Genomic DNA, 554,084 nt, shown 5'->3' on the forward strand with positions numbered 1-554,084 from the left:
ATGGGAACTACATCAGCTCTTTTCCAGTCCTCTGCTAGTTCCCCAGTGCTCCAGGATCTTTGAAAAATATAGTTGAGTGGTTGTGAGATCACATCTGCCAGTTCCTTGAGAACCTTGGGGTGTAATCCATCTGGTCCTGGTGATCTGAACTCGTCTAGGCTGGACAGGTACTCACTTACCATTTTCTTGCCTATCTTAAATTGTGTTTCTATTCTGTTTTTTATGGCACTATTTTTGATAGGTTACTCTGTTTTTTCCCTTTGTGTAAAGACAGATGCAAAAAACGAGTTAAATAGTTCTGCTTTCTCCCTGTTGCTTGTCACCTTCTTGCCACTTTCACCCACTAATGGACCAATCATTTCCTTCACTTTTTTCCTGTTTTTTACATCTTGAAAGAAGCTTTTTTTTGTTATTTTTGACTTTGGTCGCAAGCCTTAGTTCATTTTGAGCCTTAGCTTTCCTCACTTCATCTTTGCAGGCTCGGGCTATTTGCTGATATTCTGACTTAGTTATGTGCCCCTCTTTCCACTTTCTATACTTGTCTTTTTTATTTTTCAATTTATCAGAGAGTTCTTTATGCAGCCATGTTGGTTTCTTTTGAGAGCTGTTATTTTTCCTCTTTCATGGTATTGTGCTAAACTGGGCTTTTATTATCTCACTTTTCAAAATTTCCCAAGCTTCTTGAATTGTTTTCCCCTTGAGGCTTCTCATCCATGGAATCCTTCCCAAGCTCTCTCTATGTTTATTGAAATTAGCTCTCTTAAAGTCCAAGACTCTAGTTTGACTGTATTCTATTGCTTGTGCTTCCATAATGTTGAATTCCAATGTTGGATGATCACTTCCTCCCAAGGTTCCTGTGGCTTCAACATGTTCTATCATTTCATCTCTGTTAGTGAGAATTAGATCCAAAATGGCTAATCCCCTAGTTCCCATCTCTACCTTTTGGGTGACAAAGTTGTCTGCTAGGTTTGTCAGGAATCTGTTTGATCTTCCACTTGGTGCAGAGTTTGTCTCCCAGTTGATGTCAGGGTAGTTAAAGTCCCCCATTACTATTGTGATGTGCTTCCTACATACCTTAGTTAGCTGACTAGCAAAAAGTTCATCTATTTCCTCTGTTTGGTTGGGTGGCCTATAGTATACACCTATGACAATGTCATTTTTTCTCCCTTTTATATTGACCCAAATGCATTCAAGTTTACAGTTTTCATCATTGTTGTGCTCTATTTCTGTAGAGATGTAGTTATTTCTTATATAGAGAGCAACTCCACCTCCTCTTTTATTTGGTCTGTTTCTTTTGAATAATTTAAATCCCTCTAGCTGTGTGTTCCATTTGTGGGTTTCATCCCACCATGTTTCCGTAATGGCAACAATATCATATCTGCCCTTATTAACCTGAATTTCTAGTTCACCCTGTTTATTGCTCATACTCTGTGCATTGATGCATAGACATTTGAGTCCTTTATGACTGACCCTGTGTTTACTTTCTACATGACCTGTGTGGTGCCTGAGTTCCCCTATTGTCTTACCACCTATTTGGTTAGTGCACTTTGTGTGGCACTCGCTATTGATTTTGCTTGACAGCAAGGTTGATATTCTTGTCCACACACACATCTATGTTACATGCACTGATAGCGCTATAATTTTTAGATTGCCGGGGACAGGGATGTTCTGTATCAATTAACTCACTGTCCCTGCTGTTTAGTTTAAATATTCCTCCAGAAAGTCTGTGAATTATAAGCCGAGCAACTTCGTCCCTTTCTTTGATGGATGCAAACCATTTCTTTTGTACATTTTTTCATTGGACCAGCTACAAACATCGTGACTATCGTGGTGATCACATAATCCCATAGAGCTGCCCCTCCCAAGAGTGCTCTAATTGTATCCTAAGTAATCAAACTGATTTTTAACCAAGTAAATTAACATTGAGGGCTCCTTCTCCTTTATTGGTAAATTAGCATTCTTTTCATTTTGTTTTAAAAAATAAGTTTGCCCTCCTATGTAGCTGGCTCCCTCATGCTTTCCCACAATAGTTACTAAAATTGTAGAGGAAGCTGAGGAACAACTGAAGTGGTCTTGGGATTTTGTTTTTAGAAACAGTATTATTCCACTGCCTTTTAAAAATTGTCTGTTTGTTCTAAAGAGCAAAACATGCCTTTACATGAGGCAGGGGTTTTTTCCCCCTTTCTTTTGTGTCTTGCTGTAAGATTGTGCCAGACAATTACTGGAAGTTAAATCAACTGAAGGCAGCAGAACTTAACTCTACATAGGACTGTGCTGTAAATTTTGTGTAATACTCAATTCATTACTTATGGCACCAGAGAAAATTAAGACAGAATCTTGGAGAGAAGGTGAAGTAGGAATTAGGACTTTTTGACTTTCTGCTAATGCATTTATTCTAATTCAGGAGAGTGCCCATTCAGAGTTATGGATGTCATACTTGCTGCTTAACATCATCGTAAATGTCATTTTGTGTGATCTAAATGTGCCATGTTGAGTCTATTCGCTCCCCTAAGTAAACTTGAATATTGCAAAATGTCCTATTCTTAGAGAGGCGGGGCAGTTATAAAACTTAATACCTGAAGGAAATTGTCAAAAATATGAACACAGATTTTGCTTTGCTTCTGTTGCTGTTACTATTCTATGGGATTTTGAAACAATGCTAAATACATTATGGTTCGGATTGGCATTATATTGGATACCTCCAGCCAATTTTCGTGGCCTTGGTAGTGTTCCTTAAACCTGGAAACTCCTTTGGCACATACCTGCAAGCCCAAAGTGAGGATAGTACAATGGATCTTTTCCCACTTCTGAGATGTAAAAAACTATCCATCCTCGAGCTGGCATAAAACTACATTGGTATGAAATATTCTGACTTCATAGGTTCACGGCTGTTTTTATAAGTATGAAGAAAACAGCATTTTGGCACAAGCTCCACCTCTTTTGGGCAGGCAAAAGACAAATCATAACAAATGCTTGCATCACAATTCCCTGATGCATTACAATCCCCTGACATTGCTTACAGTGTGTCACTCTGATCCCCTTTGCCCTTCCTCAGACAGTGCTGCCCAACACTGGGTGGCTTACAACATTAAAAGCCAATAAAACCATGAAACATAATTATTTCTAATAATTAAAAAGATGGGGAGGAAGAGAGTGGGATGTACAGGGTGGGAGATGGGATCACCTCTTAATCCGTCAACCACCTCCAGCATAATACACCCCTGTTGGAGCCTTAGGCCAACTGGCAGAGCCAGGTCTCCGGCACTCACAGGAGGCCAGAAGGCTGGGAGCAGATCTCACCTCAGGGGTAAGTTGTTCTAAAGGACAAGTGCCATGGCATAAAAGGCTCTTCTCCTGGACTCCACCAGCCAAAATTCCTTGACTGATGGGGCCAGCGGCGTGCCCCTTCTGCCGGCACAGGTGGGGTGGGCCCATCCCATTGGAGTGGGACGGTCCCTCAGAAAGTCATTCTTCAGTCATTACCCCTGACTTTTCTCCACACTATCAGCTGGCAAAGCCTAAAAGATGTAACATACCTTGAAACTGCCCTTGGACACAGTCAGAGAGATGGGGAAAACATACACCACACACACACACACACACACACACACACACACACAAACCCCAAAGAAGCCCACTGAATCTTTTCCTCGTGCCTCTTGAGGATTTTTTAAGGCACTGGAGGGGGAAAAAACGGGGAAAAAAGTCACCATCAAAGTTGCAAGAAGCCATACCTGGATGCATCTAGTTTCAAAAATCATCTTGCAAGTTCTTTCAAGTTTGGGTATTTTTTTCCCCCTTTCTCAGGAACCAAGAAGAAACCTAGGAGGCCCAATCATATATTCTCAGGCAACCATTTTGTCACTTTTAAGCTTTAACCACAAAAAGCTTTTCTCCTTCAAAGCCAGTGAGGTAAACACAAAGCTGGTTCAGTTGATGAGCTCCCCTAAAGTAACAGAATGAATCCCAAAGCAGATATGAAAATGCAGAGATGCTCTGCCACTAAACCACAAAAACAGTGTTCCCGACTATCTGGCTAAGTTTGCATCTATTAGGCCCACAGTCTCCCTGCATCTTGCACACCCATATGCAAGCTTAGAAGGGACGCCAAAGGGTCCTGGTTCCTTATCTGCACCAGCAAAGGCTTCCCCACCCTCTGTGATTAGAAAGACATTCAACTGTCTTCCAACTGCAGTGATAAAGAACCTGGCCACGAAGCTCTAAGATGCTGGGGGTGGCTCGGTGTGAACCATCTCTTCCTTTCCATTTGTAATGGTAGATATGCTGCTTTGAACTGGCAAAAGATTCCCCCTCTGGAGTTAGCTCACCCATTGCTTGCGTTGTTTTCTTTGCAATGCCTGGAATGTATGGATCCATTCCCATCTGGCTGATGAACAGATTAATTAAATTGGACAAAACTGGTCTTGGGCTTTCTTAGACTGGGTCTGCACTCCTAGCCCTAGAGGGAGTTTTGGGTGAGCCTGTCCTCTTCCATTGGAAGTGGAGACAAAGCCTCTTCCAAACTGAGGTTGATGCCTGCTGAGGCTTTTGCGCCACAAATGCTAAAAAAAAAAACCAGAGGGCGCATTTTTCACCTGTTATAAATTAAAAGGGAATAGTATCCTTCAAGGTGAATTTGACTCCTAATGACTAGAGAGACACATCCTTGCAGTTTTTCTGGGAAATTCTAAGGAAGGGTTTCCTCTGGCATGGTATTTTTAGTAGTCTAGACTACCTGCTGGTAGTTTACTATCCCAGAGTCCTTAATCCTGTCCCACTCTGGCTGTAAACTCTCCTTAGGTCAGCCTTGTTACCTGGCACGATGTGTTTGGAAAACACATTTTAATTTTATTTGCCCTCGGTTCTGAATCTTTGCCTCCACTTTTGGTGTTTCCAATGTGAAGATTTAAGGTTGTGGAGCACTGGACCAGCACCAGGTACCATAAGGTAATGTAACTGAGCCGCACGCAAGATAGCCACAGTTTGCATATGGCCAAGAACATGTTGTGCAATGGGGTTACCACACAACGCACCTCATTTTACTGAGAGACACTGCAGAAGTGATGTTAGAGGTGCTTCCAAATTATTTTGGATGTATGTCCTTTTTCTTGGAATAATAAATCAGATCATTGTACATTAAACAGGTAATATATTAATTATTCATTAAGCAAGTGTCGTGTGATTATCCTACTCAGAACCGGAGGTGATAAACAGTATCTCAGTGGATGTGTTCCCACAAGAGTCTTAACTAGTTTCCCATTTTCATAGTTTGTATAATGCATAGCACCATAACCTAATTCAAGGACAAGATTTGCATGACCCGGGCCAGACAAAAATGAATCAAGGTTAATGTTAATCAGCTTAGCATGTTGTGCAAACACAGCCATTGGTACATATTATCCCCTGTTTAAACATATGAAGAATGTAGCCAATGAGTGGTCTAATGGTATGAACATCCGAATATATTACAATGATTGAATTTTATTCAGCACAAAAGATGTAAAATTTATTACTGATGTAATTTTGAAATATGTGGTAAGTCTTGTCATTTTTCCCATCCTTGGCACCTAAGCCAGAATACAAAAAGTATAAACAAGTTTAGATTCTATTGAACCAGGAACTCATACTTGGCTTTTGAATAGGGGTTTCATTCCAAAAAAAGAAGATGAGATCAGAATTAAAGCTCCCTTTGATGCGATTTAATTTAAACTGAAACTTAGTTCATTAATTAATTATAGTGAATAGGCTTGGTTTTTACATTGTTAAGAATTTCCCCTTCTTAGACTGAATTTTACAAATCGGAAATACCTTTTGGGGGAGTTCTGTGGTGGGCTACAGATTGTGCAACTATACAGTAAGCATGAGGGTCAATTACTGCTTGGAGACTGGGCTCAGGAATTACTCTCAGCAGAAAGCTGTGGTAAGAAGGCCCAATAGCAGTATCAATAGCACTTAGACTTATATACTGCTTCACAGTGCTTTACAGCCCTCTCTAAGCAGTTTTCAGAGTCAGCATATTGCCCCCAACAGTCTGGGTCCTCATTTTACCAAAGGATGAAATCCTGAGTCAACCCTGAGCTGGTGTGGATCAAACTCCTGGCAGTGTGCAGAGTTAGCCTGCAATACTGCATTCTAACCACTGTGCCACGACAGCTCCTGGTTCAATCCATTGCCCACTGCTACCAGAATCTTCTTTCTCAAAGAGGACCAATAAGCAGGGGGCAACAGTGGTTCCTACTCCTTACTTACAATTTGGCCTTACCCTTTGAAGTACCCTGAGAATTGGGACCAGAGGGGGAGAGAGGAGTGGTTGCTGAGAACAGGATGGACTAAGCTTGCCAATGGCTGACTGATTAATGACTGGCAATGTCTTCCATAGAAAGCTAGCTTAGAGCAGGGATTTTCAAAAACTTTCAGGCCAAGGAAACTGTTACTTAAAAATCAAATCCCCATGATCCCCGACCAAGAGGTAAAGCTTAGTGCTACAAAAAAATCGGTTGTGTTTGAACGATTTTGTTTTATTTTTTTCTTAGTCTTTCACAGACCTCTGAATCAAATTCTTACAAAATAGCAAGGTTTTGTGAACCACAGTTTGAAAAACCCTGGCTTAGAACATCAGGAGATTTCGGACTCTGCGTAAGGGAGTAGTTGTAGATAATGTGCCTCCTCTGTCCACTCCTCAGCATCCCAGTACACCAGGTTGCAATTTAGGGAGATCTTTGGATATCCATTAACACAGCCCAATTTCTGCCAACCTGGTGCTACCAAAATTGATGAAACTTCCATTAAAATTGTTTTGTTGTACTGGACTTTTGTGGAAATTGAAATCCTGCATTTAAGAATATCAGATTGAAGATGATCATCCTGAACCAGATAAAGCAATGGTCAGATTCTTGGTAAATACATTCATCTGTTCAGCCGCCTACCTGATAAACCAGAAGGCATCTCAACACCATTGCCATTTTCACTCCCGAAATCTAAAGTAATTGTTGAAATTACATTCACTTCTGCATCCTGAAAAGCTGAAAACAAGGAAGGATTATTCTACCCTGACATAAGGAAGGAAGGAAGGAAGGAAGGAAGGAAGGAAGGAAGGAAGGAAGGAAGGAAGGAAGGAAGGAAGGAAGGGAGGGAAAGGAGGAAGGAAGGAAGGAAGGAAGGAAGGAAGGAAGGAAGGAAGGAAGGAAGGAAGGAAGGAAGGAAGGAAGGAAGGAAGGAAGGAAGGAAGGAAGGAATCTTTTGAGGCTTTGCATGCAAGGAGACCCATGATGGACAGAAGGGAAAACTGATAACATTCTTCTTGGCTACTCCCCTGGTCTTTTTGTTGGATCACTAAGGAGGAACTGTAAAACCTCAGGCTAGCCTTTCCCTTCCAGAACCTGAAGCTGAGGAGCCTGGAGGAGGGATGAGGCAAGAATTCAGTGAGGAAATGGAATCATTGTGTCTCAAAAAGAAAATAGTTGCTGTGTAGGTGCGATATGTAGGAGTTTAACCTGGAAGCTCTTCAGCACTGAAGTCCTGAGATCCATTGATCCAGAACTGCACAAATTCCTTGTGGGGAAACCCCCAGATTATTCTTACTCTACAGTTACAATCATGTTGCAGAATAACTTCCCTTATTTTGGAATAACCAGCTATAGACACGTGCTCTTTTTCCCCTTCTCTCTTACTCTGGGGGGGGGGGCTCCTTTTCTTCTGAGTTGTCTGCTTTATTTCTTGGTGACCCCACTTTCTCCCTTCTATTTTTCGATATTGCATTCTTTGGGTATTTCTTTCCCTTTTCTTTGTTTGGGTTCTGAAGGAACGGAGCTATACGGCAAATAACAAAGCCAAGCTATAGTATAGTGCTAGTTTTGTGGGAAAGTGCATGAGGATTTGTGACTTGCTAATCACGCACGACATAGCTAGAAACCAGATGTCTCCAGGTTTTCTGGGCAATTGGCTAACAACATCTGTACAATGCAAAGAGAGTTGCAAATTACACATGCTTATAAGCCAAATATATCCTTGCACAATGAGACAGAACACCATGAATTGAGGTATGAGTAAGCGATTACTGTCTACCAATGTAAGCGTGAATGGGATATCTTGTTAGGCATCTTGTGACTGTGTGTTTTAGCCCTTGCAGTTAGTCAGATAATTATAAAATAATTTGTATACAATAAAAAAAATAGTGTTTTAGAAGTTAGTCAAGTTTCATTACTTGGTAATTGCAGCAGTTAAGCTAAGTGTAACTAGCTAAAAAAACGGGAGGCATTTTCCTTATAAGTGGCAACTTCTAACTATCTTTGGCTCATCTCAAAAGCTAACCAGGTCAGACCTGGTTAGCACTTGGAGGGGGGGACTATCATAAAATCCCAGGGTTCCAGGTTAAAACAGGAAGTTTTTTTTTTAAAAAAAAATCATCGTGGAAGAAGGCAATGTTAAACCCATTTTGTATTGTTGCCAAGAATACAGCCAGAAATATGCCGGAATCAGTAGGTGCTTAGCTTGCCTTGAAGGCAATGAGGTAAGTCTACTGTTAGCAAATGAAAAAGAAATCTGCAATTACTCAATTAAGAAAAACATTTTGAAAAGTTAATTATTTTTAGTGTATACGCCACACTACAAAAAGAATCACACGAGGCATTGTACCAAGTTTTCAAGGAAGACTTGCTCCCCTATTTACTCTTTCCATTGACATACTGTATGTGCCATTGTAAGCATGCAGGGAGTATTTTTTATACGGTCACAGTCACTCCTGTTCCTATTCACCTGCTATGGGGCTGTCTTGAAGAGCATTTAGAAGCTACAGCTGGTTTAGAATGCAGTGGCACAAGAAGGGATGAGTATAACCCAGGGGTAGGCAACCTTGGCTCTTTTATGACTCGTGGACTTCAACTCCCAGAATTCCTGAGCCAGCCATGCTGAGGGGAAAGGGAGAGGTTTCCAAGCTGAGCCATGCTGATTCAGGAATTCTGGGAGTTGAAGTCCATGAGTCATAAAAGAGCCAAGGTTGCCTACCCCTGTTATAACCTGTTATAACTGGGTAACCTCTGCTGCTTCAAGAGCCATAATAGTTGGCAAAGGGTTTTTGGGTGAATGAAGGCACCTTTAAAGCTCTACGTCTCTCTGGACCTGGTTATTGAAGAGATACATTCTGAACCTGTTTGCCTTTTCAATCTGCTCAAAAGGGGTCAAATTCCTGCAAGTCTCTGCTATCTGATAGGGCCTTGGAAGGGGATTTTTTTCAATGTCCATCCTCACATTTTGGAACTTCCTCCTGCAGAGATATGGTCCACTCCATCATTCCTAGGCTTTAGGAAAATTATCAAGACACAACTGTTTCATCTAACGCAGAATCATAAAACCATAGAGTTGGAAGAAAAGTTGGAAACCATCTAGCCCAGGGCTCTTCAGACTTGCCCCTTTTATGACTTGTGGACTTCAACTCCCAGAATTCGTCAGCCAGGCACACTGGCTGAGGAATTCTGAGAGTTGAAGTCCACAAATCATAAAAGGGTAACATTTGAAGACCCCTGATCTAGGCCAATCCCCGTCTATTGCAGAAGTCCTCACAACATTCTGGACAAATAGATTTCCAATCTTTTCTTGAAAACCTCCAGTGATGGAACATCCATGAATTCAGGAGACAGGCTATTCCATTGCTTAATAGCATTCAGTGTCAGGAAATTCATCCTTATTTTATGTATGATTCTGTCTCTAATAAGCTTCCACCCATTGGTTCTAGTCTAAACCCCTAGTGCTATTGAGAATAAATCTACATCTCTTCCCTGTGGCATCCCTTCACATATAGGAAGACTGGTATAATGTCTTCTCCTAGCCTTTTCTTCTTTAGTTTAAACATACTAAATTTCTTTTACTGCTCTCCATGGGATTTAATTTCCAAGTCTCTTCCCATCCTTGTCCCTCTTCTCTGCACTTTTTCCAGTTCCTCAGTGTCCCTTTAAAGTTGTAGCAGCAAAATCCTTGAGGTAGTATCTCAGGTGTGATCAGATCTGTCAGGTACACACCTGTCCGGCCACCTGATTGGCCCGACTGCGCGGCGGGAATCCCTGGACACTGGGTTGGGTGACCAGGGCAAGCGCGGGAAACCTGAGCCTGCGGGTTGGCCAGCGCCGGGCACGCCGGGCATATATATACAGGCGACGGGGCAGGGGAGGCCAGTTCGGCCACGTGTACCTGAATAAATCAGTTAGCAGCCATCCGTCTCAGCGTGGTTACTCGCCGTCCGTCCGGACACAACAAGATCAATGCAGCATAGGGTAGTACTATCACTTCCCATGATAATGTATTGATATTTTTGTACGATGATACTGAAGTAGCCTGTGGTCCTCTAGATGTGTTGGGCATACGGTGCTTAAAACTTAGGAGTTTCACTAAGTTGAGATGGCATTCTCATGTTTCCCTCTCAGATGTTCTAGAACAGACATGTCAAGCTTGCGACATCACATGACATCACGCAACGTATCAGAGCTTTTTCTCCGTGGCCGGCAATGGGGTGGGCGCGGTTTTGGGATGACACATCTGGCCCGTGGGCCGGCCGTTTGACACCCCTGTTCTAGAAAGATTTTTGTTTGTTAATACTTTACTGCAACTTTTCTCAGTGTGACTCCAGGCACTTCACAATAAATATAAAAACAACAACTGAAAAACAGTAAATTTGAACTACAGACAGACACCCAAGCCACACACATCAACAGAGCCTTGGTGGAGCAGTGGGCTAATGCCTCCTTAAGTAACACCAACTGCCTGCAATTAGTGCAGGTTCGAGTCCCACCAGGCTCAAGGTTGACTCAGCCTTCCATCCTTCCGAGGTAGGTAAAATGAGGACCCAGATTGTTGGGGGCAATTAAGCTGACTTTGTAATAATGCCGCTTGGGGTGTGTGTGAAAGCCCTAACAAGCAGGCATATACATAGAACGAAGGCTACTGCTAAGCTTGTAAGCCGCCCTGAGTCTTCGGAGAAGGGCGGGATATAAATGGAATTAAAATAAAAAATAAATAAATAAAAATAAACATTAAAATTCACAGTTCACAAAATTTCTTGATGGAAATTAATTTGTGTTGTTTAAATATATAGGTATAGTGTCCATTCACATGATACCAGAATTATTTTTTTGAGTTCACACACACATCTGCCACCAGAACTGTGTAAACTGATAGTTGCCATTGCCCTCTGTCACCTTCAGGCAGCCTAGAAAACAAACCACTTCCTCTCTCCAGCTGCAAAGATCCACAGCCTTTGATTGCGCATGCTTGCAATCATCCTTTTTATTTTCTTTCTTCTTCTTCATTATTTCAAAATAATCCAGGGATTTTTTTTAAAAAAACAAAAAAACTAATATGTTAGTTTGCATGTTCATATGTTACTTTGTAGGTTGATACGAATTACAGACCTATGATCCTAACTGAGCCCCAAATTTTTGTTGCTAAGTGAGACTTCTGTTAAGTGAGTTTTATGACCTTTCTTGCTACATTTGTTAAGTGAATCGCTGCAGTTGTTCAGTTAGTAACCTGGTTGTTAAGTGAATCTGGCTTCCCCACTGAATTTGCTTGTCAGAAAGTTGCAAAAGGGGATCACATGACCTTGGAACACTGCAGTTGTCATAAATGTGAGTCAATTGCCAAGCATCTGAATTTTGATCACATGACCATGGGGATGCCTCAACTGTCATAAGTGTGAAAAATGGTCACAAGTCACTTTTTTTTCATTGTAACTTTGAAAAGTCACTAAGTGAACTGTTGTAAGTCAGGGACTACCTGTCACAGTAACTTAGTTGAACCATTACTTAATAATGATACTGATCTGGCAACGATCTCAGCTAAAATTTGAATGTTCCACGCCAGGGGTGTCAAACTCAATTTCACTGAGGGCCGCATCAGCATTGCGGTTGCCCTCAGTGGGCCGGGTGGGTGTGGCCAGGGTGGGCGTGGCCTACTGGGTGGGCGTGGCTAGAGTGCGTATGGCCTACTGGGTGGGCATGGCCAGCTCTACATCGTTCGCATCAAGGGTGCCTATGGGGGCCTGGGCAGGAGTGGGACAGATCTGAGGGTCTTTGGCAGGAGGAGGGTCTCTGGGCCAGGGCCAAGGCAGTGGGGGCCGTTCCCTCACTGTTTCCAGGATGGCTTTGCGGGCCACATGAAACCACTTCGCGGGCCGCATCCAGCCCCCGGGCCTTGTGTTTGACATGTCTGTTCCACGCTGTTCAAATTGACTTTCTCTTTTTACTTGAATGTTGGGTTTAGATATATTTATCATTTTTAATTTCAATATATTTCATGCTTTTTGTTGTCTCTGCCACCCTGCAGCAATAGATTTTGTATGAGGTTTTTTTCCCCATTCCTTTAAACTAAATCATTCCAGATACTGGAATCTCATGTTAGCACAGGCCAGTCAACATGGTTTTATGTACGTTACTTTCCCCACTTACCCTGGACACTTTAGAAAAGTGTCTACAAAAATTTAGACTAGATAAAAAAAAACCCTTTCAAGTTGGTGTTGAGCTCCATAGTATTATCCATTCAATATTTTCTTTTGTATTAAAGTAATGCTGAATGTTAATATGATTAACGACATACAGTACAGTATTGTACAATAGAATATTTACAATAGGGATGTCCCTCTTGGTTGTTTTTGGAATCTTTTACCAATCCAGCCTCAGAAATCTTTAACCATCATGTTCCACAGGTTTATTTCCAATACTTGTATGTAGCATCACAATGATGTGATCATGTGTTTTTATGATATGCAATATATACCTTTTCCTTTGGAATGCAAATTTTGAACTCAAAATAGAAAGACGTAGACCAGAGAGAAGGAAGTAGGCAATTCTCCTAGCTAGAGGCCTGAGGCCTGCATGAAATTGTCCTACATTGCCTACAACCTGTATTTAGAAGAAATTGTCAGAGAAGCAGCTGCATTTTACTAGCACACACGTTTCTGCAGATTACATTAAATTTAATTGGATAAATAGAGTGTTCTTTTGAAAAATTTTGATAGGAAAGAGAGAGATGAAGAAGCTAGGCTGGAAATGGCAAAATTGGAAGTGGCAGGTAATGAGAATAATCTATAATGATCTTTAACCAGTTAAAGCCAACACAGTGCTAGGCTGCATTAACAGAGGAATAGAATCAAGATCACGTGAAGTATTATTACCACTTTACAATGCCTTGGTAAGGCCACACCTGGAATACTGCATCCAGTTTTGGTCACCACGATGTAAAAAAGATGTCGAGACTCTAGAAAGAGTACAGAGAAGAGCAACAAAATGATTAGGGGACTGGAGACTAAAACATACAGTATAAGGAACAGCTGCTGGAATTGGCTATGTCTAGTTTAATGAAGAGAAGGTCGAGGGGGGACATGATAGCAGTGTTCCAATATCTCAGGGGCTGCCACAAAGAAGAGGGAGTCAAGCTATTCTCCAAAGCGCCTGAAAGCAGGACAAGAAGCAATGGATGGAAACTAGTCTCTACATGGGGCTGCCCTTGAGGACCACTCGGAGGCTTCAGCTGGTGCAAAATGCGGCCGCGCGAGTTGTGATGGGGGTCTCCCGATACTCCCATGTAACACCTCTACTCCGCGAGCTGCATTGGCTTCCGGTTGCCCTCCGGGTGAGATTCAAGGTGCTGGTGATGACCTATAAAGCCCTACATGGCTTGGGTCCGGGATATCTGAGGGAACACCTGCTGCCGGCATCAAGTTCCCTTCGTCCTGTGCGCTCCCACAGGGAGGGTCTTCTCAGGGTGCCACTGGTAAGAGATTGCCGGCGGACGACACCCAGGGATAGGGCCTTCTCAGTGGGGGTGCCTGCCCTTTGGAACCAGCTGCCAGTGGAGCTGAGGACTGCCCCTGACCTCCGTTCATTCCGCCGGGACCTGAAGACCTGGCTCTTCGAGCTCTCTGGCCCAGGCTGAGGATTAATCTTATTTTAACTGGGGTTTTATTTATACAGGGACAAATGTAATTTTTTTTAAACTTGTTTTTAACTTTTGTATCTTGGTTTTTAATGACCCTGTAAACCGCCCTGAGTCCTTCGGGAAAGGGCGGTATATAAATGTAATAAAATAAATAAAATAAAAATAAATAAATAGTCAAGGAGAGAAGCAACCTAGAACTAAGGAGAAACTTCCTGACAGTGAGGACAATTAACCAGTGGAACAACCTGCCTCCAGAAGCTGTGAATGCTCCAACACTGGAAGTTTTTAAGAAGAGGCTGGACAGCCATTTGTCTGAAATGGTATACGGTTTCCTGCCTGAGCAAGGGGTTGGACTAGGTGACCTCCAAGGCTCCTTCCAACTTTATGATTATGATTATGATTATTGTTGTTGTTGTTGTTAACAAGGGCACCAACATTCTAGCATTGAATAGGTGATTCCCATATCTTGCATAATTTAGTATCTAAGTGCCATAAGCAATACATATAAAACAAGTAGAATAAGCAGTGATTTTTATTTACTTGTTTGTTTCTTTAAGGAAAGTTCCTTTAAAGTTTAAAATGAATGGCATTTCAGATCCAGAATTAATTGGGGTGTTACACTCCTAGTGGCTTTGGCAGGACAAACAGTAACAGAAAGTAAACCTGTTTAACATTCATCATTCTTGGGGAGGGTGGGGAAACTAAATCCCCAAGAGGATCCAATAGAAGTTGCATTTTTAAAAATTTTTCCCCCAAAATGTTTATTTTTTTAAAAAAAATGCAAAAATGCCAGCCACATGACCATTAAAGGTGAAATTTAAAAGACAGTGTTTATTTATTTCACATAATTTATTATGGCCACCCACTTCAATAGGTTTTGGGCCATTTGCAAAAGTGTAATCCAAAATTAAAACAATAAGTTAAACAAAATAAGACTGCCCTGATTAAAAATAACCACAATAAACCGCAACGAGGCAGCATCCTCTCTCCAAACACATGAACTCCAGATTTTAAGGGCTTTTCAGACCCCCAAGGAGAGGGGGTGTATTTTGGGGGGGGTGGAATATCGATCCAGGGGGTGGGAGCTGCAATGGAAAAGGTACACTTCCTAGTTCCCACAATGTTTAATAGAGAGGACTTGGGAGTTAGAAAGCCCGCTGATCCCCAGAGCTCCGGATGGTTTCCACTCAGCAGTCTTTTACATCCTTTACTACCTAATCCCTCTTAATGATGTTGACAAGGACTGAACCAGAGACTTTCCACATACAAAAGCAATGACTATATATCACTGAGCTATGGAGGTCCATAACCCAATCTGCTTATAAACAGTAGACACTTCTTTTCCTTCAAACAGCTGAAACCGTCCTGCCAGCACAAGGAATTGTTTGCAGAGATAATTCTTCCCAAATGGCATTCCCACTCTGTAATCTGTCTACACTCAGTCATGACAAAGGCCTTTGAGCAAAACTTGTTTCCTGCTGGAAAAAGTTTGGTTTGGTTTGGCCAGAGCCCAATCCAGAAAATGGAAATGCTCTTTATGTCGACAGTTCATCTGATTCTCCCTTATGACCCAACAATCAAACAACAGTTCCCGGTTTAGCTCCATCCCATTTCTTTTCTGGATTGACTTCTGTACATGCACATGGAATAATAATTACCATCAGCCTAAAACCACAGGCTATGCAAAGCATGCATTCGTTCTGCTACAAACTTCAGTGCCTTTTTCTTTTCTTTCTTGCTTTGCCAGCCTCAAACCTAAAAGAGGAAACACATTAAACTCTGCGCACTCTCTTATATACCTGTTCAGTGGTGGGATTCAAATACGTGAACAACGGTTCTCTGTGCGGACGCCGCTTCCGGGAGTCCATTCTGGGCCTGGGCCTCCGAGGTCCAGAACGGACTTCTGGAAGTGGCGTCCATGGACTTCCGGAGGGCCGTTCTGGGCCTGGGAGGCCTCCTCTGGGCCTCTGAGGCCAAGAACGGACTTCCGGAAGCAATGTCCACACACTTCCGGAGAGCCATTCTGAGCCTTGCGAAAAAGGACTAGGGCTTCAGTGGGCACCATCCAGTTCGCTGAACTCAAAAAATTACCTACCAGTTCTACCGAACCAGTGCGAACCAGCTGAATCCCACCACCGTACCATTTATTTATTTATTTATTTATTAGTTGAATTTATATACCGCCCTATTCCCGAAGGACTCAGGGCGGTTCACAGGGCAATTAAAATAGTACAAAAAAAGAATAAAATGGAATTAAATTAGTACAGGCCCACAATTCCTAATAACAAATAAAATTAAAATTTTAAAATTAATTTAATATAATTTAATTAAATACTTTAAAATTTAAAATCCCTCAGTCCAGGCCAGACAATTCGAACAACCAGGTTTTTAAGTCCCGGCGAAAAGAGCGAAGGTCGGGGGCAGTCCGAAGCTCCATCGGCAGTTCGTTCCAAAGGGTGGGCGCACTCACAGAGAACACCCTCCCCCTGGGAATCACCCGCCGGCAATCTCTAACCGGCGGAACCCTAAGGAGGCCCTCCCTGTGGGCGCGCACAGGACGATGGGAAGCTGATGCTGGTAGCAGGTGCTCCCTAAGGTAATCCTGACCCATGCCATTATCCTACTTGCCAGCTGATATGTTCCCCATTAGGTTCTGCTTTTATCATTGCAAACAATAGTGCCATTTTTTTTTGCTCCAGTCCTACCTCTGAAATCCCAGGATCTTCAAGTTCAGTGCAATAAAAGTTCCTTGACTCAGCAGAAAGACATAAGCCTGCTAAGATATGTCTATGTTCTGTACCAGCCTGCTACCGGCCCTGCAGCAAAAGCAGGGACAACCCCTTTTACAAGAAGGCAAGAGGTTGGAATTACGCCTGCCAAATTTATTGCTACAAAAACAAACAGAACAAGATACGAACCAAGAAACAGGAGCTTTAAGAAACAAGAACTATCCAAGCGGTTGCCTTCAGCAAACCAGCCCTCCCACACATTCCCCTTAAATACAGTTCAGGGCGTGGCCTCTCTCTGCCTCCTTCCGAGGTGCCCCATTGCCTTCCTCTGTTTACTCCTGACTGACTGCCTCCTGCGTCGGGCATCCTTGAACAGGGCCAGCTGTGGGTCATCTTCATCCACGCTGTCAGGCTCACACAGCTGGGTCTGCATCGTGACCAGATGAGAGGGGCCTGGCTGGGGGCTCTCATCAAGCTGTCCAATCCCCTCAGCAAGCTCTTCAACACCCCGTCCTCCTCCTCTGAGTCGTCCGACCCAACTGCCGAACCCACAGGCTGACCCTGAATCACAACAGTCTAGTACCTTTGTCGCCATCCTATTCAAATTTGACTGGTCCAAGCAGACTTTCACTCTCTTTGCCCATTGCAAGAAATGGAACTACAAGTGTTCTTTTTCCCCCCTTGCCTCAACCGGTTTGAGTAATATCTCTTATAGCCAGTGCAGAACTGGTCAAGTAATTTCAGTTGCGATTTTATATAAACCATTCAGAGTTCATCTAGTGGCATACCAAATATTGTGATAAATTTAAAAAAATGTTGCATTTCTTACATGCGAGGTTTAGGGAACCTGTGGCTTTTTTTTTTAAGATGTGGCTGAACTACAACTGCCAACAGCTCCATATTAGCCAGTATTGAAAAAGGCTGGGAAGGATGGCTCAGTAACATCTGGAAGGCTGAAGATTTCCCACCTCTATTTTATGATCCAGAACAGTCTTTCCCAGGCTAATATTTCCAGATGAATTGGCCTTCCCCTGCACAACTTGAAGTAAACATAGCAGTTGGCCATGTCAGTTTAGTTCAGTTTAATTTAGAGAGCACTGAATGTGAGATGGCCTCAGGAGACCGAGGGCTTGGTGAGGTGCTTCCAAGAAAAAGGCAGCACGCCGGGATGCAATCAGGTGAAGCTTTATTTAAAGATAAAGTAGAGAGAAAGAGTTCCCTGGCATGGAGGCATCCATGCCTGGATTGAGCCCATGGATCAGTCCCAGAGGGAGCTTGAACAAGAGCTAAAGAGCAGCCCCTGTGCAGAGGTTTTTATGGGGGTCCCCAGCCCCTCCCTTACCAATGAGAGTGAGGGGGCTGGAGGGCCATTAACTCTCTCCAATGGGGCTGCAGGGGCCGGAGACCCCTGACCCACCAGTGGGGGCAAAGGAGTCTCTTTGCTCCCATCTGATGACCATTTGGGGAACTGCCATGGCTGGCACAAAAACATCTTTTTTTTAATTCCATTTATAGAGGGGGGAAAACTAAGCTAACTAAAAATAGTGGGCTTGGACAATGTGAATCTTTGGCCCCAAAGTTTTTGCATTTTCTCAAACTACCCAGTCCATCCTTGATTGACTCCTGACCATTCATTGTAAGGCATAATTCCTATCAAAGACCCAAAGAAGCAAATTAGCATGCTTCTCTCTGCCTCTCCTTTCTCCCTACCTCTCTCTATTGAACTCACTAAGAAAGGAGATGTCAAACACAGGAAATCCAGGCAATTTAAATGGGTATAAAGCTTTTATTGCAAGTTTAAGCTCTCTACAAGAATCTGAACTACTAACGGTTAAAGCAAATTGGCGGTAGATAAGAGTCAATGGAATTCAAGGTGGGTTGGACTCTCTTGTGGGCATGAAGGGACTCAAGACTGATGATGCATTTGACGCTTCCCTTGGGCTGAGCCTGGTCATCTCCTACCGGGGAATCAACCATCAATGCAGGATTTGAAACACCAAGATGAACTGTATTTCACAAGGTTGTATAGGTAAGTTACAATATGTTTGTCCCTTTGAGTCAATGTTGACTGCTGGAGACTGCCTGGGCAAAAAAAAAAGATGAATTCTTTATATTGCAGTTTTTTTGGCAAGGTTTTCAATGGTTTGTTCTTGCCTCTTTCCTAGGGCTGAGAAAGAGAGACTGGCCCAAGGTCACCAAGCAGACTTTGTACCTAAGGGGTGAATAGAATGCAGAGTCTCCCCATTTCTACCTTGATGTCTTACCATTTATACCAAACTGGGTCACCCCCCCCCCAATTACAATAGGAATGGGCATCTGGAACACATCAGTTAAACAGGCAATTAGCTAGATCCATCAGCATGCTAGAAAGCATTGTCAGCATTGTCTTACAAAACAAAACTCTCCTAGCTTAGCTAATTGTTTGTTTAGGATATGGAATTCAGAATAGCACAGAATGGAAAAAGTGCTTCTGTTGTCTTTGTCCTTTTTCTGGTGTGTGTGTGTGTGTGTGTGTGTGTGTGTGTGTGTGTGTGTGTGTGTGTAGGGGAGAGAGTTGCTAGGTTCTCATTGCAAAAAATCTAAATATTTTGTGTGCCCTTCAAGCCTCATCACCAATCTCCATCTGGATAACAGCATTTCAGCAGAAAAATAATATTGGAACACTGGACTACAAGCTTGTGCCATGATAAATTGGCTCGTCATTACAGCACTCCAGATGCTGCGGCTCTTGCTGCTTTCCTTTCTGCACTTTCAGTAACTAGTCTGATTTTAAAGCACCTTCTTCTTCCATCTTATCAAGATGTTACTTCTTTATATCTTGCTGTTCTTCCAAGGAATGCAAGGCAAGGCAGCCTCCATCATGAAAATCATCTGTTTTTCTCTTACAGACAAGGTAGTTGCAGTTGAGATGGCAGAACTGTCTGATGGGTTTCCAGGGCTAGAGAGCCTTTGTGCTCATTTGTTCTACCACCTTGTCAAAACACAGGGCTCTCAACTCTTGTTTTCCCCAAGCCACTGAACCCTCCTCCAGACCAGGTCCAGGAGATACCAGATATTAGGCAGGATTGTTCCTCCCTGAAAGATAAGAATCCTGCTTCTAGAGCAGGGGTGTCAAACTGCTGGCCCGCGGGCCGGATGCGTCATGCTGAAACCGTGCCCACCCCATTGCCGGCAATGGGGGGGAAAAATCACGATACGTGGCGACACATCACATGACGTTGTGAGTTTGACACCCCTGTTCTGGAGCATAACCTTCTGATCGCTCCCCATTTAAGATATAGATTGGCTCCTCAACCCACATTATATAATCCTTCCTGCATTGCCATCTCTGAAAGGAGAGGTAAAATTGATGTGCCCCTTCATTCTGCCTGGAGGAAAACACTTAGGCAGGAAAGAAGAAGGGCCTTTGCGAAAAGCAGCAGGCACTTTGCTGCACCTGCAAATGTGGTTTGGCATTGTGGTTTAGCCTTTTTGATCTGATAAACACCTCAGCTGCAGGTGCTACACAGAGAAAGTGAATTACTGGGTTAGGGTTGGAGCACTTTCTCTTCTAGTTTATGGTTTCCTGCTTCAGGTCTTCGATTAGCCTTTAGAGTACTAAGGGGAGGTGGGAAGACATGGCTTGTCCTCCATGGTTTATTGGCAGTTTCAAATATCTGAAAAGAGTCCTGCTGAATCAGGCTGCATCTGGGTTTAAATACTGAGTAAAGTCATCATGTGGTTTGCTTCCTTTTGGCTTAGTGCCAATCATGGTTTATAGCTTAGTATGCAATGTGAACTGCAGTATGAACCAGACAGCATGACTTATTTGGCAACACGTGAGTAAACAAGCCATGATTTACTAGAATGGTAAACACAGTCTATGAGTTCAACAGCATCCTTTTAGCTTAGGCCAACTTGATCCTTGCACAAAACCTCCACAGATAAACCATTAAAGGAACATTGACATTCCTTCCAAGCGGGCTGCCTTCATCGTCAGATATCCAATTTTATAGACTGTTACAGGATTTGTTTCCCCTTCTCAATACCAAATTAAAACCTTTTTTAAAAATTTCCCATAGCAATTTCATCCGAAGAACTAACTCATCCGATACTTATTTATTTTTTTAGTTGAAATTGACATGGAGGACTTTCTATCCTACTTTGACATCTCACTTGTGCTAATGTTTATTTTATTTTTTATTTTTTAAAAAATCTTTTCAATTGGTGGCAGATGCCCAGAGTAAAGATAGCTTCCCTGTATCCCAAGCCCACTTGGGGACCTCAGCTGCAGTGGGTGAAGCTGCTGATCACTGCAACGAGATCCACAACAGGACTCCCATCCCGTTTTTGGACAAGGGATAAGAGAGAAGGATGCCATCTTCTCCTTTGCAGGAACTGACAACATGTCTGGGGCCGGTTCTGCTGCCTTTCTGACATCCTTGCCAGAACTCCTCTTTTATTTGCTATTTTATTTGATATTTCTTGAAAATATCCCACATGCCGGGACCTTCTTTGGCCTGCAGTGGGACCTAGGTTGGGGGAGAGGGGGAATGTTAAGGATGCAGGGGAAAAGGGGCCAGCGTTGCAATAAACTCTGAATGCTGCACGACTTACTCTTAAACACCTGGTTTATATACATCTGAAGTGAGAAAAGAAAAACATACTATAAAACTAGCTGATAATTTTTATGATGCTATAATCCTTAGATCATGTGCCTGAAGGAGCGGGGAGGGGACACGATGGTGCTGTGGAATTGCTCAAATACAATGCAGTTGAGTAAAAATAAATAAATCCATCCAGTTTGCTGACTATGGTATGAGATCACAATGATGTGAAACAGATTCTGGACAATTGCAAAGACATCCCTGTGCAAGTATCCACCCTGGAAGAAGACAAGACCCTGAATGACAAAAAAAAGTCCCATTTCTCATCTCTGCTTTCTCCAGTTACAGCTGGAAAATTCCTTTCTTGAAATCCTTCAGAGCTGTTGCCAGCCAAGATGGACAGGGCTGATTTAGATGGTGTGATTCCATATAAGACAGCTTCTTAAGTTCCTAGCATTACCAACCTATCAGCAGGATAGTATTGCTAATCAAACTGGATTAGATTGCTCCTGTACCTTCCACAAAAGATGAATCTGCAGACGTTATACATTTATATTCCTTGCTAATATCAGAATTCCCATTCTGGTGCCATGCAATTATAGGAATCCCATCATTCTCAGCCAATTTAGCTGTAAGGTGGGATAGGAGTTACAATCCAAAACATCTGGAGGGCATCCAGCTGGAAAAGGCTGATCAAGTTCCTGGTTAAGAACTTGGTGCATCTTATCACTGTTTTCAAACTGTGGCGTTGGAAAAGACTCTTGAATGTCCCTTGATCTGCAAGGAGATCAAATCAATCAGTCCTAAGGGAATTAAACCCACACTGTTCTTTGGAAAGACTGAAGCTAAAGCTCAAATATGTTGGCCACCAAATGACAAGAGAGGATTCACTGGGAAAGACTCTGATGTTGGGAAAGTCTGAAGGCAAAAGGAGAAGGGAATGGCAAAGGATGAGGTGGTTAGACAGTGTCATTGTCACAATGAACATGAATTTGGGCAGACTCAGGGAGGCAGTGGAGGATGGTTGGGGGTGGGGGTGGCTTGCTATGGCCCATGGGGTCACAAAGAGTTGGACACAACTTACCTCCTGAACAACAACTTCTTATATAGTATGATGCTTTGGCTTATCCCTTTTGGAAGGCAGCTATCAAAAAATCCTTTCCACAGAACATGGACCTCGATGAGGTTTGGGTACAAACAAACAGCTGTAAATGTGCTTCTGTACTCTGTGGGGATAATTAGGGGGACCCATATTCATCCATTTTACCAAAGGGTCGGATAAACTGGAAGAGCAATATGTAACTTGCATACTTTCAGGTCAGGATGAAAATCTTTTACAGAATATTGCTAGATTCTTTGCTGTAGCAATAAGCTAAGGATTGGCATCCCAGCTGCTTAAGGGGAATAATTATATTTCTATCATCTATGAGGAACTGATAATATTGTTTCTTGTAGATATTTGGATTGTAATTTTTGACTTGCTGGTACTGATTGTAACTGCAAATAATGCTAAATTATACCAACCTTACTGAAGGCAATTGCTTCACCGTGATTCTGGCTTAGCATAGTGTGTGGACCCAGCAATGTTAAAGTCAATTCTGAGATTGTTTATCTATTCAAACCCCAGGAACAAATCAATGCCCTCCTCTGCCCTTTTGTTCATTCATCACTAACATTTTGAGTTTTTTTGAAATGAATCTCATTTTATGGAAGCATTGTTTTTTTTTCCTTCCTGGTCCAAAGAAGACTAATGTTTATATATGAGTATAGAAGAACTGGTTTATTAAAGCCAAGCTACCTCTTTATATTGTATTGCTATCTATGCCTTGCAGAACAGAGAAGAAAGAAAGAAAGAAAGAAAGAAAGAAAGAAAGAAAGAAAGAAAGAAAGAAAGAAAGAAAGAAAGAAAGAAAGAAAGAAAGAAAGAAGCATCTGTGAACTCTTGTCTCTTTCCTGAAGCCCCGGGAGAGTGCATTTTATTCCTTCCCTTTACCAGCTGTTCTTCATTCATTCTCCTCCCCCAAACCATACAGTTTTCCTGTTTCGTTGGAATATTTAAATCTTCTCCATCCTCTAGGGATTGGGAAGGGATAGAGAAGCAAACAGCTGCACATGGCTCCCCCCCCTTTGCTATTTGGAACAGCTATAAATAGCTCCGGGCAGACCAAAAAATTATGGATTGAGACTGGGGTTAATAGCCAGAAAATGGAGCTCAGCTGTTCTTCCTGCCACTGCAGCTGTTTCAGAGCCAAGCTGTGACTTGGCAATGGTTGCCAAAGATGCCAAGCAAGTGCCTCCCTTGTGCACCAGCGCCAAGGAATGGTTATTGAAGAAGATGCCTCCCCCTGCTTTGGAGTTTTTTTGTTTTGAGTGGGAGAATAACTATGAGTTGATAAAATCGGTTGGAAACATCTCAGATATGACCTAAGTGAGAAACATGGAATTGCCCTTTTTTTTCATTCTTTGGCCTTTAACGCTGTGTTTTCTATTCTCACTTCCCTGGGAGTAACCTAACTAAACTCAAAAATAAGATCAGCATTTGCCAGGTGGGCTTCTTAGTGGTGGGACAGGAGTCATAGGAATACAGGAAGAGTCCTGTTAGATCTGGTCAACTATCTGGTCCAGGATTCCAAACAAATACATTTGAGTAGATTGTGATCCTGAAGCTAAAACTCAAATACTTTGGCCACCTAATGAGAAGGAAGGACTCACTGGAGAAGAGCCTAATGCTGGGAAAGATTGAGGGCAAGAGAAGAAGGGGATGACAGAGAATGAGGTGGCTGGATGGAGTCACTGAAGCAGTAGGTGTGAGCTTAAATGGACTCCAGAAGATGGTAGAGGACAGGAAGGCCTGGGGGAACGTTGTCCATGGGGTCGCGATGGGTCGGACACGACTTCGCAACTAACAACAACAACAAGATTGTAAGCAGGGGCAAGATAACTGCAGCCCACCATTTCTCTCTATAACTTGTATATAAGAGAAGCTGCTTATGGTTCTAGAGATATTAAGCAGCCATCAAGAGAACAGACTAATCCTTATTTATAGAATCCTTTTCAGAATCATCTGTTTGCTACCATTGCATCTATATCGGTGTCCTATATTTGATTGTATTTTTGTCCATTTTAGTTTCAGTGGCCCCTAAGTGCTGAGTAATTGTTCCACGTTTTCCTTTTTAATGGGTTTTGTTTGGAAGGAAAACAAAAACAGAGCGAAATACTTCATTTTTTTGAAATCCACCTGTTAAAACAAAGAAGCCTTGTGAAAGAAGAAGAAAAACAAAACCAATAGCACGCATGACTGTAAATAAGTCCTCTCCAGCAGAATAGAATAGAATATCTTTATTGTCATTGTGTAACTCACAACTCACATTCTGCCTGTATGGATCTCAAGTGATTCAGGGTGTCGATGTTTCTGTGACTTTTCTGAGTCTGTGACAGCTACTTGTTTGAATCTGATCTCCAGCTTAAACCCAACACCAAAGGAAAAGTATAAATTCATGCCATTCTGAAGACAACATTCCTGTATTTCCAAAGTTGTTGAAAAGAATGGGAAGCTGATGCTTAATACGTAAATCCGGCATGTAGTTTGTATCAAACAAAGATGCTATTGATTTGCAATTTTATATGAAGACAGAGGAGACCCAGAAAGTAGCTTGAGGAGTGGTGCTCATGCTCTATTCATGTGAATATACTGTACATAACACTTAAATCTAATGTTGGTTGAAAGAGTCTTCTCTCCCAAGTGTCCTCTTTGTACAATGTCCTTGGACATATATTTGCCCAGGCAAATTGCCAGAAACAGGCCAGCATATACTTCTAAGTGTAAACATATATTTATTTGCAGCATACTTCTCTATCTTTTTTCTGTGCTTTGGAAAACATGGGCAGCATTCACCCTTCAGCCTTATTTGTAGGACCCTCACATTTCCTACACCTTCTAGTCCCAGCTACTGCCATTGGAGAAGGGACAAATGCAGATAACGAAGCCGGAGGATCAACCACAGAGTTTGTACTCTTCCTACAGAAATTCGGAGAGCTAAACCTCCGAGCTGCTTTGCCTGCTTGTACTCAAGGTTAGCATGCTAAGTTGTAGATAGCCCTAGTGCAAGGGTAGGCAACCTTGGCTCTTTTATGACTGGTGGACTTCAACTCCCAGAATTCCTGAGCCAACCATGCTGAGGGGAAAGGGAGAGATTTCCAAGCTGAGCCATGCTACCTCAGGAATTCTGGGAGTTGAAGTCCATGAGTCATAAAAGAGCCAAGGTTGCCTACCCCTGCCCTAGCGTGTATTTTCCTGCTCTTCAGTTGAGTGGAAAATTTTGCAGGGAAGTTTGTTTAGGACCTACCTTTAGCCTTCCTGCCAATCATCTGCACCTCGCCTTTCAGACATTAATACATTCTCAACTTTTGTTCATTTGAATTCTACCTATATGTCTGGCTGAAGCCCAGAGACAACATAGCAAAGTCAAATTAAGTTCAATTCTTTATTTGCTTACACTTTATGGACAGAAACTTGTCAAAGTAATTTAATAACCTTCTAACTTACTAGCTATATCCTGAGAGATTCTAGGGTATGGCTATCCTGAACCTCTTCCCCATCCAGTTCAAGACTGTGCAGTCTCTTAATCCTGGCTCCTGCCAAATTCCCCCCCCCAACTGCTCCTTCAGGTTCACATTCCATCACACTTTGCTTGGGAATCCATTTATGATACTGAAAATCCATTTTTGCCTGAAAAAAAATACAGAATGTTGCCACCATGGTGGATTGCAGCTAAAATTCCCATCCAGCCTTTCTATATTAGGCCAATGGGAGGTTTAGTGATAGCTTAAACCTAAGATTTGATGCACATTGGTTTTTCTGGGACTGCTCCGTCTCTGTTCTCTCAGGTTTTGTCTTGAGATTCAAATGATATCACTGCCATATTATAGTAATATTCTAGTACACGGGTGTCAAACTCGCCACGTCACGTGACATCTCGTGACGTATCGCGACTCTTTTGGCATTGCCAGCGATGGGGTGGGCATGGCTTCGGTATGGTGAAACCAGCTTGTGGGCTGGCAGTTTGATACCCCTGTAAATAGTACATGCAAGTTGGCCTGCCATTTTATTTATTTATTTATTTATTTAGTTGCATTTATATACCGCCCTATTCCCTGAGGACTCAGGGCGGTTTACAGGGAATTAAAAATCCACCATACAAAAGTTAAAAAACCAATTAAAAAATATTAAATTACCCTGTATACATTAAAACCCGGATTAAAAATTTCTCCTCAGCCTGGGCCTGAGAGCTCAAAGAGCCAGGTCTTCAGGCCCCGGCGGAATGATCGGAGGTCGGGGGCAGTCCTCAGCTCCACCGGCTCCACCTCCATTTTGTTCTTGTTTCAGTGAAGACCTGGCTTGCAATGGTTGTTCCATCAAGACATTGGCAGACAGAACTTGAGATGTATGGACTAGAAAAGAGGAACAGTTCATTTGCTGGATGCGGCCAGAAGTATGTTTCATTCCATGCCATTCTACTTTGCTTCTCCTGGGCTTAGGGACTTATACTCTAATGATCTGACTGAAGTAAAGTGGGGCTAGCTGGGTTTCACCCACTGTTTATTTCATCTGTGTACACAGTTGACATATATTGGTAGATTCCTTCAGAGGAAATAAGGCCGTTAATAGAAGAAGAAGGAGAGGAATACTGTGCCCATACGAAGTTGCTTCGGGCAGGCTGGCTGGCTATTGTTTATTGCTTTCAGCCACAGATTTATTTAGCCATGGTTTATTAAATAATCCACAGTGGTTGGGTTTTGCACAGCATACTGTATGGCTAAACCTACTGTATGCTTTATGAATACATGTGGCTTTCCAGCATCAGTTTTGTGGTCTCTAGAACTGTGCTCTTGAAATTTATATCCTTGGGGTGATTTGAGAGAGGCATGTGCATTTCTTAATATAAAGGTTAAAACTTTTATACAGGTAATCCTCAACTTACAACATTTCATTTTGTGACCATTCAAACTTACAATGGCATTGGAAAAAGTGGCTTATGACCAGTGGTGGGATTCAAATATGTGAATGACCAGTTCTCTGTGTGGATGCCACTTCTGGAAGTCCATTCTGGGCTTGGGCAACAAAAAAATTAAAGTATTTTTCCGTGTATAAGAAGCTATTTTTTTTCCTGCAAACACCCTGTTCAAAGATTAGGTGCATCTTATACAAGTGCAGTATCTTATACACGGAAAAATAATGGTAACCTCCACAGCCCAGGGCATGCCTGTATTGGTTGCCATGCCGCCTGGTGTAGGTGTCAAGCCCCTATGGGCTTGCCACTAACAGGAGGGGGGAGGGGGCAAGATCATCAGCAGCCAAACTTCCGGATTTGCCAGCTCAGCTGTTTGGTGCTCCACCGAACAGTTGATCGGCACGGAGAAACTCGCATGCCAGAGCGTCCTATACAAGGGTGCGTCTTATAGATGGAAAAATACGGTAGCTACTGATTTTGCCAACGTGGTGTGAACTGTCTGAATCCTCTGCTTATGACCATTTTTCACACTTATGACTGTTGCAGTATCCCCATGGTCACCTGATCAAAATTCAGACACTTGGCAACTGACTCACATTTATGACAATTGCTGTGTCCCTGGGGGTCATGTGATCACCTTTTGCGACTGTCTGACAGGCAAAGTCAGTGGGGGAAGCCACATTCACTTAACAACCATGTTACTAATTTAACAACTGCAGTGATTCACTTAATAACTGTGGCAGGAAAGGTTGTAAATTGGGGCAAAACTCAATTCGCTGTCTCACTTAGCAACAGAAATGTTGGGCTCCATTGTGGTCATAAGTTGGGGACTATATGTATTGGGCTTATATTTCTTCTTTTCCTTTTATGTTAGAAAAGCTAAAGCTCCAAAATGCAAAACAAGTTCAAATGTTGAGTGCCACCACCTCTAGAAATAGTACCCTGTGATGACTCTGTTCCCCATGGGCCTGGGAGGCAGAAACAAAGTGTAATGTAAATTTTGGAGGCTGCAAACAAGTTGCCAATCCTATAAACCATGGATTTTTTTTTTAGTGCTGGCCCCTCCTGGGGGTTGGTGGCCATCAGTGGTATGTGTTTATTTGATGTTATGTTTAAAACAAGGACACTGATTATTTTTGCCAAACTATGTACAGAGATTTTTCAGCCAGAGTATGTGTTGTCTCCCAGTGCTAATTTTCCCTTGAAAGTTTCCTTGTATAATTCAGTTTATAATCTCTCAATTTCTTTGGGAGATTTGCAAGCCTTTCTACTTTGTATAAAGTTGTAGCATTCTAAGTTACAATTTTTAGGACTGATCGGGATATTTTTATACCCTCACTGACTATCTACGTTCTGCCAAGGATGGAGGAACATTAGATACATATCTTTGACCATTGACCTTTTTCTTAGCAAAATATTATATGGTGGTTTTCTGCTGCCTTCTTCACCATTGTAGAGGCATCTACAGGTAGCCATGATGATGCAAAATGTGCGTTGTGATGTCACAGCACAAACTCTGGGCTTTCATTCTTGCCTTGCTCTGTTGCACTAAACATTAAGGGACAGGGTTTGTGTTGGAGCACTTGCCCATCCCACCAATACACACATACCATTCTTATATTATGATATGAAAGTACTTCATTCCCACCATTGCAAATAGCTATTATAACTATTCCAGGCTCCATGCTTCTGCTTTAGTTGCTATTGGTAAAACCACAGTTATAGTCTACCAGAACCACGGTTATTTGTAGTGTTCAGGCTACAGTAATGTCTTTGGAGATTTTGGGGACATTCCCCATATGTTGCTGTCATTACATTCTGGTACTGTTGCTACTAATTGTCCATAACTGCTTTTTTTCATTTTTTTTTAGCAGAGTTTATATCATAACTTACCATTACAGACTGTCCTCATTTAGCGACAGCCTCATACAGTGACTGACAGTTACAACAGTGATGAAGAAGTGATTTTGTGACCAATCCTCACATTTACAGCCTTCACAGGTATATAAAACAAAGGAAAGCCGGAGTAAGATTGCAAGCACAATTGAGGTTTTGATTAGCAACCACTTCACTGAACAACCATGTTGCCATCCCAATTGTGGTTGCTAAATGAAGACTACCTATATATTTAATGCCCATTCCTGATGGCACCCTGGTGGATGCAGCTGATAGCCTAAGGCTTGGTCACAAGCAGAGCTTCATCAGTTAGCACAATGCACAGTGTCATCATTCCACCACAATGTGACTTCCAAAGCTTCGTTTTCTCAAAATGCTATTTCTCTCTACTTGCCCTTTCTGCCCAGTTCCAGCTAAGGTACAGTAGTACTCCAGCATCTTCTCTCTTTAACATATTAAAACAGTGGTTTGCATCTTTAAAAGAAAGTTTTATCTCAGCCTTTTACCAGCCCACGTTCAGGAGACTAAATAAGAGGGTTTGGGAGCAGGAGGAAAGAGTTAAACCCCTGCTTCCAAACACACAATTTCTTTTTGATGCTAGGGGGCACCTGATCCCAGGGGAAGGTAAGATAAGCAGGAGTGGGGAAAGACAGGCAATGAAAGGCTGGGGAAAGGTTTTATCTTCACCCTGAGCAGAAGCAAATGGCAGCTTTGTTCCGTCCTCTCTCTCTCCCAATTTTCTGACAACAACAACAACAACCCCCCAAAGAAGGCTCTTGATAAGGGAATCCCCCTGGGGTGAAAAGCAATATACAGCTTCTTCCATGCTGCATTCATATGGATGCTCAAAGCCTCATTCATCTAAGTTAAGGCAGCCTGGGCAGGAGGGCAAAGTGGAGAAAAGGAGGGGGAGGACGGGGAGGACTCCATATTTAGCACTGGAGCTTCTGTGCCTGAATAGGCTTTTCTCCAGTGCCCTTTTCCCACGAGAAGCTCTGACCTGTTTGCGGGGGGGGGGGGGGGCGGTTGTTATAAAAAAAACCCTCACCCTTCAAGGCTCTTAGCAAAAGACTCAACGGGAACAATGCCTTTGGGGTGGCTAAATGGAACCTCCATGGCGGGGCAGTCTAGCATTGAGTGCCAGTTGATGGGGAACAAGAAAGAGAATTCCACCGCTTTCATCTGAAGCTCTGCTTGGGGTCCTCTTCCAGAAGGCATCCAGTTCCTGGCCAACCTTAGGGGCTTAAGAGGGGATTTTGGCCAAATGCTTCATAGAGGACCCAGTGTGAGGTCAGTGGGGACAGTGGAAAGTGGCTTGTTTCATTTCCCACAAGTCACCACCCTCCCTCACCCACGTGGTGGAGTGCCCTGTGAGAACCTAAACTGCCTAGTTTACACACTTCTTTCCTTCCTGCATGATCCCTGTGGGAGACAGGAATTCCAGGTTAAGAATCCCATCCTTTGGTCCCATTTAAGGTTTAGCACGGAAAGCTCTGTCAACCTGGTTATGAGATATCTAGGTATCCTTAAAAAAGAGCTCCTTCTCCCCAAGAACATGGGATAAAATTCTCTAAAATCTTTCAAAAATAACTCATGCATTTTCAGTGAATTGCAGGATACTTCTTTTTATTATCTTTAACAGTCTATATCCCACCCAGTCAGTTGTGGGGTGCAATTGACAAATCTTGTAATCCGCTTAGACCAGATAAATACAGGCACATGCAGGGAGATTGCAGAACAAATAGCTATTTGAATCATAATAACAAAATAATAAATAGCAATTTAATCCAATCGTCTGGTTTAACACCACTCCTCTTTCTCATGTACTCTTGTCTTCAGCCCTTTCCTTATCCTTGCTCTTCTGATTCCACTAATTGCTCTTTGTTCTCAGTAAATAACTACCTTTGGCCTCTCATCCCTAACTCTGCAGCTCTCTCTGACTTATCACTAACTGTCTCTGTCCGACTTCCAACGGACTTTCTCAACAAGTGACATCTGCGGCACGAAGCATCTTTTCATCAACTCCTGCTGCTGAGTCAGCTGCAAAAACCCTTCCAGAGAAAAGAGAGTCTGCTGTTACCCAGACTCTGATAACCTCCAGATTAGATCACTAAAATTTATTGTATGTAGGATTGTCTTTGAAAAAAATGCTTTGAGGTCAGCATTGCCATAAACATTAGACTAAAATGTGGTTGGCTAGTTATAATTACCCAAACCAGGAAAATACTCACCCACCCACCTCCACACACAATGTGTGTTGTAATTGGGTTCATCTGCAAGCCATGGTTTCATTAACCATGTGTTAGAGCTTACCCAAAAACAGTTACAATATTGCTGATGTACTAGGAACTGGGCCTGGTGAGATGAGACTCATTGTGATACTCCTGAAATGGTCATGGTGGCTGTAACTTTGTTTCTAACACCATTTAATATTTTTTTTTAAAACTGTAATCTTTGGATCGGAATGCTCATCGCAACAGACCACTAGGAAAACCCAGGGATTTAAGCTAGGGTGGGAAGTCAAAAGAACATTGTAGAAAAGACAATGGCAAGGTCCATCAAGAAAGAACATGAATATCATCCCAAAATCACCAGGAATTGAGCTTGATTTAAGTTGTCTTTATTTTTACAGCCTAAACATAGACACTAGAATTATCTAATCTAAAGGTTAACAACGTTTTTGCTGCTGAAGACTATATTTGCATTAAAAGCAAACTTGCAGCAGAGGAACTACACATTTATTTTTTTTTTGCCTCAAAAATTGCACACAGAGTCAGTGAAAACCATCCTTTACCACTACAAGGCAAGGGTCTGGGGTGGATGGGTAGGAGTGGTTGAATCTGAGCACTGAAAAAATGGGATAAGAGGTAGAAGAAACCATCATAGTACAGTATTAAGGTGAAATCTATATGATGTTCTTGGCAGTCGTCACAACGAACAGGCTGCACTGATCTAAATTACATGAATACATGTCCTTCATTTAGTGGGTCCCAAAAATATTCTGAGTTACAAGAAACCATCACAAATTCTTGACTATATCCACTGACTACAATTATTATTCCAGTATTTCTCTTATTTCCTTTGTGGAACCTAATGATGGATTGTGGTTATTCTTTAAAGCTTTCCCCCCTTATATGTAGCTGATGTTAACCGCGAGAGATACAATCCAAGAAACAGGAAAATAAAGGCCAAATTTATTGAATTTGGTGCCACCTGACTTTAGAATAATACTAAAAGGTGGAAAGATTCTGTATTATCCACCATGGAAGAATGCTTGGTGAAATTGACAGAACTTGCTGAGATGGACAAACTTATTTTTTTGATTACAGAAAGAACATTATCTATACTTACTGGCAATCAGAAACCCCTTGTGGGACCTTTTTGTGTAAAAATAAAAAAACCTTGTGATTTATGGTTTTCATGTTTAGGTAAAAGAGATTATGGAAAGAAGAAAGTCATGATATACAGTAACTTTAGAGACAGGTTAAAATATATTTGAACTGCTGCGAAGACTATCAGAAGCCATTTCTTTATAGCTTTCTTTATATTGTTCTCTTTTTTCCTAATTTCTTTTTTTTCTTATTACACTTTTAGCTTTTCTTTTCTATTTATTTTCTTTTATTTCTCTTGTCATTTTCTTTCATTTGTATTAGTTCTTATTACTGTTGTTAAAACTTTGTATACAGTATGTATATGAGCCACTCTGAGAAAACAAGAACCTTACTACAAGAGGAAGGAAAAGAACAAGATGGTGAATCTGGCAAACCACACAGAATATATACCACCAATATTCAGCAGTGTTACAAAAGGTATTTTCAGCTACCGTATTAAACCCTGCCCTAAAGTCTAGCTCCGTAAAACTTGAATAACCCCAGTTGATGAAAACAAATGAATATGAGAGTCAAAATTATTTTTAATTGAATGATAAAGACTGCAAATCTAGCTGCAGTGATTGTATATCTAAACTCTTGCCTTTGGATTATATACATTTCCCTAGGGGCTAGTAGGTTTCCCATTTTTGTTAAATGTGTCATTCCATGGGACTATCTTTCCCAGAATATTTTGGGAAGTGAGTAATGATACAAAAACACTTTGTAGACATGTCAAAAATGTGAGCTATAATGAATTATAAATAGATTTGTTTACATTTTGTAGAAGCAAGAATTGTGGGATACTTCTTCCCTTTTGTGTGTGTGTGTGTGTTTAAAATCAAAGATATCCAAGAGAGTATTGAAGAAGACAAATGCTTCATTCACCTAAGTGGGTAGTACAGAGTTCTAACAGGATACAGTAATATGTATAATATGTAGAGTTGATGTACTCATACTGCAGGACTCAGTAGCGTTCCTCTTGTTCGTGTCACTTCAGCAGAGATGGAATATTTATAGACAAAATCTATTGGGACAGACCTTAAATATCTCCATGAGAATTTCCTGCAATATGGAGGGATTAGTCATATATATTTCAGAATGAGAATAGAGCTGGAAGAAAATTTTGGGAGGTCTTCTATCTAGTTCAACCCCCTGTTCAACCAGGAGACCCTACCTACACCATTTCAGATAAGTGGCTGTCCAATCTCTTCTCAAAAACCTCCAGCGATGAAGCCCCCACAACTTCCACCCTATGCTTATTCCACAAAGTATTCCAGCCATAAACGATGCGTCCTTCAGTTTCGCCTAGGGTCTCGTGTGAACCCTGCTCCTCTCTCCCATACATCTTGACTGCCCCTTATGGAACATTTCACTCCCCACCCCCCACCATCTCCTCCCGCTTCCCTCCCCCTCCCCCTCCCCCCCCCAAGCATAGACTGAGCGCATGTGTTTCATTAAGCTAAACCCTCTCCAGTTCTACATACCAGATTGGTAACATTACGGTAACACATTGCTAATGCTTGACTCACAAGATCTTGGAAGGATGGAATCGAGGCGGTGGGGGGAAGGAGGGCGTCTAGGAGAAAAGCCGCTTAAATGCCTGATGCTCTCCCACTTGTTCCACCGCCCTAGTTTTCAAAGTAACGTTTCCAACCGTTCGTATTTATTTATTTTGTAATGGAGCGTCGGGGGAGTGGGGGGGGGAGGAGGAGGAAAGAGGCAGCGTTGCGAGGAGATTTCTCAACACAAAAGTTGGTCGGCGGGTGGGTGACACGGGCTTTGCGCGGGAGGGGGGAAGGAGGGAGGGAGGGAGGGAGAGACGGCCATCCGCTGCCAAGGGAGGGAACCCCCAGCACCTTGGCTCCCTTTTCTGCCTCCTGCGGGACGTCTCCCTCCCTTCGCTCTCGCTGGCTCTTAAGCGGCAGCCCTCCGCCCCCTTGTTCCCAGGGTAGGCTCGGCTAGCTGGCAGGCTGCTCTTTCGAAGTTTGATAAAGCGTTTCCTTCTATTGTCATTCTGTACGGCCTCGGGGCCTTTCTTTCTCGTAGCCCTTCCCCTCCTGCTTCCCCCCACCACCACCGCCGTACCACCATTCCGCGGTCTCTCTCTCTCTCTCTCTCACACACACACACACCCATCCATTTTCACAGTCAGTCAGACTTGCGGCTTAAAAAAGCAACTGCCTTTTTTTTTCTTCAAACGAAACACACACACACACACACGCACGCACACACCAAACGCAGCCGAGGAGGCAAGAAGGAAGCCACGGACTAGCGGCGAGCGATGCAACGCGCTCCTCGAGGATTCGCCTGAAGAACCCTGGATGAATGGGCGCAACCGCGGTGAGTTAAGGATCCCGCGCAGGTTGCGCGTTTGAGCCGAAGCGGCGAAGCTCAGGCGCAGCCGCTCCTTCTTTTTTTAAAAAGGCGTGTGTGTGTGTGTGTGTGCGCGTGTCTCTGTGCGTGTCATTGGGGGCGATCGCTCTTGGGTTTTCTTTGCGGCTTCCTCGTTTTCTCCCCGGCCGCGAACAGACGCACGCAAAGGATCGGCGGTGGAAGCCGCTCGCTTAGCGCGGCTTGCCGCTAGGCGCTCTTCCGAGGCGTGCGGAGGGAAAGCAGCGTGCGCTCGGGTGGTTGGGTTCCCTCCGGCCGTTCCTATCGCTGGGGCGGCGGCGGCGGCGGCGGGAGGGGGGTTGTTTCCCTCCTGCCGATCCCGTCGCTGTGTGCCCAGTTGACGGCCAGTTATCCAGGGAGGTTTCTGGGCTTAATCCCGCCCCCTCTGGGATTGCTCTTAAACCGTCAGTGCTCGACCGGTAGGTCCCTGCTGCAGAATTGAGGAGTACCCGGAGGGCTGCCACAGGAAAGAAAGGACCGTTTAGCTCACGGTTCCGCTTCCGTTTCACCAACGCTTCTCGAAGTGCCTCTTGCTTTCACCTGAGATGAAAGCAGTGGCACGGCCGGAGAGTCCGTCTCTTTGAGCTTCCGTGCCTCAGTGGAACAATCTGCTAAATAGGTGCTGGTTTTTTTTACACACACACACACACACTTTTTTCCTTACTGGCCCTGGGGACACATACTCACTCTCACTCTCTCTCTCTCTCTCTCTCTCTCTCTCTCTCTCTCTCTCTCTCTCTCTCTCTCTCTCTCTCTCTCTCTCTCTCCCTCTCCCTCTCCCTCTCCCTCTCCCTCTCCCTCTCTCTCTCTCTCTCTCTCTCTCTCTCTCTCTCTCTCTCTCTCTTTCCCCCCCCCCTGGGGACACACACACACACACACACACACACACCCTTTTCCTTACTGGTCCAATCTCGAGAGGCGCTGGGGACACACACACACACACCCTTTTCCTTACTGGCCCAATCTCGAGAGGCGCTGGGGACACACACACACACACACACACACACACACACACACCCTTTTCCTTACTGGCCCAATCTCGAGAGGCGCCGGGGACACACACACACACACACACACACACACACACCCTTTTCCTTACTGGCCCAATCTCGAGAGGCGCTGGGGACACACACACCCCACACACACACTTTTCCTTACTGGCCCAATCTGGGGAGCTGGATGGACGGCCCTTTGCGAGATAAGGGCAATCAGAAGTGGAATTCGTAAAAGGGGCTCTCGAGAAGAAACCTTTTAGCAGAGAACCTCAGGCTGAAGGCAAGAAGTCCCTAACTTCTGAAGGTGACTAGTAAGTGCCTTGTATGCTTACTCAGAAGCAAACCCACTGCACTCAGTGGGGTTTTCCCCAGAGGTAGCATGTCTAAGATTGCAAGGGGGGGGGCTGCACATTTATAGCCACGTTGGGTGGACTCAAGACTGTGCTTTGTTTTTGCAGCAAAATTGGCTCTGTTTTGGCATTTCTTCCTCCTCCTCCAAGCAAGGTCATAAATATGACCTCCTTTCCTCAAGAAGTTTAAAGACTTATTGGCACCAGTAAGCTAACCTATATCTGCTGCTGGGGACCAGTGGATAACTTGCATTCTTTTGATTGTGTTCCTTGAAGAAAAGCTTTGGGCTTTGAGGTTTTAAAAATTCAGTTGGTAAAAGAGGTTCTAAGTTAGATTGAGAGGGTCAGAAGTCTGGTTCTTTGGCTACCATGTAAAAAGCACTGCTCTATATGCAAATGAAAAAGGAAGGCATCCTTTGTTTACATTTGGTGAACATAAGGGGGGGGGGTTGGACTGGTTAAAACAATTAAGTTTCCGTTGCATTGGCTGCTGAGCCCAATTTTTTCCTGTGTACAGGAGCTGTAAGAATCATGGCAGAACTGAAATACCGATACATGTTAGTTGTGCAAATTCAGACATTGGGAAGGGGGGGAAAATGTATGAATGCTAAGTTCTGAAACTTTTACACATTTCACTTTTTAAAATTAAGCTTGAGAAGTTTTTAAATCAAATATTAACGAGTTGATTGTGGGTTATCTTGACATGGAACATACGTGCTTGTATTTGTTATTAATCTAAAAATTCTAATCAACTGTTCGATGAATGCAGATTTCTTCCTTTGTGTTTTTTTAAATGTTTACTGAGACTTTTTCCTCAATATATTTCCCTCCTAATGGTGCATATATACTACACAGGGTAATAATAAATGACCAATCCTACAGTCTGCACTTACAGACTACTTAATAATTGATCTTTGAAACCTTTCAATATCAGACTTTCCTAAAAAAAAAAAGAGGCGCCTTCCATGGGTGATGAGATTACACTCCCCAACATTCCCAGCTAACATGCATCATCATCATCATCCTCATCCTCATCATCATAATAACAACAACAACAATAATAATAATAAGTTGGAAAGGGCCTTGGAGGTCATCTAGTCCAACCCCCTGCTCAGGCAGGAAACCCTATACCATTTCAGGCAAATGGCTGTCCAGTCTCTCCTTAAAAACTTCCAGTGTTGGAGCATTCACCACTTCTGTTCCACTGGTTAATTGTTCTAACTGTCAGGAAGTTTCTCCTTAGTTCTAGGTTGCTTCTCTCCTTGACTAGTTTCCATCCATTGCTGCTTGTCCTGCCTTCGGGCGCTTTGGAGAATAGTGTGACTCCCTCTTCTTTGTGGCAGCCCCTGAGATATTGGAACGCTGCTATCATGTCACCCCTCGTCCTTCTCTTCATTAAACTACACATACCCAATTCCAGCAACCGTTCCCTATATGTTTTAGCCTCCAGTCCCCCAATCATGAAGATGGATAGTTTTGCAAAATCATCTGGAAGAAATAAGTGACACATTCACCCTTAGCAACAGATAATCCTGGCACACACATTCACATGCCCATATGCAAGTTGCTCACTGTGTCTTCCGAATGGTCAGTTTCCCCTCTCTGCACTATTCTAAATCACTTTGGTTGAATACCAAAGGAGTTGGAAAGGCAGATCAGTTTTCAGTAGAGACAGTTTGGGGGGAAAAAATGGACCCATGCCCATGGAAGATAATTAGACCTTCTAGCACACATAGAAAGTAAGTCTATAAATATTTTGTCCCCCAGAATATAGTTCATGTGTGTGTGCAGTCCCTGTCATCCATAGCATGTATTCTGCCAATTCTGTTTTACCTGAACCCTATCTTCTTGCACATGGATGCCATCTAGCCCCAACTATGGAATTGCACCAGGTATGGATAGGTTTGCAGCTGTGCACATTTTATAAAAGTCTTTTGAAAACCTGGGCTGCATATATGTACTTTGAAGTTTTGCTTAATCCACTATAGGGCAAACTTTGCATACCTGATCAAAAGTAAGTTGCACTGGATTCAGCAGGAGGTCCATCAAGGTGTAGGATTGTAATCTGCCTCTGCATGCTCCTCTGAACTGGACTGTATCCCCGAATGTGTGTGTATAAATGCAAATGTACACATGCGTACACAAAACTGAGCAAGATTGAGCTAAACTATGGGGAGCATTTTGCATTATTTTTCGTTTTAAGAATGTCATATGCTGCCCCTCAAACGAAATGTTTTTACAGGGTGGTGTGCAGTCAATATCAAGCATTCATTTTAAATCTAAAATGTCTAAAAATTCTAAGTGAAAACCAGTTAAAGTAAATTAAGGATTAATAATAAAAAATAATATAGTCATATAGTAAAACCATTAATTTGTCAAGATGAACCAGAAGGCCCTTGCCGTAAAAATCAAGAAGGAAAAATATTGTCTGATTGGGTTAGCTTGTTTGTAGGCTAAGAGAAAATGCGGCAAACTTAATACAACTTGATGGAGGAAGTCAGCTGTGGATGCCCCTCTTCCAGACAGCTTGTCTTCCTTCAGGCACCAAATGAATAAGAATTAAGTTGGGTTTAAAGATGGATGAGCTGCAAGCAACAAACAAGTTTGCTTGAGATTCCAGCAATTTAGCAAATTCGGGGGTAGGGGTGAGATCAGCTTGTGGAAAGGAAACAGGACGAAAAGAGAATGGTGTTTACTTCTCTCTTGGCTGTGTGTTTCCTGGTGGGCTCCAGAAAGGCTTGATCTTGTTGTGTTCCTCAAAAGGAGCAGACAGAACTGCTTACAAGGGGAAGCATGCTACAAAGAAAGCAAAATTCAGAAAAAAGGAACTTTGGTTATGGACACAGTCTTCTCTTTCCTCTATAAATAGATTGTATGGTTTAGCTGAGAACAAACAAAACAAATGCTACTTACAATATACACAATGTACTTTCTTACTGCTGCTTGGTAGTGGATGCTTGGTGTAAAAGTGTTCTTAGCATAGGAAAGAAAGTGGGGGCAAAGAGGAAGCTACAGTCTTTTAGGACATCCACTGAAGCTGCTTTCCCAAGCTTGTGCCACTCCTCCAGATGTTCTATAATCCTCTTTCCAGATGAAAACCCTACAATGTTGCTCAATAATTCTAGGTAGGGCTGGGAAGGAGACTTCCTTGAAACCATAGTGAGCTGCTTAATACTGATAAAATGGAGTTATAGAGACTGAAGGGAACAGGGCTGCCTTGGTCTAAGTCCATTTCTTATGCTTCTGCAGAGTGGTTGATAAAATCAAAAACTAGTTAAGAAGGTCAGTGAACTTCTAAAGACACTATGGATAGCATTCCAAATTCTGTTCAAATAAGCTGCTCCTGCTGATTCAACAATGGGTTTCTTCCAAATATGTACAGAACATCTACGAGGCTGGGGCAGAATCCAGAAACATGTTTCTTTGTGTATAGCTTTTGTCTGTACGTGGTCTGACAAGGTGTTCATCAACATCCTGATTACTTGGTCTTGTCCGAACATGAACATGTCTTTCTGATCAGTGTCTCTCCTCTCCCTTTTTTGTGTGCAGCCTAAGAGGTATTCCTGCTTCCCCATCCTGTACAAGCCAGTGGCTTTGTTTTTTGGAGGACAGCAATTAAGCATCTTTCCATTCGTCCATCTATCTGAGTCTGATAATGATTGAGTCCAATGAAGGTTTTAAGTAGAAAAAGCGAAGGCACCCTACTAGGCTGAGCTGGTTGGGTGCAGCATTGATATAATTCATACTCTGAAGCATCTTTGGCCTTCTAACCCAAAGAGTTTGCTCAGGCTTAGTATAGCTAGCCTGTGCAGAGCTGAATTTCTAGTGGTTTGGCCAAACCACAGCTTTTGTGTTAACATTTACAATTTGATCTGGAGAGATCTTGAAAGATATTGCCTGACTGGCTAGGCCATGAAGGCGCACCTTTATTCAGCCTAAGAGCCACACTGGCTTTTCTATGGCAACTGCTTCTTTAACCCTGGAGGATGGATCCCAAACCTCATGGAAGCAATCACTTTAACACTTTCTAAGTAAAATTAATCATAATTGAGTTAGTCCCGTAAGGATTTAAAAATTCTTTCCTATGACTTGAATGTTCAATTTATCTTGCTGAAAGTTTGTATACATCAACTATTATATTTTGCAAAAATTCATTATTGAGTTTAAAATGCTGAATAATGCTGGTCTTGGCCTGAAATAAAATACATTTGAATATTGGCAAATCCAAAACCTAAGGTTGTGTGTGTGTGTGTGTGTGTGTGTGTGTGTGAGAGAGAGAGAGAGAGAGAGAGAGAGAGAGAGACTTGTCAATTTCTTTTATCAATTTGAAATTGTAAAAACAAGAAAGATACAGCTGTTTTCTCTAACAGTAGAGGGCACAATGTTACTAAGGTCAAAACATAAAATAATGTAATTTGAAATTGTACATTTCATTTGTATGTATTCAGAACAATTAATATACGATTGCTGTCACTAATAATCCCTTTCTGTTACATTTGGGAGAGATTCTGGAGGAAACGCCAGAGAATTCAGGAGCTATATCAAGTAGTGACTCCCTGGTTTTAAAACACACTTATTTGTTAGCAGAACACTTGAGAAGCCACCCTGTCAATTCAAAATAAGGAAAAGTGTTGTGGTATGTTAAAGACATGCAGATTGGTAGTAGAAGAATTTTCTGTGAACTTTATCCATGTGAAGAAGTGAAATCTAAGCCATGAAAGATCAAGTCTTAGCATACCAATTGGTCTTTAAAATGCCATATTTTTTATCGTCTTTTACAGCAGCAGGGTAACAGGGCCACCCCTCTGGAGGCTGTTCCCCCTTAAGTATCCAGCTCTTTAATCTACACTCCTATCTCAGCCCTTCCAGCTGCTTGATTACTTCTCCTGCTCCTCTCTGAACTTCCGTCAATTTATGTGCCTGTTGATAAGATGGTGCCCAACGCCAAATATTTATTCCAGCCATGCTCTGTGTTAGGATGGAAACCCAAACTACAGGAAATGCTGACATTCCAAAACCCTGTTATTGAGAACTGAATGGAGACATATGAGAATCTCATAAGTGAAGTGTCAAAAGGCCTTTGATGGGGGTTGGTCACAATGGAAGAACCTCTCTTGACTCTCTCTTTTTTTTAGTATTTAAACAATTATTTGCAAAATAATGAGGTCTGAGCAAAATTCTTCTTGACTTTTAAAATAGAAAAGCAGGCAAACGTATCAGAATCGCCCAGTGCCATTTAACTCTGTAGAATCTGGTGAGTCTTTATCAGAAGCATAAGTGTATATTAATAAGACACTTTTTAAAAATGTCTTCAGATCAGTTCCCTAAAGTCACAGTGATTTCATCTGAGGCAAAAGATACAGCTGTCTGAAGAGCGTCAGCTGACAGTCACTGAGCCAGCCCCAACCTCCATGGAGAATTATTCAGTTACCCAGTCACGACCCCAGAGGCAAAAAGTGAATGGTAGCTTCTGAATTCTGGTCTTGGTAGAAAAAAAAATATTCCTCACAGCTTAAATTCTGTAGTTTTGATGGTTACCTTTGTAAGCATTATTTGATAAGATTTTTAAAGATCACTGTTGCTTGTAAAGGAGTAAAAATGTTGGCAATAGGCTTGGTAGATTGCAACTAACCATGTATTTGCTCAATGCTCAACCCCCTCATGGCTTACTGGATCTAAGTGCTCAGCTGGATCCAGAAGATTATTAATCCCTCTTTGTAAAAGGATTAGTTTCACCTTGGTTGAAGGATGTATAATGAAACCACTCCCCAAAAGTAACAACTGGATTCATTTGGCCAGAAATTCTATTCCTGAAATTCTGTCCCTGGGCAAGGTGTTTTAAGTAGGCGATAACAGATGAAGGATTGCAGTCTATCATGTTGGGGTTAAATTGATTTCTCAAATCTACTTAGAGGTCTGGTTTTGGTATAGAAGTTTGTGATCGCTCTGTAAGATAAACTCATCCAGGAAACCATTTGCGAAGTTTGCTAACTTTTCTGAACTTCTCGGTAGCTTTCAGGGTTATGTCTGTAATTCTGGCATTTTTCTGAAATGTGTGACCGAGCTAAGCGTAGGCGGAACAGATTGTAATTCCATTCATACCTACCTGGCTGTCTCCAAAAGGTGGCACTGGATGACTTCTACCCAATCCTGGTGTTTACATTGTGAGGATCTTCAGTATTTTTCCTGATTTCCCCATACTTTCCTATATCTGTGTGAAGCTGCTGACTGAGATTCAGAGATGGGGAGGAACGTGCTATCAATATGCTGATGACACAGAACTCTATCTCTCTTTTTCATCAAATGTAGGTAAGGGAGTGGAAGTGCTGCTTAATCAGTGCCCGGGTGTGGTACTGGACTGGATAAGGGCCAGTAACCTGAAGCTCAGTCCTGACAAACAGAGGTAATGGTTAATTTGTGCAGGTAAGCACCTGGCTGAGCTACAAAAGAGCCAGTTTGGTCAAGTGATTAAGGCACCAGGCTAGAAAGTGGGAGACCATGAGTTCAGGTCCGGCCTTAGCTATGAAAGCCAGACAGCTGGGTGACTTTGGGCCAGTCACTCTCCCTCAGCCCACTCCACCTCACAGGGTTGTTGTTGTTGTGGGGAAAATAGGAGGAGGAAAGTGTAAAGTGTAAACTCAAATAACCTTGAGTTATTTGTAAAAAAAATTATAAAAGCAGGACACAAATAAATAAATTCCAGTACAGTGTTTGTGGGGCTGCTCTTGAAGACAGTCCAGAAATGTCACCACTGATTAGAACCATTGTTGCAATCTTCACTGGCTTCTCAGTTCATAATCTGTTCTTCTGTAGGTTTGTAATATTCCTAAATCCTAAGATCATTACCAGAAGCTAATCCTGGTTGCCTTCCTGGACTGAAATATGGGAAGGGGCTGTCTTTAAATTGCCTTTTTGTTGGTCGCACTTTAGATTTGGAAAACCCCATCCTGCGAGGCGTTCCTAGAATCTGCATAGGATCAGATTTCTCCTGATTCTTTTTCTAGGCAAACCCTTTAAAATCCCCAATAATTTAATACGTTATTAGGCTACCGTGGATCTTTCCAAGCAAATCTACTTTTGTAGTCTGGTGTTTTTTTAAAATTGTTTGGTGCCTTATATTTTAATGACTGAAACAAAGAAGCAATCCCCAAAGTTTGAGAGTCTTTGTATCATCCAAGTACCCATCAAAATCAACAAAGTGTTTGAAACGAATGTGCTGAAAGGAAATAATGTGTGGTTCAAGTCCCAAATCAGGTAAGTCCCACGGAGCTGCCACAAGATCTGCTCTACTACTACAGGAAGTCCTCAACTTACAGCCATTCATTTAGTGGCCTTTCGAAGTTACAGCGGCAGTGAAAAAAGTGACTTATGACCGGTTCTTACACTTAACAACCATTGTAGCATTCCCCAGGGTCACAGGATCAAAATCCGGGTGGTTGTCCACTGGCATATATTTATTTATTTATTTATTTTACTTAGAAGATTTGTACTGCCACCTGCTCGCACGTGGCAACTCAAGGCGGCTTACATAAATAAAAAAACACCCTATAAAAAATTAAAATAACGAGGAAAAATAAAACAATATAATAACCCCCACCCCAGCGACAACACACATTAAACAAGCCATTTGCTGGGCTCTATCCCACTCTGGGTTATGACAGTTGCACTGTCCCATGGTCATGTGATCACCATTTTTGACCTTCCCAGCTGGCTTCTGACAAGCAAAGTCGATAGGGGAATCCAGATTCCCTTAACACAGGGGTAGGCTCTTTTATGACTCGTGGACTTCAACTCCCAGAATTCCTGAGCCAGCCATGCTGAGGAGAAAGGGAGAGGTTTCCATGCTGAGCCGTACTGGCTCAGGAATTCTGGGAGTTGAAGTCCACGAGTCATAAAAGAGCCAAGGTTGCCTACCCCTGCCTTAATGGCTACATGATTCATTTAACTCCCGCAGTGATTCGCTTGACAGGTATGGCAAATGGGTTGTAAAATTAAAGTCTTTAAGTCAAGGATTACCCGTAGCTCTAGAGGAAAACGTGAGCTGTGACCTGGGAGCCCATTCACCTCTCTTCAGCCCAAGTGGGGAGCTATGCTGTATAGCTCCCCATAGTATAATAAGAACTCTGGGCAGCATATACAAAATGGTAAAACTGAGCCCCAAAAAAACCTGACAATAAAATAAAAATAAAAATAAAAACTGTATAAAATTTCCTGGTACCCCGGGGCAGCACTCTCCCCCAGATCTGCATACTGTTTTAATGGGCTTCCAGACTCTTCCTACCTCAGGGCCTGTGAGCAGAGCTAGCTCTCCAAGGCCTTCCGGAGGGTGGGGGTCTGCCAGACCTCTGGGGAAAGGGTATCCCAAAGGGCAGGGGCGGCAGCTACAGAGCAGTTGCTGACCAAGGTGCTGTTTCTTTTGGCTTTCGGCTTGCACTCCCCGTCCCATGGGCTCGCTATGGCATTGTTTGCTGGACAATGCAGTTTTCTAATGAGACAAAAAAGGGGAAAAGGTTGAGATTTGCAATTTTAAAACTAGACTCTCTATCAGCCAGATGAGATGCCTCTGTGTCTCCAATGGTTATCTTTATCTTGAGGCTCACTGGCTAGACTGCTGCTCCAATCACCAAGCCCATCAACTTATTTTTTTGGAAAAAAAACTTGGGCAAAATCAGAAATTTGCTTGACCTGTGATCATTCTGAGTGAGTTCAAGCTGATAACCGCCAGACTTCATAAATGACAGTTTGCGCTAGGATATGAATTGTCCGTTGTAAAATCCTGTTGTGTCAGACATACTGTGTCTGATAAAGGGAAGATACTATATCTGATAAAGGGGAGATATTCCCATGTGATATGTAAATCTCTTTTTGCCCTGATTAAAATGCGTGTGACCACTTAGTGGGGGAAGGCAAAAGCATTTTTTTATTATTGTTGTTGGAGGTGGGGGTTAATGGAAAAGGTGAGCTTTTTTTTTCTTTTTTGTGTGGGCTTTTAATAGCTGATGGAATGCATGCATTTTGTATTTGGACATCAGCACCCAAACCTTTGGGTAAGAAGCAGATATGCAGATACGGGAGGAAAAAGTGTGTAGGAAGAGAACAGCTACATGAGAAATACATTTAGCAGAATGTTCGGAAAATCTACTGTAGAGCCATCAGTGACTTTTCACATATTTTTGAAAAACAACCTTGAAGGTGATAATAAAGATAATACTGCTGAATCACCAGAACTATTGAAAGGCACAATTCCTCTCCTTCTTCCGACGAATTCATGCTTTTAAAATCTAACGAATTAAAGTAAGACACTTGATAGGTAAAAAGATGGATATGAACCCCCTTTTTAAAACTTGTATCAGGTAGGATACAAGTGACTCAACTGACTTAGCCAAACGGGCCAGCCCAGTAGCAACACTGGGAGTTACGATTTCTCAGGGCAGAAATGGCGAACAAGACAATAGCGAATTACACTGGGTAAAAATGTAAAACAGATCATCTGTTAACCATGGAAAAAGTGGGGCATCACATTCAAATGGCAGAAGGCGTAACATTGGACTGCGTCCTTGGTTTAGTGGATGGCAGTCATCTGATTTATGTGTCCTCAGTCTGGTGTGCATTAAAGATTTTTAACATGCTGAATAGCTTCTCCCATGTTTTAATGCGGCAACAAGAGCTTGACAGCCAGTAGTGAAGAATGCTGGGAGTTGAAGTTCATCAGTAACTAAGAAGGTCAGCCCTAGTCCATCATATTCCTGTGCCAGAATTGTTGTGCATTGTCCCCTCATGGGTAAATCTGCTTTAGAAACCTGTCCCTTGAGTCAGAGAAGAAGACAAACAGCTGCAGTCTAGATCTCCTAAGAAGAGACTGGACAGCCATTTGTCTGAAATGGTATAAGGTTTCCTGCCTGAGCAGGGGGTTGGACTAGATGACCTCCAAGGTCCCTTCCAACTTTATTATTATTATTATTATTATTATTATTATTATTATTATTATTATTATTATTATTATTATTATTGAGTGTCATCAATAAAACATAATCATGGGTGTGCGAATAAATCACAAGGAGTGGGATTTGCACAAAAATTGGGCAGGGGGGATATAAATTAAGGATATCCCAAAACATTATTTTTTTCTGAAAGACAGAGTATTTGTAAACAAGAAACTACCCTTTGCAATATTCCTGCTCTGGTGTGTTTTTTTTGGCTTTTTTTTCCCTCCCCTAAAAAAAGTGCAACTATAATTTGAAAGAGAAGCAACAGCATTTCTAAAAACAAGACGGTCAGTGTCCAAATTTCGATTTTTCAGGAGGAAATCATGTGTTTCGACACATTTTTTCCCCTCTTTGTTTTTCAAAAATGTAAAGTTAATTGCTCAACTTGGGCATTGCACAAAATAGCGACTTTAGTGTTGCTATTTATACATTTTACTAGTGGGCTTCTGATCCCCTTATTCTGCTTTACTTATAATTTATACTACTTGAATGCAGAAATTTTCTCATTATTTTCAAAGAAGGGTAGCACTCTCCTTTTGTACCATCAAGTATTAGCATGGAAACAACTAATTCGGAAGCCTGTTGCCCACAATGTGGGTAAAAGGACTAGTTGGGTTTTATATGAAATAGGGCTGACAATCTGCTGAGGAGATTAATTAGAGAGCAGTTATTGTATCATTAATAGCTATACTGAACATAAACTTACTATGTTGACTATGTTATAGAGCAGGGTTTTTCAACCTTTTCACCCAATGTACCACTTTTAGGATATGGCAACATCCGAGTATCACCAGTCGCCTAGCAAGGTGTCAAAAACTTGATGACCAAAAAAAGGAAAAAAGTGATAAAGTACAGGTAGTCCTCGACTTACAACAGTTTGCTTAGTGACTGTTCGAAGTTACAATAGCACTGAAAAAAGTGCCCCCCAAGCCACAGCCGAGCAAGATACCTGCCTTTCCACCTGGCGGCACTCTTTCTCCTGTCCAAGGTTTTCATTGTTGTGAGCATTTCTGTTGAGGATTGGCAGCGGGCGGGGGGAGGGTTGTTTGGTTTTTATTCTCCCCGTCTGCTGGGTGGTTGCAGCAGGTTTTGGTCACTTCACATGACTCTGGGACACTGTGACTGTCATAAATATGAATCAGTTGCCAAGCATCTGAATGTAAATCACAAGATGCTGCAACAATCCAGCTGATCGGTGCTTCTTCTGGGCTCAGAAGCGCTAGGATCAGCACCAAGCTCCAGCTGAAGCCTGGCGCTGATCCTGGCACTTCTGCTGAGCCCTGACAGCCCTGCAGCTCCAGCCGTCTCTCGCTCAGGCTTGTGCGGTGCTGCCACTGGTTCAGCTCATTCCCCTCCCCTGCTACTTTTCTAGGATGGTTGAGGACCACCTGCCAGGTGCCAATGTACCACAGGTGGTACCCGTACCACTGGTTGAAAAGCCCTGTTATAGAGAAAGGGGAAAAACAGATTGCTGCTAACGACTGTAGAAGTTCTGGGTGCTGAAGAAGTTTGGAAATCAGAGCATATGGTTGTGTTGCACTTTCCCTATGTTTTTGTAAATATATTACCAGAAAGGGACTGGATTAGGACAGTAAGTGAAGAAGCAGGGAGGAGGAGGAGGATAGTGACTGCCATCCACTCAAATCCACAGAGAACATTTAAAAGTGTATGCCTAAAATGATGCCAAAAGTGGATGTATAGCTGAGAAGAGGTTGGAAATGCACCACTGATAAGAATATTATGAATATATTTAGCAATAAGCCTTAGTTTGCTGCCACTCATTGAATAAAATGTCCCTAGTGTCCTCTAATTGACACGGCCAAGTTTTGATTCACCATGGGGTGCGTGAATGAGTTATGAGGATTTCATTGGCATTCAGGACAAGACTCCACTTCTTTTACTCTCTTTTCCCAACAATTAGGCAACCAAGCAACCAAATTGCTGGGGATTTTTGTTGTTGTTGTTGTTGTCAACATTGTTGATTTCAGTTTCCCAGTAACATTGCGTAATAAATGATGGCAAAGTAATCAAATAAATCTTATTTGGTGTGATCCTTTCAGATCTGCATCCTTCATCTCTCGGCCCATGGCTTGATATTTAAACTTGCCTTGCTTAGAGCACTTTTTGTTTTTGTAAAGACAGGGCATCTGAAGCCTCACTAAGCATATGGTTGCAGATTATGAAGTGAGCTTAACATGTGTGCACTATTCTATTTCTAACTCTGCCTGTTTCCTAATTTAGAGTTAGGAAGAGGCTTATAGAGAACGGTGGCAGTTTCCTTGTTGTCTCAGTCAAAACAGCAGCTGGCTTTTTTCTGCTTGATGAAACCTTTGATCTCCTCCTTCAGCATCTTCTGGCACCCACCATGCCCTCTGCATTGATTAGTTATTGTCCCTTGCTGCTTTTCATCCTCTTCTGCTCTTCATCATAGTTCTTTGGCTTGCACCCAGCAGCTCTCTTGATGAGTATAAATACACTGCTTAGTCAGTGGTGGGATTCAGCTGGTTCGCACCACTTCGGCAGAACCGGTAGCTAAATTTTTGTTGCCCAGGCCCAAAATGGACTTCCAGAAGCAGCAATCCACACAGAGAACTGGTTGTTCACATATTTGAATCCCACCACTGTGCTTAGTGCAAGTTTGTTCACCAACTCACATTGCTCTTTCTTGAAAGCAGTAAACCCATCTTCAATAGCCATTTGAACCTATGCCGTTTTAGTTGCCAGTCTGGATATATTTGAAGTCAGCAGAAAAAATATAAGCTTGTTCCAATGACTTTCTGCAAAGCATGTTGCTGTGTTACTTGTAAATCAGATTTGTTGAGAAATATCAACCAGTGCAACCCTCCAAAAATAGGAAGCATTGAAGTGTTTGAATGGGTCTTATAAATTTCTTAGAAGTCTAGCACGTTAACAAGAAATCCAGTCATCCAATAGATCCTTACATCCTTAGTTTTGATATGGGAGAACATTCCTCAACCCACTGCCTCTGCCAGCCTAGAAATCCTAGTTTGTCTAGTATAATATGACCATGTTTGTGGAAAAAATGAGCTTTGGTTGTTCTTGTGGCATCCTGGCCAATAAGTTCCAAAACTGAACAGTGCTATCCTTACCATTAACTGGGAATACTGCATGTGATATGGGTGCAATTTAGGCTGGCAAGCTAGCTGATTCCTTCTCTGTTTTACCAAGAAGATTTGATTGATCACAATTATGACAGGCAGTAGAAATCTGCAATTGTGGGTCCATCTGGTGATTTCCATAGCATATGGAGCATTGTGGTTTGGAATGTGAGGAGTAAATGATAAAGACTATGAATTAACAGATGAAATGAAAGCAAAATAAATATGATGATGGTGTGTTAAACTAAGAGAAAAGGGAAGAATGTAAGAGATCTGAATGAAATTTTTGTGGAGTAGATGATTACATGTAGGACAATAATACTAATACAAAGTAATTTATTTAATCTATATGCCACCTGATTTCCAGAGACCCTGAATGAAGGTATAAGCTAAATTATGAATGAAAAGGCTCAATTTATGTCAAAATAAAAAGTGGTATCAACTAAGTTATTGTGAATGTAGATGAAACTAGGAATTCATAGATTGATGATAGCCATATGTAATGCACCAGTGAATGGAAATAGAACCAGGAAAGTCTTTGGGAATAAATTGTAGAACTTTCTAAATTATTACAATTGAAATGAAAAAAAATTGTGTTAGATGAAATGACTAGATGGGTTGAACACAATGACTAGATAAGAACAAATGGTATGGCTGCCTTAAAGATCCTAGAATGAATGTGAATGGTGACTATTGAGTAAGCATGTACGTAGAGTAAAATCTGTGTGATTAAAGCATAGGTCCTTTCATTTATATATTTAGAAAAGCAATAAAGTAAAAGATGATGGAATTGATTAGTTAGTATGAAAAAGCAAGAAAATAAGTGCAGAATAAGAATGTTAAAATATGGAAGAGACCATTATTTTCTCAAGTCAAGAATGGATCTTGGGAAAAACAGACATAGAAGGAAACGGAAGTAGTGAAAAAGGCTAGAATGAACAGAAGGATTGCAAAGAAAAGTTTGACCCTTTTATGAAAAAGTATTAGGTGACAGATTACTCTCCCAATATAACATATTGAATATGTACATAAGGAAAGAGAATATGGAAGCTGCTTGGAACAAAGTATAAATAGTCATATAGAAGTGGTTGAAGTTAAGTTAATGGGAAGTTTGAAAAATGTATGAAACAGAAGTATGAAAGTCTGAAGAATGATTGCTGCAAGAAGTGAGAATGAGAAAATGATATTGTAATAATGGCCACATAGAAAAAATAACAGCTTTGAAAAATAATATATTACGATTGGTGGCGGATTATCAGTGAGCAGTTAGAATCTGCCTAATTTTGTATATAGCATTACAGAATTTGGCCTCATTCAGAGAAACTATTTTGTACTGATCTGATAACAGTAGTTGCACATAAAACAGATCAGTATTCCCCAGACGTTTTATTAGGTGAGGTGTTACAAATTGAGTCCATGAGACTTTATAGAAGATGCAGTATAGCAGGATGTGAGCTGTAGTTTCAACAATTGCAAGTTATACATCGAAAGGGAAAAACTAAACCAAGTAGATAAATTTGTGTACCTTGGTAGAATGTTTACTAAAGATGGAGAAGTGTTAAGTCTTAACCATTTCTAACGATGGTAGTAGTAGCATATGCCTTTTGCAAGGAATGAGGGCATGTAAAAAAAGAAGAAGCAAAAATGTCTTTTTATAAGAGCATTCTTTTGCCCACTGTGGGACTAAAAGTTGGATATGTTTAAAAAGGTAAAGGTTCCCCCGCATATGCTTGCTAGTTGTTTCCAACTCTAGGGGCCGGTGCTCATCTGTTTCAAAGCCGAAGAGCCAGCGCTTGTCCGAGGACGTCTCCGTGGTCATGTGGCCGGCATGACTAGACGCCAAAGGCGCACGGAACGCTGTTACCTTCCCACCGGAGTGGACCTATTTTTCTACTTGCATTTTTACGTGCTTTCGAACTGCTAGGTTGGCAGAAGCTGGGACGAGTAACAGGCGCTCACTCTGTTACGCGGCACTCGGGATTCGACCCGCCAAACTGCCGACCTTCTGATCGACAGGCTCAGCGTCCTAACCCACTGAGCCACCTCGTCCCTTCTGGATATGTTTAGAGGAACATAAAAAGCAACTACAGTGCCAATGAACCTGTATGTTTGTGTGATAAAGCAGGAAGAAAGAGAGTCAAGGATGAATAAAGGATGAATGAATGTGACTTGAATACAAGTGACCAGTATGACACCAGTAGATTGAGGTGGTCATATAGTGAGATTGAATGAAGATCAAATTTCAAAACCTTTAGAAAAAAAATGAATAGGTCACAAGGGGAAGACTGAGTAAGTTGTGATTGGGTAGAGCTGACAGAAGTCTGAAAAAGGAAAGGTGAGAACAAAGAACAAAACGGAGAACAAATGAAGCCGTGTATGGGTGCGGTTGAAATAAGGGTGGTTCACAAAGACAGAATGGTATGGAGAGATGTAGCACATGGCGTTGGTGGGAACTAGATGTGGCTATATTTCCTTTTCTTTTTCTTATCTCCTCCTGACTTTCTTTACTTTCCTATTTTTACTCTCTTTCTGAAGTTTGTGTAATATTATTAACTCCAAAAAAGGGAGGGTGATGGGTATGTCCAGTGTACGGCAGATTAAGATTAGCTGGAGGAATATTTATCCAGTGTACGGCAGATTAAGATTAGCTGGAGGAATATTTATCCTTTTTGTTAAAAAATAAGGCTGTTCACTCAGAACAGCATTGGAAGCTATATTAGACCAAGTTGTTCTTCTGCTGAGGCTGGCAGAGAAGGGGTTTCAGCAATTACTTTCTGCTTGCTTATCTAGCTAGAAGTCACATAGGTGGACCCTCAGACCTTCTACTTAATATATACATGGCTCCTGCTGCTAAGATTTCTTCCCCAATCTTTTAGAGTTTATTCTTAATTCTGCATCGCCCTGTATTTTCTCATTCCCAGCTTTCTCTTATCTGTTTGCCATTAATTGTTTACTCCACCCAATCATGCTTATTCTACCTCCAAACCTTACAGTAGAAGGCAGCCTTCTCAGCCAAGCCTAAATTTCATGGGTGCTGCTTTCTACTACAGCTGGCACCAGGCTGCTGTTAAAAATAAGTTCAAGCTAAGAATAGTTGGAGCAAATTGTGCAAATTATCTATGTAAATGACTGGATGACTGTGGTGGCTGCTGCTGCAATATTCTGGCAGATGCACCTACAGTCTTAAAATACATGCAGTCAAAATGGTTTCAACCTCTGTCTCTTCCTCCAAGAAGAGAGAAGAAATATCCAAGGCCACTGGCAATTCTCCTGAATGGAGGAGACAACATTTTGTATCCTACAATGGGAATGGAACAGAGAGGAGAGGGAAAAATTACAGCAAGGCAAACAAAACTGGAATTGTATAGCTAGAAATATGTACCATTGGATCCAGTTGGACTTCTTGCTGAATCATCATGTTTAGAATTTATGGCCATAGCTTAAAATATCCCAAATGTAATATCCAGTGAGAACCAGAGTAGCAGACATGTGAGACACTTAAATCATCTCATGCTGCATCTCTAAGTTGAACTAAGCCTGGACACCCTTGAGTCAAGCCCTGTGGGGCTGGGAAGCTTAGGAAGCAAGGACCACTTGTATTTTGAGAAAGACCTTTATTATTAGTAGGGAGCTATGGAGATGACCTTGGGAAGCTAGGCAGAGGCAGCAACAGTTACATAAATAGAAGCATGCTGAAGCACAGGCCACAGCTAAAGCATGAAAGCAAAGCTCAAAAGCTCAGGTTGACCTCTCCCTAATTTACTATATTATAAGAGATAGGGAGGGGAGAACTCAGCCAGATTTGGATTTCAAGATTCTGTTACTCTTGCGTGTATCAATAAAGTACTCTCAATCAGTTTGGTGGACCCTGTTTCCTGCCTTGCCTCAAAGGGCTGACATCCATCTCTGTGGCTCTCTGTAAGCCTGCCAACGCAATTCTTCAGATCAACTTAAACCTAGCATAATTAAGGCAGAGTTTCTCTCTTTCTCATGTTTCTTCCCCAGACCAAGCTATCTTTTCGGTAACGATACAACTGTAAGGGTTCCGTTCTTTCCCCCATGTTTCCAGAGTCTGTTAGACATTCAACCACAATTCCAGAAACTTTTAGAAAGCTGAAGTCCATCACTGCTGATAGCATTCAATTAAATGAACCAGTCATCTAATTTGGTCCCAGACAGCATTCTATGTTTCTTTTGACAAAAATGGATTTTTTCTTTTTAAATAGAACCCCTTTTACTGCAACATGAAATTATTCTGGCAGGTATGAGCACGTGGAGATCACTAAGTAAAGAATTTAAAAGATGAGCTTTCCTGAAGGCTTAACCTTATTAAACTCATAGATTGAAATGTCTTATCGTATCAGATGTTTTCATCAGCTCACCAAAGGGGAAAAAGAAACAATATCAGACTCAGGATGTTTTGTGAATTAGTAATATCAGCAGGTTATTATCACTTTCTGTCTCTGGTACAATTCATTTCTCTCTGACATCACTGCTCATGCTTACTTCCAATTCACCATATATGTCTATCTATGTATTATCTCAGGATATGCACTGGGGAAAGAAAGGGACTGTTTTCTATGGTAAAAGTATTAGACTTTCACAACCCAGATTCTGGGATTTTTCTGTAACAGACTAACTAACATGAGCATGCCTTTGAAATAGGATGAAGGAGGCTATCTTGAATCCATGTGGAATTTTAGTGCCTAAGGTGTGAGAGAGAGCAATAAAATTATATAAAATTATACATATATATATATGCATACACACACACATACACATACACACACACACAGATATATATATATATATATATATATATATATATATATATATATATATATATATATATATATATATATATATATATATATATATATATATACATACATATACATATACATATAATGCCTCCTTAAGTAACACCAGCTGCCTGCAATTAGTGCAGGTTCGCATCCCACCAGGCTCAAGGTTGACTCAGCCTTCCATCCTTCCGAGGTAGGTAAAATGAGGACCCAGATTGTTGGGGGCAATTAAGCTGACTTTGTAATAATGCTGCTTGGGGGTGTGTGTGAAAGCCCTAACAAGCAGGCATATACATAGAATCAAGGCTACTGCTAAGCTTGTAAGCCGCCCTGAGTCTTCAGAGAAGGGCGGGATATAAATGTAATAAAAATAAAAAAATAAATAAAATACATATACATATACATACACATACACATACACACACACACACACACACACACACACACACACATATATGTGTGTGTGTGTGTGTGTGTGTGTGTGTGTGTAAATTTTTTAAATATATATAATAAACTTGGTTTCTCCCCCCCCCCTTTTCTATTGGCCTTTTTTCTTTTTGGCCTAATTTCCCTCATGCCTGTGTTGACCTAGGAGGTGAATTTTTGGCCCTTTTTGTTTGTTTAATCAAAACAATGTTTGTTTTCTGATCAGATAGGGGCCAAGCCGTACAGGCAGGAAACAGGGACTTCCTGTCCACTCTTCCCTTTGCAGGAAGCCAGGGCAGTGCTGAGTGTTCACTTTTCAAATAAACCCCACCTCTCCTCTTCACAAAAAAAACCCCTTTCTGTTTGTATATAAGATGTTTTGTTTTCTCTTTTCTGCACCGTGAACTTGATTTTGCATTGTTAGGCTCCCTCAGGGGATGATAAGCAACTAGTGACAGCAACCAGATGGCATTCAAAAGTCTTGAGGAGGTCATAAACACCCCCTCCCGATATTTACTGTCCCTCTGGAAACCTCCACCTGATATTATTTATGCGTCTGGCAGTCAGGAAAGGCAAGAGGTCTAGAATTTGGAATGGCCTCTTCCTTTCCAGGCCCCGTTGTCTCCACATGCAATATTTCTACATTGTGGCCTTGATGGATGAAAATAAAACTAGAATGGCAGAAAGTAAGGACTCACTGAAGGCAGTTTTCATGGTACTCAGGCTGTGTCTTATCTGCTAAGTAAATCGTGCCATGCCACAAAAGCACAGGAACGAAAACCTCCAGCAAGTCTCTGATTCACACCCTCCTTTGAAAAAAAAAAAAGGAGATTTCTAGGGGGTTGTTTTTTGTCTGCAATCCTGAGGCTCTGGCTCTGTCATCAGAGGCAGGCCTGTCCCGGAGTAGCCATTGCAGCAGATTGAATGGTTTGAGATGCTCATTTCTCAAGCACCTGCTGGCCCAGGTTTGGGAATAGAATATTGATGGAACATTGTCTCAACTGATTGTAATACAATCCTGTCAAAGTGATTGCATGCAAATTGGGGAATCCCTACTCAATGGATATGTAGTTTTCCAGTGGAGGAAAAGTGAATAATTCTTTTACATGGACAGATAGCATTGTGTCTGTCTTTAGGGTTTTGTGAAGTCTCTTACAGATCACAGTCCTGGCTTACCTGTGTAGCTGGGGTGCTCACTTTTTCTCAAATGGCCCAGGCGATATTTTTCAGCATCAGATTTCTAGAATACTAGCCAACCTATGCAACGGAGCCAAAGCGGCATGCCTTGAGAATAGTTTTTAATGCCAGCAATACATGAAATTTAAAAGAATGCATTTGAGCAAGTAGATATTAGTTTCAACTTACCTTGAAAGGCACCACTGCTATTTGGGAGGCTAATTAAAATATCAATTTTTAACTGGAGCGAATCTGTTTTTGGGGGGAATTTGTATAATAATTGTATAAGGGGGTCTATCAAGCACTTTGCTTTATGTTCTCAATTTCTTGATTGCTCAGATTGCTGGCCTTCAGCTTGAATATGTAGACTGTTTCACAGAAATAATTCAATGTGCCATTTTTTGTGTTATAACTGGTCTTTTTTAGATACAGGTAGTCCCTGACTTATGACTGTAAGAGAACGTGCCCATCACGATTGTAAGTCCTGATGGTTATAAAATAGATTGGTCACGTGACCAACCTGATTTTAAAGCCTTTTTGCAGTGGTCATTAAGAGAACCAGTGGTTTGCTACGGGCATAGTTTACCAAAAACCGGAAATAAATGCCAGTTTGTCAAAACCGTAGCAAAATATAGTCATCTAACTCAGGTGTCCCCAACCTATGGTTCGCAGCCCAGTACCGGGTCATGGCCTGTTGGCCACCGGGCCACAGGAATAGCTGTAGAGGCCCCCCCCCTCACGGTAGTACTGCTGCGTGGGCACTAGTGGCCCCATTTGTGTATGCGTGGGGGTGCTAGCACTGCCACCACTGTCATGTGGGTGCTAGCAGCCCATGTGCATTGATGCCAGCGGCCTGTGGGTGCCTGCGTATGGGTGCCAGTGCACCACTGTAGGTATGCATGATCTGTTTGTGAATGAGTGCGCATGCTAGTGCTGCTGCCACACACGCACCTGTTTGTGCATACGCATGTGGGCCATGTGCATGCACATTTCCCCGCTCCTCCCTTTCCTTCTGGGCTGCTAAGCCAGAAAGGTTGGGGAGCTCTGATCTAACTGTGCAAATGACCGTAAATGTGGCCCAGTTTGCCAAGAGCCCAAAATTTGGTCACATGACCCTGGGGAAAGATGACCACTGAAATTTCAGATGGTCACTAAGCAGGCATAGTTGAGAACTACCTGAATAAGCTACTTATTTAATGTCGAATCATTAGGGTATGTTTGTGTGAATATAGTTTGAGGCTAGCATTTCTGAAGCGTTAGCAGCAAATCTGTAGAATCCTGGTTAGTGTTCCTATCCAAGGAAGAAAAGGACAAGACAGTGATTCTCAAACTATGCAGTTCCTAAAATACTAAATCAATTTGTGTGATCTCATTGTTAATAAAAGTAGTAATTTCTTTGGTTTAAGGAATGGACAAGAAATAAATAGCTCATTTTGGAGTGTTACGGATTAATTTATATATCACAGTCACTCTCTCAGCCCACAACATCATCCATTAAAGCAAAAAATGCTATGAAGAAAGAGGGGGGAAAAGGGGGGGCTTTTCTAACTTTGCAATTCAGCAACTGCCTACTATATGCTCTCGCACAATTAAAATGTGGAGCAAAACGCAGAACAAACATCGATGGTGTTCCCACTTTGATTGTGCAAACTTGGTCAGGTATAAATAAAAAATACTAGATTAAGGATAAACATAATTTAATTGATTGTCAGTCCAGAGAGTTCAGTACCAAAGACTAATGTTTCCTTTTGCATTTCACACACATGGTTTTTCAACAGTGCGATGCTTAAAAATAATTCCTTAAAATTGCTAGTCCATCAGAACAAGTAAATAACTTCCTTGTCTGCCCCCCCCAAATGTTCACATTAGACTTTTGTGGCATAAAGGATGGTAGGTGGGGTGGGGGAGAACAATTTTGTATAAATCTTGTATTTCTAAACTATTCTTATGTCTTGCATGTGACCAAGCAAATGCCCGTTTGCATGTCTGAGGTACATTGATGGATATTTTTGATGGCTTACATGCCAACAAGTGGGTGCCAACTCTTATGGACACATATATTTAAAAATTAAGCCTTCTTAAACCTTCTTCCCCACCCCACTCCCTGCAATAGCAAACATTTGCTCATCTTTCTGTATTGCCTAAAGGAATGAGATTCTCTCTCCCCTCCCCATGACTTTCTTCCTATAGTTAGACAAGAAGGCTCTCTGCCAAACTCCTACATGAGTGAAGGATTAATATCTAAACCAGGATCTTTAGTTTTCAGTGGAAATGGAGGTGCTCCCCCCCTTCCCAGGCAAGATGCTCCAGAGCCATATGTGAGGTTGAGAGCAAATTCCGCTGACTCGTTGTAATTGCCATGAGTCATGAGCCTTGAAACCTGAAACCTGAGATGTTTTGCATCATCTCTGCTTTGAATTGCTGGAACCTGTCTCACCAAGAGTCCGGGTGGTGGTGGTGATGAAGGAGGAGGAGAAGGAGAAAGAAGAAAGAAGAGAAGAAGAAGAAGAAGGAAGAAGAAGAAGAAGAAGAAGAAGAAGAAGAAGAAGGAAGAAGAAGAAGAAGAAGAAGAAGAAGAAGAAGAAGAAGAAGAAGAAGAAGAAGAAGAAGAGGAGGAGGAGGAGGAGGAGGAGGAGGAGGAGGAGGAGGAGGAGGAGGAGGAGGAGGAGGAGGATATGTGGCTAGGGTTCCCCCAAGTTCAAGCTGTCCAAAGGAAAAAAATAACCCCCAACATTGCTTTTTTCACGCTTGTGGCATTTTCAGGGACAGGCTGATCCCTTTTTTGCTCTCATCCCTCAGTTCTTATTTCTGAATGGCCCCTTGCTGTTGATCAAATGGAGTCCCAAGTGATAGCCACGCTCTGGAGTTCATTTCAAAAACACACACAAAAAGGAAGGACATGGGAGTTTCTCTAGAGTGTATTTCTGACAGGGTAAAATTCAAGTTGGAGCATGAAGCTAGGGCACGCCAAAGTTGGAATGTGTTGACAGACCCCAGGACTCCCATAAGGGACATGTGAACTAAATGTTTGTGGCATGTTTCAGAGTTCCTGAACTTGAGTTTATGGCTCTGGGGATAGGCGACTTTCCCAAGTAGTTTCATTTGACATTTGGCTCAGCAGATCCAATGGTGTCTTCCAAAACAACAAAAATACACTTTTTGTTCTGTGCTATTCGGATCCTGTTATATTCCCAATGACTCTAATAACACCGTATACATACTCAGCACTGAGTGCTGTTGTATATAGAGGAGACTTGGAAGCATGGAGAAATTGAGTGCTCTGTAAAATGGCCCTTCCCAAAGTCCCTGCACCATTCAGAAATCTGTACAAAGGGAAAGAGTTTAGATTTCAAGCCAAACACGAAGCCTTATGAGAAATGGCGCATTACTTCCAATGAAGTGAAGCTTTATGAACTGAACGAAATGATATTCTGAAGCAGGTAGATGTGAATGTTACCAGTATCCCTGCCTGCTAGTCATATAACTGAAAAAAAGTTTCCAGGTCAGAGAGAGGGAGAGAGAGAGGGAGAGAGAGAGAGAGGGAGGGAGGAACAAGCAGGTATCAGAGCTAGGCCAAGAGATGGAGCAGGTCAGAAACTAAAAATATGGATCCAGTGAGCAATGCTACCTAAAATTGTTGAGGTGGACATCATTCAACCAGGTTTGGGGTGGTGGTTAAGGCAGACATGTCAAACATGGTGGAGCACTGGGCTAATGCCTCCTTAAGTAACACCAGCTGCCTGCAATTAGTGCAGATTCGCGTCCCACCAGGCTCAAGGTTGACTCAGCCTTCCATCCTTCCGAGGTAGGTAAAATGAGGACCCAGATTGTTGGGGGCAATTAAGCTGACTTTGTAATAATGCCGCTTGGGGTGTGTGTGTGAAAGCCCTAATAAGCAGGCATAAACATAGAATGAAGGCTACTGCTAAGCTTGTAAGCTGCCCTGAGTCTTCGGAGAAGGGCGGGATATAAATGGAATTAAAAAAAACAACAAAAAAACATAAGGCCCGGGGGCTGGATCCGGCCCATGAAGTAGTTTCATGTGGCCCGCGAAGCCATCCTGGAAAGAGTGAGGGAACGGCCCCCACTGCCTTGGCCCTGGCCCAGAGACCCTCCTTCTGCCAGAGACCCTCAGATCTGTCCCACTCCTGCCCAGGCCCCCATAGGCACCCTTGATGCCAACGATGTAGAGCTGGCCACGCCCACCCAGTAGGCCATAGGCACTCTAGCCACACCCACCCAGTATGCCACGCCCACCCAGGCCATACCCACCCGGCCCCCTGAGGGCAACTGCAATGCTGATGCGGCCCTCAATGAAATTGAGTTTGACACCCCTGGGTTAAGACATCAGGCTAGAAGCTGGGAGACTGAATTCTGCTCCCATCTTAGGCACATAGCCAGTTGGGTAGATCATTTTCTCTCAGACCTAGGAAGGAGGCAATGGCTACTTCTGAAAAACCTTGCCAAGACAACTGCAGGGACTTCTCCAGGCAGTCTCTGAGAATCAGACGTGATCGAATGGACGAAGAAAAAACCCACAGCTCTTTATACTTCTTCCTCTCCAGAAGGACCCCATAATCCTTCTGGCTTGGAAATTTCTTGGCTAAGGAATCACCATTTCCAGGTTTTGTAGCAACACTTCTGCAGCTTTCTAGTTTATTGAATTTTATTATTTCTGTGGTACTGACTCTTATCCTGAGGTATATTTTCCTCTGCTCTTAGGAATAAAAAGATATTTTTGATCGCTTCGGATAGTTTGTTTTCTGGCACCTCCTTGCTACTCACTGAGTACTCTACACTGAATGTTACCCCAAAAATTGGGTAAGATAGTAATTGTTCCCAAGTAGATCATCAAGATATTATTGGATATTGTTAGAGGAAGCTTAGAGTTACAGGACAACCATCAGCAGCCTAGATCTCCCTCATTGGCTCAATTGGATGGGATTGGTTGAAAGATCCACCGCCTGAGGTAATCCCTGACTGTGCCCAAGGACAGATCCAGCTCTGTTTGAGTTTCACAGCTGATTAGTTTTCCAAGTTCAGTCCAACATAGCATCATACTAGCTCTGTCCAAGAAAGATCAACTGTGTGTGCTGTACATTCTGATTTCATATGAAAAAGCACATACTTTTCTTCCCTCGTCTGGGCAGGGCTGAAGCATATTGCAACATTTGAGAAGTGCGGCCTTGAGTATTTAAGCCAGGAGTCTTGCAATACATCTGCATGACTCTGCAAACTCCCCTCAATATCTGAGGAGGGAGGTGGTTTGTTCATAGCCCCTGGTATTTGAGCGGTAGGTTCTCTTGCAAAACCAGCCTGGAGATTTGAACGTCACCCTGCTGTTCAGATTGGGCTTTGGCTGTAGATTGGCTCCCTCATGGGATGGGTGGAAACCCTTTTTTCCTTGGCTCACTTAGACCTTTGTTGGATGGAGTTTAGGAAACAAGTTGTCAGGAACAACCCTTTCCCCCCTCCCACCCTCCTGAAGTCTGTTGGAACTCTCTTAAGAGTCCACACCTCTTGTATAGCACAACTGAAAATGTCCTAATTTTTGTAGCCTAACTCCCCTTCTGCCCCCCCCCCAAGTTAGGGACAATCTCTTTTTTCTTATCTTGCTCCTTCCATTTATCAATATCCTGACTCTTAGGCATTATGAGCCATATTTGCCAGGACAGATAAAGCCATATAGCTTACTAATTTGGGGGCAACAGTACTACTAAGTAGCGGCCCAGTTTGAAAGGCTCAAGGCAATTCACAATGATCTTGAGGACAAGTAATCCAAGTGCAAGTAAAAGTGTGAATAGACAATAGTGGTTAAACTTCACTTTTTAATGCCTTAGGCCAGTGGTTCTCAACCTTTCCTTCACCATGGACCCCCTTTAAATACATTTTGTGACCACAAATCATGGTCACAGACTGCCCAAGACTTAAGATTTAAATTATAACATTTCTTCAAACCTTCGTGGACCCCCTGTCACGATAGCGTGCACCCCCTACCCCCGGGTCCGTGGACTACAGGATGAGAACAACTGCCTTAGGCTGTGTCTGCACATTCTGGAGATGAGGTTCTTTGAAGTTAATCAGCCCATAGAGATGGGTCCCTTCTCTTGCACAGCCTTCCCCAAGTGGGAATTCCATAATTCTCAACAGTGCCCTGAAGACTAAGGAATTCTAGAAGTGGGAATGTACACATTTAGAAGGCACTTGGGCCAAGGCAGGATGCCATTATGATGTCATGGTTATTTCTCAGACTAATAAAGTTTCAGGAGATGCTTTTGTAAACAGTGACAAGCTTTTCTGTTATCAGAGACTTTCATCAGTTCACAGGAAGAGAGTTAGTTAGAAGATATAGAAGTCTTGACATTTTTGACGGAAGCCAATTCAGTTGCCTAAATTCTCTTAAGAAATCTTGCTGAAGAGATTCAGTGAGAATCAAGTTTGGAAAATGGTTGTTCTTGCTTCAGGCAGATGCCCAAGAGCTTGATAGCATGTAGATTTAACCAACATGTTAAACTTTCTGTATGACATAGTAGCATACTGTACTGTATGTTCTTATTGCCCTTGTTAATCAAGGTCAGTCTTTGTTTTACCAATCCAAGCATCAGTAAACAGACACCACTCTTTTTTCTTTACGTAGCAGATGGTTAGTTAGTGTAAAATCTCTAGGTGAAGATGGGAAATCAAAGCATTTTCCAAATGTTCCATCAGCTCCAGCCAACAGAGTCAGTAGCCATGGATGATGGGGATAATAACCTAAGTATAATGAAGTTTAATCTAGTTTAATGGAGAGAAGGATGAGGGGGGACATGATAGCAGTGTTCCAATATCTCAGGGATTGCCATAATGAAGAGGAATCAAGCTATTCTCCAAAGCACCTGAAGACAGGACAAGAAGCAATGGATGGAAACTAATTAAGGAAAGAAGCAACCTAGAACTAAGGAGAAACTTCCTGACAGTTAGAACAATTAATCAGTGGGACAACCTGCCTCCAGGAGCTGTGAATGCTCCAACACTGGAAGTTTTTAAGAAGAGATTGTCTGAAATGGTATAGGGCAGTGATGGCGAACCTTTTAGAGACCGAGTGCCCAAACTGCAACCCAAAACCCATTTATGTATCGTCAGGTGTCAGGTGGGCATGGCCCATTGGGTGGGCGTGGCTGCGGTGGTAATGGCAGACTGGGTGGGACTAAAAGGTTCAATCCATCAATTCCAACTTTGCGAGTTCTTTTTTTCCTGCGAGAAGTTGAAATTGATTGATTGATTGAACCTTTTTTGTGTGTATACGGCAGTGGAGGCCTAAAGCAAAAAGGTTTTATAAAACCCAGCTGAAGACCTAGGACTGGGCCGAGGGCATGTGTGCCCACAGACAGGGCTCTGTGTGCCACCTGTGGCACCTGTGCCATAGGTTCGCTACCACGGGTATAGGGCTTCTTGCCTGAGCAAGGGGTTGGACTAGGAAACCTCCAACGTTCCATCCAACTATCATCATCATCATCATCATCATCATCATCATCATCTGGATGATGTGAATATTCTCTCATCTGGGTGCACGTTGGCCTGGACATTTTCCATAAGGTATTTCTGATCATTCTCCTGCTTATTGTCCCTTTAGCAGCACAACCCAGGAAAGTCCTTTTAGACTGTTTTATCTAGGGCCAATCCTCTTTCCCATAATAAAAAGGTTAGGTTGGGGTAGTCTGGAGATTTCACCATCAGCAAATGGTGATTAGACTATTGTGCTTTTATTTCAAAGGGAAGATTTACTGCCCCCACTCTCCCCCCCCATTATATCTGGGAAGGATGTGTTCTGTTCTATCCAAGCACCTCAGATAGTGAGAAGTTGACCAAGGACACTAGCTGAAGTATTGAGCTATAGAGATTTCAAGCAGAAGGTCTTCTGTGGATAAAATGATGCAGAGCTCTCTGGGACCTTGATCTGCCACCTCTAAGTGCTTTGTAGACATCTTGTGATGCACAAAGGAAGGAAAATCTCTTGTGATTTCAGCTTCCAACACAGATTGAAGAAAAATTAATTCCTTTGATAAGATAGAAAAATGTGGGTTAGATAGCATCACCACCAGATGGATTCGTAGCTGGCTGACAGGCCGTACTCAGCGTGTGGTCCTCAATGGAACTGCATCTACATGGAAGGAAGTGTGTAGTGGGGTGCCCCAGGGCTCTGTTCTGGGCCCAGTGCTCTTCAACATCTTCATCAACGATTTGGATGAGGGGATAGATGGGGAACTCATCAAATTTGCAGATGACACCAAGCTGGCAGGAATAGCCAATACTCCAGAAGATAGGCTTAAAATACAGGAGGATCTGGACAGACTCAAACACTGGGCGCTATCTAATAAAATGAAATTCAATGGTGAAAAAAGTAAGGTTCTACATTTAGGCAGGAAAAATCAAATGCACAGGTATAGTATAGGTGGTACCTTGCTCAATAGTAGTAACTGTGAGAGGGATCTCGGAGTCCTAGTAGACAATCACTTAAATATGAGCCAGCAGTGTGCTGCAGCTGCCAAAAAAAGCCAACACAGTGCTAGGCTGCATTAACAGAAGGATAGAATCAAGATCACGTGAAGTACTAATACCACTTTACTATGCCTTGGTAAGGCCACACCTGGAATAGTGCATCCAGTTTTGGTCACCATGATGTAAAAAAGATGTTGAGACTCTAGAAAGGGTACAGAGAAGAGCAACAAAGATGATTGGGGGACTGGAGGCTAAAACATATAGGGAACGGTTGCTGGAATTGGGTATGGGTTGTTTAACGAGGAGAAGGGTGAGGGGTGACATGATAGCAGTGTTCCAATATCTCAGGGGCTGCCACAAAGAAGAAGGAGTCAAGCTATTCTCCAAAGCACCTGAAAGCAGGACAAGAAGCAACGGATGGCAACTAGTCAAGGAGAGAAGCAACCTAGAACTAAGGAGAAACTTCCTGACAGAACAATTAACCAGTGGAACAACCTGCCTCCAGAAGTGGTGAATGCTCCAACACTGGAAGTTTTTAAGAAGAGACTGGACAGCCATTTGCCTGAAATGATATAGGGTTTCCTGCCTGAGCAGGGGGTTGGACTAGATGACCTCCAAGGTCCCTTCCAACTTATTATTATTATTTATTATTATAAATGGGGTTTCTAGGTAAGAAAACTTACGATTAGCTTGTCAGCTAGCTGAACTAAACTCAGGAATTGTATCCCTACATTTCATTGGCCATAAGCAGAAAGTTTTTAGGGCAGAACTGCTGTGGAGAATGCAGGTGAGGATTCGGGATCAGAACCACTTCCAGTGCATTTCAGTATCATTCTGAACTCAAATTTATTGATTTGGTTTTGCTGCGTGGAGTTTTGGAAGAGAATGCAGAATTGTAGATGATCCCAATGTATTCTAAATGGTCATCTGGAAATTCAGAGCATTCCAGGGACTGTTCATTGTCATTAGCTTTGTGGCATTTCCCTGCCAGTAAAGTTTAACATTAACGGAAAGAAAAAAGACTTGTGGTCCCAACAAATACCACTATTTTAAACCCAGTTACCTCTTTAAAACCTCTAAAACCCTTTAAAATTAAGGGTTAACTTGGATAACATGCTCACATTTCCATGAGTGGCACATGATCTACAGATTATAGCATCGTAAAAAAAATTATCAGCTGGTTTTACAGCATGATTTTCTTCTCAGTGTCAGATTAAAATAAACCAGGTATTTAGGCATAAATTAGGCAGCATTCCTCAGAGTTTATTGGAAGCTCCCCCCCCCCCCGCATCCCTAACATTCCTCCCCTCCCCTGACTCAAGTCCCATTGACATCCATAGAAGCTCCCGGCATATTTTTCAAGCAAGTTCTGTCAAGGATGTTGGAAAGGCAGCAGAGCCAGCCCCAGACATGTTGTCAGTTCAGGCAAAGGAGAAGATGGCACCCTTCTGTCTTATCCCTTGTCCGAAAACGGGATGGGAGTCCTGTTGTGGATCTCGGTGCAATGAGCAGCGACCTCGCCCACTGCAGCTGAGGTCCCCAAGTGGGCTTGGGATACAGGGAAGCTATCTCTACTCTGGGCATCTGCCATCTTAGGTGCTGCCTTCTTCTGGCTAATGGTAGGGCTACCTTGGCTGAGTGTCGGCCCTCCAAGGTAGACTAAACTTAGAAACCAAAGACACGCAAGCTAATAGTATTTTTACGTTGGGTTTATAGAAATAGAATCATGTCAGTCTGAATGGGCTTCCCCTCTCCCTCTTTTTATCTTCATGAGAACTAGAGACAGTCACGTCTGAGGGGTTTTCCCAAGTTAACCTTTCTTTCCTGGGCCCAGGTTTCTTTTATCTGACCATTGCCTTGCTTGAAGCTCTCCCTCCTGTTCCCTTCTGCCCGTCGGGAAACTGAAATGGTAAATAGACTTAGGAATCCAGTGCTGCTCAGAGAGTCCCCGTTTTCTTGCCTGTTGATAGAAGCGGGTCACTTACAAACCTAGCAGTTGCATTTTTGCAAAAATACTGAATTTGGTTATTTTCACCCTTGGTAAATTTTTGTGTATTTATAAACCTAGAGCGATAAGTGTAATCAGTGAACCCGCCCCCCCCCCACCCCAAAGCCAGTCAATTCCATAACCAGGTTATGCGTGTGAACATGACCAAAGTTATGCTTTAAATATCCTCGAGGAAAATGCGGAAGCTCTTATGTGGAACAGTGCAGGGGCTCCAAAGACTTGGGATAATGGGATACTCCTATCTGGCTGCAGTTTTACCTTCGCCACCCATCCTGTTCCACTTTGCTTGCAGTTCTCCTGGGAATCAGAAGACCGTGCCAGCTGTAGCTGGGAGACTGGCAGGTTTCCAAGAGAGGGCAGAGAAGGTAACCAGCTTGTATTCTCCAGCACAAGGCACACCATAGCGTGGGCGTTTGGGGGTTAAAAATAGACACCAGATCTTTTAATTTCTTTTTTTTTCCTGTTAGCAAATGTGGAGGAGGGAAAACAGAGTGCTGTTTATCAGCCCCGGCGGTTCCCCCCAGAGACAAATTAGTCAGATCAGTGGAGAGCATAATTGTGTGCTTGCGTATGTGTTGTGTTTCAGTCTTGGGACACAGTGGTACTATAGTCGTTTCGTTATGAGCCAGGCTTATGGGAGCCTAAAAATATTTTTTAAGGGTCAGAATGTGCCAGTCTTCTTGTCCCCCTTCCCCTGGGCAAGGTATATTGATATCTCATGCTGGGGTAGAGCTCCTATGTCAGCGATGGCGAACCTTTTAGAGACCGAGTGCCCCAAAACTGCCCCGACCCTGCTCCGCCTGCCCACTCTGCCCCTTCCGCTGCCCCCGCCGCCTGCCTGCAGGGCCACCCACCACCTCCACGGCCTGCCACAGCAGATCGCCCAGGCGGCCACACCCTCCGCCCATGCCCAACAGCATCATCTGCGTGCGACGGGGCGCGAGGGTGGAGTCTTGTCCCTGCTGCCCAGCTGCCATGTGCTTGGCTGCGCTGCTCTGCGCAGGCTGCGCCGGGGTCAACTCTCTTCCGGGGTGGCTGCTGGTGAGGGGGTCGCGGGGGGAGGCGGGGCTGGGCCGATGGCATGCGTTCCCACAGAGAGGGCTCTGAGTGCCGCCTCTGGCACGCGTGCCATAGGTTCGCCACCACTATCCTATGTATTTCAGTGGGTCTGTGAGAGAAGACTATGCCCTGTGAATAACATCACGAGATGCAAAGGCACATTGGAGCCCTTGTCCTTTTCACTCATGGGTAGAAGAGAACTTTTTAGCAGGTCTGCATTTCAGGTAAGGCACTGACCTTAAACAGTCCCGCTTCAGAATGCTTCTAAAAGGTCCAGGAACCTCATCTAATTTTGCATCTGAGCAAGTTAACAGGACCAATTTGCTACCCTGCCCTTTAAAATCCCCTAGTGCTATAAATCCCACCACTGTTCCCCCCCCTTCCTCTGAAATTAACAATGAACCTTACACATGTTTTACAGCATGGGTCCCCAACCCCTGATCTGCAGCCCAGTGCCAGGCCACGGCCTGTTCGGAACCGGGGCGCAGAAGTGGTGAACGTGAGTGCATGCATGTGTGAAACTGCATTTGTAAAAGGAGTGCACTCAACCATCCCCCCTCTCTGCCATCCCCCTGCCAGTCCACTGAGCTAGAAAGGTTGGGGACCGCTGTTTGACAGTGTAAGCTTATTTTGTGAACATTGAGGGACTACAACTCCTGGCAGCTTTGCCAACATAACCAGTGGAGACAGATGGGAGAGTATTTATAATTCAGCAACATCTGTAAAATCTCAGGTTCCCCACCTTCATTTAAACCAGTGTTTCCCGATCGTGGTAACTTGTAGATGTGTGGACTTCAAGACCCAGAATTCTCAGAAACAATTATTTTGCTGAGGAATTCTGGGAATCGTTCAGGGCTGGGAAACTCTTACCTACACTGGCAAGAGTCAGGGAAAATAGCCCTCGTGTGTTCAAAGGCGTCGAGTGATTTCACATGTCGTCCTAAACCATGCTTTGTTTTAATCATGGTTTCTGTAATAAGCCACAATTGCTATCTTCCAACTTACATGATTTTCTAAACAGAAAACCGGCTCCTCCCTCCGATATAGATCAAGCATTGATCTGATCTTAATAGGCAGATTGTGAGAACATACACTCATGGATGTTGCTCTGCATCTTGTTCGCCTATAGGAAACTCCTATGATTTAAAACAAAATTAAGCTAGTATGTCCCAGTCATTTTCTTCCAAGTCTCCAGGGTGTCTCCTGCACAGACTATTGGACAGTATTTGCCCTCTAGCGTGTAAGAAATCCGGTGCTACAACAGTTGCCTGGGCATGTTCTTTCCTTAGTCTCTTTCTCTCTTTTACTGCAGTAAAGAGGCTTCCTGTTTCACTTAACAGACCAGCCGAAAAGGCCTCTCTCTGTGTTTGTTTGCAACAACTGAATGAGGCTGTTAGTAATTAAAGTACATGGACTTCCCAGAAAGTGGCTTAGACCGGATATCCTTCATCAAAATACCCTAGGCACCACTGCCTAAAAATAACTCCGGCAGAACAAAAACTAAATAAACATGAATGAGAAGAGTCTCCCAGAGCTAAGCTGTACAAACTAACTTCCTGGGACAGGGTGTGGCATAGAGGGTTCTGCTGGCCCAGAACAGAAGTGAATTAAAGGCAGCGTGACTTTGAAGGAGCTGTCCCCTGCAAAAAGCATGGGGTGCCCCTCTGAGCCTCACTTCAAGGTCAGCCTTGTTTTGAGGAACTCCCAAGGTTCCCTAGAAAATAGGTCGAGAACTGCTGAGCTAGCTGTACATGGCATGTTTCTTTTCATTAGGGTAATCAAAAACGACTTTCAGAAATCTACATGATCACTAGATGGCAGCAAAGAGCTAACGTTTTTTCTGTTTCGCTTTGTTGCCATCTAATGGTTGTCCGAATTTTTTCCGTCCAGATCTAGGAGGCTTAACCTTAATCATTTCTCTGTACATGTTGTCCTTGTTTAGCAGCCTTAAATGGGATTCGCAACTTGGTCACTGAATGAAACTCTGATTGTGCTTATAATCTCACTTCAGTTTTCCTTTCCTTTACAGACTTGTGAAGAAAAATGTGAAGATTGGTTGTAAAGTTACTTTTCATCACTCTTGTAACTGTGATTGGTTGCTAAATGAGGACTTCCTGTATTGTGTGCAAATGAGAGCCAAAGCAGAAACTCAGATCTGGATTAGGATCCTAGAGAGCATGATAGGAGAATGTTAGCTCGTATAACCAAAATCGCCACATGTACATCACTCCACTTCATACAGTATTGTGGGTGGGTGGGGGGGGCGGAATCCATTTATTAAAATTAGAGTTTTTCTTGCAGTGCAGATACCAGAGGCGAGATGAGAACACGTTTAGATCAGGTGTGGAACCACGAACAGAGTGTTAAAGCTTTACCATCTGGAGTAGGTCCCTTGTGTCTACTATTGCTTACAGGCAGGGCTTTTGCTTAGATGTTATAAAGTTACAGTAGTATTTGTAATGATCATTTTCCTCATCTTTTTTTTCCTCCCATTTTTGAATTGGATGCTGAAACGGATTCAGGCTGTTTTTTCATCAGGACCCAAACCTGATTTTGTGGTTGGTACACACTTCAATCCATGTTTCTGTGTGCCTGACAATCTCTGATAGCCTCGATTGTGAATTATGACAGTGAAAAATTATTCTATCTTATTACTGCATGAAGGAAGAATGTTTCGTTATCGTGGATCCGTCACCTGATTGCACTGAGATACCAAGGTCTTCCTTGATCCCTTTACATCAATTAACGTATGAATTGCCATGATGGAGCCTGAAATACTAATGCTTTCTGTACCTGACCTTGATGCTACCAGCATTAGTTATACAACAGGTTGGGAACGGTGGGTAAGAGAGAAATTACCTTGGACAAATCACCAGCAAAATGAATGGAGAGAGATAAGTTGCCAGAAGCAGAAAAAAGGGCAGGATGAGAATTTTTACCCAGGAAATTTGCTTTTGTGTACAATTTATTAATGCAGGATCTCCGTTCTTCTTTGCATCATTGGAAAGGCAAAATTAGGGAAGGAATGTGGTCTATACTTTTGAATACTTTTTTCGTTTTCTTTATTCAGTGTACTTGGGATGAATAACCAATGCACAGACTGACCCAGACACCTGAGTACAGTCAAAAGTGGTTCATGCCTTGTTTTTTGTACAGTATGTCCCCATGTAGGTTAAACAGTCCTTGTGAATAACAGTGTGTTCTGCATACATCTACTAAAATGTTCCACCTACTTCAAAAGGGCTTATTCCTAAATTAGTCTGTTATGTTGTACTCATCTAACCTAGTTGTAGATAAGGTTTTTGCCATGTGGGCTGCCTTATGCAGACTGGTTCTTTCAATCTTGCATAGGAAAAAGAAAATCATCGCTTATTTAAAACATTTTAAAAGTTCCATATTTGCAAATATGGAAGATTGTTGTGTGTTGGCAGCTTTTTTTCCCCCCATGGGGTTTGTGCATTGCCTGTAACTGCTCCCCACCACATTGCTGTATTCAAGTGCACTTGAAACCTATCACAAAAATGATAAGATGTGTCAAACAACAAATGCACTGCTTACCTGTGTTACACTACCTTAATTAGTGTATTCTTGGTGACCAATTAGGTATGTGCCCTGGAATATGTGAATAGGCTGAGCACGTTCAGAAATTTAGCAATGGCTTGTTTCTACACCTCCCTTACCTCTCTACCAGGATAACCTTAATTATACAAGTCACTTTGGGCTAAAAGCTCAGAAGCACGGCCGTTACTCACTGGTAAACCTTTAGGAGATCTACTTAGGATAGAGGAGAAAGTTCTCCCTTAGTAACTAAAAGCCGTTATGAATGTTATTCCATCGTGAAACCAGTTTGTATAGCTTGGAACTGTGTTTTTATTGTGCTGTTTCCTTCTCTGCTCCAAGCATCTGTAAGAGAAAGGAAATAAGAAGCAGGACACAGTTATCAGAGAAAGTATACCAGGGGGCATTCCACAGGCCCATTCTCCCACCTGAAAAATTCATAGGGTAAATTGTTTGCCATGTTTGAGGGTATACAAACACTTTCTCTGCTCTCCCTATGTTATTGTGCTTCAGAGGTTGTAAAATTTGTGGGAGACGATCAGAAACTGTCTTAGGAAAAAATCTAGGACCACATCCGTTTCATATACTAAGCTGCAAGACCAGAACCTTTTTTTAGAAGAACAAAAGCCCACCTGTGCAATTACAGCCTAAGTAATTCTTGCAGTTTGGCAGATAAAAAGATTTGTGCTTTCCTGGAAAGCGAGTTCCTTCTGCTGTTCCCAGAGCTCCTTGTGTATTGCCAAGAAGTGGGGCTGCTAGGAAGAGAGAAATGGCCCTGCACTGAGTTTTAAGGGAAAGTGCAGTACTATCAGTGCAACTTAGCATTACTTTCCTACCTAGGCCAACTTACCTACTGTAACTGGCCTGCAAAGTTCTGAATGCCCACAAGATGGCAGTAAAGAATTGCCTTTCCCTTTGCTGTCATCAAGTGGATGTCTAGAGCTATGCAACTCAGATGCAATAGACCTAAAAAGTTTCTGTGCATCAGCCCTCCCCCCCACACACACACGTACACAAACACAAGCACACACACCCCAGTATATAAATACCAGTCTGGCGACTGGGAACATAAGGAGGTTACAGTATTTCAAAAGAGCTGAGACAATATACTACAGGTAGTCCTCGACTTACAACAGTTCTTTAAATGACTGCTCGAAGTCGCAACAGCACTGAAAGAAGTGACTGATGACTGTTTTTCACAGTTACGATCTTTGAAGCATCCCTACGATCATGTGATCAAAATTCAAATGCTTGGAAACTGTTTCATACTTATGACCATTGCTGTATCCCAGGGTCATGTGATCACCTTTGGTGACCTTCTGGCAAGCAAAGGCAATGGGGGAAGCCAAATTCACTTAGCAACCATGTTACTAACTTATCAACTGCAGTGATTCACTTAACAAATGTGGCAAGAAAGGTTGTAAAGTGGGGCAAATCTCACATAACAAATGTCTCACTTAACAACAAAAATTTGGGGCCCACTGGTGGTCGTAAGTCCAGGACTACTACTCCTGTATAGGAGTAGAAGATTAATAAAACCAGAAAGACAGTGTTTTGGGGGGCTGGGCGGCGGGGTGTGTGTGTGTGTGTGTGTGAGTAAGAGAAGAATAGCTGCCCGCAAACCATGGCTTTCAAAAGAACATTTTCCTCTGTGTCTCTACACTCAGAATAAAAGTTACAAAGTGCAGGGGCAGTGCTGCAGATGTGTGGGTTTGTGGCCTACAACCCAATGCATCTTATGGTTTTGCACTACAACAGGCTACAAAAATAAAGTGTTAAAACGTAAGTAGGATGATTGTCAGCATGACTAATGTTTTCATAGGATGTACCCCAAAGTAGAAGTAGTCTTTCCCAGTTTCTATACCCCCCCCCAATATGTGCAACTACACATTCCTTTGCTTCCCATCTTGGGCTGCAATTCCCATCAGCAGCTAGGAATGATGGGAAGTGTAGTTGAGTGCATTTAGAGGGCGCCTAGTCAGAGAAGTCTTAGATCGAATATGGTGAATAAATCTCGCCGGCTTTTATTTTTCCCTCCCCTCCCCGGGGAAAATTTCTGTTACACCCAAAACAACGAAAAAGGAACAGGGGTTGAGCTGCATTTTGGCCACCTTAAAAAGGCTGTAGTACATGTAATGCCCAAAAGGCAGAAAGTCTTGTTCCAGAATTAAAACTGAACCTTTTCTTTCATGATTTCTGACTAAGCATCGAGGGGAAAAAGTGTGTGTGGGGGGGTTAGGGGTCCTCTACGACGTGGTGGTGGTGGTGGTGGTAAACCATGTTATCTGCTGTCCTCCAAAATATACCAATGATGCTTGGATGCTTTTTCTTTCCTCCATCTCTTTTGAGGGAACTAGGGTTAATTTCTGAGTAACATGCAACTGGATTGGGAAGGGTGAGGAGCTCTCCTTTAATTTTCAGCTGTATGGAAAGATCTAAATGCTTAGGTAAATAGGTAAATATTTTTTAATTTATGCCCATTAAATATGACAAGTGTTTTTTTTGGGGGGGCGGGGGTATTAGAGAGCATGTTTGAGATTAGTTCTCAGACATTCTGAGAAGGATTCGCTGCCTGACTCTTCCAGAAATGATCAGGAAAGCAATTCTCAAATACAGGATGTATGCCTCTCTCTCTGTTCAGTCCAAACCCCTTAGGTCAGGCCCAGCAGCCTCCTGTTCCCATAACAGGGCTGGTTGGAATAAATTTGCTTCTATATGTTGAGGAGCACGCTGAAAGTAGAAGGAGGCTGGTTGGTTTCTATAGGTTTTAAGTCATTTTAGAAATTATGAAAGACTGTACAGGTAGTCCCCGATTTACAACCATTCATTTAGCGACCGTTCGAAGTTACAAAGGCACTGGAAAAGTGACGTATGACCGTTGTTCACCCTACTGAAGCATCCCCCTGGTCACATGATCAAAATTTGGATGCTTGGCAATTGGCTCATATTTAAGACAGTTGCAGTGCCCCAAGGTCATGTGATCCCCTTTTGTGACCTTCTGATAGGCAAGAGTCAATGGGGGGAAGCCAGATTCACTTAACAGCCGTGCTACTGACTGAATAACTGCAGTGATTCACTTAACCAGCTGTGGCAAGAAAGTTTGTAAAATGGGGCAACACTCAATTAACAAGTGTCTTACTTAGCCACAGACATTTTGGGCTCAATTATGGTCGTAAAATAAAGGGACGCAGTGGCTCAGTGGGTTAGGACGCTGAGCTTGTCGATCAGAAGGTCGGCAGTTTGGCAGGTCGAATCCCGAGTGCCTTGTAACAGAGTGAGCGCCTGTTACTCGTCCCAGCTTCTGCCAACCTAGCAGTTCAAAAGCACGTAAAAATGCAAGTAGAAAAATAGGGACCACTACGGTGGGAAGGTAACAGCGTTTTGTGCGCCTTTGGCGTCCAGTCATGCCGGCCACATGACCACGGAGACGTCCTCGGACAAGCGCTGGCTCTTCGGCTTTGAAACAGAGATGAGCACCGGCCCCTAGAGTTGGAAACGACTAGCACGCATGTGCGGGGGAACCTTTACCTTTACCTTTATGGTCGTAAGTCAAGGACTACCTGTAATTTCTTTTCTTTCTTCTTGGTCCTCCTGCTTCCTTCAGCAAAGATGATCCTTACGTATCAGCATAGACCAGGGGTCTTCAAACTTGGCCCTTTTATGACTTGTGGACTTCAACTCCCAGAATTCCTCAGCCAGGCATGCTGAGGAAGTCCACAAGTCATAAAAGAGCCAAGTTTGAAGACCCCTGGCATAGACAGTGGAGTTCTTTGGCCTTCTTGTATTCCTATTCCTGGTGGATCAAATTGTGGAGATGGTACGTTCAAGCTCAAGATTGGGGCTAAAAACAAAAAAAAGAGGAGGAGGATCTGAAAGAACAGAGCTATAGTTGATCCTGAGAACAGAATAGAGTTACTGGATGGCCGTGGTGTGGGGAAATGGTTAGAAATAAGATATTCCCATGACTTGTCTATGTTATGTGGGAACTTGTGTGAAAGGATTTCCTTTCCATAAATAGGAAAAAAGTGCTTCTGTTTCTTCTTTCTGTTGAAGAGGAATTATAGTCTTCGGTTATAAAGTTTATGCTAGAATGCCATTCCTGGCAAATATTGTTTTATTTTATACTAAGTAATTTTAGCCAATCCAGAACTGGAAGAAGAGAGGCTCTATCGGCCAGAAATCAGTCTTTCAAAGGTTATATCTAACTCACAATCTGGAGATCTCCCATATTTAACATTAAAGCAATCTTGTAAAGCCCAAGTTCCTCTATAATTTTCCAAAACCCTTGATTAGGACCAATTTAAAACATGGCAAACCACGAATGCTTTTGAGGCCTTCAGGACTTTTTCTCAGGCTAGATCTGAAGCAATGTAGAGTGGGAAAGGGGAAAAAAAAAGATATTTCAAATGCATAGCATGTCAAGTCTTCTCTGCACTGATTTAAACAGCCAGTCCTACCTAGTAACAACATCTGAATATGTTGAGAATACCACATCTGGCATTTTCCACTTGAAGACCTTTTCTGGTGTTGCAGAACTGGAGCGTGGATGGCTGATATAAACCCTGTTTCTTGTTGGAGGGCAAGAAACAATTTCCAGATTCTTCCTAAACTTCTGGTTGCTATCCACATCAGTTGTTTGTCAACATAGGAAGCAAGGCAGATGGGTTGGGGGGTTGTTGTTGTTGTTGTTGTTTTTGCAAGGTGGCATTTTCCCCCCCACAGATTTGGCATAAAATTCCTATTGGCAAGAACTCAAACAAAGTAGTGTGTAACAAAGTTGCTATCACTGGGTTGCATGTTGTCATTCTGAAACCATCCTTGGCAATTATGCCGGCTTTTGCTTATAGAATGCAGACCACAGGAGAGGGCAATACACAAGAGCTGGGAAGACCCACATCATGAAAGAGAGAAAGAGGGGGTGAGGCAATGTAGCTAATATTAAAAAACATAGCGTTACTGATAAACACAGTCTTCCAGCTTTTATTTTCTCTATGTCCATCCCTACCTGTTTCAGATTTGGACCAGATATTCAGATAGTCAACAGTTTGATCTAGTTGTGTTACAGACTTTTCACTAAGGGATCTTTGAAATGCACAAATGAAGAGGACCATGACTCCTTCCACTGTTCCCTTGTCAGTCATCCATTCGAGCAAGAAGTTCTGTAGGTCATTGGAGCTTTTCTTCGAGTAGGTATACAGTAGGTCATGAATTGGAGGCCGCATAAAACCATTCTTTGCTGATTTGTGTATGTTATGCCCAAGCAAGACTAAATGTGCATATATGTACAAGCTACAGGACTTCATTGCACCCCCAGTTTCTTCTTTCCTGTGCCTGACCTCCTTGCATTGGTGAAGAAAATTTGAAGTTAGTATCCTAGGATTTCAGATGACATCCCCATTCAAGTATGGGATCTTGCTTTATCAAGCTCCTGAGTTAGCTGGTGTTTTGCAGTATTTGTATCTAAATATGCATGAGTAAAGGGCCTTTCAGAGCTCCTTACTCAAACTTTATTTTTTTTATTTTTATTTTTAAATTCCATTTATATCCCGCCCTTCTCCGAAGACTCAGGGCGGCTTACAAGCTTAGCAGTAGCCTTCATTCTATGTATATACCTGCTTATTAGGGCTTTCACACACACCCCAAGCGGCATTATTACAAAGTCAGCTTAATTGCCCCCAACAATCTGGGTCCTCATTTTACCTACCTCGGAAGGATGGAAGGCTGAGTCAACCTTGAGCCTGGTGGGATGCGAACCTGCACTAATTGCAGGCAGCTGGTGTTACTTAAGGAGGCATTAGCCCACTGCTCCACCAAGGCTCTGGTGAAGGTGAAAGAAGGAAGAGACAGGATCCTGTCCTCTGCCATATGACACAATTCTTAACTGTTTTACTCAAGAACTTTGTCAAAATAAAAACCTCCACTTTGGGAATACTGTATATGTTGTTCAATATTGCAGAACATTTGATTGAGTTTAAATTGTGCTAACAGGAACCCATTAAATTGAGGAAGACATATATTTAGTGTCATCAACAGTAGATTGTTTTTCAAACTCTAGTGTTTAATGAGATCTTGATGGGGTTCCATGGCCAAAACAACAACCACACACACACAAAAAAAAAAACCCTTCATTTTCTGGGACATCCATAGCAAATTTTTAGAGATTCAGAAAGGGTAGAGATTTTTCTTCTGCAAATATGCTATGGCTACCACTGGTTCTGGATTTTGTTTGGCTTTGCTTTGTTTTAACTAACAGGTTCCACAGCTTTTGGAAAAAAGGGGAAACCCCCGGATTTAATGTATGGAGGGAGTCATTCATTGTATTCAAATGTATGTGATACGGGAATCTCAGTTGTCCAGAAGCTAATTTCTGCCTCCTTCCCCTCCTTATAATAGTCTGTTGCTCCAAGAATGTTTCTGGATCTACCTCTGGGATATTATTTCTGTATAACTTTTCTACTAAAGGACTGAAGGGAAAGGGATGGAAGGCTGCAGTTGTCTGCTACCTGCCTCTTGCCTGCAGCCTTTTTGAGGTCCATGGAGATTCTATTGGCTGCACCACTGGATTTCACTTCCATGGTGTTCTGAGGGAGGAAACGCTTGATACCTTAAAATAGCTCTTACAGTTTAAAAAAAAGGAGAAGGAAAACCTAACTTTCCCCCCCCCTCCCCAAGACAGAAAACAGAAAGTTCTGGCTGTAACTAAATATAGGATACAGCCGCATCCATTCTACATCATTACCTTACCCACTATGGACCTCATTAACTGCAACCCCCTCCAAAATGCTCATGGCTGTCTTAAAAAATTGAGCCACTTGCAAGAAAAGCAGACATACACATACGCACACAGGGCAGAACCAAATCAAATACATGTAAAATGAGAAATGCGTCATAGCGATAAAAACAACACTGGCTGAATTGTAAAATAATAATCAGCGGCACGGGGGGGGGGAATCTTAAATTGCATACATTCCAGTCAGTAGCAGAATTAAAATTATAAATCATAAACCATCCATAAAAAGCTAGCTGTGATTAAAGCAACAGCAATATGGAAATCTTTACCAGCTTCTAAAAGGAGGGGAGAGAGAGGGAGTCTGGGATGTTTCCAACACTTGTTTAGTATCACTGTCGAGAAACTGTGATCTCTTGAACCCATTAAGCCAACCCCACAGAGGAATAAGACAGACATTGGGGGGCTCTTGGAAACGAGTCTCAGCCCAGATTGATGGAATGCAGGGAAATCTGGTTGGAGAATGAGAAATATTCAGTGTTCCTCTCCACTCTTCTTTTAAAACCTCTACCTCCTGCTTTCTGCATAAAGGGAATTTAATTCAGCCATGAATTAAAAACATGGCTGCTGCTTTAGGATATTATAACTTTATCTGCTTGCGTAGCACAAAGAAGCTTGAGCCGCTCTGTTAGCAACATCTTGCAAAGTCAAACTCTGGAGTGTTTTGGCAATTTCTTGGGCAATGGTGGGAAGCAATTATTAGAGGGTAGATTGCTAACTTTTCATTGACTTAAACCATCTTGACCTTTGTTGGAATCTTTATTACTTTCCCTTCCCCCCTCATTCTTTTTTTTTCTTTTTCATTTTACTGTTCGCCTGTCAATCTGGTTGCAAGACAGGGTTGGCCTCTTTCTACTGCACTTGGCAGGAGAGGGCAGGCGGTCAGCGAAGTGATCCATATCGGTCAGGAAATCAACTTGCGTCAGTCTCCCTTGTGCCTGAGACAGCTGACGGCATCACTCTTGTTAGTTTTTGACAGCTTTATGCTTGATCAGCTTTTGTCTGTTATAGGCAGGAAGATGCAGCAATGTTGGGAAGAGCCTTCTAAGTGGTTGGGGGACTAAAAGCTGAGCAGAATGGAATTCTGTTCGAAGACTGTGTGGGACCCCTTGACAGCACTGCATTTGGAAAGGTTGCAAACTGGGGGATTAAGTCCAAAGCATTTTATAAGCAATGTTTCAATATCTTGATCGCAGAGACATCACGGAAAAGATTACACTTGGATTTGTGCAAAAGTAGTTGCGGGTAGTCCTCAGCTTACGACAACACTTGAGCCCCAAACCTCTGTTGCCAAGCGAGGCATGGGTTGAGTGAGTTTTGGCCCATGTTTGCGACTTTTCTTCCCGTGGTTGTTAAGTGAATCACTACAGTTGTAAAGTCAGTAACACGGTTGTTAAGTGAATCTGGCTTCCCTCCATTGACTTTGCTTGTCAAAAGGTCACAAAAGATGGTCACGTGACCCTGTGGCACTGCAATCATTCATAACCAATTGCCAAGGGGTCTGACTGTGGGTATGCTGCAATGGTCGTAAGTGTGAAAAAGGGTCATAAGTCACTTTTTTCCATATCTTGTAACTTTGAACGGCCAGTAAATGAACTGTTGTAAGTCGAGGACTACCTGTATTATGTTTACTAAGGAGTTCACAAAAATATATTTGAACAAGGCTTTAAAAATAGTCCTCTATGAGAAATCTGTTTTGTGTCCTTCAGCCCAAGAGTCTCTTCGATCACAATTGTTGAAAACTGGCACTATTATTTATCACCATGATAAGGTAAGAACCATGTGAACAGTGGTACAAGCCCTTAAAATTGCCTCTTCTGTGGTTTGATAATCAAGGTAAAAAAACAACAGCACAAGTTTCTTTAAAATTAAATTGGACCCTTGGTGACAGCATGAACATATCTATGTAGTGGTTTTGGCCACAGTACAAAACTGGTGTGACATTACTTTCTTTCCAGATATTTTTGACTTCCTGGGCTAGACTATGCTCAGAGATATCTGGTGGTCTCCTATCCAAGTATTAACCAGGTCTGACTTTGCTTAGCCCTTTTGGGGGAAGAAAAACAGGCCGAAAATCCTAGCTTCTCCATAAGAATCACATGGCCCAGTCAACTTTGCCCTCACTCATTGCTGTCGTCACCCTCCCATAGGTCAAATATGGCTGCTGAGCACCCAAAAGTCATTCATTCCTTTTGTAGCTCAAGATATGCAAATCAGTGGAAATGGTGAATTGTTGTGATTGGTCAGTGCTTTCCCCCCTGCCCTGTCTTTTTCCATGAAGGTTTTTCATCCCCTTCCTAGCTGCGGTGGCTCAGTGGGTTAGGACGCTGAGCTTGTTTATCAGAAGGTCAGCAGTTTGGCGGGTCGAATCCCGAGTGCCGCATAACAGAGTGAGCGCCTGTTACTTGTCCCAGCTTCTGCCAACCTAGCAGTTCGAAAGCACGTAAAAATGCAAGTAGAAAAATAGGGACCACTACGGTGGGAAGGTAATAGTGTTCCGTGCGCCTTTGGCGTCTAGTCATGCCGGCCACATGACCACGGAGACGTCCTCGGACAAGCGCTGGCTCTTTGGCTTTGAAACGGAGATGAGCACCGGCCCCTAGAGTTGGAAATGACTAGCACGCATGTGTGGGGGAACCTTTACCTTTACCTAGCTGCTTTCCATATGGGAGTCCTGGCTTGGTGATGGGGGAGATTTGGGTAGTAAAGCGTTAATGCATGGAAATGATGGGTGGCAGTAAGCATTTGCCACCCCTGATCTCTCCTCTGCAAATGATCTTTTGCGGGCAGCAGACATCACAATGCCACTATTAGGAAAGGGAGACTCTCTTTCCAGCACCATAACGCCATCACCAGCACCCATCTGGAGACCATGGTTCCCCTGAATGTAATGATAGGCAAGAAAGAAGTTAATGGGTGTTTTTTGGTTTTGGTTTTTTAGTAACCAGATCTCCTAATGAAGAACATTTTTCTCAGTAGCTTATTACACCTTTGAAACAATTTGGACCTGAAATTCCAAAATGGGATATTCTGAATTCTGAGAGTAGAGGTTTTGAGACTTTAAAATTGCCAAGGTTGAGAAACACTGCCGTATACTAATCCTTCTTGTGCATCATTTTTAAATAAATGTTGTTAGTCAAAGCAGAAGGAATTAGAAATCACAAAAACCTTGTATCTAAGGGGACATTGTTGCTCATCCCTTGATAGTGGTTTTTAGGGATGTTGCTATTCCTATTTTACATGTTGCTTCTTTGGGGAACATTAGGATTTAGATTTTTTTTTTGAATCTTGGGGGGGAGGGCGTACCCCTGTCCCTGCTTGACCAAGGATGTACTGTAAATAAACCAATGGGAAATTAAAGGATAGCTTGGGAGCAACCATGCGTGCGGTGCAAAGGTGAGAGAAAGAAGGGGATATCCTGTATTTGCAATGTGGAGGGTGCTAAAATGAGGTCAAGAAGTTTGTAGTTCAGCTCATTGTGGGAAGCCAACTCTAATCAGCATGATGCTTTAATGGGGTCATTGTGTGCAGATGTTGCAGCACAGGCACACAGAAGCTGTGTGTTGTTTTAAGCATGTTGGGTGAATCTATCCATTTGGCATGCTGATCAGGCTGAGTTGGCCACAAGAGCAAAAGGAATCATTTCCAATTATGTGTTACAGCGTTTAAAAATACGCAGATGAGGAAGACATTTCCTTCTGAGCTGTGCCCACTTTGGGTCGAAACATTATCCAGACTCTTTCAGGGACCAGACATCGCGTACAAGGCCAGGGTTTGTATGATAAAACATGGGAGTCTTTAAAACTTTCAGACCTGAGATCTATCTTTATCCCCCAAGAGAACTCTCTGTGCCCAATCATGCTCTCTTTCCCTTAAAAAGAAAATGAAAAGATAAGGATGCCCGTAGGCTCACAAATCCCGCTATAGATGTGAACCAGTTGGAAGAATCAGTTTCAAGAGTGCAGAATGATGGCCACCTAGGCCTGGGTTGGGAAGATCTTTCTGGGATTTGCAGAGGATCAGCAAGGATTTCTGACCCACAGCAACAAAAGTGTGTTCCCACACGTTGCATGACACTGTGGGAAAAACAAGTATGGAAAGCCGTGGGAAGGATAGGGCATAGAAGTGAATGCTTCTACATATGGAATGATTATTTATTTGTTACATATTGTCTAATCACAGGATTCCATGCAGTTTTCTTCAACAAGGTATACGCTAAAAATAACCCAAGGACCATCACCCATAGCCAACACAATACTGCAAATAAAACTCATATCATCAAAGCCACTGGTCCCCAACCAGTTGGGGGGGGGTAGGAGAGGGGAACTGGGCCATGTGAGTGGTGGGCTGGCATGCACACGCACAGCTCAACTTGCACAACCTGAGCTGCACGTGTGTGTGTGTGTGCACACGCACTGGCCCGCCGCTTACGCAAGTTGAGCCACGCACACACACTGGCCCATTGCTTGCACGGCCCGGTTGTGAATAGGCCACGGCCTGGTAGTGGGCTGCAACCCAGGGCTAGCGACCCCTGATCTAATCCTATAGAGCAAAACAGAAAAATAAAACAACAGCAAAAAGCGAGCCAACGCACCATTAGAGAGATAAATATCTGATTAAGAAAAAGGCTGACGTCCTATAACTCTATAGTTACATTCTTATAAGCAGCTTGAAAGGGGCTACAACATGCTTCAATCTGTCTTGTACTGCCTCCAAAGATGGCTTCAGATCTGGAAAATGAGAATACTTATGGTCACCGGGTAGCTGCAAAGATAATTCATTACCATATATAGAAGGGCTTTTCAACCAGTGGTACGAGTACCACCTGTGGTACATTGGCACCTGGCAGGTGGTATGTGACCATCCTAGAAAAGCGGCAGTGGGGGAGGGGAATGAGCTGAACCAGTGGCAGCACCGCACAAGCCTGAGCGAGAGACGGCTGGAGCTGCAGGGCTGTCAGGGCTCAGTGGAAGCCCCAGGATCAGCACCAGGCTCCAGCTGGAGCTCGGCGCTGATCTTCTGCTGAGCCCAGAAGAAGCGCCAATCAGCTGGAATGTTGCAGCATCTCCAGGGTCTTGTGATTTACATTCAGATGCTTGGCAACTGATTCATATTTATGATGGTCACAGTGTCCCAGGGTCATGTGAAGTGACCAAAACCTGCTGCAACCACCCAGCAGAGGGGGGGAATAAAAACCAAACACCCCCCACCCCACCCTCGCTTCCAATCCTCAACAGAAATGCTCACAACAATGAAAACCTCGGACAGGAGGAAGAGCGCCGCCGGGCAGGCAGGCAGGGGTCTCGCTCAGCTGTGGCTTGGGGGGCACTTTTTTCAGTGCCATTGTAACTTTGAACAGTCACTAAGTGAACTGTTGTAAGTTGAGGACTACCTGTACTTCATCACTTTTTTCCTTTTTTTGTCATTGTTTTTGACATCTTGCTAAGCGACTGGTGGTACTCGGATGTTGTCATATCCTAAAAGTGGTACAATGGGTGAAAAGGTTGAAAAGCCCTGATATAGATCTTGAGGAACGTTTGAATCTGGTCTGTGCCAGCCTAGCTGCTCGGCTGGATTCAAAGTCTACCTGTGTTAATGGAACAAATATGGATTGTTTGTAATAACATTTCCCTTATACTGGTAGTTCTCTGCATCTATCTGTGTCTTCCATGACCAGAAATCTAGAGAATCCTGCAGAACAGATTGGACTGGGTGAGCGGGGGGGGGGGGGATTCTACACAGCAGATAAGAAGAGAGGAAAAGAAACTTTTGTGGCATGAGCAAAACTCCACTCATGTTATGATAGCTTGTTTATTCATCAGCCCCAAGATTTGCTTTGAGAAGCAGTGGGCCTCCAAGATCTCAAATGAAAGCACAATTCTGCTATCTGCTATTTCCATTTTTTTACCACGAATGTCGTCCTCTGTTTGTTTGTGAAATGCACCACAGGAATGATGCTTTTTATTTTAATCATGTAGAACTTCACTTTCCATCTGGTAATTTGTTTTATTCTATTTTTCCTGGCAACAAAATGTTTTGTGTGTGTCTGTGTGTGTACACATGTGCTTTATATTGCACCCAATTGGTTCCTTTTTCGTAGAACAGATTGTGCAATTCCACAAAGTCTTTTAATTCCTTTCCGGAATTTTTTGAATGTTTCTCAATACAATGTTATGTGAAAGACAGGATTAGTTTACATACAGAGAAAAAAAAACAAATTCTAGCAAGAGGCAACTATTCAGGAGCTTCCTACTTGGTTCTTGAAATAAATACTTGAGAGGAAATGGAAATGTTGCAAATGAATTAATTAGAATGGATGAAATTATATTTTTATTGCATCAAGAGATTGTTTTAAAAAGCTTTTATGCTTTTCTGGAGCGTTTGCAATTGGCTGGCTCGATTTTGTTGCAGAGTTAACACAGACAAAAGAAAACAGCTTCTTAAAAATATTATACTAAATATTATTATGTATTTTTTGCGTTTCTGAACTGTTTCCCTCAAAGAAGGACTCTGGGCAGTATACAATGAAACATCTAAACAGTATATAAAAATTAAAACGTTAGAATTAAAAATTAAAATTATAGAAGGATATGCTTCTCTTTGCAGTTCTTACACCCGAGAGCAGGGGTCGGCAACCTGAAAAAGCAAAAGAGCCACTGGGAACCGGTTCCATCACACATAAAAAAAAGTGGGAGCCGCGCACGTGCATCCACGCACACGCATGCGCATAAAACAAAATGTTTTGCGCATGCGCAAAACTTTATTGCGCATGCGCGTGCGTGGATACACGCACGCGGTTCCACTTTTTTTTATGTGGACGCACCTGCACGCCAGCGGCGACAGGTCTCCGTGGTGACAGGCGCTTGGTTGCGGCGCCGCCTTCAGCCCGGGCATCGCCGAAGCCACCCCCAGGACCTCCAAACTGCCGCCTGACCTCCGCCCGAACACCAGCAGGTCTCGACACGGGTGTTCGGGCGGAGGTGCGAGAGAGGTGCGCGCGCAGCTCTCCAAACCTTTGGAGTGGTGCGTGCGCACCTCCTCCCGTTCGGAGTGGTGCGCGCACACCTCCTCCCGTTCGGAGAGGTGCACGCGCACCGGCCGACTGGGAGCCGCAGGAGACGGCTCAAAGAGCCGCATGCGGCTCCGGAGCCGCCGGTTGCCGACCCGTGCCCTAGAGTTTTACAGAGAAGACCTCAGTGAACTATCAAACAAGCAAAACATGATTTCAGCCCTCCACATGAAGACTAGGTTCATCTTTATGGACTATATAAAGTTGGGGGGACGGGGGGAAATACTGTCAAACTTTCACGATTCTTGACTAGAATCTATATCAATATAGAATCTATATCAATAAGGGCGGTATACAAATTAAATTATAAAAAAATATTTTTCAAACTTGGCATTTTTAAGATGTGTGGATTTTAACTCCCAGAATTCCCTAGCCACCCTCCTAGCTGGGGAATTCTTGAAGTCCACAAATCTTAAAGTATAGTACTTGTCCTGGCCCACCTCTGACATATTAAATCCATAGTTCCTATGTATGATTGTTTAATGAATGAATAAGGACACAAATGTTTCTGAGACCCGCACTTTGGAATATTGGAGAATATTTGTTGACTTTATCTGAAATCTTCTCGAGTATTTCAAAAGCGCTATCCTAGCCCATCCCCGTCCCAGTTGTCTTTTCTCGAGGCTAAACATTCTCACTTCCTGCAGTCAGTTTTCATGGGATCTAATTTGTAGTCTCCTGTTCACAGTTGTGGCCCTTTTCTGAATTTGGTGAGTAACCAAATGCAGGAGATGACCAGGCTGAGCCTGTGGGAGGGGTCAAACATGTCATAAGTCATGAGTCCCTGCCTGCCTGCAAGAGATCTAAGTCCAGCCCATCTTGAATGTCTCTTTTATCTCCTGCTCATTTTCCTTGACTGGTAGTTAGAGAGAGAGAGATGGTGGAGATGGCCCCGGGACAGCCAGAAGGAAGCTCGGCCAATCCACTTGATGGCTCTGAGGGGGGCAGTTTCTGCTGCTGCTCCGACTGGTCAACCATGCAGGGAAGCAAGAGGGGCAGCTGGTGTGTGAAATCTGCTGCCTCGGGCTCCCAGCAAGCAGCCAAGGTGGCTCCTGACCCCTGGCTGCCCCTCTACCTCCTCCTGCTTCCCTGCATGGTTGACTGGTTGGAGCAGCAGCAGAAGCCACCCCTGTCAGAACTGTCGAGTGGAACGGGCCCAGGCTGGGCAAGGGCTTCCTTCCAGCTGTCCCAGGGCCGTCTCCTCCGTGGCCAGGTCACCATTATGCAGGACAGCCAGCATGCTGTGGCTGCTGACAGACACTGTCGGCCCCTATGCACTCGCTGGTTTCTGTGTGTGTGGGCCGATGGTGTCAGGTAGCAGGCCTGGAAGCAAAGCTGTGCCACCCATCCTTATGCTGGTGGGGGCGGCGGCAGTGGGGGAAGGCGGGATCTGGCATGCGCCCACCCTTTGCCGCTGCTGTCCCATATCGTCCCGCTTGCGCCTCCAGGCCATGCATGTGGGACAATATGGGGTGGCAGCAAGGAGGGGTGGGTGTGCACCACAGCTCACCTTCCCCTGCCACTGCCTCCACCAGTGCAAGTATGGCTGGCACAGCTTTGCTTCCAGATCTGCTGCCGGCCGGGCTTGGCAATGCAGAGATCACCGTCGCTACCTCCTGCTTCCCCTGTGTGGAGGAGCAGCAGCCGCTGTGATGAGCCAGGGCACAGCACAGAGGCAATGCAGTCGGCTGGCAATTCAAACAGTTCTTTTATTGCTCCCAATTTTCCCCAAATGCTCCCACGTTTGCTGGCAAGCCTCCAACAAAAGATCACACACACATCCCTTCAGCCGACTCTGGTTGAAAGTAGGTTCAAAGACAGGCTGATTAGCATAAGGAAGTACTCAAGGCCATAGAGATAACAAGGAAGAAAACCTAAACTTAACGAGTCCGTTTGAATCCCAGCTTGCCTGAGCAGTTTTCAAAAGAGAGAATCCGAAATACAGTCAGAGGTCTTAAAACATTCAATCAACGTGGTCAGCCAGTCCAATAGTCAAGGTTTCCTGGGTTCCAAACAGAAGGCACAGAACAAGAGCAACAATATACAACACTCCAATGAATCAGCGTTTGTTCCCGACAAAGTCCCCGCCCCACAGCGTCTCCTTAAATCTCAATCCCCAGGTGTGCCTTGTGGAGTGGGGCGGGACGCTCTCCTCCCGAGTAAGTGGGCCTGCCTGCGTTGTTCCCACCTTCTCTCCACTCTCCATGCTCTAGGATCAGGTGGGGGTGGGCCTTGCTCATCGCCTGAACTCTGTCTCCCCTGTTCCAGTCCTGAAGGGCCCTGGCCTGTCTCAGTCTGCTCTTCCCCACGTCCTCTGAAGCCACAGACACCTCTCCCTGGGCCTCAATAGGGTCCTGTTCCGGCTCCATTTCCTCCTCAGATTAAGGCTCAGACGGAGGCATGACAGTCGCCGCCCCCGTCAGAGCCACCGTGTAGACAGGGCCTGCACCAGGTGAGGGCTCCTCCCAGGGCCATCTCCACCCACGCCGATGGGGATGCACTGCAGAAGGGAAATGGCGGCTCTGATTCCCCCCTGCCAGCCCCCCCCCCCAGCCCCCTGCCCAGTGCCCCTTCTCTGCAAACCTATGTGACCGCAGTGTGGATGAGAGGCTTGGCTGTTGGGAGGGGGGGCTGCTTTTCTCTGCAGAGGCATCCCGGCCCTCTCGCCCCCCCTAGCCAGACCCCCTCACCTTCCCCCAGCTGGGACCTGATGACCCCCACCCTTCTGCACCCACCCCAGCCGACCCTCTGAGCAGCCCAGCCCAACGGAAGGAAGGCAAGGCAGAGAACCAGTTGTTAAATGATTTGAAACCAATCACTGGTCGCTTCCAAAGGCCGCTCACTCACTCTCCCGCCAAAACTTTAGAGGTTCCCTCACCCCGCCCAGCTCTCGCAGCTGTTCGCGGACTCCGCATGCATGGAGAGGGGGAGGGGAGGAGCCCGGCCCTGCGTCCCTCTGTGGCAATGGCGCCCGTGCCCACAGGGATGGCTCTGCATGCTGCCTGTGGCACGCGTGCCATAGGTTCGCCACCACGGGATTATAACATTTCCACAGTTTACTAAAGAAATTATTTCCTTAGAGCAGAGGTCCCCAACCTTTTGGGCACCAGGGACCGGTCACGTGGAGAGAGGTTTTTCCACAGACCGGAGGGTGCATGGTTTTGTGTGCTGCCTGCATCCTGCAGATGGGGCTTTGCTTGTTTGTGCAGCCCGGTTGCTGGCATGCCACGGCCCGGTACTGGTCCACGGATCAAGGGTTGGAGACCCCTGCCTTAGAGAATAAGAGGGTGTTGATGTGGAAAGACTTGTTTTTAGCAAATCCCTGCTGATTGCTTATAATGACTGCATTGTTTGCAGGATACAGATCACTTTTTAAATGATGTGCTCCAGACTTTTTACATAAATGGATGTCAGAGTGACTAGAACCTCCTGGATCCTCTTTTTTTTTCTTCCTTCACTGAAGATAGGGATTTTTATTTGTCTTTGTCCAATCATCTGACACATCATCCATTCTCCAAGATCTCTCAAGTTAATATGTAAAGATTGGATGAGACTATTAAGAGTTACTTCAATACTCTTAAGATGCAAACCATTCGGCCTTGGAGATACAAGCTCATTAAAGTAAATCAACCGTCCCTCACCTCATTTTCAATCCAATTCCTTCAGTCTGTACTTTACAATTGCCTAAAGGAACGTATGATGTCTTGCTGGAGGAGGCTGAGCCAAAATAGTTCTGTCTTTTACTTGTTTAGTAGTTTGCCATTTGCACTGAGCAGCTGCTGTACTGTGTTTCCTTATTCCTTTTCTATTTAACATCCAACCATGCTATTTTATTGCTCTTTTTCCAACTTCAGTTTATTCCGAATACTAAGTATTCCTGGTGTTTATCTCTAGAATTCTGAGCTACCTCTAGGCCAGGCATGTCAAACACAAGGCCCGGGGGCTGGATCCGGCCCGCGAAGTGGTTTCATGCGGCCCGCGAAGCCATCCTGGAAACAGTGAGGGAACGGCCCCCACTGCCTTGGCCCTGGCCCAGAGACCCTCCTTCTGCCAGAGACCCTCAGATCTGTCCCACTCCTGCCCAGGCCCTCATAGGCACCCTTGATGTGAACGATGTAGAGCTGGCCACGCCCACCCAGTAGGCCATACGCACTCTAGCCACACCCACCCAGTAGGCCACGCCCACCCTGGCCACACCCACCCAGCCCCGTGAGGGCAACCGCAATGCTGATGCAGCCCTCAATGAAATTGAGTTTGACACCCCTGCTCTAGGCAATCTTTTCTTGGGGTCTGCTCTACTTTCCACCTCCTCTATTTGTCTCCTTCTCCCTCTTTTCTTTCTCCACTTCGCTAACGCTTTTGTGTAGCCACACTGGCAGCTCAGGGTGTTCTTCATTACTCCCCCGCCATGGGAATTGTTTGAAGTTGTGCTTTTATTATCTCCTTTTTTAAAAGAACATCCACTTATCCCGAGCTTCTTTTCTATTAGCTTCTCCCAACAGGGAATAATCCTTTTTATCACTGTTCTGCATTTGTTAAAGTTCTCCTTTTTCGACGTCCAAGATACACATTTGATTACACTCACTGTTTCTTTCCTTTCAAGAACACCGGGGGTCACTTTCCCCCAGTGTTCCAGTTACTCTCACTTTCCTAATGAAGTCTTCCTTTCAGGAGAACAATGAGTTGAGCCTCCCATGCCTTCCTCCACCCTCTTGAAGGAGAAAGTTTTCAGTAAAGCAAATCATGAATTTCCTGGAAGGATCGCACTTGGCTGAGTTCATTTCTCAACAGCTGTCGGTATAATTACTATCACAATTACTTCCTGCTCTTTGAAAGTTCTGCAGTCTACTTTTGAGAAGCCTGATCCACAGCAATAATAGAAACCAGCAAAATATTCGTGTTATACATTCTTCCGATTATTTTAATCCAAATGCTCTCTGAAATGCCACAACTGAACTGAAGGTGAATAATTTTAATATACAGCTCAATTCCTCACTCCTTTCTCTTACTTTTCCTCCTTTGTGTAACCTGTTCTTCAGCTGCTAAATCACATTCACTCAGAATATGGGAAAGGATCCTGAAATGAACAATAACTCTGAAATTTATAAGCTATTTTCCCCAATATTTCACTGAATGATTTAATAGGGGCATCAGTAGAACAATACTTCCATATTCCTTCACAGTCTGCATCTAAGATCTTTCAGGGTTTTGGCCTCCAATCCCACTGGATTCCATTGAAAGCCTTCCTAATGGAGATGATTTTTTTTCCTGTTTATCTTGGTTTTTATGGTCACAATCCTTTCCTTTCCCCATCCTGTGTGAAATAAGCTACCATAGAACTAGGTGTTGCTAAACTGATATCCTGCAAATGTTGACTTTACTGAGGATTGTAATTTATTTGGGGTTTGTCAGAACTGCAAGCCAGCATTTACGGAGAGGACTTGGATTTAGGAATGCCGTCTTAACTTATTTTAGTAAGGGAAGGAGGGTATTTCCTTGGGGCATCTCACTTCAGTTGTAGAATACTTCGCAATCTGTGAACACCATTTGACAGCCACAGTTCGAAGAGATGACGTACTGTACAAGAGTAATTGAGGATGGTAACCCACAGGCAAAGTGTTCTGATCCCTCAATGTCACTTCAGAGAGGTGGTGTTTTTTCAGTTTGCTATGTAGTCATCGGTTTTTGAATGAAGACATGTTATACGAAAAGCCCTCAGCTTTGTTTTTAATGCTCCTGTTTTTATCCCCGGAAATTATCGCTGGTTACTGTAACCACTATAAATAAAGGGGAGAATTCCCAGGATTGCTTCATTGAAATGTATATGCTTAGATTCACTCTGATTAAATAATGTGCACCATGGGGACAATCCTGTTTGTTACTGCAAAGCAGTTTGGATGGCCTCAAGCCGCTTTGTGACTGCTGTGGGAGAAGGCATCTCTGCTTGGCTGAAACACTTAGGATTGTCTGCTGAGTATAATGGAGCTGATAGAATCAGAATACACTTAAGTACATAAAGCTTTTGACTCCAGTATAGGCAGCTTGGGCCTATGCACGCACAATTGCATTTGGTGAAGCTACCCAACTGGCAATTACTTTGGTGTATACTGTAATGTATTGGGCTTGCTTGTTAACACCACGTGGTAACGGCTGGTAGGCTGCTGGAGCAGGGAGCTAGCTAACGGCTCCCAGCATCTCACACAGCCCGTCTCCAGTGCTGCCATTGGTTGCCCCTAGGCGGCAATAGGTTGCTTCAAAACTATTGGCCGCCACCTAGGGGCCAGGGTATAAATTGCTGCATCTGCAGCCCTGTTCTCTAGTTCAGATCCTGCAAGCAATAAACCATGATCTTTGCTGAACTCACTCGCCTCGTCTTCATTCCTGCGCAATGAACCCAGTACACAACACTGGCGACGAAGGTGGGATCCTGCTTCTCCATCGAAGCTGAAAGTCACTAGGGGAGAGGCAGCGTTTGCCTGGCGGGAAAAGCAAATTCCCCCCCACGGTCGGCTAGCTAAGCCACGCTAGCGACCACGTGCTCAGAGGACCAGTCCCTGGGCAACAGAGAGGCAGGATTCGAAGATGCTGAGATCCAGCTGCGAAGACCAGCAGAATGCCCAAGGTCAGAAGGCTGCGAGAATTCAACATCAAGCAACCAGAAGGATGGCCATCGTACCTGTCATAGGTCGAGAACTACCTTCAGGCGAACCAGGTCACAGAGGACGGACTGAAGGCCGCCACGCTGCTCTGTGTGTGCGGCCCAATGACCTTCGATCTGGCCGAAAGCCTATTTGTGCCCACACCATTGGAATCCGTCTCCTACGCCGAACTGAAGAAGAAGCTTGGAGAACATTTCCAACCAAAGATGTCAGTGATTGCATGGTGCTATGCCTTCGAACAACGAATACAGAAGCCGGGAGAGACCGCATCCGAGTACATTGCGGCCTTGAGGCAGGCCGCACGCCTCTGTCGATTTTCAGATGTCAAAGAGCGACTTCAAGACTGTCTGCGGTCTCTGCAACCAAGAGCTGCAGCAGAGACTTTTTGCCAGAGAGGTCCTGTTGTTCGCAGATGCCCAGAATGAAGTCATGGCAGACGAAGCTGCTGGTGGAGCCATCTGAATGATCTGGCCCGCCAAAACGATGCAACGTGAAGAAGCCGTCCACCACAAGGACGCAGAACTCACGGAGGATTCAGAAGAAGACGCCAAAGTCGACAAGTTGCACAGACAACCTGACCAGCAGCTCCATAGCAACAAGCAGCAAGAGACTACTTACAAGGCAGATCTCTTGCCTAGATGTCCAGGTTGTGGCGGCTGGCACCAACACTCAGACTGCAGGTTCCGGACAGCCACGTGCCGGGCCTGTGGAAAAACCGGCCACATCGCATCAGTTTGCAGAGGTTGCCAGAGGGACCGGCCATCAAATCGCCAGTCGGAAGATCTGACCAGGAGAGGTACCCGGGCCCCGGGGCCGTTCAGCGTGGGGTTTTGCTCAAGCCGTAGAAGTGTCTGCCATGCCAGGGCCTGACGCCCCCTTAAACCCAAGTACAGACTTCAGGTGGAGCTGCAAGGGGTCCCCTGTAAGATGGAGCTGGACACAGGCTCCGCCGTTTCCATTATTTCTCTGGACACATTTAATTTCGTGTGCAGTTGCAGTAGAAGATGGGCCAAGCTGAGGCCCTCTGACATACTTTTAACAGATTTTCAGAATGCAAAAGTTGCAGTCAAGGGTGAAGCCACCTTGGTCGTTAAATTTAAGGGGTTTTCAGGGCACCTGGATGTTGTCATAGTAGGGGGCAGAGAATGAGCCTAATTGGGCTCGATTGGTTTGATGCACTAGGCATCCAAGTAACCGGTATCAACCGGACACAAGTCGTGAGTCTAGCATCAGTTTGCGAGGACTTCGCAGACGTATTTGATTCAGCCCTGGAACTTACACGGGCCCACCAATAGCATTCAAACTAGACCCAAACGTGGTTCCCATCATGATAAAGCCTCACAGGGTCCCATTTGCCCTCAAGCACAAAATAGACACGGAACTAGACAAGCTTGTGGAACAGGGCATTTTGCAACCAGTAGATGGTGGGGAGTGGGAAACTCCTATTGTAACACCACTTAAAGCCAACGGGGAAGTCCGAATATGCGCAGATTATAAATGCACAATTAACCGGGCCCTTAAACAGCACGCATACCCAGTCCCCGTGGTGAGCCACATCCTGACATCTTTGCAGGGTGGCTCCACTTTTGCGAAATTAGATTTGATGCAGGCCTATCAGCAACTACCTGTTGATGAGGCCACGGCCGCAGCAAAGACAATTGTGACCCACAGGGGGGCTTTCAGAGTAAAGCGCTTGCAATTTGGGGTCAGTGTAGCCCTGGGCATTTTCAGGGAATCATGGAACGCACACTCAAAGGCATCCCAGGGGTTTGCCCCTATTTTGACGACATGCTTACTGCCGGAGAATCCACAGAAGTGCTAGCAAGAAGGCTCAGAGCTGTCCTGCAGAGGCTGAGTGAAGCAGGCCTCAAACTAAAAAAGAGCAAATGCAGAATTGGGGTTCCCTCTACTGAATTTTTGGGTTTTCGCATTGATGCCAATGGCATCCACCCAGCTGAGTCCAAAGTAAAGGCCATTCAAATGGCACCTAGCCCTAAAACAAAAGGAGAGCTGCAAGCATTCTTGGGCCTCCTCAAAACACTCCTTTTCCACCTGGCTGACCTGGACTGACAGGGATTTTAATTATGTTTACAATTTTTAACTCTAATTTTTAATTTATTCTAATTTTAATTTTAATTTATTGTACAGAGGCCTTTAATTTTAATTTTATCTTAATTTCTGTATATTGTATGTTATTGTTGTTAGCCGCCCTGAGTCCTTCGGGAGATAGGGCGGGATATAAGTCATAATAATAATAATAATAATAATAATAATAATAATAATAATAATAATAATAATAATAATAGTAACTTCTACCACACGTTCCTTTCTAACAAGGCTGCAGTGGCAGAGCCGCTTCACAGGCTCTTAGATAAAAAAGCTTCTTGGAAGTGGACCAGCATTCACCAAAAAGGTTTTCAGGACCTGAAGGCACTTCTGTCGGTCAGTTCCACTATCACTCATTTCAGGGAGTCTAAACCAGTCTGTTTAGCGGGTGACGCATCCCCATATGGGGTGGGTGCAGTCTTGAGTCACTTAGAGAAAGATGGAACCCAAGTTCCCATTGAATTTTATTCGAGGACACTGTCCTCTGCTGAGCGTAACTACACTCAAATTGACAAAGAGGCATTGGCCATGGTAGCTGGAATTAAAAAATTCCACGACTACTTATATGGCAGGACTTCATGGTCTTCACAGACCACAAACCGCTACTGGGGTTATTCACCACAGACAAACAGACACCCCATATATTATCCCCTAGAATGCTGAGATGGTCTATTTTTTTATCAACGTACACATTTAAGCTGATTCACAAACCCAGCAAAGAAATGGGCATGCAGACAGCCTGAGTAGGCTTCCACTGCCACAAATTGAACCAGATATGGCCCCAGCGGCCCGCATATTGTCCATTCAGGACTTGCCAGAATTTGCCCTGCACGCAGGGGACATAGCTGCAGAAACAGCAGCTGATAAGACACTAAGTAGAGTGCTTTCTTGGGTGCATACAGGGTGGCTGGATAAAAGTCCAGGCCCTGAATTTCAAAGTTATTTTACTAGAAGACACGAGCTATCAGCTCACAAGGGTTGCATCCTATGGGGCAACATGGTCATAGTCCCCACCTCACTAAGAGACAGGGTCTTACAATCACTGCATGAAGGTCATCCGGGTATTGTCCATATGAAAGCTTTAGCTAGAAGCTACTTATGGTGGCCAGGTTTAGACAAGTCCATTGAAGCCCAGGTGCATGGATGTTACACGTGCCAGCAATCAAGGCCTGAAATGCCGCATGCTCCAGTTCACAGGTGGGAGGAGACTCACTCCCTGGTCTAGAATTCACATAGACTTCGCTGGACCCTTTGAGGGACAGCTCTTCCTTATAGTGGTCGACAGCAACTCTAAATGGCTTGAAGTAATTCTAGTTGCTAACATGACTACTGCTAGGACCATCCAGGTGCTTAGGAAACTCTTTGCCACACATGGGCTGCCAGATGTCATAGTATCCAACAATGGAGCCCAATTTACAGCGGCAGAATTTCAGGCATTCATGAGAGCAAACCTCATCAGGCACGCAATGTCGGCCCCGTTTCACCCTTTTTCTAATGGTCAAGCCGAACGCATGGTCCGGACCACAAAAGAGTGACTGGGGACTGGCATCACAGATTGGCAGATTTTTTACTTTGCCAGCATTCCACGCCCTGCACGGAATCACGAAAGTGGACAGGTTGCATCCAGATAGGGTGGCAGCAGAAGCTTCGCACCGAAAACCCCCGAGGGGGCTGCAAGTGGGCAATGGGGTGTGGACCAGGAACTATGGGCATGGGAATTTTTGGGTGCCTGGAAAAATTACTAAAATGTCAGGCCCCCTCTCTTACGAAGTGGGGCTGGAGGGCGGGCGAGTTGTCCAGCGCCACATCGATCAGCTTAGGAAGCATTTCCCAGAACAGCCACAAAGCAAGGACTTCGTTACAAGTCCTTACCAAGGTCTACAAACTGGCAGCCAAGCCAGCCCATGCATAGACTCTGAAGGCTCACACAGACCAAGCAACAAGGAGTTGGCCGTAGAGGAGGGGAGCCCAGACATGCAACATGGTCCCCTGATGGAGAAAGCCAACCTGATGGGTACAGCTGCTGTGCTAACTCTGCTGAACAAACTGACTCTGGGTTGGGCCAACCTGGAAAGGCCAGCCAGAGTTCACCGAGCCACTCAGAATCACTTGAACTAAAAGACATTGGTCTACCCAGCCCGGTGGGCAAGCTGGTAGGCCAGGACATGCCTGGGTCCCCCAGGTGTTCCACAAGGCCACACAGACCTCCTGCTTATCTGAAAAATTTTGTTCTGAAATAATAAAGCTATAATGTTGTATGTACCCTTGTATTTAATGCTGGCCTACAAGATTGTAATGGACAATGGAGCTATAATGTTGTAAGTACTTTATTGTGCTGCTAAGTGGAACCTATTCATACCAGTGTTAAGTCTTTGTAAAGTGTATTGCTGTAATTACTTTCTATTGTTGCTATAATGTTGTTCGTTCTAAGGGGGGAGGGGTGTAATGTATTGGGCTTGCTTGTTAACACCACATGGTAACGACTGGTAGGCTGCTGGAGCAGGGAGCTAGCTAACGGCTCCCACCATCTCAGAGAGCCCGTCTCCAGCACTGCTATTGGTTGCCCCTAGGCGGCAATAGGTTGCTTCAAAACTATTGGCCGCCACCTAGGGGCCAGGGTATAAATTGCTGCATCTGCAGCCCTGTTCTCTAGTTCAGATCCTGCAAGCAATAAACCATGATCTTTGCTGAACTCACTCGCCTCGTCTTCATTCCTGCGCAATGAACCCAGTACACAACACTGGCGACGAAGGTGGGATCCTGCTTCTCCATCGAAGCTGAAAGTCACTAGGGGAGAGGCAGCGTTTGCCTGGCGGGAAAAGCAAATTCCCCCCCACGGTCGGCTAGCTAAGCCACGCTAGCGACCACGTGCTCAGAGGACCAGTCCCTGGGCAACAGAGAGGCAGGATTCGAAGACGCTGAGATCCAGCTGCGAAGACCAGCAGAATGCCCAAGGTCAGAAGGCTGCGAGAATTCAACATCAAGCAACCAGAAGGATGGCCAAGTGGTGACGAGAAAGAGATCAGTGTTCCCCAACCACTCCTACAACCCCAGACAGCCTGGGCAAAAAGCAAGCTAGCCAGGAATTCTCTGAATTGTTTTTCCCAAACACACTAGATTGGGGAATGCAACTAAAGAATTAGCACTTCCTGAATTTTACACACCATCTGAAGAACTTGCTTGAGCATGTTTGCACTTCAAAGCCCTTCGTACTAAGGAACTTCTCCTCCATAAAGGCGTGAAAAATTGCCTAATCTTGTTCGTAGAGTCCTTGGTGATTATCTGGTTCTAAGAAAGAAGAATGGTCTCCTTAGCTTTAAACATGTCTCTCACAAAGGACAACAGTGAAAATTAGAATTTTACTATTTGTTCCTTAAATGAAAAGCAGATTCACAGAAACAAAATTCTACAGGCAATATCCCTTCATCTAAGTGTGGCCTTAAAGAGCTGGGTGCACCCAGTAGCTGCTCTGGATGGGCCGCTGGGCTCCATTGTTTCACATCCTGATGGGCAAGAACATTAGGGAGAAGAGAAAGGAAAACTCTATCTGAATATGACCCCTAAGGTGTTTGTTGACCATCATATTCCTATAGACCATTGCTATAGACCAATATTTCACATTTATCATGGTTAGAATTTCACTTGTCGTGTGGGGGTAAGGGTAGAACCAGCGGTCTTTAAACAGACATAATAATGCATATTTCCTAAACATTTTAAAACATGTTCCCAGCTAACACACTGCTTTCTGATTCTTCATAGGTTTCCTGCTGAGTATTTTTTTCTTTTTGTTGTTGCAAATCTTGATATATTACGTTGTTGGATACAATGGTTTTGATACAAAATTAATTAAAATTATCGGCATTCTCTTGTTTAGACAACTTAAAATTTTGGAAATAAAGAAAAGAGAAAGAAATATTCTATCTATATTAATTACAATTTAGGATTTTGACATTATTTGCATACATTATTTGACTTTTTTCATCCACAGTTGAGTATGGCATTGAAAAAAAGGAATGGATATAAATTGCATTAAAGTATATTTCTTATACAGTATACTTTGTTTTCAGTCTTGAGCTGATTACTTTGTGTTAAAATCTCCATTGTGTAAAGGTAGTCCTCAAGAAACAAGCATTTGTTTACCAACAAGATGATGTCTCTCTATTTCTCTGTACACACACACACACACAGTGGCGTAGCGTGGGTTGTCAGCACCCGGGGCAAGGCAAGTAATTTGCGCCCCCTAACCTGTGGATTTTAGCACTCGAGTCTCTTCCACTAGCTCAGGAATTCTGGGAGTTGAAGTCCATGAGTCATAAAAGAGCCAAGGTTGCCTACCCCTGAGTTAGGTTCAAGGCAAAAAAGGGTCTCTGGAGAAGAGGGAAAATGCTAGTTTAAAACTGAAACAAGGCAACTTTAAGGTGCCTCAGCTGTGATTTAGGATGAGACAAAGAGAGGACATGGCGTTGAAAATGGTTAATGGGGCATGTTTGTTCCACTCTTAGTGGACGTCAGGATAAACCCCACGAGAGAATGACCTTACAACAGATGTGAATAGGCTTGGACTACGTTTGTAGATTGAGTGCATACATCACATGGAGCGATGATGGGCTTCATCAAGATTTATGATCCCACAATTGGCTAGCTTTCTCCATCTTGTCCTAAACCCTGGATACCAACCACGGTTTATGGCTTAGCATGTGGCGTGGGGTTGACCCAACATGTTAGGCGACAAACAATGACTTCCAACTTACAATGCCTCAGCTTCCCAAGGTTATTCCAAAGCCGGAAAAGCCAACCAACCCACCCTGCAGCTTTGCCTGCTTAGGCTGAACCCCAGGAATTCATACTTGCTGCGGCGCCCGACCTATTTTCTGCCCAGACGCTGCTTATCCAAGCCAAGCCGCCTCCTTCTCTTTGGCACCTCACCCCAAAGATTCGCCGGCCTGGCTGGAAACTCTCGCTGCTGGCGACGTGTGTCGGGGGGGGGGGCGGTCCCGATCGCCTCCTGCAGGGGGAACCGAGTGGCCGCAGAGAGTCAATACAGCAGGAGGAGGAGGAGGAGCAGCAGCAGCAAGCAGCCGCAGGTGCGGCGGCTGCAGTTGTTACCTGACTGCCAGTCAGTCTGATGTAAGGGAATTGAGCTTTACCTGTTGGTTTAGCATCCTGCCAGCAAAAGTTTCAGTCATTCAAAGTCAGCGGACCAGGCTGGGTGCCGAAGACTTAGGAGCAGACAGAAGGGAGAAAGTTGGGAACTTTAACTGAGTTTCCGAGTGAGGTACTATCATTCCTTCTCTTTGTACCTTTATCCACATCCATAACAATAAGAGAGTTGGAAGGGACCTTGGAGGTCTTCTAGTCCAACCCCCTGCTCAAGCAGGAGACCCTATACAATTTGAGTAGTCTCCTCTTAAAAACTTCCAGTGATGGAGCAGCCACGATTTCTGGTGGCAAGCTGTTCCACTGGTTAATTAATTGTCCTCACTGTCAGGAAGTTTCTCCTTAATTCCAGGATGTTTCTCTCCTTGATTAGTTTCCATCTATTGTTTCTTGTCCTGCCTTCTGGTGCTTTGGATGTATAAGTTCTCTCACACACACACACACACCATTCTTTGCTGTCATGTCACCCCAATGATACGTTTGGTTTGCCATTAGGGTGCTGTGTGAATGTGGTCTTTAAATAAACCGCTGTTTATTAAATAAAACAGTTTTTTTTAAAAAAAACAAACAAACCCCCTTTAAATAAAAGGGAAAGTCTGTAGCTTGGGAGTTTGGAGAGAGAAATGTTTTGACACAGTTAATGTGTGTTTCTGTGACGTTCACGAAGCCCCGGTTGAATGACATGAAACGAATCCCAGTTTATGGCCAATTTGGGGAAGGCGGCATCTGAGCGCTCGTTTTCCCCGCACCGGGTCCGGTCAAATTCACACACTCTTGAGCCAATCGAACGCATCCTTGTCTTTTAATCCTGTTCGCGCTCCAGAAACTGAGATTGAAGGCAGAAGAAGAGTTCAAGCTTTTAATGGGGGGGGGGGCGAGGGCTGCTTTTCTGCATTCCAGCAGGACAGGATTTATTTATTTTTTTATTTTTTATTTTTAAAAAAGCGTCTTTTGCAGAACAGAGACAGCACGGGCGCGCCCACAAACACACACACACACGCACACGCACCCGACCACGTCCTCTCGCCCCCAAAGTCTGCATGCACGGTTGGATCGGTAACCTGCCGACGCAGCTTTCGTTCCAGAGCAGGGACCCCCGGAGAGACGCTGCAGCGATCCTCCCCCCCGCGGGAAATCCACCCTCTTTCAAGCCCCGCCGCGCCCCCCCGCCTTTGGCAACCCCGGGAGCGCCTTGGGAGAGCCTCCGCAGCGGAGCCCCGGGCTTGCAGGAGGGCCGCGCTCTGTGCACGCTCAGGAGCCGCCTTCTCCTTTGGGGGGAGGAGGGAGAGAAGGCTTCCGTCCAGCGCCGGAGCGAAGGCGGAGCGGCCCGAAGGAGGAGTCACGCTGTGTGGTTGTGTGTTTGTGTGTGTGTGTGTGTGTGTGTGTGTGTGGCGCGCCGTGGGGCATCAGGCCCTTCCCGGCTGGGGCTCCGGTGCCTCCGCCCTGCCGGATCCCGGCGCCGTCGAGCGCGCCCCCCCCAGATGTTGCGCCCGGTGCGGCCGGCCCCCCCTGCACCCCCCACGCTACGCCACTGCACACACACACACACACACACAAACACACACATTTACACACATTTGCATACACATATTAATAAAAGGAAAAATTTTAGTTAAAATACCAGAAACATACTTAAAAAGAAAAAGGGCTATTGAATCCCTAACTTCTCCCTTTTTGTACATCTACTCCTGCTGAGAATTTTGACCAGGTCAAAATTGAGCAAAATAATCCACAGCAGGTCAGCAAGAATAAATGAGTATGGTTCAATTTGATAATGAGTCATTCTCCATTCCTGCACCCCATTTTATAGAGAAAAGAGTGTTTTCTGTCTCAGAAACCACAATAACAAACCATTAAAGTGGTAGGTTTTAAAAATGCAAATATAAGGAGCAAGTTTCCTAATTTGCATTTTTCAATCCATGCTTTTGGGTTTTTACTTGTAAAACATCAAAAAACAGGACTTCATGCTTGCCAGCCTTTGTAAAAAAATATGCATATTATGATCCCTCTTCATGGTTATCACTTAATTATATAGTAAAAGCAATAATATTTCCATTACAGGATTAGTTTTACTATTATTTTATTATTAAGATTGCACTAAAAAGTTTATAACAAAGGGAATAGAAATACAAAGACAGCAATGTTGACGCTAGAGAAAACCAGAATCTATATGAAGCATTGCGTTTATTAAGCCAAGACAATTATTTATAAGCTTTCAGTTTTGAAGATACTTTTTTCAAAATTTATTTATTTATTTATTTATTTATTTTATTAAATTTATATACCGCCCTATTCCTGGAGGACTCAGGGCGGTGTACAGGGAGGATTAAAACAAACATACAAAAATTAAAATCAGATTAAGACAATTAATTAAATGAAGTCCCTGAAAAATAATGAAGTAGTATTCATGGTGATGCAATAATCATTATTGCTGCCATTATTAACAAATGAAGCAATAGTAGTTGTACAGTACGTGTTACTACTGTAATAATAACAATATAACCTGCATCATTTAAATGGAATGGATCTTTAATATTTTAAAACAGTTTCAAAGGGAAGTTATTCATTCTATTGAACTGGTTGTCAGCCAGTAAGCTTTTATTCAGCAAAGTTTGAGTATATTCATACATGCAAGTATGTGTACACATACACATACACACACAATTGAATCACCCATAGGAGAAGAGATGATTTAGTAATAAACGTAGCTTGTTGCCATACTGTTCTTATTATTCAAATAGAAGAAGTGATTCTCATTTAGGCAAAGTATGCTAATGTTGAAACTTGAGGACAATTTGGTCCCTATTTTCTAAAGCCACCATGGAATGCATGTTGAGTCAAAGCCATCTGCCAGGAAGGGAATCAAACCAGTTTGATCTGGTTAGAAAGGATTTTGTTTTTCTTTTGCATTCCAGAGTTAACATGAGCATTGCCTGACTGGGTATTTGTTTCTGTACCCCTATAACAGCTGCTTAACTGTCAGAGTTGTATAACAGTGGTGCAAGATTACATATGGATTTTATAAGCTAATTTGAAAGATCTTTTTATCGCATCAAGCACCTCTAGAGGAATAAATTAATATGATTATTTTACTGGTAAGAGCAAAAGACTACTATATTGGAAAACTTCAAGGTTCATTTCACGTTGATACTATTCTCCTGTAGCATTTTAACTAAACCATTATTAAATGTCTGTGAAGATCCTCAGTCATCCAGGTCGGTCGTGGTCATGCCAAAGGTGTTTTTTCTGACAAGTCAGAAATGAAGAAGCTTCTTGGATGTGAAGCGAAAGGTCTTCAAGGAAAAACAAAGTCCAGTTGCCTTTTGAAAAAGCACCTTTTGGTAAACCATTAATACTAAAATAAACTAATATAATTTGAAGTTGCCTATCTCTAGGATAATCTGAAATTTGGCATCGCGTATACAGTACTCACCTCAGTAAGGAGGTATTGGATTGTTTCCCTGTTGGGTTTAATAATACAGATAAATGCTCTCACACAGACACACACACACTACTTACAGAACAAATAATGAAGTGTGTTATTTTTATCTAATCACGTTATTCCATTTTGTTTAGTTAAAAAGTTACTGGTTTTTTTTAAAAATGAGCTATTTCAAAGTCAATATTATGGAAAACCCAGATTTCTGTCAGCATACCCTGACTGTGGTTCAAAAGTAGCAGTAGCTGTTCCTCTTCAAATTGCAAATCATTTATTAGATTGGATGCAAACTAAAAAAAAAAAAGTCTGAAGCTGGAAAAAACATTGGCGGATTTATGTTCCCGGATAGCAATGCACGCATCCATTTTCCCCCTCACCACTTAATTCCATAGCTGCAGATTTTAACACATGACAGAAACTGGCCAGTCTACCACTGGATGTGGGTTCCTTTATAATTGGAGATTTCACAACAGTTTGTCCTCTTGAAAATACTTAAAAACTGATTATAACAAGCATTTGATGGGTCAAACTAATTGAATCACTACAAAGTGGATATAATTACTTTTTTCATTTGGCGGGAAGGAAAGATTTTTCATTCTTGTTTTCAAGCTTGTTAAATGTATTGTACTATTCACACCACAGTTGCCGTGAAATGGAAAGACAGTTTCTTATCAGTTTTCGGCAGCAGTAGTAGAAGATCAGGTCACAAAGAAGGTATTCTGGAGTTAAGAACCCATCCCTATGAGCAGTGGTGGGATTCAAATATGTGACCAGTTCTTTGTGTGGATGGCGCTTCCAGAAGTCCATTCTGGGCCTGGGCAACAAAAAATTAGCTACCGGTTCTGCCAAACTGGTGCAAACTGGCTGAATCCCACCACTGCCTATGAGGGAAAAAGGGCTGCCATCAACCCATAGCTTCTCCTCCTCATATAGGGAACGGTTGCTGGAATTGGGTATGTGTAGTTTAATGAAGAGAAGGGCGAGGGGTGACATGATAGCAGTGTTCCAATATCTCAGGGGCTGCCACAAAGAAGAGGGAGTCAAGCTATTCTCCAAAGCGCCTGAAAGCAGGACAAGAAGCAACGGATGGAAACTAATCAAGGAGAGAAGCAACCTAGAACTAAGGAGAAACTTCCTGACAGTTAGAACAATTAACCAGTGGAACAACCTGCCTCCAGAGGTGGTGAATGCTCCCAACACTGGAGGTTTTTAAGAAGAGACTGGCCAGCCATTTGCCTGAAATGGTATAAGGTTTCCTGCCTGAGCAGGGGGTTGGACTAGATGACCTCCAAGGTCCCTTCCAACTTTATTATTATTATTATTATTATTATTATTATTATTATTATTATTATTATTATTATTATTATCTAGCGATTTTTCGTTAAAGTACAGGTATTCCTTGACTTACAACTATTTAGTGACCGTTTGAAGTTATGATGGTGCTGAAAAGAGTTACGTATAGCCGGTCCTCATCCTTACAACCACTGCCGTGTTCCCAGGGTTATGCAATTATGCTTTGGGCGCTGAACAACCTGCGTGTATTTACAATGGTTGCAGTGCTCTGGGGTTACAGTACGGCTATTTTTTGCAGCTGGATTTTGACAAGCAAAGTCAACGGGGAAAGCAAGACTTGCTTAATGATAGTGGTAACTCCTTAACAGCTGCAGTGATACTCTGAACAACTGTAGAAAAAAGGATATAAAATTGGGCATGGTCATGTGGTGACTCATTTAATGGCTACATTACTTAGCAATGGAACATCCCGTCCCAACTGTTGTCATAAGTCAAGGACTACCTGTAAGTGGCTTCCATTTTGCACCCTTCTCCATTAAGGAGAGAGAGGTTGGCTGCAATAACAAAATGTGCCTGCTATAAAAAAAACATTATTGTATTATTGGGAGTTTTATGACAATCATGCCACTAAGATAAACTCTTACCTTTGGCCAATAAGGTTGTGAGGAATAGTTTAATCAGTTGAGACGTGGATACTTAGAAGATATTGCAAGTATGCAAATAACAGCTTAAAGGACTTTATATAAGTGGGGTTTTTTATGTCTCTGTTTTACAGCTTGTGTATTTTCATTATCTGTTTTGGTTATTTTAAAATGTTTGGAACATTAAGCAAGAGGGCCAATAAAGACTAGTGGGTAATCTGTTACTGGTCCTGGGCCAAACAGACTGAAGACCAGAGTCTTTCAGCGTCAAATTTACAGATTAATCTGCAAGCAAATTTTAATCTCCAATTAAAATGTTAGCTGAATCATATATCAATCAGAGATCCGAGATTTTAACTCTAGGCAAACAGATGGATGTTTTAGCAAAGACGTATTTGCTTATAGTAGGATAATATGAAGCAGATCCAAGTCTTGGCTTCTTCCCAGATTACAAATATTGTTAAGTAGATAAAAGAAGTCCAGAACTAGGACATTTATCTGTACAATCTAAGAAAACGTTAACCTAAGTGTGAGCAAACTTCAGACTTAAACGGGATTTTTTTTTTAAATCACAACTCGCAAGAATTGCCAAACCAGAAACTTATATTTAGAATTAAAGAGTCTAGAGATTAGTTTCAGACTTAATAAGTTTCACATTTTTTTCATAGAAAAATCCCATGCTGGTCATGCCAAGATTTGTGGGATATAATTGAATATTATAATTTATTATTATAAGTATTAGGAAAAATTGTTATTTTCGTGTAAATAATGAGGAGTCAGAAAACCTCTCTGGCCTATTGTAGATCTGTCACTGATCTAGCAGTACATTCAGATCTACTATCTCCCTGCCTCTAATCTAATATGTTCCTTTGGAATTTTAGACAATGCTCTCTTATATGTGATCAGATATGATGGTATTTTGAGGGCTCTAGGGCCCCAAAGGCATCTGCTACTTGTGGTTCCTTTATTCTGATTGTTTTGCACTTTGGAGTCAAGTGCCTTTCAGCTTGTACAGTAGAAGAAAACGACTTGGGATGTATAAATCACCACCTGTATAACTGTAATTAATGGGCCACTTAAAACAGCATTTTAGAATTGCTCAGGCAACATTTTTGTTCCTACAGTTGAGTGCTTCCTCTTCAGTTTTTGTGGTGTGTGTGTGTGTGTGTGTGTGTGTAGAGGGGGGATTGTTTGTGTGCTTCTGCTGTTTTGAGTTATTTATCATTTGTTAAGTGGAAAAATTAAGAAATAATTAATTTGTCATGAAATTCTAGTATGGTAACAAAGGAGTTGGGTAGCCACCTCTCCCAGATACAGGTGAAACTCGAAAAATTAGAATATCGTGCAAAAGTTCATTTATTTCAGTAACGCAACTTAAAAGGGGAAACTAATATATGAGATAGACTCATTACATGCAAAGCAAGATAGTTCAAGCTGTGATTTGTCATAATTGTGATGATTATGGCGTACAGCTCATGAAAACCCCAAATCCATAATCTCAGAAAATTAGAATATTACATGCAATCAATAAAACAAGGACTGTACGTAGAACAATATTGGAACTCTGAAAAGTATAAGCATGCATATGTACTCAGTACTTGGTTTGGGCCCCTTTTGCAGCAATTACTGCCTCAATGCGGCGTGGCATGGAAGCTATCAGCCTGTGGCACTGCTGAGGTGTTATGGAAGACCAGGATGCTTCAATAGCGGCCTTCAGCTCTTCTGCATTGTTCGGTCTCATGTCTCTCATCTTTCTCTTGGCAATGCCCCATAGATTCTCTATGGGGTTCAGGTCAGGCGAGTTTGCTGGCCAATCAAGCACAGTAATCTCACGGTCATTGAACCAGGTTTTGGTGCTTTTGGCAGTGTGGGCAGGTACCAAGTCCTGCTGGAAAATGAAGTCAGCATCCCCATAAAGCTCGTCTGCGGAAGGAAGCATGAAGTGCTCCAAAATCCCCTGGTAGACGGCTGCGTTGACCCTGCACTTAATGAAGCACAGTGGACCAACACCAGCAGATGACATGGCTCCCCAAATCAACACAGTCTGTGGAAACTTCACACTGGACTTCAAGCATCTTGCAGTGTGTGCCTCTCCATTCTTCCTCCAGACTCTGGGTCCTTGGTTTCCAAATGAGATGCAAAAGTTGCTCTCATCAGAAAAGAGGACTTTGGACCACTGAGCAACAGACCAGGTCTGTTTTTCTTTAGCCCAGGTAAGACGCTTCTGACGTTGTTTGTTGTTCAGGAGTGGCTTGACAAGAGGAATACGACATTTGAAGCCCATGTCCAGGATCCGTCTGTGTGTGGTGGCTCTTGATGCACTGACTCCAGCCTCAGTCCACTCCTTGTGAAAGTCCCCAACACTTTTGAATGGCCTTTTCCAGACAATCCTCTCCAGGCTGCGGTCATCCCTGCTGCTTGTGCACCTTTTTCTTCCACACTTTCCCCTTCCACATAACTTTCTATTAATGTGCTTTGATACAGCACTTTGGGAACATCCAACTTCTTTTGCAATTACCTTTTGAGGCTTTCCCTCCTTATGGAGGGTGTCAATGATGGTTTTCTGCACAACTGTCAGGTCAGCAGTCTTCCCCATGATTGTGATTCCTACTGAACCAGACAGAGACCATTTAAAGGCTCAGGAACCCTTTGCAGGTGTTGTGGCTTAATTAGCTGATTAGAGTGGGACACTTTGAGCCTAGAATATTGCACCTTTTCACAATATTCTAATTTTCTGAGATTGTGGATTTGGGGTTTTCATGAGCTGTACGCCACAATCATCACAATTATGACAAATCACGGCTTGAACTATCTTGCTTTGCATGTAATGAGTCTATCTCATATATTAGTTTCCCCTTTTAAGTTGCATTACTGAAATAAATGAACTTTTGCACGATATTCTAATTTTTTGAGTTTCACCTGTATATCCTGCTAAATTAGATTAAACTTTTAATGAGATACCTTTTCTCCTCTTAGACCCCTGCAGAGAGATAGGTTAGACAAAAAGTTAGAAACTTGATTGAAAGTTGAATTCATCCTTCTGTTCTTTATCCAGCCTGTCACTTTCACTGTTACTTCACCATGCTGACTGTCTCCTATTACTATATTTGGCCTACTAAGGCAACAACTCAGCCAATAGCTTTTCCATAAACTGGAAGCCTTGGCAGTTCTTATTTTCACATTTCTGTGAAAACATAGCATCTTCACCAGTGTTAACACCAGAGTTTAGACTAAGAGCTTAATCAGTTTCTGCAGATGTTGAACTTTTTGTGATTGTGCGCGCGTGCGTGTGTGTGTGTATGTCCTGCTCCTGCCAACTACAAGCCAATAAGTGTAATATTTATGTTTTAATTCACCATCTCATTCATATCTGCACAGCTCTGCTAAATGGCTGGTAGTTCACATTTGCTGTTAGCACGTGGGTAATTGCAGTTTTTAGGAATTGAAGGTTATATAGCGGCTGTTATTTTTGTCCTTCCACCCTCCACCCCAACTCATTTGTCAAATTAAGTACAAAGTTAACCATACTTTGGAGAAAATGGCTGCTTGCCCAGTCTGCATTCCTGCTCAGCAAACTAGTTTAGCCTTGAAAGGTCCAGTAAATGGGTCAGCTTGGAAAGCGAGGATGCAGCTGGTGCATCCTTGTGTCAGATGACTGCCTCCGATGACTTGCACCCTTCCTGACCAAGACAGAGAGACCTCCTCGGTGGCATTCTTGGTTCTTTTTCGGAGGCTGGTTGAGAAGCAAGTGTTCTTCAGCTCTCTCCTGTCTACAGTCTGGGGGTTGTTTGCCAGCGTTTGTGGTTTTACAATCACATTTTCCTATTTTTAATGAGCGAAAGAGGAGATGGGGAAACTGACTCTACCCCTTTTTTTTTCTGGCCCTCGGTTGTGAAAGGAAAGAACTGTCAAAGCACGAGAGGAAAAGGTGACAGTTCATAGACCTGGCTGGGTGGGTGGGTGTGCCCAAAGTGCAAGTATTTGGTAACAAGTCATCACGTTTTCTCTGGGTCTTCCTTTTTTCAGTGTGGGCAAGTAAAACCTACGCCTACACCTTTAAAGGAAGTGCTGCCACATGGCCTCCCCCCCCCCCCGCCTTTCCCCATCATTTCTCATACTCTTTATGTTGGGATTACACACACGCCTATTAGCAGCCCATGATCAGAACAGCACAAGAATGTGGGCTATCAGACATTAGATCATGCATAAGACACTGGATAAAACTGGGCTTTAAGTGAATTTGGAAACAAAAACCTGGCTTTTCTACATGGGAGAAAACCCTTCTAAGGTGCAAACAATCTGAGGCATTTCTGAGCTACCAACAGTCCTACGAGGTAGGCCACTTAATTACTCCTTTTTTCTTTTCTTCTTTTTTTCTCCTTTATTCAAATTTGGCATAGCTGCCGAACTCCAATGGACTGGGGCAGCGTACAGAACCAGTAAATGCACGAAATGGATAAGACCTAAAGCCATACAAACTCAAGATTGAAACAATCCTAAAAGCCGCACAAAATTTTAATTACGTTTGAAGCAAGAGGCTAGGATGGGAAAGGAAATACCGGTAGCTGCTGGCAAAGGCAGACCTCAGCTGATCTTCAACTTGGGATTCCTCCTGCTCAGTACGTTCTCTCTGTCTTATTTACTCTGGCAACCCTCTTCTTGTAGTGCAGTATGAACAGGAGTTCTTCATTTGCATGGCACTTGATTTCGGTAAAGTTGACCTGTGAAGGAGTTAACCTTAAAAGAAGCAGAGGTCTAGGATAGGGCAATAGATTTGCTCCCAAAGTGCTGAGGGTTGCAATAAACACAATGCCATATAGCCCCTTTAGAAGAAGCCCTTTTTCTCCTGCAGTATCTGGAAGGCAATTTTCCCTGTTCCTTGGCAAGCGAGAGGGGGAGGATCCCCACACGCCTGTCGCTGCAGCCTCCTTTAAAGGAAGTGAGCATTTTCTCCTTGATGTGCCTCTCTCTGAAGGATTGCTGCAAGGAGGCAGAGAGTTTATAAAGGGACAAACGTCCCCCCACCCCAAGTCACCAGCTGCTCCCGTGGTGTGGGATTCAAAGATTCCGCTTCATTCGCTGAAGATAAATTTCTTTTGCCAGAGGAATGCATCCATTTGCAAACCTTTCTACGAATAGGAGCTCCTTCCATTCATGTACAGCAGGGGTGCCTTCTGAGACCTGCATGAGTTCCCCAGTATCCATTGGTGGCCCAAGTGCCCTCTAGAATGGGTGGAGAACCTTGGAGTCTGTTTATGTATTTGAGGGAATTATGGGAAATTGAGGGCTTTAAACCTTGCAGAAAATTAAGGCAGGTCCAAGCTTTTCAGGCCCCAGAATGTGTTAGTTTTTTAAAAATAATAATAATAATAATAATAATCCAGAATCCCCAATCAAGAGGCCAAGCTCTAGCAGTAATAGAAAATTGACTGCATTCAAGTGAACAACTCCCTCCTTCTTTTCTTTACTCTCTCTCTCTCTCTCTCTCTCTCTCTCTCTCTCTCTCTCTCTCTCTCTCTCTCTCTCTCTCTCTCTCTCTCTCTCTCTCCTCCCCCCCCCCCTCACGTTGTCGTAATACTCTTGAGTTTTGCAGATGAGAGTTTGAAAGTCCCGGGCTTCAGGCATTCCTTTCAATCCTTCAAGTATCCCTGCTCCACTTCCCAAATAGCTCCTAGAGCACCTGTCTTCCACAGATCAAACAAATCCGGCCAAAGTTGCGTATGCCTGATCTATCCGTTGAGTTCTGGTGCAGCAGCATCTGATCACCTCCTTGCCTCACCCTCCCCACTGTCTTGGTGAGACTATTAAATGGGGGAACAGCTGGGTGACTGCCTGCCGATGGATAAGGTATTGCAAGGAAGTGGCACAGAAAAGTCCCAAGCTTTGTTTGTGTGAATCCCAGGGCAGGCACACACCCTGCCCTACCCTGCGTCCTTGCTCAGCAGAAGGAAGGATTTCCCAGCATAGTAGGTGTAAGCATTGTGCAATAACAGAGGGCATGAAACTCCTCCTCTTCAATTTCTCTCTCAAACTCAAGAGATTATGACAACGATTATGATGATAAAAACCATAAGGTATTCCAAATAATCCATGTACACAAGTCAGCAAGTCTCAGGCCACCCCGTACCTGGCAAGTCAAGCTGGCTTTAGCTGGGGATGGCAACTTTTTTATTTTTTTTATTTTTCCACTTCTCATTCAGATTGATGAAAGAGAAGAAGAAGAGGCATTCACAATCTTTTTTCAAAGAGAACTTTGGGGAAATATTCCGGGGAAGCATAGGATATTCCTGCAATTATTTAATTCCAGGGGTACCATGGGTGGGGTGGGAATGTCTTGCCTTCAATTCTCCAACAGTTTTGTAGATTCTCTGAATTCTCACACTTTCATTTTTAAAAAAAACACCCGTGCGAGGGGTGTCATTTTAATTTGGGAGTTGGGAGCATTACAAGGACTCCAGAATGAGGAAAAGGTGAGAAACCATCGATCAATGAATAAATTAGAATAACATGAACAGAATCACTGCCAGCTATTGAAGTGCACTCAAAGCAAACCAAGAAAAATTCAACAGGCACTGAAAAATTCAAGCACCTGAAGAATAAATCAGAAAAGCAGAAACATTTTTTTGTGGGGGGGAGCATGGCATTGTGTGTATAATACGCATATATGAAAATTCAAACATGTACCCATTAGAGTAATGGGGATGAGCAGCTGACTCGATCATAAATATTGGGCTCATGTCAAGCATTTTTCTCTAATTTTTACACTTCAAAGCTTTGCAACTAGAAGATCCTGGATTCAAATCTTAGCATCTTTTAGTAAGAGAAAACCTCCTTTGAGTCATACTCAACTTTTGATGACTTCATGGATATGTCTGTGTATTTTTCTGGACAAAAAAAGAGAGAAGTGGTTAGTCAGTGACTTCTTGTAGGATGTTTGTTCAATTTTGTCTAGTCTGCAGCTCTGGTTTTTTCTTGGTGTCTTTTCATCTAAGTGTTAACCAGATCCTATCCTGGTTGTCTGGATCAGCCAAGATCAGCTGGATGCTCCTGTCTGAATCTGTGTTATCCTAGAACAGGGGTCTTCAAACCTGGCCGCTTTAAGACTTGTGGACTTCCAATTCCACAATGTTGGCTGAGGAATTCTGGGAGTTGAAGTCCACAAGTCTTAAAGTGGCCAAGTTTGGAGACCCCTGTCCTAGAATCATATTAGACTTGATTGCTTATTTGGCTGCTTCCTCTGTTCCTATGAAGAGATGTTGTTGTTGTTGTTGTTGTTGTTGTTGTTGTTGTTATTATTATTATTATTATTATTATTATTATTATTATTATTATTATTATTATTATTATTATTATTATTATTATTATTATTATTAATCTTCTCTGAACCCAACTGGCCTCCCAGGATAGTTCTGTATATTAGAGGAAGAGAAGGATGCTGGTGCAATTGATAAAAAGCCAATATTTACTTAAGGCTCAGAAGCTTCTACCAGGGGAGGATGTGTATGTTTGTTAAAAGCAGCATTTCTAAGCCATATTGTGTAAGATGCCAAACCCATTTGGGAATGGGCAGCATATACATTTGTAAATAAAACAATGACATGCATTAGTATCAATGCTTGCTACAGGAATTTATATGCTTTATGCACCTTACAAGCCGGTCTTAGGACTTAGTATAGTTCTACTCATGTTTGTGTTTAGAATTATAGATTTACCTGGCTGGCCATTCAGTTCCTTAGGGCCTTCCCTTAAGAATGTTTGCAGAAACTAACAGAATTGCTTCTCCCCATATAAGGTATTTACCAGTTACAGATGGCCATTAAGACAAGCCCAGATTGGGATTCCAGTTCTCATGAAATATAAATCAGTGTGAAACTCCTTCACATCAGGATAGCATCATAGTTAAAATGTCATTCTGAAACTCAGAAATTCAAGTTAAAATCTCCACCAAGGATTTTGGGCTAATCACTATTTCTTTGTTCAACTTACCTAACCTGACTGTTAGAGGGTAAAATTGTGGAAACAACCATGTATACATGGACTGGCCTAAATGTATGTAATAAATAATACAATTGACCTCCAAATTTATGAAGTGCCATTCCTCCCCTGTTTTTGACTTTGGGTGAGCTTGGAAAGCACCAATTTTCCCTTTGGCATCTGGTTGTGGTGGAGATCTTTGAAGCTTTTTCAGAGTTATTTCTTTTAGATTTGGTCATTTGTTTAAAGTTTTGTTAATGTTTATTTTTTTGTAAGCTGCCTTGAAAAGACTGATTTTCAAGATATATTCTTGTTGCTTTCCCTAATTTCTGCAGAACTTGGTGCAATAGTAGCTTCTCAGGTTTCTGAGCCAAAAGTGATAATGATTAAGAAGTAGCCTAGTTATAAAGCAAAACCTTAAAGCTTTGGTTTCATCAAGCATTTTGGAACGGACTGCTAAGACACAGGACCTGTGACTTCATTTTTCATTCCAAGATAAACTGTTCACAGGGAATGAGAAAGAACTGTGTGTTTTCGTCTAGAGATTTCTCTATCTGCAGATCTGGGTTCACATATCGTATTAAGTCATGGCTTGTCTAACCACAATTTATTGAATAAACCACATTTGGCTGGGGTTCTCATAGCACATGAAGCCAAAACCACCCATCACATGATAGCTTAGTGCAGTATGGGAACCTTGCCAGAATTTGAGAGTTGCTAGATTTAAAAATTAGGGAGCAGATGTTTTGTAGAAAATAAGATGAGAAATAAGCTAATGTCAAATTTCCTGGAGAATTCTTTTAGGTAGTTTTGTCAAATTGCTTAGAAATTGATGTGTGTGTGTATGTGTGTGTGTGTGTGTGTGTGTGTGTGTGTGTGTGTGTGAGAGAGAGAGAGAGAGAGAGAGAGAGAGTGCTCACGTGTGTGTGTGTGTGTGTGTGTGTGTGTGTGTATGTATGTGTGTGTGAGAGAGAGAGAGACAGAGAGACAAGAAGAGTGTACTGCACATTACTGAGTTGCAGACTGTGGAAAATTTGTACTGTAATGCAAAACTTGATGAGCATGTTTGGATAATAAGCCAACTGTAGCTTGAGATCACTGTTCAATGTTCCTGTTTTTGCTAGTTGGCTCCCCCATAACCTCATGGTGTTGACTTTCTATGGCCCTGACTTTCATCCTCAGGAACTGAAGAAATAAACCATTGGTGTATTTTAGTTCTGTTCCTTTGCTGGACATGTAGCAGAGATTAAGGACATAATAAGCCTTAAGCATGCCATTGGTGATAATTAGAGAGAGGCACAGCCTAGGAAAGAAGGTCCACTTGACATGATTCAAGTGTTCATGACCAAGCAGTATTTTCTCAATCATCAGAACATGTGTGAAACTTCTTTTGCAGCACTTCTGCATTTCTGGCCAATGGTGATCCTTGGAGAGCTTCATGAGAAGTGGCAATTAGCAGCAACAGGACATTCACAGTTATTGTCATTGATCTTGAAATGGCAAGCCTGACTGGACAGTCAAAGCCTGCTGTATTTTAAAATATAAGTAAATATTGCACTAATGTAAAAAAAAGGGGTGAAGTTTTGATCGCCTTTTTATACTAGCACTTTGAAGCCGTGTGAGTAAGTTGATCTTGGCCAGCCCATGGAATGGCAGAATGAAGCAGCCATCTTAGGTGAAGAATGCATCAGTAGTCTCTTTTTCCCAGTTTCCCAGATCTTGTCAGCTTTTCTTCTTATGGACTAAGAAGGATTAAAGGTGGTCTAGGACAGGTGTTTGAAGTCATAGTATCTTAAAGCAGAGATTCCTCTTCTGAAGTCCCAGGGCAGCTTTCAGCACCCACAAGCTCCAGATGTGCTCCTTGAAACCCTTTTCAAAATTGGTTCTCCAATTTGTAACATTTAATCTAACAGAAGGAGAGCTGATTCGGTAAGTGAGGAACAATCCCTTTAACTGTACTTAATTAATTGACTTTCACCTTATTTAAGACGGTGCACTGAATTCAAGTTTGGCTTTGGCTTCATTTACTTATTGATTTTGGAGACTGGTCCTTCATAGGGGACCTGGAAAAAAAATCTGATCCAAATCTGATGAATTGGATCTGGAAAAAAAATGGATCTGTTCTGGGCCCAGTGCTCTTCAACATCTTCATCAAGGATTTGGATGAGGGGATAGATGGGGAACTCGTCAGATTTGCAGACAACACCAAGCTGGCAGGGATAGCCAACACTCCAGAAGATACAGAAGGATATTGACAGACTTGAACACTGGGCGCTATCTAACAAAATGAAATTCAGTGCTGAAAAAAGTAAGGCTCTACATTTAGGCAAGAAAACCCAAATGCACAGGTATAGTATAGTTTAGTTTAGTTTACCGGTAGTTTATTAGACTTATATACCGCCCTTCTCCCGTAGGACTCAGGGCGGTTCACAAGGTTTTTTAAAAGAAACAATACCACAATTACAAAATTTAAAACAATTAAAATGATTATATTAAACCTTGAATATAAAAATCCTAATTAAAAACCAATTAAAACCCTCAGTCCAGGCCAGAAAGCTCAAAGAGCCAGGTATAGTATTGCTCAATAGTAATAACTGTGAGAGGGATCTCGGAGTCCTAGTGGACAATCACTTAAATATGAGCCAGCAGTGTGCTGCAGCTGCCAAAAAAACCAACACAGTGCTAGGCTGCATTAACAGAGGGATAGAATCAAGATCATGTGAATTGTTAATACCACTTTACAATGCCTTGGTAAGGCCGCACTTATCACTACTTACCTTCCTAGGTTTGCCTAACATCAGCAAAAGTCTATTTTGCCTCATAAATCCAGGTGCAAAAAAGGCACATTATACCTTTGCTCTACTTAGCCCTTCAGCACTGATGATGCTACCTAGTTTGGGTAATGAAACATCCACAAGAAAATTAGCAAGCTCAGAGAGCACCAAGGACCCCTTCATACTGGCGAAGTTACTTCTGTCCATGCTCTCTTTGGAATCAGGACTTACTGAGAAACTGCTGGATAATTTGGACTACTGCAACGCTCTCTACATGGGGCTGCCCTTGAGGACCACTCGGAGGCTCCAACTGGTACAGAATGCAGCCGCGAGAGTTGTGCTGGGAGTTTCCCGATACTCCCATGTTACACCTCTGCTCCGTGAGCTGCATTGGCTACCAGTTGTCTTCCGGGTGAGATTCAAGGTGCTGGTAACGGTCTTTAAAGCCCTACATGGCATGGGTCCGGAGTACCTTAGGGATCACCTGCTGCCGGCATCAACTTCCCTCCGCCCTGTGCGCTCCCACAGGGAGGGTCTCCTCAGGGTGCCACCGATCAGAGAATGTCGACTGGTGGCCCCCAGGGGGAGGGCGTTCTCTGTGGGCGCGCCAGACCTTTGGAACCGCTTGCCGGTTGAGCTCCGGATGGCCCCCGACCTTCGCTCCTTCCGGCGGGATCTAAAAACTTATTTATTTGAGCAATCCGGCCTGGTCTGATGGGTTTGGGGTTGGGTTTTTAATATGGTTTTAACTATTGTATAGATCGGGCATAAATTATTTAATTGTTTTTTAACTTTTGTACTTTGCTTTTTAATATTTATTGCCCTGTACACCGCCCTGAGTCCTTCGGGAGAAGGGCGGTATAAAAATTTAATAAATAAATAAAAATAAATAAATAAATAAATTAGCAAGCAAGCAGTTACGATTTCCCGGTTTTGCATTGTTTAAAATAACAAATCCTTTAAAAACAGTCTTAAACAGGCAGATTTGGCCTCTAATTAGTAGCCCATCAGATATAGATTGGAACTTGTATGCATAGATCTCCTCAAAATAGGACAACCAAGTAATCAGACAAAAATAAGCTTCACCCTTAAGCCATCACTTCTTGCATCTGGTTCTTTCCCTGACCCACCATGATCCTGGCAAAACATCAAACTGAAACATGGTGGTTCCTGCAAGGTTGAAGTCTAATTACAGCCGGTTCTATCCTATAATTACAGCCGGTTCTATCCTATCTCCTCAAAGGTTTGCCTGGCAACATTGCAAAACAGAGGGACATTTCACAGCATCCATCATCAATGCACAACAACAGGGAGAATCTCTAATCTAGGCTGAACATACAGGGGTCAATATTTAAAATAATAATAATAATAATTTTATTTATATACCGCCCTTCTCCCGAAGGACTCTTAATTGTTGACTCTTAATTGCCCATTGATCTTGTCTCTGATAAAAAAGAGTGTTTGCCCTGTTGTCCATTTCTTAAGGCAGGACTGAATGTTGACTAGTATACATGTCTCAACAAGGCCTTTTTATTTGTCTCCCCCCCACCCCCCAATCCATTGGTTATAGCTGGGAAATTGCAGAATGTGTTGTAGAGTGAATCAATTCATATTCCCCAATCAAAATAGCACACTGTCTTTCACAACCATGTAGCTAGCAAAAGAATCTTAGCTCTTAGCTCACCCCTTTTTCAGCAGCAATATCCCCATCTGGTTTGTTGTTTTTTTTTAAAAATGGGCCTTGAACCCAGAGGACCTGCTTTGAGGGATGGGGTAAAAATCTTTAATGTTCCCATCATAAAAAGAGGAACCTGGAACACTGAAAACCCATGTCAGCATTATATTGGTTTATATTCCCCAAATAAATCCAAATATACTGGCAGGGAAAGGGATGGATATTCTACTGTGGAGCAATTTCCTCTCCTTTCCATTAGGGGAATATAACAGCCATTGCATGACTTAAAGACACTCCTGCACTCCCGCTAATGGATTACAGAGATGACTGGCTAATCATCATTTTTGTTTTTTTGTTTCAGTAATGCATTTCAGTATAACAAGAAATATTTTCCCTTGGCATGAATCTATCTGTCTATCTGTCTTGTCTGTCTGTCTGTCTGTCTGTCTGTCTATCTGTCTGTCTGTCTGTCTGTCTGTCTGTCTGTCTATCTATCTATCTAATTTATTTTTCTCTTTTATAACAAGATATTCACCATGTTCACGTAGGGCAATTTCTCTCTCCCAACAAATAAAGTGGACAGTGTCTGACTCAAAGTACTCCAGCAAGCTTCACATCTGAGCAGTAATTTCAATTCATACTTTCCTAGTCCAAAGGCTGTTTTTCCCTGCTGCCTCAGTGTTCTACATCCACCCTTGAATCTGCAGACAACTACGTTGGCATGTCTTTTATGGTTCCCACCACCAATCAGTATCCTGGGTCTCTGATCTCTTTTTCCAGTCGTTGCCAGTCACCTGACTTATTTCCAAGGTAATGGGCAACAAAGCCTAACACTTTTACACACCCTGAGGCTATATAATACTGGAACAGCTAAAGATAAGCCTGTTTCAGACATAGGGTGGAGACAGGATAAGAATAATATAATGGGACTATGGTAAAGGAATAGGTGTTGTCATTATTTGGGGCAAGTGGGAAAGGACCTAAATGACTTTTGAGTTGTTAGATGCCTCAATTCTGAATGTCTATGTGGGTGTTTATGTTGTAAGCCACCCAGAATTGCTTTGAAACAAGATAGGCAGCAAATCAATTTCATAATTAAAATCAAAGAATAATAAAATATCAAAATATTTGGTACCTCACTGTTTTTTAAATCTGCGCATACATTCGTAAACTGTATCTGTAATCTAGGCAAGTCTAAATGCAATGGACAAATGTGAAATCAGATGAAATCAGATTCTAAGGTTTCAGTCAAGTAATTCTTACAGCAGGATAAGGACTGGCTGTGGGGACAGCAGATTTCATGTCAGTATAATTTGCTATCAACTCAAAGATGAATAAATAGTGTGTCTACTCAGCCTGAGGAAAGACCCCCAGTGTTATAACTGCTCTACTTTCTTGACTATCACTGCATGGTACAGAAATCTTTCTTGAAACTATGAAGGATGGGAGATGGATTAGTGTTACCCCAGTTTCACAGAAGGCATGTGATCTGTTTCTCCATTAAATATAGGTAGTCCTTGACTTATGACCACAGTTGAGGCCAAAATTTCTGTTGCTAAGAGAAATATTTGTTAAGTGAATTTATTTTACAACCTTTCTTGCCACAGCTGTTAAGCAAATCACTGCAGTTGTTAAGTTACTAAGATGGTTGTTATGTGAATCTGGCTTCCTCATGGACTTTGCTTGTCAGACGGTCGCAAAAGAGGATCATGTGGCCCCAGGACCCTGCAACCATCATAAATATCAACCAGTTGTCAAGCGTCTGAATTTTGATCAGGTGACCATGGGGATGCTGCAATGGTCATAAATGTGAAAAATGGTCATAAGTCACATTTTTCAGTGATATAACTTTGAAACTGTTGTAAGTCAAGAACTAGCTGTAAATGCACGTAGAAATAAGAGTAATTGCAAGAAGATTTCCCTGCTTTTAATTTCTGCATTGTGGAATATTCTCTGCTACATCTTATTCAGGAAAATAATGTGTGTGTGTGTGTGTGTGTGTGTGTGTGTGTGTTTGTGTGTTTCTTTCTGCTCTGGTATTTATGAATGTAGCTTTCACATTCACATTAAACTATCAGAGTGTGCTGTGGGAAGCAAGTGAGTATTTAGTGGAAAGGAAGATGCTCTCAAGCGAAAAGATCTGGCAACATTTGCTGAGGTAGGATTATCATACTCTATGTAAAACATCATCAGCCAAAAGATAAACATATATTATAACGGGAAAGCAGAACAGCTTTCAGTGAGTAGGCCTTGAGTTGTAAACAGAAGTTATTGTGTAAAATAGCAAGTAGAGATGATAGAGAAGCCAGGGGCAAAATGATGGTTTGGGGTATGAGTGCATGAACCTGGTTAAATGTAAGGATACTCTGTCTATACAAATAAAAATCTTTGCCTGAATTGTGGCAAATGGCAGAAAGATATATCTAAATTTTCATGGCAAGGGGGGAAAAATGAGTTGATTATCATTGCATGCACACAGATGGAAAGAATGGCTAGTGAAATTGACAAATCTTACTGAAATGGGTAAACTAATTTCTTTGATTAGAGAAAAGATAACCGTTGACCCTTATTGCTGACAAAACCTCTTAGGGACTTTTTGCATGTGAAAAAATGAATTTGTGATTTATGATTAGACAGAATAAATTATAGAAAGAAGAATATGATGATGTAACTTCTGGTAGAGAGGTAAAATATAATGGCACTTATAACTGCTGTGAAGAATATTGTGTAAACCGCTGCTTTGTTTCTTTTGCTTTCTTTTCTATTTTTCTTTAGCGCTTTTTCTTCCACTTTTTTTTTCTTTTTCTTTTCTTTCAGGCATACACGAAAGAAACACACACGATTGTAAATGGGGAACTTGAGGCCTTCCAGCTGCTATTGACATATAAATCCCAGCTGACATACCAATGATTTAATCCTTCTTCAGCAACCTCAGCAGGTTCATTACTTTCCTTCCTCCAGATTACAATTTTGTTGTAATCTAGATTCCACCCTTCTATATTACAGATCAGGGCGTGATTTAGCAAAATTCATAGCATGGGTGTTCTGCTCAGTGTCTAAGCTGCAACTTTGTACATTTGTGGTAATCATTATCACATAGTTTTGGTTAGGGAATGCTGTCCTGTGGAAAGTTGGGAATGAGGGATCCACGTCTAGTTCTCTCTGTGTATATATCAAGTTCACAGGTTTTGGCATAGAGAATGAACAGAAGTAACAGAATTTCCATCAGCCGATGATACTTACAGGAACCCTAATTATCCTCTTTCTATCTGCTTGATTATTGTATTTTCATTTTTCCCCAGCTAGACTAAATAGACCAGACATGTCAAACACAAGGCCCGGGGGCCGGATCCGGCCCGCAAAATGGTTTCATCCGGCCCACGAAGCCATCCTGGAAACAGTGAGGGAACGGCCCCCGCTGCCTTGGCCCTGGCCCAGAGACCCTCCTTCTGCCAGAGACCCTCAGATCTGTCCCACTCCTGCCCAGGCCCCCATAGGCACCCTTGATGCGAACGATGTAGAGCTGGCCACGCCTACCCAGTAGGCCATACGCACTCTAGCCACGCCCACCCAGGCCACACCCACCCAGGCCACACCCACCCGGCCCCCTGAGGGCAACCGCAATGCTGATGCGGCCCTCAATGAAATTGAGTTTGACACCCCTGAAATAGACCATATTTTTAAAAACGAATTGAAGGTGATATGATAGATTCTCCTGGCTCCCTTTTCTTCTTACAGTCATTTTTAGCTAAAAATAATGTCTGCCTGCCTGCCTGCCTATTACAGAACACAGAACAGTGCATAAAGAGTATGTTTAACGTATACTCTGTGTGTATGTATGTGAAGTTTGCCTTTTATATTCCAGGCTTCCCCAACCTCATGTCTTCCAAGTGTGTTGGAAGACAACTCACAAGAATCTTCACAAGTAGCAAGGCTGCCATCTTTTTGTTCACCATACTCTCTTCAACAGAAAAAAAGAGTGACAAGGATATGTTAGGCATCTCAAGCATTTGCCCATCTTTACCTTCCCTTTGGGGGGACTCTTCTTGGGGGCTGTTGTCCCCAGATCTGTGTCCAGCCAGAGCTAAAAGAGTTTGTTGTAGACCAGGGGTCTTCAAACTTGGCCCTTTTATGACTTGTGGACTTCAACTCCCAGAATTCCTCAGCCAGCGTGCCTGGCTTAGGAATTCTGGGAGTTGAAGTCCACAAGTCATAAAAGGGCCAAGTTTGAAGACCCCTGTTGTAGACAATACAGACTCTTATTGAGTCACCTTCACCCATTTCAAAATCTCAGGTCTCCTTTTAACAGAGGATTTCAGTGGAAAGTCCTTGAAAGCAAATCTCTCTCCTGGATCACAAAGAGTAGAGGGTTGTTGGGTTTGTTTGTTTTTTTGCAAGAGAGTATTTGTACATGCCTTGATTCCCTAAAAATAGAATATGCACCTCCTTTAAATAATCCTACTAAGCCAAGGAATGCAGTGGCAATCCACTTGAAGAGAGTCTGAAGGAGGTACGGTTGGATCCAGGTTTTCAGCCAACCACTTGGGCACAAACTTAGCTGAGTCCGTGTTCTTCTTTATTAGAATCAAATGTGGGCCACAGCTATGCTGCAGGCAACTGGTTTTGATTTACTTGGGGTTCCAGTTGCTTAAATGCTGCTTTTGTTCTCATCTTCAGAACCCCCAAATTGAATCTTGGCTTCGTGTTTCCCCACGTTTTGGTTTATTTCTTCTCGGAAACACCAGGGCCATACAAGGCCACTGAAGCGGTCAGCTGCTGACCCAGAAACTGCAATGGGTGCTTTGCTGAGGTCCTGTTATGCATGAATGGTAGTTCCCACTCTAGGGTAGGAGTAGCAGGTGAAACCCTGCTTCCTACCCCACTTCCATTTCTGTCTATCTAGGCCACAGTCAGCCAGTTAAGCTGTACTTCAGCCTGAATCCATTCATCTTCCCTCAGCCCAAGGTTCTCAAGTGAAGAGTGATCTCAGTGCTCCGATCTGGGTGATTCACGTTACAATAAATGGCCTAGGTTAGCAGCCCCCAACCTTTTGGGCACCAGAGACCGGTTCTGTGGAGAAATGTTTTTCCGCAGACTGGAAGGGGTGTGGTTTCGTGTGCTGCCTGCATCCTGCAGATGGGGCTTCGCTTGTTTGCGTTGACCAGTTTCTGGCATGCCGTGGACTGGTGTGGTTCCATGGAGCGAGGGTTGAGGACCCCTGGCCTAGGTTACTATTTCCAATAATAAGTAATTTCCCGTAATGCAGCAGCAAGATAACCACCTTGCTCAAGAGCCATAAATGCTGACAGGAAAACTGGAATGTATCAGTGCATTCTGTCTGCATCTAATAGTTGAACCAAATTTCCCAGAGTCTTCTCAGCAGGTGTTGTTGTTGTCAGTTGCGAAGTCGTGTCCGACCCATCGCGACCCTATGGACAATGTTCCTCCAGGCCTTCCTGTCCTCTACCATCTTCTGGAGTCCATTTAAGCTCACGCCTACTGCTTCAGTGACTCCATCCAGCCACCTCATTCTCTGTCGTCCCCTTCTTCTATTGCCCTCAATCTTTCCCAGCATTAGGCTCTTCTCCACTGAGTCCTTCCTTCTCATTAGGTGGCCGAAGTATTTGAGTTTTAGCTTCAGGATCTGGCCTTCTAAAGAGCAGTCAGGGTTGATCTCCTCTAGGACTGACCGGTTTGATCGCCTTGCAGTCCAAGGAACTCACAGGAGTCTTCTCCAGCACCATAGTTCAAAGGCTCCAATTCTTTGGCGCTCAGCCTTTCTTATGGTCCAGCTTTCACTGCCATACATTGCAACTGGGAAGACCATAGCCTTGACTATACGCACTTTTGTTGACAGGTGTAGGCTGATTAATTATTGGGTTCTAGTATAAACTATCCACAAAGGAGAGCCCATGGATTTAAAGTCAACTCTTCACAATCTTAATGCATTAGAGCCAGTTTGTTTGAATCTTGCCAGCCTTTTTTGATTTTTAGTTTTGCAAGGGAGGGGACAGTTCAGCAAACCTCAATTATGAGGCCATAAAAGATTCTTCTTGCAGACGGAGCAGGTCCTTTGCTACTTCAATATTCCTGCTTTTGTAAAGCGTCTTCTGCTTTGACATTACAGGGAGACCTCAATTGACAACACTTCATTTAGTGATCATTCGAAGGTGCAACAGCACTGAAAAAAGTGACTTATGACCATTTTTCACACTTACGACTGTTGCAGCATCCTCGTGGTCATGTGATCAAAATTCAGACGCTTGACAACCGGTTCATATTTATGATGGTTGCAGTGTCCCGGGGTCATATGATCCTCTTTTTGCGACCGTCTGACAAGCGAAGTCCATGAGGAAACCAGATTCACTTAACAACCGTGTTACTAATTTAACAACTGCAGTGATTCACTTATCAAAAGTGGCAACAAAATGGGGCAAAACTCACTTAACTGTCTCTCTTAGCAACTGAAAATTTGGGCCCAATTGTGGTCGTTAAATCAAGAACTTCTCTGCCTTTCATCCTAGCCATCAAAACAGTTTTATTTCTAGGCTAGGACAGCAGAGTTATCTGTTGAATCTGGAAGGTTTATCACGATAATGAAACGAAATTGTGATTTTGTGACACAAGCTTTGCCCCTTATATACGTTTTTGTAATGTTGTAATGAATGTACAAGAGGTCAGTTTGGCCTAGTGCAGGGATAGGCAACCTTGGCTCTTTTATGAGTTGTGGACTCGTGGTTTTCATGCCTAAAAGGGGTGGGAGCTAGAACTTAAAGTCTCCTGATTTCTAAGTTAGCACCTTAACCACTAGGCCAGGGGTAGGCAACCTTGGCTCTTTTATGACTCGTGGACTTCAACTCCCAGAATTCCAGGGTGGTTTATTGTTGAAATATTTTTGTTTTTTAAAACTTTAGCAGGGGTTATTTTATTTAAAAATGCAGCATCCACTCCCCATCACTGCTGGTGTTGAATTTGGTTGCTGCTTGTACCGGTACATAATCATTTATGACACTCCACTGTTTTAGTTATTGTGGCTTTAATGGCATGTTAGATTTTAGTTTTAGATTGTGGTTTTTGAAACTGAAGTATTGTATATTATGGTTTTTGTGTAAGCTGCTTTGGAAGATTTTTACTTTGAAAACTTTCTTGAAATAATTGCAGTAATAACAGTACATCTAAAATCTGTTGTGAAAAGTGATAATTGCTTAATATTTTTAAGAATGTCAATTCTGGATATAGTTATTTGGATGTAAGTTGAATTCAACATACGGAAGCTTTCTTTATAGGATTTGATTAGGTTCAAGTAGCTCATTAAAACCGATCAGTATTATAATATGACTGAGACCAAGATTATTAGATCCTGCCACTTCAGGCTAAAGGAAAGAGCTTTAGAAGAGAGTTACCTTAACAAAGCTATTGCAAAATTGCACGCTTAATTGCACATTTATTTCAGCTCCTTTCTATTGTTGTTAGAATTTTTTATCATTTGATTCTAGATGCTGCATGGGCTGTGTACATGTTTGAGTGTGCGTGCGTGTGTGTGCGTGCGTATGTGTGTGTGTGCAGGTAGTCCTTGACTTACGAACACAATTGAGCCCAGAATTTATATTGCTAAGTGAGAAATTTGTTAAGTGAGTTATGTCCCATTTTACCATCTTTCTTTCCACATTTGTTAAGTGGAAATCACTGTAGCTGTTAAGTTAATAACACAATTAGGACACTGCAACCATCATAAATAAGAGCCAGTTGTCAAGCATCCGAATATAAATCACGTGATCGTGGGGAATGCTTCATAGGTCATAAGTGTGAAAAATGATCATGTCAGTTTTTCCGGTGGCATTGTAACTTTGAACAGTCACTAAATGAAGTGTTGTAAGTCAAGGACTACCTGTACACACATGTATATGACTATGAATATCTAAAGATGTACCCTCAGTCCAAAACTGGGGGTGGGGGGGAGGAACAATCCAATACATTTCAATATTTCAGTCCAGTATATTTCTAATAGATCAACAGCCGTGCTTTCCCCAAATCTCTGCTATCTGAAAAAAATGGAGATGTCCCTAGGATTGGGCAATATGGAGTCCTCCAGATGCCTTGAACATTATTCCCTATTACTGGCTGAGGAGAGTGAAATCAGCGGTCCAAAATATTTGCCAGAAGAACTCTCTCAAGAGGAATGGGTTGATTTGTGCCATAAACCTAAAAAGTCTCTTTCTTAACCCAATATGATAAATACATTTAGATGTTGCCTGATCTGATTGCCAAAGTCTCTGTTTACAGAGATTTTAAGGATGGGTGCTTATTTGAAGCATGCAGTCAAATGAAGGCATAGATCACATGTGTCAGACTGGCGGCCCACAGGCCAGATGCATCACGTGCAGACCACGCCCACCCCCCGGCTCTACAAAGGCAAAAAACATCATGATATGTCACGTGACATGATTGAGTTTGACACTCGTTGCATAGATCCTTCACCACCACTCTGGCTTCTGGTTAGGATAGCCATTATATACTGAGGGTTTAAGAATCAAAGCAGTTGCTGGGCATTGCAAGGAAAGACACGTAGGAAGAAGCATTAATGAGGAGGGCCACATTTTTTCACTTTAAAGATCTTCCCATTATTTCAGTTCAGATCATATTGTTGTGTCTGTTTGCATCCACAGCAGGGATTCCCCAGTAAGCTAGTGGATACATTTGGAATTTGAGGACCTTTCTTGGACATTTTCACAAAATGGATGAAGTAGATGATGATGATGATAATAATAATAATAATAATTCTTCCTGCAACAACTCAAGGAAAGCTACAAAAAACTGTGCTACTCAGAACATCTTACATTTTAAGGAGATACCTGGTTGATACCTAGGATGCTGGCAGCAACCCGTGTCAACCATTAGTGCCAGTCAATTTGAGTGTTCAGTTGACTGAGTTTCATGTTTTATGAATAAAAGTTTTATAATAATAATAAATAATAATAATAATGTTGGAAGGGACCTTGGAGGTCATCTAGTCCAAACCCTATACCATTTCAGACAAATGGCTGTCCAGTCTCTTCTTAAAAACTTCCAGTGTTGGAGCATTTACCACTTCTGGAGGCAGGTTGTTCCACTGGTTAATTGTTCTAACTGTCAAGGAAGTTTCTCCTTAGTTCTAGGTTGCTTTTCTCCTTGACTAGTTTCCATCTGTTGCTTCTTGTCCTGCCTTCAGGTGTTTTGGAGAATAGCTTGACTCCCTCTTCTTTGTCGCAGCCCCTGAAATATTGGAACACTGCTTGTCACCCCTCGCCCTTCTCTTCATTAAACTACGCATACCCAATTCCTAGGGACGCGGTGGCTCAGTGGGTTAGGACGCTGAGCTTGTCGATCAGATGGTCGGCAGTTTGGCGGGTCAAATCCCGAGTGCCGCGTAACAGAGTGAGTGCCTGCTACTCGTCCCAGCTTCTGCCAACCTAACAGTTTGAAAGCACGTAAAAATGCAAGTAGAAAAATAGGGACCACTACGGTGGGAAGGTAACAGCGTTCTGTGCACATTTAGCGTCTAGTCATGCCAGCCACATGACCACGGAGACGTCCTCGGACAAGCGCTGGCTCTTCGGCTTTGAAACAGAGATGAGCACCGGCCCCTAGAGTTGGAAACGACTAGCACGCATGTGCGGGGGAACCTTTACCTTTACTTTTTACCCAATACCTGCAACCGTTCCTTATATGTTTTAGCCTCCAGTCCCCTAATCATCTTTGTTGCTCTTTTCTGTATTCTTTCTAGAGTCTCAACATCTTTTTTACATTGTGGTGACCACAACTGGATGCAGTATTCCAGGTGTGGCCTTACCAAGGCATTGCAAAGTGGTATTAATACTTCACGTGATCTTGATTCTATTCCTCTGTTAATGCAGCCTAGCACTGTGTTGGCTTTTTTTGGCAGCTGCAGCACACTGCTGGCTCATATTTAAGAGATTGTCCATTAGGACTCCAGGGTCCCTCTCACAGTCATTACTATTGAGCAAGGTACCCCCTATAATACTATACCTGTTCATTTGGTTTTTCCTGCCTAAATGTAGAACCTTACTTTTTTCACATGATAGAGTCAGTCTGAAATGCCAAGGTATTAACAGGCAAATCAATGAGATTGTTCCCAGGTGCTCTCTATACAAAATAACCACGTTTCAGACCAAATTTGTTTTTGTTTTTTTCCTGGGCATGTAGGTACATTTCTAGACAAAGCACTAGACTATAGCCATTCACCATTTATTGTAAATGCAATGCTTGAGGTCATGTTTCTTGTTTTGTAGTATGCTAGCTTTTCATTTATTTATCTGGACAGTATAAATGAGAAACTCTGAGGCTGACAGATAACAGAAGGTGCACAAATACCTCTGGATGCCATGCAGAGGACCTAGTTCCTAGGATGTGTCTACCTCCTAGTAGAAAAAGAGAAAGATAAATATACTGTTAGTCTGCCAAACACGAAGAGCGCTTCTGGTTTCTGTCCTCTCAAAGACCACAGCTGGGCTCTAAATTGCTGTTTACTCATTTACAGAAAAGGGGGTATTTTTGGAGTCCACGAAAAAAGTCAGGTAGTTTTCCTAGGCCTAGGGTATCCCCAAAAGAGCGGGTATCCACAGAAGTTCTCTGTTGGAGACTGATTCCCCCCCTCATCTCAATTATCTTCTTACAATGGAGGATATTGCAGTAGAAGCTAACAAAGCATATTCTTGGTTAATCTGCCCCCTTTGCAAAGAAGAGTCATTATGTTTATTGACAGCTGCTCCTTTTTTGGAAAAGGGAAGTGCAATTCAGTAGTCTGGGAAATCTCCTGTATTTAAGTTAGGTGGAAGAACATTGAAAGAAGATGCTGTAAGAACTGATTGAGACACGTTACCTACCCAGAAGAGGAAGCAGGGAATGAATTTTGCTTGATAGCTGCATTGCTTTCCATTTCAAGGTTCAGCTGGGTGGCTCTGCTGGGGCAGTTTCACCTCAGACCTGTAGCTGGCCTAAATACACAGCATCGCTCACAGAAGTGGAAGGATTACAGGTTGTAGCACAGCTTGCCTGGAAATATGGAGAGCTGCTGCCAATCAGTGCAATTGTTATTGATTTTTAAAAGGCCTCCATTGCTACAGTCATCTTTACTGCCCCTGCTAGGAGCAGGGAGAAGCCATTTCCATCTTTCTCTGCATTATTCTTCTGCAGCCTGGCAGTGCTGGCAGTGCTCTACTGCCCTGTCATCAATCATTTTAGTGGGGCATGTTGAATGTTTTAGGCCAACACATCGCTCTGGGAACACTGTAAAGGTAGAGGCAAGCTGGTCCTTTTTTTCTTTTTCTTTTTACTGTTTATACTGAGACTGTGGAGCGGTTTTGAGCTCCTTTGCATCAAAATTATTTTCAGAGGAAACCTATGCATTTGTCAAAAGTCTGTTGCATGTTCAGAAGAGGAAGGAATTTGCTCTCAAACTTACAAATGCAAACTAGGATGCTCTGAGTAAGGTGTCCACAACTGCATCTGCAAAAAGCAGAGGAAGGACATGGCGTGGATTAACATAAAAAGGCTAATTCCTCAATGGATACTTGTAAATGTATAAGTATTTATGCCTGATTCAAGCTATAACTCCCCAAGGATGAACAAAATTGGTGGACTTGCTATTCGCTTCCCATCCAAATGTTAATCAATAACTTCAAGGGTTTCTGTGGTCTTCTTTAATATGGTACTTCATTTTTAAACCAGGCAGCTCTTCAAATACATGATGCCTTCAGATAGACTATGTTTTGTGACTGGAGATTGATGGCCACCCCATGCAAGAGAACCAACTTGATGTGGTAATAAAGCTGCTGGCTTAGAAACCAGAAGACTGAGTTCTAGGCATCCTTTAGGCTGGCTGGGTGACTTTGGAGCAATCAAGGTCTCTCAGCTGAACCCACCTTATGAGTTTATTGTTGTGGGCAAAATAGAAGGCGGGAGTATTCGGTGCAGTTTATTCACTGCCTTGAGTTGACCAAAACCATTTTTGTTTTAAAGAAAACATAATGTGTGTATTTAGCTCTTGAGGTTCCTGTGCTTTATGACTTGTCGCACTACAGTGAAGCAGGATTTACTGCTTGTTCAACGTTAAAAGTAATTGTAGCTGAGTCTGATGTGTGTGATTCCACTATTCTGCTTTGTAAATATGGTTGTGGCTTAATGTGATCTAGAACAGGGATACCCAAACTTGGCAGCTTTAAGATGCATGGACTTCAACTCCCAGAATTTCCCAGCCAGCCATGTCCATTCATAAAGTTGTCAAGATTGGGAACCCCTGATCTAGAATGAGAAATATTGGACAATGTGAACACCCAGTGGGTGGCAACGAGAGATTCTATTGTTTAACTAAACAAGCCTTTGAGCAGAAAAATCAGAACTGCCAGTGTAGATTTTCAGTAAAGTATTATACTCTTAGTAAAATCATAATGTCTCAGGAGTTTCTTTTTCTGGAAATGCCAGCTAGACAGTTGACACTGCAGCCAATGGTATTTTCAGTGCTTTTTTTGTAAAAGAAAAAAGTGCCGGAACTCACACATGTCATACAACCCGCCTTGCCTACCCTACAAGGTTCCATCCAAAAAAGGTGCCGGAACTCCGTTCTGAGAGTTCTATGAGAAAAAAAGCCCTGGGTATTTTTCTATTGCTGTTTCTAATCAGAGAGTCTAAGCTGTCAATATGAGATGGTCTCTTTGGGAGCAAGAACTAACCTCACTGACTGCCCTGCTTTTTCTCCCTCCACCACCCCTGTTGGCAACCCACAGCCTCTCCCCATTGCAAAGGCAAGTTCATTTTTCAAGAGATGAACAGCCATCCTTGCAAAATTCAAACTCAGAGATCAAAGACTATAAACTCATGGACAGCCTTGAGGCGGCAGACCAGATAAAAACGTTTTCTTTCACATTTGTTTCCAAATAGGGGCAAAAGGGCAGACAAGAGAAAAGAGGTCTTGGGAAGTGGTTGGGGGGGGGAGAGAAGGCATGGCTGAATTTACAGTTTGACAAACACAAAGGAGGATAGCAATATTGAAGGACGAATGGAAGATTTATATTTCATATTTCATAGAGGGGACAAGTTTCCTTTGCCTCTGTGGTCTGGCTGGGGAAGGAAGGGACCCCACTCTAGAACAATAGCTCTTCTACTGCACTTTGCCAAGCATCTGAATAGTCAGCTTCTGGAGAATTATGTGGAGGCAGCAGCCGAAGCGGTGGCAGGGAGAACCAAAATCTGCAAGTTGCCCATCTGGATTATCCATGTTGGAGATCACCCTGCCAGGATTAAGCCCTTTTATCTCATTATTTTGGCAGCAGGGAGGGGTGAAACATGTGCTTCTGTTTCCCTCTATTAAAATGTGTGTGGTTTAAAAGTCCTTAATGGGATCCAGATTTGTAGAGTTGCATGCCTCTTTATTTTATTTATAAGCTGCAAACTTCTGTGTGTTAATGGAAGGATACGTCTCCCTGAACTCAGTGGGACTCGCTTTTGGCTAGAGGCATGAGAAGCCACTGTAATCTTTTGCACTATACTTGTAATTTACTAACCCCTGTGGCCAGATTTCAATCAGTGGGGCAAAGTTCAATTGATAGGGCCGAAACTACAGAGCCATATTCTCCTACTTTCTAAATGTTCTTTGAAGCTATTTTGGACTGTGTGTTTACAAAGACCAGGGTTTGATGGTAAACAAATAAAAGCGTGACATAGAAATCCCAAAGGTGCTTTTTCAGGAGGCAACTGGACTTTCTTGTTTTTCTTTGCAGAACGTTTTGTTTCTCATCCAAGAAGCTTCTTCAGCTCTGACCAGATGGTGGGGGATGGAGCTGAAGAAGCTTCTTGGAGGAGAAGCGAAACATCTTCAAAGAAAAACAAGAAAGTCCAGTTGCCTCCTGCAAAAGCACCTTTGGGACAACCATGACATGGATGACTGGTAGCTCATTCTTTCAGCGTCGATGGAAATTGTTTCTGGGGACTGAAAAAAATGATGTCTCAAATTGGAGTTTTAGGTTTATATTAAAGGTAAAGGTAAAGGTTCCCCCGCACATGTGTGCTAGTCGTTTCCGACTCTAGGGGCCGGTGCTCATCTCCGTTTCAAAGCCGAAGAGCCAGTGCTTGTCCGAGGACGTCTCCATGGTCATGTGGCCGGCATGACTAGACGCCAAAGGCGCACGGAACGCTGTTACCTTCCCACCAGAGTGGTCCCTATTTTTCTACTTGCATTTTTACGTGCTTTCGAACTGCTAGGTTGGCAGAAGCTGGGACGAGTAACAGGCGCTCACTCTGTTATGCGGCACTCGGGATTCGACCCGCCAAACTGCCGACCTTCTGATCGACAAGCTCAGCGTCCTAACCCACTGAGCCACCGCGTCCCTTAGGTTTATATTAAAGTAAAGGTAAAGGTTCCCCCGCACATGTGTGCTAGTCGTTTGCGACTCTAGGGGCCGGTGCTCATCTCCGTTTCATAGCCGAAGAGCCAGCGCTTGTCCGAGGACATCTCCGTGGTCATGTGGCCGGCATGACTAGACGCCAAAGGCGCACGGAACACTGTTACCTTCCCACCGTAGTGGTCCCTATTTTTCTACTTGCATTTTTACGTGCTTTCGAACTGCTAGGTGGGCAGAAGCTGGGACGAGTAACAGGCGCTCACTCTGCTACGCGGCACTCGGGATTCGACCCGCCAAACTGCCGACCTTCCGATCGACAAGCTCAGCGTCCTAACCCACTGAGCCACCGCGTCCCTAGGTTTATATTGGGAAGATGCAAATTTCAGTCTAACCATCTCAGGTTATTGCTTTGGGGGTGGTGTTGAGAATTATCACATACAAGAGCTGCACTGGAGAAAAAAATTGGGCAACACTTTCAACAGAGATAGTTAGAATAGAGAAAGAAATAGCAAAGATTAACAGTCTTCCTTTTTAGTAACACTAACCTTGGTTCTTCAGTTGCCCAGATTTTGATGCAACAATTATTGCATTCAATGGATTAAATGCCATCGCAATTTATATCACTTCTATAGCATTATCAATTATTTACATCTGTGTAATTCCCAAGATTGTGTCAGTAATGTAATTACATCATGAGCAAATGATGTAATTTGCAGTAATTGCATTGCCCTGTAACGTACTCTTTGATTTACTAAATCTGCATTTCCCTTCTCCCATTAAAACAAGTTTCACTATGGCTCACCCTGAATCTAATGGACTCTGGATAGAGTGCAACATAATTTAAAAAAAAAAAACATAACTAAATAATAGAACACAAGAATAAAAAGGCTACTGTATCAAAGGCACCACTCACCTAAGGGCCAAACTCTTGCTGGAACAATGTTCCTTCTTTGAAAACCTTATAAAGTAGGAGCTATTAATACCTTATACATAAGACTGGAGACTAATTCCCTAAGAATATAATCTGAAGCACGTTTGCTAGAAGAAGAAGAAAATGCTGTCGAATTTAGAAGGATTTGTGTTGGAATAAGTGTACAAAGAAGGGGCTGTGCAAGTTTCCAACTACACAATGTGTTTAATGGATTCAACAGTATACATTTCCTGGATCCAAACTTGGACTGGCAAAATCTTTTGGCTTCTGGAATATCCTTCTGGTATCCTAAATGGCAGTGTGTTATAACTTGCCAGTGAAAAAGTTCTTTTTTATTTTGGCACAATCAGGAAACTTGAATCAAAGTTCCAAATTTTGAAAAGCCCAAATCTAAATAAACATTGAATCAGGATGAGAAGAGTAACTCAATAAATTCTGTGTATCTGGGTTCCTTTTTTTTAACTGTTTATAGCTAGAATAATTGCAAGAGATTTTCTATCATTGTTTTTAAAATATTGATAAATTTTGGCTGCCATTTTCCTGAACATATGTACTGGGAAATGGAAGTATAATTTGTTTCAGAGCCTAGCCTGAGACTAGGAGTAGCTGTGACCACATGATTGAAGCTCCGCCCACTTTGTAACAGGCCCCACACATAAAAAAGAGGTAGCACTTCCATCAAAACTACCATCTTGTTTTTCTTTTAGCCTGACTCTCCTGTAAATGTTTCTGAATTATTCTGAAATCAGCGTGGTGAAAGTTGGTGAATGAAGGTAAAAATAGACTGTTTCTAACTAATGACTTATTTCTTCACAAATGTAATTAAGGCCCAAACCACACCTTTTGCATTCTTGCTTGCCATTTAATCTACCCACATAGATACATTGATATTTGTTTTTCTTTACCATAAGCAATTGTTACTGTTTGTCAGCTTCAGTTCTTTTTCTGTGATGAGGGTAGAAAGTCTTGTGAATGTCACAGATGCCTTACATCAGACATGTCAAACACAAGGCCCGGGGGCCAGATCCGGCCCGCAAAGTGGTTTCATGCGGCCCGCAAAGCCATCCTGGAAACAGTGAGGGAACGGCCCCCACTGCCTTGGCCCTGAGACCCTCCTCCTGCCAGAGACCCTCAGACCTGTCCCACTCCTGCCCAGGTCCCCATAGGCACCCTTGATGCGAATGATGTAGAGCTGACCACGCCCACCCAGCAGGCCACACCCACTCTAGCCATGCCCACCCAGTAGGCCACGCCCACCCTGGCCATACCCACCCGCCCCCTGAGGGCAACCGCAATGCTGATGCGGCCTTCAATGAAATTGAGTTTGACACCCCTGCCTTACATGGTTTTATGAGAGACAGGAGGAGGGTGAAGTAGATAAGGTTCTATGAAATTGAAATGTCATGTTTCATTGGAGACCAAGATAGGGCATCCTTTAACTATGATTAAGAGGCAGCAGCTTGTAAGTAGAATGTAAAGACTTTGTGCTTTATCCCTATTTCCTGATCATTAAACTCTAAGGTTTGAAGATACAGCTGTCTATTGATTAAATGTTCATTTAGAAACCACTAAGGATGAAATATATGCATTTCCCTCTTTTCCTTTTAAAGTAGAAGTTTTGGAGAACTCTGATGAGGATTTGTACTTTTGGAGGAGCTATTTATATTAATTTTTTAATTAATCTGGCTGACCTGGATTGATCTAGATAACAAAAAGGGGATATGCCTTATTAGTATTTGCATGGGAAGCCCTGTGGAAAACCCAGGGTTTAGGCTGAACTGGGAAGTGGAACGGGGTTGTGGAAAGAGATGACAAGCTACTGTGTCATGCCATGAAACCTGCATGGATCTGAACCTGTAAATCACCAGGAACTGATCTATTTTAGAAGGCAATACCTTTAAAGTAATCCTAATTAATGAATTCCATTTCAGATTAGGAATAGAGTAGATTATAGGTTTCATAAATAAATGGGCTGATGGAGGTGGATGGAGGGAGAAAGTTGATGTCTTTTACTTCACAAAATTCATTTTCCATTTTACTATTTGCTCTAGGAGGAATTAAATGGCAGGGTTTTTTTACAGGACAAAAGCCATTTTAGGAATAGTGACTTTTTGGGGATGAAACGGTGCTCAGACAGAAATAACTATTTTTCTCTGCTACCATCCAAATTACAATAGAAGCCTTTTATGCTTTTACTATTGGCAGATGCATTCAAGCATTTCTCAATTTGTTTTGTTAATCTAGAAGCTAGACCCTTGAACAGGGACCTTAACTATGAAAAGCAGGCCTTTAACCTTGGTTTATGCTGTCCTTGCTTTTTCATTTTAACATCTTGAGATTTTTTTTAAAAAAAAATATCCTTTTTCCTGGAATGTTTTTTCCCCCCTGCTAATCACATCCCTGATATGTAATTCTACTCTGATTGGGATATTCCAATCAAGCAGTGTCTGCATGCCATGTTTTTCTCCAGGAGTATAATAACTATGATAGCAATGTGAGAACCTCCTGTGCTAATTTGATTCTTCTTCTTTTGCTGATGTATAACTTTCATTTCAGTTTTAGGTCGTAGCAAATGTCAGTGAGGTGACCGCTTGAAAGGAAATGTCACTAGTGACTGAGTCCCTTGGAGGTTGTGAACAGGAAATGACAGCAGTGAAACAAAGCATACTTGGATTCTTTATTTGGGAAGATTAAGAAAGACAATGAAATCTTACTGCTTAACATCCTGTATGATTTTATAAAGCTTCCTTCTGATTCCATGGCCTTCCATTTCCTGATCCATATTCTCCCCCAAAATGAGAACAAATTTGTATGCGCTGTAGCATAATATGATTTGTGTGGTTTAGCTTACCATATATACTCTGTGAACCCAGCCATTGTGGTTTGTGTATGATGGTTAATGGCTTACTGTTATGAATGAGCTGGAACACAATGGCCTTTTCAAGAAAATGGTTAAAACAAGCAGAAATTTTCATGGTGTGTGAATTCAGCCATTGTTTGCTCAGACATGATATAAACCACAATTGGCTGAGTTTGAGCAATACATTAGGCCATAAGCCATAGTGTTTGAGTTCACAGCATGTGAAGCACAACCATATTATATGAATTAAACATTCCTATTCAGCTGTGGTTATTCCTGCAGCAAAATCATCCAGTTATTCTATTAAAAGAAAGGGAGAGGTGGCAGAAAAAGGTGGCGGGGAACAAGATAAAAATGCTTCAGATAAGCATAGCTCACTAAGCCTCTTGCTACATGAAAATGTAGAGATATTTCATGCACCTTAAAAAGTGATGAGGAAATGTGTTTATTTGTTTAAACATGTCTCAGCTGCATTTATAGACTTGTAATAGAGGCTCAGCAAGTCATTCTCAAGGCAGAATGCTACAGTAGGATCTTTTTTTTTCTACCTGGTTCCTTTTAACCCATTACCTCTACCTGTTGGCATTGCTTTTTTGGAGAGCAACAAAGAAAGGCTATTGTGAATCCTTCCTGAACCTGAACCATTTCAGATGTATTGCACAAAATGGCTGGGGTTTGGGGGAAGAAATTGTAATGCAGGCTCAGAGGAGATTTGGCTTTTTAAATCTACAATATACCAAGTTAGGGAATGTTACGCTGAGAGACTGTAAAGTTGGAGGGATTATGATTTCAGTACTATCCCCCATGGGATTGGTCAGTTCCGTGAGTGAGAGATCTGAGTCCTTGAAGACCCAAACAATGATCCAGTACCGATTATTGCCCTCACTAAAGTGATTGATTTTTCTGGTTGACTCCCCAGCACTGAAATGGGGATGGAAAGATCTCTCTTAGGGTTTCTTTACATGCCTCTAATCATAGCTTGCGCACAGTTTATTGATGTTAATTTTTATCCTAATGAATAGAAAGCCAACTCTTTAGTTTACAGCTTCATTATTCTTGCCATGGGGTATCCAGTTAACTCACAACTTTTTGAGTTTTTATCTGCTGTACTTCAATATAAGCTGACTAGTGCTTGTGATTGGTAAATCTGTATTCTGTAAATACAGATTTAAGTTCCCACATCATGCTAAAGCATAATGTAATTTTAATTGATGTTGGCCTAGGCAACCTTGGGTCTTTCATGACTTGTGGACTTCAGCTCCCAGAATTCCTGAACCAGCCATGCTGAGGGAAAAGGGAGAGGTTTCCAAGCTGAGCCATGTTGGCTCAGGAATTCTGGGAGTTGAAGTCCACAAGTCATAAAAGAGCCAAGGTTGCCTACCCCTGGCCTAAACTGATGGGTAAACCAAACTGCTGTAGTAGTATTAATAGTTTAATATGGTGTATAAACATATAATTAAGGGAATTATCACTTAGTACCAGGTGTAAGCCAAATCATAGACTTGGCATTTAGCTGAACTGAAATTTTATCTATCTACCAGACTGAATTATTCCCTGGAATCTCAAGAAGAAAATCAATCTCAAGATAAATTCAATTTTGGAGACTGTTTTATGATGTAATTGTACACAAAAGAAAGAAATAAGAAGAGATGGAAGGGAAACTGTCTCTTCTGGTAAAGATCATGCATGAGAAAAAAAATCAGTAACAAATACTAGTTTTCAAAGGTTTGATACATGGATATTTCCTGCATTTTTAAAAAATAGTGTTAAATAGCTGATTTTATATAGAAGAAAGACTATATTTCCCCAACACCCTACTTTATGCTTTGCTAAGTATTGTCTGAATTTACACAACCCACTAAACTATGGTTTTCATACATTAATTGGGTTCATACAATACTTTTAATTACTATAAAACCAACATGACCCACATTATGACTTAGTGAGATATAAATGCATCCAATCATAGTTTATTCAACAATCCATTATTACAGCATGTCATCATATGAACTCTGATCTCAGTTCACCATATCTATTCAAATAGTTCTGCCAGTCATTATGTACCAAAGTATACAGTGGTACAAAAATTTAATCACTTTAATTATACAAATTGAATTTAAAATTCCCTAATATGGTGCTGGAGAAGACTCCTGCGAGTCCCTTGGACTGCAAGGCGATCAAACAGGTCAGTCCTAGAGGAGCTCAACCCTGACTGCTCTTTAGAAGGCCAGATCCTGAAGCTAAAACTCAAATACTTTGGCCACCTAATGAGAAGGAAAAACTCACTGGAGAAGAGCCTAATGCTGGGAAAGGTTGAGGGCAATAGAAGAAGGGGACGACAGAGATTGAGGTGGCTGGATGGAGTCATTGAAGCAGTAGGAGTGAGCTTAAATGGACTCCAGAAGCTGGTAGAGGACAGGAAGGCCTGGAGGAACGTTGTCCATAGGGTCGCGATGGGTCAGACACGACTTCGCAGCTAACAACAACAATATTTAATGAGATTGCAGTTAAAAGTTAAATTAAAAATGTAGTGTATCTCAGCATTCTCTAGACTCATATTTGATTTGATTCTAAAGGAGAATTAAAACTTAAGAATTTATTATTACTCCTGCAGTGCAGGAATATGGGCCATCATTTTTTTAAAAATAGTACTGCAAACAGTCCTTGTTTAGCAACCAGAATTGGGTCTGGCAGCTCTGTTTTTAAACAAAGCGGTTGCTAAGTGAAACTGCTTACAATCTCACTGCAGCTTTCCTTTGCTTTACAGGTCACAAATGTGAGGAAAAGTTTACTTTTTCATCACCATTGTAACTGCAAATGGTGACTAAACGAGATCTACCTGTAAGCAACCTATGGGCTATTCCAAGTCATACCAATGGGAAGGTTCCGAATAAATTGTGATTAAAATTGGCAGGTTTTAATCACAACTCCCTTGGTCGGCTGACCTCTCGGTGAGCTTCAATTCAGTCTTATTTGTCCCCATGTTGCATTTCAAACTTTTATGAGTAAAGCCTCCTGAACTTCCGGGCCTTCTTCGGCCAGAGAATCCCTGCCCCATCGGCTCGAAATAACCACGAGCCAGGTCGAGGCTTTGGAAACTTTTATCCCCTTTTCCGTGTCTGGGAAAAGCTGCGAAAGCGCTTCGGAACGCAGTCATGGCCAATCGCGGGAGGCGTTCCCACGTTTTCAACAAGTTAAACTCGGGTTGTGAACGCGAAGCCGTGCCTCGCATTTTAATCCAGACGTTGGGTGTGTGTGTGTGTGTGTGTCTGTGTGTGTGTCTGTCTGTCTGTCTGTCTGTCTGTCTGAACTAGATCACCGTCCCTTTGACTCTCACGTTTGGGAAGGAGTCGCTCTCGGCTGAGGCGGGAGCTTCGCTCCCGAGCACCAGATGGAGCACTTGAACAGCAAACTTTCCGAGCGCCCTGCCATTGGTTGAGGTTGGGCCAATCGCGAGCGCCCTCGCCAAACAATGCAACTTTCTCCCCTGCTCAGTGCGGGTTCCTTTCTTTCTATTTTTTTTTTACTCCTCTTTTTTTTTCTCTCCCTTCCCCTTCTTTTTCTTTATTTCCTCTTCTGTTGTTCCCCCGTTCGCGCGGTGGTCCTCCTCCTCCTCCTCCTCCTCCAGCGCCTTGGTACCGATCGGCTGCGCGGGTGGGGAGAAGCGGAGGCCGGGCGCAGGTGGATCCGCCCGGGAGAGGCGTTAGCGGCTGCGGCTTCCGAAGGATGGAGCTGACTGGGATCGCCGAGCCGAGCCGCTGAGCTCCAGCGCCGGCGACCAGGATTGCCCCCCCCCCCCGTGCTTCGCTGCCCTTCTTGACCCGAGCGTGTGAAGCCGGCGGAGAGAAGCTTAAACGGATCTCTCCTGCGCGCTCCCGAAGGGAGGCAGCAGCCGGGAGGAAGGGTCCCCTCCATGCCAGGGCTGCACCCAGCGTCGGGCACCGCCGCTAAAACGAGCAACAACCGGAGCAGCTCCTCCAGCGCTCACGGCTCCGATTCTCTTTTCTCCTCCCCAGATGGAATTAAAGGGCGAACGGCAGAGGAGGAGAAGGGCGTGAGCCGGGCCGAGAAGAGCGGCGCCTCCAGCCAAGGTAAGAGCCGACTCGAGCCGGCGGCCGATCCCTCCTCGGGGGTGGCGGGTGGGGGAAACGGTGACAGCAACCCGCCGCGAAGGGAAGCGGCGACTGGCGTTAGGAAACGAAAGACGAGCCCAACCGGGGCGCAGGGAGGGAGGGAGGGAGGGTCCCCCTTTCCTGCATTTTCTCCGCCTCGTGACTCGCCCAGGAGAAAGGAGTTGTGCGGCGGCGGCGGGTTGTGAGTGTGTGTGTGTGTGTGTGTGTGTTGTGGGGGTGGGGGTGGAAATGGAGCTTTCCTTTCTCCGAGGACGGCAACGGGGCAAGGCCTTGAACCAGGGGTCTTCAAACTTGGCCCTTTTATGACTTGTGGACTTCAACTCCCAGAATTCCTCAGCCAGCTTTGCTGGCTGAGGAATTCTGGGAGTTGAAGTCCACAAGTCATAAAAGGGCCAAGTTTGAAGACCCCTGCCTTGAACTGTTCAGAAAGCGAAGCAGCCGTAGAAAGGCGGGGAGTGGGGTGGGGGTGGTGGGGTGGGGGTGGGTGGGGTGGAAGCCCTTTTGACCGCTTGGAAACGGAAGGCTTTGAAGTCCCCCTTGCGCATTTTCTGGAATCCGCAGGAATCGCTTTTTCAATTCGGTGGAGGGACTCTCACTCACTTCCCAAGTAAGAACGTGAGAATGCCGGCGTTCGAATCCGCTGCAGAGTCGGTCATCCCCAGCGGTGCAGGAGAATGGGATATGCTGGTGGGGGATGATGGAAGCGGTAGTTCGTCCACCTCTGGAATCTTGTCACAGTTGAGGGAGAGGCTGTGATAGTTTCTCCTCTCCTCACCCCATCCCACCCTACCCTCTGTGCCTAGGCATCTATAATGCGCACGTAATATTGAGTGGAGTCCCTGTAACAGGGTCTGTTCAGGGTCTGTGCAGAGGTTGCCGACTGTCCCTGTCGTTTTTTTTAGAGGACCATGTACCTTTTCTGAATGAAAAGTTGTAGCTAATCACTGTTTTGCTTTTTCAAAGAGATTTTCTGGTTATTTCCAGTTTCTCTCAATCCGTATGTTTTAAAGATCCTTCTGTTTTTAAAAAGTCTTCAGTGTGCACATACAGCTAAATTTAATTGACATGTTCTGGTCCAGGAAATCCAAGCAATTGCATACTTTAGTTTTAGTTTGTGGAATAAAAACTTGACTCACTGGCCTCAGCCATCTGAAACTCTATGTTGACTTTATGCGTTAGCATTTACGGTATATTACACTTTCAAGACTTCGAAACCCTTATTAGAACTCTGTTGTTTTTCTTCCCTAGCATCTCCCCATTTGTTTCCTTTTATGTTTGTAACTCACCGTAATTCAGGGTTTGTCTTATTGATTTGGAAGAGGGAAAGATGTTGTCTTTTAGATAAATGGCCCTGATTGTCATTACTAAGAGAGAGACAGCGCTTAAACTTCGACTTATCCTTTGGGGGCTATGTAAGACAGTATGATAATCATCAAGGGATTTACTTGCTTTGGACTTTATATGCTTCACCTGGACATAGTGTCTGTCCCTTCTTACTCCAAAGTTTGACTGGACTCTTTGTCCTACTCTCTTATACTATCTGGTCCAAAAAACTGAATTTCAATTTGCCTTTAATATGCTTTGAAACTAGAACTGTTGTGATTTTCCCAAACATGTGTGACTACAATACCCATTATTGGCCCAGGGATGAGAATTGAAAGAGCAGTATGTGCAGAGGTTGCCAACTGTCCCTGTCATTTTTTTTAGAGGACCATGTACCTTTTCTGAATGAAAAGTTGTAGCTAATCACTGTTTTGCTTTTTCAAAGAGATTTTCTGGTTATTTCCAGTTTCTCTCAATCCGTATGTTTTAAAGATCCTTCTGTTTTTAAAAAGTCCTCAGTGTGCACATACAAATTACGTGCTTTACCAAGACTGTGTTCTTGATAAGGAGAAAGTATTCCTACTCTGCTGATTAGCAGAAGTTCTCCATCTTCGGCCGTTGTATGTGTGTGTGTGTGTGTGTGTGTGTGTGTGTGTGTGTATATATATATATATATATATATATATATATATATATATATATATACGTCGCATATATATATATATGCGTCGAAACGTCGCACCTACACCTTTAGTTCTACGCGGGAGGAAACCCGAATGACCGAAGATCCATATATATATATATATATATATATATATATATATATATATATATATATATATATATATATTTTCGTAGATTTTCACGGGTATAGGTATGTAGGTCTTGGCGTATTTGGGTCTTTTCCCGTGTAGGATTGAGGGTGTCTTGGCGACATTTCGATGAGGTCCCACTTGTCATCTTCAGGCTGGTGTCTTCGGTTTCGTGCTTGTGCACAAGACCTGAATGCGCCAAGACCTACACACACACACACACACACACACGTGTGTGTGTGTGTATATGTGTATGTGTATGTATATATGAGATGGGTCAGGGTAGCATGTTGCTCTTGTTGCAAGCCTGAGAGGAGCACATGAGTGTTAGTCTTGCCTGATATGTGATTTTATAAATTGGTGGTAAAGAAAAAGTCAACATACTTCAGGCTTTGGTAAGTGCTGGGTGTGCACTTAGTAGAGAGAAATATAATGCTTTATTGTTAGGGTTGTTATGGATTCCCAAACAAGATACATTTACATTGGTCAGGTGGTCAAGAAGAAGGACCTTCAGAAATGTGGAGGACCTCTTCCTGGGGAGGAGAGTGTGTGAGGACCCATAATTGAGCAACATTCCCGGAGGCATTCAGTGGATGGTTTGTGCTAAACGTGCCTAGCAAACTATACAATTAAAAATTAAAGCATGGGAGGGGGGCAGTGAGAACCTACCCAGTCATTCAATGGCAAAAATAAAAGGTTATATTCTCCTGCTATTATTGAAGTGTAACAGCCTGATTTCCTCTCAGAACATCTCCATTTAAAAGAATTTTTGATAATTGGGCCGAGAAACATTTCAACAAAGTTTTGAGATCTGCTTATTGGAATAGATTCGGTACTTGATGAGTTTTTTAAATGCAATCACTGTGGCTAATATAAGGCAGATGTTACTGATGGCTCATACCAATCATTCCTTTTGGGAAAAAGGGAAGACTAATAAATTCGTGAATGGGAGAGGCTTCTGGTTATCTTGCTTTTATTCCCTAACATTTTCCCCTCTCTTTCTTGCACCGCTATCATTAACAGATAAACAGTGCATCTAATAGTTGCCCATCCACAGGATATTTAATTAAAGCCTGCTTGCACAATGTGTTGATTCTGGTTTTTTTTGTACGTGGTGGTAATATCCAGCCATGAGCTCCTCAAGGGCAGGGATCAAAGTAGCAGGTGAAAATCTTGGGGGCTTCCCCAGCATGTTTCATATTTTCAGCTACCTGTTTCCATCCTAAGTGCCAAATGCTGATACGATTCCTTCTCATCTCAAGTAGAATTGTATGGGGTGTTAGCGGTTTTTGGAGAGCCGATCGTTGTTTAACCAAGGAGCATAAACGGAAACTCAAAATCCAGTCCCAAGATTCTAGACTTCGGTCCTGGGCTTCTCTTCTCAGCCTGTATGTCTTCCCCACTCTTCTTCCCCAGCAATGGAGTCCACAGAGGTCTATCTCCCGTTTTTATAAAGCTCTTCTGGCCGGTGCATTTATCCTATGAGTCCTTTCATGCTAGGCTTCTATTCTACAGTTGTCTTATTTCTGCTCAAAAATGTTTTCATCTCCCGCTCTTAACTTTCCTCACTTTTTCTGCCACTTTTTTTTTTAAATCCACTTTAAAATCGGGTGGCGAAATAAACCCAGAGTAGCTGTGTAACATCTTTTGATTGGCAGTAGAAAGAGACCTCTGTCTGAAAACAATTGTTTTTTTTCCCCTTCCTGCGAATGTTTCTTTCGCTTTCTGTAGATTCTAACCCACAGATGTAACAACCTGTTGGGGACCCTTTTGACCATGATGGCTGAAAACCAGTGGCATGGTTTCCTTCTATTCTGAAGTGAGAAACGGATGAAAAGCGTAGTTTATGCTCTTAAAAAAAAAGCCACGTTACAATTTTTTTTAAAAAAGGTCCTCGGTCCTATAAAGAAAAATTCTCCCCAATCCCAGCCTTGGAATGCGACCTCAACTGTCTCTAGACTCGAGTGTCTTCTCCCATCACTAGAATTTGTATACAGCTTGTCCTTGATGTATGACCACAATTGGAGCCATAGCTAAACAATGCTGTCGGTAAGTAAATGTTATGACTGGTTGTTGTTGTTGTTGCTGTTTTTTTGCTGCAGTTATTCATTGAATTATACGGTCATTAAGGGAATCCAGTTCGCCCATTTCCTTTGTCGGAAGCGTTCTGAGAAGGTTGCCAATGGTGATCCCGTGATCCCAGGGTGTTGCAACCATTGTAAATACGTGCCAGTTGCCAAACCTCTGAATTTTGATCACCTGATCCTGGAGACTCTGCAGTGATCATAAGTGCAAGGACCGGTTATGAGTCATTTTTCCAGTGATTAAATGAATAAGTTGTAAATTGTAGACTCCCTATATATTCTTGTTCTTGTATTCTCTCTCTAGAAATCGCCATAGAGGTTAAACATGTTAGCTTTCCAATGCAAGGTGTTTCCAGCTGGGGTGGGGGAGCCCAAAGGAAGAAAAACATACCTAAATGTTGTTTTTTTTCCTCCCGTAAGTTGGTAACCTTATTTTGGATCTCTGTCTCAAGAGCTAGGTTCAGTCTTGATACTTGGATATGTCTGCTGATGACTTCTCTACAGCTCCCATGTTTACATAGTTGAGAGCTCTATGGAGCAAATCTCAGTATATCCTCTCAAAAGTGAGCCACGTTGAGTTCAGTAAGGTTTATTTATTTTATTTATTTATTTTATTAAATTTATATACCGCCCTTTCCCGAAGGACTCAGGGCGGTTTACAGGGCATTTAAAACAACCAATACAAAAGTTAAAAACAAATTAAAAAAAGATTAAATCATCCCTAGAATTAAAAACCCCACTTAAAAATTCTCAGCCTGGGCCGGAGAGCTCAAAGAGCCAGGTTTTCAGGTCGGGGGCAGTCCTAAGCTCCACGGGCAGCTGGTTCCAGAGGGCATGCGCACCCACAGAGAAGGCCCTTTCCCTGGGTGTTATCCGCCGACAATCTTTTATCGGTGGCACCCTGAGAAGACCCTCCCTGTGGGAGCGCACTGGACGAAGGGAGCTTGATGCCGGCAGCAGGTGTTCCCTCAGATATTCCGGACCCAAGCCATTCAGGGCTTTATAGGTCATCACCAGCACCTTGAATCTCACCCGGAGGGCAACCGGAAGCCAATGCAGCTCGCGGAGTAGAGGTGTTACATGGGAGTATCGGGAAACCCCCATCACAACTCACGCGGCCGCATTCTGCACCAGCTGAAGCCTCCGAGTGGTCCTCAAGGGCAGCCCCATGTAGAGAGCGTTGCAGTAGTCTAGACGGGAGGTCACGAGCACATGAGTGACTGTGCGTAGGGCATCTCGGTCCAGATAGGGTCGCAACTGGCGCACCAGGCGAACCTGGGCAAAAGCCCCCCTGGCCACGGCTCCTATATGATCTTCAAAATTTACATCCAGTTTACATCCAGCTAGCACTGCAGCCTTATCCTATGTATAAAGCTATCTTTACCAAATGTCTCCCGATACTCCCATGTAACACCTCTTCTCCACGAGCTGCATTGGCTTCCAGTTGCCCTCCGGGTGAGATTCAAGGTGCTGGTGATGACCTATAAAGCCCTAAATGGCATGGGCCCGGATTATCTGAGGGCGCACCTTCTGCCGGTGTCAACTTCCCATCGTCCTGTGCGCTCCCACATGGAGGGCCTCCTCAGGGTACTGCCGGTCAAGGATTGCAGGCGGGTGATCCCCAGGGAGAGGGCGTTCTCTGTGGGCGCGCCTGCCCTATGGAATCAACTGCCAACGGAACTCCGGGCTGCCCCCCGACCTTTGTTCGTTTCGCCGGGACCTAAAAACCTGGCTCTTTGAGCTATCTGGTCTGGACTGAGGGGTTTTAATGATTTTAAATTGTGATTTTGACTTTTTGGGGCTATACTTAATTTAATTTAATTTTAATTTTATATTGTATTGTTTTTTAAATTCTCCCCTGTAAACCGCCCTGAGTCCTTCGGGAATAGGGCGGTATATAAACCGAATTAAATAAATAAATAATAATAAATAAATCTTACTGAACTGAAAGCGACTGACTTCGGAATAGGAACGCATAGGACGGTCTGCTAGCTTTGTGATATGCTGGGGAAGGGAGGCTTCTGCTTTTCTTGCTTCAGGGAAAGGTTGGAAAAGGCTCCTGTATTTTATTTTATTTTATTTTTTTCTTGATGTGAGTTAGTTCTGGAGGAGCCCTGTCCTCCTCCTCCTCCTTTCATGCCTGCTCGAAGGCAGTTCAAGAGGTTTTGCTGTGTCTTTGCCTCTTGCTTCATCCCAGTGTTTCCCATGCGTATGCTGGCTCCAATTGCTTCATCGAGTTTACTCCCTCTTCTCCAGCAGTCCCAGAATGGCCCAAGCAACAGCTTCCTGTGCTTGCAGTCTGGGTTGGGTCAAGAACGCAAAGGAAGATGGGGCTACTATATATCCAATCCAGGAATGGAGAACTCAACTGACCTTTTGAAGTTTCTGGACTCTTATCATAAGCTATTAAAAGTGTAGGAACTCCTTCCCCCTCTATCTCTTCCTTGTATCAGAAAATAATCTGATTGCATGCTAACAGCCCATCCATATGTTCAAACAGAAAGTAATCTTCCTCTAAGCACCAGCTGGACTGTCAACCAGAGTTGTCCTTCAGAGCTGAAGATCAACACTGAAATAAATAACTTGAGACTTTAAAAATTGAATTCCCCCCCCCCCCAAAAAAAAAAGAAAAAGAAAAAGGGCGAAAATGGAATAGCATGTCGTTTTCATTCGCATTTCTTGTTTTTAATTTATAAGCCAAAACAGGGTTCTTAGAATAATGGGTGTTACATGGAGAGTTTTCCCAGGCACTTTAGGAAAGGGCTGCTGTTTAGTGATGGAGTAACTACTTTGAATGCTAGAAGATACAAATTTACTCTGCGGAAGAATATGTGGAAGAGCTGGTGCTAGGCCACCCAAACCCACGCTGACTCAGGGTGGATCTACTTTATTCTAGCCAGGCTGGGGGTATGATGACCTCTTTATTTAACAATCTGCCTGATGAATATATCAGATTACTTGCCAGCTCAGCAGCTTTTTTTTTAAATGTCATTGATATGCTGCATCCCATGGAGTACTGTATTTTCTACTGTATCTTTAGTTTATGGGTTAGGTCTGCCTTTTTCTAAACAAACGCTACTTTTAAAAGCTCTCAGGTTTCATATAGCCACGATCTAAAATAATGTACAGTAAACCTGGGGATATGAGGGATTCTTCCTCTCTCTTTAAACCCTGGCTAGTTCTACATCTGGGACTATCAGACTTGGGAGGAACAACTTGCAGCTAAGCTTTGTGTACAAGAATGAAGCTGCTGAGCTGGCATATTTTGCATATTCCAAAACTGCATTTCTAGAAACACAGCTCTAGCTTGAAGGTAGCCAGATGCAAAAGGGGCATGGCTTTGACTTATAGGGAGTTTCCACAAATATTGTCCATCTGGTCATGCAGACTGTTTGGCTGGAATGCCCTCTAAAATTATTAAAGGTGCAGATGTCTAGTGTTATTCTGAAGGTGAACAATAAGTGTGGGGAAAGCTAGTTATAATGATGTACACACACACACACCATGCCGTGTTCTGCATTTTGTGTGCTGTCTTCAGGGTCTTTCCCGCTCGCACGGAAATTCTGCTGATGCAGGATATAGAAGCAGCTGTGTTCATTTGGACTGTGCTTGGAAAACTACTCTGCAGAGAAGCCCAGAACATAAGAGTGGCATCTTAGAGGCTTCATTGTTGTGGATGTTGCTGTATCAGTGATCTTCCATGCAGGAGAGGCTGGGGAATTCCATTGTCATGGCAATTCTGTGAGGAAAATGCGTCAGAAGCACTCTCTGTATTGTGTCTGGTATCTGTGGTTCCCTTCTTAGGCGTAGGTTGCTAGAAGCTTTGATCCACTTTGGGGATCAGGGATCAGATGATGTCTCTGGGGTCTGTTAATAACAAAGACCTCATCCGCTTCATTTGGTAAACTCTTGGAGAGAGACACCAAAAATGAATGACGGAGCAGAAAGCTTGATTCCACATTCCTTGAGCTTAGCATTTTATTCGGTGCTTATACTACTAACTGTTTTCCATGAGTTGGAATGGGTTTGGGGAGAGAAAGATAAAGAATCTGGCATGCAACTTCGCTTCTCAATATCCTCCACTTTCATCACGAGTGTGTGTGTATGTGTACGTGTGTATAATAATCAAACTTAACAAAATGTCTAGTGAGAGGAATTGGTCAAAATACTCCTGATATTTAAAAGTTGGTGATTTTATTTTGTTTCAGTTTTGAGTAGTGGTGCAAGGGGAGTGGTTATGCCTTTTATGTTGATTTTATTTGTGAAAAGAAAAGGTCTTCGGCCTGGGGTTAATTTGCCAGTGAAGCTCCTGTCATCTTCCTCCCTCCCTCCCTCTTGGGGGGGGGCTATTAAAAATTAGTGGTAGGTCACATGATTGGCTTCAGATGTTCTGCAGTTGGCATCTCTAGGTATAGCTAAGAACTGCTTGGAAGTCTTGAGAGTTATAAGCAATCAGCATAGACCATTCCGGGCTAAATGGACCAGAGGTCTTACTATGTAAAAGGTTCCCATATTGCCTATTCTCCATCAAGAAATTCAAAATGATATAATGATGTTTTCAGGCGAAGAAAACCGTGCAGGCCTTGTTCTGTGCATGGAAGATCCTAGTTCTTAATGACCCCAGAGTGTATGATTCAGATTCAGATGGGGAAGCTTGCATATCTAGACGTTTATGTGCCTAAAGTTCATTCTGCAACTCATTCCACAACCTACATGGGGGAAATGGTATAATTTTTTTATGCAGCATTTCTGGAAAATGCTAGGTAGAGAAGGCTGGACTTCAATACTGAAATTCAACACTTTTACTTGTTCTCAAAAAGGCTAGTAGGATTGATCTGGTTAATACTGTATTGTTGTAGAAGAAGGGTTTGCCAAACCACTTCCATTTTGCTGCCAAAAGCTACATGGAGTTGATATCCATGAAGTCACAAGGAGTTGAACTTATGTTGAAGTAGACTTTATGAAAATAACTAGTAACTGACAGATTCCTCTGTTTTCATCTGGGCTCCAACCAAACTCGGGACCACTTATCTTGTGGGTCACAGAGTCACACATCTGAGAGCTGTTCAGACAACAGGACAATATTTGTCTGCTGATGGCTCATATGCCTGATTGCTCCTCCTGCTGAAGTAACTGATCTCTGCTCTCTTTGTCATCTGAATAAGAGCATGCAGAGCAAATCACAGGCTCCTTAACTGGTTTTCATATTGCTAATGGTCACCCTCTTGACCAGATATTCCTCTGTGCTGTTCATTTGGGCAACATAATAGACCAGAGGCAGGCTGCATGCAGGAAACTATTTCCACTCAGCTAAAGGGGCAGAAGAAAGGATGATTTATTTATTTATGTATTTACTTACTTCTTTATTCATCAGACAAAAATTACAAATTCGAATGAACAAAATGAAAAAAAAAATGTAACAGGGATGGTAGGCACGTTTGTGCACTTACACCCCCCCTTTAGGAATCTCTTAAATATGGGATGAGGTCCACAAAAGTTAAAGTTAGAATGAAAACTGTGAAAGTTAGTAGCTGAGACAACTGAATCGGGCAAGATATTTCCGTGACTGAGCACAGTTGGTATGTTTATCACTACATAACAGTTCTTAAGTTATTTGAATGTGGTGGGTATTGTATAATCTTTTATGTAATGCCTAGATCAAACTTCATACCTTCAACTCAGGGTCCTTAAATGCACAAGCAGTAGCTCAGAGGGATAGTTCCCATGGCGTATCCTATTTTAGATGACAAATGTGGGGTGGGGGGGGGGGAATCCTGTAACTGAATGCTCTAACTAGATGGCCTTGATAGGATTTTTTTTTTCCTTTAAAGGCCTGCCCACCATCCCATGGCAGTGATTTCTGACTGCAGCACATTTTCCACTTCACTTGCTCTTTTTAAGTGAACTATGTGGAAAAAGAGTAACTGTCCCCTAATTATCATATCTGATGTTTGCAAATGGCTCAGAATGCTTGAAAGTGTTTCCAGTGCCTTATCTCAGGGATTTTCAAACTTGTTCAGGCTGCAGAACCTGTTGGGTTGTTTTTTTTTTAAACGTATTTCCCAGAACCCCTGATTGAGAGGCAAAATTTTAATAGTAGAAAATTGGATTTGCTGAAGTGAACGTTTTTTCTTTTGGCCCCTTTGTCTTTCATAGAACCATGGAACCCAGTTTGAAAAACTCTTTAGGCAGTATTATTGTACAGATTGCAAGGAGGAAAACTAAAGCTGAATGGGATGGTAAAAGGGAGATTTGATTCAGGGTCTTGTTCAGCTATGAAAGTGTCATTATGTTAGCCCTTTTCAACTTTTTTATCCTGGAGAACCCTTGAGGATTTTTTTTCAGGTTACAGGGACCCTGCATAATTTTTTAAATTTTTTTTTTTGAAAATGTCACAATCCAATTAATTTCTTTTTTAAAATAGATATTTTATTAAGCTTTTATAGTTACAAATCTTTAGTGCTTAATAAACAACGTATTGTCTGGGTTGACATTTTTTACACTGATAGTAATACAACTTCCATTCTTATTCTCTACTCCATTTTTCTAGCCATTTGTAAAAATTATGCCCTGTTTGAAAATATTCTATATCTTCTTTCCTTTTCATTTTCAATGTAAGCCTATCCATTTCCGCACAGTCCAGAATTTTCTTAAATGTATCTTCTTCCATTGGCGTTTCTTCATTTTTCCAATACTGTGCAAATGTAATTCTCCCAGCTGTTAATACATGTAATATTAAATATATACATTTTTTGTCATAGTTCTCTGTGATTATACCGAGAAGTAGTAGTTCTGGCTTAAAATCTACATGTTTTTTTTTAAACATTTTCTCTAACCACATGTGTATTTTTGACCAAATTTTTTTGCTTTAGGGCATGTCCACCAGAGGCGATAGTACGTGCCTGGCTTTTTTCATTTCTAACTTACTCCGTCTACTTTCACATCTAAAATAATAGCAAGTGACAGATGTGACATGTAAAAATTCCCACCGTTGCTGCGATTGTGTGATGCACAGAGTAAAAACAAAACCCACACAATATTAATTTTTTAAGGTATCTCTCACGAAACGCCTAATGCCCTCTCATGGAACTATGGGGCTGCATCGAACCCAGTTCAGAAAGGCTGCATAGCATGATCTTGTTCCTGATTCTTTTTTGTTGTTGTTCAATATTTTATTAATTTTTTATAGTCACGAATTCTTAATATTTTAACAGCAACATACTGTCTCGGTTCCAATGTTTAATTTACTAATACATGTTAAATTCCTTTCTCTCTACCTCGTTTTTCTAGCCATTGGTAAAATATATCCCATGTCCTAAAATATTCTGAATCTTCTTTCTCTTTCATTGTCAGTGTCAGTCTGTCCATTTCTGCACAATCTAACATTTTCTTAATTATCTCTTCCTCCGCTGGGTAATTCTTCATCTTTCCAATGTGGAGCAAATACAATTTCGCTGCAGTTAATACATGTAACATTAAATATACACATTCCTTGTCATAATTTCCTACAATTATACCAAACAAAAATAATTCTGGCTTAAAATCTATGTGTTTTTTAGTCATTTTCTCTAACCATATATGTATTCTTGACCAAAGTCTTTCGGCTTTAGGGCATGTCTACCAAAGATGATAATGTGTGCCTGGTTTTTGTCTACATTTCCAACAATTGCTAGACATATTTTTAAACATTTTTGCTAACCTCACAGGTGTTAAGTGCCATCTGTAGAATTGTCCCTGATTCTTTTCACCTCTATGAAAGACTCAGGGGTAAAGACAATGAAGCAACTCCACACACCCACCCACCCAAAAAATTCTGTTAGCTAAAACTTTTTTTAGGAGAAAAAGTGATTATTCCTTATTTGGTTTCCACAAACCAACTGGTATACCTGCAAAAGAAATTGGGTGGTTCAGAGTCGTAGTTAAAGATACTGAATAAACAATGTGCTCAACCACATTTTATAAATCACAAAGGTTGCGTTCGTACAGCATACTCAGCCTCAGACAAACAAATTACATTATGGATTAGGGCGATGTGTTTGCCCTAGCCAGAATTGTAGCTCACGTGCTAATATATTTAAATAATCTGGCACATTCTGTATGCGAATGAGCAGCATGGTGGCCTAGTGGTGAAGACGCTCACCTCTCACTCGGTAGAGAGTTCAATCCCAGGAAACGGCATATGTTTCTCTTGTACAGCGCAAAACAAAACCTTGCTGCGAACTCCATGTAGGCTTCAGGAAGGGCATCTGGCCAGTAAACGCTCAGCTCCATCCAGTCACCCCTAACCTGAATAGGGACTACAGGGAGTTCTGTATAGATAGCAATGAGGATTCAAAAGAAACTCCTCTCTATCCTTCCCAAAAAAGATTACTTAAAGCTGCAATTCATTCACCGCTGATAAGCAACTGCTGAAATCTCGGCATCCCCATCTAAAGTTGCAGCTGAATACTTCTTACATTTCTAATCACACAAGGCAGCTAAGATGGCAAGTACGATGCAATGGTTGCATTACTGCTTCAGAACTGGAGAGATCTGGGTTCAAATCTCAGCTCATACATAGTCAGTCTTAATTGGAAATTTGCTGTCAGTTTTAAAGGAAACCCCGGCAGGAGTAGGAGTACAAGGACAAGTCAAATATATCGAGGCCTTTCCCTACAAAAGGAAGATGAATGATTAATCATAAAAGTAATGGATCCTTTAGCCAAGCCATTTCGAGATTTAGGTTTCCTGTACAAACCTATGCAGGATTAATTTATCTGTCTTCCAGTCCAACATACTGACAGAGCACTGTCCTAGGAGGAGCAGGGAAAATTTGGTTCTCCAAATATTGCTGATGGACACTCCCAAGCATTCCATGTTGCTGAATTTGCTGGGAGTTGTAGTTGAGCATTATTAGAGATAAACTTGATGCCATATTCTCAAATCATCCAGTCAACAGTGGAAAGCAGGCAAGTTGTTTCTAGGCACTAGCAAAAGTGTTTTATTATTTTTTAAAAAATTAACCACCATCCTTCACTTTTTTCTCACCCTGCTTGGATTTATCTTTCCTTTCCCTTGCCTTCTCAACCCAGTGTTCCTAAAAGATTTCGGTGCCCTAAAAACCTCTGTGACAGCCTCATTCCTATTAACATTTAGGTTCAAATTCCAGCGATATGAATCAAGAGACGCATTTTTTTTAAAAAAAAAACAGCCCCCAAGCACCCATTAATACATTGTGCCCTGCAATATTTTTTTTATTATTGTTATTTGCATACGTATTAGGTTCTTTCTTTGCTTCTTTGCTTCTTTCTTTTCCCAGGCCCACCTGTCACAACTTTTGGATGGCAAAGATTGGCTTCTGGGATGACCCAGTTCCCTAGCAAGTGGCTGCTTTTAATCCTTGACCCGCAAACGGGTTAACTGACTGCCTCTCTGCTCCCATCCCTTCAAGGTGTGTTTGAGAATTTTCCAAGGATCATTAATAGCCGGGCATCTGGGTTCCTGTAGCTATTTATAGTGTTGACAATAAATCAGCTAGCCACCTGAGCCTGCCAAGCTGACTCTTGCTAGGCTGGGTTTGAATATTGTTGGGAAGCATCATCACACACGTTGCCTGGCAAACCAACCCTTGTTCCAAACCTTAAGAATTCTAAGATTGGGTTTGGGAAGACAGTTGGAGAGCCTCTGATTTTTCTGAAATTTAGGGCTGTGGGATTTCAGTTGAAGTGCTTTGTTTCCTTATGTGGCTTTTTCCACCCAATAATTCAAGTTCTCTGGGCAGATTACAAAGTAAAAAATAAAATAAAATGTATTAATAAAGAGAGTCTCAAAGCCTGCAGTAACATAAAACTTTTGCAGTGCTAAATTTATTTATTTATTTATTTAGCAAATTTATATAGCCGCCCATATGCAGAAAAAGGGACTTGCAAGCAGAACAACAATTAAAAACCCTATCACCATGTAAAAACAATATCACTTAAATAACAAGATAAACTTTTTAAAAATAAAAATATAAAAACTATCCTAAGTTAACAGGAATGATGATTTCTGCTATCATACAGGGAGATACGTACATACATACTGTACATACAAAGTATATATAACATACATAAAAACTGGATATCATCAACATGTGCGTGCAAATCTCCCCCCTTCTCCCATGCTTAAAACTATTGAGATTAAGGGATTTTGGGGAATAAGATTGGGCAATGAACAAATCCTTGCTTTCAGTCTTTTTTCTACATTTTTTTAGTTTTTCTCCTCAAAACCTCCCAGCTTTTTTCCATTTGGAAAAGCTGAAAATTTAAAATCTCAGATTAAAATACTAAACGTTACATTTTTGCAGATAGCCATAAAGTATGGATGTATCACTTCAAGACATAACAAAATCACCAGCCAGTAAGAAACCATCTAGCAAACACAGACTTACTATGATTGGGGGATGGTTTTGAAAACTGGCTAAGCCCACAGGTTTAACCAACTCTTAGAACTAATTCCAGTTTGTTTCCTGTTTTGCCTGTTTACCCTAACCAGTTTAAAAGAAAAAAAAAGTTTACAGTCTCCTCAAGTTGTGGTTCTTTCTTGAAAGTTTCAATTTTTTAAAACCTGCATGTTAGTAGCATGTGAGAAATATTACAGGAGGTCTGTTGCACATTCTTTTTGGAGAGACTGGGCTATAAACCAATTTATAAACGTAAAGATTGGTAAACAATTGAAGTTGTCCCCTTATACTTAGACTAAAAGCCACATAGGCCACCCTTTATGTTGAGGTTTTCTTCACAATTGTGTGCTGAATTATCTCTATCTGAACTCATTATATATAGAAATCACATGCAAATATGGACATATCTTCACAGAACAAGCTCCATAAAGTCATTGTGAGCATCTCGGAGGCAGAGGCTGAGGAGCACTTTCCTGTTGAAAAATTGGACAGAAAAGCATATTGTAGCAACACTTCTTAAAATATGGATCATAATGGTCCTACTTTTCAATCTGATTATCATAAAAGTCCTCTGGAGGGGGTGGAAGAAAGAAAGAAAACTGTTCTATCAGCCAGACCATTCACAAGGAACTGCTTGCTACCCACATCATATGCTTCCATGGTTCTGCCTTTGTTTGGCACTTCAGAGTTTGGGGGGGTGGCGGGGTGCACAGAGAGTAAAGATATTGTAATGGGATAATTCAGATGGAAGCAGTACAGTAAAGACCAACTTGTGTCCTTTTGAGATTGGTTTCCGTTGTTGTTATAAAGTTATGACAACTTTTTAAATACGTACAATTAGTCAACTCAAAGCAGCTCACATACTTAATGGTCCCACCTGCTATTTCTCCTCCTCTCCAACCCTGTGAGGTGGGTTAGACTCGGAGAGTGTGAGTCATCCAGCCAGCTTCCATGTCTGTAAGGTAAAAGCAAAGGTTCCCCCGCACATGCGTGCTACTCGTTTCCGACTCTAGGGGCCGGTGCTCATCTCCGTTTCAAAGCCGAAGAGCCAGCGCTTGTCCGAGGACGTCTCCGTGGTCATGTGGCCGGCATGACTAGACGCCAAAGGCGCACGGAACGCTGTTACCTTCCCACCGTAGTGGTCCCTATTTTTCTACTTGCATTTTTATGTGCTTTCGAACTGCTAGGCTGGCAGAAGCTGGGACGAGTAACAGGCGCTCACTCTGTTACGCGGCACTCGGGATTCGACCCGCCAAACTGCCGACCTTCTGATCGACAAGCTCAGCGTCTTAACCCACTGAACCACCGCGTCTGAGAGACGCCTAAATCTCACAGTCTCCTGCTTTCAAGGACAGCACCATCTCTACCTACATGAAACTGGTTCTCTCCTTCCATTCAGGGGAAAGCTTTTTTTTTTTTAAAAAAAGAACTTTCTTCCAGTCTGTGCTATGCAAAGCCCCTTTGTATAGCTTTACACAAATTAATCTAAATATCATCGTGGTGAACTGTCTGAATCTTAAAAAGGATTGCCTGTCTTGGCCCAGACTTCAGTCCGATTTTTTAATTTATTTTTAAATTGTTGGATATCGCAGGGTCGCCCTGGTGCCTAGTATGTGGAAACTGCAAACACTCAAGACAGAAAATTCGAAGTGATGCCTGAGCTGATTCATGATGCTTTTCGTGCCAGTCTGCACAAAAAAAATAAAAAAAAAATTGGCCACGGCTTGGATTGGTGGGTGAAACTGCATTTCAGTTTGTCGTCATGGTTGCAGGTTTTGTTCTCTGAATATATGACTTGGACAAGATATGTCAACAAAGACAGGGCCCCGGGGTGCCAGTGAAAGGCACTTTGCCTTTGGGGACTTGAACAGTCACACTGTGTGTTCAAACCAGTGATGCACCCAACTGATTCCAAAGGTTTCTTCCCGCAGTGGCCTTCTCAAGTCTCTGAGGTGCTATTGCGCATGGTTTCCTCCCCACATCCTGTTGCAGCATTCCTCTTTTACTCTCCAAGCATGCTGGTCCCGGATATGTGTGATTTCGTGGACCGTGTCTATTCTTAGCCCACTCTTGAGTTGAGCAAGTCACATTGCCCAACAGCAGTCATGAGGGCGGGGAGGGGAAGCGCGATAACAATACTAGCTGTAAACACAGTGAAAGGAGAGATTAATATGCTTAACTCCAGCCCAGATGTTTTAAATTCACGGTGGTGCAGCTCATTCAGCTGGAGAGTCATAAATTATGAGAGAATGTTGCTGGATCTTGGAGAAAGGAATTTTGTAGTGTGTTCTCTCTCTCTTCCCCCCCCCCTTAGAGCTGGAGGGAAGTGGGTTGAGCTGTCTAGATAGTTATTTTTGAAATGAATAATCCTACATTGCTTACAAGAAGGCAGTTTACAACTTTTTTTTCCCCTGCTTGTTTTTACCTACATAGCAGCCATGGAAGGCAAGTTGGGCTGAGAAACAGTAACTAAACCAAGACCTCGATGACTAAGTGGGGATTTGAATTCAGATCCTCATTTCAATTATAGCCATGGCACTGGCACCACTCGGACTATATTATTACTCTTGGCCCAGCGTCACTTTTGTTTCCTTTCTGCCGTGTTGCATTGGAAAGAAAAGGCTGTAGCTTCCTCTGCTAGCCTCCCTGTTCGGGCTGTTTTTAAAGTACCGGTACCGGTAATTCTTTCCTTCTTGAGGCTCTTTCTAATCACTCCGATTCTCAAATTCTGTGTAGGAAGAGAAAGTAACTTAGTAATAAAAAGTGACTGTGAACATCTAGAGCTCCCAATGTTAGAGGGGACAGTTGCCCTGGTGTCATGGGATCACTGATTCAATAAACTGCTCTACTGGGTTTGCTGCTCTTACCCACTGGATGTCTTTCACTGGGTTTAGGGAGGCTTGAACAGCCTTTCCATCTCCCACTGATCTCTGCAAGAAGTACCGTGAAATTAGGTGAAGTTGAGAACGGGACTCAAAATCATACAAATGAGTTTCTGTGGCTAAAAGTAAATGTCATAAATGCGAACTGGGTTCTCCCCGGTTCTTACTCAATATGCTCAAAGACTCTTTGTGTGATTTTGGTCACTTGATAAGATGGTATTTCTCTCTTAAGGTTGTGTTGACTGTTGTACCTCCTCTGCATGCATCTGTGCTAACATTATCACTTTGTTAATTTCATAATTTTGGGAAAGATTGGCTTTTTCTATCATATTATTAAGCTGGCCAAAGCTTTCCCAATAGTAAAGATAACCTCAGAAAATCTACAATAGATATGAAAAACCTCTTTTCTTTGCTGCACTTAAACTTGACTTATTACCTTCTCAACTTCAACAACAAAGGCCTTCCCCGGCCTTTGCTGTCTTATAAAGTGTAAAGGAAAGCCAATTTAACAGGGCCTGATAGGATCTTCTCTTTTGGGATTCTCTCACTTTTTCATGACAAGGAAAGGAGTCTGTCATCCTTCAAAATTGAACATGAAGATTTCCGTTCCTTGACAAAATAGAGAAAAATCCACAAATATCCAGGTTAGACCATTCAGGCATCTGATCTTTTTTATTCTGGCCCTTCCAACAGTGCTATTTAAAAGCACATAGAGCCATTGTGTTATTGTGGTTGGTACAATTGATAGGAAACTTTTCTTAATGTACACAGCTATGCTATCTTGGTTGTCTGCAAACCATGGATGGATCTGGATAGCATCAATGATGATCAGGGCTATTGCCCAAAGAGATGGACCATAGCTGATGATGAGACACAGATCTTGGTAAACAGTATTATTTATACCAACATTTCTTCTGTATTGGTTCTTCTTCTAAAAATGAGGTAGGCTGATTATCCAGTGCATCTAGAAGACAGCAACGTGGTGAAAATCAGCTTGATATTTTACTCAAAGATGGAATGAGCTTATATATTCTTTTATTTTTATTTTTGACAACAGGCCCATTTGGTTCTATTTATATGTAAAATTAAAACTGCCAATGGGCAACATTTTTGTTCCTCATTCCCAAATAGATGCTTGTGCTACCAGCTTTTCATGATTCTTTTTGGGAAGAAAGTGCCTATTACCTCATCAGTGATTTTGAAAAGAAGAAAGTTGAACAGTGCTTGTGCTAGTCTTAGGGGTCAAATCCCAGGTTTACAGTGATACAGTTTATAGTTCCCTGTACAAAATGGGAGTACTGGGGTGTGGAAAGATGCTCCTCCATTTACAAGATTGGTTGAATTGGAACCAGGAGGCACAGATTCTGATCCTGTTCAAAGGAAAAAAGTCCTGAGGTAGTCCCTCAAGCTTTTTTCAGCTTTCATTGATGATCTTCTGATTAGTCTCAAATAACTGAAAAAGTGTGCAAATCATGCACAATCCAGTATGCAGAAGTGTGGTTGAGCAGTTTTAAATACATCTTAATGGTCATATGGTAGGGAAGGAGATGGAGACATGTATAAGTACTGTAATAAATTTGCTGTCTTTTGGAACCCCCCATCTCACAATTGAAGGTGGGTCTTGAATATCAGCTCCAAAGTTTTCTCCCCTGAAGCTTCTGTCTAAAAGTGTCATTGACCACGCAGATTTTAGAACAGCCATTCTGGATTTTCAGCTGATTGCTTTTGCTCCGTGGTCTTTTGGAAGAGACCATGGTCATCTGCTAAGGACCTCTGAACTGTTAGAAATTTTTAAGTAGTGGCTGTCCCATGAGATAGAGCAAGCATTATCGTACATGGAACAGGACTTGTCAGTTCAGTCCTGCAAGCTGCCTTTCTGCGTGGAAAGTTGCATTTGTGTCTCCCCATTGGGTTTTGGGGTGATGAAGAGATAAGGATGCTAGAATGCGTCTCCTGATGAGCCATGATAGATAGAGGTGTGGAGGAAGACAAGCAGGTTCCTTATAGCAGCTTTATCCATGCCAGAAGAATTGTCACCTGCAATCTGTTCCTCCCACAGCTGCAGCTGGCTCCAATATGAAAACTCTTTTCCCAGGATTCTGCTGCTGCTTTAGATGTGAATGTTTTGTGCGTCCTATCAGAAACACCTCCTCCTTAGGAGCCTTTAGCGCACAAAGCAAAGCCAGTGGGAGGAAGGCTGTGTAATTCTCACTCTGTCAACATAAAGATGGCAAATTCCCAAATCTTTTTCCGCATTGAATGGCCACAAACCTGTGCCCTAGAGGGCAGCACTTCAGGCTAGATTTCCAAAACCTAGATGCTTATCAGGTTAGTGGTTCAACGTGCTGTGTGAATCCTGCTAATGTGGTTTGTAAATTTGGATTGATGCCTTATGGTATTGTCTGAACAAGGCCATTGTTGCTTGTCTGGCAAACTGTGGATTAGCACAAAGCATGACCACAAGATCACTTTTCCCCAAGGCTAAATACATCTCTGGTCTCTTAAGTTATATGTAGATTTGGTTTATTAAGTCATAGTTGGCTTGGATTGGTTTTTGCTTAGAATGCTTGAAAGCTCAGCTCAGTTATGGGTTATTCAACAAACGATGCTTAAGATAGGTACAAGTGTGAAGTACAAATCCAGTAGTCTCATTCCTTCTACCATCCGCATGGCTTTCATTTGGATTTGGATTCCATTGGATGGAATGCCTGCCATACTAAAATACACAGCAGCTAGGATCACTACTAACATCTGGGATGGAACCTGAATATGAATCAGTTTTTGATTATTACTCCTGTAGTGTAGTGGTTAAGTGATCACATGTAAATGGAGAAGATCTAAAGTTCTGTTTTCCAATCAACAATAGCAATAGCACTTAGACTTAGATACCTCTCCAGAGTGCTTTACAGCACACTCTGAGCAGTTTACAAATGTCAGCATATTGCCCCTACCAAACTGGATCCTCATTTTACTGACTTCAGAAGGGTGGAAGTCAACCTTGAGCCAGTCAGGATTGAACTCCTGACTGTGAGCAGACTTAGCCTGCAATATAGCCTTCCAACCACTGTGCCACCACAGATCCTACAATAGAACTGGCTGAATTAATTCTTTGCCAAAGCTATTTCATAGTTTATGTTGTGATGATATAGTAAGTGAAGACCATCCAGATAAACCCAGGACAAAGATGGGATATCGATGATTTCAAAATAGTTATGAAAAGATTCAATAAAATCTGAAAAGATTCAAATGAATCTGTTGGGATTGTCCTCTAATGAATCCAACCACTTTGTACTAGCTGCTAGTTTCATCTCCAAATCTAGCCCCACGTAGATCTTATTACAGTAATCCAACCAAGTAATGATCAAGCCATGAGTTACTAAGTGATGATCAGGGCATGAGTTAGGTTTAGCAGCTGACACACTAGCTGGAGGTGGACAGTGTTTCCCCTAGTCACAGTTTGCACCAGCTTTTTAAGTAGAAGTTAAGCAGTGTATTATGGTTATGGCTGGAAGCACAGTCAAGCCAGATGTTTGCACTATTTTGGGCATTATCGAATCCTTTCCAAAGACCTGGGATAAGCAGATGTTGCTGTTGAATAATATTATATTATGGGATTGAATTGGATCCTGCATTATTTTTATTGCCTATTGATGACTAGTAACTCTGGCTTAGTGGGATTTATCAGAGACTGTTTTGCTTGAACCAGATTCTCATAGTCTTTAGACTGATTTCAGAGTGCCGCTTCTGTCACCACAGTGGACTCTTCCCAACAGGTGCCTAGTCTGGTGTGGATATTAGTGACTATATCAGACAACAAATCCACACGTTTTTTCCTGATACCTTGGCAAGACTTCACTCATTCTAACAGCTGCTGTTGATTCTTCTTGTTATGCAGTGATTCTTTTCAATCTCAAGTATAGTAGGAAGAAAATAATCAGGCATTTGGTTTTCTTCTCTTGTTGTTATGCCTAGCTGTAGGGATGGCAGCTCCCAATGCTTATTGCAAGAGGCATATTCCCCAGTGGGAATTCAGTGCAGTTTATAATTCTGTACCTCTACTGTCTAATCTTTGGAATTCCAGCTCCAAAGTTCTTAAGTTCTGTCTTGCAGGCCCTTGAATTCTGCTGGAGCATTTGTGACAAAGTTCCAGAACCACGATGGCTTTCCAGAGAAGCCTGTTTCTTCTTCTGTAGCATTCCATAAGTTATTTTTGGTCATTTTGTCAATTCAGAAACAGTAATCAGTTGTGAAGCAACTGCATCTTTGACAATCCTGTAGAAAGAGGGTAAATTTCAGTACTGAATACCTCCTTGCACCTCTATTCCTATTCTGTTTTATCTTTGCTCTGGATTGTTCTTTTTTTATATGTACCTTTTGCAAAATTTAATAAAATTATGAAGAACAGAAATGTATGTTCCGGTCCTTGTGTTTGCAGATGCATTTGCCAGTGTGCAACCAAAACTAGCTGTATTGTAATGTGTGGAAGGAAAAAAACAAAAAAAAACTGGGTGAGTGAGATTCAATGTTTCAGAGAACAGAATCCTTTCTTGCCTTTTCCCATGACTGCAAGGATTAAGATGTAAATGATGTGGAATAATACAAGGTTAATTAATTGTGTCACAAGAGGGAAATTAAGTCACAGAATGCAGGTTATCTTGGCATAGATTTTAAGTTGGCATAGAAATACTTTCTTTATTGTGTCTGATGAACATTTGGAGATCCAGTTGAGAGGATTGCTGATAGTTCTTATTGGCTGCTTGCTGTAGTAAATGAACTGAAGGCTGAAGCTTTTAAAAAATTAAAATGTTACCTTCTCTTGGATGAATAATCCTGAACATGAAAGATTTGTAGTTGTCATATTTTTCTAACTATACAAGATAGTTCTACATCAGATTTAGAGAAAATGATTTCATATATATATATTCCTTTTTGTTTCTAGCCAAAGTTAGAAGATGCTCCTGGTTTTTGTATAAACTGATAAAGCTTGGCTTCCAATGAACGGGGTTTAAAATTGGTGAGATGATACCTTGAAAAACTGAATGTCACAGTCTTCTAGAAACTTACAGGATTTCTTACAAAATTTGAATCTGGTTTAATGGTTTTGTGAACCAGGCTATGATCAGAGATCATTACTTATTTTCCTTTTTGATTGAGAGGCAAATATTAAGATATACTCTTCTTGAAAACCATCCAAAAATCTAGTTGGCCAATGCCTTCATTAAAACCAACCAAAATGCCACAAAAAAGGGGGTGTGAGTTTCAAGTTCACCAGTTTTCTCAAAGAACCAGTTTATACCTAATCCTAAATCCAACTACATGTTTTCTATTAAGGAAAGTAAACCGGTGTTATCTCTATGTCCAGTCCTGGCAGGCTTTGATAGGAATACTTTGTTTGGGTTAACAAACAATGTGGACAAGTTTGAAAAGGAATCAGAGGAAAAGCATTGAGAGTAATCAAGTATCTGGGAGAGGAAAGGGGAAAGCAGCGGATATGCTTGTTCTCAAGAGATAAGATTAAGATGTTGACATTTTAGTGTGGTTCTTCCCCCTACTGCCCCCCCCCATATCAAATATATGCAAGATGAAACAGTTGTCCTTTTTTGTCCTCTGAGAATAGGAAGATAGATAAATTAGATTGGACCTCCCCCCACAAAAAAATAAACGTAAAATATATGTAGACAAGTGCAGGGCATAGAGGCTGAACTGTCTCATTAAAAGAGTTCAGTTTCCATTGCTGCCATTTAGAAAATTCTAATAAGATGAGACTAGGATAAGGGGCAAACAAATCTGGCTATCTGGCTTTTCCCCACTTATTTTTTTTTAATTTTAATTCCATTTATATCCCGCCCTTCTCCGAAGACTCAGGGCAGCTTACAAGCTTAGCAGTAGCCTTCATTCTATGTATATGCCTGCTTATTAGGGCTTTCACACACACCCCAAGCGGCATTATTACAAAGTCAGCTTAATTGCCCCCAACAATCTGGGTCCTCATTTTACCTACCTCGGAAGGATGGAAGGCTGAGTCAACCTTGAGCCTGGTGGGATGCGAACCTGCACTAATTGCAGGCAGCTGGTGTTACTTAAGGAGGCATTAGCCCACTGCTCCACCAAGGATCTTATATTTCCCCATTCTTCTCTCATATTCTTTTGCTGACATAAAACAACAACAAAAAACCCGAATGGAATTCTCTCCTCCTCAGTACATGTTAACCAAACACACCAAGATCACAACTGTCCCTCTCACAGAGCAGGTCACGTTGCCTTTTCCCTTAAAGTTAAGGCTATTGTTTTCCTGTTAAAAGAGATTGAAGCTTTAGTTCAGCATCCCAAATCTGACTAGATATACAGGAACTCAGATCCAGACATTGAAAAATTAAAATAATAGAAAATACTCGTGGCTCGGGTTTTAGATTTTGGCAGTGGTTTGCTCTCCAAGCTCGTTTCAATTTAGTTTCTGAACATTTCGTTACCAGACTAGGTAACATCAGCAGCAGGATTTTAATCAATGTCTTGTGCGCCAGTGTGGTCAGTTGGTCGTGTGATTGGTTGTTCGTTTAGAGCGATATTTAAATTCTGAGCAGCGGATTGGTTCTCTTGTTGATTGGCACTTTGAATGGTCTGGATTCTTACATATTCATATGGTGGCTCAAGATCAGGGCTTTTTAACCTTTTCACCCATTGTACCACTTTTAGGATATGGCAACATCTGAGTACCACCAGTCACCTAGCAAGGTGTCAAAAACTTGATGACACCCCCCCAAAGGAAAAAAGTGATGAAGTACAGGTAGTCCTCGACTTACAACAGTTGGCTTAGTGACTGTTTGAAGTTACAAAGGCACTGAAAAAAGTGCCCCCCAAGCCACAGCTGAGCAAGACACCTGCCTGCCCGCCCGGCCGCGCTCTTCCTCCTGTCCAAGGTTTTCATTGTTGTGAGCATTTCTGTTGAGGATTGGCAGTGGGGGTGGGGTGGGGGGGTGTTTGGTTTTTATCCCCCCCCTCTGCTGGGTGGTTGCAGCAGGTTTTGGTCACTTCACATGACCCTGGGACACAGTGACCGTCATAAATATGAATCAGTTGCCAAGCATCTGAATGTAAATCACAAGACCCTGGAGATGCTGCAACATTCCAGCTGATTGGCACTTCTTCTGGGCTCAGCAGAAGCGCCAGGATCAGTGCCGAGCTCCAGCTGGAGCCTGGCACTTCCACCGAGCCCTGACAGCCCCGAAGAAGCGTGCTGATCCTGGTGCTTCCGCTGAGCCCTGACAGCCCTGAAGCTCCAGCTGTCTCTCGCTCAGGTTTCTCTCATTTCCCTCCCCCACTACCACTTTTCTAGGATGGTCGCGTACCACCTGCCAGGTGCCAATGTACCACAATTGGTACCCGTACCACTGGTTGAAAAGCCCTGCTCTAGATCAGGCATGTCAAACTCGCGACATCATGTGACGTCACGCGACATCTTGCGACCTTTTCCCCATTGCCGGCAATGGGGTGGGTGTGGTTTCAGTGTGACGCATCCTGCCCGCGGGCCGGCAGTTTGACATGCCTGCTCTAGATTAATATGCTTGTTCATCACTTGTTTGGTAGAATACCAGGCTTCAATAAATTCATGTGTGTGGTGAGTGTTGGCATGCCCGATAATTTTTGGATTGAAAAATTAAGCATTGAATGCCTCTGTCTGGATAGCTTGGTTTGATGGGGGTCACTTTTCTCCTCTGTTTATTCTTTCCCCAGTTTGCTTGTTTCTTTGCTGGGGTTGTCCTTGGCAGCCTCTTTTACCGTTATCTCCCCGGGAGTCCCGAAAGATGCAACTTTAAGTCCCAATGCTGTCAGAACAGCCAGTTCATTCTTAACGGAAGAAGTCCAAGAACACATCGCCACACCGAGTTCCAAGAAAGGCACACTCAAGGAGACCCCATCTATCACCGGCTGTCCAGGCTGCAGCCTTTTTTTGTGGCTTTCCCTGTGAGAGGCACATCCTTTCCAAGGATGCATTAAAGGCTAAATAAAGCTTCTGCAAAGACCCGTAGCTTTGTTTTCCTGCGCAAAGTCCTACAGCATATTTCTCCACATAGGCTACATGTCTATGTAGAGAATATATATAGACATGCAGTTCTTCACTCAACCTTTTAGGAAATAAATGTCTAGGGGCTTAACTGATATAGTGACTTATAGTGAGCTTCACTTTCTCCAGTTTAGCCTGGCCGCCTTTAAGCTAAAAGCTGTACGATTCCTCTCCAGTATGGCTTTGCCAAAGAATTCTAGGAATTCTACCCATAACAATATGAACAGCAACCAAATTGGTGAAAGAGAGTTTAATCCTGGTCCACAAAATTAATAGGCTGATGCTTAAAAAATTGAGCAAAGATAAGATCCAGTTCTACAGAGTTGTAAATTCTTTCCACCGATGTAGAATAATTTTCTTTGCTGAACCTTAAGCTTGATGAAGTCAAAGTTCTTCATAAAAAATCAGTTTCCCATTTTGGGAGCATCATGTTAACATGTTATCTTCTCCTCCCACCCCTTTCCTGGTTATATAAGCAAATTGAATAACTTGAAACCCCAAAGAGCCACAAAGGAACATGACCAATTCATGATAATCAAAAAGCTCCCAAAACTATCCTGTGGAGAGGGTAAAGAAATTCGGTCTCCTGATATTCAAGGATAGATTTAAGATATTCCTTAGTATTGTAAACATGAAAAGATGAGATGATAGGTTTCTATATAGCAACTGATAGAGATTACTGGATTAAACTGATGGGTTGTTGTTGTTGTTTTTTTGTGGCTTCTACCCTTTCTTCCTTCCTTGACTTGGTTTGTTCCTTCTCATCTCTGCTTTTCTATTTCCAATCGGACTTGTTGCATTAAAGTGAATTCCTGCAAGTAACAGTATGTTTTTCTTGTACTTGATATAAGAGTAGACTTAGTTGAAATAATAATGGGAGAACCAGAGGAGAAGATGATCTTACTTAATGGAGAAGTAACTTTGCAAAGAAGTAACATGTTCTTGACACCTGTGCCAGAAGATTGTGCTACTAATTCTGTTTATTTGGGATTACCTGCTTTTCTTCCAAAGAAGTCACCTCTTCCCCTTGACGTTCATTACACACCTTTGTTATAGATTAGAATGAGAGATAGCCACGGGTCCAAATATAAACTTGGTTATCAAGCAGGAAATTGATTCCATGTCTTCTGGTTGAAGTTCAATATACAACGATAGCTTTCTAAACTTTGAACGGTTCAGAGAGCATTCTTGATCAGGGGAGAAATCCTGTGATTTTTCGTGAACATTGTAAGGAATGGTTGCATGCTGATTCCTTTCCCAAGTTATTTTGCTCCTGCTTTTCAGACTATACAGTATATCAATAGAGTAGAACAGATAGTCATCATAAATCCTTTTAGCATCAGTACAATATGAACCTGAGGTTATATCAAAGCGAGGAGGCGCCTGAGTTGTAGGCAGTACACACTTTTTTTTTAATGGATGTTCGTATTTACATGTAGAGATCTATTCAGAAAAAAGTACCTTCGTTTAGTGAGCTTGCTTCTTCATATGTTACGTTACAACAGTTTATCCCTTAGTTAATTATGAAATTGTAGCATTGGAAGATATCTCACTTCTTGAAATCATCTATCCTACAAAGGCTTCACAAGTTCTTTATGAGCTCTTTGATGGAGTAGATCATAAAAGATATAACAGAATGGTTGGCCCTTTGGGGGTCCCTGTTATATATCTGCATGAATTGGTATGCTGGAGTTTCTTCTTTATATCATTAGGCACATCCACAGATTTTAAACTTCATATACTGCATGAACTGTTTCGAGATGTTGGGGGATCTTTATTTTGAGCTTTTCATGGTATATCCTTCCATTTTCAGTGATTAAAAAGAGCAAACTTTTCTTACTCTTTTTGGAAAAGTGGGAATATCTAGTGCAATTTGAGTGGAAGGGGGTGAATTGGATTCTTGGTACTGATGAAGACTAGGATGGGAGTTCATTGTTTTGCTTAATTCCCTATGAGAATAGAAGCTGAATTCTATGTCATCACTTTGGATTGAACAAACCAAAGGGCAAATTCTGTTTTTCCTAAGAAGCACTAGCCTTTTCTTTGAAAAAGAAACCCAGAATGGCTTCAGTTTTTTGTATACGAACGTTGGTGTGGTAGAAGGATGAGAAGAAACCAGAATTCTCACTAGCTAGTTTTTTCCTATACCTACAAGTTGGCAGTTTCTCTAGATCAGGGGCAGGCAACCTTGGCTCTTTTATGACTGGTGGACTTCAACTCCCAGAATTCCTGAGCCAGCATGGCTCAGCTTGGAAACTCCCTTTCCCCTCAGCATGGCTGGCTCAGGAATTCTGGGAGTTGAAGTGCACGAGTCATAAAAGAGCCAAGGTTGCCTACCCCCCTGCTCTAGATCATCCTTTCTTCAAGCGATGTTCCCCAAATAGATTGGATTCCAAATCCTATTATTCCCAGAAATACATGACCAAACTCCTTGTGTTCTGGGGAAAAGATAGTGGATAATATATTTGCCAGAAACCACAACTTCTAGCAATCACAGGGCATATGACCTATATATAGTTGTAGGTCAGATGAACGGAATGGTGCCCATTTCCTCTTTGCCACTCAAAATCTAGGAGGAAAAAATATTTACAGCAATTGCACTGCTGCAGGATGAATGAGCTGGGGAAAGGCTGAGATGATGGACTGGGGCCATTGTTAAAGCAATGCCTTAATGAGGGTAATTCAGGGTTTGCAAAACAGCTTTAAAGTTACCAAAAATTCTTCAGTTTTTGGCAAGAAAATCAATATGGGGGTAAGGTGAGGCCAAATCAGGGAGAGAAAAAAAATACAGATTTATCCTGCAGGTTCTCAAATGGGAAGGGTGTATATCCAAACCCTGAACATAAAATTACTTTTTTCCCCCCAGCTGCTCTAGTATAAAATAAAAAAAAGCATTGCATGCAAATCTATCAACTAATAAAAACTAATCTCTGTCTCTGTAATGGAGTAACGGTTGGTCATAAACTGTATGCAATAAATTGAGGGCAATAAACAGCAGTAGGATGAGATTACAGAGTCCCACCAACACTATTTATTTGTATCTTAATGGTTGATTTTTTTTTTAATATGATTCATCTACAATCCACCATCACTGCTATTTGGTCAAAGGTGCTTGGTAGTTCTGACACAGCCTTTCCCCCAACCTACCGCTCTTCATACAGTCTCTTCTGCAAGTCTCTTAATCCACTGGGCTATCCCCAAAACAGAAGGCACAGAGGGCTCCTTCCCCCCCCATCCCACCCCCTCTTACATTGCAGAGTTTGTTTAAAGTTTATTTTAAAAACAATTAAGTCGTGTCCCATCCCAGTGGTTGACCCAGAGCAAAGCTTAGCAAGGAAAGGTGCAGGGTAGAGTTGAAGGACATGGAATCAAATGCAGTAAGCGCTGTAAGGTAGGAGTATAGAAATATGAAAAAAGACAACGCTGTGGTCTCGATGACTGCAACCAGTTCTTAACTCAGCATCAAAAGAGATGATGCAAATGGGCCGGTATACAGTATGCACTCGATGGCAAAATCCCATTTGTATGCTTGCATTGACAACATTGCTAGAGATGTTGCTAGCTGAAGTAGTAGTGATTCCAGTTGCTTAGAAGGAACTCTTCCTTTTGTATCTGAACTTTGGATGATTTCAAGAAGCAATTAAAAGTTAGCTACAATTGGTTTGTTTGTTGCTTCTCCCAAGTCACACCACCCTCCATCTTATTTTTTTTATTTTTATTTTTTACAAGGAAAGAGGGAAACCTTTTGAACCAAGTTCAAAAAGGAGAGGAAGAGGGGGCTTGAAAACCCCACACTCCCATCCATGACCACCAATTGGATTTTGCAGAAATGATGGGATAGGTTTCATTCACTTCTCCTTGGAGTAACCAAACAGCTCTCGCCAGGACCTTCTCTCCGACAGCTGGACGGTTCTAGTTACGCAATCCTTGCATGGGTCACTCAGTCTCTGTGTGTTTCAGGTATCTTAAGAAATGCAAAGACCCTGTGTAAATGTTATGGAGGGTGGAGGTGGGGTGGGGGAAGGAGGGAGGGAGGGGAGAGAGAGAGAGAGAGAGAGAGAGAGAGAGAGAGAGAGAGAGAGAGAGAGAGAGAGAGAGAGAGAGCACCCAAACCACTTCCTGCAGACTCCCCAAAGAGACATTCCTTTCCCTGCTTAGTTTAGACAAGTTAAGAAACAAAAGTAAAAGAAAGTGGGGGGAGGTGCTGCTTGGGGCGCAAATGACTTTGCCAGATGAGCTTAAGGCAGCAGCCTCATTCAGTAGCTACTGTAGTTGTCTTAAGGGCCCAGCTCTTCATTGCCTTAGTGGGCAGCTGTGCCTGCAAAGCTACCTTCAGCTTGGGATCTTCCTGAGTGATGCTAGCTAGCTAGAAATAGAGAAGGGGCACTGGATCTGGTGCCAGGTTTTCCAAAGAGACTTGGGAAGAGAGAGAGAGAGAGAGAGAGAGAAATGTGTTTTTATAACCCACTAGTCAGTTGAACGGATTGTATCTGGACAATCTCTGGCTCCTCCTTCACCTGTACAAGATGTTTCTATCCTCTTGCCCTCATGTTAACAAGGAAACAAGATAGAACAAGTGTCTCTGGAAAGATTTTGATGCTGTTCCCCTGCAGTTCTATGATTGAATACAAAGCAACCTACAATGTATAGGGAGAGATTCTAATAATCAGGTGTGATATTTGTTAAATCAGGGGTCCCCAGCCCCCGGTCCATAGACTGGCACTGGGCCACGGCATGTCAGAAACCGGTCCCTGCAAACAAGGAAAGCCCCATCCACAGGATGCAGGCAGCGTGCGAAACCACGCCCCCTTGATCTGCAGAAAAACCTTTCTCCACAGAACCGGTCCCTGGTGCCCAAAAGGTTGAGGGCCGCTGTGTTATATGAATACCTTACAACAGCTATTTCTTACTTAACACCCATTCCAGTTGCCTTCTACATATCTTTTCATGCACACCAACAAACACACGTACATACGTGTGTGTGTGTGTGTGTGTGTGTGTGTGTGTGTGTGTGTATTACCCTGTTTCTCCATTCACAAAGGAACTGATTACTCCCATGTCTATAAAGTTTCTCAATCAGGACATGGGGAGGATTCCCCAAAGGGAATCGTCCCCCACCAGTCAGTTAGAACTGAAGAAGCTTCTTGGATGAGAAGTGACACATTTTCAAAGAAAAACCGAGAAAGACCAGTTGCCTTTTGGAAAAGCACCTTTGGGATGATTATTCCAATCAACATTTGCAATACTCAGGAACATAGGAACGCAAGGCATCCAGCTTTTGCTATAATATTAACACAAACCGGTGGCAGCTTTCTGGTGTTTCACAAACCCCTCTTGAAAATCCTGGTGAGCAGTGACTGCATTGGATGTTTTCTGTGCACAAATACTGCCCCTCCTTTCTGAGCAACATGGGGTAAGGAGCCTTGTTGGGATTTTACAAGCTGAACCAACGCTCCCAATAAACCAGGTTGGGGAAAGTTCAAGAAATATTGTGTGGCTTTGCTTACGAGCTGCCTGCTTGGATGTGGCAGGTCCACTTCTAGCTGGCACGGATGGGATTACAGCCCTAAGTAAGGCTACTCAAAGCCATGTGATGTCAAAGACCCGATTTCTTGACATTATGCTTATGTAGTGATTTAGAAATAAGGTATGTTGCTGTTTGCTCTCTATTGTTGGGAGAGATTGGCAGTTTGGAGAGAAGCTGACATAGAAGAGGAAAACCCCTAACTTAAACTAAAACATTTGTACTAAAATGGGGCTTTGATGGGATAACAGCAATAACACTTAGACTTATATGCTGCTTTACAGCCTTCTCTAAGCGGTTTACAGAGTCAGCATATTTCCCCCAACAATCTGGGTCCTCATTTTACCGACCTCGTCAACCTTGATCCGGTCAGGATCAAACTCCAGACTGTGAACAGAGTTAGCTTGCAATACAGCATTCTAACCACTGCACCACCATGCCTCTATGGTGTCAATAAAATAAAAAGAAGCTTCTTGCTTTTCTTTTTAAACTTAGGATAGCAGCAGGCAGTTTTATTCTTTAATTGAGCCGGGGCATGTTAGTGATGTCACTATGGAGATGGGTGGGACGATAGGGAAGGTTGTTCTAAAAGGCAGTAAGTAAGCATTTTAAACCTAGTGGGTCTGTTTTGTTCTGTTACCAAAAAAACAACTTGAAACATTGCTTTCCATTGTTGCTGCCAAATATTGACAGCGTGGCCTTGAGAGAATGTAAAAATGTTTGGAGTGCTGGATCACGGAATGGGCTAAACCTACACTCTATATGTAGTTGGGAGAATTAGATCTGCAGATGACTATTTAATAGTTAAAGCAGCTTGTGGGGGAGCCAGATTAGATTGTGGGTTTAATTATATTCTCCCACTCCCATTTCCTTGATTTAAATGCCTCCAGAGGGGGGGTGGAACTCAACCTCTTACACATCACGTCTAGTTTGAACCTCAAAGAAAATAAATCATCTACTAAGTATTCCATTGCTCTTATTCAGAATGTGGCAGTGACAGGACAATAATAATGCAACACCCATGGCGAAGTTCAATTAATTGAAATCAGACAAAGTTGTGAACCAGTTTTTAAAATCATCAAAACTCATCTGGCTGAAGAGCAGAGATATGGGAAGGGGAAGGGAAGGGAAGGGGAAAAACATTTTTGGGGCAAACAGAAGCCCATAACTACAGTTTATAGTGAAATGATGGCAGTGTTCTATAATCTGAGTCAGGTTATATACTTCTCTGTAGCCAAAAGTACTTGTGTTGTTGCAAGACACACTGGGCCAAAGAAAATAGAAACATCAGCAGGCATATGCAAATCTTTTATGATTTAAAGGAGGCTCTTTATCAGGGGAATGCATAGATAAAGAGGTGTTTTGTTTCTGCATGTCATGACCATTTGGGGAAAGGAGAGGCATCAACATGATTGAAAATCAGGCATGTCCAGCCCTGTATGGTCAGAAATTGCTGTGTAGTCCCAATCACTATGACTGATCGTCAAGGATGATGAGACCTGTAATGCAGCTCTGTAAGGTTGGGCAAAACAATAGTAGTTCCTTCAGTCACATTCTGTTTGAAACTGAGGGTACCAAACTTGTGCACTAGACAAAGAAAGAATTTCATTTTTCCAGTGGTAAAAACAGAATTCACACACTGGGAGATAGGACTGCCAGTGGGGTTGGGGGCAGGAGTCTTCCGTGGTCACCTTACTGGAAAAGGACAATAGGATTCCTTTTCTTGACGTTATGTACACACGTGCACACAGACAAAATAAAATACTGTGTAAAACCAGTGCAACCACATTCCATCAGGAAACTGTATAGGCTAAAAAGACAGTCGGCAGCTGGTATCACACTCACCCACATGCAGCATGTAGAACTCTGAGTAATTGGTAAATGCAATAGATTGGCTCCATTTAAAATGACTTGTCATTCAGGTTCCATTGCAGCACTATGACATGTTAATTGTTCCTTCTACTCCTCCTCCTCCTCCTCGCATTTTCTTGCAGGTGGAGGATCTGCTTTCCAGGTCAATGAAAGCCAATTTCACCCAATCACATGCAGCAACCAGGTCCAACTGGGTGATCTTCATGTCTGCATCAGTGTTAGGGTAGCTTTGAGGTAATAGACTGAGGTTTAATCTATATCCTGCAAATTCTCCTAAAATTTGCAGGATGTTGGACATCTGTGCACACCCAGAACTATTTTTGTATTTATTACTCAATTAGATTATCTCATAGAATAGACTTCGCATACTGTGTCCTTCCAAATTAAATTCCCTGAATTCTCTGCCGTGGCTATGCTAATTGAAGTATTTGGAACATTGAGGTTTATATCTAGAGGCCACCTTGATTGGACAATGTTGATAGAGACTTTGTAGAGAAGTTAATAAGAGATGAACAGATCAATCTTACGTGAGTTAACTCTGAAATTGAGTCTTGTCTGGGCATCAGAAAGGCCTTCTTTCTTCTTGTTTGGCAACTGTTTATGTGCTTTCCTTTTTCTCAGGAATGTGCAGTAATCTATTTCCAGAATGAGTCAGAAAGGGAGGCTGGCTTTTAGAAGAATGGCTAGCCACAACTCTCTCATCGGTTCCTAGAAGAGTTGAGCACCTGGAGTTCATCACTCAGACCCTCAGGGCATTGCAAGCAGGCAACATGCAGAGAGAACTGGTAGATGGATTATGAAGTTATAGGAATGGATTGTGAGGAAAAAATGCACAACTTCTAGATCTATGCAGCCACCCCCAGCCTTGAATACAACCCCCAGAGCTCCATCTAAAAACACTGCCGCTTGTAATGTTTAGTTTGACAAAAATGGAGAGTGTTCCATTCTCAAGAGCAATTATCTGTATTTTAATTTAAATAGAGATTTGGGCCTTACCCCATCTGCTTCTTTGGAGCTAGTCCTATAGTATTCTACTTTCAAAGCTGAATATCTGTCTGTCTGTCTGTCTGTCTATCTATCTCTCTGTCTCTATCTATCTATCTATCTATCTATCTATCTATCTATCTATCTATCTATCTATCTATCTATCTATCTATCTATCTATCTATCTAGTATTTTATGCCACTGCTATCTCCTTGGTGGAATCCAAGAATCTGAAGCAGCAGTCTAAAATAATTGTTAAAATAATTATAGCATAACTTCATTTTTTTAAAAAAAGGAAATAAAGAAATAAAAGGTAGGGAAGTATTTTCAAAAAGCTTTTCAGAAGCTGAATGGGACAACTTGCCACAGCCAACCTGCCATGGCCAACTCAATGTGGGTTGTGTCCCATAATGAGTTGTCCTGCAGTGAATTGGCTGTGGCTGTGGCGAGTTGTCCTGCTGCAAGTTGACCACAACACGTTGGCTGCGGCGAGTTGGCCATGGTGAGAGGGTCATGGCAAATGGTCATAGACCCTTTTCAGAAGCACTCCCAAAGCTCCACACAAACAGGGCAAGCCTCTCTGCAACAGGGGCATGTTCTGTAAAGTGGAGACCACAATCAAGATGCCCTGCCTCCAAGATTATTCGCCCTTAGATTTGGAGATGTGAAGGAATGGAAAGTTCAGAGTGGGGATGGTAAGCAAGCTAGCTACTTATTAAGAAGTGAGGAGATATGTCTACTATGGTAGTTGCTGACAGTCAAAAATTTGACTCTGCCTTTTGGGTCACCAAATGAAATTAGGTTCCTTACCCTGTTTTCCTTTAGAGAGATTGGACAGTGGGCAGTGGCAACATCCTATTCAGGGATGTTGGTAGATGTAATTCAGCAACATCTGGAGACCCACAGATTTTTAACTTTATACTGGTGCCCATACCTGTAATTGGGGTTAGTCATGAACTGCACTCACAAACTGTTGAGCTCTAGAGATGTCTGGATTTCCCTTTCCTTCTCTCCCCTCCCTTTTGCTTCCCCCTTCACAGTCATGAAAATCTGTTTGCAAAGTGTATGATTGCCCCAAAGCTCCACACTGCTGGGAGGAGATGGATTTTAAAGGCCATAAATTAAGCAGTTGCTTAGTCTTAAACAGTCTGAGGCATAAATGGAACATGCTCCTACTTTTAAAGGCCGCTCTCCCTCTCTGCAAATAGAGCCATTGCACACTAGTCACTGAGTGTTTGACAGGCTGATTTAAGCATACAGATGGGAGCTTAATTTAAAATAATAAACACATAGTGCAAGGGGTGTGAGCATTTAATTTTATAATATTGTAAACTAAATTTTGGAAATTTTACCTCTGGTAAACTAGCTTCTATTATAGTTTTGTTAGAAAAATGTAAATGATCTTCGCGAAGATTGCATGTGATCTAAACATTAGGCACATACTCATGGAAGCCTAGCAACCCATCCAGCAGATAGATGAGCCTGCTCTTCTTCACTTGTTAAAAAGCAAGCAGTGATGTGGATAAAATCAAATATGTTGCCCTGTATTGTTACCATTTCTTAAAGGGCAGCTCTCCAGATTTGGCCATGCTGACTGGAATATGGCGATGATTGTCTGGTGTGTCCAAAAGACATCAGATCGGACAAGACTGAAGCTGACCATCATGTTTTTTATCCACAGATAAAATGATAGGGCCAGTGTTATGATGGAGAGAGGGAGGGAGGGAGGGAGGGAGAGAGAGAGGGAGAGAGAGAGAGAGAGGGAGAGGGAGAGAGAGAGAGAGAGAGAGAGAGAGAGAGAGAGAGAGAGAGAGAGAGAGAGAGAGAGAGAATGACTTAAGAACTTTCCACTTGCTGTAAGATTGGCCTATCTGAAAACTCATTCAGTTTGAGAGACCTAAGTGTTTTGCATCATCCGTGGTATATTCATTGACTATATGTGTGAATATGTGTGATGTTCCTGTGTGGGTACGTTTAAAATAGAAGCATTAGCTTTGAGTACCAGGGAAAGAAGTAAGTTCCCTTCTCCCACCAAAATAGATTGCCTCCCTTTGTTTGTGGCATTTCAGCAATATAATTTAGAGCTTGGGAGGAAATGTTGCTGTTAAAATAGTCATAAATCAGAAATTCTGATAGGTCTACTGCAACTCTCAGAGCTCTACTAATTACAAAAACTGCCAAGACACCAATGATCAATTTTGTGCAAGGTAGTCTAAAAACAAAACAAAAAACCTTGCTGAACCGTTACATTCGCTCTTAAAGTCTTAGATCTTAGTTCAAGCTTGTGCAAGGTTTGACTGGTTATTATTTAGAGGAGCCACAGCATAGGGCACAGGTCTGCAACCCGCAGCTCCGGAGCCGCATGCGGCTCTTTCAGCCGTCCCCTGCGGCTCCCAGTCCTCTGCCATGTGCAGTCCAAAAAAAAAAGTGGGACTAAAAAAGTTCAACCAATCAATTCAAATATGCAGGGTAGGTGCATATCTCGCCTTGGCTCCACTCTTTAGTCAAACCCTGTTCTGCGCATGCGCGCATGTACGCACATGCGCACACATTTTTTGCAGCTCCCAGTTTTTCCTTTTATGAGGGAACCGGTTCCGAGTGGCTCTTTCACTGTTTCAGGTTGCTGACCCCTGGCATAGGGCTTCCAAGTGTGATCAGGCTCCCACTGAGGCCACTTTGCCAATCCCATGACTGGTAGATCCTGATATATCTACCTTATTCAAAAATGTATGTATGTGTCTGCGTGTGCCTACGTGGTAAACAAACTCCAAACTCTTGTGGCTATTCAGATTTGTGTTATCTTTGATGGGAAAGATCCAATTTTTTAACAGCTTTACATTTCCGTATAACTATGGAGCTTATTGGCTCATCTTGAGCGAACCTTGTACCTTTCTTCATCTAATGCATTGGCTATCAGCCTTGCACCTGCCTGCTTTGGCACTGTGGTGAGGATGAATAAACACAATTCGTATAAGGCCAGCTCTAGTACTCTTGATTTACACACCCACATGTAGAAGGCAGACTTCTTGGCTGGTTCTCAGCTTATCACTTTCTCTTCCCAGCACGTGAAGACAGATGTAACTTTTTGAAGAGAAGCCACGGCAGGCCTTTTGAGCTTACTATCATGCAGTTAGTGAACCACTTCAGCTCTTTTAAAGAGATGTGTGGCACTTAAAAGTATCAGCACTTTTATGAGTATTGAAGTTGACCAGTCGCTTACATCAGTTGCATAGAGTTCCCCTCAGGGGTAAAAAAATCTACACGTTATTCAGGATTTTGTGAAGAAAATCCTCCTTCTCCTTCATTTTTTTTTATCCCCCCCATATATATTTATATATATACATAACGAATATTATTACTTCCCATTTTCTTGACAACAGCAACCATGTGAGGTGTGGGTTGGGCTGAGAGAGATTGACTGGCCTAAAATTGCCCAGTTACTCTGATTGAGATGGGTGAGCAGGGAACCCAGTTCATAATCCTCCCACTTGCCTTAATTAAAGTGCCACTGGTATCAATACAGCCATCAGTCTCCTTAGGATTTTTTTTTACATTTTTTTTAATCTCGCCTTTTTAATTTTTATAAATAACTCAAGGTGGTGAAAATACCTAATACTCCTTCTTTCTCCTGTTTTCCTCACAATATTCCTGCAAGGTGGGTTGGGCTGAGAGAAAGTGACTGACCCAAAGTCACCTCAGCTGGTTCTTCATGCCTTAGACAGGATTAGAACTCATGGTCTCCTGCTTCCTAGTCTGGTGCCTTAACCACTAGACCAAACCCGGCCAAAAATTAGGGATGCTCAGTGCTGTCTGGAGCTCCCATTCTCTCAGTCCGCCCCCCCCCCACTTTGTCCTGCATTGAATTACTGCAAATAAACCAAAAAACGTGCAGAACAGGTTTTGTCAGGTGTTTTTTTTTTACCCAGCGCAAGAGCAATAGAGGTAATGCAAATGGAGCACATGGAGACTGCTTCCCAACCAGCTCCAGCAACACTATATCTGCTTTTGCTCCATTGTTCACTCAAATGATCATGGGGACTACCGATGGCGAGTTTTTCTTCTCAAATTGCAAAAAATGGAGGGCAAGGGAGAACACTGACTAAGGCAAGGGTCTGCAGCCTTGACAACTTTTAAGACTTGTGGAATTCTGGGAGCTGAAGTCCACAAGTCTTTAAAGTTGTCAAGGTTGCAGACCCCTGGACTAAGGCAATACGTAAATGTTTCTTACCTATTCACCTGGTGGTCAAGGTGATTCACTCTAGGCAAGTGGCAGTTGACGAGCTTGCTTGGATGGGAGCTCTGGCATATTCCAGCACAGAGAGTTGAATGTTGCCATTGAGTCAGAAGCAAAAAAAGAAAGAAAGGAAAGGAAAGGAAAGAGAAAGGAAGAAAAAGAAAAAAAGAGAGAAAGAAAAAGAGAGAAAGAAAGAAAGAAAGAAAGAAAGAAAGAAAGAAAGAAAGAAAGAAAGAAAGAAAGAAAGAAAGAAAGAAAGAAAGAAAGAAAGTCTGGATAGTGCTGAGCCCAGAGGTATTCCTTTGATTAAAACCTTAGGAGTTAAACCTAAAGTCCTTGAGTCTTTTTCTTCAATCTTGTTTTTCATCTTGGTTCCAACATAGCCAAGTCAAGAGGAAGAATGTGTTCCAGTCAACTTAAATTGGAACAGTTTCACAAAGATATTTTTTTTAAACAAAAGTTGGCTGCTGGGCTATAAACATAGGGCAGAGGGTTAATGACAAAACTGGAACTTGCCTGAACTTGGAAGATGACTGATATTATTCATAGGCCAGAAAAAGACAACTGCTGGGAAACAGGCTACCAGTAAAGGACCACATAGGAGGAAGGCTCAACCAGTATTCTTACGATGCGTTAAAATAAGGCTGGCATCTCTGGTTCTCTTGATGTGGCTGAAATATAGTTCCCAGAGCACCAGCAGGCATGGACTAATCATGAGGCATGTTGGGAAATGTAGTTTCCTGCTTTCTGCAGGGGCCACATGCTCTCCAGCACTCTTCACCAATGAATCAATCTGTATTTTCAGTGGCAGCCATTCTCAACTGCATCTTCCAGGTTTATTTTATTTTATTTATTTTAATTCCATTTATATCCTGCCCTTCTCCGAAGACTCAGGGTGGCTTACAAGCTTAGCAGTAGCCTTCATTCTATGTATATGCCTGCTTATTAGGGCTTTCACACACACACCCAAGCGGCATTATTACAAAGTCAGCTTAATTGCCCCCAACAATCTGGGTCCTCATTTTACCTACCTTGGAAGGATGGAAGGCTGAGTCAACCTTGAGCCTGGTGGGATGCGAACCTGCACTAATTGCAGGCAGCTGGTATTAAGGAGGCATTAGCCCACTGCTCCACCAAGGACTGCAAGTCCCAGCCTCTTAGCCTTTGTCCATGTTAAGAGAATGGACTTTTAATAATTCGGGAAGGCAAAGGGTTGAAGAATACTGCCCAAAGGTTACCAGGCATTGGAGAACTCTTACGTATATGTACGTACTAATCTCTGTGGCATTTCTAGGAGACCTTCTGACCCTTTCCCATTCAGGCTTGGCCATGGCAGTTTAAAGGAAAAGCACAAGTAGCCCACAGCATCTGGATGACTGGAGAGAGGAGGTGATGGATTTTTTTTTCTCTTGCTGCTGCTATGTCCAGACACTGGCTGGTTTATGCAGTAAGGCAGAAGCCCTAGGTGTATCTCAATCCCTCTTCCATGAATCAGGCAGGATTTGGAAGCTAATAGAGACTAGGTTCTTATAATATGGCGAGGTCTGCCATAAAGAAGTTGTCCTCCCTTCTTTCATACCCAGGATGAACTCCCCTCCGAGACGTTCCCTGCTCCCAGCCTGAATGTGTGCATCTAAAAACAACAGAATTAGGCTGCTTGCTCGGGAAGAAAACTCCGCGCATCCAAATTGGCAAACCAAATCCGAGGATTGATTAACAAAGCAATCCTTTGCCCTCAAAGGCAGACTGATGATTATCAATTTAATTTTACTCTTCCTTATTACATTTGCAACTTGGCTCGGATGCAGTGACCTGCGGGCTCCCACGGCAAACAGATACTCCTCTCTCTTCCAAGAGCTGCTGGCTGTGAATGCCAAAGGAATCTCTGCTGCAGCCGCGACTCCTTTGTGTGGCCTGCCTTCTGACGCAAGCAGCACGTCTATCGGAGCCCAGCTGCAGCGTCCGGAGCCTAGGCTGTGAGGTCCCGATGGTGCTGTTTGCTGCCTTCGTGTTGGGAGGAGGGCAGTGAGCTCATGCGGCAAAAATGTCCCCTTCCATTTGGGGAACTGCTCCAGGGCTGAGAATGAATACATTTGTATTCTGAAAGCAGAATCATCTATGCCCAGTTGCAACACTCTGACTGTGTTTCCAATTAATCTACCAAATCTATCCTAAGTCGTCCTCCTCCTCTTCCTTCTCCTCTTCAAGACAACATTTTGTTTTACAGCATGGAGAGGTGCTGGCATAGGATCAGCTTAGGAATGCACACAAGCTTGGCAGGAGTGGGTCGAAACGGCCTCGACATGTTGGATCTGCACAGCCTCGTGAGGGTTTTAGCAGGATGTGCGTCACCACAGTGCCCTTTGGCAAGGAGCATGGCAGGGTGGGCAGCACTGAGGCCCGCATGTGCCAACAGCAAAGCTTGGCACCCTCCCCCTGCCTGCCCCGGGAGGCCATAGCCTTTTGATGCAAAGTGTCCCAGGAAGAATCCGAGGAAGAGAAAAGCGTGCACTTCTTTTTAAATTTCCCCTCTTCAAAATACTATATAAAAGCTAAACCTGGATGAGCTGCATTGGGAAGGGGGGGGGGATGTTGCAAACACTTCTTCCACTGTAGGATTTTTTATTATTATTATTATTTTATTTTATTGGCAGAGCTTTAGAGTTCTGTGGCCTGAACATCTGTAGATGCTTGGAATCCTATGTTCCCAAAATGAGAGCTTCGGGTTAAGGAGTTCATTCACTCCTTTGCAACACACAGTGTAAGTTTGCGGCATTCTGGTTCTCTGAGCCAGTCACCACTGCTCCATCCCACCAAGAGGAACCAACTAGGGCAGAGCTAGAGCAGAGAATGTATGTGGTAATAATGCCAGGGCACTAAGAAGAAGCACCCAGAAGTTTTGGAAGCTGCATTCTTCTTGATTCGGTGCTTTGAGAATTGGGACTAGTCATCCAGGAATGTAGAGTGCTTAGAATACTCAAGTAGGATTGGTGAGGTTCACCATGCTGTGAGGATGAATTGGGAGAGGGTTATATTTGACGTGTGTATGCATGTAATGGTTGTCTATGGGTGTGTACCGAACACCCAGAAATCCTACTCAAGTTGAATCAATTAGAGAACGTTCTCTGTGCTGCAGTAGCTCACCTATAGATATTCAGTGGTTTATTATGATCTGCCTTTTGCAGAGGCTGTTCTGTTCATGCGTTTGCTTTTCGTTTTAAGTGTTACCAGTTTAAGGGTTTGGTTTAGTTTTTAAAATTTCAGTCATCAAGTAAAATGTTTATTTTCCCCCCAAGCAAATGCATTTATAAATGTGTACCAAGAGAAAAGGTAGATTTGAAAAGACATATTTAAATATGATTTGGGAGGATTGTTGTTGTTTTTTTTAAATACAAATTCTGAATGATGGCCTAGGGAACAGAATATGATTGGGCAAGGAGTGTAGTCCAGCCAGCCAGGTTGGAGAAGGCTATGACAAAATTTCCAAGTCATTTTGCAGTAGTCATGATTTATGCTGCTACTTTTATTGCTGCATAGCTCCATCTCACTTTCCTCTCATTATTTATCTTGCTATATGGAACAACAGGAAAGGTTTAGCAAGGGTCACAAAGGGCCTGTTAGAAATGTGTCTGTTTCAGTGCTTCAGATGTGGGATAAGGCCTTTTTGCTGCATTGTGACGTGCTCCTCCAAACGTTACACACGCATGTCTGTGGAGACTCTCAGTCATCCAGATCATGGTTGTCGCAAAGGTGCTTTTTCAAGAGGCAACTGGACTTTCTTGTTTTTCTTTGAAGATGTTTCGCTTCTCATCCAAGAAGCTTCTTCAGCTCTGACTGGATGGTGGGGAATAGAAGGATTTATACTCCTTGAAGACAGCTGGCCATTTGCATTCTTTTAGAGCAGGGGTGTCAAACTCAATTTCATTGAGGGCCGCATCAGCATTGCAGTTGCCCTCAGGGGGCCGGGTGGATATGGCCTGGGTGGGTGTGGCCTACTGGGTGGGCGTGGCTAGAGTGCCTATGGCCTACTGGGTGGGCGTAGCCAGCTCTACATCGTTCGCATCAAGGGTGCCTATGGGGGCCTGGGCAGGAGTGGGACAGATCTGAGGGTCTCTGGCAGAAGGAGGGTCTCTGGGCCAGGGCCAAGGCAATGGGGGCCGTTCCCTCACTTTTTCCAGGATGGCTTCGCGGGCCACATGAAACCACTTCACGGGCCGGATCTGGCCCCTGGGCCTTGTGTTTGACATGTCTGTTTTAGAGAGTCATTGAGGCCACTTGGAGGTTTGTCTGTGTCTTCAGGGTCATCTGAGTGGTGCAAATGGGTGTGGCGCCTTCTTGGAAGTGCTGAAAGGATTGTGTTGTAGACCGGAGATAGATGATATCGTATCCCTCCCCCTCTGTTGAGAGAGGGCTGTTCATGCAAGCATGGGGGATTCTCCCACAAACTTGGTTTCATTTTTTTAACTGTATGTTTAATTATTTTAATGGCTGTTAAATTGTTTTATTTCTTCTTGGTTGTACGCTGCCGAGAATCATGTTCAGGGAGATGGGTGGCTATATAAATTTGCTAAATAAGTAAAACAAGCCATAAAGAGGGGGGAAATAGCCATATAATATTAAACCACCATCACCACCAGGGATTTAAATATAAAGTAATGACCAAACATGATAATTAAAGAACCAAATGGGAACTCCACTCAGCTGGATCCAAATGCTTAATTACATGTTTCACGTTTATTAAAGAAGTGGAATTGAAATTGCTGCTCATTTACAATGAAATAGAGGATTTTACTTTTGTGTTTATGTTCTTAAATTTAAAAGATCCTTTGTTTTTAAATCAAGGTGTGTTAACAAAAATTATCTAAGATACTATAGTTAAGTATTTAACAACAGCTTGGGAGATCTGTCTGGTTTTATCCACCATCACCACCACCTCCTTCTTCTCTTTCTCCTACACAGACACACACACACACACACAGAGAGAGAGAGAGAGAGAGAGAGAGAGAGAGAGAGAGAGAGAGAGACAAATGCACACATTCTCACCCACATATATGTATAGTGAAGCTTTAAATTAGCAGGTCTGGCCGAGCACCTATTTGGAGCTTCTAGAATCTGTTTGCATACCACAGCCTTGCTAATGGCATGAAAAATGTCCCCATATTTTGCTAATTTGTTGTCAGTTTGAAACATTTATCCTAAATCTTTCTTCTTTTTATGCTGGAAAACCCATACTAACACACACACACACACACACACCTATCTTAAATATGCTGCTGGCAACTGATGAACAGGTGGGCATGTTTGACCCAAAACATTACTCTCTGTGTCAGCGCATCAATTGTCCCCACCCTGCCCCTTGCTTCCTGTGCTATATTGAGCCAAGGGGAGAAACTCAGAAACTTGCATGTATTTCTGAATCTGAAGCTGCTCAACCAAAGTTCCTATTCAGCTTTCAAGTTCCTTGTCCCTTTCCCATCACCCAATATGGCTGTGATTAAGAAGAGACTGGACAGTCACTTGTCTGAGATGGTATAGGTTCTCCTGCCTGAGCAGGGGGTTGGACTAGAAGACCTCCAAGGTCCCTTCTAGGTCTATTCCTATTCCTATTCCTATTCTGTTCTGTTCTGTTCTATATGATTTTGCTTTGGTTCAGCTGGACATCTGCCAGCTAAACAAGCCAGCAAGCCAAGGACCAGCTCATTGGGGAGGGGACTTCTTATCTCAGTGCCAAATAAAACCTCCCCCTGCTGCCTCCCTGCCTTGCAGCTGCAGGATTCTTGCAGGCCGACCTTCTCAGAAAGCGATTGCTGGCAGTTGGCTTTCTCCTCTGTGTGTGTGTGTGTGTGTGTGTGTGTGTGTGTGTGTGTGTGTGTGTAGGGGGGGGAGACTTCCCTAACCCTTGCTCTCCAAGGAATGGATCTCCAACTTAAAGCAAAGTTCATAAAAAGCTCAAGGGAAGAGCAGGCTGTATTTAATTTCAAGAAACCCATGTTGTTTTCTTCTGCGCTTTTTATTTATTTATTTATTTTGCTATGCATGTGGAATCACTTCTCCTCCAGGGTGAATGACTGTGAAAGCCAGCTTGAGTCTTTGGCCTAAATCTGGACGGTTTTGTCCATCTCGGGTGTTGTTTTCTGTGCAAACAAAGATTGAAATTAGATCAGGAATAGCGTTGGGGAGCATTCCGGCTGGGTGGAGAGAGCTCTCGCGGTGCCAGAGCAAATTCAAAGGATCTCATGGAAAGCGATGTCATTTGGCATCACTCTTCCCAAGCAAGCCCTGGGCCTCACCCTTGCTTTGCATCAGGGAGAAAATGGAAGAGGATGAAGGGAGGTGGCCTTGATAGGTCACTGATGGCTTTCCAGATGGGGGTCCCTTTGGACTCACAGGCAGTCCTAGCATCAGAATCTGCATTTGCATCCCCGCTCAACAAGCACACACACCCCGGGTTGGATCCAATGCATTTAGAATAGAATAGAGCTGGAAGGGACCTTGGAGGTCTTCTAGTCCAACCCCCTGCTCAAGCAGGAGAACCTATACCATTTCAGACAAGTGACTGTCTAGTCCTGTGGTGGCGAACCTGTGGCACGGGTGCCACAGGTGGCACGCAGAGCCCTCTCTGTGGGCACACGCGCCGTCGCCCCAGTCCTAGGCCTTCAGCTGGGTTTAAATAAAACATTTTCGCTTTAGACCTCCGCCGCCGTGTGCAAAAAAAAGGCTCAATCAATCAATCAATTTAAACTTCTCATCTAGCAAAGTTGGAATTGATTGATTGAACTTTTTAGTCCCATCCAGCCTGCTGTTACCACTGCAGCCACGCCCACCCAATAGGCCACACCCACCTAATAGGCCACCCTAATCCAATGGGCCACACCCACCCAATGGGCCACGCCCACCCAGCACCCGACAATACATAAGTGGGTTTGGGCTGTAGTTTGGGCACTCGGTCTCTAAAAGGTTCGCCATCGCCAGGGATGGAGCACCCACGATTTCTGGAGGCAAGCTGTTCCACTGGTTAATTGTCCTCACTGTTAGGAAGTTTCTCCTTAATTCCCGGTTGCTTCTTTCTTTGGTCAGTTTCCAACCATTGTTTCTTTTTTTTTATTGAAAAGTTTTACAATACATTTTTTAAATAAAACAAAACCCCTCCCAACCCCCTCCCCTCTCCCCAGCCCTCCCCAACACCTCCCTCCCTTCCCCCTCCCCCCTCCCCGACTTCCCAGAGCTCAATACAGGGTATAAAAATACAAGCAATCATAGTCTACCTTATGCAAACAACAATAAAATATTAAATCTATCTCACTTTAACTCTTATAAAATAACTACAAGCAATATAAATATCACATCAGTACTTATTCAAATGCTAGATGAAACTTTTTAGTCCCATATTTATTCTGGATATAATCAATCCATCTTCTCCACTCCACAATATATCTCTGTTGCGACTGGTCTTTCACGTACGCTGAGATCTTTGCCATTTCCGCCAGATTGGAAACTTTTAAAGTCCATTCTTCTATAGTCGGCAGTTCTTCCTTCTTCCAGTATTGCCCTACTAAAAGTCTCGCTGCCGTAATTACATTCAACATCAGCTTAGTGTCCACAACAGTAGTGTCAGTAATAATGCCCAGTAAAATCCAACCATTGTTTCTTGTCCTGCCCTCTGGTGCTTTGGAAAATAAGTTGACACCCCCCCTCCTCTTTGTGGCAACCTCTCAAATACTGGAATACTGCTATCGTGTCCCCCTTATTTCTTCTTTTCTGATCTCCTTTGCAGCAGAGATGCTGAGCCTTGATGTAACTCAGGATAGACCTTAGCTGTTGAATGGCCCAAACTAAGACTAAAACTTAGCGTAACTCAACTGAAATTAAATAATTTTAAGTATTTATTAAGCCCAGTTCTGCTGCACATTTCAAAATATAAAGGTCAGGGGAGAAGAGCACACGTTGCCCTTTGAAGGCAGTGCTATATGCCATCTTGTAGGCAGCATCATTCTACAATCTGATGTCACTTTTTCATAGAACACTGTTCCAGGAGTCTCAGCAGGGGAAGGATGTTTGACCATGTCTGGGCTAGGAAGCTTAGTGGGGTTGTGCCTGGTTAATTCTTGGAAGGGAGACCATTAGGATATGTAGATGAGACGCTGATAAAAAAAAAATCCAGAAAAAGACAATGTCTGTACTTTCACCACAAACGCTGTATAGCTGTAGCCATGTGGTTATTTGCAATCAAGAGCGACTCAAAGACATTGTTATCTTTATTCTTTTGGGAAGAGTGACTTGCTCATAACTGTCCAGCAGTTTTCTTAATAAGCTAAGAAGATTGCTGAGATTCCAGGTTTAAGTTGGCAGCTCTAACCACATGCATAGAAAACAGGCTCCAAGTGGAAATAATCATTGTCCTTGTGTGTCTGCAGAAAATGATTTAAACTTTCTGTAGAGCATTGGATTTTTTTTTTCAATTCTATGTCCCTTGAAAATGGGAGAATTCACTAGTGACTCTCATGATAATACATTCACACCCCTTTTTTCTGCTATTAAATTAACACTATCTTTTTTCTGCTAGGGAAGAGAGAGGATGCCTCCATCAAAACAGAGAATCTTGGTAGCCACTTTCATTTTGTCAAACCCTTCCCCAACTAGAATCCATTTAATCCCATCTCTCTTAATTTCTTAGTAGAAAGAGAAAGCCAAGACTTTTCCTCCTGACTTTGACTGGCTTTGTTTGGCCAGTTTTGCAACTAGATTGGATCTTTTGGGACTGACATATGTATGAAATGTGTATACGGGTGTGCATGCATTTCTATTCCTAGTTTATAAATAGTATTTATTTGTTGTTATTGTAGTTCAAAAAAAACCCCCTTCTTCAATTTATAAATCGGTTTGAGGGAGATAAGAGAGTCAGATAGGAAATATTTTAAGCAGGAGAAATTCCCTCCAAGAAAAAAAGAAATTGGTTTTATGGACACATTGCGTTTTGTCCGCATTGCACGTCCTGTGATAGACAACCATATCCTTCCTCGCTTGTATACCAGTGGAGACAAAGTTGTTGCGAATTACATGAATATAACAGATGGCAAGGAATAGGAGAGCCTTAGGGATTAGAGGATGCAAGGCTGGCACAAGAAAGCTCAATGGCAACCAACCATCTCTTCCAGTTTGGATTAGAGGCTAGCTACATTTATCCAAATTCAAATATATAGCAATATATCTGTAGTAAATATAGCAGTAGTAAATAAACAGCAGGGCATATCTTGTGAGTCCACTGCGAGAAACAAAATACGGGACTAAAATTGGCCTTGGCAGGATCCAACAGGGCTATATTTACAGAGGTAGCTGTGTTTGGATGTGTTGCTTTGACCAGCCCAGGGAATTTTGCCTTTTGATAATTTGGACATCAGGGATCTTTTCTCATTGCTCATTGTGCTTCCCTCTGAACAGAACATTTTTGGCCCATTTGGCAAGAAATGGTACCTCAGATTGAAAAGCACAAATGGTGGCAGCCCTCAATCAAAATGAAGGGGTTAATTCTGTTGATTGAATGTTGCAGTCATTTTACTCTTTGGCAAAGACTTTAGTGAGGTTTATATATATATATATATATATATATATTAACAATGTCTTCTGCGTGCTGAAGAACTGAATCCAAGAACAAGTTGAAGGGGAGGTGACTGAACTGAGTGTAACATACTTGATTCCAGAGGCCACCATCTGTGGATTTGTCAAATTCTGAACTCTTGCTGATTCTACATCCTTTCTGGATAGGGTCCCATGCATCCTCAGTGTAAAACAGAAGCTTGGCATCTGTCCCCCCTCACCCCAATGATTTACATAGCAGGATGATCACCATCTTCAGCTCTAGGTATAATCTGGCTGATTGGGGGGGGGGGAATAAGAAAGCTTTGTCATCACCATAAAGAATGAGAAATCAGAAATCTTTGCTGATTTATTGCCAAGCCCAATTCTACCCCTACTGTATTTGCAATCTCAGAAGAGCTGACTTTTTTTTTTTATTTGGTCCCAAAGGGAGACAGCACGCAGCTTGATGTACGTGAGTATATTGCATCATGCTACTGATGCAAGGAGTCAGCCTTAAGAGGCTGTGTAAGTCTGTTCTACGCTGGAAGCCACACATTGATCATTTCATTGGCACCTGGTCTCTCTGGGGAGAGTGTTTAATACTATATAGGCAATGTTGGTTTACTGTGAGAGGTCCCTTCCCCAAGGAAAGAAATGGGTTAAGGACTTATTATACTTTATTTTCACCACAATTTATCCAATCGCTAAAGTTTGTTTTTTAAGCAAGTTACAATTTTTAAAAAATGAATAAAATGATGGAAAGGATAACATGCAGCTAAGAAATAAATATCATTTTTTAAAAAAAATCCAATGTGTATCAATTATTTATAAACCAAAGTGAGTAGAAAATTATGGAATTGCCCTGGAGAAAAGAGCCCAAAAGACATTAACTGAGGCACTAGGCATGGGCCATTGGAGCAAGTATTTCATAAAACATCTGTCCACATCCAAGAAGCCTCTTCTATATACTGCTTACCTTCCTTAACTTGGCAGAGGGAGACCACTAAAGAGGTGTTTCTTGACATCCTGTGTGTATTTACTAAACCATGGGAGGGGGAGATATTTGTTAGAATTCCAACAAGTGAATATATTGATCCCAGTGGGGTAGAGATAAATGAACTACAGGTAGTAGTTTCCAAACCTTTTGTGTAAAATGAAAAAGAGATCCCTGGAACTTGTCAGAAGATAGATAGAAGTTTGGAGGAAATGAGCATCCTTTGGAGCTCACACATGGAATATCAGGATTGAAAATCAGCAAAGAAATCCATGCTCCCATACAAAGGTATGACCAGCAGGAATATTTGCAGCTCAGCTGCATCTACACTAGGATTAGACCAGGTTCATCTAGAGCAGGGGTGACTTTTTCCCCCTTGCCGGAGCTGGGGTGGGCACAGCTTCCGCGGGACGCATCCGGCCCACGGGCCAGCAGTTTGACACCCCTGATCTAGAGTCACTTGAGTCACAGCAATGTCGTATTGTTTTTCCAGATCCTTCTTTTCAAGCCCAGTGAAGCTGTAACTTAATCCACCCCACCACCTCCCTCTGTCTTCTATTTACAAGCTTGACCACAATTATCTAGTGCTCTCCGATTCACCTTCTGTCCACCCACTGCTTTTAAAAAGTTTGTTTTGGGCTGTTTTGGTCTAATCCTGCCAATTTTTCTCATTCGTATGTAATGTTGATCTACAGGGCTGGTTCTTACTCTTTGGAAGGCACAGCCAAGACACATACGCCAAGCAGTCCTCCTCCTCCCCCACTCCTCCTCCTCCTCCTCCTCCTGCTTTTCACGAGGCCTCATTGACGTTGGAGATCTCTTGGCGTCACTAGCTCTGCCCCGAAATGGCATCTCCCCAAGGGGGCCTCCAGCCAGGGACTTTGTTAAGGAAACCTCCCAGAGCTTCAAAAGAGGAAACAGTAGAAGCTGGGGAAGGGGTTGGCCTGGTGGGAGAGTTGGGGGGGTGGGTGGGAGGAGAGGGAATCCAGCTTTGCTGTTCTCTGATCTATCCAGAGATCAGTGTTCATTAACAAGGAGGGGGGGGGAAAATCCTATTGCCCGTAGAACTCCTGTTTGTTGCAAAAGGACGACGGCTAAAAATACCTGCTAGACTTGAGCTTGCAGAGCTTGTACTGTTTAGCAAACAGCTCCTCTGGAGATAGATAGAGACAGATACGACAGTAACTCTGTTTTTGTTTTTGAGGATGTTTGCATTTTCTGCAGGAAACCATAATCCTGAATAGGTGGTGGTGGTGGTGGTGGTAGGGGGGAATAAAATCTTTCACACTGCTCAACTCTCTTCCCTTTTTCCCCTCACCTTGCAAAAAAAAAAAAGAAAAGTTAGTTGGAGATATTGACCCCACTTTCTAGTTCTGGGACAAAAGTAAGACTAACTAATTTTACAAATCTCTTCAGTCCCTAATTAGAACTCTCATGGAAAGTTATCTCTTTGAGAAGGCCAAAAAAGAAGATAGAGAAGGATCTCAAAACACAGCGAAAAAGTAAGCTTGATTCCAGCATTATAATATATTCCCAGATTGGGTGCAGAATCTATTTGAGGTGAAGCTCGGAACTTTTGCATAAATGTTTCAAGGCTAATCTAGTTTTTGCTTCCTATCCAGATTAAAATTCTAAGAGTCCAGAGCTGGCATGGTCAGTGTAGTTTGGGGTAGATTCTGGAAGGTGTAGCCTCAACAAGACTACAGATTTTCCAGAGATTAACAGGTTAGAGCAGGGGTAGGCAACCTTGGCTCTTTTATGACTGGTGGACTTCAACTCCCAGAATTCCTGAGCCAGGCTGGCTCAGGAATTCTGGGAGTTGAAGTCCACCAGTCATAAAAGAGCCAAGGTTGCCTACCCCTGGGTTAGAGTATATGGTAGACATGGAACACTTTTTCAAAAATTCCAGAAATGTACAGGTAGTCCTTGACTTACAACAGTTCATTTAGTGACCATTCAAAGTTACAATGGCATTGGAAAAAGGGACTTACGACCATTTTTCACACTTATGACCATTGCGACATCCTCAGAGTCACCTGATCAAAATTTAGATGCTTGGCAACTGACTCATATTTATGATGGTTGCAGTGTCCCAGGGTTCATATGATTGCCTTTTGTGACCTTCTGATAAGCAAAGTCAGTGGGGGAAACCAGAGTCACTTAACAACCATTTTGCTAACTGAACAACTGCAATGATTCACTTAACAACTGTGGCAAGAAAGGTCATAAAATGGGGCAAAACTCACTTAACAAATATCTCACTTAACGGAAGCTCTGGGCTGAATTGTAGTTGTAAGTCGAGGCCTGCCTGTAGTTACCTCTCTTCATTGCTATTTTAAATTATCTTGATTTTTAACGAAAGGATCGTCCTTGCCATCGTCAGAGTACATTTTCCCCATCATTATCTGCACAATACGCATTCTTTGGAATCCAATTTGAAGAGGGAAAGAATGGCCCATTGAACTTTGCATGCTGCATGGTGGGTTTGGTTTGGTTTGTGTTGACTGTAACAGGCCTCTGGCTAAATTGTCCTTAAATTGTAGGCCTACTGTTGTTTCTGGAAGGACTGCTGAGGTACCAGGCTCCATGCCTAACCCTAAAATGAATTGCCCTGTTACTTTGAAAAAAGAAGGTAGGTGGAAGGAACTGCCTCCAGGATTGTGCAAGAGGTCCTTCCTTGATATTCTTCTGAGGAGTAGCTTATACACCATCCAAGAGACTAAGCATCTCCACCTCAAAGCTGGGAATTCCCTAAGGGCTTTCCTTCTCCACACAGTAGACTGAGAAACTGTAGCATTGCCAAGTCCTGGCGCTTAGCGTTAGACATTTGCCTGCTTTCTGCTCTAGGAGTGTTCCGTACTCCCAAGTCAGACTGCCTGCTCAGGACTTCTATATTAACATTGGATTTTGGGCATTTCAGACAGGAGGCCCTTGCATGGTCTGCTGCAGATTGAGGCAGGGTCTGTGAATGTAGCAATAGCACTTAAACTTATATACCGCTTCACAGTGCTTTACAGCCTGAGCGGTTTACGGAGTCAGCCTATTGCCCCCAACAATCTGGGTCCTCATTTTACTGACCTCGGAAGACTGGAAGGCTGGGTCAACCATGAGTCAGTGAGGATCGAACTCCTGGCAGTGAGCTGAATTAGCTTGCAATACTGCATTCTAACCACCACACCACCAGGGCTCCTATGCATATACATGCAGACAGTCTGTGGTCCTGTTACTTGCCCAACTCTGATTGTGTTGTCATACAAGAGTGTTTGTATAGATAGATGTATTGTGATGGTGGTGGGTGGTTGAACTGGTGGGAAAGCAACAGATTTTTCCTCCTTTTCAACTTCTGCAGCCAACCTTAGCTAATTGGAAATTTTGGTCAAGAGATTTTGCTGAGTTGAGTGATACACACATTCACGCATGCCTATATATTACAGAGAGAGAGAGAGAGAGAGAGAGAGAGAGAGAGAGAGAGAGAGAGAGAGAGAGAGAGAGAGAGAGAGAGAGAGAGAGAGAGGACATACATGCATACGTACGTACGTACATTCCCCTCTCTTGATTCCCCAGATTTCTTTCAGTCTGGTTTTGATTTGGTGCATGTATGTATTAACTGGTTTTCTCTCTGAAGACATCTGAAACCATTTTCCCAACTGAAAGAACAATAGAATGGTTAAAACATAAAGTAGCACCCAATCATCATAAAAAGCAAACAATTAAAATCCACGGAGGAGAAAACGAGGTTGTAAACAGCAAGCTAAATTAAACGGTCAGGCACAGTGTTACAGCTGGGAAGAAAAGACTTTTTCTTCCCCAGTGAGCAACCAAGTGCTTTCAAGAAAAGGAGATGAACTTTTCAAGGGGAAAAAAACCCCACCATTCCTTGTATTAAAGTGGAGTAAAATCTGTGGCTCAGACCATGAGCTTCTTGTTGCAAAGTTTAGGCTTAAACTGAAGAAAGTAGGGAAAAGCACCAGGCCAGTCAGGTATGAATTAAATCATATCCCCGTTGAATATACAGTAGAGGTGACAAATAGATTTAAGGAATTAGATCTGATAGACAGGGTGCCTGAAGAAGTATGGACAGAGGTTCGCAACATTGTACAAGAGGTAGCAACCAAAACCATCCCAAAGAAAAAGAAATGCAAGAAAGCAAAATGGGTGTCTGAGGAGCTTTGCAAATAGCTGAGGAAAGGAGGGAAGCGAAAGGCAAGGGAGAAAAAGAAAGATACGCCCAAGTGAATGCAGAATTCCAGAGAATAGCTAGAAGAGATAAGAATGCTTTCTTAAATGAACAGTGCAAAGAAATAGAAGAAAACAATAGAATAGGGAGGACCAGAGATCTTTTCAAGAAAATTGGAGAGATGAAGGGAACGTTTAATGCAAAAATGGGCATGATAAAGGACCAAAATGGCAGGGACCTAACAGAGGCAGAAGAGATTAAGAAGAGGTGGCAAAATTACACAGAAGAACTATACAAGAATGAGCTTAACGTCCCTGATAATCACAATGAGGTGGTCACTGACCTCGAGCCAGACATCCTGGAATGTGAAGTGAAGTGGGCCTTAGAAAAGGTGAGCAACAACAAAGCTAGTGGAGGTGACAGTATTCCAGCTGAGCTATTCAAAATCTTAAAAGACGATGCAGTAAACATGCTACACTCAATTTGCCAGCAAATTTGGAAAACTCAACAGTGGCCACAGGATTGGGAAAAATCAGTTTACATTCCAATTCCAAAGAAAGGCAGTGCCAAAGAATGTTCAAACTATCGCACCATTGCACTCATTTCTAATGCTAAGTTATGTTTAAAATCCTACAAGCTAGACTCCAGCAGTAGGTGGATCGAGAACTACCAGAAGTATAGGCAGGATTTCGAAGAGGCAGAGGAACTAGAGATAAAATTGCCAACATACGCTGGATCATGGAGAAAGCTAGAGAGTTCCAGAAAAACATCTACTTCTGCTTCATTGACTATGCTAAAGCCTTTGATTGTGTGGATCATAACAAACTGTGGCAAGTTCTTAAAGAGATGGGAGTACCAGAACATCTTATTTGTCTCTTGAGAAACCTATATGCGGGCCAAGAAGCAACAGTGAGAACTGGACACGGAACCACTGATTGGTTCCAAATTGGGAAAGGTGTCCGGCAAGGCTGTATACTGTCGCCTTGCCTATTTAACTTATATGCAGAGCACATCATGAGAAAGGCAGGGCTAGAGGAGTCAAAAGTTGGAATTAAGATTGCCGGAAGAAATATCAACAACCTAAGATATGCAGATGATACCACTCTAATGGCAGAAAGTGAAGAGGAACTGAAAAGTCTCTTGTTGCGAGTGAAGAAGGAGAGTGCAAAAGTTGGGTTGAAACTAAACATTAAGAAAACCAAGATCATGGCATCCGGCCCTCTCAATTCCTGGCAAATAGATGGGGAAGAAATGGAGGTAGTGACAGATTTTATTTTCCTGGGCTCCAAGATCACTGCAGATGGGGACTGTAGTCAAGAAATTAAAAGACGCTTGCTCCTTGGGAGGAAAGCCATGGCAAATCTAGACAGCACACTAAAAAGCAGAGACATCACCCTGTCAACAAAAGTGCGTATAGTCAAGGCTATGGTCTTCCCAGTTGCAATGTATGGCAGTGAAAGTTGGACCATAAGAAAGGCTGAGCGCAAAAGAATTGAGGCCTTTGAACTCTGGTGCTGGAGAAGACTCCTGCGAGTCCCTTGGACTGCAAGGCAATCAAACCGGTCAGTCCTAGAGGAGATCAACCCTGACTGCTCTTTAGAAGGCCAGATCCTGAAGCTAAAACTCAAATACTTTGGCCACCTAATGAGGAGGAAGGACTCACTGGAGAAGAGCCTAATGCTGGGAAAGATTGAGGGCAATAGAAGAAGGGGACGACAGAGAATGAGGTGGCTGGATGGAGTCACTGAAGCAGTAGGCGTGAGCTTAAATGGACTCCAGAAGATGGTAGAGGACAGGAAGGCCTGGAGGAACATTGTCCATAGGGTCGCGATGGGTCGGACACGACTTCGCAACTAACAACAACAAAATCTGTTGACTTTGAATAATAATATGTAGTGTAGCCGCTGAAACCCCATAAGAGAAGATCTTATTTTATTTTTTTTATTTTCAGATTGGGACCTTTATTTATTTTATTTATTTATTTTAATTCCATTTATATCCCGCCCTTCTCCGAAGACTCAGGGCGGCTTACAAGCTTAGCAGTAGCCTTCATTCTATGTATATGCCTGCTTATTAGGGCTTTCACACACACCCCAAGCGGCATTATTACAAAGTCAGCTTAATTGCCCCCAACAATCTGGGTCCTTATTTTACCTACCTCGGAAGGATGGAGAGCTGAGTCAACCTTGAGCCTGGTGGGACTCGAACCTGCACTAATTGCAGGTAGTTGGTGTTACTTAAGGAGGCATTAGCAGGGCAGAATGATAAAATACATGGGGAGCAATAATTTTAGTTACATTATATGTAACTTCTTAGCGAATGCAAAAAATGTGGTGAACTCCTACATTTTAATACAGCTCCTTGCCCACGCTATTGAATTAAACTGTCTGATGGTTTATCCCTCAGATAAAACAGAAATGAGAAAGTATGCGAATCTGAACTAGAAACTAGAATGTTTAAATTACCCTCTGAAATGACTCGCCAATTCTAAAAATAGTCTTATATGGCCTTTACTGCAAGAAGCTGACATGGTTACGTTGCTGGAGTAAGATTCTGTTTACAGCATGCTTTGTCATATCATGCAATAAGTAGAAGCCTTTGCCGTGGAAATTTGCAACATTTTATTGCCCAGATGAAAATCAGTGGTGCCCGTTTTCTAAATGTTCTCTTCCTCGCTCCCAGTGCCAGTCTCTTTACCAGATTTTATTTATTTATTTAATTTATTTATTTTAATTCCATTTATATCCCGCCCTTCTCCGAAGACTCAGGGCGGCTTACAAGCTTAGCAATAGCCTTCATTCTATGTATATGCCTGCTTATTGGGGCTTTCATACACCCCCCAAGCGGCATTATTACAAAGTCAGCTTAATTGCTGACTTAATTGCTGACTTAATTTTGAATCGCATTTACATTGTAGTGTTTGCCGTTGTTTAAAAGCTAATAGTTTAGTGCACGAGTGTCAAACTCGATTACATCACGTGACATTTTTTTTGCCTTTGTGGAGCTGGGATGGGCGTGGCCTGTGCATGTTCAACACCCCTGGTTTAGTGTTTATGCAAAACTCCAGAGTCAACTTGTTAACTTAAGCAGCTGGGATCTGGAGTAGGCTGAGCAGAGGATTGCAGCCCTAGCAAAGTAGGGATATGTAAGAGAGACAGAGAGCAGAAGAGCAAATGCAAGCTCAATGCTTTGATGATTCGTTTGGGGGAAAAAATGAAATAAAATTCTCAAAGCTTGGCAAGTCACTTTACTTAGCGGTGGTTGTTAGAAATGTGGCAACAGGAGCTGGAAGCAAAGGAGATTTGCATTCCCCACCCTGCTTAGGGCACTTTCTAGTCATAGCTCCACCACCAAGTTGTCAAAGATGTGGCAATAAGGTGTAGAAATCACCAAGGATGGGCCAGTGAGTACCTGGTGCAAAATAAGAGACCAGATAATATTAAGGCTTCCCCCTCTTCCCCTACTTTGATCAAGCAAAGCTCTTAATCAGAAAGAATGCCTGTGGTTGGCCAAGTTCTCATGTTGCACAGAAGCTTTCAGCAAACGAGCTTTTTTAAAAGGTATACTTTATTGGATTGACTTTGATCTGGGTGGAAACTTCCTCAGCATTCCAACAACCTCACTGATTAAGTTTTCTGTGGAGGTTTCTTGATGCAGTTATTTACAGAACTTCAACCTGTGCTCTATTGCTATCTCTTTTCTGTTTGAAAGGAGAAAGGTAATGAAAGGTGTGAACTGTTTTGAGCCACACAATGAAGCAGAGTTGCATTAGTGAATGGGGGAAGAGTTTGGCAATCATTGATTGGAGTTCTAGATTGCATCCATGAATCACCAAGTGACCCCTCTCAACCCGTTGTCGGGTTGTTGTTTTTTTCCATCATAGAAAGTGACCTCAGTATTAGGTTAAGTCATTATGTATCTTAGAGTAAGTCCTTGGAATTTGCACTTTTCCTTTCTTGCTTCACATTGCAAACTTGATTATTATCTGTGAGGGCTTTCAGAGGTACTTACTGCCTTTGGGTGCTCCTCAGAAGACATTCTTTGGAATGGCTCACATGTTTTGGGGAATTTTCAGATAAAGCTCCAAGCAAAAGGAAACTTTTCATTTGATAAGCTTGTGTGCGTGAGTGTGTGTGTGTGTGTGTGTGTGTGTGTGAGAGAGAGAGAGAGAGAGAGAGAGAGAGAGCATGCTTGTGGTTACAGTCTATCTGGATGTTATTTTCGTGGTTAGCTGTTGGTTTTAAGTTATGTTTTGACTATTGATTTAATTAAATGTTGGCCCCTATCCTCAGCCTCCAGTGGCAGGGTGGGCTAAAACACTCAAAATAAATACAACTGAACTTATCTCTCTCCCCTACCCCCACCCCACCAACCAGAGAGATTGCCTTCCCTGTTTGGTATTTCCTATTCTCTGGGACCAATGGGGCAACAGCTGTCTCTGTAAGCAGTTCCCAGACAGAGCTGTAACTCATGATTTCTTGGAACAAGGCTTATGTTACACTTTGAAGAAGCATGGGTAGATACACCCATGAAGGCAAGTGCCAACTAACCAAAAAGCAACAGAGTCTGGGAGTGCATCTGAAGAAGGACATGCTTACGTAAATGTTCAGAATGGAAGAGAAGAAGTAGGCTGCAGAGAAAGCCCTCCTCCATAGTGGTGATGGTGGTGGGGAAGGGAGGGGGCCTGTAGTTTGGAAAGAATGATGAGGCACCTATGTAGATGAGAAGGGAGAAGTCTGCCTCCATCAGAGGATGCATTTGCTCTTTCCATCCTTTCTGGCAGTGACTTGCCTGCAAATGTAGACCTCAAATGCATGGGGGCCCCGGAAAAGGAGGGGCAGGTTTACACGGAGCTGTGTGCTGTCATATAGGACCAGCATTTACTTTGGGGCCATTAGCAATCAGTTTGTAGAATCGTTTACCTGTAACAAAAGGTGCACTTACAAATTTCCTTCCATCACTACCATCCCCACCATCCCCTGCCATAGTAGTCACTTCTGGCCATTCTTTCGTAACCTCAGTCAGAATAATCACAACCTTTATGATTATTTTCTCAGATGAAGTTGGGAGGGAATGTTTTAGGCTTCCATCATATTTGTTCTCTTAGAATGACAGTGGGTCCCCATGGCCCTGGGTTGCCTATCCTATAGTTTTAATTAAAAATTAAACACCTTTCACTTCACTTCATGCACAGCAATAGACTCAAAGTTATAGGTAACTCAGTGAGAATAATTTCATGATCTGCACTATATTTCATTGTGTTCTTATTGTTTTTAAAAAGCTGGGTGATTATCAGAGGCTCTAGGTTGTATGTGTATTCAGTGCTTTTTTTGTAAAAGAAAAAGGTGCCAGAACTCACACACGCCCTACCCTACAAGCTTCCATCCAAAAAAGGTGCCGGAACTCCGTTCTGAGCGCTCTATGACAAAAAAAAGCCCTGTGCTTATTTATGCAGGTGGAAATTTTCTCTATAGGTTTTAAGGAGACAGCTGTACAGGACAACAACTTCCCTTAAGGCCTTTGGACCCATTCCCAGGAAGGCTAATTGCCCCTGTTTGTGTGCCACTTTATATTTTATTTAGCATATGGCAGTGTTACATTAGCCAGGACACTATAGTGTTAGTACATAATAGTTGTTTGGCTGCCAGGAATTGCCAGTCCGTTCAGTTCAAACTCATGTGCTATCTAGAATGCACCACAAGGGATGGACTAGCTCCACCCTCAGAAAAGTTCAGTGACATTCTGCAGTGTCATCCAGAGCTTCTCCCTCAACAGATGTCACCTCTTGCTCAGGTGTCACATTGGGGAAGATCCGGCACCACCTGAATTCACACTACCAAAAAAACTTCGTTATTTTCCCATCAAAGTGGTACCTATATATGTACTTGCATGTAGCGTGCTTTCAAACTGCTAGGTTGGCAGAAGCTGAGGCAAGTGAGAGGGAGCTCCTCCACACAGCGCTAGGACTCGAACCGCTGGAGCAAAGATCATCTCCAGCATCTTCTAGTTACTGAGCCACCATGCCTCGGTGGGACATTGTTGCCACTGAGTAGAGAAGTCAACATAAAAAAAGCTTGTGAGAGGTGTTGGGACTCACTCCACAACTCCCAGTAGCCTGCAGGAATGGGGGTGGAAGAGCTATCTAGTTGACCTTTGGCTTTATAAAAGAAGAAATCACTTAAACTGTGGTTTTAAGTTTCAGAAGCCACTGTGGGCCAAACCTCTGTGTGTGTCTATTGCACCCTTGCCCAGTAATCTGTCATTTGCCAAAATCAAGTCTTAAAAGTACAGATTTTGAGCGTTGGTATTGTGGGAGCATCCCATGGTTTATGCTGTGGAGGGTTTCCCCCTGTGATCTCGGATTCAATTACAAAAAGGAACGGCTGGTAAACTGCTGGATCTATTTTCCTCTGGTTTTCCTCTGTGTTATTTATTAGTCATTTATCTGCTTTCTTTAAAATTTATATTTGGGCGCATGGCATAAAAGTATCCTCAGGGCAGATAGAAACAATGTAAAAGAGAAAAATGGTCCTATGTACAAAATCCCCAATAAAACATCAGTGTGGTTTTAATTTATTTAATTTGAAAACAGTAAGAACAAGTTCAGAGCGGCAGAACTCAGCAGGAGGCAAGGCTAATTAAAATGTTAACCTTGCCTCACAACACAAATGCTAGACAAGATTACAAAAATTGGTTTGCTTTCATCTTAAAACAGGGAAAGAGGTAGCTCAGCTTATCCACAACCCAATGTTCTCCAGATGTGATGTAATTGTAGTTCCCAGAATTCCCAGGCAGGATGGTTTGGCTATATTGCCAGAGGAATTAATGAGATTTGTCCATCAGATCTTGAGGGACTAGGCTGGGCAAGTCTAATCTGTCTGGCCAGGCATTTCTATAAAAAGGTCAGTACATTTTGAATTTGTTTCCAGATGTTTTGTATCTACATCTTGTAGGATAATGTAAAAGTTACTCCTCCTTTTAGCCCAGGCACGAGTGGAATTCCTGCTTTGTTTTATGATCAGATATTCAAGATCCACTCAGTCATAGTCAAGTAATGACATTGACAGATGGCCATTGCTTTCAATCAAGAGGAACTAAACTTGAAAACATACTCAGTCCGTAAATCTGTGATTAATATCAGAAATAAATTCACATATCCTTTCACATAAAAGTCCGTGGTTTTTTTGTTGGCAAATTACATCCAGGAAAGTTTTTTTTTTCTTTTTTGCTAAGTTGTTATTAATACATACTGTAATCATTAAAAGATTAAAAAGGCTACTAATAGAATCTATTTTCTGCTTGCCTTTTTTAAAAAAAGATTTTTGTGCAAAAGCACATATTTCCAAAAGTATGTATTTAAATGTGGATTTTTGGAGGGATTTGAAAAAGCAGAAAAAAAACATAAACCCAAATGATGGATAAAAAGATGCAAAAAAAGATATATATTCATTGTAAAACCACGTTAACTATTCCTTATTTCAGTCAAAGCTGGATTTAGAATGGGATCTTTTTCAACAGTCATAATGAACTGTTATAAGTTTATTTTCTTTGCAAAAATGTTGCCTCTGGTATGTGAGGCATTTTTAGAGCTCTTATGGTTAAAACAAATATAGCAGATTTGGAGCTATTTCTGGTATTATTTGCTGTCTGGTATTATTGTCATGTAATATATGTATGCATTGATAGTTGTTTATCATTATTTTGCCATTTTGTTTGTAGGTGTGTGTTGAAGAGAGATAGCCAGTGATACTGTGATGTAGTGATGAAGATGCTGCAATAGGAGCAGAGACCCATTCTAGTCCAGTGGTCCCCAGCCTCTCCGGCTTTGTGGATCGGCGGGTACACAAATGGAGCTGCGTGCAAATTCACCTATCACTTCCATGGCCCATTTCCGGACAGGCTAGGGCCCAGTACTGGGCCGCAGCCTGGGGACTGGGGACCCTTGGTCTATGGGACAGGTAGTTATGGGCATCCCTAGAGTGAAACACGTTGCACTTCTCCTTCATGACCTATATTGCCAGTTTGCTTCCAGGTCCAATTCAAGGCACTAGTTTTGTCCTTTAAAGCAGCGGTCCCCAACTTTTGTAGCTTGACGGCCCGGTGTGTGTGTGTGGGGGGAAACCAGGTTGCATAAGCGGTGGGCCAGCATGTATGTGTGTGCAGCTCAGTTTGCACAAGTTGAGCTGCACCCATGTGTGTGCCAGCCCACCACTTGTCCGGCCCTGTTGCGAATTGGCCACAGCCAGGGTGTTGGAGACCCCTGTTCTCTCCACCCGCAGAAGCTGGCTGGGTGATTTTGAGACAATCTTTCTCAGCCCTAGCTGGGAAGTCATATGACATCTATCGATAAACCTGCATTGGGACAGCATGGTAAATTACATTACTTTTCATTTAAAAGTGGATTGATTCAGGCTGATCAACACACACACACACACTATTAGAACATTATTAAAACATTATTCACTCAATGGAGTTTCCAGATAATTTCCTAAGTGTGCCCAGTCTTGTACATCATACAGCAATAGTCCAACTTAAACTCTCATGTAAGATGATGTCCACATCACTATTATTATGAGTTGCCAGTTTCTAAATATATAGCTTCTCTCTCTCTCTCTCTCTCTCTCTCTCTCTCTCTCTCTCTCTGTCTGTCTGTCTGTCTGTCTGTCTGTCTCTCTCTCTCTCTCTCTCTCTCTCTCTCTCTCTGTGTGTGTGTGTGTGTGTGTGTGTGTGAATAAGTTTCCTCTCCCTAGCTCTCTTCACCTACGTTCAATACTCATTTTCCAAAAAAGATTGCCCAGCTCCTAAATAGAGCTATTATATAACAGAGAAGTCAGCTTAAGTTGTCATCTCATATATACCGTCTTGCTAGATTTCCCCATGCCTCCCCCTCATCCCCCCCAAAATCATTTTGAAACTATCTTGCAGAAGACCTCAGACACTATTATTTTTATGGTTCAGGAAGAAATGGCTTTGCATAGAGGCCAGTTTGGTTTACTGTAATGGTTAAGGCACTAAAGGTAGAAACCTAGGTCTAGAAACTGAGGCCTAGACTTGCCTTAGCCATGAAAACTAACTGGGTGACTTTGGGCCAGCCACTCTCAGCCCTTGACATCAAGCTCAGACAACAAGCCAGTTGGCCAGTTACTGACACAACCAAAAGGATCAACTGCGTTAGTGGGTGCTCGTTTCAGCAAGACATATGCTAAAATTTAATAAAATATAAAGGAAGGTTGGCAGGCTCCCTGCACAAGGATGACATACAAATACACCTTCCATATTTTTGTATTGTTTTATGTTTTTATGAGGTACACCACCCAGAATTTTTGAGATAGGCAGCTATAGAAATGAAATTGATAATAAAACGCTAGGAAGGGGGGGGGAAGGAAGATATCGCTTTGCTATCTCTTGATGTAAGTACTAGACTAGCTATTGTACTTCACCCAAAAGCTATTAGTACAAAACTACTCGTACTTTGTATTGCTAGCTATTAGTACAAAAGTATAAGCTACCAAACGTCTCCAAAACTCCTAGACTATTTCTGGGCCCCATCATATTGATACACAGAAACCAAAGGGAAAGTCATATGCTCTTGGGTAATTCCTCACTGGCAACACTGCAGCTCCTTTGGTAGTATCATAGTTGAAAAGAGAAAGGTGGTGGGGGAGACTCTAGTCCTCCCTACTGGACAGGTATTATGATCAGTAACACTACAAGTAGCCAGGTCATCCAGGAGAACCACCTGGCACCCATGCTCCTGCCTCTCTCCCAGTCTCCCCCATTCTTCAGGACAACCAAGGTACTTGAAGTACCCAAAGAGGGCCTGAAGCCAGATCAATGAGGATCAGGTAGTAGGGGATTTCAGGCATGTCTAAAGCTATGATTGCCCCTGCGTTGTTAGATTTGTTGAGTAATTACTCCGGTTGTAAGGACCACAGTAATAGGGCTTTAAAAGTACTATAGATCTCCAAGTAACAGACCTGTCCTCTTAAGGAGAGAGAGCTAATTTTTTGTCACCATTTCCTCTACAAAGAAAGATAAGGTGTGTGTGGGGGGGAGTGAGTAGGATTATCCATTACAACCTGCTCATTTTGGCAGATCAGATGGTATTAAATAACACAATAATCCAAAGCTGCTTATTTTTTCCCCCTCCTCCTCACCACTCTCTGCCTCCTCCTTCCAGCTGTGTCAGAGTCCGCTTGCTCTTCAATAGCAGATCTTTCATAAGCTTCTGGCTTTGGAAAGTTTCTCCTTACGTTGCCTGTTCAGCTGGGATTGTTGGAACAAGCCAACTTTGGGTATGATTGAAAGCAGTTGGTCTATCTGCTGGCAGTAGGCCTGATAGTCTTATTCTGCCTGGCACTTCCAGATCTGTGGAACCTGCTATTCCCAGATGGTTGAGGCAATTTAGCCTTTTGCCAGGCATTCTGGGAATCAACATCTTTCAGGGGCAGCAAATTGGGAAGATTCAGGTCCTCACAAGGGACCTGAACTAGAAAATGTCTTTTTTCCTCTCAAGACAATTACTGTGTTTTGGGAGACTTTACTAATTATTTCACCCATTGTTTCTCCTCAGCTTTTTATTCCACACACTACTCAGCCGTTTGCTTCTTCCTATGATCATAACAGAAACTTGATCTGGAAATATTAGAAGGTGGAATTGTTTCCCAGGATGGGAATTGGCATGATCATTTACTAATGTTTCTAGAACAAGCTGCTTTAAAGGTATTGAGGTTGTTGCCAAAAGAAAGAACGATGAGAACAGTGCGTACGAGAAATTGTGGTTAAGCCTTCAGGGATTATGAGAAGGATTAGGAATCCTGTAGAATCATACTGGCACATCACGGTAAACATTGGTTGGTTTATATATGGTCACATTTGGCTGGGTTACATCACATCAAAGACACTACCATATATAATGTGTTGTGTGAAGCTATGTCTGAAAGCAGCTTATCAAGCAGTGTCCCAGATTCATTTCTCCCTTCCCAACTAGTCAGTTGCAGTAAAGCAGTATCACTGATTCACTTCCCCCTTCCTAACTAGTATGAAGTATGTGCCCAGCAATCTTTCTCAAAGGATAACCTTCCATTTCTGGGACTTTCTCCCTTGAGAAATTTATTTCCCCTCTTTGTTTTTGGTCTACACATTCATCATTTCCAGTCTCAGCATTCTGATAGACTTTTAAAAATTCACTATGTTTTATATTTGGTTTATATATTATTGTTATACAGATAAGCAGATAATCTGATACTATTTGGGGAATCAGATAATCTGATACTGTTTGGGGAAAATAATTTTCAAATGATAGGCTATTCTATTGTTCCATGCCTGTACATGTTGATGTTCTTGCTGGCCTTTTATCTGCTTGATCTCCTCTCAATGGGTTTCTCATGCATACAAGATAGACTTTTAATTTACTGCCCACTATTTTTAAAATCATTTCTTAATAAGCACTAGGCTTGGTGCCTGAATCTGATTGTATAGTGGGCGGGATTGTAACCCAGCTGCAATCCTTGCTGAGTTTTTGGCTGTTGTGTAATAGCATGATGTGATTACATGATGAACCATAGGAAAGCTTCAGCCACTTACTCTATGACAGACGTGTCAAACTCGCGACATCACGTGATGTCGTGCAACACATTGGGACGGTTTTCCCATTGCCGGCAATGGGGTGGACGCAGCTTCTGGATGACGTGTCTGGCCCACAGGCCGGCAGTTTGACACCCCTGCTCTATGGTGATGTCTTTCACCTCTGACGTGGGCATTAGGGTCATTCAAGCCGATAAGGGAATGGCAGGGGCCTCCTTGTTATCTTGCAATAACTGCCCAGAGTCAGGAGATGGGTGGCATATACATTTAAATATAAATAAATTTACAGAGCCACTCTGGTGGTTAAGATGCTGACGTAGATGCCAGGAGACTGTGAGTTCTAGTCTCTCCTTAGGCACAAAAGCCAACTGGGTGACTTTGGGCCAATCCCAACCCACTTCATAGCGTTGGTATTTTGGGTAAGATAGGAAAAGGAAGGAATATTAGGTGTGTTTGCTTTTTTGAGTTATTTATAAAGTAATAAAAGCGGTAATTAAATAAATATAAATTTAATGATGGTGATGATGACGAGAACAGCATACACATTTGCCATCCTTGTTCTTGTGATGGGGTTGAGGTGCAGTAGAATGGGCTGCCTCATTCTCTTCACCTGGGTTTGGATTGAATTTCCAGCTCAACCAGTTTGGGACATCTTTCCCTGCTTATGCAAATGAGTGTTAATTGGACCTAGATATTCGTGTGTGTGTGTTTGATCTTTGTTCCTGCTTCCCTTGGCACTGATATTGCATCCTCCCTGCACTGATGAAATCAGCCTGCAGTCGGAACCTGGCACATCCTGTGCTGGGAAAGCGCCGTCTGCTGCCTTCCCTTCCAAAGCTGTTCCCTGCAGGAGATGGCATCAGGAGGGCATCAAGGCCAGGCCAGCAGCAACAGGAGCCCTCCTCCCTTGCCCTGTCTGCCAAAGATTGGGCTACGTATTGAAGTGCCTTGTGCCCCTGTTGTGGGCTTCCCTCAAGGAGTGTGTGTGTGTGTGTGTGCGCGCGCGTGCGTGCACATGCGCACGCGCACTGAAAGATATTTTCTGTAGTGGGTACACAGATTGCATCCCAGCCAGGCAGCAAATCTTGATGGTAATAAATTGATCGCTTTGGAAAAGAGCCATTAATCTTTCTTAGTCTGTCAAAACTGGCCATCCAAAGATCTTTTCCAAAAGAGAAGCAGTATTTCCCTCCACCACCCACGGATTGTAGGCGAGGGGCAGTATTTTGTTTGCTTCTCTGTTTTGCACAATCAGAAGCAATTGTCTGGTAGGATCAGGAATACGAGGTGACATATGGAACCAGCAGCCTCTCCTACCCCCCAGAAGGTTCAAAATAATTATTTGACAAAAGCCTGGTCTGGAAGTATCTTTTCTGCATCTGTATGCTGTCTGCTTGCCATTGAATCAGGATTGTGCTTAGTTGACCTTCTCCCCACCTCACCCTGTCAACCGGTGCCTTCCAGAACCTCACCAGCATTTACTGCTACCTGAATTGTGATCTTTACTGCAATACAAAGGGAGAACGATAAAATATGTGTGTGATAAGTGTACAGGCTAACTATAATTAATGAAATGAAATATAAAATATCTTTGTTCTGGTCTCAATTAGTCCAGCCTCTAACATACTAGCTTAGTGAAGCCTTTAACTCCGTAACAGTAATTTATTCCTATTTTAACTTATCAATCACTGCTAAATCTTCACGTTCACAAGCAGTATGTCTCCGAATGGCAAGTCCTTGGGCAAACTGATAAACAACAGTGATTCTGATAAAAGGGGAATATTTGTAGCTCAGGGTTGAAATGAAGGAACGTGGTTGTTTTCTTGCAGATGTTTCATTACCCAAAGTAGCTGAGTCCTAGCAGTGCTACCCCTGATTTGAATATCTGCAGGAAAACAACCAAGCTCAGAGAGCACCAAGAACCAACCCCTCACAACAGTGATTGTCTTCACGTTGAGTACTTGATTTTTGTGAGGCAATTGAGAGCTGTTGAAAGCAAAGAGCTACAGTTGAAGGCATGAGGGGGTCTCTGGCCCTTCAGGTTTTGCTGAACTATAACTCCCAGAAGCCCCAGTCAAGAAGACGTAATGCCGACATTCATAGCTCAGCGGCAGCTGGAAGGCTGAGATCTCAATTCGCCTAGTATTGAAGACAATCTGATGTAGAATAACAGTTCAGAGTTTGTGTGTAAAAACAAGACTCGTATTGTTCATCCTTTTCTAAAAACGGATCATACTTCATTCACATGCTGGGAAGTAGATAGGAAAAAGGAAGTGATTCTGGAACCTTGACCCATTTCTGTTTTCCTGCTCTTTACCTGGCCTTTCATGTCTTTTCCATGTCTTTAGAGTGGGGGGGGAGGTGTGATTCAAAATTTATCACTGAAGAAACTGTTAGCTACAACAAAGCAAAACAAAATTTTCAGAACCCTAGTCAAGCAGCAAAGCTCTAGCAACCAAGAACTTTTAATTAAAAAATGTGATTTATGTAGGCAAATATATGCAATTTTTTTTAAATTTTTTTTATTTTAATTCCATTTATATCCCGCCCTTCTCCAAAGACTCAGGGCAGCTTACAAGCTTAGCAGTAGCCTTCATTCTATGTATATGTCTGCTTATTAGGGCTTTCACACACACCCCAGCGGCATTATTACAAAGTCAGCTTAATTGCCCCCAACAATCTGGGTCCTCATTTTACCTACCTCGGAAGGATGGAAGGCTGAGTCAACCTTGAGCCTGGTGGGATGCGAACCTGCACTAATTGCAGGCAGCTGGTGTTACCTAAGGAGGCATTAGCCCACTGCTCCACCAAGGCTCTTAAAATTAAAGTTCTTTTTTCCTCTTAGTCCTTCATTGAAACCATGTCGAATTTTTAACCGTAGGCTTCTGCAAAACCTAGTTTGAAAAACTTTGTCTTTACAGTATACAAGAGTAATCATTAAAAATGAAAGTGACAGAAGTAAGAAAATATATTTTATTTTATTTTTTATTTTTATTTAGTTGTATACGGGCTTTATTATTTTTACAAATAACTCAAGGTGGCAAACATACCCAAACACATCCTACTATTACTACTTTCCCCACAACAACAACCCTGCAAGGTGGGTTGGGCTGAGAGAGAGCAGCTGGCCCAAGGTCACCTAGCTGGCTTTCATGGCTAAGTGGGACTAGAAAGTCTCCTGGCTTCTAGCTTGGTGCCTTAATTGCTAGACCAAACTGGCTTTGTTCTACCTTTTCTAGTCTTTCTTTACCCCCCGTGGGATAGGGCGCGCAACTTGGGAGTCCTCCTAGATTCGCGGCTTACCTTAGAAGATCATATAGTAGCCGTGACTAGGGGGGCTTTCGCTCAGGTTTGCCTGGTGCGTCAGTTGCGGCCCTATCTAGACCGGGAGGCCTTGTGTACGGTCACTCATGCGCTCGTGACCTCTCGTCTTGACTACTGCAATGCTCTCTACATGGGGCTTCCCTTGAAGACCACTCGGAGGCTCCAACTGGTACAGAATGCGGCCGCGAGAGTTGTCTTGGGAGTTTCCCGGTACTCCCATGTTACACCTTTGCTCCGCGAGCTGCATTGGTTACCAGTTGTCTTCCGGGTGAGGTTCAAGGTCTTAGTGATGGTTTTTAAGTCCTTACATGGCATGGGTCCGGAATACCTCGGGGACCACCTGCTGCCGGCGTCAACTCCCCTCCACCCTGTGCGTTCCCACAGAGAGGGCCTCCTCAGGGTGCCTCCGGTCAGAGAATGCCGGCTGGTGGCCCCCAGGGGGAGGGCCTTCTCTGTGGGCGCTCCGGCTTTGTGGAATCAGCTGCCGGTTGAGCTCCGGATGGCACCGGATCTCCGCTCCTTCCGGCGCGGGTTAAAGACCCACCTATTCGAACAAGCTGGCCTGGCCTGATGGGGAGTTAATTTAGGGTTTTAAATATTTGTATATTTTATTGTTTTATTTCGGGCATTAATTTAATTCTATTTTAACTTTTGTATTTTTGTATTTTTATTATATGCCCTGTTCACCGCCCTGAGTCCTTCGGGAGAAGGGCGGTATAAAAATTTAATAAACTAAACTAAACTAAACTAACTAAAGAAGCCCCCCCCCTCTCTCCCTCCCTCCCCCCTTCTCTCTCCCCCCCCCCCTGCTTCTCTCTCTCTCTCTGTCTCTTTCTGCCACCACTTTATGTCAGGATGGTCCCCTTTCAGAAAATTCAGTAAATAGAGAGGGAAGTTGCAGAGAAAAGTGAATTTCCAGGAATCCATTAGTTGGAAGCGTGCACAGAGCTGGCTGCCAGGCCCTGGCTTCAAGGCAGCAGCTGCTCTTGGGAGAATCTGCAGGAGGCGAAATGCCTCATTAAACCGCCACCCTTGTATATCCAGCTCCACAAAACAGAACCAGGGACATGACGAAAGGAGCCCTTTTTGTAACCATCACTGGGAAAGATGAGGAGATGAAGGTACTAAAAACTGCTGCTCCTTCCATCTTTCCACCTTTTGCCACAGGATTAGTTCGTACAATTGGCAGCTGGGAAGGGATTTACGGGGAGGAGAGAGACTCCCCTGCAGATAGAAAGCCACCATATCAGGAAGGACAGGCATCGTCATCGCTGACTTTATTTATTAAAAATGTGCATGGTATCTATCAGCGCTCAGCCCAATTAACCACTCCGGAAGGGATTTGCGGTACAGGTAGTCCTCGACTTACGACCACAATCGAGCCCCAAATTTCTGTTGCTAAGTGAGACATTTGTTAATTGAGTTTTGCCCCATTTTATGACCTTTCTTGCCATAGTTGTTAAGGGAATAACTGCAGTTGTTAAGTTGGTAACATGGTTGTTAAGTGAATCTGGCTTCCCCATTGACTTTGCTTGTCAGAAGATTGCAAAAGGCAATCACTTGACCCCCCCGGGACACAGCAACCTTCGTACGAGTCATTTGCCAAGCATCAGAATTTTGATCGTGTGACCCTGGGGCTGCTGCAATGGTCATAAGTGTGAAAAATGGTCATAAGTCACTTTTTTCCAGTACTATTGTAACTTTGAATGGTCACTAAACAAACTGTTGTAAGTCAAGGACTAGCTAGTACTTGCAATCCAGACTAAAAGCAGTCTGGGAAATCTGGTAAAAATAGACTTCACAAACAACCTTCCCTTTAAGGGAACGTTCAGAGGTTGGATTCTTGATGTATGAATTAAAGATATGGGCTGTGGTCTAGCATGTTTACTAGCAAGGGTAAAGTCCAGTGAATTCGGAAGGAACTCCTGCCTGCTAAACATGGATACAATGAGAGCAACAAAACCTACCAGAATAATTTCATTATTTCTTTCTGCTGATCATATAACCGTGGGGCCGTTTTGGGGCCCCTAAGAATGATCCCTGTGATACCACTGCTCCGCGAGCTGCGCTGGTTACCGCTTCTGGGTTCAATTCACAGTGTTGGTGATCACTTTTAAAGCCCTTCATGGCATGGGTCCAAGGTTACTTGAGAGTCCGTCTCATCCCATTGGGATTGGCCCTTACCACTCGTGACAGCAGAGGAGGCCTGCTACGGATCCCGCCAGCCCACTTATTCAGGCTAGCGGGCTTGAGGAGGAGGGCCTTCTCTGCTATTACTCCTGCCTTCTAGGATATCCTGCCCCTCTGATGTGAGGTTGGCCCCAACCCTCCTTTCTTTTCATCAGGGCCCAAAGTTGTGGCTGTGCCAGTCGGCTTGGGACCCCAGTGGCGGATCAGCACATCCCATCTCACTCTGCCACCCACCCCCACCCCCCCGTCCTCCCCATGTGATTTTAAGGTTTGATTTTTACATTTTTGTTTTAACGAAGATGTAACTATAAGCCGCCCAGAGTTACCGTATGATAAGATGGGCGGCCAATAATATTTTATATAATATTATTATAATATAATAAATATAATGTAATATAATAATATAATATAATATAATATAATAATATAATATAATATAATATAATATAATATAATATAATATAATATAATATAATATAATATAATATAATATAATATAATATAATATAATATAATATAATATAATATAATAATACAATACAATACAATACAATACAATACAATACAATACAATACAACATAATATATGCTGAATTTGAAAAAGAGAGTCCTTCCCATATTCTTACTGGTGGGATTCAGTCCACTGCAACTTTATTCCCCCCTCCACCTCCTTCCTCTGCTTGTAGAAAGTAAGCACAAGTCTGTTTTTATCTTAAAGGCAGAACTCCTCTGACAAACGTGTGTAACAAGAAGCTATAAGCTGCTTTTCCTAGAGAGGAAAATCTTGCAAGACTGGGCAATTTTGAGCAAACAGAAAAAGTTGTTGGAGTGTTTATGTGCTTATAGATGGGGATTGCTAAGGAGTTTCTCTGAGAGCAAAAACAGGCACGATGAATTGTGAGGGGCATGGGGTGTGTGGACAATTTGCTTGTCTCAAGTGAAAGCTGAGAAAAGGCTAACAGGAAAGAAAAAAAAAGCAAATCTGTCCTTATCTTCTATTGCCATTTTCAAATTCAGAATTGGTCTCCCCCGCCCCCCACGAGGAAAGCAACACTTGCGCATTGTAGTGGTGTGATACATAGACGCACGTACCATTTTAAGAGGAGATTTAAAAGAAGAATATAACTTTTTGTTCATTTCAGATATGCTGGATTCCTCTTTGCTGTTTCAGATTAATTGCCATAGAGCGGAAAGGAAAACAACTTACTTAAGACTTACTGCTAATTTAGAAGTATGTTATGGCAGCATGCAACCATCGGGTTTTTTTTTTGATCTCGAAAATGTTACACAGGGATAGATCTGGTTAGTCTTGTTGTTAGTTAGTGGGAGACTGCAGGAAAACCCAGGACTGCGGGCTAGATTTGAGAATGAAAAAAAATCCCAAGAAGGATTCTATATATAAACCACTTCTATACTGTTTCTAACAAAAATATATGGAGATCTCCATGGAGTTTATCTGAAGCTGAGCTTCTTCTGGTTTTTCTTTTTTCCCCCCCTCATGGAACAATATGGTCATGCAGGTTCTTTTGTTTATAAAAGAGGATTCAAGATCAAGGACAAAACAGGAAAAGTAAAATGCTTGACTTGGTGGGCTTAATACAATGGACTCTGCAGAGAGCAAGCAAGAGACTCTTATTGCATGGATTCAGGAAGACCAAGAGACATTAGGACGGAGAGGGGCCAATTCTTTCTTTTTTTTTTCTTTTTTCAATGCCATTCAAAGCAAAAAAAAAAAGTTTGCAGTTTCTACATGATTTTTCTCTCCAACCTCCATATCACATCACTGGAACTGCAGTCAGACAGATCTCTGAACTACAGAAATGTCTGGATCACGTAGGAAACCTCTTTGTAGGGAAAAATAACGGACTCTCCCCCCCCCCCATGTAGTTCAAACCCTCCAGGTTTTGCTCAGGTTTGCTGAGTCCTTGCCTGGAAATGCCAGGTAGGGTTTAAGTTAAGGAAGGGCCTGTTGCCTGTAAAGCACATGGACAGCTGGCAAGTCTCATCCCTTCTGTAAACGGATGTATCTGTTTTGCAAAGACCGGTATGTTTTTCTGCAGACAGATGTTGCCCGTTGGCAATCGTGACCTTGCAGAGTTTTTCTTCCGCAGATCACAAGAGGCTGTTTCTCCATTGGAATGAATGGCAGCCATTCAGGGATAGGAGCAGAAGTGAAGTTCACGGTCGCTGTTTTCAAACTAGAGCAGGAAACCTGTCTTTAGTCCTTAGAAAGAAAAGCAGGTTTTTAAACCTCATTTTATGAGCATTCCTTCTGATTGAAAACGGGTTGAGTCTATAGCAGCAATTCATACCGAGTCATATCAGGGGCCTGCTGTATAGAGGGTTGATCTGATACAGGTCCTCCTCGACTTACAACAGTTCATTTAGTGACCATTCAAAGTTACAAGGGCACTGAAAAAGATGACTTGTGATCATTTTTCACACTTACGATGTGGTCACCTGATCAAAATTCGGATACTTGGCAACTGGCTCGTGTATTTATGGTGTTTGCAGGGTCCCTGGAGTCTTTGCGACCTTCTGACAAGCAAAGTCAATGAGGGGAAAAAAAAATTCACTTGAGCAATCCTGTTACTAACTAATCAACTTGCAGGGATTCAGGTAACCACTGTGGCAAGAAAGATCTTGATAAAATGGGGCAAAACTCATTTCACAAATGTCTCATCAGCAGAAAGTTTGGGCTCCATTGCGATCGTGAGCCACCGACCACCCGTAAGTGTACATAATTTTATTTATACTTTTCCAACAAGAAGATAAAAAAAAATCAATACAAACCAATATAAAGTAAGGAAGGAAAAAAGAAATCCAAGAAAAAGTCAGAAGTACGAGAAAAGAAAAAAAGTTTGAAGACAAATAGGAGGGGGGGGGGAAAGATACAGAAAAGCAGCTTCCTACATTCACAGCAGCTATAAGTGCAAATATATTTGAACTTTTCTCTCTAACGTTGCATCATGTTCTTTTTCTTTCTAATCGTGGGCAATCCTTAATAAAATTCATTTCCCAGGATGCCTGTGTTGCCCCTGAATTTAATTTGGAGTGGGCAGAAAATAACATCCTTGGTTTGGGAAAAAGGGTTTCCCGATTTTGGAACTAATTTCTTTCTTTTTTTAAAAAAAAAAAAGTTTTTCTACTTGTCCCCTGAGCCTGCTTCTTCTCTTGGCACAATCCACCAAGACAAGTTGGAATTAACTTAATAAAGACAAGAGCCTCCAGCCGGCCTGCTGGTTGGACAAAGCTGACGCTGTTCTGTTTTTCCTCTTGTGGTGCCCTCTTCTTCTGCCTATTTCTTTTGGTTTGGCTGATAATTTATGTGTGTATATATGCATGTGGGTGCCTGTGTGTTTGTTTTCACTTTGGCTGTTCTCCCGATTATCTGCGGAGTGCAAAAGTGCCAGATTGTATCAGAAATTATAAAAGCAAGTGTTTTGCCTGCTGTTGGGTGGTTTGGTGGGCTTGTTTCTAAGTGTTCGGAGGGAAACGGTGCGATTAGTGGTTTTGCTGTACGGGGTGGAATTTTAAGCTGGCTTCCTTATGAAGAGTTTGTTAGAGTTGATGGGGGAACGAGAACAGGATAACCGGGTGAGTTGATTTGCCACTGCCCACAGTTAGTCTGCGACACGCCATTTTCAGCTCTGCAAAATGCCCATTGTCCAAGAAAGCAAGAGAAACCTGCAAATGTCTTTAAAAGATCAGTCTGTCTTCTAACACAGGTGGTCCTCGAGTTACAACCAGAGTTGAGCCCAACATTTCTGTTGATGAGACAGTGGTTAAGTGAGCTTTGCTCCATTTTACGACTTCGCTTGCCACATTTTGTTAAGCGAATCACTGCAGTTGTTACGTTCGTAAACACGGTGGTTAAGGGAATCTGGCTTCCCCATCGACATTGCTTGTCAGAAGGTCTCAGAAGGGGATCGCATGACCCCAGGACACTGCAACCGTCATAAATATGAGTCAGTTGTCAAGCCTCTGAATTTTGATTGCATCACTATCGGGATGCTGCAAACAGTCGTAAGTGTGAAAACCGGTCATAAGTCACATTTTTCAGTGCCGTTGTAACTTCAAACGGCCACTGAACAAACTGTTGTAAGTCGAGAACTACCTGTATTTTCTCCTCTGTCTCTCCAGTCACAGTGGGTGGAAGCTTTTTAAATGAAATATGTGGTTCTCAAGCCATCTCCCAGGTGAGGTATAATGTAATACAATTGAAGTACGCAGAATGAGTTCCATATTCGTTGCAGCTAAATGTCTAGAAGGAGGGGGAGAAGTTGGTTAATTGCCCTGCCTAGTAGGTGGAAATACCTTCTTGACATGGCTGATCTTGGAAAGAAAAAAAAACTAAACTAGATCAGACAAGCTTACGGTAGATCTGAAGGCCAAATTGGGAAGTTAGAAGAATGTAACGCCAAATGCCTTCCGTATTATTGCCAAAAAAAAAACCCAGCATAGCTATGCTGTTTGGTCAGCTCGCTAAGATACTTACTGGATTTGAGGCATATCTACATCTTCCATTTTAATCATTCTCAAAAAGTTTTAAGAAAGATTGGAGTCTTGCTTATTTTCTTTGGACTTGAGCAGTTTTGTCTAGGAAGCAACTATGCAGGGTGATTCTGGACATCCAGGCTGACTGATTGATTTGAAACATTTCTTGTAACTACAATTTCAAGAGCCAGTGTAGTATAGAGATGAAAGTGTTGGATGGAGAGCAGGGAAATCCCAATTTAGGGCCCCCACCCTCACCCGTCCCTACCCTCAGCCATGGAAGCTGAGGTGATTTGGAGCCTACCCTCAGCCATGGAAGCTGAGGTGATTTGGAGCCTATCACACACACTCAATCATAGTTACTTCTATAGGGTTGTTGCGGGCGAAGAGAGATGGGAGTGCTGCCTTCAGCTTTTGAACGAAAAGTAGGATATAAATCAAATAAATGGGGTGGTGGGTGGGGGTGGAAATAGGATATAAATCAAATTAATGGGGGTGGGTGGGGGTGGAAATTAAGTTTAGAAAATGAAGTCTGCATTTCTCTCTCACCAGTGTTCATTCTGTGGCTAGAAAAAAAGGACTCTCACTTCTTCCTGGCTTCACTTCTGTTTCACTCTCCACTCTCCACTTGCAACACCTGTCAATCAGTGATCCATCTTTTTATTTTTTTTCAACGTATGTGATGCTGCTCAATCACTAGGATTGTAACCTTCTAAAACTTTCTCCTAAGTGGCATCATCTTTAGCAAATTAAGTGGGTGTCTGTCAGAGAAAGGCACAATTGTAAACTTAATACCTGGAATTGCTCATCTGCAATTTTTCCTGCTGTTTTCTAGATAATAGATAGAATCTATTTTATTTGTTAGAATTTTGGGCAAGTAATAGCATGATTTTTTTTGGTATTAACTGCCTACATATTTTCCTCCTGGTAATTTGTTTATGTATGATACGATATGCGTGTGTGCCTGTGTGGGTGTTTGATTGCATGGTGCCTTGATTTTATTGGAATATATATCATAAAGGTCTTTTGGCAGAAAGATAGGCTATCGTTATTTTAAACTGCAATGCAAAATAAATTGAATAACAACACATGAAGGTAGTCATCATCCTGTGCAAAATTACATTATTTGTTTGCATAAATTAGTTTACATCCAAGATGTGAGGCATGTTTAGGTTGCTTGGTTAGTAAGTATCTTGGCAGAATCAGTATTGAGACTGATAAATTATTTTCTAGAAAATAGTGATGTTCAAGGAACCTACTTCTTTCTCTTGTCTGATAGAAGTTTTTTCATGTTAAAAATGAAACACTCAAGTGTTTCTCAGTACATACACAACTGTATTGAGTCTCATCAGATGCAGTAGAGTAGGGAGACTGATTTGAATTGGGATGCGGGCAAGAGAAGGAGGCAAATGTTATATAGAGTAGGCTGCATTTTCATATGAGACAGATACAAATACCTTAATCAATTCGCAATTGTGACGTGTTAGAAATCCATTGGATTTCCTGAGACCTTCTGAGATTGGCTGAAAACGTTTGATGTATGTGAGTTCAGCGGTGTTTTGCTGAACACTGCCAAGCCCCACTCTCATATTAACTAATAGGCAATGTTTAATTTGAAAATTATGATTTCCAATTTCAAGATGCAATTTAGAGCATAGTTTCCCTTTAAAAACAGTAATGTCCTTTTGTAATGGCCAATACAGGTGTATGTGACACCACCTTGCAGGGTTTTTTTTTTAGTAACTGTCTTCCCTTCTGGGAAGATTTTTCAACTTCCAAGTCTAGATATGTTACTTAGTTTTTCCTGGTTGTGGCCCTCTAAGTAGTCACCAGGCCCAACCCTGCTTGGTGCTGAACCCAGAGAAGGTCCAACCAGGTGCTGCCACCTGCTTTCTAAATCCCAAAGTACATACTTATTCAATCTGGTACATTTTCCTCCCCTGCCTGGACGTTCTGAAGTTCTTTGATGTGCGTATTAGCCTAGGAACAGCAGATCGGGTGTGTGAGACTTTTATCAAATTCGAATTACTCCAAGCATCTTTTATCTAGAATGTAGGAGGACTGCTAGGCATTTCAAATGAAGAGTGGGACTCAAGGGTTGGGCAGCTTTCTGAGGCACTAGTGCGTTTCTGATTCCAACTTTTGGAAGTGGGAAGAGCTGGGGTTCTAGAAAAAAAAAAGAACCCCAGCGTGGAACATGACTCTAACCTGGAGAAGTTAGACTTCCATCCAGAAATCAGGTGGGGGCAGGTATTAACCAATCTTCTTTTGTGTTTCAGGAGGTGCTGTGAAGCTCTGCGTCTCCCTGCAGGTTCCCCAGACCATCCCCATGGACCTGCGGATTGGACAGCGTCTTGCCAAACCCAGCCCAGACACTGCTTTACTGGCCCTGAAGCAGACACAGCAGCTACAGCACCAGTTCTTCCTAGCAAGCTTGCATCAACAGCAAGTGGAACAGCTTACTCGCCCGCACTTGCGGGTTAGTGCAGCCATTATGTTGTTCAGGGTCAACCTGGGAAATAAGGAAGGGGAGGTGCAGATAGAGTCTAGGGAGAAGACAATCTCGGGTCCAGCATTGTCTTGACGTGTTTTAAAGTTTCCTGGAAAAAGATAGATGCAGGAATATGAAATTGATAATGGATTTAACACGAGACCCACATTAAACGATATATTGAGATAAAATCATGTAACCGGCATTACAGAGGTATAGAATTGACCAATATGTCAACCCCCTTCACAGCAGTTCAGAGTTTCATGGCAGGGTTTAGGTTTCTAGACTAAAATCTCTAAACCTACTTGAACTTCTGTTATACAGAGGAATTGAGGATTCCTGTCAAGGTCAGAGGTCATTGAATTACTCATTGACCATCATAAGAACTGGCTATGGTAGGGGTAGGCAACCTTGGCTCTTTTATGACTCGTGGACTTCAACTCCCAGAATTCCTGAGCCAGCCATGGCTCAGCTTGGAAACCTCTCCCTTTCCCCTCAGCATGGCTGCCTCAGGAATTCTGGGAGTTGAAGTCCACGAGTCATAAAAGAGCCAAGGTTGCCTACCCCTGGGCTATGGGATAGGGTCTAGTGGCACTTATAGAATCTATAAATTAGTAGGTAGAACTTTGCAACCAGACCTGATTTCACTAAGATTGATGCCTGGAACGCTCCCTCCAACCCGGTACTCTCTAGATTCTTGGACAACATATCTCAATGGTTTCAGCTACCACAGCCAATGATGGAGATGATGGGTGCAAAATAGGCTGGTAGGCATCGCTTTGAGAAAGGAAGTTTAGAATCTTATTTTTAATTATTTATGTTACATATTTCTTTAACGCCCGTCTCCTTCAGGGACTTACTTTTAGGCGTGAAAACATATGCTATCAACCAGTAGCCCTTTCCATCTTAGTGATGAATCAGCCTTGGCAAGAAAAACTGCCCTTGCTTTGACATCTCTCATGTCCCACTGATATCTCATATTGCTGAAAGTGAGTACAGGAATGGGGAAGGCAAATTATAACATCTTAACAGATTTGTAGCTTTTAATCGACACCTATAGAGAACCTCCAGCCTACAATTGCAATGGGCAAGTAGGACCTAATTAGTTGACAGGAATTTGTTGATTGTCTCCTTTCTGACCATAAGACCACTGTCACCTTACGATGCCCGTCAGGTTCCAACTGCTCTGACCTACTTGCTCAGTTTTGCACAGACATACAGGGTCCTCAACCAAATCTGCTCCTGCGAACCTACTGACCTCTCTGTTACTCGATGCAGTTTGTCTCTTGGCATGGTGTGTGATCCCCTTCCCCAATACTTCCCCACTGAGACATTGTGACAGTGTGGAATGGACTCTGATGTCATATGAGCTGTCCTGGGAGAAATGGCAGCTGCCATCAGTAACTCCCTTGGCTAGGAACTGGGGAATCTTATCCTCCTAAGCCAGATTCATCAGTTGACCTGCCTTATCATGGTTTCTTCCTGGTTGAAGAAATGGCCAGCCCTTGTTTTGTGTGTCCATTCATTTTTTCATTTATCATCTTCTGCAGGTGCCCATGGATCCTCCGCCCCAAGACACCGTCCCTGGAAAACAGGAACAGGAGTTGCGACTGCTCTTGAATAAAGACAAAAGCAAACGCAGTAAGAGGCTTTCCCTTCTCTCCTCCCCCTTTCTTCCTTAAGAACACTTCATGGCTGTGCCAGAAATTTCATTCACCTCAGTCATCTCTTCTGACTTTTGGTTTCTTTCTTGGATTGGAAAAAATGAATTCTTTTCCATGCCATGCGCCATATCCAAGTATATGATTGTGTTTATGGCACATGACACAGGTCTATTGAAAAATAGTTGACTTTGGTTAATAGTTGGATAGGAAAACACTAGAAAAATCCCAAACTTCTATGTGGGGGGGGGAAACGCCCCAAAAGAAGGCAATGGAAAACTACAGTTGTCCTGGTGCCAAGGAGCAATGTGCATCTATTCTTGTAGACACCAGGAGCTGAATTGAGCTCAAGAAAATCTTTGTCTGGTATTGAAACTTGAGGTCCTATTAAAATAATTGACGTCCCAGTACCAGGGGGATAATAGAAGACCAAGAATTGGAGAAATCACAAAGTATCGAGATCTGAAAATTGAAGTTGAAAGTTTATGGCATAAATCAGCCATGGTAGTCTAAGTCATTATTGCAACATTGAGTGTCATACCCCCAAAAAACTTAGAAAATCTGCACAGTGACAACATTTTCGTCTGTCAATTAAGGCCACACTGCTTGGATCCACAGACATACTATGCCAATACATTCAAACATTCTATGTTCTTGGGAAGAACTCTGTGTATGAAGGCTAAAAAACTGGTAACTATTATTTCACATTGTGTGTATGTATAATAATAATAATAGTAATAGCTAGAGACAACTAAATAGAAGAGAAAGTACTTGGCAGGAAATCAGAAAATACAAAGATCTGCAAATAGAAGTAAAATGATTGTGGCAAAAGAAAACAAAAATAGTATCAGTCCCAAGTCCATGAAAAAGACTTGATAGTTGTTTAAAAATGCCATCTTGATGACTGTGCAATGAACCACCACCGTCATTATTAAAATAATTATAGCAACAGCAATAGCACTTAGACTTAGATACCGCTTCACAGTGCTTTTACAGCCCTCTCCAAGCGGTTTACAGAGTCGGCATATTGCCCCCAACAATTTGGGTCCTTATTTTACCAACTTCGGAAGGATGGAAGGCTGAGTCAACCTTGAGCCGGTCAGGATCGAACTGCTGGCAGTCAGAAGAATTAGCCTGCAATACTGCATTCTAACCAGTGCACTGCATTCTAACCACTGCGCCACCACGGCTCTTATAGCTTATCAAACCTGTATGCTGTTCAATTCTCAATGACTCTGGGCGGCTTGGAACAACCAAACAATACAAAATACAAAACAATCCATAGCATAGAAATGATGGTAAAAATTCCTACACGCAGGCTTTTGTTGCTAAACATCCCAAAGATAAGAATGCCAGAATGTGGGCACGCAGAAGACAAAAAAACAGGTTTTGTTATCTGTAATAATTGGTGAAAGAGATCTGCCTTGATGTTAAGCTGATAAAGGGAAAAAATGGCATCTGGTGGTATTATAAAGACTAACTCCTTTACGCTTGCATAACCTTTTGAGACTGTTTGTATCTGATGCTACAGTAAAAATTCAATAGATGTCAGAGCAGGAAAGGTGCAAAACTGCAGTCAGCCAAGAGTTTCTTTCCTGGCTCACTCTATACTTCATCGAAGTTCCTGAGCTAAATTCAGTCCCAATTCCTTGTGGAGTTTTATCCCTTGGTTTGCAGAACTAGAATTACATGTTTACTTTCCTGGGACCCATCTCATGATGCTACCTAAAGGTTGGCTCTCCGTTACCATGTCCAAGGGAGACTGTCCCGGTGATCTTTTGTTGTTTATTGCACCCGATTAATAAAGCACCTTTCCCTGCTCTGATTTGCCAAGAAGCAATCTGTGAACAGGGATTTTTAAAAAACAAAAAAAACACGGATCGGATCTTGGGGGTCATGTAGCATAATCTGATGGACAATGTTTCCAGTTTCATTAAAATATAAAATTCCCCTTTTCCCCCAAAATAAGACCTAACTGGAAAATAAGCCCTAGCGTGTTTTTTCAGAATGCTCGTAATATAAACCTTGCCCCCCCCCCAAAATAAGCCCCAATTAAGATCGTCAGACAGACAGACACATTTAGTATCGTATTTCTCCCAAAATAAGACCTAACTGGAAAATAAGCCCTAATACGTCTTTTGGAGCAAAAAATAATTTAAGACCTGGGTTTATTTTCAGGGGAAACACAGTTGTTACTTTTTATCATAAAAGCACATATCAGCAGGGAAGGAATTTTGAAAGTCTAATCAACCTCCCCATTGAGATTTTCTTTTAAGATTCTGGTAATCATTTAGTTCTCGCTGCTGCCACCCTTGTGAGTGGGACTGTAATTCAGTGTCTGCTGTGTCCTTTGTGTTGGGAAAAAAGAAGGGTTCAAGCCTTAGAAGATCTAGCCAGAATTCAGAAAAGGCTGAACTTGCAAGCTGGGAGGATCACTGTGAGAGAACAGAGCCAATACTGAGTCAGACTGATCCATGGTCTCACTTGGCTTCAAGCATCTTTCTGTGTTATATCCTTGTTTAAAAAATAATAATTCCGAACCTTCATGAATGAATGAATAAACAATACAAAAATGGTACGTGTGTATACATAAATACAAAGATACATATGTAAACTTTATATACCCGTTATACAATATATCTGTACATACATAGATATATTACATACACACATACAGATGCATGGATATTTAAATGTGCATATACATTTACATACAAGTAGATTATATATACACACACATACATAGATACTAGCATATACTTGCAGGCAGACTAGTCTCCCTTTAACTCTTTGTCAGTCACAAAAATTTGAATACATGTGTGTGTGTACATATAATACATATACAGCTGCACATACTGTATATGAACACTCATACAGCATTAATATATGTATATATGTACACACGATGTATATGAGTGCATACTTATATGTATATGAATTCTGTGCCTCTCTGTATATATATCTATATCTGTCTGCATATATATATCTATATATATCTAAAACTATTTTAGATATATCTATATCTATATATCTATCAGAGAGAGAGAGAGAGAGATAACAGCATTAATATGCTATTCAATAGGAGTTCAGGTTATACTGGAGGTCATTTTAGTCATTTCCATCAACCCATATTTTGGTATAAGATTTAAGATTTAAGATTTATTGAGATTTTTATACCGCCCTTCTCCCAAAGGGACTCAGGGCGGTTCACAGGGCATAAATATAAACAACAGTACAAACATTAAAAGATAATTAAATTAATGCCCAAGTTAAAACCAGAATAATAAAACAAACCTATAAAAAACCCAAGTACCCCCATCAGGCCAGACCCGCTAGTTCGAATAAATGGGTCTTCAACCCGCGACGGAAGGATCGGAGGTCTGATGCCATCCGGAGCTCAACCGGCAGTTGGTTCCATAACGCCGGAGCACCCACAGAGAAGGCCCTCCCCCTGGGGGCCACCAGTCGACATTCCCTGACAGGAGGCACCCTGAGGAGGCCCTCTCTGTGGGCGCGCACAGGGCGGAGGGGAGTCGACGCCGGCAGCAGGTGGTCCTCGAGGTATCGCGGACCCATGCCATGTAGGGACTTAAAGATCATAACCAAAACCTTGAACCTTACCCGGAAGACAACTGGTAACCAATGCAGCTCACGGAGCAAAGGTGTAACATGGGAGTACCGGGAAACTCCCAAGACAACTCTCGCGGCCGCATTCTGTACCAGTTGGAGCCTCCGAGTAGTCTTCAAGGGAAGTCCCATGTAGAGAGCGTTACAGTAGTCTAGGCGAGAGGTCACGAGCGCATGAGTGACCGTACACAAGGCCTCCCGGTCCAGATAGGGCCGCAACTGGCGCACCAGGCGAACCTGGGCAAAAGCCCCCCTAGTCACGGCCACTATGTGATCCTCCAAAGTGAGTCGTGAATCTAGGAGGACTCCCAAGTTGCGAGCCCTATCCACAGGGGGTAAAAGCTCACCCCCCATAGAAAGAGGTGGAACATCCCAGGTGTCTCGGGAAGCCGGAATGTACAGCCACTCAGTCTTGTCAGGGTTGAGTTGAAGTCTGTTCCTCCCCATCCAGACCCGAACCGCCTCCAGGCAACGGGACATCACAGCGAGGGCATCACTGGGGTGGTTTGGGGTCGAAATAAAAAGTTGGGTATCATCAGCATATTGATGATACCCAACTCCAAAACCACGAATGATCTCACCCAGCGGTTTCATATAGATGTTGAACAGGAGAGGCGAGAGGACCGACCCCTGAGGAACTCCACAAGCGAGAGTCCTAGGGGTCGACCTCTGCCCCCCTGCCAACACCGACTGCGAGCGTCCCAGGAGATAGGAGGAGAACCACTGAAAAACCGTGCCTCCCACTCCCAATCCCCTGAGACGCTGCAGCAGGATACCATGGTCGATGGTATCGAAAGCCGCCGAGAGGTCTAATAGGACTAGGACAGAGGAATACCCCCTATCCCGAGCCCTCCAGAGATCATTCACCAGAGCGACCAATGCCGTCTCCGTGCTGTGCCCGGGCCTGAAACCCGATTGGTAAGGGTCCAGATAATCCGCTTCATCCAGGACCAGAGGGAGCTGATGCGCCACCACACTCTCAACAACCTTCGCAAGAAAGCGAAGGTTGGAGACTGGACGAAAGTTGTTCAATACAGCTGGGTCCAAGGCAGGCTTCTTGAGGAGAGGTCTCACCACCGCCTCCTTCAAGATGGTGGGGAAACAACCCTCACTCAAAGAAGCAGATATAACCGCCTGGAGCCAGCCTCGTGTCCTCTCCCTAGCTGCATAAACCAGCCAAGAAGGGCACGGGTCCAATAAACATGTGGTGGAACTCAGCTTCCCCATAATCCTGTCCACTTCATCAGGGGTCACAGAATCAAACTCCTCCCAGATAACATTGACAAGACCGCCCGTGTCCTGATCGTCAGACTCTGCCCAGCTGGAGTCCAAACCGGTCCGAATCCGAGCGATTTTATCCGACAGATGTTGACCAAACTCCTTGTATAGTGTACAATGTATCATTTTGTCCCCTTTCCCATGTATTTTAAGTTCCCCCATTGCCTTTTTTCATCAAATTTATTTTGAAAATATGTTAAGAGCACACAGCCAGGTACAGGCCCTGGGAGATGAGGTGAAATGTCAAAACACCATCAAGGCCCTCTTCTGTGTTTGAAGTGTGTATTTGTGAGCAGGATGGACTACATATCTTTTTCATACGCCGTAAGGGCTACTTATGAGTTGAAACACAGCAATGGCCAAATCAGGAAATGGGAATAAATGAAAACAAGCCAATCCCTCCCCTGTTCCTCTGGTGCTGTTTTTTCTCTACACTCTTTATCGCTATTTCCATCTTTTCCTGTCTGTCTGGCATTCAGGCATCTTGATAAGACTGGCTAAAAGTTGTTCTCGAATGTATGTGTTTATGTGTGATGTGTGTGTGCGTGTGCATGTGTGCTATAGTAACTATCATATAGAAGGAGAATTCCATAAGCATTGAGAAACTATTGGTTAAGGTCTCTTCAGCTGCTCCTCGGTGCTTGCAACACCGATGTGAGATTGATAGAGCACCCAAATGTTATGCTGCCCCATTGCCGAACTGGTCATGGAAATAGATGTTAGGACGTCGGCAACATTCGGAATGGACCATTTTGAAAAAGAATGAGTTGGGATATCGCAGCATCATGGTGTGTGAAAAAAATTGGCTGGTTGGGTGCTTAGTGGCAATCTTTCCTTGCTAACAGTTTTGCGGGGCAAGGGAAGGAGGAGATGTGTATGAGGATGCCATTGTGAAAATGCCACACTTTGTGTACCTGTTTCTGACACCCGACTGCAAGTACATTATGGTGACATTTGGGTGATGACGACATGGATGGGTTTGCTGACGATGCCGCTACATAAAACCAAGCATGGTATTTGCTGCATTGCCATAACAGGAAGCAAACAATGTTGTGTGTAGGAAAGGGATCTCGGAGTCTTAGTAGACAATCACTTCAATATGTGCCAGCAGTGTGCTGCAGCTGCCAAAAAAGCCAACACAGTGCTAGGCTGCATTAACAGAGGGATAGAATCAAGATCAAGTGAAGTACTAATACCACTTTACAATGCTTTGGTAAGGCCACACCTGGAATACTGCATCCAGTTTTGGTCACCACGATGTAAAAAAGATGTCGAGACACTAGAAAGAGTACAGAGAAGAGCAACAAAGATGATTAGGGGGCTGGAGGCTAAAACATATAGGGAACGGTTGCTGGAATTGGGTATGTGTAGTTTAATGAAGAGAAGGGTGAGGGGTGACATGATAGCAGTGTTCCAATATCTCAGGGGCTGCCACAAAGAAGAGGGAGTCAAGATATTCTCCAAAGCACCTGAAAGCAGGACAAGAAGCAACGGATGGAAACTAGTCAAGGAGAGAAGCAACCTAGAACTAAGGAGAAACTTCCTGACAGTTAGAACAATTAACCAGTGGAACAACCTGCCTCCAGAGGTGGTGAATGCTCCAACACTGGAGGTTTTTAAGAAGAGACTGGACAGCCATTTGCCTGAAATGGTATAAGGTTTCCTGCCTGAGCAGGGGGTTGGACTAGATGACCTCCAAGGTCCCTTCCAACTTTATTATTATTATTATTATTATTATTATTATTATTATTATTATTATTATTATTATTATTATTATTATTATTATTATTATTATTATTAAACAAACTTGTGACTGTCATAACGAAAGACATACTTGGGAGTGACAAAGAAGCAACGTAAAGGAGCCAGAAAGGGGGATCTGTCCACTTTTGATGGCGTCGGTTGCCATCATAAATCGAGAAGATGAAGTGAGATAGGTGGATTTTCCAGAAGCTCCAGCCTCCACATGTTCCATTCAGTTATGAGAACATCACCATCCTAGCTCATTTCGAGCCTATCAGGACTGATCTGGCCTGAAATGGTTTTGTTTCCCCCTAGAAACAGCATATTGTAAGGTCAGAATATTTCAGGTACGCTCAGTGTTGACCTCAAGCATTTTACATACCACTGCTTGCTGGAGCATGCCCTGTTTCGTTCTTCATTTTGCCTTTAGCTTCTTCAGACTGGAATAGGATCCGTATCGGATAGTCTTCAGATCCTAGCATAGCTGTAACCGGCTGATGTGCAACAAGAAGTCAAGGAGTGTTTCTTGAGGACATTGTGTCTCTTATTGAATCACAGTGATGCAAGGGAATCAGTAATCTACATAGCTCACTCTGTTGCCCTTTTGACAGGATATCCTGTGTGTCAAGCACTCCTGGCAGTTGCCTACCCAAACTTGTTCTGAAACTGCTTAGGGCAGAGAAGGTTGTCTTTGTGGCCTCCCGGTTGAAAAAGGCATATTTCAAACATTGATAAGCAATATATCAGTGGCCCATTACTCCAAACTTTGGTTAGCTTTTCTAATGCTGTATAAAATGCCTTTGGCTATTATTATTATTATTTTGCACTCATAAAAGATTGGTGTCTGGATAGACTCCAGATAATGGGGATATAATGAGCAGTGATCGCTGCAAAATCATGTCACAAACGCTGCCAATTTCACATCAAAGCGGTAGGATAAAGCCCAACCTTAGGCAGATCGTATTGCAGGGGAGATACTTTAGGATGTGTTTTTTTAATTTTTACAGTTTTCCTTTTCTGATGCTTTTTAAAAAAAACCTCAGGGTTAGTTGGCAGTTGGCTGCACATACAAATTCAATGAACAAATAAATGAGCAATTTTTGCATCATGCTGTCCGTACTGTACGCTTCTAAGCTTTCAGAACATTCTGCAACCCAGAGCACCATTCCCCAATATTTCAATAATGTAAAGTGTTTGCTAGTGTTAAAATAAGCATCTGAGGAAATTTTGGAATTGGAGTCTCAACGTTTCTAGCAGGTATTGAGACAAACATGGTGGCGACCTGAAGGAATCCTTTAGATCAGCCTTTCCCAGACTGATGCCTGCTAGAAATGTTGAGACTGCAATTCCAAGAATTTCCCAGGATACGTAATCAGCTAGGCTGGGGAGTTCTAGAAGTTGTAGATCCCATGCATCTGAAGATCATCAAGTCTGGGAAAAGTGACTTTAGATATAGGTCATTCCTCCTGTCTCAGTTAAGTGGCGTAACTTTGTGACGGGAATGAACTACATGCTTAGGAGTTGTCTTGCCTCACTCAATATGACTCACCAGTGTGATTTCATTGCTAGTAATGCCTGAAGGTAGAATCATACCAAAATAGGATAAGGATTAGTTTGTTGGTCCGTTCTTTGGCTGATTTCAAGGCAGGTATGAACTGATCTGAGATCTCTCCTGATCCTGCAGTCCTGTCAGAATTAGATTCCCACCTTAACCTGACTATTCTAAAGAAGAGGAATTCTCCCCCTGATTCCCACTAAGAACTTTCCTTTCACTGAAAATACTGTAGGTCAGGGGTATGCAACGTCACGTGACGTGTCGCGATGTATCACGACTTTATTTTCCCATTGCTGGCAATGGGGTGGGCACAGTTTCGGCATGATGTATCCGGCCCATGGACCGGCAGTTTGACACCCCTGCTGTAGGTAGAACACCAGAATCACCGCAACCCAACAGCTTTTTTTGTCCCAGCTGGGGGTATTTTTAACTAAGCAAAGCCATTTTTCATGTTAAGTGACACACCTGTTTTGGCTTGTGGTGATCTTTCCTAAGACTTAACCTAGCTAATGCAGAAAAGTGGTTTGATTTTCTTTTCGCTTGTTCCCATGGGCTTTTTTTTTATGGGCAGGATCATTTTTTTTCCAGCCCTTATTTCAGCTTTCTTTTTAAATAATAAGAACAGGAAAAACAAAACATGCGCAGCTAAACTGTCACTAAATTTGCAGTATAATCTTGGGCATCACATGGAAGGTTAGGGACACATACCCTGTAGGTTGCCCACAACAGATTTAGTACTAGATTTTTTGAATGTGCTTCATTGGTCATCAGGGAAGAAGTAAGTCCAGGGGGGAGGGGGGATCAAGATTGGCCAAACACAGTTTAAACTAATGGTTGAAAGTTGTAGGCCAGTGCATCTATTGGGCACAAGGCTGGAAAAGGACAGATTTTTGTCTTTCATCCTAAACATCAGATGAGGAATATATATTTTTTGGCATAAAATGAATACTTCCTACAGGATTAAAAGTGATTTAAAAAAAACACTTGACATTTTTGATCACAACAAATCTAGATGTGATCCACTTGATTACCTTTACCTGGGCAGTAGTAGCATTTCTTCTAAGTAAGAGGACCATCCCCACTAGTTAGCATAATTCACCTTGCTACAGAAAAATAAGCACCCAGTTCTTTATAGATCTTTCCCAGCCTCTGTGGTAATCTCTCAGGTCAATTTATAGGTGGCCCAGTACGTCTATGCTTTCTTAGGCCTGCTTATAGAGGAATCATATTTAAGAGGATCTTGGGTTTTCTGAGCAGAGGCTGCGCTGGTTTGAACGCTGGAGAGTTATGTTGGAAAATCCCTTTCCCCATGATCCAGAGAAGAGGCCCCCTTCCCCACTTTTATCCAAGCAGCAGAAATGGGGGTGGGGGAGACAAATGTCCCACTTGAGACATCAACAAAATCCAAACTGTGCCTTTAAAGGAGGGGAGCATCTTGAGTCTCCAAGGATATGTACAGTCTCTGAAAACTTATGTTCCTCCCCCACCAAGTCCCTTTGAAATCTGCTTGCCTGCCTGATGATGACATGCATTTTAATAACCCTTGTTAGGCCCGAAAGGTGCTACCTGATACCTCCTCAATTTTCCCCATAAACTAATATAACTCTCTTATTACAGTGCTGCCCAACTGTAATTCTGGAGATGATAAAAACAAAAATAACTAAGCCCCATCCCAAAGCTAAATGTATACAAACTTTGAAGAGCCAAAGCTGGACATACAAGAAGACAGTGGTAAAAACTGAAGTTTTTAAATAGTTTTTTTAATAAACTATAAACATTAGATAATGTTAGAAATATTAAATTAAAAAAACATTTGATTATTAGGAAGAAGAGGGAAAAAGTACAGATAAATAATATATTAATACTGTAAATGGTATGTAGATTATATATCAAATTTGGGATTGTACTCTAAAAGTAGCTTTCAAATAGAACTGAATTTTACACCAGATTTACTTTTTAAATATGGAAATATTCCAGACACGGAAGCCTACAACACTCCCATAAATTTGGTTAGCCGTTCTCCCTATAGAGAGATCAAACACCATTTCTATTAAAGAATGCATAAAATGGGGATATTGATATATGAAGGTTAATAAAAATCATCTCAGGATAAAAGAGATTATGACTTTCAAAATCCATTCCATTCTACAATGAAATATTTTCATTGAGCTTTACAGTGTTACTTCCACACATGGAAGAAGGATTCAATCTGTCCATTATATTTCCAGCATTTCACACAAAAGGAATTTCTTATTCTAGAATTAAAACGGGAATAATATACCAGTGGTGAAACATCTTACACCAATTTTTCTAAGTAAAATATTTCAGGTAATTTGATGTTATTTTTCCTTTGAAATTCCTAGTGTTCTGTGTAACTATATTAGAATTTTGTATCCACCTAATCATGCAATTTTTAACTTGGTCAAGTTAAACAGAAAATACATACATATAGTGATATTATACTGTAAATTGTGCTTGAGAAATAAGTATTTTAATTATATTTTCAAATTCAGTCAAGTTTCTCAGTATTCCCCTTTGTTTCCATTACTCTTTTGTTATTTGTTTGAAAGTATTGTAATCAATTAAGTGCAAAAAAAACAACACCGTGGCAAGAGATTTGAGAGATCTTACCTTTTTTTTTTAGATTTTTAAATTTCCACCCTTATTATTTTTATAAATAACTCAAGGTGGTGAACACACACAATACTCTTTCCTCTTCCTATTTTCCCCACAACCACCACCCTGTGAGGTGAGTTGAGCTGACAGAAAGTGACTGGCCCAAAGTCACCCAGTCGGTTGTCAAGCCAAAGGTGGGACTTGAACTCAGTTTCCTGGTTTCCCCCTTAGTGCTTTAACCACAAGACCAAACTGTCTGGTTAATAATAAATTCTTGCAATCTGCACAAATTATTCTTAGTATCCTGCTTCTGGTAAAAAAAAAAGATATTAAATAATGAAGCCAGGTGGGGATCTTTACTGGAGAATTAATGAATGGCGTGCTGAAGAGGAGGATAATACGTTATCTGTTACCTATTGCCTATTCCCGAACATTTAGCTTAAGTCTTTATGCTAAATCTTCCTGCCATCTAGTGTCCAGTCCTGATCTTGCATCATCTTGCGACATCACTTGGCATAAGACTTGTTCCAGAGGTGCTTTTTCAAGAGGCAACTGGACTTTGTTTTTCCTTGAAGATGTTTCACTTCTCATCCAAGTTCTGAAAAAAAGAGTGGGTGGGGGGTGGGGGGTGGGGGGAGAAAGCACCTTTGGAACAACCATACCTTGGATGGCTGAGAATCACCATAGACATTTGCATAGAATTGTTCTCCAGCAATGCAGGACTTTCTGTTCCAGATGAACTATTTTCTTCTCACTCATCCTTTGGAGATTATTTTAGTTATAGTTTAGGAATGCTTTTAACATTCGTGGAAAAAGAAATCTCAGACTCTTTTAGCCTGATGTGTGCCTCTCCCATTTGTATGAGAGACTACACACACACACACATCAGTGTGCATACTTTACAAATACCAGGGCGCCATTCTCAACAATAAAAATCCGTACATCTTTCAAACAAAGTGCCTTCCAGATTACACCTGGTTTTATTTTGCTTTTTAGTGAGAATTTGCAAAACAGCCTAAGTGCAAGACCTTGAAATCAGTAGCATCTTAAGAAGAAATCTTGAGCTAATTCAAATGCTTTTCTTCCTAATTATATACCTTTGGTTTTATCCCAGTGGTAAAAGTGTGGGTGGGCGAGTGCAAATCCCACTCATAAATCGCCTGAATCACTCAGAGACACTAAACAAGTTTGACTGTGACTCAAGATAGAATTGGATTTGGCAGTACATGTGAAAGGAATTTGGCTACATAATCTTAATTGATCACACTGTAAGTATGAGCCAGGAGTGTGAGGCAACAGCCATCCAAAGTAACATAGTCTTAGGCCATGTTATGTCGGTGCCAGCTCAGGAGAAGTAATTGCTTGATCCTACAATGCATTGTTCAAATTGCAGCAGGAATAGTGAATCTAGTTCTGGACACTGCATTTTAAAGACCCTGAAGGAGGTCAACCAGGATAAGGAGGGTGATGTGAAAATCAAATGAAATGAGGGTCAATTGAAAGAGCAGGGTGAGTTCATCCTGCAGAAAAGAAGAGTGAATAGCAATACCAGGGCTGAATTTCAAATGACCCAAAGGTGGTCATATAGAAATAAAGCAGGCTGGCTCTCTATTTCCCCCAAAACATAGGATTTCAGCTAAATGTTCTTCCTGATATGGAGCTGAAATCTGCTTTCTTAATAATAAGAATGCCTGACAGTACCTCAGTCTGTTACTATAGCACTGACAAAAAAAAAACTGTTCAAACTGTTCTCTCTTCATTCAGAATGACGTTATTTGCAGCTTCTATCTTGGCTAGAGTGATGCATGATTTTCTGCTCCCCTTGCATTCTGCCAGCTTCTTTTGTGGCGTCTTGAATCGTGAGATGAAATACGATTTAAGATAGCACTTACAAGCCGTGGCAAGTTATTGTTGTTAATAATAAAAAAATTTTTTTGAATAAGTGTCAATTGCACCTTTCCTCCCCTCGTGTCTTTGCTTACCTCTCATCGTGTTCACAAAATTCTTATAAAAATCGCAAATGGCAAAGTACTTATTGGCTGAAAATAAATCTATCATTGGAAGAGATTTGTTATTTGTGTCTGTCCGTGAATTACTTCCATATCCAGCAGAGCTGAAATAATGCGCTTATTAATTTTTTTCATGGGAAATACAATTTTAAAAAAGGCACCTGGCAACCATCCTCACAGCATTACTTAAAGCAAGGGCAATAACATTCCCATTTTATAGATAGAGGAACTGAAGCTGAGAGATCCAAGGTGTGCCCAGCAGTCTAAGCCTCCTTGATCTTAAGCCAAGGGCTGCCATCTATAATGCTCTGCTGGCTGGTTGTGCGGCAATATGGCCCAGCCCTATTGAAATTACACATCCACTCACAGGCAACAGAGCAGGCCACTTCAAAGATCTGCTGGGTGATACGTGCCTGGGAATTCCCTGCAGCCACTTCCCACGCCATTCAGCACCTTGTCGATGGTTTTTGTAGCAACACAGACTAGCCCTGATATGTCAAGTTGCATGATTTTCCTTGGGGAGATCTGAGAAGAGTTACTTCTGTGAGGCCAAATCAAAGTAGGGTTCTTAAAGAATATAACATTGATCCTACGCCCTTAACAGGTGGCCTATCCTTCTATAACTCAACTGTGCTATTAGGCCAAGGTGGCAGGTCCTGCTCTATTGCTGTTTCTTTTGAGTAAAATAGATTTTGAAATTGCCTGCCTGCTTTTGTTGGTCTGATTTCAATTTCCTACTGGATATTGCACTTGCTGTGGTGCTCTTTTTCTCCAGACTGCTTCTCTTGAATCTGGAAAGTGACTTGCTGTTGATATTGCAGTACAATTTCCTTGTTGGGTGATTGAATATGGTATTCTTTTCCGAAACCAGCAGGCAAGCTGTATTTGATCAGAAAGTGTGTGAGATACTTATCGGAATGTTGCTAAGGGCAGCCATTTCATAGTTTCATGCATGAACAAGCTTTGAAAGATGGCGATTTAAAGATCAGCCTTTCATCAGCCTTGTTCATATACTTAGCAATCTTTTCTTCCTCTTGTTACAATGTTGAAGTAGCCATTACTGTAGCTGTCATCATATGCTAGATACATTGATAGCTTCGAGTGAAAATGGATGTATGATTTAATTAAAAATAAATTAGTTTTGCTATTTTTTTTTCCCTTGCCCTGACCAAACGTGATCCTGGACCCGAAAAAAAGAAAGAAAGATGATATAATCCTGACTTAATGAGACTCATGGTAGAAGACTACCAATTCAGAAAATTGTAAATGACTGGGGTTTGATACAGGTCTTGATGGACAGAATTAGTTGGTAGAATGTCTGCTTTTGTCTTGTTTGCCAGATTTTCTCTGTATTATCCCTAGAAAAGGGAGAGGTGGGAAAGACCCCACCCCAAAATTGTTGGGGTTCCCTGCTAGTCATTTAGACAGCACTGAGGTGAAACGAGAGAGAAGACTTCTGTAAGGCCATTTCTGCAATTATCAGGGAAAGAGAGGAACATGAATGATGCCTTTTGAGGATAAAGAGATAAAATCTTCACACCCTACCAGCCTTCTCTCAGCAAGATCTGTCTCTTATTCCTTGAAACGCCTTCTTACTTTATTTATCTGTTAAGATTTCCACCCCACCTGTGGGCATCCCACTGGCTTTCATGAAAAGATCTTCCCTATGTTTGAATCCAGTCAAACGTTTTTGGGTGTGTTTGAACAGGGGAATCCATTTTCAGGAGCTACCAAATGGGAAAATGAGAGATGAGTACCATAGCTGGCCTGTGATGTCTCATTGTAGTTACCAGCTGTATTTTTGTTCAACAGGTGCTGTAGCAAGTATGGTTGTGAAGCAGAAGCTGGCAGAGGTCATCCTGAAAAAACAACAAGCTGCTCTAGAAAGGACTAACGCTCCCATCATGCCATACAGGTAACCTGGTTCTAGAAATAAATTGGCAAACCTCACGTGCTGGAACATCAATAGACTTCTTAATGTCGTCTTAAGAATTTTTTCTTGCTACAGTTTCCATCATCCCCAAACAGCATGACCAATACAGCTTGCAGAAATGATGAGGGAATAGGAGGGGAATTCATCAGATTTGCAGATGACACTAAGCTGGCAGGAATAGCAAAACCCCAGAAGACAAGCTCAGGATCCAAAAAAGATCTTGACAGACTTGAACCATGGGCCCTATCCAACAGTATGAAATGTAATGTGGAGAAAAGCAAGGTTTTACACCTAGGCAGGAAAAACCAATGGTACAAGTACAGATTATGCAAAACCTGGCTGAAAAACAGTAGCTGTGAGAGGGACCTTGGATTCCTAGTGGACGATCATTTAAACATGAGCTAGCAGTGTGCGGCGGCAGCCAAAAAAACCTAATACAATCCTTGGTTGTATAAACAGAGGCATACAATCAAAATCACATGAAGTATTAGTACTTTATAAATCCTTAATAAGACAATGTCTGGAATACTGCATCCAGTTTTGGTCACCACATTACCAAAAAGATATTGAGACTTTGGGGAAAAGTGCAAAGAAGAGCAACTAAGAGGATTAAGGGCCTGGAGACAAAAACACATGAAGAATGGTTGCAGGAATTGGGTATGGCCAGTCTAGAGAAAAGAAGGCCTAGAGTGACATGATAGCAGTATTCCAGTATTTGAGGGGCTGCAACAAAGAAGAGGGGGTTCAACCTATTCACCAAAGCACCTGAAGGCAGGACAAGTACCAATGAATTGAAAGCCAGCCGTACCAACAGGCTGAAAAATAGCTTTTATCCGTGGGCTGTTAGGCTTTTAAATGGGACATAATCTTATGCAGAATTGACTGGGAGGCCGGTGTGTGGTGTAGTTGGTTCACATGGTGTGGTGGGATGGAGGGTTTGTTGTCACTGTGTGTTGGGGGGAGAGAGCACAGGGGGAGGCTCAGCTAATCTCAATGTACACATGTTGTACTTTGACAATAAAGGTTTATTATTATTATTAAACTAATCAAGGGCGGAAGCAACCTAGGACTAAGGAGAAACTTCCTAACAGTGAGAACAATTAACCAGTGGAACGGCTTGCCTTCAGAAGTTGCAGGGGCTTCATCACTAGAGGTTTTTAAGAAAAGGCTGGATATATCCACTTATCTGAAATGGTATAGGGTCTCCTGCTTGAGCAGGAGGTTCGACTAGATGACCTCCAAGGTTCCTTCCAGCTCTATTCCAATTCTAAGATTCTGAATCTAATTAGAAAGACTTTTAGAGGGTGTAAAAGAGGGGAAGGTTGATTGGGTTGATGCTGTACCTTGCATCGCACCCCAGCTTAATCAAAGGTAGATGTCCTTGATTTCTCATGGCATTTATCCATGACAGATGTCACCCTGCTTAAACTGCTAACATTCCTCTAGCTGGGATGGCCCTTTCCAGCCCTGGCTATAATTTACAGGACTTGACTTCCTTGCGAACTTGCCTCACTCACTTTACTGCCTTACATATTTTTTAGAAGCACTATAAGGCACTTTGTTTTACAGCCCCGTAACCTGCCTTTACTGTTTCATGGATGTGTCCTGTGAAACAGCACACGAGCCTCTTAATAGCCCTGGGATCTTGATCTTTGTGGGTTGAATTACATCCCTTGGTAGATCTTTTGCAGCTAAGATCGTTTTTTTTCTGCTTGTGTTATTCGGGACTAGTTGGCCACACCCCCAGTGTCCTGTTTTCTTCTCTATTGTTACACCCTTGCTAAAGTCCTTGACCTAGTTCCAGACACAGCACTTGGGTGTTGCTGTAAAGGGAGAAGCTACTTGACTCTGCTGATTTTCACTGGCGTTAGTTTCCTGTTAAGTCCCTGGACAGGCATGGGGGAAAAAAAGTTTCCTTCTGAGAAGTATTTCAGATCAGGATGGGGAGTGCTTCTTTAAATGCACCCAAACACACATACCCTATTAAAAAAAAGGTCGTTTGGTAACACCCCTTTCAATCTAAAGCAAACTAGGTATGTTGGACTAGGACCCCTGTCACCCCCAGCCAGGTTGTGGGAGGCCAGGATAACTTATGGTTAAACTGTGGTTTTGTGCAAGAGTCGGCCTTGCTGAATGAGCCCAGTGGAGCTTGATCCTCGAAAACACCAGTCACAGAACCAGCTATAGTGCTTGGCCAGATTTTCAGTGATTTTGGAAAACAGGGATATAGTGAATAGTTCGGATGTGTGGCTGGTTGGAAAGCATGTCATGAGTGCTTCCTCAAATGATCATCATGCAGAGGAAGGCAAACACCTTCTCAGAATTGCTGCAATACTTGTCATAGACCAGGGGTAGGCAACCTCGGCTCTTTTATGACTCATGGACTTCAACTCCCAGAATTCCTGAGCCAGCCAAGCTGGCTCAGGAATTCTGGGAGTTGAAGTCCATGAGTCATAAAAGAGCCGAGGTTGCCTACCCCTGTCATAGACAATCACAAAATACAAGGAAGCCAATTGGTGACATGGTTCTCTGTTAGCCCCCCAGGAATGGCCCCTAAGCCCAGCTTAGCTCCTCTTTTTGATGAATAATCTTATATCTGTATAAGATTAAATTAAGCAGTCCCCTAGTGCAGGATCCTAAAATACCGTAAGTGTTAAATGAGTGTGCAACAAAGTATAAGTGCCACTTTGATATAGTTCTTAAAAGCACCAAGCTAGAACCGAGAGATCATGAGTCTAGACTTGCTTAGACAAAACAAAAGCAGGTGGGTGACTTAGGGCCTGTCACACACACTCAGAAAAAAGGCAACGGTATTTTGATAGAGGTGATGGGGGGATAACACTTTTTCATAAACCTTTGGAAGATTTTGGGCTGGCCTTGGGCATCAGGCCCAGAAGATGATCCAGCCTTGCATCCAAACAAAACCGTTTAATTATTTTAAAGACTATTTCTGGGGCCAATGTGGGGTGCAAGTCCAATATGGTCTATATATGTACTGTTTCCTTATTACAATCAAAAAGGGTAAGGCTAAGGGGGGGGGGAGAGAGGCAATCTAACCAGTAATTGTAAAAGTGATGAAACAGGTACAGCAGATTGAAATCTTTTGCACCCTCTCTTCCCTGAATGGGCAAATTTGTCAGGGTTTCCGAAGAACAAAGGAGGGGGGGAAAAACCCCAACCTTACACAATCCTACAGATACTGAACATTCCCTGAACCAAGATACAGAATCCTTTTTCAGAAGACAGTGATCTCATAATCGGAAAGAACACTGAAAAATCCATCCCAATGCAATTGCTCTTTCATCCTGCCACCTTTCACATTTTGATTCAGAAGTATCAAACTTAAGTTCTTAAGCCACCTGTTGTAATCATTGTTTACATAAGGAGACAGGTGGATCTTCTTGAAACCGCAACCTTGAATGGCACTGACTTGCTCAGAAGAACAAAGTTGAGCAAGGCTTTCAAAGCTACTTGTTTGCAAGGCTTCTGAAGGAAAAAGTGCAACACCACCTCAGCTTATTTCTTAGTGACTCAATCCTGCAAGTTGTGACCGTGATCCAGCATTGATCTGGAAGCAGTTCTGAGAGATTTGCTCGGAAGCCAACCATGGGCTTTGCAGGTAGTAGTGACCAGTTTGAGTTCTGACATTTGCAATTGAACAGGAATATTGCTACCTCTAGAGATGAACCTCTGAAATTACTTTCAGCAGTGAATTGTTGGCTGACTCTAGGGAATCTTGGCACGGAGGCTAAATTTGAACTGGAGACTTCCTAACCCACAAGCTCATGCCCTTAATCTTTATCATAAATTGATCTAGGAATGTTATCCACAAATCTCTTATGCTTTATCCAGGTCCTTGGAGCCAATGGAACATGAAGGCCCACCAAATCCTATGCTCTCTACTTTCTTCCCTCCTGTCCCCAACAACTCCAGGGATTCTCCAGAGCACTTCCCACTAAGGAAAACAGGTAAAAGGGCTTATTTGAGTTAACGAACTCTTTGGGGCTGTTAAGTTTCCAAATGATAGGAAAACAGGAAGTGGAACAGCCTTGATGCCCTTCTTTGGACAATAGCAGAAATAGTAACATTGGGCTTTTGCCAGGAAATCATTTTATAGTGCAGAGTTTAATAGGATGAACTACCTATACCTGTGTAATAACCTGTTGTCAAAGGTATAGCTAGCTGCTGAGTTGTTCAGAAAAACAAGATTAAAAGAAAAGAATCGGTGGAAGTTCACATGAACTTAACTTGAGATACATGCACGCTATTATTTTTATGTAGTTTTCTTCTGTTCCAGCTGGACATTCTAGGAATTAAATTGTGATTTTTGGAGGTGGTACTATGTGTTTGGTTTTTCCTCCTTGCTTTTCCTTTTTGCGTCATTCTCATTCTAAGCTTGCAACAGGACTTACTTTGGTTTCTTCAGTCTTCTAAAAGTGGTTCTGTTTTATTGCTTTTTTCCGAAGGTGTATGCCGCTCACAAAACCAGATTTTCTCTAGGATCTAGAAGATGTTTTGGTAGCAATGGGGGGGAGGGGGGAGCCTGAACCATCAAATAATAAATGAAAGGCCAATGGCTTATTTGTTGTCACACCCTCTTTAAAGAAATAAGTCCTTGGGAGGGCCTATGCTTCACACAATAAAGATCCAATATTCAGTCTCCAACAGTGCTAACTGAAAAAATATCAGATTTCAGGACTAAAAAGGTAGCTCTGTTAAAACTCCTGCAAAAATGTGGCTCCTTGTCAAATCCATTAATGCAGGCTCATGTCTTACATTCAAACATAAAGAACTACAACTCCTCTTCATTATTCATGGCCATAGCCATCTAATTGGAATCTCTCACTCTCTACTAATGAAGCAGTAATGGAGGAAAGGAAAGGTGGTATGAATTTGCCGTCATTGTAGAGGTACAATGGTAGTGATATAAACAAAAATGTGAAATCTTGCTCAAGCAGCGATTCGCAAAAAGCTTCCTTGGAACCAGTGGGTGGGATTCAAATATGTGAACAACCGGTTGGTTCTCTTTGTGGATGCCTCTTCCGGAAGTCCATTCTGGGCCTGGGCAGCAAAAAAATTAGCTACTGGTTCTGCTGAAGTGGTGCGAACCGGCTGAATCCCACCACTGCTTGGAACAGAATTTTTCCTGGGAAGAAGAAGAAGAATGGGGACAGATAGGGAGAAGCAAGAAAGCAGCCCTTGGCATTGCTACTGTATTATATTGAGATATTAGAGAAATTAAACTGAGATGTACATGGGAAATCAATGTCTAGTCTTTTGTAGAGGATATATTAATATAATATTAATTCTGTGGCTTTTAATTTTAGTTTTTGTCCTAGCCCGTCTACTTGTTGGGACTGGCTCTTTAGATTAGCCCTTGAAAAGGCCAGAATGGTCTCCACAGCATAAAAATAGTTGCATCTTTCAAGCAGTGAAATGAGAAGTGGAAGCTGAGATGTGGCTCAGATGTTGCCCATAATTTCATTTAGAGTGCTATTTTGACCATTGTGTTGGCAATATTTTAACAGGCTTTGCTCTCTCCAACCCAGCATTTTCCCTGACTTTAGTTGTTCAGTGGAGATAATTTTTAAAGAGTCAAAACTCAGTGATTTGCAATAAAAGACACTAAATAAATGAATAAAACACACACACACACACACACATAATAAAATCAAATGAAATGCAAAATAAAACTGCTGTATTCAGCTATAAGGTGGCCATTCAAAAACAGAAGCAATATGAATTGACATTAGTTTAAAAACCAGTTTAAAAGCCTAAGAAATAAGAAATGAAATAAAAAAAGAATACTTGAGGTGCCAAAGTCTCTGGGAAAGACATTTATCTGAAAGATAGAGGAGACTAAATAAACCGGATGATATTACTGAGATCATTTGCATTTCTGTGGCCTTGGATAATGGTCATCCTAGTGTGCTGGCAAATGCCTTGGTTGATTTTAGGGTGCCCAATGCCTTGAACCACCTTTCCTCCCTGCAGTGTCTTGCTGAGCACCCTAGGACGTATCTCTGCTGAGCTAGGTGGACTTCTGCTCCGAGCACTTCTGACCCTCTTCTCTGTATTTCTTTTAGCCTCTGAGCCCAACCTGAAGTTGCGCTGTAAAGCTAAAAAAACCGAACGGCGCAAAAACCCGTTGACCCGGAAGGAAAGTGCCCCCCCTTCCTTGAAAAGGCGCCCGGCAGAAGCCATTGGTAAGAAAAACCCATCCAAAGGATTTGGTGGAAAGGGGCTTTTCCTGGCGTGTGCCCCTTCTCATCGGAATGGAGCAGAGACAGACAATCTGAAATAATTCCCGGGACAATGAATTGGCACCCCTGGTGATGTGATGGGTCTCAGCCTAGAAGTCTTTGACCTTCTGAGCAGTTCAAGCCTGGATTGATCCCAATTCCAGGGTTAAGCATAGGTTAAGGATAAGTTGTGCTTATGCTACAGATTCTATCATCTCCCTCCCTTCTGACTAGGGATCATTTGATTGGTAGTCCCATACGGTCATAGGATGTAGATTGGGAAAGGCTATCCTAATATGATTTGTTGAGTCCTGGGATGGTGTCCTTGACCCTCACTTTGCTTGTACTGCCTGTCCCGTAACCAAAGCCTTTTGTCCTCTCTCATCACCTGCAGATTCATCCCCCAGCAGCAGCAGCACCCCAGTCTCTGGATGCAGTTCACCCAATGACAGTCTGGTGCCAGAACATGGAGCTGCACCAGGGCTTGTTCAAGAGGTACAGAACCCATAGGAAAGTAGCCAAGACAATTGATAACATGGATCTGGGAGATTAAGAATGAGCAACGTCAAGAGGCTTGCAAATTGCTGCTTACTCAATTGCATGCAGCTGATCAAAACCTTTAGCCATTGGGTAAAATAGGAGGCAAGTTAGCTTCTGATCTTCAGTCAAAAATTACATTCAACCTGTTTGTATCTTAGAAGGCACTTGTTATCAGTTGGGGCTTAATGGTTTTGGCTCCCCTTTGTATTTTACACGTCTTTACTAAATGTATATCCTGTTCTTACATGGGGGTGGATGAGTCACCCATTCAAGGAATCAATCAGATATAAAACCTGTGTGCTTTAATATGGATGCTGAAAATTCATCTCTTATACAGAATAACAGAGTTGGAAGGAACCTTGGAGGTCTTCTAGTCTAACCCCCTGCTCAGGCAGGAAACTCTATACCACTTCAGATTGGCTGTCCAATCTCTTCTTAAAATCCTCCAGTTTTGGAGCATCCAGAACTTCTGGAGGGAATTTGTTCCACTGGTTAGTTGTTCTAACTGTCAGGAAGTTTCTCCTTAGTTCTAGGTTGCTTCTCTCCTTGCCTAGTTTCCATCCGTTGCTTCTTGTCCTTTCAGGTGCTTTGGAGAATAGCTTGGCTCCCTCTTCTTTGTGGCAGCCCCTGAGATATTGGAACACTGTTATCATGTCGCCCCTCGCCCTTCTCATCATTAAACTAGACATACCCAATTCCTGCAACCGTTCTTTGTATGTTTTAGCCTCCAGTCCCCTTATCATCTTTGTTGCTCTTCTCTGCACTCTTTCTAGAGTCTCAACATCTTTTTTACATTGTGGCAACCAAAGCTGGATGCAGTATTCCAAGTATGGTCTTACCAAGGCGTAATAATGTGATATTAACAGTTCATGTGATTTCTTGGGTATTACGAAAACTGCTGTGTTGCAAGAGTCACTGAGATGACTAGTTGCCACTTACCAAAATGCCATTTGTGGAAGCAAAGCCCAGTATGTCTCTTACCCCACAATGTGCCTTGGAACAGTGACATTTTTTTTGGGGGGGGGTTTCTTGTTGATTTTTTTTGTTGTTGTTCTATAAGAATTCCACCTCACATGTACTCTATATACTGTAGAGTCAATAGAGGAGAATATTTACAGGGTTGAACTGTGGTGCCCTTGGTGCTCTCTGAACTTGGTGGTATTCTTGTGATGTTTCATTACCAAATGAAGTAACATCATCAGTGCTGATGATGTTACCTAGTTTGGTAATGAAACGTCTGAGAGAACATTATCAAGCTCAGAGAATACCAAGGAGCCCACTTTATAAAGTATTTTGCCACATTGTTTTGCACATTTTTAAATAGATTGCAAAAATTTTTTTCATGTTTACTATATATATATTTTTTGTTTTTGTGGATAAGCTGCTGATTTTGCTATTTTTACAATTTGTTCATTCACTCATTCCCCGATTTCTATTCTGGGTAAATTGTAGCACATCAATTGAGCCCAGAAGGTCCCATGTTTACTCCAAATCTTGTTAGGCTGAAGACTGAACCCCAAAGGGCTGGTGCTGGTCAGCACTAACAGGATTTGGCTTGATGGACTCTTGAGTTTCACTCAGATAAGGTTGTGCTTCCATTTGGTTTTCAGCAACAGCAACAGTCCTTGTTGTCAACAGTACATTCAGAAGAAAGGTGAAATAAGAAAGGCTTAAATAAATACCGAGCCTTTCCCTGATGCCACACTGATAAAAAGCAGAACTGGAGGGAAGTGAAAGCACATACTGTTCTGTAAGAGAGTATGGATTCTTTGATATCCCTGAGGGAGACATAGTTTCAGGCTGAACCTGTTGCTGATGCATGTTACCTTTCATAAATGCATAGCAGGGGCAAGGTGGATACCCATCACAGGTATGGCAATTGACCTTTCTCCTCACTCCACATTCCCAGGCAAATTCAAAAAGATTTTGATGAATACAGTAGATGTATTGCACAGAATCGTGCATACCAGATGTTTACCTATTTCATTTGTGCATTTTATGTGCTATCTCAATCCTTAGGGGTGGTTCTAACGATGCTGAAGAACTTCTATATGATATTCCCAAAAGTGAAAGCCCAGCTCTCTTCCTCCCTCCCATTTTCCCCTATCAATCTTCCTACAGATTTTTATTTGCCACTCTGAAGGTTTCTAGCATTTATTTCTGAAGTTGTTTTCCTTGGCATGAGAATCGGAGAATCCTTCTACACTTATTTTAGCCCTTATGTAAAGGACGGGTGTAGGCCAGCTCAACAAATATTGCAGAAGAACAGCTGGACATTTTTGTGGTGTCAAATAAGTGATTTGAACCCTCCCCATTCAACCACGATTTAGTTAGAGGATTAAAGTTTCCAAGGCCCTCTAACCTTTTCTCTTTTGTGATTACTACAATCATGTCGGGAATGCTGAAGTGCTTCTGGGTTTGAAAGGATTGGCTGGTGACATCACCACTGCCAGGAGGTCACCCAATTGGGGGGCTCCTTTCACATCCTCACTAATCTGCCCACCAAAATGGTACCCATTTATCTACTCATGGTTGCCCGCTTTCGAAATGCTGGGTCAGCAGGAGCTGGAATGAGTGAGGGGAGCTCACCCCGTCCTGCAGCTGCAACCGGGTCTCAAAACGCCAGCCTGGCAGTCATCATGCCGGCATCCTAACCACATGAGCCCGCGTTGTTCTTCCCCTTACGATAAACCTGCCGACTTTGTCGCTGAGTTTTTTGCTTTCTTAGTTCCGAGGTTCTGTAAGAGAGTTGACATGTAAATGGAAATGCCCTCCTTTGTTCCCAGGCTCAGAGAATTCCGCCTTACCTATAACAATATTCTCCCTGTTACGAGAGCTATTGAACTGGGTGGATTACTACTTTTCTTTTTTCTCCTGATAGGCCCCACTAGCTCAGCGCCTGAGAATGCAGGAAAGCTCACTGGCTCAATACGCTCTTCAGACCAGTAGTTCTCTCCCAGCCCTCACCCTTGGACTCCCAGCCCCGTCTGCGGCATCTGCCAGGGTATGTTTTAAGAGGTTGTGGCAAGAGAAAAGGGGATGGATGGAGGCAGTAGATCGGACATGTTTTCACTCTGACCTTCCTAATCGGGAAACTGCTAGACACCTTGCAGCTGGACTCCCAAAACTGCAGTCCAACCAAGGGACTTGGCAGCCTTGGGATATGTGGTAGGTTGAGAAAGGCAGCAGAAGACAGTGGGAATCACAGTGGCCAATGGAATCCTAAGTGGAAATACAGGTGGTCCTCAGCTTACGACCACACAGTTGAGCCCAAAATTTCTGTTGCTAAATGAGACATTTGTTAACTGAGCTTTGTCCCATTTTACGAGCTTTCTTGCCATGGATGTTAAGTGAATCGCTGCACTTGTTAAATTAGTTAAGTGAATCCGGCTTCCCCATCGACTTGGCTTGTCAGAAAGTCACATGACCCAGGGACACGGCAACCGTCATAAATATGCGTCAGTTGTCAAGCCTCCGAATGTAAATCACGTGGCCATATGGGGAATGCTGTAAGAGTTGTAAGTGTTGTCAGCTTTTTCAGTGATATTGTAACTTTGAACGGTCGTTAAATGAAGTGTTGTGAGCCGAGGACTGCCTCTTGATCACTTTTAAAAGAAGGAAACAGCTAGTGGAGAATGAAAATTCACCTGCTAAATTTGAAACATTGGTGAATATATATATATAGCCTAGGATTGTTGGGTTTTTGAGGTTTACTGAGTTTGTTTCTCTTCCTGCCGAGGTTTCATTACCAGTCAAGTAATATTACCAGTACATTAGTGCACTGATAATACACAAAGCCCAGCAGTGAAACATCTGCAGGAAGAAAAGCCAGTTTGGAGAATATTAAGAAGTCAAGTTCCTAAACCACCTGCTCTAACATAGATTGATGAGAAATTCTGAAGAACAGAATTTCTACATTTTTTTTGAACATGGATTTGCAGTTTGTCCTAAAGACCTCGTCTCCACCTTTCTATTTTGTTTTTGTTTGCCTTTTGAAGACTCCCAGCTAATTTCTCTACATTGCTCCTTTAAGGATATTGGGGAAGGATTACTTGGGATTCAGATAAATGCTGTTCATTCACACTCTGCAATTCTGTCTGTACAGGGGGATGGTGATCACAGGGCACACCCAGGCCTTGCGCACAAGGTGCCTGTCCTGACTAGCACTCACGCACCCATGTTCCTACCTGCCAACCTGGAGCAACACGAACCTGGAAGCCCTCTGTCCCCTCGACTTCATCCTGTTATCATTCTGGAGCCCTCGCTTACACACACTCCTCTGGTTACAGGTGAGTATATGGTCTTTCGTCTTTTGGAAAGCAAGGAAGCCTAGAACACAGAGAACAGGCAACGTAGCATTACTTGGATTGCTGAACTATAACTTCCATGATTCCAGGAAGCCTGTTCAGGGGCTGAGAAATGCTAGGAGTTGAAGTTCAGCAATATGTGAAGGTCTGCCTAGATTTAGCAAGATGTAGGGCAGTCCTTGATGTGTGCTCACGGGTATTAGCATTCAGCATTTCTAGAAAGGTCGTTCAGGAGGAGCATAATTATCGAGAAGCAACAGGGACATTGTGCACAGTTATTTGGGATAGTAGGACTATACAGTTCTTTGGATACAGTTCAGAAACAGTGCTTTGGAATGCTTAGGAACCCCAATTTAACACTTGTCCATGGCCCTTTGAAATAGCCACACCTTTTTCCACTGTTATGCAGCTGTTTCTGTGGCAGACATGTCTTTCTGGAAACAGACGTGGCTATTTTAATGGGTCACAGCCAGATCCTATTCACAGAGGAGGCTCACGAGTTTGCTGAATTGACATTATGGAAAGTATCTGAGCCTCTGTCCAATGAAAAGGTTTCTGGCGTGTCACACTCTCTTAATTGATTGCTGCTATTGATTTTTATGGATACATTGTACAGCTCTTATTGGCACGGTGGCTCAGCGGTTAAGACGCTGGGCTTGTCGGCTAGAAAGCTGGCAGCCCAGATTCGAGCCCTGAGCACCACGCAATGGGGTGACCTCCTGTCCTCACCCCAGCTCTTGCTAACCTAGCAATTTGAAAGTATGCAAATGCGAGTAGATTAATAGGTACCACTTCTGTGGGGAAGTTAACAGTGCTCCATGATGTCACGCTGGCCACATGACCACAGAAATGTCTTCGGACGGCGCTGGCTCAGTGGCCTTGAAATGGAGATGAGCACCACTCCCTGCAGTTGGCACCGACTAGTGAAGTGAAATCCTAAGGGGCTCCTTAACCTTTTATTGTTTATATAGTTAATGAAGTCATATACTTTATATTTCTACCTGCAGCTAAAGCTTACGTGCTTGTTTGAGAGGAAATGAGAGTATCAATTGAATACTTTTTTTTAAAAAAAGCACCACACACACATAGAACATATACCACAGTAGACCCTTTTCTAAATGGGTGCTTCCTGGCCTGTTCAGCTTCCTGGCCTTCCTGTTCAGAGGGCCTGTTCAGCCCTCTGTTGCAATCCAACAGATCTGGAGGGCACCAGTCAGAAAAGGCCATTGCAGCGTTAGAAATGAGGCAAGTACCATTTGTACTGAACTAGCAAGTGAACTTATCAGTTTGGAATTTACCAAAGGGGAAAAATACGATAAGCAGGAATTAAAACAGAAGCTACACCAAATGTATCCCTGATTAATACTGGAAATCTTTAATCTTTCAAAGAAGAAAAGTCCTGCTTTGCTTCTGTGGGGGCTTGCCTGTTGAACATAGGCCTTCATGTTACTATGTCCATTGATTATCTCAGTCACTGCAGTAAATCTCGGGTGACTTAATGTATTCAAAATCAGCTTAAGATACCAATGCCCTGGGATTAGTCCTGCAGGAACTGCAGAGTAAATTTCTGTGTGTGGGCGGGGTGGGGGGGGGAGAAGGAGGAGGAGGCTTAAATGCCACAGTCTGTTAAAAACAACAGCAAACCAGCATATTAGCAAGAAGATCTTTAATGCAGACTTGCCCCAAATGCAGAAATATATATATTTAATGTGAATATATATATTTAATGTGAATTAAATTACAGCTGGGGTCCTATACTTCAGGGTTCAGTCATGTGGCCCCGTGCAGAGGTTTTACCTTCCATCCTCCTATCCACAGGGCCACTTTTAATCTCTTGTAAAATAAAACTCACAAGCTCAGTTGCAGGAAAAGTATCCCATAAAATCTGGAAGGTACCAAATTGCTAGCCCTGGAGGTGCAAGACCTAACTGGCTATAATTAATCCATGTTTTTGCATTTTCAGTGTTTTGTATATCTATGTTTTGAGTAAGTGTCTGTTAAAGTCCCTCTTGAGATGCACTGGGTTTTTGTTGGCGATTTCAAACGGGTTTTCATATGTTGTAAATGACTTTCTACAGTTGTGAGCAGTCTGGGAGAAGAATGTGTAAATTATTCCCTCCCTCTCATCCTGTTTTTAAATAGCGGTCACTTTATCCTTACAGTAAGAATAAGCAGGCTGTGATTCTGAGAGTGAAAAAGGACACTGAATTGTTGGGAGATCATTTTAGTTAGGTTTGTTTGGTTCTTTATTGTGGGGTGTTTTTTTTTTAACTTCTCTTGTGGACTACAAACCTGAGGACTGACAAGTTTCATAACCCAACTCTTAAGGTGCATCATTTAGAACAGCCTATTTTCATAGACTAGAAATGCACGTTGAGTTTTAAGAATTCTCTCAGACTCTTATCAGCATTTGTAAGGGCTGTTTTCTGGATTAGTTTGTTCCCACCGCATGTGAATGTCCCCCTAAGCCCCTGCTATCTTCAACCCCATGTCTCCTCCGTTTGCAGTTCCAGGGCTGGGATCAGTCCCCTTTCACTTCAGCCCTTCGGTGCTTCCTTCGGAGCGGATGCCGATGCCGATGATCCATAAGCCCTTGGGACGGACCCGCTCAGAGCCCCTGCCGTCCAATCCCAGAACAGTGCAGCAGCAGCTGGCATATCAGCAGCACCACGCTTACTTCCTGGAGCATCTGAAGCAGCAGACCCAACTGGGAAAGGTGGGCTTCAGTTTTGGTCTTCTTCAACTGCTGTGCAGGAAGATGTGATCCCAGGGAGTTGGGGTAGAAGGTATATTTCTAATCCCAACCCCAGGGCGTTTTTTGTCATAGAGCACTCAGAACAGAGTTCCGGCACCTTTTTTGGATGGAACCTTGTAGGGTAGGCAAGGCGGGTTGTATGACGTGTGTGAGTACCGGCACCTTTTTCTTTTACAAAAAAAGCACTGCCCACCCCACAAGAGACCTTATTCATTTGGGGGCAACTCACTAATGGTCACCCTTTTGGGGGGAAAAAAAAGTTGCTCAGCCATTCGTTTATATCAGATGCTTTTTAAGAGCACGGAACCTTTTTCAAGCACAGAATAAAGAAGGCCCGGAATTGGCAATAGAGCTTACATCTGATGCCAACTCTTTCAAACTAAGCTGTTATTAATAATATTTCTTTTTTTAAAAAAAGAAGAAGCTAAAATTGCACAAGATGGATCACTGGCAAAGCAAGGGAAAGATGTATTGCACTGAGGAAGAGTGATGCCTTGCTAGGCCCGCCAGAAGGCTTCTTCAGTCCTCCAAAATAACACACATACTCGCAGATAACCTGATAATTTCAGGTGCCAAAATGAAACACACACACACACCAAATTCGGTTCAGCTTATCTGTGAGTATGTTTATTTATTTAATTAATTTCTGTGGCTGCCCATCTCAACCAGATGACTCTGTGTGGCTATATATGGTAATGCCTTTTAAAAAGTACCCATATTCTCGCCGTGCACATGTACACATAATCCGAACTGGACTGTGTGGTTTCTCTGTGTCACAGAATAAATGTGGATATATGCATAATTATGTATGTATGTATGTATGTATGTCATATTTATGTAGGGTAGAAGGGCGGTATAGAAATTAAATTAATAAATAATAAATAAATAATATATTGGAGGTAGTGACCCTTTGAGAGCTGCATGCAACAAAATTTCATTTTAATGTACACCGATTAGTGTACCTTCAAAGTGACAATAAAGTTGTCATTCCATTTCATTCCATTCTCTTGCCCATAGATATTCACAGATAAGTCCCTCTGCAGATAAACAGGCTTATCCAAAGGTGGCACTTTTTTCCATAGTGTTCTGTCCATTCAAAATTTGAAGATCTGCTTATAGGCAAATCTTACACGACAGGCTGAAGCTGAGAGATCCCTTGCAAACCATTTGTGTTTCCGCGGTCCATGGTGATTGTGTGAGTTTGGGTTGCTGAGCTTACTTGCCCCTTCATGATTGTCTCTCCCTGATTCACCCCACCCCACCCTCTGCACAGCGCATGGCCAAATCCAGCGAGAAGCCTCGCCTGCAGCAGATCCCCTCTTCCGAAGACATGGAGGCTGAGGCAGGAGAAGACCCATGTGAGCAGCCCCAAGGCCAGGGGGAGCCTTCACCGTTAGGAGGTGGCAGCAAGGAAGCAGAAAGGATCCCCAGGTTGGGTCAGCAGCCTCGGGACGAGCTTGTCCTTCAGCAGGTATTGGAAGCGAAAATGGGAAAAGAGATCTTAAATAAATGTTTTCCTTCTTCTGAAAGTGTATATTAACAAAGATAAAGACTGCTGTGCTCTTGCTTCTGGCATGCTGTGGTGTGTCTTTTCTGCAATGTTGAGAACCTAATTCTGCGAAACATCAATTGTGCCAAAATGTACTCTTTATTTTGTGTGTGTGTGTGTGTGTGTGTGTGAATGCACACACATGCCCATTGATGAACCTACTCTTGAAACTCTAGTGAACGTGACAGAGTTAAATTTCTCTCTTTCCCAAAGAAATATTCTGCTGACACTCATTTCCATGTTTTTTCTCAGAATACCTTTGGATGAAATAAACAGCAGACTATTTGCTTCCCTGTGACATGACAGATTTCCCATTCAACAGACTAGGTTTCCACATCAAAACCTTGCTGCGGCGATTAGGCCAGTGATGTAATAATACCCATGATGTCTTTTCTGGCCATGTATATCTTTGGCATAATGGCATCATATCGTTTTAACTGTCTCATTTAACAGCCCTTTGCAAATAACGGACATGCCCTCCCTACAGTAGAAAAGTGGTTTTGCTGCTATTAATGGTAATCCTAAAATGTATTTCCTAGAGAAGCAGGAACATAAATCAAAAGGAAGGTAGTGTGTCTTAATTTCCAAGCAGAAGTTCCCCTCTCACCATTATGACCTTTTTCTGCTCAGAGGATGCTCGCTCTCTCCCTCTCCCTTTCACACACATGCACACAATAAGACAATTGTGACAGTGTGATTTGGGCTCCTGATACTGACACCCCTAAAACATGTTTTTCCAGCAGCCTTTCTTAGCCTTAGGCTCCACTCTGTGATTCCTTAGCAAGCCTGTCCTGTGATCGTCCCTGATCACATTTCCCCAAAGCTAGGGAAGGGTGTCCTAGGGCTTGACAGGCTGGATTAGAAACATCCTTTTAATTTTCAGTGTCTGTTCCAGGAAAGGATTCAAAAATTGCCTCTTGATTTTCCTAGAAAGCTTCTGAGCTTATCTGACTGCCTCCTCTGATCCCTGACACAGAGCACCCCTTTTTCCTCTTCTTTTCTCTCTCTCTATTCCAAATCTGTGGCTATAATTATGTCTTGGCCACCCGAATGCACTAGAGGGCGGCAGCTGCTAAGCCAAGCCAGTGTAGAAGCCTTCCTTTTAGTTTTAGTGGGAGAAATGGGCAGTGGGACCTTCCCCATGTGACCAGGCTCTTAATTCCATCCACAGGCACATTATATCTGGGAACAACAACAGCGTATGCCACAGCAACAGCTCCTCCGAAGGCAGCCTGCCGACGCGTTGCTGACCCCAGCCGCACGGGGAGGCCATCGACCCCTCTCCCGGGCTCATTCCTCACCTGCCCCGGCCACCGCCTGTCTACCTAGCCAGGACACGTCTTCCAAGGCCATCCCACTCCCAGTGCAAGAACAGACCATCAAACCCCGCTTCACCACAGGTAACACGCCATGTTTTCCCTTGATTTTGTGGAGGTAGTTGCTCATTTATCTGTTCAAGGTATACAGCTGCCCAGTCAACAGGCAAATCAGGCTGGCATCCCCTGAGATCCATGTTTATGCTTCTCATCATCTCTGACAGATGTGTTTGACTCTAGCAGTTGGTAGCGCTTAACTGAACTCGGCCAAAAGTTCTCCAAAAAGTTAAGCTGGGTTGAACCTGATCAGTAGTAGGGTGGAAGGCCATCAGGAAATCCAAGGGTGATAGGGAGAAACTGGGGGGGTGGGGGGAACCACCCTCTTGCAAGAAGGGAGTGACAAGCTGCTTCTGTACCAGGGGTAGGCAACGTTGGCTCTTTTATGACTCGTGGACTTCAACTCCCAGAATTCCTGAGCCAGCCATGCTGAGGGGAAAGGGAGAGGTTTCCAAGCTGAGCCATGCTGGCTCAGGAATCCTGGGAGTTGAAGTCCACGAGTCATAAAAGAGCCAACGTTGCCTACCCCTGTTCTATACCATTGTCAGGAAAACTGGAAGTGATCATATGACTAGAGTGGACGTTTTTACCTTTAGTCTTGCACATTGCAGTTGACCTGCAACTCTGGCCTTCAAGTTATTTCCCCACCCTTTTCTTCCACCAGACATGGAACCTCATCCTCTGCATGTGACAGGTAATTCTAGCTATTGGTTTGCAGACCATGGCTTGTGGCATAATGTGAACTTGATTGTGGCTTGCTCAACAAACGACAGTTAAAATAAAACGTGACTTATGATACATGACCTGGGGCCGTGCTCAGATTCTCTTCCCTCCTCACTTTCCTCTATCCCTAATTCCTGTCTGCTCCTGACCAGGAAATGTGTACAGGAAGTCCTCAACTTATAAACATTCATTTAGTGACTGTTCAGAGCTACAATGGTACTGAAAAAAGTGACCAACCACCGGTCCTGTCACTTAACAACCATCACAGCATCCCCACAGTGACGGGATCAAAATTTGGGCACTTGGCAACTTGCAGGTATTTACAATAGTAGCCATGTCCGGGTCTCATCTGATCACCATTTATTAAACTTCCTAGCTGGCTTCTCAGAAGCAAAGCCAATGGGGGGGAAAGCCAGATTCACTTAACGACCGTGTGATTCACTTAATAACTGCAGTGATTTGCTTAACAACTGTGGCAAAAAAATAATAATTGTAAAATTGGGTGCTACTCACTTAACAGCCACCTTGCTCCCAGTGATGATTCTAAGTAGAGGACTACTTGCATTGTCAGGACAGTGGGCCATTATACATCGAAATTTTAATATGGGGCTGCAGTCGCCAGAATTATGCCAAGAGGAAAGGAGCTTGTCCCCTCACCCAGGCTAAGAAGGCCAATTTTACAGGGTTCTCTAGCTGCTATTCATCCATTAGCCTCAACCAAATCTATTTCCTCATCTCTTAGAACAGATTTTTAATAGGCAGCTAGAAGACGTTAGTCAACGCTGCTATATTTTTGCTTTGACAACAGATGGAGATGCAACCATTTTCTTCTTATGATTTACTCTTAGAATTAGAGTTTTTGTTAGATGATGCTGGGGGGAAGAGGAGGAGGAGCGTTCATGGGAGTTTAGCTAGACATAACAGTATTGAACCTAGTATGTGAACCAAAGTTATTGAAATAAGAGATGATAAAGAATTGGCGGACTGGAGAACTGGAGGGGAAGCCTGCATTTCAAACTAATTGGAAAATGTGATTTATGACTGTTAATTGGAGGAGGGAATTGTGCTTTGATACTATGTGCTCAGGGGAGGGGCACTCAGATTTTGGCTTCGACTATGTAAGTGCCAATGCTATGCTACTCAAATAAAGATTCTTCAAGGTAAACAATGCCTCGAAGTTCTTTGAACAGTTTCATCTGTCAGAACCATGACAACGTTCTTATATCTATTTTGCATTGGTGTAGTACTTTATGTCAGTATATACTCGTGTTTCTCAGCCTTAGCAATTTTAGGGTGTGTGGACTTTAGCTCCCAGAATTTTCAAGCTGGTTGGCTGGTGAATTCTGGGAACTGAAGTCCATATATCTTAAAGATGCCAAGGCTGAAAAATATAAATACATACCCATTGATAAAATACCGCATTGAATGCCACTGTTTTATTGGAAAGTTGTTTTTATTGCATTGATATATTTTTTTCAAAAAAACCCAAACTGCATGGCACCTAGAGAAATACATCGCACGAAACATTTAACTATAAATATAAAGCTTGATATGTAATATAAAGTACTAAGGAGTCTACCTGAAACCCCACTTAAAGTGCAGAAATTGTGTGAGATACAGTCTCACCCTGTCAGCGGGTGTCTGTTTTAGAAAACAAAATCTCTTCTACGTAAAGTACTTACATATTACAGAAAGATATATACTTTTCACATACTAATACTTTTCATGCTCATCAGTATTAGCATTTTTGCTACAGTAATAATAATCCCATTCATATCCTAGAACTTTTAAAAGGAATGTTCTTGTGGGTTAAGAAAAAAAATCTCCAGTCAAAAATTGTCCATCTGCAGAGTTTATTTGAGTCAAATAAATCCTAGAAAAAGGATCCCAGGTGATGATTCTTCAGGTTTAAACTAGCACTAGAGACTCACTGAGTCCAAATAAAACTCAAGCTTTGTGAATGACTCGGATGCCTCTTTTCCTGCTGTTTTAGGGATCGTGTATGATTCGGTCATGCTGAAACATCAGTGTTCGTGTGGAGACAACAGCAACCATCCTGAGCACGCAGGCCGAATCCAGAGCATCTGGTCTCGCCTACAGGAGCGTGGCCTACGCAGCCAGTGTGAGGTAGGGGGCAGTGCAGGCCAGATGTGAATACGGAACAATCCTCTGTTCTCTCAATCTGATTGAATAACAGAATAATAGAGTTGGAAGGGCCCTTGGAGGTCTTCTAGTCCAACCCCCTGCTCAGGCAGGAAACCCTACGGTATATCATTTCAGACAGATGGCTGTCCAGTCTCTTCCTAAAAACTTTCAGTGTTGGAGCATTCACAGCCTCTGGAGGCAGGTTGTTCCACTGATTTAATCAGTGCTTTTTTTGTAAAAGAAAAAGGTGCCGGAACTCACACATGTCATACAACCTGCCTTGCCTACCCTACAAGGTTCTATCCAAAAAAGGTGCCGGAAGTCCGTTCTGAGCGTTCTATGACAAAAAAAGCCCTGGATTTAATTGTTGTAACTGTCAGAAAATTTCTCCTTAGTCCTGGTAGGTTGCTTCTCTCCTTGATTGGCTGCTGATTTAGATACAGAATCTGCAAGACGATCATTAATTCTATACATATTTACTGGTGGCTAATTCTTTTTTTTTAAAAAATACATTTCTATATGGAAAGTGGTGATGGTGGGCTTTTGGGGTTGTTGTTTATAAAAACAAGTTTGGGAGAACAGTTTTTTTAAGAAAGCTAAATGGCGTTTCATGGCACTGATACTTTAGCTTCAATTAATTTCTGCAGCAATGTGGGCTAAAAACATATTTGAATCTAAATGTATCATTGTTCGTGGTTTTGCCAACCCTCAGAACTTCAGCTTTAGTACTGTTGCCTTCCAATTACAGGATGAGAGACTACAGATGTTTGCCACCTTGAGTGATGTGTAAAAATAATAGAAGAGGGATATAAATAAGAGAGGTACTGTTACTTTCTAAAACATCCAGAATCCAGAGTAGTTTATTCAGCAGCAGTAAGGTCAACAGGCCTCAGTTTAATAGAGAAAGAATTGCTAAAGAAGCAATGCAGAGAGTCCTTGATTTACTACCACAATTCCGACTGGAAAAATCCATCATTAAGTGATGCAATCATTAAGCAAGAAATTTGCAACCTTCCCTGCTGGCTTCCCCATTGTTTTGTCAGAAGCCAGTTGAGAAGGTCGCAAATGCCAATCATGTGATCCGGGACATCAATATATACTGATTGCTAAGTATCTGCAGTGTGGCCTCATGACCCTGGGGACACTGCAACAGTCATAAGCGTGAGGATCAGTCATAAGTCACTTCTTTCAGCATTGTGGAACTTTGAACAGTCATTCACTAAATGGATGGTCATAAATTGAGAACTATCCATATTTATATTACTGTACAGCATTAAACTAAAAGCGGAATTGATTTAACCTTACAATACGATTATAAGAAATATTATTTGTAAGCCTACTTCTTCCCTGTGATTTCATGTAATTATATTAGATCGTGGTCCCAAGCAGCGATGGCATTTTAAATCTCTCTTTCTCTCTCTTGTGTTTGTGTGTGTAATAATCAGTGCAAATCAATTCCGTGTAGAACAAAGGACTCTTCACTCATGGTTATCACCACAATCTCTCACATTCTTCATTGCAGATTAGTAGACAGATATTTTTGAATTACCCAGTCTAGGGCTAAGAGAGGGAGGTGGTTTGTTATATGAATATTTGGATGAACTGGTTTTTATTGGGCATTGTATCTTGCGGATAGAGCAATATTTCATCTGCAGTCATAACAGATGGTAATAGTTAATTCTCTGGTGTGAAAAAAAAACTTCACTTATTTTTGCACATCAGGCTGCTATAAAATACACAGGAGATGGGCTATTTATTATTTCTGGTCAATTGGCTGTTCTCCAGTTTAATGGTTCTTTCTACCCCCTCTGTCCCTCCCTCACCCACCCCCTCCAAATACCTGGTTAACATACTTTGGTGAGGATGGTAAGACTTCTGTGGCCCTGATTTCTAAGCTTCTCAAGACAAAACACAAACCAGTCTTTTCCTCGTTTAAAGAGTGGAATTAGTGCAGAAGAAAGAAAATCAGGGAAGTCAAAAATAAGACAACTTTCTTTTAATTTCCTCCATGTGGTTTTGACTCCAATGCCCTGAAGACCACATTGCTTTGATTTCTGAGTTTTGCAGTCCCGGTACATTTGGGAGGCTCTAGATTGGAAGAATCAAAGATGAAGAAGTTTAGAAATTTTTCAGGAGGAACCTAAACCCAATCAAAAGGCATTAGCCTGCGTTCCCGTTCTGAAGCAACACCTACTTAGCCGAGATTCCAGTTCTCTCCTTACAACCCTTGCCCATCATCTTGTTTCGAGCCAGTGATTAAAACAATGGATATTTCCATAGTTAAATGTTTATCCACTGATGTACACATAAAACCACCATTAGTTTCTCAGATAATTCAAAAGCATTTGATGGATTGAGTGGTAAACAGGTTTCATACATTCTAGCCGGGTTTTATGACGATGCCTACTTTGCAGATGCCTGACAGATGTGCATCTCCCCAGAAACATTCACACATCTCAAAACAATTATGGACAGTTAGTTTCTTTTAAAACTCTTCACTCCCCATATAGTTTGAATCAGAGATTTAGCTTTTTCTTTCCTCAGCTTCTTCCTTTTACTTCATATCTGCAAAGTAAGCTTAGATTCACTTTTTATCTCTAGCTTTTGTTCCAAAATATTACCTAGAATAGATGGACTATGCACATTCTTTGTGGATTGATGGAATGTTCCCAGCAATAGCAGTGTGCTTCTACATACACACGCACACGCATGCACGCCTGCATGCACACACAAAACAACCAGTGGAACAGCTTCCCTTCAGAAATCATGGGCGCTCCATCACTGGACGTTTTTAAGAAGAGACTAGACAGTCACTTATTTGAAATGGTATATGTTCTCCTGCTTGAGGAGGGGGCTGGACTAAAAGACCTCCACGGTCTCCTATTCTATTCTATTCTATTCTATTCTATTCTATTCTATTCTATTCTATTCTATTCTATTCTATTCTATTCTATTCTATTCTATTCTATTCTTATTACCATTCTCCTATTCTATTCTATTCTATTCTATTCTATTCTATTCTATTCTATTCTATTCTATTCTACTCTACTCTACTCTACTCTACTCTACTCCATCCCATCCCATCCCATCCCATCCCATCCCATCCCATCCCATTCCATTCTCACACACAAGCACTCCAAAGATCCAGAACGTTGTTCCAAGCATGATAGCATCTTCATGGGTGAAATAGAGGGAGGAAAAAAACCCATTTTTTTCCATCGGCCCATTGGATGGGGAGCCAGTTTGGAGAGACCTTTTGACATAATGGTTGTGCACAACCTGTGTCAGTCATGCTGTTTTGGTAAAACCTCTCCATAGAATGAACAAGACATGAGTCAGATCAAATTTTGTCCATTCTTAAAAGAGCCCTGCATCTACTACCTTAAATGGTTGACTCCTTTCAGGATGTGCCTCCCCCTTAAAGCAAGCCAAGGAGATTTGTCTAGAGACAGCCTCAATGCTTGGAAACACCAGAATGCTGCAGCTGGCTCTCAAGCCAGGAGCTTCTAAGTCAAGCACTAAATCCTAGAGATATTATCTTTTTTTCTCAGAGCCTCGTTATTTTCTCCCCAGCATCTCAGTCAGCTTCCTAGAATATCTGCAGAAGCCCGTTTCGTTGTCTGATTCTTGTGATGTAAGCCAACCCTTGTTTTTCTGCTAGTGCCTTCGAGGACGCAAAGCCACTTTGGAGGAGTTGCAGTCTGTTCATACTGAGCGTCACGTGCTGTTATACGGCACCAACCCTCTCAGTCGCCTGAAGCTGGACAACGGCAAACTGGCAGGTAAGAGACAATGTAATGTCTCCCTTCATCCATGGATTGAAGTTGAGGAGAGCCAAAAAGGACAGTGCATCTCCGAGGGCAAAACCTGCCATAACCCTCTCGCAATCTTCTGTGTTGGTGTAGATATGCTCCACTAATAAATACCCTCTCAGGATTAATAGCTGGCAATTGACTGAGATCTAATCGTTGTTGTGCTTGGGAGAAGAAATGGGAAATCTAGGATGTTTCAAATGAAGAGAGTCTTCAGCTGTGCCGCACCCCTCTTCTGTCATTTGTTTGCTCTTTTAGTTCATTTATATCCACCTTTCTTCTAAGGAGCTCCAAGTGGCATAAGAAGACAGCAATCATTTCTCCTTTATGTCCTCCAAAATAATTCAGTGACCCTCCCCCCCGCCAGTCAGCCAGTGTCTTCCCATAGTACCCGAATGAGGACTTCTCCAGTCCAATAATTTCAAATACTGTCCCAAATCCAAGGTCACTTTTGCAAGATGGGGCTCCACAGAGTATCCCATGAGAAGATTGTTTGATACATGATGGGAAATATATGTATTTTAAATAAATGATAAATTAATCGAGAGACCCTCATCTCTCTCTCTCTCTCGTCTTATATGTGCAAAATATCCCTTCAACTACAAGCTGATTTACCATACCTTTTATATGCATGCATATATCTATCCATAAATATGTGCACAATGTTTTCCTATTTCTACTCTTCCCCAAAGTGGGAAGAATGTCCGTATGGTATATATAGCATGCCCAATTCATTTGAAACTAACTCTAAGAAGTCTATCTCAAAGAGCTGTGGTGGCGCAGTGGTTAGAACACAGTATTGCAGGCTAATTCACAGCTGACGGCCAGCAGTTCAATCCTGACCTGCTCAAGGTTGACTCAGGCTTTCATCCTTTTGAGGTTGGTAAAATGAGGACCCAGATTGTTGGGGGCAAGAGGCTGACTCTGTAAACCTCTTAGAGCAGACATGTCAAGCACAAGGCCCGGGGACTGGATCCGGCCCGTGAAGTGGTTTCATGTGGCCCGCGAAGCCATCCTGGAAACAGTGAGGGAATGGCCCCCACTGCCTTGGTCCCGGCCCAGAGACCCTCCTTCTGCCAGAGACCCTCAGATCTGTCCCACTCCTGCCCAGGCCCCCATAGGCACCCTTGATGCGAACGATGTAGAGCTGGCCATGCCCACCCAGTAGGCCATACACGCTCTAGCCACACCCACCCAGTAGGCCACGCCCACCCAGGCCATACCTACCCAGCCCCCTGAGGGCAACCGCAATGCTGATGTGGCCCTCAGTGAAATTGAGTTTGACACCCCTGTCTTAGAGAGAGCTGTAAAGAGTGGTGGGATTCAGCCAGTTCGTGCCATTTCGGCAGAACCGGTAGCTAAGTTTTTGTTGCCTAGGCCCAGAATGGACTTCCGGAAGCAGCATCCACACAGAGAACCTGTTGTTCACATATTTGAATCCCACCACTGGCTGTAAAGTACTGTGAAGTATTATAAGTGAAAGTGCTACTGCTATTGCTATTGGGCCTTCTAACCACAGCTTCCTGCTGAGAGTAATTCCTGTGCCCAGTTTCCAAGCAGTAACTCACCCTCTTGTTTACTGTGTAAATGCACAATCTATGCCCACCACAAAGCCAGAACTCCCTCACCACAAAAATATCTCCAAACTGTAAAATTCAGTCTAAGGGGAAATTCTTAACAACATTAAGAAACCAATCCTATTCACTCTTATTACTTTAAGTAATGAGCTAAGTTTCAGTTTAAATTAAATCACATCAAAGGGAGCTTTAATTCTGATCTCATCTACTTTTTTTTTGAATGAAACCCCCCCCCCCCTATTCAAAAGCCAAATATGAGTTCCTGGTTCAATAGAATCTAAACTTATTTGTACTTTCTATATTCAGGATAAGGTGCAAAAGATGGGAAAAAGGTTAAGACTTGCCACATATTTCAAAATTCTACCAATAATACATTTTACACCTTTTGTGCTGAATACAATTCAGTCATTGTAATATATTTGGATGCTTATGCCCTTAGACCACTCATTGGCTGCATTCTGCATATATTTAAACAGGTGACAATATGTACCAGTGGCTGTATATAAAGCAGTATATGAATCTAAGTGCTATTGCTATTGCTATGAAGATACAAAATGTTCTCCAACCTGCCTCTTCAGAGAATTAAAATTCCTAGAGTTCCTTTGAATGTATTCAGATGGTTTCTGTGTAGCGCTGTGGTACAATAAGAGCCTGACTCCCATATATTTGGTTACAGCCCAGTTGTCTTCTCTTACTTTCTTGCAGGAATCCTGTCCCAGCGGATGTTTGTCATGCTGCCCTGTGGTGGAGTTGGGGTAAGCATCTTCTCCAGCAGGCGGGAAGGTTTCCATCAAAAAAATTATTTCCCATACTTTGTTTCCCATCACAACAGGCTGAAGTTGGTTTGTGCCCTGGGTTTCCAGGAAACGAGAGACCCTACTGGAATGCACAGGGGTGGAAGGGAGAGAATTGGAAAGTTTTAGGTCCAAAAAGAGTGGCAGATGATTGGTCTGCCTATTGCTAACTGGCATAGCCTCGCATCGAAAATGAGCTTAGAGAATGTGAGCCATTTCATGTCATGTGAGTACAGGGTATAGATCAGGAGATGAGGCAAACCTGAGGTTCAATGGAGTGTTACTTTTAGATAGTTCTGTGTCACTCAGGCTACAGGGGTCAAGGAGTGCCTACCTCTCTCCTTTCTTAATGGTGTTTTTTTTTATCAGCATGCCTTTTCCAGACTTTCTAATCTGGTTCCTGGGTGGTTGAGGGCTATATCGATGATTTTTCCTCCTGTGGAGAAAGTTTTAAGAATTAAGAGACAAGCCAAAAGGGAGAGAATCATACCTACCACTTCCATAGCAAGATTGCTGCCTACCCCAACATGCTACTCAATTCTCTCACATCTGGGAGCATATTCCTAGGCTGGAACAATATCTTGGCGACTTCTATTAATGGGCAAGGAATGTTTCAATAAGCCTGTTGGCCAGAGGAAAGGTATCCATGGACCTCCAAATCTGTTTGGACTAGGATTCCCAGTATCCCCCCAAAATAGATGAATTAGACAGAGGCTGTTTGAAGGCTAGCATCATATAGAACAGGGATCATCAACCTTTCTGGGTTGGCCCGGTGGGAAAGGGAGGGGCAGACATCATTACGTGCACATGCGCACAAACCCAAATGTAGCTGCGTATGCGTGAACGGGGCTGCGAGCTTGCGTGCCCCATAAATGGGGCTGCTAACACTGGCACGAGAGTCTTGCCAAGGCTAGTGCCAGTGCGAGGGTCTCACCAAGGCTGGCACCAGGGCAACAGTCTCACCGAGGCTAGCGCCGGCACAAAGTTCTCACTGAAGCTTGCGCCAAGGCTAGCACAGGTATGAGGGATGTGGCGAGGCTAGCGCAGGCACAAGGGTCATGCCGAGGCTAGCGCCAAGGCTAGCACTGGCGTAAGGGTCGTGCCGAGGCTAGCGCCAGCATGAGACTCACACCAAATGTCACACCAGGGCTAGTGCAGGCGTGAGAGTCATACCAAGGCTAGCGCCAGTGCGAGACTCACACCAAGGGTCATGCGGAGGCTAGCGCCATCACAAGGTGGTGTGAGCATGCACGCATGTACTGGCCAGCCACTTATGCGACCCAGTGGCCAAGAGGCTATGGCCCATAGGTTGGGGACCTCTGATATAGAAGGCTCCAGTTGTCTCTACTAAACTTTGCCATGCTGTTCCCCAGGTTATTCTGAAGTCACTGGGTGTTATGTGAAACCCACCAGGGTTCTCTCTGTAGGCATGACAAGATCTGGCTGTCACATCACATACCATGTGATGGCCAATGAATTCAGCTCAAACGTTTTTGGGAGGAATCTCGGTAAAATACACACAGCAGCAAACCACTACATTTGGCTCATCCTAGCTAAATCTCTTAGCTTTTTTTTTCTTTTTCTTTTCCCCACCTTTCTTCAGTGTGTCCATTTCTCCAGCCACACACTGTCCTCTTAAGTCTAGTTCCTAAGAAAGAGATAAAGAGCTTGCGTTACAGTCGTAAAGTTTGAAGGGAACCGTTACTCTACTGACACCATTTCCTGACGTGGTAAATTAGACGTTAAAGAGTTCACGGCTAGGTTTTCCATTAGCACATGATTTGCAGCCTTAAACAGATTTTTGCGTGAAGAGCCTTTCACCCTGGGAGCTCTGCCCAGAGTCTGATGGTATAATCCAGACCTTGGCTTTCTCCATTTAGCAAGAGTAGCTAGCGCTCTGTACTCCCGGAATGATGGTGGCCCATTTGCACCACCTTCTATTTCTTACCCCACTTCCATTCTGATGTTCCAAGACCCAGCCTTGCTTAGAAGTATTCCTGAGAAGGGTTGGGGGAATAGGGTTAGGTTGGAGAAAATCTCCCTGGCCCCTCCTTCTCTCTGTCTCTCATGTCCCTCCCTCTGGGCTCTCTGCCACGTTCACTTTCGTTCATCGCCTTCTTGCGTGCCTTTTTTTTTTCTTTTTCTCACTCTCTTTTTTCCAGGATGCTGCCTCCCCGACCATCCCTCTTCTCCTTCTCTTAACCTTTTTGCTCCCTTTTCTCCTGCTCTCTGCTCCTTCTTTCTTTCCCCCCCCCCTTCCTTTGTCCTTACTGACGGGGCTCGGATCCTCTCTTCCCCCCTCCCTTGCACCCGGAGAGAAAGAGAGGGAGAGGGCGTGCGCCTGGAGCACTCAGGCAGAAGGCAGGCTCTGCTCACACATGGAGTTGATCAGAAGAGAATCTCTGAGGTTTTCCGGCTCTTACTTTGCCGATGACGTGATCCTGATCAAACCAAGATGTTTGTTTTTGAGAAAAATATATATAATCAAATAGAATCAAGAAGGTAAAAAGAACGGGCTCTTTCCTGCCCCCAACTTTTGCAACTAACTCTAGGGGGGGGGGAAATGTGCGGGGAACGCTCTCCTGCATGTTGGTGTCGATGGAACCTGTGGGAGCCCAGCAAAGCTGAAGAGTTTGGGGATGGGGTTGTTGTCTAGCTAGACTGTTGTTGTTGTTCGTGAACGGGCACGTGTTGCATGCCAAGGGCTGCGCTGTTTTGATTTGCCCTCAAGTAGAGGATGTCCATTTCATAGAGCTGCATTTGACAGTTGATTTGATCAGAGCGGCTATCTGAAGACAAAGTCTCCTTGGTTCAAAACTAGTGATGGCGTCCAGCAGCTCTTCCACTGGTTTTGTTCTACCCCATCTCATGGGGGGGGGGTTGTTGTATGTGTGTTGATATGTGTATACCATTAGTCCGTATCGCGAGCTTATTTCTTGCTGTGTGCAGAAATGTAACCCCAGGGCCCTTTCTGTAGATTGAACTCTTCTTTGTCTCCTACTGGGTCCAGGTGGATAGTGACACCATTTGGAACGAGCTGCACTCCAGCAACGCTGCACGGTGGGCAGCTGGGAGCGTGACTGAGCTGGCCTTCAAAGTGGCCAGTCGGCAGCTTAAGGTAAGAGCCCTGGGAGGACAGCAAGACAGTTCGGGAGTGCCCCTCCACTCACCTTTTGGATTTCTAAATAGCGTGGGATGATCTCAAAGGGGTTTCCAAAATGTATTTTTGCAGAGATAACATGCATAGGGAAAAAAGAGTGGCATCAACTGCCCATCTGTCCATTATTCTCCTCTCCCCTTTTCAAGGGTGTTTTGTGTGTGTGTCTGTGTGCACACGCACCCCTTCCAGTTAGTGTTGTCTGCTTCCTAGGTTGGAAAGAGTGTGACTGGCCCAAAGTCACCCAGCTAGCTTTGTGCCTAAGGTGGGACAAGAACTCGTAGCTTCTTGATTTCTAGCCTGAGGCCTTAAGCATCACACCCAACCGGCTGCGTCTTTCAAAATTGTTTCTGGTTTCAGAGTTTGGGTGGACCACCATCAGCACCTGGCCTCACGGGGCAACCGCTGGTATCTCAGCAGGACCTTCCATTGATGATGGTCAAGGAATTAAAAAGTGCCCCCAGCTCCCCACCTCACATACACATCATCATTTTTTGCTAGCTATTCCAAAAGACTGAATAAGCACAGAATCTGGGGGGGGGGAACCCTGCAAAGCTGAGCTGGTGTATGGAAGTAAATGTGATTTCCATTGACGGTTCTGACAAGGATAATCAGAGTCCTCCCCCTGCCCCTAAACTGACTTCCATCTTGTTATAGCACAGAACAATTGCACATACATCTGAAGACAGAGCAGGTGTTTCTAGTCCTCTTCTGATTAGTGTAACTTTTCTGTTAAAAACTTTGCTCAAAATTGGATCCTCCAGTGAAGTCACCACTGCAGCTGGTTGTTAAGTAGAAGGACCTTCTGTGGTGACTCCAAGGCTTTGGCAATGGCTTCAAGGAGGTGTAGCAATGGTCTTTGTGGAGCTTTCAAGGGAACAAAGCTCAATTATATTCACAGGCGTTTGGCAGCTGAACCTGGGAATGTGTTTTAACTGAACACTTTACCCATTTCAGTTGTCAGGCTAAACACTTTTTTTTGAGAGAGAGAGAGAGAGAGAGAGAGAGAGAGAGAGAGAGAGAGAGAGAAGGGGGGGAGAGAAGGGGAGAGGGAGAGAGAGAGAGAGAGAGAGAGAGAGAGAGAGAGAGAGAGAGAGAGAGAGAGAGAGAGAGAGAGAGAGAGAGAGAGAGAGAGAGAGAGAGAGAGAAGGAAGGCATTCCTGGTTCCCTGTTTCAGACCTGCTTTCAGCAGTCAGGTTTTATTCTCATCCCCTTCCTTGATGGAATTGTTTCTTCCTTCATAGAGGAATTCCACCCAATCAGGAAACATTACAGGATTGTGTTGATGCCATGGAGTGGTATAGCTAATCAGATTTGACTGGTAATGACATCTCAGAGTGTAAACAAAAGCTGTTTTAATCAGAAGTAATAAAATAAAGACCCCTACGAAACAGTTCAGTTCTCACTTTTTTTTTTTTTAGGACCGATCATATTATGTCTCTCCAAGGGGAAAAATGTTGCTGGAAAGAGGACACTTTTTTAATATTTGCAAATATCTGTAGTTTTTTTAAAATTTTATGCCAAGTTGAACATTGCAACTTTTCAAAATACAGATTGTTTTCAATTTCTTTTCTTTGGTTACATCCGGCATGTCAAACTCCCGGCCCACAGGGCGGACGTGTCATGCCGAAACCACGTCCACCCTATTGCCGGCAATGGGGAAAAAGTCACGATACGTCACGTGACGTCGCGGGTTTGACATGCCTGGGTTATATAGTTCAATGGAATGGGGCATAGTTGGGTTTTTTTCCTATTTTTGAAAAGTATCTTAAGCTTAAAGAAACGCAAGCATATTAATACAACTTTAAATTATGTCAGCGGTATTTTGCCAAAGTGTGACAAATGTAATAATAATTATTCAACAGAAAAATCTTAAGTGAGAAAAAAAAGGAGATGAGGAAAAAAGTTTCTTAGGTAGCCTGTCGATTAATGGTTGATTGCCAAACAAGATTGCCACATGAGTTGATTGCTGTGATGTTTTGGGTAAATCAGTGGCGCTTGAATTAATCTTGGTTAATATTTCATATTGCTTTCATTGGGAAATGTATCTGTATTGCTGTGGATTTAACCTAAACTTTTTTTACATATCTTAAATATTTAATATAATCGTATTAGTATTACTAGTCATTATAATTGTAACAATGTATGAAATTTAAGTATAGTTGTCAATTGATGGAGTGGTTTCTGTCATTTAAACAGGAAGAAGCTATTCCCACACACTCTCCCCCCCCACCACAGGTTCCCCAGTACCTTAAAATCTTGTCTGGATTTTGGGAGTACAAGCAGTCATGGTTTCACTTAGTGACCACTTTGTTTAATGACAGAGCCACTAAACAAAGACTGCCCTTGTTGCAGGAAAGAGGATAGGAGGAAAAAATCTCATCGAAGATGCACACAACACTAGATCTAGTACATTTTAATTATTGCTTGAAAAAAAATAAGACTTTGTACATTCATGATTTACGCTGTAACATTTCAAAATAGAAAGCATTGAATTGCCATGCCTTTCCAATAGATATAATGATGGTGATCCAACCATACTTAAGTACTTCCACGTCTCATTGGCTTGTTTACATTTTTTCCTACTAAAATTTGAAGAATTTAACCAGAGGACCAATCATGTATCATATGATCTCTCAACAAGGCTGACCATGGGATTGTATAAATGCTTTCGTAAGCCAAAGCCCATTCTGAGCATTTGACAAACCGACAAGTCAAAATCGGTAGAACTTTTTGCCCTTAATAGAAAAAGATGTGCTCTGATTACAATTAGGCCCATAATATGCAGTCTCGTAGCAAGAAGTAATATAACCACATCTTAATAAGAAAATTCAATTAAAGGATGAAAAAGCCCAAAGAGAAGAACAAACCAGCAAGGGAAACATCCTATTACTCACCTTTCAGCCAAGTAAACTGAGATATGATTAAAATAAATGCAGTTTACCTCCACCCCCACCTTATTTTTTATTTTATTTTAATTCCATTTATATCCCGCCCTTCTCCGAAGACTCAGGGCGGCTTACAAGCTTAGCAGTAGCCTTCATTCTATGTATATGCTTGCTTATTAGGGCTTTCGCCCCCCCCCCAGCGGCATTATTACAAAGTCAGCTTATTGCCCCCAACAATCTGGGTCCTCATTTTACCTACCTCGGAAGGATGGAAGGCTGAGTCAACCTTGAGCCTGGTGGGACGCGAACCTGCACTAATTGCAGGCAGCTGGTGTTACTTAAGGAGGCACCTTACAGTGACTGATCCAGTTACAACAGCGGTCTCCAACCTTTTCAGCTTGGTGGACCGGGGGGGGGGGAATATGGGATGGTTCTGTGTGAGTGTCTACCGCTCACGAAAGTGGAGCTGAGTGGTCTCACCTGTCACTTGCGCAGCCCGGTTCCAAACGGACCGCAGCCCGGTGGCTAGGGACCCCTGAGTTACAGGAGTGCATGCTATTGCGGCTTTTTCCATTTCTATGAAACATTGATTTATTTAAGCACAGTGCATACCGACCATGACAACGTGTGGTGTTTACTTTCTTTCTTTCTTTTTTTAAAAAAATGTCTTACAGAATGGCTTCGCAGTTGTACGGCCTCCAGGACACCATGCTGATCCCTCCACAGCAATGTAAGGAGAATCACCTCTGTGCCCCGTCTCTTCTGACTCGCAGCTTACCTTCCTGATAGACCCAAGCCCCTTAGAGTCCACCATGCCTGTGCTCTCAGGGCTCCGCTTCCTCTGTGACATCACAGGCAGAGTTGGAACCCAGGTGCAGTAGGTCTGATCTTGACAACGGTGAAGGTGGCTGAGGAAGTCGGGGAATGCAGTCGTAAACAGTAATGGATACAGTAATGGATACCGATCTAAGGTATAAATCTAAGGATCTGATGAAGCAAGGTGATAAGAGGGAGCAGAGCTCTGTCCATCAGAGTCAAGCACAAATAAAGAGCAAACAAAAAAGGAAGACACAGGAAGGCATGAGGCTAGGAAGCCGGGGGAGTTGTGAGTTCTAGTCCTGCTTTAAAGCACTTATCCAGCTGGATGAGCTTGGGCTAGTCACTTTCTTTAAGAAGCAGACAAGGGCAAAACACTTGCCAACAGTCTTGCTAAGAAAACTGCAGGGACCTGCCCAAGCAGTCACCAAGAGTCAGGGCTTTTTTTGTCACACAACGCTCAGAACGGAGTTCCGGCACCTTTTTTGGATGGAACCTTGTAGGGTAGGCAAGGCGGGTTGTATGACATGTGTGAGTTCCGGCACCTTTTTCTTTTACAAAAAAAGCACTGCCAAGAGTCAACACTGGCTCAAAGGCACATACACAGGCGCACACACATACAAAAAAAGGAAGGGCAAGGGCAGGGCTCCAGTTGCATGGCTGTGACAGCTACCTTGATGTTTTTTATCTCCTCTCATAAGATGCCACTGGTAATACTTAGCTTTTTTTTTTTTGAAAGCTTCTGATTTGATCTGGGAGCAGCTGCTTTTACCTACAAAGGAAGAGCAATTGCTTTCAGAATAAGAAGCATATCCAGAGTGGGTTTTTTTTCTTTTCTTTTCTTTTCTTTTTTGAAATGGCTAGATTTAAAAGCTTCTGTCCAGGGCGGAATGAGCAAGGATAATTTCTTATTTCTATTCCTCTGGGCAGGGGGAAAAAAACAACCCAAGTAATAAAGCTAGCCAGTCTCCCCATGCCTTTTTTTAATTTTCTGGATCACAACAGAAGTGAAGACAAAGAGAAGCAGCCTGCCATCCTCCAGATGTTTTGTCCTAAACTTCGCATAATCCCCCTGCCATTGTCCAAATAGTTGGAAGTGAGGCTTGTATCAAAACATTCAGATCTCAAAGTCTTAGGGGCCAGCTTGGCTGGCCCACTTCCAGGTTATTCCATTCCATCTTTCCCTATTTCCTTTATTTATTCTTTTTTATTTATTTATTTATTTTTATTTTATTTATTCTTTTTTTCCTCCATTCTTTAGCCAGCCCTTATTGTGTTTGTTCACTTTGAGCAGTTCAGTACGGATTCCTACTTCCTGCCAGAAAGTATTACAGAGTCTGCTGATAACGCCCTTATTCATATTCGGGGCAACTTTGACTTCCCACCAATTTACAGTATAAAAATGACTTAGTATTCACGGTGATGAGTTGCTTGTTTTGTTTTGTTTTATGTTTTATTTTTGGCCCCCATCTCACTATTGATCAACTCTGGGCAGCTATTTGTGTGTGTGGCTGGGTTTCAGTAAATTTGTGAAAGCAAAACAATGCACCTGAGAGCTTTGTCTGCAGTATCTGAGCAGAGTTGGCCCATTCCACATGCAGGTCTTCCCGATTTTGCCATTACAAAGTAGTGAATGTAGTACTGGAGAGAGAGAGAGAGAGAGAGAGAGGCCATTTTACAGAATATTTCCAACTGATTCTTGAGCTCAGTTTTCGGCAGGTCTTTCACCAGCCAAAACGTGTGTCCTTGTAATGCTAAGCCCTAGTGCAGCACAAGTGGAAGAATGCAGCAAATGGCCCCATTGTTGCATAACACCTGGCCCCTGTGGTCTCTGCAGGGGTTAGGCAAGAGGTTGAGGAGAGGATGGATTATTTTGGGGAGACTGGCATGTACCAGTTGGGCAGGATGTCCATTTTAAATACATTTGCTGCCCATTTTGGTTGTTCACCAGCTTCTTGTTCTCCATGTTCCTTGGCAGGGGTTTCTGTTTCTTCAATTCGGTGGCAATTGCAGCCAGGCAGCTCCAGCAAAAAGGAAAAATCGGCAAGATATTGATTGTCGACTGGGTGAGTTCCTCTTTCCACTTGTCAGACAGAAAATTTCTTGTTATCCTTGTGGAAATGAAAGAAAATTATCTCCAAACTTTGATCTACTATCCTAAAAGCCTCATACTCCCCTCCACCAAGCTGGTTGACTGAAAGTGGCAGGGGTCATATTCCCGCATCAGTTGAATTTGCAGTACATCAGACGTGGCAAAAGGGGAATTGGGCCGTTGCCATGCTGTGGTAGGAATCCCATTACTAATATAGTTCGTGTGCTTGGGCACAAGATATTACATGAACCCAGCAATTGTGTTTTGCTAACTTGGGTTTGATGTTGGGTGTGAATGTGACCAACTGGAGGGCACAGCTTTGGAGGAAGGCTATAGTAGGATGCAAAATAGAAGAGCACTGGCAGCTAATGGCCATATGTGTACCAACTTACAGGCTTAATGTCTGTGAAGATTCTCAGTCATCCAGGTCATGTTTGTCCCAAAAGGCATTTTCTTTGAAGACATTTCACTTTTCATCCAAGAATTTCTTTGAAGACGTTTCGCTTCTCATCCAAGAAGCTTCTTCAGCTTGTGTTTTTCTTTGAAGACGTTTCGCTTCTCATCCAAGAAGCTTCTTTAACTCATATTTTTCTTGGAAGACGTTTCGCTTCTCATCCAAGAAGCTTCTTCAGCTCATGTTTTTCTTGGAAGACGTTTCGCTTCTCATCCCAAAAGCTTTTTCAGCTCATGTTTTTCTTTGAAGACATTTCACTTCAGCTTAGCATCGGGAGCTGCAGAAGCTTCATGGATGAGAAGCGAAACTGTCTTCCAAGAAAAATGAGAAAGTCCAGTTGCCTCTTGAAAAAGCACCTTTGGGACAACTTACAGATTTGTTACATTCTCTCTTCCCCCCCCCCCCAGGATGTTCACCATGGCAATGGGACACAGCAAGTTTTCTACAGAGATCCAAATGTCCTCTACCTCTCCTTGCATCGCTATGATGATGGCAACTTCTTCCCTGGTAGCGGAGCAGCTGATGAGGTAATCTCCTATTTTACATATCTCTTGGTTTCCATAAATAAAAATACTACTGATACAGTACAGGAAAGGGGAAGGCCCAAATTTGTGCATCATGTGACTGTTAGTCAGATTTTGCCTTTGCAAACTTAATAGCGTGTCTCAAACCACTTTAACCAACTGCTAGCTCAGGAACCCCTCCCCCACCTCACATCCCTGGATGACAGTGAAAATGCAAATCTTCGCAAAATGCTCCTGTTCAAAAATGGTATGTTTTTAAAAATTATTTTAATTATTTCACTGCGTTTCTATCTTGCCTTTTCCTTCTTGCGACGGAGGTGAGAATTTTAACAGTTCTGTCCCAGTATGAGTTCTGTGAGATATGTTGGGCTGAGAGAGAGAGAGACTGGTCCAAAGTTTCCTGCAGAGCTCCATGCTGGAAAAGGAATTGAACCTTATCTCTCCAGTTATAATCCAACCCCTTTATCACTACCCATAGTACAAACAAATCTAGATAGTCAATTAACTCAAATTAATGCATGGCTGTAGCATCCTCACGTGTGGCTTCTTCTAAGCTTAAAGGATCACAATGCTTCCATAAAAGCAGAAGCCACTGGGCTTCTTAAAGGCACAGGAGCCCTCCTAAGAAACAAGACCTGACCACTTTATGCTGTACTGCAGAGGTTCCCAACCTTTTTCAGCTGGTGGACCGGAGGGAAAGGGAGGGGGAAGGATTTTACGCACGCGCGCACATGCAAACAGGGCTGCGAGCACACGTGTGATGCAAATGGGGTGGTGCTAGCACCTGCATAATGCAAACGGGGCGGTGCTAACACCCGCACAAGCAAACGGGGCGGCGCTAGCACCCGCGTGATACTAGCTCTGCCCCATTTTTTTTGTTTATTTATCTTTTTTTAATCCCATTTATATCCCGCCCTTCTCCGAAGACTCAGGGCGGCTTACAATTTAAAGCACAAATCAATGTGCTTAGCACCCCATTTTCACCATGGTACTAGCGCAAATGGGGGTGAGTGTGTTCACACACGTGCCCGCACTGGCTAGCCTGTCCTGCAGCCCAGTGGCCAGCAGGCCACAGCCCAGTAGTGGGCCGTGGCCCACAGGTTGGGGATCCCTGCTTTACTGCGCTTATTACCTACAATCTCTAAGCTTCTGTATATCCTATCTGTTAAGTTTCTCTGTCTCTGATTGATATCTGCTTTTCTTGGTTCTGCAGTTTTTGGATTTTTTTAAGTTCCTGGTATGGCTTTTAGGTCTCTTGGACCTCTGCCCACTTAGCTTTTCCTTAATTTTACCTCAGACTCATCTTTCCTAGGCTTTTAAGTAGGAATCAGCTGACAAACATCCCTCTCTCAGAATCTCCATTGTCAGTCTTGTTCCCCAAGTGCGCTGGTGAACCTTCGGCTCAGCCCCATTCCTAGGGAGACCTTCTTGGCTCTAGGTTAGAAAACATAGATTCCCCCTTGGAAATTGAAATTTCGTTGAAATTTAAACAGCGTTGGTTTCTGACTTCTTTTTTTTTAAAAAAAGGAGGTTAGAAACTAAATGCATCTGAGGAGCCGGAAAGTTCTCTGGAGAACTTCATTAAGCTAGAGCTGAACATTTCCAGCTCTTAAGAAAAAGATGGAGAACTTTGCCCCAGCTAAGGGTGGGAGGAGGGCAAATCGGATAGGCTTTTCAAATCCAGCATGCTTTACAACCTGCTTTCAAAGGAGCTTAGTGCTGAAAGTGGCCAGGACTGGAGTTGGCCCCCATCTGGTTCTCATCTCTCCCTCCAGCAGGAGATATCAAAGGGGCTGAAGCATTGTTTATGATGCCGCACAAATCCCTGGGAGACTCTGGCATATCACTCAAGGCTTCCCCCTCCCCACCCCCCCCACCCCTTTATGAGCTGTTTCCCCCCCCCCCTTCATCAGACACACTGTCAGTTTTGACGGTGAGCCCTGCCCCAACGGAGGGCTGCCACGATTTTTCAACCCTTTCTTTTTTTTTCTTCTCTTTCTCTTGCCCAGCTAGCAGACATGGCGTGATTTGGAAGGTTGGTTGCTTGTCCTACCAAGAGGGATTTTTTGCCACCTTTATCCCTCTCCCCTCCTCCTCCTCCTGCTCCTGGAAAATACTACTGTTCCCTCTTTCCTTTCACACACAAAGCAAGGCAGGTTCTGGGTGGTAACCCCAAAAAGAGCGGGAAAACAGAGAGCCTTGGTGGAGCAGGGGGCTAATGCCTCCTTAAGTAACACCAGCTGCCTGCAACTAGTGCAGGTTCGAGTCCCACCAGGCTCAAGGTTGACTCAGCCTTCCATCCTTCCCAGGTAGGTAAAATGAGGACCCAGATTGTTGGGGGCAATTAAGCTGACTTTGTAATAATGCCGCTTGGGGTGTGTGTGAAAGTCCTAATAAGCAGGCATATACATAGAATGAAGGCTACTGCTAACGCTTGTAAGCCGCCCTGAGTCTTCGGAGAAGGGCGGGATATAAATGGAATAAAAATAAAAATAAAAAAATAAATAAGTTTCCTCTTGGAGTAAACCTCTGACCAGGTCAGAAGCCTACTGCCCAAAAAGCTAACAGGGCTATGTTTCATATGGAAAAGTTTGCCTGTTCCGCGTTGCACTCATGCCTGGTATTAAAATATTGGGGCATTCGCGCTGAAACATTCATTGGCCATGGGCTCAACTTTGGAATGACCAGGTATGGCAGAAGAGGTTAATAACTGCTTACAAGTGGTCTCCAACGTGTATGGGATGCCATACAAGTGTAGAGGGAACCTAACCGCCGACACCCGCCCCTGGACTTCTTGTTTGCAGGGGAGAAAGAGAGGAAGATCAGTGTACCTCTGCACATAAAACTACTGAACATTTTTCCTTTGCAAGAAAATCTAAGCATAACACTGCACGGGAATATTTTTGGGAAAAGTACTGTTGCCTACTCTGTACATTACAGTGGTACCTGGGATTTGTTTCCCAAAAGATACTGTATGTTTGATGTATGCAGGACTCCAGAAATAATGCGGAAGGTTCTTCTATTAATCATTCTTTTAAGGATCACCAATTGAACATGAAAATTCTTCTCTCCATAACCTTCACTCCCTCTTTAAATGGAAATGTTGGTGGTGGGGGGAGGCCAAAACCCATTACTAAGATTATCTAGGAATTATTTCCTGAAATGACATTTGGGGGCGAACTTTGGAATTGATTCTGGTGTTTCACGCAGTACAGGAAGCAGCCCAGTTAAATTTACAATAGAGAAATGCTTATTCTTGTGACTGGAAAAATCTATGAGTATCCTTTTCTGGGGAAAATGGAGAATGTTTTCCTTGAGTAGTTTTTTTTAAAAAAAAGTTATTTTAGGAACACAGTAAATAAATGCTGTATTTCAGAGAAAGAATTCCCAAAGTAGTGGTCATTTAATTCTAAGAGATTTGTGGTTCCGTTGGGGGGGGGGGAAAAATATCTGAATAGTTAGAGATGAGAAATCTGATTTCTTATCATAGGAAAATGAAGTACTTGGGCTTCCTTCCCAGTTTATTGTGGATATGCTTTGTATTCCAAAGAATGCCTCCCACCCACACACCCAAAAAATAAATACTTGGTACACACGATCATTCACTACAATAAGATCACCAGAAGCGAAACCCGTAACAGTGGAGTTAAAGGAATTATCCACAAACTGCTGTTTTCCTGTTATTGAGTACAGGTCATCTGTCCAGTGCTGTCAATATAATAAATTTGGGATTGGGATATTTTTAGTTCAATTATCTTGGACATCAGGATCCTCAGCAGGGCTGCAGTGAGGCGGTTTGGTTGATCTGGAGATGCGATCATCTCAACAGTGGGGGACCTGACTTGCTCCTTGTTTTTCTTTTTCAGGTAGGCTCCGGGGCTGGAGAAGGTTTCACTGTCAATGTCGCTTGGACAGGAGGTCTTGACCCTCCAATGGGAGATCCAGAATACTTGGCGGCTTTCCGGTAGGCCCCCTCTCCTTCAAGCTTTGATACAATGCCTATTGTTCCAATAGGGCCCTGTTGACTTACATTGGCAAGGGCTGCTCCGAATAACTTCTTAGTTGCAATGGAACAGTTTACTTTTAGCCCTGGGTGTGGGGGAGAAACGGGGGACGGAGCGGGGGGGGGGAATGAAGGGAGAAAAGAACAGGCAAGCTGAGTTAGAGTAGATTTCTCCAAGCTGGTGCTCCCCAGATGTCTGAGATGACAGCTTGTTTCATCTGGCGTCATGTTGAGGATGATTCAAGGAAAGCATCTGGCAAGTTTGCTCCCACTTTAGGCCAGATTTAAGTGTGCTTTGTTCCTCCTTGCAATATCTCAGCTCCTGTGCTAATTCTGGAGCTGAGCTTATCGTTTGATGTAAGATACAAACCCTTTGCTGCCCGAGCACCAAAGATCAGAACCGAGGAACAAAGTAGGCAGCATGATTTATTTGAACAAGTTTACTTTTAGTAGCATGCAGGAACATTGTCTAAAGGGCTGCAAGCATGCCTGTTTTTCTTGGCTGATTGTTTTCATCATATGGGACAGGAAGGCAGGGAACGGGGCGGGCAAAACTTCAGAGTCAGGGAAGGAAGCCTAAGAGTGTTTATACTTGGAAGTCAGTCTCATGAAGTCCAGTGGGATTTTTTCCAAATAAACATAGGATCAGGCTGTAAATCTTTCTTTCCTGGGTTGTCAGAAGTTGCACGCACACCTCTGCTGGTAGCTCTGACACACTTTCTCCATCTCCTCTCCCCATTCCATTGGCCCACAGTCCTGGCTGCTCCCACCAAACTTCTGAAAACATTAAGCTAAACTGAACTAAACCAGTTCAGTTCCTGCTTTTGTGATCCAAAGCTGTTATAATACTCCCCAGGATGTGAAGTCAATGACAGAGGCACTGTGTTAAGAGTCCTCCCTCATGCCATCATCATCCCAATTGCTAAGAAGACTTGTGCTAAGCTTCCCACATACTCATAGCATTTTTTGGGAGTGTGTGCAAGTCACCTTCCTGTTACAGACATTATTTTGCTAATTTTTCTGCAACCATCCAGTAAAGTAGGTCAGTATTACAATCCCCATGTTGCTGAGAAGACTGGGGTAAGAGACGGTGGCTCTGTGTAACTGAAGGGCCAAAAACAAAGTTACAGTCTTGCTCATACTTAGTTGAGTTTCCTAAGGCCAAATTAGAGGTCGTGTGGAGTATGAAATGCGGTTAGCAAATTGTATGGTGCTACCAATGATGTAAAAAAAGCAATATGGTTCTACAGCCCATTCAAGAGAAATATTACTTCCTCACCTCTTTTAGGGCTTCTGTCTCAAATTTAGTTTTGGAAACTTCCTTAAGGTTGTAGTTATGATAGACAAAGCAGCTAAGAGGCTACAGAAAGAGTACCTAAGGCCTTGGGGCTACAAGTTGTCCACCTTTGCTTTAAAACAGGGCTCTTCAAACTTGGCCCTTTTATGACTTGTGGACTTCAACTCCCAGAATTCCTCAGCCAGGCACGCTGCTGAGGAATTCTGGGAGTTGAAGTCCACAAGCCATAAAAGGGCCAAGTTTGAGGAGCCCTGCTTTAAAAGAATCATTTTCTCAAATACTGCTGCAGCTCTCTGGCATGTTGAATTGCTCTGCTGCATCACCACTCTGTAGCATGCAGAGGAGCTGTGTTCTGGTGAGCCTCTTACACCCCCCAAACCACACAACCAAGTGTTTAGTAGCGCTTGGGAATGCCAGATGGTCAGAGCTAGCTTCTCCGGCCTGAGGAACGAGACCCACAGCACTTGGCTGGGTCTCCATTTTGAATTGCAAGGCCTAACTGTGCCAAGCCGGGCTCTGGCAAAAGGCCACCCTCCCACAGCTGCCCAACACATGTGCTTTGATTGCACTTAAAAGGGCTCTATAAATAGTTTCTTCCCCCTACCCCACATATCCCCACTTTTTGCTCCACACAGAAATGCAGCTCCCAGGCCCCATGTCTCTTTGAGTTGCTTGCCAAATGCGATCTAGCTGATGGATGAGATTCTCTTATGTCCCAGTGGGCAAGATGGAAGGCCTTGTTGGGGCTCTCTGCGTATGAGGTCTGGGAATGGCTCCGCACAGCGGTGCATTGAGGAATGAGTTCAAATCCAAGCCAGCTTCCTCCTTGACAAGGTTGGGACCTGCTCCAACCCACCTTAAACTTCCACTGTCTCACAAAGAGGGCTGGGTGGTGGCTTTCTGTGGAAGACCACGAGGCTGAAAAGTAGCCCGAGGAAGTGAGATACTAATTAACAGACTGCTCTTTAAACAAAAAACAAAAAACTCTGCTTTTCTTGGGGGTGGGGAGGAGGTACAGGAGGAAGAAGCAGTTTTGCAGATTGTGAATTGATGAGCCTGAAATTATACACCCAGTGCTTGCTTCATCCAGGAACCTGGAGTGGTGGCCATTGGTCAGGCACCTGTCATGCCGAGTTGCATTAAGTTTACCTCCTCACCAAAGTTATTTTCATTTGTTTATCTTTGTTTCATATTTTTGTTTGTTTGTTTAAAAAGATTAAATGTGGTCAGCGGTGGTTTTATACCTTTCCTCTGCCAGAGAGGTTTTTTTGGGGGGGGGCGGTGTTGCTGCTAAAATTGCTTTCTTCCACGAGCAAAATTGTTTATGTGTTTATTAATGGAAAAAATGCTGAAGAGGAAAATGGAAAAATGCTGGTATGAACGATTTTTAAAAAGTAATTTCCTGAGGGAAAACTGTATGTGGCTCAGCATCATATGTGGTTGGAGACTCATACTTTGGTGTCCCATTTTTCAAAATTAGCTGCATTTATGTCCCTTTGAAAGAAGTAGGATGAATTGGGTTGGGGGAGGGCAACGGGGCAGGAATACACTCAAGCTAGCCTCACTTCCACCCAGGCAGTGGCCAAATCCAGATTGGTTCAACCTCAGTGTCATTGTGGGGCCTCATGAGATTCAGTGATTTTCATCATTTCCTAAATTATTTAGTATAACACTGTGGTGCCCCCCATGTTGCTAATCCTAGTGGCATAACTTGTCCTTTCACATTTATACTTCAGCGTACCATGGAAATATAGTATTGTGATTTTTAAAAAAATAATAAATAATAAAGGAGATCTAGCAACATTACAGAACTGATACAAATGGAAAAATACATGTGTAAGATCGTACCTTTTTTGTTCGTTTGTTTGTTTTTTAATCATACCCCGTCAGTGTGCCTAAGGAAGGCAATGTTTTATGTTGTGAATAATAGTCTGAAGCATCCGGGAATCTAGAGAGTCACTGATGCTAAATCATCCTGATTTAATTTAATTTTTGAATTTAATTTAATTTCCTCCTCCTTTGCAGGACGGTGGTGATGCCAATTGCCCAAGAGTTCTCCCCGGATGTGGTGCTGGTATCTGCAGGCTTTGATGCAGCCGATGGCCATCCTCCTCCACTAGGGGGTTACAAAGTCTCAGCCAAATGTAAGGGTCCTTCAGGGCGGCAGTTAACCGGGAAAAGTAGTGGACATTCTAATGGGAGAATGAGCAATTTACTCTTTGCCCAGAGAGAACATCTGTCCAGCTGTTGTCTACAGACTCTGCGGCATCTCTCGGGCAATATCTAGAGCAGAGGTCTCCAACCTTTTGGGCACCAGGGATCGGTTCTGTGGAGACTTTTTCCATGGAGTGGAGGGGGCGTGGCTTTGCTTGTTTGTGCGGCCCAGTTGCTGGCATGCTGCAGCCCAGTGCCGGTCCACAGACCGGGGGTTGGGGACCCCTGATCTAGAGAGTTGGTTGAATGGTCATTAAGAGGGAATGTGCCAGAGAGCACATCTTACCACACGATGGCTTTCTTCAAGCTTTCTTTCATGTTTCTTTAGAAGCATGTGAAAGGAAACCCAATTATGACAAAGATGAGTCGTGTGGGCTGGCCTTGTCTTGTAATGTCCAGCTAACTCTTTCCAGATGCAGAACAAGGGCACAATAGAATCCTCGCTGAGCCTACAGGACATCTTCTGTAGCAGGAGAAGGGACCCAGATTGTTGGGGGCAATTAAGCTGACTTTGTAATAATGCCGCTTGGGGGGTGTATGAAAGCCCTAATAAGCAGGCATATACATAGAATGAAGGCTACTGCTAAGCTTGTAAGCCGCCCTGAGTCTTCGGAGAAGGGCGGGATATAAATGGAATTAAAATAAATAAATAAATAAATATGGGAGCTAGAAAATTTGGCTAGAAGCAAAGGTTTCTCTTCTGAGTTTTTGTTTTTGTTTTTTGAGGAAAAGACGTCCACTGTCACAGCCAGGAAGGGCTGATACTCTTGTCTTTTCTAGGAGAGACCCTACCAGACAGGTCTGATGCCCTGGTTTCTTTTGGTTTCCTCTGCAGGTTTTGGTTATATGACCAGGCAGTTGATGAAAGTGGCTGGTGGGGCTCTTGTTCTAGCCCTGGAAGGAGGCCATGACTTGACTGCCATTTGCGATGCCTCAGAGGCCTGTGTGTCTGCTCTGCTGGGTAACGAGGTGAGTGGAGCTAGATGGAGATTTGGCCGTTGGGAGAATCCAGAGCAGAATGTCATAGAAATGGTTTTTAGCACTAGGTTTCTGCTAGACAGAATTTTTTAAAAAGGGGCACCTCAAAACATTCCAAAGGCTGGCTTTTTTTCCCTATGGCCGTGGTGGCGAACCTATGGCTCGGGTGCCACAGGTGGCACACAGAGCCCTCTCTGTTGGCACGCGTGCCCTCGGCCCAGTCCTAGGCCTTCAGCTGGGTTTTATAAAGCCTTTTCGCTTTAGGCCTTCACCGCCGTATACAGAAAAAAAAGGTTCAATCAATTTCAACTTCTCGCAGGAAAAAAAGATCTCGCAAAGTTGGAATTGATGGATTGAACTTTTTAGTCCCACCCAGTCTGCCGTTACCACAGCAGCCACGCCCACCCAATGGGCCATGCCCACCCGACACCTGACGATACATAAATGGGTTTGGGGTTGCAGTTTGGGCACTCTAAAAAGTTCGCTAACACTGCCCTATGAGTGACTATAGCTACTGCCTTGTGTAGCGCTCTAAAAGCTTCAGAAAAACATTGACCAATCAAGCAGTTAAAAAGAGTCTGATTCAAAAACGTAACTAAATGTAAAGATACAAAACCATAGCAAAAGTATGAAGGAGCAGAAAGCAAAGCCTAGGAATACATCAGCATGCCCAGACAAATTGGACTAATCAGATGAGATATGCCATAATCCCGATAATTCTTGATACACTTATTAATCTTTCTCTTATGAAGGAACATTTGACTTGCTTGAAAGATGGTACATAAAATCCGTTATACCTCCAAAAAAAAGAGAAGCAGATGCTAATATGACAAGCATCCTGTCCAGATTTCCGGATTTTTATGATCATCTGCGTGGAATTTAGGGCAATATATGATTATTTTCCCATTCCACACTGTTTTTCCAATGACAAAGTTTAGTTTGGGAGAAGAGATTGCTCAAGGTCACTTACCAGCTTTCAGGGTTGTAAATGGAACATTGGAAATACGGCTATATAAATGTGACTAATAAATCAATAAATACAATGTAAGAGTCCCAATATTTTCAAGACATTCCCTTTCTGTAACAGCCATGCAAATGGGTGCTTTGGGATGCTCACAGAAAGGCAGATAAACTTCTCCATTGTTATACCCCAGCAAGTACTTTGCTGAAGAATGCTCCTCCCACCTCTTAGATCAGACATGTCAAACACAAGGCCCGGGGGCCGGATCTGGCCCGCGAAGTGGTTTCATGTGGCCTGCGAAACCATCCTGGAAAAAGTGAGGGAACGGCCCCCACTGCCTTGGCCCTGGCCCAGAGACCCTCAGATCTGTCCCACTCCTGCCCAGGCCCCCATAGGCACCCTTGATGCGAACGATGTAGAGCTGGCCACGCCCACCCAGTAGGCCATACGCACTCTAGCCACGCCCACCCAGTAGGCCACGCCCACCCTGGCCATACCCACCCAGCCCCCTGAGGGCAGCCGCAATGCTGATGCGGCCCTCAATGAAATTGAGTTTGACACCCCTGCCTTAGAGACTTACTTTGACTCTCTTATTTCAATTGCACGACCAGCCATAAATAAATATGGTCATTCATCCTCAGGGTTCCTTTGGTTGTCCATAGCAGTTGTAATGTGGAAAAAAAAATGTACAAAGTAGATGACCGCCAGTAGGAAAAGTTTTATTTTTATTTTTTTTTAAAAAAATTAATTATTTTAAATTATTTTTAAAATAATTATTTTTAATTCCCATTCATGTCGGAGGCAGTATTTTAGGAGCTTCCGAGTTGAAAGGATTAGCTGGTGACGTCACCATTGCCTGGGAGACGCCCATGGGGGCTGCTAGAGCTGGAGCAAATGACAGGAGCTCACCCCACCATGCAGCAGCTCTCGGGTCTCAAACATGGGCTTGCTATCCTCCAACCCAGCATCCTAACCAGACAAGCCATCACACTCTTTTTCATTTATTTTAGTTACTTTTATAGCTACCCATATTATGATGCACAGGCCTTGGTGGCTCACAAATCAAAAACATTTTTAAAAAAAACAAATAAAATAAAACCTCCCGACCTTCTGGGGCAACGCTCTCCCAAACATCAGCGTTCCACCTGGCTGTCCTCCAGTTGCATTCTATTCCAATACTTGTGGGAAGAGCCAACTGTTCCAGGCCTTGCAGGTAGGAGTTTGCCAGATCCCTGAGAAAAAGGCAACGTCAGCTATGGAGAAGAGATGCTTCCTAGGTCCTGCAGAGGATGATATTTAAGGGAAGGAACGTGGTGCACCTGCCACCTTTCTCATGTGGTGGAGCCAGTAGAGACCTTCAGAAAAAGGCCGTTTCACAAATTACCTGGCCCTGTGCCTTTTTGGACTTTAAAGGTGATAACCAGCATCTTGAATTGCACCCAGGGGAAAAAACCTGGAAGCCAGTGCTGCTCACACAGCAGTTGGTGTAATATGGGCAAACCCTGGCCCAGTTGTAATTTCTGGATGGTCTTCAAGGGCAGCCCCACTAATCCATCCAGGAGGTGGCCATGGCCTGAATGGCCAAGAAGAAGAACCTCTGGTCCAGGAGTGGTGTCACAAGATGGATCTGTGTAAAGGAACCCCCAGGCCAAGAAAGAGACCGACAGACTGTGCCAATCCCCTTTAGTAGTCTGGCAGCCGTTCACTTTATAGATGCACCATGTTGCAACATGCTGAGTGGCCATTTCTAGCAAAGAAAACTCAGCCTAAGCATTTGAGCTGGCTTAACTAATTCCAATCAGAAGACCTTTGAATCAAAGAGGCTCTTTTGGCTTTTAAAGGGCATATAAGACCACTCCAGCTCCAAATAATAACTTGGTGAGTCATTTGGGAGCCTCATGATACTTACTATCAGTTCCTGGTTCAGAAGTGGGGTGCCCATGTACACAGGGAGCCCCTTTCTATAACACCATCCTTTCTTAAATATAAGCCAGCACCATCCCCTTTCTATAACACCATATAAGAGCCTTGGTGGAGCAGTGGGCTAATGCCTCCTTAAGTAACAACAGCTGCCTGCAATTAGTGCAGGTTCCCATCCCACCAAGCTCAAGGTTGACTCAGCCTTCCATCCTTCCGAGGTAGGTAAAATGAGGACCCAGATTGTTGGGGGCAATTAAGCTGACTTTGTAATAATGCCGCTTGGGGTGTGTGTGAAAGCCCTAATAAGCAGGCATATACATAGAATGAAGGCTACTGCTAAGCTTGTAAGCCGCCCTGAGTCTTCGGAGAAGGGCGGGATATAAATGTAATAAAAATAAATAATAAATAAATAAAAATAAATCCATGCACAGATTCATCCCCATTCCTCCCAGTCCTATTGAAACAGAGTCACCCAGAGGAAAGGGAAAACCATGGAGATTCCCCCCTCCCCCATTGCAGATGTCTGCAGGTGTCAGAAACAGTGGTTTGTTGTGTGTGTGTGGGGGGGGTTTTTTAGAAGATTCCTTGCGAAGAAAAATAAAATTTAGTCCCTCTCGGCTCTGGGAATGTTAGGCAGGGTGATTAGAAAAGTTCTCCACCTTAGCAAAGCTGATCATGATCACTGGGTTTCCATTCTCATGAGCTGGGGCAACCATTGATCTGTTCTGCCAGTCAGTATCAGGTGGCTACTGAAAAACCATAAAAGACTTCACAGATGGGCAAGCCACGCAATTGTGCTCAGTGGCGTCAAGGAGGAGATGGGCTATAGCAGGGGTCTTCAAACTTGGCCCTTTTATGACTTGTGGACTTCAACTCCCAGAATTCCTCAGCCAGCAAAGCTGGCTGAGGAATTCTGGGAGTTGAAGTCCACAAGTCATAAAAGGGCCAAGTTTGAAGACCCCTGGGCTATAGGCTATCCGCCCACAGTTCAGAGAGTGTATATTTGATCTGGATTGAGTCTTGGTTGGTTCACCCTCATCCAAACCATTACCTCACCCGGGCACTGAAGCAGGACCTCCAGAGCTGCTTTAGATGTCCGAGAGAATTAATCAAGCTCCCCATTCTTCTCCTGGCAAGGGTCATGCCTCAGAATGCTCAACAAGTCTTTTCACATCAGGTTTGAATGAAGATCAAAAAGGATTGAGAACCATCATTCTCATTGCAAAGTGACTGGAATTGAATTGAACACCACTTTCTTGCACACCTTTTCCTGAGATGAGAATATTGGCCACTGGCCTATATTAATAACTTCTCAATCCAAATTAAGTTTCAATGATGGCTGCTTTTAAATTGGCTGGGATTCTCGTCTTCTCTCAGTTAGATGTTTTAACAGCCACCTTACCCAGCCAACTGTCCATTGATAAATTTAATCACCCATGACAGCCAAAGATACAGGCCAGGGTGCCTGGCTGAACATCTAACTTATATATCTATGCCCATTTATCATTCCGTCCTTGTTTTTGCCAACTTCATACAGCTGCAGGTCATGCTTTTCCCTGAATGAAAAAAAAGAGCCTCCCTTATCCTCTCCTGTTTTCCCTATTTATTATATTTTATATGTGTCTGTGTGAGTGTACATCCAAATAAATAATTGGATGTGTGTTGAATTGCTTGCCATTCAGGCAATCCTTCCCAGAGGTTTTTGTATACCTTGTTCTAAACACGCCTCTTTATTTGAAAGAAAGGAAGTTCAGGTTAGTTACTCATAGAGAGCTACAACAGGGAAATCCCATAACAAATTATTTGGTTTATTTGCTGAATAAAATGATCCCGCCTGGTGTAGAGACATGATCCTCTTGTACCAAGCTCTGATCCTTCTTCAAATTTATGTTTTGTGGCCTACTGGCAGTTCCTTTTCAGCACACAACTTAGCAAGTGTACCTTAGCAAACAGTTCAGTTGCTGACCCCTTATGGCATCTTTTCTTGCCTCCTTGCTCCAGACTTACAGTTATAGATAAACCTGTTTTATTCCTACAGCTTGAGCCTCTTCCAGAAGAGATCTTGCAGCAGAAACCTAGCACTAATGCCGTGCACTCCTTGGAGGTAGTAATCCAGGTGCAAAGTAAGTGGAGGGGGTGCTCTTATTGTCAAGTATAGAGTGGCATATATAAGAGAAGGACTACCTGTGTTTCCCCCAAAATAAGACCGGTCTTATATTAATCTTTGCTTCAAAAGACTTACTAGGTCTTATTTTTGGGGAAATATGGTACTATATGTATCCATCTGTCTAATGAACTTAACTGGGGTTTTTTTGGTGGGGGGTAGGGCTTATATTACGAGCATCCTGAAAAATCATGCTAGGGCTTATTTTCTGGTTAGGTCTTATTTTGGGGGAAAGACCATAGTACAAGCACTGCTTGGCACTGCGGCGGTCTGTGGGAATGTCTTTGAGAGATCGGAGGAAGAGGCACGGTGGACAAGGCAGTGGTCAAATAAGAGGCAGCTTAACCTGCAGAAATGAGGGGACCATGACTAACATCTCATAAGGGATCCTTCCTAGTGTCTTGGGCCTTGTAATGGCAAAGGGGTGACTGATGTATTTTCAGACGTACAAGATTCTGTTACCGTAACTTTACAATAATGTTAGGACTTATAGATAGAACTTGTCTGGACTGCCTCTGAGGATTGATATCAATCTTACCAATCTGAAAATGTCATCTCTCCCGCACCACCTTTACAGCCCAGAAAGCTAGGAATGGCCATTTCTGAGACATTGGCCACACATCCGTTCCTTTTGTGGGTAAATCTGCCTTACTTCTGCCTAGTATGCTGCTCCTCCTCTTGTCTCCCAAGGACATTCTCACAGACAATGACGAGCAGTGCCTACTGTTTGTAGGAAAATATATACCTCAGTCAAAAATAATTAGCAATTATTATTATTATTGAAAAGGGTCAAGTGGGGCATATTTGACAATTTATCCAGTCAATCCAGGAGTGTCAAACTGCCGGCCCGCGGGCCAGACACATCATCTGGAAGCCGCGCCCACCCCATTGCCGGCAATGGCAAAACCCTCCCGATACGTTGCGCAACGTCACGTGACGTCACGGGTTTGACATGTCTGAGTCAATCCATGTAATCGGTTGTTAGTTTCTATCGAATCTGGCATGAATTTTCAGGCTGAGGAGAACCTGGGAAAAAGCAGACCAGTGGGAAAACGTCATAGCAACTTTCATAAAACAAGAGGTGGTCTACCGTAGCTTTTCTTGCCTGAATGTTTCAAAGAAGAGTACATTTTTCCAGATTATTGTTATTATTATTATTTGCATTTGTTATTTCCATCTCTCTTCTGCTTTGGAAAGTAGCTTGTGAGCAAAGATCTTATAGACTTTGGGCCTTTGAGCAAGGCCTCTTTCTTTACTGTGCCTATATTATATATTTTATAGAAAATGGTGATGCTACCGGCTTATTCAACCCGGAAGCGCCTCGGTGCTTCTGACACAAGCAAGCAATGTATTTAACAAATCCTTGAATGTAATGATATTGTTCTTAGTAAAGCAGTAATAAAGAAATGGAATAATGGTACAGTGACAAATTAGAGCCTGAGAGACTCAGCTGCAAGTCAAAATCACTCAGCTCAGTCGGCCTCAAAGGATTGTCGATGAAAAGTAAAGAATTCCAGGAGACAAGGATGAAATTGCCCATGCAACTTTAGGATCCCTGGAAGAAATGTAGATTCTTTTGATTGTGTTCAGCTTGCAGTCTGAATTTCATACTGCAACATTTTTTTAATCTGAGTTGTTCCTGGAGAGCCTAGATCTAGATTAGCTAGAACACAGCTGGTGTTGGGAAAGGGGTAGAAAGCACAGGGTATGTTGCAAACTTGCTGTAGTGAGCCTTTAACTATCACCCTGTGCTGTTACAACACATCTGATTACATACAGCATGGTGGGTATGGAGCTTAAAACAAGTCCCCTTAGTTTGGTTTCTTGGATACACTGTTTGACTCAATACACTTACATCTGAATCTAGAGAAAAGAAGAAATAAGGGGGACACGATAGCAGTATTCCAGTATTTGAGAGGCTACCACAAAGGAGGGGGGGTCAACTTATTTTCCAAAGCACCAGAGGGCAGGACAAGAAACAATGGATGGAAACTGACCAAGGAGAGAAGCAACCTGGAATTAAGGAGAAACTTCCTAACAGTGAGGACAATTAATCAGTGGAACAGCTTGCTTTCAAACGTTGTGGTTGCTTCATCGCTGGAAGCTTTTAAGAAGAGATTGGACAACCATTTATCTGAAATGATATAGGTTCTCCTGCTTGAGCAGGGGGCTGGACTAGAAGACCTTCCAGCTCTTTTCTGATTGATTGATTGATTGATTGATTGATTGATTGACTGACTGACTTATGGATTGAATGTGAGTCCCTCTGTGCATCATGTGCCATAATGGACATCCTACCTTTTCTCTTCCAGGCCAGTACTGGAGCTCTGTACGTCGTTTTGCCTCCACTGTAGGATATTCAGTTTTGGAAGCCCAACGTCACGATGTGGAAGAGGTGGAAACAGTGACAGCACTGGCCTCGCTTTCTGTAATGGCAGAAAAAAAGTGAGTGTGTCCCTTAATCATTAAAACAGACCTCCAGTTTGCAGTGTGGCTATTGGGAAAGACAAAGGTATCAAATGTTCAAGCTAGGTTGCCGAGACTAACCTACCTGAGTGAGAGATGCATCTCAAGTCCAAATGCCTTGGGCAACAGCACTAATGAAAGGCCAACCCCATCACATCCCCATTTTTATTTTGAAGAACTATTTGCCTGTTGGGACATTTTAATTCAACGCTCCCCGCCAAAAGAGCAGAAGGAAGATTTCCCATTACCAGCTGCATGCAGCTGCACTTTCAAGACGTTGGGACTTCTCGCCAATTGGTCTTGAAAAATAGCTGCGGTGCATCGGCCTGCAAGATGAGCCAGTCCAGGTTGCAGCTCAGGGAGGCAATGCAGAGTTGATCAAATCTGTCCCACAAAGGGGAGAGCCACCGTTTTGGACAAAGCATCACAAATAATGGTGTTTGATTTGGATCTGGGAAACATGAATTTAAGTTCATGCTCCCCCGTGGCTTGGGTCCGGTCTACCTTTTCAGACTGTTGGGAGGATAGAGTGAATTTAGTGTGGCAGCTGTGCAGTCGTGTGGAAGAAACATGGCTAGGGAAGACAGGGTTAGCCCAAACTAATCAGTTCCTGCTTATTTTACTTCATGCCTCTAAGTAGCTTTCCAGAGCCAAATCTAAGGGGCAGAAATGAATTTACCCTAAGGTCAGACTGACCTTTATCCTGGAAACATCCCCAAGCTATTTAATACAAGCATGTAAATACTCTTCCATCCTGTTGTATTTGGGGCAATTTCTGCTACATTCTGCACTTCAAGAGCAATCCTATGTGAGGCACACTACAGACTTTATGTTACCAGTGCATTACGATGCAGTTGGTGGTAGATAGGTCCCTGGGGCAACTCAGCATTCTGACAGACAGATCTCTCTGCTTCCGTTGACTCCCTCCCTCTCCCAGAACTACAAGTCCCAAGCATCCCCAGGAAGAGGGAATGAATGTTTGACCAGTTTATCTCCAAGCAAGTGACTTAGCTGGGACTTGATCTTTGTCTTTTCCTAATCCTTAATGTCCTGGCTTCTTCTGTTTTAGGCGGCAAGGAGAACCAATGGAAGAAGAACCCATGAACCAATGAAGAGCTGTTCTGTCATCTACCAAGAACACATAATTCTTTGTGGCTTGTCACTTGTATCACAGTCCTGGCTCCCATCTGCTGCACAGCCCATATTACCCTCAGCCACAAAGCTGAAAAACTGACTCCAAGTGCAGGCAGAGAGGCTCTGCGGAAGGAGGCATGTGGCAGACCTTCCAGGATTAATAGCTACCCCTGGGGTGTTACCATGTGCACAATTCTGCCAATGCAAGCAGCAGAAACAGAGGACACAGGAGAGCAGCTATATGGACTGCCAAATTGGACATTTTACTCGGATGTCGGGGTGGTGCCTTTCCCCTCCAGAACCAAAGATGTCCATAGAGTGATCCTGCTGTATAGGAGCCCAAGTCATTCTCTTTTTTAAAAACAAAACTTGGTCCCTCGGTTGAGGATGTCCCATCATCAAAGGAGCTGGACCATGCATGGAGAAGACAAACATTTGATGTCAGACAATAGCCAACATCTTTATAGAACTGACCCAGCCCAGTTTCTACTAACCACTGCCCCAATTACACCTTTTTGGTCTTGGACCTTCCTAATTTGCACTATTACACAGATCACACAGGCACAAACTTTGTTCTATCTTCCATAGGATTTTGTGGGAACAAATTGCACCTCCTTGTGGACTTGAGTCCTTGACTTGACCATTCCTCCAGCATCAAGGCATTATGAAAATGCATAGCCCTGTGGTGCTTGTGGCTGGTTGGTTTCGTCCAGATCCATAAAAATAGGCAGCCTTATTCCAAAGAGTAAACTTCCGGGGTGGGGAATGGGGGATGGATACTGTGAGCAAGATAGATTGTTCCTCTATTACCCCAACCAGTATGTGGCATTTGAATTTCCTGTAACTTTCATTTTTGGGGGGTTTCTTTTTCTGTACCTGTTAAAGCAACAACACAAGTGCCTATGCAAGGGCCTCATTATTCAAATGAGGAGTTAATATCTTCCATAGCTATATCCAATCTTCATGGAATGCTGGAAGATAGCTAATTCTAATTTCATCCAGAGAGGCAGCTGATGCTGGCACAACCAGTTTTCTATGGATGAAAGGCACTTCGTGTGAAATGTGCATATCTCTTTTGCTTTCGTATCCATTGCTGTCTGCATGTGCTGGAAAGTTGCGTTCAGTCGCAGCCTCCCAGCGTGTGAGTGAGAGGCACCCATGACGACAATCCACACATTCCTAAATTGGAGCATCTTCCACACGGGACATTTGTCATGTTCAAAGGGGTCTTACTGCTCGTAGTGAGATTGTATGTTTGGGGGAAGCCGGGCAAGTTATGGAAGAAGGATGTAAAATATATACCATGTGCTGGATCTAAGCCACCCAGTAAATTGAGCCTTTGCTATAGTCCCAAGTACGTTGCTTTTTTTTTTCTTTCCTCGCAGCCAAGAGCAGAATTATTTTTCAGACATTTGATGGCATTCACATACATATTCACATTCCTCCAGCGTCAGCAACACAATGCAGATCTGTCCTGCCGCGCAGCAGCGTGAACCTTCCCACTGTAGCTCCCCCTTGCCACATGGATGTGAGGAATAGATGAAGCAAGAATTGAGTCGGAGTGCTGTGAATAGCAATGCTTTTTTCAGAAGCACCCTAGCAGGAAAAAAAAACAGCCATTAATTTCAGATGCAACATGCAAAATAATGGATTTGGTTTTGCTCAATGTCTTTTTTTTTGGGTGGTATCTGGCAGATTCTGGTGTTCTCCCTTCCCAAATGAAATCCTTGAGTAGAGAAATTACAATGCCATCCCTAGACTGACAGGATCTGATGATCTGGAAACAGTTTTTATTGTATCGGATCAAAAATGGGCAGTGCAGTTTCTTGTCATTGTAAGAAAGTAAACATACAGCATTGAACATGACCCTAAACTAGACTTCATGTGGTTATTGGGGGGGGGAGGAGAGAGAGAAGAAAACTTCACCTGAAAACCAGGAAATCCCTGATTGCACCTACTTAGGTTTCTCCAAGTGGTGAGTCTGGAGTTAAAATGTTGAAAGACAAACTTCAAGGGGTCACTTACAGGACTTGGCAAGGTCTGGAACAGACAATATATAGAAACACAGAGCTTTCTTCTAACTGTATCAGGTGAGAAAAATCTGCCCTTTGCCTCTTTTTTTTTGTCAATGAGTGCAGGACAAAAGACTTGTGGAATAAGCGATTGATTCAATGTACCTCTGTGAACACAAAGCATCGATCCATGTGATCCTTTTGATTATTCAACCATTCTTTGGGCTGGGGACCCAGAACAATTACTCCCAGGGTTGTGTGCGCTGTCTTTGTGCAAAATATATGACAGTTCACGTGTCACATTCATATGACAACCTAATGTTCATGGGGAAAAAATCAAGGATCCAGCTCCCGGACACACGGGGAAGCAAAGAAGTGCGAAAAGCTTTTAAGTGCTTCCAAAGAAATCTGCGGTGTTTCAACATGAACTAGAAAAATGGAAGTTCATAACGGAAAACATTCTTAAGAGTATGGGGGAAAACATTCCTTAATGTAGCATGAATGTTGATTGCTGGAAGATCCAGTGTCCCTTTACACATTCCCAAGTTCATGTCAGCTTTGAAGAGAAGGATGCATAGAAACAAGGATGTGGGTTTTTTAAAAAGCAAAAAATAAAAAATAAAATTTTTATTGTAGTAGAGACTTCCTCAACCTGGCGCCCTCCAGATGTCTTGGGATTCAAATCACAAACCACAAGATCAAAATTTGTTAGGCGGAAAATGAGAAAGGTTTCAATGTATGTTTTCCTTGGACAGTATCAGTAATACAAGTAAATAAAAGGCAGCCATAGATATTTTGAAGTTGAGCTAGTGATCCCACCCATTTGTTAATCATGCTCATTATTAGCTACACTCAATCCAATTCAGCCTTGCCCATTTGGAAGGACGTAACTTCAGATCATATTTCAATTGTATTAAAACGATTTAATAGATCCCATACACATAACTAGAGGGGAAATGGGTATCAGGGCTTGGCCAAACCACAAAGAAAACGATGCCCTAATGTCTCGGCTAACCAATGTCCTGCTCTGTAATTCTTTTAATTGGCATCTTTCATCTTTGTCCCATGGTACTAGCTTTGCATGGGGGAAATGCCATTCTTTTCTAACAATTCTTTGAAGCCTATTAGAAAATTAAGTATAAGAAACAGCAGGGGTGAAGAGTTTGGAAGAGAGGACCTACAGCCTGAGTCTGCAATAAAGCACATGTAGAAACTTAAAGAGGCCCGGCAATATCTTCTGGTGCTCCTTGTGTTTTCTGCCCAACTTGGTATGATTGGTGGTTGGCCGTAGCCTATGTCCTTATTTGGAAATACCTGTTGACTCACCTGCTCAGGAAAAAGATGAAGATGACATGGTACAAAGCTTCATGGGAAGCATGTGTGTCTGCATGTACTGGAATGATCTTACCAATAGGTCTCCTGATAAACTGATGTTTTGTGTTTGGCCATACTTACAGTAATAGAAATTTTATGACAATACCAATAACATGACTTAAAAACTTCAAATGCTGGGGGGGGGGGAGGCGTCTCCTGATTTAACCAGAAACTGAGAAGAACCCACAGCGTTGATGCTGAGATCAAGCACAGAGGGAAAGGTCCTAAGAGGATTACATCTATCATTCCTTTATTCAGTCTGAATGATTGGTTAAGTTTCATGTGATGTCACAACGCTTTTAGTTTCCCTCTTCAGTTCACAAAGGGCATTAGTTTTCTGTGATGTCATGATAAGTCTCTAAAAATAGTGGTAGAAAAAAAAATAACAAGGAGATTGCCTAGCTTACCCATTCTATCACAAACATGAAGATCTCAAGCAGGTCTTAGGCTGGGATCTGTAGATGACCAGGCTGAGCCCAGGGAAGGGGTCAAACATGTCATCAGTCATGAATCCCTTCATTCCCACGAGAGAGTTAAGTCCAGACCACCTTGGATTCCTTATCTACCACCAAATTGCTTTTGACCATTAGTTGTTCAGATTCTTGTAGAGCTTAAGCTTACAATAAATCTTTATACCGATTTGAACTGCCTGGCTCTCCTGATTTCCCTGTTGCTTGACAGGGTCCCATTAATCAGAGATACCCCAGTAAAAGACAGTATTCATTATTATCGACACTTATACCAATGTTCATACGTTGCAATGGTATGTGGGGATGACCTTGGGAGACTGGCCCGGAGATTGCCTAGGCACAGGGGTAGGCAACCTTGGCTCTTTTATGACTCGTGGACTTCAACTCCCAGAATTCCTGAGCTGGCATGGCTGGCTCAGGAATTCTGGGAGTTGAAGTCCACGAGTCATAAAAGAGCCAAGGTTGCCTACCCCTGGCCTAGGGAATGGTCAAGTAAAGGACAGCATAATCTGCATCTGGCTAGCGGGTGGGGCAAGAGACTCAAAAGAGACACTTTCTAATTGTGGGGGAGAAGGTTAAGGAAATGGAGGGAGATTGTACTTTCAAACTGGCAAGGTTCTGTTAATGTAGCCTTACAGTAAAGTAAAACTAGCTGATCTGGTCATGTTTTCTGTAAGTCTACCTGGTAAGGCTGAAATCAATCTTGCTAGTCTGAAAGTACAACTCTTCCCCCACCTTCACACAGCTATGGATCATGTTGTCTCTTATCTGACCATCTACTAAGTAGTGTCTGCACCTGTCTCCCAAGGTACATTCCCACATTGCATTGTACACGTAAATGAACTCAAATGTGCTCACACATAGCAGGAGGGACATGGGAATTGGTTCTAGAGAGATGGTGTATATATTACTGATTTGTGCATTGCACTTCACTGTAAATGTGAAGGTGCTACTTTAAAAAAATGGGCAAAATAGTTTCAATAACCAATTGCACTAGAGGTGCACATTTCACTACATGGCAGTAAAAGGTTGGTATTTCCTGTTGCTATCTCATGGCCATCCAGATAATTGTGTCAGGTATATGATCAAACTGATGCAACTCGAAGGGTACAAACTTTATTCTTCATGGAAATGCACAGTGTGTAGGCCAGCAGATCATGTTTAATAATATTTCTATTGGGATCATGAGAAATGGTCTATAAACACACACACACACACACACACACACACAGAGAGAGAGAGAGAGAGATGGAAGACAGTTATATCTGTATTTGCCAAAAAAAAAAAGGATGAAGATACTGTGGAAATAGCAAATCAAAGTTTGGGAATGCTCCATGCCAAGAAAACATGGGGCACATGGTAGGGATAATGGAAATGGAAGATTATGCAAGAAAGTGAAAAGTGTTACGGGGGGGAAGAATTATTCTCAGAATCAGAGGATACAAAGAGTCTCATTTTCTCATTCATCATGGAGTGATGGAAAAATCCTGTGGGTGCAAGCTGCCTTGTTTGCATCGTTTGGTTCCAATTCACAATGAAGCCAAAGCCACAAGCACTCTTGAAGTCTATGTCATCCAGGAACAGCTACTGGATGATTCAGGCACAATTGGCATTTGTTACTGGAGGCCCTCTGTCCTTAGAGATCTCGGAGCCATCACAATTTGGGTTCAGTGCAAAACTGAACATTGAGAGCTTTGAAAAGTGGTTCGCTTTGACACCCAAGTCACTACACCTAAGAAAAGGGGGTAAAGAAGGAATTTAAAAGACAGCAGGGGCAAAGCGTGTGAATTTTGCACTTGATTCCAGATTCTTATAACAGCACCTGCTGTGCTGTAAGCTTCTTTATTCAACCATCATCTTTGGAATTTGAATCAAACAGCTGTAAGGCATCAAAAAAAAATGGGGAAGCCCACAGACACATAATTCAGCACCACAAATGGACTTCCCTTAGGAAGTCTTCCTAGGATCCTTCCCAATTAATGGCTACAAAGAAAAGTGAGTTCAAACTATAGTTGGGATCAATAGAAAGGTGTGTCCTTTCGTTGCTTAACAAGCGCAAACTCAAAAAGTACAACATTATAGGGAACAATCTCAACTTCTTCCTTTTCGATCAGTTTCCAATCAGGAAATTTTTATACTAACCCTGCCCTCAACTGCATTCTTCCATACTCATCTTTACTGCAGCTAGCATAGGTGCCGTCCCACACACCTCTACGTCGAGCAGCAGGTAGCCACATCTGCCGGTCATGGAGGATCTCACCAACATAGCTTCTTTTTTGCAGATGTGTGGTCCAACCAGGTTTTCCCACTTCTAGCCTGGAGAAACAGGGCTTGAATTTCTGCCTATGCAAATCATGATGGCCTAGAACCTAAGCCTGAGGTGAGGAGTATTGGTGACCTTGTGCCAGGAAAACAGAGTTGGTACCCCAGCATGGAATACCTTGTCTAGTTGACTGGTGCAATAGGGCCTCCATGCCAAGATGTAATCAAGGTGGCTAACCGAAATGACTCTGAAGTAGTAGGGCAGATTCAAGAAATCTGGCTGCTAGAATCAAACAAGCAAAGAAAAAATACACTTGTTAATGCCAGCAGATGAAATGGTTTTGGAGGTCATGGAAGCAGAAAGTTGAAAAAGATCACAGTCCAATGTAAGTGAAGAAGCTTGGGAGAACATACATGGGAAAAGGGACTCTCTGGCCCACATGCCAAGCTCTTCCCTTATTTCATCTTATATCCTTTTCTACAGTTATCTTATACGTGTTGGGTATAAAGATGGTGCCCTGCTGCTTTCCACATGCTGACAGCTGAATCCTTCTCCAACACTGACCGACAAATTTCACTCTTGCAGCGAAGCCTGGAGAGTGCTGGATAGGCCAAGTGGCATAGATTTCTCAATTTTATTGTCAGCTCCTCGCATCTATTATTTGTTTGTTTGTTTGTTTGTTTGTTTGTTTGTTTGTTTGTTTGTTTGTTTGTTTATTTATTTATTTATTTATTTATTTATTTATTTATTTATTTATTTATTTATTTATTTATTATTGGGACTTATATGCCGCCCTATCTCCCAAAGGACTCAGGTAACTTATTGTTACCTCCCCGCATCTATTACCTTTTGCATGTTGTATGGTCCCAAGGGAGGTGAGGAAACCAAAGCAGATATAATGGAATAAAAATGCCCCAAAATGGAGATGTTGTGGGTTTTGTGGGTATATATATATATATATATATATATATATATATATATATATATATATATATATATATATATATATATATATATATATATATATATATATATATATATATATATATATATATATATATATATATATATATATATATATATATATATATATATATATATATATATATATATATATATATATATATATATATATATATATATATATATATATATATATATATATATATATATATATATATATATATATATATATATATATATATATATATATATATATATATATATATATATATATATATATATATATATATATATATATATATATATATATATATATATATATATATATATATATATATATATATATATATATATATATATATATATATATATATATATATATTTTGGGGCATTTATATTCCATTATATATATATCAAGGGGTATCTAATTGGATTGCATAAGTTGGAGTTTTGGAAGGGTTGTTTCATCAGATACCCCTTGTTAGTTAGTAAAAGCAAAGCATCTCGTCCACTGTTTGTGACTTTGCTATCCGACCCTTCGAGGTTCCTCACTTGTCCTGAGGTTATCATGCAGACTGCAAAGCAAGCTGCCGCACAATATAGAGAGGAGTTGTAACACCTCGAGGTGTCTGCAGGATGTGGTCAGGAAGGACAAGATGGTAGCCACAATTGGAAGCTCCAGCACATATCTAAAACATGGACAGACCCTTGATTGCACTGTGGTGAGGCACCATCCTCCAGATGTTGTTAGATTAAACTGTCCATCTGCATTTACTCTAAGATCATTGGGGATTTGTACAGCAAGATGTTGCATCACCCCCATGCTCAAAGTCTCATCTTCAGATCTATTTTCAATTGATGAGGAAGGTATACATTAAAAAATACATTTTAAAAAAAAAATTTTACCTCCTTTATTATTTTTGTTACCTTTCAGTCGATCTTGACTCCCGGTTCCTACAATGGACAAATCAAAGTAATTTTCCAAGGAGCATTTTTTGGGGAAAGGTTTTGTCTTTGCCTTCTTCCTAGAGCTGAGAAAGAGTGACTGGGTCAAAGTTACCAGGGTGACAACTTGGATTTGCATCACATAAGGTAAAGGTAAAGGTTCCCCCGCACATGCGTGCTAGTCGTTTCCAACTCTAGGGGCCGGTGCTCATCTCCGTTTCAAAGCCGAAGAGCCAGCGCTTGTCCGAGGACGTCTCCGTGGTCATGTGGCCGGCATGACTAGACGCCAAAGGCGCACGGAACGCTGTTACCTTCCCACCGTAGTGGTCCCTATTTTTCTACTTGCATTTTTTACGTGCTTTCGAACTGCTAGGTTGGTAGAAGCTGGGACGAGTAACAGGCGCTCACTCTGTTACGCGGCACTCGGGATTCGACCCGCCAAACTGCCGACCTTCTGATCGACAAGCTCAGCGTCCTAACCCACTAAGCCACCGCGTCCCTTTTTGCATCACATAGTCCTCTGCAAAATTTTAGAACATCTGTGGGGCCCTTCAAGGTTTTTAAGAAGAGACCGGACAGCCACTTGTCCAAAATGATATGGGGACTCCTGCTTGAGCAGGGGACTGGACTAGAAGACCTCCAAGACTAGAAGACCTCCAAGACCTCCAAGACCTTCCAGCTCTATTCTGATTCTGATTCAGTTTCTCAGCCTCCCATCCTAAGATGGCTTTTTTTGTTGCAGGATATTGCTACAACCTGATTGCTGTTGCCAGTGGGTGGGGTTAAATGTGAAAGCTTTCCCTGATTGGTGCAGTTTACTCTGATGTCACAATGGCTCAAGCGCAACAGTGGGGGGCGGGAATTAACCTTGGTGCCTGTCCTAAAGATACATCTGGAGTGAAGAAAGAAGCAAAAAGTCTTCAGCTGGCATAAACATTTCAAAGGAAATTAAGCAACGGGACCGCATTTTGAGGCAGTGCTTTTTAGATTCTTAAGGCTATTGAGGTCTCAGGAGACTGACTTAATTCTCAGGTGAGTTAACCCAGAATGAAATTATAGCCTAGCATAATTCAGAGGACATTGTCTGCATGACGTTGGCAGAGCCTTCAGACTGTGTGCCCTTTGGTGAAATGTAGAAATTTAGGGGACATTCATTCCTTTATTGTCAAGACTTTACAAGAATCCCCTGCTTATTTTCTGTGTCAGAATGCTGCTATGGGCAGAGGAGCAAAGCCCATTTGATAAGGCATAGATTTGCAAACTTTCTAGAACCATTTTCATGTATTGAGATGGGCCTGTTGCCTCAAAACTGGGCGAAACACTCTAAGGACAGCAGATCTTTTAAGCAATTCTTCCTCATCTTCAGAAATCAGCAGGAAGAAAAATGCACGGAATAGAAATAAGCATTCAGGTCACCTGCTAATGCCTGCAGGTGAAAGTGGTTTGAATGGCATAAAAACAGCTACTTGAAAAAGAACTAGGATCTCTTTCCTTCTTGATGCATGTCTAGCAGAATTAGCATACAAGCAGTTGAAAAACTATTTGTTTCTCCGGTCTTGTTAATGCCCCAATGGGAGTTGGGAATAGTAATACGATACGGGTGGAGTAAGTTGGGGGTCGGGAAGTGCTATAACAGAAATGGAAATATCTGGCTTTCTCTTTTTTTTTTGTCTGTGCACCCATCCCCATCCTTGTTTTCAACAGGATCTTGCATGTGCTATAATTCTGTATATAGATCACAAAATAGTTCTGGGTGTAAGTCTATAAATAAAGCCCACACAACAAAAGTCTTGGTTAAAAGAATTTTAACAACTCAAATAACATGCAGGTTACAATGTACTAAAAAGTTTCCTTTTTTCAGATCAAAGTCATCCCTTGATGATGATCAGACTTATTAATTCTTCATAGTTAAGAAGCAATACAAAGCTGAATCAGACTGTTCATCAAGCCTGAGGGAGCATCCTCTGGGGATCAAGGTCATCAGTGATTGAAACAGATTTGTTGTGGATCCCCCACTGGCTTGATTCTTGAACTTCAGGGAAGAGTAAACAAATAGGTGTGACTGAACTGCAACCCCTGGTTGCCCCTGCTAACACGGCTAATGGCAAGGGATGCTGGGAATTGTAGTTCAGCATGCAGCTACTGATGCAAAGATTGACCCTGTATTTGCAGAGCATGCTCCCTGCATTCATAGGTGGTCTGGCTAAAGTAGAAGCATGGATTGATTCTCGCCCTGGCTGTCCCACAAACAACCCTTAGAATTGAGCTTTTGGCGAAGGTGAAGACCGTTAATTCTTTACCTTGTTGCTACAATTTTAAGTCCGTTGATATAACCAAGCAAGGGTATTTAGTTCTTTCTGTGCTGCTATGTTCATCCTATTGCCATAAAGAGTAGCTGTCTTACACCATGCCTACTTAAGGCTTATCCCAGTGGGACCTAACATGGCCGTTTCAGTTGTTGTGGGATTGCTAGAACTGGCAAACTGAGTTTAGATTGAGAAAACTGGAGCCAGAACTTAATACAAACCAGGTTTCTGTCAGGGCGCTTGCGGGCAAAGCTCTTCTTCTCTTATGCAATCATTCTGTCTTTATACAAGAATTTGAAAGTAACTGGCATGGGATGCAGACACAGTCCTCTTCATGTAGCCTTCCCTTCCCACCACCACATCGCTCCCTCCCCACTTCTTACAAGCAAAAAGGCACCAAGGAAGGCAAAATGACCGATTCTAATTCGCAGTTCTGCCAGCCATCTCAGCTGGAATAATACCATTACAAAATTGCTGTTTTGTTTTTAAAAATAAAAAAATTAAAAAATCTTGAATCTGTGAAAAAGGCTCCAGTTTTTTCTACTTCGTTCACAGCAGACTTTCGGATTCTTTCTTTCTGCTCTGCCCTTCTGGTGGTGAGGGGGGCAAGGGGGCTCCTTTTGTTTCCCATTATGTCATTCTGCACTGTTTTTTTGTTTCCTGATTTCTTGATATATATATATATATATATTTTAAAAAAAAACCTCCTGGGAGAAGCTCTCCCCGGTGCCTCCCCTTGGGATGGATTGAGGCATGGGAAGCCAAGGAGATCACACATCAGTGGAGAGATGATGTTATTATGGAAGGCTGAAGACTTGCAGATGTCCATGGAACATCTCCCTACGAAGGTAACTCTAGGGAATCCACCTTCATCCTTGCTCTTCTTTGCCATCACATTGAATGGGAACGATAAAGTGCGGAAGACTTTTTTCAGCACAATGCTAGTACCAAAGCACCCCATTCTGAGAACTGTTTCCAGGACCGAGATTTAATCTGAAGCCATGCATAGGAAGCCTGCTTCTGAGTATACACAACTATTTCTTTTGCTGATAAGAGAGAGAGAGAGAGAGAGAGAGAGAGAGAGAGAGAGAGAGAGAGAGAGAGAGAGAGAGAGAGAGAGAGAGAGAGAGAGAGAGAGAGAGAGACGGAGAGACGGAGAGACGCAAGGCTTCACAACAGTTCTCTGGTCAGAAATTAAGCCCTGGCTGAAGTTAGAAGGAAATCTGCGTGAAAAGCATTTAAGTCCTTCAGGGTTTAGAGTATTACTATGGTTTTGGCAAAGCAGCAGTCTCTGTACAGTCCCATAAAGGAAGGAAGGAGAGCCATCGAGGTGAAGAGAATTATCATTGGGAAAATGGGAGGCTTACAGCCAAATATATAGGAAATGTGAATGTCAGGCAGGAGGGTCTAATAAGAAGAAAGGGATTCTTAACCTGCAAATTCAAAAATAAATTAGCTCTTCAAAGAGTTCTGCATAGACCTGTCGAGATCACCTTGTTATGAGCCAAGCTTCAGGCCACTGCCTCATCGGGTGCGCAGTTCATCCCAAGGCAAATATGAAAAATCGGCCATCTCAATCCTGGATCCACATTAGGCTTTCCTTTCCCAGTCTCCCCACCCCACCCCAAGAAGGCAGGGCCAATCGTATCTTGAGTGCGATGAAGCAGCATGAATGTCCAGGCCCTGACTTTCTGAATAAGTGTGTCTTGGGAAAGGCAAAAGCATGGGGCTCACCAGCTTTCTTCCTGAGAACGCCTAGAAAAAAAAAGAGAAAGCCAGAGGGAGACATCAGTAACAAACTTGAACTTTTAGGTTGGTTTTCATGGTGAATCTGAAAATAATCTGGTGTACAAGCAGGACTTCCTCAGGGTATGGTCAAAAAAAGTCAAGATAGCAGCCAGAACAGTGCAATCGAAACTCTACTTGTCATTTATGTGCACTGGACATAAAAACAGGTTGAGCTTCGTATCATTGTGACCACCCTCTTGACTTTTGGGGCCATACCCTGCAGATACCACTGGTTATACGAGATGATGGCAGCAAAAAAGGACCTTCCTGGTTCAATTCTTTCCCCTCTCAAATTGAATACAATAGATGTGGCTCTTTGGCATAAGGCCAAGTCCATGTGCTAAACATGTGAGGGTTTGGGGGGGGTTTGGATAGTTGGTGTGAGGTGTTAAGAAATAATGTTTCCCTTGAAAAATATAGTAACAGGAAAAGGCTGCATGCAGACAGCTAGCAGGCAAAGAAGAAGGTTAAGAAATAACTTTCTTCTGGCAAATTTAATTTTTTAAAATGCAGGGGATTTTTCATTTTGTTAAAAAAAAGTGCACTCCTTCATTCTTGTAAATTGATGCGTTGTACAACTCCATGAACAACTTTCGGGTAGATAGCTGGGCTAAAAATACAACAGACAGCCATTTTCTCACCTGCAATTTCTATTGGAACAATGTTACCAAACAATTGTTTGTTTAGAGAACTTCAGAAAATGAAATTTAAATCCTTTGGAGATAAGTGGAATGTGGTTGACTTAAGAATTCCACAATGAGAGACAATAAATTGCTTAAGGTTTATTAAGGTGCCACAATCACACATTTTATCACTAATGTGCATTCGTCCCTTTGCTACTAAAGTTTTTGCTTTCATAAAAGATCTGTATTTTTGTGGGGAAATCCTCAGGTCCCACCTTCTGATTACCAGTCCATCAACATATTTAATACCTCACCTTCCATCTTGCCACTCGGTCTCATTGTGGGCCAGTTATCCTTTTCCCCCCCAAGGAAATTAAACACATAAAAAACTTTCCAAATGAGAGAGGGGATCTTTTTGAACTGCACTTCCTTTTTGATTTAAATGAAAGCAGCTGAAATGGGCGTGCTTCTCAGAGATCACAGACCAGATGTTAGATATATAATGATTTGATCACTTAGGCATGTACAGTATATGTAACTCTACCCTACTTTTAACATTTAAATTTTCTTAACAAGTGCAAAGTACCCACAATCCAATCCTATTCCCCATCCCCTGTCTGGATTACATGTAGCTCTAGTCTAATGCATTATATAAAGCTATCAAAGGACTGTTTAATAAGATCATTAGCGGAAACATTGAGACAATGAAACAAAGCGTACAATTCATCCTTTCTTCTTAGATGGTCAGCCTCTTAATGATTTTGGAGGCATCAGATCAAAGTTTAAAATGCAGCTTCATCTAGATGAGAAAGAAGCAACATGGGACCCATCAGGTATTTCGCATAACAACTGTAGGATTTTAGTATGTTGTCAGAAGCTGATGAACTGGGAGACCCAAACATCTGAAGGTTGCAAGTAAAGATAAACAGTTCTAATAGATTTTAAACAGTGGCCAAGCTAGGCCTGTGTTGCTGGAAACCCTCTTTTTTCTTTTCTTTTCTTTTCTTTCTTTATCTTTTCTTTCTTTCTATCTATCTTTCTTTTCTTTTCCCTTCTTTTCTTTTCTTTCCTTTTTTTTAATTAAAGAGTTTTACAAAAACAAAATTTTACAATATATCCCCAAATCCCCCCCACCCCAAACCCGCCCACTTCCCCCCCCACTTCCCAGAGCTAAATACAGGATTATGGTTATAATAATCATATTCTAAATAAAAATTATGCATAATATACAATTAACCAAATTCATAATGTGCTTTAACTCCCCTTTAACATAACTACATACGAAGTACCAATAACAATATATCCCACTAAAATCTACTCATAAGCTAAATGGAACTTTTTAGTCCCATATTTGTTCTGAATATAATCTATCCATCTCCTCCAAACTGAAATATATCTTTCCTGTGAATGATCTTTCAAGTAAGCAGAAATCTTAGACATTTCTGCAAGATTCGAAACTTTAAGCACCCATTCTTCTATAGTAGGCAAACTATCCTTCTTCCAATATTGTCCCACCAGTTTTTTTGTTACCCTTAGTAAATTTGAAATGTTGCTCCCTATGACTGCCAGAATATCAGTTCTGGTACTTTTAAGGTTTTTATTTTTATTTTGATGGCTAATTCTTTTTCCGTTACCTCCCCACCACCACCACCACCTCAATACTGTACTTAGATATATTCCAGGAAATTGGAAGATATTCCACCCCATGTAAAAAATGCCAACGAGCTGATGAACTGCTAACATGCCATGCTTTGGTTCCTTCTAAAGGCAAATAAGAGATTTCCCTGAAGGCCATTACAAGAAAGAAATGGTTAATTTCCCCACCCCTCCATTCTTTCACGACTGAAGGCTAGGACAGAGCCTTCTGATTATAATATAGGTCTTTGGGGGAAAGAATAACTTGATTTATTCTGTTTTGGCCCCTGGGGTCCAGCTATGCATGATAACTCTGACCAGATCTCTCAGAATGTTATGCTTGACTTCAGAACATCCATTGAATTACTAATTCTGATCAGGGAAAGGCTGCTGGAACGGGATGGGGTTAACCCTTTTCTGTTGTATCCAATCCAGGACCTCCACCCAGTTTCTATCCACCCTTGGTGCTTCCTATCAAGAAAACAGCAGGGTAGGAAAGGGGTTAACCATCTCCCTCTCTCCCCCCACCCCCACTCCTTGTTTCTCTGATCAAATTAACAGTGCCTCACAGCTGCTTTGAAGTCAAGAAAAAGACATCTGGAGAACCGGTCATGGATCTTCCATGTCGACATGTTAACACGTGGACTTAAAAGTGGTTTCTGAGCCTGTCTCCTGCTGTGGGACTTACGGGCAAGAGAAAGCAATGCTTTAGATAAAATGCAAATGGCCATCCTAAAAAGGCTTCCAATTTTTCTGCATTTGGGGGAAGTTGGGATGTACCAACTATGCATTGTGCCTGAAATGCCTTCCTGGTCCCACTCGGTTTGTTCAGCACTATATGTTTTTGACAACGGCCTTCTTTCTTGGTCTTCACCTGACTCTGTTTCGGAAGCATCTGAAACGGGAAACAGGAATGCTATGGAAAGCTACAAAGCTCCAACACGGGATGGAACCAGTGGAGGAGCTGGCATTTAGTCTGATGAAAACTGGGAAGTATGGAAATTGTTGAATAGACTACGCATGGGTACAACAAGGTCCAGAGACACTCTAAACAAACGAGGCTCTCTGGTGGATTCTGTTCTTTGCAATTGTAGTTGACATGCAGACAACAACACATACTGTATGTAGACCTCTCCTTTGTATCCTGATCAGTGTACACTTGAGGACCTCATGGCAGCGCGACAGAACACAATTATTGTTGCTAGTTTCTGGGCAAGATCTGTTTAATGTGTACATATTTTAATCTTGTACTGTGTTTTATATTTTAAATGTCATGTCATAGGAGTACGCCTTATTTTAATCGTGATGGTTCTGACACGAATAGACCAAAAATGGATTCTGTTCTGTGACCTGGATGAGGGGACCTTTCCAGTTACACCAGTGCAGGATTTGTTGACTATTCCTTGTTTTGGTGAACCTAACAAGGTTGCCGGGGTGGGGTGGGGGGAATAACCTTGTAGATTTCAGTCAGGTTGATTTTCTTCCTTAGTCTCCTCCAAATGTGGCTACCCAGTCAAGGATGTGGGGAAAAGCAAAGCAGGGAAAACATTCTCTCACCTTTGTTGGCCTAGAAAGCAGAATTGAAGAAAATGAAAGTGGTTGTGGGACAAGTTAGAAAGATATGTTGCGATTCCATCCAGATTTGTTTGGAGGGCGGTATATACCGTGGGTGGGAAGAGATTGCTGTGCTTCTAATGTGATGGCCTTTAAAATCAGCAGCACTACTTGTACGTGGATGGCAAATGTCCCCCATTGCTTTTAAATAGAGGGATTTATTCACCATAATTGGGGCATTTTAAAATGTACATGGGGCTTCGGCTTCGGCTGCCTTCCTTGGCTTGTTTAAGAAGTGCAAGTGATGCCCTCTCTTTCTTTCCAAGAGCTGGTGCAAGGCCACACATCCTGTGGGTTTTTTTTCCTTTGAATTCTTCCTAGAGGGATATTTCTTGTGATGCACCAGAAGCCACTTTTTAGATTCCCCTTATCTTGACAGAATTATTCAAAGCTAGCTTTGCCAAGAGAAAGCCAGGATGCTTGATGGGGCACACACAAATTTGTGCGTGAATCCCTGCTGTGAACACAGAGTATGCAACCGTCTTAGCTAATATTTTCCCTGCTTAATAGTTGTTATCTGCCAAATCCTTGTGCACCACCTTTAAAAAGTGTGCATGTATATTACTGGAGGTACATAATATACACTTTCATTGATTGCCTGTTAACTCTTCCATACAATCTTGGGCTGATCCTTCCTTTGGCCCTCAAAGCCATAAATCTCCCCTCTCAATCTTGCTGTCTACAGACAAGATAGGCACTGATTGTTAGGTGCCTGGTTTTTATGAAATAAAGCCTTTTGTAAGGCTTTCCCATGGTCTGGAATTTCAGATATTTAAAAATATTTCTCTGCCTACCTACTTCATAGAAAAAGATGAAGAAGTCTCACCTATTGAATGTGCTGTTGGCCCTGCTTTAACATTCACTTGAGATGAAAAAAATCAAATTCAAATAAATGTTTTGAGCCCAATCATCTCCTTATTTGCATTTCCATAACAAGATTGTTCCAACTGCATTCCGTGCAAGTGTTTTTTTAAAACAGTGCAGTTCACTTCTGCATTTTATTTCAACAAAAAAACACTGAATGAAAAATGCTGAAAAAGTTGCAAATATTTGTAAACCCCCCCCCCCAGAAATGCAGTTCATTTCTGCATTTTATTGGTACAAATAGTTGTAAACTTTTTCAGCATTTTTCAGTGTGTGCAATTTTGTAAGTGTGTGTTAAACAAAATTCTCTGAAAAGTCTTAAGGAAACTGCTTTTTGGATGAGTGTGAATTTCAAAAGCAGGCTGTGTTTTGATTTCCATCCTGAAATGACAAAAGTAAGTTCATCTTGAAATGTTTGTGACTTCTATGCAAACAATATTCCCGGCTAGTGTCTTACACAAAGTCAGCCAAGGCAAATCTCCTCCCCCTTCTCCTTTGCTCTGTTTTGGAGCAAAGCTGCCTTTAAACAGAAATTCCTTGTTCATGGTAATGACGGGCGTAGGTTGAGATTCCTCGCGTTTGCAAACTTTTGGCACTTGTGTCATTCAAAGGCTCATCTCATGCCACAATTTTGTCTAGGAACTCAGCCTTGTTCATCTACAACAGAGGTTCCCAAAAGGTTGGGAACCTCTGGTGTAGATGAACAAGGCTGAGAGACCGGTTACACGGAGACAGCTTTTTCCGCAGACAGGAGGGGTGTGTGGTTTTGTGCGCTGCCTGCATCCCGCAGATGGGGCTTCGGTTGTTTGTGCAGCCCAGTTGCTGGCATGCTGCGGCCCGGTACCAGTCCATGGACCGGGGGTTGGGGACCCCTAATCTACACTACAGCAAAAGGTTTATTAATAAGAGCACTTTTTTTCTATTTTGTTTTTGTTTGTAATTGTAAAGAGGAAGGATTTTATTCCCTTGTTGCCGGCATGAAAATCTGCCCTGAATTTTGTAAGCTGTTAAAAACGTTGACACGTTAGAGGTTTTGTGGTCTGCCGGACATTTTCTAGCATAAAGAAATGATGAAAGCACATCCTAAAGAGGGCATGGTAAAAAAAAATTGCCATGGGGAGAGAGGAAGGAAAGGGGAACATAATTATTTGCTTTTCCGCATACTTTGTTCATTTATTATCCTTAAGTCAACCCGAGTCCTGGCAATTACATGATCGAATCTGTGCAGTTTTCTAGGCAGCATTTTCAGAAGTGGTTTCCCATTGCCATCTCCTCATGGTTGAGAGAGAGCGACTCACCTCAAGTCACTCTTGGTTGGCTTCTTGGTCTAAGACAGGAATAAAACTCAGGTTCTCTCACTCCTAGTCCAATACTTTAAGCCAGGGGTGTCAAACTCAATTTCATTGAGGGCCGCATCAGCATTGCGGTTGCCCTCAGGGGGCCGGGTGGGTGTGGCCTGGGTGGGCATGGCCTACTGGGTGGGCGTGGCTAAAGTGTGTATGGCCTACTGGGTGGGCATGGCCAGCTCTACATCGTTCAGGCCAAGGCAGTTCCCTCACTGTTTCCAGGATGGCTTCGCGGGCCGCATGAAACCATTTCACGGGCCGGATCCGGCCCCTGGGCCTTGTGTTTGACATGTCTGCTTTAAGCCCTGGACCAAACTGACTCTCTTCTGTTCTGGCACTTACAGCTTAATTTCCTTCGAAGACCAAGCACTTCCATTTCACCTCTTCCCAAAAAATTGTGCGAAATTTATTTTTATTAGCTCCTGCCCTGCTTGTGAACATTTATGCCAATTGGGTTTTTAAAAAAAACATGTTTATAAATGAGAACTAAAAGTGTGAAATCTCAAAACTCCAGGACTTGCACACAAACTGAACAGCAATAAACTAAGATAAGCTAGGCCAGTCATTATATAACCTACCCACTTTGCATGTCTTTCCCTCCTTCTCTCTCTCTCTCTCTCTCTCTCTCTCTCTCTCACACACACACACACACCTAATTTTCTGATTATTCTTGATTCCACTCCCCCCCCCACCAACAGTGCAGGAATCAATCAGTTGGCTGCAGTCCAGGATATGCACTGGAAAAGATCTGTCTGCAGTTTCTCAACCAACTTTCGGGAAATTGGTCCTGAAGTGGTCTCAGCAGTGAGGGCTTAGGAGCAAATAGCTGAGATACCCCAACAATTGCTAGTTTTAGGGGTAGTCATATTTGAAATTATGTCTAGGAATGAGAACCACATATGGCCAGGATTTACAGCTCTTTTTTGGGGGTGGGGGGTGGGACAAGGGCTGCCATTGGCTTTGAAGTGAAAACTGGAGGTCATATGCTGAAAATGGGGCAAGCTCAAGACAAAATTTCAATTTCATTCCAATTAAATTAAATTGACTCAAAGTCATTAACATTGATGCTCTCCTTATATTTAATCATCTCTGCCTTCTGTCCCTAAAAATGTTGAAAGTCGTCTGTGGACAGTTCTGAATTTGTACTTCTCCCAATGCCAAAATACCAGTTGGTTTTCAGGATTCTTGCTTGAATTCACGCTAGAAAGTATATATGGCAGCGAATTGGTCATAGTTATTGCACTAGATGTTTCAAAAGACTAACATCAAATTTGTTCCCTTTAACACAGAAAAAAATGGTGTTCCTTACCTTACCTGGGCCTCAAATACTAATGCTTAATTCAGTAACTCCAACTCTGATCTATGTTTTGCCACTCTGTAAAACAGGCAACCTGGTGTCTCCCAGATGTTTTGGATTAAAATCCCACATTCTTTTGCCATTGGCCATGCTGGCTGGAGCTTGTGGAAGTTGAAGTTCAAAACATCTGGAGGGCATCACGTAGCTTTTGCTATGCAGAGTAAATGCAAAGCCAGTGCAGTGAAAACGGAACGAACAAATGAGTAAATAAATGGTTAACAGGAGGGATGCTGGGAGTTGTAGTTCACTGAAGTCTACTAGACCGCAGGTTTATCCTTTGCTATTTAGATTAAAGAGAATTGCCAGTAGTTTTTTCAAAGAGTTGAAGATAGGCATATTTAAACAAGAGTCAGTCTACAAACCCAATGCATTCTGATTTATTTATTTTGATACAGCATGTTAAAATTCTCACTTTCCAAATAACCGGTCATCTAAATGGTATAAATAGATAAATAAAAATGTATTATCATCAACTTTTTATTATGGGATTTTTTTTAGCTAAACATGGTTCCTGAATTCACCTTTTTTAATGGTTGAGAAAGAGGATTGTTTCCCAGGAGTTTCACCCATAATAATGCTAACTTCTGTTGAATGGATGTAAAACACAAGATCTCTCCAATCATCAGGGGCTGCCACAAAGAAGAGGGAGCCAAGCTATTCCCCAAAGCACCTGAAGGCAGGACAAGAAGCAACGGATGGAAACTGACCAGAGATAGAAGCAACCTAGAACTAAGGAGAATTTTTTTGACAGTTGAACAATTGATCAGTGGAACAACCTGCATTCAGAAGCTGTGAATGCTCCAACACTGGAAGTTTTTAAGAAGAGACTGGACAGCCATTTGTCTGAAATGGTATAGGGTTTCCTGCCTGAGCAGGGGGTTGGACTAGATGACCTCCAAGGTACCTTCCAACATTATTATTATTATTATTATTATTATTATTATTATTATTATTATTATTATTATTATTATTATTATTATTATTATCGTCATCGTCATCATCATCATCATCATCATCATCATGTTTGAACTGATGATATCAACTATTTTCTCAGCAATAGGATGAGCTATTCTCAATCTCTGTAAGGATTTGTAGTCTGATATTTCTGGAGAGTACCAAATTGGGGGAAAATTATTATGACAGCATGCACATTGTCCAATGTTTAATGGGTGGAATTCATCTCCCAATGTTACGATTCTGACTCCAGGACAGACAAACCTATGCATGAAAACCTGATTTCTCCTATAACTTCCTCTTGTTGCAAAAAAATTAGTTGTTTTAGCTTGGTCTAGTAGTAGATTTCTGGGTAATCAGCAATAAATCTTCTCATTATTTAGTTTACAGGGGTGTCAAACTGCTGGCCCGTGGGCCGGAGCGTCATGGAGAAACCGCGCCCATCCCATTTTCGGCAATGGGAAAAAGTTCCGATACGTCGCGCGACGTCACGTGACGTCACGAGTTTGACATGCCTGATTTAGTAAAAGCAACAACAAAATAAGCCCACCTGACTCCTAAATTAAGGCACTGAAATGAAGAGGATTTTGGAAAACAGATGGCCTTAGAAAGAGGCAATGACAAACTACTTCTGAAAGTTGTACCAAGAAAACTACAGATATTTACTCAGGCAGAAGCCAAAAAGCAAGACAAACTTGAGGGCACAAAAAAAATGCATAAGTTACCAAATAAATAAAAAGTCAGCAGAAAAAGCAAGTTATGGGAGTGTTACTTGACAGGACCCACAAGAATAGCCCGCCCATTGGAGGTTAGATTGGCACTAATCCTGCTTGCCTTTCCAAAGGCTCTAATGCAGACATGTCAAACTTGCGACATCATGTGATGTTGCACGACATATCAGAACCTTTTCCCCACCGCTGACAATGGGGTGAGCACGGTTTTCTCGTGACACGTCCGGCCCACGGGCCGGCAGTTTTACACTCCTGCTAGAGTCTAAAGACATGGTTCTGTCAACTTGCCTAGGAATCCAGTTATGGTTTAAAACCTACCAGATAGTTATTCGGATGGATCCATGACTTGGATTTGTGTGCTTTTTATATTCTCAATTTTAATTTTGGTTTCCTAATTAGGTTTTTAATTTGATTTGAAAGGGAGCTACTGATATTTGTATTTTGCCTATTGGTTGTGTTATTTGGTTGTTTTTAATTATGTGAATTGCCCAGGGTCGCAAATGTGAGATGGGTAACTATGCAAATCAAATGAATGAATGAATAAAAATAACTAATATAGCTTAAAAGTAACTGTGGCAAAGGAATTCCATATCCCTACATCTATATAAATATGAAGTTAATATGAGTATATAATGTTATCAAGGATTTTGCTGTATTACTCTGAATTACCTCTCACTCTGCCATTCCGCTTCCTTTTCTTTGGCAGCAGATCTCACAGTGGTTCACCACATCATTTTTACATTTCATATGATGGTAAAATAAACTTAAGAGTTGCCCGACTTTCAATTTTGGAAAAAATAATTGGAAGCCTAGTGGTGCACCCGCATAACTAACTAAGCAAAGGGAAAAGAAACAGAAATTTTTCTCTTTTTTTTCCTTTCAAAAAATTAATCCATTGCCATCTAAATATTCATGATGTAATTTATGGACATCTAGAGACCACAGATTCTCTATCACTTTCTTAAAGATTGTAAAACTTAACTCTGACCTTGAGAAGGAGATGGGAGAGGTAGAATTTACTGAGCCCTGGGAAAGCAGAAAGCGTGCAAAAAAGAAGAGCTTCTTTCCCTTGACTTTGCTGCATTTAAAAATGAGCAGAGAAGGTTTCAGACACATTTTCAAAATGGATTGATTGATTGATTGATTGATTGATATTTCCTATTTCTCAAATGGTTTCGGACACATTTTCAAAATTTATTTTATGTATGTATGTATGTATGTATGTATGTATGTATGTATGTATTTATATTTCCTATTTCTAAACCATCCATCTCCCTTACAGGGTTTTGTTAATAGTCCCTACAAAGATTGTTAAAGATAAAATGTATTGTAAAACTTTTCAATAAAAAAAAACAATAAAGCAGCTTTCCTGGAAACTTCTATGTCTATTCCTTGACCTGGCCTATGCTGAAGGGCAGATAATGGTGTTCTGGGAATTGCAATTCTGACATGTCATTTGAGAAAGGCTGAAAATTAAAATTTAGCTAATTTGGCTCAGTGGGTTAGGACGCTGAGCTTGTCGATCAGAAGGTCGGCAGTTTGGTGGGTCGAATCCCGAGTGCCGCGTAGCAGAGTGAGTGCCTGTTACTCGTCCCAGCTTCTGCCAACCTAGCAGTTCGAAAGCATGTAAAAAAATGCAAGTAGAAAAATAGGGACCACTCCGGTGGGAAGGTAACAGCGCTCCGTGCGCCTTTGGCGTCTAGTCATGCCGGCCACATGACCACGGAGACGTCCTCGGACAAGCGCTGGCTCTTCGGCTTTGAAACGGAGATGAGCACCGGCCCCTAGAGTTGGAAACAACTAGCACGCATGTGCGGGGGAACCTTTACCTTTACTTAATTTGGATTAAGTGATCTTGAGTTTGCACTCCTGCTTAGGAGCAGTCTTCCCAAACTGGCAAACTCCATTACTTATACTACCTTGAGGTGATGATTGAAGCAATAGCCTAAGTTCATCTAGAAAGCATTAAGTCGGGGATGGCTGTTTAAGAATATCAGAAATTTTGAGCATGCAAGAGGCACGTTGTTTGTAACAGTGAATTGTACTAATTAGAGAAGAAGTGGGAAGCACTTTTAAATTTCTTTCTAAATAACGCCGCAGCTCTAAACGTTTGAAAATAAAATATCAGCATGCTCAAAGAAGAAAGAAAAGCTACATAAGAGCATTTTTCTCAAACCCCCCCCCCCAAAAAAAACCTATAGGTAGAAATGCATTTGTAGACTCTGAGAGAATAAAAAATTATAAAACATCCATCATTGAAGCACCTGGTTGCAGATCCATTGGTTCCAATATATTTCCAGTTCCCATCACCATTTCTTCATTTCTCTGAAGGAATTGTTGGGCAGCCAATTTAGACCTTTATAGATGTTTTGGACTTTGCATCCCATAATCATTCAGCTGTATTATCAAGGGAATCATGGGAGCTGCTGCTTCCCAAAAGGGATTGGGGAGGTTGAAGGGTGTTTATCTATGATCCTGGGTTTTTATGTGTCCCCTCTCAGTTTGCATATGAATCTATGTGAATTTAGTACGGCCTCTAATAATTTAAGAATTAAAGAACGATGATAATGATGACGACAGAAAAAAAAATATAAGTGCTTTTGTGGGGCCAAGAATCAATACTGTTATGAGAAGTACTAAGGAGCTTTCAGCTGTCTACTATTTCACAAGAGTATTATATTTCACTTCTAATTAGTTAATACTAAGGGCAAGCATATTTTGCGAACGGGTCCAATTTGATCTTCACTTTTAAAAAACATAGTATTAGGAAATCACAGCAAAATAAAGACCAGCCTGAAGCAACATTCTCTCAATCAAATCAAGCAAAACTAAAATGCCCCCAAGAAGTCTGATGAGGCAGGAAATATTTTCTTGTCCACCATGTATCTACCAGCCAAGAAATTCTTCATGGCGGAAGAGATAGCAGGACCTCAGAGGAACACCTACTCTAACTAAAGTCCTAATTGGCATGGGGCTAAAGCCCTATATGGCGTGGGATCAGGCCACCTACAGAACTGGCTTCATCCTATCCCATCAGCCTATCCCAGCCGATCAGACAGGGAAGGTGTGTTGCAGATTCCATCAGTCAAAGAATTCCGACTGACGGGGTCTAGGAAGAGAGTCTTCTTTGCCACTGCCCCCACATTATGGAATATCCTTGCCCTGGAGGTGAGGTTGGCCCACAATCTGCTGGCCTTCTGAAAAGAGGTCAGAACATGGCACTGCAGCCATGCATGGGGAGTCCAAAGGAGTATACAGTAGTGTGGTTGGTTAGTGCCATAAGAGTCCTCCCTTGGCCTTCTTCAACCAATTTTCAACAGGGTTAAATTGCCTCCTTGAACCAGTCTCTCTCCCCCCCCCCCCGCAAATTCAGGGATTTCAGGGTAGTAAAAAGGGAGTTTTTTTTAAAAAAACAATTGGCTCCTTGAATATTTTCTTGCCTCTTCAAAATGTTTTATAACTTTATAATCTATTAAATTTTTAATTTCAAACTTAAACTTAAAACATTTATTTCTCAAAGGCTGTTTTGTATTTTGATACTGTACTATACACCACCCAGAGTCCTGCCTTGAAGGAGACTACAAAATATAAATAAATAAATAATAAATACATAAAACTGCACATAGGAGAAGGCAATCTTTTAGAGATATCTTGGCTGTAAGCAGTTGCCAAGCTAAATCCTAGGATCTCCAAACTTTTAGCAGCTGTATGCAGATAGGTGAAAATGTTTTTGAATCGTAAGAAAGTGTGGGAAAATCCGTGACAGAATGCGGCTTTTGTGGATAGTTGGGCTAACTTCCATATGGTTCTCAATGGTTCCAGCATCTATGCCAATTGCTAGAAGAAGCAAAAAAAGGAAAGAAAAAAAACCCTATGATCTTAAATTGCCGTTGAATGTTGTATGGGAAATGGGATTTTATTTTGAAAGGAAGTTTTCCAAATAATAATGGAGAGAGAAAAGAGGAAAAAGAAAGGAGCAACATTGTGTTGAAAAAAATTTGGCCTTGTATGTCATGGATCTATTTGGATTCATGTATGAGCGTGTATGTTCGCCCGTGCATGCATGAATGCACACACACACGTAAAAGACAAAGTCATTGTAAGATCTTGGTTTTCTTACAGTCAGATGATGTGCAGAAATGGGCAAGTAAATTTTTTCACAGCTTGCAAATAAACATGATAATAATCTATTGTGTGCACTTAAATACAATTCAGTTCTCTCTCTCTCTGCACTGAAGTAAATTAAGGAGAAAGTGAGGGACACACCTCAAAGAAAATGTGAGATAGTATCATGAATGAGGACTCTCTTTAGCATAAAATTGGCCTGTGATAATCTATATGCCTAGGTATACTAGAAATAATGCTTCGAACGTCAAGAGAAGTGCTATAACTATGCTGTACATCTCATCCCAATGGAAAACTCTGTCACCAGGTGACCTTTAATGCTTAGTTATCCAGTTTTTAATGGGCAAATGTAGCCTATTCTCCTTTCCTATGGTTCTTTTAATACAATCTTTAAAGCGAATTTGGATTGGGGACTTCCAACCTTTTGTAAGGGAGATCTGTTTATCAAGCAAAACTCACAGCCAGCTGACTGTGTGGGTCTAAGCAAAGACTTATTATCTTCTAAGCATCTTCTTTCTACTTAGGATATTTTACCAACACTAAATTGGTCCAGACATTTCTTTTCAGCATGCATGAGTATATTTTTTTTCTTAACATGAGCACTCTAAAGCTGGGGTTTTTTTGGGGGGGGGGTATGGGTTGGTTAAATGTGAATAAACCATATTTGAAAAAAATGACAATTTGAGCATATTGTACTATTTTGCCATAGGAAGTTTAATTTGTATACGTTTCCACTCAAATGTGTCCTGGATTTATATTTATCTAGTTATGGTATTTATTCACTGCCTCAATCCAATCAGGCTGTCTGAATCAATAAAACAGTGTGGGATTTCCAAATAGAAACTGATAAAGTCTTGGCGTGTAACTGTGGTTGAAAAGACAAAAAAGTGTGGATAATTGATGTTTGGTAATACCAGGAGGGACAGAGAATAAAAGACAAAGAATGGGGAGAAGATCAAGACGTATCAAGATCTGAAAATTGAAATTGAAAGATTGTGGCATAAATTCGCCATGGTGGTGATCAGCACATCGATGCCTTAACAAAAAACCTTGGCCGGCATTTAGAAAATCTGTGGATTGACAAAATTTCCCCCTGTCAATTACAAAAAGCCATGCTACTTGGACTGGCACACATACTACATTATGACATCCTAGGTTTTTGGGAAGAACTTGATGCATATGAAGACCAACACCAGCTAAAGAATTGGCAGCTGTAATTGCTGTGCATAAAAATATAAAATATAAAAATAAGAATAGCAAAACAAAAAAGTGCATTATAAAGCTAATTCAGCATCAACGACTCCACCCTTAATCCCCAAGGAGACTCCAATTTCTGGAGGGTCATAAAAGTTGGGGCCATCTTCAATTAGTGCATAGGATGGGAACCCTGTTATACCCTATGGTAAATGGGGAGACTTAACAGCTAACATTTGGCTGGTTGAATTATCTCCCAGTGCCTCTGCCGGTGGGTGCTTTTGGAAAGAGCCAGACAGATATGATAGCAGCTATGACTTCCTTCTTCGGTGACTGGTTATCAGAGCCACAGTTCCTCCAGGAATAGAGCCATTAGGAGGAATATTATGATTTAAAAGCCTCCTTGGACCGATTGTCTCATCTGCTTTTGGTACCCGGGTATCAAGTGTATCAAACCGACTCAGCCTCTAGCCAACATTATCCAGAAGCAAAAGGATCTCTGCATGTATTTATGCTTGCTAAGGCAACTTGATTCCCATGCCATATTTAGCTCTCACTACAGTAACATCTTGATACCTTGCTTGCCTAAAAGTAAAAGCCATGATGTAAAATAAACACAGGTTCTGATTCCATTACTTGCGATTTAATTTCAGTTAAACAATCTCTTATTTTTTACTATCTGCAAAACTCATAATCTATCTGAGAATAACTTTGGGGGTGGGGAAACCCTATACAATGGCAAGACTTACAATATTAAACCCAGAGTGCTCTTTTCTGTCTGTCCTCAGACATTTGGGCTTGCTTTTTAAGAGGGGGGAAAAAAAGGCTGCTTTCAATTGCCAGTTGCATCCGAGAGGCATCAAAATAAAATGAAATAAATACATTGTTATATTAAAATTACGTATGGTCTGTATTGCCCAGTTCACTGTGAAACTATCTTTAAATTTTAAACCTAAAAAAAATAATTAAAAAATCAAGAATTTCACACATCAAAAAGACTGATTTGATTGTGCAAGGACAAATTTCCATTTTTCTACCCTGTGAGTTATATTCCTCAATACAATTCTACATAATTCAATCCTAGTAAGACACCGTTACTGTTTTGTCTGTCAGTTCCCCCGCTTGTCCCAGTAATACCTGTTGACGGGGTGGCAGTACTCTGAAGGAGTAGGTCTATTATTTGGGGACACCGGGACTTGTGGCTCCTGCTAGAAAAGCAGGTGGAGGCTCTAAACCAAGGAATCCTTCACCCAGCTTATATTTATATTATATAAAAGTCTTATATTAACTTGTGCTCCAAAAGACGCACTAGGGCTTATTTTTTCATGTACAATAATTTACATTTATTAAAATAAATAATGCCAATAGTATTTATTTATATTTATTTATATATTAATATCATTATTTTATCATTCAATACATCTGTTGTGTGTTGCAAAGGACATACTAAATGCGTCCGTCTGGCTGATGATCTTAACTGGGGCTTATTTTGGGGGTAGAGTTTATATGACAAGCATCCTGAAAAATCATGCTAGGGCTTATTTTCCGGTTAGGTCTTATTTTCAGGGAAATACGGTATAAAGTTCTACCTAGTTTGGCGCCAAGATATCTGCAGGACCTCACTCTCCCATTGGAACCAGCTCAACTAGTCCAATGTAGCCAGCAAAATCTGTGTACGGTCCTCTACTTTAGGGAAGTGAGAACGAATGAAGTTTGCTAGTGGCCCCAGCCTCAGAAACCTCCTGGTTGGTTCTTCCTTTGAGTGTTTTTTCTGAAGCACCTGAAAATAGAGCTCTTCTGGAAGTTGTTTGGGCCGTGATATCATCTTATTGAGTTATAGATTGGCTTTCTTATTTCATTAATATTCTGTGTTGATTAATTGGCTTGTGCATCTTTTAATTGTGTACTGTTATTGTATTTTGCTTATTTTATCTTGTGAACCACTGAGAGTCCTTCAGGGATTTTAGTGGTCTATCAATGTCATAAACTAATAATACATATTCTTTCAGCCACATGCTACTTGTGTCTAGAATATAAATAAATCTTGGACTGACTTTCCTTTACAGGTGCAATTTCCTTCCACTGAGGATTCATTACCAATTGAATTTATCTAGGAAACTGAACTGATTGCACACCGGGGTTTTGTCTATCCCTGGGGAACTTCAAAGAAACAAGAAGGTGGGCTTAATTTGAACAGGAGCTTCTGCTTCTGACACTGGGAAATTCCGCATCTAATTCTGCCCTTCCTGCAGACCACATTTCTTTGCATTGCGTCTCCAATGCAGCCTTTCCCCAGAACAATGTACCGGTAATGCTGGGTGTAAAGCTGGCAGGATAGTCAGACCAAATATGAAATGATTTTTTTAGTGAGGGTTCAGTTCAACCCAGAAGACAGGTAATCAGAGGAACTGGTCTAAATTTGCCTTTTTCTTTATTTGTGGCTTAGAGAGGAGAGATAATTTTGTTTCTTGGGCGATACAGTGATAAGGTATGGAAGATAAAACACTCAAAGAAGGGCTTCCGTCAGTTACTGAGCCACCCCTTCTGTTTCTTTAGGAAGTCTGCCGTCTCTCCAAAAAGACAGCAGTGGCAGATTAAGGCAAACACTTAAATCTGCATTTGATCAAGGTTGCAGTCTGGGTGAGGAAACCCTTGGAGATCGTTATTGAAAATGGTCAAGATCAAATTCAGACAGAGATCAAATTGGAGCTTTTGCTGATAACGAGGAAGCAGTGCAATAAAGGCGACTGTGAATGGAATTATGAAATGTTTTGCCCAGATACTGAATGGAAGGTGGTCTGACAAATAGCCTAAGAGTGTGATGATAATGTGAAAGTAAAGCCTAAGTGGAAATACAGGCGATGCTTGGCAAATGGTTCAGTATGGGCAACCATTGAGCAGGGAGTAAAAACCAGGGCGCATGATTTCCCCGTGGTTGTTCAAGATATTTCTGGATAGTTTAAACACGCTTGGGGATGGCATCGAAGGTATGATGGTTCAGGATATGAACGTGCACTTCTTTGTGTATGCAGAAGATGTTGTCGGCTGCAGATCTCAATGCTTCTCGGCAAATTGTTATGATGCGGTGAGGCGTACGGCGCTGAAAGCTAATGCATCGAGGATCAACATAGATGCACTGGATAAAGGAAATCGCAAGTTACATAAATAGGGGAAAACCTAAGTAGATGAAATGGGTGTAACTTGGTAAAAGGTTTACTAAAGCATGGGAAATAGTGGGGGGGGGATTTTAAGACAAGCTAATGCTGGTATGAAGGTGGTGGAGAGAATGTAGGCAGTTGTGAGGCACGGATGTTTTCTGAAAGGAGCAAAAGCGGCTGTGTAAACCAAAGCTGGAAAAGGAAGAAAGAAATACCCATTGGGGGATTGGAGGAGGCCTAAGGTCAGGAATTAACAGTGATGAATGAATTGACTGCAACGGTGAATGATTGAAAAACTCATGAGGTGCAAAAAGAAAAAAAAGAAAAAAGAAAAAATAGAAAAGAATGATTTCCAACTTTCTTTGGTACAGATATAAATAAAAAAAATACTTCAACCTCTTACTCTAAGGTTAAATTTGTCTACGTTACTTCTATGATCCCATTAATCATCAAATCCCAAAAAAAATATAATTTCATTTCTTTCACTTTCTCACAAAATAAATAAATAAATAAATAAATCCAAAAGTGGTTTCCAAAGCAGAAATAAAATTGGTCCTTTCTTTAATCAAAGCTGTCAATTTTGCCATCTCTGCCAATTCCATCAGCTTCATCAGGCATAGATATTCGTGAGTTTTTCACCTTTTGTGCATATAAAAATCTTGCCGCTACACAAAAAAACCGTACATAAAAAACAAAGCTCCAAAAGATCTTTCATTTTGTTTGTCCATTAAAACCAAAAGAAAAACATCTTTGGTTTCACTTGTACATTATTTTTTAAAAATCTTTTTTTTCCTTGGTTATCTTTTAATCGTAGGGGAGGTTAAAAATCAATAAAGTTAACATAAAAAGGAATTTAAAAAAAGAAAAAAGTCATGGTTTGGTGGAGCTGACAAATTCTTCAAAAAAAAGGAGGTGAGAAGATGGAAGAAAAGGCAACACATGATTCAGTGTACTACGTAGGTGTAATAGGAGCAGAAATGTTTTCTCAGAGGACAGAAAGAAGAGGTAAACTGAATGGTGTTTCTGTAAACTTGATTTAACTATAATTCTTTCTCTTATTTCATACCATAAATTTACTTTGCTTATTATTTTGACTGCTTTTCTGAGCTTTGCATTGCATAGTGAAAGGGAATAATATGACGAATATGTGCGTGCATATATTTTATTACACACTGAGCTTTCTACATTAACTTGTTTTTATAACCTGCGACCCAAAATAGGCTGACATAAGGGTAGAGTGCAGAAGAACATAGGGTTGGTTTGTTTGTTTTTTTCAAATCACTAAACCTAAGGATTATGGGCTGCTACCTTTACAACAGAGAGAAGGAGCAGGTCTAGAAGTTACTTCTTTAAGTAATCTATCATGTATGTATTGTAGAAGCTATAACTGACCTTGAGGATGCATGAATCTAATAAGGCATTTCCCATCTCTTTCAGAAAAACCATTAATTTTTAACCTACCTCTTAAATGCACGTTCTAAGGAGTAAGCCCCAAATCCCAAATCTGGACTTGCAAAAATCCAAAGTACCACTAGATGGCATCAAAGGAATGTTGAAAAGCATTGACTTTTTGCTGCCATCTAATGGTTGCCAGAATTTTTGCAGCTTAGCTTTAGTGGCTGCAGAGTAGCATATGGGTTTTTCAGCAGATATACATACGGTAGAACTACACTATTTTTTTAAAAAAATCACAGAATAGGAAGCACTACACTTCTATTTATATAAATATCAGTACTCCCCAGCAATTTAGCATGCACCTTAGGATTTCTCTTTTCAGACTCACTTTGTATTTGTAAGTGCTTTTTCAATCTAGCTTATTTACAAAGGAAGAGATTATGAAAATGCTGATCAATTAATTAAAAATGAATACAATAGCCCACTTTACTGTCATATTGATCTATCATGCCATAACTCATTGTTACAGCCCATACCAAAAGCTTCTGATCCAGCCCCTGGCACTGGAAAGCTTTCTTTCCACAGAGAACATGATCAAACAGGTAGACTTGGGATTAAGAGTAATTTACCGCAGATCAGGAAGGATTGTCTATTTCCAGTAGCCTAATGGTCATAATAATTGGAAAAATTTTTTCATGAAAATGTACTATTAAAATCATGAAATCTTGCAGAAGTGGGAGAAAAAAAGGGGTAGATTTATGTGTGAAAGGTATTAAGTCTTATACTATTATTAATTCCTAGCCTAAGCTAGGATTTTTTTTCTTTTCATTATGTTTTGTCTTTGCTCTTTTGAAAAAGAACAGGACCCTTTTGTTGTCCTAAAAAAACTAATACATTCTTCAACCGTACCATAGACAAAATGGATAAGATGGATCAAGGATCTGAGTCAATCATCAATCATCTTCCTGTGTTTCTCAATAACAGAACTTGTGCAACTATATCCTGGAACGTCATGTGCTTGGTCACTCATTGGAATGTGAGAGTTGCTATCTGGTGGAGAAATGTTTTATTTATTTCTGTGTTCTGTTGTAGCCTGGCAAGTAGGATTGACTTGATGTTCAAACTGAGCTCTGCTTTTGTATTTGTTGGTTTATGACTTTTGTAAAAAAAAAAATCTGTCTTGTTTCTTGCGTACAATTTTGACTTATTTGATTAACAGTTACACAAACATAAAAACCTGGTCTCGTTGTGTGGCAGAAGAGAGGTGGAAGACAGTCCCTTGCTGGCTGCATTCAAGCAAAGAGTAGAAAGCTGTCTGCCTGGGATGTTTTAATTTGGGTTCCTACACTGAACATGGGGTTTGACCTGAATATCCTCAATGGTCACCTTCAATTCCAGGTTTATCTGAACAGGGATTAATTCTTGGACTGACACAGGATAGCCATACATGTATATTAGCTACAGTGAACTCTAAAATGCAAATAGTGTACCATGCAGTAAAATTGGAATAAAGGCATGTAACTATGAAGGTGTTGTGGGTGGAGGTTGGAAGTATACCGGACTGCCAGAAATCCACCAAGGTAGCCAAGAAGACCTAAGACAATATCTGTTGAGAAGATATCTTATGTGAGCTCCAAAAGTGTGAATTAAAGCTAAATATAAGAGATGAGAACATGGCGGCATCCATCAGATTATAGGGAGGTCTCCTTTGATCAGGAAAAGTGACTTTCTAGGGCTTCTGATTTATGCATTTATTTGTCAGAATTATATCCTACCTTTCCTCTAGGATCGCAAGGTAACAGATGTAGCACTTCCTTAACACATACTGGCTCAGGATAGGACTTTTTTTTCCCTACCTGACTGGAAGGACTTAAGACTTTCCATATGTAACATTTGTGTTTTCCCAACGAGTATATCTTCCCCAAGGACATATGGCATGTTTAGATTTATTCATTTATTTGGTTTTTATCCAACCACTATTACTTTGTAAATAACTCAAGGCAGCAAACATAATATTCCCTATGCCTATTTTTCCCACAACAGCAACCCTATGAGCTGGGTTGGGATGAGAGAGGGTGATGGACTTAAAGTCACCCAGGTAGTTTTCATGCCTAAGGCAGGACTAGAACTCACACTCTCCTGGTTTCTATGTCTACACCCGAAGCACTATACCAGACTGATGCTGATGGACAAATGAAGATTCACTGTGTGCTAAACAGGCATCTGTGTTGGCAATATAGATTAGTGAGCAATTGGCTGAAAGGGCTGCCTGTGAAACAGTGAAAAACTCTGGGCAGAGCAATGCCTATTAATGCAATCAAATTTTCACATGAAAAAATTCCAGGTGCTGCCTTTATATCAAATATATAATAACAGAAAGAAATACTGGCAGTTCCAGAACCTAAAAAAGTCTGGACTTTCTCTTGCCCTGAGTCTGATTAGGATATTTTCTCTTTTCTGAGTACAAAGGGGGAAAAAACAACAAATGCCCTAAATAGTAATGATCAGATTTCAGCTATTGTTTATTAAGAATAGCAATACCAATAGTGCTTAGACTTATATACCGCTTCATTGTGCTTCACAGCCCTCTCTAAGTGGCTTACAGAGTCAGCCTATTGCCCCCTAACAAACTGGGTCCTCATTTTACCAACCTCGGAAGGATGGAAAGGCTGAGTCAACCTTGAGCCGGTCGGGATTGAACTGCCGGCAATTGGCAGTCATTATCATTAAGAAATTATGTTTAATACATGAACTGGAGTAGGACTGAAGGCTGGGGTTCACATGTCAAATTAAATTCCTTTGGAAGCCCTGCTTTGCCTAGGTGGGAATGTTAAGCCCAGGCAAAGTAGATTGTGTTGCTTGGGTACAATTCTACTTGAGTGGTGTATATATAACTAGATTAGGTTGCAGGATGATCCTTATTTTATCTGAGGGACAAAGTACAAGCAGCTCACATCTCTCACTTGCATGTTAGAGGAATGATGAACAGCAGATATTGACCAGAAGGCCACCAATTTCTACTCAAGTACGGCCACCAACATGGAGAGGACATCCCAACTTGAGCTCCATGCAAATGCCAATTTGTTACTTAATTCTGAGCCTAAAGAACTCACTTTTCTCCATTCCTCCTCTATAGCTTCCTGTGTCTTTTTCATGCATGTCGTAATTTTTTGGTTTAGAAGCCTGGGACGGGGTCTGTATTCCACTCTCTTTTTTAAATCTGTCTGTCTGTCTGTCTACCTACCTACCTACCTACCTACCTACCTACCTACCTATCTATCTATCTATCTATCTATCTATCTATCTATCTATCTATCTATCTATCATCTATCCATCCATCCATCCATCCATCTGCTTTTGATGTGAATTTCTTAAGGAGTTAAAACTAATGCATTTAAAGTAAATGAACGAGTGGTTCTAGAGCAGATTGCTGGTCACTGATCTATTTTTCTTTGGTTTGGGGATTTTATTTTTATTTTTCATAAGAGGAGGGAATGACTCAACTTTAACCAATTTGTGGGTTGGTATTGTCTTGACCCATCTACTTGCAATAGGACCTAACCACATCCTGAAGGTTCAGAAAAATGCTCCTGGGATTGATAGCTATCTGCCCCTTTTTCCTGGAGTACAGATTGCTCAATATATGAGAATGAGCAAATTCTGATATCGCTATTGTTCAAGAGAGCACAGAAGCAGCAAGAAGGGACACTTTGAATCCAAGGTTCATGTGAGTTAGATCAGGTCTCCTTTCCCAGGTTCTTCTCTGCCCAACGCAATCCTGGAGAGCAACCACCTTTTCCCCTCAGCTCTCATTATTCTCTTTTATTCCCAACCCTGTCCCTAATTTTTAGCAATGCATGGATCATACACATCAAGAAGAATGTTCCAGCGTGTGCCAGTGTGACCTGGTGCTTTAACAAAAGGCCTTCCTGTCTGAGTGGCCTTTGTCAAAAGTAAGATGCCAACGGCCCTTTTATGAAAGGCAAGGAAAAAATGGGGGGAGGGGAGAGGAATAATTTCAGTCTTCCAGATCCCTACTTTTGGCAAAGCTGCGAAGTTTGAATGTGAAGTAAATATTTTCTCTATGCATCCTTCCAGGGCCAGAGCTTTTCCACTATAAACTTATCTTTGTAACGATCTGCATTCGGCAAGAATGTAGCATAGCTTTTGACTAGCATAATCAAAATTCATATTTGCTTTTGCTGTATATTAAACATTCCGCAATCTTTTTAAAAAAACAAACAAAAAAACAAAACAAAACCTGATTGGATACTTTTTGATTTTGACTGTATTGCAAAATCAGAATTGACCCTTTTTAAAGGTATTGGAAGCTGCTACAGGGAATGGCCGGTTAAAAAGAAAGATACAGCGAAGATTGCGGGGAAAGAGCCTGGGACGATCAAGGGTGTTGGTTTGATTTGCGGAGCTTGCTGCGACTTCTCTGAGAAATCGACAAAACGATGGCAGCGCAATCTAACATGAAAATCAGGTCTGGCGATTGCATCAAAGTGAAAGCCCAGGTGAAAGTTTTGCCATCAACTTGGGCCAGAATGAGTCTGAGCTGGTCCTTCACTACAACACTCGCTTTGAGAGTCGAGGGGATGTTAGGACCATTATTTGCAATTCCAAAACGTGTGGAGAATGGGGTATGGAGGTCAGGGAGGCAGCATTCCCTTTCCAACAGGGGGAAGAATTCAAGCTTTTTGTCTGCTTTGATGCCAAAAATGTCACTGTGAAGATGCTCAAGGGCGAGGAAATGAAGTTCCCAAATAGGTTGAAACTGGATACAATGGAATACTTTTCTATTGTTGGCGATGTTAGAATTAAATCTGTCAGATTTGATTGATCCCAACCCTTGTTTTGCACCCAGAAATAAAACTTGCATGAATAAAAAAAAGAAAGATACAGCAGGAAGCCTGGTTTGGCTATAGGATTTATAGTACCATTTTATGCAATTTGTGTAGTTTCTAGATGAGGTAAATTGGCCTTACATGTAAGTATGTATAAAACTACAGCTTTCATTTTTTAATGTGGAAGCCTGTGTCATTTATCTGTCATTAAGTGGTGTCTGTTGAGTTGCACACCGTATATGCCTTTTACCATATTGTGCATCATTTTGCAATTTATCAGAGCTCATGTATGTATACCTGCGTAATTTTTACTCTACTGGAGTGGTCCCCAACCTTTTGTGCACCGGAGACCGGTTCCGTGGAGAGAGGTTTTTCCACGGACCAGAGGGGGGCATGATTTTATGTAGTGCTTTTTTTGTAAAAGAAAAAGGTGCCGGAACTCACACATGTCATACAGCCTGCCTTGCCAACCCTACAAGGTTCCATCCAAAAAAAGGTGCTGGAACTCCGTTCTGAGCGTTCTATGACAAAAAAAGCCCTGGTTTTATATGCTACCTGCATTCTGCAGATGAGGCTTTGCTTGTTTGCGCGACCTGGTTTCTGGCATGCCATGGCCCGGTGCCGGTCCACAAACTGGGATTTGGGGACCTCTGCTCTACTGGCTGTAGAACTTTATTTGTAGCAACGGAGATTTCAGAATGCGATCACCTTTCAGGATAGTCATCTCCTAGGCAGTAACAAGTTTAAAGGCCTGTCCCGTGGAAATTGCTTCCTTCAAAAAGGCGAACGAAAGCTAAGATATGTTTAAATGTTTAAATACGTTTAAATCCTTGATCCCGCAAGGAAACGGAGCAGGAATTTGTATATTGATTCAGGCAACAAAATGTCCTAGGTTGGCATTTCATCAGAAGCAGAAAAATTGTGGGTATTTAGGTATTCCTGATCTAAAGTCATTGACACTTCTGGGTTGTCTGGAGTTTAATCTACATTAATGCTTGGGCAACCAAAAGAGAAGAGTTCTAGTGGACGCTTAGAGGGATGCGCTATTCATTTCTAATAATACTCACCCAAAGACACACACACGTGTGCGTGTGTGTTCATGTATGTATTATTTGAAATGAATAACGCAACCCTCTTTGTTTACATCAAACCAACAAGCCCTGCTATTTCTGATGCACAGTGTTTGAACCAATAGGTGCAGGAAATCTATACTTTATTTATTTATTTATTTATTTATTTATTTATTTATTTATTTATTTATTTATTTATTTATTTATCTATTTATCTATCTATTTATTTATTTATTTATTTATTTATTTATTTATTTATTTATTTATTTATTTATTTATTTATTTATTTATATTTTAATTCCATTTATATCCCGCCCTTCTCCGAAGACTCAGGGCGGCTTACAAGCTTAGCAATAGCCTTCATTCTATGTATATGCCTGCTTATTAGGGCTTTTGCCCCCCCCCCCCAAGCAGCATTATTACAAAGTCAGCTTATTGCCCCCAACAATCTGGGTCCTCATTTGATCAACACTTTGATCAACACTTATTCCTTATCAGTATATTGAGACAACAGTGGGTTTTCTCACAGAAAAAACCCCCCACAAATGGGTAAAAAGACTGTAAGGTAAAGGTTCCCCCGCACATGCGCGCTAGTCGTTTCCGACTCTAGGGGCCGGTGCTCATCTCCGTTTCAAAGCCGAAGAGCCAGCACTTGTCTGAGGACGTACCTTTATAGAAATGATGTGTGAAACATATAGTGATAGATAATATCTGAAGGGAGCATTATAGTGCTTTGTACACAAAAATGCTTTCTAGAAAGACTATATAAATGATAAAGCATTCAAAGAGGGATACCCCTCCAGGCTTGCTACTTTTCACGACAAGTAAATCTAAGCAGATCAAATAAAAATGCAGGTGAGTTGGCAGAGAGAGCTAGGAGCAAAGCTTCCCCGCCCCCAGGCTGAGATCAGTTTTGATGCTGTGATTCCAGAACAGTTCGACTAAAGGGCATGTTTAAATCACATCCAACAAAACCAGGCCTTTAAAGAAAGGAAAAAGAAAATCAGCCGATATGTTCACGCTATGCAATTGTGTCATGTTCTTTCTGAAGTCATTCCCACTGAATTCAATAGGGCTTGCTTTCAAAAAAACATTTGCTTTGGGCTGCAATGCTTGGAGCTTTGCCCAAAGGCTTAAAAATAGATATTTTCAGACTGGAAACACACGCTTAATAGATTCTTTTGTTTGGGGAGATGTCAGGGAGGCTGTATTGTTTGCCTTTGGTAGGGGTCTCTGTTGTCCAACCTGTTGCCTTCGCCTGCTAAGCGGGTTATGCTGACAGGTGATGGTGGAACAAAAGTGAAAGCAAAATCTCCAGATATATCACTTTCAGAGCTCTTTTCCAAAAACAATCGCCTGCCTGTTGCAGCTGGACACTGCCAGGATCTCAAGTCAATCTGGAGATCAGGTCTTCGGACCTGGAAACACTTATTCCTAATTCCAGCTGTGGGGCAGTTGGCTTGAGTTGTTTCCTAATGGTGAAATTGACACTCTGCACATGGTCAAAGTCAGTGTCTTTGGCGGGGGGGGGGGGGCGGTTAGCATTAATGCCCGGTCAAGTGCTACATCCTGATTCCGAAACCAGAAAGAGGAGCTTTGTCCTCTCTCACCACTGGGATTTTCCCAGGGGAGTTGTAATGCTGGAAAAGGACAAGAGGCAGCTGGGGAGAAAAAAAGGAGTGGGGCGCAAGAGGAAACCTACCTGCTGTTGGACCTCAGTGGGATGCTGACATGGACCAGGCCCCTTCCATCCTCCAAACAGAGAAGGCGTAGCTGAGCCTCTCGTGGGCCAGGTAGTTGCAACTGGAGATCTTGTGGTCGAGCTCGTCACTCTGCAGGACCTGGTAGAGGAAGTCAATGTAACGGGCAGCCAGCTTGAGGGTCTGGATCTTGCTGAGTTTGTCCGAAGGCAGGGTGGGGATGATCTTGCGCAGCTCTGCAAAGGCGTCGTTGAGAGACTGGGTGCGCTGACGCTCCCGCACATTGGCGATCACCCGCTGCGTGTGCATGTCCTCAAAAGTCTGGGACACGGGACTGCGCTTGCTGCGCTTCCCCTGTGGCAAAGGGCTGCCGCTGTACTCTGGCGGGGCTGAAGTCAAGGGTTTACCTAGCTGGCTCCTCTTCCGAAGACTTTTCCTGGGCATCTTCTCACTTTCCTCCTCACTGGTTCCCAGGCTGCCTTCCGGTGAGTCTGGACACATGCTTTCCTCTTTCATCTTCTCCAAGTCAGCCTCCCTTCCCTTTCTGTGCCCAGGATGAGGAGCTGGACCTAGCAGGCCGCAGTGCATGTAAAGCCAATCAGGCTGAGCAAACTGCAGGATGGGGATCCCCACAAAGAGCTGATATTTGGAAGGCTTCGAATGGTTTTTTTGTTGCTCCAACCTTCAGTGATCTGCTTATTCACCTTCCTTTCCTCCCTCCTTTAGGGCTTCAAGAGAGGAGGGACATTGCTAAAAGTCTCGTAAAGCCCTTTACGGATAGGGTAGGGAGTTTGAGGGGAGGGACTGTGTGCAGACCAATACAACCGTGCACAATAATGCAAACATCAAGGGAGCTTATGGGTTCCAGATTGCCTTCCCTTCCTTTTTCCTCGGCATTCTCTCCTCTCTCTCTCTCTCTCTCTCTCTCTCCCCCCCCCCCCTCTTCAGCTCTGAGACACAGATGCTCCAACCGGCTGCCTGGATGCCAGAGGTCATTCCCTTCACCGGTTGTAATTGACAGGGAACTGCCGGCCTGACCCCCCCCCACCCTCAACTCTGCCCTCAAGGCTGATCTGTGGTGAAGGGTGCCATCTTCACTTCTGGGTAGACGGTTGTCTGCCTGTTGCTTTGAGGTTCCCACTTTGGGCTCGGAGAATCCAAAGCTCTCTCACGTGAGCGGACCTCTGTTTGAGAAGCTGCATCTCAGCATTTGAATTAAACAGAAGGCTTTTTTTTTAAAGGCTCCGCTTATATCGAAGAAACGCGGGGGGGGGGGTGTTGGCCCTGATTCTTGTTTGCTACTACTGTTTAGCATTTGCTTGCTCCCTACTCTACCGAAGAAGCATGTGATAATCATACACAGGTGATCCTTGACTTATAACCATTTGGTGAGTGACCGTTCAAAGTTACAATGGTACTAAAAAGTGACTTACAGCTAGTCCTCACACTTGCAACCGTTGCAGCATTCCCCACAATCAGATGAGCGAAATTTGGGCTCCTGGCAACTGGCATTACAATGGTTGCAGTGTCCCAGGGCCATCACGGGATCACCATCTGCAACATTCCAGCTGGCTTCCGGCAAGCGAAGTCAATGGGGGGGGAGCTAGATTCACTTAACGACCGCATGATTCGCTTAACAACTTTTTACTATGGTAAGCCACCTAGAGTAGCCCCAGAGTGAGGTAGATGGCAGACAAATAAATAACAAACAAAAATAAATAAAGGTAGTGATTTGTTTAACAATCATGGGCAAAAAAGGGTTGTAAAATTGGGCATGGCTCGCTTAAGAAGTGCCTTGCTTAACAACAGAAATTCTGGTCTTAATTGTCGTCGTTAAGTTGAAAACTATGTATGTCCAGTTTAATGAAGAGGAAAATGAGGGGTGACATGATAGCAGTCTTCCAATATCTCAGGGGCTTCCACAAAGAAGAGGGAGTCAAGCTATTCTCCAAAGTGTCTGAAGGCAGGACAAGAAGCAACGGACGGAAACTAACCAAGGAGAGAAACAACCTAGAACTAAGGAGAAATTTCCTGACAGTTAGAACAATTAACCAGTGGAACAACCTGCCTCCAGAAGCTGTGAATGCTCCAACACTGGAAGTTCTTAAGAAGAGACTGGACAGCCATTTGTCTGAAATGGTATAGGGTTTCCTTCCTGAGCAGGGGGTTGGTCTAGATGACCTCCAAGGTACCTTCCAACTTTATTATTATTATTATTATTATTATTATTATTATTATTATTATTATTATTATTATTATTATTATTATTATTATTATCATAATTACTACTACTACTATCTGTAACACGGTCCCCTGTGCTTACTTAAAAGTAAGCTCACTGAATCCAATAGGACTTACTTACAAGTAATAATATACAGGCTAATAGACTTAATCCAGGGATGTCAAACTCGCAATGTCATGTGACATGTCATGACATATTGTGACTTTTTTCCCATTGCCGGCAATGGGGTGGGTGCGGTTTCGGCATGATGCATCCAACTCATGGGCCAGCAGTTTGACACCCCTGACTTAATCAGTTAATGTTTTGGGCTGTGCAATTCCTTACTTTTGAGGAGTCTTCCTCAGGCTTCCCTTACCTTCTAATTCATAGGCAGCATGGCCAAAAGCAGACTTAATTATGGGAAATGTAGTTCAAAATATTGGGAAGGCACACAGCTGGGGATGGATAACAATTGTAACTCTGTTTTGAATGGTTATTAGAGTAGTCTGTTTTAAAAACTAACTTTTAAAATAACCTTTTTTTGGGGGGGGAAAGGACAAATAATTATAGGAACTCACAGTCTATAACCGTGGTGGCGAACCTATGGCACGAGTGCCACAGGTGGCACACAGAGCCCTCTCTGTGGGCACGCACTCCGTCGGCCCAGTCCTAGGCCTTCAGCTGGGTTTTATAAAACCTTTTCGCTTTAGGCTTCTGCCGCCGTGTGCAAAAAAAAAAAGGTTCAACCAATCAATCAATTTCAACTTCTCATGGGGAAAAAAAAAGATCTCGCAAAGTTGGAATTGATTGATTGTACTTTTTAGTTCCACCCAGTCTGCCGTTACCACCACAGCCATGCCCACCCAATGGGCCACGCCCACCCAATGGGCTACGTCCACCTGGCACCCGACGATACATAAGTGGGTTTTGGGTTGCAGTTTTGGCACTCGTTCTCTAAAAGGTTCGCCATCACTGCTATATATCCTGGCAATTATATACTGCTCAAAAAAATAAAGGGAACACTTAAACAACACAATGTACTGTATTTAATAGTAGGATGTCTTATCTTGTGTTCCCTTTATTTTTTTGAGCAGTATATATAACTCTAGGAGGCTTGGATCTTGCTTGGCCAAGGGATCCACAAAACTGTTTTGCCCCTTTGGCTGCCAATTTACCAGCCTTTTCTTTCTCACCCAATGGGGCAAGGCAAGGCAAGACAAGGCGGCACAAGGCTGGTAGGGATTTCCCATTGCCTGCTGCTTTGAGGAAGGCAAGTGACTTGCCAGTACAAGGGAAGAGCCACAACAGGCGATCTAAAAGTTGAGGGGGGAAAGAGAATTTTTTAGGGAGCGGATTAGTGAGATCTGCCAAGCAGACACTGTCACATACCTGTCGGTAACCTTGTATGGTATCTCAAATGCCCTTTCTTTCCAGTCTCACTGCACAGAGATTCTTATATTTTACAAAGCCCAACCCAGATTGCATTGAGGAAGGTGATGTTTTCAAAGCCTGCACTGAGAAAATAATCACAAAGGACACTCACTGCGTATATTTGAGTAAAAAAAAAAGTAAAAAAAGTAGGAAAAAAAGACATTTCTGCAAAAGGTTACAGACTATAGATGCTTCTGCATTGGGAGATAGGGAAAATAGCAAAAAAGCAAGCAGATGAAGATTTTCATTATTTTTACCTCCCCAAGATAAAGAAGACTGCATTAATAATGCAGCCAATAAAACGAACTAGATTAATACAAAATGACACATCTTCACAGCACTCAGCTCCTTGCCATCAGCCATCAAACCTTAATGCCAGCACTGCATGGTTCAGCAAAACCAAGAAGGTAAAACTGTCACCTCTCTCCTTTTGCCACACACACACACACACACATTTTCACCACCTGTAAATATATTTATTACATTTTAATCTCAGGAAAAGTTCTTTGTGGATCTGATGATTGTGGACCAAGTCCCAGAAAAGCAGATGTAACAGTAATTGGATAGTCTTTAAGGTGCCACAAGGAAATAAGAGTCAATATCCCATCCACACACCATCCTCCTGTCAAGAGAGTCTGCTTAGATAATGCTGTGAAGTTTGAAAGGCTGACCCCCAGCAGGAAAAAAGGTTATGCCAGTTGAGAGGCAAAGCGAAACAAAATTCTTTGCAGGTTTTTGCAGCCCCAATTGAGTTTCCCCGCTTCAAATCCACAGAGAACTGCCCTATTTACACTCTGCGTTTCCAGTCACGGATGGCAACAACATGATTCCTTTCTTTGGCACTTGCCAAGCACCCTGCCCTAGTTTATCATATATATTTTTTAATAGTGATGAGAGCTAAAAGTTAAGCACATGGCAATGGGCCTGCCTCAAGTGCATCTTGCATTTGCACTGATGTCCTTATCTATCTCAGAGTCATTTTACAAACACAAAATTGTGGGCATTGTTAGCCTCTTGGTATATGAGCAGCCCATACAGCCAATTCCAAATGTGCTCATTGGCTCAGAAAGATTGTGGATCCTCTATTCAAAGAATCCCACCATTCCTGTTGATTTGCTGCAGGAAATCTTCAAAAGATGAAGTACGATTGGCCTGTGAACAGAGCCAGAATATCCCTTCAAAAGGATATTTTGGCTCTGTTCGCAAGCCAGCCATATTTGTATTCAGCAGATATCTTGCTTCCTGAAACTATCAGCCTTAACTCTGAAAGAAACGATGAAAAACAGACATCCAATCCTTGGTGGTTTCTGCATAGATAGAAGCCATATTGTTTAGCTGCATGGGTGTGCATAAGGGTGTCAAGGAGAGGCAAATGACAAAACTAGAATTGTGATGCCAACTCTGCCCCTTTTTCTACATGATAAAATGGTTGGATTTTGTGAACAACTCTGTGTATAATGTTTAAAGCCAAAAAAATACCATTTGTAACTCATGAGCATGCCTCTCATTTTGTTGCTTTCTCCATTTCCCCCCTTTTCCTTTGTTTATTAATATCTGCATTATAGTAAACAAAACAAATCCATTAACATATAAGGTTGATAGAAGAGATTGACTACTCTTGTATCCCCAAAAATGTAAACATCTGACTGGTCTCTAATGCAATTTATATCTATTCTTCCCCGTATTAGTTGAAATGCACGAGCTTAAGAATGTTAACTTGTTAGGCACAGAAAGATGAGATTGCAGACAAGCAGACAATTGTGTGGCCCTAATGTGTACAAACATATCTCACTAGCAAGACAGGAAGAAGAAAGAAATGTGGTCTCTGATGTCCCGTAAATGTTCCTCTTTGTTCATTCAGCTCTGTGTATTCTGTTTGTGTATGCTGCATGTATATGTTTGTGTGTGAATGAGTGTGAGAGAGAGAGAGATTGAACTAGGCCTTGAAATTTATTACAGCTAATGTCTGTGTATCTAGAAAAAACATTCCATCTTAATAGATGACATAATTTCATTTGACATACCTGCATCTCAGAGTAGGTAAGGTTGAGGTATGGAAAATGCCATAAAGGTTTTTTTGTTCTGACTTAATTTCAAACAGTTAAAAGCTGCATATAACAGGAAGATGTTATCCACAACAGTTCTGCAGGTAAACATACGTTGGTTTGATCACTCCTTGGATCCAACAACAGCATCAAAAATGTTAGTACCAGATTTGCTTGGCTCACCTGATTCTCTCAACGAGATCTTACAAAATCAAGTGAATTCAAGTCCTCGTTACCCTTTTCTCCATAGTGTGGAGAGGACCAAGGGTGTTTAATCTTACTACCTCTGATTGCATGTTACCCAGAGGGGCTGGGCTCACAATGGAATAGCCATTCTTCTCACTGACACTAGAAAAAGGAGGGCAGATTCACCCTTTCCACCATCTCCAGTGGATTCAACAGGAACGTTCATCAGATGTCAGAGGTTTTAAATTAGACATCTGAGTACTGAGTAGCCTGTTAATATTTAGTGGATGCAGATCGGGAAGATTGTTTTAGAGAGTCAGATTGGGAAGGCTGTCCTAGAGTGTCATAGGCTGTGTAGGTGAGTCCAACTACAGTATTCCAACCTGTTTCCTCTCTAGATGAGTGACTTTCAACCCGCAGAGTTCCTCTGCCAGCATCTTCGTTGTTAGGTATTTATTTCTACAAGGAATTCCTCTCTACTACAGGGATGTGCAGATTTAATTGTTTTTCGCACCACTATTGTCTTCTCTTGAGTTGACAAATTACAGCAACTAAGCCTACAGGAGAAATGTGTACCTCCTAGAATAGTTCCAATATACAGAAGAAAAAGAAAGAGGTCCATAAATTGTACACATTTAGGGCAGAATGCATAAGGATTTTGTTGCATTTTGAGATAATTTGCCCCATCCTTTTCTCTATAGATGCCAAAATTTAAAAGGTTTTAGTAGCTCTTAATTTAGCTGGGACATTTTAATAAATTTATAAAGGACATAAACTTGAAACTATTGAACATTCTTTATAAGAACATTTTCCATTGATCTAAAACCTCTTTTATACAGTGAATGAAAAAAATTCACTTAATTTTCTTCTCCTCTCATGTCATAAGGAAATGATTCATCCACTTCCTCTGGCTATAATTTATGCATTTATTTATTGGAATTATTAAAAAAAACATTCCAAAATGCCATTATAAAAAAGTCTGCCTGCGTTGGGAATTTTCTCAGTTTTCGCAGAAACCCAGCAAGAATTTTCATCTGAAAAATATATCTGTTTCAACAGATCCCAGCGGGCAGGATGGATTAGAATTATAAAACATTTCAGACAGCTGGATGAGCAATAGTTGGGTAGTATCAGGAATTTTTTGAGTTGGGCTCCTCTCCCTTAAATTGCTTAGTTACAACAGCGGAGTTGGCAATCAGGTTAATTAACTAATTCCCTAAGAAATGAACAATGACTTGAATAATGGAAAGGAAAAGAGAGAGAGACAGAGAGACAGAGCAAAGCCAGGACTTTACATGGGTTCCTGTTTTGATGAGAAACAATTTTTCATCCTCCCCAGTTTGTTAAAATCCCCAAAGGACCATGAACTGCATTATTTTTGTCTTGTTTCAAAGCTCAAAAATGTATTTCCCATCATTCTCTCTTCTGGGTTGGTTCCCCCCATCTTCTGTTCTTTTTACCTCTCCTGATGGAACATTATCAGCTTACACCCAAACCTGTCAGCTGGTGTTTTTTCCCCCCAGCCACGTTCTTTGAGAGCCGAGGGGATTATAATTGTCTCAATATATCACTTGTGACCACAGTTCTTTCTGCCAACGAGAGGCAGAGTAGAAAGTAATCAGGGCGGTTCAGAGATATGCATCTTTCCTTCCCATCTCTGCCAATGAAGCGGTTTACACCTTGGCTGGAAAATCCCACAAATGCCTCTCTATTTTCTGCCAGTAAAAATGCAAAATAATAAGTGGAACCGCTTACAGTTGGATGCCTAAGATGCTTGTCTTGCTCTGAGCTGCTCGGAGAGTAACAGGAGGATCAATTCTGGCCACTGTGGTCAATAAAGATTCCGCGTGCCAATGTGAGACAGGGCTTTCACAACCCTATCACAACACAAAGCCGGTAAAGACTTAGCACTTTCTTCAAGCTTAAGGAGAGGATTGCTGTGACTATTGTTCAGTTCAATTGCTCACTTCTAGTGCAAATGTTCTAATTTCCTGGTTTGTCTATTGTAGCGCGTGGCTTTTAACTATGATTTTGATTGGTAGCTGACAACATTATATTGATTTTGTCTGTCTAGTTTACCAGTTTTCAATCAAGTTATGGATTTGGGGGAGTCAGTTGATTAGAACACCCAGTAAGCCCAATCAATCGATGGTTTAGTCAGGATCAGAATATTTATTATTGTTGTTGTTTTCTTATGCAAAACAAAACAAAGAAATTCCTAGATTTGATAATGGGGTAAAAGAAACATACTGTATGTTTGTATCTTATAAAACTGCAGTTTTTAAAATGCTTTCAGTTTTCTCTCTTCTTTTCTTTCTTCAAAGCATTTAAGAAGGATTTGAGAGAGGCAAACTTGTCATATAAGTCTGACCTATAGCAATTTCAAAAGCCACAGAATTTGATTTACCATTCAGGTTATCCAGTTCATCTGCATCATTTTTTTTTCTTCTCTCTCCAGTTCTTTCTATATTACTGAATATTGAGAGAACATTTTTTTTAAAAAAAAAGCTATTTTGAATTTCTACATATGCAATTGCTCCTGAATTTCTGCTAAGACCCCTTGCTTAAAATTTACCATGCTTAGCGATGTTCCTTTGATATAATTAATAACAATAATTAAGGATAATATATACTGCTCAAAAAATAAAGGAAACACTTAAACAACACAATGTACTGTATTTAATAGTAGGATTTCTTATCTTGTGTTCCCTTTATTTTTTTGAGCAGTATAATTCCCAACAATTTCAGCTGGTCATTTTATGGATGTATGAATGGAACTCCAATTCTGAACACCTTTTTTTTTTAATCTGACAACTGCATGTTAAATTTGGGGAATATGAAAGTTGCATGTTAATTGCATTCTACATTTGTCTATTAGTCCGGGAAGTACAAATTAAAGAGAGTTTATATTAAAATTCAAACCAAATGAGTTTTTCCCCCACTCCTACTTTTAAATCTACGTCTGGATTCAGCCCAAAGAATTTTGATCCAGTTATATATACACAATTGTGTCAAGTTTAGTTTAAAACTTTTTTTTCCCCATGCAAGCACTTTGGGCGTTGGTTATCATTTCCACGCAATCAAGCACTGGAGTAGAACAGTCCAGATTTAACACTGCAAAAAGAGACTGCATATGAGAAAAAAGGACACACTGCAAACTCAGCCTAGGAAGTAAAAATTGTGACAAGCCACCTGCACATAGATTTCTTTCGACTTCAAAAATTAAAGACCGAACAGAAAATCATTTTGCTATGTGAGTTCCACTTGAGAAAAGGATTTGTGGGAATCAAACATACGTCAGATACCAAGCTTTTTAGCAGCAGAAAACAATGTGTATGTGGCAGGGTGTTGAGGTTCAGCCAAGCAACAGGGAAAGCCCAAGTGACTATTTGTTTATGCACTGCTACTCAGAATAGCCTTCTTCAGTCCAGCTCTTGTAGATTGCTAGCGCTATAGCTCCCATTACCTTGGGAACCATGGCAGTGATAATCCAATGATAGAGAAAATTGCTCAAGAACTTTGGTAGTATGTTATCTTTTGCTGGCATATCTATCAATGAAGAACAGTTGAAAAACAAACTGGAGCAAGAGGAAAAGATGGGAGGGTATACAAAAATCCAAAGTCAATGCAGCTTTCTCTCCTAGGTGGGACTTGATGTGAGAGAAGCTATAGTTCGATGGTAGACTGAAGAAGACTTAGCACCATGCATTCTAAAAAAAAACCTATTTTTAAAAATAGACCAAATACTAATTTCCAAAGCACCAAAAGGCAAGACAAGAAACAATGGTTGGAAACTAACCAAGGAGAGAAGCAACCTAGAACTAAAGAGAAATTTCCTAAGGGTGAAAGCAATCAACCAATGGAATAGCTTGCCTTCTGAAGTTGCAGGTGCTCCATCACTGGAGGCTTTCAAAAAGACTGGACAGCCATTTGTTTGAAATGGGTACAGGGTTTTCTGCTCAAGCAGGGGGTTGGACTAGAAGACCTCTGAGGTCCTTTTAAACTCTATTATTCTATGTTCCTGCAGTTCTTGGAGGCTGGATGATGATCACCATAATGTTGAAGCCTTCAGCTTTTCCTTCCCATACAAACACACAAAGGTTATCACCCTGTTTTTCCTAAAAGTTGCTTAGAATATATTATTCATTTTATCAGCAAAAAAACTGTATTAAGAAAGACTCTCCAAATAATCAAACTGGTTAATCATTATTTTTTTTGCTGGATCATCGAGGAATACAAATAATTATTGCTTGATGGGATGGACAGGGTGTAGTAGATTCCCCCCTCTCCCCCATATATCAGTGAGCGAGAGAGACAGAATTGGGAGAGGGAGTTGAGCCAAGGAGATTTGGGTTCACAGGTTTTTCATATTATTTTTGTCCTAGAGTGGAAACATATGTGGTGTGAATAAAAATGCAAAGCATCCTCCGGAGTGTGCTGTTGCTCGGGTAACATGGGCATGCAGGATCTCAGGGAGGTTAGATGTAAATGGGAACTTATATGCTCAGCGGCTCTTTGATCCTGCAGCCCTGATAGATGATGGCTCCACAATTCATTTCCTTGTCATTGTGACATCACCTCTTTGGAACCTTCCCCACCCCCATGGATGGGAAGAAAAGATGCTGATTTAAGCTCGGTCTCTTCCCAACCAAACCCATCCCAAAAATGAATGGAAGTAAACTTGGCCTAGGAAGGACCCTGGACTGACTGGATAGGAGGAGACAAATGATCCTTCTCCGCATCAGGAAAATGTACCTCTGTCCTCCATGCTCTGAGAGCTGCCTTAGTCAGTGAAGAATCACTCCTGTGTGTTTTAAGAAAAGAGTTCCCAGTGGGGACGGAGAAGCATCTGATGACATTCAGCTTTTCAAGAACCCGAGGTTTGTTGCTCTTATCCAGAACTAGCAGACATTGCAAAACAGAAACATATATTTTAGTTGCCCCATTCTTTAGTTATTCCAAAATTGTGTGTGGGTGTGCAGGCAATGCGTGTCCGCTGATAAAGATATTCCAACAATCTGTATGCATAGATGCATAGATTTCAGCAGCCAACTTTTCTTAATTTTTTTTTTAAAAAAATTAGTACAAAATGAGCACAATTCTACATTCAGATGTCCAATCTTCTCCCTGACTTCCTAAGCAAATAGCACTACTGGTATGAAATGTTTATTTGTGTGACACTGCAGTTCTTGTGTTAACAAGAAGCTAAAGTGTAAAGGCACATTCCCTATTGTCTCAGTGTCTACCTAATATGAACACTGAAATGAGGTTTAGAAATGGCAGTTTCATTTTAGTTTCTCCTACTTGCTGCAAATAGTGAATAACAGAGTTGGAAGTGACCTTGGAAGTCATCAAGTCCCAACCCTCAGCTCAAGCAGGAGAGCCTATAGCAGTGATGGCGAACCTTTTACAGACCGAGTGCCCAAACTGCAATCCAAAACCCACTTATGTATCGTCGGGTGCCGGGTGGGCGTGGCCCATTGGGTGGGTGTGACTGTGGTGGTAACAGCAGACTGGGTGGGACTAAAAAGTTCAACCAATCAATTCCAACTTTGCGAGATCATTTTTTCCCCCGCCAGAACCTTTTTTTTTTTTTTGCACACGGCGGCAGAGGCCTAAAGTGAAAAAATTTTATGAAACCCAGCTGAAGGCCTAGGACTGGGGCGACGGTGCGCATGCCCACAGAGAGGGCTCTGCGTGCCACCTGTGGCACCCGTGCCATAGGTTCGCCACCACAGCCCTATAGCATTTCAGACAAATGGCTGTCCAGTGTTCTGGAAAGCCTCCAGTGTTGGGGCACTCACAATGTCTGAAGGCAAGCCATTTCTGTGGTAGATTGTTCTCACCGTTAGGTTCTACTGTATTGTTCCACTGTAGAAGGCATAGTTTGGAACATAGATATACCTTTGAGATGATGTACATAGGCTATGTGGACAGAGATCTGTGCACAGGTAGGTGTTGTGATTCAGGGTCAGCCTGTGGGTTCGGCAGTTGGGTCGGACGACTCAGAGGAGGAGGAGGGGGGTGTTGAAGAGCTTGCTGAGGGTATTGGACAGCTTGATGAGAGCCCCCAGCAAGGCCCCTCTCATCTGGTCACGATGCAGACCCAGCTGTGTGAGCCTGACAGCGTGGATGAAGATGACCCACAGCTGGCCCTGTTCAAGGACGCCCGACGCAGGAGGCAGTCAGTCAGGAGTAAACAGAGGAAGGCAATGGGGCACCTCGGAAGGAGGCACAGAGAGGCCACGCCCTGAACTGTATTTAAGGGGAATGTGTGGGAGGGCTGGTTTGCTGAAGGCAACCGCTTGGATTGTTCCTGCGTCTTAGCTCGTGTTTTATGGTTGGTGTCTTGTCTTGCTCTTGTTTTATGTGAATAAATTTGGCAGGCTTTATTCCAGCCTCTTGCCGTTTGTAAAGGGGTCGTCCCTGCTTTTGCTGCAGGGCCGGTAGCAGGCTGGTACAGAACAGTAGGCTTTTCTTTTTTGGTGAGATCTAGGTCCTGCCAAGCAAGGCCACCAGAAGTGACCCCCATTCCTTTCTGAGTATCCAGTACAACCCAGATATGCCAGTACAAAACACTGTAGTCCTGATGCTATGCCTGTTCTTCTGGTTCTCTTTTCTCCCAGACCACGTTTTCGATCTTCTTCAGGTGTGAACTATCTATTACTACAGAGGCATTTGCAAACTTTGGCTAGGGGTTTGACCTTTCTCTTCCCTAAAGTCGGTTCCATCTTTGCCCCAACAGGCATCCGAAAATATTCAGGTTGCCACATCAGATGTGCTGCTGCCGCAGTTGACTTGCTGCATGAGCAACAGACTTTACTGATTTTTGCCAGAGGAAATTCACAACCAATTACATTCTGTTTGATGTGGAAGGAGGAGACGGAGGGGGAAAGGGGTAGAGAAGGGAATGATGTGTGTGAGAAATTGTGTTTGTATGTGCGTGCATGCAAGGCTGGATTTTTTTTCTCCAGAGACTGCATGAAGAGAAAAGGAAGAAAATTAAGCAGGGTATCTGGAACTTTGCTCTGAAGAAAATTACAGTGCCTTTCTTTAAAATGGGGAGCAACAGAAGATCAGTTTTATGTGCTCAGGAGTAAGAAGAGTGCATTTGTAGTTTCTCTATCCAAAGAGTTAAGCTGAGGACCCCATTACACACTGATTGACTTCATGCCTCCTCTTAAGGTATATCTACTTTAATTAAGGGTTGTCAATTAAGTCCCAATATGTGCACCAGCAAACCTATAAATGTAGGATTACAAATCACAACAGCTGCATTCACATAATTTAGGCAAATCTCAGCTGCAGAAATGACTATGAGAGTTTTCTGTTCTTCTTATGCTATTGTTTTCTGGATTTGTTTAGCCCTGATCTGATAGCTTTTACAGATAGTCCTCGACTTTGGACCATTTATTAAATGACCAAAGTTATGGTGGCAGGGGAAAAAGTGACTTATGAGCAATCCTTGCACCTATGACGGTCGCAGCATCCCATCCCACCCCGTGGTCATATGATCAAAATGTGGGTGCTTCAGTTGTAGTTGTAAGTCAAGGACTACTTTAAAGGTGCTTCTTCAGGAGGCACAAACACACCTTTGGAACAACTATGACTTGGATGACTGAGAATCTCCATAGACATCAAGGACTACCTGTATAGCTGCTGAGAAGAAATCCATTATACCAACAAATTCACCTTGGAGAAGTTACCAAAGGCTTGCAAAAACAATGCGATGACAGGATTTTTTCAAAGTATTACGGTAATTTTTGCCCCTGTTCTCTATTGTGAATGGGATGGCCTACAGGGTGAAACAAGTAGCATACAGTAATATGTACTGTAAATGCTTTTCTAGCAAGTCACCTACATGTGACACTGTAACTGGAGAGTCTGAAAAAAAATTGTAGGAGAGAAGAGATTTAGGTAGGCCTGTATATTACAATAGGTTACAGCCTGTCTGATGTAAGGGCATGGGTAGATTGTATAATAAAGTAGTAGTCAGGTTAGTAATGTTTCAGTCCAGGGGCTGGAGTAAACTGCTCTTTTCCCCAAAGAGCAATGTCTGGCAATGTCCTCTCTGACAAAATCATTTTTTCCTGGGCCACATGGTGATATATAAGAAACTGGAACTTTGGAGCTTTTTTAAAACCCAAGTTCACAAGATAGAAGCAATCAAACTATCTCAAGAACACCAATGTTTAATCAGACTTGAAAGCCTTCCCTAAGGATGTATTTTAAATAGTCCTCAAACTCTCTACTGACCTACCAGTGCAGGGGATGAGGAATTCTGGGAGTTCAAGTCCATGAGTCATAAAGGGGCTGAGTTTGAAGACCTCTGCACTACTTACTTAAACCTACAAGTGGGCCTGGACTGACTAGAGTTTTAATTAGCTTTTTACTGGTTTTTAAATTGTCATATAATTATTGTATTTATTGTTTAATTCTTTTTTAAATTTTCTATTTTATGTTTTTAATTTTTATTGTTGTGCGCCGCCCTGAGTCCTTAGGGAGAAGGGCGGCATATAAATTTAATAAAATAAATAAAATAAATAAAATAAATAAAATAAATAAACCAAATCACACTTCCTGGACTAAGGCAGATGTGGGCTTGGGTAGGTACAAAATGTGGGCTTGGGTAGGTTCAGATGCAAAGACCCAATGGATTCTAAAGAATGGATGCCCTTAAAGTGTTGAGACTTCTCCTAGGGAAGCCGTGGTTCCGATTATCCTTGATGTTGTCAGAAGAATAATTTGGGGTTCCATCTTGAGTTGGGGTTCTGCAAAAATAAATAAAAATGAAATCCAGACAGCTGTGGGGAAAGGAGAATTATTTATTCCCCTTTGCGGGTAGCAGAAATATTTGTCCCCTTTGGGGGCAGCTGCAGAGAAATGGGGTACAGGGACATTGTTTTTTAGGGGAGCTTGTTCTGGATGTGGAAATATATGCGTGCTGATTCTAGAGCAGGCATGTCAAACTCGTGACATCACGTGACATCGTGCGACGTATTTCAACTTTTCCCCCATTGCCGGCAATGGGGTGGGCGCGGTTTTGGTGTGACATATCTGCCCCGCAGGACCGCAGTTTGACATGCCTGTTCTAGAGTGACATGTGAGGGGTGTGGATGTATGATATTTATTCTTGTGACCATGCAGTTCTGCTGGGAGACCAGTTTAATTAACTCTAGTTGTTTTTACGGACCTTCTCCTTTGATATGTGGATTAGGTCTGAGTAACTTATTTGGGGGTTTAAGGAAGTTTGAGTAAAAGATTTCCCCCCATTTGCTATTTTTACATAATAATAATAAATAATAATAAATAATATTAATATTAATAATAATAATAATAATAATAATAATAATAATAATAATAATAATAATAATAATAATAAGAAGAAGAAGAAGAAGAAGAAGAAGAAGAAGAAGAAGAAGAAGAAGAAGAAGAAGAAGAAGAAGAAGAAGAAGAAGAAGAAGAAGAAGAAGAAGAAGAAGAAGAAGTTGGAAGGGACCTTGGAGGTCATCTAGTCCAAACCCCTGCTCAGGCAGGAAACCTTATACCATTTCAGGCAAATGGCTGTCCAGTCTCTTCTTAAAAACCTCCAGTGTTGGAGCATTCACCACCTCTGGAGGCAGGTTGTTCCACTGGTTAATTGTTTATTGATTTCTTTAGTATCAGCTTGACTGTCAATTATCTAGCAAAGAGCTGATTCTTAGTCCATTGTGGAGTCTATTAATGTTTAAGGGAATGTGGAGACAGTATAAGGAATAAAATATATCTTGATGTAAAACTTTCCACAATATCTTGGCTATTACTATAGACTCTAACACCTCATCTCTGGCCATCTGTGAGCAGTGAACACAGTAAGTCCTAAATTTCACTTCAACTGGAAAGAGGAGATAAGATGGCAGCAGCTGCCTACAGATTATTAGTTTAGCTTTTGCACATCTGGCAAAAATAGTCCCTGGACTGCAAAACAGATCAGAAGCTAAGGACTTCTAGACTGTAGGACCTGGTCTTGGGACATAAGATCCTTATTGTGCTCTCCTTTATTTTAGGTCAGTTCCTCTGGTCAGAATTTTCCCTGGCCCACTTCTTCATCCATCTCATACTGCTATTTCACTATTGTTCCAACAATCCAGTGAAAGCCATCCTATCCTTTCTTGCTCCCATGCTTAAAGGAAGCCATTTGCGATGTATTATTGCAATTTTTATTTTAGCATTCTGCCTAAGGTTTTGTAGGTAGCGTTGTTGTAATCATCTACACATCTTCATTTTTGCCTGGGAAAAGCAGAAATATTGCAGGGATTTTAAAAGGGTAAATTGTGAAAGCATGCTAGGGAAAACACAGGAAGCTGATGAATCTGGCCTCTTTTACCTTTTACCTCCCCAATAAGATATGTGGTGAGCTACTGTGGGTCACTAGCCACTGCCAGACTCGAAGTGGCCCATGGTAAAACCAACAGTTGTTCTGTTTATGCAGCTGAATAGGGGACAAGGGGCTTGTTCAGAGCAAGCCAAGGCACATTGGGACACCCCTGGAGCAGGGGCTCCCTTTAACCCCCTTCTGTGCTTTGGAGTGGATAAAGATGTCTGAAACTGGAATGGGGAAAATAGAAATGTGTGTGCATGATTGCAGGGAAGGGGGGAGGGGGGGAAAGAAGATAATGAAATGGAAAGTTTGGGAGAAATTTCCTGAGTGAAAGTCACTCTAGGTAGGAGCTTTTGTTCAACAGCACCTAGGAAAGATTCTATAAGCTGATCTATATATTTGGACGAAAAGCCTCAGTTTGTTCACTTCTGAGATTTGCAAAATTCTTTTGCTTCTTGAACCTTGCAAGCTGGTCTATCACCTCTGAATTTTGGCAAGGGGGGGCGGGGGGAGGAAGCAGCAGGAAGCCTCATTTGGTATTACTAAAGTGTCCCACCGTGCCTTCTGCGTGACGAATTAATTTTCTATAAGGTTGTTTCAAAAACTGATCTACGCTTCTCAAAAGTCTCATCTGAATGTTCATCAAATTGGAAGAGATAACCTAAAGGAAACTGCTTTCTCCTGCTGATCCAACTTATTTCAGCTTTGACTGTAACCAGAGATATGGAACCAGCAATTTCAGTGTCACAGAGGCAGGAGTATCCATAGGGCTTTCAGGGGAGGCTCCCATATGGCTAATCAAAAGATGAATTCCCAAAGTTCAGTTGAAGAAGTAACGATCAATTTATCATGGGCCTCTAACAAAAGCACAGTGCAGACATATAATTTTTAATGGACCAGGAAGAGGAAATTGTGGAAGATATGATTGAAGAGCATCTATCTAAAACATATTTCATTTCAATTAAGTTCCAGTGTAAATGCTTTCTTGTTTTCCTGGCTCCACTCACTACTTTTTGGGGGGAAAGTAGCATCTGGAACCCTGCTTAAAAGCCACATGTAGTCCTTGCCTAAGAAAAATAGGCCACCCCTGATCTCCCCAACTTGGTCTCTCAGCTTGTCTTAACCACACTTAAGACAGATGGACAGATGAGCTGGGTTAAGCCTATTATCTTCTGAGGCAAAGCAATTACTCTGGCTAGGGTCCTTCCCTCTTCCATTCCTCTAAGGAATTTCTGGGAGCCAATTTAGTGTAGTGATTACAGTATCAGGCTGGAAGCCTGGAGACCGTGAGCTGAGTTCTAGTCTTGCCCCAGGGCACAAAATCCGCTGGGTAACCTTGGGCCAGTCCTTTCTCTCAAATCTAGGAAGGAGATAATGACAAATACTTCTGAGAAATGTTGCCAAGAAAACTGCAGTGATTTGCCAGGCAGTCTCTGAGAGTTGGACATAAGTGAATGGGGGAGGGGGGAGGGGGGAATGGAATTTTTATTAGCTTTCTACCTTAAATCCATACAAGGAATAGCTCTGTAGTATGCACGCTTACAAACTGGAACCAAAAACAAACCCACTTTGAGCATCCTGTCAAAATTTTTTAATGTGAGACTGTTCAAACCACGTAGTGTGGTCCTGTGTGGAAAATATATTTAAAGGAAAAAAAGGCCAAAGGAACAAGCATTGGACATTTTATTGACATTTAAGGGTAATTTGATGTAGGTACATAGAAGAAGCCAACAACTAGGAAATGTATTCCCATTTTTCTCATTGCAAGGAATAATTATTGACTCATTCGCTGGGCTGAAAGTTTGAGCTACAAAACCTGGCTTCTGTGCTAGAGACTATACCAATTCCATTATGTTTAAAATGTATAAATTCCAAATGTCATTGGGAAATTTTGAAGTTTTCTAGAAACAGGAGAACTTCACAAATCTCAGAAATGAATTGACTGAGAATACCAATATGTAGCTTAAATAATAATAACAATTACTATTATAATAGCCAACTAAAGATGGCTACCATTTTCTCTGGTCTTCATTTGCAAGCAAAAGAACTCTAATCTACAATATTTTAAAACTAATAATCAATTCACAGCACAGCTTTAGATTATATTCCCCTCCCCCTCAATATTAGTCTCCAGCTCAAAAACTGTTCAAAATGTGAGTAGTCTCAAACATTATGCACTGAAGTGAGGATGTGAAGAAAAATGATATAAGAAAATAAATGTGATTTCCCCTCCATTATATGTTAATTGCAGACTGATGTCAAAATGAGTCAGGACATACTTTTTCACTGATTGAATGGCTGGATACAAGCAAAACAAAGATGGGTCAGAAACAGACTGATTTGTCACACTGCATTTGTAATCATTTTTAAAAGCAAATATCAAGTCACAAATTTCAACATGTTATTTCATACCAAGTGCAATACAATTGGTATACTAGATCAAGTTAAGGTTGTGTGATTTGGCAAAGTACAGTATGCACTGAAGCTGGAATGCAGAATCTGAAAGCATAATTTGAATCACTTTGCAAACCTGGGGCTTTTTATTAATTGTAATTGAAAATGACCTTACACCTTCTCTCCTCCACCCCAGGAAGTTAATAGTGACAGGGTGAAATAGAACAATTTAAAGAAATATGGTGGTTAAAATTACAAATATGTCTCAGGAGGTAGAACAGAATTAAAAAGAGTTTCTATTGGACATCATGCTAATAATAATCTATTAAACTGTATGCTGCCCAGTTCTCAGTAACTCTGGGAAGCTCACAACAATAAAAGAAATTGTAATCAAGTCATTAAAGATAAAAGATGGCAGGTGTGATGAAGCAAGGGCTCTTCTTTTCTGTCACCAAAGGGCACTGTGAAGAGCCAGAGCTGAATGGCTTTTAGCATCTGAAAAACAATAGTAAATAAGTTGTACTGAATTGTGACTTTGCCCACAAATCTGAAACTTCTAAATATGGTTTAGGTTTCAAAACCACATTTGTTTGGTATGATATATGTACTGAGATAATGGAGGGGTTTCATATAATATGCTTATACCATAAACCCTGATTTACAAGTTATTGTGGTATGTGACTAGAATAACAGTTTAATACACTGCAGAAACGTAGTCTAAAAATAAAATCTCTCCACCTGGGAATCACATATTGTAGTCAGCCAAAATGAGGGTTGTTTATTTGGGGTGAACTTGATAATTGAAACTGGTTACTGTGGTTTATAAATTGTAATTCAATTTATTATTATATGAGTACCTGGCTGCTAATGTGCTGTTTCACAAATCAGACTACAGTTCTATGTCACAATATAGCCAGTGAAATAATGCTGGTTGCATGACAATTATAATAAAGCCTCCTTTGAGTCAGTCTCAGCTCTTGATGACTCACAGCCATATTTATGTACAGATACAACTAGTTTTCTTGGTAATTATTCAGAAATTGCGTTGCTTTCCTCTTGGTTTTTTTTTATGTCTTAGGTTAGACTACCAGATATTCCTTGATGTTCTCCTACGGAAATACTAACTTGGTCTGCCTCTGCTTACCTTTCTGCGATTATCAATTTAATTTCTTTTTTTAACTTTTGTATCATTGTATTTTATTGTTGTTAGCCGCCCTGAGTCCTTCGGGAGATAGGGCGGCATATAAGTCCCAATAATAAATAAATAAATAAATAAATAAATAAATAAATAAATAAATAAATAAATAAATAAATAAATAAATAAATAAATAAATAAATAAATAAATAAATAAATAAATATCTGTTAGTGCTGCCACTTACCCAGCCACGTAGCCTCAGTTAAGCAGCAATAGTCATATGAAACCTAACCAAAGCACCCTGGATCAACATCTAAATATACAGGCTTGGGCTTATTGCTGATCCCGACACTTTATGCAGACTCCAGAGCTGCCTGAACAATGAGGAGCATTAAGAAGTGGCCACATTCCTATAATATGGTTGCCTTTCATGGATGGATTATGGATGCCAATCCAGGAGGCAATCCATAATAACCAAGGAGGGCAACACCTTTCCGGCCAGTGGCACCCACTGTCTGCAAACCACTTGGAAATTTCAGATTACTCCTCGCTCTCTCCTGCTTTTCTGTACTGTATTTTAAAAAGAGGATATTGATTTTTACTCTCAAACCTTGAGAGTATTTGGGGGTCATTTTCAATTTCCTACTGTGCCTTAAGTCTTCCAAGACTGTGTGAGTTTATCAATAACGCTGTATTTTATCCAGATCGTGAACCACTGCAGGCTGGTATGATGGCAACCTGCAGGTTATAAACAACGTTAGACGTCTAACTCTAAATAAATAGCCTTCCCCCTTTTTGGCTTTTTCCGCCGGTCGGGAGTGAGAACTGGGTTTAGAGGTAGAGATGGCAAGCTAGAAAGATGAAGCCACGTTGCTCCAGGAAGAGGATCGCTAACCGGAACTTGCAAAACTAGCCATAAGTAAAGGGAGGAGAGACAAATATCACCATCATCATCGCTTTTATTAACTTGGCTTTTATAAGCAAATTCCTTGTTGGGACGTGGCAGAGTCCCGTATTGCTCGCTCTGGGTAGCGGGAAAAAAATGCTCCTCTTGCTGGATCGTGGCCATAGGGCCAGCCACTGCCGGCTCGGCTAAACGTGATAACGCGCGCTATCTTCTGCCCCAAGCAGCCTCGTTTTGGGCGCCAAACAAGGCCGCATCGGTAGGGCTGGAAAGGGGCCTTCCTTCTATAGCCGATCGTCCCCCCCCCCTAACCTCCCAATTCCAGGATCCGGGAAGCCGCTCCTTGCGCCCTCCACCCGGTTGGCCCTGCTGCCATGTGGCGGGGGGGAGGGAGCAGCAGCCGGAGCCTCAGAGCCCGGGACTGCAGGAGGGCGATTCCCTTTTGTCTGAGGGAGAAAATAAGGTTCCATTTATGGCGGGCGAGAGCGGGGAGGAGGAGATCAAAGGCAGACATCAAAGGCAGCGTCTCTTTCTCTATTAACGTGTTCCACATTGCGCTGCCTGCTGCTCTTGGGCCAGGCTAGCCTCCCGGCGGCGCAATCTGCCGCAGGATTCCCCCATCGGGATCACCAGGCCTGCGCGGGAGAGCGAGGCAACCGCTCAGGATACGACGACGACGAAACGGCCCTGCGGGTTTCCAGCGGGCGCCCAACGGCACGGACGGCTACTCCTCGTAGTCGTTCATGCCTCATTTTCCGACGCGGCTATTTTAAGAGCCGGTTGGGGGTGCCTTTTTCCCCCCAAATAATTCATCTTTAAAGCGGGAGGGGGGCTTTTAGTTAAGATTAGAGCAGGGGTCTTAAAACTTAGCCCTTTTATGACTTGTGGACTTCAATTCCCAGAATTCCTCAGCCAGGCAGGCTGGCTAAGGAATTCTGGGAATTGAAGTCCACAAGTCATAAAAGGGCCAAGTTTGAAGACCCCTGGATTAGAGGATTGTCCGGTAAGGGAAGTCGAGGAGAGTCTTTGGCCTGTCCTTCGCTTTTTTGGGAGGGATTGTTTTAAGTTCCAGACCATTATTATTATTCTTAAAAGGCAAAATGCACTGAGCGCTTTTTAGATTCCGATGTGGTTTTTTTCCCCTCCCCCTCGACATAAAGAAGAGGACTGCGGGTTCAGTATGGAGCAATCGGTAACTTGATGGGACACAAGGATTTGGCTTCCTAAAGGCTACAAAAGCTTAGGTAGCCTGACTTGGTGGCCTGCGGGCCACGTCGTCTGATGCAGGGATCCTTAAACCTGCGATCCTCTGGATGCATTCTCGGATTTACAACGTCTGTAACAGCTCTCGGTTTTTGTGCAGATACGCCCCTTTTGGGTTGTCCTATTCTGCCTCCATTCCTTCTCTCCCATCCAAGAGCATTCCATGCTCTTCCAACTGTATATTAGGTTTCCTTGGGGGGGGAGGGGGAGGGAGCGGAAGCTTCCAAATGTGCGACCAAATGGACAACAATTCACCAGAAACTGCGAGTCTGAATTCCTGTAAGCTAATAAGTTGTTGCTATTTTGTCTTTGCCAGACATTTTCTATGGCCTTCATTTTTTCCAAGTATCGGGTTCTTCTCCAGAGCCTTCTATCCTCCCTTCCCCCCCCCCAATCCCCCGCCACTTTTATATTTTTGAAAATCTGCTGGCGTTGGTCCTCTCGTGCATTTGTTTGGCTACAAAAGAATAGACGCTTATTGGATGCTTATATCGGATAAGATTAATGAAAGTGTTTAATCTGTATTTGCCTCTGTCTTATTTACACTCCTGCGAGTCCCTTGGACTGCAAGGTGATCAAACCGGTCAGTTCTAGAGGAGATCAACCCTGACTGCTCTTTAGAAGGCCAGATCCTGAAGCTGAAACTCAAATACTTTGGCCACCTAATGAGAAGGAAGGACTCACTGGAGAAGAGCCTAATGCTGGGAAAGATTGAGGGCAATAGAAGAAGGGGACGACAGAGAATGAGGTGGCTGGATGGAGTCACTGAAGCAGTAGGCGTGAGCTTAGATGGACTCCAGAAGATGGTAGAGGACAGGAAGGCCTGGAGGAATGTTGTCCATAGGGTTGCGATGGGTCGGACACGACTTCGCAACTAACAACAACAACAATTTACACTCTTGCCTGTACAAAAAGCCCAGATTTTAAGACAGCAAAATCGTAACATAATCCTCATATTCGTAGTTAGAAAACAGTTTTAGTCCATGCTATCATATGTTTCTATAAGACCTAACTCCTATTGAAACACATACAAACTCGGTCATTCAAATGTGTAAAAAAATTGCAGTTTTAAGCTTTTTTTCTACCTTGTGACAATCTTCCTCATTATTAGAATGAACCATCCCCCCCACAAAAGTTGTCAGAATGAATGATAGAGCCATCATTTTTACATGGTCTTTGGTGTGGTTTACTTTTTTATTCCTTTATACATTTTCTCTGTAAGTAATCTACACACGTTGACCTGTTTAGTGTCACGTTAAAAGTCATTTAGAATGTTTTCCCCATGATGTGTGATATTATCACACGGTAAGGAAAGATAATGATGCACCAAATATGTTGCATCCTTAAGACGTCTACTGGTAGCACAGACTCATTAGCCAAAGATTCTAATTTTCTTGAAACCCATGAGAGATTCTTTAACTTTCATTCAACTGGGCTTGTAAATCACACTGACATCTTCATGGAATCAATCATCCCGTAATAAATAAAGCTACTTTTCTTGAGCTACCAAGTTGCTTATTAGAAAACACAATAAGAATAATTGAAGAGTTTAATGGCTTGTATTTTAAATTAAAAGTTTGGGCGTAAGCAATGAATACAACTTGAATTCCACATGGTCGCTCATATTGTAATTTATTTTCCTTCCTTTTGTAGACATCCTGAATCTACCCTATAAAGTTCCTTAAATCCCAGGCACTTCTCCTATTTTTGTTAGAAGAAAAATAGTTCTTCTTCCCAGATTTGGAGGAAAGTTATGATGGCTAGCATGTAAACAGAATGAATAGCAAACTGGGTTGGGGGTGGAAAACAACTTTTGCCCCAGTTTTCTGATACTGGTGTTACAGTTCTGGCATCCTGGTGAGCCATTAAAAATCAATAGAATTTATTTCTAAGGCAGTTGGCTTTGGATTTACTTGTTATGTCCGGCTGTGTCAATATTTCTAGCAGCTTCTCCGGTTTACAGTGGGACTAAAAACATAGAATTCCCAGCATAGATACGTATATGATTTTATATATTTGGAGCCCTTTCCATAGTGGTGCCTACAGCAGTCTTACAAAATGCAAAGAAATCTCAGAAGAAGGCAATGGCAAATTACTTGTATACATACACTTCCCCAGTGTATATTGGTTAACATATATATGTATTTGTGAAACAATATGGTGGTTGGGTAGTTAAAATAAGAAATAACCAGTTGTAAATAGTTCAGGTTACATCAACAGAGATGCCCTCTCTAATTCCCTTAGTTATTACATAGTCAAAATAAGCAAGTTAGTGCACTTCTAGTTATAACCTAGTCAATTAATAAAATTCAAAATATATTTTCACTTATTCATATCAGTCTGTTTTTAAATTTTATCTAATTGCAATAGGATATTCTAGAATAGCCAATAGTATATAGGAAAAAGCTTAATTTTTGGTTAACCCACAATTCCCTATTTCAATAAAGAATAATTCTTTTGTCTACAAAACTTACATTTTTCATTACAAAACATTCTTATGTTTTACCATTAAAGTCTAGTTTTCATCTTAACAAATCACCAGTTATTAGAAATATATTTTTGTCTTAACCGTTCAACAATTATTAAAATACTATCTTTTATATGTAAAATTCTAGATCCTATACTATAGTTCAAAAGTAACCACTGAATATTCTATAAGTCATCTTGACCGTACATCAATTATTAAAATGCTATCTTTTGATATGTTATTCCAAGTTTTATAATGTAGTTCGGAGTTATATTCTAAAACGGGTGTCAAACTCAATTTCATTGAGGGCCACATCAGCATTGTGGTTGCCCTCAGGGGGCCGGGTGGGTATGGCCTGGGTGGGCGTGGCCTACTGGGTGGGCGTGGCCAGCTCTACATCGTTCGTATCGAGGGTGCCTATGGGGGCCTGGGCAGGAATGGGACAGATCTGAGGGTCTCTGGCAGAAGGAGGGTCTCTGGGCCAGGGCCAAGGCAGTGGGGGCCATTCCCTCACTGTTTCCAGGATGGCTTTGCGGGCCGGATCCGGCCCCCGGGCCTTGTGTTTGACATGTCTGTTCTAAAAGCTTACTTTTGTTTTCCTTTACAGATCTAAAAGCTAAATGTAAAATCAGTTATATTTTTTTAGAGATTCCCCTTAATCCATAGAAAGATATTTTTATAGTCTATCTTTAGGAATCCCAAAAGAGAAACAAGTTCAGTTTTTAAAATCTAACTCTTGCCTTCCTTTTGTGCCAATCATGCTTCCCTCTTGGCAATTCTCAAATGTATCTTCCTTTCTTCTTATACCCCTTATTTGAATCCACGGAGCATATCCAAATGTCAGTTTTGCAAGGAAGATGTCCCCTTTGTAACCATTGTATTTTTGCTTTGATAATTCAGTTTTTGATGGTTGATATAATATAGTTGTCATTAGATCAGTCAAATCCTTTTGTTCTTCCAATTCTATCTGGGTTAGGTAGAAAGTAGTAGCTGGTATGGTTGTCATTTGATTAATTGAATTCTCAATATCGTGTATTTGAAGGCCTTTAGTGTCTTCACTCTTGGTGTTGCTTTCTTCAGGTGCTGTTGCTTTTTGGCTTGTAAATTTTGTAGTTGCCATTAAAGTTTGGACTTTAAGATTTTCTGTAGGTTGCTTTTTGTTGTTCTTTGAAATCTCCTATTTTAGCGTTAGTTTCCACTTCTATTTGATTTTGGGTTATCTTTTCCTCATTTAAAGTCAAATTTTGATTTGGTAGCTTTATGTTGTCAGATTTTTCTTGCAGTTTGGCTTTAATTTGCTCTGTCATTGCCAAAATCGTGTCCAGTATCAGTTTATAATCATGTGGTGGGATGTATTCATCCATTTTGTTGTTGTTTGGAGTTAAATCTTCCATGGAGGCTGTTTTAATAATAGTCAAAGATTTTCCACCTCCTGAGGAGTTGTATTCAGTGCTAGGTGTTCCCACACTTATCTTTAAGCATAGTGTCAAGGACAGCTCTGTTATTCAATCAGCTCTCACAACAGAAAAGGGAAATTTACTTGCTGTACCACGTTTCGCCACAAGATGTCATCATAACATACAACATGCAATGTAAGAATTTTCTTTTTTTTTCCAAATTAATATAGAAGTTTTGTAGGATTAGTCCAAATTTTTGCCTTAATTCACAGCTTAGAGAGAAGTTAGGATAGTGGATCCCCAGCAACAAATATAAGCTTTTTAGTAAATACAGATGAAATTGCTTAATTTCTTTGCTGAATTAATTGAGTTTCTTTTGTAGCTTTGAGGCTTTAAGATTTGTTCCCAAAGTAGATATTCACTGTTTTCTCAAAAAATGGGGAAGGAGATTTTCAGGAAAGTCCCACAGGAAAATGGTTAAGGGAATAGGAAAGGTAAAAGCTCACCCAGGTCCTCCAGATTGCTTCTTAGTGCTAGGTAGTGCTTTTTGGCTTTTGGCAGGGAGTGGCTTAGTGATCGGCCATCTTTATGGCCGGTCTCTTCTTCGGGCCAAAGGAGATGATCCTGGATTCCAACAGAGGGCTGCCACCCTTCCGCGATCACAGGGAAGTCCTCCTCTCAGTAATCGCCCCCCCCGGGGTAATTTTTGACCGTTTTCAGGGTCCTCCATAAAAGAAAGAAACGGACGGCAGGAAGCAGACTGTTCCTGCATGTCCGGAAGCACCATGCGCGCAAACCGGAAGCCTTACATGGACATATTCTTGAAGTCACCGAAAGTCAACCATGTCTTCTAGGACAGTTGATATCCTCTTTTAAGTCTATGCAATAAGGTAAGGTACAATCAGCTTGTTTGGTTTGGGCTTATCGTATTTTTAGGCACGATAGCTTATGAGGCAGGGGTGTTTTATGAATCTAGGCAATTCTAATTTATGCAACAAAGTTTTATCAATACAGTTGTGACTTTGTGCAACCTGTATACTCAAGCACAATAACTGGGGGCTGTAACAATGCTTAGATCCAGATAAGAAAGCTAAGCTGTAAGAAGATTTGCTCAGTTTGGAGATACGTTATGTGTGAGAACCAGTTTGGTCTAGAAGTTATGGCATCAATCTAAAACTAGGAAATTGTGAGTTCTAGTCCTGCCTTAGGTGTGAAAACCAGCTGGGTGATTTTGAGCTAGTATCTCTCAGGCCAGCTCACCTCACGGGAAAATAGGAGGAGGACCTTGAGCTATTTATAAAAAAATAATAAAGGTGGGATAATAAATAAACAAACACATCCAGATTGTGTAGTTTATTGAACCTTTTATAATAGGAGCTGGTAATACTGATATGAGGCCATGGGCATGAAGGATGCCTAAATCCCCAGATCTCTCACAGATCATTATTGCTAATAATTAGTGGCATGGACTCCACTGTTTTAAGGCAGGAAACTCACCCTGTAAAGTAGGCTTTAGAGTATTTAGAGCAGTGTTCACCCAAATGGGCAACTGATTTCAATAGACCAGGGGTGTCAAACTTGCCATGTCACATGACATGTCCCAATGTATTGTGACATTTTTTCCCCCTTGCCGGAGTTGGGGTGGGTGCAGCTGCCCGTGGGCCGGCAGTTTTTGGCACCTGCAATAGACTATCAATTATTTAACTAATAATGCATTATTTAAATTAGTGTTTACTACATTCATATATTACATGTTTGAGGGTCAACGGTGAACTATCTGAAACTTCATGACGGGGTCAATGAGCTGAAGAGTTTGGGGAGCCCTGATTTAGAGCAGGGTTTTTCAACCTTTTCACCCATTGTACCACTTTTAGGATAAGGCAATATCCGAGTACCACCAGTCGCCCAGCAAGGTGTCAAAAACGTGACCCTCCCCCCAAAAGGGAAGTCCTCGACTTACAACAGTTCACTTAGTGACTGTTTGAAGGTACAACGGCACTGAAAAAAGTGACTTATGACCATTTTTCACACTTATGACCGTTGCAGCATCCCCAGGGTCTTGGGATTTACATTCGGATGCTTGGCAACTGATTCATATTTATGATGGTCACAGTGTCCCAGGGTCATGTGATCGCCTTTTGCAACCTTCTGACAAGCAAAGTTAGTGGGGAAACCAGATTCACTTTAGAGCAATAACCTGGAGCCCTCCAAACTTTTAAGAAGAAACACTAAAAATCATAATCTTATCTAAATGACACAGTTTGGCCTGCTTTTTATAAGCACTCCCACAAAAATTCATGAAGTCCACTGACTAACAAAAAGTTGTGCTTGTTAAAGATTGGTTTTAGCATGATGTGTAAAGCCAGAAATATATTACGCTTACTTAAAAAAACATCCTTATACATATATTATGGTGAGGTAGGCAAATTCTTCTGAGTTAGGGATTGAAGCATAACCTCCCAAATTGTTAACGGAACCCAATTTTAGTTTGATTTAGATATGCGGAGAGGAGAAGGTTATAGGTGAGAAAAGGAGTATTGTATCTCACAGAGGAAGACTTACACTGTACTTTAGCTTGCTCCAAATTCCCAAACCAAGCCCACATTTCTCCACAGAAAGTTTTGTGATGAATTTCAGTACTGCAATTTTGAGTGATGCCTTCATGCAATGTGTGAATTTGTTCTGTGCTTTTTTCCCCCTAAAGTTTGTCTGTGAGTACATCATTTTGTAGAGGTTTGAATTGATCCTGTGCTTAGATTTGTTTCCACTTTCTCAAACGTTTTTGTCCCTGCAAAAGAAGTCCTGTCGTTCACCTTTATTCTCAGGTTGCTTGACATATTATTGAAAATAAATCTTCATATTGAATGAGATAGAAAAATATATATACCAGAAATGTTTTCTTTGTGGTATAGATGATTCTGATTATAGTTACAGTTCTAACATTACGACGACTTGTATTCATTCATAAAATAGGCGGTAGGTCCAGACTTCACCCTTAGCCTTAGGATAGACCTATTGAACGTAGGGCTTAATTTAATCGTAATTGACTTCAAAGAGTTCTGATCTAAGCCATAGCCAAATATGCATCCATTCCATTGTAACTTTTCCTTTCTTCCCTATTGTGAATTAGCAATGTTTGCCGTTTCCAGTTACAGTTTTTCTGTTTTCTCAAATCGTTATTTGCACATGTGCCACATTTGAAATATCACTGTCAGAAAAATTAAACATCCTCAAGCAGATTGCCTTTGATATGACAGATTTTGCCGTTTTCCTTTTGAACAGGATATTTTCCGCCTTGCACACAAATGCTCTGCAGGGCAGTCTAAGGTTGAGTTGAGGGTGGGTGTCCTGCCAGCCTAAGAGAACGATGCAATCAGTTGATGGGATAAAGAATTAACAGGAGAGCCCTTGGATGGATTTCGAGCACCAGCCAAATTTGGGACTGAAAGTGACCAGACATACTGTACAAATCCCCTCCATCCATAGGCAAAATCCTTGAAAAGTACACTCTTTAAAACCTTATTGATTTCAACGGGGAAGCATTTTGCACAGGAGACACCATCATGCTTACCTCTATTTTATGCCCTCAAAAACATCCATATAACCCCTTTTTCATCTATGTGTTGGGAGTTGTGTGTCAATCACACGATACAATTTAGGGAAAGGTGCCTTCTCACTATTTCCAGCATGATGCTAGAGAAACAACCCAACGCATCACTCCCAAACATTGGCTTTTATTTCAGTCAAGAAGAATGCAAAATTGATGCACAGCTCTTCAGGATGAAACCCTTAAAAAGGTTTTATTTTCAAGCAACACTATGTAGAAGACACCTTAATCTTGAATATCCATGTAAAGGTGTCAACTGCCAGGGACTCTTCTGGGATTTATATCTGAAAATGAATTCACTATAAAGTGTATATGTACATCAGTGCTTCATCTGGTGTTCAGTTACGTTGCATAAGATATGACAACGAGAAAATTATAAGCATCATAAGAAAAGGAATTTCTCTTTGGGCGAGAGGGATTGAAAGAGAGTGATTCTACAAGGTCAGTGAAATCTAAGGCTAAAATTGTATGAGTATATTTTTTTTTCCTCCCTGCGAAATCTGTAAAATTTGAAATACTGAGGCAGTTACTCTTTTTAAATTTCTCTTGAGTAGGTCTGCAATTTCCTTTTTTTTTTTTGGAGGAGCATCTTTTTGGCCAGAAGAAATAAAATTGAATCGCTGTTTATTAGTAACATACCGGTATTTCATTGGCGGTCTTTTTAGTAATTAGTCGGGTTGGTAAGTTTGCAAAATTTTTGACCAGGAACTATCAGTGGAAAGAATTATACATTGCAGGTGAGAATGCCTTTATTACACATTGATTTCAGTGTTTGGAAAAGAAAATGAAGTATCACAGAGAGAGAGAGAGAGAGAGAGAGATTTTTCTATGGAATATTTTAATCTGAAAAGTCTTCAGATTAACCTAGAATCTCTGTTGGTCTCTACATGAAGTAATTCTGGTACTTTGGCAGGGTCTATTTGGGTTAGGAAATAAAAGAACAGAGGCAGACCATAGTGCTAGCTAAGTAGACCCTTCTATTCAATTGCTGCTTAGGTATATCAAATCTTCCTTTACATTTTTGTAAATTGTACCAAACGGAAAATGTATCTAATCTCTTTCCTTAGTTCACTGCTTCCCAACATGGTAAAAGTACCGTAGTTTTTCCTTGGGTAATGGCGCACAATCCCGTTTACCCAATCACAATTTTTAAATTGATTTGAAGTGTTTTACCTATATTGAGTAAAAAGGACTTTCTGATAAAACGGTTTTGGGTAATGGAAGAAAAAGTTGGGAAAGCATTGTTCTAGTTCATATTTTTAGAGAAAGAGAAAAATCAAAAAGCACCCTTGATTACTATCACAGGATAATGGTGGCAGTGTCTTTAGTCCCTGTTAAAGCATTTCTGCCCATCTTATAATCCACAAGACCATATGAGACAAACCACTGATTATACTTCTCAATTAAGGGAGTCTTCCCATTTTTGCAGCCGTATGGTAACCTGCCTACTTTGATGAGGCCACTGTATATGGTTGATGGGGTTGCATTTTGCATGGTGAGTTTAAAGCTGTGCAGGTTTCTCCTAAAAATTGTCTATAATTGAAAGCTACGGAAAGGCTCATCAACCTGATAATTGGAAATATAAATCCCTTAATTCATGGCCATTCAACATGCAACTGGGGTTGTTGCAGTTTAATATTTCTGGAAGGTGCTAGCCATGAGTAGCCAAGCCATCCGGCTTCTGCTTCTGCTATACTGTCGGAAGCACTAACAGCATGTGAATTCCTTTTCAGTGGCTATCATATGATTTTGTTATTTATTTAGAACTATTAATGTAGTGAATACTCTCAAGAGAACTTTGCTTTAAGGGGTGTGCAGTCCAAATAGAGGAAGCGATAGGTGAAGTAGGTAGGAGAATGAAAGTACTGAATACCACAGGTGGAAAGTAGGTGATGCTTTAAATTATATTTCTTGTGGTTTAGATACTAATGTACGTTCTGTACTTTAAGATGCAAGGTCTGCAGGGAGAAACAAAAATTTTAAGGAAAGATTTAAAGGAAGTAATGCAGTTAATTGCATAAGATTGTTTAAGGAGGTAATGTAAAATGCAGAGCTTTCAGAAAGCAGATCTTTTTAAAGCTACATAGAGGTGGTAAGAAGTAGAGTGTCTGGATAGAAGAACAGACTTAAAGGAGGTGGACAACACTGGCTGATCTTAAAAGTTAACTAGCGTTTGTCCTGATTAGTAACTGAATGTAAGGTAACATTAGTAACATTCCAGCTCTATGTAAGGTACTTAAGAAAGGAAGAAAGATATGTGCATGTACCTACACCCGCATCACAAACCAGAAAAAGGGAAAATAATTGGTCCATGTAATCTCTAGGAATTGAAGTCAACAGGAGGAAAAATTAGGGTTTTTTTTGGAAAAATGAAGAGTTTAAAATGAATGAGGGTATGCAGGGTTGGAAGGGAAGGAGGTATGAAATCCAAAGCAGACAAGCAGCTAAAATGGGCATTTCAGGAGAGCAGGAGTCATGTGGCCAGAGGGACAAAAGGTGGGTAATTCAGCAGCACCAACTGGATGAAAGTGAGACAGTGAAGGTGAAACACTGAACAAGAGAAGAAAGAAAGGAAAGAAAAAGAAAGGAAAGAGAAGAAAGCTAAAGGGAAAAATTGGGAATGAAGTAGTGTTTCATTGAAAGGAAAAGGAAGAATATATCTGTAGTGCTATAAACTGGGGGCACATCCTATTCCCCCCCCCCGTGAATTCCTAAAATCCTGAAGCTAAGTCCCAAGAGTTCCCTTCAACAGTTGGTTTCAGACTGTAATTTTAAATATGACAGAAGGAGGGAATAATTAAATGCAGAAGGGGTGATCATATTGAGTGTATTTGATCAATTTAATTTTAATCATATTTAAACTGAAACAAGTGCAAGTTTTGAGCTTGGTTCCACCTACTTGGCGAATGCAGCTGGCATGGTGCTCAAAGATCAAATGTGCATCCCTGGTGGAATAGAAGAAATATCAGGTAAGAGGCTGAACTGAAAGGCAAAGAGACAAAAGGAAAACTCCAACCTCATGCCTGATCAAAAAGGCAGAGAGTGACCTTGTGGATGATAAGAAGAATGAAGGCGGAAAGGGAGCGTTGTGAGGAAGCATCTTGGAAATATGGGGTGTGTGATGATGAAGAAGCACTGAAGCAAAGCACATACCGTACAATATTGGGGTTGTAAGATTGGGTGGAAGGTGAAATATCTTCTTTGATAGAGTCGTATGCCTTCCGCTGATACTGGGGACAGCTTTCTAGGGAAAACAATAAAGGAGAGTGAAGGTTCCCAATAAATTGAGGTCAAAAAGGGCAAGAGTGGATGACTGAAAAAGTAACTATAGTAGAAAGGTAGAAAGAAATAAACGATAGACCAAGGTTAATAGCAATTCTATGGTACTGTGTAGAACAGGGGTGTCAAACTCAATTTCATTGAGGGCCGCATCAGCATTGCGGTTGCCCTCAGGGGCTGGGTGGGTGTGGCCTACTGGGTGGGTGTGGCTAGAGTGCGTATGGCCTACTGGGTGGGTGTGGCCAGCTCTACATCGTTGGCATGAAGGGTGCCTATGGGACCCTGGGCAGGAGTGGGACAGATCTGAGGGTCTCTGGCAGAAGGAGGGTCTCTGGGCCAGGGCCAAGGCAGTGGGGGCCGTTCTCTCACTGTTTCCAGGATGGCTTCGCGGGCCGCATGAAACCACTTCGCGGGCCGGATCTGGCCCCCGGGCCTTGTGTTTGACATGTCTGGTGTAGAAGAAGGAGATATGGGATTGAGTGGTAGGAATGTTGATGCTTCTTTGTGCAGCCCTTTTGTCTTCTCCACTTGTAATTACTGCCTGACATTTATCATCTGTTAAAATAAATATACGTTGGCAGAAGTGAGTGGGTGTATTCCCTCAGTGCTTATATTTATATTTGCAATGCTGTTATTAAACACAAGTTAACAAGTTGGTCTTGGAAAAGAATGATCTTGCATAACCTTTAATTGAGTAGGAATCTAAGCCCAACAGCTTTAATATTGTCCACTCTACCATAACTTGATTCCTTTCAAGGGTCATCAGGTCTGATTGCTGCCTGAAGTTGGCCATTCAGCCTTTGATTAAAAGTCTCTTACTATAGGAGCATCCATCTTGTTATAAGACTAAGCTCAGGGATACATGGATGGAGAGAGATCCTTAACTATCTTACCAAGCAGTTGTGAGGTAAGTCTTGATAGGAAGGAATAATAGTACATTTGCCAAATAAGGTGGATTTGCAGCAACATTTTGGAGGGCCCAAAAATCCTGTGTTTCTTTCCATGCTCATTTGTACATTGACAGACAAGAATTGCATACTGTTGTAACGACTGACCTCTACTGGACAATGTATTCTCCTGCAAATGTGCAAAGGGTTACTGTACCATCATTTCTTGTCTCCAAGAAGCTTCTTCAGGGTTGACTGTATGATGGGGAGGGATGGAAGGATTATATTCCTTTGTAGTCAACTGAAGGATATAATCCTTCCATTTCCCCCCTCCCAATCCAGTCAGAACTGAAGAAGCTTCTTGGATGAGAAGGAAAACGTCTTCCTCAAGGGGAAAAAAAGATAGCTCTGTTGCCTTTTGAAAAAGCACCTTGGAGACAACCAGGAGCTGGATGACTGAGAATCTCCACAGACGTGAGCCATTTCTTCAGAATCATTGGAGTGAGGAATTATATCACAACATGTCATCCCTGCTGAAGCTAACTCAACCACGTCTCCAGAGGCTTTGCAGGCTCACCTTGGAATAGCCACTTCCACTCTCCATTTAACCACTAGTTGCTTTTCTTTATAACTGAGAATAAATATAGCTTAAAGCCGTGTTCATACCATTGTTTCATTGCATTACATTGGAAGGAGGCTTACACTGAATTTGAGCTGAATCAGATTGGTGATGCATAATTTCACATTGATGCTTCACTTCAAATACCGCCATAGATGAGTCAGTCACTTAGCAGCAGCTAGTATTCTTTTTGATTATTCCGTGAACTCAAGAGTAGGTGTAATCTTTTTCCTTTTCCTTTTATTTTATTTTTTTGTTCAGTGCTGACTCCTGGAAACTGCCTGCACCCTGCCAAGGTTTTCAGAAGTACCGTAATTTACCCTTGCCTGCTTCCTAGGGCTGAGAGAAAGCAACTGGTGCAAGATCACCCAGTTGGCTTTATATCTTAGGTGGGACTAGAACTCACAGTTCTCCCAGTTTCCAGCCTGATGCCTTAATTACTGCACCAAAGTGGTTCTCCCATCCCCCCCCCATCCATAAAGATTGTATACTAAACCTATAAGTGTCATGATGAATGTCAGTATTTGTCAGGGCTGCCTTTATAGATAATTCAGGCTGCAGTATTATGCATGTGGACTTGGGTGTAAGTCCTGTATGCCCTTGGAATTCCTATTCAGAAATGTCTTGAATACTGCAATATTGCAAGCACAGTATGATTGATGCTGCCATAAGCCATGTTTCCAATATTATTTTCCAAGCCAAGTATGAATGCATTTTAAAGAAAATGTACTAAAATGATGGGTACATAGATAAAAACAACATATTTAAAAGGCTTACATATACCAAATGAGTGCAGAATTTAAAAAAAGAATAATTCAAGAAAATTTGGTTAATACAATCACTGAAATTTCATACACCCTTTTGGTGAAATAACAGGCTGATGCACAGCCTGGGAAGAAGCAGACTTAAGGTTGGTTAAATGAAAAACTCTGAAATAAAACTTGACAGAGTTTCCTGTCTCTCACTGCGGCTATTCAATTACAATTAAGTAATATATTAGGTTACAATTAAGAATACAATTTAATTGGGAGATTAAACCATTCAAATGGTAAAAATGATACTGAGAGGAGTAATTAGTGGAGCAGGGATATTATAAAAAAACAAGTGAAAATTAGGGTAAATCTACTGTAATACAGAAGAGGTAAAAAATTTTGTTTTGATATTTTATTTTCAGTTTTATATACCACTTCTACGGAACTCTTAACACTGACCGTCTTTCATACCTCCTTTTTGCAACTAAGGTTAAAAGCATACAATGTTCATAATAACAACACAATATAGCACATAATGCAAAGCCAGTTTAGTGCCAGAGATGAGTATCAATAGTTCAATTAATCACTCAGATTACTAGAGGGAGCACAAGATTTCTACTTCTTCCATCTGCTTAAAAAAAAAGTCTTTGGTGACCTGTCATTCCAAGTTTAGATTTTTAAGCTATTTTGATTATTTACCTTTGATAAACTTCCCAGGCAGTGTCAGGAATTGAGCTTAATCTGGATGCAAGACCTGTACTTGACCTTTATACTTTTTTTAAATAAAATTGATTACGTGCCATGCCTTATCTCTCATGACAAAATGTTGTGGCTTTGTTCTGAGGCAAGTGGAAGAACGGATGTTTCCTTTTAAAAACTGGATTTCTGCAAGGTATGGACACAGAGAAAGGGAAGGGAATATGTCTGTCTGTCATCTATCTATCTATCTATCTATCTATCATCTATCTATCTATCTATCTATCTATCTATCTATCTATCTATCTATCTATCATCTATCTATCTATCATCTATATCATTCATTAGATTGCTATCTCAGCTTTCCATTAGGAGCTCAAGGTAATGTACATACTTTATTTTCTACTATTACTCCCTACCCAACTATCTTGTACCGTAGGTTGGTCTGAACTGAAAAATAATGGCCAAGTAATTCCATTCCTTTCTGCGGTGAAGAGCAGATTTGAGCCCAGATTTCTCCATGTAGAGATTAAGACTGATCTTAATGGAGATAAGCAGGAACTGTTACCTAAAAGCAACAAGGCACTAAAAATTACATTGATAACATTCAGGAGCAGTTCAGGAAGACCCCTCCTTAATTCACCGGAGGAGGAGGAAGAGGAGGAAGCACAGCTCAGTCAGGCCTGCAGAATTCTTTTTATTGTAGCCAATCTCAATAAAAAGTAGTTTTAGCCTTCCCGTGGAGCCGATTTCATGGTCTGGTCTACCTAATGGAGCTGAGTCCTTTGCCTCGGTCACAATGCCACGCTGATTGGCTTGCTTCCTAATTTGAAGGGAGAATGTTGGTTTGTTCCCAACTGGGTGTTCTCCAGATATCTTCAAGCCTTCCAAAACCCAGGCAGTAGGCCAATGACTATGCGGAAAGAGGAGAATTATGGGAGTAGAAGTTCAGCCCCATCTGGAAGGCACCAGGTTAGGGAACTGCACACCCCACCATCAGTGTCAATGCTCAGCCCATCAATTCCTGTTCTATAAATACTGGAGCTTCTTTAGAGACGATGGGCAGCCAGACTGATCACTCAGTGTTCCCCCCCCCCTTCCCTGAAAGACCCAGGTGTTCATGGGGAGGGGAAAAAAAAAAGAAAGAAATGTTCTAGTGAGCTGTTTCAAACTGGTTGTAATTGGTTCCAGACCCCAGCTGGCTGTTGCAGCATTGCATGGCTGGGGTGTTTAACCGCAAGGCTACAGAGCCTTGGCATGTCTCCTGCTCCAGGAACTCCATCAAAGCCGAGAGACCGTCCTGGCCCTTTGGATCCAAATTCATTCCAAATGTTCCAATTATCAAGGCCTCCCACCAGCATCTTTCGGCTTCTTGGCTCCAGGACAAAAATCCACAGATGAGGAGAAACAAACAGCCACGCCTTGCCCTGTCATCGTGCCAGGACAGAGGCTGAGGCCCTGCAAGCCAGTCTGGGAAGAGGCCTTTGGCCTGGCAGCATATGCTCCTCCTCCCAACAGCGCCCCCCCCTCCCCATTTCCATCACAGATTTTGTGGAAATGAATGCAAAAGTTCCCAGGCCAGGATGTGTGGGGAAGAATTCAGGGGGGGGGGGAGGGGCAGAACGCCAATATGTCTTTCTCCTTTCTTCCAGATCATGGCCACAGTGTGGGAAAACAGGAAGACCTCCACCCCTAGGATTTATTTATGTATCCATTTGTTTATAAAACCTATTTATATTATAGGGTTCTCTTTACATTTTCAATATATGGCCTGTGTGTGGATCTATGGGAGCTTACACTGCACAATGCAGGTAGTCCTCGACTTACAACAGTTCATTTAGTGACCGAAGTTACAATGACACTGAAAAAAAAGTGACTTATAACCATTTTTCACACTTAGGACGGTTGCAGCATCCCCACGGTCACATGATCAAAATTCGGATGCTTGGCAACTGACTCATATTTATGACGGTTGCAGTGTCCCGGGGTCATGTGATCCCCTTTTGCGACATTCCGACAAGCAAAGTCAGTGGAGGAAGCCAGATTCACTTAACCACCATGTAACTAACAACTGCAGTGATTCACTTAACAAGTGTGGCCAGGAAAGTCGTAAAATGGGGCAAAGCTCACTGAACAAATTTCTCACTTAGCAACATAAATTACGACCAATTGTGGTCGTACGTTGAGGACTACCTGGACAAGATCTGATGCGTCTCTACAATTAAACGGAGATGACCTGGGTATTCATGTATAATGTTGTGATTCAGGGCCAGCCTGTGGGTCCGGCAGCCAGGTCGGATGACTCGGATGACTCAGACGAGGGGGAGGAGGAGGGTGTTGAAGACGAACTTGCTGATGATGGCTTGGAGGCTTCGCAGAGCCCCCAGCCAGGGCCCTCTTCTCAGCTGCGCGAGCCCAACAGTGCGGATGATGATGACCCACAGCTGGCCCTGTTCAAGGACGCCCGACGCAGGAGGCAGTCAAGCAGGAACAAGCAGAGAAAGGCTGTGGGACTCCTCGGAAGGAGGCACAGGGAGGCCACGCCCTGAACTCTAATAAAGGGAGTGTTTGGGGAAGGGCTGGTTGCTGAAAGCAACCGCTCCGTTTGAGGATCACAGTTCCAGTGTTTTGTTTCTTGTTCTGTTGTTTGTGTAATAAATCTTGGCAGACGCCTTCCAGCTTCAGACGCTCTCCAGCCTCTGCCGTTTGTACAGGGGTTGCCTTTCTGCAAGGCCGGTAGCAGGCTGGTTCAGAACATATAACCCTGCCATGGTTCCCATCAATATTTCCTCGTCACAAAACCGGATCCATTCGCAAGGATAGGAGAAAGAGACACAGCATTCTAGAATTCCATGTAGCAACCATTTGGACAGAATGATCCAAGGAAAGCATGCGGCTATTGACTTTTTGGCTGCTCAAACATCCTATTTTCTAGCACTTCCTTCTCCCTTTGTCTTTTTTAAGAAGCTTTTTAAAATCTTCCAGGGCCTGCAAAGGGAGGCGAAAGTTAAGTCACCCAAGAATCAGCCCAGTTTTTTCCTATTTCACTGTGATGTCTGGAATATCTAGGGTCCTTGGTTCCATCCCCCCCGGCCCGCCCTTTTTTCTTAGTGAAGCATGCATTCCGTTATGAAAAAGGAGATGAAGTAATTGAGATAAAATAACAGGATAAGCATTGATAGGGCAGAAGACTTCCCCACATTAGTTTGGTTGTTTTACTGTCCAAGGGGAAAGGTACCATTTACACTTCTGAAGCTGGCCTGGTTTTTTTTCCTTTTTATTTCAGAAACAGGGTTTGCAGATCTGCAACTCCTCTCCACACCCTTTTGGAGTAAGCTCTTTTTTTGAAACTGAACTTTTGGGAAGCATCAGCTGGAGAACACTGCTGAATGGAGATGCGAATGGGAGGATCCTGTCACCTGGACCATTGGTGACCATAGGATGGAACTGAAATGCGTTTGAAGACCTGGATCGTCTATCAGTTTGACTGATCTGCCTTGCTTCCTGCACTATTTCAGGAATTTTATGCCTGTGCATCCTAAATTCTCTGGCTTCAGACTTGTCCTTTGTGTATTCCAAAATTTCACAAAATGGCACCAGTTTTGTGCAGGTGTCGCCACAAACCCTTTCTTGTTTGAGGTATGGCTGAATTAGACCCAAACCTCCAATGTGTCAGAAACATGAGAAGTATTCCGTGTACATAGGAATGCCTTTCTAAAGTGGTAAATGTGTCTTTCATTACTGTTGCATCAATCAAGACATGAGCTCATGGGTTACAATTGATTTAATTTGTGGATATAAAGTCATTTGAATCATGGTAGTTAATAGATCATTTGTATTCAAGGAACAACTTAAACAATAGATTGGGACTTTGGCTATAAAACTCTCACCATTCTCTCTCACTTTTGTATAATTTGTTTCCTACCTCTGGAATTCATTCCAGAATATTTACATTCATCATAATTACATTTCTTTCCAAGCATCAAGAATTTTTTCCATTTGACCATCTGCACAATTGTGTGTATATGTGTGTGTGTGTATTTATGTGTGTACACACACACACATATATATGCAGCGGCAGTGAATGGGTTAATTTTATTTTTATTATGGTAAATATTGAGAAATATAACACATACAAACAAAAGTTGTTTAGGGGTCCTCTGTAATTTTTAAAAGTGGGGAAAAGTCCTGAGAGAAAAAAGAAACATGCCATAAACTGCGTATGTATGTATGTATGTATGTATGTATGTATTTGATTCATATGACCAGCCATCTCATATAATAATTCTGGGTAGCTGCACTTGGTAAAACAATGCAAAGCACAAGTAAGAGACACAGTATCTTATAACAAACTAGGCACTGCAGGTCACCAGCATCTGGAGGTTATTCCTGGACCACCTTTGACCCCTGTGCTATATTGAAAATCAGTACATTATCTAGTCATTCCCGTTTAATAAAGCCCTAGATTTCGGACTCCCCAACCCCATCCAAACAATGAGACAAAAAACATGAGGTCAAATAGCGTTTCTGATGTTGGCCACAGTGTTATGTATGTGTTATGTATGTATAGGCAGAAATGGACTTTCAACATTTTTTTAACCCAGTTTCAGTAACTTTGTTTTTCTTCAAAAAGTGTACTTTATGTATATCTTGCCTCCAGAAAGCAGAAGGGTTAGAAGGAGCTCTAAGGGCCCATACAATAATATCCACGAGCTATATAAAGTCTAGGATCGCATGTTACTCATATCTGGTTTAGTGGAAACCCACATCACAGATGTTTGCTAAGAGAACAGTGTAGAAATGTCAGGTTACATCTGACCTGGGACCCGATAGGCAACATACTCAAGAATTTTGAAATTATAAACATTGGGAGCATAGCATCCAGGAAGAATCACCTTTCCTTCTTGAGTATTTATCTCCCCTATCTTTACTCCCCTCCCTCCCCCCCCAATTAAAGCTAGCTTATATTTAGAATTATATCTCTATAAGTCTACTCACCATTCTCCTGATTAGTGGTAGGTCTAGAACAGGGGTAGGCAACCTCGGCTCTTTTATGACTTATGGACTTCAACTCCCAGAATTCCTGAGTCAGCTACTGACTCAGGAATTCTGGGAGTTGAAGTCCATGAGTCATAAAAGAGCCGAGGTTGCCTACCCCTGGTCTAGAATCACCTTGGAAATGAAGGGCAATCTGGCGTCTTCCCAGAGTATCAGTTGGCTTGGTCAACATGAAACAATGGTGGGTGTCAAAGGCACAAAAGTATAGGGAGTACCAAGAACACTGAGGAATGCTCACTGTCGGGGGGGTGTGTGTGTGTGAGGGCAGGAGGAGACTGTATTAAAAGGGATGACTTCTTAGATCTGCCAACATCCTTGAGTGCTCCCTTCCCTCCACACTTTTAGTGTGGGGAAAATGGATGAAGCACAAAACATTAAGAAATTCTAGTGTTTTTCTGGATCTATGCAGACCGGTTAAGGGTGGGTTTTCTGGCGGAAGGCACGCTTAATCTGTTTTTGTGGCCCACGTTCTTGCTTCAGTTAAGTGGCAGTGTTTTATTTAAAATGGGATGATTTGATTGCAGGCCAAGGAACCAGCTACAGCAGACACACCCCCAGGCTTCTCCTGTGCTCAAGAGTGACCTGGGTGCTGATCTCGCTCCCTCAGTTGCAGCAAAACATTGTCCACTTTCCTGATGTAGGATAAGAAACAAAAACTATGGACTTCCTCCACACAAGGGTTTCCTCCTCTAGCCAAAACTAACGTCAGGCGAGCTAGACCTAGGGGTAGAAAAAGATGAGTTTCCTCTGTTAGTTGTGGTTCCCGCTTTGTACCATAAAAAATTAAGTATATTTTCCGCAGGAGGAATAGGAGACAGCAAAACTTGCTTTCCTCTTGGTAGCTGGCGACATCACTTTGCTACAACCTGGGAGGGAACGTCGTTTTGGCTTTGCAGACTGGCGGGAGGAAGAGGGGGTGGTTCTGCGCGCATGGCGGGCAAGCACGCAGTTCCATTCGTGCAAGCGGCAGGCCTGAGCAAACCTGCTGCTCACGCAAATGGGATGCACACGCACAAACTCACCCGCTGCTCACCTGAGAGGGAATGCACGCGTGCACGCTTGCCTGCCACTTCCATGGCCCCGTTCTGAAAGGCTCAAGGCCCGGTAGTGGGCCATGGACCAAGAGTTGGGGACCCCTGCTGTAGGGATCCTGAGTTTTTCAGGGCCAGCGGCAAGAAATTGTGGGAACTGTACTCTGAACACAGTGCTTAGCCCTGCTCAGATTCTAAGCTTTGCAGCAAAAAGATCCAGTGCTTGGAAAGATTAACTAAAAATTGCTTAGGGGAAAAATTATTTCTGCGTATTTCCCCCTGGACCAAAAGGGGCCCTGTCCTATTCTTTGTACCAACACAAGCAGCTCAGCGCTTGTCAAGACTTGGAGAATTTACAGGAACTATTAGCGTGAGAAAAAGAAACAGGGTGAACGTCTCTTCCCATTATTTCTTTCTAAATCTAGAAAGAATGAAGTACTTTATCTTGGATGGCTTGGCAAAGGAACTTCCCCAAAACGGACATGGATGATGGGAGGTGTGCTGTTTTAAAGATCTAGCAACACTTTTTTTGCAACCAAAATAAAACTGCAGGAGGCGCAAAAGACGCTCTTCTCAGGCTGTGGAATCAGTAACACAACTTCTTTACCAGCAGACCGAACAAAACCTGTTAGCTTCGTGCGCATTCTTGGATCCTCTTCATATTTCATGCAGGGGAAAAAATATATCACAATGATTATTTCAAGATTCACTGGCTATTCCATGGAAAATAGCAAAGCACACGCCTGCCAAAATGTAATATCCAGAAACATCTATCCATTAGAATTGCTGCAAGAGTGCAAAGCTATTGTGATAGCCTTTAAAGACAAAAGCAAGTGTCCCTTTCTAATGAAATATATAAATTAAAGAGAAATTTGCTCCTTTTAAAAATGATGTCCAAAGGTTCCCACATCAGCATTTTCCAATGATGGCATACATTTGTACAGGTAGTCCTGGATTTACAGCCATTCGCTTAATGACCATTCCAAGTTCCAACAGCGCGGATAAAAGAGACAACTGGTCCCTTCACAAGTCTTGCAGCAAGATCATATGAACAAAATTTGGGCATTTGGCATGTATTTATGATGGTTGCAGCATTCCAGGATGATTTGAATCGTCATCTGTGACCTTCCCAGCCAGTTTCTGACAAGTCAATGGGGAAAGTCGGATTGACTTAATGGCTGTGTGATTTGCTTAACAACTGCAGCAGAAAAGGTTATAAAATTGGGTGTCACTCACTTAACAATTGTCTTAGCGACAGAAATTCTAGCCCCAATTGTGATTGTAGGTTGAGGGCTTCCTATACCAGTATATTCAACCTCTCCTCATCATATCTGGATATTTTCAGCATCTGCTTTGTACTTAAGAGATTCACCTACCCTGCTTTTGACTTTCCTCTGCAAATAGAAAGAGACTTTTAAATGTTTTTTTTTAATTTATTTTATTAATAAGAAAAATGGCATGCAAACATCCTTCACCTGGGTGAACCGTTTTCCTGTCACATACCTATTGCACATGGAGAGGAGAAAGCAAAACACAAAACCTAATCTGCTGTTTGAATTTCAGCAGACATGAAACAGCGAGATTAAAAAAAGAGTGGATGAAGGTATGCATCACCATTGGGTCTTCTGCAACGTTATTACATAAAAGCACAGTATGGATACACTGCCTGGCATCAGACTGGCTACCTTTTTTTTCCCTTCACCACAACCTCCTTAGTAAATGATATTTTACTATATTAGTATCTTCGTTCTATGGGGGACATTTTGGGTCAACTAGATCCGTTCTAATAGTCTTTAAATTGCTTGTGAAGATTTGGTGTCCCTGCGTGTATCAAATCCCTTCTGTGCCATTGGAAGTCTGTTTTTTTTGCAAAAGAACCCCGAGAAATCTGATCCCTGAAGTGCAGATCACCAAACCTGATGGAAGTACCATGTGGCACATTTGACAAAATAGGATGGCATCTGAAGCACGAGGAGTTTGTCGATATAAACTTGAAGCATCTCTACATCTGCCTTATAGCCCATAAATCCAAAGGGAACTATGAGCCACTTGGTTCGCATCCCAGTGTTTCCTGACATATTAGGAACAATTGGGTTGGCTGCAGCTGCCTGATTAGAGATCATTCTACATAAAAGTCTATGCCGGTGTTTCTTAACCTCAGGAGCGTCAAGACCTGTGAACATCAACTCCCAGAATTCCCCAGTCAACATGCTGGATGGGGAATTCTAGGAGTTGAAGTCCTCACATCTTCAAGCTGCCAAGATTGAGAAATACTAGTCTTCTGTAAAGATACAGAAGAAGTTTAAAAGACAGGTCATCCTCTATAATTCTGCATTCAAATTAAGGTTACTCCAGATCTCAGTAATCTATCCTTTGGATGGAGGACAAGTGTTAGCCCCAAGGAAATGCTAAGGGCTCTTGGAGAAGGACAGAAAGACAGAAACTTCAAGGAGGATTGCACACCCCGTTGTCAGGTCAGCATAAGCAAAAAGGGGAGAAATAGGTGAAGGAGGAACAGCGCAATACACCCCCCCCATTCAAACACATCCACTGTAAAACAACTGAAGCATTTTAAGTGAGATTGCAATGGCAAGAATGTGTTGTGTCCAGGTGAGAAACTCCCAACTCACCATTACTTCTCAGATGTGGCAGCCATCCCACTTCTTCAACTCTATCTCATACAAGTTTGATCTAATTCAGCTAAGCGTTCTGTTAAAACAAAATGCATTTTTTTTCTTTTGGTAAATTAAGTTTATGCCGGGTATGTTGCAAAAAGTGAGTCCACCGAAGGGATGACCACCCCAAGTTCATTGGCCAACAGTCCAGGCGTAACTCATTCACCAGTGAATTCTTATTCAACCAGAAGAAAAATTGTGGCAGTTATCGATTTTTGTCCCAGTCTGCAAGAAACAGACAACACAGTTGGCTCCAAAGTACGAACTGGTTTCCCTAAAATATTTCAGTTGCTCACTTTATAAAATATCAGTTTTAGACAAAAAAAAGCAAAGTGCTGTGTAGATAATGGTGTTATGGATAAGGATCTCGGGCCCTTTAGATATTTCTGAAGCCCGGGTCGTGGTATTTATCACTACTGGCTGAGGCTATTGGCAGCTGTAATTAACATGTGGAAGTCTCCAGGTCCCTCCCTATGTTGACCAGATAGCTATGAGGGAAGGGAAAATGTTTGGATAGGAATGTTGTTTTCCTTCTTAACCCACATGGTCACTCTTCAGAACTGCAGATGCCTTTGCAACAGTATATAGCTTTGCCTAACTCAAATTAAAGAAACATCCTTTTTAACTATTTGAGACTGGTAAGAAGGAGAGAGAAAAAAAAAGGTGCAGAGCAGTTTTGTTCACAACATACATTTCTTGTCCCTAAACACCAGCAGCACAATGGTAAGCCTCCTCACCAAAGCACCAGGAAAGGAAAGCTTGCTTTAAAAAAGTCGTTTTAAAATGGATTCACACCTTGAGCTATAAAAATACATCTGTATGAAAGGAGTACAAATCAATCCTTGCTTTGTAGGACTGGACCATAGACTTTGCCCCTGCTCCTGTCCCCAAAGGGAGAGTTGCTTCTCATTAAAGAGAGAGAGAGGGGGGAAAAAACTATGAAAAATGCCATAGGTCATAGCCATTAGAGACTTGGGACAAAAACTCAGGTCCTGCTGGACATCTTGAATCATCCATTCAAACAACAAAGTCTTTGTGAATGACGAGCAGACACGGACAAGCAGAACTAGTCAAAAGGGCGAGTGATGACTGGACAAAAGCAATTAGGAAGCGGTCCTAATGGGACCAGCAGACAAAATGTAGAAGCAGGTCAGGCACCTGCTGTTTTCTTTCAGCCGCCTTCTGGCCAACCCCTTGCCTCCAACTGTCAATCAGATGAAGGATAGCCTTCCTTGACCCTCCAAGGTCTTTCTTTGATGGAATGGACATTCAGGATCTCAGAAGTCACTCAGAATGCTGATGTCTGCAAACTCCTTCTTGTACCGATGAGAGTATAAGCCAAGGAGAAAAGCCCACTTGAAGGAAAGGATGCTCCAGATGCAGGACAGGTAGTAGCTCTGTGGATCTGTAAAGGCTGGGAAGAACAAGCAAATCACAGCATCTCATTAAGAGCAAGAAGAAGTAGTGTACAGCTCCAGTGTTGATTGCTTTGCTAACCAGGTTCATTACTTCCAATATCCACCCAGAATGCTCAGTCTTCCACTGTTGCTGAACGATAGTCAAAGTGACTGAAGATTATGAGAACCATCACTCAACAAATATCACTCAACAACATCTAGAATCCCAGAGAGCCTTCACTTCTCCTAGACCAGTGATGGCGAACCTTTTACTGACCAAGTGCCCAAACTGCAACTAAAAACCCTCTTATGTATCGTTGGGTGTCCATTGGGTGGGTGCGGCCAATTGGGTGTACGTAGCTGCGGTGATAACGGCAGACTGGGTGGGACTAAAAAGTTCATCAATTCCAACTTTGCGAGATCTTTTTTTTCCCAGCGAAAAGTTGAAATTGATTGATTAAACCTTTTTTTTTTTTGCACACGATGATGGAGGCCTAAAGCGAAAAGGTTTTATAAAACTCAGCTGAAGGCCTAGGACTGGGGCAATGGCGCGGGTGCCCACAGAGAGGGCTCTGTGTGCCACCTGTGGCACATGTGCCATAGGTTCACCACCATGGTCCCAGACGCTGTCATTAAATTAGAACACCAGCAATCTCAGGCAAGATGCCCAACAGTCAAGAGACAAGGAACTGAGCAACACCTGGAAACTGCTGTTCCTATGGCAAGTTTATGTCTTTGCCAGTTGCTAGCTTGATGCTTCAAGAATAACTCCTAGAATTTTTACCTAGCCTGCTGTGAAGAAACACATGGACAAGCCCCCAGATTAGAGAAGGATGGCTTTTTGTTGTTAGTTGCGAAGTCGTGTCCGACCCATCGCGACCCTATGGACAATGTTCCTCCAGGCTTTCCTGTCCTCTGCCATCTTCTGGAGTCCATTTAAGCTCATGCCTACTGCTTCAGTGACTCCATCCAGCCACCTCATTCTCTGTCGTCCCCTTCTTCTATTGCCCTCAATCTTTCCCAGCATTAGGCTCTTCTCCAGTGAGTCCTTCCTCCTCATTAGGTGGCCAAAGTATTTGAGTTTTAAGGATGGCTTAGAGTGGTCAAATAAACTTACCATGTTGTTTTTGGCAAATCTTAAAAGAGTTTATAAGACAATAAGGAGAGTGGTGGTTCATGTGGCTAGGATGCAAGGCTGACAATCAGCAGGCTGCTGCCATGTGATGGGGTGAGCTCTCATCACTCACTCCAGCTCCTGTTGACCCAGCAATTCGAAAGCAAATGACCGCGAGTAGATAAATAGGTACCATTTTGGTGGGCAACTTAACAGGGACATGATATTTTTTATTTATTTTTATTTTAATCCCATTTATATCCCGCCCTTCTCCGAAGACTCAGGGCGGCTTACAAGCTTAGCAGTAGCCTTCATTCTATGTATATGCCTGCTTATTAGGGCTTTCGCCCCCCCCAAGCGGCATTATTACAAAGTCAGCTTATTGCCCCCAACAATGTGGGTCCTCATTTTACCTACCTCAGAAGGATGGAAGGCTGAGTCAACCTTGAGCCTGGTGGGACTCGAACCTGCACTAATTGCAGGCAGCTGGTGTTACTTAAGGAGGCATTAGCCCACTGCTCCACCAAGGCTAATAGGACATCCCCTGGGCAACAGTGATGTCACCAGCTAATCCGAGAGCGAATGATAAGACAGCCAATTTTCAAGCCATGTTGAGTATCTATCGGTCAAAGCCCACCCCTGGATTTCCCTTTTAAAGGAGACATATTCAAGCATTATTGTAAAACCAAGCAGAATGAAGGCAGCACTGCTGCATCCCAACACGAACTTGACAAAGTGGATCTACAAGCACACAATGGCTTGAGCAAACAACTGAAAGGTTGTAGGATTATATATTCCAGCTCATATATAAATCTTCGCACCTTCACCTATTTTAGCAAAGGATCCTCCCATGCTGAGGTGCAGGTTTCTGACTCAGGAGTGGGGAGTCAGATGCTGCTGGGTTACAATTCTGATCTTTGAAAACTGACCGCATCAACTGGGATTAATGGAGTTCAGTATTGTCCAGAGGGTCCCACTCTTTGCAGACAGAAATGTGGTGAAACTGTCTGATGGATTCTCTAAATGAGGAGGACGGGGAAGAGGAGTAGATTTCATGGCTGTCACAAACTTGCCTCTCCCTCTTTTTTTTTTTGGCTGCACAGACCTGCTAGTGTTAGACTTCAGAAGAGAACCAAATTATGGACTTACATTGTTTCTTTATGATGGCCAGGGCCAGGAATGTGCACAATCCCACCACGGAGAGTATGCCAAAGAAAATGCCAACGCACATGAAGAACCTCAGACCTTTCAACCAGGTTCTCCAATAGTCCTGCATATACATCACATGTGTGATTAGGGCCCAGAGTGCCAAGACACCTAAATGAAACAAAAAAGAAGGAGAATCAATAAAAAGTGAGCATGTAAACTCCAAAGTTGATCAGCAGCTTTAACCAGCAAGTTTCTGCAATTTCCTTTAGGTCAGGCTGAATTTTGACCCTTAAGAGGCACCCCCCAAAAAAGGGACAAGAGAAACGCTGTGTTTGATTTCAACTCAGAATAGTTTAATACAATTCCACACACGGGTTATACAACCTGAGAATATTCAAAATTGCCTACTTCATAGAAAACCTGCTCACCTAAGATATGTTGGGAGAAAGTGAAAGTCCCTGCCCCACAAATGGCAGTGGAAGACTTCCTGGAGCTTCCCTCTTGTGGGATCAGTTGCCATCAAATCAAGAAAAGTGTTCTCCTTACTAAGGTTTAGAAAGCCTCAGCATAACAGAGATGGAAGGGACCTTGGAGGTCTTCTAGTCCAACCCCTTGCTCAAGCAAGAAACCCTATACTATTTCAGACAAATGGCTGTCCAGTCTCTTCTTAAAAACTTCCAGTGTTGGAGCATTCACCACCTCTGGAGGCAGGTTGTTCCACTGGTTAGTTGTTCTAACTGTCAGGAAGTTTCTCCTTAGTTCTAGGTTGCTTCTCTCCTTGACTAGTTTCCATCCGTTGCTTCTTGTCCTGCTTTCAGGTGCTTTGGAGAATAGCTTGACTCCCTCTTCTTTGTGGCAGCCCCTGAGATATTGGAACACTGCTATCATGTCACCCCTTGTCTTTCTCTTCGTTAAACTAGACATACTCAATTCCAGCAACCGTTCCCTATATGTTTTAGCCTCCAGTCCCCCAATCATCTTTGTTGCTCTTCTCTGTACTCTTTCTAAAATTTCAACATCTTTTTTACATTGTGGCGACCAAAACTGGATGCAGTATTCCAGGTGCGGTCTTACCAAGGCATTAAAAAGTGGCACTAACACTTCACATGATCTTGATTCTATCCCTCTGTTATTGCAGCCTAGGACTTTGTTGGCTTTTTTGGTAGCTGACTCATTTAAGTGACTGTCCACTAGAATTCCAAGATCCCTCTCACAGTTATTCCTACTGAGCCAGGTACCACCTATTCTATACCTGTGCATTTGTTTTTTCTTGCCTAAATGTAGAACCTTATTTTTTTCACCATTGGATTTCATTTTGTTAGATAGGACCCAGAGTTGAGATTCTTCTGTATCTTGAACCTGTCTTCTGGAGTGTTGGCTACTCCTGCCAGTTTGGTGTCATCTACAAATTTGATGAGTGCCCCTTCTATTCATTCACCTAAATTACTGATGAAGATATTGAAGAATACTGGGCCTAAGACACAGCTTTGGGTTACCCCACTGCATACTTCCCTCCATGTAGATGCAGTTCCATTGAGGACTACATGTTGAGTGCAGTTGATTAGCCCATTACGAATCCATCTGGTGGTGATGCTGTCCATCCCACATTTTTCTATCTTAACAACTTGTAGGCTGTGGTCTACTACTTTATCAAATGCCTTACTGAAGTCCACAGCACTTCTCTGTTCCACTAATTTTGTCACTTTGTCAAAGAATGCAATGAGGTTTGTCTGGCATGAACTGCTTTTTGACAAACTCATGTGGATTTTTTTTATTATGACTTTGTTTGCCTCTAAGTGTTGGCAGATTCCTTTCTTATGTTTTCCAGAATTTTTCCAAGCATTCCCAGACATTGGGGTTTGAGTAAATGAAAGTGTGTGTGTGGGAGGGGATGTATTTGATGTTTTATTATTTTATGACATTTTTGAATATGTACTGATATTTTTGTTGCAGATAAATTCTATTGTGAATTTACCTTTTGTAAGTCACTTCAGTTTAGGTGTGCATTTTTAAATCAGTGATCATAAAAGCATAATAAACAAACCAATAAAAAGTTCTAGTGCACTTAAGAATATTACAATTCTGTCACATCCCAAACTATGTGCTGGTGAGATGTCTTTGGGAGGTGCCCTGGGAACAGCATCCCAAGACATCTGCTCTCCTTTACATCTTTGTTCCAGTTTGTCAGCATCTTCAAATGTTCTACCAAGTGCCACTTCAAAGTGAAAATGAGTCCTTCTGTAAGGAAATAATCTCCCATACAATATATTCTTTACTTATAAAAAGTCCACAGGACTTCCGGTTTGCCCTCACGGCTGCCACGGCCGCTGGAAGGCAAGCTCCATCTTCCGTATTCGGTTTCGTTCCACTGGGGGACCCTGGAAAAGGTTGAAAGTCGCCCTGTAGGGGCAACGTGCAAGGAGGGGACACCCGCTTGATCGCAGGAGAGCAGCAGCCCTTCTGCTCGATCCCGGGTAGCCCTGCAAACTGGAGGAGGAAAAACCGGCCATAGCAATATGGCTTGTCACTAGGCTGCAGACAGCTAAAGTCAAACTCACCACCAAGCACTTCTAAAGCAAAGCGGATGAAACTGGGTGAGATCCAATCTTCTCTTTACCCTAAGTATTTTCTTTTCCTGTAAAAGCTGTCCAAAGTATCTTTCCCCCTGTGAGGAGAGAGGGAAGGGAATTTCAATCTCACCCTCTAAGAATAGCGGCGACGAACTACCCAGGGGAATTAAAGCACTAAAAGAATAACTTTAATCTAATTGGATTTATATGTTCCTGAAACCTCGGGACCAAAAGTTTTCTTATTTTTATTGGAGACTTTTGCTTTTATCTACAAAAAAGAAACAAAATTGGAAAAAGGATTTTAAAAATTTTGGACTTAAAAAACTTTAAATGGCATCGGTGACATCTTGTGGTGACGTTTGGTATTACAACTTGTTATTTCCTAAAAGAGACTTGGCTCGAAGCCCAGACTTTAGTTAAGGCTTTTTTGACCTTGGTACCACCTGTGAGAAACTCAACTGTAAAGAGAAGGGCTGGGCGGCATAATTGGCCTACTTGAACTATGAGTGTAAACTTTTACTGACTTTCAGAGTTATATGTGGGGAATTGCCTTCCCATCTCTTTATTTGAGGAACATTGGTTTCTATATGAGATGAAAGACCTTGAACTATAAAATCTTGCTTGACAAACGACTTCTACTATAAAGAACATCTATAAAAACATGAAAGAGAGGTCCCATACCTAGTTATAAAATTATTTTCAACATCTAATTTTAAAGTCTTCAACTTTATATATTATTAAAAGAATATGAATGAAGACCAGGAAAAGATCCTTTCCATGTTGAAAGCAATACACGAAACCATTCTTTCAGCTTGTGCTAAAATAAGACCTAACATAAAAGAACAAGATGCCAGCTTAGATACACAAACCCAAACTCTGACTACAACCAAAGAACTAACAATGCAGAAGATAACAGAAGAAGTGGAACAATCAAATATTAAGAGAGAGGACACAATTGACCAACAAATACAGTTAATGTAAAAACCAGAAAAGGGAGTGACAACACTGAAAATGGAAAAGACTTTCTATATAAATCAGAATAAATTTGAGAAAGAAGAACAGATTGAATGGAAGATAAACATATCAGGGCAATCATGGGTAATTGGAATAATAGGGAGACAATTTAATGAATACAAATGGGCTAGCCCTTCCAAAAAATGGCAACTAAATGGTCTCTCTTATTTCAAATAACATATATAATAATAGAGGGAGATCTATTTGATGATTTAAAAGCACTACTATGGAAGCCTAGTTGGCAAAGGAAGAAAGCCAGAATAAGGCTGAAGAAAATTGGGGTTTTGATTTATTAGAGGGGATTTCATATTATTAATTAGAGGGTTAAAGGGAGAAGTTGAGATAAGGGGAATTTTGGTCATTAGATTTAAAATATTTGAAAATAAGGATTTTATTTGTTTAATATTTAAAAATTAGACCCAAAAGAAAAAATAATTATTATGAATATGTTTAATTTATTGATTAACCCAGACAATATATATAATGGTTTTGATTTATTAAAGGCGATATTGTATTATTAAGTAGATGATTTAATATGGTGGGAAATAGATAACTTTTAGGAAAAAGAACAAGACTATATTCAAATAGATAAAATGTGTATTTTGAATATTAGGTTCTGTTATGAATTGAGATAAGGGAAATTCTGGTTACCTAAAGCCTGAAAATTATAAATATCAAATGTTAAATTGGAATATTGATGGGAAATTAAAAATTGGGGAAAAAATTAATAACAGGACATGGATTGTTTATGAAGATTGAATGTAAAAGTAATTAAGATATGTATAAGCTAAAAAATTATTGATAAATGTAATAATGATGTTTTTACTGAGTTGATATAATAAGAACTGTATTAGCTTAAATACGAGACAGTAGATATTAAGGGGAAAAGAGAGGAAATATTTGATGTAACTTGAGATTTGTACTAAAGATTTTTATATGTTACTGAACTATTGATTAACCTAGCCACCACGTTGCTTTTTAAATAGTTAAATGTAAAATTGGAAAATTAATAAAATATTATTTAAAAAAAAGTCAACATGTCCGGAGGAAATATAGGCTAGCTAGACAACTTTTCCGCACTATGATTAGGCACATTTTGTATGTTCAGGGATGTTTATAGGGGTACAGCCCCATTTAATTTAGCAAAACCTAGACATCAGAGCTGTGCCCTGCTTCGTTTTCAATACCAAACAAGTGCCAATCAGTCTGTGTATGTTGGGGCTGGGGATCTGCAGCTCTTTAAAAGCAGCTGTGTCTTTTCCCAGGATCCTGGGACACCTGCCTTGGTTGCCAACTTCGGTAACCGACCCAAACTGGAGAAGATTTAGCATCCTTCAATTATGCCAAGCCACAACTCCTTCCGTGCAATGTAGCTATTGGCCATTCTTGCCGAGTAAAAAAGAACAGAGATCTATATATCTGGAGATGTCTGCGCTGGGAGGCCAGAGCATCCTCTAAAACACAGCATTGCTTTTGGGTAAATATTGCTTCAGATTTCACTGACCCAAATAATCAGGCAGTGGATAAGATACCAGATTTGCCCTCTTGTGGTTAAAAAAAAAGTTTGCTACATGCAGCAGGCAGCGGCTGAAATAAGGAACAGCTGAGAGTTGGAGACTTAATGCAACACTTTGGGGAGGGCTCCTCAAGGGGGTCTCAACAGGTGGCAACAATGTTGATTGACTTTATCAGGATGAACAAACTAAGCAGCACCAGGTCTTGGTTAACATTTGGATGGGGAATTAATAGAAAATTCCAAGGCTAGAACTGAGAAGTTTTGGGGGGAAAAACTCTGGAAGAACACAATGGCTAGATACTTCTATTTTATTCAGCTGCCAAGAAAACTGCTTGAATGCATGAAGTCATCACAAACTCACCTCGACTTCAAAATGTTTTTTTTTAAAAAAAAAAAATCTGGAAGAACAAAAAGTTCAGGAAACAGTGCCTGTGCTTTAAAGATGGAGAACTGCAAATCAAGAGTGCAGAAGCCGCATGAAAGAGAGGCTAAAATGCAAATTGCAAAATGAGATGCACCAAATCCTTCAAAGCAAGGGGGAAGCAGGTATGCCTGTAACAAGATCAGGGCTGGAACACACCCAAAGCCAAGAGGATGTTGCTTATATAGGCATGCAGAGGCGCCCATGCGTTTATGCACCCCCAAGGACTGATATCAGAGGCACTGGGAACCACTGGCAGCCTGGCTGGCAGCATCTGGAAGAAACAAACCAACAAACCCTGAGATCTGGGAAAAGGCCATTTTTTTCCTCCTTCTCCCAAAACCATGTTTGGGATCACCAGGGTTCTTTTCTACATAGGAAACTAACTCCTGCACGTGTGGAGTTGGTGGGCGAAAAGTTGCGTCAGTCTGTCCCCATCTGTCACTAGAGATGAACTTAAACTGGGGAGCATCTTTACTTTTATCACCCCTTTTATAAGAAATCAGCAGCGGCTGATGAAAGAATTTTTTGTTACAAATATGCATAAAGGTACCTTGATGGAAATGGTTTGGGATGCTAGTAAAGCTTATATGAGAGGGGTTCTGATTTATATGAACAATGCTTACAGGCGTAAGCAAATGCAAAAACGTTTAGATATTGAGGAAGAGATTAAAGCTAAGGAGAAAAAGCTTAAGATAAAGTTTTCTCCGCAATTGTTTCTATTGGGTATTGTAGTAGATTGTGATGTTAAAGAAACCAATTTGATGTTGAATATGATAACAGCAGCACGGTTACTGGTGGGACAATATTGGAAGAAGGATAGTTTGCCTACTATAGAAGAATGGGTGCTTAAAGTTTCGAATCTTGCAGAAATGTCTAAGATTTCTGCTTACTTGAAAGATCATTCACAGGAAAGATATATTTCAGTTTGGAGGAGATGGATAGATTATATTCAGAACAAATATGGGACTAAAAAGTTCCACTTAGCTTATGAGTAGATTTTAGTGGGATATATTGTTATTGGTACTTCGTATGTAGTTATGTTAAAGGGGAGTTAAAGCACATTATGAATTTGGTTAATTGTATATTATGCATAATTTTTATTTAGAATATGATTATTATAATCCTGTATTTAGCTCTGGGAAGTGGGGGGGGAAGTGGGCGGGTTTGGGGTGGGGGGGATTTGGGGATATATTGTAAAATTTTGTTTTTGTAAAACTCTTTAATAAAAAAAAAAGAAATCAGCAGCGGCTGTTATAGGTCTGCCCTAGTTGGGAATGCATCAGGATCTCTGAAAAGCTGTCAGAGCAGAGGAACAAAAATAACAAGCAGAGAGCTTATTGTTACACCCACTTAATGCAAGTCTACTTGCAAATCTTTAAGCGAGCAAGTGTTTATATACATATATCTATCTATCCTGAGCATATGTAAACATTTCACTCCAGATCTGCAGATGAGCGGAGGGAGAACGTGCAAGAACTGATAGGCTGCACCCTGGAAGTTCTGCAACACAACCCACAGCTCCATTATTAGCAACTGTTAGCAAGTGCACTAGGGGCCACCTTCTTTTAATTTTAGCGTATATTTAAAACACACAATCAAGAGAAAAAGAACTGCGGCTGGGGGGGGGGAACCATCAAGAAAAACAGAAACAAAGGTTGGCAAGTCATATAAAACTGAACAAAAAAGAGAAAGTGATATTAGATCAGTACAGGTAGTCCTCAACTTACAACAGTTCATTTAGTTCGAAGTTACATCACCGAAAAAAGTGACCTATGACCGTTTTTCATACTTCTGACCATCCCAGCACCCCCATGTTCACATGATCAAAATTTGGATGCTTGGCAACTGGTTCATATTTATGACAGTCGCAGCGCCCCAGGGTCACGTGATCTCTCTTCTGACAAGCAAAGTCAATGGTGAAGCTGGATTCACCCTAGCAACCGTGTTACTAAGTTAACTGCAGTGATTCATTTAACAACTTTGGCAAGAAAGGCCGTAAAATGGAGCAAAAATCACCGAACAACTGCCTCACTTAGCAACAGAAATTTGGGGCTCAACCGTGATCGTAAATTGAGGGCTACCTGTACAACATATTAAAGTACCGTATCTCATTTGAAGACTTCAAAATCTTTAAATCAAATTAGTGTCCAGTAATTAATGAAAAGGGGACGCAGTGGCTCAGTGGGTTAGGACGCTGAGCTAGTCGATCAGGTCGGCAGTTTGGCGGTTCGAATCCCAAGTGCCGCGTAACAGAGTGAGCACGTTACTCATCCCAGCTTCTGCCAACCTAGCAGTTCGAAAGCACGTAAAAAAATGCAAGTAGAAAAATAGGGACCACTACGGTGGGAAGGTAACAGCGTTCCGTGCATCTTTGGTGTCTAGTCATGCCGGCCACATGACCACGGAGACGTCCCCGGACAAGCGCTGGCTCTTCGGCTTTGAAACGGAGATGAGCACCGGCCCCTAGAGTTGGAAACAACTAGCACACATGTGCGGAGGAACCTTTACCTTTAATTAATGAAAGTGGCCGGGAAACAGTATATGAAACATAAGCCAGAGTGAACAGTTAACGTAATTGGTACAAAAATTTTTATTTATTTATTTAATTGATTTTATATACCGCCCTATTCCTGAAGGACTCAGGGCGGTTTACAGGGCGAGTTAAAACAATACAAATAAGTACACTTTAAAATAGAATTAAATAAGACTAGCCCACAATTAAACAAATTAAAATTAAAATTAAATTAAAATTAAATTAAAATTAAAATTAAATTAAAACCCCCTCAGTCCAAGCCAGCAAGATCAAACAACCAAGTTTTAAGGTCCCGGCGAAACGAGCAAAGGTTTGGGGCAGTCCGAAGTTCTACCGGCAGTTCATTCCATAGGGCAGGCGCGCCCACAGAGAATGCCCTCCCCCTTGGAACCATCCGTTGGCATTCCCTAACCGGCGGAACCCTAAGGAGGCCCTCCCTGTGGGAGCGCACAGGACACTGGGAGGCTGATGCTGGCAGCAGGTGCTCCCTGAGATAATCCGGACCCTTGCCATTTAGGGCTTTATAGGTCATCACCAGCACCTTGAATCTCACCCAGAGGAGAATTGGAAGCCAATGCAGCTCACGGAGAAGAGGTGTTACATGAGAGTATCGGGAAACTCCCATTACTACTCGCGCAGCTGCATTTTGCACCAGCTGAAGCCTCCGAGTGGTCCTCAAGGGCAGCCCCATGTAGAGAGCGTTGCAGTAGTCTAACCGGGAGGTAACGAGCACGAGTGACTGTGCGTAGGGCATCTCGGTCCAAATAGGGTCGCAACTGGCGCACCAGGCAAATCTGGGCAAAAGCCCCCCTGATCACAGCTCCTATATGATCTTCAAAACTGAGCCGTGAATCCAGGAGAATGCCCAAGTTACGAGCCCTATCAACAGGGGGTAACACCTCATCCCCCATCGTTAATGATGGACAAAAATGATTCACCCGAGATGCCGGTATGTACAGCCACTCAGTCTTGGCAGGATTGAGTCCAAGCCTGTTTCTTCCCATCCAAACCTGAACCGCCTCCAGGCAACGGGACATCACGATGAGGGCATCACTGGGTTGGTTTGGGGTGGAAAGAAAAAGCTGGGTATCATCAGCATACTGATGATACCCCACCCCGAAACCACGAATGATCTCGCCCAGCGGCTTCATATAGATGTTGAACAGGAGGGGAGAGAGGACCGACCCCTGAGGAACTCCACAAACGAGAGGCCTCGGGGCGGATCTCTGCCCTCCCGTCAACAGCGGAAAAAAATCCTAAAGATATCTTTTTTTTTTCTGGACTTGGCCCATAATTCAACCCCTGAATTATAGAAAAAATACGGAGGGTTTTTAAATTTAACTACTATTTTAAGTGGGAAACAGCCATCTTGGGTACCAATAGGAGCTTCCTCCTTTAAAAAAACACACGTTTATTGTTAACGCAGCTTGCAGGTTTTTTTTTATTTTATTAGTATGGGAGTTCTTGCCACGGTCCTGCTCTGATGGAGGGGAAGGCCAGTGAACTCCCATAATATGCATAGCCCTCGGAAATCCCCTTTCTTCTCAGCTTTATTGTCTCTTTATTTTTCCTTACTAAAAGCTCTTCAGATATAGCTGGCAATTTTGAGAATCATAGGCCCCACGTGCCCGAAGAGAACAGGCTGGGAGAAGAAGGCCCACCACCAACAAAACTGGAACAGAAGGACTCACAGGCTAACTGCAAGAATGAGACTAATGGTTACAGCTAATTCTAGAAAGCAGGGGAGCTAGTCTAGAAAACTCTTTTAAGATGAATATGCACAAAAAAAACAACCTATAATGTAATGGGCTTCTGTGAGTTTCTTTAGGAGGAGCCAGTAAACCACAAAGTGGTTTTTCAAAGCTCAGCCAAGGAGGAAACTTCCTCTTTTTTAGAAGTTGACATAAAAACAAACAAGCTTCTGGTTGACATAAGCAATTAAATATGCTTAGTCACATTTTCACCCCTTCCCTGTTTCTTGGAGCAAGAAGGCGTCAGACTCTGTTTTTCCCCCCCACATGTTCAAAAACTGAGTCAGTTTTTAAGGAAGCCAAACTGGCTTGTGATGAGGGACTCCTGACCTGGCATTGAAAAAAACAACACCACCCTTGTGACTCAGCAAAACACTTCTTTGGAAAGGAATGAGTTGGCAAAAATGTTCCAACAAATCCAGAACTTCTCAAAACCTTAGTAACAATTCCTACATTTGCTTCTTCAGCCTCTACATTCAGAAGTACTCTCTGGTCAAGTAAGCAAAAGACCTTGATTTTTTTTTTAAAAAAAAAGGTAGACCATGCAATCTACAATATATCTATCTCCAAGTATATTTTAATAGTATATTTATCTACAGAGTTTTCATTCCACTAGCAAAAATTAATAATACTAAAATATTGGATTGCAATTCACACACACACACACACACACACACACACACACACACACACACACAGTATATACAGTAAAATGGTTTAAAATTTATATTAAAAAATAAAGCATTACTGGGAAAATACTTTATTGAATTACTAATTAGTATTAAAAGTTTGATAATCATTTATTTATTTATTTATTTATTTATTTATTTATTTATTTATTTGGTTTATATACCGCCCTATTCCCAAAGGACTCAGGGCGGTTTACAAGGCAAAATTTAAAAACAATCCAATATAAAATTAAAATAAATTAAATTAAGTCTAGCCACAAAAATTAAATCACAATTTAAAAACATTAAACCCCTCAGTCCAGACCAGATAGCTCAAAGAGCCAGGTTTTTAGGTCCTGGCGAAATGAACGAAGGTCGGGGGCAGTCCGGAGTTCCGTTGGCAGTTGATTCCATAGGGCAGGCGCGCCCACAGAGAACGCCCTCCCCCTGTGGATCGCCCGTCGGCAATCCTTGACCGGCGGTACCCTAAGGAGGCCCTCCCTGTGGGAGCGCACAGGACGATGGGAAATTGACGCTGGCAGCAGGTGCTCCCTTAGATAATCCAGGCCCATGCCATTTAGGGCTTTATAGGTCATCACCAGCACCTTGAATCTCACCCGGAGGGCAACTGGAAGCCAATGCAGCTCGCGGAGAAGAGGTGTTACATGGGAGTATCGGGAGACTCCCATTACAACTCGCGCGGCTGCATTCTGCACCAGTTGAAGCCTCCGAGTGGTCCTCAGGGGCAGCCCCATGTAGAGAGCATTGCAGTAGTCTAGCCGGGAGGTCACGAGCGCATGGGTGACTGTGCGTAGGGCATCTTGGTCCAGATAGGGCCGTAACTGGCGCACCAGGCGAACCTGGGCAAAAGCTCCCCTGGCCACGGCTCCTATATGATCTTCCAAACTGAGCCGTGAATCCAGGAGGACACCCAAGTTGCGGGCCCTATCAACGGGGGGGGTAACACCTCACCCCCCATAGTTAAGGATGGAAAAGATTGGTTAGTCTGAGATGCCGGTATACACAGCCACTCAGTCTTGGTAGGATTGAGACGAAGCCTGTTTCTCCCCATCCAAACCCGGACATTAGCACATAGCTCTTTTGGGCTGCTTAGTTACAAAAGGAAAGGAAAAAAAAGAAAGATCTCTAGAGGCACATCAAGTTGCGATCAGGCTAATTTTTAGTATGAAGAGCTATCAGTTAAATATGTAGGCATCCTCTAGGAATAGTTAGATGAAAGCAGATAATTAGAAGCTATAAAGAGATTTAGTTTGGCTAATAACACATTTTATTCATATACTTATAATTTGTTAATTTATCAGTTCTAGAAATGAAAAAAAAACAAAACAAAAACAAATACAGGTAGACCTCAACTTACAACCAATCATTTGATGATTGAAATTATAAGGATACTGGAAAAATTGACTTATGACCATTTTTCGCACTTAGGAGTTCTGCAGGGTCCCCATGAACACGTGATCAAAATTTGGACACTTGGCAACTGGTTTATATTTCTGACAGCTGCAGTGTCCCGGGTCAGTGATTACCTGACCAGCAAAATCAATGGGGAAGCCAGATTATTTAACAGCTGTGTTACTAACTTACTGTAGGGACTTACTTCACACCTGTGGCAAAAAAAGGCAGTAAAATAGGGCAAAACTCATTAGACACCTGTCTTGCTTAGCAATGGAAATTTGGGATTCAGTTGTGGTCGTAAGTTGAGAACTACCTGTATAACAGCAAAGGTTTCGATTTGCAGCAAAAGTGGTATCTCACGGGGTTAGCTATTCATAAAGATTATCTCATTTGTTTAAACCAGGTGCTCCTCAAAACTAAGTAATATGAATACAGATAGTCCTCAGCTTAAACCACATTTGGACAGGAATTTTTGTTGCGAATCAAGGCAGGCGATAAGTGGATTGCAACCAATTTTACAACCTTTTTGTCACGATTGTTAAGCGGATCCCGGTTGCCAAGGCTCCAAATTTCCATCCTGTACCTATCAGGATTCTGTGATGCACAAGTACAAGGAGCAGTGGGCTAATGCCTCCTTAAGTAACACCAGCTGCCTGCATTTAGTGCAGGTTCGAGTCCCACCAGGCTCAAGGTTGACTCAGCCTTCCATCTTTCCGAGGTAGGTAAAATGAGGACCCAGATTGTTGGGGGCAATAAGCTGACTTTGTAATAATGCCGCTTGGGGGGGGGGGGCGAAAGCCCTAATAAGCAGGCATATACATAGAATGAAGGCTACTGCTAAGCACATTGATTTGTGCTTTAGATTGTAAGCCGCCCTGAGTCTTCGGAGAAGGGCGGGATATAAATGGGATTAAAAAAAAAAAAGGACCTGTTGTCAAGTCCGGCTCTTCAGTGCCGTTGCAACGTGGAGTGCTCACGAAACAAAAGGTAGTAAGTGGAGGACTATCTGTGGATCTCCGTTTTCAACACTTCTAAGAAAAAAAGGAAGGCAACACAGGATAAAGTATGAGAGACTGCTTATGTATAGAGCCTGGTTACTGGAGAGATGGTCTGTCACCAACGATACCTGCCCGGAAGATTCGATCCTGCAAGATTGGCGCGCTCCTCTTGGGATCCCAGAAGCATGTCTTTTCTGTATTAGCACCTGCCCTCTGGAAAGGAATCCCCCCCAGGGGTTACCCCTTCCAGGAAGACCAGAGTAGGAAACCAAAGTTATGAATACTAACTTTGTAGGAGCTCAAAGTAGCATTCCCCCATTTTTTCCTTGCAACACTACAATGTACACTGGGCTGAGACAGAGTGGCCCAAAGTCACAAAATGAATCTCAATGGCTGAGAGAGGACTGAAACCTGAGTTCCCCTAATACTGGTCCAACACCTTAAGCACAATTCCACACTACAACATCCCAAATTTCCAGACAAATGGCACATCTGGAAAGTACGTGGCTGGCGAGTGCCAAATGCCACCCCTGTACAGGACCCTTGACACAGAGGACAGTTATGATCTGGGCCTCGGATTCCTTCTGTCTGAATGGCAGTAGATCCATGGCTCTGAAGGATCACCTCCCCTAAGCATAAAAGCTCTTGTAAGAAGACCACATATTCAAGCATGACTTCTTTGGTACAGATCTAGCACAAGCAAATTCTTGGCTTGTTCAGCCAGGCTGCTTCAGAAAAAACAATTGGGTTGATCTGTTTCCCCTCCCCTTCCCAAGGGTGTGGGAGAAATGACATCAGCAATTGTCCAGCAGAAGATTTAAGGGAGGTACCATTTTGCAGCTTGTTGTTGTCTTCCCCAGCCCTGAATGCAGTCATTCTTTTGGCCCAACGCAACCCTCTTGCTAAAGTCCTAGCCTGCATTCCAGATGTGAGGCAACATCTGACTGACGAAAATCACTCAAGGTGACTTGTTCAAAAGAGCAGCATACCCAGGAAACAACATGCACTCAATTCCACAGCTTCTAAAAAATTCATTTAGTGGAATCCCAGAAAAATAATAACATTTTTCTTAAAAATAAGAAAAACTGGACCCTTGTTTGGAGCAAATATCTTGACTGCCACTCTGAACTCTCTCTCTCTCATTCTCTCTCTCTGTCTCTGTGCGTGTGTGTGCAAGTGTATGTTTATTCCTGCTACAACATGCAAAATGAAGTTCTTGCCACTTAGATATCATCTGGGTTAAATATATGCAACGGGATAGAAAAAATTAGACATGCCACACATAAATGAAAAACATAATTACAGCTCAGTGGAAGAAAATATATTTTGCACATGCCAGGTTTAAATTAATACAATTTTGTTTAAAGGGTCTTGGACACTTAAGATGGCAAAGATTTTTGCTAAATGTTTGCAAATATCTTGGTTTCAGGTAATGTGTTATTGGATCCTAAGGACTAATAACCTCAAAAAATAAAGAAATAATCAATTATTCTCGGTCTCCCCAAGTCTAGCTAGGATAAAACTTTTAAAGAATTCTGTATACTGTAGCAACTCAGGATACACGCAGACATAACAACTACTATCAAATTGGAAAGCCCAACACAAATCATCCTTTTAATGGATCCAAATCCTGAATCTCTCTCGCCTCTGCATAAAGCCTCAACAAATCACCTTTTGGGAATCCTTGTGTGTCCACCTGTCTTGGAAGCATAGTTTTAGTAATCCAGACATATTTAATTCAATTAACTCACTAGGAATCCCCCTGAGCTTGCATTTTCATATAGACAAAATCTTAGCAATGTCCTTAAAGGATGTAATACACCTTTCATTCTCTCTTCTCCGTTATGTCTTCAAGCTTTTCTCAGGTTTGAAAAACTTTTCTTTAAAAAAAAACCTTAAAAAAAGAAAGTGTTAGTCGCACGGGAACTTCTCTGCCATCTTTTTTCTCTCAGTAAAAAAAGATCCTTTTGAAATAATGCTTGTTTCAGGACTCACGCTTTCCTGAGGAGATAGCTGAGGCAGGACCTTACACTGTTACAACATTATTGAGTAAACAGTGCTATTACCAAATATTCACATGATGCCTCCAGAGTGCAAGCAGTCCTCACTTAGTGATCATTTGAAGTTATGATACATCTCTCTACAGCTACTTACACCCTAATTCTGGAGGTCAATTGGCCACATACATACCCCAGTCACGTTATCACATTTCGGATGCTTGGCAACTGGCTTACATTAATGGCTGTTTGCAACACACCATTATTCTTTCAGCATTTTTGGCTGGATACAAATTCAATAAATAAAATATGAGAAAAGCCAGATCAGTGGTCTGATTCAACATAAAGCAGTGCCATATGTATTTGCATTGCAAATGTGTTGCTTCGAAAGACCTAAGCCAGGGGTCCCCAGCCCCCAATCCGGGGACCGGCCACAGGTCCACAGCATGCCAGGCCACGCAAACAAGCGGGATGCAGGCAGCATGTGAAACCATGCCCTTTCCAGTCCACGGCAAAACCTCCCTCCATGGAACTGGTCCCTGGTGCCCTAAAGGTTGGGGGCTCCTGGCCCAAGCCATGATTGGAGGTGGGGAGGGTGATTGTAGGAGGAGAGATGTATTAGTCTACGGTTGCAAAAAGGAAAAAAAGAAACTGGTAGTCTCTATTCAGACAAACATTTTATAAAAAGGGGTTATGCTTTTGTGGAATCCTACATCAGTGTGTAGCTACCCTGTATACTAATGAAGTAAGCAGCACCTCGTGAAAACCTAATAAAATTTGTTAGTTGGAAAAGGGGCTACCGTTTTCCTTCTGATCTGGGGGAGTTAATTCTATCAGTGCAATTTGCTTAAAGAGGCCTGTCAGTTGACTCTGTAACTTTACCAACAGGCCTGGGGACAAGGGCCGAGAAGCATTCTACACTTTTGGTGAATGCCTAGCTTTCTATGGAACCCAGTCGTTCTCATTTGACAGATTAAAGCCAAAAACAACCCTGACCTACAGATAAGATCATCAAGTAGCTCAGATCTTCCATGAATCTCAGGTGATGTCATGTTGGAACCTAGGATCCAAGGTCAAATTCTTATTAGTTCTGGTCTGAATCAATTCTCCAGCAGCTTTGGTATTGGTGCCAACAAAACCATGTCTAAGAGTTCCTCAAGAATGACTTTGGGCACCCTAGTCATTGGGCTAACAGTTGCCTAGACAATTCTTTTCACCACCACCACCACCCCCATCTATTTGGATCAGTCTTAACTCCTGCCTGCACAATTCCCTGCAGTTATCTTTGCAAGATTTTCAGAAGTGGATTGCCCTTGCCTGTTTCCTAGGGTTGAGAGAGGGTTAACTGGTCCAAGGTCATCCAGTTGGCTTTGTGGTGAAGGTGACACTAGAATATGTGGTCTCTTGGTTTCTGCCATAACAATTCCTCACAGACAATTCCTACCCAAGTACAAAGAAAGTAAACAAATGTCCACAGTGCGTGGTCCTGCCCTGATGCAAATTGCCACTTGTTGATGAACCTAATGCTGACAGAAGAAATTCAGATACATTTGCATCCTAACACAAGCAGACTTAAAATAGATAAGCTGGGAAGAGCTTAGTTATTATTTCTGGGTGGAAAATATATACAACTCACAAAACAGGATGCCCACTGCTTTGGTTCTGTTGTAGCTTAGAGCTCAACAGGTCTGTTGGCTTAAATTTACTATACTCCCACCGAAAGCTTTGAAATGACAGCAATGGAGAAAGCACTTTGGCAAGGCAATATATCAGACAACTGTGGTTGGCACCCACAAGAGTTTTATTGCTTGGAAGGCCACACTCAGCCAGTTGTGCACTTGGGAGAACCAGTTCAATTTTCAACATCAAGATCAGTGTTTCTCATCTTACTGGTGGCAATGCAATCCAAACTACCTGGAGTGCATCAGGTGAAGGCTGCAATGCCCAGCATCCTTAAAGTTGATAGGACTGAGTCAAAGATCACTTTGCATGGCACCTCAGGTTTCCTAAAAAAAAAATTCTTTGTGGCTGTAATGTTGCACACAAAGGCAGTTGGCTAAGAATGCCAATTGCCTTTTCCCTACACGATGACGGTTATTGTTGAAAAGCCTACTGCATTTGACCACAATTAGGAGGAATCCAAAAAGCACATGAAGGCCCTCTCCATGGTATAGACATCCCAGTTATGACACAGCCTCCTTAGAGAGGCTCATGAGGACTACAGCACTGGTTTTGGGGCACCAGGCAAAAATTCTTTCATTCACCAATCCCTTGAAGGATGTTGTCAACCTGACACTCATTTAGAAGGTGCATGTTTGAACTGTGTGGTTTTGTCTTAGCTATTTGTTTGGTTTCTACCATATACTTATCTTCTGATTATACACAGAGAACACCTGCTGTATATAAAACAAGTAACATAAATAAAAGCACTGCAAGAAGTAATGTAAATAAAGTCCGTAGCAATCTAGGCTACTAGTAACATAATTATTAATGCAGAGTCATATTTAAATTGGTAAATCAATCTTCTTCACAGAAGTCTGATTCCTAGGTGCTGTGCTACATTGATGGCACATTAAAATGCTGACTCCAGGGTTACTAATAGGCTTCCAGTGGAACCTCAGGCATCCCTTTTAGGGCGTACCAGGCCCCCTGCCTCACCTTTTACCTCTTTTTTGGCCGTCCAGGAAAAGCAAAGCAGGGTGAGACCTGGTTAGTTGGTAAATGACAAACTACTTACACGGAATTACACAGATGGGTCTCTGGAACCACCATAAGTTGAACTCAACTCAGGGGAGACTTTAAGAGAAATTGAAAACTTACAAAGCTGATTTCTTGAATCACCTTTATTTCTAGGAATACCTCTGGACCTCTAAAGCTTTCTTAGAAAATAAAAATGAAGCAGGTGAGCTTTCGTTTGCTATCAAAAGGTGCCAACCGACCTAAAAGATTGGAGAACATTGGTGTCATGAACTGCTAGGAGGTATCCCCAGTTACATCTATCCAGCCTATCAGGCTTTTCTGCTGTGGTACCCACCCTATTGGAACATCATCCCTCCAAAACATAACTTGGCCCTGGCCCTCCTGCCTTTGAGAAGGCCCTGAAGATATGGCTATGCCACTATGCCTAGGAGTCTGGGTATGGTGAGGAGCTCTTACAATGGCTGTGTTGAGCTGATGTAGGATAAATTCTGCTGTGATTATGATACGCTGTTTTTTAATTGATTATGGGTTGTTTCTATATGTTTGCACATTGCTTTTTACCTTGTTTTTATTAGATTGTTTTGACCTGTTTTGAACCGCCCAGAGTCATTTAAGTGAGATGGGTGGCCATATAAATTGAATGAATAAATAAATAAAGTATTAGGATCAGAGATTAAAGTTTTAAGGTCCCTTCAAATTCTCAGTCACCCATACGATTTGCGGGTGACCTTGAGCCCACTGCTATTTCTCTGGCCACCCTACGTCACAGGGCTGTTGTAAACATCTGATGAACTAAGAAGATCAGATATCTGGAACTCCCTGAAAGGAACGATATTAATGTAACAAATGAGAATACCAGATGAAAATGGCTTGGCGTGATGGCCCTAAGTTAGGGTAGGCAACCTTGACTCTTTTAGGATTTGTGGACTTCAACTCCCAGAATTCCTGAGCCAGCATGGCTGGCTCAGGAATTCTGGGAGTTGAAGTCCATGAGTCATAAAAGAGCCAAGGTTGCCTACCCCTGCCCTAAGTGGTGTATCATTAACCACTACACAAATAAAATTTTGAGAAGAAAATTGTGGATACATTACAAATCACAGCCAGCAAAAGCAAACTGCATGAAAAGCTGAAAGCAAAACAATTGACTTTTCAGACACATTTATTTTTTAAAGGACTCTATATTTTCATTTTGGAGTAGGCCTAAACCAACAGGCAGAAAATGAAATGAAATAATCGTTAACACAGATGGTGGTAAATGAGGCTACTATCTCTCATACAGAAAACCCAGCCTCAGCAGCTGACAGGATGACTTTGGGCCCCTCATTCTTTCTCATATATAAAATAACAACGAAATAACGTGAGTTGACTTGAGAATCGCTTTTTGTTTTCTTCCCCCCCCCCCCCCCCCTTTCTTCCCACTATGCCTCCGAGTCAGTTTTTGATTTCTGATCGACTGCCCTGGACAAGTCCCTGGTTATTTACTAAGCTTTAAGGACTAGAAACCTTGATTGTATGATTGACCGTTCAATCAATCATTAGGTGCCATCACTTCCGAGTCTTCCTTTGCAGGGCTGCCTTGGGCACCTGACAAATATACAGAAAGCGAGATGCAGAGCAATCCACTCGTGGGGCAAGGGAAATGAGAGAAATAAAGACGAAGCCAACAAGCCTATTCGCCTTCAAAGCCTTACCGAACTCAACACAACTTACTTCGGAGTAAAACAACCCCGCCGCCCTTCTAAACAGCCCCTTTCCCCGCCAAAGAAACGCAAGGGGGATTGTTCTTCCCAGCGTGTATGCAGGCGACACAGGCGGGTTGGCCAGGCTGAAACGATACGGCAGGGGTCTTCAAACTTGGCCCTTTTATGACTTGTGGACTTCAACTCCCAGAATTCCTGAGCCAGCTGTGCTGGCACAGGAATTCTGGGAGTTGAAGTCCACAAGTCATAAAAGGGCCAAGTTTGAAGACCCCTGCGATACGGCTCTACTTCCCTCCCGAGTTTGGAGGGAGCCGGGGACGGACCCCAAAACGGACCCAGACCGCACGCCCGTTTCCCGCTGCCGATCAGAGGCTCACCCGAGAGTCCGCCGGCGGAGGCGGTGTAAGGCTGCCGCAGCTTCGGCGCCAGGTTCCAGGCGAGGAAGGCCGACAGCCCCGAGATCATCCCAACCGCCGAATACGCCAGGCGAATTGCGATCTTCCTCGTCACCGCCATCGCGGAGATAGATGAACCAGCCAGCCAGCCAGCCAGCCGGCCGCCCCGGCAAGAGAGATGAAAAAGGCAGCGATCCCCACCCGGCAGCCTAACGAGCCTCGTCCTTTTCTCGGCGCGACGGCTTCGCAGCGACTCCTTGCGAGCAGGGGGACTCAGCGCTCTCGGACCGGCTTGAATTTGCACCCTTTTTACGTAGAGGAGAACACGGCCCATGCTATAAATATGCATGAGATCGGGCAATTATTTATTTCGGACTTGAATCCCGCCCGTTTTCGAGGGGGCGGTTGAAATTTCCCCTCCTCCCCTTGCTTCGTTTTCACAACAACCCCGTGTTGTATGTAGGGTACTTTAAGAAGCAAGCCATGTTTCAGATAACCCATTGCGTTGAACGTGCCTGGGTTTTTTGGTTAGGTTTGTTTCTTTCGTGGGAAGTCAGCCACCCAGAGAAGGAAATATTAAAGGGGGAGAAAGAATATTTCCTCAAAGGATATTAAAGAGGCAGAAAAGCATGTCCAGGTTTTTTTTTTCTTAATAGCCCCAAGTCTCCCTCCCCCAAGCAGAAACCAGCTCTGTAGAAATGCAGATGTAAACCATTCAGGAAGGTAGAAGCTAGAAGATTAAGAAGTAAGACAGGACATAATAGGATTAACCCGCAGATGCCAAAGGGGCAGACTCAGGTCAAAATACATGACGCAGGAAATACAAAGCCTCAAACAACAGGAATCAACCTGAAAAGCTTGAGAGGGTATTAAAAACCCACTCCCTACATGTGCTCTCTCTCTCTCTCTCTTCTTCCAGAGCCATCTTTCTGTCTGGCTCTCCTCTTCAATAAACTGCAACCTTTCTAAAGCAGTCGCCATGTTGTTTATTCCCGGCTTGGACTGAACCACGATGAAGACTTTTCCTTCAATACTTTGGTTTCATTAACTGTGATGCAATGCTTTCAGCTGTAATTTAATCGCTTAAGGTCAGTGTGTTTTTCAATCTTGACAACTTTAACACCTGGCTGGGGAATTCTGGGAGTTGAAGTCTACACATCTTAAAATTGTCAAGGTTGAGACACACTGGCTTAAGGTGACATCATATACACAATTGCTTCCGTTAATTCTATATAGTGTCCCAGCATATCTAGATGATTGAATGAAAGATCTACAAATGATAAAATTTTAGCCATGACTTACAGCAAATTATTCTTTAGAATAACTCATGGACTGGGATAAATTCTGAACGTTGCTTTTAATATCTTTTAATATCTTGCAAAACATATTAGGTAATATTCTACTTTGGAAAGACTATCTACAAGCAAAGAATACTGTACACTATACAATCTTAATATTAAAATGTGATGCATTATCGATTACTAAGTACTCTTATGTGATACTTTACTTAAAAATAAGAGGAAAAAACATGAATGAGACCTTGAACAAAGCTTCTCACTGTCTCCTTGCCAACTAATAGAAGTTCTAATCTGCAAGCCATCTAGAATCGCCAAACCTGTTTTACCTTTTGAATTGAATATTTTGTGGTATCGAAAAGTTCTATGTTCCTAATTTCCTGCACTTCTGGAAAATATCTGCATTCTTTTCCTTCTCAATAGTCCTGTTTGGCTCTGTTTCTTTTGGAATCCTACATCCGGCTACTATAGGATGATCTCTGAAATTCTTATGAGAAAATCCAACTTGAGACAAAAAGAAAGACCTTTGCAAAATTTATTAAGCTGGCATGAAACATGCTAGCTCCAATGAAGTGTGGTGCTCACAAGCATAGACTCAGATTGCACTGCTTGCTGCATTGTTCTTGATCTCCAGTGGCAAAATGCCTTTGGCCAACTCTACCGGAATTCCTTGTATATTAGCACTGTGTTGGTGGTGCCAATGAATTATGTCTAACACATTTGGTTTAACTTGCTAATCCACTGGGTCAAGGACACTTAATGCGCTTATGACAATGGCTAAACCTGGGTGAATTAGTGACTGCTAATTTGCTTTATGTGGCTCCAGAAATGCCCAACATACAAAAGCAAAAAGAGTTGACAGAATTTCATTAGCAACACTTCCCCATCCGCTAAAAGATACGATAGAAGCTGATGACCCTGAAATGATTCTTTTCCTGTTACTGACAGCAAGGAAGATGATTAATTTTAAGAGCGGAACCATCTCCCTTTTCATTGCACCTGAGATTTAGCTTCCATCACTAAATTTATTAATGATATATTAAGAAAGAAAGCCAATGTGGTATAATGGCAAGACCCAGGTTCTAGACCCCTTTTAAGCACAGAAGCTGGCTGAATGACTTTGGGGCCGGTCACTTTCTCTCAGCCCTGATTTGGAAGTCCAAAAAAAAAACACATCTATTTTCCAACCTATACAGGACCAGAATGCACATTGCATTTGTATAAACTTCAACTAAGAGACCCTTATCCCACAGTAGATTTATTCAGGCTGATGACAGTGATGTTGATGATATTAAGAGAAGACACTTGATCTATTTATTAGGAAGAAAACTGGTTTTCTTCTGGAACAAAAAGTACTCTCTTATATCAGGTACAACCACTGTGTTTTCTTCATTCTATTGTGAATGATGATGTCATGTTTAAAATACATTTAAATACATGCTTACAAATGTGTTGCTTTCATTGATCTTCTGAATTAGGCAGGCTCTAACTCAAATTATATTCTGGCTAATATGCACTCGATATGCATGACACAGTTTGGGCTGTCTGAGATGCTGATGCTGAGAATCAGCTGCCTTGGACTGGTTACTCTGAAGGTGGTTCATAGACAATATGATACATGGCAGCATTAATTGCATAGTTTGAATGTGTTAATGCACTCACTACACTCACGAGCACATGCACGCACAAATCTTTGCACAGCTTAACAATGCACGTATACACAGTGAAAACTTACAAATAGCTAGGTCATAAATTCTCCTATAGGCTACACAAACTGTAGAGTATTTTCAATTGCTTGGTCTTGGGCAGAAGATGTAGCTATCAGACAAAACCTAAAAAGATTTGAAATGGGAGCTGGCTAAGGAATCTGATCTGCATGTAATGAAAGAAAAGCTGAATATAATGTGCTACAGATGTAACACACACATGGAACAAAGTACTTTTGCAACTTCAGTATGTGGTAAGAGTTATTTATGCAATATGATTCAGACAGAGTCTAATACACCCACACTGAGTCCATGAATGTAACATGCATTGCTGCGAAGAGGCAACATTTTATGGAGTTCTTAACAGTATCTGCAAGATTGCATCTATTGTTCTCACATACAGACATACCTTTATCATTATTGCCAGATGGGAGGATTCCATCCCAAATTCTTAGCATAACAGTTATTATTTTCCATAAACATTTTATTTCTGAATTTTCTGAAATGCCAATTTCTCTTCTCTTGAATGCTTCCTTCAATATGTTTGGAAAACCTCTACCTTTCTAGGCTTTGGGTAATGGTCAGGATTTGTAAACAGCTAGCTCCTCCATTGTCAAATAAAAAGAATTTTCAAATAAATTTACAGGAAAGTTTTGTGCCTCTTGCCACACTTTTGTGGCATCCAGGTAACCTGTGTATGCTGTAAGTATAGTTGGGGATACAACCATCTTACTAGTAGAGTTGATGCAATAAAACCTTCTAGCTGCAGAGGAAAGAATTAGCTTTAGGGCTTTTGTAAAGTGCAATGTAGTTATTTTCAGCTTTGAGCAAAAAAAGGATAGAAAAAAAATATTTTATGCTAGTTCAAAGACAGGTAGGATTCATAAACTGATAATTCAGTGGAGAGATGAAAGTGGATTTTCAAGGGTTCAGAATAGGCTGAAAGCCTCTTTCCTACCATCCAACTGAGTTGGATTAATGGTCCTATAATCCCCAGCCAAGAGACCAACACATTCAGAAGACTGCAGATTGAAGAACATTGGGTTGGAAGAAGAAACAGCCTGAAGAACAAGAAATAAGTCTAAAGTAAAGATGGATGTAGGGCATGAAAGATGAAGCACAAGGATGGATGAAACAGGAAGTCAAGGCAAGATTTGACATATAAATCACACTAGTTATGTGTAGTTTTGTTTTCAAGATCACCAATAACATGTGATGTACAAAAAATAATTAGTCCCTTTGAGAGAATTACAGTAAAGTTTCTCTGGCATGATGGGAGACTGATAGATCCAACCATGTGAGTTGGCATACTCCTCTATTTGCCAGGAAGAAACTCTGTTTTTTGATACCTAGAGAGCTGATTGAGAAGTTCAATAGTGCCCTTTATCTCTGAACTTCAGCTATCCCAGTTGGGACTCAACCTGTAAAAAATAAAATCAACTTACCTTGTGTAAGTAGGTGCCTTCATTTTGTTTCCTCTCTCCCCCCCACCCCCTTTCCTCACTTTTGGAAATGGCTTTTTAATTCTTCAGGATTTGATCTTCTCCCTGAAAACTCTAGAATATTTATTTATTTATTGAGCAAATTCATTTGGCCAACCATCTTCATTTGGTCCCAAATATGCATACTGTAGTTGCTGTGACTTTTCTGCCTGGTAGGCTTTTTAGTACCATTCAAGGTGCTGATTATCACCAGGTTACTTGTATCTCTAGGTGTCTCTGCCTGTGGCCACACAAAGTGGGCATATTTCAGGTCTCTTCTTGTGGCAATGCCATCTAATGGCACCTAGAAGACATGTCATCTCTGTTGCTGTACCGGTCCTTGAGAATTAGCTCCTCCCAGAGGTGGATGACCCTGACTCTTTTGGCCTTCTGTATAGCTGTAAAGGCTTGGCATTTCTCCCACGCACTGGACTGAGGTGGCAGATACCATAAACTAGCATAGCTGTTAGTTTGACAAGTCACAAAGACTTGCCTGATGACATCATAAGATCCAACTCTGTAACTATTCCTTGCATATATTAAAAGCCTGAACATTCTAGTGTGTATGGAGATAGGGTGGGGTTGGGTGGGGGTTTGTGATTTTTACTCTGAGAATAGTAACTTGCACGCTACTCCTGCTTTTTGTCTTTTAAATACTGTATGTCTTTATGAGCTGTAAATGACAACTTCCAAATTCTGTCCATGGTACTGATCCAGCTGGTTAATGGTTTATCTGTTTGCTCATTCACTTTACTTCCTTTATTTAATGGAGATTCATTCGGCAAAGCTTTCAATTCTTACTTCGTCTTTATCTAATCTTAGGTCTGAAGAGGCTTAGCCCATTCCCCCATCCTCTCTCAGAGCCTGTGGTTTGGCACAAGTCCACCAGAGAGTGAAAAATGGGTCCCTAAGTAAAAGGTCATCAAATACTAACCAGTCTCATGTGAAAGCTGAGCTTGAAGCTCTAATAGTAGTCTACTTGGAGATATATTAAATTTTTAAAGTGTGAATGCCCTGATTTTCCCATCGAGGGAAGGGTCAGCCTATGTGGTTTCCAGAAGCATTTTATGTAGACATTTATAGAATAATAAAAAAGTAAATTTTATATAAACATAAAAGAGGCTTTTGCAATGCATTCAAGCAATTCTGTTGGGCTAGGAAAAGCACTTCTTTTCCTCTTTATTCTCATGGATAACCTATTGTTTTTCTTCATCTCCCTCCTCCTCCTCCTCAATTGGGGCCTTAAGATAGGCAGCCTTATAATTCTATCATATAAGCAGGTGAGATTTTATTGAGACCCCCTGACTATTTGCTGCCATATTTGGATGGGAGCTCAGCAGGAAATGACAAGTCCTTGGTGGAGCAGTGGGCTAATGCCTCCTTAAGTAACACCAGCTGCCTGCAATTAGTGCAGGTTCGCATCCCACCAGGCTCAAGGTTGACTCAGCCTTCCATCCTTCCGAGGTAGGTAAAATGAGGACCCAGATTGTTGGGGGCAATAAGCTGACTTTGTAATAATGCCGCTTGGGGGGGTGTGTGAAAGCCCTAACAAGCAGGCATATACATAGAATGAAGGCTACTGCTAAGCTTGTAAGCCGCCCTGAGTCTTCGGAGAAGGGCGGGATATAAATGGAATTAAAATAAAAAAATAAAATAAAAAAGTTGTAGATTAGAGTGGGAAATCAAACATAATGAAAGAAGCCAATGACAAATTACTTCTATGTTTTTACACCAGGATTTATGATTAACTCAGGGGAGTCTTTACTTACACAATGGGTAACCTTAGCACTGTCCTTCTGTGAGCAGCTTCATCTCCATTGTTCCTCCCCCATATCTACTTTATCCCCCATATTTCCAACAGAGAATTGTACCCATAATTCTTCTTCCCCATCTGTTCAAGATGCTTAAGTTTGGATTCCTGTATTGAGAAAAGATTAGATTCAGCCAACTAAATCAGTTTCTTAACCTTGACATATTGACTGGGGGATTCCGGAGTTGGTACACCCATCTCAAATTTGCCAAGGTTGTAAAATACTGGTCTAAATACAGGTAGTCCTCGACTTACAACGGTTCATTTAGTGACTGTTCAAAGTTACAACAGAACTGAAAAGAGAGACTTGTGACCGGTTTTCACACGATCACTGCAGCATCCCCATGGTCACATGATCAAAATACAGATGCTTGGCAGCTGGCATGTCTTTGTGATGGTTGCAGTATCCTGGCATCACATGATCCCCTTTTGCAAACTTCTGACAAGCAAAGTCAATGGGGAAGAAGGATTCACACTTTAACAACCATGTTGCTAACTTAACAAGTGCAGTGATTCACTTAACAACTGTAGCAAGAAAGGTCGTAAAACGGGGCAAAACTCACTTAACAAATGTTTCACTTAGCAGCAAATTTGGGGTTGTTGATGTTAGTCACACTTTGAGGATTACCTGCAATCCCTTCAACATTAAGATGCTGCATCTAATTACTCTCTCCGGTATAATAATTCAGCCCTGAATTCTGTCACTGGCCATGTAGGTACATTGCAAGCCTGCCTTAAGCAAAATTTTGAAACAGCTTCTCCTTTGTTGCTAATTAGCTTTATGAAATCCCAGTTGGTTGTGTCTTTTCAATCATCTGTTTAGTCATCTGTTCACTCATCTGTGATTGAGCAATCTCTATAGATGCCATATGGTAAATAAATAAATAAAGCACCTGGAGACTCTTTTTCCTGTCATACAACAGGTGAAGGGACTTAAATCTGATTTTAAAAATGCCAAGATCTGAGAATCCTGAATCTTTTCCAGAAGTATGATTTGAAATCACCTTGGGAAAAAAAGCCCTCAGGTTTTATTGCTGGATGGGGGGGGGCAGAGGGGAGGGGAATAACTTGAAATTGGGGCTGGCCAAATTCACAGCACTTTCCCAGGTGTCTCTGCAATGAGCAGCCTATATTATGAAAAAACGCTTGAGGCAGCACAAATATTTAATTAAAAAATGTGGATACACACTTCCCCCACAGGGATCCACAATATTCAGAGAGTGGATTTCCCTCCCCCCACCAAATGCTAATAGCTGTTGCTTCCTTCCTTCCAGATTAGGAATGTTTCCTTAATTTTTCCTGGCGGATTAAGATTCTTGGCTTATTAAATCCCTTCAAGGAGTTGGAGAGCCCATCCTCCCTGTTTGCATTTGGTTTTGTCTTAGCGTGTTGCACAAATCTAATTGCTGTAGCTTGCAAGCCATAGTTTCTGATGCAGAATCTTCTGGAAACCCTGATTACGATTTGTTCAGTAAGGTATGACTAAACAAACCCTGGCTTAATGCAATATCTGAGCAGTCTCAGTCTCATTGTAGATTCCTCAGTAAATCTGCAAGGAAGGGAAAGAAAATGCTGTAATTCTGTTGAGCTTATGATGAGCTCCTACAATTAGTTTTGATGATGGACAGCAACTACCAAGCTTTCTTCTGCTAGTGAAGGAAGTGCTGCCAATCATCATAATTGGTCAGCTCACATGCTACATTTGTGCGCACGTGTGTGAGCAATCACATGGTGCAGGAAGTCTGAATCAGCCATTTCACCCCAGGACTTGAAGAAGAGGAACTCAAAGTGATTTGTTAGGTTTTTCATTTTTCACTTTCTTCAGGGCTCTTTGTCTGAAATGGTACAGGGTCTCCTGCTAGAGTAGGAGGTTGGACTAGATGACCTCCAAGGTCCTTTCCAACTCTGATGATGTTCTACATACCCAACCATGCTTACATAAACAATTAATGTTCATAAATATTGTTGTTGTTGTTAGTTGCAAAGTCATGTCCGGCCCATCGCGACCCCATGGACAATGTTCCCCCAGGCCTTCCTGTCCTCTACCATCTTCTGGAGTCCATTTAAGCTCATGCCTACTGCTTCACAGTGACTCCATCCAGCCACCTCATTCTCTGTCGTCCCCTTCTTCTATTGCCCTCAATCTTTCCCAGCATTAGGCTCTTCTCCAGTGAGTCCTTCCTTCTCATTAGGTGGCCAAAGTATTTGAGTTTCAACTTCAGGATCTGGCCTTCTAAAGAGCAGTCAGGGTTGATCTCCTCTAGGACTGACCGGTTTGATCGCCTTGAAGTCCAAGGGACTCGCAGGAGTCTTCTCCAGCACCAGAGTTCAAAGGCCTCAATTCTTTGGCGCTCAGCCTTTCTTATGGTCCAGCTTTCACTGCCATACATTGCAACTGGGAAGACCATAGCCTTGACTATACGCACTTTTGTTGACAGGGTGATGTCTCTGCTTTTTAATGTGCTGTCTAGATTTGCCATGGCTTTCCTCCCCAGGAGCAAGCGTCTTTTAATTTCATAAATATTAGAGATTGTCAAAAATGTTTCGGCGTTAATAACTTTTCCCCTCCATAATATAAATACACTGGGGTCATGTATTCAAACCAGCATTGAAGCTGTTATATATTCAAGACTGCACTGATGAGTAAAACAAACTAATAAGCAGGAGTTCAGTGTATCGGCTAAAATAAGGTGGAGTTCCAGGGACATCTGTAGGGGGAAGGTTAAGAGCTCAAAATGCATCATCTCCCTTACAAAGAAAAAGGCATCCAAAGAAATTCCAATATGGAGAGTCACGTTTTAAATACCAAATTACAGGTAGTCCTGGACTTACAACAATTCGCTTAGTGACCATTCAAAGTCACAACACCACTGGAAAAAGTGACTTCTGACCATTTTTCTCAGTTACAACCTTTCCAGCATCCCCGTGGTCACGTGATCAAAATTCTGATGCTTGGCAACTGATTCCTATCTATGACTGTGTCCCAAGTTCATGTAATCCCCTTCTGACAAGCAAAGTCAATGAGGAAGCCAGATTCACTTAAAAAACGGGTTACTAACTTATCAGCTGCAGTGATTCGCTTAACAACTGAGGCAAGAAAGGTCGTATAAAGGGAGAAAATTCACTTAACAAATGTCTCACTTAACGACAGAAATTTGCGGCTCAATTGTGGTCGTAAGTCGAGGACTACCTGTATGCTGTTACTAAAGTTAAACCCAGGTTCAAATATATTGCAGACATCCCGGCATCTCTTGGTGATGCGGTATCAATATGCAAGATTGTGTGGTCTGGAAGTGTTTCAGGGTTAGACTATATCCAAACAGAGTGAATCGTTTCTTTTTTGGAATAACCACTCCCAGAAAATAATTAGCCTTTCCTACAATAGCCAAGTCTATGTACTCCAGGGGAAAAAATGGAATGTTCTGCTGAATTGGCACATTCGGTTCCTGGGGCATGGATTTTTGCATATATCTAATAAGTAAACACCAGAGGGGTACAAAGTCAAAGTAGTAAGGCTTGAGGCCCTAATTCAGATATTTGGAAATGATCTAATCCAGTTCAGGTATGTCTGGATGTGATCCAATCTGATTTGATACCAAAACCAAGGTATAGAATTAAGCTACAAAAAAAAAAGGTTTTTGAAATCTAATTTCAAAAAACCCCCACACCCCTTGTGGAAGTTCTTTCCTCAGCAATAAAAGACGAATTGTTAGGATCAACTCGCATTTTTCAGGGATCAAATATATTAGTCTTAAGCAAATTGATCCAGCAGTCTTCAAATTGTCACTGTGTATTTAAGTGCTTATAACTATGCCGTTTGGAACAGAATGTAACAAGATTTACAGTGGTAGCAGAAAGATCACTGAGGAACACTAATGCAAAACAGAGAGGTTGAGGAATATTGTGCAAAGGAACAGGGTATTTATAAAGAATTGTAAGTTTCCTAAAAACAGTGAGGCTTATTTATATAAGACATGCTAGTATTCAAACAGGTTGTAGAATTCATCAGCCTATTTGCCTTCCTGTCCTTAATATGTACTGCTGTACAATGGTGCTGCAAAAGTGGATTCTGTCCTCTGTATTTTGAAATTACATGACAACAACAAAGATTAAAACAAATCAATGGCATGGCTGTTATAAACCAGGATGATATTAAAATGCCACGACATCTTTATATAAATGATTTGATCATATATTGCATCATGGCACCTGACACGAGTATGCAAATCATGTCATTTAAATAATGTTGTCATAATACACACATGTCTTTGTCCACTATCCCCTATCCTCTGTATGAGCGCTAGCCAAGACAGTTAACAGATGCATCTCAGAAAATAAAGCATTTTCACACAATTGCTCAAGGCACAAAGAGCCAGAATCAAATGGTAAAAATAGATTAAGAACTTCTCACATCCAAGGACTGTGATTGGAGTGATCGAGAATGGTCACTTGGATTTGTGAGCAGACCTTCAGAACAGCAACATTAAATGTTCTTCCATACCGTGTGGTGTTTTACATGTTTAATGAAATCAAACTGAACTAGCTGGTCTGGCCTGATGGGGATCATTAGGGTTATTTAATGGGTTTTTTACTGTTTTTATTGTTATTGTAATTTTTAATTTGGCATTTGTTTAATTTCTTTTTAATTTTTGTATTGTTATTTATATATGCCCTGTTAACCGCCCTGAGTCCTTCGGGAGAAGGGCGGTATACAAATTGAATAAACTAAACTAAACTAAACAACCTATCTTGGCTATGTTTGGTAAACCACAAATTTTGAAGTAACAGACCAAGACTGTGGCTTTCTAAGGTTCAGGCTTGGAAGGGAACAAATTGAGACCCACCTGTTTCCCAAGAGCATGAACTGTTACTCTGCCTCAGGATGCAGGAATCAGTCACACCTATGCACATTCCAGGTAACACATTCTGTTTGTTTACACTGTACATATTGTACTAGAATCATAGAATCATATGGCTGGAAGGGACCTCAGAGTTTTCAACCTTCTACCCAAGGCAGGAGGTCCTTATGCCATCCTGGACAAATAATTGTTCAATATTTTTTTTAAAACCTCCAGTATTACCACAATATACCTACAGCAATTGGATAAGCTCCTAGCTCAGCCAGACCTCCTGTAGCAGTGCAGTTACATTACTGAGTTCAAATATCACCTGTTGGAGAATACAGAGTCTCTTCCCACTTTTCCCAGGAATTACCTAGCATCTCCTAGACCAGGGGTAGGCAACCTCGGCTCTTTTATGACTCATGGACTTCAACTCCCAGAACTCCTGAGCCAGCAGCTGGCTCAGGAATTCTGGGAGGAAGTCTATGAGTCATAAAAGAGCCGAGGTTGCCTACCCCTGTCCTAGACCTTTGCCCCAGGAGAATACTGGCAAGGCTTCACAACATCATTAGTTCTTAATCATTGCTCTTGCAAGAACCAGTGGACATGAAAAGAGGAAGGAGAGAAAGTTAAATGGATGGAAACTAATCAAGGAGAGAAGCAACCTAGAACTAAGGAGAAATTTCCTGACAGTTAGAACAATTAACCAGTGGAACAACCTGCCTCCAGAAGCTGTGAATGCTCCAACACTGGAAGTTTTTAAGAAGAGACTGGACAGCCATTTGTCTGAAATGGTAGAGCAGGGTTTGGACTAGAAGACATCCAAGGTCCCTTCCAACTCTGTTATTGTTGTTGTTAGCTGTGAAGTCGTGTCCGACCCATCGCGACCCTATGGATAACGTTCCTCCAGGCCTTCCTGTCCTGTTATTGTTACTGTTATTGTTATTATAAAAAGGCCTTGTTCTTAGATTCAGTTCACACAAAATTTAACAATTCCAAACTTCTCCAATAGCCCTCTGCAAGTCAACTCTTACTCCCCCCCCACCTTCACCAGTATGGCCACAAAAGACAAGTTGCCAGACCAACTCCACCCGCCCTCCCACACACACACACCCCTTCAGATTAAATGTCCCATAAGATTTTTTTCCTCAGTCTCCTTTTAAGGGAAGTGTAATGTATTGGGTCTTGTTTTACTGAGTGTATTTGAATGCTGGAAGGTTGCTTAAGCAAGGAGCTGGCTAACGGCTCCCAGCTCCTCAGACAACCCGTCTCTGGAGCTGCCATTGGCTGCCTCTAGGGGGGGGGCAATGTTGTTGTTGTTGTTAGTTGCGAAGTCGTGTCCGACCCATCGTGACCCTATGGACAATGTTCCTCCAGGCTTTCCTGTCCTCAACCATCTTCTGGAGTCCATTTAAGCTCATGCCTACTGCTTCAGTAACTCCATCCAGCCACCTCATTCTCTGTCGTCCCCTTCTTCTCTTGCCCTCAATCTTTCCCAGCATTAGGCTCTTCTCCAGTGAGTCCTTCCTCCTCATTAGGTGGCCAAATTATTTGAGTTTTAGCTTCAGGATCTGGCCTTCTAAAGAGCAGTCAGGGTTGATCTCCTCTAGGACTGACCGGTTTGATCGCCTTGCAGTCCAAGGGACTCGCAGGAGTCTTCTCCAGCACCAGAGTTCAAAGGCCTCAATACTTTTGTGCTCAGCCTTTCTTATGGTCCAACTTTCACTGCCATACATTGCAACTGGGAAGACCATAGCCTTGACTGTACGCACTTTTGTTGACAGAGGGGGGGCAATAGGTTGCTTTAAACCTATTGGCCGCCACCTAGAGGCCAGGGTATAAATAGCTGCATTTGCAGCCCTCTTCCTCAGTTCAGTTCCTGTTCTCAGTAAAAGCATGTTCGTGCCTGAACTCACTCGCCTTGTTTCTTTACTCAAGCAAAGAATCCAGTACACAACAGAAAGCAACAACCACAGTAAGCCATAAAAGCAGCAATGAAGGAGATGGCTATCCCTTAGTCATAGGGATCCCACAGGGAGTGTCTGGTAATTCAGGGAGGGAGACTTGTAGATCCCTGCAAATAATTCAGGAAGCATTCTTGGCATCCAGAAGGTTCACACAGCCAGGAGTGGCAGGTCCTGGAAAATAGCAGTAAACCCCAGACACTAACTCATCATCTGTATGGAGAATGTAAGCTGTGCTCTCAAAGAGAGCTTTTTAGAACGTTGCTTATTTATATGTGGGAAAGCACAGAAGGGTGACTGAACATTCAGAGTGTGAATGCCAGAGGCACTACTTGCTGGTTGTAAGTGCTTGTGGGAGTAATTTCTGGCCCCTGAATTAGAAAGACAGGAAGGATAGCTATCAGGTCTCTTACTGCTAGCCAATGGCTTTCCTGATCACTCTATCCCCTCAAGACTTTTCTTAGAAGATCAAGTAGGAAAGGGCTGGACAATTGTTTAACTGCTAAATAAATTCAGGCATTCCCAGAATACAGTGCCCCAACTTATGTCTCAGCTAAGGGTGTTGTGGGACATGACATATTATTAATTAGCGAATGCCAAACAGCAAATATTGTCCCGTGTCAAACAAATTAGAATTAAGTTGTCACTAAACTTTACAAATATAGAGGCACCAGGCACTGGAATTGGCGTTTTTTAATTAGTTTAACATAATAAAAACTAATGGGATAGAGGAAATTCAGATAAAGATTTGTATACACATTTGATATTATCCCAAATAGGGATGTGTCAAGAATCAATCCACATCATTTAAAATAGTTATTATTAAAGAGGAATGTTTATGTGATGGATTCTAGGAATTCACAACAGGAATAGCTGACCTGAAATCAGAAATATGTATTAACTCTATTGCGAGTTTGGAAAAAATATCGATATAAGTTAAATTATAAAATACCAATTTGGGCAATACCTAAACATGCAATAGAAAATATAAATGTGGGATTTAAACATGATGTGACTACATATAAAGAAATTCTTAGGATGGAAAGGAATGTGTGGCAATTGAAGCCATATATTTTAAAAGAAGGGAAAACAGTACAAACTTGGTTCCAGTATGGGCAGTTACAAGCTAGATGGAAGGAAGATCAGAAAGTTGGTATTTCGATAACTGATGAAAATTTGGTTAAACAAATTAGAGATCAAGGTCAAGCACATATAAGAAGGAATATATAATGCATTGATAGAAATAGACTCAGAAACGGAACTGGTTAAAGATTGTATGATAAAATGGCCCAGAATTTTCAGGACATCATAACAATGGATACTTGGGAAAAGATATGGGTTAGAAATGTAAAATTTACACAGGCTCAAAATTTAAGAGAGAATTTTTATAAAATGTTTTATAGATGGCATTTAGATCCTAAAAAATTAGCAAGTATGTATCCGAACTGTCAGCCTAAATGTTGGAGGTGTGGTTGTGATGATGCAACGTATTATCATATATGGTGGACTTGTAAAAAAGTCAAAGCTTTTTGGATTAAAATTTGGTGGAACATGCAGAAGATATTTAAGAAAAAGATAAGGTTTTTTCCACAGTTATTTCTGTTGGATATTATTACAGATTGTACTATTATAGATACTAAATTGATGTTGAATTTAATTACGGCAGCAAGACTTTTAGTACCGCAATATTGGAAGAAGGAGGAACTGCCTACTATAGAAGAGTAGACTTTGAAAGTTTCAAACCTGGCGGAAATGGCAAAGATTTCAGCATATTTGAAAGAACAATCACAACAGAGATATATTGTGGAATGGAGAAGATGGATCGAGTATATTCAGAATAAATATGGGACTAAAAAGTTTCATTTAGCATATGAATAAGTATTAGTTTTATATGATGTATTATTAGGTATTCATTATTAGTTATTTAGTTATGTTTAAGGGGAGTTAAAGTGCGATATAATTTAATGTGTTTTTTTTTAGTTAGTTAGCATATTCTAACTTTAGTTTGTAAAAGTTAATACCCTGTATTCAGCTCTGGGAAGTCGGGGGGAGGGTTAGGGTGAGGGAGGGTAAGTGGGGGGAGGGGGAGGGAGGAAGTTTATGTTTTTAAAATGTATTCTAAAACTTTTCAATAAATATGTATTAACAAAGTACTATTTGTTTTTCCTCAAATGTAAAATACCATTGGATTTTAATCTCACACTTCTGAACCTCATACATATAAAATACTTCTGCATTTTTTTTTGCCAATAAACTAGAGAGATAATGCTTTATAGAAATCATATTGTCCTCTTTCCCTGGAGACCTTGAGGTAGATTCCAAAATTAACGTAAGATGAGACCAGTAGCAGCAAAGATAATTGTGTGCTATAATAAATAATAAATTGACAATGTCAACTTCCTATAAAGAAAATTTATATAAAATGTTCTATAGATGGCACTTGCCATCAACAAGATTAGCAAAAATGTTTTAAAATATGTCAGACAGATGTTGGAAATGTAAATATAAATCAGGCACGTATTATCATGTTTGGTGGACATGTGATAATAAAGAATTATTGGGAAAAGATACATACCTGGCTAGAAAAAATGTTGGGAGAACATGTAGACTTTAATCCTGAACTTTTTTTTAATTAGGTATAATGCCAGAAAAGACTAATAAACAAAGTTTATATTTGATTTTGCACCTCACAACAGCGGCAAGAATTATATTTGCGCAATATTGGAAAAATGATGGAATACCATCAGGTGAAGAAATAATAATAAAAAATACTAGAATGCGCAGAGATGGACAGATTGACTATGAGACTGAAAGAAAAAGAAGAAACAGAATATTATCAAACTTGGGACTTATTTTATCGATGGCTAGAGGAAAGAATAAAGGATTAGGAATTAAATATGTATTAGCAAAGGTAAACTCAGACAGCATGCTGGTTGAAAAATGATTACTGTATGTATGGAAAAAAATTAATAAAAAAAACTTCTACAAAAAATAAATAAATGTGTGCCATAATGGAATGCATTGTCCAGAAATGTTAAGAGGAAGCTGTGATTCCACAGGCCTTCCACAAGAGGTCCTCCTTCACTGCAAGCAACTATTTTTCATACAAGTTTCATCCAAAACATCCTTCTACCAACCTTACATAAATAATGTTCTTTTTCAGCGGGCAATAACTATAACTCTACAGTATATTGTAGGCTTTATCCATCCACACTATAGAATTGGATAAAGGTAGGCAAATGCTTGTGGCTCTATTTTGAATACCTGAGTTGGATTCAAATTTAATCAGATTTACAACAGAACCATTGAAATCAATAAAACTTTAATTAGTTCTGAAAATGTAATGGTCTGCATTCCTTTCTTTTTTCCCTTTGTTTTCTGCACCAGGAGAAAAGTATGCCTTTCACTAAACTATAACGTTAAGCCCAGGTCTGGGCAGCAAAAAATCTGGACAAGTACAAGATGGGACTTGGTGTTTCCTGACCCTCTGGGGTTGTTTGCAACCTAGATCTGACAGTCCTACTAATGGTCTACTACTTGATTCTGTGGTCTACTTGATTCTGATTTAGTTTGATCTACACACATTAAAACGCTGTGCTTTGAAAACATGGTTAGTGGCTCAAATGAACCAGAGCATTCTAGTTTGTTCAACAAACCAGAATTTTCAAGAGCTATGGTACAGCATCAAAATGTGAATCACATTCATCATCTTTGGCTTCCAGTTACAGTAGCTTTCCAGTCAAGATGGCTTTCAATGTACAAAAACAAGGAGAGAGAGAGAAACCCTACCATTTGTTACCCCAAGCTTTTTGGTGGAGGTTAAAAAAAGACCAGAAAAATGAATTCTATGTATTTTCTGCTCCAGTCTCTTAACTGTTCACATTGATCAACTTTGCAGCATCTGGATTTGTGAAGTTTTCAAAATTCTGCCTATTGTCACAATTAGATATCTGTACAACAGTGTGACTTGCTCGATCCAGCTGCCAGAACGGAAAGAAACTTACCCCACCCCACCCCAAACAAGATTACGAATCCATTTTTTCCAGAAATACCCCTTGCCTTACCATCACTAAATAAATCCCTCCCCCCCCCTTTCCCTGTTCCCGATCTTTATCTGGTGCACCAAGGTCAGGGAGCATGGAAAAGAAAGCTAACAGGCCACGCCTGCCCCAAGGGAACAAAAACAAACTCGATGTGTTTCTTATCTGTAGCAGGAGGGAGCAAAGAAAACAGGCATTTTCCATTCGGGAAGGAATTAAGTACAAATCTCTCTCTCTCTCTCTCTCTCTCTCTCTCTCTCTCTCTCTCATGTTGGCTGGATTGAGACGGGTTTCAAGTACGTTCGCAAAAAAAATGTTCACTTCAAGTCTCACTGGCATAATTCATGGAAGAATTAGATTTAATCCTTGGCATTTGAGAAAAGCGTGAGAAACTCCTTACCTTTCAAATTTTGGATTGTGCCATGGAATCCAAGGGAATAGCAAACAAGCACCACCCTTTGCAGGAAAAGGAGAAGTATGGGGATTTGAAGATGGAAGCAACAAAAGCAGTGTTCATGTAACAGGCCTAACGCATAGCTGTTTATTCAAGGAAATGTAATTTTGGGGGAATGGCACAATGCAGTAATCCATGGACTAACCACAAAGGGAATGGGGTAAACCAGGTTGCAGTTCAGGACACTGTATAAACACAACCAAAGAAAACCATGTGTTTTGTGAAGTCAGGGCTTTCCCCAATTACCCTGACTATCTTTTCCTCTCCTGGTGCCTGCTTAGATGAGTTTGAACGATAACTTCCAAGCATTCTCAACCAGTAGGAGCAAAACCCAACTTGGGAGAAATTTAGGCAGCTGAAACCCCATCTCATCTGGATCACAGGTGTCAAATTTGACTGCGTTCACATGACACAACATAACTTTTTTGCCTTTGCGGAGCCAGGGTGGGCGTGGCCTGCACGTAACGCATCCAGCCTGCAGGCCACCAGTTTTGGACCCTGATTCTGAATGGCATCAGGCTTGAGATTACACCAATTAAAACAGGGGTCCCCAACCCCCAGTCTGTGGGCCGGTACTGGGCCATGGCATGCCAGCCACCAGTCCGCACAAAGGAGCAAAACCCCATCTGTGGCATGCAGGCAGCACACAAAACCACGCACTCACCGGTCCGTGGAAAAACCTTTCTCCACGGAACTGGTCCCTGGTGCCCAAAAGCTTGGGTACCTCTGCGTTAAAAGATCTAGCTTGTTCCACTCCTGTCTTCCACTCAAACAGCCATTTGAGAAGTAGAAGTCAACAGGTGCACTTTTGGCTAGCTTAGGCACAAGCAGGATCACTTGTTAATTGCTGCACATTAAAGCTATGATTAAAAGTGCAGCATAAAGGGGAAAAACTGGTATTCCTCAAATAAGAGGTTCTTTTTTTAAAGGACAGTTCATTTAGGACAATTTGAAAAGCTTGGCTTGAAAACTTCAGATCCTTCCAAGTTGTTCTATTTTTCCTGGCAAAGCCCAATGCTCACCTACCTGGGGCTGTTCTCGGCTGCTGTTGTAAACAATTAATGATGATTCAGGCACAGCTTGTGAAATAATCTGATCATATGAGACTGAACAGAGTTAAGTGCTTGATTTAATGGGACAACTACATGCATCCTTTCTTTTACTGCCCAGTTTTTGCTGGCTTAGGTATTCACAGCTGGGTAAATACTGAAGAAAAAAAAAAGAGCAGTCTTGCTGCAATGATTAGGATGTCCAACAGAGGTTAGAAAAACCAACAAAGACTGTGTTCTTATAAAGTGTTTGATTTATTTATATGTTCTTATCCTTTTTCCAGTGTTAAGGTAGCATATTACATTTTCTTTATGTGGTCCTTTCTCCGATCCCTAGGAAAGCAAAAGAAGCAGAGATCGCTGAGCTTACCTGTTATCTTAAATCAGAATTTGTAGTGATAGAAGAGAATATTTGTAGCTTAGGGTTGAATTGTGCGGTTCTTCGTGCTGAGTTTGGTTGCTTTCTTGCAGACGTTTCTTTACCAAACTAGATAACACCATCAGTGCTACAAGAGCAAACTCCACTCCCTTCTAGCACTGATTACGTTACGTAGTTTAGTAATGAAACATCTGCAAGGAAACAAACAAGTTCAGAGAGCACCAAGAACCTCATACTAGAACTTGTGTTTACCATTAGGCGTCATATGAGACACAGTGAGGTGGTAAGCATAATACTAAACTGTAAATGATGGTGTAAAAGCTGCAAGAACAGGAATTACGTATGGTGCCAGAAACTATGCCTCAGTGCAATGTGAGAAGCAAATCCTAGTGACTCCAATTTAACTTCTTCTCTCTGGAAGAGTCTGCAACTCCCAAGAGCATGTCCTATACTGCAGAGATCCCCAACCTATGGGCCGTGGCCCAGTATTGGACCGTGGCCTCTTGGTCGCAGAAGTGTTTGGCCAGTGCACGTGCGCATGCACATGCACTCATCTCTCCTCGCGCCAGCGCTAGCCTTGGTGTGATTCTTACGCTGGTGCTAGCCTCACCGCGACCCTCGCACCTGCACTAGCCTCAGTGCGACCCTCACACTAGCCGTAGCAGCCCCATTTACAGAGCATGCATGCTCACGGCCCTGTTCACATGTACGCGACGCAGCTACATTTGGGTGTGTGCGCATGCAAGCGTAAAGGTGTCTGCCCTTCCCTTTCCCTCTGGGCCACCAACCAACTGTTGTTTCTCGCACACTGCCTGGCATTTATGGAAGGCTGCTGTCATAGGCTGCACTGATAGCCACTTGTTCAAAGGGGATCACAGGCAGTTGTGATAGCCAGGTTGGGATTCCAGTTCATAGAATTCCCATCCAGGTTAATGATTGTTAGGCTGGGGAAAGTACTAAAAAGTCTTTCAAGGGGGAGCAGAAAAGTATCCTGATGAACAAAACAAAAGAAGATAGGAATTTGTGAAGAATACAAAAAGCTCCAGCATCCTATATCTACAGTACTTATGACTGCATCTGCAGGCCATGATGGCAAATATTTTCTTTTTTTAAAAAAAATGTTATTAATTTTCCAATTTTACATTTGAATATTTAAAAAGCAACTTGGTGACTGGGTTAATAATTCAATAACAAGGTGCAAATCTCAGGTTACAACATCAGATATTTCTTCTCTTTTTCCCTTAACATTTACTGTCTCATACTCAGACTAGTACATTTCTAATTAAAACATCATTATTACATTTATCAATAAATTTTTAGCTTACACATATCAATTAAATTCAATCTTCATAAACAATCCATATCCTGTTATTAGTTTTTACTCACTTTTTAATTTCTCATCAATATTCCAATTTAACCTATGATAATTTTCAGATTTTGGGTAACCAAAATTTCCCTTATCTCACTTCATGACAAACTATAATATCCAAAATACACATTTTATCTATTTATTTTATTTTTTTTATTTTTATTCCATTTATATCCCGCCCTTCTCCGAAGACTCAGGGCGGCTTACAAGCTTAGCAGTAGCCTTCATTCTATGTATATGCCTGCTTATTAGGGCTTTCACACCCCCCCCAAGCGGCATTATTACAAAGTCAGCTTAATTGCCCCCAACAATCTGGGTCCTCATTTTACCTACCTCGGAAGGATGGAAGGCTGAGTCAACCTTGAGCCTGGTGGGATGCGAACCTGCACTAATTGCAGGCAGCTGGTGTTACTTAAGGAGGCATTAGCCCACTGCGCCACCGAGGCTCTTACGATTTGAATATAATCTTGTGCTATTTCCTAAGAGTTATCTATTTTCCACCATATTAAATCATCTACTTAATAATACAATATCCCCTTTAATAAATCAAAACCATTATATATATATTGCCTGGCTTAATCAATAAATCAAACATATTCATAATAATTAATTTTCTTTTCCCTTTTAGGCCTAATTTTTAAATATTAAACAGATAAAGTCCTTATTTTCAATGATTTCCAAATATTTTAAATCTAATAACCAAAATTCCCCTTATCTCAACATCTCCCTTTAACCCTCTAATTGGCAATATAAAAATCCCCTCTAATGAGTCAAAACCCCAGTTTTTTCAATCTTATTCTAGCTTTCTTCCTTTGCCAACTAGGCTTCCATATCAGGGCTTTTAGATCATCAAATAGATCTCCCTCTATTCTTATATATGTTATTTGAATTAAAGGAGACCATTTGATTATCAGTTTTCTGGAAGGACTAGCCCATTTGTGTTTGTTAAATTGTCTCCCTGTTATTCCATTCCCCCCGTTTGCTCTAATATATTTGTCTTCCATTCAATCTGTTCTACTTCTTCTCAAATTTATTCTGATTTATATAGAAAGTTATTTCCATTTTCAATGTTGTCATTTCCTTTTCTGGATTTTCCATCAGCTGTATTTGTTGGTCAATTGAGTCCTCTGTCTTAATGTTTGATTGCTCCACTTCTTCTGTTATCTTCTGCATTGTTGGTTCTTTGGTTGTAGTCAAAATTTGGCTTTGTGCATCTAGCCTGGCATCTTGATCTTTTATTTTAGGTCTTATTTTATCAGAAGCTAAGAGAATGGTTTCATGTATTGCTTTCAACATGGAAAGAATCTTTTCCTGGTCTTCATCCATCTCTTTCCCATATTTTTAAATAGTCCTTCTAGTAAAAGTTGTTTGTTAAGCAAAGGTCAGTAAAGGTTCACATTCAGAGTTCAAATAAGCCATTTTTTTCTACCCAGCTCTTCTCTTACAGCTAAGTCTCTCACAGATGGTACCAAGGTCAGGAAAGTCGTTATCTAAAGTCTGACCATTGAGCCAAGTCTCTTTTAAGGAAATAACAAATTGCAATACCAAGCTTCACCACACGATATCACCAATGCCATTTAGTTTTTTTTAAGTCCTGAATTTTTCTAATTCTTTTTCCAGTTTTATTTCTTTTTTGTAGATAAAAACAAAAGTTTCCAATAGAACTAGGAAAATTTTTGTTCTCCAAGTTTCAGGAACTTATAAATCCAATTAGATTAAAATTGCTCTTTTTAATGCTTTGATTCCCCTGAACAGTGTAGACGCCGCTATTCTTAGAGGGTGGGATAGCTATTCCCTTCCCTCTCTCCTCACAGGAGGAAGATACTTCAATCAGCCTTTACAGGAAAAGAAGTTACTTAGGGTAAAGAGAAGATCAAATCACCCAGTTTCATCTGTGTTGCTTTCAAAGTGCTTGATAGTAGATTTGACTTCGGCTGTCTGCAGCCTAATGATGAGTCATATTGCTATGGCCAGTCTTTTCTTCGCCAGTTTGGAGGGATGCCCCAGATCAAGAAGAAGGGCTGCCACCCTCCTGTGATCAAGCGGGGGTCCCCTCCTTGCTCATCTCCCCTACAGTGTGACTTTCGACCCTTTTCAGGGTCCCCCAGCAAAGGAAAATCGGATGAGGAAGATGGAGTCGTCTTCCAACCGTCCGCAGCGGCCACGTCGGCAAACCAGAAGTCATGATGGCAAATATTTTCACTGCTCTTTTTCTATCCTATATTCCATTATTCGTCTCTAACATATGGAGTTCTAAATCACATACACACACACACTTCCAAAGTTAAACTATAATTATTCTCTGCAAAAGTTAAATACTATATAGTATTCTTTTTTCTTCTATTCAATTGTATCCAGTTCTCAGAGACTGTTTGGACAAGTTCCTGTCTAATTTACTGGCAAATGAGTTAAAGAACCCTAATATTTCTTACATTGGATATCTGATGTCCATCCTTTTTAAAACATTATTTGAGGGGTTCCAGTAAACACAAAATATTTTATAGTGAACTAATTTCATTTTGAAATCATATTTCTCATTTTCTAACATTGTGATCCATTGATTATTTAAAACTGGATACTCCAATTTTTATTACCTGGTCCAAATTATTTGGCATACAGTAGTGGCCAAAATTGTGGAAACCTTTTGGGAAAAGTGTATTTTTGGGGTTTGATGGCTAATAACACCACTTTTGGGGGGGGAGTAGTACCATAAAATTATATATCGATGGAAAGATAATTTAATCAAGAATGTAATGCAACAAAGTTTGTTCAATTATCTATACTATATTCTATGAAATGTTATAGCCAAATAATCAGAAAAAGGAAGTTTAGGTTGATATCAGGTAGCTTTCCTTCATCTGATTGTAGCCAATGAGCATGAGTGTTTAGAGAGCCAATCAGGTGTCATCTTGTTTTGGCAATGAGCCAATCAGATCACAGTAGGATTCAGTTATCAATGTCATGTATTGAAGCTGAGAGGAGGACATTTGTTAGTGTGTTATGTGATCGCTATCAACTTGGTTGGGTTTTTTTGTGTTCTTTCATTTAGTGAGCTTGTAAAACGTAATAAAATTAAAGTAATGGTGCAAAGAGTTGACTGGTTGCCCAGAAAGCGATGTAAAATAGCATTATTAAGTGAACAAGGCTACAGTTATAAAGAAAATAGAAGAAAAATTGGTGGAAACTTAACCAAAGGTGGCATTTCTACTGCACACTTTTCCCAAAAGGTTTTCACAATTTTGGCCAATACTGTAACTATGTGTGTCTTCAATTTTTTCTTTTTTGTAGAGCCTTATAAAATTGTATTGTTAGTTTCTGTTCAAGTGCAGCAACTCTTAAAGTAGTTACAATCACAGGTAATTGGAGTATGTTAAATCACTGGGGCCATACTGGTTAGTTAATGCACATTTCAATTGTACATGATGCCAAGCATAAATTATAAGTATAGCAAATTCAAAATACAATAGTTCCAGAACCTGAAAGCAACTAACCCTTTTGTTTAACACAAGCATTGCAATAAAACATCTAACCCACAATTTTCATATTAAGATAATGTGATAACATCTGTTTCTCACGCGATTGGGGTCAAAATGTAACTACTTACCTATTAATAATACTTACCTATTAATAACCAAATATGTCTAGCAGCTTTCAAAACAGAAAATAAATGTCCCAGTGTAATACTGTGCTGTATAACTGAAAACTACAAGTTTCCCAAATTTTAAAGATTTTACATGTTGCTCTCCCAGCAGTCCCAAAGAGAAGGGCAATCATTACAAGTTTCATTCCAAAACAACACAGTACAGAAGTTAAAATAAAAGTTCAGTGATGTGGTTGAAAATCTGGTGAGTGAAAGCTACCCTTAACCTAAGAGTCTGTTTAGTCTAGTGCGGGGGGGGGGGGTTGTCCAACCTTGGCATCTTTAAGACCTTTGGACTTCAACTCCCAGAATCCCCCTGCCGGTCTTAAAGTTGCCAAGACTGGACATTCCTGATCTGGTGGTTAAGATACTAGCCTAGAAACCAGAAGACCACAAGTTCTAGTCTTCTTTTAGGCATGAAGGCCAGCTGGGGGGGCTTGGGGAGCAGCCCAACCCACCTCACAGGGTTGTTTTTGTGGGGAAAATAGGACGGAATATTAGGTATGTTCACCACCTTGAGTTATTTATAAAATATAAGAAATGCAGGATGTGAATAGATAAATTCTGGAACCAGCTGCCGGTGGAGCTGAGGACTGCCCCCGACCTCCGATCATTCCGCCGGGGCCTGAAGACCTGGCTCTTTGAGCTCTCGGGCCCAGGCTGAGGAGAAATTTTAATTGGGGTTTTAAGTATACAGGGTCAATTTAATATTTTTTAATTTGGTTTTTTAACTTTTGTATGGTGGATTTTTTAATTTCCTGTAAACCGCCCTGAGTCCTCAGGGAATAGGGCGGTATATAAATGTAACTAAATAAATAAATAAATAAATAAGCAAGATATAAGTTTTAATGCAAGGGCTTTAGCTTGAAGATAATTCTTTTAGTGGCATTATTTCAGGCTGGTTTAGGAAAAACAGAAGCAGCCTTTTCCCGGCAGCCAGAATTGTTGCAAAGATGCCAGGACAAAGGCAGAGATATAGCACTAGCCCATAAGTCAAGAGAAAGCATTAATCCACCTGAATTTAGCCTGCCTTTTGGATATCTTGCAAAATAGTTTACAATAGGGTTAACTCAGAGATTAACTCAACTTTGTCAAAGGCCAAGCCTAATAAATGTAAGGCACTGCCTGCCTTGCACAAAAACCAAGGATTGGAACTGATAGCGGGAGCCACATACTGACCAGTTCTGTCTGGAGCCATACGTGCTCTCGTGTGTTTTGTGCTTTAAGCGTTCATAAAACAAGCGTCCCCTTTATGGATTACTGCCCTGTCGCAGTGAAGGGGCTTGCGTAACTCAATGAAACTATGAGCTATGCCCAGCAGGGCCACCCAAGATGGACAGGTCATAGCAGAGAGTTCTTACAAAATGTGATCCACTGGAGAAGGAAATGGCCACCTAATGAGAAGGAAGGACTCACTGGAGAAGAGCCTAATGCTGGGAAAGATTTGAGGGCAAGAGAAGAAGGGGACGACAGAGAATGAGGTGGCTGGATGGAGTCACTGAAGCAGTAGGCGTGAGCTTAAATGGACTCCAGAAGATGGTAGAGGACAAGAAGGCCTGGAGGAACATTGTTCATGGGGTCGCGATGGGTTGGACACGACTTCACAACTAACAATAACAACAACAACACAACAAGCGTCTTCTCAGTAGTCTCAAAAACAATTCACTACCCCACAGTTTACAACTCCATATGAGTTGTTCTACCCCATCTGCCCCAATTTACACATTCCCCATAATAGTAAAAAAAATTAAAAAATGAAAACAACAGCCTAGGGCAGGGGTAGGCAACCTCGGCTCTTTTATGACTCATGGACTTCAACTCTCAGAATTCCTGACTCAGGAATTCTGGGAGTTGAAGTCCATGAGTCATAAAAGAGCCGAGGTTGCCTACCCCTGGCCTAGGGGTACAAATTGTCCATAGCATTGATTACTGTCTCTTCATAGTTCTCAAACTTGCCCACTTGAATGATGATTTAAAAGGAAAATTGAGTGGCACTTGGAGTTTGCCATCTGGTGTTAAGAGCACAAGTACTTTTCTTTTAACCTAAGGTGTCCTGTAAACCCAGCCACCGTTCTTTTAGAGCCCATAGTTCAGGACTGTGTTTTGTGAACCAGATCTATCACTATTTTGAATGTTAAAAATTAGATTCAGGCCCTACAGTCCAAATATGGCTGAGAGGGGTGTGGCTTACTATGGGCTATGAACCCAGCCTATTGTGGCTTATTCAACAAAACTATGATTACATTAATCATGGCCTAACACAGCCTATAAATATAACTAATACAGTCTTTGGATTTCATTCTGACTGCAGATATTGGTCTGGAATAGGTAGCTAGAAAGGTGGCACTGTATTACATCTGGGTGTACTTGGGCATTCGAGCTACTCTGTTTTTAATCCTACATTCACTGCAAAGCAAACTCCACACTGTTGCTGTGGCTTTTGCATTTCATAAATGTTGGTCCCCTGGTTCATTTTGCATTCTGTATATACCTCTGAGCGAAGAAAAGCATTCAATCCACGGGACTTCTGCTCCAATTAAGGATGATACTTTCTGCAGCTGAGGAACTCAGCTCTCGGTTAGCAAAGGGGATTTACAGGGAGGTTACACCTCCCCCAACTCTCCTATTGAAAAGGAGCCACTTCTCGGGCCTGACATCCTCCTCCCTCCTCTTTGTGAAGTCTGAAGCTTCTTGAGGACCCCCTCGGTCTGTCTTAGCCCCCCCAACCCCTACCCTTTCACTCTCTCAAAAGAAAGGAGGCCAGCCTTTAAAGGGAAGAGATTAGATTGATTGAAACCACTACGCGAGTGTCAGGATGGATGGCCGTGTGGTCTAAGGCACCAGATTGATTGCACCACTTGCTGGGATAGCACGTACACCCTTTCCTGCAAGCTGCAGGCAGCCCAATGCAATCACAGTCTGTTTTAAAGGTAAGTTTTGGATTCTTGCTTGACTCATTATTTGGCCTTTGTTTTGGCTGTTGTACTTAAGGGGAAAAGGAGTTGCCTCCCATAGTATTCCTCCCCAATTGTTCTGGCCTGGGAAATTCAGAAACCTGCTCTGCTTTTAATCTGAATAATATGGTTAAAATGGCTAGTGTGGTCCCTAAATCAGAATAGGTTGGGGTTTTATGTTGAGCCTCTAATGTGCTTTCAACAGTTGGTGGGAAAGCAAAGGTTTGTTCATCGGGTGAGAAATGGCACGTTCACTCTTGGTCTCCTTCCTTTAAGGTCCCTTAAGATGGGATTTCTAAAGCTGATGGTATGAATTGCATCGATAACAAGGCTGGACAACCAGTAGTCCTCCAATTGTCAATTCCTAACAGTTTCATCTGCACAGGGGTAGTTCAAGAACCTTGGAGTTCTATGAGTTCACCCCTGTCTATAGCATTCTTTGTTGGAATCATACCCTGGTTTCCATCTGAAACGCTCCCAGAGCAGCTTCTATAATAATAATAAACAGATTCTCAAAATACACAAGGAAGATAAAAACAGATGGGGCAGGGAAAGGAAAACAAGGTAATTTAGACAGCGGTTCTGAATGTTTCTTCAGTCCTATTAAAACCAGCTATATGGTGGTGTCCTTAGAGAGTCCCAGTGGACACTAATCTCCCCTAAAACTATTGATCTTGTTCTCAAAAACACAAATGATCCAAAACTCTCTGGAAGAAAAGATTACAGCAGCAAGTACCAATGGTGGTCCTGGAACTGGGTGGAGTATTTACATTCCCACCTGCCTAATTACTGACAGAAGCTTCCATTGGTTTTTGAACGTCCTTAAAGATCAGCTAAGGAGAAACCTGACCAGGAGGTGCAATCCATGTTCCTTCAGACTAGAACTTTTACCTAACCAGGGGTGCACCAAACAATTTGTTGGAACAATTGATAAGTCTGCCTAGCTCCCTAGCATTTTGGACACCCTACAACAGGGGTCCCCAACCCCCAGTTCATGGACCGGCACCGGGCTGTGGCATGCCAGAAACCGGGCCACACAAACAACTGGAGCCTCATTGGTGGAATGTAGGTAGCATGTGAAACCACGCCCCCCTCCTGTCTGTGGAGAAACCTCTCTCCACAGAACCGGTCCCTGGTGCCCAAAAGGTTGGGGCCTCTGCCCTACAACATTAAAAGACAGTACACTTTTGTAGTAAAACTACATTCTTTGAAATCCTCTGCTGTGAGAAGGAAAAGTAACTTGAGTTCAAAACAGAAACAAAAAAAAATGCTTTTCAATTTTCTAGTAGGTGTTTCAAGCTTGAAAGGGAGAGCTGTTTTCAGCTCAAAATATATCTGCAAACGTGGAACAATTTTTCTGAAGATTTTGCACGTTCCTAGAACCTAAGGTCCACCTGATGTTAACATGCTTATCTATTTCCATTACCTCAGGGCTGAAATGGAGGGAGTTTGCGAGGGGCTTGTGAAATGGGAGATTATCCAAACTTCTTGTTAAAAAGAATTGTTTTGATGAATTTTACCACTGGCATCCCCAAACTTTCTGACACTGAACAGATTTGATGTTTGGAAACCCCTCAGGTCTCCCCACCTAAACATATGTTCAGTCCATCCACCATTGGGAAACTTAAGACCTCCAGCCCCAGCAAATCTGCTGTTGATATTTCCATCAGGTGGCTCAGCCCCAATTTTCTTGCTATGCACGCACTGGCATTTCCATTGTACACTTGCTTATCTTTGCAGCACTTTTCTGCCAACAATCTACCAACCTTAATGTGACTGGAGTGCTCCTGCTTGGCAAAGGGGCAACACCCTCTTGTATCAAAGGCTTTGAGTGCAGCTCAACATTGCCTGCCTTAGTTGACCGCAACAATCCTAAAAGGTTTCATGAAATGTATTCCTCCCAGTTCTACCTGGGACAGGTGAAACCTGGAGTCTTTATGAACATCATCACCACCAGATGGATTCGTAGCTGCCTGACCAGCCGTACTCAGTGTGTGGTCCTCAATGGAACCACATCTACATGGAGGGAAGTGTGTAGTGGGGTGCCCCAGGGCTCTCTTCTAGGCCCAGTGCTCTTCAACATCTTTGTCAATGATTTAGATGGGATAGATGGGGATCTCATCAAATTTGCAGATGACACCAAGCTGGCAGGAATAGCCAACACTCCAGAAGACAGGCTTAAGTTACAGGAGGATGTGGACAGACTTGAACACTGGGCGCTATCTAACAAAATGAAATTCAATGGTGAAAAAAGTAAGGTTCTACATTTAGGCAAGAAAAACCAAATGTACAGGTATAGTATAGGTGGTACCTTGCTCAATAGTAGTAACTGTGAGAGGGATCTCGGAGTCCTAGTGGACAATCACTTAAATATGAGCCAGCAGTGTGCTGCAGCTGCCAAAAAAGCCAACACAGTGCTAGGCTGCATTAACAAAGGGATAGAATCAAGATCACGTAAGGTATTAATACCACTTTACAATGCCTTGGTAAGGCCACACTTGGAATACTGCATCCAGTTTTGGTCGCCAGGATGTAAAAAAGATGTTGAGATTTTAGAAAGTGTACAGAGAAGAGCAACAAAGATGATCAGGGGACTGGAGGCTAAAACATATAAGGAACGGTTGCTGGAATTGGGTATGTCTAGTTTAATGAAGAGAAGGACTAGGGGTGACATGATAGCAGTGTTTCAATATCTCAGGGGCTGCCACAAGGAAGAGGGAGTCAAGCTATTCTCCAAAGCACCTGAAGGCAGGACAAGAAGCAACAGATGGAAACTGACCAGAGATAGAAGCAACCTAGAACTAAGGAGAAACTTCCTGACAGCTAGAACAATTAACCAGTGGAACAACCTGCCTCCAGAAGCTGTGTATGCTCCAACACTGGAAGTTTTTAAGAGACTGGTCAGCCATTTGTCTGAAATGGTATAGGGTTTCCTGCCTGAGCAGGGGGTTGGACTAGATGACCTCCAATGTCCCTTCCAAATTTACTATTATGATTATGATCACCTGGACTGCTAGCACCTAGACCTAGAACAACCAGGTCCAAGCTGCTAGATAGTAATAAAGCATTTCTTTGCTGCTCTCTATTGATGGTCCAGATATTTACTGCTCAGGACTGGTAGCTGGGCTCATGCTATGTTAGTAGTTCGTTGGACTTAGTTTAGGATATTTGTATAGGATATTATTGTGATTTCTCCCAAGTCTTTATGCCTTAGGGTAGGGTGATACATAAACCCCATCACTTGGCCCCTCTATAAACAATCATCAATCAAATCACAGGTAGTCCTTGACTGAAGACCACAACTGAGCCCCAAATTTGTGTTGTTAAGTGAGACATTTGTTAACTGAATTTTGCCCCATGTTATGACCTTTCTTGCCACAACTGTTAAGCGAATCACTGCAGTTGTTAAGTTGGTTGCTAAGTAAACCTGGCTTTTCCATTGACTTGGCTTGGCAGAAGGTTACAAAAGGTAATCGCATGATCCCAGGACACTGCAGCTATCATAAATATGAACCAGTTGCCAAGCATACATGAGCCTTGGTGGAGCAGTGGGCTAATGCCTCCTTAAGTAACACCAGCTGCCTGCAATTAGTGCAGGTTCGCATCCCACCAGGCTCAAGGTTGACTCAGCCTTCCATCCTTCCCAGGTAGGTAAAATGAGGACCCAGATTGTTGGGGGCAATTAAGCTGACTTTGTAATAATGCTGCTTGGGGGGTGTATGAAAGCCCTAATAAGCAGGCATATACATAGAATGAAGGCTACTGCTAAGCTTGTAAGCCGCCCTGAGTCTTCGGAGAAGGGCGGGATATAAATGGAATAATAAAAAAAAAGCATCTGAATTTTGATCACATGACCATGGGGATACTGCAGCAGTTGTAAGTGTGAAAAAATGGGCATAAGTCACTTCTTTCAGTGCCTTTGTAACTTTGAACAGTCGCTAAATGAACCGTTGTAAATCAAGGACTACTTGTATTTATTTTATGTTTTTATACTCGGGTCTAGTTCCTTGAACATTTCAGAAGCTTCCTTTAGGTGTTCAGTAAGGTTCTGCTAGAAGCGTTTCTGATCTCTTTTAAAAATTAAATACTGCTTTTACCTTATTGTACTTGATGATATGCTAAACATGTCTTCCCTTTTTTTCTCCTTGGAAATTAATAAGTCTTATATAATGAAGTGCTGATTTTTTTGCCAAGACTGAACCTTATGCAAGAGTCTGGCATTGTACTGATAAGGATTTGGCACAGTGGAAAAGTTATAGTTGGGGCTGTTCTCAAAGAGTGACTAAGCCAGCATCGTAGTAAACTATCCTACTAGAGGAGATAAAGGGAAAAAGAATCAAATAGAACAGGGATCAGGGAAATCCTATTGGAAACAATGCCAGGGGAACTTCTAATGGGAGCATCTGTGTTGCCTGCAGAACCTCTGAAATTCAGTTCTTGAGCATCTCCAGTTAAAAATCAGGGAGCAGATAATGGAAAAGAAATTTTTCTCCCTTCTCCTGGGAGCCAGGACCAGGCAGTAGGAGAACAAACTTGACTGGGTATTTTTTCATGTTCCCTTTGTTAGATCACCGAGGCTGCTAAATATTTTGAGGCTATTTATATTTACTTACAACCCACACAGGGCAAACCAATAACATCATTTGTTTGGTATCAGCTTAGTGTTTTGTACAAAGTCAGTCACCGTGCTATATGGCTTAGTGCATTGGGTAAGCCCAACAAGGGCTCAGGAAAGGATATAATCTAGTTTATAATGAAACTGATCAAGCAAAAGTTTTTGATAATAGAAACTGCTATCCTTGAAATGATAATAATAGTAATAGTAACAACAACAACAACAAACAACAACCATGCAAGCCCCGGAAAGGAGGAATACAAGTTAAAAGAGGCAGAATATCAATGCTTAGAAGGCAGCATGTACATCTTTCGTCCTTGCAACAGTTGAGTACAGCAGACAGCCAAGATTTTATCAGTGTCGGAGCCAATCTTGGAATATCTGTCTAATCTATCAGTCCCATCTTATTCATGATGATAAGAAACCAGCATGTAATAGGACTAAGTGGTAGCTCTCGTAATGAAACCTGACGCTTGAGTATTTACCTTACCCATCAGTCGGTTTAGGGTTGCATAGGATCACTGAATCCCCTGTTTTGTGACTGGCATCACATTATTGCAATGGGCGATTTGACTTTTTAGGTGGCGGCATTTCCTAGCAGGACTGGTTTGGTTGGGTGACGTCTTTATGTGCTCATGTGACTCTAGTTTCAACTTAACAATCAAACTTAATAAGGTTTGCAAACCTCCCTGTTGATCTGCACCAGGATTATAATGACTCTGAATCTGATGGAAGATAATTTGTTTTCTGGGCTAAGGAAGTGGAAAATAATGTGCAAGTCCATTTTGTAACTGCTCCTATTTCTGATTTTTACAATCCCTGAGAGATTGGAGTTGGCTACCAAGTTAAATTCATTACCAAATAACCATTGGTAACAGTTGTGCCTATGATGCACTTCAGTGGGCATAAATTTTAGGAGCATGAGGCCACATAAGATCTAGTTCACTTACCATGTTTTCCTGAAAATAAGACCGGGTTTTTTTGTGGGTTTTTTTTTGGACCAGAAGACCCATTAGGTCTTACTTTCAGGGGATGTCTTTGTTCTGTTCCAGCCTATGACCGGCCCTGTTTGTGTGTCAGGGACAACCCCTTTTTCCTTTTTACAGTCAATAGGCTGGAAAAACCCAACCCAAATTTATTTACAGTTCAAACAAAAAAGCAATAGAATATTTCCTTCAATAAATGAAACAAAATATCAAACAAGAGTCAACAAACAAGAGTTAAACAGAAGTAGCAAGAACAGACCAGGATTCTCTTAGAATGTCTCCAAATGGTTGCCTTCAGCAACCAGCCCCACCCACACCTTCCCCTTTTATTATCAGTCCCAAGGTGTGGCTTCTCAGTGCCTTCTCCTCCTCTCACTGAGTTGCCTCATTGATTTTCTCTGCTCTGCTGGATTGCTTTCTGCTTCTAGCGTCTCTGAACACATTCAGCTGTGCCTGTTCTGAGTCGACACCTTGTACTCACACAGCTGAGCCTCATGAGGAACATGACTGGAGGGGCCAGGCTGAGAGTCCTGCAGTGCATCAGAGCCTCCCTCTGACACCACAGGCTCTCCAAACCCCTCCTCCTCAGATTCATCAGACTCAGCTGCTGGGAGCACAGGCTGACACTGAATCACAACAGTCTTATTTTGCAGCGGCCTGTTCGATCCCTCACACCATCTGGTTGCCCAGAGCCTCAACAGCTTACAGGGCTTCTCAGGGCAGATGCACGTTTCGCCCAGAGAAATGATGGAAACTGGAAGCTTCATCTGCTTGCAAGCGGGGCACTTTGAAATGGAGCTAATCCAGTCTCCGTCATTTCTCTGTCCAGGCGAAAAGTGTTTGGGTGCCTTAGGAGTGCTTGGAAACAGAGCAATTTGCTCCGTTCCCAAGCGCCCCATAGGTGCCCAAACACTTTTCTCCCAGAGGGAGACCACAAACTTTGTCTGCTTGCAAATGGAATGCTTTGAAACAGAATACAGTTTGCCAAGCTCTCCTTAACTTCAAACTTTCTTTGCTCAGGAAGGAAAATGGTTCAAAATGGTTGTCTTGGATTTTGACTTCTAACCCAATGGTAGCTGGAGTCCTTTTGACAGATGGCCTCTGTAGTACTTTGACCGCCCCCTCCCATGTTGACCGCCCCCTCCCCCCCATGGTTTTAAATAGTAACAATCATCTTATACGCTCTGCAGAATGGATCAGAAATGATTTTTAATGACCATGTTGACTTTAAGAATTGTAGTATTTATTCTGAGGTTGAACTTTAAAATAAAGCCCTCTCCCATTCGTATATGTATTTTGAATGAGGTCGATAGAGCCTGAGGAAGGTTTTGTTTGTTTTTTTTGTTTGAAAAGTTTTTCAGGGTTACTTTTGCAGTGTATGTAAAATTGTAACATTGTACCAGTGGTGGGATTCAAATATCTTCTCTGTGTGGATGCTGCTTCCGGAAATCCATTCTGGGCCTGGGCAACAAAAAATTAGCTATTGGTTCTATCAAAGTGGTGTGAACTACCACTGCATTGTACCCAATGAGGAAATGCTGTCTAAGTGGGATGGATGAAGAAGACCGAAACGGGGAAAGCCTGATGATCTGGAACCAAGGACCGCCCTTCCCCCTGTGTCCCGCTATGTACTCTAGCCTGCCCCTCATCTTTCCCTATGGAGGCTTTGGCCAAACATCTTGAGAAACTCAAAGGGAAGGTGAAAAACCCGACCCAACTTTCTTGAGACCTGCAACGACTTGAGCTTCAAATATCTTGAGGGTCTTAAACATTGCAGGGTTCAGTCTTACGTAAGGGCACGGGTCTTCCTTGGACAGATTATTCCGAGGGGGAAGAAGGTAAGTTAGAGAAAGCGATCGAGTTGGCTGACCTGGGACATTTATAGCTATGCCTGAAAAGATGCAGGGTGGTTGGAGTTAGCTTTCTTTGAAGTCACTCTGCTTTCCTGCTGTGTCTGCAAAAGAGAGGATGAGGGTCCCATAACCGGCAGGCGGAAGACGATCTAATCTTAAGTGCCTAAAGCTCTCTGAGCTTTCATGGGTAGAAATCCTGTGGTTGTAAAATCCTATCTGCTCACGTGATGCCTCAACTTAAAAATGCAATCGCTGACTGCGCAAATTCTGATCTCTGCTGGAGTTGTAACTCGACTACTGGTGCAATCTGGTGTTTTTTTTGTTTTGTTTTTTTCAAAAAATCCAGCAGTGCCCGATTTCTAAATCAAATGGCAATGGAACTTAACTTTGAATATGTTCACCAAATTTAACTTCCTCTTATATTTTGTGTCCATGATTTATTGGGACTTTCTGGCCAAAATGAAAGCTCCTGGCATTGTCCTTCGGAACTTTGAATGGTGATTATCCCTTAACTGCCCTCCCAAGCTATGAAGTGGCCTGACAAGACCTGCCCTTTGGAAAATTCCACCTTTTCTGGGAGCTGGGCTTTCTAGCAGGGCGGAGTGGCTTTCTCTCCAGAGGGTGCGTGGTGATTTTTAGAGAGACACTCTTGTTCCCCTCTCCTGTGGTGTTTAACTGGACGCTAAAACTTCGGCCTCTGCCAAGCTTTTCATTTGCAATTTATTCCCATGTTTTACATTGATATGGATTGCAGCTGGTCCTTAGCTTAGATTTTTCAGTCCTTTTTATACAGGTTTAAGCTACCTTGGAAGATGGAACAAAGAGAAATTAAGGTTATTTTGATGGGCGCTAACTTTCAGTTACGTATGTTTGGCGAGGTTTATCTTTCTTTCAATTTATTGTGATGGTTAGTATATTAAAGTGAGTTACTGGGGTTAGATTTTACCTTCGCTGCTAGTTTTGAAACGGACAGGCTTATTAAAATCTTTTCTGTCTACCTAAGTCAGCCATTTCTTCCATCTTCAAGGCACTCTTACAAAAGTAAAATCAAACATGTAAAATGTAAGTTAGGACATCGGTATGCTTAATGTCAAAGATAAATGTTGCAATAAATGGACGATTCAGCCGTATTGTAAACAGTTTTACCATCTTTCTAAATGGTGAGGATGGAGGTCAAAGAGCTTCTCTCCGGAGACTGCCTTCCGCAGCCTGGAACCCCCTCCCCTTGAGAAGGCCCCTCCCAGCATACTGACACGGCGTCGCAGTACTAAAGCGTCTTCTGAAGTTCCTGTCCTGCTTGGTGCATTCATAGTGAGGTGGTTGCCGAGTTGTTGAAGGCTTCAAAAGGTGATATTAAGACCTTATTCTTCTCTGGGAAGGCTGAGGGTAGCTGTTGGGTGCAAAACTCAGAATGGTTGCCCGACGGTTCACAGACCTTGTGCAACCCAAGCAGTTGTGGTTTGCATGAGTAGCATTTACTGGACAGTTGTGCCAGTTGACGATTGTGTGGTGTATCCTTTTAATTGAGATGGGTTGTCATCCAGGTGTGTAGAATTTTACTCGAGTCCGGCTGGCTGATGGTCAACATCGTCTTCAAGTACCTTTGGCGTAAATGTGTTTCTTGATGCAGCTGCAGCTTGGATAAATGCAGCTCAACGCTTCCTTCTCTCTCCATGCAGACATAAGCCTCTGAGATGACCCCCACGAATTTCAGGAGGAGGATTGCTGTTTTTCTTGTCTTAAACGAAAACAGAAATGCAGGCTAATTATTCATAAGAATGCGAGATGTCTCCCTTGATTTATCTGTTTCTTTTTCATTCCTACATGGCAGTATCTATGCTACACCTCAAGACCCTCCAGGCATCTACCAAGATGACTTTTCTCCCTCTCCAACACTTTTGTCACTTTTCAGTAGTTCGGTGCTTTGGTCAGACTTTCCGCAAGCCAAAGAAACGATTGTCTCCTTCCTGATTACGCTAATTACATAGAATCATTTGTACTTTTCCGTGAGGTATAAAGGTATGGTTGGCAAACATGTGACAAGTTAATAGATGCAAATAAACAAAAACCCTTATACCCTGAAAGCATTTCCCCATACGTTACGCTTTCTCTCTTTAGCTGCACACAAGAAATAAACCTGTCCTTCAGACTGGGGGGGTTTAAAAGTTGGGCCCCCTCTGAGATGGTTGAGGTGGCGACTTTGGTCTTCTGGGATCGGATCAGGCAGGCCTGTAAAATGTGAGGGTGAATTGCCTTTTATTTTCATAATGATTGGCGCTTTGTATCCCAACTCAGTAATACTACTAATACTGTAATACTCTTCTTCACAAAGTTAAAAATAACCCAACAAAAGCACAAACTACAGTAAAAATAATAGAGAAAAGTTGAATGGAATTTCAAATGATGCTAGACCGATACCTATGTTGTTTCTGGAAAACCACATTTTAAACAACTCTCCTACAAAGTGGCAATCTAGTTGTTCAACACTAGTCTTCCTGGCAAATCGAAGACGTCACTTCTTGCTTCAGAACTCCACTTGTTGTGTAGTGGGTCCGACGCAAGGAAGAGACGCCAGCCGGAGTACGTGTTCAGCTCTTTATTGAAGGGGTAGCGTACTGAGGAATGAGGGTTACCTGGCCTCCTTAAATGCCTAGCCAGGTAGGCGGACAGCCAATGGGGTTGGCCCTAGGTTTCCCGCCGAAACTGGGTTTCCCGCCAAAACCGTTCAGGCCAACGCCCCCTGGTGGCTGTTGCTATGCAGGTGCCTGCATACATAACACCACTGTTCATTGCTCTTGAGTGCAGACTGTGTGGAAACAACTGAGCCCTTTCCACAATTTCAGGAAAAAAGTAAATTGGATGTGGCTTTCCCCCAAAAGGCTTACGCATCTGTGCATATCTCCTTTCGTGTCAATGGAAGGAGCAAGGAAGATCACACAGACAACATATTGCTATGAAAAGGTATAATTGGCATAGGTTTATGGAGCTGTGGTGAAGGAAGGTAGAAGGGAAGGAGGCAGGCATTGGTAAGATGCAGTGATTAGGGGGGCGGGCAAAGAAAACCAAAGAGAAAGTCAAGGCAGACAGCATTTAGGAGGGATGCAGAGTGGCAAGGTGAAATGAGGAAGACCTTGATAGGTTGCTTTCCCCCACAAATGACAAAGAATTTTGTGTACTTCACATTAACTTCTCGAGTATAACAGTGGGATTGTCAAATCTGGCTTAATGGCTAAGATGTTAAATTAAAACAAAAATCTGGGACCTGCAAAGCATTTTCTTGCTCTGTCACACCGGCACAGAGAGCTCAAAAATAAGCCCAGCATTACTGGGATTTATATCCAACTTCATTAAAATAATTCTTTTACCTTTATTTAACGAAAATAAAAACTACACAACAAACTGCCAAATCTGTTACAAGTAAGGTCATAAAAAATCATTCCCCAAATATAACAAGAGTGGGGTTTTGACTGATGCTATACCCATACCCTCGATTAAAAAGACAGATTAAAAAGATTAATCTGGAGAAAAAGGCAAGGAGGACTCTCCTGCCCTTCCGAGCCCTGACTAGCTTTGGACAAAGGTGTACAAAGTTCCACAAAGCGAGATGGGCATCAAACAAATCTAATAAATAAATACATTCCATTAGTTTCAGCTTCTTTTGTCACATCCATTTCACCCCTACTTTAAATAATAGTGAATGCAGCTGTGACTGAAGGGAAATTGGCCAAATTGCAAGCCAGACTCTGCAAAGACTTAAGTCTCTTGTTGATCCAAAAGACCCATTAAGACTTATTTTCAGTGATGACGTATTTTTTTCATGTACAGCAGGCAGCGAATTCATGGGGGCTGCCAGCCCCACCCTCCAAGCAGCAGATGGAGGCAGAGGCACGGGGGAGGGCAGGAGTTGCCACCACTCACATCTTCTGCGGTTCAAAGGTGAAGCATCACTCCCTGTTTTAAGCTCCACCTTTCACTGGTGTTTTGGAACTACCCTGTTGCATTGGCAACCAGTGTTGCTACTGCTTGGTTTCAGGGACCATGGATTCTTCCTTCCTGCAGGGTGGTTGGAAACTCTGCTCCTTCCTTCCTGCCACTACGCAGTGAACGCTGGTCCCCAATTTCTTGCCGTCCTGCATCGCCTCATGTCTCCCTTCTCTGTTCTGGAAATGGCAGCACTGTCTTCTGCCTCTTCTCCTCCCGATGTTGTGTCCTTCCTTTGTATGGAAGGACGCTAAGCTCCGGGAAAACTGTGCCAGCTGGAGCTGGGCAAGGAAGGCCAGGCTCCCCTTCCCCTTGAGATAGTGCATGGAGAAGCGGATCTGCTTCCTGTAGGGTTGACCTTGGCACCCACATCGGTTGGCAAACACAAGAGCTTTGCTCTTTTTCTTCAGGGTCTTTGAAATTGCCCCTCCCCTTTGTGTCAGATGAGACCAATTAAATTAGAACTGTGAGGCTAGAGGTTTCCTCAAAGAACATGTTTATTGGTTAACAAAGTATCAGCACAGTCAAAAGTGAAATCAAGTCTGAATTTCCCTCCAAAGAGTTTCACTATTACAAAGTTAAACTTTGCAGCCCAGTGCTATGCAATCAGCTACCCTTCCCAATAGAATAGATTGACCAGCTTTCTAACAGAATGCTCAACCCTGCCTCAGTCTAACTGGCAGGTGACCTTGGTTCCCACGGGAGAAAGAATTGTTTAGGCTGGCAGAAATTCCCTGCTCCCCCCTCCCCCCTCCCATTCTTGTGGCAACCAAGAACGAGCAAGATGACTGCAGCCAGTTTCGTTGTAGAGTTGACACTTTGCTTTTCTGCCTTAAAATACAGAGCAGACCTATTTTTCTCCTGATTAGCTGAGGAGAGCTATGGTTTTTGTAAGAAGCTGAGTGTATGCATGAGTCTAGCCCACTTGGAATGGGCCAGGTCTGCAGGAAGCGGATCCACTCCTCCATGCAAAGGGAACAAAATGCAGGCTAGACTTGAGGGACAATGATTGGGAAGATCAGAGAGCCAATGTCCTGTGGTGGCAGGGCCAGAATCGAGGCACGCAGGGCCTGGGAATATCAGAATAAGAGAAGATACAGCAGGTAAGCTGGTGGCAAGGAAAAGCAGTGGCACTGTCATCACTCTTTGAACTTGCCACTCTTTGTCTCTTAAGTGTAGTTTGCCTTTTGTTCCCTTCCTTGAGTTTAGTGCCACCATTGCTTTCCCTTGCCACCAGTGTACCCGCCTTATCTTCTCTAGCTCTGATGTTCTCATTGCCTACGTTCCTCAATTCCAGCACTGCCACCAGTGGGCATTGACTGTATGAATTTGCCACTCTTTGTCTTTTTAGTACATAATCCATCTGATGCTTTCATTCCCTTCTTTGATTTTGGTACCAACATTGCTTTTCCTTGCCGCCAGCTTACCTGCCATATCTTCTCTAGATTTCATGTTCTCATTGCCTGCATGCCTCCATTGTGGCACTGCCACCACTGGGCATTGACTCTCTGATCAATGGTGACAGTGCTGGAAGTGAGGCACGTAGGCAATGAGAACATCAAAGCTAGAGAAGATACGGTGGGTAAGCTGGCGGCAAGGAAAAGCAATGATGGCACCAAAGTCAAGGAAGGGAATGAAAGCATCAGAGGGTGGTAGCACCAGAATCAAGGCACGCAGGCCCTCTGAAGATCAGAACAAGAGAAGATGCAGCGGGTATGCTGGTGGCAAGGAAAAACAATAGCAGCACCAAAGTCAAGGAAGGGAACAAAAGCATAAGATGGTGGCAGTGCCAGAATCGAGGCACAGTGGCCCTGGCAACATCAGAGCCACAGAAGATGTGGCGGGTAAGCTGGCGGCAATGGAAAAGAATGGCACACCAAAGTCAAGGAAGGGAACAAAAGGCAGAGTACGCTTAAGAGACAAAGAGTGGCAAGTTCAGGGTGTCAATGCCCAGTGGTGGCAGTGCCAGACTGGAGGCATGCAGGAAATGAGAACAGTCGAGAAAGAGAACAAAAGCATCAGATGGTGGCACAGTGGCAGAGTCGAGGCACAGAGGCCCTGGTAATATCAGAGACACAGAAGATGCGGTGGGTACTCTGGTGGCAAGGAAAAGCAATGGCGGAACCAAAGTCAAGGAAGGGAACAAAAGATAAGACAGATTACACTTAAGGGAAGCTGTGCCAGCTTTCCATTCAAAGAAACCCACCCCACCCATCAGAATCCCACACAGAGAGAGAGAGGAACCTGATCACTCCTTCCCCTTTCGCTTTTCTGCCTTAAAATACAGAGCAGACACATTTTCCTCCTTATCAGCTGAGGATAGCTATGGTTTTTGGAAGAAGATGAGTGTATGTCTGAATCCAGCCCCTTAGCAAGGGCCGGTCCTGCACGCAAAACCTCAACAGCTTTGCAGATCCATTGGGGAAGGGGAGCCTGGCCTTCCTTGCCCAGCTCCAGCTGGCGACAGTTTTCCCAGAGCTTAGCGTCCTTCCATACAAATGAGGAACACAACACCAGGAAGAGAACTGGCAGGAAACGGGGCTGCCGTTTCCAGAACAGACAAGAGAGACATGGGGCGATGCAGGGTAGTGAGAAAGTGGGGACCAGCGATTGTTGTGAGGTGGAAGGAAGGAAGGAAGGAGCGGAGTTTCTAACAAACCTGCAGGAAGGGAGAATGCATGGTCACTGAAACCAAGCTGTAGGAACAGTCATTGCCAATGCAACAGGATGGCCCCAAAACATCAGTGAAAGGTGGAGCTTAAAGCAGGGAGCGATGCTTCACCGTTGAATTGCAGGAGAGATGGATGGGTGGTGGCAACTCCTCTCCTCCCCCTGTGCCTCTGCTTCCACCTATTGCCAGTGCTGCCACCCCACCTGCGACAGACCCATTGAACCAGAAGAGCGGGGAGCCCTGATTCCGAAGTGGCAGCTGGGACTCTGCAGCCCGTGTAGTGTAGGTGTGTCTGAGCACAACGATTGCCGGTGCGGCCCTCCAAGCAGCAGGTGGAGGCAGAGATGGGGGTGGGGTGGGGAGGCACACGATCCGGCTTGCTGGATGTACTGGGAGACCACATGGCTGCCTGCCCCATCCCAGTTACAGCAGCTGTGGGCAAAGAGAGATGGTCTTTCAGGGTAGCAAGGCCATGCCATGGGGTCCAGGCACCCCAGGATCTAAAGGGCCAGGCCTGAGAGATTTGGCAAGGCTCCTCTGCTGAATCAGGCCCTGGTGCCCGCCCACTGCATCAGAGACCCCCTGGATCCCCCATAGTCCCCGCCCAGGCCCCCACACGTGGCCCAATGTAAGTGATGTGAACTGGCCACATCCATTTGCCACCTCCCCCCAGGGCAGCCACCCCCACCCAATTACTTGCCTTGCCTCACCTCTGGGGCTTATTTTTGGGGTAGGGCTTATATTAATGAGCACCCTAAAAATCATGCTAGGGCTTATTTTTTGGTTGGGTCTTATTTTCGGGGAAACACAGTATAATTTATCTTTTGCATTTCCTTCACTAAGGCTCCAATCTCTACTGATTCCTTCTTTAAATACTGTGTCCACTGAATCAGCTTTATAAGTAGTGATGCATTGACCTGTTACCTTATGAGCTTGCTGAATTCCCCTGGATAAATTCCTGGAAGTCCACTCTGCAAACTGTAGCAAACTGTAGATTCTTTGATCAGATAAGGAAGCCTCCAGTTGAATCAGTGGTGTGTAGCATGATTAGTAAACAATAAATAAAAATTGAGCCACGTGCTCCCGTATTAATGGATTTATTGGATTGTATAATGTTTATTGGATTGTATTATTATTATTAGGGTAGGGAAAACAAACATGTTTTAAATATGTGATTGAAAGGATAATGTAGGTTAGTTGACACCAGCACCTTAACCGTGCTTTGGAATGGTTGGAAACTGATCAAAGAGAGAAGCAACTTGGAATTAAGGAGAAACTTCCTGACAGTGAGGACAATCAACCAGTGGAACAGCTTGCCTCCAGAAATCATGGGCGGTCTGTCACTGGAGGTTTTTAAAAAGAGGCTAGACAGTTGCTTATGTGAGATGGTGTAACGGGTCCTTCGGGAATAGGGCGGTATAGAAATTTAAATAAATAAATAAATAAACTCCTACTTGAGCAGGGGGCTGGACTAGAAGACCTCCAAGGTCCCTTCCAGCTCTATTCTATTCTATGTTGTTGTTAGTTGCGAAGTCGTGTCCGACCCATTGCGACCCTATGGACAATGTTCCTCCAGGCCTTCCTGTCCTCTACCATCTTCTGGAGTCCATCTAGGCTCACGCCTACTGCTTCAGTGACTCCATCCAGCAACCTCATTCTCTTGTCGTCCCCTTCTTCTATTGCCTTCAATCTTTCCCAGCATTAGGCTCTTCTCCAGTGAGTCCTTCCTTCTCATTAGGTGGCCAAAGTATTTGAGTTTTAGCTTCAGGATCTGGCCTTCTAAAGAGCAGTCAGGGTTGAGCTCCTCTAGGACTGACCGGTTTGATCGCCTTGCAGTCCAAGGGACTCGCAGGAGTCTTCTCCAGCACCAGAGTTCAAAGGCCTCAATTCTTTGGCGCTCAGCCTTTTTTATGGTCCCGCTTTCACTGCCATACATTGCAACTGGGAAGACCATAGCCTTGACTATAGGCACTTTTGTTGACAGGGTGATGTCTCTGCTTTTTAGTGTGCTGTCTAGATTTGCCATGGCTTATCTCCCAAGGAGCAAGCATCTTTTAATTTCTTGGCTACAGTCCCCATCTGCAGTGATCTTGGAGCCCAGGAAAATAAAATCTGTCACTACCTCCATTTCTTCCCCATCTATTTGCCAGGAATTGAGAGGGCCAGATGCCATGATCTTGGTTTTCTTAATATTTAGCTTCAACCCAAGTTTTGCACTCTCCTTCTTCACTCGCAACAAGAGACTCTTCAGTTCCTCTTCTATTCTATAACCTGCTCCAAAAGTCACCCAGTGGGCTTCATACCTAAGGCAAAACTGGAACTCACAATTTCTAGCCTGATGCCTTCGCCACAATACAAAACTGGCTCTCTCTACTACAGCGGACAATAGAAAAACCATAGAAGCGTTCTGTTTAGAACAAATGGCAATTCTATTATTCTTAATTATTTTCGTGCCTTAAGTCAGTGTGGGACTCCTGGTGACTGACTGCCTGGACAGGTCTCTGCAAAATTTTCCAAAATGGTTTGCCGTTGCCTGCTGAGAGAGAATAATTGGGTCAGGGCCACCCAGGTGGTGTCGTGCTCAAGGTAGGACTAGAATTCACAACCTCCAGGTTTCTCACCTGTTCCTTGAACCCCTACACTAAACTGGCTCTCATATGTTATGGTTCATCGCACAGTCAGCCAGAGGTTTAGGCTGGATCATTGTTACTGTACAACTTGTTGAACTTATTAGTTCATGCATGTTCTATGCTACGTTTAACCACAGCTGTTTGAATAAACCATGTTTTCCTGGGTTCTAAGGGATAAACCACAACGAGGGAGCTTTATTTACCACATGCTATCCCACAGGGATTGGAATGCTAAAGTAGGAAGCCAAAAGATAACTGGAATAACAGGCAAGTTTGGCCTTGGAGTACAAAATGAAGCAGGGCACAGGCTGATAGAATTTTGTCAAGAGAATACGATGGTCATAGCAAACACTCTTTTCCAACAACCCAAGAGACGGCTCTACACATGGACATCACCAGACGGTCAACACAGAAATCAGATTGACTATGTGCTCTGCAGCCAAAGATGGAGAAGCTCTATACAGTCAGTAAAAACAAGACCAGGAGCTGACTGTGGCTCAGACCATGAGCTTCTCCTTGCAAAGTTTAGGCTTAAACTGAAGAAAGTAGGGAAAAGCACTAGGCCACTCAGGTATGAATTAAATCATATCCCTGTTGAATATACAGTAGAGGTGACAAATAGATTTAAGGAATTAGATCTGATAGACAGAGTGCCTGAAGAACTATGGACAGAGGTTCGTGACATTGTACAACAGGTAGCAACCAAAACCATCCCAAAGAAAAAGAAATGCAAGAAAGCAAAATGGCTGTCTGAGGAAGCTTTGCAAATAGCTGAGGAAAGGAGGGAAGCGAAAGGCAAGGGAGAAAAACATAGATATGCCCAATTGAATGCAGAATTCCAGAGAATAGCTAGAAGAGATAAGAATGCCTTCTTAAATGAACAGTGCAAAGAAATAGAAGAAAACAATAGAATAGGGAGGACCAGAGATCTTTTCAAGAAAATTGGAGAGATGAAGGGAACGTTTCATGCAAAAATGGGCATGATAAAGGACCAAAATGGCAGGGACCTAACAGAGGCAGAAGAGATTAAGAAGAGGTGGCAAAATTACACAGAAGAACTATACAAGAATGAGCTTAACGTTCCTGATAATCACAATGAGGTGGTCACTGACCTCGAGCCAGACATCCTAGAATGTGAAGTGAAGTGGGCCTTAGAAAAGCTGAGCAACAACAAAGCTAGTGGAGGTGACAGTATCCCAGCTGAGCTATTCAAAATCTTAAAAGACAGTGCAGTAAAAGTGCTACACTCAATTTGCCAGCAAATTTGGAAAACTCAACAGTGGCCACAGGATTGGAAAAGATCAGTTTACATTCCAATTCCAAAGAAAGGCAGTGCCAAAGAATGTTCAAACTATCGCACCATTGCACTCATTTCTCATGCTAGTAAAGTCATGCTTAAAATCCTACAAGCTAGACTTCAGCAGTATGTGGATTGAGAACTACCAGAAGTACAGGCAGGATTTCGAAGAGGCAGAGGAACTAGAGATCAAATTGCCAACATACGCTGGATCATGGAGAAAGCTAGGGAGTTCCAGAAAAACATCTACTTCTGCTTCATTGACTATGCTAAAGCCTTTGATTGTGTGGATCATAACAAACTGTGGCAAGTTCTTAAAGAGATGGGAGTACCAGACCATCTTATTTGTCTCTTGAGAAACCTATATGCGGGTCAAGAAGCAACAGTGAGAACTGGACACGGAACCACTGATTGGTTCAAAATTGGGAAAGGAGTCCGGCAAGGCTGTATACTGTCGCCCTGCCTATTTAACTTATATGCAGAGCACATCATGAGAAAGGCAGGGCTAGATGAATCAAAAGTTGGAATTAAGATTGCCGGAAGAAATATCAACAACCTAAGATACGCAGATGATACCACTCTAATGGCAGAAAGTGAAGAAGAACTAAACAGCCTCTTGTTGCGGGTGAAGAAGGAGAGTGCAAAACTTGGGTTGAAACTTAACATTAAGAAAACCAAGATCATGGCATCTGGCCCTCTCAATTCCTGGCAAATAGATGGGGAAGAAATGGAGGTAGTGACAGATTTTATTTTCCTGGGCTCCAAGATCACTGCAGATGGGGACTGTAGCCAAGAAATTAAAAGACGCTTGCTCCTGGGGAGGAAAGCCATGGCAAATCTAGACAGCACACTAAAAAGCAGAGACATCACCCTGTCAACAAAAGTGCGTATAGTCAAGGCTATGGTCTTCCCAGTTGCAATGTATGGCTGTGAAAGTTGGACCATAAGAAAGGCTGAGCGCCAAAGAATTGAGGCCTTTGAACTATGGTGCTGGAGAAGACTCCTGCGAGTCCCCTGGACTGCAAGGCGATCAAACCGGTCAGTCCTAGAGGAGATCAATCCTGACTGCTCTTTAGAAGGCCAGATCCTGAAGCTAAAACTCAAATACTTTGGCCACCTAATGAGAAGGAAGGACTCACTGGAGAAGAGCCTAATGCTGGGAAAGATTGAGGGCAATAGAAGAAGGGGACGACAGAGAATGAGGTGGCTGGATGGAGTCACTGAAGCAGTAGGCGTGAGCTTAAATGGACTCCAGAAGATGGTAGAGGACAGGAAGGCCTGGAGGAATGTTGTCCATAGGGTCGCGATGGGTAGAACACGACTTCGCAGCTAACAACAACATCCCACAGCAAAACAAACAGCATCGGGATTGGGAGGGGTTAAAAAAAAAAGGGTCTACTGCCATCCTGTGGTTCAGTGTTGTTGCTCAATGCCCTGCATATAATCAGCCTATCCAGTCTGGCAGGTTGCTCTAAAGGTACAACACACACACACACACCATGTTTGGAAGAAAAGGACAATACAGTACAAACAGTAGGACAATAGTCAAGAACAAGACGGAAAACGAAAAGAGCCAGGGGTGGTGTACTGCTTCTCATATTGTGTAGGACCGAGGAGACCCGAGTTCAAGTTCAACACCCCCCCCCTTTAGTCCTAGAAGCCCCCCCCCCGCCCCACACCTCACCCCGGCCAACCTCACGGGGCTGAAGGTTGTGGCTGTAAAGTGATCCGTAGATAAAACGGAGCTCTTGAGAGGAAAGTCAGGGTTGAAGTCGATCCCCCCCCCCCGAAACAGAGAAACGGGTAGATCTTTGCAGAATCGCGTGTTGTTTTCTAGCCCGCTCTGGCGGCCGAAAGGCTGAAAGAAACGAGGCGAAGCTGATTTTCTGAACGTCCGTGGAGTTCGCTACGGCGGGGGGGGGGGGGGTCGGTCGGCCAAGTGCCTCGCTCGCCCACCGTCTTCTGCCAGCCAGGCCCCTCTCCTCCCACCGGCAGCTGCTTTTGAGCTCGGGACTCGCTCTACCTGACAGGGGTCTTCAAACTTGGCCCTTTTATGACTTGTGGACTTCAGCTCCCAGAATTCCTCAGCCAGTGTGCCTGGCTGAGGAATTCTGGGAGTTGAAGTCCACAAGTCCTAAAAGGGCCAAGTTTGAAGATCCCTGCTCTACCACAATCGTCGCTGCCTGCCGGTTTCCAGGTTCCTGGGTTGGGAGGGGGGTGGGAAGTTGCTCCCGGGCTTTTCCAGCTGAATGCTTCTGGACTCAGGGCCAAGGAGGTCGGTCTCCTGGCGGCAGCCTTGGCGGCGCTTTTCCTACTTTTTTTTTTTGCCTCAGTCCCGCGTCTCCAGAAGAGGGAAGGTGCGCAAGCAAAGAACTTGTGTGTGTGTGTGTGTGTGTGTGTGCGCGCGCGCGCGCGCGCTCCTTATCCCTCTCGCTCGTTGTGTGTGTGTGTGTGTGTGTGTGTGTGTGTGTGTGAGAGAGAGAGAGAGAGAGAGAGAGAGAGAGAGAGAGCAGGAAGCCAAGAGCGAGAAGATCCTGGTGGCTCCCGCACGGCTGCGGGCGTGCCAGCGAAACATTCTTGCAAGGAGCACGCCTCCGACCGGATCGCAACTTCACACCAAAAGAGATCGAGCTCGTCCGCTTTGTGACCGCTCTCGCCCGACGGTCCCGTTTCGCGGCTATCCTTAACAGCGTCGCGTGTGATTTCCCCCAAGGTTGCGAGCTCCCCCCCCGCCCCCCGCTGCGCCCAGAATTCTCAATGAGGACCAGGCACCGGACATGAAGGTAAGCCTAAGGGAGAAGCCCCGATTCCTGCTTTCCGCGGTCCCTACGCCCGGATTTAGGAACTCCGGCGCAAGGAGGAGCTGGGTTAAATCCAAAGGGGTGATAAAGAACTTGTGGCACCTGATCGTCCAACGCTTCAAAAGTTGGGAGAAAAAAAAAATACCGGAGAGGAATTAAAAGGAAAAGGAGTGTTCTCAAAGCAGCCTTGTTCGGGTCAGATTTTTAGGTCAACTCTCTCATTTAATATCACAACGTGGACTTCAGGCAAACCATTCTTCTGCTGAGTTCCTTTCCTCCCTCCCTCAATGAATGCTGTGGCTGTCCTTGCTGAAATCGTAGAAGTAAGAAGTTTTGACTGCTCTGAAGTGCAATAAAACACCATGTATATGTATATGTATATGTATATGTATATGTATATGTATATGTATATGTATATGTATATGTATATGTATATGTAGGGCTTTTTTTCTCATAGAACTCTCAGAACAGAGTTCCGGCACCTTTTTTGGATGGAACCTTGTAGGGTAGGGCAAGGCAGGTTGTATGACATGTGTGAGTTCCGGCACCTTTTTCTTTTACAAAAAAGGCACTGTGTATAGGTGTGTGTGTGTGTGTGTGTGTGTGTGTATGTATGTATGTGTATGCAATCCTCGACTTAAAACAGTTTGAAGTTACAATGGCATTGGAAAAAGGGACTTACGACCATTTTTCACACTTATGACCAATGCAGCATCCGCGTGGTCATGTGATTTGCATTCGGATGCTTGGCAACTGGTTCATATTTATGACGGTTGCAGTGTCCCTGCAGGGTCACGTGATCCCCTTTTGCAACCTTCTGACAAGCAAAGTCAATGGGGAAGGCAGATTCACTTAACAACCGCATTACTACTGGCTTACCAACTGCAGTGCTTCGCTTAAGAAATGTGGCAAGAAAAATACGTAGTAAATCGGGGCAAACCTCGCTGAACAAATTTCTCACTTAGCAACCTAAATTCTGGGCTCAGTTGTGGTCGTGAGTCGAAGAGTACCTGGTCTACTTGTGATGATAACACTGCTCTTTCGAAGAACGACGTCCAAGGCTGACAGGATGGGAAGAAAGGAATTGTTCCTGTTTTCTTTTTAAATGGCTATTTTTTTTTCTTGCTCTCAAAGGTGGCCTGGAGTGGGCAAGGAAGGTGGAATGTCAATCTTCCACCCGGTGAGCTTGCAGACTTGTCCCAGTTCTCCACGGGACTTGTGGATCCAGTCCCTGAAAGAAACCTCCTCTACGAGCTTTGGAAAAAAATGCACTTGTTCCGTAGCTGCAGCTATCGGATCCAGCTGGAGGGACAGATGACCAGTGCCCCGAGGATCCAGGGCATCCGATGGGTAAGTAAGAACGCTTGGTGGTTGCAGACAATCGGGTTGGTCCTATTTTATGGGAGCTATTGGCCAACCTGCCTAGGCTTTGAGGCTAGCAAGGTTGGCCCTGGAGATAGGAGACCGCTTAGCATCCAAGGATTGTAGGTCAGAGAAAAGGCTGATGGATATGTCTATGCAGTCACAAGGAGCTTCTCCACCCCAGAGGCAGGAATATTGATGCCCGCTAGGATAAATCACTCATTTGTTATTTACGCCTGTGAGTCAGAGCCAAAGCAGAGTGCTGACATGAGCAGGGCTAAGGGATCCGTGTGCTTTCGCTTTCAAGCAGGATGTGCAATCTTTTTTTTTTTACATCACCAGAATCTGAGTGCGGATTTTATTTTAGCACAGGCCTAACAAATATTCCTTGTGTGTCCTGAGAAAGTTGACATCTTGTCCCTTACATCTCTTCTGTTGTCGGGGAAGAGGGGGCGGGGAGGGGGGGGCGCTATGGTTGATTTAAAAAAAAAGAAAAGAAGAAATTCCTTTTTTTTAATATGGCTGTTCTTAACAGAAATGTGTTGGCGGTTCTGTTGTTTCTTTTTGCTTTCTAAGAAAGACGCTATTGAGTGACTGGCCGAAGTTGTCCCCTGCATGGGCTTTGTTTATCCCTTATGGTGAAAACCTGCCTGCTCCCAGTGAGTACAGGCCTACTTGAGTCGATTCTCAGAACATCACACAGTGTGCAGGTGGTCCTTGACTTATGGCCACAACTGAGTCCAAAAATTTCTGTTGCCACGTGAGAAATTTGTTCAGTGAGTTGTGTTTCCTTCTTGCCACTGTTGTTAAGTGAACCACTGTAGTTATTTATGTTGGTTACATGGTTGTTAAGCGAATCCGGCTTTCCCATTGACTTTGCTTGTCCAAATATGTTCGGAATGCTCGCTTCTGCTCAGCATTCTACAAGAATAACCTGGCGCCTTCCCCAGCTACAAAGATAGAATGGAAATTAGCTTTCCCTCATCAGAGATACCTCAGGTGATCAGCATCTCTGTACACTTAACGCAAATGTTTGGAGTTTTTGCTCCCATCTGTGGTTAAGGCTACTCTCAACAACCTTTGATGAATGAGACGATTCTCACAGTCTGGCTTGCTTAATAATCCAAGCTCTTGCTTTTGATCTTGTCTGTTGAAATCTATTAGCACGGGCCTCATCCTGGCTGTTGCTGGGTTCCATCTGGTGGTTTCAACCAGATGTGGGGCAGACAGCCTGGGCCCTGGTTGCCCGAATGAGCTGCAGAGCTTGCAGATAGAACATGTAAACTTATAAGCTCCCTGAATTTCAGCTTTTGAATTTTCCAACTCTTGATTGCTGGCTTTATTTTCCACCCTTCGGCGGTGGCTATGCTTCCTTTCAGCTCCCAGGTAGATGGCAGCAATTAGAGTCTGTCTCACTAACTGGGGTCACACCTTGGTGGGAGTCACTGTGTGGTTTGGTTCGGGTTCACCTGTTGCCTGCGTGAGCCCAGCCACTGTGGCTCAGTTAGTAAAAACCCTGATGAAAAATTATGACTTGGCAAACGCGTCCATAAGATCCCCCTTTATTTTATCGCTTCTTTCTTATTGCCACAACATTCTTTTTACTACGGATCTTTTCAGGGAAAGTCACCTAAAACCTTAAACTTAGGGAAAGAAATAAAGAAAAAAAAAGGGAAGAGCTACCATCTCCTATTTAAAGAATGGCGGAGGGGAGGGATGCGTCCTTCGTACTCCTGGAAAAAATAGGGTCTAATCCAATATATCTCAACTTCTGCAACTTTAGGATTTATGGACCTCAACTCCTAGAATCCCGTGCTGACTGGGGAATTCTGGGAGTTGACGTCCACCCAGTTTAAAGTTGCAGAAGTTGAGAAACCTTGATGTGACCAACCACTCAGCATTGTCATTCAGCTAAAGTAGCAGTTTGAGTTCCTTAGTCACCAGCAAGTAACAGATAAACAAACCAAAAAAAGCCTGTTCCTTTGCCTCTAAGCAGGATGTGCAAGCACCCACGCCTGCCTGAAAGCTATCTTTCCCGAAAATACTAGCTTTTTTTTTTTTTTAAAGAATCCAAGGAGTAAAAAGATAGCCTCTGCTTACTTAGGAGTGCCAAAAAAAAGCACTTGGTACAAGCTCAGAGTAAGTGGTTTTCTTTCTAATTATTTCCTAAGGTTAGGAAGTGTTCTGGGATTTGAACCTTAGCCTTAAAAGGGAGAAAAGAATAATGTATTCCAGGAGTTAGATGCGATTCAAATTAGGGCTGGAGGACCTAAGCCAGCAAAGAGATCCTCGACTCTTGAGTTTGGAGGCTTTTGTTCGACAAAGTGTCTCCGTTTTTCCCTGATTAAAGAGCTGCACACTGGCTATCACCCCCATTGCGAGGAAGGCAGCTTCCCCAGGGAACTCCTGGCTTTTTTTCTTTGGTCTAAGGAAGGGCGATACCAAGGAATAGCCAAACATAGCTAGGAAGAAAAGGACAGGCTCCTGGTCTGGCTTCCTGCCTAATTTGACCGGATTTCTGGCGACAGACGGACTCGCTGGTCTCTGCAGCCACCAGCCGGAAAAAGCAGGGTGGGGTGTGGAGGGGAGAGAAAGGGGAGGTGATGGCTCCCTTCGGAAGTGGCTTGGTCTCTGTGAGTTTGAGCGGTTGCCTGGAGCTGTGGCTGTTTCATTGGTCACATGGGCAGTGAACCTGGGAGTAAGGTGGGCGTTCAAGTGAAAAAATTCCTCTGGTGCAAACAGTTTCAAGTAGTGATGTGCCAGTTTCTGGGATTTATCTGTTCCCCCACTTCAAAGCAGGAAATGGTAGGAAGGTATAATCACTGTGAAATCAAATCCAGGCACTGCAGAAAGAGGATAAGTTTGACCTGCCCACGGAAGAGTATAATCTTAGTTATTCTCCACTTACAGAGTAGGGTCGTGGTGGCAGCGTTGCGGTGGTCTGTGTACCCTGCTGTTTGTGCTTGCAGAATTCATGAGTCAGTACGTTGCGTGAACCCTGTCAGGTTGAGACTTTTTAAGCTGTCACAATTAAGAAAGCTGTGGCTTGGCACGATCAGTATATGTGCCAATTGAACCAATGCAATAGAGGGTAGAACAGTACTTGGAAGATGAGGTTGGTAGGAGGCTGTGTGTGGGGGTGGGTGGGTGGTCTTCGTTTAACGTGACAGGTCCAAGAGCTTCTGCTTAAAAATTTAGCTCGATAAAATTTAACATTGTGACTTTGGAAATCGATGAGACGGTGTTGAGAGAAAGCTCCACTCACATCTGTCTGGACACATCCACGGAGACCAAAAAAAAAAAAAAGAAAAGAAAGAAAAATGGTGGCCCTGCAGCATGCTGGGCAGGAGCGCACTTGTTACTTGTCAGTGTTAATCACTTTCCTGCCTCTCATCTAACTTGGTTTTAGATCATCAGCAGCTGCCTCGGGGCTCCAAATAGCGAATGGGTGTTGCTGTGCCAATGGATCCTGGGAGCAGCCCAATGGGGAAGGTTGGCCTACTGCGGTGAAGACAAACTCTTCTTTGAAAATCACATTATGATACGTTTTTTTAATAAATCTCCTCTGCGATATGTTTCCCATCCTCCCTGCTGAACGATCTCTTAGAATTAAAGAGATGGTGAAGAGATATTAGATTAGATTTATTGAATTTATATGCCGCCCTTCTCCCTAAGGACTCAGGGCGGCTAACAGCAAAAAAAAAATTAAGAAACATGAAATACAAAATTTAAAAAAGAAATTGAACATAAAATGTAATAGATACATGACAATTTAACTCGGTGAAAGCCAAATTTTAAAAAAACAGTCAGTCCAGACCCGCTTGTTGGAATAACCAAGTCTTCAGGTCATCCCGATACCAGTTTCCCAAGTTCAAGATTCATGATTTGTGCACCACGCTCAAGATGTAAAGAGAGGAAGTAGCCCAGATGTTGTGAAACTCCACATGGTTAATAGGACAACTCAGGGATCCCGATTGAAAGGACAAAATGTGGTTTGGAGCATGCAAGGAAACAGCGTAGCGCTGATCAGGAAAGTCTTTAAATAGCTGCTTCATTTCCTGAGCTTGTCTGTCTGCCTCGTACACAATCCCAAGGAAAATGCTCTGAGTCCCATTTTATCCTTGAATCCGGATTTCTGCACTCCTCCTCCAGGTCAATTGTGCCACCTTTCCTTCTTGGCACAAATGAGGATGCTGGAAGTATGTGTTCCTCAACAAAAGGTATATTATAAATATAACAAAAAAAATATTCCCCCATATAGAAATATCTAAATATGGTACCTGCAGGAAACCAGTATGACAGGAAAAATGCTAGACTACGATCTTTGTAACTGCTGTCTAATTTTCTATATGCGGGGAACGTTTTCGATGAAAGAGTCCATTGAGTTCCTGCTGACAATATGAGGGAGAGTGGGCAGAGCCCTACTTGGTTTGTTATTTTGAGAGGATTTATTTTTAGATGGCAGAGGGGAATAAAAGTGGTGTTTGTCTCAGGACTGCTGTGAAAGTAGAGAAGGAATGAGCTGAGTTATAAGTAACACTTGGACTAGGACAGGGGTGTCAAACTCAATTTCATTGAGGGCCGCATCAGCATTGCAGTTGCCCTCAGGGGGCCGGGTGGGTGTGGCCAGGGTGGGCATGGCCTACTGGGTGGGCGTGGCTAGAGTGCCTATGGCCTACTGGGTGGGCGTGGCTAGAGTGCATATGGCCTACTGGGTGGGCGTGGCCAGCTCTACATCGTTCGCATCAAGGGTGCCTATGGGGGCCTGGGCAGGAGTGGGACAGATCTGAGGGTCTCTGGCAGAAGGAGGGTCTCTGGGCCAGGGCCAAGGCAGTGGGAGCCATTCCCTCACTGTTTCCAGGATGGCTTCGCGGGCCACATGAAACCACTTCGCGGGCCGGATCCAGCCCCTGGGCCTTGTGTTTGACATGTCTGGACTAGGAGAACCGTATTGGGCTGTCTCTGGAGGCTTCTATATGCTTTCCTTCTGATGGGTAGGAAAAAACAGATAGCAGTCAGGAACAGAACCAAGGAGATAATTCCATAGCAACCTGGTGGGGTGATTCCAGAAATTTATTTGATCCATCTTCAAGCAAACCAATGGCAAAGCTTCAGTTATTCCTTGCACACATTTTATCTGCAGATTCTTACCTGAGGGCCACATTCAGAGTATCCTGGACTCTACTAGGGAAAGATGGGCAGGTCAAAGCACCTGCAACCACATCAGATGATTTTGTGTGGTTTATTTGCAGCCGTAATTCCCCATATTTCACCCTGGATTCCCTGTGGTAATGAGGTGAACATCTTGTGTAGTAATCTGGGATTCTGCAGAGAGTGGAGCCTGAAGAAGCAGCTGAGCTTCTCTATAGCAGGGCTTTTCAACCAGTGGTACCGGTACCACCTGTGGTACATTGGCACTTGGCAGGTGGTACGTGATTGTTGTGTAGTGAGTTCTTCGCGCAGGAAAGGAGACGAAGCAGGTGAGTTCAACAAAGCTCACGGTTTATTGCTTGCTGGATCTGAACTGAGAATTGGGCTGCAGCTTGCAGCAATTTATAGCCTGGCCCCTAGGTGGCAGCCAATAGATTTAAAGCAACCCATTGCCGCCTAGGGACAGCCAATAGCAGCACTGGAGACCTGGAGTCTGGGTTGCAGGAGGGCCCTTAGCTGCTCCAGCTTACCACGTGGTGTTACAACATAACAGCAACCATCCTAGAAAAGTGATAGCAGGGGAGGGGAATGAGCTGAACCGGTGGCAGCACCGCACAAGCCTGAGCAAGAGATGGCTGGAGCTGCAGGGCTGACAGTGGTATGTATGGAGCTGCCTTTGGAGAAAACACAGTAGAAGCAATTGGTACAAAACATAGCAACTAGAAGAGCTGGTTGTTGACTGACAATCCCCTTAGTATAGATTGATAATCTTTCTTATGTTGATGCATTGGTTAGCATTGGACCCAATTCAAAGGTTGGTTATGCTATAGTATAACACCAGGATACACAGTAATGTCTTGGTAGAACTGGATCACTCTGTCTGATTTGAATATTTAAGAGAGGGCATGTTTCTCTCCTTACACAGTGTATAAAGAGTAAATGACATAGCTGTCATTTACTCATAGTGCTAAGAGTAAGTGACATAGTAGTCCCCACATTGTTGACCTCTCTTCACCCAGGGTTACTTTGTGGCACTGCTCCTCCGTGTATTTTGTAGGGAAGCTGGTGTTATTTCATTGGGGCTTTACTCTGAGCTGGTTGTGGGCACCATGCTAGGATATCATAGGCAATCAATATAATCAAGTTGTATTGATTATATTCCTAATGCAATTTTTAATCTTCTCTGATAGTTAATGCCCCAAATGCATCAGGTTTGGAATGGATTAGCAATATTGTTAATCAATCGATCTACAGAGAATCTCTCTAGGAAAATGGCAAGATGTAGAAGAGATAGTTGGGAAAGGGCTGAAGGACCTTCGCCTGAGGGAGCCCTGCTCACTACAGGGGCTGTGGGCAGTCACTTTATGAATAGAACCATAAAGCAGCTATACATTGTCTTTTGACTGGTAGTGTAGAGAACTTCATGCTTGAAAGCATGCTGACAGTAAGAAAAATGTGGAGAGCTGAGCATCTTCATATTAAATTGCATAGGATTTTCAGTAGTTTCTTGGTAGCATGTAATGCATGACCGAATTTTTAATTGGACTTGTATGTATGTTGCCTTCATATTTTAAGGTATTTTTATTGAAGATTTTTACATAGTAAAAGGTAAAAGTGAAAACATATTTAAAGTAAAGTTAGAAAAAAGAAAAAAAAAGATGAAAAGTATGGGAGGAAATAGAAGAATATGTATATTTTAGAAATCAAAAGTTAACTTTTATTTAATTTTTATTCTCTCTGATTTAGGGGAGAAAAAAAAGATTTTCATGGTTTTTTATGCCCCAGGCCTAATGGATAAGTCCATCCTAGAGCCCCAAAGTAAATAAGAATACCAGACATTAAGTGGGAAAGTGCTTTTAGCTAATGCATATATAAATTGAAGCAGGGGAAAAGTCAATTAAAATCCTCAGTTGTTCATGCAGTTTTGGTCTCAGGTGGCATCTGCATCCAGAGTATGGTGTGCCCTGAGCCCTGGCAGTTCAGTGGTTAGAATGCGATATTGAAGGCTAACTCTGCCCACAGCCAGGAGTTCAATCCTGATGGGGCTCAAGGTTGACTCAGCCTTCCATCCTTCCGAGGTCAGTAAAATGAGGACCCAGATTGTTGGGGGCAATATGCAAATAAGGCTTCTTCATTGTAAACCATCCAGAGAATGCTGTAAAGCAGTCTGGAGCAGTATATAAGCCTAATTGCTATTGCTATTTCACCTCTTGTAATGTCAGCTATTAGAAGAAGGCGTTATCCCGATGATACCTGTACCTTTTACAGCAACCTCATTCTTTGTGGTGCTGTTGTTTTTTTAATAGTGCAGCCCCAAAGTGCTACACAAGTGATACCATGTGCTGAAAATTATGCCTTTGGCTCTCATGAACTTCTGACTCCTTTCATGAATATTGGCTGAACTGCGATCCTTTTCCAACATCTGAACATCTGAAAGTGGGGAGCAGATGTGGAAGTTCAGCGGGGTGGCTTCTAAGAGAGGGAGACTCTAGGTGTTAAAATGGAAGCAACAGGAACAAATCAGCCATATAGGCAGAGAATTCTGGTATAGGTAGTCCTCGACTTACGGTGATAACGTATGGCCCCAAATTTCTGTTGCTAAATGAGCCATTTGTTAACTGAGTTTTCCGCCATTTTACGACTTTTCTTGACACAGTTGTTAAGTGATTCACTGCAGTTGTTAAGTTAGTTTTGTTAAGTGAATCTGGCTTCCCCATTGACTTTGAAGGTCAGAAGGTCGCAAAAGGTGATCACATGACCTTGGGACACTGCAATCATCATACATGTGAGTCAATTGCCAAGCATCTGATTTTGGACCACATGACCATGGGGATGCTGCAACGGTCATAAGTGTAAAAAATGGTCATAGGTCACTTTTTTTAGTGCCATGGTAACTTTGAACGGTCACTAAGTGAACTGTTGTAAGTTGAGGATCTACCTGTGTAGCAATAATCAGAAGACCTGGTTTCCTTACTGCATTTTATAGCGTGTCAGCCCTTTAGCCCAACTAAGTTAATGTTGTCTCCTTGGACTCCTACTTTTGTTAGCTGAGATCTTTTAACTGGAGATGCTAATTATTGAATTATTGTCTTCCAGTTAAGTTATAGATTCTCTTTTCAAGGGCTAGGTGTGGGGCCAGAAGGTAAACAGAGAAAGCAGTGAAGCTCTTAGAGGTGAGGTATTGGTGCCTTGGTGGAGCCTTGGTGGAGCAGTGGGCTAATGCCTCCTTAAGTAACACCAGCTGCCTGCAATTAGTGCAGGTTCGCATCCCACCAGGCTCAAGGTTGACTCAGCCTTCCATCCTTCCGAGGTAGGTAAAATGAGGACCCAGATTGTTGGGGGCAATTAAGCTGACTTTGTAATAATGCCGCTTGGGGTGTGTGTGACAGCCCTAATAAGCAGGCATATACATAGAATGAAGGCTACTGCTAAGTTTGTAAGCCGCCCTGAGTCTTCGGAGAAGGGCGGGATATAAATGGAATTAAAATAAATAAAATAAATTATCTGCTGTTGGCAGAACAAATGCCAAAAGGCAAGGACAGCTTGATCCTTGTGCATTTCTGACTTGGTAGCAAGCCAGATTTGGCTACAAGTCTGTGCATAGCGATTCTTACTAATCTGCTTGGCAACAAAAAATGTATCTCTCTACCTCTTGAGAACAGTGCTGAATCAGTCAGTGGTCCAGAGTTCAGTTTCCAACATCTTCTGCCACAAAACAGGACAGACTGGTCCCCTTCGGGCCAAGTCCCACCACCCACACCTGGACATCTTTCACCTGTTGTCCAATGGAAATGCGGCCTTTTCACAACGTGGCAGCAAAAAGATAACTCCAGCTTTCAAAGTTTCAGATCCTGCAACTTTTTTTTTTAAAGCCAACATTTGCAGCTGCGATGGGTCAGTCAGAATTTGTTCAGTTGCCCGATGTTAAGGTAAGGAGAGAAAACGGGGGAAGGAACCCTACGCGTATTTATTTTTCATTCAATGTTTATATGGAACATGTTAGTTTGATTTCTTTGGGACGAAGTTACGCTCAACAGCAATTTTCTCTTTATGGTCTGTTGCTAGAACTGCATTGGAAAGTATCCCCTCATCAGGAGGATATGTTTCACACAACTCAGCAATAGCTATTCATTATCCAGGTTTATTTGAGCAATGTAATAATAATAATAATAATAATAATAATAATAATAATAATAATAATAATAATAATAATAATAATAATAATAATAATAATAATAATAATAATAAGAAGAAGAAGAAGAAGAAGAAGAAGAAGAAGAAGAAGTTGGAAGGGACCTTGGAGGTCATCTAGTCCAACCCCCTGCTCAGGCAGGAAACCCTATACCATTTTCAGACAAATGGCTGTCCAGTCTCTTCTTAAAAACTTCCAGTGTTGGAGCATTCACCACTTCTGGAGGCAGGTTGTTCCACTGGTTAGTTGTTCTAACTGTCAGGAAATTTCTCCTTAGTTCTAGGTTGCTTCTATCCTTGACTAGTTTCCATCCATTGCTTCTTGTCCTGCTCTCAGGTGCTCTGGAGAACAGCCTGGCCCCTGAGATATTGGATCACTGCTATCATGTCACCCCTCACCCTTCTCTTCATACACATACCCAATTCCAGCAACCGTTCCCTGTATGTTTTAGCCTCCAGTCCCCCAATCATCTTTGTTGCTCTTCTCTGTACTCTTTCTAGAGTCTTGACATCTTTTTTACATTGTGGTGACCAAAACTGGATGCAGTATTCCAGGTGTGGCCTTACCAAGGCATTGTAAAGTGGTATTAGTACTTCACGTGATCTTGATTCTATCCCTCTGTTAATGCAGCCTAGCACTGTGTTGGCTTTTTTGGCAGCTGCAGCACACTGCTGGCTCATATTGAAGTGATTGTCTACTAGGACTCCAAGATCCCTCTCACAGTTACTACTATCGAGCAAGGTACCACCTATACTATACCTGTGCATTTGGTTTTTCCTGCCTAAATGTAGAACCTTACTTTTTTCACCATTGAATTTCATTTTGTTAGATAGCGCCCAGTGTTCGAGTCTGTCCAGATCCCCCTGTATCTTAAGCCTATCTTCTGGAGTATTGGCTATTCCTGCCAGCTTGTATTTTCCCTTTTCTCCCGTTTGTTTGATTGTGGCTCTTCAGGAGCAGAGGGAGCCAAGTATCCTTAAGTACTGTCATATTAGACTCCTTGCTCTGCCCGGAAGACTGCAGTTATTAAGATGATCCTTCCTCATGTGTGATTAAAATAAAACCTCTCCAGAGTGAAGCGACAGGGTGAGTTTTGCAGAAGTGAAATGTTGCTTAGCGGTCTGCTGTGGTGACTAAGGTGTTGGATGACATTTAGGGAGACTTGGCTTCAGGTCTCCATTCTGCTACGAAATTGGTTAGGTGACCTTGTGCCAGTAGTTCTCAAAGACATAGCCAGATTGTGATAGTGTAGCTAGGTTTGGGAGAAGGAAGCATGGATTTCCATTTCCAGGAAGAAAAAAAGTAGGAGATGAAACTAAGTAAAATAAATATATAATAAGTAGGGAACAAGATAAGAGGGAAGCAATTCTAGATTTATTTAGCTTAAATAGCCATGGGTATGTGTATGTATACACATACAGAGACACATATGCACATACACAAAATGTACCGAAAGTCAGTCCCAATATGTTTCCTTAGTTATTTCTTCTTTTTCAGAGAAAATCTTACTTAGTACTGTGTTTAGGAATGTTCAAAGGTTATGTCTCAAACAAGTAAGGACTTATTTTTTAAAAAACAACATCATTTAATGTTATTTTTATAACAAATTATTTATGGCTCCTGGCTTTTAGTATACCTTTTGTGTATATGTGTATGTGTGCATGTTCATCTGCATCTGTGTGTGGGTGTGTGCATGCGCACACACATATATACACACACACAGAATGCACCTTTGAGTTTTCTTGGCAAGGTCATTTGGAAGCAGGAATTGCCTGCTTCCTAGGGCTGATATGACTAGCCCAAGGTCATCCAGCTTATTTTGTGCCTAAAGCAGGACTAGAACTCATGGTTTCCTGGTTTCTAGCCTGGTGTATGAATTTGGGTATAAAAAAATTCTTAGTCCGCCCTCCCCACTCTGTACTGATTGAGTGACAGTGGACTCTGCCTTCGCTGAATATGATACAGATATAGTTTGAATAGGACAGTGATGGCGAACCTTTTAGAGACCGAGTGCCCAAAAAACGGCCCCACCCCCAAACTGGCTCCTGCTCTGCCCCCCGTCCCACCCACTCTGCCCCCACCCACCCTGCCCCCACTCCGCTCCATTCTGGGCCCACCTGCCATGCCAACACTCCGCCCTCGCCCACCCGCTGGGCCACTCACCGCCTGCACGACCAGCCACAGATCTCCCAGATGACCCAGCAGTGCCATGGTGACCACGCCCTCTGCCTGCACCCCGTAGGATCAACTGCGCGCAATGGGGCACGAGGGCGGAGTCTTGTCCCCGCTGCCTGGCTGCCATGTCCTTGGCTGCTCTGCTCTGCGTGGGCCATGCCCGGGCACAACTCTGTCTTTTGGGGAAGAGTGGGCCGCAGGGGGAGGCGGGGCTGGGGCGATGCGTGTGTGCCCACAGAGAGGGCTCTGAGTGCTGCCTCTGGCATGTGTGCCATAGTTTTGCCACCACTGGAATAGGAGAATGGCTATCTCAGGATGAGAGACAGTTCTGTAGCACACTTGCCCGAACAGAACTGCAATAAGATGTTCTCTGTGTTTGGTTTATTCCCCAAATGTGATTAGTAGAAGTGGTTTAATTAATCTAACAGAATTCAACCTTTTTTCTTTTTATTTCTATTTTTCATTTTGAATTGTGAATGCCAATTTTTAATTAAGTACACTTTTAATCAAAGAGCAGCTAGTTTATATTACAAGTAAGCCTAGCTGGATTAGAACATCTATTTCAGGGGTGTCAAACTCAATATCATTGAGGGCCGCATCAACATTGCAGTTGCCCTCAAGGGGCCGGGTGGGTATGGCCAGGGTGGGCGTGGCCTACTGGGTGGGCGTGGGTAGAGTGTGTATGGCCTACTGGGTGGGCGTGGCCAGCTCTACATCGTTCGCATCAAGGGTGCCTATATGGGGGACTGGGCAGGAGTGGGACAGATCTGAGGGTCTCTGGCAGAAGGAGGATCTCTGGGCTGGGGCCAAGGCAATGGGGGCCGTTCCCTCACTGTTTCCAGGATGGCTTCGCGGGCCGCATGAAACCACTTCGCGGGCCGGATCTGGCCCCCGGGCCTTGTGTATGACATGTCTGATCTATTTGGTCAATACATTATTAATTCTAAGGATCAGCAGCTGAAAGGGTAAATTTGATATATTTGGAGGGGTTGCTTGCTAATCTAGCCCAGAAAGAGCTTTTTGTGTGTGTGATAAGAGAATTTGATGACCAATTTAATGAACCAATGAAAGGTTGTGGTTAAACAGTATCCAGCACATAGTGTTTCATGAGAGAGAGAGAGAGAGAGAGAGAAGGAGAGAGGAAAACATACAGAAAATCCAACCCAATATGCTCAGGAATTGCCAATGACTGAAAGCAGACTGAGAAAGAAGAACTGAGGGGAGGGAGATTGTGTGTTTTGCTTGACTATGTTGAAAGAAAAATCTTCATCAGGGTCCAGTCCAAGCTGGGAATTAACTATATGGAGACTGCTTTAGGAAGAAGGTTGTAGTTTATTGAAGAGGAGAGCCAGATAGAAAGATGGCTCTGGAAAAACTGATCACATGTAGTAGGGAGTGGGATTTTATACCTTCTTGGGCTTTTGTTTGGAGTTGTTCCTGTGGCATGAACTTTGACCTTAGTCTGAGTGTGCCTTTCTGGTATTCTGACGGTGGTGATTTAATCCTATTACGTCCCAAAGGTCATATCCTGCTTTCCTGTGGCTGTGGCTGATTAGTGTCGGATTTTTTTGGTGTAAGGGACTGTTGATTCTAGAGATCTTTGTCTTTCTAATCCCAGCTTCCTGGCTCCAATCTTTCTGATAAGATTATCACATCTGGATTTCTGCAGACCTGGTTTCAGTTTGGGGCAGAGAGACTTGTGGGGGGTTGGTTTCTGCCTTTAAAATCCTTTGGGGAAATATATTCTGCCTTTTTAATATTTCCCAAAACATTTCTTTCTCTGGATTCTTCCCACAACTACTTTCTTACAGTCTAGCTGACTGTGCTGAGCAAGATCTGTTTAACTGTGATTTAGCTATGATTCATGCAATGGTTTAGTAATCTCAGCGGCACGGTTCATTTGGCAGAGTAAGCCAAAAGCAAATGAATCCCATTATGGTATATTAAACGTAGATGGTTGGTTGAAATCTCAGGCAAGAATAAGCCAGATACCTAGTCCATCTTCTAGCAACCCCCTCCCCTTATTTGTCATAGAAGGAGAATTGGATCCACATTAGCCAGGAGCTGGCTTCTCCTGCAGCCCAGATATTGCCCTCTGTGTTTTAATCTCAGCATGCCTGTCCTTGAAGGAGATAATCTACTGGAAATTTAGGACCTTCCGGACTTCAACTGGCAGCTAGACTGACTGGTATCAAATGGAAAAATCACTTACATTTTCAGTATTATCTTTGAGTACAGAAGGTGGCACCTGGCCCTTGGTACAAATGCCATCTAGCCATGCCCTTCTCAGCTGATGTAATTGCACTGAGAGGTTGCAGACGAGGCAGATTTTCTTTCTAAACCAAGGCTTGCAAAATAAAAATGATGGGAATGGCTGTCTTTCTTGGAACGGCCTTTCCTTTTCTTTAAGCCTGACCCACAGAGTAGGCGATAGGATTTAACCCTCATTTCTTTGGGTGGGTTTTTTCTGCACTCATCCTGTCAGAAATAAAAAAAGAAAAAGGAACCAGTAGTTTACGTGGTTAATATAATGTTTGATCCATGATTCTAGTGCTTGAGTGATTTCAAAAGAATGAGATCCTTTCCCCCCCGCCCCCACCTCTCTGAACCCCAGTCTTGGGTTGCTTAAAAGCAGGCTTGCGTGGTGGCTCAGTGGGTTAGGACGCTGAGCTTGTCGATCAGAAGGTCGGCAGTTTGGCGGGTTGAATCCCGAGTGCCGCCTAACAGAGTGAGCGCCTGTTACTCGTCCCAGCTTCTGCCAACCTAGCAGCTCGAAAGCACGTAAAAATGCAAGTAGAAAAATAAGGACCACTACAGTGGGAAGGTAACAGCGTTCCGTGCGCCTTTGGCGTCTAGTCATGCCGGCCACATGACCACGGAGACGTCCTCGGACAAGCGCTGGCTCTTCGGCTTTGAAACGGAGATGAGCACCGGCCCCTAGAGTCGGAAACGACTAGCACGCATGTGCGGGGGAACCTTTACCTTTACCTTACTTATGGCATAGTGGAGGGAGAGATCCCTGGCTACAGGAAGGGATAAAGTGGCGTCCATTCCCCCCCTCTGTTCTTTGCATTCCTTGCAACTTCCCTTAAGGCTGTGACACTTGATCAGTCAAGAAATCAGAAGGTGCCAGCTAGCATTTTCTTACTAGCAAATGATATTAAAAGGCATAAACATTGGTGAACTGCTGCTCACTTCATCAGTTGCATCCGGTGGAATTGCAGCTCATGAGAAGGTCTACCAGACTCCTAATTTCCCCCCCCCCACCATAAACTGACTTGGCTGTTCTCTTGCAATGTCTGACCAGTCAAGGTAAACGAAAAGGCACAGTGACCAACCTACTGGTTTTGGGTTTGTGTTTTTCCCCCCTTCCTGCATGGCTTCTGGGCATAAACATGTCCCATTTTGGCTTATTGGCAAAGGGAAAGGAGACATGAAGAGGCGTGTGCAGAATTGGGGCATGCCAGGTTGGCCTCAGCCAGCAGACAGTTTGCCTATGAGTTGCCGCTTCTGCTTGGAGCCCAGCCCAGGCTGGAGGCACTGTTGCTCACTCCACAGCAGCTGGCAGCCCTTGTGATGTTTGTCATGTAAACAGGTTAAGAGGCGGGTGCTGTTTGTACTCCCCAGTGAGGGAAATGAGCAGCCCTGACGAGCTGGCAGGACACCTTGGGAGGGAAGGGAGAAAGTGTTCTCCTGGGAGGACATTTCTTAGAATCCATAAAAAAACAACACATTAGTGGTGGCCTATCGCTTCCTGAAATCTCCAAGATCAAGAAAGAAAGGGACAAAGGGGGCCTTTACGTCAAGCCTGGGCTGGCATTCTCAGGGCTGAGACTCATGTTCGATGTTTGGCTCAGATTAAGAAGCGAGAAATAAAAATAAAGAGAATTTTCCATCACCCTTGAGGAGATAGCAGATGCAAATGGGGCTGCGTGGGCTTCCTAAATCTGCCTTGGGGTGTTCTGCCACCTCTGCTTGACTCTCTTGCTATCATTAACAGAATAACAGAGCCGGAAGGGACCTGGAGGCCTTCTAGTCTGACCCCCTGCAACAACGAGAAAGCCAAATCTTTCTTGCTTCAAGGAGAGTTTTGGAAGACAGGATAGAGTCGCTTGATAGTGAGATGGGCAGCATATAAAATTTAATCAAGAAACAAATTCAATCAAAGTATACTCATGTCAGCCCTTACCATTCCTCTTCTGGGCTGATTAAATCGTGCATACAAACCAACACTCTTTCAGCCTTCTTTCACTGACGTATGTTTCATAACAGTGGTACGGCATCATTTTTTATGGCATAAGAAGAAGGTCTCTCTTAAGCTAGGTTCAGCCTGTGGTTTTACAAACTCTTTGGTTTTTCTTGCCAGTGTTTAGGAAGTGGCTTGCCATGAAGTTCTTGCAGGCTTTTTTTTAAAAAAAATACTTTTGAAGTTAGCATACAATCCTCTGTTTCCTGTTGATCTTCCCTCCAAATACACTACAGTGTAAGCCAGATGAGATCCCGCTTAACTTTTTTTGAAATTAGTCAAATTTGGCCTCATGCTGACACCTGCATGATTTTCACTAACATGTAAAAACCTCTCCGATGGTATGTCTTGGGTGGATGATAACCCTGGGAAGGTCACAAATTTTTCCTGAAGTATATATGAATCAGGTAAATGTATGTGATTATTATGCTTTCAGGAGAAGAGGGGGTTGTCTAAACCTGTGTATGTTGCATGCCCCCAGTTTTTTTTTACTTAGTTAAATGCACTTAACAGATTATTTGTAAGCATCTTTATTTATTTAATCTATGCGTATTTGCATATTAATTAAACAATGGTTCTGAAGAACGTGTTTATGGATTACGTATGATATGCCAATGCATGTGACAGCAAGCACTACTTTGAGAAGAATATTTCTATGTGGGTGAAAGCTGCTTAAAATCCTCAAGGGAGAAGAATGTTGTTTTAAAAGAACTCTAAATTAAAGCAGTGCAGCCTAAGTAGCAATGAGCATTTCATCTAATTGTAAATAACATTGTTCACAAAATGTTTTGTGACAACATTTTATCAACAGACCTGAGCAGGAGGAAGAGACAAGGAAGAAAGGTAAAACAAAGCATCCTGAGAGGTTGGGTGGTCAGCTGTAGGTATGAAAAAGGTTACAGGACACGGCCACTGTCATAAGTATGAGTCAATGTGCCAAGCGTCTGAATTTTGATCACGTGATCATAGGGATGCTCAAACAGTTGTTAAGTGTGAAAATGGGTAATAAGTCACTTTTCTCAGTGCTGTTGTAACTTTGAACGGTCACTAAACAAACTGTAGTAAGTCGAGGACTGCCTGTATGGAATAAGGTAGCCAATTTCCAGTGAACAAATGAACAGTGAACTAAGGAGAAACTTCCTGACAGTTAGAACAATTAACCAGTGGAACAACCTGCCTCCAGAAGCCCTGAATGCTCCAACACTGGAGGTTTTTAAGAAGAGACTGGACAACCATTTGTCCGAAATGGTATAGGGTTTCCTGCCTGAGCAGGGGGTTGGACTAGATGACCTCCAAGGTCCCTTCCAACTACTACTTCTTCTTCTTCTTCTTCTTCTTCTTCTTCTTCTTCTTCTTCTTCTTCTTCTTCTTCTTCTTCTTCTTCTTCTTCTTCTTCTTATTATTATTATTATTATTATTATTATTATTATTATTATTATTATTATTATTATTATTATTATTATTATTATTATTATTATTATGAGTTTGTCAATAGAGCCCCTAACAACTTTTTCCTCTAAATGAGTAGTGTGTATTAGCACACTGAGAGTCTGAGACGGGAGACTCACTATCTATACTACAAGAAATAAAAGTTTTCTGTTAATGGTGTTGAAGGAACAAATGATGAATAGACAAGAAATCTGTAGTCCTGACCTGAAATGTTCTTGATTAAGAAAAAGTCAGAGAATTGGAACTGAGTGTGGCCACCCTTCAGCAGATCAGCGCATATGCAGTTTTATCCCATCAAAGAAAAGAGATGGTACAAAACAGCTGACAAAGGGACAAATTCAGTGGATGAGTAGAGCAACTAAAAGCAAGATGCAATTAGAAGAAATTTTGTACCAAAGGAATTGAGAGACAGCTTTGAAATGCCCACGAAAGAAACAGGTTCTGAGCATTTATGGAGGGAAAAAAAAGACTCAATGCTCAATAGGAGACAGAGAACAATTGTGGCAGCTGATGGCCAGTGACCAAGAGGAGCCAAAACAAATGTATATTACCTCATGAATTGTGTTGTCTTCAAAGATTAGGGATTGTGGCTTTGAAAATTACGGGGTTTTTTGCCCCCGCTGATCCACTTAGGGGCAAATAATATTGCAAAGTATAGCTGCAGCTGTATCATTATGCACTCTGAAGAGATAGTAAGGAAGCTCAGTCAAGATGACATCAGGTAAAGGACACTCACTGTATGTAGAGAGTAGTTTGAGGAATGTGGGTGACTTGAAATAAGGATAATGAAAGAGGTGTGGTAAAAATAAAAATCTACAGAGGAAAGAAACAGGTTTTAATGGCCTTTGAAAGGCTAGAAGTTTGGAGTCCCTTTGATTCTTTTTCTTTGTCAGCTCTTTTGTAGTACTACCTTTCTCTGGTCTGATAAATCTTCATATATTTTAATCTGCTGAAGGGTGGACACATAACGTTCCTTATTTAATGACAACTTCCGAAATATAATGTTATCATATTTTATCTATATCTTAAATTTGTATTTTATTACTATTTCAACTTAAATTGTATTTTAATTCCATTTTAAATTGTATTTTATCAAATTCCATTTTGGATTGCTTTTATCAAGTTTTGGTGATGGTTTGTTGCTGGAACTTTGTACTTTGATATGGCCCAAGGGCTAATCAATAAAGTTGTTGTTGTTGACAACTTATTTAACAATTATTCAAACTTAACCATGGCACTGATTGATTGGTACTTATAGCAGGGACAGTGTCCTTGCAGTCACGTGATTATGACCTGCGTGCTTGGTGTCCAGTTTGTAGTTACGATATTGTAATGTAGCATCTCGTGGTCAGGTGATCTGAATTCGGACCTTTCCTGCTGGTTTTACTCAACAGGGAAGCTGGCAGAAAATTGGAAGTGATGGTCAGGGAGGTCCTTGCTTAATGACTCCGTGCAGTTCTCGCTTAATGATGGCAACCAGGACTGCCATCACTAAGTAGTGTGGCCACATGGTTTTTCAACTTACGATGGCATTGCTTGACAATGGAGTTCCCAGTCCCAATTACTATTGGTAAGTGAAGACTATCTCTACTAGTGGGTAATGTTGGATTGGATGGAGTTCAGTGGAGAAAGAGAGGGGAGTACTGAATCTGATTACGTTTAAAAGAGCCTTGGTGGAGCAGTGGGCTAATGCCTCCTTAAGTAACACCAGCTGCCTGCAATTAGTGCAGGTTCGCATCCCACCAGGCTCAAGGTTGACTCAGCCTTCCATCCTTCCGAGGTAGGTAAAATGAGGACCCAGATTGTTGGGGGCAATTAAGCTGACTTTGTAATAATGCCGCTTGGGGGGGGAAGCCCTAATAAGCAGGCATATACATAGAATGAAGGCTACTGCTAAGCTTGTAAAGCCGCCCTGAGTCTTCGGAGAAGGGCGGGATATAAATGGAATTAAAATAAATAAAAAATAAAAATAAAACACGATGACTGGGAGTTGAAGTTAAGTTGAAGTCTGGGAATTGAAGTCCACAAGTCAAAGTTGGGCGCCTCAGCTTAAAGGAAAATAAGAAATGTTGCTCTGCCAAGGTGGAAAGGATGAAGCTCTGGTTTTCAGAAGGGAGTAACAGTGGAGGCCGAGGGCTTCTTGTGAGGTGGCTGCAAGGGGCTGAAGAGAGAATGTGTCACTTAATTTTTAGTGTTGGGTCTTGGAAGGAAGATGCAACCAGGCCTCCCAACCTTTTAGCCTTTGAAAGCCATTGAGACTTGGCTTTTTTACTGAGGCACTGGGATAGGACTGTATAGGTAGATACAGGGAGTCCTTGACATTTGACCACAGTTGGGGCCAGAATTTCCATTCTTAAGCAAGACAGTTATGTGAGTTATGGCCAATTTTATGATTTTTTTTGTTTTTTGCCATGGTGGTTAAGTGAATCACTGCCATTTTTAAGTAAATCATCTGGCCAAGTGTGGTTATCAGCCGGGTATGACAAGGTGCTTTCTGCTCCAAAGTACCACAGTAGCATATCTGCTACTTTGCTTTCTTGACAATGTTTAATAATAGCTTGCTGAAGAAGATGCCCTGACTGAGCTCACATAAAAGGCACCTTACCACTTTCTACAGAGGGACGATCGAGAGCATCCTGTCATACATCATTACAGTCCAGTTTGGAAGCATCACCGCTTCAGACAGGAAGGCGGTGCAGAGAGTGCTGAGGATGGCAGAAAAGATTATTGGCAGTTCCCTCCCTTCCATCCAGGGCGTAGCATATAAGCGTTGCTTGAGCAGGGTCTGCAAGATTGTCTGGGACACTACACGTCCTCTTCACAACCTGTTTTCCTTGTTGCCTTCTGGGAGGAGGCTTCGTGGTATCTGAAGCAGAATGTCCAGATTCACAGTTTTGTTCCATACAGTATTAAACTTGTGGACTCTAAAGCTTCCTCCTTCCATTATTTATTTATTTATTTATTTATTAAATTTTTATACCACCCTTCTCCTGAAGGACTCAGGGCGGTGTACATTATGTATTCAAGATGGACAGTGATTAATATTTATATGTTATTTAGGTTGTAGGTTTATACATGTTGTATATGGCATGTTTAAAGATGTGTTATGCATGTGTACACTTTTGAGAGCAAGCAACAATTTCATTTTTAATGTGCGCCGGTGTGCCCACAGTAAAAAAATGACAATAAAGGTTACCTATAAAGGTTAGCTATCTTATAGTATGATATGTTAACCCAGCTGCTGCTTGCTGTCGTTAAATTCAAATCACACGGTGCCTTCCCATGCATTTTTATTTTGAAATAAGTTACTACACATTGTGTTCAATGGATTTTATTCCACGGTAACTGTGTTTTGCCTTATCTCCAATTTCACTTTTGTGTTTTGCCAGATGTTAATCCGAACTTCCACTGTCCTTTCTCTTTCTTCTGTTTTGAATATAAACTGGCCATCTGCGCCAGGAAAATGCTAGTCTTTCATGTCCATGTTGCAAGCTGATTAGTATCTGAAGCAGCTACCGAAAAGAATGTGAGGAACACAAGTTGTGTTTATTGAAATGTTTTCGTGGGTTCTTGTTATAGTACTCAGCATTCCAGTGCATTCCAGCCAAGCCACTCTGCTGCTAGCTGAAGTGTCAAAAGGAGTAACTCTTGTAGTTTGCTGCCTGCTTGCTATGTCATTTAATTACTTCTCTTTATGCACAGCTGGCCCAAGAGGGGGCTGAGAGGAAAAAAAAATCAAAATGCCATTCCTTCCCATTCTGCTGTCCATAAAAAACACTGTTTGAGTTAGTCACTTCATCATTATTTTGCTGTAAAAAGACTGGCCTGTTGGAAGAAGTAATGTCTGTTTTCCTCTCTCTCTCTCTCTCTCTCTCTCTCTCTCTCTCTCTCTCTCTCTCTCTCTCTCTCTCTCTCTCTCTCTCTCTCTCTCTCTCTGTGTGTGTGTGTGTGTGTGTGTGTGTGTTAATATGTATTGATTTGCATCTAAAAGTAAATGGGGCTTAATTTGGCATTTTTTTGATGCAAGTTTAATTCTGAAGGAAATGTTGCATCTATAAATGGGGTGATATTACATTAAATGATGTGTGAAAGGATTGGTCACATCAGGAACTACACATTAAGCTTTCACATCTTTGTAGTAGTAATATTTTTCAGCCACAGCAGATTGTACTTCCTTGGTGTCCACAGGAAATCCTTGAAACAGGGATGGCATTTTCTTTGTGGTTTTATTTTCTATACACAGATGTAACACCATAACCTTGAGCAAATATACATTATGTGATCCTGAATGATTTTGTAATAATGTTCTTTCCTTCACTCCCTTATCTCCTAATAAGCATTTGTTGGTGACATCCTGATACTGTCATATTTCTGTTACTATATGTCAGCTTTGGAGAACCTGTACCCTTCCAGATGTTGCAGGATCCAATCTGGGTTGGTCACCGGGACCAGAGGTTTAGTCTTCTGAGTTTTTGGACTCATGCTGGAGTCCATCCTCAGGGAACTTCTCTCTAGCAGAGTGTGTGCTGAAACCTTTCCAGATGCTTTCAGAATGGGTCATGCTCAGTTAGAGCTGTTGAAAGCTGACATTAAGCAACATCTGTAGGGTCACCAAGTCACCACCCCTGAGTTATTGGCTAAGTATGTGAGTTTAAGAAGGGACTACAAAAACATGCACACCGTTTTTCCAGTTTATGCAACCAGAAATGAATGCAGTCTGATTTATCCACCAGCATGCCATTTGAAAAGGCTGTTGTAGCAATTGAGTGTCCACTCAGGCATTTATCTCTTACATTGTGGGTCTGCAAGGAGTACGGCTATAATATAATTCCATTCCTCAGCAATTGTTAATTGGGGAGAGAGGCATAGACTTTCTCTCACAATGACTTGCGTCGTCCTCAAACAAAATAATATATGCTTAACTGCTGCGGAAAGGTCTGAACTGAGGTTCTTCTTCCTTGGCGAGTCACAGAGTTGGAAACCAGTGTGAGTCACAATTAGTAAAAAAGGGTGTGGAAGGAAGGGAACAAGGAAAACTGATAAAAGTGTTCCGATTTTTATTTTTTATTTTTAGAGAGGAAGGATTTACATGTTTTTAAAAACATTCTATTATGCCGAAGCAGCCTATATAAATATTTCCATTTATCTTGGCTAAAGTGATGTTACCCTATCAGTAATCAACTGTCATTCTTATGATGCTCACATCTCTGTATTTTATTTGTTTTTCAATTGTGAAAAATGTGGAAGAGCAAAATCCTACCTGTTTTGTTCACTTCATATAGATGGCTAGCTAGATTAAGCCTATTTCCTATGAGAAAATGGTTTGCATTTATTCATGGTTCTCCTTAATGCAAAGAACATATATACTCCCATTGTCTGGGATTATCTGATTTTTTTAAAAACATGACTTCTCGCCTCAGACAAGTTTTTGTTTTACATTCCCTTTGATTCCATCTGCTTGTAAAGTCAGGCTTACACGCGTATTTAGGTACAACTATCTATGTATCTAGATAGGTTGATAAATGTTCATTTTCTTTTTTTTTTATTGAAAAGTTTTATCATACATTTTATCTTTGACAATCCCCCCTACCCCTCCCCTATCCCTCCCTCCTTACCCCTCCCCCCCTCCCCCCCCCCCCGACTTCCCAGAGCTAAGTACAAGGTATAAAAAACAAAGAAAGAATCATAAACAACCATATGCTAACAACCATAGACTCTAAAATCTATCACTCTCTAGCTCACATAGGATAACTACAAACACTATTAATATAGAATATATAAAAAAAACAGAAAAAAAAGAAAAAGGAAGACTTATTCAAATACTACATGAAACTTCTTAGTCCCATATTTGTTCTGGATATACTCAATCCATTCCTCTTAACAGTTTAAATGTTCATTTTCAGCTGCTTTGGCGTGAAAGACGATGTGCTCACTCTGAAAAAGCCGGAAGAATGATATTTCTACAGTAAATGCCAGTCTTTGGAATATTCCTTTCTTCCTTTTTTTAAAGTGCCATATTTGGCCACAGTATCATTTTATTCACATTAAAGCAGCCAAAGGAGGCAGAAGTTGAATTTTTTTTCTTTAAACCCTTTACGATTCCTGTTTTGTTATTCATTTAAACTGCATGTCATAGTAGAAAATAATTGAATTTTCTGGAGATCCAGAGCTAACTGGTCAAAAGTGCTGTGAGATTCTTTAAAACTGGTGTGTGCTTGTATGTATGCACACATGCTCCATAGGTAGATAGCTATAGTGAAAAATGAACCAGGGTTAGATTCTAAAATAAGACTTGCAACTGTACTAACATATACAGCAAGGGTCTTCAAACCTAGCCCTTTTATGACTTGTGGACTTCAACTCCCAGAATTCCTCAGCCAGCATGCCTGGCTGAGGAATTCTGGGAATTGAAGTGCACAAGTCATAAAAGGGCCAAGTTTGAAGACCCCTGATATACAGTATAACATAACAAAAATAAATCTCACCCTGGGTTTCTTGGTCATTTCCTTTGAATGGAGGATACTATTTGTGTTACCCTGGACTTAACAAATGTAAGAGATAGTTCCTTCCTGGCTTTGTAAAATGACTATGGAAATGTCCTTCATTTTTGTCTTGCTTTTTGTTTCTAGACTCCTCTTCCAGAGAGTGAATCAACTCTGGTGCCTGGGCACAACCTAAAGCAGGTAATAAACATGACATGTGTGCAAACAAAAAAATATCAGCTTATAACATAACAAAGCTCACTCAATTCCTTGCGGTCTAGCACCACCATTTTGTAGATATCCTCTACAGAAGTCGTCCATTCCAGGCAGTTTTGGCAGTTGTAATGCCAACATCTCCAGAAGATTCCAAGTTTGGGAAGGTGGACCTCTGTGATTCGCTGTAACACTGCACATAGTAACCAGCTCAGGCAGCAATGAATTTACTAGTGAAATTTGTTTCAGATCTGTATTCTGCTTTGAATTTGCAAATTTTGTGTTTGACCCATTCTTTCTGCCAACATATGCAGTCTAGGTAAACTATTCTAATTATTATAATAAGTTGGCGCTTATAGAGCACTTGTGATCACAGGAAAGTATTCAACTTTCATATGTTTATTAATAAAGGTATTGATTCATACTATAGGAGCTGGAGGCGTCTCATGTGCCTTACTGATCCTATTGACCACAAGAATGTAACATTTACATTTAGGGAGCCTTGTTGTTAATTTTTGATTGGTGTTTTTGTTGTGAACATACAAGATTGTGTTAATTCAGGCTGCACATTTTTTGGATTCAAATTCAGAACAGGCATTTCAAAACATGGGAACACCCACATACCATCTGTTTGCATCTCCTGAAAACCTGCTTAAATCTTACATCAGAGTTTTTCTAAAAAAAATAATCATTGCTCAGATGTATTTGTTTACAACTCTTAATTTAAGTAGTTTTTCAGGAGATGCCAATAAATGCATTTGCAGTCGGATCAGTTTAAAGAACATCTGTTTTTACAGGAATTATCTTTTTGAAGCAACCTAGTTTTAAAAATATTTTATCACCCACATACTTCTAAGTTACTTATAAATGAATCTGCAAGACACCAGATATGAGACTACAGATAGTCCTTGACTTAGGACCACAATACTGATGGAAATTTCTGTCATAGGTTGTTGCAGTTATAAGTTGAGTCATACCAAGTTTTACAACAATATTTATGGGAATTATTAAGCAAATCGCTGCGGTCGCTAAGTGGACCGCATGATCATTAAGCAAATCCAGCTGCCGTCATGGGTATTTTTGCCACTTTTTGCCAGAAATTGCCAATTAGTCATTAAACGCAAGCTAATAGCCACGCACCCAAATTGCAATCACTTACTGTGGGAGTGTTGTGAGGGTTGCAAATGTGAGTACAGGTCATAAGTCACTTTTTCCAAGGCTATTGTAACTTTGAACCATAATTAAACAAATGGTGGCAAGCCAAGGACCACCTATGTCAGGGGTAGGCAACCTTGGCTCTTTTATGACTCGTGGACTTCAACTCCCAGAATTCCTGAGCCAGGCTGGCTCAGGAATTCTGGGAGTTGAAATCCACGAGTCATAAATGAGCCAAGGTTTGCCTACCCCTGACCTATATCAATGATCATGATGGTTATGAAACACCATGTGAAGCAGAGGCAGTGTGAGTTGTAATACCATTTATTGGGTGATATGAATGGGAAGATGATACGTAGATAGGCCATCTCCATTGTGGGAGTAGAGTTCTAGAGCTTAAGCTTGCTTTTCTTTTTTTTTAAATTTTTTTTTAATTTTTACTGGTATAAAGATTGCTGTTCTATATGTTCTATATAGTTCAATTGTTTCTGCTAATGCTTTGGCTAGAGATGACTTCTTAAAACATGGCCAGCAGCTCTGTCCTCCTGCCCCTCCCCCCCCGCCCCATGCCCAAATTAATATTCACTGATGGTGAGTATCTGGAAGATGATGAGATCAAGTGCAGTAGCTTCTTTTACATTTTATTTTGCAGGCTTCCTCCAACAAAATTCAGCGGGCAGGAAGGCTCCTCTGTGCACACTTAGTAGTCATGTATCCAGATTTAATACGCGATCATAAGCATCACCTCCGACTTCACAGGTACGTATGAATGTGGGCCCCTGGGCCAAGGAATTAAAAGCAACTTTTGCTATGTGTGAGCTTCTGTTCCCCCCTCCTCCAAGGTAGAGGGGGAGGGGGGGAATAGGTACAGGTAGATGACACTGCCATTTCCCCTAAAGTATTATGAGTGCCGTCACAAGTAAAACATCCAGGGATGCGCTACATGAGAATAACGAGGCTTCTGAGTGTAGATTTGCACGAGTCTAGAACTCTTTCCTTGACAGTATTAAGTTTCCATTGAATGAATTGTTCTAGAAGAAAAACCTTGCAGAATCTCACACAATAATTGTTGTTTCAGCAATCATTAAGAAGCCACATGAATGAATGAATATCTCTCTATCTCTATCTCTATCATCTCTATCTCTATCTCTATCTCTATCTCTATCTCTATCTCTATGGGCATTTATTTGCATTCATTTTTACCTGTACATATAGATTTGCGTTTTCATATGGATATGTATGTATGAAAGTGCTTTTATATTACCTGCTCTCTGATGTTCTCGTGTGGATGTCAGGTAAAAAACCCTGAAGTGATTTGATTTCCATTGATTAGAGCAGGGGTCCCTGTAGACCAGTACCGGGCCACAGCATGCCAGCAAGCAGTCCACACAAACAAGCAAAGCCCCATCCATGGGATGCAGGCAGCACACAAAACCACACACTCTCCTGTCCGTGGGAAAAACTTTCTCCATGGAACTGGTCCCTGGTGCCCCAAAGGTTGGGGACGTCTGGATTAGAGTTCCCTTGATCAGAGATGAAATGAAATTAGAATTTTATGTTTTTAAGATACCTAACTTGTTGGACTTTTTGGGAATGTGAGGTAAGGTGTTGCCTGCAGAATTCTGGGAGTTGAAGTCCAGGCATCTTAAAAATCTCAAGGTTGAGAAACCCTGAAATAATGTGACACACTTATGTTTTTATACTTCCATTCCTGGTAAAGCCAAATCTTTCTAATTATAAGATACTTGTTCTATAATGGATACTTCTAGGAAACCTATGGCTTAATGCAAGAAGTCTTGTCACTCCCCAGCATGCTGCCTTTGATCTGGTAGGTCACAAACTACAGCTTTTGGCAACTTATGGGAGCAAATTTCTCAGTCAAATGATGTCTGGAATTCTTCTATGGACCCTAACCAGGAAGTTTCAGTAACATACCCATTTTCTATCCTCAACAATGGAGGAAAGGAGACAGTAGCATCAGTAACAAACCATGTTGATCTCTTTAAAATGGAGGGATATGAAGCTATGTACAAACACAAGTATAACTCAGCTCTGAAGAACTCCCATGCTCAGAGAGCAAGATTTCTTTAATAAGGAGATCCCTGCATTTTCCAAACATTTGTTTAGTGGTCCATGATTGCAGAAAATGTGAGAAACATTGACCCGAAGCTTTATCAGAGAACAATACCACCTGGAATTTGAAGCATGCCCTCTTAGTTATCTTGATCTCAAAAGCACTTGGAAATCACTGTTGTTTTGTGTTTCTTTCAGGCAGTGTTGTTCAGGGAAGGAATTGGTAGATGCACTCCTTAGTGCAGGACTTTCACTGCAGACCCGCAGCCAGGCCCTTGGGCTTTGTCAAGTGTTGATGGATGAAGGAGTACTAGCTCATGGTAAGGGTCAATCTGTGTGAGAGAAAAAAATAGGGCAGTTCGCAAAATACTCTTATCTGCATTGTTTTTAGCTAAAGTTCTATTCTTTGGTTCTCTCAATGATTTTTTTAAAAAAACAATCTAATGATAATTGTTGGAAATGAAATATACTCACCCTTCATACCCAGGGTTTATTTTTAATCAGTGTTTGAGATTTAATTTTTTTTTGTTTATGCCCCCCAGCCTCAATGCAATTCCTAGTGTAATAAATTAAACAAACAAACAAGTGAATAACTTTTTTATAGGTAGTCCTCAACTTACGGCCACAAGCGAGCCCCAAATTTCTGCTTCTAAGTGAGACAGTTGTTAAGTGAAAATTTTGCCCCGTCTTACAACCTTTCTTGCCACAGTTGTTAAGTGAATCACTGCAGTTAATGTTAGTTACACGATTGTTAAGTGAATCTGGCTTCCCCATTGACTTGGCTTGTCGTAAGGTTGCAAAAAGGGATCACGTGACCCTGGGACACTGCAACCCTCATCAATGTGAGTCGGTTGCCGTGATGGTTGTAAGTGTGAAAAACAGTCATAGGTCACTTTTTTCAGTGCCATTGTAACTTTGAGCTGTCACTAAACAACTGTTGTAAGACGAGGACTGCCTTAATTGTGTTTTAAATTAATAAGAAAAAAAGAACAGAGATAGTGATAGTGATAGTGATGCATGCATTGTCGAAGAGGGGAAAAAAAGTACATAAAAAGGGCTGTAACAAAAAATTGAAAAAAATGCAACAAAAAGGAATATATATATTCGCGTCCCACCAGGCTCAAGGTTGACTCAGCCTTCCATCCTTCCCAGGTAGGTAAAATGAGGACCCAGATTGTTGGGGGCAATTAAGCTGACTTTGTAATAATGCCGCTTGGGGGTGTGTGTGAAAGCCCTAATAAGCAGGCATATACATAGAATGAAGGCTACTGCTAAGCTTGTAAGCTGCCCTGAGTCTTCGGAGGAGGGCGGGATATAAATGGAATTAAAATAAATAAATAAATAAATAAATAAATAAATAAATAAATAAATAAATAAATAAATAAATAAATAAATGAATGTCTTTTATAACCATAAACAGTTACAATTTTTTATTTTTGTTTCACAAACACAGTAACTTGATGTTAAGAAATAAAAGAACGTTGTCTGTAAATAAAACCAATTCATGCTCCAGTGTTATGTACTACTATGTATATCTCTCTGTGTTAACATCCCACGTCAAAAGGGTTCCCACACAGATATTAAAAAGCGTGGGTGAAAATGGGCATTTTTATCTGGTTTGTCCTGAATAGTGGAAAAGTAGGAGAAAACATGCCATTGACCTTTAGGTATAAGGAATTCATATACTGTCTTAATCCATTTTATGTATTCCAAAGGAAATCCAAGCCTACCCAATGCATCGAGTATGGACGTTTTATGCCTTCTTTCTTCCCTCCTTGGAGAAATTGGTCTGTTTGGTTTCTACTCTTTGTTTTCTCTAGCTAGGGAGGTGTTAGCTATATTTTTTGTAAAGCAAACAAATAACAAAGTATCTCTTGAGTGTGATCCAACAACACACGATGTACCAATTTTCCTGAAGCCAAGCAGGTGTAGTCCATCGGTTCCTGGGGTAGAAGACCGGCAGGATATCCTGGGTCTGCGATTTTTGAGTTCTGTGGAAGAAAGGCAGGTACAAAATGGAGTCAAATCTGTAAATGAGATCTCAGAGCACTGTTTTTCAACCATGGGGACTCTAAAAATGTGTGTGTGGGCTTCAACTCCCAGAATTCCACAGCCAGCATGCTTTTAAAGTCCCCAAGGTTGAAAAAAACACTTCCTCAGAATCTTTGCTTTTGTGAGAAATTATGTGATTGGTTGGTTGGTCTGTCAGTGAGGTCACAGAGCCAGTAAGCTATCTCACTGTGACATCAGTCTTTTCCCTACTGCGACTAAGTAATTAGTAAGGGATACTTGCTGGTCATCACCCAGCACTTAGTTTCCCCCCCCTCTCATCTGCCTGAAGGAAGCTTGCTTTGATCTTCTTTTGAGGTAGGCTTTGATTCCTCTACAATATATAAGAAGAGCATTCAGCTGTTTGAGCAGATCTTTCTCATCCCAGGCTTAAACGTTCTTTTGCCCACTGTTCCTTTAACACCCCCCTCCCCTGCCCAGTTCAGGTTAGATTTATAAATGGGGCTGTGTTGCCCAAATCTCCAGATCAAACATGTCTTCCTACCGTTGGTTTCCTGGAAACCATAATTTGATTCCCCTTCTCCATCCTGACTGCCAGTTCCAGAGATAAAGCAAAACTATGAAACATAGGCTTGTGGAGTAATTTGCATTTAAAAGAGAAAAGGTACCTTGGCAATCCCTTGAAGAAGTGGTCTCATTCATGCATCCACAACAATGTGCTCTCCCCTTATGGAAAAAAGAATATCCATAGGAAAGCAGCTGCCCTCAGCTTACTCTCTCTGTGTGCGTATGGGTTTGTATGTGTATGACTTTAACTACAGTAATAAAAATTAATATAAGCCAAATTCAGAAAGAAAAGGGAAAGTAAAGAGAGAAAAAAACTACAGTAAGAGAACAAAGAAAATAAAAAATATATATATAAAGACTTGACATCCAATCTTCTTCACAAGTATAAACAAATTTGAAAGCTCTTCACTCCATGTAAGGTTACAGACAGACATATCTTCTTCCCATAAGCCATTGCTTATCTATAAGCAAATCCATAAGACATCAACTTTTCAGCCCTGATGTCAGCAAAAAATAAATAAATCTGTAAAGGGTTGCCAAAATTTTACAAAACATCTTTTTTTTAACCTTGATTGATATTGCTTCCTTTTATTTCTGAAAATCATAATCTTTAGTGTTTTCAAGTATTGTGGGATTTTATCTCTCTTCAATTCTTCTTTGTCCCTTTGCAAGGGCTTCTTTGAAGCTTTAAAAATCCTCTTTGGTAAATCCAATAAAAAGACATTATTTAGATCATTGTCTTGGTTTATCATTTGCATTTTTAATTTTTAAAACTTCACCCAGCTTCTTTTGTACAGTATATCCAGTAAAGAGTCCCTATCTGTGTCATTCTCTTGTCCTGTCACTTTAAACACTTTCTCTATCTTGCAATCTGCACTTTTATTCAATATTTTAGATTCCACTATTGTTACAGTACATCAAGCAAATTTTTTCCCCACATCTGCCATTCCTTCATTTACAGCCTTTAAACCTAGTTTATCCATTGAAGCAGACAACATTACTGATACTATTGATATTGTGGCTACTAATTTCTGAGTCATTCTTCAATCTTCTTTAATATTTCAAATGTTATTAGTGTTTTATTTTGTAAATCCCAATCCTAATCAAAACCAAAAGCAAGGTTCCCCCCGCCCACTTTTGCCTGGAATTTTTAATCCTGTCTAGCATTCAGTTTAATTCACAAGGTCTCTAAAGACAAAATAATTCTGGTTCCTATGAAAAACTGTTTATTTTATATAGTTAGTTCTAAAATTTAGTAAAAGTTTTGGTATTCTGAATTTTTTGGATTCTTTAAATTGTTTATAACTTTCCTGGCTCAAAATCTTACTTAGCTTTTTGCTATTTATCTCATATTCTGTTAAGTTCTTAAACTTATGGTTAATTTTTCTTTTGTTCAGAAATGAAGATAAACTTACCATGTGGGTTTTTCAATCTGGTCGTTCAAAAGATATCTAATAGCCTTAAGATAATTAAGTAGGCAATCTCTGAATTTTATTAGAAGCGAGGTTAGCAAGTTCAGTGTCTTTTAAAAGGCTCTGCTATGGTTGTGAGCTTGATGATTGATGCCTTTGTATCCTGGCACTTAGACTCATGGCAGACCCCTGTCCTGCAGTCTCCTCACGAGCAGCTATCCAAAGCACATGTGAGTGATCTCCCATTCTCATCTTGTCTGAAGAGATTTGGAAAAACTAGTCTAGTCATTGGTACTTCAATCTTTTTTGTGGTAATCTTCTCTAGTCTCCCGGAGTCAGTGCTTTTTTTGTAAAAGAAAAAGGTGCCGGAACTCATACATGTCATACAACCCACCTTGCCTACCCTACAAGGTTCCATCCAAAAAAGGTGCCGGAACTCCGTTCTGAGCGTTCTATGAGAAAAAAGCCCTGCCCGGAGTCATATTTAGATCTCTATGCCTCCACTGGAAGTCCTTTCCACAGCTTTCCTTTCACTGTACTGCTGTAACAGAGCTGGTAGTGTTGCTGCTGTCTCAGAAAGCAACTCAGGTTCTTTTTGAATCTGAAATTGGTTTTTCCTAGGCTGGGGTGGCCTGGGAAAAGACAGTTCCATTTGTAGAACTCTCACACTGTGTATAATAACTGTTTTTTTTCTTTATTGATTTTGAAAGAGTTCATTGGCATTGCCAGAACACCCAACAGAAGGGTTTTAATTTGGCCCTATTTGTAGCTTTTTCTATTTCATGCCATGTATTTGTTATGTGTGGTACTGGACCCATCTTCTGGACCCAAGTCTTGATTAATGCCTCTTTTCTGGAGGGGGTGTTCCGCCTGCTTTGAGGGAGACAGTAGTTTGCACCTTCTTAAGAGGCCATCCTTGGATCCAATAATTATGACAGCTCTTGTGACTGCCGCAACCTTCCCTTTTCAAGAAAGGCTGGCAGGCCCAGGATTAAGTGGATTATCTGGACTCTTCAATTAGGGTTCAGGTTGGATTATGGTACTGAGATGGCATTGGTCACACTAACCGATGACTTCTGGAAGCCCATGACGGGAGTAGTAGTAGATCTGTCCTGGTCCTCCTTTTAATTCTTTATGGCTTTGATACCATTGACTGTGATGTCCTTCTGGAAATACTTTGAGGTGGTTCCCCTTCCTCGGGTACTGTTCCTTTCAGTATTGGTCATGATGGTGGAGAGATCGAACCCTAGTCCCCTCCTGTATTTGTGGTCTCAGAGTTCAAGTTTCTCACTGCTCCTTTTTAATATTTGTACGAAACTCCTGGATGTGGCTATTCAGTGGCATAGAGTGCATTTTTCTGGTGATACTCAAATGTGTATTTACATTCCAGCTGTTCAGATGTTGTTTCAGTGCTCGAAGGCTTGGAGGCTGTGACAATATTGGGGAGGGTGGGAGGAGAATTCAACCCTAGCAAGATGGGAATGGTTTCGGGTTTTTCACCTTCCTTGAACTGGTGAGGTGTCATTTCTGAGTTTCAATGTAGACTTCCCCACACACAGCTGGGAGTTCTCCTGGACTTGCAGCTTTTGCTTGAGAAGTAGGTGGGGACCTTTGGACAAATTAATCTTTTGTGCCAATTATACCCTTTCCTGGACTGGGGGCCCTGCTCTCTGTCATACTTCCCTTGGTTACTGCAGTAAAGTGTACTGATAAACTGGAAGAGCTTGGACCAGCGGCAGCCTGGGTTAGGAGTGGGTGGCCTGTAAGATGAAGCCAGTGCCATGTCCTGGGACACAGATAAATAGAGTTGTTCATGCTAGAATAAGGAGGCTGTGTGGATGAGTCTTAATTCTTTTCCTGGGCACTTTTGTCCACATATATCCCAAAGGATCCTTTCTTCTGTAAATCCTGATCATTTACATTACCCTTAGTAAGAGGTCATGAGATGGTAATATGGTGGGATATCTTCCTTGCAATCTTAGGGGTGGAATCATACCGTTTCTTGACTTGATCCTCCTTATTTCCTCCTTTATGCCCTGGAATCACCTCCCTTTGTCCATGCAGTACGACAGGAGAGCTACTTTCAAGATCGAGATGCTCAGTTCTTCCGATTTGTGGCATTGGAACCAAGTGCTGAAGACAGAGATGGAGAGGAGCTACTGGAGGCGTTGGCATTGCTGACCCAACTGGGCCCGACAGCATTGCTCACCACCATCCTACGCAAACCGTAAGCATTGAGCCAGGTGGCAGAGAGGGAAAAAAAATGAGAAAATTTCAAGAAGTTAGTGCGTGGATCATAGTTCTATCCAGTGGATTATAATGATTGTTTGATTCACTGTATTGAATGCATACAGAATTAAAGGAGCTTTTGTAGCTTCTGTACCAGAAAAAAATGGACTAAAGACACCGAGGATTGAATTGGAATCCCTTTGCAAGTGAAGCAAAGACTTTGCCACGGTGGTCCCTTATAAAACCGTGTGCCTGTGTATGTATTTTTGTACATATATTTAAATGGGGGAAAACAAACAACAGAAGAAGCAACCATTTCATGCAACTGTGCCAGAAACCAAGAAGCTGCTGGACCCCAAGAAAATCTAATTTTCTATTCCTTTAAAAGAGTCTAATGGACAAACTTTGGAAGCTCTTTCTGTGCCTTAGTACAATATAGAGTATAAGAATCATGCCTTGCTGTTTTAACAAGGAATTAATGGCCCTCAATATTTCAGAGTTAATCTTTGCCAGATTTGGGTAATGGACCTAATATTTGTGTGGAAGTCAGGGATGACTGAGAAGGCTAAAAGGGGCTGTCAAAAGTGAAGCATGCATATTTTGAACAGATCTTGGTCCTTCCTGAGGAGAGGGAAGGACTACACACAGCTGTGAATGCAATCTTAACGGCTTAAGATGTTTTCGTATGCATGGATCTGAGATCAGCAATATAATGTCAGTTGATGGGAGAATTTGGGATATCTTGTGCTTCATTTTGGTCTTTCTCCTCCAGTCCTAACCAGCGCACAGATGAGGAACTTGCACTGATCTTTGAGGAGTTACTGCATGTCAAAGCTGTAGCCCATCTCTCCAGTTCGGTAAGTGACTAACAGATTCTGTCTCATTTGGCCTAACTTTAATTTTTTACGAATACGCTGCGAATAACAAATAGGAAGGAGTCGGTTTGCTTTTGACATCTTGTCCTTCATATCGTTGAAAGAGGAAAGGACTGCTTTTTTGTTGCTTCTCTGTCAACTTGATTGGATGCCAGTTTTATTTTTCTTTACAACCCAGCGATCACACTGTTCTATTGCAGTGCCCACATTTTTTCCCCAGAATGCCATGAAATCGGACAAGTCTGCAGCTTTCTAGTTTTTTTATTTCTTTTTATTATTAGATGGTTTAAATCCTACCTTTATTGCAGGTAGTCCTTGATTTATGACCGGTCACTTACCAACCCATTAGAAGTTACAAGGTCTTGAAAATGTTATTTGTGGCCCGTCCTCAAACTTATGACTGCCATACCACCCTGCGGTCATGCAATCATATTTCAGGTGCTTGACAGCTGGCTCACAATCCATGCAACCATGTGATTTTCTTAACAACTGTAAGCAAGATCCTGAAGATCATGAAAATGATTGTAAACCATAATATCAAGTCCGGTCAAACTGCAACAACTTATGAGCAAAATTCTGGATTCAATTGAGGTCATAAGTCAAGGATTTCCTGTACTTCTATAAGTAATTCAAAGAGGCAAACATACGTAATGCTCCTTCCTCCTCCTGTGTTCCCCAAAACAACAATCCTGTGAGGTGCACAGGAAAACATAATGGCAGCTACTCTCCTACTTCTACTGCAAATGTAAGTAATAAATATGAATGTGTCTATTTATAAATGAAGTTTTTAGTAACAAAACAGATAGGACAACATATTTTTCTGGCACTCTTCCCCCAAATATACCTTTTTACATGCATCAGTCTGTCTATGTATCTGTGTAATCATCTTTCAGTTACTCCAAATGCATCCAATCCAGCAGTTAGAACTGGATTCATTTCTACTTTCCTTGACACTCCTCTTAAATTTTGGGGCTTTGCATAAAACATACTCCCTAGAATAGGGTTGGGTGGGCAGTGTTCCTGTTGTTCAGCTTTCCTATCCTGCAGTATTTCACTGACCTGTCCCTATGCCTTGAATATCTACTGATTAGACTTAATGGAAAAAAATAAAATCATGTTAAGTACTGGCACGACTGCATTTTCTTATTCGCTTGTTTGCCATTTCCCCATTCAGGTTGCCAAAGTACACTGTGTAATTTGCATGTTGACTTAAGAAAACAAACGCTTGGTTGATTGCGTTGAGATTTCTTGGGTGAAGTGCTTCATATTGTAGATGTTTGTGGAGGACAAGACAGGAAGGAACTATGGCACAATGCAGAGGTGCAGCAGTCCAGAGATCCAAAGCAAACAGGATGTAACTGGCACAACTGACACATTGCAAAGCTACGGAAAATCTAGAACCAGGCACCTACAGTAATCGGTGCTTTGTTGCCATGAATCCCTTTTCTGCTTCCCTTTCCTGAGGGATCTGTGGATGCCAACAGTATTTTATAGCCAAATCTTATATTTTTAAAATCAGGGACCAACAGTTACTTGCATAACTAATTCAACTTCTCTAACTGACAAGTCTTCATTTGCACCTCTGCCAGTGCCCAACATCCCATCTAAGGTTGATCCTTGATACAGATATGAGTTACACCCCATTTATACACCTGTTTTTCCTTCCTTCCTTCCTTCCTTCCTTCCTTCCTTCCTTCCTTCCTTCCTTCCTTCCTTCCTTCCTTCCTTCTTTTCTTCCTCCCTCCCTCCCTCCCTCCCTCCTCTTTTCCCTGAAGAAGGGTTGCAAATAGAAGCTGGCACCTATTTTGTAAATCTTCAGTTGGCCTCAATACGTTTGCTCAGTATGGATTGGGTTTAGAAATGTAAGGACTTAGCTTAAATGCTGTCTTATGCCACATGCTGACTTCAGTTACCAACTGTTGCTTTGTGAAACGTGTGACAGCTCAGTGAAGTGTGTTATGGCGCCTACTCACTAATTGTTTCTCCCTTGCAGGTGAGGAGAGAGTTGGCTGCTGTACTGCTTTTTGAGTCCCATGCCAAGGCTGGAACTGTGTGTGAGTCACATTTTTTTTTGTCACTTTGGCAACACTCTTTTTGTCTCTAACAGTGTCCCTCCTGTACCCCATATGGCTATTTTATGCAGCCATAGGCTGACAGGTGTGACCATTGTGAGTTGGAAATGATATGCATTTTTATGCCTGCCACTTGCAGTATCACAACCTACGCCAACCATTGTAAAAAGAAACAACGCTGGCATTCAACAATCCTCTGTTCTGTGAAATCAGGGAGGAAAGCTGTCAGTGATACTGTTCATTTTTTTCCTCTCTTTAAAGTCGGTGTATTCCTTTTAAAAGGTTCCTAGTTAGCTCTTTTCTTCATAACTCTAGCTCTAGGTCTCCATTTCTTCTTCTGTTAATTTATTTCTAAAAATGTTCATTTGTAACTGCACTGTAATTGCCTCAGGCTGAAATTTTCCTGTAACTTAAGTCCTTTTTTCCCCCTCCCCCCTCCACAGTGTTCAGCCAAGGGGACAAGGGCACATCCTGGTACATCATTTGGAAGGGATCAATCAATGTTGTTACACATGACAAGGTGTGAACTTTTAATTTCTTTAGGAATCAACAGGCTGGTTTCAGAATAAGACCAATAATTCTAGGCATTTAGATACCAGAACTTTTATGTCTTTCAATGTTTCTAGTCCTTGGATTTATGCTTTAGATGTTTGAGTTGCTTGTATTTGCAACTAATTAATGTTTAGATTTATCTCAAATGTTTATGCTGTTACAAATTTTTCCTTTGTCATGTTCTCACTCTTCCTTGTTACATAACTCACCTTTCAATAACCCAGGCATTTTCCAGCTGCCTGGGTTCCATCTCCCCAAATTATCAGCAATATTCATGTTGACTGAGTCAAAATTTACCTTTCTGTAAGATTCCTATATAGGTGAGGCTAATTTAAACATCTATAATTCTCCTATATACCACATCACCCCCTTCCTAATTCATAAATCCCTGAAAGAATATAAATGTCAGTAACATTCTGTGTTCCAAAATTTTCCCTCCCTCCCTGGACAATTTTAGTGCTAAAATTTGTCCATGTGAATGAATTTGCCCATTGTAAATCAGCTTCCCATTCCTTTATATTTACATACAAACCTATGTGTCTATACATAGAGAAAAAGAGTAGGGTGCAAAGGTAAGGTGGGGAAGCGGTATGGCCTTTTGTCTGGTGTGCTCACTTCCTATGCATGTTTATATTACTTATCATAAAATGGTGTCACAGTGTACAGCAGCCATATAATAGAAAATAAATATATCTAAGAGGTTAAAGTAGGGTGGAACACCATGTTGCTGACTAAAAAGAGGTTTACCACATCATGTAAGACATTCAGGGGTTGTGCCTTTGCAAGGCAGAATTAATATAGTTGTGTGTACTTAACCTTCTCTCCTGACAACAGTTGTCCTTAAAACCTTTCTTCCTAGGCTGTGTTTAATCTGGTTTCCTGCTGGTTAAGTTAGAAATAAGGTACAAAAGAACAAACGTGTGGTCTTAGTAGTCAGGTGAACCTAGTAGGACAACTCACGTTTGCCAAGGTGGTATCTAGACATTGTGAATAAAATGATTGGTTCTCTCACTTGTTTGGTCAGGGCTTAGTGTGCACCCTACATGAAGGTGATGACTTTGGCCAGCTGGCACTCGTGAACGATGCCCCCCGTGCTGCCACCATCATCCTTCGTGAAGACAGTTGCCACTTCTTGCGAGTGGACAAAAGGGATTTCAACCGGATTCTCAAGGTAGGCATGGGTGACAGACTTGCAACATTAAACATACTTTGATTAGTAGAAGGAAGCTTATCTCTTGTACAAGGAAGTTGAGAACACTGAAGGATGGAGAGGCAGTTATATAAATAAAGTTCATGGTCTACTTCAAATGTAAGCCATGAAATTATTATTATTATTATTATTATTATTATTATTTATTAAACATATACCGCCCTTCTCCCGTAGGACCCAGGGCGGTTCACAAGGCAATTAAAACAACATTACAATACAAAAAGTTAATAACAATTAAAATAGATTAAATTATCCTTGATTAAAAATCTAAAACCCCTATAACTCTGATTAAAAAACCCAATTACAATAAGTTAAAAATTAAAAATTCTCAGTCCTGGCCGGAAAGCTCAAAGAGCCAGGTCTTCAGGTCCCGGCAGAACGAACGAAAATCAGGGGCAGTCCTGAGCTCTACAGTTAACTGGTTCCAAAGGGCAGGCGCGTCCACAGAGAAGGCCCTCCCCCTGGGTGTTGCCCGCTGGCAATCCTTTGCCGGTGGCACCCTGAGAAGGCCCCCCCTGTGGGAGCGCACAGGTTGAAGGGAACTTGATGCCGGCAGCAGGTGTTCCCTCAGATATGCTTAGACACTTGTCTGTCTTCCATCATTTGGGTTTCCAAATTGTTCCTCATGGCTGTATCTTTTCCAGAACCCAATTACCTTTCTCTTGACTTCAACTTCCCTGCCCTTAATTTATTCTACTTTAACTTGTTTATTCCTAGCTAGAGTGGCAATATGTGGCTTTTCAGAATGATGGTGAATGCAAATTCCCATGTTTAATGACCCAGACTACTGTAATCAAGAACTGGAAAATCACACACTGCACAATTGTCTGCATTATTGCCTCTCTTGGTATTGGTCTAATGCAAATTGTACACAACCTCTATTATGCCACTGCTTCTGCTACCTCTGATATATATTAATAAGAATCAATTGGAATATTAGAGCAATGATGCAGAGTCCTAAATGGAGGATGAATAGATTGTAGATTATTTTTCCCCTGCTAACTTCCAACAGATGCCAGTCTTGATCACACTGGTTAACCAGCTTCCTTGCGGTACTTGACTGCATATTGCAGATTTCATGCAAAGAAAAATGCTAAGAGTGCCTGTGATTAAAAATACGCTTCCCTGCTTTGATACTTTAAATTAATCTATCTGGATTTTGTGCCTTATGCCAGCACTGAGACAAAGCAGTGGGGCTACCCAGGATTAGCATATGAATGTCAAATCTAATTCAGAAATGGAATTATTTCTTTTCTTTTTTTGGCTAGTGTCTGATGATGTAAGCCAGCCCGTAATAATTTGCTTTTCTCACTAGGATGTTGAAGCTAACACCCTTCGGCTAAAGGAACATGGGAAAGTGGTGCTTGTTTTAGAGAAGAATTCACAAGGCGCTAATTCCAGTCACCTTGCTGGGACTCCGGGGAGCAGTAGGTACAGCAATCTGCCCCCTTCATTTCCCTGCTCTCTCCTCTATATTTGCCCCCTCATTTCCCCTTCCCCTTTTTCCTTTGATAGAACAGGGAATCATCCCTTGCAGACAGTCTTTTGCTTCCCCATATATTTTACGGGGAAGTCACTAATTCCTTGCGAATGTGGTGCTTCAATCTCTTGGTTTCAGTAAGGTGCAAGTTGCCTTGTTGTAAACTACGTGCCGATTTCGTTTTATGTGTGCACCGCTTTAGATGTATACAAAGGTGGGATCTGTGCAGGTAGTTCTCGACTTACGACCACAATTGAGCCCCAAATCTTTGTTGCTAAGCGAGGCAGTTGTTAAGTGAGTTTTGGCCCATTTTAAGACCTTTCTTGCCACAGTTGCTAGGTGGATTGCTTCAGTTGTTAAGTAACACGGTTGTTAGTAACACGGTTGTAAAGTGACTCTGGCTTCCTCCCTTGACTTGGCTTGTCAGAATCTGCATAAATATGAACCCGTTGCCAAGCATCTGAATTTTGATCACATGACCATGGGGATGCTGCAACGGTTGTAAGTGTGAAAAACGGTCTTAAGTCACTTTTTTGGTGCCGTTATTACTTCGAACAGTCACAAAATGAATGGTTGTAAGTCAAGGAGTACCTGTACTTATTTATTCATTATGTTTGTTTGCTGCCCATCTCGCCGCAAGGTGACTTACTGCTTATTTACTGCTTATAGGCTGGTGTAGATGATTACGGTAATCATATGGGGCTAATGTGAGGGACGTGGTGGCTCAGTGGGTTAGGATGCTGAGCTTGTCGATCAGAAGGTCGGCAGTTTGGCGGGTCGAATCCCGAGTGCCATGTAACAGAGTGAGCGCCTGTTACTCGTCCCAGCTTCTGCCAACCTAGCAGTTCGAAAGCACGTAAAAATGCAAGTAGAAAAATAGGGACCACTACGGTGGGAAGGTAACAGCGTTCCGTGCCCCTTTGGCGTCTAGTCATGCCGGCCACATGACCACGGAGACGTCCTTCGGCTTTGAAACGGAGATGAGCACCGGCCCCTAGAGTTGGAAACGACTACCACGTATGTGCGGGGGAACCTTTACCTTTACCTTAATGTGAGGAAAACCATCATGGCGGCATATGCAACCAAACTGTGGGTTCTTCAATGTGTCCAAGAAGGGCTTCCAAACTTGATGAGTTGCAGCTGTTTGTAGATGTTTGCTAGGTCTCTTGATATTGGTTTCCATGATGTAATTGCTACTTTGGATGCCAATATCTTGTTCTTTCCTGCAGATATTCAGTAATGGCTGGGACCCCTGAAAAAATACTTGATTACCTATTGGAAACCATGCGTTCAGACTCAACACTTTCTGATCCTGTCGGTGAGTATAAAATAGTTTGCATAAAGGAAAACCTCCAGAACAATTGTTGTTCTATAAGCCAACACTGTGTGAAGTTGAGGATTGTGGGCAGCTAATTTGTCCAGAGCAGAACTGAGAATTGCATTCTGGGGATGATTACAAATTAAAGGCAGATGTGTGCAACCCACAGATGCATAAAGTCATAAAGCTCCTTCAAATATTGCGATGAACGGTCACTTCTGCTGTATTACAAAAGGAAGATTCCTGGAGACTCTTTTACCTGTTTATATTACAGGTAGTCCTTGACTTACAACCATAATGGAGGCTTGACAGTTGTAAAGTGCATCATCTTTTTGACTGACTTGATTTTATGACGTTTTTCTGGCAGTCATTAAGCAAATTCGGTAGTTGTTAACCAAACCCATTGTACGCTATGGGACATTTTTGCCCCAACTGGAAGTAATTGCTGGTTTGGGGCAAAAATATAAATTATGATCATGTGACCACGAGGTGTTGCAAAGGGCCAATTGCCAAGTGTCCACAATGCATTCATGTGGCCACAGAGGCCCGATCATCAGAACTTTGGAACTGGGTTGTAAGTATCTCTCTTTTGGGGTGAGGGGGTGAGGGGGTGTGTCTGTTGTAAGTTTGGATGGTCGTTAAGTGAACCGCTCACAAATCGAGGACTCCCTGTACCTGCTTTTAATCAATTTTGTGCAGTTGATTCACCCTTTTGCATTAGTTTGATGATGATAATCTGGGCAAAAATAAAATAACTATTTGGTATAGCTAAGTTTAACTTAAATAATTTGAATGGTTGAGCTGTCCCCAACCCACTTTCCTTCCTGAACCCAGAAGTAGTTGGATATGATCTCTGTCCTTTCCTTTCTCCAGGAAGTCACTCACAGGACAGGAACAGCATTCCTGTTCTAATTCGGCCAATTAAAAGACACTGCGCAGCTCTTAAGGGCCTTTCTTGAAAGAAACAAGATGAAAAAGACATGGAAAAATAACCATGGTATCCATGCTCCCAATAAAAAACCCCCATGTGTTTAGGGTTTAGGGTTCATACCTTATGTTTAGGGTTCATACCTTGCCTACAAGGACCCCCAGGCCTAATCACGTAGATGGTTTTTAAACAGGAATCCTTGGACTTTATTTTAATAGAAGGGAGCTTGCTACTTGTTCATCCCTTTGGTCCAGTGGTCTGTGCTTATTCTTATATTGGAATATGTATGAAGTGTCAGAGCAGAGGAGAGCAAATGCAAATCTTCTATGTTAGTAGGCATTAAATTAGAGCAGCGTCTAGCCCGAAGGTCATATTTCACAATGGCTTCTATCTTTTTTGCAGATACATTTCTGGGAGATTTTCTCCTGACGTACAGTGTGTTCATGCCGACTCCACAGCTGTGCCGAACTCTGCTCCAACAATATCCTTCTTGGTTGCCTCTGCCTTGGATCATAGATGGAGAAGCCTAGTCAGCAAAAGGCTTTCTTTGGAGGGAGACTGCACTGGGTTGCTTGAGCCAAGAGCGTTGTAATTCCCTCCGTGCATCGTTGATTGTTCTAGATTGTTGCAGTGCAATGGAGGGAAGAGACAGCACTTCTGGAGGGCCAGATTTGGCCCAACGTCTGTTAAAATCTTAACTTTATGCTAGGGAAATGTTCCTTAGCTAAATGCCTCCCAGATGTATTAAATTACAATCCCCATTGTTCTCTCTCTCTTGGAATTCTAGAAGCCACACAGGCATGTTATAGCAAAATACAGGACTGGGGTTTGCTGTTTTTTGTTTTTAAATTCTCCCCAACAACATCATACCAGTCCCCTTTTCTACTGTGTTTCTGAATCCCAATCAACTTTGATATACAGTAACAGGAAAATCATACATATCTGTATATGCACACAGATACTGTATGTATCGACTTCCAATATGTTTTTTTCCCTTTACGTCTCCTTTCTCTAACTTTTCCATGCTGTAAGCATTGATAGTTATGAGATCCATATAACTTTAGGTTGCAGAATTTTGCATTCGGATGGGGAGTGGGGGTGAGGACACACAACAACTTTAAGACAAAGTCTCAGTCAACCTGCCTATTATCAACCTTCGCCAATGCATCATCTCCCAGGTGTGCCTAATTGCAACCCTCAGTTTTCCATGTGGAGGCAGTAGATGGAGAAGCCTTGTCTAGAGTCCATGGAGGGGCTGGTCAGCTTAGGATGGAGCCCAGCAACTCAGAAGCCCACTGTTGACACTTGCCTGCATCTCACTACTGCCACATTTGGAATATAGCCAACAACATTTGATGGAAGGCTACATAATACCCCACAGTGTCTTTAACCTCATATCACACTGGACATTGTAGATGAGTTAAAATGCCAGCTACATATTCTTTTTGAAACCTGCTACTCTTGGATACTACTGCCAAGATAAGATAAGCCTCACCCAAAAACAAATCTCCCACCCTTAGAACATATATGTCAGGGGTCTCCAACCCCTGTCTGTGGACCGGCACTGGGCTGTGGCATGCCAAAAACTGGGTTGCAGAAACAAGTGAATCCTCATCTGTATGATGCAGGCAACATGCAAAACCATGCCCTCTCTGGTCTGTGGAAAAACGTCTCTCCACAGAACTGGTCCCTGGTGTCCAAAAGGATGGGGGCCACTGTTGTATGGGGTCTGTTTCATCATCCTGGGCCTCCTTGACTTACATTTACCTTCCATTCGGAACCTTCGGAGGGCTCGGAGCAGGACAAAGCTGCCTATATCCTGGGGAAAAGGCAAAAGATCCTGTGGTTGGTCAACCAGTGGGTGTCTCTGTATGGACGGCTGCTGCAAGCAGAGGCCTGTGCTGTGGCCTTTTTGCAGGTAAGGGGAGGTTGGTGAGGGCCCAAGGCACAAAATGGTCTTTTGGGAGCAACAGACGGGGCAATAGAGCTGGACATCAAATTGTTCTACAGAAAGAGACAGAAAAATTGAGGGAGATGGGAGGTTCAAAAAAATGTGAAAAATAAATAAATTGGTGTGGCTCAGGAGGCATCGTTTGCCTGGGTACCTGTGAAATATGCAACTTTGTTTTCCCTCTGAGCTTCATATGTGATGGTGGTGATAGTGGTGGATAGTATTATTATGGTTTGTTGCATAAACAACCAGATATTTAGATTGGATTTGGCATGTTTGTCCACCTATCGAGTCTTTCCCAAGGACCTGAGATAGGCAGATGTAGGAAGTTTGATGGCGTTAAAGATATTGTCACAGGATGTAGTCAGTTCCAAGTAAGGCTGCCTTTGGCAATTGACTGATGGTGATTTTGTCAATGGCGGTGGTGTTCAAGTGGTGCTCCAGTTGTTTTGGGATATTATTATTATTATTATTATTATTATTATTATTATTATTATTATTATTATCATTATCATTATCATTATCATTATGAAATTGTGGTTGGTTGCAGTCAGCCACATGTTTAGGCTGAATTTGGCATTTTTATCCACCTATCAAGTTCTTCCCAAGTAATGTAATACTTGGATCCAAGCAGTGAGGCCTTTTGTAATTGACAATTGGAAATTTGTCAATGTGCAAATTTCCTAAATGCCATCCGAGATTTTTTTTTAGTAAGGCACTCAATGTGTCGATAACCACTGGTATTGCCACAGCTGGTTTATGCCATAATGTCTTAACTTCAGTGTTCAGATCTTGATACTGTGTGATCTTCTCAAATTCTTTGTCTTCTACTATCCCTGGTATTGCCCCGTTAATTGCCCACACTTTCTTTTTTTAAAACCACAGGTAAATCTGGTGTGTTATGTGTCTAGATTTTATCAATTTGTATTCAAAAATCCTACAGTTATTACATGCTGCCCTTCTCCCAGCAGCTCTGGGTGTTGGGTGGGAAAACCCACACCCACCAAGTCTGGAGACTAAAACACATGAAGAACGGCTGCAGGAACTGGGTATGGCCAGTCTAGTGAAAAGAAGGACTAGGAATGACATGATATTAGTATTCCAATATTTGTGAGGCTACCACAAAGAAGAGAGGGTCAACCTATCTTCCAAAGCATCAAAAGGCAAGACAAGAAACAATGGATGGAAACTAATCAAGGAGAGAAGCAACCTGGAATTAAGGAGAAACATGCTAACAGTGAGGACAAATTAACCAGTGGAACGGCTTGCCTTCAGAAGTTGTGGGTGCTTCATCACTGGAGGGTTTTAAGAAGAGACTGGACAGCCACTTGTCTGGAATGGCGTAGGGTCTCCTGCTTGAGCAGGGGGTTAGACTAGAAGACCTCCAAGGTCCCTTCCAGCCCTGTTCCAATTTGAATTCACATAGCATACATACATGCATTCATGAAAAACCTCAGCAATCCTCCCTAGCTAGCTATTTATTTATTTATTTATTTATTTATTTATTTATTTATTTATTTATTTATTTATTATATTTTTATACCGCCCTTCTCCAGAAGGACTCAGGGCGGTGTACAGGGCAATAAATATAAAAAACAGAATATAAAAGTTAAAATACAATTAAATATAATGCCCAAATTTAAAATTTAAAACAATAATTAAGAACATATTTAAAACCCCAACCCTAACCCATCAGACCAGGCCAGATTGCTCAAATAAATATGTTTTTAGATCGCGCCGGAAGGAGCGAAGGTCGGGGCCATCTGGAGCTCAACCGGCAAGCGGTTCCACAGGTCTGGCGCACCCACAGAGAACACCCTCCCCCTGGGGGCCACCAATCGGCATTCTTTGATCATAGGCACCCTGAGGAGGCCCTCTCTGTGGGAGCGCACTGGACGGAGGGAAGTTGACGCCGGCCGCAGGTGTTGCCGTAGGTAATCTGGACCCATTCCATGTAGGGCTTTGTAAGTCATTACCAACACCTTGAATTTCACCTGGAGGGCAACCGGCAGCCAATGCAGCTCGCGGAGCAAAGGTGTAACATGGGAGTATCGGGAAACTCCCAGTACAACTCGCGCGGCTGCATTCTGCACCAGTTGAAGCCTCCAAGTGGACTTCAAGGGCAGCCTCATGTAGAGAGCATTACAGTAGTCTAGACGAGAGGTCACAAGCGCATGAGTGACTGTACGCAAGGCATCCCGGTCCAGATAGGGTTGCAACTGGTGCACCAGGCGAACCTGGGTGAAGGCCCCCCTAGTCACAGCTCCAATATGCTCTTCTAAAGAGAGCTGTGAATCTAGAAGGACCCCCAAGTTGCGCGCCCTATCTACGGGGGGTAATAGCTCACCCCCCATGGCCAGAGATGGGATAATTGGAATTTCCCGGGATGCCGGCACGAACAGCCACTCAGTCTTGTCAGGGTTGAGCCGAAGCCTGTTCCTCCCCATCCAGACCCGGACCGCCTCCAGGCAGCGGGACATCACGTCGAGGGCATCACTGGGGTAGTTTGGGGTCGAAATAAAAAGCTGGGTATCATCAGCATACTGATGATACCCAACTCCAAAACCACGAATGATCTCGCCCAGCGGCTTCATGTAGATGTTGAACAGGAGAGGCGAGAGGACCGATCCCTGAGGGACTCCACAAATGAGAGGCCTCAAGTTCGACCTCTGTCCCCCTGCCAACACCGATTGCGAACGTCCCAGAAGGTAGGAGGAGAACCACTGGAGAACTGTGCCTCCCACTCCCAACCCCCTGAGACGTCGCAGCAAGATACCATGGTCGATGGTATCAAAAGCCGCTGAGAGGTCTAAAAGGACTAGGACAGAGGAGCAACCCCTGTCCCGAGCCCGCCAGAGATCATTCACCAGCGCGACCAATGCCGTCTCCGTGCTGTACCCGGGCCTGAAGCCTGAAGCCCGATTGGTACAGGTCTAGATAATCAGTTGCAATCTTTGCAACTGAGATTATTGGAAGCTTGAAGTACCCATTCTCCCTCCTAATTTTACCGCCATTGTCACCACAGTTTTATAGATAAAATGTTGTATATTGTCAGGACCACATGGACAGGAACAGACAGATTCACAGCAACAGTCTTTATTGTGTGCAGGCAGGAACATAGGACAATGGAGCCCATCTGTAGCCCCCTTAAATACCTAGCCAGGTACATTCTCAAAACCAATCCCCACATCTGGAATTCCTGCCGAATGCTGACCAGCCAATCCGAGCCTTGACTGGCGCCACCTGTTGGTCCTAGTGGCTTGCTGTGATTGACAGTCCCCAGCATACACAACACCCCTTCCCCCATAATAAGAATAATATACACTGTATAACACTAACATTGGTTAGACGACATTCACGGCCTCACATAATCCTCAAGATATAATGGTGATTTATGTGTCCTCACAGAACGTCTCACTGGTTGATCATCTGCCTGGCCGACCGACTTCTGGGATGACAGTTGGCCTTGAAACTCTTCTCCCGCACAGTCATCATTGGCCTGGCTAAACTGCTGTTTGGACCGGTCCAAAGTCCCTGGTTCTTGTTCTGTGCTGGCGTCTGAGAGTACTACCTGTCTCTCTTGACCGACCGTGGTAGCACCAGCAGAGCCCGTGGGTGGTGTTTGAAGGGCCTGATCACATTGCTGTTTCTCAGGGGCCCTCTTCCTCAATTGGTCAATGTGCCTTCTGATCTGCCGGCCCCCTTCCCCTTCCACAATGTATGAGACAGGCCCAGTTTTATCAACTACCACCACTTGAACCCACAAGTCTCCAGTCCCATAGCTCCTGGCCCACACCTGCTCTCCCAGATTAATTTCCCTCATGGGGGTGGGTTGAACCACCTCTGCAGCCACTCTGTCTGGGTGCAATCTGTCCAATTTTGTGATGAGCCGCCTGCCCCAGCAAAGTTCCGCCGGACTCTTGCCTGTGGTTGTGCAGGGTGTAGTGTGCTGTGCCAGTAAGAATTGTGCCAACCTTTGATGGCAGTCCCCATAGATGATGCGTCTCAATGCTTCTTTAGTTGTCCTTACGTTTTGTTCTGCAAGGCCATTGGTAGCCGGGTGGAAAGGAGCAGACGTGGTGTGCCTAATCAAGTTGGCCTTGGTGAAAGCCTGAAAATCAGCAGATGTGAATTGTGGGCCATTATCAGACACTATGACATCAGGCAGACCATGTGTGGCGAAAAGCCCCCTCAGCACCTGCACAGTTTTTGCTGTGGTCATGCTTGTAACAGGGACTACCTCTAACCATTTCGAATAACTGTCTACCACCACTAGGAAAAGTTGCCCCTGAAATGTGTTTGTACTCCACTAGTAAGGTAGCCTTCCCCTTCATTTTAATTTGAGCCCATTGAAAATCTGTTAAACATATGGTTGTGGGCTTTAAAGGAATCTGCCACCTGCTCTTGCCACAAATTGATTTGAATGTCTCAAAAGAGATTATTGAGACCGACGAACCCGAATCAATTTCCATCTTACAAGGTACACCTTGCAGCTGGACATTAATTTTTATTTTTGGCCTGAGCAGTTGGTGGATTGCCGTGTGTGACATCACCACCCCATCACCCCTCCCACCTTTGGGTGGAACCCTAGGGGGCTCTGTGCCTGGAGGTGGTAGATTTTTTGTACCTGCTAACTCGTTCAGACTTTCCTTTCTCCGGTTTCAGCAGACGGATACAATGTGTCCAGTTTTTCCGCAAAAATGACACTTTGCATTTCTGAACCTGCATGCCGTTCTCTGATGTTTACCCCCACAGCTGGCACATTTGAACTCTGTTTGTCTGGGGCTTTGACTGTAGTGCTGCTGTTTGCTGCTTCCCTGGGGTCCACTCTGTCTTCCGCTGCTGTTCCCGCGCCGAAGCTGTGACTTTTCCAATTTTTGAAGAATTGCATCGATCTCTCCATCCTCCCCGTTGTCTTCGCTTCTGTCGTCCACAGCGCTCTCGTGGTGAATGGACCCACTAGAACCGCTGCTGGGTCTGGAAGCATTCTTCCTGCTGGTAACCTCATGAGCCATTATATCATCTATTACATCTTGAAGACTCATGGTCGGTTTTGCCATTATCTTTTCCTGCAGCCATTCATCCTGCAGACCAATGATGATCTGGTCTTCTAAATCGGAAAATTTACACAAATGAGAGGCTTGACGTACTGCAGCAATGTATTCAGTCGCCGACTCTCCCAGTAACTGTTTCCGTTGGTAAAACTGTACCCGCCAGTACAGCTCAGACCGCTTGGGCAAAAAATGTCTGTTCAATTTGGCTGTAAGGTCATCGTAGGAAACAGCAGTGACCTGAGTTGCGTGCACAATCCAACGGCTATCTTATAGACGTCTGGACCGCTGATGCACAACAATGCTGCAGCTTTCATGCGGTCTTCAGTGATGCAATTTACCAGCAAATAGCCTTCCACCTGGCCCAGGTGTGCTTCCCATTCTTCTGGGTAACGAACATCGAATTCATGGATGTTTCCGAGCTTAGACATGCTGCCTCAGTCCTTGACAATCGTTCGCAGTGAAGAAATTAACTCTGTAACGTTCAGAGTGCAACAAAGTATCCCATCCTCCTCACCAGTGTTGTATATTGTCAGGACCACATGGACAGGAACAGACAGGATTCACAGCAACAGTCTTTATTGTGTGCAGGCAGGAACAAAGAACAATGGAACCCATCTGTAGCCCCCTTAAATACCTAGCCAGGTACATTCCCAAAACCAATCCCCACATCTGGAATTCCCGCCGAATGCTGACCAGCCAATCCGAGCCTTGACTGGCGCCACCTGTTGGTCCTAGTGGCTTGCTGTGATTGACAGTCCCCAGCATACACAACATAAAACAAACTAATGGGTCCCACGTGTATTTATTTTTATGTGAGTCGTGTTGATTGACTAGCATTTTTCTCCCGTTATTGTGGACTTGGAAATCTGTCTTGCTGCTTCTGCTAACTGGTCTTTGGCCAATATGTTGCAGACCATGTCAGAATACGCCGCTCAAGATGCTCGTCTGGGGCCCCTGGTTCGGGAACAAATACAGGACCGCCGGAGAAATAGAGTGTGAGTCTACTGTATCATCTCAAACTGTCTTAATTGTATTTGTGTTGTCAGAAAAGAGCCTGGTCATAAGTAGGATGATCATGGCAAAAAGCCCAGTTTCCTGGGAAGTCTGAACACAGGTATGGGCAGATGTCAAGTTAAACAATTGCAGCCAAATGTTTGCATAACAACTCAGACGTGTTGATATATACTTAGAAATAAAGAATTGTAACCGAGAGCCATAGAACAGTTGAATGAGTGGTTTACTGGACTACTTAGATCCCGGCAGTTTTAATACTGCTGCTGTGTTTTCTCAAAAACAAAGCCTCTGGCAGTCTGAGTAACCGTTGTGTCCTGACAGGGACTTTTCTCCTTTTTGAATAGGATAGAAAATGGCAGCAACTGTGCATCTCCAAAGCTACAGGTAAATTCCTGCCCTCTAGCAAGAGGTTCTTCAATTATGTTCTGATCTTATTTTCAAGCAGTTGCAGGTGCCGTTCCCAAGTGGACAAGCTTAATTTTGCTTGGTTGTTTTCACTGTGTGTGTGTGTGTATGTGTGTGTGTGTGTGTGTAAGTAAAAGAAGAATTCAAGAAGGGAAATAGCTGGGAAGACATTTGGACCTGCTACACGTGGTCATGCTTTCCTTTTCATTTTATGGCACAAAACCCATCTTTTCGTCGTGGCATCTTTTTCCTTTAAATCAGACATGTCAAACACAAGGCCTGGGGGCCGGATCTGGCCCGTGAAGTGTTTTCATGTGGCCCGTGAAGCCATCCTGGAAACAGTGAGGGAACGGCCCCCACTGCCTTGGCCCTGGCCCAGAGACCCTCCTCCTGCCAGAGACCCTCAGATCTGTCCCACTGCTGCCCAGGCCCCCATAGGCACCCTTGATGCGAACGATGTAGAGCTGGCCATGCCCACCCAGTAGGCCATACACACTCTAGCCACGCCCACCCAGTAGGCCACGCCCACCCAGGCCACACCCACCCAGCCCCCTGAGGGCAACCACAGTGCTGATGCGGCCCTCAATGAAATTGAGTTTGACACCCCTGCTTTAAATGTGTTCTGTACCAGCCTGCTACCGGCCTTGCAGAAAGGCAACCCCTGTACAAACGGCAGAGGCTGGAATACGTCTGCCAAATTTATTACACAAACAAACAACAAAACATGAAACAAGATACCGGAGCTTTGATCCTCTAACGGAGCGGTTGCTTTCAGCAAACCAGCCCTCCCCCAAACACTCCCTTTATAAGAGTTCAGGGCATGGCCTCTCTTTGCCTCCTTCCGAGAAGTCCCACAGCCTTTCTCTGCTTGCTCCTACTTGACTGCCTCCTGCGTCGGGCGTCCTTGAACAGGGCCAGCTGTGGGTCATCTTCATCCACACTGTTGGGCTCACACAGCTGGGTCTCCACCAAGTAAGAGGGGCCTGGCTGGGGGCTCTGCGGAGCCTCCAAGCCATCATCAGCAAGTTCTTCTTCAACACCCCCCTCCTCCCCCTCGTCTGAGTCATCCGAGTCATCCGACCCAGCTGCCGAACCCACAGGCTGACCCTGAATCACAACAAAATGCTTCCATTATACAGGGTCTTGCTTCCTTCCTCTCCCTTCATCTTCACACCTTATGACAGAGTGCTGCAGGCAAAGGGAACCAGGATAGATTCATCTCATTTTCTTTTCTAGAGAAAATGAGACACGCAGAGCAGTGGTGGGATTCAAATATGAGAACAACCGGTTCTCTGCGTGGATGCCGCCTCCAGAAGTCCATTCTGGGCCTGGGCAACAAAAAAAATTAGCTACCGGTTCTGCCGAAGTGGTGCGAACCGGCTGAATCCCATCACTGATGCAGAGGCAACTCAACATTTTCTCTCCCAACATCTGTCCCAAGGGTTTCTGACGAGAAGCTAAATTCTGTAAGCTGAATTACATGGCTTAATCCCGGTACAGGGATGTGTGTGCTAAATTTTCAAAGCACATTTTATCTTGCTAATTAAAGAGAAGAGAGAGAGAATAAGAACTTTACTCCTAGCCACTGTAAATCCTGGTTTATGGACCTTCACTCTCATTTCTATTATTTTCATCGAACAGAATGTATGTATTTGCTAGCCTATGACTTGAAAGCATTTCTTGGAAAAAAACCTGAATTTTCTTCATACATCTAGATAAGGGAAAGATTGGGAGAGAAAGAAAGGAGTACCAGTAGTCCTTAACTTATAACAGTTCGTTTAGTGACTGAAGTTATGATGGCTTAGCGACAGAAATGTTCAGCTCAGTTGTGGTTGCCAGTCAAGGACTACCTGTATTTTTGGACACCCACATTTGCATTAAGTATCTTTAAGGGACTGATGTGTGTGGTATGGGGAAAGGACTTTCCTGTTAAATTTTAGTGCGTATTAGCCATAAGCATCCACTTGTATTGTGCTATGATTTCCTGCATGGTAAGATTTTTTCCCCCCCTGTGTCTTCCCCCTTTTTCGTTCCCAGGTCAGGAATGTTGGGAACCGGTTTGCCATCCAAGAAGAAACTTTTCTGAACAACAGTTACACCGTGGGAATCAAGGACAAAGGTCATCATGATTTCCCTGCTTAGGTTTCAAACTGGTCTGCTTTGACACTGATTTTCCATTGTGTAACCAGAACAATTGTTACTGTGCCAAGATATGGGAGCTTGGCTCCATGAGATGATGGCAAGGTTTTGATTCGCTTGATGGGTTCTGCTATATCCTCTATCTAAGGAATAGCTTCTGTGCTAACACTCTTTCCTTTTCATCTCCCTCTCTAGTTTCATATGACATATACAGGCCCAACTATTCCTGCCTTACCAGACTGTTACAGGTGAATGCCTCAGTTCAGGAAGTCCTTGCATCATTAGCAGACTGTCAGGACTGGAACAAAGACTGGATCCTGGTCAAGGTTAATTCAGCAGGAGGTGAGCCCTCTGTAACCTTTGAGGTGCTGTTTCCTTGGGAAGATAATGAAGCCATGCTAGCTTTGCAGGAGTTACATGGAGATGCCAGTCATGTAAATAGGAGTTCCTTCATCCCAGGGCTACACACGACCCATCTGGAAAAACCCCATTCCAAGGACACACACACACAAAAAAAAACCCGTAACAATTTACAGCTGTTGGCTATCTGAAAGTCGTTTAAATGTTCTTAGTCCATGCAGGTCTGTCATTGGAAATTAACATCCTCAAGAATTTATCAGTAGCATGAGTCAATGGAAGGAAATTTCCCTACCCTGTTGCTCCTTGGTGTAGTCTATCTTGAGGCAAAGAGTAGTGGCAGCAGATGGTGTAGTTAGCAGGAGCTGCTGATGGTTCCCACCATAGTGTTATCAAGTCCTCAGTGGAATGAGCTCCCTCACTTTGGCTCCAGAGACATTATTAGAGTTTTTAAACAATGGGTAGGGGTGTCTGTGGAGATTCCCAGTCATCCAGGTCACAGTTATCCCAAAGATGCTTTTTTTTTCACGAGACAATTGGACTTTCTCGTTTTTCTTTGAAGATGTTTTGCTTCTCATCCAAGAAGCTTCTTCAGCTCCACCATCCAGTTAGAGCTGAAGAAGCTTCTGGGATGAGAAGGGAAACCTCTTCAAAGAAAAACAAGAAAGTCCAGTTGCCTCGTGAAAGAGCATGTTTGGGATAATGGGTAGGGATAGCAACGGCAATGAGCACACCACTGGAAGACCTGAGAGACAAGGCTGGGGACAGATCATCATGGAGAAAATGTACGTACTGTATATGGGCAGTAAGAGTTGACAATGACTTAATGGCACATAAATCCTATCAGGGGTAGCAATTTTGGGGGGGGGACGGATGTTCCTGCCTTATGCAGTGACAAGTGGCTCCACTATGGCAACACTGTCGTGGAGCAACTGAGGGTCGTATCCAAATTGGTGTCAATCATACATGTATTTCAGCAGTGTCAAAACCACAGCAGAAAGGATTCCCACATGTTTAAAGCTAAGGTGTTTGAGGCAGGGAAGAAGAGCGTGCAGGTTAGTTAGTTTCCATGAAATGATTCTGAGACTTCCTTTTCACATTTCTAGCAAAGTTTTATAATCTGAGGAAACTTATTTCTCTGATTTTAAAAAATTGTATCAGGAAGGCCATGCTTGAATACATATTATGGATGAATGTCCATGTGGCACTTGTTTAAATTTTAAAAAATGGCAGGCGTCTCTCACCTGAAGCATTGGGAGAAGAACAAGGCTGACATGAGTAGAGTATCTGATTCACTAAGGTAAAGGTAAAGGTAAAGGTTCCCCCGCACATGTGTGCTAGTCGTTTCTGACTCCAGGGGCCGGTGCTCATCTCCGTTTCAAAGCCGAAGAGCCAGCGCTCGTCCGAGGACGTCCCCGTGGTCATGTGGCCGGCATGACTAGACGCCAAAGGCGCACGGAACGCTGTTACCTTCCCACCGTAGTGGTCCCTATTTTTCTACTTGCATTTTTACGTGCTTTCGAACTGCTAGGTGGGCAGAAGCTGGGACGAGTAACAGGTGCTCACTCTGCTACGCAGCACTCTGGATTCGACCTGCCAAACTGCTGACCTTCTGATCGACAAGCTCAGCGTCCTAACCCACTGAGCCACTGCGTCCCTTTTTGATTCACTAAGACACTTCTAATTTTAAAATAATTTAAATCCTGTATCAGTTTAATCATGCTATGCATCCGATGGAGTTAAAAGCTTCTGGCTTTTAATAAAATTTGTTAGTCTGAAAAGGTGCTCCCAGAATCCTGATTTTTTCTACTGTAACCTATCTCCTCCTACACTGAGCTAAAGGAAGAAAGAGCAAGTTTACCTACCACTGTTACAGCGTGGTTTGTAACTTGTTTATCCATAACATTCATCTATCATGTTGAATGTTGGCTCAGCTGTTGTTTGTTACTATTCTTCTCATGCTTAAAATGGTCTGGCTTCCTTCAGAACACAAGAAAAAAAAAAGGCCCACATGTGGATTTATCTACATCTATCAGATAAGGGCAAACTGCCCCTCTTGAAGACCTCCAAGGTTGTCTGCCCTGGGGGGCCAGGCTGGTCACTCCTCACCCTTCCTTCATTTCCCTGTCTTCACACTTCCTTTTCCATGTTTATGCTGGGAAGGGCATGACCCCCCCTTCTCTTCCCCAGCACAGTTTGGCTCCTGACAGTCTGCCAAACAGCTGTTAGTCCAGCAGTGAAGCAAGCCATCTCAATGAGAAAAGCAGCCCACAAAGAAAAAAAAGTTTCTGCTCTTTTTCTATTTAAATGGAATTCTGCTCCCCCAGGAGGGGAAGGGCAGACCAAATCAAACTATATCTTGATGCAGAGAAGAGGTGATTTGTTATCCATGCATCTTTTAGTGGGGATGAGAAGAAAGTTGTACGTGGAGCTACATTTATATATGCATGCAGATGTTGATCCCAGCTGTCATTCATTCTCACATGCAGCCCTTGAAGACCCTACGAAAGGGTCCACTACTTAGGTTAGTTTTTAAACGCAAATCCACATGGCAGTTAATGTCATGTATGGCCAGCTACTACAGTAGTTGATTCTGGAGGAGAAAAAGATTTATTCTCGTGAGTGTGAAATGGGCCTCTTTGAATTGGAAACTAGAGCTAAATTTGCTAGCTAGGTAAGAGCTAGTGAAGTGAGCTGTGGTTTCTCTAGCATGGTTTGCTGGAGGGAAGGCAAAGAGACTTAACCATCAGTCAACATTGATGCTTTGCTATATGCTGCCTCCTCGTGGCCTGTTGAGAAGCAATTGTATTTCTCAACCTGCTTTCTAAAATTGGATTTTGGCAGATAAAGTTCTATTGCCCGTGGAAGCTTTTGGTGTGTTTACATCCCTGGGCTTGAACGAGAGACTTTTTGCTGTCAGTGTTCAAGAGCTTCACAACTTGGTGAGTATTTCTTGTAAATACACACAAACGGGAAATTTCCCACATTTTTTCCTATCCTGTTTGCCATTACCGCCACCCTCTCAGCACAATTATCAAAGATGTGAACCCTGGCATATAGAAAATGTCTGGAGGAAACTTTATAACCATAGGTAAAGGTAAAGGTAAAGGTTCCCCCGCACATGTGTGCTAGTTGTTTCCGACTCTAGGGGCCAGTGCTTATCTCCGTTTCAAAGCCGAAGAGCCAGCGCTTGTCCGAGGACGTCTCTGTGGTCATGTAGCCGGCATGACTAGACACCAAAGGCGCACGGAACGCTGTTACCTTCCCACCGTAGTGGTCCCTATTTTTCTACTTGCATTTTTTTTACGTGCTTTCGAACTGCTAGGTTGGCAGAAGCTGGGACGAGTAACAGGCGCTCACTCTGTTACACGGCACTCGGGATTCGACCCGCCAAACTGCCGACCATCTGATCGACAAGCTCAGCATCCTAACCCACTGAGCCACCGCGTCCCTTTTACAACCATAGGAAGTGGCTCCCCCCCCAGTAAAAATGTTATGCTGAATTGAAGCAATGAAGTCCATGAGGGGTCTATGGCCAACTCACCACAGCCACCTCCCTGTGGCCAACATGCCATGCTCAACTCACCGCAGGACAAGAGTTACAATAATATCAGAGAAAATGGTGAAATAGAACCATGAAAGAAAGGATGCCAGAGGAGGGACCAAATGAAATGTGAATGGCAAAAATTACAATAATTTTGTAATTATTTTAAAATAATTAAATGGAATTGTTGAATTGTCCTGCAGGGATATTTTCCTGTGGTGAGTTGTCCCTCAGCGAGTCGGCTGTGGTGAGTGGTTGCGGCGAGTTGACCCATTTCTTCCCCGAGTTGCATGAAATTGGAGAAGGGGTAATCTATATCAAGATCACGGAGGGAGTATCCCAAATCAGACTTTAAATTAACTATTGATGAAAAAAAACCACCCCACAGACCTTTCTCTGCATCCCTTTCACTTTGAAGCAAGATACCGATAAAAGATATTTCCAAACTGAGGCTGTATAATGATTCGGGATTTTCTGCATACGGTGTTGGAGTTACAGATTTGTGACAGAAGAATTATCTAGAACTGAAGATGTTCAGCCCTCTTTCCTAAATGCCAAACAAACACCCAAAGCTCCTAAAAGGCTGTAGTACAGTTGTGTGCAATGGGTGTGGTAGGATTCATACATCTTCACTTTTAGTGTGACCTGGGCTTAGAGTTCAAACGTTTCCTGAGGTTCCATTCTAGGACCCAGTATGCACTGTCTGCCTGTATGTAGCAAAAATGGCTTGCCTTTCTCCTTTTGCTCGCAAAGGCGCCTCACCCTGAACAGCTTGGTCCCAGTATTGGTTCCTGGGAAAGTTTGGATTTCATTAGTTCAAAGGACCTGGCTAATCAGTTCACTGAACATGACTGGAACCTCTTCAAAAGCTTCCATCAGGTAAGGAAGTTCTATTAATAAAGGGTAATATTTGTAGCTCAAGGTTGAAATGAGGGGTCCTTGGTGCTCTTTGAGCTTGCATGTTTTCTTACAGACCCTTCATTATCCAAACTAGGTAATGTCATCATTGCTAGTAAGGAGTGCTGTTAGTTTATATTCTGGTGTCTTGCCCTGTGTTGGTGGGGGTGGTCTTAACAGCCCAAACAAAGAATCTCTTAAGAGATCCCATCCCATCCCTATTCTATTCTATTCTATTCTATTCTATTCTATTCTATTCTATTCTATTCTATTCTATTCTATTCTATTCTATTCTATTCTATTCTATTCTATTCTATTCTATTCTATTCTATTCTATTCTATTCTATTCTATTCTATTCTATTCCTCTACGCTACTCTACTCTTATTCTATTCTATTCTATTCTATTCTATTCTATTCTATTCTATTCTATTCTATTCTATTCTATTCTATTCTATTCTATTCTATTCTATTCTATTCTATTCCTCTACGCTACTCTAATTCTATTCTATTCTATTCTATTCTATTCTATTCTATTCTATTCTATTCTATTCTATTCTATTCTATTCTATTCTATTCTATTCTATTCTATTCTATTCTATTCTATTCTATTCTATTCCTCTACGCTACTTTACTCTAATTCTATTCTATTCTATTCTATTCTATTCTATTCTATTCTATTCTATTCTATTCTATTCTATTCTATTCTATTCTATTCTATTCTACTCTATTCTACTCTACTCTACTCTACTCTACTCTACTCTACTCTACTCTACTCTATTCTATTCTATTCTATTCTATTCTATTCTATTCTATTCTATTCTGTTTTCTAATTCTAAATTCTAATTCCATTTGCCTACAAGGACTGATGCTCCCAATCCTGCCATGAGTTATTCACCCATCATTGTTGGTAATGAGCTGAGATTTCTGACTATTGCTTTGTGTTTAAAGTCAAGGCAAGCAGAGATCTAGCCGTTAGTATGCTCATTTGCAAGAGGAACTAAGGCAAGGCCTTGTGTCTTAGGACTGGAGCTTGGGAGAAATTTCCTGACTGTGGTGCTTTTTTTTTTTAAGGTGGAGTTGATTTACTACGTGGTTGGGCCACAGAAATTTCCCAGTGCAACCACAGCCAATGTGGAGCGTTTCCTGCGTCGTTTCAATGAGCTGCAGTTCTGGATCACCACTGAGCTCTGCCTTTGTCCTGATGTTATCAAAAGAGCCCAGCTGCTGCGCAAATTCATCAAGCTGGCTGCGCAGTAAGAATCTACTAATTACGAAAATATTGAGTCAGAGGTGGGCAGACTGTATGCTTACAAGATCTAATGCCTTTTCACGAACTCCTTGAGGCCTATCAGTCGAGAAAAAAAATAATAATTAAGGAATAAGATACCTTTTAGTATCAGCTCCCAAATTCCATTTTTGGTTTCTTCATCAGCTTTCTAGTTTCAGCTTTCTAATTTAAAACCATGTAATTCAGGAAATCAGCCAGCCTGACCGAAGGCAAGGAAGGGATTGAATGAGGTGTCATCCGTACAAAGCAGGTTGTCTATCCCTGCCTTGTGCTACTGCTGTTCTTAACCATTAGGATGACTCTCTCCCTTCGAGCATTGAAACCTCACCTTGGAGATCCCGATTGACTTTTTGGAGACCTCTGAAAATAATAATAATAAAAAAAAGATATTTCTTTCCATTGGGAGAGAACTTGTTGCTCTAGGAATGGAGCCTCTGCTGTTTTTCCCTTTGGAAACTCTTGCAATTTGTAATCGATTTTGTTTGGGATTTCCTTCCTTGGCTGAATGGTGTTTCTGCATTTTTGGTTTCAGCCTAAAAGACCAAAGGAACCTGAATTCCTTCTTTGCTGTGATGTTCGGCCTGAGCCACTCTGCTATCAGTCGCCTTTCTAGGACCTGGGAGGTACGTTTCTACTCTCCAAAGAAGGGGAAACAGTTGAATCGATATGCTTGGTCTGAAACTATTTACCTACATTAACGTGTGTTCAGGAGAGCAGTTTGTTGTTGTTATGTACTGGGCTTGTGGTGATACACCACGTGTGTTGCTGGAGCAGCCAACGGCTCTCCAGCATCCCAGACTGGCTGTCTCTGGTCCTGCAGTTGGCTATCTCCAGGCGGCTTGAGTGGATTCAAACCCATTGTCTGCTGCCTAGGGGCTAGACCAGGGGTAGGCAACCTCGGCTCTTTTATGACTCATGGACTTCAACTCCCAAAATTCCTGAGTCAGCATACCTGACTCAGGAATTCTGGGAGTTGAAGTCCATGAGTCATAAAAGAACCAAGGTTACCTACCCCTGGGCTAGACTATATATTGTGGCTGGTTGCAGCCCAGGTTTCAGTACAGTTCCAGCAAGAATAAAATATGAGTTATCCTGTACTCAGCCTCGTGTCGTCATTCCTGTACCCAAGAGCCCACGACTTAACAGTTGTATCTTCCAGTTTCACATTTACCACTTTGAAAGGCTCTTCCCAGACCTGTTACCATTTTTATGGGGTCCTGGTTAAGGAAAGGAAGGAATGCAGAATAGCAATCACAGCCTGAATGTATGTGTTTATGGGATATGAGGATGATCTGACTACAACATCTATCTAATCAGAATAGAGCTGGAAGGGACCTTGGAGGTCTTTTAGTCCAGCCCCCTACTCAAGCAGGAGTCCCTATATCATTCCAGACAAATGGCTGTCCAATCTCTTCTTAAAAACCTCCAGTGAGGAAGCAACCATAACTTCTGAAGGCAAGCCGTTCCACTGGATAATTGTCCTCACTGTTAGGAAGTTTCTCCTTAATTCCAGGTTGCCTCTCTCCTTGATTAGTTTCCATCCCTGTTTCTTGTCTTGCCTTCTGGTGCTTTGGAAAATAAATTAACCCCTTCCTTCCTGTGGCAGCCTCTCAAATATTGGATTACTGCTATCATGTTCCCCCCTAGTCCTTCTTTTGGAGCAATCTCTGCATTGATTGCTAAGGTTGATTCAGCTGAACTGGCTGGTTAGGTTGGAGTCTTCTTCCTGTCTCGCTTGCTCCATGTGTGTCCCTCTTGAAGCTGTGCTCAGTTCCCAGATTGATGGAGTAGACTGATCAAGGATATGTGTACTGTGTATGTGTAGCCATAATAATGAGTTTGGGATCAAAGAGGCAGGCCTGAAAAGCATTTTCGCATATACAAGATCTTCTGGGAGATTCATTAACAGGCCTCAACAATCAGTTATTGTGTAAGAAGTAAAGGATAGCAGCAAAATTAAAGCAATTAATGAAAGACCATGTTTTCCAGTATCTCAAATACATAAGGAATGCCCAGAAAGGAGAATCTTGGCTTTTCCCCATTGACATTTATTTATTATTTATTTGCCGCCCATTTCTCAGACAATTCTTTTCAGAAGAAGTTAGATTCTTAGAAGCTGGGAAGAGGGTGATGAGCCATAGAATTCCAGAACAGGAAAACATCTGTGTATTAGAGTTGCATATTTGATGCAGTGAATCAACGCAAGTTGAATGTAATAAAACAATGGATAAATCAGGTATTGCTGCAACTTTTTAAACTGTGACGTACCAAATCCTGTAATAGGTCCATTTGTGGGCTGTCATACGTTGTGAAGGGATTAAACTGTTGCAACTGTATGATTTATCTGTCCCAAGCTGAAGTAAAGTTGGCTCAAAATGGGCCAAAATGAGCATTTTAGGGGGATTTGGAAAACAGATGACTCTGAAGTGGGTTGTGGAAGAAATGCACCATCTCCATATGGGAGGTAACTCTTGGAGCACTGTGGCCTCTTCTATTCTTGATTCAGAAGTTGTTGTGGAACAGTATTTATATGGGAAAGATATCTGTTTCATATCTGCTTGTGGCAAAGTTGACACAGTAGAGTGAATAATTGCATATAAAATGGTGTTAAGCAAAGGAAATTGCAAAAACAAGTTGAGATTTTCCTTTAAAAAATAGTTTGCAGAGTAGAACATTGAACATGTGTGAACACTGAAACATTGGGGATTTATATGGCTGCCTAATTTACATTGTAAGCCTGGATGGTTTACAGCCCTCTCTGAACTAGACAAAAAAATTATTCAAATGTAAAAGCAAACATCGTTAACAGTGACCTGGCTCACATTCATACAGATTCATAGGAAGATTATTCATCCTAGCTCCCAATGCCTAGGAAAATTGCCAGATTTTGAAATTTCAACTGGATGGACCTTAAATCAGCCTTAAGAAGGATTACGCCTGCTTGTTTATTTTTGTGGTTCATTTCTATGATTTAGTTTTTGTTGAATTTTTTAAAAATGTTTCGTAGCGTGGATGTGGTATTCTGATCACTAACAGATCACACAGGCAGCAAGTGGGTTATTTGCATGTTCTGCCACAGAACAGAAATTCAGTTTGAGAAGCAGTGCAGATTTCTTCCCTAGAAATTTTACTGAGCACAAATTGGTGAGACACCCTTGGGTAGCCAAGGCTCACAGACAATTCACATCCTTTTAGTTCAAAGGGAAAAAAATTACTCAGGTTGAGAAGTTATATCATTATATGAGCTTACTTTCAGTCATTTCCTTTCTTGACAGGATGAGATTTATGCCAAATAAGCAAGGCCTTTCTTGGTCAATTTAGGCCAACCTCTTTGTCCAAAGTTGACAAAGCTTTACGTTGTTCTGCATACATAGGAAAATTCTACCAATGGGTTTGATATGTCTGTTCTCTTTCACGGGTGCAAAGTCCTACATGAACAAATACAAGTTGAATGATTTCCCTAATTTTCTGCATTAACTTATTAGCCATTCTTGACAAGCCTCTCTCTGATTTTTCTTCATATTACAGAAACTTCCACACAAGACAAGAAAGCTATATGGCACTATGGAACGGATGTTGGTGAGTGGAGAGATGTTCCTTTCTATCTTTGGAAATTGTTAGGAAATTGTTGTGCAGAGGTCTCCTTGTGCTACCAAAGAGTTGCACAGACAAGGAAGGGTACTGAGAGCAGTAAGAGTCACACAGTAACCACAAGAGTACACTGAGTTGTGAAAGCAGAAAGTACTTTACTTTGAGGTGGTGTAAGAACAAAAATGCACGGTCAAAAATAAACAGTCCAGGTCATACACAATAGCAACAGTCCAAGGAGTAATCCAAAATACAAAGTCTTCTTACCGGTCCAGAGGTCAATACACAGTTGTACAGGTTTATCACAGTAGTAAACCAACAGGACAGCAAAACATCTTAAAGTCACAACATCATGGTTAATATATTTTCAACCCAACATTGTAGGCTATCACCATATGCCTAACAGAAATGTTGTTTCTTCTCTCATTTTACATAGTATCCCCACTATATTTCCCATTTTACAGATGGGCAACTGGTGCCGAGAGAGCGGCTTGTGCCAGTTTTATATTAGGAGTTGCAGCCAGACTTAAGAGTAGTAGTTTCAATGTTAGTCAGAATAATTTACATGCTGACTCTCAGGTGCTCAACAGTTTATCAGGATCCTTCCACAAAAAGATAACAGTGTCTAGCCTGATGGAACATAATCTGCCTAGACCAGGATCCGAAGTATTCTGCAACTTCCTCTCTTTCTCTTGATAGACTTTCTCACAAAGGTAGGAGCTCAGTTCTGTTGGTCAAATTTAGATCTCTCCCTGAATGGATTCAATGAGAACTCAATTGCTTTGGCTCTTAATTTCAAAATCTGCTGAGGAATTCAGTAGATGAATGAAAATCTATTTCTGGACCTCTGAAGATCCAAGGGGTTGAGTATTATGGAAGAGAATCCCTTATATAAGCTTAGCAAACTTTTCTGGAGATTGGATGCCACTGTGCAGTCTTGCCTTAGGACCTCAACATCACACACACCCTGTCCAACTCACTATTAAATATTGTCCAAAATCTGGTGATAATTGCCATTATGACACTCAACACTCAAATTCCAAGTTGTATTGAATCTCCATTTAAATTATGCAAGATTTTGGCACTGTAGCATGAGGTTTCTTGTGACATAGTGATCTAATGAGGCTTAGCTAGTTTTTCCCCCTCCAACTATATAATTCTGAATATATATTTAGGGACTTTGCATAAGCATGGAAGCTAGCAGTGGACAGCCCAAGGCTTCATTTCCCCTTGTTGCAGCCCTTAGATTCAACTCTTACCAGATAGTACAATTTTCTATAGTGTTGCACCATCTGAAGTCTGGGAATGCATGAAAATGTCATAAAGTAAGCCCTAGAGTAGGTGACAATGTATGGCAGTAAAAGCTGGACCATAAAAAAGGCTGAGCGCCAAAGAATTGAGGCCTTTGAATTATGGTGCTGGAGAAGACTCCTGCGAGTCCTTTGGACTGCAAGGCGATCAAACCGGTCAGTCCTAGAGGAGATCAACCCTGACTGCTCTTTAGAAGGCCAGATCCTGAAGCTGAAACTCAAATACTTTGGCCACCTAATGAGAAGGAAGGACTCACTGGAGAAGAGCCTAATGCTGGGAAAGATTGAGGGTAATAGAAGAAGGGGACGACAGAGAATGAGGTGGCTGGATGGAGTCACTGAAGCAGTAGGCGTGAGCTTAAATGGACTCCAGAAGATGGTAGAGGACAGGAAGGCCTGGAGGAACGTTATCCATAGGGTCGCGATGAGTCGGACACGACTTCGCAACTAACAACAACAAAGAGTAGATGAATCAGTTAAAAACAAAACTGAGCAATAACTCCCCAAGCCCAGCTCTGTTCATATTCTGTAGCCTTCAGCTACACCCTCAAAAGTTAAATCTGGCCATTGATCTCCAAAAGATTGCCAAGGCCTGTTAATTCTTCAACATCAGATGAAGCCAGACAATTGAAAAATGGGTTTGGACAAGCCAACAGTCTGCCTAAAGCATGTTTGACTACAAGCATCCCATCTGATTTATCCTTTTTTCTTTCTAGGATCCTTCTTGGAATCACCGTGTTTATAGACTGGCTGTGGCTAAGCTGTCTCCGCCCATGATCCCTTTTATGCCCCTCCTTCTTAAAGGTATAATTGAAGGAATCCTATTGAATATATACACAGGTGCAGTTTTAAGTAACTGACAAGTAAAGCCTCAAAATAACCATAGTGTCAGGACCCACCCCAAACCACGTCTTAGGAAGACAAAACACTTGGAGCCAAATCTTAGTCCAAAAGGAATCTTTACTATGACATGCTTGGTTGTAGGAATACAAGACAGGACTTAATATTGTTCTACAAACTAAACCTTTATAAAGAGTTCCCGGTTCAACCCCCCCTTAACCCCATTTGGTCAGTCCCCCATCATTTACCTCGTATCATCCCTCTCGTGGGAAAAAGGAACTTAGCACCTTTTATGTTTATTGCTCTCTTCCGTGACACAAGCCAGATGCTCCTACCATAACCCCCCCTTTTTTCCCCAGTTCAAAAGGCTTCTCTTTTCCTTTGAAATGCCTAATACAGGCTCAATACACATTCGTTCCCTCCTCCTCGGGAGATGGCAGAATCCATGGAATAATGTTTTAAACATACATTTATGAATATGATATAAATGGATTCTGACACATAGCTAGTTCAGAGGTTCTAAAACAGACATGTCAAACACAAGGCCCGGGGGCCAGATGCGGCCCGCAAAGTGGTTTCATGTGGCCCGTGAAGCCATCCTGGAAACGGTGAGGGAACGGCCCCCCGGCCCAGGCCAGCCAGAAGCCAATGTACAATTTCATGGTGGTCATCTATGCTGAAATACATTCAGTCTTAGCTCCACAAGGCCAGCTGGAAACAGTGAGGGACCGGCCCATGCTGCGTCGGCACTGCCCCCTGGGTGCATGCTGGGGAGGTATCACCCTTTGTGAGGAATGAAGAAATGCACCATCGCCTGGAAGTGGCCAGCACATGGCCCTGCCTACTTTGGGCAGGCTAGGGCCTGGGCAGCGTTGCGCTTCTCTTCAGATTCATGCCACCCGGCTCAGCCTCTCGGCACTGTGAGGACAGCCCCCCGCTGTCTGCCAAAACCGGGCAGGCTGGGGGCTGGGCAGCATTGTGCAGGTAACATCGACTCTCATGCTGCTCATGGCATCCCCTCCACCAGAGCATACCAAGCCGGATATGTGAAGTAGGCGAGAGTCATGTGCTGGTCACTTCCAGGCGATGATGCATTTCTTCATTCCTCACGAAGGATGACACTTCCCCAGCTGCGTTTCTTGCCTGTTTTTCTCCCTCCCTCATCTCAAATATTTTCCTACCACTCTGTTCTAGGAAGGAAGGCCCCCAGGCACCTTTGATGTGAATGATGTAGAGCTGGCCACGCCCACCCAGTAGGCCACACCCACCTGGCCCGCCAAGGGCAACTGCAATGCTCATGCGGCCCTCAGTGAAATTGAGTTTGACACCCCTGTTCTAAAACATGAAATGTAAGGCAACTACACTGAAACCAAAGAAGCAGCTGGCAAATTAATTCTACTTTTTTTGTCTATGTACATCAGACATGTCAAACACAAGGCCCGGGGGCCAGATGTGGCCCGCGAAGTGGTTTCATGCGGCCCGCGAAGCCATCCTGGAAACAGTGAGGGAACGGCCCCCACCGCCTTGGCCCTGGCCCAGAGACCCTCCTTCTGCCAGAGACCCTCAGATCTGTCCCACTCCTGCCCAGGCCCCCATAGGCACCCTTGATGCCAACGATGTAGAGCTGGCCACGCCCACCCAGTAGGCCATACGCACTCTAGCCACGCCCACCCAGTAGGCCACGCCCACCCGGCCTCCTGAGGGCAACCGCAATGCTGATGCGGCCCTCAATGAAGTTGAGTTTGACACCCCTGATGTACATATTTAAGAATTTACCGAAAGTGAAGCTTGAGGAACAAAAGGTTCCTTATTCAAAAGTTTTCAAGCCTGTCTGAGAATTACAAAAGATAGATGGTCTCCATTTTTGTTTTGGCAACAAATGATGAGGTACTTGCATTCACTTTGCAGATATGACCTTCATTCATGAGGGCAACCGTACCTTGGTGGAGAACCTTGTCAACTTTGAGAAGCTGGTGAGTAGAAATATGGGGCAGGGAAAATTGAAGTAGACTGGCCGCTGTCCTGTTTTGTGAATGAAATAGGACATTTCATTTTGGGGGAAAAAAATTCACTAGCTGGAAAAAACTACTCTGGTGTTCTGAGAAAGAAGTTGGTGGCGCAGTGCTTAGAATGCTGTATTGCAGGCTGATTCTGCCAACTGCCAACAGTTTGATTCTGAAAGGCTCAAGGTTGACTCAGCCTTCCATCCTTCCGAGCTCGGTAAAATGAGGACCCAGATTGTTGGGGGAGCAATAGGCTGACTCTGTAAACTGTTTAGAGAGAGCTTGTAAAGCACTGTGTAGCAGTATATAAGTCAAAGTGCTATTGCTAGTGCTATTTTGACTGCATGTCGGGGCATCTTCAGCATGCATGCTGTGTTAGTTGGTTTTTCAGTCTACCAATAACTCGATTAGAGAAAATAGAGAGAAAACAAGTGAATAACTTAACACAAGCCCATATCTATCCTGTACAGCGCATGATGGCCAAAGCTGTTCACCTTGTACATCACTGTCGGAGTCATCCCAACCGTGAGTATAGAAGTCTGCCGAGATCAGCCTACACACTGCAGTCTAGAATGGTTGCCACACAGGATTCTTGCACAAATACAGTTTCCTGATGAAATACATTGATTTTCTCCACCCCTTTTAGTGTACAAAGCAGTTTTCAACCATTTTTGAAATGTTAATGTTTCATCTATTTTTAATTCCAGTAAAAATTAAAAATTTAGCTCACCCCATTCCTAAGAAAGTCATACAGTTGAAAAGGGAAGATTTACAGGTGATCTGAAACAGAAGGTGAGAGAGATGCATCAAGAGAGAAATAGCTTTCCTGGCTGGATGTTTTACAAGGATGCTTGCATTATAATAATAGTGTCAGGACCCACCTCAATTCGCATCTTAGGAAATAAGAACTCTTGGATGCAAGTTTAGTCCAAAAGGAAAATGTTTACTAGGATGGAATCGATTGTGGCAATACAAGACGGAATCTAACAAAGTTACATTTCAATCCTATATAAAGCATTCCCATTTCAGCCCCTCCCCTCATCCATTTGGTCAGGCTCTCATCATTTGCTTAGGTGTCAGGCCCTTCCATGGGAAAGGGAACTCTCCTTGGTTTTATGGTTATTGCTTTTCTTTTTAGTTGTAAATGAAGATGCGATCCAGATCTGTCTCTCCCCCTCCCTCCCCCAGTTCAAATGTTCCCTGTTGTTTGAAGATCGCCTAAAGTCTATCCTCTCCCCCCCCTTCGGAGAGATGGCAGAATCCCCAGAATAAGCACATTGTTCTACCTATACATTTATGAAATGTGATATAAATGGATTCTGACAAATAGCCATTTCTGTTAGAGCTGGAATGTTCAGGAACATAGAAAAATGTCTTTGCAGATGACAAAGAGCAGAAGTTGGCAGCAGCTGGCTAGGAAATAACGCATCCCCACTCTGTGAACCTCTGACTTCCCTTTTTCTTTTTCTTTTTTTTACTTTTCCTCTTCTCCCTTTCTTCAGTTCCCCTCTCCCCCTTGCGGAGTCGTCCCCAACACCTCTTGGAAGAAGCTCGGGCAATGCGCACCTCAACCTGTAAGCAAGTGAATTGGGGAAGGGTGTGTGTGTGTGTGTGTGTCTCCTGTCCATGCGTTTAACTGTAGGTTTTTTGTTTGGAACCGTCAAATCTTTGCATGATTTATATTGCTCTCCTTTTCAAAAGTGTGCATTGGTATTTTCTCCCCCCACCCTGCCCAATGCAAATATAACAACAGTTGTTTCATAAGGACAATGTCCTAACAAGAGGTTTTCATGAAAAATTCCTTGGAAATAACTATAATTCCATGTCAGAGTTCTGAGTCTGTGTGCAAAAGGATCTGGATTCAGCCCCTGGAATCTACAAGTCCGTGGAAATGGATAAACCTCCTAAATCTTGAAAATCCACTGCTGTTTAGGCTGCAGCGAGGGATAAGCAACCCCTCGTCTACGGGCCATAAAAATAGCCCACCTCCACCCCAGCCACAGGTGTCTTCTGCCAAAAGTTGATGACAAACTTTCAGCAGCATATGTGTTTGTGAAGAGGTGGAGTATTGGAGCGTTGGAAAAAGTAAAATAGTTGGGTCTTAATGCACTCCTTTGCTCTAAAATAACCATTGTCTCTTACACCTATCCCCCAGAAGGCCAACAAAGCTGGTCGCCGTTTTTCAGGAGACTTTGTTACATCACTGGCCACATCTGTCTTAGAAGCCAACAAAAGAAATATTCTGCCTATTTAACAACTCTCTTGCTCAATATAGCTAGGAAACTGATCCTTTACTTAGTGGTGCTCTAGTCTTTCTGCCTCTTTCAGTACTATTGTGGATGATAGACTTCCTGGTTTGTTTCCTTTCAGGCTCAGAACAGTCCTTCAGCACTCGAAGTCCAGCTGCAACCTGGGCTCATATCCAGCCTCTGAGAGTGATTGACAGACAGAAGGAACTTTTGCGGCTGTCACGAGACCTTGAATCTTGATGCTGGAAGGTTGCCCAAGCAAGGACATAAAGCGTGACGAGGACTGTTTGGGAAGGCACCTTCTTGTGGGTTAGGCCAACTCTCCTCACATTTGGCCAGAGGAAGATCTCGGAGCAGATGAGAAAGTTCCTCCTATTCTGGTGGCACATTTGATCTGTCCTGATAATTGAAAAATAGGTGACATCGCTGCAGAGCCTAAGGAATGATGTACCACCTGCCTCCTGATGAATTGTTATTTTCTGACTTGGAGTTTCCTCTCTTCTGCCAGGTTCAAATAAGATTCTTTAAAACATTTGAATTGAGCCATTTCCTTCCCCCCTCCATTTGAGTTGATTGAACTAACGAGCAGAACATACTGATGTATTTATTTATTCATTAAATTTATATCTTGCTTTCCTCCCCGAGCTCAAGCAGAGTACACAGCATTTCCCACTTCAAGTTTTTCCTTACTGGTGAAGTAAGCTGGACTGATGGCATATGATGGACTCAGAACTGGATTTTTCTGCTCCTAGTCTAGCGCTTTCACTTCAGTGAGACATCACATCTCTTGTATGCAATGTCAGTAGGCAATTTGGTAGAAATGTGAGCACCAGAAGGTTGCAGGAGATACAGGAATGCTTCTTAGAGTGCGTACAAACTGCCGTTCATGCCAATGGAAGCTTTGCCCATAAAAAAATGTGGAGTTGCAAGCATCTTCTATCACAGCAACAGGTAGGTGTGCAGGAATTACCCAATCCAAGCATCCACCTGCCTGCCCTCCTCATATTGTCATGGAGGCAATAGCAAGGCTGGGTGAAGAGGGTTGTAAAATCTGGAGCTGCCCTCCCACCCCCAGATGGGGAGCTTCTAAGCAGATGGCAGGCTGAAATAGATTAGAGGTGAGTGAGGGTTACAAGTTGTCTATGCACCAAAGCACAGAGTATGAGGAATAAACAGGGTGAATTAGAAATTCAAGTAAATGAGGGCAGCTATGATATTGTTGCCTTTCCGGAAAACTGGTAGGATGAAACCCACAAATGGAACATACAGCTAGGGGGATTAAAATTATTTAAAAGAAACAGACCAAATAAAAGAGGAGGTGGAGTTGCACTACATATAAGAAATAACTACATCTCTACAGAAATAAAGCACAACAATGATGAAAACTGTAAACTTGAATGCATTTGGGTCAATATAAAAAGGGGGAAAATGACATTGCCATAGGTGTATACTATAGGCCACCCAACCAAACAGATGAACTTTTTGCTAGTCAGTTAACTAAGGTATGTAGGAAGCACATCACGATAGTAACGGGGACTTTAATTATTCTGACATCAACTGGGAGACAAACTCTGCACCAAGTGGAAGATTAAACAAGCTCCTGAAAAACCTAGCAGACAACTTTGTCTCCCAAAATGTAGAGAAGGGAACTAGGGGATCAGCTATATTGGAGTTAATTCTCACTAACAGAGATAAAATGATACAAGTGTTGAAGCTTGGGGGAACCTTGGGGGGGGGGGAGTGATCATGCAATATTGGAATTCAATATTATGCATGCACAAGTAATAGAATAGAACAAAGTGAGGAAAGCTAAGGCTCAAAATGAACTAAGGCTTGTGACAAAAGTAACAAAAAAAACCTTTCAACATGTAAAACAAGAAAAATGTCAAGGAAACAATTGGTCCATTAATGGGAGAAAGTGACAAGAAGGTAGCAACAAGCAACAAGGAGGAGGCAGAACTTCTTAACTCATTTTTTTTGCATCCGTCTTTACACAAAAGGAAAAAACAGCCCAACCTATCAAAAACAGTACTGTAAAAAAACAGATTATGAATACAAGTTAAAATGGGCAAGAAAATGATGTGAGCACCTGTCCATCCTAGACGAGTTGAAATCACCAGAACCAGTTGGACTACACCCCAAGGTTGTGAAGGAACTGGCAGATGTGATATCTGAACCACTGAACTATATTTTTCAAAGTTCCTGGAGCACTAGGGGACCACCAGAGGACTGGAAAAGAGCTGATGTAGTTCCCATCTTAAAAAAAAAAATAAAAAAATCTAGGAAACAACAAACCTAACAGCCTGACCTCAATACCTGGGAAGATTCTGGAAAAGATAAACAATAAATCGGCGAACAACTAGAAGCAAACAAAATCATAACCCAAAACCAACATGAGTTTGTCAAAAACAGATCATGCCAGACAAATCTTATTACATTCTTTGACAAAGTGACAAAATTAGTGGACTAGAGGAAAGTTGACCACAACCTACTACTTGATAAGATAGAAAAATGTGGGTTACACAGCATCACCACCAGAGGGATTTGTAACTGGCTGACCAACCGCACTCAACGTGTAGTCCTCAATGGAACTGCATCTACATGGAGGGAAGTATGCAGTGGGTTACCACAAGGTTCTGTTTCATCAATGATTTGGATGAGGGATAGATGGGGAATTCATCAAATTTGCAGATGACACCAAGCTGGCAAGAATAGCCAACACTTCTGAAGATAGGCTTAAGGTACAGAAGGATCTTGACAGATTTGAACATGGGTATAGTATAGGTCAGGGGTAGGGAACCTTGTTTCTTTTATGACTTGTGGACTTCAATAACCAGAATTCCTGAACCAGACTCAGGAATTCTGGGAGTTGAAAACCACAAGTCATAAAAGAGCCAAGGTTCCCTACCCCTGGTATAGGTGGTACCTGACTCAATAGTAGTAACTGCGAGAGGGATCCCGGAGTCCTAGTGGACAATCACTTAAATATGAGCCAGCAGTGTGCTGCAGCTGCCAAAAAAGCCAACATAGTGTTAAGCTGCATTAACAGAGGGATAGAATCAAGATCATGTGAAGTGTTAATACCACTTTACAATGCCTTGGTAAGGCCACACTTGGAATACTGCATCCAGTTTTGGTCACCACAATGTAAAAAAGATGTTGAGACTCTAGAAAGTGCAGAGAAGAGCAACAAAGATGGTTAGAGGACTGGAGACTAAATCATAAGGAACGATTGCTGGAATTGGGTATGTCTAGTTTAATGAAAAGAAGGTCTAGGAGTGACATGATAGCAGTCTTCCAGTATCTCAGGGGTTCCCACAAAGAAGAGGGAATCAAGCTATTCTCCAAAGCGCCCGAAGGCAGGACAAGAAGCAATGGATGGAAACTAATCAAGGAGAGAAGCAACCTAGAACTAAGGAGAACTTTCCTGACAGTTAGAACAATTAATCAGTGGAACAACCTGCCTCCAGAAGTTGTGAATGCTCCAAAACTTCATTGGTAACACTGCAAGTTTTTAAGAAGAGATTGGACAACCATTTGTCTGAAATGGTATAGGGTTTCCTGCCTGAGCAGGGGATTGGACTAGAAGACCTCCAAGATCCCTTCCAACACTGTTATTCTGTTAAGAATCAAGAAGTTGTGGCTGCCCACTTCTGTTTCTCCATCCAGAAAGTGAGTGCTTCAATTTGCCTGAGACAGATATGGTGTTTGATAGGCAAATCCATCTCTAGGGTAATGTGACTTTCTGTCAATCAATGAGCTAAAGAGCTAAAGAGGTTTTCAGGTGGGACAGTCTACTTGAATAATGGAACTCTGTGTTAACTTAAGAGACTTTCAGGGGACCAGACCTTCTCATAGGGTTATGCAACTCTAGATTAACCAGCTGTAGACTGCATCACTGAGAATTGGATACGATTGAACACAAGGAATGAAAAAGACTAAGCAAAGGATTTTTGATTGGGCAAGTCTACCTATTAGCGCATGTAGTTCCCTATGTGCCAATTGGTATATTGGGTAGAGAGAATTTGAGCAGGCAGGTGGTACTGGTGGTGATGGTGGCAAACTGGGGAGCTTTGGCAAGCCAGAGGTTAAAACAGCTCCATGTGAGCCAATGGACATTGGGCCCACAACCCTTCTCCTAACAAGGATTTTATTGCATGGTGATTTTTGTAAACAATATGTTTTCTATATTATCCTTTATTTTTTTATTCTGATTTTGTAATTATTCCATTTTGAATATATAACTTTAACATATCATTTTGTATGAATCTTCTGTATCTCTAATGCTAATCTAGGGCTGGGTGGTGGTGTAGGAGCTTCTAACCTAATTGGACCTGCAGATTCTTTAGACCAGCCAAAGGCAAGAAGAAATATTTTAGGTTCTTCCTAATCTTCCATATTTTAATTTCAATCCTTTTTTTTTAAAAAAATGTATAGAGAGAGTCAAAGCCTTTTGCAGCAGTAATTGCTTTCTTTCCAATTTCAGTAGGAAATGCAAGCTGAATTTGCAAATCCTTAACGAATATGGCAACCAAAATACAGGAGTGCTTCAATTTATTTTTCATTCTCTGTATTTTGTATTGCAGTTCTTTAACCAACATGTGCTTAGAGAAACATTCACATTAGAGAACTACACATACATGATTTGCAAACAGGATAGCATAGAGAAAACATAATAAAGGTGTGTGTTTTAGGGGAAATAATCACATGCACATAAAACATACTAGGAACCAGGGATTACTTCCTCACCCCAGAAAATGTGTGTTCATTGTTTTCTGTCCTATTATCTCCAAAGCTAACTTATGTACAGGACCACCTCTGAATTATTCAGTGCTTCCAAATAAAGGTCGTAGTGCACTAACAGCTAGGCAGCTACTCAACCTTATAATGATGGGCTCTTCATTTTACAGTGCCTTCAAAAAGATGTTGAAATGTTTAACAAAGATAAACCCAATTGATTCCTTCACAGTCTTCCACAGTGATAGTCTCATCCTATTCTGCAGCTATTTATTTACTACATTTCTCCGCATGCTTCACAGTTGCATCAGCTTAAATGTAGCTGGGGGTCAATTCACTTCACTTAGAACAGCCAAGATGCAGTTTTAGCTTAAAATCCACTTCTTAGGCAAATACATTCTATTGACGAATGAAATGCTCCACGAATTCATCATCCAGATTGAGAAAGTAACAGAACTGTTGCAGGCCATAATTTGGGGGATGGGACCGGAAGGGAAGAAGTCGTATGGATTTCTCTTAGTTCTAACATGGAAACAACTTGTTGTTAGAAGCTTTCTTGGACTTAGTTTGTATGCTGTCAAAATGCTGTCATGCACCATTGGTGACATAGATTTATTTTATAATTTAAATATAGGTAGTCCTTGACTTAACAACCACAATTGGGACCAGAACCTCTGTTGCTAAGTGATGCAATTGTTAAATGAGTCACATCCAGTTTTATGACCATTTTGCCACATTTATTAAGTGAATCACCACAATCGTTAAGTAAACCAGACCGTTGTTAGGTGAATCTAGTTACCCCCATTGGGTTTACTTATCAGAAGCCAGCTGGAAAAGTCACAGATGGTGATCACGTGACCTTAGGATGCTGCAACTTCATAAATACATGCCTGAATTTTGATCACAGGGCTACAGGGATGCTGCAATGGTCGTAAGTATAAGGAGCAGTTTGTAAGGCACTTTTTTCAGCACCATAATTTTGAATAGCCACTAAATAGATGGTTATAAATTGAGGACTGTCTCTATTACACTTGCTCTATGGAAACTGGCAATTAAAGTTGGAGCAGATTCACTGCTGGCAGTTGCACAGAAGAAAGATGTGATTACTTCCAACCCTTCAGCACAATTACAAGTTGATAAATGAGACAGATGAGGTAAGACTTCTGACAAAACAGCCAACATACCTGTGGGGAATGATTTGTATTTATAATTTACTCATACAGTAGATGCTGAGTTGGGCTACTTTGCATCTAGGAAATCCTTGCAGTACCATGACTAGATTCCATAGCTGAATTCAGCCCCTTTTATTTCTGATTCAGGTCATTGGTTACTAAGGTTTTGCTTCAAAGTGATTCCGAAGATCAAGCTTTAGAAAGCACAGGGTCAAGCACGCCATACCATTCCCCCCCCCAGGCTTCCTGTTTTAAAGATGTACATGCCAAAACCTTTCTCCTGAATCATTTTTGGAGCATGCATGATCTTCTTGTGTCTGATTTGCCATTAATTAAACAATGCCATCACCAGCTCATCACTGTTTTCAAGAGATGACAAAGGATGCAGAAGGCTCACTGACAGAACTATTTGAATTTGCTCAGGACCCAAAGGGTAATGGAAGCCTTCTCTCCACTTAAGAGCTGGATAAAATACTAGTGGAAAGAAATCAGTTGGAGATAAAAATGGACGAGTGACTTTCTGATGACAGGGCCCGTAGCTTTCTGTGGGTGCCCAGAGTTTGACTAGTCCAGGGGTAGGCAACCTTGGCTCTTTTATGACTCGTGGACCTCAACTCCCAGAATTCCTGAGCCAGCTTGGCTCAGCTTGGAAACCTCTCCCTTTCCCCTCAGCATGGCTGGCTCAGGAATTCTGGGAGTTGAAGTCCACGAGTCATAAAAGAGCCAAGGTTGCCTACCCCTGGACTAGTACAAAAACAGAACAAAAGAAATGGAGTTAGGATTTTCTGATCCCCAGCTCCCTTGAGAGTTTGGGGTGTGTGTCTTAATTAGGTGAAGTTTATTTTAGAGGATACACCATGTTTTAAGGGAATGCCCCTTCCCTAAATATTAAAAAACCATGCCATTAATAGTGGTTAGAATTCACTTGGGGAACCATGGATGAAGAACTGCCTTGCATCAGGCAAGCAAGCACTATTTTCACTATGGGACAAGATACAGTCTTCTAAGAATAAGGTATTATTGCCGCAGTCAATATGATGGCAGCAGGTGGTGTTTGGAATGGGACAACTCGCTATGGCCAACTCACCATGGGTGACTCAGCATGGGATAACTCGCCACAGGACAATTCAACAATTCAATTTAATTATGTAAAATAATTACAAATTATTTTTATTTTTGTCATTCACATTTCATTTTGTCCCCCTCCTTTTGTATCCTTTCTTTAATGATTCCATGTCACCATTTCTGTGATATTAGTGTAACTCTTGTTCAGCCATGAATTGTCCTGTGGCAAGTTGCCTCGTGGCAAGTTGGCTGCAGTGAGTTGGCCGTGGCACGTTGGCCATGGCGAGTTGTCCTAAATCCTATAGTGTTTCACTCATCCTACAAAGACATTCTACTGCTCCTCCTCTCCAGTGTAAGAAATGTTTCCAGGCCCATGCAAAATGTATACTTTACTGCTTTCTCACATTACAGATAGTCCACGACGTACGACAGTTCATTTAATGACCTTTTGAAGTTACCACAACACTGGGGGAAAAAAGACTTACAATCTTTTTTCACAGTTACAATTGTTGCGGCATCCCTATAGGCAGGTGATCAAAATTCAGACACTTAGCTACTGACTCATATTTATGACGGTTGCAGTGTCCCGGGGTCATGTGATCCCCTTTTGCCACCTTCTGACAAGCAAAGTCAATGGGGGAAGCCATATTTTACAACCTTTCCTGCCGTAGTTGTTAAGTGAATCAGTGCAATTGTTAAGTTAGCAACACCGTTGTTAAGTGAACCTGGCTTCCCAGTAGACTCCGCTTGTCAGAAGGTCACAGAAGATTGATGACATGATCCCTGGGACCGTGCAACAGTCACAAATATGAGCCAGTTTCCAAGTGTCTGAATCTTGATCACGTGACCATGGGGATGCTGCAACAGTTATAAGTGTGAAAAATGACCATAAGGCACATTTTCCAGTGTGGTTGTAACTTCATATGCTCACTAAATGAACTGTTGTAAGTCAAGGACTACTTGTAGTAGAGTTGATGATTTTGAACCTCTAGATATGAGATCACCAAATACGAAATCTTTAAAATCAACAGAGGGAGGGGGGGAGAGAGAGGCATTTTATGTTAGCTCCAAATCATCCCAATTTATACCCTACATCCGTGTGACCAAGCTGTGCCCCTGATGGTGAATGGAGTTTTTGAAAGCTGCTTTTCAAGAAAATGTGTCAGTCTGAAAAGGTAATCGCAGACTCCTCCTGGTTTGGGAGCATCTTGCATTTTCCTTGTCTAGTGTCCCTATCCTTTACCCAGATATACTGGAGGGATAGCACAGCATTAAACTCCCCCTTCCTGGCACATGGTGGTGGTGGTTTCCCTTCTGGAGTCACATGGGAATCTTGAACAAGGATGTTCTCGTGCACTGAAGGAGATGCAATCAATTTCTGAGCGCCAAGGATCTCACCGAATGTGTAAGGAAAGCTGAAATTCTGCCCTGATGTTTCTCAGTGCTACAGTATGTGAGAATGAGAATTGCGGAGTTTGCCTCAAGAATCTGAGTAAGACAAATGCTGCCTTTTAAAAAGAAGAAAAAGCTGGCATCCATTTAGATGGCATCCATTTACTGCTGCCAGCAGCAAATTCAAGCACTGGATTGAGAAAACAGCCTTAGCCATGTGCTGAGAAAAGGGGAAACAAGGAGGTTTGCAATGATCTGCTGGCCCAATTCCACATGTAGAAGAGAGGGAGAGGCTACTTGTATTGCATTGGAGAAGAGGGGAGGGGAGGGGAAGAGAGGAGAGGAGAGGAGAAAAGGAGAAGAGAGAAGGAGAAGAGAAGAGGGGAGGGGAGGGGAGGGGAGAGGAGAGGAGAGAAGATAAGATCACAAAATAAAAAGACTGGCAAATAGAAGTAGAACAAATGAAAGGAAGCAAAAATAGTACCGATATCAATAATAATAGGTACCTTGGGTGCAATTCCAAAACAATGAGAGCACCGCTTGAATACCATCAGCATTGGCAAAATCACCACCAGTCAAATTGCAAAAGGCAGCTTGGAACAGCTTACATTCTGCGACAATATCTTTAACACTAGCGAACAACATCTGCCTATCCCAAGAACTCAATAGGTGGATAAAAATTGCCAAATCCAGTTTAAACATCTGGCTGGCTATGTGACCGATCCGAAATAACAATTTAATTTATATGGCATCCAATTCCGAGCAACTCTGTGAGGTCATGGCAGGCATCCTTTTAATTAAAAAGAAAAAAACCCAAACTTGTTTCTACAAAATGTGATTTTCCAAGCACGCTATGACTGTTTTTTGCTATCAGGGCTTGAATTTACTGTTAGAGCTCATGGGAAATGGATACCACATCTATCTGGATTTTTCCCACTGGCAAAATATTTGCGTGGGATTTTCTTGTGCATAACTCATGTTGGAAATATTAAATGCAGCTCTCAATAGAGTGTATTTCTCAGCAACTTCCAGGGTTTGGGGCTGTTAGTAATAATGACTAGTATACCATTCGAGAGGGAAAAAAAAATAGGTCACATTCTTTTAATGAAATTTAGTATCATTCTCTCTTCTGCCCCTGCCCCCCCTCAAATCATCAATAACCACGCACAATTCTAATCCCCCAGACCTCTGGAAGAGACTTCAGTTCAGACAGATTTCTGTAGGAATTTGAGAAACCCAGCCCTGTTTGCCTTGCACCCCCAAAACTCGTTTACCTTGTTTGGGAAATAATGTAAGGTGGTGACTTTGACTTTGGGCTAAAGTCCTGTTTTCCTCCCCTTTGTATCTCCTTGAAAAAGAAACTTGGTTTCTTTGTGCTTGTCTTGGTCTGGAATGAAAAACATCAACAAGAGATAGAAACTGCGGTGGAAGGGTTCCAAGGAGGAAATTCTTGCTCAAAGCTTCCTCCCTGTTGTCGCCACTCCCTCATATGCTGACAGTTCTTTGGAAATGAGACTGCTGTCCATCTCCCGGTGGATTTTAATGGTCTTTTAAGCAGGCATGGCCTCCTTGGTGGACGACCCTGTGGAGAGGCTTCAGGATGAAGTCTCTTGTTCCATCTGCCTGGAGTATCTGAGGGACCCAGTGACCATCGACTGTGGCCACAACTTCTGCCAGGCTTGCATCTCAGACTATTGCGAGCGAGGAGCTGTTTCCACAACCGGGGCAGCTCTCTGTCCCCAGTGCCGGGTGGGGTTTTTGCTAAGCAGCTCCCGCCCCAACAAGCAGCTGGCCAATATCGTGGAGGGCATCGAGCGGCTGGCTCGGAGGCCCAGCCAAGGACTTGCTGAGGCCTTGTGTGAGAAGCATGGCAAAAAGATGAGGCTTTTCTGCCAGGACGATGGGGAGCCCATTTGCTTGGTGTGTGACAAATCTCGGGAGCATCATATGCACTCGGTCCTGCCCATTGAGGAGGCTGCTCACGATTACAAGGTAAGGAGGAAGCTGGGTCTGGGTTCCAAACAGAAAGCCCTGAAGCGAAGACAGGCTGGGCTTCTTTGCCTGTCCAAATACTCACTGGGGAGGCTTTGGGCCAGTTACACATGCTCAGTCCAGCTTACCTTATAGGGTTGTTGTTTTTGGAGGGTAGACCTCTCAGGTAAACCTCCTTTACTGTTGGAGAGAAAGGGGGGTATATAGGTGAAACATAAATGTAGAAAACTCTTACTATTCTTAGATTCAAATTGTCCATGCAGTATTCAGCTCTTCTTCTGCTAGAAGGGTAGTGTTGTCACATTCAAATGATACACAGTTTCGTCAAATAACACAATCTGCATAATTTACACAATGATAAGCTCATGCGGGGGATGTCACTGTTGCTGCTAACCGTTGTGTGGGCCTATATATTCTCTTTTTTATTTTTAAAACTTTCCATGAGCCTCAACTTTATTTTGGTAGAGAAAAATACATACTGTAAATGATGAAGCCTCTAGCAGTGTCTCAACCACCTTGGCCTTGAGGGGCTATGAACATTAATTAGGTTCTTTGAACATAATACAAGATTAATTTTGCTACTCTCAAAATCTTTACTGCATATTGCTTTTGAAAATTAATCTTTGCCCTTGCTCTATGGATCTGCAGAACAACCCTGGGAGGTTTCGTGAACATTAAAAGGAGGGGAAATGTTGCCTTCCATCTCTCGGCTTTTTAGGATCCTTGAAGTAGTACATATGTATCTCCTTGTGGCCTCCCATCCAGGCACTTTTAATTTCCAAAGTCTTACAGCATCAGCTGCTCTGAGATCTCTCTCTGAACCACATGTTTTGATTAGCTTGAAAATCTTAAGATTCTTTCAAAGTTGCAGATTTTTTAAAGGCCAATATTCCCTCATGTTCCCATACAATCTTGTCCTTGCCTTTCTTTAAATGCTGCCTATAATCCAGAGGTGGCTTGCTTCTTCTGGAACCAGATCTGATATAAATACTTTTAGCTTTCAGTAACTGAGAAATTTCCAAATGAAGCCTGGCAGGAACCATTTTCATGGTTGATATCATTGCTCTTCTTTCCTTCGTAGTTGTTGACACTTTCTTCATGCAACAATTATAGACTAACCAAACTGGACTCTGCAAGATCCATGCAACATTACAAGTTTACACAGAGGATGTTTGTGATATGGTTTATGTCTGAGCTTTGAAGAGGCAGCACTGGGATGGAGAGAAACCTAGGGGGACTCCTAATGAAATCTACAAGCTTATTTCCTTCCCTCTTAAAGAAGTAATTGCCTGTTTTGGTAGTCTTCTAAAAGCAATAACGTTGAAGCCCCTGCAAAATGTTAAAAGAGATATAAGCCCAGTGGTGGGATTCAGCCAGTTCGCACCACTTCGGCAGAACCGGTAGCTAATTTTTTGTTGCCCAGGCCGGGAATGGACTTCTGGAAGCGGCATCCACACAAAGAATCAGTTGTTCACATATTTGAATCCCACCACTGAATAAGCCCTTCTGATATGAGAATTGTATAAAGCTGTTCATCATCTTGTTTAATTTTAACCAAATTATACATCTCTGTGGTTTTTTTACAACAGCTATAGCTTCTAAAAATATCTGTATCTTACAGCCAAAGGTTACACAACTTTTTCTTTTATTCCCAAAGCCCATATTGAGTACGGGTGTGTGTATGGGGAAAAACGAATGTACTGAGCAGGATTATGTTACAAAGTGGATAGCCTCTCATTATGAAGATGGATAGGTTATACATTTTCCAGGAATGTTACTTTTTTGAAAGGGTGTTTTTGTTTCTTTGTTTGGGAAGCATATATTAGTAATTAGTTATTAGTAATTTCCTGTATATCCAGCCTCAGAATTATGAGAAATTATGCTGCTTATTTTTGTATGTAATCTAAAGCAAAACATCCAACAAAAATCCTTTCTCTTTTCTGGGCCAATTTCCCCCTGCTTTACTTTTCCAGTCCCTGACTGTCTGACTCTAACTCAGGGGTGTCAAACTCAATTTCATTGAGGGCCGCATCAGCATTGCAGTTGCCCTCAGGGGGCCGGGTGGGTATGGCCAGGGTGGGCGTGGCCTACTGGGTGGGCGTGGCTAGAGTGCGTATGGCCTACTGGGTGGGCGTGGCCAGCTCTACATCGTTTGCATCAAGGGTGCCTATGGGGGCCTGGGCAGGAGTGGGACAGATCTGGGGGTCTCTGGCAGAAGGAGGGTCTCTGGGCCAGGGCCAAGGCAGTGGGGGCCGTTCCCTCACTCTTTCCAGGATGGCTTCGCGGGCCACATGAAACCACTTCACGGGCCGGATCTGGCCCCCGGGCCTTGTGTTTGACATGTCTGCTCTAACTAGAAGAAATGTTTTTTGTAAACTTGCTAATTGCTTTTAACTTTAAATTGTTCTCAGATTAAATTTATATAGTTCCCAGGTTAAATTTATATACTACTATAGGCACTGACCATCAAAATTAGTCATCCGAAAGAAAAAGTAGTTATTTTTAACAAACGCATATATTAGAAAGCAAACAAACAGCTAGAAACGGCTCTGTTAAGATATTTGTATATGGCGGTAATGTTCTACAAACATATGTTGAGCAATTTCCCCCCCCCCCAATCCTTGTGGTTCTAAGCATTACATTTAGGAATTAGGATTGCTAACTTTTTTTTTTCAACCTCTGGTGATTTCCCCCCCCCCCCCCCCGCCATTCCTTCAGTTTTTTTACAACTTGGGCAGAGTTAAGCCAAATGAACTTTCCTGAGCAGACAAACAAAATAGTTTTAAAAAGTCACCCCTCCCTCCCATTTCTATATATCAGCTGCTAAAGTGCAATAGAACACAAGTGGAAGATAAATTGAAATTCTGATGTTATTCATTAAAAGACAACTACATCTCCCTTTTCTTTCTCTTTTTCATATTATTGTGGTAAAATTGATCTGCTTGCAGCAGCAGTGAGCTCACATCATTGCTGCCAACTTTTTATTCTCTTTTCTTATCTTTTTAAAAATAACAGGTGGAAGTGGAAGCATTTTCAGACAATGCTTATCTCCACATTTCACAACCTTTATCATGAAATATCCACCTCCTACTTTCCTCAGGAAGTAGAGAGAGAACCAGGTCAAACTGCTTTTCCTCTAAATAAAAAACCCTTGGGAAAATGTTGTAAAGCTCTTCCTTTACTGAAATTTGGTTTTGTCAACACTTTACAGATATTTCCTTCTTATCAGAGAATGGAACAGCTCTGTTTTCATAAAATTAATGAGTGCTTATGCTTTAACTGTCAACTTGAGGTATCTCTAAGCTCAGTGATTTCTCCAATAATTACTTTCTCTGGTTGGTGATCTCCTACCAACCATAAAGAGAGATGATATAATAGTAAAAGCTTCCTTGAAGCATATTTAGAGTTTTTGCTCTAGGTCACGGGTGGGGAATGATGGCCCTTTTATGTCTTGTGGATATGCTGTTGTCAAACCTTCAAATGATTCTGTCTGCAGCCATCTTTACTTTGTTTTCGGTTGCCACAGCCATGGGAGGGGGAAGATGTGTTCTTTTAGTTTAGCCAGTGCTTTTTTTGTAAAAGAAAAAGGTGCCGGAACTCACACATGTCATACAACCCGCCTTGCCTACCCTACAAGGTTCCATCCAAAAAAGGTGCCGGAACTCCGTTCTGAGCGTTCTATGAGAAAAAAAGCCCTGAGTTTAGCCATAACAAATACTTTCTTGTGGGAACCAAGGTCAAGCTGCCTAAATTTTGGCGAGCTGGAGATACCGTTAGAAAGCCCACCAAAGTAGTTAATTGGGGATTGTGATTTATGACAACTGTTGGGGTGGGGAGTTCAACTTTTACTTTGTAACCTTTGGGGAGTGGGTGGGAACTTTCAGTCTTGGGTTCACTTTTGTTTGTGCTGATACTATGTAGCCATTAAAAGTATTCTTTGAGGAATGCAATTGCCTCAGAGTTATTATTTTCTTCTGGTCTCATCTGTTGGAACCATGACAGCTGTCTCAGGAATCCTGGGAGTTGAAGTCCACAAGTCATAAAAGGGCCATCGTTCCCACCTCTGTGCTAGCTAGGTAGATCCATGGATAAGTGTTAGTGTGGATGTAGTCACATTGGTAAACATGGGTAAACTTAGCCAAGAATTGTTAGTCATGAACATCATTTTGGGGGTCTTGAGATGATAGTCCTATAAAGCAATGGCTGTTGTTGTTGTTAGTTGCGAAGTCGTGTCCGACCCATCGCGACCCTATGGACAACGTTCCTCCAGGCTTTCCTGTCCTCTACCATCTTCTGGAGTCCATTTAAGTTCATGCCTACTGCTTCAGTGACTCCATCCAGCCACCTCATTCTCTGTCGTCCCCTTCTTCTATTGCCCTCAATCTTTCCCAGCATGAGGCTCTTCTCCAGTGAGTCCTTCCTTCTCATTAGGTGGCCAAAGTATTTGAGTTTTAGCTTCAGGATCTGGCCTTCTAAAGAGCAGTCAGGGTTGATCTCCTCTAGGACTGACCGGTTTGATCGCCTTGCAGTCCAAGGGACTCGCAGGAGTCTTCTCCAGCACCATAGTTCAAAGGCTTCAATTCTTTGGCGCTCAGCCTTTCTTATGGTCCAGCTTTCACTGCCATACATTGCAACTGGGAAGACCATAGCCTTGACTATACGCACTTTTGTTGACAGGGTGATGTCTCTGCTTTTTAGTGTGCTGTCTAGATTTGCCATGGCTTTCCTCCAGAGGAGCAAGCGTCTTTTAATTTCTTGGCTACAGTCCCCATCTGCAGTGATCTTGGAGCCCAGGAAAATAAAATCTGTCACTACCTCCATTTCTTCCCCATCTATTTGCCAGGAATTGAGAGGGCCGGATGCCATGATCTTGGTTTTCTTAATGTTTAGTTTCAACCCAAGTTTTGCACTCTCCTTCTTCACTCGCAACAAGAGGCTCTTTAGTTCCTCTTCACTTTCTGCCATTAGAATGGTATCATCTGCATACCTTAGGTTGTTGATGTTTCTTCCGGCAATCTTAATTCCAACTTTTGATTCATCTAGCCCTGCCTTTCTCATGATGTGCTCTGCATATAAGTTAAATAGGCAAGGCGACAGTATACAGCCTTGCCGGACTCCTTTCCCAATTTTGAACCAATCAGTGGTTCTCCCTATTCTATTGTTTTCTTCTATTTCTTTGCATTGTTCATTTAAGAAGGCATTCTTATCTCTTCTAGCTATTCTAGAGAGCTAGAGAAGCTCTATTCACACAGAGATCATTCCTGAAGAAAAGAGATGCCCTCCAAAAGTTACTGAACTATAACCTCTCCTTCACTGTTGGCCCTACTAGCTGAGGCTGCTGGGAACTGTAGCTTTGGAGAGGTGGGGGTTTACAAGTTCCCAAGCCTTGTACCCCCAACTTTCCCAGTATAGTATGTTAGTTTGAAGGTGTATTCGTATCTTCATCCAGGCCTCATATGCGTTTTCTTTCCTAGATGAAACTCCAGGAAGCTGTGGACACTCTCAGAAAAATGCTGGCAGAAGCAATGAAGCTGGAAGTCCAAGAGAAGGAGAAAACCAGCCAATGGAAGGCAAGCCCCTAATCATGTCCCCTGACTCTGACTAGCTCTTTTTTACCCTGAGTCCTAACTAATAGGGTTGTATGCAGATTCTTCGGTGAGGTGCCACTTCTTTAAGTGCCTGGCTAGCTTTGTGGTGGGGGAGATGCACAGGGAAATCCAGCCTCTTAGAGATTCTGCAGGGTTGTGTACAAAGTTTTTGAACAGCTCCAAATATGCACTGTCGATTCCCAAAGAAGAGATTTGCACAATCTTATTAATCACGAAGGAGTAGAAATATTAAGGGAATTGCTAGTCAGGTGCAGGAAAGTGCTATACTGCACTCCATGAATCAATGGAAAGGTGCCTTCACTGCTGATGCCTGTGCTGTGTCCTTCAGGATCAAAACCCCAAGTAGTCCTGTTTTTACCATTTTAATGAAGGATAAGTGAAGAAAGCAATATTTCACATCTCTTCCCACAAATCACCCCTGGGAAGAACATGCAGAAGCTCCTGTCCTTAAGAGGTGGTGGATGAGGATGGACAAGTATAGGCAAAGGCTTAGAGTGGCTAGTTTAGCTGCTTTTCAAATTGGAGATGTTCTGTGTCTGATACCTGTGCAATTTGGGCTATATCTCTGCATAGCTGTAATACCCTTCTGCAGTGCTTTTTTTGTAAAAGAAAAAGGTACCAGAACTCACACATGTCATACAACCTGCCTTGCCTACCCTACAAGGTTCCATCCAAAAAAGGTGCCGGAACTCCGTTCTGAGCGTTCTATGAGAAAAAAGCCCTGCCCTTCTGAAACAAAGTAAGCCAGTATCCAAAAAGTAGCCTGGTGGGTCTCACAATGTCAGGAAGAGGATGAAGCAGAAAAGAGTGATCAGCAATGAGTATTGCAAGAGCATGGCAGTACGGAGAGCAGGTGCCTGAGCTTGTAAGCCCTGGAAGTAATTCATGGAGTTGACAAAACAGCACGGTTTTCCCCACCAAAGTAATAGTAATAAAAACAAGTAGAACCATGCAGGAGCAAGGGAAATTTAGTAATGGATTCACTGGTGACAGGACTAGGAATACATAGCTGGCAGAACTGGTCCAAGAGAGCAATATGCTACAGGCCTAGTACTTTTTCAAAAGAGTACTAAACCCAAATATACAAGGAGTTGTGAAAGATCTGACTAGCTCTTAAGATAGCTCTGGCCAGGTACTGTATTATACAAGCAGATGCCTCTGTGTAACTGAGATATCTCTCAGCCAAACCAAAATGGTCAAGGAAAGACAGTTTACAGAGGAGAGGGGGTACCCACCAAGCCAGCCTAAGGAGGCTTAGAAGCAGTTGGACAAACCCTAAACTCCGACTGCATCAGCAACCACCAAGAAATTTACTACAACAAAAATTGTATCAGGAAAAGAGTAAAACCACTATTTTAATACTGAAACAACACAGATGACTTTTTGCTGCCTCCACAGTGGACTGGACACGAGATAATGGTAACATGAGTCCACAGCAGAAAATAAAAGAGTTGGGGGGGGCTATTTGTGCAGTGGATGGGGGAAGTGAGGAACAGCCCTATATGAGCAACAGAAGCAGGGCAAACAGTGCCAAAGATGTGATGGATTTATGTGACAGGTTCCTCATTCTCAGAGAGGCAAGACATACCAGCATGCACTTACTGCACGCGTACGTGCGCGAGTGTGTTTGCTTTCTTTCCCGCAAACTCACTTACAACCCAGAACATGAGTCAGCATTAGCTATTTGGCTCAGATGTTGAGAAAGATCCACGGTTGCTCAAATTGTCTCAAGGCGGCTTTAAGCTCTCCAGATTCAAAGATCAAAAGCATCATTGAACCCGGAGAACTTCTGATCCCATAAGTGTGAGGAGCCGGTTCTGATGATCTGACCTGTGTTTGTGTGTAAGGTATTCCACACTTTCTCAGAGACTCTTGACCCTTGTCTGTGGGGTTGGGATCATCATATATGAAAGAACCACAGTTCTCAAGCGGTTTTCATTGTTTTGCTTTTCCGGTTATAAAGAATGTGGCTAAACTTCTACAGGCAAGAAGAATGATATATTTACCCAAGATTCTTTACAATTAAACTATTGGGCTGCTCTGGATGAAGAGATTACAGAAAGGAAATCCCCTTCCCACAAAGGAGAGTCACAAAATCCTGGGCTTGCGTAGACTGGTTTAGGGTTTCTGGGCTACTCCCTATAAGCTGTGCTTTTAAAAGCAGTTAGATTTTCAGGCACTAGCAAACTTATTTTTCCCAGAACAAACTGAACCACAATCTAACTTACATCTCCAACTTGTCCTCGAGCACTGATTTAAAATTTACTTAGTGGCATAGATATGGATCTCTAAACACCAATTATCAACTAAAATACCCAGAGAAACTCAAAACTCAGCAGGAAAAAGAATTCCGGAGAGATAAGCATATTACTTTCTTACAGTTAAAATGTTTGTTCTGTAACACTTTAAAGGCAAACTACAAATCTGTTATAATAATAATAATAATAAATGTACCAGTAGTTGCCACTATAAATATATACAAAACATGGTGTTGCGAAATATATATATATATTACAGACACGAAAATCAGGAAGTGCAGATGGTGACAATGACTTAAGCATTGCTGAAAGCAAAACCCCGTAACTTGTCCCTCCGTTCTGGTTCAGAAGGCTGGAAGATAGACAATGTAAAACCAATTGAAAAAACAACCAAGAAAGCTTAAGGCGTGTCCTAGGTAAATTCACTGAAGTAGCCATCGAAGAGAAAAAAACAATCAAGTATATAGGAGCAAATTATGTAAATTAGCACATTTCATATCCCGGTAGCAGATCATTTGCATAAGGACATAAGTACTACTGGTAAGTACTAACAAGATTATTTTTCCCCCCTCAAAGCTACATTCCTTTTATATTACCTTCTACAACCTTCTACAACTTTTCTATACCCCGCGCCCCTAGAACGCTTCTTTTTTTTATTAAAAAGTTTTGCAATACATTTTATCTTTAACAAAACAACCCCTCCCCTCCCCCATCCCCCCTTCCCAGCCCAACCCAACCCTCCCCCCTCCCCTTCCCCCCTCCCCGACTTCCCAGAGCTAAATACAAGGTATAAAAGTAAAAGAACGCTTCTGATATATTCTCACACCCCTTACAAAAGTTCAAAATAATGGCAATGAATTTGCATATACACTATAGTTTTGAAAACCCAAGTTTTCGCACCCTTCCCAGAATATCGTCTCGCACCCCTGGTTGGGAACCCCTGTTCTACAAACTTGGTTAGTTTGAATGAATTTTTTTTTTACAGGCAAATGCAGGATGATCCAGGACTCCATTTGTGGTGGCCATCTGGATGTGGGAGAATCTACTTTGAGCTAAAGTGGATCTGTAATGGATTTATTAACTATCCATTGTTCCTTTGTCATATGCTGATGGATGTTAATTTGATCCTGACTGCAATTATATATGTTGTCTCAGTGCTTTTTTTGTAACAGAAAAAGGTGCCGGAACTCACACATGTCATACAACCCTCCTTGCCTACCCTACAAGGTTCCATCCAAAAAAAGGTGCCGGAACTCCATTCTGAGCGTTCTATGAGAAAAAAAGCCCTGTGTTGTCTAATGGGTTATTTTCTTTCTAAGGGCAAATGCTTCAGTGTTAACCTCCTGAATGGGGGTTAGTATTATTAAGGAAAATAATATAATATTTTAATATTAAAACAATATTTTAATCGTTATTAAAATATTTATTTAACCTTAAATAATTATTTTAAAAGGGACACGGTGGCTCAGTGGGTTAGGACGCTGAGCTTGTCGATCAGAAGGTCGGCAGTTTGGCGGGTCGAATCCCGAGTGCCGCATAACAGAGTGAGCGCCTGTTACTCGTCTCAGCTTCTGCCAACCTAGCAGTTCGAAAGCACGTAAAAATGCAAGTAGAAAAATAGGGACCACTACAGTGGGAAGGTAACAGCGTTCCGTGCGCCTTTGGCGTCTAGTCATGCCGGCCACATGACCATGGAGACGTCCTCGGACAAGCGCTGGCTCTTCGGCTTTGAAACGGAGATGAGCACCAGCCCCTAGAGTTGGAAACGACTAGCACGCATGTGCGGGGGAACCTTTGCCTTTACCTTTTAATTATTTTAATATATTTCTTTAATACTAAAGAAATACATTAAAATGTTTCTTTAATATTAGTTTGAATCATCCAATGTCCAGCATTGCTTTCTCCTGATGCCCCTGCTAGGATAAAGTCAAGAAACACAGAGTACTGATCATATCAGGGTTCGAAAAACGCCGCCGGGCACTGGCTGAAGAGGAACAGCTGCTTTTGAAACATCTTCAAGAGGAGGAGCTGGGAACACTAAAGAAGCTGGAGAGGAATTCAGACTTCCTTCTTGAGCAGTGTGCTGGACTGCAAAACCTCATCGTAGAGATGGAGCAGAAATGCCAAAAACCTGCAGTCTCCTTGCTCAAGGTGAGGTCCTTCAGGATGAGCCAGCTGAAAAGAGTAAGAGAAAGCAATGGCTGCATGCAGCAAATTTGCCCTGGCCTCTTGCTAAAGAGGGCAGCATGATGGCTCAGTGGTTTAGATGCTGGGCTTGTCAGCTGAAAAGCCCACAGCTCAGGTTCGATTCCCGAGCATTGTACAACAGGGTGAGCACCCGTCTTCGTCTAGCTTCTGCCCACCTAGCTGTTTGAAAGCATGTAAATGTCAGTAGATAAATGGGTATCACTTTGATGGGGATGAAATAGTACTCTATGACATCATACTGGCCACATGACTGTGGAAATGTCTTCAGACAGTGCTGGCTCAGTGGCCTTGAAATGGAGATGAGGATCATCCCTAGAGTCGGCAATGACTAGCGGAGTAAAATAGGCAGGGATTCCTTGCTAAAGGTAAAGGTTCCCCCGCACATGCGTGCTAGTCATTTCTGACTCTAGGAGCCGGTGCTCATCTCCGTTTCAAAGCCAAAGAGCCAGCGCTTGTCCGAGGACGTCTCCGTGGTCATGTGGCCGGCATGACTAGATGCCAAAGGCGCACAGAATGCTGTTACCTTCCCACCGTAGTGGTCCCTATTTTTCTACTTGCATTTTTACGTGCTTTCAAACTGCTAGGTTGGCAGAAGCTGGGACGAGTAACAGGCGCTCACTCTGTTATGCGGCCCTCGGGATTCGACCCGCCAAACTGCCAATCTTCTGATCAACAAGCTCAGCGTCCTAACCCACTGAGCCACCGCGTCCCCTTGCTAAAGAGCTCAGTAATTCCTTGTAACCCTCTTTTCATGTTGTTTTGCTTTGTTTCCTGTATTATTAGTCATAAAATCATTCCTGAACTGGTGCTGCAAAAGGACAGAATGTAGAATTAACAGAATGCAACCTTGGTTCATTGCCCTTTCTAGAATTTTGCAGTTGCAATACTTTGAAGCTTGCACCACTGCATTTGCAATGGGACTGGATCCTGGGGAAGCTTTTTCAATTTTGTGCTTGCTATCACATGTCATGCTTTTTCTGAGCAATGTGACTTTGGAAGTTGAGGCAACAAACAAACTGATTGATAAACTATGAATTGCATGCATCCTAGATCCAAGCCCTGTGCAAAATCCTACGTTATCTGATGGATAACCTCTGACTTTCTATTTTAAGAAAGTTGTAAAGCTGCTGAAAGTATTATTCCCCCCCACCAACTTTTAAAGTGGACTTTGTTCCTTAGAACCTTGAGGGCTAGAAAAAAAAATATCTACCCTCCCCCCAAAAAACCCAACAGATTGTATAATGTTTGATAGAGCAGCATTAACAATGGGATTCTTTATAAGTTCTTTCAGCAACGTTTTAAAAAGAAAACTTGAGCCATGACCATATTTTTTTTGTTTTTTTTCTTCTAGGATGTTAAAAGGACCTTGACCAGGTTAGTACACTCAATTTAGACAATTGTTTGCATATTTAGTTTTGAAATAAATCCTGATTGAAGTTTGCTTCCAGATAAAAGGTTGCGTTTATACCCAAAAGGTGCTTTTGCAGGAGGCAACTGGACTTTCTTGTTTTTCTCTGAAGACTTTTCGCTTCTCATTCAAGAAGCTTCTTCAGCTCTGACTGGATGGTGGGGAATGGAAGGATTTATACTCCTTGCAGACAGCTGGTCATTTGCACACATTTGCATGACTCAGGTGACCTTGAGGACACAGATAAACCTCCAAATGGCCTCAATGGCCTCCCTAAAAAAAAGGCAAACGACCAGCTGTCTGCAAGGAATATAAATCCTTCCATTCCCCACCATCCAGTCAGAGCTGAAGAAGCTTCTTGGATGAGAAGCGAAACGTCTTCAAAAAAACCACAAGTAAGTCCAGTTGCCTCTTGAAAAAGCACCTTTGGGACAAACTTGACCTGGATGATTGGGAATCTCCATAGACATTTAGCTATGCACGTTGCTTTTATAAGTAATCCTCATCTTAGGACCATAACTGGGCCCAAAATTTCTGTTGCTAAGCAAGGCAGTTGTTAAGCGAGTTGTGACCAATTTTACAACCTTTTTTGTGATGGTGAAGTGAATCGCTGAGGTTGCTAAGTGAATCATGAGGTTGTTAAGCAAATCCGGCTTTCCCCATTGACTTTGCTCATTGAAAGCCAGCTGGGAAGGTCACAGAGTGATCACATCACACACACACACACACACACACACACACACACACACACACTGGGATACTGCAACTGTCACAAATACATGCTGGTTGCCAAGAGCCTGAATTTTGATCACAGGACCGTGGGCATGCTGCAGTCGTCGTAAGTGCGAGGAGTCGCTATTTTCAGGGCTACTGTTACGTTTGAACAGTCACTAAACCAATTGTTGTATGTCAAGAACTACCCATGGTCACTTTCATTGTCCTTAGACTAACACACACACACAAACACCGATGCTTTTAACTTTTGTGGGATAATTGATGACGCTTCTCCCTAGGAGTGAAGGCCTATCCCTAAAAGAACCTCAGCCGATTTCGATGGAGTTGCAGGACTCCTATGATGTTCCTGGGCTTATGGAGTCATTGCAAAGATACAACGGTAATTGACAGGTGCTTATGTAGTGCTGGGGTCAATGTATTGGATTGGGTCATGTGTTGCAGTTCTCACTTGACCATGGAGCTCAGGGCTTTGGACCGGTTTCCCCTCCTAGCATTGCAAGTTCCTTGGGGGTGAGGAGGGACAAATTATGAGTCTGGCCCAAGGCTCGACAGCTGTCTACCTTCACATGTTAGGGCTGGAAACACAAGAGCCGTCCTGATGGTTTCTATTTCTGCTTTCAGCGTCGGTGACCTTTGATCCGGATACAGCCAATCCTTACCTTCTCTTATCCGAGGACCGCCTCAGTGTTCAAGTGGTGGATCAAAGGCAAGATCTGCCCAGGAGCATGTCTCGCTTTGAAACCTGCACTTGCTTAATGGGCCGTGAGCAGTTCAGATTTGGGAAACATTACTGGGTGGTGTGCGTGGAAGGCAAGTCCAGCTGGACCCTGGGAGTGTGCAAAGAATCAGTCAGCCGCCGAGGTATCTTCACCCCCTCACCCGCAAAAGGGTTTTGGACGGTGTGGCTGAGGAACGGGGACGAGTATGCAGCCCTTACGTCTCCACTCACAGAACTAGTGTTGAGATCAAAGCCAAAGCTGATTGGTATCTTCCTGGACTACAATGCAGGAGAGGTTTCTTTCTATAACAGCGATACCGGTTCCCACATCTTTACCTTCTTGGATTCCTTCTCTGAGACCCTTCGGCCTTACTTCTATCCTGGAATCCGGGCTGGGGGCCTCAACGATGCTCCCCTTATTATCCAGCCAACCAAAGTTCAGTCAAGTCTTTCTCTTCTGGCCATTGAGACCTTTTCACATCACTAGGGCTGGTTCCAAACGACGCATTGAATCTGGAATGGGACAACCGGGGGATGCTGCTCCTTACTTAATGCTATTCTCGTCTGGGTCCCTTTAACACGTTTTCACCCTCTGGGACTGAGGCCATCCCTGCATCAGAAAAATGTTTCCAAATGGATCTTTGGATGTGGAACAGGCATGGCTTCTTCCTGTAATTTCACGAGGTGCTGCCATTCTACAGTTATTCTGTCATAAGGCCCTTTATCTCTGAATGAGTCCCCTTCTTCGTCTATCAAAAAGGGGATCTGAAAAACAATTCTTGGGGATTGAGGAGGTGATGGAGTATGTACTAAGGCTGTATGTTAGCATTGGTCATTATTATTACTGTTGATGTTGGACTTCTTTGTGTATATTTATTTTAGTTCATATTATTATTTTCACACCTTTTGTAAATTGCTTGGAGACTTCTGTTGGAAGTGACACAGAAGTACCATAAATGAATGAATGAATGAATGAATGGAATAAGGCAATAATATCCAAAATCATTTAATTTACCAGTGGAATAAACATGCAGAAGCTCAAAACAGCAAGAAACCGAATTGACATAAAAGGGTTTTCTGTGGGGGGAAAGTGTTTATAACGTCTGAGGGAAGTCTGATTTAAACTCAGATGGTTAATTTCTTTTGGGACCATTTCTTCAGATCCTGTGGTTGGTATATGTGCTTTTTAAAAACCTCTCACTGTTTCTTTCATGTCTTTCTCTGACTTTCTCCTGTCCTTCCTCTTCCACACTTCTCCTTTTCTTTAATTCTTTGTTCGAATTACTTTTGTTTCTTCTTCTCTTCCTCCTCTTCTTTCTTTCAGACAATTTGGCTATCTATATCTATATCACAAGGGACGCGGTGGCTCAGTGGGTTAGGACGCTGAGCCTGTCGATCAGAAGGTCAGCAGTTTGGCGGGTCGAATCCCAAGTGCTGCGTAACAGAGTGAGCGCCTGTTACTCGTCCCAGCTTCTGCCAACCTAGCAGTTCGAAAGCACGTAAAAATGCAAGTAGGAAAATAGGGACCACTACGGTGGGAAGGTAACAGTATTCCATGCACCTTTGGCGTCTAGTCATCCGGACACATGACCACGTAGTCGTCCTCGGACAAGCGCTGGCTCTTCGGCTTTGAAACGGAGATGAGCACCGGCCCCTAGAGTTGGAAACGACTAGCACACATGTGTGGGGGAACCTTTACCTTTTACCTTTATCTATATCACCTCTCTCTCTCTCTCTCTCTCTCTCTTCCCCTCCCTTCAATTCTGATTGTTGAACTCCACACATCTTAACGTTGCCAAGATTGAAAAACATTGAATTAAACCAAAGACATAGTCTTACTGTGCTATACATGTTTGCAGGTATTATAAAACCCCAGTGCTGATATCTGTTTTTGCAGAACAAGTCCAATAGTTGTCACAGAATCATTTTTCTTGTGGAGGTGGGGATTTTTTAAATAATTTGTCTTGGATATACATATAAATATATATAAAAAACTATTGGCAAATGATCCAAGTGTAGTCTGGACTAAATATTGGCATGTGGGTGCCAAAATGTCTCACTCTGGACAGAATTTTTTAAAAGCCACCTTAGAATCAAGCCAGCATGACTACAGGGCTGGAGCAACTAAAACTAAGTGTGGATATGCTCTAGAGGGCACAGCTGATGTTCACTCATTGTGTATTGAGGGTAACAATAGGCGGCTTCTGTATAGTTTCCTTATTATCTATTGCTAGTGTTGTTTATTAATATACTTAATATTTTAGCATTATCACTTTGTTCATGTTTGTAATTTACCCAGAATGTCTTTAAAATGTTAAAACATTTAGTTGCAGGATACTCTTTCACCGCTAGAGGTCCCCCTAACCTTCTGTCAATTGTCAGGCAGAAGTCAAGAGCCTTTTTTCCCCAAGTTATTACAATTCTACTTGATTAGGTACAAGCTGGTCTTAATGCAGAAGTATCCACAGGATCCAATGCTTTTGTCCAAATGCTGAAAGCAATGTAATGCTGTCACAATGCAAGCTCTGTGTTTTGTACATGTGTACAACGTCATTAAAGGTAAAGGTAAAGGTTCCCCCGCACATGCGTGCTAGTCGTTTCCGACTCTAGGGGCCGGTGCTCATCTCCGTTTCAAAGCCGAAGAGCCAGCGCTTGTCCGAGGACGTCTCTGTGGTCATGTGGCCGGCATGACTAGACGCCAAAGGCGCACGGAACGCTGTTACCCTCCCACCGTGGTGGTCCCTATTTTTCTACTTGCATTTTTATGTGCTTTTGAACTGCTAGGTTGGCAGAAGCTGGGACAAGTAACAGGCGCTCACTCTGTTATGCGGCACTCGGGATTCGACCCGTCAAACTGCCGACCTTCTGATCGACAAGCTCAGCATCCTAACCCACTAGCCACCACGTCCCTTTTGACAACATCATTACACTTGTACAAATAATTGACTAGCTACTTCTATTACCTTCTTGCTTTCAGAATGGATCTGTTTTCAGAGAGAAGAGACAAGCTTATGATTTTTGATCCTGATTATGCATCTAAAATTTCTCCTATAGCTTTACTGGATGTAAAGCTCCAGTCAGTAAATGACTCTGAGCAGCTTCTATATCCCTTGTAGTAATCAGGTTAAATAAACAACCATAAAAACAATAACATTCAGAATAACAATTACTCCAAGACCAACCAGAAGAACGTAGTGCTGGGAAATCCCGTTAACAATAAACATTCCCATAAGGGATTTTTCAGATGCCAGAAGCTCGTTGAAACAGGCAGGTCTTAATTGCCGTGCAGAACACTAAAACAGTGTAAGGGACATTCTGATCTCCATCAGGAGACTATTCCAGAAAAGCGGGGTTTGGGAAGGGAGAAGCGACTCAAGAAGCTTGTCCCCAAAATAGCAACTTTCCCTCAGGGGAGGGTCCTAAGGCAGGGGTAGGCAACCTCGGCTCTTTTATGACTCATGGACTTCAACTCCCAGAATTCCTGACTCGGGAATTCTGGGAGTTGAAGTCCATGAGTCATAAAAGAGCCGAGGTTGCCTACCCCTGTCCTAAGGGAACCTACCCAACCTACTGCACAAGGAAAAGCTACTGGAAGAAGTGGTTGCCAAAGACCCTGGTTGGATGATCTAGGTGGGGGCTCTCCATTTATTATGCCCCTGTCATGGACCGATCATCATCTCCTGCGGCTGGTCTTCCGTTTTGCCACCCCCCGCTGTGGGTGTTTGGAACCAATTAAATGGTACCGCCCCAGACGCTTAATGGATCCCCAGAGGTTCCAGGCAGCGCTGGGGTCCCCACCTGCCTCCCTTGCTCACAGCTCGGCAGATGCCTTAGTGGAAGCCTGGGAAAGGACGGCCACTGAGGCTCTTGACCGAGTTGTACCCCTGCGGCCCCTGACCCGGTGCAGATCCCGTCGAGCTCCATGGTTCTCTGCGGAGCTCCGGGAGATGAAGCGTCGGAGACGGGGCCTAGAGAGCGGTTGGAGGTCCAGCCGATCCGAATCCGACCGATTGCGACTAAGAGCCTACATTAGGTCTTATCTCGCTGCGATAAGGGAGGCGAGGTCTAACCACTTCACCACCCTTATCGCGTCCGCAGATAATCGCCCGGCCGCCCTGTTTAGGGTGACTCGCTCCCTCTTAAATCAGGAGGTGAGGGAGGATCCCTTGCAGGGTCATGCCGAGGAGTTTAACCAACATCTGTCGGACAAAATCGCTCGGATTCGGACCGGTCTGGACTCTGACTGGGCAGAGTCTGACGAGCAGGACACGGGCGGTCTTGTCGATATCACCTGGGAGGAGTTTGATTCTGTGACTCCGGAGGAAGTGGACAGGATCATGGGGAGGCTGAGCACCACCACATGTTTATTGGACCCGTGCCCTTCCTGGCTGGTCTATGCAGCCCGGGAGAGGACACGCAGCTGGTTCCAGGCAGTTATATCGGCTTCTCTGAGTGAGGGTAGCTTCCCCGCCGTCTTGAAAGAGGCGGTGGTGAGGCCTCTCCTCAAGAAGCCTGCCTTGGACCCAGCTGTATTAAACAACTTTCGTCCTGTCTCCAACCTTCGCTTTCTTGCGAAGGTTGTTGAGAGTGTGGTGGCGCATCAGCTCCCTCTGGTCCTGGATGAAGCGGATTATCTAGACCCGTACCAATCGGGTTTCAGGCCCGGGCACAGCACGGAGACGGCATTGGTCGCGCTGGTGAATGATCTCTGGAGGGCTCGGGACAGGGGATATTCCTCTGTTCTAGTCCTATTAGACCTCTCGGCGGCTTTCGATACCATCGACCATGGTATCTTGCTGCGGCGTCTCAGGGGACTGGGAGTGGGAGGCACAGTTTTACAGTGGTTCTCCTCCTATCTCCAGGGACGTTCACAGTCGGTGTTGGCAGGAGGGCAGAGGTCGACCGCGAGGTCTCTCATTTGTGGAGTTCCTCAGGGGTCGGTCCTCTCGCCTCTCCTGTTCAACATCTACATGAAACCGCTGGGTGAGATCATTCGTGGCTTTGGAGTTGGGTATCATCAGTATGCTGATGATACCCAACTTTTCCTTTCGACCCCAAACCACCCCAGTGATGCCCTCAACGTGATGTCCCGGTGCCTGGAGGCGGTTCGGGTCTGGATGGGGAGGAACAGACTTCAACTCAACCCCGACAAGACTGAGTGGCTTTGCATACCTTCATCCCGGGTTTATTCGGATATTCCACCTCTGGTTATGGGGGGTGAACTATTACCCCCCGTAGATAGGGCTCGCAACTTGGGAGTCCTCCTAGATTCACGGCTCACCTTGGAAGACCATGTAGGAGCTGTGACTAGGGGGGCCTTCGCCCAGGTTCGCCTGGTGCACCAGTTGCGGCCCTATCTTAGCCGGGATGATTTGTGCACGGTCACTCATGCGCTCGTGTCCTCTCGTCTGGACTACTGCAACGCTCTCTACATGGGGCTGCCCTTGAGGACCACCCGGAAGCTCCAACTGGTACAGAATGCAGCCGCGAGAGTTGTATTGGGAGTCTCCCGATACTCCCACGTTACACCGCTACTCCGTGAGCTGCATTGGTTGCCAGTTGTCTTCCGGGTGAGATTCAAGGTACTGGTAACGGTGTTCAAAGCCCTCCATGGCATGGGGCCGGAGTACCTTAGGGAACATCTGCTGCCGGCATCAAGCTCCCTGCGCCCTGTGCGTTCCCACAGAGAGGGCCTCCTCAGGGTGCCACCGATCAGAGAATGTCGATTGGTGGCCCCCAGGGGGAGATCCTTCTCTGTGGGCGCTCCGGAGCTGTGGAATCAGCTACCGGTAGAGCTCCGGATGGCGCCCGATCTTCGCTCCTTTCGTCGCGATCTCAAGACGTTTCTGTTTGTACAAGCCGGCCTAGCCTGATGGGGATTGGTGGGGTTTTCTATTGTCTTAATTTTTAACTTGGTGTGTTAGAATTCTTTTTCAACTGTTTTAACATGGGCAATTATTTAATCTCTTTTTAACGTTTGTATTCAGTATTTTATTCTGCCCTGTAAACCGCCCTGAGTCCTCAGGGAGAAGGGCGGTATATAAATATTATTAAATTAAATTAAATTAAATAGACACGAGCTTTCAGCTCATGAGGGTTGTATTTTATGGGGAGCAGGGTCATTGTCCCCACTTCATTAAGAGACAGAGTACTGCAATCACTACATGAGGGACATCTGGGCATTGTCTGGATGAAGGCATTGGCACGAAGCTACCTATGGTGGCCTCGGTTAGATAAGGCTATCGAAGCTCAAGTACACGGGTGTTACATGTGTCAACAATCCAGGTCAGAAATGCAGCTCAACCTGAAGTCGAAATTTCGGCTGAATGGGGCGGCGAGCTCCCATGCGGCAAACGTTCCGGCACCTGGAGCAAAACCCTATGCTAAATTGTCCCAGGGCCCCGGTACCTCTCCTGATCGGAATGTCTGATTGGTGGTCTGATTGGCGATCCCACTGGAGACCTCTGCAGACTGAAGCAATGTGGCTGGTCTTCCCGCAGGCCCAACACATGGCTGTCCGGAACCTGCAGTCCATGCATTGGTGGTGGTTGCCACAACCCGGACATCGAGAGAAGGGACTTGCCTTGTAAGTAATCCCTTGTTGGTCATTGCGCCATTGTTGGTCATTGTGCCGTTGAAGCTTATGCACTTCGTGGCTGCTATTGGAGTCTTCTGCATGTTCGGCGTCCTCGTGGATGGCCTCCTCATGCTGCACACTTTTGGAGGGCCACATGGCTTTCATGGCCCTGCTGGCAGCTTCGTCCACCATGATTTCCTTCAGTGCTTCTTGGAGCGAGAGAGTCTCTTTGGCAAAGAGTTTCTGCTGCAGCTCTCTGCTCTGGAGGCCACAGATGGGTAAGTCTCGAAGCCTCTCTTCTAAATTGATGAACTGGCACAGGCATGAAACTTGCCTCAAAGCCGTGATGAATTCGGTGGCTGTTTCACCCGGCTGCTGAACCCTCTGTTTGAATGCGTGCCGGATGTCGTAGTGTCTGATAACAGGGCCCAGTTCACAGCGGCAGAATTTAAAGCCTTCTTGAGGACTAACCTCATTAGACATGCTACATTGGCTCCCTTTTACCCTTTGAGTAATGGGCAGGCCGAATGGATGGTGCGCACTACAAAGGAGTCACTTAAGCGCATAGTGACTGGGGATAGAGGAGTCAAAAGTTGGAATTAAGATTGCTGGAAGAAATATCAACAACCTAAGATATGCAGATGATACCACTCTAATGGCAGAAAGTGAAGAGGAACTGAAGAGTCTCTTGTTGCGAGTGAAGAAGGAGAGTGCAAAAGTTGGGTTGAAACTAAACATTAAGAAAACCAAGATCATGGCATCCGGCCCTCTCAATTCCTGGCAAATAGATGGGGAAGAAATGGAGGTAGTGACAGATTTTATTTTCCTGGGCTCCAAGATCACTGCAGATGGGGACTGTAGTCAAGAAATTAAAAGACGCTTGCTCCTCGGGAGGAAAGCCATGGCAAATCTAGACAGCACACTAAAAAGCAGAGACATCACCCTGTCAACAAAAGTGCGTATAGTCAAGGCTATGGTCTTCCCAGTTGCAATGTATGGCAGTGAAAGTTGGACCATAAGAAAGGCTGAGCGCAAAAGAATTGAGGCCTTTGAACTCTGGTGCTGGAGAAGACTCCTGCGAGTCCCTTGGACTGCAAGGCGATCAAACCGGTCAGTCCTAGAAGAGATCAACCCTGACTGCTCTTTAGAAGGCCAGATCCTGAAGCTAAAACTCAAATACTTTGGCCACCTAATGAGGAGGAAGGACTCGCTGGAGAAGAACCTAATGCTGGGAAAGATTGAGGGCAATAGAAGAAGGGGACGACAGAGAATGAGGTGGCTGGATGGAGTCACTGAAGCAGTAGGCGTGAGCCTAAATGGACTCCAGAAGATGGTAGAGGACAGGAAAGCCTGGAGGAACATTGTCCATAGGGTCGCGATGGGTCGGACACGACTTCGCAACTAACAACAACAACGACTGGGGATTGGCACCACAGGCTGGCTGATTTTTTGCTTTGCCAGCATACTACGCCTTGCACAGCAACAGGCAAGAGCCCAGCAGTGCTTTGCTGGGGAAGAAGGCTCATCACTAAACTGGACAGGCTGCACCCAGACCAGGTGGCAGCAAACGCCTCTTGCCCAAGGCCTCCGAGGGGGTTGCAAGTGGGTGATGGGGTGTGGGCCCAGAACTATGGGCATGGGAACTTGTGGATGCCAGGCAAAATCACTAAAATCTTGGGCCCTCTCTCATATGAGGTGACTCTGGATGGTGGGTGAGTCGTTCGCCGCCATATTGATCAGTTGTGGAAGTGGTTACCAGAATGGCCACAAAATGAGGACCTCACCACAGGTCCACTCCCAGAGCCAGAACCTGGCAGCCAAGCCAATTCACATGCTCTGAGGACCCTACCCCATCTATGACCTTAGGGAGGTGGTTGTAGATGGACAAAGCCCGGGAGTGCAACATGGCCCCGCCGATGGGGAAAGTCAACCTGACCAATACAGCCGCTGTGATAACTCTGCTCCAATAATGGACTTTGGCTTGGGCCAACCTGGAATAGCCAGCCAGAGGGACTCGAGTCAGCCTGACTCTCATGGACTCAAGAGTCCTGGTCTACCCAGCCCGATGGGCAAGCTGATAGACCGGGAGTTGGCTGGGTCCCCCAGGCATTCTGCTAGGGTACGTAAGCCTCCATCTTATTTACAGGATTTTGTCCTTAAATAATTGTACTTCTGTAATGCTGTGATTACAGTACTTGCTGCCTGCTCAAGGAAAAAAGTCTCTGTATTATTGAATACAATTGTACACTGCTCTACTTATTCCTACTGTGTTTTGTACTATTGCAATTGCTGTAAATTGCTGTATTTAATTTTCCTACTATTGTTTTATTATAATGTGTGTACATTCTAGGGGGGAGGGGTGTAATGTATTGGGCCTTGTTTAACTTGAGTGTACCACGTGGGTTTGAATGCTGGAAGATTGCTTAAGTAAGGATCTGGCTAACGGCCACCAGCTCCTCAGACAGTCCATCTCCAGGACTGCCATTGGTTGGCGGTAATAGGTTGCTTTATAAACCTATTGGCCACCACCTAGAGGCCAGAGTATAAATTGCTGCCTTGCAGCCCTGTTTCTCAGTTCAGTTCCTGCACTTCAATAAAAGCATGTTCCTGCCTGAACTCACTCGTCTCGTCTCTTCCTTCAAGAAAAGAACCCAGTACACAACAGAATGATCCATTCTTAGAGCTACCCCAGTAGCAAACACAAAAGTAACATGAGAAGGAAATCTGAAACAGGAAGTGAACCTTCCTGCTTTATCAAATACAAGGGTGAAACCCAGCTCTTATCTTTTGGGGTGAACCATAATCAATTTGAAAACATTAGTCCAAGCATTCATTACATGTTGAATCTTTTATAATTTGCTCCAGTGATAATATAAATGATGTTTTTGCCTACTTTCCTACCAATACATTGTGAGGATACCATAAATAGTCAGGGGAAAGCTGAAGAAACCTAGGGGGCAACGTAAAGCAGAAGATAGAGATATGATTTTTGAAGCCTGCAAAGTGCTCCCACCACATTGTAGAATAAAAGAATACCCTTTTCTTCCAGATCAAGCTTAGAATCTATGTGAAAATATATTACAAAAGAAAAGGGTGAATTGATGGGGAAATGTTCATTTTAAAGAGGAGACAAAGGATGAAAATCTACAGAAATAGTGCAGATTACCTGTGAACTCTTTTTTTGTGTTCTGATCCTTTCACTATCTTCTTTCAATGTCAACAGTTATTAATGTCATTATGTGATCTGTACACATGGAACTTTACTTATGTAAAGTGGCACACACCCTGATGGCATCATGTGGACAAATATATTTTGCATATGTGGCTTTCTTCCAGATGCAGATAGATCTAGACATCCCAGGCCTTCCACCCCAGGCCTCGCCTTTTCCTGCAGCTGTTTATTTTAGTATCCTAATTCTTCTCTTGCTAGATCATAATGGGTGTAATGACAATAATTGGATCCTTGCACACATCCCTGGAGATGCCTAACTTTGGATTTTGTGATTGTCTTGCCTAATGATGGGAGCCATCACCCTCATCTTCTCAAATAGCTCAAATTACAGTGACACCCAAAGATACACAGATGAACTTCCTAAAGGTGGAAAGAATGATACAAGTGAGATCACTCAGGATAATTGTAGGGAAGTTCAGCAATCTCTCCGGGATGTGTTAATTGTTCTTTGCCCAACTGAGTTTCTCTTGGCTGCATGCTAATTTTAAGCAGCCTATGAAACTGGGTTTTACTCAGAGTTGAAGAAGGTGTGGGTTTTTTTGGCAGAGGGATACACAGTTAAAAATGGGGAAAGCTGCCTTACAACACCGTCTTCACTCAAATCCTTGCACCAGTTTACATATATATTTTTGAATTTGTAAGCTGTTTTAGTCAAGGTGGCTATGACAGCAGTATGACAACAGTAATAAAAGAACCACAATATATAATTACTGTTTTAATTACAATTAACATAGTATTTCTGACACAGAGAGCTCTTCAGCACTCAGGACCCAAAGATCTTGAACAGGCAGTTTTTAAAAGAGCTTTTGGAAGACCACAAAATTTGGAGCCCCCCTTGCATAGTGGTCAAGATATTTCAAGGGGGAATGGTTGCCACAGAGAATGCCTATCTTTGGGATCCTTCCCATTACACTTCTCAGTAGATGAGGGTCTTCGTAGACTTTCCCTGCAAAGTGGTGCAGACAAGAAGCATGCCTAGATGAATTAATTCTACTTTACCATAAGGTTACATCAACAAAATCTTGCAAGTTTGAAAACATGTTTCTTCCCTGTCATCTTTGCAGCCCAAGAAACTGGGAGGTTGAGATGTTTCCCATGTCCACATTTCTGTTGTGTGATAAGTTGCCTCTTATCTGACTGGCTGTGGCTGTGGCTCTTTCACCTGTCTTCCAAGGTTATTCTCACATACTATTATACCCTGTGCCCTTGGATTGGCTGAGTGGAATCTGTATGGGAAAGGCGGTCTTGAAAATATCCTGAGCAACATTGGGTTATAGAGGTAATAACTAGAACAGACATGTCAAACACAAGGCCCGGGGGCCAGATCTGGCCCGTGAAGTGGTTTCACGTGGCCCGCGAACCCATCCTGGAAACAGTGAGGGAACGGCCCCCACTGCCTTGGCCCTGGCCCAGAGACCCTCCTTCTGCCAGAGACTCTCAGATCTGCCCCACTCCTGCCCAGGCCCCCACAGGCACCCTTGATGCGAACGATGTAGAGCTGGCCATGCCCACCCAGTAGGCCATATGCACTTTAGCCACGCCTACACTGTAGGCCACGCCTACCCAGGCCACACCCACCCGGCCCCCTGAGGGCAACCGCAATGCTGATGCGGCCTCAATGAAATTGAGTTTGACACCCCTGAACTAGAACCTTGAATTGCACTTGTGCTGCTCCTCCAGCAATGATGTTATATAATAAGCTTGTTCAGTAACTCTTGAAGTTTCCAAGTGGTTTTCAAGAGCATTCCTATATACTGTAAAGCAAATTATAGTAATCCATATGGGTGAGTGTTTACCTTATGTACCTCCTGTTTACAGTAAATCTGTAACTGATATTCCAACTTAATTGAAATGCTCACCTCCTGTTCTAGCAGGAGCTATGAAATTGGGGCAACCTCAGACTTGAAGCCTGTCTCCACAAAAGAGTGCAACCTCACTGAGAGGCAAAGATAGTAGAATCTAGAATCAGTGGACCATTCTGACTCTCTTGTTCCTGCTGATCTAGAACCCTGGCAGACTCCAAACAGTTGATTACAGCTTTGATTGCCTTTCACTTGGGATGGAGATGGGCAACTGAATATCTCTGCATACTGGTGATACCTCATTCTCAACTGATGGGTGTCTTCTCCCAGAGGTTTCCTAAAGATGCTTAAGAGAAGACGGGATGCTGAAAAGGTCAAGCAGGGCAAGATCAAGTTAATATTTGGATGAGATGCCACCAAGGAATTTCAATGCGGCTAATTACACTAGAAAGTTAACAACAATCCTGCAGGTGCTGCCGTACTAACCCTTATGTTGTTATTGACCCTGTTTAAGTTAGAATGGAAATTAGATAAGAATTCTTTGTAATATTGTGTAGTATCTTCCTCCTGTTGTGAAAGGGAAATGGGTTGACAAAATCCTTTGTGCTAGATTGTAAACACTGCAAACATTTAATAACAGTTTCTTTTCATTTTACTTTTTTTCGGGGGGGGGGGGAGAGGGAAGGAAACAATTAGGGCTGTAAGAAAAATGCACACAAAGTTTAAACCTGATATTTAAGAACCCCCAGCTGATCATTGTGCTGGTCAACTTTTACTTTGGAAATCTGGTCTGAGGCAAACTCTTAAAAATCAAAATCCACTTAAGGAACATATTGTTTAATATTAATGTCATGATGTTAAAAATTTACCCAATCTGGGGTTCCAAGTTTTGTTTTGTTTCCCCCCCCTAGATAAGCAATCCTATCCTTGAATCAAGCCATCTAAAGGGCTTTAAGATTTGATGCAAAGCTGAAATACCACACAGATGAAACATCCTAGATAAACCAGAACAGTAGTTTCCTAGTTTATCCATTCCATCATCAAACTAATGAAGATGAAACACCTAATAGAGAACATTGAGCTACCTACAATATCTCAAAGATTTCCCTGGCCTGGGGGGCACATGAAATACTGTAGCTGTCAACAATGGCCACTCCATCATGGCAAATCCCAAGGGAAATTAGCTTACAAAAAGACAGTGTCTCTCCAGATCATGGGAAATGGGTACATTTATTTAATATTTTGTCTAAATATCCGTATCTCCTATATTTAAATGAGATTCCCTCCACCCGTGAATTGGGGGGTGATGGCTTGGTGGTGGCCTTATTTTTACTAAGAATGTGGGGCTAAAGGAAGTTGCTATAGAAAGTGAGCAAATAGTAGAGGAAAATAATGAAAGTGGGCAAAAGGGTGAAGATACAGAAGATGCAATGACCGAAACAGAGACAAGAAAAAGAACAAAATTCCTGCTATTATTTCAGGGGAAACTTGGATAAACATGCCCATTCTATTCTCACTTTTTTTTAATTGAAGAGTTTTACAAAAACAAAATTTTACAATATATCCCCAAATCCCCCCCACCCCAACCCCCCCCACTTCCCCCCCACTTCCCAGAGCTAAATACAGGATTATAATAATCATATTCTAAATAAAAATTATGCATAATATACAATTAACCAAATTCATAATGTGCTTTAACTCCCCTTTAACATAACTACATACGAAGTACCAATAACAATATACCCCACTAAAATCTACTCATAAGCTAAGTGGAACTTTTTAGTCCCATATTTGTTTTGAATATAATTTATCCATCTGCTCCAAACTGAAATATATCTTTCCTGTGAATGATCTTTCAAATAAGCAGAAATCTTAGACATTTCTGCAAGATTCGAAACTTTAAACACCCATTCTTCTATAGTGGGCAAACTATCCTTCTTCCAATATTGTCCCACCAGTAACCGTGCTGCCGTTATCATGTTCAACATCAAGTTAGTTTCTTTAACATCACAATCTACAACAATACCCAATAAAAACAATTGCGGAGAAAACTTTATCTTTCTCTTAAAAATCTTTTGAATGTTCCACCAAATTTTAATCCCAAAAGCTTTTATATTTCTACAAGTCCACCACATGTGAAAATAAGTAGCTTCTAATGCCCATTCTATTCTCACTTTTCCCCTTGTTCTTCATGCGTAGAAGGTTAGTGTTTCCCATGGTGGACTTCTTCTGTTCATGGTGACTCATCACACAGATGTTTTGTATGATGCAAACCCTCTTCAAGTGAGGATAATAAAATTGGGGACAGCAAAGACAATTATATGGAAATACAAACCAAGATTGCTAGAAGTAAAAGGAAAGGTGAACAAATTTGGTTTACCTGACCGAGATTAAAACAAGACATGTTTCTATAAAATTCTGTGAATGCTTTATGAATTTTTTGCTGATGCCAGAAATGTTGACATGTTAATCATTTATGTATTTGCCTAAGGAGAGGAATGGATTATGGGAAAGAGGGGCACTTGGACGTAAACTTATAGGTAGTAAAATTTTGTTTGTACTTGTGATAAAGTTTGGAAGTCACTTCTTTAAATATTTCTTTTCCCTTTTTTCTTATTTTTTGTTCTTTCTTGTTTCCTTTTTCTTATTTTTTCTTACCCCCCCTTTTTCTTGAGCTTTCCATTCTGTCTTTCTATATATCTTTCTCTTTTCTTCTAAATTTAATTTGTATTGTCTTTCATCATTTTTTTTTAAAAATACACATTTTTTAAAAAAGGAAATACAAGCCATTTAACTCAGTGAGATTTAACACAGAGTAAGCATATGTATGAAGCTAGTTTGGTCTAGTGCTGGGCTAAGATTAAAGGTAAAGGTTCCCCCGCACATGCGTGCTAGTCGTTTCCGACTCTAGGGGCCGGTGCTCATCTCCGTTTCAAAGCTGAAGAGCCAGCGCTTGTCCGAGGACGTCTCCGTGGTCATGTGGCCGGCATGACTAGACGCCAAAGGCGCACGGAACGCTGTTACCTTCCCACCGTAGTGGTCCCTATTTTTCTATTTGCATTTTTACGTGCTTTCGAACTGCTAGGTTGGCAGAAGCTGGGACGAGTAACAGGCGCTCTGTTACGCGGCACTCGGGATTCGACCCGCCAAACTGCCGACCTTCTGATCGACAAGCTCAGCGTCCTAACCCACTGAGCCACCGTGTCCCTAAGATTAGGAAGACCTAAATTCTGGTACTGCCTTAGGCATGGAAATGTATTGGATGATTTTGGATTAAGGCATTTTCTCTCAGCCCTAGTTAAAAAGCAATGGCAAACCACTTCTGAAAATGCTCCTTAGATAATTGTACAGATCTGCCCCTGTGGTCACCAGGAGTCAAAAGAAGAAGAAAAGATTTTTATAGATCATGTTTGCTGAATCTGGATTGTTGCAGTCCATTTTTAGACATTGTGCCAATTATCACAATTAAAGCTAATGTAGGATAACAGCAAAGACAATAATAATGCTGGGGGAAAATGAACATGGCAAGAGAGCATAAAAACATTTGCAAGAAAGCTCAACAAATGGTGGCTCTAGCCCTTAGGGTTTTTAAAATGCAGGATGAAATCCTAAACATAGCTAGAAACAGAGAGACACATGAACGCCTGCATGTGAGATATCATTTCAGTTCAATCTTCCTCATACACAAAATGCAACTGTCTACACCAGAGGTGGGAAACTATGGCCCTTTTATGACTTGTGGACTTCAACTCCCAGAATTCCTGAGCCAATTCTGGGAGTTGAAGTCCACAAGTCATAAAAGGGTCATTGTTCCCCACCCCTGATCTACAGTATAAGGCACCCTCTCTATTTATTTATTCATTTATTTAAAACATTTATATAGCCACCCATCTTTCAATCAACTGGGTGGCTCCCAATCAAAAATTAAAAGACATATAAAATCATTTTAAAAGCTACAAAGCACTAGTTACGGTAAACACAAAACATTAAAACAAAAAAAAATGGCGCATCTGGCACCATTCCAGATGTGCCATTAGCTCACGGGTAGGCAACCTCGGCTCTTTTATGACTCATGGACTTCAACTCCCAGAATTCCTGGGAGTTGAAGTCCATGAGTCATAAAAGAGCCGAGGTTGCCTACCCCTGCATTAGCTAATCCTCTCTCCAGCCTTTTTGGAAGGCAAAAAGGGTAGAGATCTGCCAAACTTCAGGGGGAAGAGTGTTCCATGGAACACTCTTCCCCCTGAAGTTTGGCAGATCTCTACCCTTTTTGCCTTCCAAAAAGGCTGGAGAGAGGGCTGCCATGGAAAAGGCACCCTTCCTAGTTCCCAAGAGACGACAATATTTGTGGAAGAGTCAAGGAGTGTGCCCAGCCTGTCTACCTGGTAGAATGGGTAAGATGTCCTTACGGGAAGGCAGTCCCACAGATTGTCCAGTATTATCTACATTAGCAAGGATTTATGGGACATAAATTCAAACATGGACAGATTCCTTTCATAGAAATTTAATGGGAAGTGCCAAGTGCGTATATACAATTGTTTCACATGAAACTTTTGTGTGCATGCTGGCATGTATGAATTTGTGCCAAAAGATTATATGATGAGCTTTCTCATCAAAATGGGTGGAGTAAAAAATCTAGACTCTTTGTTGTGGCTTGTATGTTTTTGTCTTGCTAGCAATAGAATAAATCAAAACCCATTCCTGAATTGAAGGCTGAATCTTGGGAATTTTGGCCAACAACATTTACTTAATTTCTTCCTCTATTTCCTGGATTGGCATTGCTACTTGAGATATGTTTCTGCTACAAATGATAGGAAGATATTTTTTCTATCTTGCAATAATCAAAAAACAAGTAAAATACGCTTTGGAAATGGACCAAACTGGCCAAGGATTGCTCCATCGATTCTAGGACCCTGGACAACCTAATGCAATCCAGGGTCAGGGATAAAAGCCCAGTCTTCAAGACCTGTTTAACAGGTAGCAGTTCAGGGCTAATCAATCCTGTAGGGTGGTGGGGTGGCCTGCTGTTCCATTCAGCAGGCATTGCAACAGATCTGCTTCCTAGGCCCCATGAGAAGATGGTATTGCTCAAGACAGGATACAATGCAACTTCACTCTGTCAGGTTTTACAAAACCAATGGGCGAAAAACATTCCTATTTGAGTATGTATAATCCACATATCTCCTAGAGCCTTTGTGAGATGAGGTGATTGGGTGCATGTTGTGATGAATAGATCCTTTATGATCAGGTTGGTATCTTCCTCCTCAACGAGTCATTGCTCGACCCTTGTCAGGCGCAAGCAACTGGAATAGCTCTGAGGCCTAGGTCAAGAGATTTCTTTATTGTTGATTCACGAGCCCACAGGAACCTCACTAGACTTTCTGCTTTGAACTTTCTGCAGACTTTCTGCTGACCATAACTTTCCTCATACCCATGTACATCTGAACCCGCACCCATCAACCATTTTCAGTTTCCCATTTCTCACAATTCCACTCCTTATGTTCTAGATATATTTGAAACAAGCAAGTTTAGCAAAATCATATGGAGTAAAATACAATTGCAGTTTATATACTGTAGGCACCTGTCTAGCCACCTGATTGGTTCACCTGGCCAGCGGGAATTCTTGGCCACCAGGTTGGGTGACACCTGCAAGGCGGGAGAATGGAGCCAGCGGGTTGGCTAGCGCTAGGTAGAGCCTGGGGGACTTAAGGGCAACCTGGGCAAGGAAGGCCAGTTCGGCCATGTGGAGTGAAATAAAGGAGAGTTACCCTAACCCTGTCTCCGAGTCATCTGTCGCGGCACCCGGACATAACAGTGGTGACGAAGGTGGGATTCCGGTAGCGCAGCGGAGCAAACAGGGACGTGACAGCGGAAGCGCGCGGAGCGGGAAATTCAAATAGCTGTCAGAGCAACAAGAGCCGAGTCCAGTGGCAACGGAATCACGGGCATAGAAGGCAAGAATGGCGCAAGTTGGCAGTGTAAGGGAATTCAACACGAGGCACCCCAAAGACTGGGAAGAGTACGTCGGCCAAGTCGAAGGCTACCTGTTGGTCAATGGCATAACGGACGACCTGAAAAAGGCAGCAGCGTTACTGACCATCAGCAGAATGGCGGTATACTGGGTAGCCGTGGGGTTATGCCAGCTGGCAGCAGTTGCCAGCGTGTTGTATGCAGACCTCATGGGGAAGCTAAGGGAGCATTTCACACCCAAACGCTCCAAGCTCTTCTGGAGGAGGATTTTTGAATGCAGGAACCAGAAACAAGGGGAGTCCATAATGGATTTTGTGGCCGCCGTGAGAGAAGCCGCACTCCGATGCAAATACGACAACTTGGAGGTGCAGATCAGGGACCGAGTGGTCCTAGGGCTCCGAGATGAGCAATTGCAGAACAGAATCATCGCCAAACCCACAGGAACACTGCAAGAGGTCCTGGACGAGCTACTAACTTACGAAGCCACCGGACAACACGACCTCCCCCCACAACAGCAATGGCGCGGTCGGATCCATCCACCAAGGATGCCTTCTGGACGGTGGGGTGGAGGATTACCAATACGAGACCGACATCGATGAAGTCACCCATCGATTCGGAAGAGCAACCTTGAGAACCAACCGCCCCGACAATACAGACCAGTATAGAAGACATCCAACGTCCCAGCCTGCCAAATCGCTGAGGGAAGGACCCAACAGGAAAAGGGACTCTGAGTCCAAATGCAGAAGCTGTGGGGGAAATCACCCCCGCGCAGGCTGCAGGTTCCGAAACGCAAAATGCAGAAACTGTGGGAAAACCGGCCACATTCAAGTGATTTGCAGAAGAAAACCACGGGAAAATCTCCACGACATTGACGCCAGGGCCCCAGGTAAGGTAACCCCCAGCTATAGTGGCAAAGAGACCCGTAGGCAGCAGGCACAAACCCCTAACTGGGAAAGGGTAGAGTCCATCAACCAGGTGCTAAGCCCCAAATTAAAAATTGTCGTCTGCCTGCATGGCATCCCCTGCAGAATGGAGGTTGACTCGGGGGCGGCGGTATCCATAATTTTGGGGGAAACATTGGCATGGATTGAGGAAAGGAGCGGGCGCCGCATCCACATCAAACACACACACATACAATTAGCAGATTTCCATAGGACACCCATTAGAGTAAGGGGAATAGTCACCATCGAAGTTTGTTTTAAGAGTTTTAAGGGTCCATTAGATCTACTAGTGACAGAGGGACAGAGAGCCAGCTTAATTGGCCTCAATTGGTTCAGGCCATTAGGAATTTGGGTCGGGGGAATCAACTCAGTACAGTATCAAACCCTAGAATCCGTCTGCAATAGTTACGCAGACGTATTCGATGGAACCCTAGGGAAATACAGGGGACCACCAATAAACTTTAACTTAGACCCCACAGTACTCCCCATAAGGATTAAAGCAAGGAGAGTCCCCTTCATGCTAAAACAAAAAATAGAGACCGAATTGGACAGACTAGTGGGCCAGGGAGTACTGGAACCTGTAGAAGGGGGACCCTGGGAAACACCTATCGTCACCTTCCTCAAACCCAATGATGACATAAGAATATGTGCCGACTATAAGGCCACCCTGAACCGGGCTTTAAATCAGCATACTTACCCCGTCCCGACGGTGAAACAGGTCCTCGCGACCATCCAGAACGGTGCCATCTTTGCTAAATTGGACTTGGCGCAAGTGTACTTGCAATTAACAGTTACCAGGGAAGCAGCCAATGCGCAAATGATAGTCACCCACAAGGGGGCATTCCGAGTCAACAGATTACAATTTGGCATTGCAGCAGCTCCAGGGATATTCCAAGAGGTCATGGAAGGAACTCTGAAAGGTATACTGGGGTTTGCCCATATTTTGATGATGTGCTGATAGCTGGGGAAAATGAGGAGGTGCTTTGAGTCATTGTCCTGTTGCATCTGTCCACAGTATATTTTGCCAGTAGTGCTGTGGAACATCCAGGTGCTCTTTTGCAAACTTCAAACGTGGACTGATGAAACCAAAATTGAGTTGTTTGGGAAAAACACACAACACTATGTGTGGAGAAAAAATGGAACAGCACACCAACATCAAAACCTCATCCCCACTGTAAAACATGGAGGAGGGAGCATCATGGTTTGGGGCTGCTTTGCTGCCTCAGGGCCTGGACGGATTGTTGTCATTGATGGGAAAATGAATTCCAGAGTTTATCAGGACATTTTGCAGGAAAACATACGACCATCTGTCCGCCAACTGAAGCTCCGCAGAGGATTGGTGATGCAACAGGACAATGACTCAAAGCATACAAGTAATTCAACAAAACAATGGCTTCAACAGAACAGAATACGCCTTCTGGAGTGGCCCAGTCAGAGTCCTGACCTCAACCCGATTGAAATGCTGTGGCATGACCTTAAGAGAACGATTCACACCAGACATCCCAAGAATATTGCTACACTGAAACAGTTTTGTGCAGAGGACTGGTCCAAAATTACTCCAGATCGCTGTGCAGGTCTGATCTGCAACTACAGGAAATGTTTGGTTGAGGTTATTGCTGCCAAAGGAGGGTCAACCAGTTATTAAGTCCAAAGGTTCACATACTTTTTCCACCCTGCACTGTGAATGTTTCCATCTTATCTTCAATTAAAACATGACAACAGCTAATGTTTGTGTAGTATATTTTAAGCAGACTGTGTTTTTCTATTGTTGTGACTTACATGACGTTTAGAGCGCATTTTATGGCCAATTCATGCAAAAAAACCACATAATCCCAAAGGGTTCACATACTTTTTCTTGCAACGTATATGGAAGGAATTTCACCATATTCACTGACCACAAACCGCTTCTGGGGCTGTTCACAACAGATAGACAAACCCCACAAATAATGTCCCCAAGAATGTTGAGATGGTCAATATTCCTCTCAGCATACACATTCACCATCAAAAATAAACCAGGGAAAGAGATGGACCATGCTGATGCATTAAGTAGGCTACCCTTACCAGGAACAGACCCAGACCCAGCATGAGCTGGGCAAATTCTCACAATACAAGAACTTCCTGAATGCTCGCTAACAGCCAAAGACATTGCCAACGCCACCACATGGGACCCAGTACTAAGCAGAGTGGCAACGTGGATCCAAGGGGGGTGGCAAGGAAAAAATCCGGGACCACAATTCCAGGCTTATTTCACGAGAAGGGACAAGATGTCATCACACCTAGTATGCCTCTTATGAGGAAATAGGGTGATAGTGCCGGAGAGACTAAGAGATAAGGTCATAAGTGAACTGCATGAAGGACATCAGGGGATAGTGCGCATGAAAGCACTGGCTAGGAGTTACCTGTGGTGGCCAGGATTGGACAAAGCCATAGAGGAGCGGGTAGCAGGGTGCTACCAGTGCCAGAGGTCCAGGCCCGAACAACCCCATGCACCGGTACACAGGTGGGAGGCAACACACAACCCTTGGTCCAGAATACACATAGATTACGCAGGGCCATTCCAAGGACAAACATTCTTAGTGGTGGTTGACAGCTACTCTAGATGGTTAGAGGTGGTGCCTGTTAAGAGCATGACATCAGCCAAAACCATACAGGTGCTGAGGGGACTCTTTGCCACACATGGGTTACCTGACATAATTGTATCTGATAATGGGCCTCAATTCACCTCTACTGAATTTCAGGACTTCCTCAAGGCCAACTTGATTAGGCATGCAGCGACGGCACCCTTCCATCCCTCCAGCAATGGCTTGGCAGAGAGAAACGTGAGATCAACCAAAGAGGCGCTGTGCCGGATAATTGTAGGTGACTGGCACCAGAGACTGGCCCAGTTCTTGCTGGCACAACACACAACACCGTGCACAGCAACGGGAAAAAGCCCAGCAGAGATGAGGTGGGGTAGGAGACTCACAACCAAATTAGACAGACTCCACCCGGATAGGGCTACCATTGAAACAGAACAGGACTCCACCGCCAGATCTTTGAACATCGGGGACTTAGTGTGGGCCAGGAACTATGGC

General features: G+C 42.6%; 5 protein-coding genes across 16 annotated transcripts; 3 read left to right on the plus strand and 2 right to left on the minus strand.

The window, feature by feature from the left end:
• The first annotated feature begins 34,754 nt into the window (after nt 1-34,754).
• On the plus strand, nt 34,755-286,909 carry HDAC7 (histone deacetylase 7). 3 transcript variants are annotated; one of them, XM_081321844.1, is made up of 27 exons: nt 34,755-34,856; nt 138,645-138,719; nt 215,582-215,781; nt 217,344-217,434; nt 232,095-232,197; nt 236,068-236,183; nt 238,302-238,421; nt 238,852-238,952; nt 241,879-242,001; nt 243,103-243,286; nt 245,812-246,020; nt 247,333-247,530; nt 248,780-249,008; nt 249,646-249,675; nt 251,698-251,831; nt 255,511-255,631; nt 257,944-257,993; nt 261,043-261,150; nt 264,752-264,807; nt 266,872-266,959; nt 267,847-267,966; nt 271,830-271,927; nt 275,289-275,407; nt 276,313-276,446; nt 281,375-281,459; nt 283,813-283,945; nt 285,036-286,909. In XM_081321844.1, the coding sequence occupies exons 1-27, from the start codon at nt 34,838-34,840 to the stop codon at nt 285,076-285,078; spliced, it is 3,087 nt and encodes a 1,028-aa protein (XP_081177970.1). In that variant the 5' UTR covers nt 34,755-34,837; the 3' UTR covers nt 285,079-286,909. The 3 variants fall into 3 exon arrangements, with proteins under 3 accessions (XP_081177970.1, XP_081177968.1, XP_081177969.1); XM_081321842.1 differs by lacking the exon at nt 34,755-34,856 and having other exon boundaries at nt 137,930-138,719; XM_081321843.1 differs by lacking the exons at nt 34,755-34,856; nt 249,646-249,675 and having other exon boundaries at nt 137,930-138,719.
• A 36,943-nt stretch (nt 286,910-323,852) lies between these two features.
• On the minus strand, nt 323,853-324,425 carry LOC308664396 (twist-related protein 2-like; the record flags this gene model as incomplete). The annotated part of the gene is made up of 1 exon (XM_081321620.1): nt 323,853-324,425. The coding sequence occupies one exon, from the start codon at nt 324,423-324,425 to the stop codon at nt 323,853-323,855; it is 573 nt and encodes a 190-aa protein (XP_081177746.1).
• A 40,184-nt stretch (nt 324,426-364,609) lies between these two features.
• On the minus strand, nt 364,610-391,884 carry SLC48A1 (solute carrier family 48 member 1). Of its 7 annotated transcripts, XR_014025317.1 has the most exons (5): nt 391,570-391,884; nt 371,906-372,073; nt 369,404-369,659; nt 368,201-368,279; nt 366,155-366,225 (listed from the first exon to the last, which is right to left on the minus strand). XR_014025317.1 is itself a non-coding variant. In XM_081319467.1 (3 exons), the coding sequence occupies exons 1-3, from the start codon at nt 391,706-391,708 to the stop codon at nt 369,523-369,525; spliced, it is 444 nt and encodes a 147-aa protein (XP_081175593.1). In that variant the 5' UTR covers nt 391,709-391,884; the 3' UTR covers nt 366,155-369,522. The 7 variants fall into 7 exon arrangements, 1 of the variants encoding a protein (XP_081175593.1); XR_014025316.1 differs by lacking the exon at nt 366,155-366,225 and adding an exon at nt 364,610-365,259 and having other exon boundaries at nt 368,201-369,659; XR_014025318.1 differs by having other exon boundaries at nt 366,155-368,279.
• A 47,290-nt stretch (nt 391,885-439,174) lies between these two features.
• Nucleotides 439,175-513,384, plus strand: RAPGEF3 (Rap guanine nucleotide exchange factor 3). 4 transcript variants are annotated; one of them, XM_081317629.1, is made up of 28 exons: nt 439,175-439,385; nt 440,538-440,753; nt 464,608-464,661; nt 466,481-466,587; nt 468,100-468,221; nt 473,955-474,117; nt 474,892-474,976; nt 476,988-477,048; nt 477,510-477,586; nt 478,643-478,789; nt 480,144-480,259; nt 481,538-481,626; nt 482,957-483,035; nt 484,322-484,472; nt 490,472-490,554; nt 490,918-490,957; nt 493,016-493,097; nt 493,313-493,459; nt 496,319-496,416; nt 497,772-497,897; nt 498,988-499,169; nt 499,737-499,827; nt 502,733-502,783; nt 504,819-504,906; nt 506,851-506,915; nt 507,416-507,470; nt 508,448-508,519; nt 509,316-513,384. In XM_081317629.1, exons 1-28 carry the CDS (start codon nt 439,380-439,382, stop codon nt 509,432-509,434), a joined length of 2,772 nt encoding a protein of 923 aa, XP_081173755.1. In that variant the 5' UTR covers nt 439,175-439,379; the 3' UTR covers nt 509,435-513,384. The 4 variants fall into 4 exon arrangements, with proteins under 4 accessions (XP_081173755.1, XP_081173757.1, XP_081173754.1 ...); XM_081317631.1 differs by having other exon boundaries at nt 439,181-439,385; nt 440,607-440,753; XM_081317628.1 differs by lacking the exon at nt 439,175-439,385 and adding an exon at nt 439,540-439,726.
• Nucleotides 513,385-519,120: 5,736 nt separating this feature from the next.
• On the plus strand, nt 519,121-534,450 carry LOC308660872 (E3 ubiquitin-protein ligase TRIM58-like; the record flags this gene model as incomplete). The annotated part of the gene is made up of 6 exons (XM_081315495.1): nt 519,121-519,552; nt 525,027-525,122; nt 529,340-529,570; nt 530,979-531,001; nt 532,049-532,149; nt 532,392-534,450. 6 exons carry the CDS (start codon nt 519,121-519,123, stop codon nt 532,973-532,975), a joined length of 1,467 nt encoding a protein of 488 aa, XP_081171621.1. The 3' UTR covers nt 532,976-534,450.
• Between the last annotated feature and the right edge of the window lie 19,634 nt (nt 534,451-554,084).

The sequence above is a fragment of the Vipera berus genome (assembly GCF_964194415.1).
Source record: "Vipera berus genome assembly, chromosome: 2".
Taxonomy (NCBI): domain Eukaryota; kingdom Metazoa; phylum Chordata; class Lepidosauria; order Squamata; family Viperidae; genus Vipera; species Vipera berus.

Excerpts from the sequence above, each read along its gene's own strand:
- RAPGEF3 (XM_081317628.1), top strand. The coding sequence starts at position 439,691 with ATGAATGCTGTGGCTGTCCTTGCTGAAATCGTAGAA. Across the intron at positions 474,977-476,987 it reads TAGCCCATCTCTCCAGTTCG|GTGAGGAGAGAGTTGGCTGC; the intron begins GTAAGTGACTAA and ends TCTCCCTTGCAG. Across the intron at positions 506,916-507,415 it reads TTGTCAACTTTGAGAAGCTG|CGCATGATGGCCAAAGCTGT; the intron begins GTGAGTAGAAAT and ends TATCCTGTACAG.
- SLC48A1 (XM_081319467.1), bottom strand. The coding sequence starts at position 391,708 with ATGGCGGTGACGAGGAAGATCGCAATTCGCCTGGCGTATTCGGCGGTT. Across the intron at positions 372,074-391,569 it reads CTCCGCCGGCGGACTCTCGG|GTGTCTTGGCACTCTGGGCC; the intron begins GTGAGCCTCTGA and ends TGTTTCATTTAG. Across the intron at positions 369,660-371,905 it reads GGCCATCATAAAGAAACAAT|CCTTTACAGATCCACAGAGC; the intron begins GTAAGTCCATAA and ends TGTTCTTCCCAG.
- HDAC7 (XM_081321842.1), top strand. The coding sequence starts at position 138,542 with ATGCCAGGGCTGCACCCAGCGTCGGGCACCGCCGCTAAAACGAGCAAC. Across the intron at positions 217,435-232,094 it reads TAAAGACAAAAGCAAACGCA|GTGCTGTAGCAAGTATGGTT; the intron begins GTAAGAGGCTTT and ends TTTGTTCAACAG. Across the intron at positions 238,422-238,851 it reads GCGCCCGGCAGAAGCCATTG|ATTCATCCCCCAGCAGCAGC; the intron begins GTAAGAAAAACC and ends CATCACCTGCAG.